The sequence below is a fragment of the Esox lucius genome, chromosome 21, assembly GCF_011004845.1.
Source record: "Esox lucius isolate fEsoLuc1 chromosome 21, fEsoLuc1.pri, whole genome shotgun sequence".
Taxonomy (NCBI): domain Eukaryota; kingdom Metazoa; phylum Chordata; class Actinopteri; order Esociformes; family Esocidae; genus Esox; species Esox lucius.
In genome coordinates this window covers 23,658,124-24,084,665 of record NC_047589.1, presented here as the reverse complement: position 1 = coordinate 24,084,665, position 426,542 = coordinate 23,658,124, and the positions used below count along the sequence as shown (strand labels likewise).

General features: G+C 42.1%; 6 protein-coding genes and 1 long non-coding RNA gene across 25 annotated transcripts; 3 read left to right on the top strand and 4 right to left on the bottom strand.

Annotated features, from left to right (window-relative positions):
- The first annotated feature begins 1,728 nt into the window (after positions 1 to 1,728).
- kmt2ca (lysine (K)-specific methyltransferase 2Ca) lies at positions 1,729 to 149,601 on the top strand. Of its 12 annotated transcripts, XM_029116184.2 has the most exons (62): positions 1,729 to 2,150; positions 16,344 to 16,523; positions 37,214 to 37,302; positions 43,097 to 43,268; positions 50,159 to 50,377; positions 57,475 to 57,736; positions 66,551 to 66,713; positions 66,812 to 66,983; positions 69,104 to 69,218; positions 73,693 to 73,883; positions 75,899 to 76,062; positions 85,618 to 85,859; positions 85,890 to 87,363; positions 89,064 to 90,037; positions 95,265 to 95,390; positions 96,686 to 96,805; positions 99,380 to 99,484; positions 101,844 to 101,948; positions 104,304 to 104,485; positions 104,992 to 105,156; positions 106,209 to 106,318; positions 107,241 to 107,318; positions 107,688 to 107,924; positions 110,125 to 110,250; positions 114,281 to 114,400; positions 114,528 to 114,655; positions 116,648 to 116,840; positions 117,394 to 117,495; positions 118,449 to 118,496; positions 119,983 to 120,120; positions 120,717 to 120,749; positions 120,978 to 121,109; positions 121,650 to 121,806; positions 122,546 to 122,784; positions 122,930 to 123,003; positions 124,103 to 124,318; positions 124,892 to 125,038; positions 125,451 to 127,412; positions 127,599 to 127,927; positions 128,323 to 130,079; positions 130,457 to 130,571; positions 130,671 to 130,740; positions 130,922 to 130,985; positions 132,311 to 132,543; positions 133,900 to 135,687; positions 135,944 to 136,153; positions 136,361 to 136,525; positions 136,694 to 136,835; positions 138,103 to 138,250; positions 138,469 to 138,647; positions 138,892 to 139,025; positions 139,296 to 139,566; positions 141,677 to 141,780; positions 143,156 to 143,254; positions 143,743 to 144,937; positions 145,021 to 145,157; positions 145,663 to 145,805; positions 146,229 to 146,412; positions 146,672 to 146,788; positions 147,235 to 147,308; positions 147,441 to 147,549; positions 147,774 to 149,601. In XM_029116184.2, the coding sequence occupies exons 2-62, from the start codon at positions 16,345 to 16,347 to the stop codon at positions 147,864 to 147,866; spliced, it is 17,319 nt and encodes a 5,772-aa protein (XP_028972017.2). In that variant the 5' UTR covers positions 1,729 to 2,150; position 16,344; the 3' UTR covers positions 147,867 to 149,601. The 12 variants fall into 12 exon arrangements, with proteins under 12 accessions (XP_028972017.2, XP_028972015.2, XP_028972016.2 ...); XM_029116182.2 differs by having other exon boundaries at positions 85,618 to 87,363; positions 136,364 to 136,525; XM_029116183.2 differs by having other exon boundaries at positions 85,618 to 87,363; positions 145,663 to 145,793.
- Positions 149,602 to 149,818: 217 nt separating this feature from the next.
- On the bottom strand, positions 149,819 to 184,695 carry galnt11 (UDP-N-acetyl-alpha-D-galactosamine:polypeptide N-acetylgalactosaminyltransferase 11 (GalNAc-T11)). 4 transcript variants are annotated; one of them, XM_010885815.5, is made up of 13 exons: positions 184,571 to 184,692; positions 184,345 to 184,442; positions 173,421 to 173,714; positions 168,080 to 168,203; positions 165,824 to 165,990; positions 165,349 to 165,474; positions 164,880 to 165,120; positions 162,773 to 162,890; positions 161,810 to 161,962; positions 157,847 to 158,065; positions 156,237 to 156,341; positions 151,183 to 151,320; positions 149,819 to 150,798 (listed from the first exon to the last, which is right to left on the bottom strand). In XM_010885815.5, exons 3-13 carry the CDS (start codon positions 173,674 to 173,676, stop codon positions 150,667 to 150,669), a joined length of 1,779 nt encoding a protein of 592 aa, XP_010884117.1. In that variant the 5' UTR covers positions 173,677 to 173,714; positions 184,345 to 184,442; positions 184,571 to 184,692; the 3' UTR covers positions 149,819 to 150,666. The 4 variants fall into 4 exon arrangements, with proteins under 4 accessions (XP_010884117.1, XP_019897320.1, XP_010884118.1 ...); XM_020041761.3 differs by having other exon boundaries at positions 149,819 to 150,795; positions 184,345 to 184,694; XM_010885816.4 differs by lacking the exon at positions 184,345 to 184,442 and having other exon boundaries at positions 184,571 to 184,693.
- Positions 184,696 to 189,281: 4,586 nt separating this feature from the next.
- Positions 189,282 to 259,798, top strand: LOC105027313 (5'-AMP-activated protein kinase subunit gamma-2). Of its 5 annotated transcripts, XM_013139674.4 has the most exons (17): positions 189,282 to 189,349; positions 189,681 to 189,834; positions 203,065 to 203,136; positions 206,371 to 206,656; positions 231,596 to 231,813; positions 237,676 to 237,727; positions 241,401 to 241,510; positions 245,694 to 245,775; positions 248,343 to 248,401; positions 251,246 to 251,291; positions 251,372 to 251,426; positions 253,304 to 253,430; positions 254,681 to 254,846; positions 254,957 to 254,994; positions 255,166 to 255,312; positions 255,608 to 255,701; positions 257,440 to 259,798. In XM_013139674.4, the coding sequence occupies exons 2-17, from the start codon at positions 189,754 to 189,756 to the stop codon at positions 258,486 to 258,488; spliced, it is 2,682 nt and encodes an 893-aa protein (XP_012995128.3). In that variant the 5' UTR covers positions 189,282 to 189,349; positions 189,681 to 189,753; the 3' UTR covers positions 258,489 to 259,798. The 5 variants fall into 5 exon arrangements, with proteins under 5 accessions (XP_012995128.3, XP_012995131.3, XP_012995133.3 ...); XM_013139677.4 differs by having other exon boundaries at positions 189,290 to 189,834; positions 253,304 to 253,367; XM_013139679.4 differs by lacking the exons at positions 189,282 to 189,349; positions 189,681 to 189,834 and adding an exon at positions 198,652 to 199,057.
- LOC105019544 (complement C1q-like protein 2) lies at positions 244,085 to 244,768 on the bottom strand. The gene is made up of 2 exons (XM_034289327.1): positions 244,706 to 244,768; positions 244,085 to 244,663 (listed from the first exon to the last, which is right to left on the bottom strand). The coding sequence occupies exons 1-2, from the start codon at positions 244,766 to 244,768 to the stop codon at positions 244,085 to 244,087; spliced, it is 642 nt and encodes a 213-aa protein (XP_034145218.1).
- Positions 259,799 to 260,839: 1,041 nt separating the features above from the next.
- Positions 260,840 to 277,602, top strand: LOC105027304 (cytochrome c oxidase subunit 4 isoform 1, mitochondrial-like). Its single transcript, NM_001304199.1, is given in 5 exon segments — positions 260,840 to 260,910; positions 261,650 to 261,743; positions 269,986 to 270,153; positions 271,830 to 271,961; positions 277,240 to 277,602. Coding segments are annotated over 4 exon segments (528 nt in total). The 5' UTR covers positions 260,840 to 260,910; the 3' UTR covers positions 277,374 to 277,602.
- A 5,328-nt stretch (positions 277,603 to 282,930) lies between these two features.
- On the bottom strand, positions 282,931 to 338,579 carry bcl2a (BCL2 apoptosis regulator a). Its single transcript, XM_010899349.3, has 2 exons — positions 337,178 to 338,579; positions 282,931 to 284,255 (listed from the first exon to the last, which is right to left on the bottom strand). The coding sequence occupies exons 1-2, from the start codon at positions 337,730 to 337,732 to the stop codon at positions 284,121 to 284,123; spliced, it is 690 nt and encodes a 229-aa protein (XP_010897651.2). The 5' UTR covers positions 337,733 to 338,579; the 3' UTR covers positions 282,931 to 284,120.
- Positions 338,580 to 358,404: 19,825 nt separating this feature from the next.
- Positions 358,405 to 362,092, bottom strand: LOC109614853. Its single transcript, XR_002195828.2, has 3 exons — positions 361,818 to 362,092; positions 361,500 to 361,649; positions 358,405 to 359,308 (listed from the first exon to the last, which is right to left on the bottom strand). It is a non-coding gene; the product is annotated as an uncharacterized LOC109614853 (long non-coding RNA).
- Between the last annotated feature and the right edge of the window lie 64,450 nt (positions 362,093 to 426,542).

Sequence of the window (426,542 nt, the reverse complement as noted above, 5' to 3'; positions counted from 1 at the left end):
CAGGTTGCCACTGGAGTCCTCTTCCACTCCACCATGACGACATCACAGAGCTGGTGGATGTTAGAGACCTTGTGCTCATCCACCTTCTGTTTGAGGATGCCCCACAGATGCTCAATAGTGTTTAGGTCTGGAGACATGCTTGGCCAGTCCATCACCTTTACCCTCAGCTTCTTTAGCATGGCAGTGGTCGTCTTGGAGGTGTGTTAGGGGCCATTATCATGTAGGAATACTGCTCTGCGGCCCAGTCTCCGAAGGGAGGGATCATGCTTCAGTATGTCTCAGTACATGTTGGCTTTCATGGTTCCCTCAATGAACTGTAGCTCCCCAGTGCCGGCAGCACTCATGCAGCCCCAGACCATGACACTCCCACCACCATGCTTGACTGTAGGCAAGACACACTTGTCTTTGTACTCCTCATCTGGTTGCCGCCACACCTGCTTGACACCATCACAACCAAATAAGTGAATCTTGGTCTCATCAGACCACAGGACAAGGTTTCAGTAATCCATGTCCTTAGTCTGCTTGTCTTCAGCAAACTGTTTGCGGGATTTCTTGTGCATCATCTTTAGAAAAGGATTCCTTCTGGGACGACAGCCATGCAGACCAATTTGATGCAGTGTGCAGTGTATGGTCTGAGCACTGACAGGCTGACCCCCTACCCCTTCAACCTCTGCAGCAATGCTGGCAGCACTCATATGTCTGTTTCCCAAAGACAACCTATGGATATGACGCTGAGCATGTGGACTCAACTTCTTTGGTTGACCATGGTGAGTCCTGTTCTGAGTGGAACCTGTCCTGTTAAACCGCTGTATGGTCTTGGCCACTGTGCTGCCTCTCAGTTTCAGAGCAACAATTCTTTTTTTCAGATCCTCAGAGAGTTCTTTGCCATGAGGTGCCATGTTGAACATCCAGTGACCAGTATGAGGGAGTGTGAGAGCGATAACACCAAATTTAACACACCTGCTCCCCATTCACACCTGAGACCATGTAACACTAACAAGTCACATGACACCGGGCAGGGAAAATGGCTAATTGGGCCCAATTTGGACATTTTCACTCAGGGGTGTACTCACTTTTGTTGCCAGTGGTTTAGACATTAATGGCTGTGTGTTGAGTTATTTTGTGGGGACAGCAAATATACACTGTTATACAAGCTGTATACTTTACATTGTAGCAAAGTGTCATTTCTTCAGTGTTGTCACATGAAAAGATATAACAAATTTGAGGGGTGTACTCACTTTTGTGAGATACTGTATGTGATGCCTTAACATTTAATAATGAATTTATGTTGTCATTTACCCTATTCATCATTATAACTTTATAAGAACTCCCACAGCTACAGGCAAAATGTTAATAATTGTTATGTATTTCAATCTTGTAGAATTTTATATTTTGATATATTTTGTGTTTTTAAACTGTTGTTTAATTTAATAGCTTCAACAATAGTATTCTATTTGACAATCTGATAACTCTAAGAATGACCGTTGTAGCAACTTCATTTAAAAAAAATTATTTACTTAATACCGTAACTTCAACAGTTACGTTGCGTTTGTGTGGTGTATTCTGAATATAACCAGCGGACAATCAAATAGGAAAGAGAATGCAAAGCCAGGTCAACAAAACCCGATCCATTATATGTAAGAACTCCACATCCATGTTTTCACAGTTTTTGGTTGATGACTGAGAAGTCTATTTACCTGGATAGTGCTTTCAATGTATCACTCCGCAGAGACTTTTTCGTAATATGTATTACGCGGTCTGACATAAAACGCTGCAGTTTACATATTTTTATTTACGCCTTTATATAAGCCGTTTTTCATACTTTTTAAATTTGTGTTGGACCATTATTTGATATAACACATCTACCTTAACGTTAACTTGGACCTATTTCCGCGACAAACGTTGACAGGCAGTGCTTAGGCTTCTCCTAAACATGGCCACCATGATGGAGTAAATGCTTCAACTTTAAATTTCACATTTTTAGAAGAAAACTTATTGCATTTCTATCTTCTGACAGCAATGTTTCAACGGAAGAAACTATATCAAACATCTAATCCCTATGAAATCTTTGGAGAAAGTTTATTTTTGGATTTAATACTGGTTTAAGTTGGCTGGAAGCTGGAAAGGAAAAAGAGAATTGCATCAATTCCGTAAGCGTTTTCTTTTCTCTCGATAGTTTTAAAGATTTTCACAAACCTTTTATGGGATTTTTGAAGTTGTGGATATATCTTTATTGCAATCATTTTACTGTGAAGAATTGAAGAAACGATTGGGATGTATAATATCATTTTTATGCGTTTTCCAGTGCAAAGTGAATCTTTGTGGTCGAAGGGAGAGTAGTAATGTTCACAGGGTTGACGTACTTTTAGAAGTCAAGAATACATAAAGGAATATCACAGTTTATGTATGGCTTTTGAGGCGCCGAAAGTGCGCCGGTCGTTTCCCCTATATTTTTGAATTGGTTGATGAACGAGTCAGCGACACCCCCCCCCCCCGCACCCCACTTATACTAAACGAAAGTATTACATTTCTCATGGCTTAAAAGGTCATGAAGGAAATACATATAAACGTCTAGGGTTTTAAAGGTAAGTTCTTATTTTAATTTCGAAATTTTGCTGAGTTCTGTGTTTTCTGACGTGTAACATAAACAACCACCTTCAATATTTCCCTGTGGCCGTTCATGTCACCGTGTAGCGCTCTATTTTGTGATTATTTAGATTTTAATGTAGTTTAGAAGTGTAGCACTTGTTCAAAATCATTCGTTATGTGAGACTACCTACATTTTATTTAACAGTCACATTCAGATTTAAGATAAGTTTTAATGGGACTTTAACCCTATGATTAGGTTTCTTACTCAAGAAGACGCGAGCAATAGCAGGGTTGTGACACGTAATGATGGAGTCAACGACTTATGGTGTGTTTAGAAAACTTTCAACATAGGTGTGTAATTAACACCCCATCATCAAAGAACAAGGTAATGGGTATACAAATGCTGGTGCTGGACAAGCCCATTATTTCTTCTACCATGGCTAGATAAGAGGTCTGTGACTTAGAGCTTGAAGAGAGATTTCTGGCTATTTGACAGGAGCTTCAGTGATGACAACTGGTCAACTTGCTGATTTCTAACAATCTGCCCTGTTGGCCTGTCATTAGATCTCAGTATCAACCTGATTGAGACTTAAAGGGGTAATCCACTCAAAACCACTCAATGATGTACATTGTTAAATAATGCTAATAATAATTGACAACAGTATACTGTATGTTGTGATGATTTCATTCATTTTATAGTTATAATGAATGAACACACAAATACAAAATGTGTTAAAAGCGTTTGAGGTTTGGTCAGTTATGAAACCCACAATGCAATGCTTTCGCTACACAAGCTGGCTGGTTAGGTCAATGTATCAGCAGCTAGGTAGTGGTAAAATATATCTGAAGTCACTATCAGTATGTGAAGTGGTTATATGTATTGAACATCAATATAAACGCAACATAGCAACAGTTTCAAAGATGGAGTTAGAGTTTATACTAGGGGTCAGTAAAATTAAATAAATGCATTACGCCTTAACCTATGAATCACACATAACTGGTCATACAGATGCAACTGTTGGTCACAAACACCTGAAGGTTATGGGTGTGGATCCAGTTGCTATGTGGTGTGATGTAGCGTATGGAGAAGTTTCCCTGAGATTATTTTTGACAGTATGTGCAGAGATTCTTTGGTTGTTTCATCAGCTGGTCAGCTGGTCTCAGACAATCCTGCAGAAACTGGATGTGGAAGTTTAGGGATGGTGTGGTTACATGTGGACTGCGGTTGTGGGACTAGTTGGAAGGAGGGCTGTCACTATTCATTGAATAACTCTGTCTATTACAAACAAATCCTTAATTAGAATGTAATGCTTTACTAATTTAAGGGTTGTTTTCATCATGGCAGTGAAGCCAGAGAATTTTGAGGAAAATGCTGGAAAGAAAATGCAAAACAATTCTCAAATTTGGTAGCATTCCATGTGAATAGCTTGATTTGTCTGCTGCTACTGCAAAACTGCTTGCAATTTGCACCAGCACATCTTCAATGCAGAAGCTCTTGGAACCATCCATCCATTCATAGAGGAATCAAACTCAGGCATGAGGTTTCTGTTTACGCTAGTTAGTCAATGTGAGTTACCCATCAGAAAGAGAGCAGATTGAGCTGACTTGCTAAAGTACTAGATCATGTTTTTTTTTTAAATTAAATTTGATTAATAACCTTGATTTCAATGTCTTTATTTAGAAGCAATTTCTAATAATTTATATATAAAATGTACAACAATGTTTCCAAACAATGTTTCTACTGACCTGTATAGCTGACCCAAATGCTACAGATGCTCTGGCTATGAGTGCTCTTTCGAACTAAAAAGCAATGTTCCTAGTTAAATATTGGACCAATTTAGTTTCAATTAAGAAAATAAACTGATAGGTAAAAAGGAAACTGTTGTTTTGTATTGCATAAGAAGTGTTTTTTAAGACTAAGTGTTTAGCTTAATAAAATCAAAATCCTTTCAGAAAGGCAACTGATTCCAAAAACATTTGATGTGAACTGAATGTGTATTTATGTAATGATGAGTCAAGTTTTTCTTCACATCATAGTAAATAAAGCTACATTGTTATAATCATGTGGTTTAGTTTCTTACTAAAACTGTGTCATGGAGAAGTTCATGCATAGAGCTGGGCCACGTTTACCTTAGAAAGCAAAGATTCTGCAGATACTGTTATTAACATGATCATCACAGACCTGCGCCAAACTTCAAAGGTGGAGGATGAGTTTTCAGTGACAACATTTTATATCGACAAAAGGTATGTTTTGGTTCTAAGGGTATGTCAGTAGTACAGTCAAGTTGCATTGACTGTATACTACCAAATATTCTTTATTAATTGTGAGGATAACTGATTACCAAAACAGACATTAGTGGATCTGATAAATTCTTTAAAATTGTGTCAGGGAGGCCTATGGAATATTATGGACCAACACATTCTCTAGCAACAGATCAACATGCTTCCTCAAAGCTTAAGACATCTTCAGCATTATGTTGGGATAAAACTGCACATTTCATATTGGCTTGTTTATTATCCCAAGCACCAGGCACACCTGTTATGCTGTTTAGTCACACTTTGTCAGGTGACTGGATTATGTTGTCGGGAGAGTAATGCTCAGTAACATGCAGGCCTACAAACCTCGTCACTTTCTGCTGGTTTGATCACAAAATCGATCATTCACATGCATTGTGTCACTTAAAAGAGAAAATATCTGAGCACAGAATACGTCTCCAAATGTATGAAGGAATATTTCCGTGTAATGTCAGATTCATCACTTGTATTACATACACCTGCTAATTTCAGACATGGCACGATATATTAATTTTTTTTTTTTTATATATCTTGGTAAGTAACAGTATGTAGAAACCATAATGGAGTTTTCTTAAGGTAAACTGGACTGCAACCATGTCCCATGCAGGCATGCTGCACGGACGCAGCATTTTTCGTTGCCTGGTGATGAACGTCAACTGCATGTCCACTGTTCCGGCGCACCCGCCGCATCGGACAGGTGCAGTTACATTTCCAAGGATGGCGCCAAGGCGTCGTTGGTGGATGCGCAAAACTTCTTGGGAAGGCGGCACATTTGAGCTGCTTTGGCTTCTCAAGAAGTTGGGCCATGGTCAGTTATGCAAATCCTTTATCCAAAGGAAGTTGAGTCTTTCATAAACAAGGGGAGGGTCTTCCTTGTGGGTACTTTGTTGTACTGCAATGCTATTCATAGAAAATGAGTTGTATCAGTCTGTGGTGGTAGGTGCCCCGGAACAGTGGACGTGCAGTCTATGTCCAGCTTTCTTTGTACTGTGTCCTGATTAGCAATTGTCACGTTCACACTGACTATGAGGGAAACGCTGTGTACACAGTCGGTTTTGCACACGTGCAAGAAATATCCCCTTCACGCTGTTGTCTTTTACTAGTGATTTCTTCTTACCTGGTGCTTAGAGAGTAATGATTCAACAAGCTTTGCTAAGCGCTAGATGCAAAACACAGCATGAGATGAGTTAGCAATCGAGGGGTAAGTCCAGTGCCAAGTGGTCGCAAGGTCTACAATCATCACAGTTTGTCACTGCTAGTCGGAACAAGGTGCTATTTTGCTCTCTTCTGAGTGCAAACAAAATGCCAATCTGTTTTTAGTTGCGCTTTAAACGTTGGAAATGACATTGATTTGTTTCCTGTAGGCATTTTAAAAGCTATTGTGTACAATTACAGATATAAAATAAAAATAAAGTCTGAAAAAATATCTTTGGGTACCAAACAACAATTAATCGTATCACTAAGCTAGCTAGATAACAAGATGCAATGTTACCATTAGCCATACAGCAGACATCCAGATTTGCATTAAAGTTAGGATATAGAGATGTTTTATTAAAAATATTTTGCATTGTGTTAGGGGAGTGGGTCAAGTTATCTGAACTAAATTGTCTTTTATTCTGTTAACCATTTGCTGCGATAATGACATGCAGATCATTGATTTCTTTACTGCCAAATTATACAGGCCTTAGGATATCGAAATTTCCGTTTGCAGTAGTCTCTTCTGTAGGACAGGAGTATAAAGCGCAGACTTAGCACAAGCACTAGGTATAGTGATGGTTGCTGTTGAATTGTTAGTAAAATGTTGGTATCGTGACAATAATAACCTGAAAATAAGTCATAGAATGGTTCTTTTCAGGAGCATCATTCATCAGTCATGATCCTGTTTGGTCTAAGTTAACTTTACACATTTATTAGATTAAAAAAAATAAATAAATTGTATCAAGGTGATCAATTAGCCTAGTTGTTGCACCCCTAGTAGAAATTGTTTTCTTTCTATATATATGTATATATATATATATATATATATATGTGTGTGTGTGTGTGTGTGTGTGTGTGTGTGTGTGTGTGTGTGTATATGTGTGTGTGTGTATATATATATGGAACACATCTTAAAGGTGAAAAAACATTCTCAATATAATGTTGGTTTAGCTGTGTAAAGTACACTGTTAAAGAGTACTATTTCTTTGACTAAGCCATTTTAAAATAAAAACGTTGGCTATGCAATGTTTATATGATGAACGTGTAGTTTATTTACACATTGCTTAGGAGAGGTAATTTTATGCAAGTGTGCCTGCCTGAAAAGAAAGGGCTATTTGCAAATAAATGATGTTAACAAAACCAATTTATGTTTCTGTTAACATCATAACACCAAATGTATTAAACATTTGTAGTAGCACCACTAAAACGGTGTGCTACTTGTGTGTGTGAGGATTTGTTTAACAGTTGAGCATATGCTAAACATTTCCCACATAACTGATGTGATGGATCATGCCATTAGTGTCATAGAAACTTTGAACAAAATGCCTCCCCAGTCAAACTGAATTTATTGATTGATCTTGTCAGTGTAGTTCAGGGTAGAAGATGATTTTAAAGCTTCCTGTTATAAGATTCTCAGCACTGTCTTACTCTTCCTTATTCCTCCTTATTGGAATTGTGAGTTAAGCCATACTATTTACTGCTATTTTAGCATAGTATTTGACATGGTTTTTTGTTTATTATTCATTACTTTTCAAATGTTTAGAGTAATAAAGAATAAAGAGTTTACCTTTCAAATAGGATTTGTCTGTTGCAGTTATACCTCAACATGAGGAGCGTGGAATACTAAATGCTAGTAAAACAAGTAGTTATGAAGCTGAAAAATCTGAATAAATTGTTCAGAGACATAGCCTAAACATTAGTTGTGCAAGGTAGTCAATGCAGCATGGCAAACAACAGTGTAGACCAAGGTTGACCTCCACAGAAAGAAGGTTCACCAGAATGGAGAAACAACACTAACAGATAGCAAACTCTCCTTCCTGGATATTGAAGTGGTGGTTTAATGCCATCTGCAGAACTTAATCAGCCAAATGTCAGACGCTGGACTGCATGGTACAAAACCCTAGTAACCCTCCAAGAACAGAATGGCCTAAAAAGGGCTTAAAGTACCTACTGTAAAAGAGCTTCTAAAGGTCTGGAGATGCATTGTGGACAGATGAGAGAAAAAATGAAGTGTGTAGGATGTTATGTTTTGGGCATGTATGGCTTCCACTGGAACGGGCTCAGTGGTCTTCATTAAGGATGTCAGTGCGGATGGCAGAAGCCAGATGAAGCAGAAAGTGTGCAGAAACATTGTGTGATCAGATTCATTCAAATGCCTCCTAACTAACTGTACTTTGTTTCATCGCACCAGGCTGCTGCGTAGCTCAATGGTCAGAGCAGCTGTCTCTGCAGGGCTTTGAGGTCATGACCAGGTCGAGGATATGTATAGTGTTTATTTGTATTTTTTTTAAATGCCCACTCACTCAAAACAGCACTATTTTATTTACTTTTGAACAACTCTGTGTAACTTAAGATGTAAATGCCACAAAACACACAAACCTATGAACTCGTGTGCTTTTTTTGTACTTGCAAAGTTGACATCTCGCGCCAAGCTGTTGTGTGTTGAAGTGGTCTGCGCAATTGTCTTTTTATCCAAAGCTTGAGACTTCGAATCCAGATAGGTTCATTAATTGAGATTAGGATATACTTTGTGTTTTTATCTTAGTGTGCCTATTCTTTCCCAAAAAAAAAACTAAATTACTTCTAAACTGTGTAACTCAAAAAGATTTCAATTTCCCAGTTAATCTGATAAAGATTAAATGGTTACTTGCCTACTAAGGAGGCATCCTTTACTATCGAATGCAGTGTGTTTTATTATACTACAGTGTATGCTAGTGAATTCGGTTCTGTAATGCAGCACATTGTGACAACACTTGGGTGAAAATATGCCGTGCTGTATAGAACTTAATAAACACTGACGCGTGCTTGCATGTGTACATATGGAGAAAAAAATATTGCCGCGCCAAGCTGCTGCGTAGCGGTCAGAGCAACTCTGCACAACTCAGGATGATCAAAATACATACCCCCATAAAACTGAGGTTAGGTTAGTAAGATGAGTAAAACGCAAAAGTTGGAGACTACATGTTGCCTTGCTTTTGTTTACCTTTATTTAAAATCCAATTTGGTTCAGTACAGAGTCAAAACAACAACAACTTGCGTCACTGTCCAAACACTAATGGAATTCACTGCTTGTTTAACAATTGTTCATCCTGTGTAATTGCAGGTGCTTATTAGGCTTTCAGCAGTTCGCTGGTGAAGCCCCTATTGTGTTTGTTCCGGTTCATTATTATGATTTATTATACTTCTGGCAAAAAAGGGTGTCTTTTGCATATTCCAGTGAGATAAAATGGCTTAAAGATCCCCAAATGTATATGGTAGTATAGGGCCAAGGGCCGCAACTTCTGGTGCTGTGGCTCATGGTGGTGCTTTCACAAGCCTCCAAAGTTGCACTTTTCGCAAGCTCACCACGCCCACCCATTGTAACCTAGAGTCTTAAAAATTGGTGCATACAGTGGGGAGAACAAGTATTTGATACACTGCCGATTTTGCAGGTTTTCCCACAATAAGGATAATACGGACTTTCAGCTCCCTCAAGGATTTTCTATTGGGTTCAGGTCTGGAGACTGGCTAGGCCACTCCAGGACCTTGAGATGCTTCTTACGGAGCCACTCCTTAGTTGCCCTGGCTGTGTGTTTCGGGTCGTTGTCATGCTGGAAGACCCAGCCATGACCCATCTTCAATGCTCTTACTGAGGGAAGGAGGTTGTTGGCCAAGATCTTGCGATACATGGCCCCATCCATCCTCCCCTCAATACAGTGCAGTCGTCCTGTCCCCTTTGCAGAAAAGCATCCCCAAAGAATGATGTTTCCACCTCCATGCTTCACGGTTGGGATGGTGTTCTTGGGGTTGTACTCATCCTCCTCCTTCCTCCAAACACGGCGAGTGAAGTGCAGTTAATACAGGTAACGAGTGGAGAACAGGTGCAGTTAATACAGGTAACGAGTGGAGAACAGGTGCAGTTAATACAGGTAATGAATGGAGAACAGGAGGGCTTCTTAAAGAAAAACGAACAGGTCTGTGAGAGCCGGAATTCTTACTGGTTGGTAGGTGATCATATACTTATGTCATGCAATAAAATGCAAATTCATTATTTAAAAATCATACAATGCGATTTTCTCGATTTCTGTTTTAGATTCCGTCTCTCACAGTTGAAGTGTACCTATGATAAAAATTACAAAAAATTATTATCAGATACTTGTTCTCCCCACTGTAGTTGTAGCTCCTCATGATGAAAATGTTTGCCTCTGGGACCCATAAAGTCTGCCATGATGGATTTTCTGCCATTTAGGATTTTGGAAAAATACTTGAAAATTAACTCCTCTGCCACCAAATGTCCAGTCTTCACATACTTTGATATTTGGCAGCTAGGGACCAAGGTCCTCAAAACTTATATCAGCCAGGCCAGTATGTTGAAAAACATGGCCGCCATTGACCGATGAACATGTGCAGGGGTGTGGTTTTGTACATATATCGACACATCTCCTATAAGGATAATGATATTATGATTCTACTTGGTGCATATGTTAACAAAGATGATACAACCATAATGACTGCAAATAATGTTTTCTCATCCACACGGTAGCTCTATCGAGGTTTCCCACATTTGCAAGCTCACCATTCTCAACCCGTTTAAAAAAGTATTGAAAAGAGGTGTATAAGTCCATCTCGTCCCAAAGAACATATTTGCAATTGGGACCCATTAAGTTTGGCGTAATGTTTTTTCGACAATTCTGAATTTGTGAAAAATGCTTGAAACGCTACTTCTATAGCATCAAATGACTGATGTTAAGTGTGATTAAATTTGGTACACATGATCAGGGTTGTGAGTTTATATGAAAGATGTTTCCATTTGGCCATATTGGGATACACGTGAAAAGGAAAATCCATACATGTAATATTTTTACAGCTATGGACATGAGTTGGATTTGTCCTATTGGAAAAACTGCAATCTGGCTACTAATAGCCTAATGCTGAAACTCACTAAATGCTGCTTGAAGCTTTAATTTGGTGTTGAAATTTGGATTTCAAGGTTTTTATAAAAGTTGGATTTTACAGAACCTTTGCCAAGGGAGACATTGTGTTATTTTGTTTACATTATTTTTAAGGAGAAGGGGCAGTCATTGCATAACTTCACCAAACTCACATTCTGTTCCCGCTGGTTGTTAGGCTACATGCTCATGAAAGATAGATGTGGTGTATAGAGTGCAAATACTTCCCCAAGGGAAGCAAAGGACTATCCCCTAAGAGAGATTTGAAAAGCATTTCTAACTTCATTGAAATTGGGTTTGAGGTATTTTGAGTCCCTTTGGGGGAGTCCTACAATGACAACATCGTTGTGTATACTGCTTTGAGGCTTCATCTCAATTGGTTATCTCATAGCTGCTGGCAACCGAAACTAGTGTTCCTACTGTCCTATCAGCCCTTTGGCTGTTGTTATCTTAGTATCCTTAATAAAGAATTGAGTTGTGAAAAGTGTCTTGTTAAAACAAGCTGAAGAAGCAAGGATAACAATGTGATGGCTTAATTCGCTACTGATAGAGATGTGGCTTTGTACTAGAACATTGTGAGACACCACAGTAATGGACAGGGAAATATTATGGAATGCTATGTGCATCATGTTGGTCAGTAAAGATTATATTTTTTTGACAGTTGTGCACTCACAATCTTCAAAGCCATTACAGTTGGGATGGTATATCCAGTTGACGTGAAAAGTATGATACACAAACTTAATTGCTGCCATGATGCGTTGAATAGCAGAAACTCCACTCTAAGATTTGAATCTTAATTCAGGGTAGGCCTAAATATTTAGTATGTTCCTAGGGGAAAATATCTAACTGAACATTCTGTTACAAAACATACATCTGCACCATTTAAATAAAATGGTAAAGAAAATGTTTTTTTTGTAAATACATAGAGCTCCTATTAATTCAGACTTGTTTTCCAGGCCTGGTCTCCATTGAATCAACAGTTTAGTCCAGTACCAGGCTTAATCAGAATTTAAGAAAATCATCAAAGTTCCTGAAACTGTAACCACAAACAGTTTAGATATACATATGATAAGCGAACATGTCCAAGCTTGACATCTATTTTGCAAAACCTAACTATGAACATTTCGGCTGTGCTATTTTGTTCAGTGTCAACATATCCCGGTGCTGTTGGTCCTTAATTACTCACGATTATGTTGAGTGTCAACATATGAGAAGTGCTGTTTACTGTCGGGACCCAGCCGCTGGGAGAATCATGAACGTATTCATACTTAGGGTGGCTGTTTGCTTGGGCGTAGCGGTCGTGGATGGTAGACAGGTGTTTCTGCAGCTGACTCTCAGTATAATTGTTTCGAGTTTGATTTCATCCAGAGGCAACACTTCTTAAAAAAATGTTTATGTGGTTTTTATTTAGACAGTTGTTTTTATGCCTTTGTAACCTTCATCCTGACCCTATCCTCAGGACCAACAGCACTGGGGATATGTTGATAGCGAAGGTAATTGCACTGCTAGAATGTTCATACTGAACAGAGTCATGGTTTACAAAATAGTTCCAAATGAATGTAATTACTGAGTGCTATTGTTGCTACTATTATGAGGTTGAAGAGATCTGTTTTGCTAATTGAAATGAAGTGGATCAACAACTGGTATGATAAAACCAAATGACATCATTTGGTTTCTGATCTGAACTGTTCAGAATAACTTAGTAATGGAACTTTCCTCCTGTGCAGTGCTTCACCCCAAAGCTTTTGAACATTAGGCTGCTTGTATTAAGGCAAATCATTCCAAACACAAAAGGTGTCATTACCCAACTTCTTATACCTTGAAAATGAGTTTCACACACCTTCCACTGTAAAGGATGGTCAGTTAGGATTTATTTCCTCCCGGCTTAGGGTCACAGTTTTTCTTTTTTCTCTGTATCACCTTTTTAACTGTTTTTAGGATCTGTACCATGTTTAGGGATTCATACCACAATTTTTCGATACCTTGTTTTAATCGTAACTTTTATTTTTTTATTCAGATTTATTGGAAATGGCTTTGAAGTAAGCCTTTCAGGCTACACTTGTTTTTGATGCATGGGACAAATATTATTAGATTAGATTTATTCCTGAATTTTAGTATAATTCTGTGCTAATTATTACTGGGCTCCCTGTAAGCAAAATGCCTAACAGGGAGGCTAATTTATGACACATTCATAAGGCGAGTTATGGTTGCTGCCCATAATGGTGAAGATGGCATGATCAGATGGAGTGATTAGTCATCCTTCGGGTGCCACTTGTTCTTTTGCTCAAATATAGGCTATGTAGTGGCTCCCACAAAATCTTTGAGTTTGAAAATGTGCCAGTCTTTCTGAATATCCTAGGTCTGGTGTAGCCATCATTGCTGAAACACTTTGCCTGCTGTTGTGGCATTAATGGTGGTGGTTGTTAAGCTGAGAGCACTGTCAGCATTCACTTGGCCACTTGCAGACCCCTCCTACTAATTTGTGTGCAGCTTTCACTGTGCAATGTTACTGACCATTCCGATAGATGGGTTGACCTATTGGGCCAATGTTATGGTCTGTGATGTAACATTGTTACTTCCTTCCGTTCCATTTATTTCTGCAACGTTTCAAACGTTTTGTTTTACCGTCTGGAACATACCCCAGAATGTGTGAAGTAAAATCATTTCAAATCTAGAATTTTTTTTTTTGCTTCAACTAATGTTACTGTTCACCTCAGCTTGACAAACAACCTATTTAAAAATACAATAACACTGCAACATATTGGGTGAATGGATATTAGTGAGACCTGGCTGTTTAAGAGTCCGCCCCCCCCCAAAATGCACAAACAGCTTTTACTTTAATTTGGTTGTATACTGTTTAGGTTTTGCCAGTCTTTATAATTAGAGCTTTACAACAAATATCACACTAGGCAAAATCACAAATACCGTGAAACTTTGCAAAAATGACACTAATTTCCTTACTACTTTTCAAAACAGCAGTATGTTTTAAAAAATATTTTATTTCAAGTTTCCGTGATATCATTACCTTTTGGTGTATACCTGTGGCACTGTCGTCTTCTGTAGGCCAAGCCAACGTGCACACTGAGGAGCGACTGAACAAGAACAACATTACTGCACTTCGATTGGCTGGGAGGTTATAAACAGAGAGGGGTGTGGTGGACCCAAGCCACACAGATTCCCAAGAGCGTGAGGGAGGGAGAGCGAGAGGGAGAAGGGGGGGGAAGCCTGTGCTTTGTGTACAATAGCAAACAACAGGACCACGTCAGCCACATGTCACAAATAAGCCATCTATCTGGGCTTAAATGTGGTAACGAGTGTTTTTAAGTTTCATTCGTGCGCCTGTGAGCGGGAATTGGTCTGTGATGTGAGGTTGTCACTGAGATGCCATGAACATGCACGGGCCAGCTTTCCACGTTTGCCGCGATTGGCTCACACAGTCCCACACTTGAAGCGAAGTGCACAGGCCCGTCTCTGTGTGTTTTGTGGTTTGCTGAGCGTTGGTGTGAGAGGCTGGCCCAAGCGGTGCATTTGAGCCCTGGTAAACCCCCTGGTTAAATCAACATTCGAATAAGGGGCCGGTGCAGACACACTGCAGGGTGCCCTGCTATTTCTTCTCCCTGTTCTCTGCTCTCTATTTTCATTCTCTCCACCCCAGCATGACTGTGCTGAACAAAATCGCTAAATTAATTTAAGCAGTGCTCCGTAGAGAGACGCGGCGCCATGCCGAGCTCCGAGAAGTCCCCCAAAGCGAGGCTTCTCACAGCTGGTCTCAACATTACCCGTGTTCCCTCCCCCCCCGTTCTCCTTTTTCTATTGTGTTTTTTTTTTGTGTGTGAAGGTTTTGCTCCTTTACAGCCGTTTGGGGCAGAGTTTGTCTCACCTAGCTCTGCTTGGTTGATACTTGACTATCCACATGTGCCTTCCGCTAAACCATGGCCATGGTCAATCTTCGCAATGGCCTGTAGTGGCTAGATTTAGAGGTGCCTGCATAACTGTAGCTGACAGTTACGGGTGATGACCGGCACGAAAATAACAGTCCCGAACCATTTCAAAACAAACAGCTGGGCCCTCCTGTGGCGTTGTGGTTCGAGTCACTGTCTTGCAGTACGTCTGTGCGTTATGGCCCAGGGTTCATGTCCCGGTCACAATACAGCAAAAGCACCTATTGGTCCTGCTGAGGCTGATACAAACTGGCTTAACCGGGGGAAGGATGGGTGTGATGTAAGACATGTTCTGTCTCATCGTGCTGTATTGGTGGTAGATGTCTGGTGCCAGCCAGCTCAATTGTATGTGCCAGGAAATTCTTCCTGGTTGAGCGAGCGTTGTGTGATAAGAAGCAGAATGTCTAGGGATGGTGTGCTTTGAAGGACAAGTCTCTACCTTCTGAACCTGCGGAGTAGAGGAGGCATAGAATTGGACCTCTCCAAATTGGGATAGAAGAAAATGGGGTAAAAATACATTGAAAGAATACATACAATAAACTAAGAGTTAAATAACATTCAACTGAAGATAGGACGGCTGGGCTGGATATGAATGCGCTTGAGTCAGTTTGTGCTGTAACATGAAGTCTACGTCACGATGAAACTCAGTGGCTTAAAAACACCCACCGCCACTTTCTGAGAGGATATGTCATCTTTAAACGTTTCAGTTACATTGCTGGCTGTGTTATAGTGTTTCCAAGTGTTGAATTGGTAAAAGCAAATCTGCGGGGAACCAGTATTGAAGAAGATTTGACTTAATTAATTAAAAAAATGTGGGTTATGAAGAAAAAACATGTTTTGTAAGCTAGTTGTGTAGATCGATGAATACTGTTAGATGCAAACAGTAACTGTCATCCAGAATTCCACAACAGTCTTAGCCCTAACTAGGGGCTTCTGTGTTCTGTAGTGAATTCTGGACTATGTGATGGTTACCTCCAGGTTGAGGGCTGTGATATAGGAAATCCCGGCTCCACCTCTGTGTATGCTTTTTTTCGACTGCTAACTCATTCGCTTTGTTAATTCAAACCGTTGTGCCAGTGGCGACTCACAGGAAAGGCCAGGGTACTAAAGATCCTCATGTCATGAAATGTCTACTCCTGGGCAGTCCATAAATGGATAAGCTGTTGTTTTCGGGATACCAGTAGACGTCCGTTATGGCTCTGTGTGCTCACACTCACATGCTATTGCAATACAGGTTTATGTGTGGTAAAAAGCTCGTTTTTTTTTTTACCTACACGCACCTTCCCTAGCAAGACAGGTCGTATGTGGTCTTCTTTATATATGCGGTCCAGTGTCCGCGGTGCAATTAATCAACCGCTCTCCCTTTCTCTCTCTCTCCCATCTTGGTCCACAGAATGTCATCAGAGGACAAGAGTCTGGATCCCTCTGACCGCGCACCCTCTCCTCCCTTCAGCAGCACGGCCGGGGACTCCCCCTCCGACAGCACCTCCCCCGCAGACCGGCGACCCCGTGGTCGTCCTCGTAAGGATGCCGGCTCCAGCGTGTCCACCCGAGCGCCCGCGCCCAAAAAAAAGTAGGTCCCTTTTTACGGCCACCGTGGCGCCTAGTTGTGACGCTTGGGGCTTTTGGTTGCTGATGGTGTTGGCCTCCGTGGTTTGGTCGTCATGTGTTTCACCGAACGGGTTGGGGGAGGGTTGGGGGTCGGCAAATCTGTCGCTTTGGTTGTACTGACTGAGTTATCATGGTTCAATTAATGGAATAATTGTCGTTTACGAGGAACCCCAAATCTATCAACTGATGTTTCTGTGACAGGTTCAAGTGCGTCACATAAGTTGTGCATTTATTTCCCTTGAATTATCGTGTCATTTCTTTCAAATCGGAGGATCTTTTTTTTTTTTTTTTGGCAATAATCACCCCTCCTCGTCTCCCGCAATCTCATCGGTCCGCTAAATCAATTTAATAAGGACAATCAATTATTAAATCTGCCGACGTTTTCAGCTCATACTGTGAGGCCTCCCCGATGAATTATGAGTGCTAGGAACAGGATGTGGCTATATGTACAACCCAAGATAACCCACAAAATGCATGAGGGGATTTGAGTGTTTGGAGAGGCAAGCGGTGCATCACGGAGCGCGGCGCGGAGTGGAGCGGTGCTCAGTGAAGATTCCACCTCGACGAGCCACTCAAGTGTTCGGGGTGCATTAGCAGTGAGCAAGCTGAGCTCCTCGGGAGGCACACATGAAGGCACTGTCTAGAAACTGACAATGTAGCAGTCTGTTTTCTTCCTCGTTGTTACTTTTCATAGATCCCCACTTTTATCCTCTAACACTTATGTACTTCGAAGGTTCACTTCCCTCCAGAATTGTTTGGTAAGGATGAGAAAAAGAGGCTATGAAAAGATGTCATTATTAATCAGCTTGATTTTTACACTTTTGGAGTTTGCTAAACATCATTACAACTTTGCTTGGAACCGGGTTCAGTGATTTATACATTTTTTGTCTTGATGAGAGTAAAGGCTCTCCTGGCAAGATGTCCAGATGGCTTGTTAATGTAGAGATGACGTTTAATTGTAGTTTTGGAGACTTTGCGACCCCAAGATTCAACCAACTTTTGCAATTTTTCAACTGTGATTCTTTAAGCTCTCCTATCCTCTTCTTATACTTGGGTCATCTTCTAGACCGATGCATCAAGGCTTCTTTTGTTTTAGATCTCTTATCTCACCTACTGATACCCTTCTGATTTAGTCTTTTGCCCTACTTCTCTCAATTAGTTTGAGCCTGTGGCCCTTTCAACATTGATGGATAAAGTCTCACATATGAAGCCTAGCTTTTCCCTTATAGACACAGCTTTTGAAAGAGGTGTAAGATACTGTTGGTCCAAGCCTTTTGTCTGTAATACATAGCTCTTTTATAACTGGCACTGTTCCATCCAGTTTCAAACATGCTGTGTTTCAGCCTATTATAAAAAATAAAAAGTTAGACCCTACAGATTGTAAGCATTTTAGGGCCCTTTCTAAATGATAGTTTATTTCCAAAATACTTGAAAAGGATGTTCTTTCTCAGTTCTCTTCTTTTTTAAGTGAAAATATTGTTTTGGACAACTTTCAGTAAGGTTGCGGTATGCCATAGCACAGAAACAGCATTTCTTAAGGTACTGAATGATTTGTTGCAGTTCAGAGATTCTGGAAATTGGGCTATTATACCATTGCTTGACCTTAGTGTTGCTTTCGATTAGGGATGGGCACGGATAGTCTAATATTTTAATACTCAACATTTATTTAGTATTCGAAAACTTCTGTGTGTATTAAATGAACCCCCATTTATTTATATTTACTTACATATGTATTTCCTTTGGTTGAAAACAATAGACTTGTATGTTATTTTTCGAAATAATTTTAAAATTCCAGTCAAAAAAGTTTACATATGACGATATACCATGACATTTAAAAAAAACGATACAGTTTTAAGAAGTTTTTATAACGTGCTCCTTCACACACGTTCTTCAATCTCCGCGGAAGTAGTGTGGTCGGGCCTTTCTGTCAGAATGACGCAATATATAGTTCTTAGCCTACTGTTAGCAAGTGGATGAAAGTCAACTAATTCAAGGGAAGGTGGAATATATTCACTGAATTAATGTTACCTCTGGAACACATGTTTGGCCACAAAACGCTACGTAAAGTTCAGCTGTGGAATCGAAAGGCAATTGAGAGTGCAGAAAACGGTGAGTTAAGCAAATGGCATATAGCTGGTAGCTTAGCTAACTATAGCTTCTCTAGACTCTTCTGTCCAATAATATCAATGTTGTGTGTTGCTTAATATTGTCTTCTGGTTCTGTTGTTTTGCGTGTCAACCACACGGCTTCCTCCAAACACGCATACTCGCTTTTTTTTGTCACTCGAATGGTTATTGAGCCGATCCTAGCAAGCAACGTGCCCGTGGCCCACTGGCGGCCCGCTAGCTTTTTGCTGCTGCGTTTCTGCAAAGCGTCCGGCCAGCAGGCTGTCGACGGCAGACATTTTTTTTTTACAGCGCGCATCGCAGTCGGCCAGTGGGCAACTTTCATAACAATGCCTTCTAAAAATACCCTGATCGCCGGCTAGCCGCTTTTATGCAGCGGGATGCCTCACGCCCCAATATTAGGTTTTATTTATAATAATACTTTATAATAATTTTGGTCATATCACGAATGACAAACTGAATAAAATTAAAAATTAAAAAAATTTAATAGTGCAAGATGCATACAAAAAAACATGCATTATACAGCAAGCAAACAAAATAAACGTGCAAATGAATTGAAATAAAAATGTTACAAAATAAAATAGTGCATGAAAACTAGCAGCAGATAGTAAAATGACAGTATTTGAATGTGAAAGTACAAAATAAACATAATACAATACAAAATAAACAAGGGCTAGAATGGCAGTAATACAGGCGCTGGTCATAAAATTTGAATATCATCAAAAAGTTCAAAAAGGAAAACTTGTATAATGTATACATTCATTCCACACAGACTGATATATTTCAAGTGTTTATTTCTTTTAATTTTGATGATTATAACTGACAACTAATGAAAACCCCAAATTTAGTATTTCAGAAAATTAGAATATTGTGAATAGGTTCAATATTGAAGACACCTGGTGCCACACTCTAATCAGCTAATTAACCCAAAACACCTGCAAAGGCCTTTAAATGGTCTCTCAGTCTAGTTCTGTAGGCAACACAATCATGGGGAAGACTGCTGACTTAACAGCTGACTTAACAGCTGTCCAAAAGATGACCATTGACACCTTGCACAAGGAGGGCAAGACACAAAAGGTCATAGCTAAAGAGGCTGGCTGTTCACAGAGCTCTGTGTCCAAGCACATTAATAGAGAGGCGAAGGGAAAGAAAAGATGTGGTAGAAAAAAGTGTACAAGCAATAGGGATAACCGCACCCTGGAGTGGATTGTGAAACAAAACCCATTATAAAATGTGGGGGAGATTCACAAAAAGTGGACTGCAGCTGGAGTCAGTGCTTCAAGAACCAACACGCACAGACGTATGCAAGACATGGGTTTCAGCTGTCGCATTCCTTGTGTCAAGCCACTCTTGAACAAGACACAGCGTCAGAAGCGTCTCGCCTGGGCAAAAGACAAAAAGGACTTGACTGCTGCTGAGTTATGTTCTCTGATGAAAGTAAATTTAGCATTTCCTTTGGAAATCAAGGTCCCAGAGTCTGGAGGAAGAGAGGAGAGGCACAGAATCCACGTTGCTTGAAGTCCAGTGTAATGTTTCCACAGTCAGTGATGGTTTGGGGTGCCATGTCATCTGCTGGTGTTGGTCCACTGTGTTTTCTGAGGTCCAAGGTCAACGCAGCCGTATACCAGGAAGTATTAGAGCACTATATGCTTCCTGCTGCTGACCAACTTTATGCAGATGCGGATTTCATTTTCCAACAGGACTTGGCACCTGCACACATTGCCAAAGCTACCAGTACCTGGTTTAAGGACCATGGTATCCCTGTTCTTAATTGGCCAGCAAACTCGCCTGACCTTAACCCTATAGAAAATCTATGGGGTATTGTGAAGAGGAAGATGCGATACGCCAGACCCAACAATGCAGAAGAGCTGAAGGCCACTATCAGAGCAACCTGGGCTCTCATAACACTTGAGCAGTGCCACAGACTGATCGACTTCATGCCACGCCGCATTGCTGCAGTAATTCAGGCAAAAGAAGCCCCAACTAAGTATTGAGTGCTGTACATGCTCATACTTTTCATGTTCGTACTTTTCAGTTGGCCAACATTTCTAAAAATATATTTTTTTTTATTAGTCTTAAGTAATATTTCTGAGATACTGAAATTGGGATTTTCATTAGTTGTCAGTTATAATCATCACAATTAAAAGAAATAAACATTTGAAATATGTCAGTTTGTGTGGAATGAATGAATGAATGAATATAATATACAAGTTTCACTTTTTGAATGGAATTACTGAAATAATCTTTTTGATGATATTCAAATTTTATGACCAGCACCTGTATACGTAAGTATGACCTAGCAGCAATCAATAGTCATTGAATATCATAGATACATCAGTGCAATAAGTTTATGAATGATGGCATAACACTTTTACTACAGTCAGAATTAAGAACATTCACACAGAGCTATAAATATATTAAGAGGATAATGCAATCATATATATAACACTGTACATAAATAAAAAATACAGTACTGCAGCTTAGCAGCAATATTGGTTGTGCTGGAGATGTCATTCATATTCACGGCAGGTCCCTTGTACCGCCGCGACATCTCCCACCTGCATGGTCAGCTGCCCCTTTCTGGTACCTGGTTCTGGACAGCTTCATCAGTGGCATCCCCTTATGGCTCCTGTAATACAGTAATCAGATATTGTACTTAAATGGTCTGACATGATTTTGAGAATTGCATGACATTGAAGACAAATGAAATCTTTCATGAAGACAACATGCTAGCGCAACTATAGTGTTGTTTTTACCTGATTGTAGAGCCAGCTGTGCCCTCGGCTTGACATTCTCTTCAGTCAGCCACTTGATGTTCTCCAAATGTTCTGAAAGTAAAGACAGACAGTTAATTATTCAGTCCTAAATATCGGGTTATTTTACAATCAGAACTCCAATCGTAGTGTCCGCCAAAATGTTCTTTCCTTAATGAGCTAAAACTTCCCCCTACCTCTGCCTTCTTGCCCTTAAAAATAAATAGAGATTGACAAATAAAATTGGAAGCAACATGCTTTAATAACAAGTTAAGCACCTGGGTTAAGTGAAGGAACCCACACTTACCTATGTAACCATCCTCTACATGGTGGCGTGGAGTACCTCTCTGGTGCTTTGGAGTACTGTGCTTGCTCCATCCTAAAAATAAACATAAAAGTTGGTGAACAGGTAAATATGGTGAAACCAAGTAAACATTGCAGCAATTACGAGATCAACATGTAATTCACATACCTCCAGGGCTGCAATCCACAGGGTGTTGTGGTGTAGATGTGCGTCCTTGGGGTGGTAGGGGCCCACGCTGGAACGTTTTTCACTCCTCTGGCGATACACACGTCCGGTCTCTCACGTGTCTAGGAGAAGTTAAGGTTTTGTAAGCATTTACCCTGCAAAACATTTTCATTCCAAGTTTCAGATTGTTATTATGTTTTCAAATTCACCTGCATGCTTGATGAGCTTATAAGGGACAGCCTCCCAGGTGTCTTCAGGTGGTGAACAAGTTCTGGCAAATTTGTCGTGGCTGAAAGACTTCCTGCTGGTGATTCTGTTTGGTGGCCAGTAGCAAAGTCCTCCTTTGAGCCACAGGCGTGGAACTACTGCCACACAGTCATCCTCCTCCGGGAACAAAACTGCAGAAAACGTCATCACCTGAAAGCAATGTTTAGAAAATAAAATTTAAAAACCGGCAGCATAAGACACACACAGGCTAGCTAAGAACAATGTGGATACACAAAGACACCTCAGTAACGGAATTGCAACAAGTGCAGATTTAGCTGATCTAAATTTACTGCCAAGAGTAACGTTATCCACATGATGTGGATAACGTAACACAAAGAAACATGATTTAGCCAACGTAACGTATCAGTTGAAGTTACAAGGAGTAAGCACATTATACAATTCTAACTTGTTGATACCCTAAGAAACACGATTTAGACAAGTTAGTTAACGATGTTACCATACCTGTTCAACTGTTGATATGCGAAGAAGCAAAAAACATCCGAACTTGAGGATAAACGAAGAAACAAAAAATAGTAAGCAACCAAACTTGTGGGCACATGAAGAAACAAGGGTTACTGTAGGTATTTAATCTCAGGCCAACACTGTTTTTTTTCAAGCTCAGTTTCTATAACTTGTTTTCCCGCCAATGATTTAGAACTTGCGTTCAGCTACCAGTGACTTGACTAAAGACTTTGAATGTTAACAGAATATTGCAAACAATATATTACGTTCTTACTCAGTAACGTAACAACACTTAATGCTAGTTATTTATAATACCGCAGAACAGAACTCCCCATAGCTATGTAGGTGTCTCGGCGTCCAACAATTTTCGGTCTGATGTCCAAAAAAATCCTTTATCTTCGTTTGTTTCTGGAGTTCATCAAATTGTAGTAAAACAATGTGATAATCCACATGTTGTATTGTCCAATTCAGTGCATATAGCTTATACCTTACACACTTTGAACAAGAGTTGACGAGAGAACCATGTCACTAAAATGAATGTTCCTTCTAGTTTTCACGGGTACTACAGCGTGGGATCCAAACAGCGATTGTCTTGACTTACACGTGCAATTTGCTATAGCGCCATCTACGGACACGGTGGTGTTTAAACACAGCAGTAAAGAACTGTCCCCCATGAAGCATTAAAGTCGAGGCTATAGACGAGTAGTTGAGCCGGTACCATGCTGTGGAAAATGGCTATTAGTTCGGGAAAATATTATGGTAAGCAATGGCGAGATGTTTACTGTACATGTCTACACAAAGGTCCTTTACACAAACAATAGTGCAATAGTCAAAGTCTATTTTATTTATTAACTACCGATGTTGACCAAAATTCTGTACACTAAGATTTAACAATATTAAAATAAATAAAATCAGTACAAGAATATAAGGGGTACAATAGCATCTCTGCTGGAAGAAAATGGCAACACAAGCAGATACAGCAGACTAAAGCGCACACCCTCTTTTCGCCAGCGTAACGCTGGTGGAAAGCCGCCTAAGATGCAAATTAGCTTATGCAAATTGAGATCAGGTGAAAAGCGGCAAAAGCTGGTGGCCGACTGGCTGTACGACATTATAGCCGCTGGCGCCCCGCCAGCAATTGCTCCCTGGGAAGTTACATGAGAACACCATGTCCTTTGCGCATTATGTAGTAGCGCTCATGTAGTATCGGTCGTTTTTAAATACATATTTCCGTTAACCGGATACTATTCAAATAACACTTATATGGTCCAAAGCATATCCCTACGTTCCATACTGTTGATCATGTCATCCTCCTGGATCGCCTCCAGGAAGAGGTTGGTATCAGGGTGTTGCCCTACAGTGGTTCAATGCTTATTTGAAAGAGAGAACCTTTTCTGTTAATAATGGAAATATGTCCTCCTCTTCAGCAGCAATCACATGCGGAGTACCTCAAGGTTCGATCCTGGGGTCAATTTTATTCTCTTTGTACTCCCTTTGTGCTCCATTCTCTGTAAACATATACCATATCACTGTTATGCTGATGATACACAGCTGTACTTACTGCTAAAACCAGGTCATACCAACTCCTCAAAGTCCCCTTTTGTCTGGATGGCTAAAAACTTTCTTGAGCTTAATGAAAGTAAGGTGGAAGTTATACTTTTTGGCAATCCCAAATCAATTGAGGAACTATCTAAAAATGTGGGGCCCTTGTCCACAAATGTGCACCCTTTTGCAAGAAATGTAGGTGTTATCTTTGATTCAGCTTTTAAAATTTGACAAAGGTAATTCTGTTGGCAAAGGTAGCTTTTTTTCATCTGAGGACTATTGCAAAACTAAACTCCTTCCTCTCTCTTAATTAAGGACTTGGAGATTGTTATACATGCACTTATATTGTCTCAAAGAACTGCAATTCTTTGTTCTCTGGAATTTCGTCATTATTATGCTTGCAGCTTGTCCAAAATGCCGCTGTTAGGTGACCGCTGACCGGTACCAGGAAGAGTGACCATATCTCCCCAATAATGGCCTCTCTCCACTGGTTACTAGTCAAATTTAGAATGTATTTTAAGGTGCTATTACTTGTTTTTAAGACATTACATGGATAGGCTCCATTGTATATTTCAGATCTCCTTACGCTGTATCCCTCTTCCAAGCCTCTTAGATCGTCAGATCAGTTCCTTTTAGCCATCCCACAATCTGATGAAAACTAAAGGTGAGCGTGCTTTTTTGGCTGAGGCCCCTAGCCTGTGGAATATACTGCCCATATTTATCAGGTCATCCCCCACCACCGAGATGTTTAAGTCTTTTCTTAAGACTTATTTTTATTCTTTGGCATTCAAGTCAGTTTAGGGACATTCTTGCTTAACGTTCTTGTTTGTTTTTGTTTCTATTTATTGTTGTATGTTTTGATAGGCTGCATGACTTTGTATAGCACTTTGTTCAGCATTGGTTGTTTTTAAATGTGCTTTATAAATAACTTGACTTGATTTGACTTAATCTTCCTGAATATTTCCCTAATAATGGAAGCTTTGTTTTTCCTAGGCCTTTGCCTAGATTTGATTTACTTTGTTAGTTTAGTATAGCTCAGTGCAGTGGAGTACTTTGGGTCTATAGTGCGGTACGATGAAGTACATAGTGGTAGAGGGGTGACCACTCTTAAACCACAGTGAGATTGTTCCAAATCGACTGCCCAAATAATTTCTTCATAAATAAAAATTATAGTGAAGTTTTTAACAAAACAAACACTACCAACTCCCAATCATAGAACAATGCTGTAACGTCAAGGTAAAAAAGAGTCCCAGTGTTTTAGCGCCTGCATTGAGACTGTCTGCAATGCAAGGGAAGCCTAGCTGCAGTGGGGAGGGTCGTGTATTGTGAGAGTTTGGAGAGGAAAGAGAACCAAGTCTGCTGGCATGATGCTTTCTAACATGTTGCTTTATTAGATTTTTTCTGATTGCATTGTAGCTGTCTTGACTCCATCGAACTGAGAAAAGATTTGACTTGTGTAAGTGAGAATACAAATTTTATCTAACCCTTAGTTTACTGGCTACAAACGCAAAGCCTAGAATTATGAATGGTTGTTGCTGTGCATAAAGCTGGAACTGTTCCTGACCCAGTTCTGTTTGAGTTTACTATGCACGGTGGCATTGGTAAGTTTTCGGACCTCTTCACTTTCTCTACATTTTGTTGCGTTATAGATTAGATTCAACTTTATTGCCATTGAACAGTACAAGTATAGTACAACGAAATGCAGTTTGCATCTAACCAGAAGTGCAAATAGAGGAGTGCAGAAAAATGTACAAGTTTATTTATGTGCAAGTGGAATGTATAGTTGTGCAGTTAATGCAAATGCATTACGTGGCAATTCTAAATGTGCAGTGGAAATGTAGGCTCCATTTTTAATTGCTTAATAAAGAGTAATCTATCAGTGCACTAACCCTATAATGACAAAACATTTGTACAAATGTTTGCCAATTTATTGAATATATTAAAAATGAAATGTACATTAGTATTCAGACCCTTCATTTTGTACTTTCTAGTAGCCCCTTTGACAGCGATCTCAGCTTTGATTCTTGGGTATTCCTCAACCAATATTGCAGACCTGGATTTGAGACATTTCTCCCATTCTTGTAGATCCTGTCAACCTCTTTGTTTGGATGGGGGGCAATGTGTAGATGTGCAATAAGGCAAATAGAGGAGGGCAGACATTTTACACTATACCTAATACTTGTATGTTACATTTGGGATAATAGTTGTTCGGGTACAAATGGCAATTCAAAATGGCATTCAAGATGTGCAAATGAAGGAGTGATGTTTTAAGGTAGCATTTGCACTCGAGATGCAGAGATGGCAGCAATCAGGTCCCCAGATAGACATGCGTGTGTAACAACTGTAAAAAATGCAGGCACAATGGCAATACTAAATGTGCAAAGAGGCAAATTGAATGCAGGGGTAGCAGCGGTGTGTTTCCTGAGGTAGACACGTACCTTTAACAGCTGAAAACGTCCATTGTCAGGCATAACAAGGCAGTGTCAGGTTAGTACAAGGGAGTAGTGCAACAAGGTCCCAGAGAGGCGGGGTTTGTTATGCCCGTTTACTTAGTTTGCCTGCTCTAGGAAGAGACTTTGTGGTTCCCAACCAAATCACAATGATGGAGCCCACTGCGCTCCTGTCAATTTTTTTGTTTTTGTTGTTATCTTTCCCTCAACACAATGCTGTGTTAGGGGTCTACAGGAAGTTCATTGGATGTCATGGTTTGGTTTGTGCTCTAATGTGCACTGGTGTTGGACCCCGTGTGGACAGGTTTCTGTATTTTCACGTCCAATGAATTGAATTTTCCACAGATGGAATTTGCCACAGATGGACAATCCAGTTCTGGAGACACAGGTTGCGTTTGAGTTAAATGGGCGGGCAAAGAATGTGTATACTTAACTACATGAGATTTCAGGTTTTCAATGAAATGGCACAAATCTATAAAAATGGGTTTACGCTTTGTCATTGTGATATTGTGTGTAGATTGATGCCATTTAAAATGTAAATTTTTTATCAGTTATAAATTAAGTGTCCGCATTTTGTGTTATAAAAATGAAGGGAGCTCAATATTTTCTCATGCAACTAAATATGCTGGTGGGGTAATGCATTACTAACTGTTAATATATACGTTTCATTTAAAAAAATTCCCAGCTGCCCAGGAATGGGAGAACACGTCTTATACATGATGTTGATGCACTTCTCGATTCTCCTAAGGCCCAATGACACACATTCAATATTGCAATTAAAACGTTGTCCTAGAAAAAAACAGTCCAGATTCATTGTTTTGCAAGATTTGTAACCGTCGAATGACATCGCTTTAGATTGTCTGTATATCCTGATGAAATAATGCCACATTTAGTGGATTTTCCTTAAAGAGAATTCAGCGAGTATGTCTCCGTTATGGCATGACTTGGCCTTAGTTTTCTTTGTGTAGATATATACTCCAGTGTAAAGTATACAGGCTGTTGTATGGTGTTGCTGCTATGTGATCTGTCTGTCCCTGGTGAGAGCATGTCACTGTTTCCAGGTAGCCTAATACTTGTTACTCTTCAACAGGGTCGTGTGTCTGTGGTAAAAATCTGGGGGGAAAAGGGCATGGTTAAACAGAAGTGATGGTTACTTGTCCCACATAGGGAATAAGTCATGTGTCCTTGTATTTTGAAGGTTTATGGCTCTCCATCACTAAGTAAATTGTTGCTTTCAGCCTTTTGCTATTTCTAACTTGCCAAAGTATTTCTTTTTATTTCAAGTGAACAAGCCTGACTTTGCCACCAAGGTGTCTCTTCCCAAGTCCTCGTTTTTGTCTGATGTCCAACTCCTCCCTATCAACCGTGCGTGTGTCCCTGGAGTCTGGTGAAAGCAGCAAGCCAGGCTTGGCTTTTTTTAAATGTATTTACACAGGACCATAGCTCCGGGTGTCTCCTTGATAAAGCTTATGTAACCTAAAGACCGCTGCATGTAGCCTAGACGTTTGTCCCTTGGCAATTGAGTAAAGGGATTTTGGCAGGGAATCATCAAGGATGTTAGATGGCCAGCCAGTTTGGGTTGGAACAGAAGGGAAACACAGGAGGGTGTTTTCGTTGTGATGTGTTTGTTTTGAAGGTCGGATTTGAAATGAAATCGTGTTTTGTGGTGTAGGCTCATGAAGTCATTAAAATGGTGGCATAATTCATTTGGTTGATTGATGAACAAATTTTAAATATTTCCATGACTCTGAATCTGATTTTTACTGAAACTTAAATCGATTATTGAACAATGTAAACCAACCATTCAACTCCTCTGTCCTGTGTCTTCTGTGTCCTCTATATAAGTGAGGTTGAAGATGGTTGGGGAAAGTGAACGTGTGTGAATCAAATGAGATTGTCCCACTCCCAGCTTAACTTACGTTCACATAGATGGTATCAAATAAATTTTTAAAAAGCTAAAGTATTAGGTGTGGAAGGTGTGTTATAAATAAAGTCAGCAGGGATTGATACAGACTTTAGATGTAATATAAATTGTATTCCTAACACTGAGTGGCATATGAACGTTTATTCAAACGGGGTTTGGCAGATTCGTTTTCTACCAGCCTACAAATAAACGTAACACTTAGCAGGTCATGGAGGAGAGAGGGTTAAGGAAGGAAGAATGAGAATGACTGGTCACACTGGTCACACTGGTCGCTGTACTGCAACATTGTAGGTTTTTGTGGTTGCCAGATGTTACTCCCAAAGCCAACCTGAGCATGGTAATCACCACACGATTGTCTTCTCTAGAGGAGTATCTATGAAAACCCCCAGGCTGCTTGTTTGGAATGTTTCTATTGCTCGTTCGGAATAGGTTGAAGTTCAATTCAATTGACCCTTGAGTCCTTCTGTTGTATTGGAGAGGTAATGTTGCGAGGTGTGTCAAACTTTTCGAGGTTTCTAACATTGCAATTTTTTTAATCTAGTTTAAACAATTGCTGGCAAATGCTTGAAATTTACACTGGATATGTGAAACTGGATAGGGCTGGGGAAACAGCATAGCTACAGAGAAGGGGGGTGTGCCCTGCAGCCCAGCCAGTGAGTCCATGCCTGGATTTTACTACTGCCTTAGGAGCTGGAACTACTTGCAACTACATATTTTTTCTTGCCTCCCATCTCCCTCTCTCTCTTTCCCCCACTCACTCGCTCTGTTTATCACTGTAGTAGAATTGTCTCGTGAGTTTGAGTTTGAAGAGATGAAGTCGGTGGATACTGAGGTTTTCCAGAGTGTTAGTTGTGTTTTTAACATGATGTGGTAGTGCATGAACTTGAAAACAATCACAGTAGATGGCTTATGATGGCGAAAAGACTAGGCTACTCCTGCCAAACTAAACAGCAGAGTTTCCCGAGAGTTCCTCTTGGGCCATATGACAGACCTGGAACAACATGCACGACAGTGAGATATGGACGGATGCTGTACAGGTCTCTGTGGCCTGGGCTTCTTTTTTCTGACCGTTCTCACCCTCTCTTGTCGCTCTGGCATTGGGTAAGGGTGTTCGTATGCCTGTGGGTTACTCATTTGCCCGCATCTCGTCATTTGTTTACCTCTGGGCTGCACAGGAGTTAGGGGGGTACACATAAAATCCATTTAGGTGTCCCTGCTTTGTACAAAAAAAAAAGAGAAACCCAAGAATTCTGGGAAGAGGGAAGTCATACAGACATGACTCATGCATTATGCAATGCCAGTCTAACATAGAGCATCACTATACTTCTGTTTTCAACTCATTTGTCTAAAGGTCTCATGGGTTTAGGCATTGTTTGGCTTCATGCATGGATTACTTGACAAATCCCTACGAGAACTTTGAGAGCCTCTTTGTTTATGTTTTGACTTCCTCGCATTTCTTTTCAAATGAGCCTTAAGATTGATTTTCTTCTGCAGTTGTCCCAATGTGATTTTGTTAAAGATGAACTGAGACATGATTCCTAACTGTGACACCATGTTCTTATATGTATTGAATGTACTGTGAAATTTAAATTAAAATGAGAAAATTAAAACCTGATGTTTGTAAAAATGCCTAGTGTGTTGTTGAAACATGTAGGCCACTGCAATTTTTTTATGATGTCCATGGCTGATGCTTGTGGCGTGGTGGCTAAGATTGCAACTCATCCCCACTCCGCACATCAACAGCTGCAGGCCTGCTTTTAAAAACGGACAAAAGACCAACCCATCGAAGCTGTCCGTTTTCATCCTCTGCCTTGTGTGTTTCAAACAACTTTTCAAGGTGGCCCTCTAGTTGTACCGTGCGAGCCATAACCTGTAGTTGTCGTCAGACCGATTATGCCACAGACTTAACAGCAGTGAATGATGCCATTGTCGTAAAGAGAACATGGGCATGCTTAAATTATATTAAATGTATTACTTTATTCAAGTGGGGCTGAGTCGCTTTAACTCTGAGCAGGTTGATTATTTTCCTGATAGGCCAAAACTTTGATCTGGCAGTCTTTTTACAAATTACATCACGTATTTCACTCACTGTGGCCCGGCTTCACACGGAGCACGAGGTAAATGGAGAGGCTGTGCAAAATCTGGGCGTGGACAGGAATTTGTACTGTGCTGCTTCTAGGGGATACCGTACTTGCATGTCAGTCGGAACTGGTCCAGAACTGGTGCCGAGTCACCTTGTAAGGGTACTTCATGTGTAAGTTGGGCAATTTGTCTTGTCAACTCAAACCTAAAACCGAAACACTCCGTTCAGCTTCTGCATTAGTGTAAAAAAATTAATTAAAGATTGTGCTGTAAAGATTGGTTACTAGTGCCCCTGTTCCCTGTGGTCAGTGTTCCTGCTGAATATATATATTTTTTAAATACTTTAATTATGAAATGGATGCGTGTCCAGGAGAAAACAGAGAGGGGGAAATAAAGAGACTAAGTACACAACTTTGAAAAGTATGTTTTATTTATCCCCCTTTGACCTGTGGGTCTATTGTCTGGCATTCTGTAACACTGAGGGGACCCAGGTATCAAATGTTTCTTTTTAATTGGTTTTATTACAATGCAGAAAAAATCTGGTACCAAATTTTTGGAGCATAATGCGAGTGTGACGAGTCCATCTTCTGTGGAAGTCGCAACATGAGCAATGTTAACCTTGTATTACATAGTGGGTTTTACTACTCGACCTCCAACAGATTTACACAGCTACATAACTACGAAATGAAATAATTCACAACAAAAGTAGTATCATGTTTGTATTATTAAACTATTTAATCAAGTATTTGGGTTTTTGTTTAGATATCCCCTTTGAACTGCCAATTAAAAATCCCTCATGATTCATCATAGGGTTGGCTTCACCACTTTCAAAACTGCCATTCATGTCCGACATGTTGCTAAGTTTAGCCAGTTTCTCCAGTTTCCCAGTTCCCTCCAACATCTTTGTTCTTTCAGTCTTCATCTCCTTTTCTTGATGACAGGTCTGGTCTGGTTTCCAACATTCCACTTTCACTTGTACTTTTACTTCAGTTATTTGGGATGGAGGGCCTTCTCACACTACAACTACTGTTGTGACAACAGTTTGACTTTTAAATTGCATTTATTTAGTGATAATTTGAAAACATGATGTGCCTTGCTCTGTAAAAATATGATATTGCTTTTGGCAACCAGGCTAGGTACAGTGGATATATAAAGTATACACACCCCTGTGAAAATGCCAGGTTTTTGTGATGTAAAAGAATGAGACAAAGATAAATCCTGTCAGAACTTTTTCCACTTTTAATGTGACCTATAATGTGAAGAATTCAATTAAAAAACTAACTGAAATCTTCGAGGGGAAAAAATGAAAACCTTACAATAACCTGGTTGTATAAGTGTGCACACCCTCTTATAACTGGGGATGTGGCTGTGTTCAAAATTAACCAATCACATTCAAACTCATGTTAAATAGAAGTCATTACACACCTGCCATCATTTAAAGTGACTGAATAATCACAAATAATGTTCAGCAGACAGCTTCCAAAGCATCAGAGGGATCTCATTGTTGAAAGATATCAGTCAGGAGTAGGGTACAAAATAATTTCCATTTGGCATTTGGAATGGTTCATAATTCCCTCCACCCTGACTAAGACCCTGGTTCCAGCTGAAGAAAAGGCAATTTTGGCACAAAACCTTCAGGCGTCAGTTAGAAAGCTGAAGATGAAGTTCACCTGAAGATGAAGTTCACTACAACGACCCGAAGCATCCAAATCCACAAAAGCATGGCTTCACCAGAAGAAGATTTACATTTTGGAATGGCCTACCCAGTGCCCAGACCTGAATCCAATTGAACATCTGTGGGGGGATCTGAAGAGGGCTGTGCACAGGAGATGTCATCGCATTCTGACGGATTTGGAGTGCTTTTGCAAAGAAGATTGGGCAAATATTGCCACGTCAAGATGTGCCATGCTAATAGACTCCTACCCAAAAAGACTGAGTGCTGTAATAAAATCAAAAGGTGCTTCAACAAAGTATTAGTTTAAGGGTGTGCACACTTATTTTTTTTTCCAAAAGATTTCAGTTTGGTTTTCAATTGAATTGTTCATGTTCTATGTCTGACCTGATTTATCCTTGTCTCATTCTTTTACATCACGACAACCTGCCATTTGAACAGGGGTGTGTAGACTTTTTTTTATATCCACTGCAGTTGGCTGGCTTGTTTGTTTTTATTTGTTATATATTTGCTTATTGTGGTTATGGTGGATTTTCATTAACTGAGTTTTGATCTCAACAGAGCATGTGACAAGACTAATGAATGAAGATAAATTCTAAGAATTTTTTTAAAGAGACCGGTTTTCAGACTGATTCAAAGCGAATGCTACGGCTGGCTGTCCCGCATGTAATGGCACAGAACATTCTACAATACATATGTATTTGACACACAAACCTAAGCTTATTTGGCAAATAACTAGCTGTTCCTGAGCAACACAATTTCTCATACCGCCGACTTCTACATATTACACAGCTGCTTAAAAGGAGTTTCCTATGCCTAATGTGGGAGGTACATTGACCTGGATTAAACCTGTTCCGGGTCCAGAACAATGGCTTTGCATTTTCAGTGATGTAGGTCATTGATCAGAGCCCGGGGAGTCAGTTGCCGACTGCAGCATCAGTAGCGGTGTCCGTCTTCGTCCCGGAAACCCAACACTGGTCACCCGATGCCTCCGTGCTGGACCTTGCTAGCGCATTGTGCATAGGAGAATGAGCTGCAAAGCCTCACAATTGTTTGCAGTAGAAACCCAATCTTTCCCACCACAAACCTTGTTTGTGTGTTAATGCTTTTACCATCCAATAGTTTTGCCTTTGAACAAACTTACTGCATTGGTGTGTTTTTCTTTTCTTTTTTTCTTCTCTGTGTGCAAACCAGTTGAGGGATCTTCCTTTTGATGTGAATTTACATGTTTTCTGAACTAGTTTTGTGATGGCTACTTCTGAAGAACCTATACTATTTGGACTAGCTGAGGCTTAGTCATAGTGCTCTGAACCTGTCTACATTCAGCCCATCTGAAGGGTCTAGCCCATTTGGCCTGGGTTTCAGGCATTGAGTTTAGTGAGCCACACTGGTAAGTACTCTGAATAGCACCTCTTTGTTCTTTTGCAACTCGGAGGGAGAGCGAGCGAGCGAGAGAGAGGGAGCGAGAGACAAAGTGCCAGACTTTTTTTTTGAGGCTACATTTGCACAGACCCACCAAGCATGAATAGTTCTAGATGGTCTAGCCAAGTGTTCTGAGCTAGACAGTGGAGGTTGTCCCCACCAATGCCCCCCCCCTTCTCTCTTGCCCTAGTCCTGTCCCACTCTCTCTACTCCAGGGGCCAGTTTTGGATGCTCTGGTTCGGTGCTGTGGGGTTCCAATGCAATTTTGGACCACATGGCCGCAGAGCGTTTTGTCACACAGCTTTTGGTTCAGGTTCATGCTGGAATTTGTGCACGGAATATTCGCCTGTATTATTATTTTTTACTTCGTAAGAATTTATGATTATTTTCTGCTAAAGTATGAACCTGTTACGAAACATTTTGTCGTGTCCAAGAGCTTTTGGGGCTCTACTTGAATCAGTTGTTAGAAATGTTATGGTTACTGCAAGAGGATTAATCTGTATTTAATTTTTTGTGTTGATATTCTTTTCTAACAATGGTGTCTCCTTTCTCAATGACAATTTCCTGTTGTTGCTGGTATTGGCTTATTTGATTTATCTCATGCTTGCTCTACAATGAATGTGTCTTTGCTGGGCTTGCAGCCTGGGCCGTAGTAATGAGAAACTTGAGTGGTTACCATGGTAATGAGTTGGTAACTGATAGGTTGGATTGCCGATATATTGTGATTGGCACATGATATATAAAAATATAATGATAAATCCTTAATAGATCACTTCTGTATTAGTCTGTAATGGTTGATTTTACAGGGGCGTAGTAGCCTGAGGGGAAGAACATTCAAATAAGCATCCGTGTAATAAAGGAGGTTAGGCCAACTTTATTTTCTCCTCCCCTTGTTTCAGGATGTCAAATTTGCGTTGATGGCCTTGCTTGGTCACACCTCGACAGCAGGGGCGGAAAAATCACAGTTCGATTCCTGGGTCCTCCGATCTCGCCAAGCTTTTCTGCTTCGTGTTGCACTGTTTTCTCTGCCAGACGTTTTAGGCAACACCCAAGCTGGAGATGAACACATTCCCCTGGCTAGCTTGTCTGTGTCTGACCTATGCCAAAGAGTTGCTAGAATGCCCCGTGTTCCGGGAAGGATAACACATCGCCTTCTGAAAGCTAGTGTACATTCTGAAAGCTAGTGTACATTCTGAAAGCTAGTGTACATTCTGAAAGCTAGTGTACATTCTGAAAGCTAGTGTACATTCTGAAAGCTAGTGTTCTTTTAGAGGCAAGATCTAAGTCTAACTCCTCACAGATGTTGACAATCTATAAAATAATATATAAATGGGTTGGTAACATAAGTCACTGAATTCAACTGAAAGAAGCTAATTAATAACCCAGTGCATGAACAAACTCCTGTTGCATATACACCCCTGCACTTTGATTAGACGTCATCTGAATTGAACCAGCTGAAATGATTCCCATTAATAAGTGAACACCGTTATGTTTTTTGTAATTAGGTTTGGCGAAACAAAGTGTATGATCCTTTAGCCTAATTAGTAGGATTTTGCCAGAAACGCTACACGGTACATGCCAACCTACATTTTAATCTGTGGGTAGGAATGTGCTTGCGTGGCTGTCTCTGGGAAATTGTCATGTTTTATATAATTGTGTATATACATGTGTATTTGCACTGTGTGGGTGTCGATAACATTTTGTACCTATTTAATTCCTTTGTGCCAAAATATCGGTATTCGCATCAAGCCCTGAGAAAACCAGCTGGTCATTGTCTGTTGAAGGGCAGCAAAGCTCTAGCAACGTGTGGATCTTTGGGCTCTGCTCTGTCTGTGTGCAACACCCGTGTTGACAGTGTTGGTTAATCCAGAACGGGGAGGGGGAGGTGACGAGTGGTGGACTCCACTGCTCAGAGCTCCAGAGACAGATGGAAGTAAATAGAAACTGACCTTGGTCCTCCACACTCTGAAGCAGTGTTGCTGCAGTGACGAGGGAGCGTTCGCTACATCTAGTTGCAACAAGTGTCTGTATTTAGAGGACAATCATTCCCTTGGAATTTTTGTATCTCATGACCACCTGATTTTCCCCACAACATATTTTATCAAAGATGTCAAGTACTGTCTGTCAGCGTGGTTTCTGTCTGTCAGCGTGGTTTCTGTCTGTCAGCGTGGTTTCTGTCTGTCTGCGTGGTGTCTGTCTGTCTGCGTGGTGTCTGTCTGCGTGGTGTCTGTCTGCGTGGTGTCTGTCTGCGTGGTGTCTGTCTGTCTGCCTGCGTGGTGTCTGTCTGTCTGTCTGCCTGCGTGGTGTCTGTCTGTCTGTCTGCCTGCGTGGTGTCTGTCTGTCTGCCTGCGTGGTGTCTGTCTGTCTGTCTGCCTGCGTGGTGTGTCTGTCTGTCTGCATGGTGTCTGTCTGTCTGTCTGCCTGCGTGGTGCGTGTCTGCCTGCCTGTCTATCTCTATCGCTGTAGTGTGTTATAAACAAAAGAGAACAGGAAATGGATCCCCTTCCCTAAATATGTGGGCTGTGCTCATGCAGTCATGCATACATGTAGCCTCAACAAAGCTTCTCTTAAAAAAAACACATTCAGACTCTTCAGACCTTTTCCTGTTTGTAGAAAACTAGAAACATTTCTAATTAAAATATTCCCACCCTTTATCAGCATATGATTGAACACTGTGCCGAGCTATCAAATCTCATCTTTATAATGTATACACACTGTGTATTTCTTTTTTAAAGACACATTTATAGTCATGTGAAAAAGTAGTTTGGGATGTGGATATTTAAATTATATTTCATACATAGTAATTGAAAAAGTTAACTCAATTTAACCAATCACACAATTGTTTTGAATCCAGTTATGCAATTAAGCAGACAATCAATTTCCTTACGCTGAGGAGTGTATGTATATTATCTGCAGTGTGAAAATGCATTTTTATTAATAAATTGGTCTTTCAGTCTTTCAATTTCATTTGTTAAATTTGGTTATACAATCTGTCTATAGTGTCCCAGTGAAGATTACTTGTCCATATGTCCACAGCTGTAAAAAGAAAAAGACAACTTTTCAGGGGGTGTAATTTTTCATGACTGTGCAAATGGCTTTGGTGGAGTGACTTTTTAATGTAGACTATCAGTTCACTTCTACTCCCTTCCTGTGGATAATCACTTTCTGCCCGGCTTAGCTGTAGGGCTGTTCCCTTTTCTGTGATGGCCAGTTGGGCTGCTCCTCGGGCACTTCCTTTTGGCCCCACTGGCTGTTGTGGTTGTTCCCTACCGCATTGACGCTGAGCTAGAAGACGTTCGTTGTTCATTTCTGTGATGAGTTTGAAGGGTCTTGTCGAGGCCGGCAAGGCGGTTTGCCTCCCTTCCGAAGGCAGCAGCTCATGTGGCGCGGCGTACCTGGGTGACAACGCTGTCCCTGCTTGAGCGGAGCCTGAAAGGCAAATTAGATCAGTGACTGTTCCCCTCTCCTTGTGTGTCCCAGGGGCCGCAGCCGAGTCAGAGCCCAGGCCGATGATGAGGACAGCATGGACGGGACAGAGAACGCGGGAGTGGAAAACACTCAGGAGATGGGTGAGCTGACTGTCTCGGTTGTCATGGAGGGGTGTGCGTGCGTGTGTGTGCGCGTGCGCGTGCGTGTGTGTGTACACCTGTCACAAAGGGCCCTTGTTTCTTTTGTCATGTACATTCGGCGTGCCATTGTTTTCATGTGCACGCTTATTTAGGCTGCCATCACTGATGGACAGGTGTCCACCTGCCTGTTGCGCTACCCCAGCCCCCCCCCCCCCCCCCGTGTCACTTGTAAGGCTGGTTTTGATGGTTCTGTTGCTAGGAGGTAGGAGATTAATGGCTTGTTCGTACTTGTTTGTCTGTGGAGCAAAAATGTAGGCCTAATCACTGGCTCGTTATGGGCTGTTTACAAATCCATCTGCAGCTGCTGTCCGCGGGGGTCTCGCCGACCCACAGTGCACATCCCCAAACATTTCTAACCTGAGGGCTCTGTGGACACTGCTTCATTAAGGTAGAACGTTCTTAAACGGGCCGCTGCTCACTGAATCCGTTACGGAAATCGACTGTGAGAAGATTGTTCAGTGTTTTAGAACAGACTCACCTCCTTAGTTCGTTCTGTGGTGCTACCTCGCTTTTCGCCGTTAGCGTTTTGTTGACATTTAAATTACTTCACAGGGTTTGCGTAACCCAGAAATAGTCCAAGTATTTGTAACAGCTTTTGTGTTTCTGACACAGTGCCAATGAAGATTGTAATAGCATTTCCTTTCTTTTGGTCCTCTCTTTTGACTGCATTTTAGTTTATCCAAACCTGGTAATGATTGATAGTTTGCAAGTAGCAACAATTGTCAGCTAGCCCTGATTAGCTAGCATGCTTCAACCCAAAGAAAACGACCAATTACTTAAACTTGCTTAAATTTGAAATTGGCCAGTAAACGTTTTAGATGTACTACATCACTGATTGTCCTTTAGCCTGAGCTATTTCTTTACCCAACTGAAGTTAGAAAATGTCACTCTTTCACTCTTTCTTGGATATTTTCTGTTAAAATGTGAATCACCCATATCTATATATAGATATTATGTAACCCCAGCACTTACACATTTAAGGGTTTTCCACAAAAGAAAACACTCCTGTATATCATAAACTGTGATAGACAGACGCACAGTACTCGACATCTTCGATATAAATCGTTATTAGTGGAAGGCTAGTTCTCCAGTTTTCATTCACAACACCCTCTTGGAGTTATTACCTTCACCGTCTCTAGTTCCAACAGCAGAGGTGGAGAGGAGTGAGCGAGGGGGAGACAGGAAAAAGAGAGGGACAGGGTTAAAATGTACAGGCCATGCTGGGAGTGTTGATGCCTGTGTTGGAGGGCAAGTGGGTAGGCATTTCCCCTAGACATATATGGTCTTCTTCCGTCAGGATAAAACACCTCTGCCCCTACTCACAGTACTTGGGGAATGCATTGCTCCCACAAACCATTTTGTTGACCTTCCTTTCCTGATCAGGACATGTTAACGGGTCTGTAAGGTATTGTACCTGGTGTCCTCTCAACATGGCTCCTCATATGTAACACTTTTTGACGTTTCATGAGATCTCCCCGGGAACATCATGTGATCATACTCTGTACAGTTCCTTCACCAATGAAACCAGTTCTCCAACCTTTCTGAAAGTCTTTGGGAAGAGTTATGAGCCCTGACATCTAGACTGCAAACATTTTTGCCAATGGAACTAGACAATTTAACTGTTTTTGAGGAGATATTTGAAATAAGTGAAATAATCTGCCAATGGAACTAGACAATTTAACTGTTTTTGAGGAGATATTTGAAATAAGTGAAATAATCTGCCAATGGAACAAGACAAATTACACAATATTCAAGGCATATTTTCTAAAAACAAGTGGTATATTCTAGCTTAAGAAAAATGTACCTTATTTTAAGGATGGTTAGATTGAAAACAAGTTAAATATACTTGATGGGACAGATTTTTTTGCCAGCGTAAAGGTCGTACTCCTTTTGGAGGGCTGTGTGTGCTGAAAGTAGGCAAGAAATTCTTTGTTCTCCTCCGCATGGTAGTAGATCTCACTTATGCAAATGTTATGTGAGGTTTAATCAGTTAAATGTAGGCTACTTTATGTAAAGGTAATGTGTTACATTGGTGTTGTGTGGCGTTACATCGGTGATGTGCATACAAATATATGTCAAATAGTTTGCATATGAAAGCCATCAAAACGTTTCATATTCAACTTTACATGGCCTCCTGTCCAGACCAGTGGGTCAAAGCTCTTTGTTTTGTAGTGACATGGCAATACCAGTGTGACACCGGCAGCGCGACATCAGCGAGGCCAACAGAAGGTGGCTCTACTTTACCTTGGACAGGCCTGCATCAAATTGTCTTTGGCGTCTTTGGAGACTACTGAAATGATATCCTGAGACAACTCTGCCACAACTAGACGATAAGGAGTTTTATGTAGCATTTGGCTGCTAGTGGCTCGCATGCCCAGAGCAAGTAATGAGTCACCTACTAGACCTGATTAATAGATAATGGAGCATTTTACTTGGTTAGTGGCTCGTGGTTTGGCTGCTAATGTAGTCTAAACAGAGATGATGACAGCCTCAAGTGAAACCCTTAAGTAATTTAGTAAAACCACAGTAATATAAAACTCTGAAATATTTTAATAATATATTAATAAAGTATGGTTAATAAACACAGCAGTAGGTGGCACAATCAACCCTGGAAATCAGGTGTCATTATTTAATAGAAAGTAGATGAAAACCGCAGTTGTTTTTATAGAATAATCAAAGCGACCTCGGTAAACAAACCTTTCAGCTGTATGGCATGATGCATAATGAGACTGTGACTTTCAGGCCAGGGAGAAGAATGATGGTGAATGTAACCAACAGGTTTCCTACCGCTGGCCAGTCCCACCCACTTCATTGTAACGCTCCCCATCGGCTCCCGAAAGAGCACACTGACTGACGACGCCTCTCTTTTACTGCCCTCCCCCACTGTTTGCGTGCGCGCAAACATCCGCGCACACGCTTGTGCACGCACACTCGACCCCATTCCAGCTTAGTTGGCTTCTAAGTCACAAGTTTAAGGCACCCCCTGTTGTCTTCCAATGACTCAATCAGGTCCACGTGACCCCCCCCCCCACACACACACACACAAAAGCCGATTGCCAGAGAATTTCCTGGCTATTAATTACACACTCCGGGGCCTGTCTAGGCTTTTGCCGTGGGATTTTTCGCCGCAGTGTTTTAAGGATACCCCCCAAGACTAAAAAAAATAATCCTTAAGCCAAGTTGGTGTCAAAAGGCCAAATGAGGTCCCTGTGCTAACCCACATTGAATCTGAATTACCCAATATATGCGCTGGCATCTGGCATTCAAATGTAGAGCTGTATTTTTTATTCAGAGCAATACCAAAGATCAGCGTTGCCTTTTGCTTTAGGGATGTCAGTTTGTGTCTAGACAATACTGTGCACCATGACAATGAAGATGCTGTGTGTACGCTTCAGGGCTGTTGCGAACTACAGCACGGATAGGAGTCTCTCCCCTCTTCAGTGGAGCAACATCGTCGCTGGGAAAGAGGAGAAAAAACAACGTCCCCTATCGCTCTTTAATGAGTGGCTGAGAATCACGTCCGGGTCAATGGTTCAAAATAACTCATTTTCATCTTTTCAAGTGGTGCAGCGGAGCGAAAGGGGCTTCAAGTGATTTATGAAAGTGTTGTGAATGCCTGACCCGGGATTGTGGATATCCTACTGTTTCGGGACTTCCTTCAACCTCATCAAAATATAAACGCGAAAAGGAGGAAACTGATCCGAATCTGGGTTTTTTATTTCATTAGTGCTCTCTGGGCGGTCTGACAAATCAGACTTAATCAAAAAGGGCGGCTCCACACAGTCTGAGGCTCTGCCATGATCAAGTATTAAACAACTAGTTAAGTTATTTGTCCAGGCGTGGCCTTTTAAATGGTCTTGCTGATGCTAAGTCGTCCATTTATTCCTTTGAGACTCTCCCAATTTCAGTTGTCCGTCTGGTACGAGTGCAGACCTTAATTTTGGGTCATTACATAATTAAAATGGTTAAATCCAGGGTGAGGGTAACATTAGCAGCATGGTAAATATCGCCACTATGCTAGCCTAGAGAATACTGTTACTTGTGTTCTTATCGTTTCTAGAGAAAGAAATGTGAGCAAATGCTATTATTGAGAATGCACACTGGGTATCTGATGGTGATTTGACCCCTCTGCTGTTCATCAACATTGCTCCTTGTAACTAACATTTAGCATTTGAACAATATTTTATATCTAGCACATTCTCAGTGCGTGTGTGTGTGTGTATTTCCCCATTGAAAATGTAATAATGGAAATATAAGTAACTGGTTGTGGTATTGATCGTTGCACCACTGAATTCTAAAAAACAAACAAAATGTGTTGATTAGTTACGGCAACCATATAGGGCATTGTTGATCAGTGTAATTGGTTTGTCTAGTTGAAGTAAAGTTTCTAAACGAGCATGAAACCAGAAACGTGCACTCTGACACATGCAATATTACAGTAATTTTACAAGGCGTTATTTCCCTGAACCGCTATATGGGTACCTCTTTAGCAAGAAAATATAACACATTTTTGTTGTTTTAAAGGTTGAGATAAAGGTCACGTCATCTCCTTTTGCCAGGATGCATTCTTTTGACTTCTTCATGTGACACTTTCGTGATTTTTTATTTTTTTTTTAAAGGAATTGACTGGACTTCACAGCCCTTCTGTAACTGAAAGGGTTGGTAAAGCTCCAAGCGTTCACAAAGTACGTTCCATACCGGTGTTGTTTTTGGTAGCTCTGGAGGAGAGAGAACTTTTAAAGGCTATGTTAGGTTCATTAGGGTGTATAGTACATGCCAACACTTAGTGTTCACTCCTAGTTTCAGGGAGTTTTTCAGTTTGATGCTTAATGAACACAACCCCAAGTTTCCCGGTGTGCTCTGGGCCTTTGACTGGCAGGTGAGAGGTTAGGACTAATCCCTTTTGCTACAATTATACATTTTTTTTGGTCTGAGTTTTGCTTCGACAATAGGCTGAGATTGAAATAGCACCCCGTTGGCGTAGCCTGGAAACCTGTGTCACAATGAAAAGATCTCAACGTACACTAGTCAACATCAGACTTATTTCCAGGCATCTCTGGACGACTTCTTGCACTACACTAAAGTGCCCGACTAAATGATCCGCTGTGATGTACCTTTAGATTTCCTGTTTTCATCTAGGGTTCCCCGGGAAAATGTTCTGGGTTAGCTGGGCAACATGAAGAAAAGGTCTCTGATCACTTTAAAGGACACAGCGTAGGTTAATAATTCATGTGCTTGCTCAGTATCGAGGTGTGACAATATACAATTAGATACCCATCTGAATGGAAGGGTTGAGAAACCTGCTCATTCTATCCAGCCTTTGGATTAGTTTCACAAGGCACATGACACTGCAAATAAGGGTGATTGAATTGGAGCAAGAGCAAAAAATGGGAAGCTGTCTGTTATTATTCAGCTTTGTGAGGCAGAATATTTTGGCTGGCGCAGATATGCCTCGATTCTAGCCCACAATACTGCTTCTCTGTTGGTAGGCTGAATGCCAATGCAAACGAAATCGTAAGGTCAAATTAGGCACACTTTTCCTCTCGTTTACGCTTTCTCTTAGACTAAAAAGGCTCAAAATGGCCAAGTCAACTGTGCTGAGAAAGTGAGCAAATTTGAGAGTGAACGTTACTGACTAATCTGTACATATCTCAGATGTCCCCTGGATGGCACATTCTGCGTGATTAAAAAACTAAAGGCTCAGACTCTAACCTTCATCCTCTTTCTCCCACAGAAGCACAGGAGCAGTTCATGGAGGTTGAGGAGGAGATCACGGCCCCTAGTCCTGACCCCAGTCCATTGCCCAGCCCCAGCGATGACAGACCCCTTTCCCCCCTCTTCCAGCGCTCTGTGTCGGAGGACTCTGCAGGATCCTCCGCTTCGGCCTTGGAGCACGCCAAAGTCCGGTAAGAGAGGCTGCGTGCGTGCGTGCATGCTAGTTAGTAAGGCCTGGGCTGTGAAAATTAAACTCAATTATGGCAGTTTTAATTGATTTACTAATGATCATAGACCTGTGTATTAGTGATACACAGCTGGTCCTGGCTGCATTTCTTTGGAGGCAGAAGGCAGAAATGAGGCAGAAGGCAGAAACTGACTTGTTTGCCTTAAACTGTGACTTAATAGGAAAACCACAAAATGTAGAATCCTAAGACATTAAGAAAATGCATTAGCAATTCATATTTTCCTTCAACTTTTTCTGAAGGAACCCCCGTCTGTGTGTGGCCCTGTGTAGCCATTGATGATTATGCTAATGTGTTAACGGCAAATAAAGGCTAAATAAAAGGCTTCCTCAAAAACATTCAGAATTAAGAAATATTTCCAGCACAGCCAATGCCTACCTGTCAGAATGATATTCATCAATCCAGTGGCCATGTATTTAGCAAAATCTCCAAACACATGGCAGCTTCAGAAACGCTGTTAGCCAAAGAAGTCTCTTGCCGTTGCAAGCTTTAATTAAAAGATGTGCACTCAAAGAAATGTTACTCTCTGAATGACATTTCCATTTACATAACATCTACATAATTTATACAGTTTTTTTTTTTTTACTCACTTGTAATGGGATATATAGCAGGAAAATATGTATGCACAGCACCTTGCCCCTCAAAATATTTATTTGAGCAACAGGGCTATGCTTTTTGGGGGGGAAAGGCTATATTGTTGGTTAGCTAGCTTTTTTTAGTTAGCATCTGTTGTTATTTCCTTGAAGTTTATATTTATAACGTTTAATCAGGAATGAAACAGTGTTCCATAGCTAGGGGGTTTTGTGCCCCAATGGGCAGCTTAGTCTTGAAAAGAGGTTCTGCCTGCATATCTGCATGTTGGTATTCAATACATTTTGAGGAGGGTGATTACAACTTTATGCATGACAGTTAGGGCTGCAAATTTGAAGACACTTCTTTAATCGACCGCCGAGATTAAAGATCATTCAATTATCTAATCTTATTAAAGGGGGATAGTTTTGCCTATGACAGAAAATCTCCAATATGCGTTTCTTCCTAAATAAAATCTTTATTTTAACTAGATGTGGACATATTTGACACCATTTAGATAACCACATATTAGAAAACAAGTACAACGCTCTTACCTAATTTTTGGATTAAACAGCATTATATTTAAGACAGAAATGGAGTCAAAAGATCAATCAGAAATTAGGTGTTTTTGCTGGACCGCGTAAGCTGGCTCCTGTGTCAATAATGTAAAACATAATTTAATGTTTCTCCTCACATCTTCAAAATGTATGTAGCGATCGGTTCTATTTACACTTAAGTTAGCCTATGGGTTATCTGTAGAACATTTTCCAATTTAATTTGAAAGGTCACTGTGGACTATTTGGTCAGTTGTTAACACCAGTAAAATAAGTATTGTTTATCAATAGACATTTTAAATTTTTTAGTTTTTCAGTTATAAAGCAAAACATACTATTTATCATGGTATTATAAATATCATCGTATTATATTTTTGGACATATTGCATGTGTGTGCATGTGTGCGAGACAGGAAAAGGCAAGGCAGGAAATGCTAGCCGGGTATTGATTAGCGCTTGGCATTCATTTTTTGCTCCCCAGCCACTGTAGCCTAGCCAACTTTGTTCCATATGACGTTTGCAATGGCTTAACATCTTAAACCAGGCCTAGAATGTCGCTAAGAGGCCAAGGAGGCCAGACAAGATTGGAGGTGTGGCCTTGTAAGACGAGAAGTGGCGAAACGCTACAGTGATGCAGGCTGCATGTGCGTGTATTAGCCTTTGCAGTTTTCTTAAGTAAATGTTTTGTTTTAGTGTTATTTCTTTTTTGTTACCGTCGTATCGAATTGGGTATCGAGAATAGTGTAATTTCGCTGGTGTTGGTATCTACTACTTAAGTTCTGGTATCGTGACGTCCCTATTTATTTGATTGAAGTTGACTATGGTGCGCTACATTGTACCCTGTCCTGTTCACGCTGTCGGTCACTGGTGCTCAAGGCAATAGGCCTAATACAAATGGGCTGAATCTCAAATCGCAAACTATATAATTTGCCAGATTAGTATGCCAGGAGATAAGTATGTCCCAAACCATAGTACGCTGAAAATAGTATGACAAAAATTCCCGCGGAACAGCCAAAAGCAAAAGCTAGACAGTTCACAGATGCTATTTGTAGTGGAAGTACATTTTTCATAAATACGTTATATAACACAGTGCTTAATGGTGTCTGGCTAAATGTTTAAATTGAACTAATAAACGAATTATTTTATTAGTTCAGATGTCTTTTGAGAAGACTGAATTGAAAAAAATATTGGTATGTCACCCGCCAGAGTGGCTAGTAAGATTGACTGTGTTACACGCCACAGACGAATTTTACCCGCATTTGACAGGTGGGCGGGTGCCAATGTCAAGCCCTGATAATGAGGTAAACTGGAAAATGTAATTCCAGTGAGAGAGGCATGGAGAGTCCTACTGCCATTGTAACTATTCTTGTGGGTGGATTGGAGAGATTGGGAGAAGGGGAGAATTCACTCTGGAGATGGAGATACTTGCAATGAGGGGGTCATTAGTGAGCAAGAGAAAGGCTGTCTCAGACATGCTGAGTCACAGCTGTGTGTGTGTGTGTCTGTGTGTGTGTGTGTGTTTAAGTGCAAGGAGGCCAGGGAGAGGTGTGTGTGGTTAGCACTAGAGCGCGAGGCATGTGTGTTTTTCAGCACACGCGGTGGGTGTTTATGCACCCCATAAAACAAGTGTGGGCCAGGAGGGAGGCAGAGTGTGCATTTACAGAGAGAGCGAGAGAGGGAACAACCTAAGAAAAGAGAAGGGGGAGGGGTTGGAGGAGGCGGCTGTGTGCTTGCACGCTCGAGTGAGCCACCGCAATGGGGGGGGGGGGAGGGGGGGGGGTGCACGGAAGGTAAGCAAGAGAGGTGGAGGCAACCAGGACGAAGGGGGATGGGAACAGGCAGCAGAAATAATTGTGCGCCGGGGATTGTGGGTAGCAGAGAAAAGCAGGCTGGGTAAAGAGGTCTCGGGACTCTCGGTGGTAGCCTGGCAGCTTGCAGACTGCGGGGCTGCTACTGTAATTAGTAAAGGGAGGGGTGGGGGGGGGGTGTTGCAGGGGAGGGCTTTCTCTTTCTAGTCCCAATTAGTAGAGATTGTGCCCCCATTAATGTACAGCAGAGAGGGCCCTGTCAACATGGGAGGAAGCACGCACAATGTATATGAAAACACATTGAAGGTTGTACGTGCGGACACAGTACACGGGCACGCACAGGCACAGCAAAATCACCTCCGATCACTTCAGATGCCCATACTTTACCGGCTCCTGTTGGCGTCTGCCACACTTTTGTCGTTAAGGCTGCGGCTGGAGATTGTACCGTTTGGTGATCTTAAGTCCGCTCGCACTGTATAACCAGAGCTGCTTTCCAAAGCTTTTGCAACAAAAAATAACCAGTCTTCGTTCTGTTTGTTGGGTACTGGATTATCTGTTGAATGGTGCTTGTTAAATAGATAGATCAGAGCTGAATCCGTTTCTGATATGTCGCAAATGATTTCATCACAGAACATGACAGAACCCATTATAACACAACTGTTAGACAAACTCCAGTGCATTTATTAAAATGATTTGTAAAAGAGAGCTGCTGAAATGGCAGTGGGCCGGATTTGAACCTGCACTGCAGCAGTGATTGTTCTCTGGTAGCAGTGGCTTAGACCACTGGAACACTCTAGACCATGTACTTCAAGTCCCGTTTCACTAGAAAAACTTACTATACTATAAAAAAAATACTATACTGTATGTGCATCATCTTGAATTATACAGTGTTTTTACTGATGTACAGTGATGACATTATGTGACGTTTTTACAAACTGTTGTTTAACCAGCCTAGGTATTTTGCGTAGAGGTTTGTGGTTTTAGCAAATTGGTTATTATTATTAATAATATTATTATTCTGATAATTGCTATAATGTATAAAATGAAGTGTAACAGATTCAGCTTTGCCTTGACTTTATTATCTGAGGACCTTTCACCTGTCATCTGTTTGTGCATTGAGAAGATGCATTGATACATGCTGAATGTTATTGGCCCATATATGTTAGCTTTGGGAAGCTCTGGATCTTTTAGTTTGGTGGAGAAAATATCCGGAGAAAGTGTTACATTTACATTTGTCATTTAGCGGAAGCCCTTACAGTTGCATTTCAAAATGGCCCTGTGTCACAACCACTAACTTAGTAGTGGTAAGTACTCGGGATGTACCTATAAGAAAATTCTTGGCCGAAAGTGGTAGCCAGTATTTTTTTACCGCTATTGGCCAATATCATTGTTTTGTCATTTCTGCATGTGTGTACCTTTTGTATAAAATAAATCGAAGATCTTGCTTCTGACAGTGCTTCTCATTTCAACAAATGTAAATGATATAATCCTAAAGTTATCTTTATGTATAATTTCAGAACAAAAGTCTTCAGAATTAGTCTTATAATTAATGGAAAATGTATAAATGATATACTCTTTCTGTAATTGTACATTTCACAATGCCTTAATATAAGTGTATTAAATCAGGTTGTTGAGATATTTAACACTTGAACTGCTTTAACAAATGGCATTGTTGGTCTTTGAATAGAGAATAATTTGCTTAGGAGTCATTTATTTAAATTAGCAGTGTTCCTGAAGATGAAGTGCTCTGACATAGTTTGCAGCCTTAAAAGCACTTGCTTCTTCTAGACAGGGCATCAAGTTAACCTTTTGGTTCACAAGCAGATGTACCAGGCAGATTCAGAATCTACCAGCCACTAATTTTGGCAGCCAACCCCCATGCCTTTACACCATAACACACAAAAAGCTTGAGTATGCTATGTAATGATCTGAAAACCTAATAGAGATCAAGTAACGTGGTATATTGCTACTCGGTTGGCGAAAAACATCTCACCTGAGTCTGCTCTAAGCCAGAATGTCACAGATCGGAAACGTTCAGCCGTCCCTGTAAGGACGTTACCGTGGTAATGGAGACAACAACACTTGCTTGCTTCTGCTCAAGTTGTTGCTGCACGCTCTCTCCTCGTTCCTGCTGAAGACCGTGAGCACTCTGAATCTGCGTGCGTGGCCGGTCTGCCTGGTGTGCAGGATTCATTGGCTGACTACGACTAGGGGGACACTGCGCCCTTTCTCTCGAGTCATGCATGAATACAAGAGCACCAGGAGCTCAGTAACCTTCCGACCATTGTTGTAACTCGGCAGATTATCTGTGTACCGGGAAAATGCAATTGATGTATCTAACTAAAAGTTCAGGTCATGTTTATGGTTTGGCCAACCTGCAGCGCCATGGTAAATGAACTCGGCGGAAACGCTGGAAAGCAAGATTGATCAGAAATATTGGGCAAATATAAAGCAGTGTGCCGACATCGATCATAAAATGTTGCCTATAATTGGCCCTTAAGAAGTGCTGGCCGATATATCGGTGTAACCCTAGTAAGTATACCTTCCTTATATTAGGGAGTTGGCTGGAGGTTGTGTGAAGTTGGCCCAGTGGTTGGATTGCAGCATTTGAGGCTTTTTATTACTGCTGGTAAATACAGTGCCTTTTTGAATAAAGTTTTCAGATCCCTGACAAATTCTCTGATGTTCTACCGAATATAAAAATTATATTTTGTTTATTTTATACCTTTACTCATCAGTTTCACCAAATGTTTCTCCTTTCCCAATTACATTTTTTACTTTGCAATTGTAGCCTTGCTTCATTGCAAGAATATGTCCAAAGTAGATGCGCATCTTATTTGTGTGTCCTCTGGTGCGCATCTCATTTGTGTGTCCTCTGGCGCACCTCACCAAGCCGTTGTTGATGTGCTTGTGGCGTTGCTCACTCAACCTGGATGCTTATTATGGAAGTGGCAGATAAATCCTAGAGGTAAATACATTCCCCAACCAACAACCTCAATTGAGCTTGCAGGTGCACACCCTACCACAAGGAGTCACTAAAGTGCAGCAAGACAGCCTTCTCTGACATCCACCCATCCATTATGGGCAGCATTTAGACTATTTGTGCTGCCCTCTGCTGTGCCCGTCGTATCGTTCTTCTAATGCACTTGTTTTTCCGTACCAGCATTTTTCTGGCAACGTCTTTCTGGAAAAAGTTACTTCAATTTATGTGGTTTTCTAACCTGGCAGTCTTTTCGATTTATGCTCTAACTGTAAAGCGTAAAGTGCTACATTCATTGTTAAATTCTTGTGTAGGATTACAATTATTATTGCGAATTACGGACTACTGAACTCTTCACAGCTAACTTATATGCAACCCATCCAATGTTGCCCTTTTGTTGTGGTGTGATACATGTTTGTTTGTGCCTGTGTGTGACAGCAGTGCTATGTACATGCTGATGACCCCCCCGTGCCCCCCTCAAACTGTTTTCTGTCAATCAACCCTTTATTTGGCTTCTCGGATTTCGTCTAAAGTACAACATTCCCAGGGGACCTTATTAACAACCTGTTGTTTTTCAAAACAAATATCGGATGAATATTTACTGCACCTCTCAGTGAATCCTTTTTTATTTATTTTTTATTGTATTTTTAGTTGTAGCTGTCAGTATTTACGTCACAGGTTGGCGGCTTGTCAGTGAATCAGATTTAAAACAGTATGGCTGCTCAGGTCTCTGTGGATTCTGTCTTTCAAGTGGTTTTTTTGAACCACTTTTGGTCTGTAGACAGAACTTGGTTTTGGTGCAGTTTTTCCTAACAATTGGTCTGTTTAAGTGGGGAGTCCCCTGAGTCCTCCAACCCAAGCTATAAAAATACTTCATTCTATTATGCCTAATGAAAGCTAAAGATGTTCTCCTTTTCTTCTCCAGTGAAAAGCTGTGTGCCTTCTGTTACTGCGGCGAGAGGAGTTTCCTGGGGCAGGGCGACCTGATGGTGTTCGGCCCCACGCCGGGATACGTGCCGCTGCACATCCGCAACCGCCGCGGCAGCTCGGAGAAGGACGATGACTACCACGAAGATGACTTCCAGGAGGATGACCAGGACACCAAGAGCCCAGGGCATCGCGGCGTCGGGAGGGGCCTGAAGAAGTAAGACTGGTCTAATGCTGCTGTGATGTAATCTTTGGGTTTGGGCTGCACATGGCAAGTTGTTAGGTTGGTTTATGATGGCCTTTCAGATAGTGGTTGTAATGCTTGACATGGTCTCCTGAATGCATGTTGAATCTCAAATTCCGATTACTCAGTTTCGACCCAGGAGAGTGGCATGTTTTTCTGGAAGACGGTGTTAGTGGAATGTACCTAGGCTAGGCTGTTATTGGGACAAAGACACGTCTTCATTTTGAGCTAGGAGAGGAGGAGAATTGGCTGCTGACACTTTGATTTTACCATTGGCATTGATTTTACTGGAGAGAAAATGACAGCTGAGATTGCACAAGGGAAAGTGGGTCTGTTCTGCACCAGGACTGAGTGGGCGAGATGGACACACACACACACACACACACACACACACACACACAGGCCCTGGGAGTGAGACACACAGGCACTGAAACTCTTATTAGCCGTCTAAATGGGGACACCAAAGTGTATTGTCCTTAAAGTCCTAAATATAGTACTCTTAAATATTATCTTTGGTCATTGATGAGGCGCAATATAAGGAAACAGACAAGCATTGAGGGAGGATATGAGTTAGGACTGCAGCTAACAACTATTTTGATAGTCGATTAATCTATCTACTATTATTGGGAGTAATCGATTAGTCATATGAAAAATAAATCTATTCCAGAGTTAATGATTGCTGCTCATTGAACGTAATTTGAATCACAATGTGAGATGTTGGAGGTAAACCTTCAGACACTTACACTTTACTAACAAAACAGCGCTGTCCTCATCGTTTTCTAGCTAGCCTTCTGAGTGGTAGTGAAAACGGCCATATAGTCCGCAACAAGGTTTATTTAATTTAGACCTGGTTGGGGAATGTGCTTGTGGTATATGATGGGATACCTCTGATTACTTCGGTTCCACTGAGACACATAGAAAGATGTATTTTATTTTGAGTTCCAATTGTGGAGACCTGTCAGTTAGACAAACGAGGCAAATGACTAACTATGGATTTGTGAGAGTTGAAGATTACGACCAGGAAGTCACAGTTACATAGTTAAGGGCACTCTCTGACGACCTCAGCTTTTGCAGGCGCCCAAGCTAGTTGCTAGCCTGTGGTGTTCAGGAAATGAATGTTGAACATGCCTGACTGCTCCATAGGGAATGCCGGCCAATTTGTAGTGCCAGTGGAGCTTTCTTGTCACTCCTTAGCTAGGGGCGCGATTGTCACTCAAACCTAGACTGGGGTGGTCAGCTTGGGGCAATGTGTTAGCGCACCCTAGGCTGTGGATCCGTATTCCGATTTTTTTTCTTTCAGGGAGTGTTTTTTTCCCAAATTCTTTTGATTGTGTCCAAATCACGCTTGTCGTGCATAGCGCTAATCCGTCGGTGACACTTCCGGCTGCGTGCACACGTGCAGCTTCCCGCCGGAGACCAGGATTAAATACCTGCCTCCATCCTTCACCTCTGTGTGTCCACCTTCCTATCTCCCAATGATTCCTACTGTCATTTAAAGCCTTGGGGAAAAAATGCAATGAACTAAAACACCCCTGCTGAGACGGCACAACGTAATCGCGTTCTATTATAAATAGCTCTGTCTGTTTTCCTACGGACTCTTTCGGATTCGCCGGTACCGGCCAGTTAATGTATTCAATTGCATAAGGCATTGGGAAATGAAGTGTTTTATCAGAGTAAAAGGATTTGGAAAAGACAAATCCCCAAATCATTCATAGAACACCAACTGTTTGAGCATGGAGCCAAGTAAATCAGATAATAAAGGCTTGTCCAGGGAATGACTTGGTTTTCTGCTTTGACCTAAACCATAGTGGTGTGAAAAATATCCAAATTGGTTAACAATGTTTCCATTCAGTTGACAGTAGATTTTTTTTTTGTATTTAAAAAAAGGAGAATGGTTTGAGAGGAAAAAAGAAATCTCATAATTTCTCAATCGGAGACATGCAGAGTTGAATCTTGGGCTAACCAAGTCTTTAAAACTACAATTAGAGGTCAACTCCATGCCAACAAGCTATTTGGTCATCTTGCCAGAAAACCACTACTCTCATCAAGACATAACAGTCAGTGCCTGGAGTTTTATAAACACTGAAACTTTGATTGCAACTGATTTCTATGGTCAGATATTTTGATGAAAGTAGAGGCTGGCTTCTGTAAATGCATCCAAGTGACTTGTTGGCATCTAGGTGGCGTCTAATTAATGTGATGACTTGTCAGTGTTTTTCTAAAGTTGTGCGGTGATTGGTCAGATATTCAAGCCCTCGCACAATATGTGGGAATGACTGATTTTGTAAAGTATTCTCAGATTGCAGATTTGTTGGATTCCTGGAGGACCTGTTTAACTCACATGGTTTTAGGGGAAGCCAATTTCCAAAATACAAATCGCTGTTGCACTTTCTTTGTATAGTCATCATCTTGGACAAATGTTATAGATGTTCTAAAGTAAAATACATTTAGTGGATTTCCTACTAATATAATTTAGAATGTTGTTGAAATCCATTTTATGTCTCTCTGAGGTTTCCATAGGTCCTACTGTAAACAGGTATACTCTTGTCTCCAAGTCTTTCTAGCAAACTAAATTAGTGTTCTCCCCCATTGTGCATTGTTTGAGGCATGGATAGAAGGAGAGAGAGAGATGGAGTACTGTGACCCAAATAAGCAAGCGCATGCTAATGAATCCAGGCGTTAGAATTCAATTTGGGTCAATTAATGTGGTGCCAAAATGGCCCCAATGATTAGTCACTTGATGGGTGTAGGGGCAGAGGAGAAAAATCTATGAAGGAAAAGGGAGAATTTAACTGGCAGGCCTTACCAGCTTCTGTAGCCCTGGCCTTTCTTTTTCTCTCGCACTCTCTCTCCTTGTCAGTCTCTGTCCTCTGTCTCTCTTTCAGCTCAGGCTTGCTGTCAGTTTTGCCATGGTATATTCTTCATCACTCTGGTGTTCTCCCTCGCTGGTTTCCTCTCTCTCCTGTCACTTCGACTCCACGTGATCCACTGTTGACAAAGGGCTCCCGTCAGAAGACACCCCAGGGCCCATTGGACAGCCTCCTAATTTGCTCTGTGCTTTTGAACCAATCAGGCGCCTCCCCCCTCCCTGAGGGACGGTGACGCAATGCTCTCGCTCAGGTTCCTGGCAGGCGGCCAAGGAGGCGCAGGGCATTGTTGTGTTGGAGCTCTGTTATTGGTGGGCCAGTCTTGGCTGGCTCTGTGCCAGTTCTAGACAGGGGGAGCTGGAATGAAAACAATAACAAGCTAGAGAGAAGTGTTAAGGTGGGCTGTGTCCGAGAAATGTTAAGGTGGGCTGTGTCCGAGAAGTGTTAAGGTGGGCCGGGTCCAAGAAGTGGTGGGCCGGGGACTGTTGGTTTACATGAACTGAGCCCTTGTGACCTGGTGCTGTTTTGGCCTGAATAGCAACATGATGAATCACCGTTTGGGTAGATTTAGGAGGAGATGAAGGAAAAAGTAGCCTAACCTACACTAGTCATGAATCCATTCAACCCCGAAATTATTCTGAAAAATAATTTGTTCATTTATGATAATTAAGTAATTTTGCTTAGGATTTTTCCTTTTGTGAATTGAATGTAACTGCAGTTGATTTCACTTTTGCTTGTGATATGAAATTGACTTTTACCTCAACTCTAACCATGCCCTCTGTCCTGTCAATCCCCCTGCCCATTCAATTGGCCTTTTAACAGGAGAAGTTGTACTAGGGGCGTGTGACCTCATTTATATGTGCCCATGTGCGCTTGTCGATCCCATTCCTTTACTAATTTCTTTACATTTGTGTATGTATGCAAGCAGGCATCTGTGTGAAGATCTCACTTCTAATATTCTATGTTCGTGTTCATGCGTGTATGTCCGTGCATGCGTGCAGTCGCAAATTACGGGCTTGTTAAGCTGATCTAATTGAAAGTAGCTCTGACAGGCCCAAAGTAATCACAGGCCTAATGAAACACTGCACTTTAATGAGAGGCATCTGTCCCAAAGAGAGTAACCATGTATTCCCAAAGAGGCTGGATGATCATTGAGGACTGAGGTGGGGATAAGTACTAAAGTTTGATGGGAGTCATTTTATTTGACCGCCCAAGATTTCTGAATAAATACATTAATGTGTTTATTTTGATGGCCCTGATTCCCGCATGGTAATGGAGAGTCTTGTGATTGTACTCGCATTTAAACAATTTTAAATTAACCTTATATTTGCATTATCTGTGTTTGGTCTTCTTCTGGTCATTTTGCAGTCTACTGAAGAAGAAATTGTCCTGTGGGTAGTTAGTTCATGATGCATGACCCACTGTGTGACTTGATTAACATGGTTAATTTGAAAGCACCATAAAACCTCATTGGTTGTTAACTTTTGCAAACCGTTCAGCCTGATTCAAGCGTTCGGCCTGATTCAAGCGTTCGGCCTGATTTAGTTTTTTTTGTGTTAATTTCACAATACAATATGCTTTTTTTTATCATTTGTTTTCCAGATACGTCTGCTCTTTCCAAATACTTATAATATTGTTGTGTAAATAGAACACAAACATTTAGGCCAAATGTTCTGTAAATGCCTACAAGGCATGTCCATAACCTCCCGAAGGTTATTCAGCTCGTAATTAAAGCTGCAGCGTTTTCAACAAAAACGATGTGCAACATGTCCTTGGACAGAGATGCATGAGCCATGGCTGAGCAAAATTAGAGCAAACACTAGAGAGAAATGGGGGGGAGGGGGCTGGATAGATTACATATTAGGCCTTTTGGCACAGGCATACAAGGCCATCCTTCACTGCACCCATCTCACCACCAAGCCCGCTATTTAAAATGATTTCCCTCCAAGGTAAAATCTGTAATTTCTTGCTCAGCCCAAATGGCAGCCCTGCCACTTGGTTTACTATAAAGTTAATGGTTGGCAAGGAAATGCCACCAGTCTTAAATTAATAGATTGGCCTAGAATGAGGGCTCCACAGTTTGGTTACAAGTAAAAGATGGAGTCACGGCAGTGCTCAAGAAATGAAGTTTATTTACTTGATGCCAACTCCTTCCAATGAAAGTCAGACATGGATGTCAGTGTTTTCACTTATTAAGGACCTTAACACACCTCAGATTCGGTTATTTGATCTAGGTTGCTCAGAATCACATTTTGTTAGTTACTTTGCAAACTGTTCCCACAGCATTCCATATGCCAATTATTTCCTGCCGCCTGGAACCCTGAGTGCATTACGTTTATTGATTCAGTTAGAACGCAAGTAATCTTTTCGTGTTCGGAAAAACGCTGTTTTCTGAAAACACTGTCCATGTGATATCTGGTGGAGTTCTGCTTTCGATGGGTCGTTTTAGATTTATTATTCATGCATTGGCTTGTCATGAACATTTTACCCATAGTTTTGTTTGATTCAAGAAACCACTTTACCAAAACAAATGCTATTGTGGTCATAGCATTATTTTGGGGAGTCATATCTTAGCCTCTTCAGGGACTCTTAAAGATTTCTTTTTTTTTTTAAATGCAAATTTGCCTTGGAGGGATGTGTGGAAATGTACATGTTTTCTGCTTCTGTAGGAAACAATCCCCCCTGTTACTGACAAGGAATTAGCTATTACTAGGCTAATATCTCATTAACTGGCAAATAATATAAACATGAACACAGGCATATACAGATGGATCTGTGCTTTGATCTCACAATGCTTGTCAATAGTGTCCCCCATCCAAGCAAAATCAAACTTGCATAGTTCGATTTAGGTTTTGCAATGTTATCTGGAAAGGGCTAATATAATGTTAATTCAACCGTCCTTCTGTAGAGGGAAAAATGTATGGAGTATAGTGACTAACAGGGTGAATCTTTAATAGTTGAGGGAAGTTCATTCTCCTGCTTCTCTGCGTGTTTCTTCTGCATGGCAGTTCTGGTGGAGTGGCATGGCCAAGCACAGCCTAGAGGGAACATTGCCCATATGTAGAATACATCAGCATGTGTTTGTGCAATAGCATAAATGGACCACAGCTCCTTTTATAAAATGTCAATTTAGCACAGCATGTATTATTTCCATGATCTAATTTTAGATGCGCTGGTTTCAACATCTCAATATACCATCAAGTTGTCGCTTTTCCCCAAAGTGAATAGAAATTGCTATTAATTAGCTATTGGCTATAAAGAACACAGTGAGATTTTGCCCAAATCGTGGGGTTACAATTTATTTGAGCCTTAATGTGAAAGGGATGTGGTGTGCGTTAGGCATCAAATGAAAGAAAATGCAAATAATGCATAATCATTTTCTATTTAATTTGCAGGCAAGTATTTTAAAGCATTAATAATGTCCAAATAAAGACACTTCTATAGCAGAGCTTTTTGTATTCAGCCGTAAATGCAGATGTTGCCGGGATGAGCGGGGGAGGGGGTTGTATACAGTAGCCTTTTATCCCCAGTTCCCTACTGATGCCCGGTACTGGGCAAAGAGCTTCCTCAAACCGGGGGCTCTCTTTTTAAATGTTAATTCTCCCTTTTTTCCGCTCCTCTGTGGCCTGGGAGTACTGGGGTGGCTTCATCCAACAACACCAGATTGCCATTCCCCAAATCCTGGAATAGGTTGTATCCGGGGCTGGGGGGGCTGGGGGTGGGTAAGGAGAGAGGGAGAGAGACTGATCCTTGTGCTTTGGCCCAGAAGGGACATTATCTACCCTGGTGCTTTCTTATCGAGGGAGATGATTGGTGATAGTTATAATATCAATGAGCACTCCTTGTCTTTGATACAGGGTTATAACATTATCTGATTTAAAGATCATTGAAATGGTGTCACAGCGTTGTCTGAATTAAAGAGAACTAATGCCAAATGTGACACTGTTATCCTGCATTAAAACGTTGGTTTTGTGAATTTGATACGTTTGGTTTTAATGTCAGATACCAGCCACAGTAGTCACACACAGGACGTTTCTGTTAGTCACATCTGACGTTGATTTATGTTTTTAGTTTAAATTAGTTTTCTGCCTTTTGATTAGTTTGTTGTTCGATAACCAGATTCCATTTGCCATGCCTGTGGATTTCGATTGTGACTGCTATCGGGTAAAAATGAACGCTGACCTGTCTCCTCTCCGCGTCCAGGGTCAGCTCCCCGGACAGTGGTCTTCACTTGTCCTCGGCACCGGGCAGCACGGATCCCTTCGGCGAGGAGCCGGCCCGCCGGTTCTCGGAGCTGGGTGAGATTGGCCTCCCTGATGACGTCAATGTCCAGTCCCTGTTCGACCCCACGGGCCAGTGCTGCGCCCACCTGCACTGTGCAGCCTGGTCTGAGGGGGTGTGTCGCGGCGAGGCCCAGGACTCACTGCTCTACGTGGACAAAGCCATAGACTCAGGGAGCACGGAGGTGAGTGACGAGAGCCCGCGGGTTTGCATGGTGGCCAGGCCTTGGACTTCAATAAGAGAGGTCAGCCGTTCTTCGTGTGTGTGTGTGTGTGTGTGTGTGTGTGTACGCCCCTGACGTCTTTAACCTGAGTGTCTAGCGAGTCAGCCACGCTGTCGATACGGCCGCGGCTTTAGGCTGGAGATTGAGTCGCAGCAGATGTCGCGAGCAGCCAGCCGTGGTGCGATTTGAGCCAAGGTGGTCTGCGGGCGGAAAGACGACATTGTAATTAAGCGGCGGAAAGGAAAGTGTTTGAGTGGTGTCTCCGGGCCACCGTAACCATCAGCTGTGCCGTGGCGTCAGGGTGTAATGGGTGACTCTGCCCGTGTTCACGTTAGCTCTGTTTCACAGCAGCCTCTTCTGCACTCCTGCGGTGAATGTTTCCACTGACTGCTGGTTGTCTGATTATGATTATGAGCTGGCTAATTGAATTGAAGGGGGAAGTAATTAAGCAAACTGTCTTGATGCAGTGTTTACAGTTAAGCATTAACTTTGTGTGTGTGTGGTTGGAGGGGGCACAGAGCAGTTCAAAAGGTCCCGGCGCCTCCTTTTAAAAATATTTTTACTAATTAGTAGTTGAGCGCCGTTGCCACAGCAGTTCCTCTGAGCGTAACTGTAGTGTTAGCAATTTCATCAACAGGGAGGGATGTAGGAAGGGAGGGCGATGCTCACCTAGTATCTGGTGCAGAGGGACAAGGGGGAGGCATTCAAAACGGTTTTGTTTGCTTATATCTTACGGTGAATGCTGAAGGATGATTCATCCAGCGTTTTGGTTTAGCTAAATGATATGGAGAATGCAGTAGGATGGAAAAATACTGGAGTTTTGTGTAGTTACTGGACTACTTGCGCTACACATACAGTGGGGAGAACACGTATTTGATACACTGCCGATTTTGAAGGTTTTCCCACTTACAAAGCATGTAGAAGTCTGTAAAAAAAAATCCAGAAAAACACATTGTATGATTTTTAAGTAATTCATTAGCATTTTATTGCATGACATAAGTAGTTGATACATCAGAAAAGCAGAACTTAATATTTGGTACAGAAACCTTTGTTTGCAATTAGAGATCATACGTTTCCTGTAGTTCTTGACCAGGTTTGCACACACTGCAGCTGGATTACGGCGTAGTGTGGTCCCAGCTCTCTTCAGGTCATTGACCAGGTCCTGCCGTGTAGTTCTGGGCTGATCCCACACCTTCCTCATGATCATTGATGCCCTACGAGGTGAGATCTTGCATGGAGCCCCAGACCGAAGGAGATTGACAGTCATCTTGAACTTCTTCCATTTTCTAATAATTGTGCCAACAGTTTTTTGCCTTCTCACCAAGCCGCTTGCCTATTGTCCTGTAGCCCATCCTAGCCTTGTGCAAGACTACAATGTTATCCCTGATGTCCTTACACAGCTCTCTGGTCTTGGCCATTATGGAGAGGTTGGAGTCTGTTTGATTGAGTGTGTGGACAGGTGTCTTTTATACAGGTAACAAGTTTAAACAGGTGCAGTTAATACAGGTAATAAGTGGAGAACAGGAGGGCTTCTTAAAGAAAACCTAACAGATCTGTGAGAGACAGAATTCTTACTGGTTGGTAGGTGATCAAATACTTATGTCATGCAATAAAATGCAAATTAATTATTTAAAAATTATACTATGTGATTTTCTGGATTTTTGTTTTAGATTCCATCTCTCACAGTGTACCTATGATAAAAATGGCAGACCTCTACATGCTTTGTAAGTAGGAAAACCTGCAAAATCAGCAGTGTATCAAATACTTGTTCTCCCCACTGTAGCTTACATCAATAGTTCATTCATATTGTCGAAAATCATCAAAGCTTATTGGTTACGTACCTGTGTAATGACTCGGAAACGGACATTAGTTATCATAAAAATTCTCATAGAGAATGACTGGTGTTAGCTAGTTGTTCTTGTTAGCACAACAGATACATGCATATGCAAGTCGCAAGACAGCTTTGGCATTATATATAAATGTAAGTATTGACAGACTTACTCAAAGGTTGTTTAGGAGGATTTAGACTACCGATCATCCATTTTGATAGCTGGGCTTATTAACTCTTCACTTTTTACAGGTTTCTGTGAATAGAATTGCAACTTTTTAGATAGATTATGAAAATAAATATTTGCTGTACCCGTCTTAGCTACCTTGCTAACTAGGAATAGTTTACATGCCTTTGCAGTATACATTATTAGCTGTATTTTTTTTAGCTGGTTTAGCTGGTTAGCTAATTTGCTTCCTATCTAGCTATGTTACTGCAGGGTTGGAAATGGACCAGAACCAAGTTCTGTGGTATCCTTTGTGCTTGGGGCTACAACCAAATGTCACCCGATTCTTGAATCTGTATGAGGCACATCATGACTTCACGAGTGACTTATAAAAGTAGGTTAAATTTCACCACCTCCCCCTAGAAATTGCTTTTTTTAATGTTATACAAACTATTTGTCTGTAAATATGAACACAGTGAAGACAGTAATCATCAAGTGGAGAAAATATGGCACAAGAGAGACATTTCCAAGAACTGGACGTACCTCCAAAATTGATGAAAAGACTAGAAGAAAACTGGTCAGGGAGGCTTCCAAGGGGCCTACAGCAACATTAAAGGAACTGCAGGAATTTCTGGCAAGTACTGGCTGTGTTCTACATGTGACCACAATCTCCCGTATTCTTCATATGAATGGGGGAGGGTGGCAAGACGGAAGCCTTTTCTTACAAAGAAAAACATCCAAAAAAGCATGTGGGATAATGTTATGGTCTGATGAAACCAAGGTTGAACTTTTTGGCCAATATTTCGAAAGGTATGGTTGGCACAAAAACAACACTGCACATCACCCAAAGATGGAATGGCCCAGCCAGAGCCCAGACCTTAAATCCAATTGAACATCTGTGGGGTGATCTGAAGAGGGCTGTGGACAGGAGATGTCCTCGCAATCTGACGGATTTGGTGCGCTTTTGCAAAGAAGAGTGGGCAAATATTGCCACGTCAAGATGTGCCATGCTAATAGACTCCTACCCATAAAGACAGTGCTGTAATAATATCACACTTAAGCAACCAGGTTATTGTGAGTTTTCTTTTTTTTTTCTCAAAGATTTCAGTTTGTTTTTCAATTGTATTGTTCACGTTATCAGTCAAATTGAAGGTGGAAAAAGTTCTGACCTGATTTATCTTTGTCTCATTCTTTTACATCACAAGAACCTGGCATTTGAACAGGGGTGTGTAAACTTTTTATATCCACTGTACATGGAAATATTGATGTTTGAGAAGATTGTCTGAGAAGTTGAACGAAAGCAGGTCTTTGTCTATAGGGGTTCCATGGTCAGTGTGTCGCAAGGACGCTATTGTGGGTATTTTGAAAGATCTTGTTCATGGAAATCTGAAAAGTGTATCTACTGCAGTAAAAAAGAAACAAATATGTAGCCAAACCAAATCTAGCATGTAGATGTAGGCTTGTTGACTTGACAGCTTTCAAAACGTGGAATTATATGGCCAGTCAGCCATTGGTACAGGCATGGTATGCGTTTTATGTTATTTATATATACATATACATATACATATATATATATATATATATATATATATACATAAAGTTTTTTTTTGTGCAGAAACTTCATAGACAGTTCCTAAAATCTGTTACAATGTGAGTAGTACAATATGACATTTTGCAAGACGCATTCTTTTGTGTACAAGACCTATGCGAAGATAAGGTTTAATATACATTTTTTGGTCTTACATTTAAATTTTCAGCAATGATCTTTGATTTAGAAGGGATTCTGTCTGTATGGATAAGTTAGCAAGCATAATGGCATAAATCTATCTGATCCAGTCAGCCATTTTTACGGTACAGTGCTAATTCAAACTAATGGCAGCTTCCAGGCACTGATACTACATGAAAACAAACATGAAAACAAACATGAATATGTTTTCAGTTACTTTTCCTATACATAAAAAAAACCATTATGTGCACCTTATAGTTTTTACATTGTATAAAAAATATAAAGCTTTCATTTTCCTGATGTGAATAGGGATGAAAAAGATAACATTCGAACAGGAACTGGGTCAAGCTGTGTATTTTAAGATGAATTATCACAAAACTGTGGTGTGTTATCACAATACCCCCCCACCCCCCAACCCCCACCCCCCAATCCTTTAATTATAGACAATTATGTGACTACTTCATCTTGTTCTCCGCGAAATAAAACGTTTTTATTTATTTATTTTTGCCGGGGGGGGGGGGGGGGGGGGGGGGTTAATCTGTTTGTGCTGTGCATTTAAAACCCCCCATTGTTTGTTTCTTCTCCGTGTTAAGGACAGGGCATTACTTGTGTGTGTGTGCTGGAGATGGGGGCTCTGTTAAAGGTCATCCCTGGCATTACACTGGGGCTCATTGGGGTGTGAAGCAGAAAAGGTCACGGAGCTCAGGAGACAGCACCTCTGGAGTTTCCTGTACGCACACGCACACACGCGCGCGCACACATACACGCATACATTTATATACACACACTTTTATTTGCACTCATGTAAACTTGCTACTTGTCATCACCCAGCTCAGAAATTCTCTCTTTCTCTCACTCACACACGGAGAGACACACACACACAAGCACAGACATGCACATGCTCCCGGCACTAACATGCCATTCTCACCTCCATATCATGTCTGCCTGATTGCATTTCCACCCTAAATCAGCTAAACTATCGGCATGTTACTCGTTTAAACTCACTCAGCTGAAATGTCAGGCTTCTTATGCGAGTCTGTGTAAACTCATAAGCCGCGTGTTTGTGTCCTGTGCATGCGTGTTTGTGTCCTGTGCATGCGTGTTTGTGTGCGCAGCAGCTCTCGGTGAGCATCGTATATTTGGCCGCCTCACGTTAATGTATCTGCGCATACTGCACGTGTGCAGGTCTGTCCATGTGTGCCGGCAGTACTACGGAAATGGCGTTGTGCCATTATGTCATCCGGTTGTGGGTCAGAGCTTTCCCTCCTCTCCCCTGGTGGTGTTATGCCCCTCCAGTATATGTTGACAGGGTCTGGCAGCTAGCTGTGTAACCCCCCGCGGGCGTTGGGGCTTCAGGATAACCTCTCTGCTTTTTAAGATGGTGTCGCCTTATCTGCTGTTGAGGTGTCAGCTTTTAAGAAAACTAATGTGAAACTTGAGTCATTGATAGGACTTAACCTGAGCTAATTTGTCTGCCGCCATGACACAAGCCAAGTTTCTGTTGTGAACTCTGGATGGCACTGTGTGTTAGGTTTTACTATTGTGTTGTATTGGCAGTGGGATAAACTGGGGGTGGACAAAATAACCGCATGGAAAAGGACCGTTACATCAAAGTGATTACGTCTCAACTACAAACAAGTTAGCAGTACATATGTGTCAGCTATGAAAGAGGTCTGACAATTCTCACTTTCATATTGGAGTTTTTAATGCAACAAGGGGCAGCGTTTCAAGGAGTCTGTGCCCAAATTGCAGGTGCGTTGGTCACAGAAACCTGAATTATTCAGTGTGTGAACTCTGTGGTCTGTACATCTTTGGAGTTTATTGCAGGGCTGCCGTTGTTGAAACACTTGTATCCAGCGACAATGCAGGTGCTGACTCAATTTAGTGGTCATTTTTGAGGCTGTACCTTTGGGGCACTGAGAAACTATCCGCTCAAGTGTACATGTATCCATTGGTCAGCTTCAGCATGCGGCCACATTTCCTCGGCATACGCCAGCAGGATTACGGAGACGCACAAAGAATCATAACTTGGTGCAAGGAGGGAAAAAAGCAATGTGGCCTAAAGAGCCATCTTTCACTTTATTTCCTACATCCAGAGATGTTGACATTTGGAGAAAGCTAACTGATGCCTTCAGCACATGCGTCTGCTGCCAGCTGTTAAACGTGCTGGCCGGTCCGTCATGGCATGGGCGGCTATCTTGTTGTAGGCATTGGGTCTGATTAATCTGAAGCCATTTTACAGGAGCAGGTGCACCCTATGGTTCAAACACTGTTCCCTCATGATGTTCCAATATTCCCACATGATAATGCCCCCATACGCAGTTAACGAATTCATGAAGGGGTTTCTGAACACCAGGATGACATCAGACGTCTTCTATGGCCTCCACAATCACCAGATATGAACATCCATGGAGTACGAAGTAGATTTCCACCCCATTTATCCCTCAAAGAACGGGAGGTTTTTCTTCTTGAAGAAGGGTTCAGTACACACCGTCCAGGACTTGTATGACAGCATTCCAAGAAGGACTAGAGCTGTTCTAAAGATATTCTAAAAGATAGCCATACTCCTTATTAGGTCCTTGATATTAATGGCTTTTCTGTTTAATTCACCTGTTGTATGCTATCAGTTGCTAAATATTACAAATATTACCAGGTTTGAGTTGAATTCAGGTGTTTCATTCTTTGTGCACGTGAGGGTGGGGTTGTCATTACTTTGCATTTACATGTACATTACCATTCAAAGGTTTGGGGTCCCTTTGAAATGTATTTTGTTTTCCATGAAAACATACATGAAATTAGTTTGAATAGGAAATATGGTCATTGACAAGTTTAGAAAGAATAATCAGTAATCGATATATTGTGTCCTTCAAACTTTGCTTTTGTCAAAGTCATTTTGCAGCAATTACAGCCTTGCAGACCTTTAGCATTCTAGATGTCAGTTTGAGGTAATCTGAAGAGATTTCACCCCCTGATGAGATGTCTTTCTTTGCTGCTCTGTCTTGAAGCATCCCACATTTGCCTCTGCACTGTTGAGTTTGAGACTGGTGTTTTGCAGGAACTATTTAATGAAGCTGCCAGTTGAGGACCTGTGAGGCTCCTGTTTCTCAAACTAGACACTCTGATTTATTTGTCCTCTTGCTCAGTTGTGCACTGGGGCCTCCCACTCCTCTTTCTATTCTGGTTAGAGACAATTTGCGCTCCTCTGTGAAGCTCTATGCATGGAATAGCCTTCATTTTTCAGAACAAGAATATACAAGTTTCCAAAGAAAGTTCTTTGTTTCTGGACATTTTGAGCCTGTAATCGAACCCAGAAATGCTGATGCTACAGATACACAACTTGTATAAAGAAGGCCACAGTTTTCGGCTGTGCTAAAATAATTGCTAAAGCGTTTTTTAATGATCAATGAGCCTTTTAAAATGATTAACTTGGATTAGCAAACATAACGTGCCTTTGGAACACAGGAGTGATTGCTGCTGATAATCGGCCTCTGTACACCTATGTAGATATTACCCTTAAAAATCTGCGGTTTCCAGCTACAATAGTAGTTTACAACATTAATAATGTCTACGCTGAATTTCTGATCAATTTGATTAAATGGACACAATGTAAGTTTATTTCTTTTAAAACAAGGTCAAAACAAGGCCCCGAACGTTTCATCGGTAGTGTACATTCAGACTCTTATCCAGAATGACACTTCTGAGCTTAGTTAAGCTGTACTGTGCTGTCTCGTTCACTCATCCACCATAGTGTCTGCAACCAGCTTGAATACCACTGGGCCTGTGTGAATATACCATTTACAAACCAGCGCTGCACAATTTGGTTCAGCACAACAGTGTTAAAAAAGCTAAATGGTTAAAGTCATGTCTAGCCCTCATGAGGCCTTATTCTATTCACATTGGCACTGCGCTATCTACCCATTGCATCTTTCTTGTCTGGTTTGCTCCATTTGGACGGAAGCCATTTTGGCTCTTTGTAGATTCGGGAGGGGTTGGGGAGGTGGGCAACCATCCTATTGCCGTAGCAACATCTATTTGGGGGGAGAGTGGGGAGGGCTGGGTTGTCTGGTTAAAATAAAAAAGCACTAAGCGGTATCGACGGATGGAAACTTTACAGGTTACGCATTTACGTTCGCTCAACTCATATCTGAGGACTTAATTTGGCCTGTCTGTTCTGTTACCGAGGCAGACTTTCTGCACAAATTCAATGGTTTGTTTAGAATAGCAACAATGCATTAGAGCTGAAATTTGTCAAGTTGTGATTGTTGCAACCATGTGTCCATGAATGAATTGAAGTACAAATAATGGTTTTGGGCGCCTATAAACTGAGATCTGCAATAAGGGTGTAGTTGGACTCATTCCCTATAGAAAGTGTAGATGAAGCCCATATTGGCCTGACTTCCAACAGTGTGCCAGACTGGTCCAATCTGAGCAGGTATATCTGGGTTGGGGTCAGGAGGATGCAACAATATAGAATGGTCGGGTTGGGTTGTTGCATGGAAAATTAATTGTCAGGGAATTGTGTCTGACGTTTTCACATCTGCACCCTTACAAAGAACGCACAATCCTTTGTATATATATTTTTTGTCACGTCTCCGAGGTGTGTTTCAAAGCGCCATCTATGTTTGTCCCCCAGGAGACACTATGAAGGAAGCCTGTGTGATTTGCAGTGTTTCTCAAGTTAAAAACATGTGACTTCTCTGATGTGAGCAAAGTGATCCCGGGATTGGTTAACAGCAGGGATGGAATTTCATGGTGGCTCCGGTGGCCATGGCTGTGATGCGCTCCTTTTGCCTTGGGGACCTGGCTGATGGCCTTGGGGCCCTGGCAAATTAGGCACCCCCTTAAGACCAAGATGACTACGATAAAAAAAAAAGAAAACTGATTTCTTGACTCCTTATTCTGAGTGTTCCAAGCCATGTTGTTGCATTGTCAATTGTGTTTCTTTTTATGTGATTGAGTTGAAGTGTGGTCATGACAATTGTTATGGTGTATAGGCCCTAATTTTCTCTTTCTCTCCTCCACCCCCCCCCCTCCCTCTCGCCCCCCTCCCCCCAGAGCTGTGCGTACTGTAAGCGCCTTGGAGCGTCCGTCAAGTGCTTTGAGGAGGGGTGCTGTCGCTCCTATCATTTCCCCTGTGCTGCAGCCGCCGGAACTTTCCAGGACATGCGACAACACGTCCTCTTCTGCCCCGACCACCTTCACCTGGCCTCACAGACGTGTGAGTGAGGCCGTAGCGTTTGACAGGGCGCGGTCCCGACGCTTGGCCCGCTTCTGGAATCCAACCTTTTTAATCTGGTTCTCCTCTCTCGCCCGCAGGTAAAGAGGAGGTGAAGTGCTTGCTCTGTGACAGCGCCGGGGACATGCAGGACCAGCTCTTCTGTACCACGTGTGGGCAGCACTACCACGGGGCGTGTCTCGACGTGGGCGTCACCCCGCTGAGGCGGGCAGGCTGGCAGTGCCCAGAATGCAAAGTCTGTCAGACATGCAGGTAACGGGAGCGGTTCTGAGGCCCGTCCGCCGTACGCACTCGAATGCACGTCAGTCAGCCGTGCGTGCTAGTAGCGATTGCGTGAGCGGTGTCGTCGCCCATCCTACGAGCTCTAGTCCTGTTGACCAACCCAGGGCCGGGATATGACAACTGTAATGGCTCCCAGGCTGGTTTTGTCGGTGCTCCCAGGCTAGTTTGCTTCACGGGGCTAGCTAAGAATGTGGAACATTTTGACTGTTACCCAAGTCGACAGAGTTGACCCCAAATGACTGGCTCTGTGACTCCCCTGGGCTGTACTCTACTCTCCAAGGACCCTGAAACTGAGTAAAACCGTTCCATTGATTATTGTGATTCTTATCTGGAATACCAACAAACCAATCCTGCAACTCATTGTGTCTTACCGGCTCCGACCAATGAGCCATTTGTGGACGGTGTTGACATTGGTATCAAACTTGTGTTCTAATGGATTTTCTTCTATATCTTCTATAGGAAGATTGACAGGGACAATACAGTCTCCACTTAATAAAAAACATATTTTATAGGCGCATCCATCGGCACATTGGGAGGAAAGATGAGAGTTGGGGAGATGTATGCATACTGTATTTCATCAGCCTCAACCTCCCTACATGTTCAACCAGCCTTGCACAGTCAATTCTCTCTCAAGGCTGTCTGCCTCAAAGGGGAGTGTTTATCTTTGCAGAAGGATGTGTGTGTAACGGGTGTGTGTTATAGTGTTGTGTAGTGTAGCGGATGGTGGCTGCCTTGGTGTGTGTGCAGTGGTGTGTGTTTGTAGGGAGTAGAATTTTGGTGGAGTACAGTAAAGATTAGATGAATGACAGCTATGACTGAATCTCTGGAGATTACGATTCTCAGTGCTCAAGGACTCTAGAATCGAAGGCCAGGAAATGAAGTAATGAAAAACCCACGAGAGCGAAACCTGCCATGTCTCTTTTAAAGTTTAGTTTCATGTTGTTGTTTTTTTGTATAGTTTGCTAAACTCTGCATTGTCTAAATTAAATGTTTATTTTGTGGGAGTGAGTTCCACTGCCATCACAGTGATTTGAGTATGGTGGTACTGAGTTGCACTGCAGTCTCTGAGGAGTAAGACCCAAACAGACCCCCCTCTACATAGCGGACCCCTGCCCCATGGTGTTGACCTGAGCTGTTAAGGAGCTAGACAAAGGAAAGGAAAGAAGGGGGGGGGGCACTCTGGGATGTTAAGCGTACCAAATTTGTGTGATTGTTTGTAAAAATAATATTAGCTACTGGGATTTAATGTATCGCTCATCATAACCCCCCCCCCCCCCCCATTTAACCTTAACCCTAATTCTAAATCTTACCCAATGGACCGTCAGTTCTCAATCCCATAATGTTTAATGGTGCATTTGATTGGCTGGACTAATTAAGAATCTTAAAGGAAATCTGTTCTTTCTTACCGAAACAACTCATGTGTAGGTAATGAAGAGGTCTTGTTAGCCGTGTGGTAGATCACTTCTGCATTATAGCATGTATGGCGTGGTGTTCCTGTGTAGTTGACTGGTAATGCTGCGTGCACACTGCCCGCTCGCTCAACTCGTAAATCGCTCAATCCCTGGCAAGCTATTGCTGAGCCCTCCCTTGGTGCCCACTCAGGCGGGGCGTGTCATCCTAACTTATGCCAGTGACAACCAGTCAGCCAGTATAGGGGAAGCATCAGTCTCTGCAATTATTAATAAGAATGTATTATTTGCGCGACAAATGTATTACGTATCTACACAATGAGCTAGCTAGCGAGCGAGTTTTAAGCTAGCGAGTAGAGAAGAGAAGGGTCTTTCAAGATGCAGAGAACATCTACCCTGCCACTGGTAGTCGCCAAACTCCGTCACTGGCCGTTCTGTGCGCGTGTACGTTTCTGCATACTTCCTGGTTGACAAAGCGGTGTGATATGAAGCAGGACCTCTTGATCGGATGCGCCGAGGAGGTCACATCCTGATCTTCAACTCTTTCTTGTCTAGGGTGTGTCTTTATATTAGGTGTGTGTGTCATTTCGTGTGTGTCATTTCTTGTTTGTCGACATTATTGGGTGAAAGTGTGCATTTTTTCCTCACTTGGGTTTTTGTGTGCCTGCGCTTGTGTTCCAGGAACCCCGGGGAGGACAGTAAGATGCTAGTGTGTGACATGTGCGATAAAGGCTATCACACCTTCTGTCTCCAGCCTGTCATGGAATCCATCCCCACTAACGGTTGGCGATGCAAGGTAAGAAAACCTCCACAAAAGCCTTACGTGGGGGAAAGGAAACATGGCTGAAAAGACGAGTAAGAGGCTTGGAACGAAGGCAGGCTTTTAGGTGAAGCTCTTGTCGTCTTAGATCAAGTCTCCTTTTACTGTTGCACTCCTCCCCCATCCCCTCTCCTGTCTCCCTCCCCAACTCTGTTTCTCTCTCCATTTCTTTCTCCATCTCTCTGTTGTCCCCTAAGAGTCTGAATCAGAGGCTGTTTCACCGTCCCCCCTTCCACCCCCACCCGGCTTCTCTCTGAGTGTATTTGCTGTTTTTATTCAGCAGTTGAAAATAGCTTTTGTGGCTCTTAGTGGCTTTTTGTAGCAGCTTTTTGGGCCGTGGGGTTGGGGGACGGGTTGCACAGATCCTGACATGGACAATGCAGTGTTACGGACGCTTTGCAGTGGATTGCAGTGGGGAGCTCTGTATTAAGTCCTGAATGACAGATTCTGATTTGAGTTGGGTTGCAAAAGTGGAGAATACAGAAACAGAATACGAATGTTGAGTTCCAGTGGAATCGATTGTCCCCAACCATTCTCTCCTTACTATAGAAGGGAATTGTTTTATTTCTCTTATGGCACTGATTTTAGAAAATATTAAACGTTCTTAAGTTAATCTTGTGGCACAGACCAAAGTGATAAATGTTTTCCCCCTCACACTTCTGTTCTGTATCCAAATATAATGAGGATAGGAATGTTGATGTTGTTTTCCGGCAAGATGGCTATTCACGTTAAAGATGTGGCCTTAGGTCTGATGACCACGTTAATTTTCCTCCGTATCGAAATAGTGCGAATAAAAGCCCACCGGTCTCATTGATATCCACGGCGGGATGAATCAGCCAGTCTCCGTGTCAGCAGTGGGTGGATACTGAGATGTAATGTGTGCTAATGCATCATTTCACATCTGCCCCTTCACCCTGCCAGAAGCTGGATGATTGTGGTACTGGATGAGGAGATGGAGGAGCGAAGGGTTGGGGGGGGGGGGAAGAGAAGTGTTCCATGACTGAGAGAATCTACAGTGAGAGGAGTAGATGGGAGGGGTGGATGGAGGGAGGAAGTAGGCGGACAATGGCTGGATCTGCCTCTGATTGGCAGCTGGCAGGTCTGCTACCCCTCTCTTCATTGATCTCTCTATTCCACTCTTTCTCCCCCGTGCTCTGTTTCTCTCTCGGTCTCCCCACCCTCCCCCTCTTCCTCATATGTCCGTGCTGGCCCCTCTGTAAGGAATCCCTGTCCATCCACCGCTCAGTGTCAGAACACACTATGCTTCAAGACATAGTGAGTTATCCGATGCCTGCTACGCCGCCCTCTAAACCCCCCCCCCCCCCCCCCGCCCATGATACACAGGGAAGGGTATGACAGACAGCAGTGGCACAGAGAAGCTTTAGAATGAGTTTGTTCTTCCTACTCGCCCCCGAAAGCTGGGAATGACGTGGCTCCTTTAGAATGTCAATCAATGAGCTTGAAGTGGTACTTTTTGAAGGCGTGATGACATTTCCTGCTGGCGGATCGTAGGCTCACTGCATAGGAGGGAAAATATTTTAATAGGACGTGGGGATTTTTATGTTAATCATTGTCGTGGTGTAGTCAGATTAATGAAAATTATTTAGAAATGTCAAATAATGTTTTAGCGATTCGGTATCATTTATTGTAACAACGTGACGTGTGGCGTTAGAGGATTATACACAAACATCTCAATGCAAAGTTCCATTATATTGTATTTCATGAAACTGATGGGAACTACGAATCTTTCTGACATCATGAGACAAGTTAGGGGTTGACAGCAGGGTAGGAAATCTACTGGTTCACCCGTCACATCATTTTTACAAGACACATTTTCACCTTCAAATAAATTACAAATCACAGAGAACAAACACATGCAATGTGCCTCAAAATCCTAAAACATGTGTTTCAAAGAACAACAAACATGAAAATTTTTTAATATTGTTACCATATAAACTCACCTAAAGGATTATTAGGAACACCTGTTAAATTTCTCATTAATGCAATTATCTAATCAACCAATCACTGGCAGTTGCTTCAATGGAATTAGGGGTGTGGCCCTGGTCAAGACAATCTCCTGAACTCCAAACTGAATGTCAGAATGGGGAAGAAAGGTGATTTAAGCCACTTTGAGCGTGGCATGGTTGTTTGTGCCAGGTGGGCCTGTCTGAGTATTTCACAATCTGCTCAGTTACTGGGATTTTCACGCACAACCATTTCTAGGGTTTACAAAGAATGGTGTGAAAAGGGAAAAACATCCAGTATGCGGCAGTCCTGTGGGCGAAATGCCTTGTTGATGCTAGAGGTCAGAGGGGAATGGGCCAACTGATTCAAGCTGATAGAAGAGCAACTTTGACTGAAATAACCACTTGTTAAAACCGAGGTATGCAGCAAAGCATTTGTGAAGCCACAACATGCACAACCTTGAGGCGGATGGGCTACAACAGCAGAAGACCCCACCGGGTACCACTCATCTCCACTACAAATAGGAAAAAGAGGCTCCAATTTGCACGAGCTCACCAAAATTGGACAGTTGAAGACTGGAAGAATGTTGCCTGGTCTGATCAGTCTCGATTTCTGTTGAGACATTCAGATGGTGGAGTCAGAATTTGGCGTAAACAGAATGAGAACATGGATCCATCATGCCTTGTTACCACTGTGCAGGCTGGTGGTGGTGGTGTAATGGTGTGGGGGATGTTTTCTTGGCACACTTTAGGCCCCTTAGTGCCAATTGGGCATCGTTTAAATGCCACAGCCTACCTGAGCATTGTTTCTGACCATGTCCATCCCTTTATGACCACCATGTACCCATCCTCTGATGGCTACTTCCAGCAGGATAATGCACCATGTCACAAAGCTCGAATCATTTCAAATTGGTTTCTTGAACATGACAATGAGTTCACTGTACTGAAATGGCCCCCACAGTCACCAGATCTCAACCCAATAGAGCATCTTTGGGATGTGGTGGAACGGGAGCTTCGTGCCCTGGATGTGCATCCCACAAATCTCCATCAACTGCAAGATGCTATCCTATCAATATGGGCCAACATTTCTAAAGAATGCTTTCAGCACCTTGTTGAATCAATGCCACATAGAATTAAAGCAGTTCTGAAGGCGAAAGGGGGTCAAACACAGTATTAATATGGTGTTCCTAATAATCCTTTAGGTGAGTGTAGTTTCCATAATAAATTAATTGGCTGTGTGTCAAATGAATGCTGACAGTGTGAGAAGTACATTTGCTTTATTTGTTATACGCTAGTCAAAGCCTCACCTTTCCAGTGTCGTCCTTTCGCCGCTTTTCCAAATATTAATGTTTCTTGTTGCTTTAACAGGGTTCGAGTAGTCTTTTGGGTAGTGTTACTTTAACCACTGCTTGCTTTTTTTATCCCTGCAATTTGCAGTCACATTTCTGCTATCAAGCGAGCTAGAAATAATGCAAAACATTTACCTCAGCCTGTGTAACTATAACCGCTTGCTGCAACGCCACTTGTTTTGCAATGTGCCGATAGATTTTGAGCCAATGCTCTCACCAGCCAACCAAACTTGCGTCGCTCTCATGTAATTTGTGTTTGACTTTCCAGTCAAAGAGCGTCTGGGAGAATCTGGACATATTAATTGAAGTTGATTTGTGTTTTCTAAGATTAACTGTTTTTTTTTTTTTTATAGGTATTTTCAGAATAGTCTTTTTGGCTAATACCTGCCATAGATTTGCCACACATTTTGACAGATCTTTGCGCCAATGGGACTTAGTCTTTTCTTTTTCTCACTGAGGTCAGGGGTGTTTGCACATCTACAAAGGGTTGAATCTTCGTGCTCATTTGTGCACAAGATCACGTGGCTGAGGGGAATAGTGTAACTGTCTTAAAAATACTAAACATTTTGGGCAAGGTCAGAGAATCATTAGAGAAGAGAGAGTGCGGCCGTCAAGACCCTTTTTTTTTTCTACGGTAAAACGTGCCAACTTAGTGGTCTACAAAATGTGGCTTTCCCTAGTCAGTGTCAAAATCTTTAGCTGAAAATGTAAAGTTTCGCAGTATGATTAGTATTAATATGTCCAAAGTATCCGAAGTACATAAAGTCTATAGGCATAGCCTAAGGTAAAAGGAAGTGAACGCACTGCAACACTGTTAATGGTTAGTGGCAAACGTGAGCCAGCTAGTTAACTGAAGTAGTTATGCTTAATTCAATTGGGTCTCCTTATGGCTTTACAATAGTGTGTAATGGGTAGTTCTAAACCAGTAAATTTTTTCAAAACCCCAAAACATAACTATTTTATAAATTATAGGTTACCACATTGTAAAAACAAAGTTACTAAGTCTTTGACCGTGCTGTGTTTGTGTGAAATGAAGCGCATTACAACGTGAAAATAGTTGTCATTCCCAATGTGAAAATCCATATTGACAAGTGTAAGGCCTCACGTCTCTCCCCCCACTGCTCTCTCCCTCTCCAGAACTGTCGGGTGTGTTGTCAGTGTGGGACCAGGCAGTCGGGCCCACGGGCCCACAACATCACGCTGTGTGAAAGTTGCCAGGGGCGCCCGGGGGAGCCCGCCATCGTCCTGCCTTGCCCGCTGTGTGGGAGAGACCAGGGCCCCGGGGACACCTCCAAAGATGACCTCCTCACCTGCCGTACCTGCAAGAGGTAGGCCTCATCCTGTCGCCGCGGTTATGCTTGGTTGCCTTCCGTTCCCGTCGGTCTTCTGAGGGAATCCCGAGCAAGTCGACAAGCTGTTGTTCGGCCGAGCGACAACGTGTGGTTGTTGCTCTGATTCTTGAGTGGTTAGATCAGCGTTCGGCGCGTTTCTTCAGCGTTGGTCCCCGCGTGCAGGTCGTGTCATGCCGTCTCATTGTGTGTGTGATTGAGCTGTCAACTAACGATGTGACACCCCGCTGTCGGCGTCGTCCCATATTGAATTACAGATTGTGATGTGGTTTACAGCTGCTGTCACAACCACAGTGTTGGATAATGTCTTGTATAGATTCATCTTAATTGGTTTACGAGCTTCACAGATTCGGAAACTCAGCATTACAGAACTGTAGCCCAGTAGGTTTAGTAGGTTTCTCTGTCGTTTTACTGGATACATATGGTCGACACCAAAGTCCCACTGAAGGTTAATTACGCCGTATTGCCCAGGTACCATCTCCCAGTGGCACATTGTTCTTGACCCCTTAAGTTAAGGCTGGGTATTAAAATTACAGGTAATCAGTCTCTTAAAAAGGTCCTTTCTGTTAATAGTTCTTACGACTGAACATTGTAGAATACACCCATTTAGGATAAGCCAGTGAAGGAATAGGGGGTGTAATGTCAACATAAAGAAGAGCATGGGTGATACCCGTTGGCCATTCTAGTGATAATTGGTAGGTTACTGGCTAACGGGAATCTATTCCAGCCAGTGTTATTTACCGGTCTCTGAGCTGGATTTGGCAGGGCTTCTGAGGGTCAAGGTTTTTCCGCAACAGAGTGACTGTTGCCCATGGCGACCACTTGGAGGTCGTTACGGCAACCCCGAGCTCAGGCAGTCCGCACAGTGATGCCTTTGTGACGAGGGGTCGAGTAAAGTATAGACCACTACGGTGAATGGATTGGTTTATCCAAGGCCCAGCAAAGTCGCCCGAGGGTCAAACACATCTTTCACTGCTGTAGACACTTCCTCAGGTCCAGGGAAGTACCAAAATCAACCCCTAGATCGGGACCTCGGTTGCTGTTTTAGCCATTTTCTTTTTGATAGGGCTGCCGCAGTTCTTTCCTTAAGTTATTCATTCAATTTCAACACAAGCGTAGTTATTGCAGGTAGTTTTATTAACCCCAGTTTGCTCAAATAGGCGATTTCCAGAGGCCCCCATATAAGTACTTCCAATCATACTGAGATCGTACGACTGAGTATACTAACATCACTGTGAGAGCCCACAGGCACTTCCACAGTGGTCCTTCAAACGTTCTCAAAATGCACTACATTTCCTCAGTGCTTACTCATAGCCCTTAGTCCTTGCACCAGTCGTTGTTGCCCCCCCACCATGCACACTGAACATCATATCAAACTCACACCAGTCCGTCTTTTGAAGTAGCTAGAGCTTGGGCTTCGCTGGAGCAGCCAGGTTCCCCTTAGCGACCCTCCACCTCTCACAGATACTCACTCTGGGGTCCTCTCGACACAGCCGGCTGCCCGGCCCAGGTGCCTGCTCAGAAATGTAATTACCAGAGGCGGGGAGAGTCGGAGAGGATGGAGAGGCGGCGAGTCAAGCTGCAGGCGCCCAAGTGGGACTCCCACAGCACCATGACAGGAAGAGAGGCGGGAGGGGCTGGAGTGCGAGAGAGGGCTTGGGAAAACCAAGAAAAAGTGGAGCAAGGGTGAGAGTGAGAAAGGGGAACGCCGGCAGGGCAAATCCACAAACCCGGAGGCTCAGAGAAACTGGGAGATATGCCACGGAGGATGACTGACCCAACCTGCCTGCCTGGGAGGTTTAGTCACTCCTAATGTTTCCGGGTAGATGTCAGAAAACTACTGCTGCTGTGAAGCGGGACATGTGCACTTTGTGACCAACCGTCTCTTAGTTGTCAAGGTTATTGGGAGACTAGTGGATGTGGGGAAGCGTGACTTACACTTTTAGGAGAAAGAAATGTATTAACAGTGTTTGAATTTGTTTAATTTCTCTCAGGTGGCTTCATGGCGAGTGTGAGAAGCAGGCAGGTGTTGACCTGAACCTTCTTCCCCTGGCCAACTACGTCTGTACTGCCTGTAAACAGCTTGGGCAGGATGTGGTGGAAACCCCAACAAGTCCCATCCAGGAGGTGGTAGAGCCAGAACCAGATCCAACTATGGGTAAGAAGATACTGCTCTGGGTCTTGTTGACTGTGTGGAATCGTGTGTGACTAGATGTGTTTAGTGCTGCGGTCTGGTTGGTTACAAGGTGGCCCCAATTGATTGGTATTTCTGTGGCCAAAAACAACGATGCAGTTACATGTCTATGTGCTTTCTATGGGCTGGCCTACATGATGAGATTAGGGATGATGTCTCCAAAAGGTTAGCCTTCATAATTACCTGAAAGGAGCATTTTCTTGGAAGTTCATTTGTCTTTGGTTATTTTGGAATTTGTGTCGGTTTTGTGTTTCCCACAGCCGAGTTGTTGGATGGAGATCTGGTCATTCTAATGCGCTGTAGTCTTTATGTAGAGTAGTGGTGTAGATTTGTTAACTATGTGGAATAATGATGCAGGTTTGTTCTTAACTATGTGGACTAGTGCTGTAGGCTTGTTGTTAATGTGCAATATGACTCTAGGTTTGTTGTTAACTCTCTGGAATAGTGGTGTATGTTTGTTTTTATCGATGTAAACACTTTTTAATGACATGGATTACACCGCTGTTACTTAAAGTGAAGGTCCACAGCATCATCTGAATACAGAACCAGGCAGTGACTGGTAGAGCAGAAATGCATCAATTACTAGCTTCCTGTATTCACACAACCAGCTGGTGACCTATCATGGGCCGGCCCCACCAGCTAAAAGCCAATCTGATTTCCCTCCAAGGCGTTATTACCGGGTCTAATGAAAATGGACCCTTTTCCCAGCCTGCTTGGCAGCAAGATGAATTGCGGAGCGGATTTGTTGTTATTTCCCCTCTCTCCATTTCAATCCTTTTCTCTCCACCACCTACTCTCTACTTATAGTCAGCCCCTTCACTATTCTCAACTATCTGTGTGTCTCTTTCTCCCTGTGTGTATGTATGTGTGTGTATGTGTGTGTATGTGTGTGTATGTGTGTGTATGTGTGTGTATGTGTGTGTATGTGTGTGTATGTGTGTGTGTGTGTGTGTGTGTGTGTGTGTGTGTGTGTGTGGTCATGGTAAGAAGGGTGCGTGCGTGTAAGGAAACACCATTGAGTGTTTGTGATTGCGTGCCCGCGCGTGTTGAAGAGGCGTGTGTGATGGTAGGCTTGGCTGAGGGAAGACAGGGTGGGTAGAGTTTGTTACTCGCCACGGGCTCCTCCTTTGTGGTGCCAAGCTGCCAGCAACAGCATCCACAGAACGTTGGGCCTAGGCCAACACAGACCAGCCTGAGCACAGGGCGAGGAAGCAATCATCCTCCTCTTGTGCTGCATCTGCTTGTTCCATCTCTGTGTGTCGCTCGCTCGCTCGTTCTGTGTGTCGCTCGCTCGCTCGTTCTGTGTGTCGCTCGCTCGCTCGTTCTGTGTGTCGCTCGCTCGCTCGTTCTGTGTGTCGCTCGCTCGCTCGTTCTGTGTGTCGCTCGCTCGCTCGTTCTGTGTGTCGCTCGCTCTCTCGTTCTGTGTGTCGCTCGCTCGTTCTGTGTGTCGCTCGCTCGCTCGCTCGTTCTGTGTGTCGCTCGCTCGCTCGTTCTGTGTGTCGCTCGCTCGCTCGTTCTGTGTGTCGCTCGCTCGCTCGTTCTGTGTGTCGCTCGCTCGCTCGCTCGTTCTCTGTGTCGCTCGCTCGCTCGCTCGTTCTCTGTGTCGCTCGCTCGCTCGTTCTCTGTGTCGCTCGCTCGCTCGTTCTCTGTGTCGCTCGCTTTGTGTCTGTCAATATATTTCACTTCCATCATAAAGCCTTTTTTTACATCAACAGTTGTCACAAAGTGCTTATATATACACTACTGGTGTCAAGCACTGCTCCAGCATCTCTTAATTTTGTCTGTGTCTGACGAATGTTCTTCTTTGTGATCCAAACACCTCAAACTTAGATTTGTCTGTCCACACTTTTTTCCAATTTCCCCCCATCCAGTGTCTGTGTTCTTTTGCCCATCTTAATCTTTTCTTTGTTTTGGCCACTCTGACATGTCATTTTCAACTTTGCCTAAAAGGCCAGCATCCAGGAGTCACCTCTTCACTGTTGACATTGAGACTGGTGTTTTGCAGGTACTATTTAATGAAGCTGCCAGTTGAGGAACTGTGAGGCGTCGGTTTCTCAAACTAGACACTAATGTCTTTGTCTACTTGCTCAGTTGTGCACTGGGGCCTGGTCAGAGACAGTCTGCGCTCTTCTGGGATGGGAGAAGTGCACAGCGTTTCTTGGCAATTTCTTGCATGAAATAGACTTTATTTTTTGGAACAAGAATAGACGACTAACATTTTGAGTCTGTACTTGAACCCACAATTGCTGATTCAGTAGTCTAAAGATGGCCAGTTTTACTGCTTCTTTAATCAAGCTTTCAGCTGTGCTAACATAATTGCAAAAGGGTTCTATAATGATCAATTAGCTTTTAAAAATGATTCACTTGTATTAGCAAACACTGCGTGCCATTAGAACACAGGCCAATTAACAGCAACCATCACGCCTTTGTATGCCTAGGTTGATATTCCATCAAATTGGCCTATTCCATAACATCTGACTATTGTAGCCATTTCCAGCTACAATAGCCATTTACAACATTAACAATGTCTACACTGTATTTATGATCAGTGTAGACAGCAGGTACCGTCAGGCAGACGCTAGATCTGCAACGCAACCAGGTAGACTTTGGACGGGGGCCAGCCAGGAGCTGCCAGGCCAGGTAGTGCTAAGATGTGTTCCAGAGACTTGGGTTTTCCAAGGACTGAACATCACCAACATAGAATTCAGACTGTCCTTAGCCCCCCCGGGCATATCAACTATTGCAGCTTATAACTCTGGTCAGAGAACAACCAGCTAGGAAATAACTACAGCCCACGGAGTTCACTACCATCGCATGAGCGTTGGGGTTGACTTGGGGTAACATGAGTAAGCCAGTGATATCATAATAACATTCAGCAGCATAGGATATCCCAGTGGAAAGGGGGGTCTCACAGAAAAAGAGCAATCAGACAGAATATGTAATTCCATTTAAATGTGGTGCGTGTAGATTGTGCTTGTTTTTGTCCCACGACAATGTCGTCACACCGGCGTTGAATTTCATTCTTCCCCCTCCGTATGACGAGTTATAAAGAGCTATCTGGCTAATCAGTGGAGGACCCAATTAGAAATGATAGAATTTGAACTTGAAGTGGGAAACACCAGAAAGGATGGTTGGTAATCAGGAGTTGGTCAAGGTTCATAAGTCCAAGGACGCTTTCAGCCACGTGTATAAACTCGAGACATTCACCGGAGAAACGAATGACATTACTGACATGGTGGGCTACCTAGATGGGACATGTTTGAAGGGCTGGTATGTGTAGTAAACTGCATTTATTTGAAACAAATGTGCAGCATCCACGTGTTGATATTGAATACACAATTGATGTGTTATTGTTTTAAATCGAATGTCATGCATGTAAAGTTTCTAATTTTGTGTTCACGATGACTAGAACTTTGGTGGACATATTTTGGATGTTTTAGAAAGGAATATCTGTCGATTTCAGACATTGTTATTCTCTTTCTCCTCTATTGTACTACTACCTGCTTGAAGAGCTAGAGGGATAAAAGATTTAAGGTTTCCTGAGTGGACGTAGGCAGAATGACAGTTGGACTGTAAGATAGCTTGGAGGTGTTCTAGTTTGGATGAGAAGGTAGGAGAGGAGGGAAAATGGTGTTGCTCATTTGGAGTTGAGTTTTCAACAAGCCTTCTTTTCACACTTTCTCTCCATCCTGTTGGTTCCATTATTTCTTTAATTCTCCTTTCGTTTCTAATTCCCCTTACTTTTATTCAGCTTTGGCTATGGTATAGTGAATTTCTGTTTGTCTCTCAGTGTGCTTCAGTGTGACTGGAACTTCAACAAGGTGTTTCTTTTTTTTATTTCTCTGGACAATAGGTAGTCTGACCTCAGTGTTAATAGCCTGTTACAGGCAAGGGCCTGGTCTAAGTGAGCATCTGAAATGGGACCCAATTCTTTATTTCTATACTTTTGCACAAGATAATTGGGGCTATGGCCAAAAGAAGTTCACTATTTAGCCATTAAGGTGCAATTTGGGACAAGGCCTGTCTTTTTAAAATACAGACTGCTCCTATTGAATTATATTTACTAGTTAATTCCACAGCTACCAGAGTTGCAGTGAAGCAGTATTCTCCCAGACGAATTGAAGAGTGTACAAAATAAACTGTCCACTGACTTTTAAATTGTGAACTGCACACAGCTAATCCCATTTAGTCAACTTTTCTGTGAGAGGCTGATAGGCTGTAAAAAATGTAATCCAGTGTGCACTGGAATAAAACACCTGTTGCATTCTGAAAACGGAGATGTAGGCTAGGCCAATTTACCATGACGATTCACCGTTTTGAATGATAAAAAAACAACACACTAGATTCACTGGAATAATCTGAAATCACACACTGGTCTGCAGCACTGTGGGGAAAGGGCGTGACAAGAGTAAATTACCCCGTTTATATCTTAGGCCTGGGGTAGTCAACTCTTACCCATGCGAGGTCCGGAGCCTGCAGGTTTTCTGTTCTCCCTCATCGTTAATTGCCCCCACGTGGTGTCTCAGGTCTAAATAAGTCCCTGATTGTCAGGTTGCACTGAATAAATGGAGCGGAACTGGCTTCGCGGTCTAGAGTTGAATTTGAAGGCTATAGGCTTTTAATTTCCCAAAGGACCTTATTCCATTGTGTGGGACACTGTCCATGGTGCTAAGAGGCAGCACAGCAGAGGTTCTATGGCAGTCTGTCACTCTGGGATGGTTTGGCCTTGCTGCTGGGGTGGTCCGGAAACCTTGCACTGCTCCAGAACTACCCTTTGTTGTACTTTGTTGTAACTTTTTAAATATTGTAATAACATCTCTGGTATGTGTTGTGGAATTACATGATTTTTTTATTTTTCAGGACCTCAATTTAGCTGACAGGGCTAACTTGCTTTTCCAAATATGAAACTCATTGTTTGCTGTTAGACCCAGGAAGTCTGTTTTTGTCCGTGTTGTTTTTGTTTCCCACTTGGCAGTATGCCTTCCAACTGTACCACGGAAATAAGTTGTCAAATGTATCCTGTGTGTTAAATGACGCAATGTGATTGCAAACGTTGTTTTCCTAAGATTCTATAAATAGCCTGTACATATTACAACCTCTATGAGCTGTTCATTCATAGCCTATAAATACCCTGAGACTTGAGGACAGCAGTCACACAAAGACGCAGTGGTTGAAAACATTCCTTCTGTGTGAATTCTGTGTCATGCGAGCAGGTTGCTGGTGGGTACTTCCTGGTTGAGCAAGAAGTGAGTTGAAAAGCTGCAGGGTTTTGTGAGAAGTGCGTTTTGATGGGCAGAAAATATAAGAGGTTGCAATAATGAAGCTGTGCTGTGGGTATTTCCAGATTCCCACTTATGGTGATACGGTAGCAACCAGGCCTAATGTACCACATGATTAATGCTGCAACCAAAGTCGTATTATAGATAAAACATTCCATAACTGCGTCACCAACAGCTGGTTGGTGGGGCAAATTGTTATTTTATTTGTCTGATAAAACTAAAATATAATTAAGCGTATGGATTATTTTGTGTAATTATGTTCCCAGTTGTTTTCTGCGCCAAAAATCATCTTGCGGCTGAATGTGGTTGTAGCTGTGTGTTTGAGTAGAGATATCGACCCCTGCCACACAGACATGGCTTCGTTGTTCTTGGCACAATGAACCAGAAGGTCTGGGTTTCAAATTCCTCCGTGTCCAACTCGATTACATTATAAAATGTAAAATAAATTTGGGCCATTTAGCAGAGGCATCTCACAATGTGCCGTACCCGTCTGCATGGGTGGTCTCCGGTGGGAATCCAATCCACATTGTTGGCAAATTAACAGCCTGACAGCGTAATCAGAGTATGGGTGTGGAATGGGAGAGTAGAGGGAATCCAGGCTTGTGACGGTCTGCTCTTTGGTGGTGCTGAAATGTTCTTGCTGCAGTACAGCTCTCTGGGGTGGGGGGGTGGGGAGGGGGGGGGGGGGGTGAGGGCATATCAGGAGACAGTAGCGGTTCCGCCACAAGTTAAAAATAGCTCCCTGTGCTCAACCAATGGAACACTCTGGTTCCATAACCCCCCCACCCCCCCCCCCCCCAGTCTGAGTCTTAACATTTGGCTTGAGTTCACCAGTGGCGGTGGCAGCAGAACAGAGAGATGGAGGGATGCTGGTGGGATGCTGGTAGCACAATACGTACAACAGGCATATCATCCGAGTACATTAGGGATTATCTATACTGTACATACTTACGTTGGGACGTGGATCTGGTTTGTTTGGCCAATTAAAGTTAGGCAAAATGGGAAAAATAATTTCATATTTTGTCGTGGTGGCGTTTTGTTTTGGTTTATTATTTTGTTTTGGATAACTAATTATAAAGGGAATTTTCTTTGTCCACTCTGTTTTATGCTCTAACCCTAACAAGCAAAAAACTGACAGCGCGTCGACTCCAACCTAGAGTTTTTTAATTCTGGGCTCTGAAGGATGTTATTGGACTGTTCACTCATTGCTTACCAATTAATGTGAGGCATTAATGATTTTGTTTGTCTGAATCACAATTAAATAACATTAAAATGAATGTTTTCTTTTAGAATGAAACTATATTTTATGATGTCATTAACTTAATGTCATTTGTCATTAACTTTATATTTTGTACCTTAATGACATGATGTCAGATGTCCATGGATAGTTCAACTCGGTTAGTGAAGTGTAACATTTACAAAGAGATTTTAAAAAACGGTCTGAAGAAAATCTAATGGAATGAGTCAAATGTAAAACCCTATTTTGCATTTCCACCCCCAGAATTTTGTATCTTGTGTCAACCTTATCTGCTCTGAGGTTGGCTTGTCCTGGGTGGTCCCGACTGTAATTGCTATACAAAAGCTACGTGTTCTGACTTGTGTGATTGGTCTGGCGGTAATTTGTCACATGTTAGCCATTTTTGTTAAGAGGCCCTAATTGGTGGAGCCTGTCTGAACCCCCCCCCCCCCCCCCCCCACCGGTGAAATGCGTTGCTGGGGTTCCCAGCGGGTCCTCAGATACGTTAAGTCAGTCACAGATGATTTAACTTTGCACTCCCTCACAACCTGCCACTGTGGTCTGCCCCCCCCCCCCCCCCCCCCCCCCCCCCCCCCCCCCCGCGTCCACTTCACTGTAAACCTTATTTAGTTTGTTTTGGTAGAAATCCTGGCTGCTTAGGCCGAAATCCTTTGACTTGGGAGTATATGGACGATGTACTGGCGACTAGAGGGGGACGTCCTGTGCGTGGATGTGGTGTAAAACCGTGCGACCTGATCAGCACGTCCAAGACGATGACATTGTGTTAATGCATCTCTCCCCTTTCCCCTCTGAGGTGTTATTTTGTGACCGAAACCAAAGCCTGAGCGTTAAAACAGGAGCAGGGCCTCGTAAACCCAGGCTGTCGTGGTGATGCCTTCCTACCAGCCTATGCTGATGCTTTTCTGATCCTGTGTGTGGAGATGAGGGAAGGGCAGGCGGGCAGGGGAAGTGGCAGGAATTGGGAGGTGGTTTGGTGGTGGTGAGGCCTTGGTTCACACACTGGCTGTCAGGGCAGTGAACAGTAGTTACAGTAGTCTGTGTTTCAGGACGCCGGACTAAATGAAGTGGTCTTCCCCTATTCTCTCTCTTTCCGTCTAGATAGTTTCAAAGAGTCTTGAAATGAAGCTTTACATACTAATATTATTTTATTTAAAAAGAACCGTGTCCATGCCTTCTCATAGTGTATGAAATGTGCCGATGCTAGAATGTAAGACGAAACCATTGCTGTTCCATTTAAAGCAATGCCACAAAGCACAATGTGACTTTCATTGGGGAGGACTTGGGTGGAACTCTTAAGTAGGTGGTGATTAATTAGAGAACAGTGGGTATTGAGTTCTAAAAACAGCTGGGGTTTGCCTTTGTTATGGGGATAGGGAGTTGCTGTACCTGAGAGGAAGATGTTCTCTAATTAACTTGAGACTGGAGTCTGTTTGGAATGCCAGTGAATTGGGCTTGCATGGGATGTGACTCGCTGCAGATCCTCAGGTTGGTCTGCGTTGTTCAAAGATAATGTAAAATAACTTGATTTCATTTTGATTTCAAGGACTTCAGCCTATGATTTGTAGCAGTACATCAGAATGGTATTTGGTAGTTCATGAAAATGTCAGGGAGGAACTAGGTCAGCGGCCCTAGTTTATCTGCTTTATCTTTTCATGAGGAATTCCTTGATGGCATAGCTCCAGACTAATATTTTCCCTTGATGGCACTGGTGCATTTAGGTTGTTCAGTTTGTGGCTCCCGCCCCATGGTTTAGATGCAGACGGTTTTTTTTGTGAAGTAAACAAGCTGTAGAATTGTTTTTGACTCAGTCATTCAGAATGCTTTATTAAATTTGCAAAAAGCAGCTTGCATCCATCCCACACGTTTTTGTAACAAGCTGAGAGACGGGGCTGTTTATCTAATGTTCGTTTACATTTGGTTGTCCCACCTACAGTGGCTATCTAAAGATGAATATATACATTGTATGACATTCTAGATGAGAACATCTGCTAAATGGCAAAACATTTACTTCTGATATTGTCTACTAAGTGAGAGTAGCCTGCTTTGGGTTATCATGGGAGGCAGGAGTTAAAAAAAGCTTACACTTAAATGAGACTTGTGAGATGATATTGATTGATATTGATTCAAAATATGTTCAAGCTGAGCCAGGGGTTGTCATGCATTTTGGGTTGACATTAAAGTTACTGCTGGCAAATGTTACTCATTATTCCAAATTGTTGTTTGATTTTGTTCAACAAAAGATTTGCCAAGTACTAGTATGCTAACCAAATATATCCTGTGCCATTGTAATACCAATGCACATTTTGCTTCTTATCTGTAATACCAAATATGTTGTAAAATAGTTAATAGATCATGTTTAATAGTTGAGGGAAAAATTCCCCAAGATTCTCATCTCTTCGACTGTGGATAAAAAGGATTGTTGTGTTATCACCAAAGTTAGTTTGTAAAAATGTACCTCATCTCGATGCATGTTTCCTCCTGTAGCATTTATACAATGTTTAAAAGGAGAGTGTGGCTCTACACACAGCGAAACCAATACGGACACAGATGGACACTTTCCCTGCGGGAACCATGAGAATAAAAGGCCTACAACAAAATGAAGTTTCGATCCTGCAGAAAAAATATTTTTTGATTGAGGTGTTAAATGTGCAACTCGCAGTGGCGATGTAACTGAGTAGCCACTTAGAAGGGTCACAAAATGTGATGAACGGTCTGGAGCACTTGCCGTCACAGTTCAGATCTGGGTTTGAGAAAGGCAATATGAAGGACTATTTCTCATGAGAAATCAACCAAGCCAATGTATTTAATTTCAAACTTCACATTTCTCTAGTTGACCCCTTAAATGTGTGAATGATGCTGATCCTCGAAATAGTAGTCTGTGGTTGTGGTGGATAATGTTTGTCCGGCTATGTCTGGTTGTTTTACATGAGAAAAAATTGCTGTCGAGCACATTGTGAGTGTTTTTGTTTCTGTGTCTTTCAGATGTCTTTATGGCTGTGGTTGAGGAGGAGGTGTCGCTGGAGGAGGAGGTGTCGCTGGAGGAGGAGGTGTCGCTGGAGGAGGAGGTGTCACTGGAGGAGGAGGGGTGTTCTAGCTCTCAACAAGTACAAGATGCTTGTCCCAAGTCTCTAGAGCTAGAGGAACAGAGGTGTTATTTTGCTCATATGGAGCAAGAGGGTTATCCAAGCCTTCAAGTGGAGGAAGGGGCGTGTCCTAGCCCTTGGGTGGAGGAAGGGGCGTGTCCTAGCCCTCTGGTGGAGGAAGGGGCGTGTCCTAGCCCTCTGGTGGAGGAAGGGGCGTGTCCTAGCCCTCTGGTGGAGGAAGGGGCGTGTCCTAGCCCCCGGGTTGAAGAAAGGGCACATCCTGGACATCAGGTGGAAGAGGGAGGATTTCCTAGCCTGCAGGTTGATGGATTGTGTCGAAGTCCTCCAGGGGAACAGGCCTGTCGGAGCCCTGGGCGGGAGGAAGAGGCATGTCGGAGCCCTGGTCTGGAGGATGAGGCGTGTCGGAGCCCTGGTCGGGAAAAAGAGGCGTGTCGGAGCCCTGGTCGGGAGGAAGAGGCGTGTCGGAGCCCTGGTCGGGAGGAAGAGGCGTGTCGGAGCCCTGGTCGGGAGGAAGAGGCGTGTCGGAGCCCTGGTCGGGGAAAAGGGGTGTGTCGGAGCCCTGGTTGGGAAAAAGAGGCGTGTCGGAGCCCTGGTTGGGAAAAAGAGGCGTGTCGGAGCCCTGGTCGGGAAAAAGAGGCGTGTCGGAGCCCTGGTCGGGAAAAAGAGGCGTGTCGGAGCCCTGGTCGGGAGGATGAGGCGTGTCGGAGCCCTGGTCGGGAGGATGAGGCGTGTCGGAGCCCTGGTCGGGAGGATGAGGCGTGTCGGAGCCCTGGTCGGGAGGATGAGGCGTGTCGGAGCCCTGGTCGGGAGGATGAGGCGTGTCGGAGCCCTGGTCGGGAAGAAGAGGCGTGTCGGAGCCCTGGTCGGGAAGAAGAGGCGTGTCGGAGCCCTGGTCGGGAAGAAGAGGCGTGTCGGAGCCCTGGTCGGGAAGAAGAGGCGTGTCGGAGCCCTGGTCGGGAAGAAGAGGCGTGTCGGAGCCCTGGTCGGGAAGAAGAGGCGTGTCGGAGCCCTGGTCGGGAGGGGGAGGCGTGTCGGAGCCCTGGTCGGGAGGGGGAGGCGTGTCGGAGCCCTGGGCTGAAGGGGGAGGCGTGTCGGAGCCCTGGTCGGGAGGGGGAGGCGTGTCGGAGCCCTGGGCTGAAGGGGGAGGCGTGTCGGAGCCCTGGGATGGACGGGGAGGCGTGTCAGAGCCCTGGTCTGGAGGGAGAGGTGTCTCCTGGCCCTGGTAAGGAGGAGGAGATGCCACCGTGTCCAGGTCCTCTGCGGGAGGAGGAGGCACCGTGTGCAGGTCCTCTGCGGGAGGAGGAGGAGACTGTGTGCCCTGGCCCGCAGCTTGAGGAGGAGGAGACTGTGTGCCCTGGCCCGCAGCTTGAGGAGGAGGAGGAGGCGGTGTGCCCTGGCCCACGGCTTGAGGATCAGGAGGCGGTGTGCCCTGGCCCACGGCTTGAGGAAGGGGCGTGCCCTGGCCCGCGGCTTGAGGAAGGGGCGTGCCCTGGCCCGCGGCTTGAGGAAGGGGCGTGCCCTGGCCCGCGGCTTGAGGAAGGGGCGTGCCCTGGCCCGCGGCTTGAGGAAGGGGCGTGCCCTGGCCCTCGGCTTGAGGAAGAGGAGCCCAAAGACACTCAGTCAGGTACAAAAGCAAAACCATGTTCTGTGCTTTAAACGCACAAATATTTCTAAGCATTATCTAAAAAATGGCACCCAAATGAATTGGACTGTTTTGAAGGACCTAGATTTTAGAATTTTATTAGGATCTCCATTAAGTACAACCACAAGCAACAGCAACAGTCCAGTTGTTTTTCTGTTGTTGAACAACTAACCGAACTGGCATTTGGTTTCCATTCGTTAGCCTTTTTGTGAGTGTAACGTGCGGTGTCTCTAGAGATAAATCTAATAATTTAAGAGATACTGTAGAACAATAGAACTTGGCTTTAGGGAATTCTAGTTTCATTAGGCAAATACTCAATCTAGTAATTAACTACAGTTCCTAATATGAACATAGTGTTTTTCAGTGTTCGCTTTCCTTAGACTTTAACAAATGTTGTTGAATTACAAAATTATAATTGAAGTGGACATACATTTTTGTGCCTGGGTTTTTGCATATATCTGGATCTGAATGTTGTGAAATCTTCAACCAACACCTAATATAAGATGAAAGAGATCCTGATTTAACAAACAATACAAAATGTTGATACTTATTTAAAAAACATTTGTTAAATATATTTTGCAAACCCCATGCCCCCCCATGTGAAAATGTAACCACCCCATTTACTCAAAAACTGGTTACATCGCCTTTAGCCGGAATGACTACAACCAAACTTTTCCATCAGTCTCTCACAACATTGTGACGGTATTTTTGGCCCACTCCTCCATACGGAACTGCTTTAACTAAGTGATATGTGGGTTTTTGGGCATGAGTTGCTTGGTTCAGGTCCTGTCCAAACGGGGGTGATTACATTGCAATCCACTGCACACTTTGCAGTTGAATAAGTATACACACGCACATGATACAACGAAAGACTTAATCACATACGCCTCAGTCCATAATGTCCCCTAATGTTGAGAAGGTAGCAATCTCCTGATTATAAATAGTCCTGTCTTGCTATTTACGCAAATGTCTCACTACTTATAACATAGTGAGCGAAGCAATCTCCTTGAATCTTAAATGTTAATACACTCAGTCAATTACACTTAATGCACAAAGCGCCCAATATGATGTCCCTAAGGTCTCAGCATAAACCCCAAATTATCCCTTTTTAAAGGAAGTCTGGGACTTAGATGATTACCAAAATTAGAGTTTAAACCTCACATTTTGGGCTGGATTTGGAATATGTTGTGCATCATCAGTGTAGAATTAGTGTCTTACCTCAGTCATTTAGTTGGTGGGGATCATGTTGAGGGTTTATCTAATAATACATTATTTCCTTTTACAATTATTGTTATCGTTAAAAATCTTGAACATTTTAAATGCATTTCTCCGAAAGGAATACTCAGAATGCATTGAATCAAACAATGAAGTCTGGACGAGAACAAATCTTCACACCACTTGACAAATAAGAATATTGTTTGGCTTCTTTGAATGTTACTTAAACTAGAATTGAAAGTAATATTTAGTAATGTGGCATAAAAATGTGATCAAAGATTTTATACATCTGTCGTGTGTTTAATTATGTTGTCCTTCCTTTTTTATCCCAAATTGACCCCAACCCTGCTGTTGGTGTCCTGTTTCGAGAATACATGACCGAACGTCTGTTCATTGAAGCCAAAGACTTTTTCGTCATTACAAAAGAAATGTCTGAGCTCTTATTTGACGGGCCTTCTCTGTTTCAGTTGCTGAACCAGCACAAGAAATCCAGGTGACAGTTACCCTGACTGAGTCTCCCCCGAGGTCTGGAACTCTGACAGGAGTATCGCTGCTCACCTCCCAGAGTCCTGCTTCACCCGAGAATGGCCACCAACAGGAACTGGAAATATCAAATTCTTTACAAACCGGGAAAGAGGAGGTGCCCGATGAAGCATTGTCTGTCAATGTAGGGGACAAGGAGACCAAGTTGGAGGAATCCAAAACCACTTCAGCCATGTCTACCAAAGAAATATTCAGCGGTTCTTTGGCGGAGAAAACTCAGGAGGTTCCTGTGGAGAAAGAGGAGCCCATGGAAGTTACAGCTGTGGAAACGGTGCCTTCAGAATCGGAACAGGCTTCAGTGCAGACCAGTGTTGAGGAGAATGTTCTGGAACCCATGCAGGAAGGGCATGATGCAGTGGCGGAAAAGGATGTTGAGAAGTTGCTTTACGAGTTACAGGATAAGGAGGGAAAGGAGTTAGCTCTAACTATTTTGGAAGATGGTGAGGATTTGGCTCAAATCGTTTTGGAGGAAGGGGAGGTATTGCCTTCAAATTCATTGTCTGCTATGGAGAATACAGTCCATATGGAGCTTGGTTCCATGGCTGGACCTCCTGGACTGGAGGCCACTGTGGAGATGGATACCACACCCGCTAGCGATCAGAGCTTCTTGGGCTTTGGTTTGCCGAGGGGAGAGGACATAGCCACGAAAACCTCCCCTGGAATGTCTCCCGAGCTCGCAGTCATGCTGAACCAGTCCCCCTTCTCTACAGAGGCATCCCCCAAGGAAGCCAGCCCACCCAGGGTTAAGGTACAAATCCAGGCCCAGTCTCATTCTGGATACAGTGCTAATGTGCCTCCCATCACCACAACCTTTATTCCCCTCACACCCAAGATTGGCATGGGGAAACCTGCCATCTCCAAGAGGAAGTTCTCCCCTGGGAGGCCACGGGTAAAGCAGGTAAGGCTTTCTGTCTCTAGTTTCTTACAGGAAGGTTCATTGCCCAAAACTGTATTGTGAAGCTTTTGACGATGGTTTGATTCTTCAGGAATGCCTTTAGTTCCTCTAGTAGCAGTTTAGATCAATTGCCAAGTATTTTGCCCTTCAGTGCCTTCATACAAATATCGTTATGTAGTTCTTCTAGCAGGTCTGTAGCTTTTATGGCAGCTCTCTTGAAGGTCTGTAGGTCTAGGTCAGGGCTGCTCAGTCCTGTTCCCGAAGACTGACCGGTTTCATCTTTAGATCCAGGTTATTATTTGAATCAGGTGTACTAGTTTGAGGTTGGTGAGAACCTATAAGACAGCTGGATCTACTGGTACGTGATTGAGTGACCCGGGTCTAGGTGGTCTGCAGTCTCTCTACGAGGCGTGTGGATCTTCAGCAAGACCTTGTAGCCAGCTTTAACCAAAGGCCTTCACAGGAGGACATGTGCGATTGTTGTGCTGACAGACTGCTCTGCCATGGTGGGAATTGTGATCCCCTGTCTGATCTGAGCTTGTGTCCACTCGCTGTGTAAATCATTACTCCTTCTTCCTCCATTCCTCACGTGTTGCTCAGTCACATTGATTAGTGCCAGTCTGGAGTGTGTATTCATTAATGTTGAGAGGCTCTGTCTGCCTCTCGCTCCCTGGTTCGGTCTTTTCGCTGTATCACTTGTTCTTGCTCGCTATTGCACTGTCTTGTGTCCTTCTGCTCCCCCCCCCCCCCTTTCCTCTGGTGCTGCCTGTTCTCCCCTGCGTTTTCTCCCTTTTTTCTTCTCCTTTTTCTTTTGTCTTTGTTTCTCTCTCCATCCTTTCCTGTCTTTTTATTTATATCCGCTCTTCATCTCTTCCTCACTCCTTCCACTAGAACCTTGATCATTTGGGGAGGGAGTAGCGAGGGAGTAGAGGGTGGAGGTCAATGCCAGGGCTTTGCTGCTAGGGCACAAATAAAGGAGAATTTTTTGGAGATGTTTTAATTTAGAAAGGAACTCATTGAGGAGCAAAGTATGACACCACCAAGCTGAATGGAAGAAGCTTGGTGGTGTCATACTCGTTTTTTTTAATGTATTTTATTAAGGCCAGCCAAATCACTCAGAAAGGGAAATTTTACTTGGACCTCTGTATTCTCAACCTCAGCTGGCAGCTGTAGAGATAGAACTGGAAAGCCTTGAATGATGACCCGTATACCTTTTCCAATGTTGTCAAGTATAATAGTAAATGACAGGACTGTAGGAAAGAGAGGTTAAGGGGACGAGTGTGGAGAAGGAGACCAAGGCGAAAGACACTGACAGCCAAGCTGGGGGCTTGAACCTCCGTCACCAGGGGAAATGTGTGGTCCAATGTTGGGAGCTTAGACCTCTACACCAGACTGACATGGCCCATTTCTACTTGATTGGCATATTTGAAGTGAATACCCATGTGTGGACCCCATCTCTACAGTCAATACCAGAGTTGCTGTGCAGAAGTTTTAGTTCATACTTTTCTTCTCATCTAGTTTTTTTTCCACTACGGCCTCCTACTGTATCTCAGGAGGACTGCTGTTTCCAGTATCGTATAATTTACAGGATGAGCTGCCATTGCTAGGATCAGCTGGGATTTCCTGTGTGTGTGTCTGTCTGTGTGTGTGTGTGTCTGTCTGTGTGTGTGTGTCTGTCTGTGTGTGTGTGTCTGTCTGTGTGTGTGTGTGTGTGTGTGTGTGTCTGTGTGTGTGTGTCTGTGTGTGTGTGTGTCTGTGTGTGTGTGTGTCTGTGTCTGTGTGTGTCTGTGTGTCTGTGTGTCTGTGTGTCTGTGTGTGTGTGTCTGTGTACCTGTGGCTGTGTCTGTGTGTCTGTGGCTGTGTCTGTGTGTCTGTGTGTCTGTGTGTCTGTGTGTCTGTGTGTGTCTGTGTGTGTCTGTGTGTGTCTGTGTGTGTCTGTGTGTCTGTGTGTCTGTGTGTGTGTGTCTGTGTGTGTCTGTGTGTGTCTGTGTGTGTGTGGGGGTGTGTGTGTGTGGGGGTGTGTGTGTGTGGGGGTGTGTGTCTATGTGTGTGTGGGGGTGTGTGTCTATGTGTGTGTCTGTGTGTGTGTGTGTGTGTGTCTGTGTGTGTGTGTGTGTGTGTGTGTCTGTGTGTGTGTGTGTGTGTCTGTGTGTGTGTGTGTGTGTGTCTGTGTGTTTGTGTGTGTGTCTATGTGTGTGTGTGTGTGTCTATGTGTGTGTGTGTGTGTGTGTGTGTGTGTGTGTGTGTGTGTGTGTGTGCGTTTGCACACTTCTATGGTGTTCACTCCCATGAGTGTGTGTATGTGTGAGTGCAAGACTGAGTGTGTGTTTCGGGTTGAGCTTAGCTTCTTGGCTCTTGGTTTCCTTCAACTACCCCCCTATGGACATGCTTTGAGACAGGCAGAGAGACATTTGTCTGAAGGTTTCAGTAGACCTTTGGCCTGTATTTTAATATGCAAAGTAAAATGCGATAAGCCACACAGTTTGGTGGGAATGGAAACCTATAGAGGCACCACATAATGTAATGGTCTAGTTTTATTAGTGAAATAATGGTAGAGTAAAATAGTCTACTGAGCCTGATATGCAATGCACTATTAATTATTAACATACTTTGATTTCTGTTTTATACAGAATGTGGATGAGGGGAGTGGTTGTTGTGGGTGGGAGGAGTGGTTGTTGTGGGTATGGGGAGTGGTTGTTGTTCTGGATGGGGAGAGTGATTGTTGTGGGGGTGGGTGGGTTTATTGTGGGGGTGGGCAGGTTTGTTGTGGGGGTGGGGAGTGGTTGTTGTGGGGGTGGGAGTAGGGTTGTTGGGGGGGGGTGGTTGTTGTGGATAGGGGGAGTGGTTGTTGTGTGGGTGGGGTTGTTGTGGATAGGGGGAGTGGTTGTTGTGTGGGTGGGGTTGTTGTGGATAGGGGGAGTGGTTGTTGTGTGGGTGGGGTTGTTGTGGATAGGGGGAGTGGTTGTTGTGTGGGTGGGGTTGTTGTGGATAGGCGGAGTGATTGTTGTGTGGGTGGGGTTGTTGTGGATAGGGGGAATGGTTGTTGTGTGGGTGGGGTGGTGTTGGATGGGGGGTGGGGGTGGTTGTGGGTGCAGGGAGTGGTTGTTGTTGGGGTGGGGTTGTGGTGGGTGGGGGGAGTGGTTGTTGTGGTTGGGGGGAGTGGTTGTTGTGGTTGGGGGGGTTATGGATGCAGGGAGTGGTTATTTTAGGTGGGGGAAGTGGTTGTTGTGGGTGGGGGGAGGGGTTGTTGTGGGTGGGGGAAGTGGTTGTTGTGGGTGGGAGGAGTGGTTGTTGTGGGTGGGGGGAGTGGTTGTTGTGGGTGGGGGGGGGTTGTGGATGCAGGGAGTGGTTATTTTAGGTGGGGGAAGTGGTTGTTGTGGGTGGGGGAAGTGGTTATTTTAGGTGGGGGAAGTGGTTGTTGTGGGTGGGGGTTGTTGTTGTGGATGTGGGGGGTGGTTGTTGTTGGGGGGGGGGGGTTATTTGCCGGTCTTAAGAGGACATAGAGCCCTACCACTAAACAGATGGTTAATATCACTGCTAGATGATGATGTGCCGATGCATGGAGTGTTTGACTTAATCTTCTTCCTCCACACCGTATTAAATACCTGAACCCCTTCATGCTCCAGTGTTCTGAGTCAATCACCAAGGATACTGTTCTGACCGACTGTCGAGTGGTCCGACTTGACCTCCGGGGGGATTTATAAGGCTTTTAATGTATTGAGCCGTGCATTTAAGGTTATCTTAACAATGTGTCATCAGACACACAACCACATATAAATCTGCCAAAAAGGGTCTCTTTTGTCTCTACCTGAGTGGGGCCTCTCAAGGCTGTGTTGATGAACCAGCTGATGCATGGTGGCGTTGTTGGTGATGAAGGCTACTTAGGTTATGTCTTTCTGATGAGTATACCTTGAACGGACACAGTGCATGACACTGATGGGGTTGCTGAGGATGAGATGGAGCATGGTGGTATTGGTGACCATGTACCAGCTGTTTGAGATGGAAGTTGCATTGAAAGTCAGACATTCCTCCCTGACGTTGGCCTGTTTGTACCCAGCTTAACCGTTTATTTCCTTGGCAACTGAGCAAAGCTGTATTCACAAGATTGTGCTTGAAGATGGCATGATTATGTTCTTTTCACTTTCTATGAATGCATTCAACTCATACATACTCATTCCCTTACAACCTTACTCTCCTCGCACTATGTGAACAGAATCTACTGCAATCTCTCTCTTTGTCCGCCTCTGTGCGCCTGTTCATCCGTCTTTCTGTCTGCCTGTGCTCCTTCCTCCTCTGTCTGCCGCTCACTCTGTCTCTCTTTCTCTCTCTCTCTCAAAGCCAATATCTTTTGCACAATGCCACTTTTAAGTTGTGTCATGCTTAAGGGAATGCTGTTTGTTCTCTGACAGATTCATTAAAAAGAGCTTGACTTGAAAATGGAGGTTTGGGACAAATGTATACATGAGATGGAGATGGTGGGGGGGAACACAGGAAGCGAGTGTAAAGAGAACTCCAACCCACGGCTGTAATATATTATTAATCGTCCCGAAATGATTTCGCTTTGCATAATAAAAAAAGGCCCTCTCCCTGATTGTATTATTCAGTCTAATTATATAGCCTCGTGTCGGTTAGCTTGTTAAGTGAGCTTAACGCCTCCCTGTGACGATTTAACATGAAATTCCCTGACAGCGGTCTCCGTGTTTATCCTGACAGCAGCAGCGATAGCACGCTGACATGATCATCACTTGTTTGGTAAATATGGCAACAAGTGATGCTGCTGCCGTGACAACCGGGAGGCCCTGACATGGATAGTGTGGCGTTGGGCAGTGGCTGTCACAGCGCTTCGATGGGTCTACCGTTATCAGAAGCCGATGTGCAAACATGCAGTCTCACCTTCTCTCATACCATTCAACTTGACCCACTTCGACATCAAATGTCGTGGTTCTCCACAGTGTTCCTGTTGATTTAAACAGATTTCCAAATTGAATCGTGTTTAGTCTCCAAATTAAGGCAAATTCGGCATACCCTTTCACTCCTCATTTATATCTGGATGTATACATTTATCTCATATCACTGGTTTCTTGGCTGTTTTTATCTTACTTTTTTTTTCAAGACCTGCCTGTCAATCTAAAAAGAAATGTGTTTTTGCTTGGTTTGCTTCGTTTGACATTTGGCTGTTGCATTTATTTTCCTGCATTTTGTCACCCCCCCCCCCCCCCACCCCCATCAGGGAGCATGGAGTAACCGTAGGGCAGCGAGCCCCCCTTCTTGGTCCCAGCAGGACCCATCAGAGGGTGGGTGGGACAGCCCAAAAACCAGGCACTTGCAGGAGGCACCCGTCTGGAGCATGAGAGTGGTAAATGGAGTGTCCATGTCCAATCCCTCCACCTCCTTTTCAGTCTGTGGTTTAGCATGGCAGGGTGGGGACAGGTTAGGATGTGACACAACACACGGTTCCTCTTTCATTTAGCATGGCAGGGTGGGGACAGGTTAGGATGTGACACAACACACGGTTCCTCTTTTGTTTAGCATGGCACAGTAGAGACAGGTTAGGATGTGACACTGCACCTGGTTCCTCTTTGATTTAGCATGGCAGGGTGGGGACAGGTTAGGATGTGACACAACACACTGTTCCTATTTGATTTAGCATGGCAGGGTGGGGACAGGTTAGGATGTGACACAACACACGGTTCCTCTTTCGTTTAGCATGGCTGGGTGGGGACAGGTTAGGATGTGACACTGCACGTGGTTCCTCACTGAAATCCGTTCAGTCTACCCAGGTGTCCAGGCTACCCGTTGTCACCCATGCCTCAGGCTTTGAGCCCTGACACTGATAGGAATCCACTTTGAGGTGACACAGCAAACCTCTGCAGTCAGTAAAAGAAAGAAGTGTTGTGAAGGCGGGGTCTTCTGGGAAGGACTTTCTCTTGTTCATGTTTTACCAAAGGTTTCTGACAGCTTAATGGCAAACATGTCACAGACTTCAAAATGGTCACTTGCAGAACCAGCCGATCAAAGTCTTGTACAGTATAGTAATAATACATTGGACTTATATAGCGCTTTTCTGGACCCAAAGACGCTTTGCATCAGGTACAAAACAAAGAACATCTGAGGAGAGTGATTGGACCATACACAGGCGAATGTAAAGAAGAGGACTCAGACATGACTTGGTTTGTGTGTATGGAAGGGGCTTTTTTGTATTGTGGTCCATCCTCATCTCAGTCCCGCCTGTACACTGTGCGGAGAGAGGCCGTTATCTACGAGGTACACCTACTTCCCTTTTGAATTAGCTCGACGGTAACTGCCTGAGTTATTGACGTTGGGTCTCGGCTGTGATTTCCTCAGAGGCTTTCGTTCAGCTGGCAGGGTGTCATCAGTGATGAGACGCAGAGGAACGTTGTGATTGGCGTTGATGACATTTTGTGTCTTTCCCCTCCGCTTTCTTCCCTCCTTCCCCCTCTGACGGTTTGGCTCCTCTTTTCTCTACCCTCTTGCATGCTCTGCCTCACACACACACACACACACACACACGCACCCTCTCTCTCCCGCTCGACCCCCTTTCTTTCTCCTCCCCCCTCCTCCCCCCGTGTCTCAATGTCTTTTTCCGTCCCCTCACTTTTACCCTGCTCTCCTCCCCCTTTCCCAACACAGGGTCGTGGTTCAGGGTTCCTTGGACGGCGGAGACCCCGGGGGACCAACCTGTCTGGGCGGGGGGGCCGGGGACGCTCCAGAGGACTCAAGGCCGACAACAGCCTCGCCGCGACCCCTGGGGTACGAGCCCTTGTCCCCTCTCCCTTCACCACCCCCCTTCACCGCCTCTCTCTTTCTCTCTCTCTCTCTCTCTCTCTCTCCCCTCCCTCCTCCGCATACATGAATAAAACAGTGGCCAAATGTGCTTAGCTTAGCGCAGAGAGCGCTCGCACATTAGTTAGAGAGCGTTGCACACACACTCGGGAAAGCTTTCGCCGTGTGGCTTGGGGTGGGAGGGGGTGGATGTACGGGGCTAAAGGCCATTTTCTACATAGTGGTACGCAGGGCATTGACATGTTTAAAAAGACCTGTGCGTTTGGGGGATTGGGGGATGTACTGTATGTACTGTACCTTGCAGGTATTTTCTTTCTTTTTAAGGTAGACCCAAAAGAAAGGTCAATGCTTTGTAGAGTGTACTAGCATGCAAACACACACTGTCACAGAGAGTACCACCAGGCTAATATTTGTATGCATGGTTGAGTCATATTGGAATTGAATGCCGAACGGCAGTCCGTTGGGCTGGCTTTAAAGGGTTTTAATACAACTCCAAAACACGAATCCTGGAACTCCTATTTTTGGGTAAAATAATGATAGAGCTTCCGAATAGTTTAATCTCTGAAATCCATAACTGTGTCATAAAGGTTTTTCGTAATATATACTTGTCACTGGATGTTACTCGTTACTGGTTTAAGGCTTTTCCAGAGATAACGTCAATCCGCCGGTTATCTCTGGAAAAGTACGTTTCTGTACGAATTCCCTCAAAGTACATAGCTTGCCGTCAAATGTTTTTCCTTCAGACACTCTCACGTAAATTGGTTTTATCCTCCGGTCTCCCTGCTGGCACACTTGCCCAGGCCCCTATTGTGTGTTGTCATATCAACCTGAATCATACAGCTTTGAGTTAGAAATGCAAATTCTGCCAAGCTGAACATTGTAACACCTTAATTGATCGTGCCACGCGGTTGATGGAATTTACAACTGTCAAGCTGCTTTGCATGCTGCTATTATGTTAGGTATTATTGTGTTCAAATACCTTTTCTCACTGGCCAGCTAGCCTCCTAGACCGATAGCCGCACCGCGACAGCTAGCCGGTTTTAGAGGAGACTGGCTACATAAACATCAATTGTTAACCTTTTATGACTGAAAATGTACTAAGGAGTTTTGGTCATTTTGGTTAGAAAATCTCATCCAAAACTGAGTTTGGCAAAATGATAGGGAAACTATATGTCATGGATAAAATGGCGTATCACAAATAAGGCCCCGGAACACGCCCACTGCTGGCAGCACTCAAGTTATCCAGTAAGGCCATAAAAATACTCCTTCGTTGTCACATTATCCAAAGCCATTGGAGGAGAGGTCAGAGGAGTCGGGCCTCTGGTTTTCCCATACAGCAGGTTTTAAGGAGACAAGGAGGAAGCGGGCACACAGAGCATCTAGTAGGGATGTTTACCAGCTTACTTGATTATTTCAGTGCTGCCAGCTATGCGCATGTTGCAATTGAGATCTTCCTCCTTCAATGTACTTGACACTACAAACAACAGCCCTAGGACAACCTTTGTTTGGCTTTTGTCAGAAAGCCAGTGTGTTCTGTTGCCGGTTAACTCCTTGAGGTCATTGTTTTAAATGTTTAAATATGAAAAACAAATCCACGTCTTAGTAGCTGTGGCTTGGGAACATGGGCACATGATTAGACCAAAAGGGACCCACAAAACGGTCCACATGACTAAAGCCTGAATCAAAACATTCTACATTTACTGCACATTTCGTTTAGTTAGGGGATTGCAGATGCTTTGGAGACATTTCGTATTCAGTGTTTCTGATGAATGTGGGCGGGTGCAACATTGCCAGCGGTTTCAGTGTCAGGAGTATCTCGTCTCGACCACTACAAGGTGGACACGTTGATTTAATTGCACTCCTAGCTGTGCCATGGAGGAATTAGAGCACGCCGTTTACACTATTCAAAAAAGCAACCAGAATGAATCCGCAGTCTAGGTCAGATGGGCATCAAAATTTGTTATATTGCCGACATGACTAGCTAACTTGAAAATTAAAATTCTTACAGTGTTAGGCTTTCACAGAGAAATTACAGTCATGTGTACAAATGTATACCCCCGGAAAGGTTTTAATGCTTTTTATTTACATATTTGGATATGTGGATGTGTCGTCTTAATTTCGGCACTATTGATAGATGAAGGTAACTTATTTCCACCAACTGTAATTTTGATGCATTATGTATAACATGGGTGCATTTAGGTGTATTCCACAGCTACCTTTCTCTATAATTAGCTAAACCAGCTTTAGTCTGTCTAAAACAAGGGTATACGAATCAAACGGATGATAAACGTGATGGTAAAATGTGACACTAGATGACAGGAGTTTTATGACCGTGCAGATGTGACATGGTCATTTGGATTCATGGGTATTAAGGTGGCTCGTATGAGAACGTCACATCTCTCAAAAAAGGATTTAATGCCTCACTGTTAACAACATTTCCCTCACTCAGATTAGCAGAAACCTAACCACGTCCAAATCTGCAGTCCACGAGTGTCGGGTGTGAAGTAACCCATGACTGTGTGTGTGTGTGTGTGTGTCCAGGCCAGCTTTGTGGAGCAGCCGTACGTGGTGAAGGAGGAAGAGGAGAATGCCATGCACACCACCGTGGTGATGTTCTCCACCTCAGACCACTTCACTCTCAGACAGGTCAGCACCACCATCCCACTGGAACCAAACACGACTGACCCGTTGTGGCGTCAAAGCCCTCCTGTTTGGGTTGTGTGGGCGTGTAGTTTGTGTTGTGTGGGCGTGTAGTTTGTGTTGTGTGGGCGTGTAGTTTGTGATGTTTGTGTGTGGGCGTGTAGTTTGTGATGTTTGTGTGTGGGTGTGTAGTTTGTGATGTGTGGGCGTGTAGTTTGTGTTGTGTGGGCGTGTAGTTTGTGATGTTTGTGTGTGGGCGTGTAGTTTGTGATGTTTGTGTGTAGTTTGTGATGTTTTTGTGTGGGCGTGTAGTTTGTGATGTTTGTGTGTGGGTGTGTAGTTTGTGTTGTGTGGGCGTGTAGTTTGTGTTGTGTGGGCGTGTAGTTTGTGTTGTGTGGGCGTGTAGTTTGTGTTGTGTGGGCGTGTAGTTTGTCTTGTGTGGGCGTGTAGTTTGTGATGTTTGTGTGTGGACGTGTTGTTTGTCTTGTGTGGGCGTGTAGTTTGTGATGTTTGTGTGTGGGCGTGTTGTTTGTGATGTTTGTGTGTGGGCGTGTTGTTTGTCTTGTGTGGGCGTGTAGTTTGTGATGTTTGTGTGTGGGCGTGTTGTTTGTGATGTTTGTGTGTGGGCGTGTTGTTTGTGATGTTTGTGTGTGGGTGTGTTGTTTGTGATGTTTGTGTGTGGACGTGTTGTTTGTCTTGTGTGGACGTGTAGTTTGTGATGTTTGTGTGTGGGCGTGTTGTTTGTGATGTTTGTGTGTGGGCGTGTTGTTTGTGATGTTTGTGTGTGGGCGTGTTGTTTGTGATGTTTGTGTGTGGGCGTGTTGTTTGTGATGTTTGTGTGTGGGCGTGTTGTTTGTGATGTTTGTGTGTGGGTGTGTGTTTGCTTGCCTTTTTCAGATTCTCCTTTCCTTGCTTTGAAACATGCCGTGTGGTGGTGGTTGCTGGTGACTTTCAAAAATAATGAGGATAATGTGCCTTATCCCACCCAAACCCGCTTCCTCTGCTGTACCTCTTAACAATGTCTCACATACCCAAATACTCAACATATTTGAATGTAAATGCTAACGTACAAATGCCCCAGCTATTAGAGGCCTTGTAAATAAAAGATGCATGTTGTATGGTAATGACAGCGCTATGATACATCCCCCATGGCCTTGGAGCTCAGCCTGTTTACACGTCTTAGTCTTGTTTCCCCCTCCAACCTTATTCGCTGATTTACATCTGCCCTGTTGCTGAGGTTGTGACCCCTTTCTACACGCCCAGCAGTGCACACACACACACACACCACACACACCACACACACACACACACACACACACACATATACACGGACACCCCCGTAAGAAATGAATGAATCCCGCAAATGTGCAATCGGGCGCGCTGCTGTTGAACAAATGGTAGTCACCCCAGGTCATGCACTACTGGTTGTTATGTGTTGTATGTGTTGTATGTGTTGTATGTGTTGTGTGTCTGTGTGTGTCTGTGTGTGTCTGTGTGTGTCTGTGTGTGTCTGTCTGTCTGTCTGTCTGTCTGTCTGTCTGTCTGTGTCTGTCTGTCTGTGTCTGTCTGTGTGTGTCTGTCTGTCTGTGTGTGTCTGTCTGTCTGTCTGTCTGTCTGTCTGTCTGTCTGTGTGTCTGTCTGTCTGTCTGTCTGTCTGTCTGTCTGTCTGTCTGTCTGTCTGTCTGTCTGTCTGTCTGTCTGTCTGTCTGTGTCTGTCTGTCTGTCTGTCTGTCTGTCTGTCTGTCTGTCTGTCTGTCTGTCTGTCTGTCTGTCTGTCTGTCTGTCTGTCTGTCTGTCTCTGTCTGTCTCTGTCTGTCTGTCTGTCTGTCTGTCTGTCTGTCTGTCTGTCTGTCTGTCTGTCTGTCTGTCTGTCTGTCTGTCTGTCTGTCTGTCTGTCTGTCTGTCTGTCTGTCTGTCTGTCTGTCTGTCTGTGTGTCTGTCTGTGTGTCTGTCTGTGTGTCTGTGTGTCTGTGTGGGTCTGTCTGTGTGGGTCTGTCTGTGTGTGTGTGTCTGTGTGTGTTTGTCTGTGTGTGTCTGTGTGTGTTTGTCTGTGTGTGTCTGTGTGTGTTTGTCTGTGTGTGTCTGTGTGTGCATGCGCGGGTGAAACAGTCTGTTATTGTTGGGAAATCTAACTTTTTTCCTCTGTTCCCCCTCCTTTCCCTTGTCTTTTCAACAAATCCTGATGCATTCCCTCTTTCCCTCCTCATCCCTTTCTCTCACTCCCTCCTCCACCCACCCCGTTCCCTCCCTCCCTCCCTCCTCCACCCACCCCGTTCCCTCCCTCCCTCCTCCATCCACCCTGTTCCCTCCCTCCCTCCTCCACCCACCCCGCTCCTCCACCCACCCCGTTCCCTCCCTCCTCCAGGACATGTGTGTGGTGTGTGGGAGTTTTGGCCAGGGGGCTGAGGGCAGGTTGCTGGCCTGTTCCCAGTGTGGTCAGTGTTACCACCCGTTCTGTGTCAACATCAAGGTGAGCTCAGCCGCCTCTTCTGTGTACAAGACCTGCCTCTTCTCTATACAAGACCTGCCTCTTTATACAGGACCTCTCAAATGACAAATGATATTTGTCTAAACACTGGAACATGTACAGTGTGTTGTTTGTCTTTAAGCCAACTTATTGTTCCAATGTTAGATTCTACTTCGTGGCTGTGGTTTCCTTATATAGTCTGAATGAAATGACAGACTTGCAGAGTCTGCAACAAGACAGACAGAATTTCTTTTTACCATCCATTTCAGTGTCAGTTACAAATCGGCTTGGTATTTTGTGGGAGTTCACATTCTGTTTGTGATCCATGTCTACATATACATCTGAAATGTTTTTTTTTTGGGGGCAATTTCCACTTGGGAATATTAGGTTATTGTCCTGTATGACAGCAATAAAAACATAGAAAACACAGATTTTAAACAGCTTTGAAATAGCATTAAGTATAACAAACACAATTCAAAGTAAAATGGTCATTAAACCGTGTAAACTGCATTAAAGTCATAGGGGCTTTCAACTTAAGGTCTTCCTACAGCAGAGTCATGGGGAGTAGGAGGTAAACACGGTTTTACCCATTACGGGAATGAGCCTGAGGTACCTTTAGTACTAGCCAGTCTGTGAGCTTGTTTGATGGGGGCTATTTTTCCAGTTATCTTTTGAGGAAGGATAGTTGGGAAGTTTCTGCAGGATGGCATTATAAAAGAACATTAACCAGTGTATAGACCTTATGAAAGACAAGGGGTTCAAACCGACATACTGTAGTGTATAAAAGACAATGACGTACAAAAGCTTGAACTGGTAATAAAATGTACTGCTGCATGATCGACTGCGTTCAGAATTTTTTTTTTTTTTAATCATGCATGTATTGTATATCACTGTAGTCCAGAACTGGCAGAGTGGCCTGAACAATGTTTTTAAACCATAAACTTAGTTTTATTTGCATTCAAATCCTTCCACTTAGATTTTTTACTACAACCTCATTTTCGGTGAAGGTTCTCAGGGAAAACTTTTAACAGATGTTTTCTGCCTAAATGCTTAATTATCGGCATATTTTAATTTGAGGAGGAATTACCTGTTAGGGTAAAGTTTTAGGATTAGGTAAAGTTGAGCCATAAAAGTTAGGATTTTGAGGAACATGCTAATGAAAATGTTTTGACGCTAATAAAAACAATCTTGTTCTGGTAACAAATGCTTCCCCAAAAACCTATTAAATATTAACTGAAGCCCATGCTTACCCTGCATCTATTTGAAACAATCCAACTGTTATTTGCTACCCCTTAGAAATATATATTTTATAAAAATTGCTTTATTATAATTTTGGAATTTGAACATCCAATTTGGATGGTTTTTCTATTAAGAAAAACTGACCTCAGTGGGAGATACGGAGACCAATTTGGGTAAAGAAAATTGTCCCTGGACGTTGCCCCTTAATGCAGAATGAACCTATTCCCCTAGAATCCCAACGCTTGAAAATGAACTAAATAATGGGAGTCCATCCAACACACAACCAGCACGTTTTTGTCAACATCACCTCTCTCTGCTGGCCAATTGCACCTTGCCCAGCTTTTACGCAGTGATTAGCTTGATTGATTTTTGCTGCGCAATGGCATACCAGAGGAAGCTAATGGATATCAATGATTGACACGGACCATGCTGACGCTCCAGCTAGCTAACCTAGCGGCTAATTGCCCTCAGCAGCCGAGACGCGCGATCAACAGCAGTCAGTGTGACGGAGTTTCGCTCACAGCTATAGACATGCCCTCGTTGGCTGTAATTTCATTAGTGTTAAAAGGGCCATTTACCTGTCATTGATGGTGCAGTAAGAACATTTTGTGTCGGGCATTTCTGTCCACCAGTTCAGATGGATTCTGTGCCATGGTGTGTTTAAGAGTATTTGGGTAATAATGTTGAGTAACTGTTTTATACCTGACCCAGATGGATGCCTGGAATAAAAATCACTTCTGATTCAGGTCTCCAGTGACCATGCTTTGTAGTCTCTGAGTAGGATTTGTCTGTTTTGCTGGGCCATGCAAGTGAAAACTCAAGTAAAAATCCACTAGGGTTTGACCCACATTTATTATTTTGAATTCCATGATATCTGCTTTGACATGACATGAGGAATTTGACCCCCCCCCCTTGATCTATTGGCCAATAAATTCCGGTGTCTCCCCTCTGGCAAACAGCTCAACAATTAATATTAACCTCCCTGGAAGATCTTGCTGCTGGGAATCATTACTTTTCATTCACCTGCTATGTGAACATAGAGCACACAGCCGCTGGTCAATATGAGAAGGAGATCCGAGAGGATTCCTTCCCCTCCCTGACCTCCTCATCTCTCGCCAGATCACCCGGGTGGTGCTGAGTAAAGGCTGGCGCTGTCTGGAGTGCACGGTGTGTGAGGCGTGTGGCCAGGCCAGCGACCCCGGACGGCTGCTGCTGTGCGACGACTGTGACATCAGCTACCACACCTACTGCCTGGACCCGCCCCTGCAAACGGTGCCCAAGGGCAGCTGGAAGTGCAAGTGGTGGGTATTTGTGGTTTCTGCTGTCAATCACACATCACAGCCAATCAGAGCAACAGGCTTGTCTGAGTGGACCAATTATGCCGTTGAACGTTTTTAGAGTAACATGTTGAATTGTCTGTTACTGTATGGCTCTGCTCTGCTCTTCGCGGCATGGCTCTTTCTCTAGTTGTTGGTGTGCTGCCGGTCTTTAGCCGCTGTTTTGGCTCTGAGGTGGAGGGATTTCCCCTCTATTCGTTGTAAAGTTATTCCTTAATCCCCAGTCAAACAACACTGTTGACACTGTAGCGTCACACATTCATTCAAGACTTTCCTTGGATCCCTGCCATTGACATATTTATTTAGGTTTATTTAGGTTTTCATGATAAATGCCACACACACGCACACACACACACAAAACAGATTTCGGACACCTATTTGTTTGAATGTTAGCTAGATCTGCCGTCAGTCGTGGTGATTGTTTGTGCGTTTCGCCCCTGCTGAATCTCCCCCCCTCCTCGTTACTCTAGGTGTGTGTCCTGTACCCAGTGTGGTGCCACCTCGCCAGGCCTGAGGTGCGACTGGCAGAACAACTACACCCAGTGCGGCCCCTGCGCCAGCCTGGCATCGTGCCCGACGTGCGCGCGCAGCTACCGCGAGGAAGAGCTCATCGTGCAGTGCCGGCAGTGTGACAGGTGGGTGGCTGTGCGTTTCCCTCGGTCATGCCGGGTGCCGCACGTGACCGGTGGGGTGACACTAGGACGTGGTGTCCTGGCAACCGCCGTTCTGCTCGGCGAAAAGGCAACGGTGTCGCTGTGCAAGGTGCGCGCGTTGCACGTCTCACTGTGGGGTTTCTTCCCACAAGTCTGGCTGTAGAATTCGAGCGGTGGAATGTGTCTGACAGACTGAGCTAAAGCTCTCAGAAACACACACGTCTTCCATGTGAGCCTGATTGATTTTCCACTAATGACTGGTTGGTTATGTACGATTGTTTTCCAGAACTTTTCAAAACTTTTCACTCCAATGCATGTTTTTATTATTATTTTTATACATACTGAAGTTCGCAATTGCTGATTTGACATGTTTTGAGGGAAATCTGTTTAACTTATATTGAGATTGTTAATATGTTACACTTTTGTAGATTCCTTTTAATGATTACTGAGGTTTTCTTAAAATACTGAATTGGAATCTAATGGCTTGAAAGTCCAATTCCTTGAATATCATGCATGAGTCAACGTAATCTGTTTTTATCACAAACTGACCTTGTGACCACCCCCCCAAACCCCCTGTTCTCTGTTGGGTATATGGTGGTCACCGAGTGATGTTGTACAGTCGTGTCTCCCTCAGTAGCTATGACTACTGTGATACTATGGTGTCAATTACTCGTCTAGAGGCTCCAGAGGGCACAACTCTTTGTTGCTGTGGCAACCGGTTGAAAGCATTTCAGAGACTGTGTTAGAGCGTGTGCTGATTATTGTCCTAGCACGGTCTCTGTATATTTCCACTTGTATGTATTTATATTACGTAACACACGCACGCTAATTATGTATTGAATTAATATAATATTAATTATTGTATTGGTACTATGTTTGACCGACGGCTTTTAGTGCTTCAGAAATGCAATTGAAGTCGTCTACAGTGTGGTTTAATAAAAAAAAAAAATCCTTTTGTAGGTAACAATATTAAATTGCTTTCATAGAGGCTGTGTGTCCTATGTACCGGGTATCATCTTTCCTTCCCATCCCAGGTGGATCCACGCCTGCTGCCAGGGCCTCAACACCGACGAGGAGGTGGAGAATGCAGTGGACGACGGCTTTGACTGCACCATGTGTCGAATGCACACTCTGCCTTCGCAAGGTAAAACTCAACACCGAGCACCCGGAAATGGAAAGCTACGTGTATGACGAGGTCAACCACACTCTTGATGTCGCACATTTATTCCAATGAATGTATTTCGAGGTGCTCCTTGAAATTCAAAAAATATAGAATATTTTAGGAAAGAGTTACATGGAAATATAAAATGTTTCGAGGTTTTGATCATCTAGCCATGAGTCCATGAAGAAATGTAAATGCCTTCTTAAAGTTTTAGGCAACCAATGAAAGAACTTCAGTCTCTGCTGTATGAAGTGTTCTCTAGTCTTTATAAAATGACCTAGCGTGAGCGGTCGTAGTGGTACCTTGCTGAAAATAGACCCCTTTCCACCTTGATTCATTGTAGTGGTTAATTTATGTCACTGGGTTGGTCTTAACATCTTCTGTAGTGCACAATGAACCCGACCAGCTCCGCTCAAGAAGCCCAAAGGCCTCCTCTATTTTTATCAATCGAACCCGCCATCAGACAAATGTGGGTTGCTTGTTACAGCAGATGGCTGGAATAAAAAAAAATCCGTCTGCAGCCTGTTCACTCATTCATTCTAATGGAGTATTGAAAATGGGGACAGAGTTTGTAAAACTGAGATGGGGGGAAACAAAAGAGGTCATGCTTAAGGTGCCTTTGTTCTTTGGATGCGGAAGATACCATGGCGCTTATCATGAGGGTGTTATCGCACTGACCTGGCTAAATATCCAGGCTGGCCACCTTATTATCGCAGCTTCCAACTGGGACATTTATCCTTTTCCCCATTCCTGTAACTAAGACAAATGGGTATAGTAAATATACAAATGTAATGAATGTATTGATGTTCTGCTAAGAACTTCAGTTGGTTGAATCTTACCTCCAGTCTTGTACTGTATGTAATGACTTGTATTATTTAGCATAATTGTCATGTCATTCTCTCAGGCAAAGTGGAAGCTCTCCAAGTTGATGTCTACGAGGCTCCGATGGCACCTAATATAATGACTAGAACGAGAGAACCAGGTAATTCAGCTCTACAGAGGCAAACAACCCTGACAGACCCCACAGTTCCATTAACAGTGACGAATTAATAGTTACTCTAGGCGAAATGTTGTCTCTTGTTGACAGTGTTAGACTCACTAATGTGATGCCCACTCGATGAGGACACAAGTATTTCAGTGTTTGTAAACAAGATGGCTGGAGCATATGTTTTTAGATATGTACGTGGGAGGCAGTGGGGAGAAAGTGAATCACTCTTAAGTATTTCACTTTGTATCTGTCTTGTACCACAAACACACTTCTTTTTTTAGTTTACTCAGTCCACGAGAGCTGCATTTGCTGCTTGGGAAACCAGCTTGATAGATCTTTTAATGAACCCCTCCCCGTCTCCAGACATCCAGAAGACCTACACTCAGGATGGGGTCTGTCTGACAGAATCTGGCCGGTGCCAGCTTCAGAGCCTGGTGGTGCCCTCCTCTTCGACCCGCCGAGGCCAGAGCAGGAGGCCCAAACCCAAACTCAAGCTGAAGATCATCAACCAGAACAGTGTGGCCGTGCTCCAGACCCCACTGGACACAAACTATTCGGAGCTGTCCAGGGACGGAGACCCATACCTGGATGACTGCCGGGGTAAAGACTTCCAGGGTTCAGAGATGTTCGGCTGGGGGTCACCAACGACAAGGGGTGGGGACACTCCAAATCCGGCATTAAAATAGCAATAGCTTGTTAAAATAAACCCGCATTATTGCCAGTTCTGCAAGGTCTAAAACAGAATTTAGTATTTTTATTGAAAACATGAGATATGTCTTAGCTCTGCCTTTCCCTTCCCCATTGGCCAGCACTAGAATATCTGGGCTATTTTCTAAAGATAGACATGTCAGTTAGAATGAAAGAGGGAGGAAAAGGAGGTAAGCCTCATTCCCTGGTCGTTTTTATTAATCAGAACGGTCAAAAGGACGAGTAATGTTAGAAAGCGACTGTTACCCTTATCTCGAGCATGAGATTAACAGAAATGTAGATGAAAATTTAAAACATACCTGCTTGACTTTCTCACACTGGGGCCTATTTTGGTTTAAATGCAGACTGCACTCAGGGCAGTCATGTAATGAATTGGACTTGTAGAGGAAAGAACGGCTTTTAGAACAGCATTCAGCAAGTTATTCCTGAATTGGCGTTTCGGTGATGAGAGGAGGCTGGCTGAGGCTAACTGAGTTAATCCCTGGCCCATCCATCAGACCTCGACTCAGAGAGTGCAAGCAAGGGCTAATGATGAGGAATTAACCCTTTCCCACTCAGTGTGGGCTTCTATTTTTAGGCTAGCCCATGCCAAGAGGAAGCATTTGTGTGTCTGCTGTACATGTCGTGTAAAGCTGCGTTATAATGTTGCTGTGACTATACAAGCGTTTATAACAACAAAATGTTAATACTGTTATCATTGTTTCAAAGCTACCTACTAAAACATACGTATTATTAAGCCTTTGCCCTGAAAGAGAAAAAATACTGTCCATATATGCCAATTTGAATAGCTGGGATGTGATTTACACATGACTTTGCCTGTAAGTAGCCAATATGTAAAGTACCACTGGTTTCTGCATGGGCATTTGGCTAAAATGCCAAATGCCCATCTTTAGAAAATAGCCCAGATATTCTAGTGCTGGCCAATGTGGAAGGGAAAGCTAAAACATCTTATGTTTTCAATAAAAATACTAAATTCTGTTTTAAGCCTTGCAGAACTGGCAATAATGAGGGTTTATTTTAACAAGCGTCTATCCACCACTAACAAAATATCTATGGAAGTAATGTGTAAATGTTTTCTTTTGGCCAATTTCTCCGCCAGAAGTGGGACTGCTGGGCTAATCCCTGAGCAGGATTCAAACCCAGGTCTTGCAATGATGCAAATAAAATGTATCTATGCAGCGTGCCATTGAGAAATGGGCAGAGAAGGAACCGTCACCATCTTCATAGAGGTGTTACAACGAAATCCAGTTACAGCAGCACCTGATCAACCATGCTTTGTGCGAAAAACAAATATTAGCATGAGAACATCAGGGTTTGGCATCTACATTATGTATTGTGCATGTTTTATATACTCTCTATGTATGGAACAGTATGCACATAAAATGTCTATACATTACTTAATAATCACCCCTACATTTAGTTATTTGCATGTAATTTGAGTTGGTTAATTTGCATTTAATTTGAGTGGGCAGGGTCTAAATTCTGTGAATATACACAGTTACCCAGCGAAAAAAAAACCTAGAAAGGCAACAACCTAGAAAGGCAACAACCTAAGAAGGGCCCTCAAGAGAGCCTGGGCCCCGGGGATGACCTGTGTTCTTGCTGTAGGAGTGCATGGCCTTTTAAGGCTAGACTGTTTCTCCATGATATTTATACATGTCAGTGGGCTAGAGGGTCATAAAGGCCTACTTCCAGGGAGTGTCCTAAGAGCATTAACAAAAAAACGGACATCCAAGTGGTTCCAGCGGGTGGAAAGCGTCAGATCCTCCAGAGAATATAGTGCTTTTAATAGGCGAGCGTCAGGAGGTTGAGGCCACGGTGTCAGCACAACCAGGTGGACGGCGGCGACGGGACTCAACGGAACCAGGGGGGGCTTTGCTCAGGAGCTGCCAGGAGGGGTCACTTCATGTAGTCCTAAGGCGTGGTCCTTTTGGATCAGGTCCCCCTTCGGCAAGTGAAAGGGAGGCCTGCGTCAAGTTCGTTAGGCGGAGACGTTACTTTGGATATTTGTAATCTGGGTTTTCCATTGCGGAACGGGCTTCTAGTGAACATGCCTCTGTGGTTTGGTGACATGGCCGTGTTTGTGTTCCAGACGGGGACCTCCTAGTGGACTGTCATGCCAAGTCCGACTCGAGCCCCGAGCGGGAGCCTGCTGATGATAAGGGGATCGAGGGCACCGATGGAAACAAGAAAAGGAAAAGGAAGCCGTACAGGCCCGGTGAGTTTGAAAGCTTTTAAACCTCATTTCAGTTTTCAGAGGGTTTACAACCTGTGGATGAGGATTATGTAAAACCTTTAGGTTTTAACGCATTCATTAACCAGGAAAAGTAGAGTAAGAACTTCTGTTGACGTGTGACTACGTCCTTGCCTTCCATTCAAGTGCGGCGATGGCAGAGAACTCATAGGTGTGTGTTGTTTTAACAGCCTGGCTTTCATGGACAATGGATGTTTACTGGCTTGTGGTAGTAAAACACTCCGTGTCATTCTACTTAACTAGGGGTAAGACTTTTGGTCAGCAAGTAACCTGTGGCATTCATTGTGAAAGGTTGCTGCTTCAGCTATGCATACATAAATAAAGGCTCCCTCATCGGCATGCACAATTTTCACGACAACCTTAAAATGTGTTTTCGGTTCTAAAAGCTTGAAGCAAAAACTGAGCAGCGTGTTATAGTACATATGTGAGACAGCATTTCAAAGAGTAAGGGATACTAACGTGCATTAAAATCTGCAACCTGCCACAAAATCACAGATTTACCTTAGGTCAGTTTTGTCCCTAGACTCGTTTTTGTTGATGTTCAGATCATGGGAAATGATGCTAAGCTTAGAGCAGCTCTTAGGAATATCGTATGTGTAGCCTCATATGGGAAAACGGAAGATGTTGACGGGAGAGTGCGGATGTTGGTGAGATTAATGGACATGGTAGAGAGGAAAGGGAATTAGGAGAGCTGTAGATGATGGCAGTAGGGAAAGAAAGATGGAAGGATCAGACGAATGGGGTGCTGAGAGGGGGATGCTGAGAGGGATGAATGAACCGGATGAGAAAGCTGGAGTGTGGTCGAGGGTGGGGAAAGCGATGGAGGGAGATTGGTTGAGGGTTTCTGGAGGAAGAGAGGAGAGGGATGGAGGGGGAATACTTATCCATGAGGACAGCTCCACTGGACTGTGAAATAGCATGGCAGCCCACGCTCCGGACCTTTAAGTAGCATCCCACAGTGCTCTGCTCTTTATAGGCTCAGTGGGATATTCACAGCCATTCCTCAGCGTTAGACAAACCAAATGGCATGGCTACCATTTTTACATTTGTTTTATTATCGAGCGGGCCTTCAAAGACGGAATCAGAAGTAGGGTGAAACCGGCCACTGTCCTGCCCGAAATAATATTTTAGTTTTGCTGACAAAGCAGTGGTGGGGGTATTTAGCAGTACATATCAGTGGAATATGCAGTGCGCTGATGTCACAGTGGGGGGAGAATTTCACAACAGCTACTGCCTTCTGCAGTTGCCACATCCCTCAGAACCTAAAATATCAGCTTGTTTCAGTCCAGTGTTTGTACACAGTGAATGTACACTAACACTTTATAGCCGGAAAACATGGTCAATACCGTTGTTTTTTCTGGAATGACATCTTTTGGTCTATGAAACAGAAATAGCCCTCTATATTTACCAAAAAAATAAACAGAAGCACTGTACCCTGAAGGGATTGCGGATGGTCTCTAAAGCTACCCCAATGTTTTTGGAAGCTCTTGAACAAGAAAATGGACTCATTCAAAGGAATAAATAAAAACAGCAGTAGGCTCTTACCTGGCTGGTGGATTTTCTGCCCTCTATGTTGCCTAATCTTTAAGTGAACTGCTTCTATTATTTTCCCTGGAGGAATTGTTGTTATCCCGTGTGGACTTAAAGAATTTGGCACGGTAATGAATACATTGGACCTGATTCTGATTGCTTGGCGGAACACTGTTTGTGTCCATTTCCAGCCACAGCTGGTGTAATTATTGTAGTCCTTGCATATGCACACACATGCACACACACCACAGCACCCCAGAACAGGCTCACACGAGACACTACACAAAGCACAAACACACAAAAAGCAATATCCAATAATAAAATGGCCGTAGAATGAAATGGCTTCGTGATATTTTCACGCTGTTAGATGACTGTAACATTGAAGGTTGGGCTTGTGTGCCCACGGTTCTGGATTTCTCTTAGATCATAAGGGTATGTGAATTCGGTGGGACGGTTTGCCTATACACACGTCTGCTTCTAAGCATGTCGGCCTCTGCATTGCGGTGTGTGCTTATGTGCAACAATAGTTAAGTTGTGATTTCTTAAAGCTTGTGCACAGTCCCGACAGATGTAGCTTATTGAATAGGCCTGTCGTTGTTCTAGCATCTACTTTTGCAAACGCCTGTATGCCTGAATTGTAAAAAGAACACGCTTCATTTGCCTGCAAGCAGGATGTCCACAGATCATTCCAATGTGTTAAATTGTCTGAAATTCTATTTGGAAAGGTCTTGACAATACAGCCGAAGAACACTGCAGTGTTTGTATTCATATATTGTACGTTCTGTCACAATAGATGTGGTCGCATGTTCGTTTTGGGGCTGATGTCCGGCTGAGCGTTCTACTCAATGCATCCTCAATGGTAGGGTACAGGTAGAAGGTAAAGCTTAGGTTTTAAGTGCGTTTGGGGCGTCCACTGTGTTTTTGGTAAATAACATTACCATCACTAGCTATTCTAGCTATTGCCAGATAATCACAACATTGCCTTTTGTCATCATCATATAATCAAAAGACTATGTTGTTTTCTAGTAAATATTAGCCTATTTTGTCCATGTTTGTTGTATTTCCAAGCCCCTGTAATGTCATTAAGACTTAACGGTAATTAGCCCCTGTTCTAAGTCATTAGTCCCTGTTCAATTTCTTGTCATCAGTATGGCTGGAGTGTCTACAGAATGTTAGTGACCATGGTAACAACCCAACCCTGTGACGGTGGTGCAATTCCTGAATACTGTACTTTTTTCTACACAATAAAATTGCATTGCTATTCAGTGGTTTTCAAAGCTGTCCTCAGGGAAGGCCAGAAGTTCCACATCTTAACTCCAGGGTTTGTGCTATGAGTTTACTTGTTTATATATGTAAAAATATATATATTCTGTTAAAATTTAAATACAATTGGGGGGGGGGGGGGGGACCATCTTAGACACATTTTCAGGGGGTGTACTTGCTTACTCACAGTGCTGCATGTCAGTGCATGTGTTAATTCACAAGCGTGTGGGATGTGTGTCGCGTGTCCGGGAGTATTAGTTTGTGTGTGAATTTCTACAGCACAGAGAAAACAACCCCACGCACATTTGCTCATGTCAAGCGATAGAGGAAAGATGGAAGAGGTGGTGTTTTTCTCCGGTTTGCCGGGTCACTTGAACCGTTGTGGGGTTCTGCTATTTACACTCATGCTCTTACACAAATCATAGAACATCTCTCATCTTAGGCTTTAAGACCGCTTAAATGGGAAGAATGAAAAAAAGTTTGGAAGTGTCTAATTCCCTAAACCTATCTGACTGTGTTGGACTGTCTGTCATAACCTTGTGATGTGCTGTCTCTCCCTGTAGTTCCACCTAACCTTCCCTGGGTGAGAGAGGTGAGCACTATGGCAGGCGGTTCAACTCTAAGTCAGATGTTTAGGCCCTTTGTTCCTCTTTAAGGAATGATTAAATGGTTTGACTGGGTTTGCACACCAAAGGGGATTGTTTCTCCCGATGTCAAGATATCCAAAAATAGCCTCAGCTGTAATGCTTCCTTTTGTCTGTCAGTCAGTCACCCTCTATTTTTCACTTGTTTTCTGTCTGGCTGTCTTTGACACACTTTGTCTTCTCTTTCCCTCTCACAGTCACTTTCTCTCAGGTCTAGTGGATAGGAGATGAGTTCCCCAAACACTCTCATACACACACGTTTACCTTAGCTCTCTCTACCAGTCACATACTCATTTTCTCTTTCACTGTGTTCAACACTCAGTGACAGCCTCTCTCCCTCTTTTTCTCTCAGCCACACACCTCCCCCAGGCACTGTATTCATAGGTCACTGAGTAATGAAGATTAATGTCCAGGATGGGACTGTCAGACCCTCCTCTCATGTCTGACAAAATTAGGGCCCCCGCGACATTAATCTAGTATTCTATTCATCCGCTGAACCCTGTCTCATCTCTTATCGCTCCTCCCTCTCTCCTGCTCCCTCCTTGTCTTTTGGACAGGTATCGGAGGCTTTATGGTCCGACAGAGAAGCAGAACCGGACAGGGCAAAGCCAAACGATCTCTATCACGTAAAGACTCGACAGGGTCCTTAGCTGAGAACTCAATGTGCAAAGACGAAGGTAAGAAAATGGTCCAAATGGTGAAGTCCCCGAAGTGGAAATCCAGTCGCGGCTTGAACTCCACCTCCGCTCAGTCAAACCCCTTGACATGATAGTAAGGAGTGTTTTCACTGTCTGTGTGTTGCAGGGTGGAATGAGTCCGAGGGCGTGTTGGCAGAGGAGACCCCCCCAGTTCCTGAAAGTCTGGAGAAAGTCAAGAAAAGATACAGGAAAAAGAAAACCAAACTGGAAGAAGAGTTCCCGTCATACCTGCAGGTGGTTCAGTTGCTTTACACTATTAATATCAAGCCATAATTGGTCTACAATAATTTTCATTCTTAAAATGAAAGATAAAGTTTTCATTAAGGTTTTTAATAGGAAAAGGCCACTGGTAATATGGACAGATCAAGCACGGGGGTAGATATGTGGCTACATGATGTTAATATGAACTGTTTTAGCCAGTGTGCCGTAGTCCATTTGTTCTTTTATCAGCTTGATGTACCACATTAGAATGGTGAACATTAAGACACCAAACCAACATTGACACCTGTAGCAACGCACTTTCACCACCCAGCTCACCAACCTGCAGGTCTTAATTCTTAACTCCACCACGATTTAGAAAAAAAAGAAACGGAAGCCAACTGTTTAAATGGCGTCTCTGAGAGACGTTGCCCTCCCTGTGCCATGCCACTCCTTTAAATGACCTAGCATGCTCAGCGTTCAGCGAGGCAGCCATGCGTTCAGCCCACCAGCTGTCACTTTGGGCTTTCTTGTACGGCGTGCTTCAAAATTAAGCATAAAGGTCCTCAGCAGAGGAACTGCTCTAATCAATTATTTAAATACCCGCCACATTAAGCTTTTAATGTTTTACCACAGCAGGGAGCAGTCACATTGATGGTGTTGGAGTCGTTAGACATGTTGGAAGTGCTAGCGACTTACTTAAACACATAGTGGCCCAGCCAGCTGTACCGCGACGTGCGTCTGGGTGCAGGCTTTCTGTGCCTTCCTTGGTCATGTGTGTTCCTATTTGATCCTGGCCTTGTCCCTTGGTTTTGTTGGTTTACAATGCAGGGCACTTCTCAAGCCATTCCTGTAGCCACTAGATGTGACAAAAGGATCGTTTTTGATCACTATAAACCAGTGTTTGCCATATCAGCAGTGTGCTCTGTATGTTTCAGCTTTAACTTTTTCTGGGCCAATTAGATTGTTTTTCCGCATTCCTGACAATCTTTTTTATTTTTTATGTCCTAGCTATGTTCTTAGCTGTTCCTGGGCCTGTAGAGAGAGAAAGAGAGACTGAGGTGGCAGACAGAGTATACGTTTAGCTAAAGCCATGTATGTAGCTGTCACATTAGATCTCTGGTAAATGACGTTACTGTACAATAGGAATCCAGATATCCACTCAGTGTGTTTATGTATGCGTCTGGATTATTCTGGGGCCTATTGTGGGCTGCATCACTGGAGTCTGGGCAGGGTGTGGAGACGTCTCTGTCCCCCCTGGGGAACTCCGGAACAACACACTAGATATCTAGTAAACCACGATTGGTCCATACTTGGAAACATTTGAATGCTGAAGCATAGAATGTTTAAGAATCATTTTTGCTTGGGAATAGAGTGTTACATGTTAGTAATTCCTGTCAACCAGGCACTAACCCTGATTAAAAAAAAAGACAGCTTCTTGTGATTTGTTCTATTAAAACATTTGCGTAAGGCCTGTCAATGATCTTAGACTTCATTAATACCAAGTAATAGCATTTCTTACAGGCCGGATGTTTTGGTATCAATATGAAATAAATATTGTGTAACAATTGAAGACTCATTCTGAAGTGATGTTATGAGTTGGACATTTTCAAAATGTCAAGCTCTATGGTAGCATCAAGTTATTGATAATTTTTTTTGCTGTCTATTAAATGATTCCCAAACAAGTTTACTGAGCTTATTTAATTAGCCTTAACAGTTTTTCAAGGTCAGGAGAAAATTACAGCTTTTATGGCTGCCATATGTGCTTCCCTTAAGCGATCACTCTGGTGTGTGAAGGCATTCAAAACCTCTTAGCTTATTAACAACATCTTGTAACTTGGGGAATATTTCATTTGTTTATATGGAGTAGGTTGTTGAGTTCTGTCGGAAACAAATCCAATTGAAAACCCATTTGTGAACATTTTGTTCGGTATCACTCGCCATTGTAAGTGTGTTATAAATGCCTTTAGCAGGTTCTCATATGTTATTTCATTGTAAATTGACCGTGCTTGTGTTGTATGCTACCAGGAGGCCTTCTTTGGGAAGGAGCTGCTGGACAAGTGCAGGCGGGCTGGCATAGTGTCTCCGGGTCTCAGTGAGGAGAACCCAGGGGCCAGTTCAGAGACCAAACCCTCCCGAGTCAACACCAGCTTCCTGGACCCATCGTCAGATCCGTTGCTCAGCGCTACTGCTACCAACACGCCCAAAACTGGAGGACTGCGTATGTACACACCTCTGGCTATAGTACACACGGGTCGTCCTTGAAGACCTGTCGTGTTGTTTTTACTCTCCTAGCAGCGAATTGTTTTCTTTCAGAGGCGTTTTTTGCTCTCTCTTTCACACAACGGAATCAACTGTCTCAATGCTGAGGGAACAGGGAGAATGTGGCTTTGTTAGCCGGAAATAAACTGGGATATTCCCTTAATCATCTCCTTAAGAGTTTTGTTGTCAAACGTTGTAAGCTCCAGTGGATTCATCCACCATCCCTCGTCCCATGTCATCCCTCCACCCTGTCTGCTCGTTTTTAGTTCCCTCCATGTCCACAGCCATTGACACCCTAGTACAACACGCTTTGCGAAGAACTACATAGCAACACGACCACACGACTACAGGACGTTATTTGTAATATTATCTACAGAGTTTAATTTTATAAAAGGTTTAATGGACTTGCATTTTCATAATGAAACCCTGTGCTGTTAGCGTCTAGTGGCATCCAGAATACAAATTGCCCCTAAACCCAACCTTTACTACATCTACTACATCTACATCTCCAGCCAATTCCGAGGATCCTTTAGTAGACCTTTCGGAAGTCCTGAGCACGGATGCCGATCTCCTGGGAATGCTGTCAGATGAGCTGAAGCCGGGGCATGACTCAGGTAGACCGCTCCCCTGTCCTATTCTGAAAATTACTGCGTCCACTTCCTTTCTCTGCCTACACAAATTCATATGCTCCCTGCCTGCCAGCAATCAACCCAATTCAAAAACAGTAGTGGCATTTCTCATCTTTTCTTATGGTTTCACATTTTTCTCCACTTGTGTTGTGTTTGAGGTTTAGAGTGCCTACTATGGCCGCACTTTGTTTGTGGGTGTTGTTGGTGGTTAACTTTGGAACAGTTTACTTGAAAGGCTGGTCTTGATGCCTGCATGCTGGTGTCATGCTTGGACAGACACAACACTCCTCCAGTAGACTGTTGTTAGGATCAACCAAGTTCAAAAAGTATTTATTTTCTTTCAAACGCTTTTAGTGTGCTTGAAAGAGAAAATTCATGGAGCAATCTTCTGAAATTAAGATGAATTTTTATTGGTTAGTTCTTGCATCCATAGTAGTCAGTGTATAAATTCTATATTTTGGTTTTTTCTAACCTTATTTCTAAGCTTTTTCCAAAACATCGGTGGAGAGTAAACTTGGTCCCTGTTTCAGCTGATGTTGTGGTAGCAGGTACCTTAACAGTATGAGCCCTGCCTGCTTGATTAAATACCCAAAGCCTGTTTGATTGAAACCCAGAGCCAACCATGTGCAAAATGTGTCGTTCTGTCCAATTAACCCTAATTGCTTCCTGGGTGGCCAATTTTAATGAATCCTGATTGCCACTTAGTGTTTGAATGAGAACCAGTACTATTTTAACCCAGGTTTAAAAGCTAACAACCAGTATTACAACCTGTCAGATGTGGCTTGACCTGTTTCATGATGGTTGCTGTTGTTCTCCACTATGACAAGTGCCGATCGGTCATTGCGGGCGTCAAAGTGAAGTGTCGGCAGTAGCATTAGCATTTTGTAACACCTGCGTTTCTTTACCTCAGTTCATAATCTGGTTCTGGGTTCCTGTAGGTTTTGATTTATGCCCATTCCAGGTGGACAGTTCTCCCTCTCCGTTCGGTAAGAGATGTCCTTAGGCCCGTCTGGCCTCTTAGGAGTAGAACTGCCTCCCCTCCCCCACCCAGCCCCGCCTCCTCCTCCTCCACCAGGCTGCTCTGGGAACCTCCCCTGTTTCCACTATGCTTATTGTGTCTGCATGTCCTTCCTTACTGTCTTTATCAGGGCCTTGCACTCCTCTGTCTCCTCTATCTCCTCTCACACTGAAGCACTGTAAAGTCGCTGACTGAACTCTTGCAACTTTACTAACCACTCACCAATCAGCAATGCATGTCTGTTTAGCGCTGTTAGGTAACAGAAAAAAGAGAAGCTAAGAATCTCCTTAAAAAAAATTTTTTCCCCATACAAATGTAATTACCCACATTAATACCCACATTACTTTCTGAACGATGAAGCAGGTTTACTTAAGTTTCTGCATAACGTATTTTTTTTTGTGTTGATGATTTAGTTTTGACTGTCCGTTCCCTCTCGCTGAGTGTGATTTGTGCGGGTTTGAGACTGAGTTGTCTCTAGTCATATAATGTAACAACGCTTGAACTGAATTACTCCACATTTCCATGTCTTTCATTTTAGTCATTTCAGGAACCAGTTACCTGAATGGCAAAGAAAATCACATTTCTGGAGCCTGCAAGGTTTCCTTTTTTTTGTTTCTTACACAATGTGTGGTATCCAGTTTTGCCAAGTTGCATAGTGATTTTTGTCCCCCCAGTTTCTACCCTTATATTTTTCCAATGGAATGTTTTAGAACAGTGTGTCTTATAAGAACACTTGAATGCCCAGAGGCAGATAACTGTTTATTTACGTTATACTTTTGCCATTATTCATCTCCGTCATCCCAAATCTCACTCTAACTCTTCCCTTGCATTAAGCTAATTCAAGGTCACAATCAAAGTAGATTTACTACCCAAGCAAACTAGTTTAGAGTGCACCACAGTAAAATACTCTAGTATCTGTGGCTGTTATGATGAATCATTGCGATCTCCCAGAAGTTATTTCATTGATTAAGCCCTCTCGTATTCTCATGTGGGCAAGAAGCGAACTGATTATTAAAGTATTGTGACTATTTCTGCTCCTTCCTCCCCCACCATTTACACAGTCTACTGAACACGCAACACCATTTTTCTGTTTTTATTCTTGGAAAATGTAGTTACAAGAGGATGCGGAAGAGAAATTGTGGGGGTATACTGTAAGCAAACCGAGAGCTTATTTAACCACTGTGACGTGAAGGATCAGCTCACTCTCCTCTATTTTCCTCCAAGAACGTACAGTCAAAAATAAACTGCTCGTAAACTGTTATTTACGCTTTTGTGAGCCCATGACAGTTTTCTTTTATCAGGTTTTGAGGAGGGAGGCAAGTTGTTATTTATTCTTATCATCAAATCGGAGTGTGTGTGTGTGTGTGTGTGTGTGAGCGCGTGCGCGCGGCCCGTGTGTGAACTGACCATCGTCACGTCCTGCAACACCATTGTTGTCTTTTGTCATCCTCTAGCTGCTCTGGACATGGGCCCCATCCATAATGACTCCACGGGGCCCTCTCAGGGCTTGGCGTGCCGGGGGCCCCGGGCTCTGCAGGAGGAACCTCTTGACGTCATCCTGAGCCCGGAACTGGACAAGATGGTCTCAGATGGTGAGGCAGCCACGTGGATCTCTATCTACCAGACGGGCTTCTCACTCCCTGGCCTTATTTAAGTGGAGTGTACTGCTTGAGTCCTCCAGGCATCATTTACCTTTTAGTCATTTAGCAGCCCCTCTTATCCAGAGTGACAGGAGCAATTAGGGCGGTGGCTTGCCAGAGTTACACACCACCTGGTTTCCCAGGTCTATAACAGGAATAGAGATTAATCTTCCAGAATATGAAGTATGAAATCAAGAGTTATGTATCTCTTTTGTTAATGATTGCCTGTTCGGTATGGTCGCAGTGAACCAAATGCGGCGTGCTATTTTTGTAGGAGGCATGGTAGTTGTGAAATCCCATGCTGCGATACCATGGGAATAACTCTGTCAAAATGAATATCTGGCCTTATACACAACTAAAACCATGTTGAATTCAGTTAAGATTGATGTGAATTCCCAATTCCTGCAATTGCATTGTATCTTAGTTTTTAGATTTTTTTAGATTTCTTAATTTATTTCTTGGAACTTTACTATTTCTTTGTGAAATATAGAAAATCTAACTATAGCTGTGGATAAAACTAAAAAAACTGCATGTAATTGTCTTTTCAGGCGCAATTCTCAGTAAGCTCTACAAAATCCCAGGTTTGTGATTTTATTTCTGTTCACTGACCTACAGCTATTAGAAAAATATTCGTTAATTTTGGGTTTTCTGTCATGAACTGCAATACTGCACGTATTGTAAGCACGTAACATAATGATCATTTATCGTTAATTGAGAAATCACTTTTTGAACAGTTTGAGCTTGTTGATATTGGTGTGATGTATGTGAATCCACATCTAATTAATTACTGTGTTACTAATTGCCTACAGAGCTGGAGGGGAAGGATGTGGAGGACCTCTTTACAGCAGTTCTGAGTCCCAGTCAGCCTCCACAGCTACCTCACCCCCAAATGGCTCATCCTGGACCCAATGGACCTGGAACCATGACCCATACAAACTCTGGTACAACCACCAGCCCAATACTCTGGGAGAATTGTTTGTGATGTTAGAAAATAATAAAATTTGAAAAATGTGAAATTAACCAACCTGTGAAAATCAATTAATGTGATGTGATTATTATGTATTGGAGCGCATTTATAAGTGTTTATGTAGAACTGCCCTTTATCTAGCTGTCAGGTCATTAGTTTGGCTTGTAGGGTAAAAGGTGTGGCAAAGGGCGTTTTATTAATTATGAGAATCATTGCACATAGTTAAAACTCCCTCATTTTGGGACTCATCTGGACCAATAAAGAACTGGTTACACAGGTTTCTTGAGATAATACAGGAATGTTTATGAATAGTTTTCTTTTTCTGTAGCTGGTGTACTCAAGGGTAACCATGGTTAAACGAGACACTTACCCAAACACGGACAGTAGTTTTGAAATAAAACTTCTGTTCAAGGATGCAATTAAATGTGCAACTTGGCATTAAATCTAAAACTTCCTCAGTCAAAAGAATTCCACCTGAACTTTTTGTTCCTACATTGTTTGCTCTTTGTTGCAGGCAACGGTCGGATGTTCCCTCGCATGCCAATGATGAATGGCGTCATGGGGCCCAACCCCCACTTTGTTCTAACTCCAGTAATTCCCGGCGGCTCAGGCCCCTGTGGCCCGGGCAACTTCTCGCCCATCCACAGAATGCCATTCCCAGAGAATATGAGGTAAGGATGAGAAGCGCAAGTGAATCAAGATGGTTCCCAAGCAGTTTTTTTCTCCAAATGAGAGCCTAGTGTAGGGAGTGGGCAAAACCTAGGAAATGAAGCGGTAGCAAGATCCTATTGAGCAGTGTTGGCGTGTTCCAGTAAGTTTCTGTTAGGACCTGCTGATTTGTGACAGACTTGTGTGCCATAATTCCGTTTACCCTGTACTCCTTCCGAACTTTCGGTTTTTGAAAGGGGTCGAAAAGTCGAAATACTTAGTCCATTCTGTTTGTAACTTCCTATGTTTGGGAAGAGAAAACTATTGATGTCAGATGTTTCAGCATCTGCAGAATTTCGCTCAGTGGCCTGATTTCAGTGTCAGGCCATTGAGCTTCCTCTCCCCATGGGGAGTGGAAACAAGAACCTGATGCTTCAGATGTGTAGTGGGCTTTCTGGCTCACGGTCTGTTGATGCCACAAGAGCTTTGGCAGTCCTTTAAGACAATCACAGGAAGTTTCAACCTGCTTATTTATGATAAAAAAAAATAATAATTGTATTTATTTTTAACGTTTGGGTTTTATCTAACACAATTGTAGTTTCCTATAGTGGTATTTTCCCCCTTTAGGTTAATGTGCTTTTTTGCATTCACTTCTCAATCAATGATGATACTATACCTTTTTGTATTGCCAAAGTGAACAGGATTGCGACACATTATACATGATATAATATGCCATTAGAGAATATCTAACCTGTCTTCCAGGGACAAGAAGTTTAGACAAATGGGGGGTGATGTAGTAGGCCCGTGGAGTGCCCCCAGCTCTGCTCCTGGCTCCGCCCCCGGCCCTGTCCCTCCTGCAGAGGGCGAGACGGACACGATGTCCAACGCCCAGAGGAGCACGCTGAAGTGGGAAAAGGAGGAGACTCTAGGGGAGATGGCTACTGTGGCTCCGGTCCTTTACACCAACATCAATTTCCCTCACCTTCTAGAAGAGTTCCCAGGTTGGTACATCACAGACCGTGTTTCTCAATTAAATAAACAATGAAAAGAATATCTCTGGAAGGAGACTGGGACCGGAGAAGTACTGTACTCTGCTGCATTGCACTTGTGTTATCAGTTTTAGTGGATAATCTTTTTCTTTTTCAGACTGGGCTACAAGAGTGAAACAAATTGCCAAATTATGGAGGAAAGCCAGTTCCCAAGACAGGGCCCCATATGTGGTAAGTCACCGTTGTGTGGGCAGTTGGTTTTAATCCTTGACTTACTAAAGAAAAACACCAAGACTTTAAAGTCCTGACATTGTTGAGCCCTTCAAGTCAAACAACCATCTTTTCTGTATTTTATTTGGTACCAGTGTGCTCACTAAACACTATGGGCAGAGATGGAGGTGCATCATACCCTTCGAGATTTTTCACTCGGTTATGAGGATACACGATACCCTGCCATCTGACTAAACCAATTATGTAATGTAATTAGATTATCAACATAGCCAGGACAAGATGTGGCTGGCCAGCACATTTTCCGTTGAGTTACATTGCTCGTACATTTCAGCGCTGTCATGCTACTGCACTTTTACAACTGCAAACATGTGCTGGTACTTGTCATGGCTTTTGCTGTAGAATGCTTAGTGATGCGATGTGTGGTCACCTCAAAGGCTCCTTCCCTGGCTAGCTCTTATTGGCTATTGCTGATTACCGCTCATTGTCGTTGTGCATCTCAGACTACTAGAGCATTGCAGATTGCGTGCAGGTGAAATCAAATGTTTGGATCAAGTTGCTTCTCTCTGACCCACTCACGTTAAACAAGCGTTGGAGACACACATGCATCCAGATTATGCTAACGAATTTGGGATGTTGTCTTGTATTTCGAACAGTCTGGGGGCAGTTAGATCGGGGCTAATTGAAAGGTCTGAACAGTCCTACTGGAGTGAACTCTAGGGAGAGACTGGTACTTTCAATCGGTTTTCAGATTTTCTTTGTAAACCCAAGTGCCTTTTTCAGAAAGATGTCTTACAAATGTTTCTTTGAGAGTTCTCCATGCAGTTAGACTTTTTCTAAGATGTCATTACAGTCAGCCGTTTTCTACATGTCTTTGTTAATGAGGTGATTGTATTTTTCTACCAAGGGCTTTGTATCAGGGAATTCATTATAATTATTTTATTTACAAAGGTGAATTGAACATGTTTTGTAGCTCATCTACAGTCAGGTCTCAAAAACATCCACTGGTGTGATTTCATCCTCCTTCATCAGGTCAAATAACTGACCACTCTTGCACTGTCAATGACAAAACGGCCCGTCTCCTCCATCCCATCTCTTCCAGCAAAAGGCGCGCGATAACCGGGCCGCGCTGCGTATTAACAAAGTTCAGATGTCCAACGACACGCTGAAGAGGCACCAGAATGCGCAGCAGCAGCAGCAGCCCCCGTTCACTGACCCGTTTGACCCCAACAGTGTCCCTGTGGACGCTGAGCTGCTCTTCAAAGACCCACTCAAGCCTAAGGAATCTGAGCACGAACAGGAGTGGAAGCTAAGACAGGTGAGAGTCCCTTTGGAGGGTTTAAGTGTGCTTTGAAGGGAGGGCGGGGGGATATGAAAAACAGGCACACTTCAAAGCAGGGTTTCTCAACCACTATCCTAGGAGTTGTTGTGGATCAGCTGGCCTTGGTGTCGTCTTTGTAAACGGTACAGTGTTTCTGTGTAAATTTAGTTTGAAGTTACCCAATTCAGTGCAGGAATGTGGAGCAATTGCATGTATGACCTTTGAAGACATTTTGTTTGTTTTATGGGCTGCCTCGGCAGGCGTTCTGGAAGCCAAATGGCATAAGTGGGATTGAGTCCCAAATGTTGAAAAACCCTGGTGTGAGAGCAGTGTGCAATTGTTGTATGTGTTTTATGACACCATAATACACCACCATAATAATCAAAGTGCCGCATGTCAGGGGAATTGTGAGTGGGAGCAAGGTGGTGAGATTGAACATAACATAACCTGGGGGCATGAAACATTTATTTATTTAACTTTATATATATGTGCATGGTTGAGTGAGTCATTTTTAAACAATACATTTGGCGTTCTCATACAGTCTACTAATTCTTAATTTGCATTGAAAAGGGAGAGTTAAATCAGATGTGGGGACCCCTTAAGAAGCAGCAGGAAAAGGTCCCAAAAAGCAAAGCCATAAAATCAACAAATAAAGACGTCCTTTTTGGACATTCCAACCAGGCAACTATAGCTGCAGGAGGTGGAAAAATTTCTCTGGTAAGATTCCCAAGGCGAGGCACTGTTCTGGCATTCATCTGCCCAGAACCAATAAAGCAAAATTTACGAGGTGTAAGAAAAGCTAAATGTAAAGTGGAGTTGTAGGGAGAAAAGCTTGGTTAACTGGTAAAATCTGTCCTTGGCCCTGAATAACACAGTAACAGCCTCCAGAAGCTTTATTTCATCACCATATTATTACATACACCCTCACATTGTTCCCTCTTGCATGGCTTAACAACACACGCTAGACCCACTCATATTGAAAAAGCATTAAAACTTTGTTGTGAGTGAGGGAAAGAGAGCATTCTTAGCACCATGTCATCATAAAATTACAAATTCAACGCTTCCTAAAAGGCTTCATTAACTGAAGTGTCTCCTTCCCTCCCCCCTGCTTTTCTTGTTTCTATGGCAGCAAATGAGACAAAAGAGCAAGCAGCAGGCGAAGATTGAAGCCACTCAAAAGCTGGAGCAGGTTAAAAATGAGCAGCAACAGCTCCAGCAGCAACAGCAGCAGCAGCAACAACAACAACAACAACAGATGTTTAGCAGTCAGTCAGGTGGGGATGGAACACCTAATAGTGGCAACCAGAGCCCCATGACGCCTCAACCCAGCAATGGTGGAAAGTCTGGTAACTCCTCCCCTCTTCAGCCAATTGCGTCTAAGGATGGGTTCACTAGAACCCAACTCCCAGGTACACCCACATCGGGGTCACAGGATGACGTCTTCCTCAGACCCCAGCTTCCGCCTCCGTCCTCAACGTCCCGGACGCCCACCCAGGAAACCTCATACCCCCAGCAGGGGCCGTCATCTCAGCCCCAATCCCCACAGATGTTCTCTCCGGGTTCGTCCTCAGGCTCCCGCCCGTCTTCGCCTTGGGACCCCTATGCCAAAGTAGTGGGCACCCCAAGACCACCCCCTGGGGGTGGCGCGTCCACCACACCCCGGCGTAACTCTCTGTCCGAGATGCAGGAAAGGGCAGGAAGGCCTTCTCCAGTTCACGAGTCCTTTGGCTCACCAACGTCTGGTAATGCTGACCCTTATTCAAAAATGCCAGACACGCCTAGGCCTCCCGACCCCTTTGTCAAACCCATGGGAGCTGCCAGGGTTGGCCATTCAGGATTAGTGGAGCAGCAGCAGCAGGTCAGGCACATGATGAGCCCACCTTCTGGAGGAGAGGCTTTTGCCAGAATGGGGGGCCAACGAGCTGAGGTCTACCAGCGCATGTCTAACAACCGAATGATCCTATCTGACCCTTACACTAGGCCCTTGCTCACACCCATACCCGGCAGCAATGAGTCGGGCTCTGTGCCGATGTTCAAAGCGCCCATGCCTCCCCAGCAATCCCAGCAAGAGTCCTACGGTAGCCCTCTGCCTGGGGGACTGAGACGAGGACCCTCTGATGGCTTTTCCCATGGACCACAGGCTGATCCCTATGCCCAGCAGCCTCTCACTCCACGACTGCCTACGCGGGAAGGGTTTCCCAATGAGCCCAGGATGACTCGCCAAGCCCCAGAGGGACACTTCTCTCAACCCATGCCAATGATGAGACATCCTCATAGGAACATGTACCCCCAAGCACTAACTGCAGTGAGACCAGATTACTCTCAGTCAGTGCCCGATTCTTATGCACAACCACCAGGCACCCCAAGGCCTCACTCTGAAAGCTATGCTCAACCTCCTGGTACCCCAAGACCTCACTCAGATCCCTCCTACCTGCAGACCCCACCTAGCCTTCGTCTAGACCAGTTTTCCCAGCAGCAGCACTCAGCCAATCGCAGACATTCTCCTTCTCATGCCATAGATCCATATGCCTCCATGCCAGGTACCCCCAGACCAGCCCAAGGGGATAGATTTCCCAAATCCCCCAGTAGTCAAAGAAACATGGACCCCTATGCCCAACAACCCGGTACCCCTCGGCCTTCTAATGCTGATGTGTATGCACAGCCGTCTGGAACCTCAAGATCGCTCCTAACAGACCCTTATGCCCAAGCTCCAGCAACGCCGAAGCCAGGAGTAGGCCTGGATGCCTTCAGTCGGCCAGGTTCCAGATCAACTCCCATGTCCCAACTCCCAGCTGACACCTTCTCACACCAGTCACCCGGCAGGATGCAGGACACGTTTGTTCGTCCAAGTGCACCTGGCTCTCAGACACCTAAGCACACAGGGGTGGCAGATGAAGGTTTCTCAGTCCCCCATTCCAATCAAGGTGGCCAGACACCGATTCATGACCCTTTTGAACACGATCCAATGACACCTTGTTCCCAAAATGCAGACCGGCCAGCTCATGACATTTCCCAGTCGAGCAGCAACGCTGTTGACGCTCAGAACAGCATGCAGCCACAGCTGGGAGATACTGAGGAGAAGCTCAGACAGGTATTTGCATACTTGTCACATTGGTAAACCCTTAACTTAAGACCTTCCTCTTCTTTTGTTCTAGCAGCAGGTGGCAATTGTTCTGCGTTCCATCCGTGTCAAACAGTTTATTTTGGTTGATGACCCTTAATTTGCAGATGAACTGGAATCACTTATTACTTATTAATCTGTAAACCCTTCCCCCAGCGCCAGAGGCTCCGTCAGCTGATCCTGAGGCAGCAGGAACAGAAGAGTGCCATCCGGCAAGATAAAGGATTACTGCAAGAAGCTGGTGCAACCCCCGGGCCTGGGACACCACGTCACTGGTCACAAGAAGATCCCAACCCACAGGGTGATATGTTTGGTAGACCGCCACCCCCTTACCCAGGGCCTATGAGAGGTGCTCCCCATGTTTCCGTCGGTCAGAGTTTTCCTGGTACCTTCCTTGGGGACCAGCAAGGACCCTTCCCCAGCGAGGGCCAGTTTGCCAGGCCCCCCTTCCCTAGGGACATGGGCATGAGGCCCCAAGGAATGAGGTTAGTAAGGTATCACAGAATGTATAATTTGCTTAGAGCATTATTGCTCTTCTTTAAACTTCAAAAAAAAAAATGATGAAATTGTGTTAAAAGTGCTCCTACGGTATTATTTTTTATTTAATTTAGCACACAATTTAGAAGGCTCAATAGGTGGTTCAGGGGAAGCAGGTGATGCCATGACTTTCCAGTTGACCGACTTGAATGCCCTGCACCTGCATTGAAGATTTTAATGTTTCAACATTCTGCTAATGTAGAATGATTTATGAAATTAAGAATAATTAAAGTGCCACTTACTGTGTAATAATCTTTATTTGTCTATCTTGAGCAGCCATGACAAATCAGTGATAGTCTGATTAGTGATTATTCTCAGCTTTTGACAATGTTTCTCCTTTTAGGTTTGGATTTCCCCCCGGCGTTCAAGGACCCAGTCAACCAGGCCATGAGCAACACTTCCTAAGAACCCCTCACCAGATGCCTGGCGGGCAAATGGTGGACAATGTCCCATCCCACATGAGAAGGTCCCTCTCTGTAGATTTTTCTAGGGGGGGAATGGCTGGGAATCCCGAGATGGGACTTCCTCAGCACTTTCCTCCACGGGGCCCTCCTGTCCAGCAGCATAATATCATGGGTCAGCCGTTCATTGAGCTCCGTCACAGGACCCCTGAGAATAGGATAAGGATGCCCTTTGGTCATGGACCTCCCAACATCATGGACCCTTCCAACCAGCCCCAGAGGCCAACTGAGGGCTTAATGGGAGGCCAGGAGATGGGCTTTGGCGGGAACCAGGGACCCAGGAGGATGGACCCCATGATGGCCAGACCTTCCCAGGGTTCAGTTGCCCATATGCAGATGACTACTAACATGGAAAACATGCACCAGCAACACACTGAAGTGGCGATGACGACAGTGCAGCAACAGCATTCGCCACTGAATAGTTCCCTCAGCCATCCAGTCACAAGTGAGTCACTAAGTGTAGTGCCCTCAGGTATACTGTTGTCTGGGTCTAGCACCAGTCAAACAGAGGAGACTCAGATACAGAGTGGAGATGGAATCGAAGAAAATCTGGATACTGATGACTCTGCGGTTAAGGACCTTGAAGATGTGGAGGTCAAAGACCTGGTTGACCTGAATTTGAACCTGGACCCTGATGATGATGACTTCCTCATGTCTGGGAAGTTTGACCTGATTGCCTACACGGACCCGGAGCTCAACCTGGACGACAAGAAAGACATGTTCAGTGAGGAGGATCTCGAACTGGGCGACCCCATGGAGGATCATCAACAGGGTGAAAGCTCAGACCTCCAGAAAACCTTTTCGGAGAAGAGGAACACTGGTGGGAATGACGAGGCTACCTCTTCCCGAACTGAGGGGAAATCGGACAATGTTCAGACTCAAGGCCAAATCAAACGGGAGGCCAAGGAATTCAAAGACACCGTAGACATATTCAAATCCGAGGGGGCGATAAAAACTGAGGTAATTGAGAGGCAAATGCTAAACCACGATCAGTCTCTCTGCAGTGGCTCAATGAATGACAGAAGAACCATTACTAGCCAAGAGGCAGAGGGGCTGTATGAGCAGCCTGGACAGACTGGGTCCGCTCCGGTCCTCTCCAGCCTTCTGATCAAAGAGAAACTGGAAGACACTGGGTTCCACTCAAATGGCTCTCCTCACCAAGGGGACATGGCAGCCCAGGCCACCAGGCTACACCAAAACCCTGGCATGCCAATGCTACCTGGGCAACATGCCCAAGATAACAACAGGCTCAATCCCAGGGTGGCTATGGGACATAGGGTGAACCCTACTGTAGTTCAGAGCGGACCTTCAATGGGAAACCAAAACCTCATCCCAGGGGGCAACCACAACTTTGGAGCCTCACCCAAACAGCAGGTGGAGCTTAATCTAACCATGGTGGGAGCCGGTCAGCAGCCTAACACTCACGGCCTGAACGCCCAAGGCCCACAGGGCATGTTCCCCCAGCAGCAGGGCGCCTCACTGGGGCCGACTGGCCAACAGAACAGGCCTCTGCTGCTGGACGAGCAGCCCCTCCTTCTGCAAGACCTGCTAGACCAGGAGAGGCAGGAACAGCAGCAGCAGAGACAGATGCAGGCCATGATCCGACAGCGCTCCAGCGACTCCTTTTTCCCTAACATAGGTAGGGGCAATGAACTTCAGATAGACATGTGATCTGAGTTCTCTAGGCTGTTTGCTTTCATTTTGCATGCGTGAGCACACTTTTTAGTAGGTGTATGGAATGCCTAGCTCCATGCCTTTCAGTTTGAGACACATGCTTTCTTTTAAATTTAAAGTGCAAAAAATAACTTCCCCATGTGTAATTTGAGTAACAGAATGTTGGACTTAATGTTTTTTGACAAAGACACTTTTGGGAGTCTTACTTCACCAGCATTCTATCCATAATTTAGACACAGCACTTGTAAGGTCCTTAAAATGAGGTCAAATCGTAAAAAGGAGGCTGACTAGGATTAAGTTACAGCTGAGGTGAAGACACTTTGTTTTTGTTTTCTTCTTTAGCTGACTTTGATGCCATTACAGACCCGATAGTGAAGGCAAAAATGGTAGCCCTGAAGGGAATCAATAAAGTCATGGCTCAGAACAGCATGGGAATGCCCCCAATAGTCATGAACAGGTAAGATCAGCACTTCCACCTTGTGCTAGCTTTCAGTGCTTGCAGGTAGAAATATAATGGTCCCTAAAACAGCAGTCATGTCATTTGTGTTTGGGGCAGACTTCAGCAGGTGCCAGGAGTCCATGGGCCAGGTGCTTCTGCTGCTCTGCCTCCACATGTGCTTGGACAGGTAAACATTGTGAATCAACAATTGCCTGGCTGCCATGTGTTTTATGTATTCTGCCAGAAATTAAGGCCTAGGCTTTAAAATCTTTTGGTCATGAATGTATGTTACTTTCTGTGTTTTGTATTTTCATTTATTCATTTGTTAAATGAATAAATCCATTATTATTTGGTTGTTGTCTTTGCAGGACGGGAAGTTGGCTCCACAGATGACAAGACCCAACCCCCCGAATTTTGGACCTGGATTTGTCAGTGAGTTGACATCACAATGTAAATCTCTGGAAAAAATTAAGAGACCACTGCACCTTTTTAATACTTTTCCAAAAAAAGTTGAAAAGGAAAGTTTTGAGTGAGGAACAGAAGCGTTCAATTTGAAGTGGTCTCTTAATTTTAATCCTTCTGTTCCTCACTTTTCAACTTTTTTGGAAAGGAAAGATAAAGGTGCAGTGGTCTCTTAATTTTTTCCAGAGCTGTATTAGAATTTGTATTTGATCCTTTCGTTAACCATAGTGTGTACCGTATCTTCAGAACCCTTTTCAGACCCCTTCACTTTTCAACATTTTGTTGTTACAGCCTGAATGTATATAAAAAAACAGTTTGCCATCAATTTGTACACATCACCATATATTGACAGAGCAAAACACTTTTTTCCAAAATGTCTGCCAATTTATTTAAAACACTAAACTGAAATATCTCATGAACATAACTATTCAGACTCCTTTCCCATGTGTTCATTGTTGAGATGTCTTTAGAACATGATTGGAGTCCACCTATGGCAGATTATGTCGATGGGGCATGATTTAGAAAGGTACACACCTATCTATACAAGGTCCCAAGCCATGAACTCTCTGTGGAGAATGTGTCGAGGCATTGATCTTGGGTAGGTTCTAAAAACTAATTTCAACATTGAAATTGCACGAGAGCACAGTGGGATCCATCATTGTGAAATGGAAGAAGCTTGTAATCACAAATACTCTTCTTAGAGTTGGCCGTTTGGCCAGATTAAGTAACTTGGCCAAGACAGGCCTTTGTCAGGCAGGTGACTAAGAACCCAATAGCCACTCCTAACAGGGTTTCTCTGCGGGGGGGTGCAAAAACTGGCCAGAAGGACAGCTATTTTGAAGCACTCCATCAATCAGGCCTTTATGATAGGTTGGCTAGATAAAAGCCACTCCCGAGTAAAAGTCACATGACGTCTTTCCTGGAGTTTGCTAACCAGCAAAAATGCCCTGATGTTTATGCCCTGATGAGTCCAAAATCAAATTATTTGGTGTGAATGCCAAGCGCCACAACGCGGTACTTCTCTTCACCTGGCTATTTTAATCCTTATTGTAAACCAAAACGTCTAAAAAACCAAAACATTATGGGGTGTTGAGTCTGGATGAATTGCCTTTTAATTCAGTTTCTAATGCATTAAAATGTAGAGAAAGTAAAGGGGAATTTTTTCCAAAGACATAGAACATTTTGTAATTATAGAACCTTTTCATAAGAACCCCAGTTAAATGTAAGTACAACTATCAGATTGTATGCATGTATGCCAAAGAAATTATGGCTCATAACCCTGTCTTGTCTCTCAGACGATAGCCAGAGGAAGCAATATGAGGAGTGGCTCCAGGAGACCCAGCAGCTCCTTCAGATACAACAGAAGTTTCTGGAAGACCAGATCGCGGCCCACAGGAAGTCTAAGAAAGCCCTGTCGGCCAAACAACGGACAGCTAAGAAGGCGGGTCGTGAGTTCCCAGAGGAGGACGCTGAGCAGCTGAAGCATGTGACCGAGCAGCAGAGTATGGTGCAGAAACAGCTTGAGCAGGTAGCTAACTAAATGTATAAGGATACATAACAGTATTTTACACTCAATGATTTCCCTTCACTGGAACTTAGGGGCCCAAAACTTGAAAAACAGCCCCAGACCATAATCCCTCCTCCACCAAACCTAAGATTTGCACTATGCATTCAATCTGGTAGCATTCTCTTGGCATCTGTCTACTGTCAGATGGTGATGTGTTATTCATCACTCCAGAGAACTATCTACTGCTCCATTGTCTAATGGTGGCAAGCTTGATGCTACTAAGCTTGACGCTGTGGTGTTGAACATTGGCCTCATTGGCTTCTGTGCTTGACCATGGAAACCCATTTTATGAAAAAGATCAACAAACCGTTCTTGTGCTGACGTTGCTTCCAGGGGCAGTTTGGAACTTTTTAGTGGGAGCTGAATCTGAGGACTGACAAGTTTAATTCACTTTAAAACTCTCAAACTCATACTAACACACAATCACAATGCATTAAAACATTTTAAAATCAATACCAAAAACGGAATACATTTGTTATTACCAGTATTGGAACAGTAGTTTACCTTGGGGATGTGGATAAGAAAACTACCTATTCTCTCAAGCCACCCAAGTAGATAGATTATCTCTATCTTTGAGGACTTCTGGATTTGCCGCAGGCCTTTTGGCCTGTAACACTGATCCTTTTTGATTCCTTCTTGATGGTGGCTCTTATCTTCGGTCTTGGTATTTTTGTCTCTTTAGAAATACGAGAACAAATCATTACTCGTGATCTTGCCTTTTTTGTGAATGTCTTCCTTAGCAACACAAAATAAGCACACAAATTGATCACTGAAATGTAATGGATGTGCTACTTTCAAAGATTAGTTTGGTTTCTTAAAATCTAGGTAAACACAATGCTTGAGACACCGCTTTTGACCTTTTCTTGGCAAAAAATGGTAGAAAATTTGCTAATTATTTACAACTGCTTTGACCTTTTCAATGTGGCAGAGCGCAAGATTGCACCACAGGAGAGCACAGGTGTGATTTATTTTGGGACTTGCTCTACTCCAGGGATGGGCCACTCTGGTCCTCGCCAGCTTGATTGCAGTCATACTTTTGCCCTATTTAACACACCTGAATAATCAACCCATCATGATTTGTAGTTTAGAATGCATTTGGTTCAATGAGCTGTGTTTGCTAGGGAGGGATGGGGTGGATAAATAGCATTTGATAGCATTTTTCCTTCTGTTACTGCCAGGTAAATACGAATTGTGTTTAGACTTGAAAACAGTGCCTAAACATTTCTAATATGTGAAGAATTTGGTAGGCTACATTTTGGCTGCCCACAGTGAATTGAATTGTTTTCCATTTCCTCTTTTGTGCTATTTCTTGGTTAGATTCGGAAACAGCAGAAAGACCATGCAGAACTGATAGAGGAGTACCGTGTCAAACAGCAGCAGCGAAGTCTCCAGGCTCCGATGATGCCGGGGATTCCCCCTCAAGCCGCTTCGATGATGCCAGGGGCACCCCCGTTAGGCCAACCCCCGATAAGGCCCATGATGCCGATGCAGCCACACCCCAACCAGGCTAACTCTGCCACCATGCCCAACATACCAGGATGGCACCCCAGTGGGGCCGCGGGACCCATGAGAGTCCCGGGCCCAAGAATTCCAGCTCACATGGCCCCACAGATCCCCCCTGCTGGCCCGGCCCACCTGCTGCCGCCCCAGTTACCTCCGCAGACCCAACTACCGCCACAACCTCATCCGCCACCCTCAGCCGTGCCCGTGGCCAAAGCTACGCCCGCGGGCAATGGCACGGGAGCGGGCGGGGATGGCGGTGGCAACAGCCTCGCTGTGCAATTTGATGACAACAACCCGTTCAGCGAGGGCTTCCAGGAACGCGAGAGGCGGGATCGCTTGAGGGAGCAGCAGGAGAGACAGCGGGTCCAGTTAATGCAGGAGGTGGAGAGGCACCGGGCCATGCAGCAGCGGCTGGAGATGGAACAGCAAGGCCTGGGTCTGGGGTCCGCAGGGCTGCCACCTGGCTCCTCCGGAGCTAACCCCGGTGGGGATGGCCTGCCCCAGATGCCCTTCTACAACACTGATCTGCCCCAAGACTTCATGCAGCCCTCAAGGCCCCAACAACATCCCCAACAGCAACAAGCAGCACCGCAACAGGGACAGCTTGGGCCAATGTACCCCCAGCAAGGCAACATGCAGCCAGGGTTTGCTGGCGGGCCTCCCCCAGGTCAGGCCTTCATGCCGGGCGGCGAGCGCAGGGTCATGTCTAGGAACGGGGCCTTTGGTGGCCCTGAGATGGGTCCCAGTTTCCGTCCCAAAAACCCCATGTTGCAGGGGATCAACTTCCCTCCGGGACAGTCCCGGCCCACAGGGTTTGGAGGCCCAGGGATGTTGTCCCAGGGTGGGGTTGAGGGGCCACAGGGGTCCCCGTTTGGAAGTGACTCATCCACTCCCCTGCCTCCCAACTACCCCGGCTCAGGCCAGTCCCTGATCCAGCTTTACTCCAACATCATCCCAGAGGAGAAGGGAAAGAAGAAGAGGAACAGGAAGAAGAGAGACTCTGTCGATGATGCCGACTCTGTTAAGGCGCCGTCCACGCCCCATTCGGATGTCTGCACCCCACTGACACCGTCCCGCGTATCTGATACCTCCTCCACCCCCACCCGGAGCCTCTGCATTCCCGGGGAGCAAGACTTGTCAGACCTCTTCCTCCCTGTGGGCTCATCTAGTTTAGCTCCCTCTTCGGAACTGGAGAGGCAGCTGTCAGGCAACGGCTCATCCCAGGTCGGGCCCGCCGGCGTCGGAGAGAACGACCGAGCGCCCCTGTTTGATGAAACCCTCCAGATCAAGCTGGAGAGGATTGAGACAGAGTGTCGGGTTGCAGAGGGTGCCAACGACGCCTCCGCCTTGGGGCACGGTCCGCGATCTGGGGGGGTTGTGAAGGTGGAGCAGGGAAGCGACGGGGGGCTCTCTTCGCCCCTACACGGAGCCAGAGGTGGTGATGCTGGGAACGAGCTGCTTAAACACCTGCTGAAGAACAAGAGTACACCCCCGCAGGGCACCAATGGCAACCAGACCCCTCCCACACAGCAGATGTCCTGCGACAGCCTGCGGTCAGAGGAGGAGGCCAATGCCAGGCCAGGTTCCATGGCCTTCAACCTGGTGAGAAGGGAAAGACCACATTCACACAGACACTGTGTATATGGGTTAATAACTTTTTTATTTCAAGCAAAAGTCTACCTCATAGTGACCTGACACTTGCAGTCATCTCTCTATTTACATATAAACATAATGTAACATGATTGTAAAAATAAATACAAAATAGGAGGCATTAAAATGAAAACAACATGAAACAGTAAGTGATTTGTATAAAATTGTGTCAGTGTACAATTATAAACATACTTTCACACCGTACCAGACTCCCCCACGCAGTCAGCTGACAGGAAGCACAGAGCACCAAGAACCGTTGCTGCCCGAGCAGGGCAAGAGGAAGCCGCAACGCAACAAGCGGACGCCCAAAAATGGGACGGAGAAGCTGCCGTCACGTTACAAGAGGAGGAAGAAAGAGGAAGAGGAGAGGCCGATTAGCTATTCCAGTACTGACACTCTGATGACACAGCTCAAACAGGTACCTGTTATGGTTCGTTTTATATACTAGTCATTTAGCCACACCCAATGTACACCATTGACCTGCAGTGTTGAATAGCTGATTGGCTATTATGTGTCGATTTAAGTATGTAGACTGCTCATGTAGCCATTGAGCACACATTTTGACTAAATGCGATCAACTAGCCCTCCCTTTCTTCCTCTCGTTCCCTCGTTTTCGCCCCCTTAGCAGCTCTCCCTGCTGCCTCTTATGGAGCCCCTAATGGGGGTCAACTTTGCCCACTTCCCCCCCTACGGCAGTGGGCAGCTCAACGGGGACAGCAGGCTGTCGGGCTCTTTTGGCAGTGCATCGCTGGATGGCGTATCGGACTATTACTCTCAGCTCATCTACAAGGTGACGAGAGCTCGCTCTTAGTTCAAAATCAGTGTGTGCACATCTTTCCAGGTGTGAAGCACAAAAATATGGATGAAAAGAGAATAGGTTCATGAAAAAAATGTGATGGCTGCATACTGTTCGTTTGTGTAATCCACTAATAAAATTATGTAACGTCCTGTTTTGTAGCAGAACAACTTGAGCAACCCACCCACCCCTCCAGCATCACTCCCCCCCACACCGCCCCCTGTGGTGAGGCAGAAGATCATCAATGGGTTTGCCACGGCCGAGGAGCTCGCCAGGAAAGCCGCTGTCTTGGAAAGCCATGACGGTAACGTTTTAGTCTCCTACTGTGTCGGATCCTGGATTTGACCAAGTGTCCCACAGAAGGCGGTGCGTTTGGTCACCCCTGTCTGCGTTTGGGGCTTTAGTAATCAGAAATGGCTGCCGTGACTTGTTGTGCGCAGGCAACTTGAGCGCCTGTATGCTCAATCGAGTGGGAATGCCGGAATGTGTGCTCGTTCTGGCCCACAAATGTTAAGGATTGCCTGCCCTTTAATACAACCAAGTTTTAAAAAAAAGTTGGGACGCTGTGTAAAATGTAAAAAAAATACAAATATTATGCAATGATGTTAGAATCAGTTAAACCCTCTACTCAATAGAAACTAGCACAAAGACAACATATCAAATGTTGCAACTGAGAAATGTTATTGTTTCTTGAAAAAAAATATGCCCCCATTGAATTTGATGACAGCAACACATTTCAAAAAAGCTGGGAAAGGGGCTACAATAGACTGGAAAGTTGTGTAATGCTAATAAAAAAAACAACTGGTGGAACGTCTCACAGTGAATTAGGTTGATTGGCAACAGGTCAGTAACATGATTGGGTATAGTGGACATCACTGCATGGGCTCAGGAACACTTCTGAAAACCATTGTCTGGGAACACTGTGTCGCTGCATCCAGAAATGCAAGTTAAAACTCTACCATGCTAATATGAATCCATAATAAACAAGATCCAGAACAGCTGCTGCCCTCTCTGGGCCTGAGTTAATTTAAGATGGACTGAAGTGAAGTGGAAAACTGTCCTGTGGTCTGACTAATCAAAATGTGAAGTTTTCCTTTGGGAATCATGGAGACCACGTCCTCCGGACTAAAGAAGAGTGGGACCATCCATCTTGCTATCAGTATACAGTTCAAAAGCCTGCATCTGTGATGGTATGGGGGTGATGGTATTAATGCCCTGCTTGCAGTCCAGACCTGTCACCCACTGAAAACATTTGGTGCATTATAAAATGAAAAATATGACAAAGGAGACCCTGAACTGTTGAGCAGCTGAAATCCTATATCAAACAAGAATGGGAAAACATTTATTTTTCAAAACTACAGAAATTGGTCTTAATACCCAAGCTCTTACCGAGTATTGTTAAAAGAAGAGTTGATGCTACACAATGGTAAAAATGTCCCTGTACAAGGTTGCATAAAATGCAATCCCTACTGGCTTTTTGTAAACATAGAGGGATTTTTTTTTCTCCCAATGTTGGAATGATGCTTGTTATTGAACCAACATTCTACTTGCCTTTTTCTTCCTCCCTATAGTGATGAAAGGTCTGGGACCAAAGCAGCTGCCTACAGCGTTCCGGACCGAGGAAGACCTGTTGGCCCACGCCATCACACAAGGACCAAAGACAGTGGACGTCCCTGCCTCGCTCCCCACACCGCCCCACAACAACCAGGAAGAGCTCAGGTGATCCCTAGGAGGACTAATAAACCCAGATATTTTGAATAAACTCTCATATGTAACTCCTGAGCGAGTAACTTGTTGTAACTGTAATGATTGTAATTTGCTGTAATGAGTGTAATATGAAACACGAATATAAATATGAAAGACTGCTAAGCAGTTCTGGCCTGGTAACATGAACACACCTGGTTAAACTAGTTTCCCTGACTGCGTGCTTGTCCCAGGGGCCAGGACCACTGTGTGGACAGGGACACACCCGACAGCTTCATCCCGTCCTCGTCCCCTGACAGTGTGGTCAGTGTGGAAATCAGCCGCTACCCCGACCTGTCAAAGGTCAAAGAGGAGCCCCCATCACCCTGCTCCTCCCCGGTCATACCCATGCTGCCTAGCGCCAGGGGGAAAGGTGGGAATCACGCAAACGCACACACAATTTACTGCTGCCTGAAACAGTCTTCAAATATAAATACATTTTCATAGTAATGTCAAGCCCTATTAAAGTGATTGTCAGTCATGATAACCAGTAGGTAGCTGAGTGTATCTGAATGTTTTTTTGGGGTCATTTTTATGCCAGAGTTTTATAAGTATTTAAACTGGTGATTAGTCTTAGTTTCTTAGCAATATTTAGTGGTCTGGTTGTTTCCCCTCAGGGACTGAGATAAAGCGCGAGGTCAAAAGTGAGCCCTCAAGCTCCTTCTTCGGGTCCCAGTTCGGACAGCCCACCTCCTGCTCCAAGGCCGGCCTGGTGTCCATAGCCATCACCTTGAACCCAGTCGCAGCAGAGGTGAGTGGCCACACACCTAAACAACTTAGTTATATTATTGTAGTAGGGTTTATTTCATGTTGTGCACCTAAGTTTACACAAGATCTTGTTTATACTGGAAATATATTGAGAATAGATAAAAATAAAAAAAGTATGTAAAATCTACAACAATATATCCAAGCCAGACAATATATCCAAGCCTATGATTTTTTCATAATAGTCCAATTTATGGCATAGGCTGTTGTCGACCAAAACCGGTTCTGAACTCGTCTCACTCCTTGGGACTTGCAGAATATCAATGGTGTGATGTCAGCGGTGGCCAACCTGCTGGGCGTGACCATCCCCGGCCGATACGAGTTGAGCCGCGGCCCTGAGCGCAGCTCCCTGGCTCTGCTGGCTGGGCTTAAGGTGCCTCAGACCCAGGGCATGGACCCCCGCCACGCGGCCATGTTCCCCCATCACCAGAACCCCGCCTCCATGAGATTCCTGAGACCTCCGGGACCGCCCACCCATCCCGGGACGAGCCAGCAGCCACAGCCTGTCGCCGCCCCCCCAGCTGTCGGTCAGTATACACCTGCAGTCCCACTGAGGACTTACACAACTGATGTAGAAGAAAGGTATTAGGTTACAGGCCCACGTGGCCGTGGTGGGAGCACAGCCGTAACTAGTTATCAACAATCTCTCTCACTCCATTCACACTTAAGGTGATGTGGTCAAAAATAATAAACGGGCCCCCCGAGCTAACACTTTGGCACGGCCTCTGGCCAAGATCACTACAGAAGGTGCTCATTGCATCCACCAGTGAGTTTGCTGCAACTTGCTGTGATTTAACTGGACCAGTTTTCTTCAAGTCTTCAAGGTTTGAGGCATGTGCTTCACCATCTGCTGTTTTCAGCTCACTGTGAGTTCTGAATGTGATTCGGACATAGGCTCTCCACAAGCCTTTTCAGGATGTTTCTCCTGGAGTGGCCAGAGGAACCGTTCCGGGGCGTTTTTCGTTGTGCGTTTGTGGTCATTGTCCTGCTGGAAGACCCAGTTTTTTGGCCGGTGGGATGAACACTGGACACCTGGTTTTCATGATGAAGGCCTCCAAATGCTGCAACGAAACCTCCCAAAGTTATTCAATGTCCTCATTAATTCATTGTACTGCAAAAGTGTTATTTTTCAGTACAAGGCTTAATTTGGCAGTCGGTAAATACAGCACTGATGTTCATTGCCAAATAACTTGATAATTTTTTATTGGTCCATAGAAAATGTCTTCTTGGCTTTTACAGTTTAAGGGCGTTATTGAGAAGTTCAATTAGCCTTTGTGTCTTACAGGGTATTACACTTTTTTGTAGTGACCAAATGAATGTTCAAAGAAAATAACACCCTGCCTACAATCCATTCTACAAGACATCAGGAAATCAGCTGATTATTAACACATGTGTTTCCCAACTTCTAGCGTTGGTGCTTTAGCCTTTAGGTGTAGGTACAAGCGAGGGTGGTTAGTGAACTTACATGGGAGTTGTTGTGCTATGGGCATTGCCAGTAAAGGCATTTGCCATTTTAATGTAGTCAGTTGGGTGGGACCTCCCACTTCATTGGCTGATCCCTCCTGATCATCCTGTTGGACACTGGCTGATTCCTGCTCACCCGGTTGTTCAAGTAGTCACGACTTTCTGGGCGTCAGAGTAATTAACACTTATTTTTCAAATATGAGTATTTTGGACTTTCATGTGTTAAACGTAGCCTGTGTGTCATGTTATCAACAACAACACACTGGCATACAAATAAACTGGCATATTTTAACTTTCAAAACTAAACTTAAATGTTTATGATTTTTATAGTTGCAATATATAAAAGAATTCTATCCTAGTAATAATGTGTTTGTCCACCATAAGAAAAGCTTCAACACATGTCAGCATAGTTTCTGGTGTGTCTGGAACTAAGAGACGTGCAACACACATCTGTCAGAAGAAATTCCATAATTATGGTGTGTTGATGATGTGAAACATGGAATCGGGCGTCACTCCAGAGCCTCTAAGTGTTTTAATTGGGTTGCAATGTGATGTGGTTACTGAGAGAGACATGACAAATTGTAAAACAAGTCCCTGAAGCTCCTGCCAAATGTTCCCCAACAATAACTGCTCTTTCAGGGTCACTGAGATCTCCAATTATAACCATGGTAGATAAAATAATTACGGCTTTCAGTATAATTCATATTGATCATTTACTCAAGTGTTTCCTTTATTTTGGCAATTCCTCTATATTCTAGTAAATCGCTTTCAGCTTAGTAAATGACAGGCAAATAAGCACTGTCTTTAGGCGGTGTTCCTATTACTCTACAAAGGCAATAATTGTTTCTAAAAGATTTTGAATGAAGAGCTGACCATGGGAACAGTCTGTGTGAGTCAGAGGTCTTCGCTGCTCTCAGAGGGTAGTCCTATGTAACTTCTAATGATCATTTCTTAGATGTGAGAGATATTAACCTTTTAGCTCCCCTGTTAGCTCTTTGGCTTCAAACATTTTATAAAAATGTCAGGCCTGGTGTTTTAATAATTGTGGCAGCAGCCGGTCTCCTTCTATTTTGTGTCTTCCAATGATGTGTTTTCATTCGAATGTTTCGTGCGTTGATACATTCTCCGCTGTTCTGCGATGTTGATAGTCAACTTGACTGGTTTGTGTTTTAGGTCAGGCTGTGAGAGGAGATGGGCCCAAACCCCAGTGGTGCAGCCACTGCAAGGTGGTGGTTCTGGGAAATGGAGTCCACAAGACCACCAAGTGCAGCAAGCGGGTAAGCCCGGCGTCATTTTTTGCTCAACTTAAACGCGCAATGTTAGTCCATTTGTACATGTTAAGTAATTTGAATTGCGTAAAGCCTGAGGTAATTGATTATAACAGAAAATGTAAAGTTTGGTTGTTGGTAGGGAATGGAATATTAATCAAGACTGAATTAACCCCACCACAGGGACTAAATGAGGTTAGTGTCTGGATGAATGCATCAGCCTCCCCTCCTTGCCTTTGGGATTGACTGTTTTCCATTAATACTTCTTGTTACCATCTCACCATTTACTGTTTGACGTTAGCCCTTATTTACCTGTGTAGCACCTATTTGATGAGCTTTAGGTCTAGGTATACTTTGATGACTAATATGCCCTGAGCCCTCCCTTGGGTGGTGCCCACGTGGCCCAGCATGTAAAAACGGTTGCCTGTTATGCTAATCAGAATCGCCTTTGGGGAATTAATGATCCGCCCCACAACAACTACCAGGGTTGACTGGCAAAGCCCAGAGGTACTGCTGCTGTGACACTTTTTATTTACCAAGGGATGAGTTAAGAGGGCCCGAGTAGAACAAGTGGAACGAGCACGTAAATGCAATGCTGTTTAAATCAGGAGTTAACGTTGTTGTCCTCCTCGCGGATTAGCCTAGCGTGCCCGAAGAGGGTGGGGCAATTGGTTGTCACCTCATTACTGTCACTCTTTACCCCACCCCACACCACTGTCTCGAGGTTGTGCTTGTGTCTAGGCGGTGTGCGTGCCTCGTGCACGTTCAGACAAATCAGTCCCTTCTGTGACCTGAGTTGACATGCCAGAAAGTTGTGCAAAAGGGGAAATAAAGAGCACAACCAGGCAAGCCTAGTTCAGCTGGCTAGCAATTAGAAGTTATGGACGTTGTTGCTGTTACTGGATTCGAACCGGAGTTCCCAAGCGAGAGGCAGTGTCTTTTACCACTACACCACAGAGCTTTACGTTTGTTGTGTCAGTATAGTGTTTCGACATTAGATCATGTTGTCACGCATTAACATCGCGCCAAGTTGGGATTTTTCGCTAGACACCATTAAACATTATGTTGAACTGACGTTTCTTATTAAGTTTACCTCCACCACAAATAGCATCTGTATGGCTTTTTGCCACTGACTGTTTTAAAAGCTTCTTTGGCCAGTAATAAGCTTACTAGTATCTAATAAATTACTAATTGGAATAGTCATAAGAATTGAGCATTTTCTAGCGAGAGTGAATGTGAACTTCACACTGCCAAAGCTATTTCATTTCATGGCACAACAATGTTTGTTTTTCTTTCATTGTGTGCGTTTTATATTGAACAAGATTAGTTTTAACTCTCAGTTCCGAAGACTTTTGTGCCCACTGAACAATGGTGTTTTCCATAGGACGGACAGAGCCGGACAGAGGGCAGTATGGTCTTCTGTAGCCACAACTGTTTCGTTCTCCACGCCGCCGCCAAACCACCCAAAGTCACAGACAGTAAGGTGTGTAAAAATGAACTGTACTCCACCCATGACTGTTGACTCTCCTCTACTCTTTGAGAGAACCTCACATCTGTACTGAATGGAGACCGACAAGATGGGGTTGTTGTTAGAATAAGCAGTACTGTAGATGTCATGAAGGACGTAGGGGTTTATGTATTCATTTAAGTGCAGGCCAAAAAGCAGGTTGGAAAGGTTGGTCTAGTGATCTACGCTGCTTTTGGTGCCTGTGTATTGCAGCACTGTGGGTTCAAATCTGAATTATTTCGGTTGTAACAAACTCCCCGCTCTCACACGATCTTCATCCACTACAGCATAACAATTCCCTGATTATATCTTCGAAGAAAATTAGAATAGAATTAGCTGTAATATTCTAACATGGTCTAACAGCGGCCAAAGCTGAAAAGGTTTGGGAAAACCAAAGTCCATCGGTGAAAGGAATTTGAGAAGATGTTACGTTGAATTCCTAATAAGTTAAATCTCTTTCACAGCCAAACGTGTCTCCTGTCTTGTCTGAGTCCTCGGTCCAAGGGTGCCCATCCAAGGTGCTCCACCAATACAGCAACAACATGTCAACACTGGACGTCCACTGCCTGGCCCAGCTTCAACCCAAACAGTCCCCCCCCTCCAGTCCCCCTTCCATCTCCTTCCCAATGGAGACGGACAAGGGCGAGGCCAGGCCGGACCCCCTGAGGGTGACTGTGAAGCTCAAGCCAAGGCCCCGGGCGGTCACCTCAGCCAGTGGGGAAGGTGACGACCTGATGTCCCGTCACCACAAGCGGTGGAAGGGCCTACGCTGGCGCAGATGGAGCGTGCACGTCATGGTCCCCACCAGAGGCGCCCTGCTGTCCTCTCTGCCCGGAGAGGATGAGGTGGACGAGCTGCTGAGGAAGCTGGGCGCCTCCCTGCGTCCCGACCTTCTGACCCGAGACCTGCGGCGGTGCTGCTTTTGCCACGAAGAGGGCGATGGCGTGACGGACGGGCCCGCACGACTCCTCAATCTGGACCTGGACTTGTGGGTTCACCTCAACTGTGCCCTGTGGTCATCGGAGGTCTACGAGACGCAGGCCGGCGCCCTGATCAACGTGGAGCTGGCGCTCCGGCGCGGCATGGCAGTGCGCTGTGCCTACTGCCAGCGGACGGGCGCCACCAGTGGCTGTCACCGGCTGCGCTGCACCAACGCCTACCACTTCACGTGTGCTCTGAAGGCCCAGTGCACTTTCTTCAAGGACAAGACCATGCTGTGCCATCTGCACCGGCCCCGGGCCGTAGGCGCCGGAGACGGGAGGGCCGGCGAACGGGCAGCGGTGCCCTCCTCGTCCCATCACGACCACGAGCTGCGCTGCTTCGCCGTGTTCCGCCGCGTCTACGTGCAGCGGGACGAAGCGCGCCAGGTGGCCAGCATTGTGCAGCGCGGCGAGCGCCGGCACACCTTCCGCGTGGGCAGCCTTGTGTTCCACACTGTAGGTCAGCTGCTGCCCCAACAGATGTCCGCATTCCACTCGGCCAACGCCATCTTCCCTGTGGGCTACCAGGCGTCGCGCATCTACTGGAGCATGCGTCATAGCAACCGCCGTTGCCGCTACCTGTGCCGGGTTGAGGAGAAGGACGGCCGGCCAGAGTTCGTGGTGCGGGTGATCGAGCAGGGATGCGATGACCTGGTTCTCACCGGTGCCTCGCCCAAAGGTAAGAGGACGAGGTGCACCGACAACCACTGGGGTGTGGTTGAACCAGTTGACCTGACCCAGGGATATCTGTCTGTGTTGTAGGTGTCTGGGACAAGATTCTGGAGCCTGTGGCTGAGCGACGCAATGAGTCTGGTACTCTGAAACTGTTCCCTGTTTACCTGAAGGGAGAGGACCTGTTTGGTTTCACCGCCTCAGCCGTCACCAGGATCATGGAATCCGTAAGCTCCTAAATAGCAATAAGAGTATGACTAAAAGTCTGAGTGAGTTGAATGTTTTGAGTGGGTGTATAGCTAGCCCAGTTTGGTTTGTACTTTTAAATGTTCTCCAGGGGCATTGGTTTGAGCAAATCACAAAACACTTTTGTTTGAAACTCCAATAAAAAAAAAAATGCTTCAACTCCATTAAAAGCTTTAAAGGAAAAAGCTTTCCATAGGTACTCTGTCAAGCACTTTGACGAAAGGTTCTGCATAAGTTATTTGATTTGATTATCACAGCACTTCATCAATCTAAAGTTAAAATAGACTTATTTAATGAATTCTTTGAAAAACTGTTTAATAAATCCAATTACCCACAATAATGGAAATCTGAAGTGTGCTATTAAGTCTTTCAATTAGGACTAACATTTGATGGCTGCTCGTAATGATTTTAGATCCCACGTTCACTCGGAGGCTCGTTTGTTAGTGTGGAGAACGATAAGATTTGTGGGTGTGTGTTGTCCCCCAGCTCCCTGGAGTGGAAGCCTGTGACCGGTATACTTTTCGCTACGGACGGAACCCTCTCATGGAGCTCCCTTTGGCCATCAATCCAACTGGCAGTGCGCGCTCGGAGCCCAAGGCCAGCACCCACGTCAAGAGGTTTGTGTTAAGGTATTCCGTATGATTTTACCCTTTTAAGTTCCCGACACTTTTTGTTTCTGTTGACCACTTTTGCCCTTTGTAACGATGCCTTTGTTCCATCCGCTTTGTCTCTGTGTCTTTGTACCTGTATGTTTCTCATACCTCAGAACAGGCTTTGTGCAATCGTTTGTTCATGTCAGTGGGCAGCACAGTAACAAAATAAGGTGCTTTCCTCAAATCCTGTTGTTTTGAAGTAGTCATTGTTCACTGTCGTTTGTTTTCAGTCAAACTTGTGTGATTATTTAATGCTATGATAATGCACAAGGGACGTGGGGGTGTGGTGTTTGGCCAATATACCGTGGCTAAGAGCTGTTCTTAGACCCAACCTGAAAGACTCCTGCCAGTTCCTTGTTTGGAGCTTTGTGTTTGACTCCCCATGTTGATCCACTGTAGGCCACACACGTTGACCAGCACCAGTGGCTCCTCCTCCAAGTCTATGCAGATGCTTGGCAGTGTGGGCCAGATGGAGGCACCAGAAGAGGTGATCCCCAAGCAGTTTGCATCGGTTCCCTTCCAGTACAGACGGATGAAGGCGGAGTGGAAGAGCAACGTGTACCTGGCTCGCTCCCGCATTCAGGTGGGCACCTCTGCCACTCTGCGCCAGGCCTGTGTCTACACCTCCCTGCTGCAGATTATAAAACACTGTGTAACTTAGTATTTAATGAGCATTGATGTTTGGTGCACAGGTGTTACATTTCGCTAGTTGCTCTGGTTGTTTATTGAATAATTACAACTTCCCAGTTGTTTATGAGTGAATGGCGTAATACAATAGAATATTCGATGGTTTGGCTTTTAAATGGGAGTGATTGCGGTGTTGACCCTGACTGTGCTGGCAGGGGTTAGGTCTGTATGCCGCTAGGGACATCGAGTCCCACACCATGGTGATCGAGTACATCGGTACACTCATTCGCAGCGAGGTTGCCAACCGGATGGAGAAGATGTATGAATCCCAGGTGAGTATGGAAAATCATGGGAAGTCTCTCACTGTTGGGCATCTTCAGTGGTCGCCCCAGGTTCTCTCAAAAGGGTAGATTTACATGTAAGAGTTAAGACAAAATACCAAGATGATATAAATCTGCATCAAATTCGCACTTTTAAAATCCCCAAACCGGGCAGCAATTAATATTTTAGATATTGCCTGTGATGACCAAATTTCAGTAGTTTTCAATAGCTTTTATCTTGGCCCAATCAGTGTCATTTTCTACGTACCAGATCTCTCGAAACACATCATTACAACCGAGGTCAGTCAAAATGGGAACAGTTCATACTGTATACTGTGTGACCTAATGCAATTACCTATGGAAGGGGAACGAGTCATACTCCCCCGTTTTCATTGTGGGGGCAAAATTAGAGTGGCGACTTTGTATGTTACATATTTGATCGTCTTGCTGTGGTGTAGAACCGTGGGGTGTACATGTTCCGCCTGGACAGTGAGCACGTTGTGGACGCCACCATCACCGGCGGACCAGCCAGGTATGACATTCTGTGTTCATAACACAATTCTACCCCACCGACACACAACTGCAATGCAGTATACAAGTGAACGAGGAAACAAAAGAGTAAATCCAGTCGTGTAGTAAAGTTTACCCTTGCTGTCGTCCCCAGATACATCAATCACTCCTGTGCCCCCAACTGCATCGCAGAGGTTGTGTGCTTGGAAAGAGGCCATAAGATCGTCATCAGTTCCTGCCGCAATATCCAGAGAGGGGAGGAGGTAAGACCAGCCGCCTTCCAGAAGCTATGCCTTATTATTGGGGTAGACACTGGTAACACCAAGGCCCTGTAGCTTTTAGCTACCATTGACATTGTGACTAAGCCTTGTTGTCGTGTGTTTGGTCATGCATGTACAGTTGTCACTGAAGTAAAGCACATAAGGTTTAGTAAATTCCTTGAAGACAGAACTGAGTTGAGCTGAACTGGTTTTTCTCTCACGCTTAGCTGTGCTATGACTACAAATTCGACCTGGAGGATGACCAGCATAAGATCCCTTGTCACTGTGGTGCGGTTAACTGCCGGAAATGGATGAACTAATATCGGGATGGATTTGTGGCGAGAGACTGGCAACAACACTTTCAAATTCCAGGCGCAGCGCACACGTGCATTCCCTGTTACCTTTTTATAGGCTCACTGGTTCATAAGCTGGAAAACTTTGTATTACTCAAAAAGAGAAATAACTTATCAGGGCAAGACTGACCGCAGAACTGTTAGAGAAGACAAAGGATGGAAGGTGTATTCAAAGGCACAAAGACAATTCTTTATACGAGGCTGTGAGCCAAGTCTTTTACTTGGCAAAACGAGTGCAGGTGGATTTTTGTTTATCGAGTGAGAGTATAGGGTAGTGGGTAAATGGGTCAGGGAGATGGGGATGGGTGTTCTGGGGTTGAATTCGCCAGTTGACCAGGAGTTTTGTGCTGGCCACCGCCTTATTTAGTTATTGAGAGGCAGGTCCTCTGGATTAAGAAATATATACATATATATAGTTACGGAAATGTAGACAGCACTGAACAAGGAATGTACAGAGAAGACTTCCTTAGGGATAAAGCTAAGGGAATATTGCACAAAAAATAAATTGTCAAATACTTGATTCCATGAGTCAGTTTGTTTTTCCTTTTGTTTTTGATTTATATGTCGAATAAGAATTTTTGTATTTATTATCAAATGAAGCTATTTTAAAAAATAGCTGCTGCCCAGGTTCAGTCTGATCAGAACGTGTTACTTTATACAAAGTGTAAAATAACAAAAATTAAGTAAATAATTGACCAAATGAGACCTTAACTTCATAATAGATGATTCTTGTTTTGTTTTTTTCGACAAAGTATTTAAGGATGGCATTCTATCATTGAGAGTTTGTGCTGTATAAAATTGTACAGAATGTGTAAAAAAAAAAAAAAATCCAGAGTATTTTTGTTGTATTTAGAATGTAGTTGCGCTGTCTCAATTTCTGACCACTTGAATACGCTATTTGTTTCTTTACTTTTCCTTGACAATTTTGCATTGATAACGCGCAATCAAATAACTGCAGAGAGCACCAATCACACTGAGACGATTGTGACATCTTAACCTTTAGGTGATCAGATGTGAACGTAGACTTAGAGAACTTTAAATTTAGGTTGGAAACCACACACACTCACTATTGTTTAACCGCATGTATACAATAGTCTCTGAGATTCACCTCATGCTGATAATTAACGTTCAGACACATCGGTGTTTGGAGAGAAAAAATGCCTTTCACTTAGAATTTGCAGGATACTCAGTTGACATAAAATAATGATTTGTGTTTTGTTTACATTTCTTTTTAAGAAGAAACATGCTGTGTAGTGCTGGACAGTTGAAATAAACAATATGGCATGATGTGTTGGACTTCTGTTCCCTCCATGGAAATCGGAATCTGGTACTGGCATTTTGGTGACCAGTTCAAAATGAAGTTTTCATTTGTGTGCACAACTTAAGTGGACTGTACAAAAATTGGTATATTCAGTCGCATTGTAATAAGCAGTACATGGCATGAGGCATTTTTTTTTAACTTTCAAAAGAATCAGTTGTATATAATTTTACTTAATGGTTGTAATGAAATTTGTTTCTTGAATATTTCCTCTTGTACAATATTCAGACCTCTTAACAGTATTTGTCTCTTTTCTTTGTTCTGTATAGTAGTATCTAATGTTTAAAAAATGAAGCCTTTTTGAAGTATACCGAGTGAGATGGGTTTTGGAGTTTGTGGAATCAGATTTAGGATCATTTACAAAATAAAATATTTTACATCTTACATCTGCCCTGTCCTTTATCTGAGTGTTTTTTTGTTTTTATTTCACAAATTGAATTTGGACCAGAATTCCTCACAAGGGTATTAAAACATGTTGCTGGTCCCCTCAAGGATACATTTTAGATTCAGAGCTAGGCAATCTGGGTCAGGGTTAGGTCCCCACAAGGACAGAAATACGTGTGTGACCCAACAAACACTAAATTGCAAATTTGTCAAAACAGACGTTCATAATTAAACATTTATTTGGTTGCCTTACTGGAAAAATAACTGCACAGTATACTTAAGGTATTACACTTGAAAACATCCTGTAGGAAATTCTAAAACTATCCCTGTGTTGCGCATTTCAATTTTTTTAACATGATTTCCATAGACTGTACAACATATCGATCACACAGCCAATGTAGCTGATTGACAGTTTCAAAGTTGCCTTTTACAGTTCAAGGGTATGAAAGACACTACCTCACCAACCAAACTCCAGTGATCAAAACATTGCTTGACAGTTATTCCCAAAACAACAAAATAAAACACCGCAGTACTGTTATACTTCATAGCAATTAGTATCAGATTGTAATATGTCCAGAATAAAATATTTTAAAACACAAACCAGTGTCAATACTGGCAGTCCAATATTAACTTTTCCCAGACTGTACAGAATTAGAAGTTGATTTGTCTCTAATGCAAGAGTTTTGTGCAAATTTGATACAATTAATACATTGTAAATTTAAAAACAATTCTCTCTTGCATTGCGTTTGTAAAATGATTCTCTAAAACACCGAAGGAATAAATTGTTCTCAGGGGCAGTCAGTTGGATTGGGTTGAAACTACAGTATATAACACACACCTTGTATAAGTTAGTGACTCCATCATTAGAGCACTCCTGGGGTTGGGGGGCAGAACCAGTTCCAAAGACCAAAAAGCATTTGTTCTCCAAGTCTTAAAGAAATCTCTTTAACTGGTGTAATCTTTAGTTCCTTCCCTCTTGCTGGGGGTCACAGCAGTCATACCCGGACCCAAAGGGGGGTGACTTCGCTCAGTGTCCGGTATGTGGTTAGTCTTGACTTATCAATGTCAGCCTTCCAACTGCCACTGTTGTGACTGGGAACCGTTGCAGATGGCCATGGAAACGTATCCCTTGGTGTTGACCGGCTCGACCACAGCCAGGCATTGGCCCACGGAGACCTGATACAAGCGGTTGCTCTTCTGGAGCAGAGTCCAAGGAAGACAGGGTTACATGTACCATGGAGGGAGGGAGAGAGAGAGAGAGAGTTGAGGTACTGGAGACTATACATGAATCATCTACTGCTTACTAGGTAGTCGTGTCACCGGCAGCAGCAACACATTACCTTATCTGTCACCTTATACAGGAGACGAGTGCCAACTGACAGTGGTAAAATAGAAGGGGGTCCAACAACCCATGATGCCTTATGTCACCAGACGTACAAGCCGGTATGGGGGACAGTACCAGGGAACCGTAATCACACTGCACTGGTCTGGTGGCGCGAGTGTTCATTAGTGTAGTCCCAGCTGCCTGTTTTCTAAATGGACATGGGGCTGAGAGGGGGAGCAAGGGGCTGGTAAACTCACCCCCAAGGTCCACTGTTGGGACCCTCCAGAGCCGTGACACTTCATAAGGCGTGGCGGGTCCGAAGAGCGGATCTCTGACATGTCCAGGCACAGCAGGCCGGCGAGAATCAACTCATGTTCCTCATCGTAAGCCCACTCCTGCATGGGGAGGATGAAGGAGAGAGACATGGTGTAGAGGTTAGGTATTGGGAAGGAGAGCCTGAGTATTAGGGAGATGGAGGGAGGGAGGGAGGGAGGGAGAGTGCAGAGGTTAAGTATAATGGACGAAGAGTGATAGGGTGGGGAAGTTGTATGGGGAGGGTGGGATGGGAAATGGAGTGGGCTGTGGGTAAGACAATTGTGGAACTGATGAACCAACAAAAAAAAGCCTCTTCCATCTACACTGATCAGCCATTACATTATGACCATCTGCATAATACTGTGTAGGTCCCTCATTTGCCGCCAAAACAGCCCTGACCCGTCGAGGCATGGACTCCACTAGACCTCTGAAGGTGTGCTGTGGTATTTGGCACCAAGACGTTAGCAGCAGATCCTTTAAGTCCGGTAAGTTTTGAGGTGGGGCCTCCATGGATCGGAACTGTTTGACCAAGCCCATCCCACAGATGCTTGATTGGACTGAGATCTGGGGAATTTGGAGGCCAAGTCAACACCTTGAACTGGTTGTTGTGTTCCTCAAACCATTCCTGAAATGTTTGCTTTGTGGCAGGGCACATTATCCTGCTGAAAGAGGCCAATGCCTTCAGGGAATACTGTTGTCGTGAAAAGGTGCACACGGTCTGTAACAATGCTCAGGTAGGTGGTACGTGCCAAAGTAACATCCACATTAATGGCAGGACCCAAGGTGTCCCAGCAGAACATTGCCCAAAGCATCACAATGCCTCTGGTGGCTTGCCTTCTTCCCATAGTGCAGTGTTTCTTAATCCTGGTCCTCGGGACCCACGGGTTTTTGTTTTTGCCCTAGCACACACACGCGTTTCAACTGTTGCCCTGCCACTTACACACTTGATTGACATAATCAACCTATCATCAAGTCTTTTAATTTGAATCTGGCAAAAACAAAAATGTGCACCCCTTTGGGTCCCCAAGGATTAAGAAACACTGCTATAGTGCATCCTGGTGCAATCTGTCCCCCAGGTAAGCGACGCACACGCACCCGGCCATCCACGTGATGTGAAAGGAAACATGATTCATCAGACCAAGCCACCGACAGGTGCCATGATGACAAGATTGTGTTATTCACTTCACCTGTCAGTGGTCATAATGTTATGGCTGATCGGTGTGTCAGTGTTATTCACTTCACCTGTCAGTGGTCATAATGTTATGGCTGATCAGTGTGTCAGTGTTATTCACTTCACCTGTCAGTGGTCATAATGTTATGGCTGATCAGTGTGTCAGTGTTATTCACTTCACCTGTCGGTGGTCATAATGTTATGGCTGATGTGTGTGTCAGTGTTATTCACTTCACCTGTCAGTGGTCATAATGTTATGGCTGATCAGTGTGTCAGTGTTATTCACTTCACCTGTCAGTGGTCATAATGTTATGGCTGATCAGTGTGTCAGTGTTATTCACTTCACCTGTCAGTGGTCATAATGTTATGGCTGATGGGTGTGTCAGTGTTATTCACTTCACCTGTCAGTGGTCATAATGTTATGGCTGATCAGTGTGTCAGTGTTATTCACTTCACCTGTCAGTGGTCATAATGTTATGGCTGATCGGTGTGTCAGTGTTATTCACTTCACCTGTCAGTGGTCATAATGTTATGGCTGATCGGTGTGTCAGTGTTATTCACTTCACCTGTCAGTGGTCATAATGTTATGGCTGATCGGTGTATCAGTGTTATTCACTTCACCTGTCAGTGGTCATAATGTTATGGCTGATGGGTGTATCAGTGTTATTCACTTCACCTGTCAGTGGTCATAATGTTATGGCTGATCAGTGTGTCAGTGTTATTCACTTCACCTGTCAGTGGTCATAATGTTATGGCTGATCAGTGTGTCAGTGTTATTCACTTCACCTGTCAGTGGTCATAATGTTATGGCTGATCAGTGTGTCAGTGTTATTCATTTCACCTGTCAGTGGTCATAATGTTATGGCTGATCAGTGTATATAACAATGTATTGGGAATTGTATATTAAATAAGTCAGAACTGATTCTTGAATAAATCTTACATTGAAATGCTAACATCAACTTTTTATACTTCCTATATTCATGATAAATCCTTACATACAAAACATAACACATATCTTTGCAGAGTCAGCATGTCAGTGTTGTGGGAGTTCAATGTTTCTTCTAGGTTTGTTAGGGTTAGGTACAGGTATGCCTTCATCCCTTGTGTAATATAGCTAAGCTATTGTACGTGGGAGATTACAATTGCTTGTGAGGAAGCTTTTAAAGGAGTAATACAAGAAAAGAATGGAAGGCTCAACACAACTCTTGTATCTTACCTGGGATTTATTTTTACATATTTTTTTTTAGATGTTCCAGACCCTTCTAGTGTTTCCTGCCTACACAGCCCATGTGGAATTCCTTGTTTCTAGCAGGGTTGGGAAAAGTTGATCTCCTGTCATTAAGGCAGGTGTTAATATCAGCCTACACTGGTCTTCAGTCCCTTGACTTTTTGGCCCTGTCGGAGTCATGGATTACTGAAAACATGGCTACTCCAACTGATCATTCCAAGAGTATCTGTTCATCTTAATGGTGGCTCAGGGCTACCAATTTCAAAGTGAACATTATGCTTTTCATGTTGTCAATTTATCTTGTCCATTCATGCTTAACATTTCTGTCCTCCATTATTGACCAGCTGCCCTTAGAGACTTACTTAACTTAATAACCGGTTGAATTCTACCTCCAAACTTCCAGCCTTATGATTAATATCTTTACACCTCAATTTTTAAAAGACAGGCAGGTTTTCCTGTAATCTCGTAACAGTGCTTGGCACCTTTCGTACTTTCTTTGATGCTGAAAACTATTCAGATCTTACTGATGACTAGTTCCTTTTAAAATTGATTAAACAACCACCATTCTGAGTAATGGCAGATATTGCTGCCGTCTATGAACTTCATTACACCTGGCTGTTCTTTGAGTTTAAGAAGAAATGCACATACAAGGAATATGCAGAATATGATTTCCTTTCTACATACAGTCCTAGGCAAACGTTTGGACAAACCTACTGATTCAAGAGTCATTTCCACCTTGTAGAACAATAGTGAAGACCTCAAAAGTATTCAGTAACACATGGAATGATGTAGCAACTAAAAGTGATGGAACAAATCAAAATACATTCATATTTTAGATTCCACATTCACTGTTGTCACCTGAGCAGCGAATTAGAAGGGCATATGTTCATTTTACAAATGTTAGAGATGAAACAAAGTATAATGCACATTTGTCATGATCCATATCGAACTGATTTATGTTTGGGACGTATAAATATTTAGCACATTCACCGTCTGCTGAACATTGTATGTGGTGGGTTAGACTGTGTCCTGCTAGAGTGAGAGATACATGCTCCTCTCCCACTCTCTCACTCAGTAACTGTGTAGCACTATGGGAGCCTTGGCTGAACTTCTACCACACACACACACAGTGACTCACGCTGCACCATTTTTAAACCCAGGAAAGTGGAGGGGATTGCCTAATGGAACTTAAGTCTTATTCAGTTGAACGCATGGACAGAGCTGTGAGTGGGCACCAAACCCTGTGACCCTGACAGGAGTGTCGTGACGGACCAGGAAATGGCTATTGTGGCCAGGCACAACCACTGATGTGAAGGGAGGAGAAAATATTAACATATGAAAATATGTAACTCTTTCACGCGTGGTCCTGTCGTCACTGTGGAGTCATGCATAGGCTAGCTTCAATATGTATGTTTCATTTTTACATTCATTGTTTAGCAGGTGCTTTTATCCTGAGTGACATAATCACACCTGAGTGACATCATACACCACAGTCATTCAGTCAAAAATAGCAGGTTTTTTTTCTATGGTTAGGATTCTTCAACACAGATTTAGTCCAGCCTGCCCCTACACCTGAATCATCAGGTTCCATCAAATGGACTTCAAGAAATGTTTAATGCTACTTGGAATTAAATTTAACACCAATTTTGAGGCTGGCATGCCACAAAACTGCTAATATTCCCCTTGAGAATTGAGCCCATATTGGCACTTATTCATTTCAGGACTGGCTCCTTCATCAAAGGCTATATGCATTTTGTTCATACTATCAGGCAGATGTGTCATTTTAGCAATCAACATGTTTTGGGCTTACTGATTTAGCATAGGCTACTGGTGTGGCTGTTTGCAGAAATGAATGGTTTGCATAATTTTCTAAATGCCTAGTATAGTGATACTCGTTTTCACAGCGATACAGTGAAAACGTGCCTTAATATTAGAGATTGCTATAAAAACAGATTAATCAGTAGCTATGTATCAATCTAACAGTGAAATTCTAAGAATCATAAGACAGTGTGAACGCCTCTACAAGACAACATAATGCAATCCTTATTACAATTACAGATCCTGAGCCATAACTGAAGGCCACATGAAGCCACCAGCTGCCCGAAGGCCACGCATTAAAGAACACTGGCGTAGCGCGTTTCAGCTGAAAGGGCAAACCCATGCTACAGAGTGCATGTTAGGCCAACCTAGATGCCAGCGTTGGCCGCTTAGAGCTCAGTACAAAAAAAATCTGCTTCTGCAGTAAACAGTGATTACACATGATAGCAGCGCTTTACCCACAATGAGATGACTTCAGAATCTGAAGAAAAAAATATCTTCAGGTTCACAGAGACAGGAGGGCCTCGCTCATCACAGCTATAGAAGACCGTTAAACAGAAAACAAATATTCACTTCCAGTCAACCAAACACCCACTCTCATATGACTGGTCCTACAGCTAGTTTCCCACCCCTGCCGTCGGCTGCTTTCTTTTCAAACCCATTGCTTGCAAGCCGGGCAGTTTGCCTTTAAGAATTCATCATCTGTACTGGAAAGTGCCGTGTAAAAGAACTCCTGGTTGAGTTGGGTTGTGTCGAGCAAAACCAAACGGTCGGTGTACCTGTTCTGGGTTACGGGCGTCACAGGCCTTCACTACCACAGCGCCGCCCTTCTGGCTCGGTCGCCCCTGGGCCACCAGGCACTTGTCTGCCTGCAGGTTCCGTAGCTACAGAGAGGGGAAAAGGAGAGCACCGGGGTCAAAGGGCATGTTTCTCCCTCCATGCAAAGAAACATCTATTTGAGGTGGGCTTCACTGCAGCCTGGCTGTTAATCTGTGTAACTGATGTGGTTCCTGGAGATGTGGTTTAAGCGATGTAACATCTGACCGTTCACTAAACAACTGCAAGAAAATGACCTGGAACACATCCCTGGTCTACCACAAAGTACATGAATAGAACAATGAAACTTGTTTTCACATGTCCAGAGTGACTCCGGAAAATTCCAGATGATATGCATAGTTGACCAACTCAATTTACCAGGTAAGAATATTGCAAACAGACATTAACCTAGTGAGGTTGGCGTCACTGATCTTACATCAAATGCACCATTGCAAAGTGTGCGTAATATCCCTAACCTTATTAAAATCTTAACCTGATGTGTTTACAATTCACCAAGACTGGTTCTGTTCCAGACTAACTAGAATACGAATGTTCTCTCGGGGGAGGGGGGGGGGGGGGCTAATGTACTCAAGCAGCAGAGCTGTCAGAGGTTTATCAACATCAAATACAAAACTCTTTTATATTAGTCTCTTTGAAGCGGGAGAACCCTTGTGGAGAACCCAGCCTTATTTATTCCTGCCGAGTCTGTGTAAGTGGTGAGTGTGTTTAACCTGGGGATTGGACCCTGGTTCATCATGACTTACACTGCCCCCTGCTGACTGAAAATGCTCTTTATTCCATTTAATTTAATAAGTGGGGGAAAAAAAGTTAAAGGCACAGTATCCAACATTATTTTCCTGGTTGTAAGTTCGGCTTAATTCACAAGGGATAGCCATACAAGAATACCTGGACAATCTAAGAACTGCCTTCCTGCCGTATCATGTTCAAACTGCCAAAATATGTGCAGGAATGTGGAACATTGTAACATAGTTTAAGTTCACAATTTCAGAAGTCTATCAAGAAGCTGCAGATACAGAGAAGGTGGTCAATGATCATAAACAAGATGCTGTATTTCAGTCACGGCTATAGACATTTTAAGAGGGTGTTTGCATGTGAATGATCTCCAGAATTAACCTTAAATCAAAGAGAGTGAGGACATACATTCCATTAAGTTTCTTTTCAATTTCAGGCCTTAGGTTATTGCCTGTAGAGAGCAGTTGATTGACAGCTAACAACACACCGCTCTTTTGCCACACGAAAGAGTAACAAAAGCATCAGCAGACGGTTGTCATGGTTACCAGCTACTAAAGACAAAATCCAGCAGGGAAAGGTGAAAGACATGTAGTGACAGAAGACCCAATTACATCCTATTGCTTAATTGAAAGTGCGGCCCTAAATGACAATGTACAACACACTTTAACTTCTATGGGATCCAGTAGCATAGCACTTGTCTGGTTCCAGGTCTATTTTAGACCATGGCTACACAGCACAACGTAGCCTGGGGACAGGTTAGCATGGCACAACGTCAATTTAAATCGGGTCAGTGGGAAGGGTTTGCCAGCCGGCCTCTTACCCGGCCTCTGTGCAGAACTTTGGGCCGGCGGAGGCCCTTGTTGACAAAGACTGGTTTCTGTGGCTTGTTGTTGGGTGAGGCGATCTGCATCTCAGGGTAGATGTTATCCAGGTACCACTTAAAGGACTGGCACTGCAGACGATGGCGCACGGCTAAACGCTCACTTATGTCACCGTACGCTCGCTCCCGTAGCTCTGGCCTCAGGTTGAAGTACTGCTCCTGATTGGATGAGACACGGGTAATGGGTGAAGCACTGCTCCTGATTGGATGAGACACGGGTAACGGGTGAAGCACTGCTCCTGATTGGGTGAGACACGGGTAATAGGTGAGACTGATGACATAGTAATTAATAGTTGACTGCAATTGGAATGTTGCCCTTTCACAGTTGTGGAAGAATAATGTAGTATGAAAGGTATTAATATTAGTGAATAAATGTTGACTGAAAACTGCATTGTATACATGTACTATTTTGAGTAAAGAGAAAGTGTATGTGTGGTGTTTTGCAGAGTTGAAGTTAGATGACGCTCAATTGTTTTAGAAGCAAGGAAAGACCTGATAGATGGACCTTTCCTAGGACAGATGAGCGAAGTTACCAACTGTGTGCATGAGTGGAAAGTTACTAGAACAGAGCGAGGAGGAGTAGCAAGTTAGGTCGGCACATGATAACTGAACAGGAGTGTGAGAATGGAGAAATACAGTGTTGGAGTTAGATAGGCTCCTCTCTTGCCAGTTTCTCAGAGACAGCGGCCCAGCTGCCTAGGAGTGATGAAGCACCCAAGGTCACTAGGTTACTTCAGAGCCTAGAAGAACCGGACTGAATATGTTGGAGGCATGAAAGGGAGGAACAGTAGGACGGACTGGTTTGTTTGTATCACTGTATATATGATGTGAGTTTCTTATTTGCATACCTTATGTATGTTGGTACAAACTATTGCCTGCAAGCTTGTATTAAATAATAAACTCCAGAGATAAAGCAAAAAGACAAACTACTTGGTTCTGTGTAGTCATTGTTTGTTCCAATGTTCTGACTCTACCTTCGAAACACCGGGCAAGAAGTTGGCCAGAAATGAACTTCACCACAGTCCACACCCTTAGGCTTAACTACATCCAAAGGTCCCGATAGCCATGCTTGCATCACTTACAGTTGCTCGCTTGTAGGCATGCCAGGAGGAATTTCTTAATGCTGCTACACTAATCCCTTCAAACACATTTGGTAATGTATGGGTGAAGACTTCCACTGTGGTTTCCTGCCTTTCCAACAGTATCTGAATAATTCCGTCGCAGAAAATGTATCTGATGTTTTAGTGCTTACATCAGAAGCCGTTAAAATGCAATGTAGGACATTTTAAATGGCAGCAAACTCATCTACAAAAGCATTGTTTTCAGGGCAAATCAGGTGCTGATGTTAGTATTTTTCTTTTTAATGTATAGATCAGAATGAATCAGACAAGCTACAGTACTGTAAACAATGATCCAGAGATATTTAGGTTTTCTGAACTGGAATCTCAAGCCAATGGTACTTCTAGATGTTCAACTCACATAGTTCATTATAACAGTGTATTGTCTGGGAGGTTTTTCAGAGGCACGGTAAGATTGAAAACTGATCTATTTCAGTTGGACACAATGATAAAAATCTAGATGTTTACATTACGTTCTTGATTAAGAATCTGTTTGATATCTTGATTTAGGCCATAATTTTCTGTGAAAATCGCTTGTTCCAGTCTGATTAGTGTGGTGATGGAGAAGTTTGAACTGGCCAACCCTAAACCCCTAACCCTCTGAAACACTTGAATGATCTGGAATATCACAACACCACTCATCAGTATGAACAACTGAGTGTGAAGGGAGACAATTTTCAATTGCTATTCTCAGTCTGTAGGCTAGTAGCCAGCTCGCTTATTTGATAACAATACTGTATAGCCCATCACTTGTAGCTAATGATGTGAAAGGAAGACCTGGCAGTAAGATTTAACATTAGCCAGCTTACTTTCAAAAATGTTTTCAGCTCACTGTGTAGCTTATAGTAAAATCAAAGATGAATTCATATTGGCAGACATGAGCCATTTTCTCATTTAGTAAGGATCAGTATTCTAACTGAAGTTACAACCATCCCCTTTGGATTTTGCAGAAGAATGGAGAAAGAAAATACCTGTAACAGTTAGCTAGCATTTGGGGATTCTGATAAATCAGAACCAGATGCCAAAAACATTATATGTTCCAAGGCAAAGAATGATGATGATGACAGTTCGCCAGACGAGAAGGCATAAGCCACACAAAGTCAAATGTAAGTAACGGAGGACATTTGTAATTTGTCCCAGAATTATTTTAATCAGAACAACCATGAGGAAATGAGATCTAATTAGAGCAGTATCGGAGTTGTGAGGAGGTGTCCACAATCCTCAACGGACTACGAACTACTCCTGTGCCAGGGTGTGAACATGTCAGCACGTCCTTTGTGAATGAGCTGTGAATAACTTCAAATTGGCGAGAACTTAGTTGGCTAGCATGCCACGCTCAATTTGGACTGAAGCAAGTGCCAGTACTCTGGTTGCCAGTAAAGGTGCTGCAAAACACATATGCTAACATTCTGTAAGGGAAACTGGAAATGAAGCACAGAACGTTTGAGTTGAGGGTGCATTAAGTTATGGGGGACAGTCTCTCCCTCCCCTGTAGTTCCTTTATATGGCCACTGGCCTCTTGGCCACTTCCGCAATGAACTTTCTCCTTGCCCCATTTTTCTTCATTTTGAAGGGAAGTCCTGGTCAATGTCCTGGTGGGGCCATGTTGCCTCCACTTCTTAACAAAGGTCTTCAGTGTTCCATGGCATGCCTTTGCAAATTATTTATATCCCTTTCCTGATCTGAACCTTTTAGCAACGTGAACATTAAAAGTTCTTCGATTAGCTCCTTGTGGACCATGGCCGTCTCTGCAGATGTAACCAACAAACCTTCAAGGGAATCCTACAGGAACAGCTGATTTTATTCACAACTAATTAGAATCACATATTACTGTCAGGTGGCCGCAAATTCCATTTTTACGTGATAGGTTAAAGGTGAACATAGTTAACCCCTGTCAGATTTGTAATATTTTTCTGAGAAATTATACATTTGTTTATTCACTTAATATTGTGTATAAAACTGTGTAGACATTAGATCTACAGTGGATGCCTAATCAAACCAACATTCAACAACATTTAGGACAAGAATGTGGTCTTGGGATGTTGTTCACAGTTCAGACTTTTTCAAACCCAGTTGAGTGTCACAATATATAGAGGTGAGAAACCTAAAATTATGTAGAATTCTGCAGATGGGGGCCAGTCATTTGCAAACTCTTTTGCTCCAGTGTAGTGGCAAATATCTAAACAGCACCAGTAAACACCTTTCTCCTCCAATTTCTACTTGTTTTTGATTAAATGGGCAATTATTGAAATATAGACCAAGGGTGTGAATATACTTTGGGCCACAACTCTATACGTAATGATAATCACAACGAGAAGTAATAATGTTCTAGGACTTTAAATTGCTTTGATTGGAACAGAGAACCATCCATACGAGCAGAGATAAATGCCGACTCAAGGAGATGATGAAAAGGGTGAATGGGAGATCTCTCTGGAGATCACAACAATGCAATTAGCGGTCTTTCCAATTAGGTCAGCTATTTCCAGACTGTGGAAAGAAAATAAAGCTCTCCTTTCTTGCTTAGAAAAGAGCAAACATCACCGTTCTACTAAAGACATGGAGAGGAGAGCAGAAAGAAATGGTGATCTCACTAGTTCAGCAATTGCTGCACAAGTTCATAAACTGAGCCTTCTTTTGCAGGTCTACTCTGATCCGTTTTATGTTCCCAATAGATATCAATCTATTTTCTGAGGGACCTAGATTTCATGAAGTCAGATTAATGGGTTTTATTTCAAGATTTCAATTCAGTGTGATTAATGGAATCCATGAGTACAATCTCAGTTACCTTGTACTCGTCCATCCACACATGGGCCAAGCGCAGGGAGTTATGGGCCATGGTGTCCTGACCTCCAGGTGACCCGTAGGGCCGGCGTTTACGAAATATATGACCCACCCGCGAACAGGGGATGATCAGGAGCTGGCCCCCACACATCCAGATCTGAAAGATAAGACAAGGTAAAATATGAGCTTACAATTTCCTCCATACCCCAATAAGTGGTCAGCCTTTGCACCTAAATGGAACCATAATGTACAGTAGTTCCAGAAAACTACTCTTTGAAAAACAGAGGAAGAATACCACACAGGACTTAATCTAATGACCATAACTAATGGTATTTATTTATGTCAGATGGAATCCACAGTCAAAAGTTAATACGCTTCAGAAAAACACAAACAAAATGTCCTTACTGAATACATATACTGGACTCCTAAACAGAGTAATAGTTAAAAATAAAACCTTTCCAAGAATATTAAACAGGACTGGGAGAGAAAAGCCCAAAACTTATGTAAAAGAAAACTAAAAATACTGAGACGTGAAGGAAATGTTGATGTAGCAGAGATCGACAGAGTCAATGTGCAGCCACTAACCTGTGGAGATCCAACTCAAATGGACCAAAACGTAATGTGTGGAAATAGACTTGTCTTTGGCTGTTACATTACATTTTATTTCCTGTTGTAAAAACGTTTACTCAGTTTGCCGAGGTAAAGCATTAAAGAAGATGAGACAAAATGTGGGTAAATAAAGCAAGTGTATTGAGGATACAGTGGGCGGTTGACTGGATGCCTCATTAAACCAGTTGCATTTGATTTTTAAGCACCACTCTCAACGTGTAAATAAATACGGTCATATATCTGGCTTTCATATGTCGATTTGGGGGCATCGTAAACCCTTCCTTAAAATAGAATTCTGCAGAATAACACGCTCGTGTTATATAGTGGAGGGTTATGATTCGAGAGTGAAGACCCTTACTCTAAAGGAGATCTCGAGGTTCTCGCCACCCCAGATGTCCATGCCGCTGTCATACTGGCCCAGGTCATTGAAGTACTTCCTGTCCATGGCAAACAGACCACCGGCCATGGTGGGAGACCTGTGTAGGGGACGAGAGACAAAACCCAGAAATCCATTTCAGTTCACCGTGTGAAAAATGTCATCCAGTTTGTAAGCTCCATGTTATGTAAATCTCAACTGTTTGTGTGATGAAGACATCATTATCTAATGTTACAGTCAGATAAGCAAAACAGGTCACATTTGACTAACTTTGTCTTGAATGTCTGGGCATTCAGGTGCAAAAAGTCACATTCAGAATACTACTGCAATGGGCAAATATGTACAAAAAGTGATAGAATTCTACTGGATTTAGCCAGAGTTCGTCGATACTCAAATTACTGCAGTATCCTTTACCGCCGCAAAAGTGGCTCAGACACTAACATCTGTGAAAACAATGCCACCATCTCTTAGTCAAGAGAAAAGTTAATATGCGTGTCAGGTAATTACTAGTCTTACCAGGCCACACCTCCAATCTTGTCTGGCCTCCATGGAGGTATGGAAACGTACCTATGATTTCTATTGGATGTTTAGATTTCAAAGACCTCCAATCACAGGCTTGTTGAAGGCAGGCTTGCCATTTCTTCAAACAGGACAGTACACATTTCCTGCAAGTATATATTTCCTAACTAGATTGCAACATATCAGAACAAAAAGCTAAGAATTGAATTCTGTTTTGGAAGAACTGTGTTCTACCCATAAGATTGAGTCAACAAAGCAATTACTAAACTTCTCTGCTGTTCTGAAAAAAATAGGTGTTTTGGCATGCCTTCCTACAGGCTTACAATTGTTAGGTGAACCTTTTTTTGTACAACTGGGGGGTAGAGATTGCAGCGCCACCTCTTTTTGTTTTCGGAGTTAAGAATTAGCTTATTCCCCTCATAAAACCGCTACAGAGGCTAGATAATTACTGACTGAGCCAATGGTTTTTCAGTGAGAAGCATCCGATGACCAATCAACAGAGATGATTGTCAGAAAACAGCACCACATTTTGCCTCAAAATTGTTGAGTGCAACTTTTGATGACGATGAACCACGAATTACGCATTCAATATAATAGTTCCACACATCTGTGGCCAAAACCTTAGGTGCTTATGTAAGGCCCAGAATGGTTTGAAAGAGGAAGAGTAAACAAGTGAACCGAAATAAGGGGTGTCCACAAAGCAATGAAGCCTAAAGCCAGTATTCACCATAGTAATGGATTTAAATCAGTCTGCACTCTCCAAAACATGGATCAATTCAGTCGCTGGAACCAGGCGTTCTACTATTGCCACTAATTAGCTATCACATGATGATCCCTAAATTAGAGTGGATGGAAAACAAATACTACTGCATGGCTTTTATTGATATCAGGTTCATGGAGGCTAGGCCAGAAAGGCACCATCTACATGCACATCGATTCAGTCTTGAAACATGTGGGTGAAGTGGTTCACAGTGCTTTACGTTTAATTAAGGTTCAGCACTCATCATTTCCTATATAAGTCAGTTAGCCAGAGGTCTTCATAGGCACCTAAAGCAAAGCATTGGCTATTTGTGTCTATAAAGCCCTCCAATACAAACCTCTGCCAGATATAACTCACTGGTAATAAACAGATTCACAAGTTCCCAGACCCTGGCTCAGTCATGGCTAACCCCCCAAGATCTCCCCTGATTTGGTCAGAGCTGCTTTTAGTTACTTGGCCACACACATGTGGAATGATTTACAATGTACTTTTAAGATGGAGAAATGTATGCAGTTAGGGCATATTAGACGATTTGCTGGGAGAGTTTCTCTGGCGATTATGTCTATTTTTTAATGCATCTTTTGTGTGGTGCAACTTGGGAGTTCATGAGTGCCGGGAGGTTATGTCGGTTTTAATTGGGATCTACCCAGGGCGTTCCTGCAAATCAGGATCAGTTCTCAGTGAATAGATTAAAATATAACCTAATGCATATGGCCTGGTGTTTGCCAGTTTGGGACTAATCTGGGCATTTGCTCTGCGTCGTCTTTCTGAACACGGGACACTTAGCCTGGTGCGCTGCCGACGGGTCACCTGATCGCTCCGTCTGGGCTGCTGAGCTCGGAGGCGGGAACGGGGTCCCACTTGAAGTGCAGCCCCCAGTTGAAGCCGCCCCTGACGATGGGCGAGGGGCTGTAGGCCAGCGTGTCGGCGCTGATGATATCGATGACGGGACACACCACCGTTCTGCGGTCCCGGTGGATGGGCGCCAGCAGGGGCTGCAGCCACGCCTCGTTGACCTCACAGTGGCTGTCCAGGAACACCAGCACCTCCCCTTCAGAGAGGAAACATCAACGGGCGTGTTTTCAGCGCCAGCGGACACGGACGCGTCTCAGGACGTGTGGTTTTAACACCGGTGGGAACGGCGGGCGTATACAGGGTTCGGTTCATCCCTAAGCACGACAGTAGTTTCTATAGTGTCTGCTGGGTTCAGAAGCGCGCACCCTTGTCTCAGTGTCCATATGTTGCATTACTAAAGAATTCGGTTTTCCGACAGGCTCACCGGTGGCGTGAGAGGCCCCGATCATCCTCCCTCTGATCAGTCCTTCCCTCCTCTCGTTACGGACCACCTTGACCTTGGCCTGGAGGTGTTGCTGGACATAGGTGTCGAGGTCGTCCTTCAGGTCAGCTGTGGTAGAGGGACAAGAGAGGAGCTTTCAGACCGGAGCTGAGAAATCCTAATCACTTATTCACACAGAGATCCCAGGACGTCTCTGGCAAGGGCGCGATGTGGAGAGTTAGATGGACCGCTCCCGGTCCACACATGCAAAACTGATTCAATACTCCGGATACAATACAGAGGCCCGCGTTTGCTCACCGAGCGGGTCATTGGAGCACGCACGCCGCGGACGCACACGCTCCACAACCTCATTCCACCACTTCCTGGGCCACGTCTGACTCTGCCGCCCCCCAGCGGAGCCTGGAGGAACCGCTAGGGTTCACATGCGACAGACGCACCGCCGAGGCGAGGGGCTTACCCAGTTCACTGCTGTCATCCACCAGGATGATCTCGTGGAGCAGGTAGGACGGCGTGCGGTCCAGGACGCTGTGCACGGTGCGGAGTAGGGCGGAGAACGCCTCGTTGAAGAAGCAGATCACTACGCTGGCCGCCGGGAGGGACAGAGGATAGATCGTGTCTCTGCACCTGAGAGAGGGAGCGCGAGACGCCATTGGTCACGTTAGCAAACCACAGAGTCTAGACGGACAGCTCTACCGGGACAGGAACAGCACTGGTATTCGCCATCTTTAGTAATGGCATGCATACAGCAATCCTGCTCTTTCACTGTGCAGGTTGTAATGGGATCATGACAGGCACAAGACAGAGCTTTCCTCAACCTAGTAAACATTTTAAAAACCTTGGTCCTGGGACAATTACATGGTTTTTACCCTTTGCTCCTGGAATAACCTACCCACTCGGTACTAACATTAATGCAGAGAATCAGAATGTTTTATTGCCAAGTAAGTTTCACAACAAACAAGCAAGATTTCCAAATGACCAGACATCGCCAGATTCTAGTAATGATTGTCAAGACAGACTTAGCCAATACATGTTTGTGTTACCATAGCTGGTCATTGTAACATGTGGGACTACTCAAACCTGCAGTCCTGTGTTTTTTTTAACCTGTAATATGTAGAGCACATTTACCACAATGTAATATGTAGACCACATTGTAATATGTAGACCACATTTACCACACTTTAATATGTAGACCACATTTACCACAATGTAATATGTAGACCACATTGTAATATGTAGACCACATTTACCACAATGTAATATGTAGACCACATTGTAATATGTAGACCACATTTACCACAATGTAATATGTAGACCACATTTACCACATTGTAATATGTAGACCACATTTACCACAATGTAATATGTAGATCATATTTACTAACAGCAACAACCGGGGAGCAATAGGCTCTGTGCACAAGCGTATGGACGAAGTTCTGCTTTAGCCAGATGTCGGCATATCAGTTTCTGGTTTACTTAAGGCGATCACCCCCGTCACCCAAAATGTCAGTTTTTAGTAGATGTCTCCAAGACCTGCCTAAAATAAGCATTAGTGATGTCCATCAAATTGTTGATGCCTGGTCCCCTGCTCCAACAAGCAAGCGGAACAAGGGATTCAAACTCTACGTATCGAGTTATCTGCACAACTACGAGGATAAGTAGTTTACTGTGGTGTGCCGGCCGGCTATCGGCTAAGCTAGTTAGCGACGTGTTCCTTTTTAGTGTAGTATTAGGCAGGACAATAGAACACATAAAAATTCACCCTAGCCTCAAAAATGGAAAAAGAACGCTGGCTGAGCTGGAACGCTGGCTGAGCTGGAACACTAGCGCGTCCCCAAACAAGTGAATTGAAACGAACCTTTGTTTAGCCTCTTCTAACCTGAATTAAGCTTAAAATTCTATAGGCTCGAAAAAGCACCAAAACAGGTCTCCTCTTTTATTTTACTACTGTAACCTAATTTCACAACAAAACTGAAAAATAAACAACTGGCATAGGAAGTAAACATCTGGTCCTATATGATATTAATTGCGCTGAAACCTGCGTTATGTGGAAGTATATAAAAAAATCGCTTTATCTGACTATTTCTATTCTAGTGTTTGAAGCCATTGAATGGCGCAAGCCATATTTTATTAAAAAGAGGTCATTATCCTGATTAAAATGATGCCCCACTTGTACCATGAAACTTAAATGAGTCACGTACATTACATTTCATTTTTTTCCATACAACAGCATCACTCATCTTGTTGTGAGTTTAGGTGTTTACTAATGCGGATGAGTATTAGTAAGTAAACCGGAAACTGCAATACCGACTTCTAGACAAAAGCGGAAGTTCGTTACTACACTGGTGCACAGAGCCTATTAGGATTACATGCCTTGCTTGGGGACAGAATGGCACAATTTAAATAAAAACACCGTGATTTTAATCTAGCAATCTTTCGATTCCTGGACAGATGCTCTAACCACTAAGCGACCCTGCTCTCCCAGTTTTAGACACAGATCAGTGTTAAATTCATTAGTCTCTCAACAGATATGCTGGCCTTGACATGTTGGCCTAGTCCTTGATTTCATATAGGGCCACAAGGCAATCAGAGACATTGACATGGTTTCCCATAAGGCCGTTGGCTACAGTCGTCCTTCGTGTGATGGTTTGCAAAGTGCTGCATTGGTGTCAGCCCTTCATCCGAGTCCACACACACACACCACTCTTTCACTCACTTGTTGTCCCTGGTGTCAGGGAGGTCCCGGTGGTAGCCCAGGCGATTGCTGATTAGCACGTTGAACGCATGCTTGTGATAGCCCATGTCTCGCACCTCCTGGTCTTGCTCATTAAATATCATACCTGAAAAGAAGGAGGAAAAAACATTAACAAAACAACAGGGCGCAAGTAGTTTTACCAGTTATGAACAGTAAGCAGTTGGCCTGTAAGTTTCCACCCAGCTGGCTAGAGAACTCATCCACGATACGCATAAAGAAAATGTGCTAATGTTCCCAGCAGTGGTCTTTCTGGCCAACGGAATAAGTGCAGCCTGAAAGCGTGCGATGACAGAGCACATTAAAAGGCAGTTTTTCACGTAATGGGGCAAGATAATGGCTCAACGGTTATTGCCTTGCGGTACAGTACAACTCCCGGGCGCAGCATGCCGACAAATTGGTGTGAATGTTGGACACGGCTGCCTTGTCTTGTCATGCTCCTGGACAACTCCATGTAGTGCGTCGATGGCATACAAACTCCACTGAGGTTATAATCCAGGAAATGCACTCCAAATCCTCCAAATGCAGCATACAGTCATGGCCAAAAGTGTTGGCACCCCTGAAATTATTCCAGACAAAAAAAAGTATTTCTCACAGAAAAGTTCTGCATTAACACATGTTTTGCTATACACGTTTATTCCCTTTGTGTGTATTGGAACAAAACAAAGAAAAGAAGGAAAAAAAGCTAATTGGACCTAATTGCACACAAAACCCCAAAAATGGGCTGGACTAAATTCTTGGCACCCTTTCAAAATTGTGGATAAATAATTTTAAAGGAGCATCACATGCTTGAAACAAACTCACCTGGGGCAAGTAACAGGTGTGGGCAATATAAAAATCACACCTGAAAGCAGATGAAAAGGAGAGAAGTCTGTGCATAACACACTACGTATGGACAACAGAAAGAGGAGAAGAGAACTGTCTGAGGACTTGAGAACCAAAATTGTGGAAAAACATCAACAATCTCAAGGTTACATGTCCATCTCCAGAGATCTAGATGTTCCTTTGTCCACAGTGTGCAGCATTATCAAGAAGTTTGCAACCCATGGCACTGTAGCTAATCTCCCTGGACGTGGACGGAAGAGAAAAATTGAGGAAAGGTTGCAACGCAGGATAGTCCGGATGGTGGATAAGCAGCCCCAAACAAGTTCCAAAGAAATTTAAGCTGTCCTGCAGGCTCAGGGTGCATCAGTGTCAGCACGAACTATCCGTCGACATTTGAATGAAATGAAACGCTATGGCAGGAGACCCAGGAGGGCCCCACTGCTGACACAGAGGCATAAAAAAGCAAGACTACAGTTTGCCAAAATGTACTTGAGTAAGCCAAAATCATTCTGGGAAAACATCTTGTGGACAGATGAGACCAAGATAGAGCTTCATTCTACTGTTTACCAGTAAACAGAATGAGGCCTACAAAGAAAGGAACACAGTACCTAGAGTCAAATATTGTGGAGGTTCAAAGATGTTTTTCAAAGGTTATTTTGCTGCCTCTGGCACTGGTTGCCTTGACTGTGTGCAAGGCATCATGAAATCTGAGGATTACCAAAGGATTTTGGGTCGCAATGTAGGGCCCAGTGTCAAAAAGCTGGGTTTGCGTGCGAGATCTTGTGTCTTCCAGCAGGACAATGACCCCAAACATACTTCAAAAAGCACACAGAAATGGATGGCAACAAAGCTCTGGAGAGTTCTGAAGTGGCAAGCAATGAGTCCAGATCTAAATCCCATTGAACAACTGTGGAGAGATCTTAAAATTGCTGTTGGGAAAAGGCGCCCTTCCAATATGAGAGACCTGGAGCAGTTTGCAAAGGAAGAGTGGTCCAAAATTCCAGGTGAGAGGTGTAAGAAGCTTATTGATGGTTATAGGAAGTTATTTTTTCCAAAGGGCGTACAACCAAATATTAAGTTAAGGGTGCCAAGAATTTCGTCCAGACCATTTTTGGAGTTTTGTGTGCAATTATGTCCAATTTGCTTTTTTTCCCTTCTTTTTTTAAATTTATTTTCCAATACACACAAGGGGAATAAACATGTGTTAATGCAATACTTTTCTGTGAAAAATACATGATTTTCGGGAATAATTTCAGGGGTGCCAACACTTTTGGCCATGACTGTACATTTCCTGGTTGAGCAAGCAGTATAATAAGGAAAACGGCTTGTATTCGCCATTAATGTGTTCACAAATATTATGAAAATATAGTAACTATATAGTAAAGTGTTTGTGTGTTCGCTAAATTGCAGGATTTTGAATGTAACTTCAAAGTTCAGGTACACGGACCCATTAGAGCAGTTGGCTCTCACACTTAAAATGCACACCTACTGAAGTGTGTGTGTGTAAAAAAGGCATAGCTTTTTGGGGCTTAGTAGTGTTGGACACTCATTCCGAACAGTTAATCACTAATAACTAGCGAGTGGTGACATGATACAGAGCATTTATTGCTGGATTGATTTATTCCAATTGGACTCTTAATATTTCACCCGGCACAGCCAGAAGAGGACTGGTCACCCCTCTGAGCATGGTTCCTCTCTAGATTTCTTCCTAAATTTCAGCCTTCTTAGGGAGCTTTTCCTAGCCACTGAAATTCAACACTAGTGTTGTTTACTCCTTGGGGTTTAAGGCCGGGTGTTTTTGTAAAAGCACTTTGTGACAACTGCTGTTGTAAAAAGGGCCTCATAAATATATTTGATTGATTGACTGAAATGGCCTTAGCATTTTTACAGTGACCAGTTATTGTTAAAATGTGCGCAAAACATTAAGTGCCAAATGGTGCTGCTAATCTAGCTCTCAATCTTAACAGTAATGGCATTTTCTAGACAGAAAACCTGTCTAGTTAGACGTGGCAGCGAGCATTCAGGCCTGGTTATTTTCTCTCACAAGAAGTAGCCTTTTGGACTTAAATGGGTAGGCTACTCTGGGTAGGCATAACCGGTTGATTTGTAATTGTTGTTTGTAATTAATATCACCTGGTCAATTAGTGCCATATTGGACACTTTACAATGACATGACAGCTGTTTTGATCAGCAAATTTCAATATAAGTGTCACCTAAATGTATCGTTTAAATGGTATAATTGCACATGGATATATAAACAACAAACGAGACAAGCCTAGTTCAGCCGGCCCGCAATAAAATGTGTTAATCGTGACTACCCTCCTGAGAATCGAACCCGGGTGTTCATAATTTGACATAATTTGAAAATCCACCAGAAATCCATCGGCAATATAGTAAAGTTTAATTTTAGGCTTCCCATAACGCATCTACTCAAGATTGTAGCCAGCGAGGTTTTTGTCTATCCTAAACAAATCCTCTTTTGCCACTGGCCATTTTAACAGCTAATTAGCTATTTGTGAATGACATAGATACAGTATGTATCAATACAGGTGACGATAACTAGTGATGGCCATTCAAGGCTTCATTAGCGTTATTTTAGCAGCAGGATATTATGCTGGCAGCACTCAGATTTTCTTTATCACAATAAAAGCACTAATTGAAATGCATAAGGCAATATAGTTAATCTAGTCTGTGAAAAAGAACAGACAAGAATAACAATGGAACGGACATTAAACATAAAATGCACAGACGAGATTGTTAACTATATTAACTTATATAATTCAATGATGGCTTTTAATTTGAAAAAGAAAATCTGAGTTAGCACTGCATGCATAATAAACTGCTGCTAGAAGAACGGTAATAAAGCCTCGAATGGTCATCACTAACGATAACTTATTTTTTTATGTGAAAAGACGAGAGAATCGTGAAGCCGGCTTGTCCATCCTGAATAAATCCTAACATCCACCAGAACCGTTTTATCAAAGGCTTCCTATTACGTAGCTACGTAAAGTTGTTTCTGTCCTGAACCTCAGGCATAATGCGTGTTAAGGGAAGTGAACGCAGGACCTGATGATCCGGAGCCCGCGTCTCTAACCACTACGCTAATTACAAGGGGTAATCAGCTAGCAAAGCTGGCACTGCCATTGTTCTCATCTCCATGGGGAAATGTTTAGAATTACAAATATTTGTTATCAAATCCTTGAAGAAATGTGAAACATTTCAATAAATCGTCTGTGGCGTGATGGGCCACCGGTACACCCTTGACCACGCCCACCATTTAAGTATTTTATTTCATTTTATTAGAATACCCTGTCAGCTTTTACGACATTTCAAAAAAGCTCACAAATACGGTGCAGGTAGACTACCTAACATGATTACGTTATTAAAAAGAAAAAAATGGCAGCCATGAATCAATAAACAAATCACCAGATTATTTACCGGAAAGCAGCATAATACTCATTAACAGGTACTTTCACTACACTGCAAGTTAAATATATAATTATATTTTTAACTACTACCTACTTTCATCTGTAGGCTAATAACTGCCCAGTCTCGCTGTCACAGAAATCATCACCTCCCTCCACAAGTTAATTTCAATATTATGGCTCTGCAATCAACATTCCAATATAGAAAAGGGGTTTCCGTCTCCATTTCTCAAATAAATGTGATTAGGAAATTATTTTATTAACTGAACCATCCACTGGAGGGGTGGATAGGCTGGTCCACGTTGCCATGGTAACAACAGCAGCCTTCTTCCCTGGTGTTTGGTAACGGATAAGTTTACCCTGCTCAGTAACTCCACGCAACCATGGAAACGGCTCACAGGGAGGCTGAGGAGCTCACTTCAATATGCCTTTCCATTTCTGCAATGCAACATTTGTGTTTTTTTTATTGCCTACGCCACTGACAGTTACAATCACTCAGCACAAACCACTTGTGTTGGCTTGCACGATTATGACACGCAAGTGAGTCACGGTGAGCTTGGCCGTTGCTCATTATCTAACCCCAAATGAGCGCTGACGCGGGCACACACATTGTGGCGTAGCCTAGTCTACATTTTGAAGTTGAGTGCTTTTTGCAGACCGTCGCCTGCCTGTTACATTTTCATTGGTTGGCGTGGGACCAAACCAACATTAAAAGGTTCCCTTGGGGACCAATGTAAGAAAACAAAGACTAAAAATATCCAAACTATTCTACAATCTGTCCTGGCTACAAGTGAGCTTGTCCAGGTTTGAAAGCTCCTAATTTCTGAAGGGTATAGGCAACAGTTTGTAGAGTTGATTCAGTTCACGAGTTCTGTTAGCAGACACCCATTCTGAGATTACATTTTCCCCCCCAGAGCCAGATAGTTTTCAAACTCCATAGACAATCCTCTTCATGTACATTCCTAGAAAATATTCTGTGAAAAGATCAGAGATTTTTTTTTTTTGGCCAATGGGGGTCGTTTCAAGTTTCATGCTCCGAAGGAGTGTTCTCTCACCCATCTCCGGAGAAAGATCGGCCGGTTTGTTGCCTCCTGCCGCGGGGACTGCCTTGAGGCCTTCCTTAGGCCCCCCAGGTCTCCTAGTGATGCGAGGCTGGAAGCGTAAGGCATGGGGCCCCTGGACGGGCACATTCCTGAAGGGGGGCCGGCCGCCGTCCTGGCCTAGGCTGAAGTAGAGGAAGAGTAGGACGGACCAGGTCGCGGAGGTGAAGAGGCAGCCATAGCAGAAGTAGCGCAGTGTGACGCTGCCCATGGTAGCCCTAGCATCATTGACGCTCCATGCTCAGGCCCCTGCCGATGAAACCAGAGATAAAACGCAATACATAGGAGAGTACATTTCTGCATTCAGGGCTGAGAATGGAGCACATCCACAGAAAATATTGAACACGGATGTTTCTACGAAGTCCCTCAGAGTACGAGTACTGATTTAGAAATCTGTGTGAACCCAGGCTCAGATCTGTACTCACAAGGTTTTTATTAATAGCCAGAAGTTTTTATTTTATCTGGTATTAACACAAATAGGCCTATACATGCAAAAGTTATCCTGCTGAAGGTTTATGTAAATTGCAGTGGAATCACAGCTATTTATAACTTAAACATCTAGAATAATTCACGTCTTACTCTGGTTTGCTAAAAATCTCTCTCTTTTGCTAGTGCATTCAAATAGATCACAATACAAAAAAAGAACCAAGCCAGGGGATAGGAGCCATTCAAATTTTTATCTGATTATTCTGTCAGATGCAGTCCACTTCTGATCTTATATTCACCAAATGGTCAGCTATAAAAAAATTAGTGTAAGAAGACGAAGAGAGGGAAACAGACAGAAAAGTGATGAGTCACTATAGAAGAACATTTGAAAGAAAGGAAAAGGGCAAAGCATACATATGTGGAAGCAGTGGTGCATGTGATGAGAGGTTATATACGAAGTGACCTATTAAACCCACTAAAATCTAGCTTCAGCCATTAGAATGTACACACCAATAAATTATAGTAATCTCCCTTAAAGTAATTCAAATAGTTTAATCATTAACATATATCATTGAATCTATAGAGGGCTCAGGCTTTTGTTCTTGCCAACCAGCAGGACACCAAAGATCCAATGGAATTGTCATTAGAAATTCAGAAGGACCGAGCTCAGCTGGGAGGGTCAAACTATGTCAAGGTTAAGGTTTGGGAATATGAGATCAGAGACGCCGTTAGGGGAGAAGCAGGCTCTAAGCCTCTAGCCAGCCTAGGGCTGCGATAAAAGCCGTTGATCCCGGCAACATGAGAGCCAGTGAGAAACGTAATAGCTCATCAACAATTAAAAGGACCGACAGGAGGTTTCACTCAGGAAAGCCTGCCAAGTGCCAACCCGCCTCATTATGTAAGTGACCCTTGCAGAGATATCCAGGCTGTGTACATAACATGTATCTTTAATCCTAGATGACCAGATTCAGCATCAAGACTATACAGCCTACATTCTGACTGTTCATTGCTGTGACATCCAGTGAATGTGCACTGCAGGCATTTGCCCAAGTAATATATTCTAGACCTACCTTGCATTTCATGAATATTCAGTAGCGTTTCCCATGTGATCCTGTCGAGGATCCAATGTCAAACCTAATCAAACCATCCCATGCTTTCATAAACAAGGTAGAGGACAGACAATTCTTTAGTTGGGGTGAGATCACAGACATGGGACACCAAGGACCTACACCTGACCTCTGACACCAGGTTAAATAATGTACCCTTGTCTGACTACAGTATGACTGTGGTTTACAGCTCAAGACCGTCCCAATGATCCGTGCCCAGAGAAAGAGTCGGCACCATAGAGCATATATGATCATTTGGAAAATGTTAGTGAGAAGTCAAATAACCAAGTCAATATGTAACCATGCAAAACTTTGCACTTTGAACCCTACTCCTCTATGCGAAGAAACACTTCATTGGACGAACTACATATGTGCAGACATTAAAACAAAAGGCCCCAATCCCAAGTTGTCAGTTTGCCACTTTCACATGGTTTGAATTTTTCACTGCCCGCAATGACTTGTTAAACCTCAATCCCTACTCTGTTCTGTTGAGTCTGCTCTCAAATGCATTCCTGGAAGTGGCTCTGGGTTGCACCTCTGGGTTTTAAACCTGTTACCAGTACAGAAGAAAATCTCCCGGAATAGTTTTCCTCTTCTCGTCATGTAGGGGATATAATCATTTCAGGTCTTTACAATTACGGCATCCACATTTTTTTGTTAAGAAATGGACAATTACTTTGATCAAAATGAAATGATTTGTCTAAATGAGTGTAGTATGTTAGACATTTTTGACAAAAACTGTATCCCTTCTAGCCATGTGAGCCTGAAGATTTGACCTAAAGCCCAGAACACGAGCTTGAAAGTACAATGTAATTTCTAAAGCTTTTGAACTAAAACCTGTTGTCATTACAGGCTATAACATTAGCTAGCATGGATTGGGCAACCAAATTCTATGAAACGGTAGCTTTGTTAGCTACCTACTTTATAGGAAAAATGTTATCATCTGTCAGTCAACTCGACATGATAATGTAATGTTGTTTTGTACTTAACATTAAATTTAACCAGTTTGTTAGAAAATAGGTTAGGTGTCTTTTATTTGGAAGGAGTTTTCAGATGCATGATCACGTCACTGTTGTTCCCTTAAAGCTACCACCTGACTTATTTAGCCATCAGGTTATAATTAGCTATATCCCGTTTAGCATGACCATTTCACATGATGCCCTACGATCCCACAATCCACACAAAGTCCACTCAGCTTAAGAGAGAGGGGTCTTGGGATTTGTTTAAACTGAATTCAACAGGCAATGAGGAACAAGATCAGACAAAACCAAACTAGAACTAAGCATGATTAAAACCAACACAAACACTGAATCACCTGGGTAAAATACCACTTTGAGCGTTTATGCACATATCCTAGCACAGGGGAGTGCTATTACAGGATTTTGAAATTAAATGGAGGGACACATTGTTTTGTAATCTGTTAATCAAAAATGATTTGCAGGCCAGAAAAGGGCAATAATTTAAACATTTATAGGTACATAATATATCGAAATATTTAAAATTCTGATGTTTAAGAATAGACTGGTGAGTTAGGTTTTACTTCCCCTCAAAAATATTTTATTACATACCGCTGGCCAGAAGGGATAGCCTCGCGGGCCTTAGTTTGCTCACCCCAGCCCTGCTCTAGCACTACAGGTCAGTGATGGAGGCTGGAATGCTCATTGCTTGCTACATAGCTAGCAGGTAAAAAAAATATATAAAAAGCAAGGTGCACTCAGTTTCTACAATGAAATGACTTAACTATATATTGTGAAAGATGTGGTTCTCTGGGACACTTCAAATTGACGAAATGTATTACCAAAATCCATCCATTTCAGAAGAGGACAGGTGTCACACAGACTTAAGTGTTCTGAGGCCAGAGTTTCACAAAGTCAATAAATGACATGTAATAATGTTGCCACACTGACCCAGAGGGACAAAGCCGTTTTAAATTGTACCAGGAAAAAGGATAGATTGCTTATGATTCTATTCTGGTTGTAATTTTATTTAAAAACAGGACAAGCAACAAACCTGCTATTTTGGGCTCTCAATCTCTGGCACTGTCCTGTCACACACACACACCACACTATTACATGAATAATGAAAATGTTAAAATATTCTAAATTGGCCCCATTATAAAGATGAAAGCCAAGAAACTCATGGAATTGCAATTGTGGTCTATTAATGTGGTGGGTAATTAACCACCTGGAAATCATCTTCCGCTGAAACAATAAATGGGGTGTATGCTGTTAGACTTCATCCAAACTGTCATATTGCAGCAAGAATTTGCACTGGGGCTGGAGCTGCCCTAACTCCCATGGTCCAACAGAAGGGTCAGCCAGAGAAATAAAATCTAAATAAAACAGAGAAACACTGTGACAGAAGAGACCAGTAGAAAGACACGGATTGAACCCAAGCAAGAATTCTTCCCAGCAAAAAAAAGAAAATCCTTCCCAATGTAATAATCAGGGAGCGCAACCAAGAAATTAGCCAGAGAAATTGTCTGGTTAATATGGAGCGTCAGGGGCATCTAGGATTCCGCCAGAGGATTTAGATATGCCAAGGTATGCACATCAAGGGTCCTAACGCAGTAACACCTCACATTCCTAGTTTATTTTCAAGCTATTGCACACAACTAATCCGGATTCTGAAAAAGTACAGTAATTTTTACTTGCCTCTTCAGAATGCATTGGATATTATCTTCCAATCCATTTTAAACATAAAGGAATGATCCTATCCATGAATCCTAAATCAATCTCTAGCCACTTGTGTTAACCTGAGTATGTTAGATAAACGTAATCAGTTTCATCTGGACAGATGGACATACTGTAGACAAACCACCCTCTTAGACCCCATTATTCTTAACATATCATCCAGAGCACACAGAGTAAGACAGGCTGACTACATCCATTAGCACTGTAAAAACATGAAGAGCAGCACAAAGAGCAGCCTGAGGTTCCAGGACACACTGCTCTGCCATAACCTTGGGGTCTGGAATTTCAGGGATCCTCTCTGAAGGTCCCAAGATGAATGTTAAACAGAGCTAACCAAGTTGGTAATATATAATAATATAACATCATCTGCATACAGTGACACTGGGTTCTAAACCACCTCAGACGATTCTGGTGAACAATGGTGATAGTTTCAAAGCCAAGGAAAGTGGTTCTAATGCTGGTGCAAAAAAAAGCGTGGACAAGGGTCCCCCTTGACGGGTCCCTCTGGAGAGGGGGAAATATTTAGTGTGTTGAGATTTGGTGTGTACGTTAGCATTGGGAGTTGACCCAAAACCAAACTCTCTCAAAATCCTGAATAATCACACTCCACCTAGTCGAAAGCCTTCTCTGCATACAAAGAAACAATAATTTCTGGAGAGACAGAAGGAGAGTGTAATATTCAAAATATGGCAGAGAACAGTTGTCGCCCTTTAATGAAACTTGTTTGATCATCAGATACGACGTTCAGAGAGGCTGGGTTCCAACCAGCATGACAGCACCAAAAGCTTAACTTCATCGCTGAAGAGTGAAATGGGCCGGTCTCCACCATATTCTGACTGATCTTTACCCTTTCTCAGTATATTGAGTAGATTAAAATTAGTCTGAAGTTTCCACCTCTCTGCATACAATTCTGGAGTTAAAGAAATTGAATATTGGCAGTCTATTGCCAGGATTGAAACCACCATGATGAACATGAGAAAAGTTGGAGAAATCCTTAGTAACAGGATGGAGGAAGCACAATGGATCATAGATTTTTGCCACATACAGAAATATTTAAATCTGTGTTTAGGTATCACAAGGTAAATTATTAGTAGCATGTGAACACCGCTGTTTAATGCCTAGATGCCTATCGACCTAGACCTGTAGATTTCTGACAACCAAGTCACCAGCTAGCTAACCAGCAACAATTACTACCTTAAAACATTTGGTGTAGCAACCAGTTGATTTTTGATGTAGCTAGCTAGCTTGCAAGACAATTTACCAACTTGGCTGCTACACATTGAGCTATTTATTTCCAAAGGTGTAAAAAGTACAAAGGTAAAGTACTCAGATTCAACAGTTTAGTGAAGTTCCTAAGTCTTCTTAAGACATAAATGATCAAATAAAAGGAGTTCATAACTAACCAGAGACCTTAATTGCAACTCTTTCACTCTTCATATTTGTTTAACTGATCATTGGTTAGTTCTGAATTCACTTTGCCTGGTGATTTAGGTCTGAATTCAGCACTTCCCTAAACTGGTGAACACAGCTAAGTACTTTTATTTTGTACTTATTAGAGCTGTGATTTGGTATTCTGCAAGGTCAGCTAAAAGGTTAGATGTGAAGTAAGCCACAATATGGGTTAGCTAGAACACTGCAATTTGTGTTTTATGTTCAAAATAAAAGTCCCCTATTGGAAGTGTTGGAAACAGATTTAAATATTGCGGAATGATGCCATATATGGAGTAGACAATGCTAAACAAGTTGAGAATGGTACACAAATTCAATAAAATACAATTAATTTAACCACCAAAAACGAAATATGTTAAACTCACACTCTAGGGGGCAGCATTGCTGACATAGATTAAGCATAGTGCAGGACAAAAATAAATAAAGTGCAATGTAAATCTCTATTGAGCATTATTTTTGAGTCCAAGAGTAGACCTAATCCATGTCGACAACACCGGTCCCAGATGTATTAAGATTACAGAACTGCATTAGCTGTATGCTTATTGCACTTTTCAGCCTTACTTAAAATATTTGGGTATCAATCTAATAACAGACACCGACAGACTGGATAGAATAACTAATTAATTACTTGGGTGAATCCCTTGGACCTATTCTAAGTTGGGTGGCGGCAAACAATAATAATTTATTACATTTATATAGCACTTTTCAGTATTTAGAATAATCTCAAAATGCATTAGATAAAGGTAAAAAAATTATAAAATAAACATATAGGGACAAGAAAAGCATGGTTTACAACAAAAAGACTTCCCACATAAAAATACCATTAGGAGTGTTTTAAATGAGCCTAGAGTCTGTGGTGACTTTAGGTGGTTTGTGAGGGCATTCCAGAGGCTATGAGCAGTCGAGCTAAAAGCCTGATACCCCAAGGAGCAGCGCTTGGTCCTGGGGACGTGGAGGAGCATCTCTACAGCACAGTTTATAATTAGGTGTAGCCTGGCCCGGGGCCGTGAAGGTGACCAGTAGGCTTGATACTGTCCACCCTTGCTGTCTTGCCAGGTGGGCTCTCGTCGCCACTGGGATGCCCTCCCTCCAATGCCTTTCAGGGGAAGAGTCACTGGCTTGTTGTTGACTCTCTGTTGCTCACTTATGCAATTGGGCTGTACACTGCTGGCAATACTCTTCCCTCATTCAGGGGGGTTGCGGTTGGTGGGTGTCCCTTTGGTTGATGCCTGGCAATGTGGGTGGATTGATTTCCTGCCTGTTGGGCCCTGTCCGGGGCCTCCCTCGGGTAGGGCCACAGTGTCGCCGGACCCCCCGTCTCAGTTCCAAGGTGTTACGCTGCTATATTATTGTGCTGGGGGACATGAGGAATACACTTCTAACTTCTCTCAGTCTCCTCCAGTTTTACATTTTAGGAGGAGATGAGGTCCTGGTCCACACCTGCGGAGTACCTGGTTTGGGGGGCCTGTTGCTGTCCCTGTTCTTGTCCATCTGGTCATACTTTTGACCTAGTCTAGAATCAAATAGACTCTGGATTCAGCCCAGAGAAATGTATTTATTATTCCAATTGGACTCTTAATATCTCACTCGGCACAACCAGAAGAGGACTGGTTACCACTCTGAGCCTGGGTCCTCTCTAGGTTTCTTCCTAAAATTCTGCCTTCTTAGGGAGTTTTTCCTAGCCACTGAAATCCAACACTACTGTTGTTTGCTCCTTGGGGTTTAAGGCCGGATGTCTCTGTAAAGCACTTTGTGACAACTGCTGTTGTAAAAAGGGCTTTATAAATACATTTGATTGATTGATGAGCAGGCTATCACTTGACCTGAGGGTGCAGGTGGGGTTATGGAGGGACAGCAGGTCCTTGAGATATAAAGAGGCACTGCTGTGAATACACTGGTAGTTCAATAGGAGAGTTTTTAATTCTATCCACAATGAGACGGGAAGCCAGTTGCCAGGATGGGGGTGATGCGGTTATGTTTCCATACTCTAATCAGGATCCTGGCAGTGCTCTTTTGGATGTATTGTTGTTTCTGTAGACTTCTGCCAGGGATCCCAATGAAAACTGAATTTCAGTAGTCCAGCCTTGAGGAGATAAAGGCATGGACGACCATCTCTGCATCAAACTGCATAAGAGAGGGACAGATGTTTTTGAGGTGATAGAATGACCCTTTACACAGTTGTTTGATGTGGCTGTCAAGAGTCAGGGAGGAATCAAACTTTACACTCAGATTGGAGACTGATGTAGAGAGAGACTCTCTGTGCAAAGGTGAGGTGTGTTATTGGGGAGTACTGGATCTGGTGGGGGCGCAAACAAGTATATTCCATAATAATTAGCTGCTGTTCAGTTACAGGATGTTTTGCATCATCCAAGCCCTTATCTCGTTAATGCAAGTGTTCAGACAGGTACACCCATCAGAAGAATTTGGGGATGTTTTTACATATAGCTGGGTGTAATCTGAATTGCAATGGAATGGGATCACATGCTAGGGAGCATATACAGGACAAACAGGATGGGACCAAGAACAGAACCTTGTGGCACACTGCAGCTAAAATAATGGGTCAGGGATCTAGACCCACCTGGCAACACATACTCAGTCCTGTCTGAGAGGTAAAAGTGGAACCAGCTCAGGGATTGTCCAAACAATAGCCGCCAAACATAACTGGAATATGTCTTGCAATTGGCCTGGGCTATTGGTATTCAAGACCTAGTCATTTTAACCAATATAGGTTTGTCATTGTGTGGCCAATACATAGTATAGATTTTTTTTAAAGAGTTTTAGAAGAGATTCAGCTAATGTCTTTTGCTATGTAAATTATACCTTTACTGTAAACATTTTAAAAAGATGGCCTTAAGAGGTTTTGGAGGGCTCCTGAAATGCACTTGCACAATTGAGCACTGTGTTAAACTGACTAATGTTTCTTATTAAGTTTACCTCCACCAAAAATATTGTCTGAGTTGTTAGCTTTTGCCACTGGACATTTGAACAGCTTATTGGCCAGTAATAGGCTTAGATATCTACTAACTTTTTAGGAATAATCGTAAGAATTTAGCAATTGCTAGCAAGACTGAAGATTAACTTTTCCATGCCAGAAACAGTCGCAATATAACCGTATACAATTTCAGGTTTCGGTTTTAGCCAGCAAAGTTTTCGGCAATACAGAATAATTCACAATGCGTACTTCGCTTCGCCTGCGAGGAGATACGAACTCGGGACCTATAGTTCGCAAGTCGGCTTCTCTAACCACTACGTTATTCAACAAGGGGTAGTCAGTCAGTCACTCACTAAGAGACATTTGTTCTTTTTAGCCAGGTCCAATTACATGGTCCGGCAAAAAAAACAAGCATGTAAACAGTCAAAGTAGCCAAGAAACATAAGTCTTGAAGATTAATTCTGGGATATTGAAAATTTGGCACTGTCGAGCCAAAATGGGTCCATTAAATTAATGTACCAGGCATATATCCTGTACATGCTGATACGTGACCAATATTAGCAAAATCACTAGCTTTCAAACTTGGAATTTCAGGGCAAACTTAGGTATAATAATGATTCTACTTACATATATTGTGCACATGTAAAAAATATTTTACACATCCAGCCCAAAATTAACAATCGTCTTTCTCAAATGTCACTGACTGCATATTTACTTTTTATTTTAGAAGGGTGGACAGTCACTCTCCTTACATATTTTCATGGTTGTCATTGACAACTGGAATCATAGAGAGACAGTTGAAAAAGAGTCATAATGATTTATGGTAGAGATGGGTACTGAACCTTGAATCTTTCATCGATACACTAAGCAGATGCACTTCCTGCTGTAACTGCTGCATTTAGTCAGATACAATTTTAAGTAATTTGTAGTCCAGCTATAAAGAGGTCATAAGAATCAGAACGGTATTGTTGTAATGAAGCAGAGCCGTAGTTATGAATTGAATATCAAAGATTTTGGGAGGAAAAAAAATAAAATGTGATTTTCTCTACCCTATGTGAATATAAGAATAAAGTGTTTGCTAAATCCACAGATTCATTTTTGGTTTTGGAGTAGGTCTTAGCTTTGTATATCACTAATAGCTATTTGCACTGAAAAAACACTAAAATATCTTTCTACTAGTGGATTAGTCCTGACTAAGGCGCATGTTGAGCAGTTGTCTCTTGAACCACGAAAATAGTATCTATTTGCAACTGCTTAACAAACATTGAAATACTGGATGAACAATCAACCAGTTCACAAAATTGGGTCAGTCTTAAATATAATTCATTAGAACTTCAACTATGGGAAATCAACTAACTATACAGTTCATTGTGCATACTGAATTTTGATATAGGGGTGTTGTTACTGTAATTTGTGAAACCCATAGATCACAATCCTAAAATGTGAACAGAAATATTAGAGCTGCAGCTCTTATTGTGGAACTCTGTAAACCAGTATGATATGAACCACAATAAGGATTCATCCTATTAAATCATTTTAAACATACATATTGCACTTAAGAGTGTTACCTATAAATCATGGGTGAATTAATGAATTCCACAAAAACGTGTATATACTAAGGTCATCTCCCGTTACTGATGTCCCCTAAGATAGGCTATAAGGCTAACATCGTCATAATATATACATTGATAATTATTAGATTTCATTGAATATATTTAGTATACAAATCTTAATTACCATAATTAAAATATAGCATGACAACTGTTTGTACCCATTAACAATACTTTCAGTTGTGAACATTTATTTTGAAAGCTAAATGCTACATTTCACTAGTGGCTAATCCTTATTTTGGCTAGCTTCACATACGTCTAGACTTGTTAGGTAAAGGTAACTATTAACTACCAATATTCAACAACAGCAAGCTGACGCTAGCATGTTATTGATAATTTTATGGCATAACAATATTGCAGATCAACTACTTCTAGTTAGCTAGCTAGCTCTTCTTACTAGCTAAACTGATTAGCATTCTTACTTGCTAGCTACTTTAGCTTATTATGCCATTGACAAATACAAGACTAGCTAAAATATAATAAACAACCTTCACCGAATACGCAAATCTATCTATATTCGACAATCAATGAAAACATGCTTGTTGCCGGCAGTTAGCCTGAGATCCCTGTGCGAGCTCTAAAATCGCCGAGAATATTTGATATACAACTCGAATACAGGCATTCCAACAATTCCAAAAAGCACAAAGTGTAGAGTAAACTTACGCTCCACTTGCTTCATGGACATCCCAAGTGTTTGCTGACACTGCAAGTCCGTTGGATAGACGTCGTAAAGACTACAGTAAATACCCAAGTAGTGACACCTACGCGGTTTAATAAACACAAAGTCATCAACCACACTCGTGACATAGAGCTACATCCCATCCAAATCCGATTCTCTTTGACTTAAAAACACCAAAATGCACAAAATAAGATAACTTGCCAACGTTACCCTTTTCTGGTGCACTAGCTATAACGTTAGCTCAGGGTGCAGTCTCTCGTACACGTACAGTGATTGTGCGGCGGTGGTGATACTAGCGGGTTGCTAACGCTGCACTGTACCTAATCAGATGTGATTCACATGGTTCAGATAAAAATGGGCGAGATCGTTTCGCATGGCCCGGTGCAACAGTCGAGTGGAGATTTTTTATTTTTTTTTACCGTTTTACAAACATGTTCAATATTTTGTTTCTATCGAAAAATGAACTGTGTATGTTGAGCTGAAAATAAAAATTAAAAGCGTTGTATGGGAAGATTATATTTTTTACTGAAATATCAGAAAATGCCCTATGCACTTGTTCGGTGCTCCATGTTCATGTGTTGATGAATCTCTAAGGATATCTTCCAGACAGTGGAGTAGATCAATAAACCCATTGCAATCTATTTTCTATTTGACACCAGTCAGTTGTCAACTGGAAAAGCTGCACACTCCCGGCAAATCTCAAATGAACCCAGTCCAACACTCCACCCTCAATTTACGCGTTCACGCATGCCTCCGCCATTTCCGTAAGTGTCCCAAACAGTCCCATAGCTGAGGGATCGAAAATGAGCAAGGTGTAATTAGACCCCCTAGTGCCCCCCTTAAAGCAAATGTGCATCATAGAGACAAACGCAGACTCTGCTAGAAAGTAGCTAGTGATCAAGTGGAAGTGGATAGGCCGGGATAGGTGATGACGTGAATTTGTTTACATCTGATTTCGAGAAGTGACACAAAACAAAATATGTCCTAAAAGAAATGTTCAAATTAGAGGATTTTTAAATTACAATGTCATGCTTCTTTTAATATGTTACAGTGAACCATTAATTGCATCATTCAAGTCAAGAAGTAGATCCCGAAGTAAATTCGTTTCACCCCTTGGAAGTCTTTGAGTTTCATAAGCAAAAATTTACCATAGAGGGCACTCTTTTGTTGTTGCTGAGATGCAAAGAAAGTAATTAGCCTACCTGTAGAATGCAGTGATTGTAAACAATGCCATGGTATCAACAAATCATTCAAACACCATTCAATCAATTCATTAATTTACTCTGGGGACACATATTGTGGCACTTTGTTCCCTCCCCCAAGGCAACGAATGTTGTAGACAAATCACAAGGCTCCATCCTGTTTTTATAGTTTAGGTACACCATAAATCCAAAATTAATCCCTCCGCCATCCACTCAACCCTCTATTTATGGGACACTTACCCTCTAATTGTCTCACGCAGCTGAGTGGGCGAAAATGAGCATAGGCCTAGGTGTAGGGGCACATTAGACCCTACAGTGGTCCTTTTGACTGAGTCGGTACAGATGATGGCTGATTGCATGCTAGATTAGTATGCGAGAAGATAAATCTCAAACCATATTACGCTGAAAATTGTATGCCACATGTTCCCGGATAATCAACTATTTCGGGTGGATTTTCGAAGTATGCCTCCGTGCATGCTTTTTGGAGTATAGATAATCACAAATAGTTCTCCACGATTTTCTCGACAGTTATTATCACCTATATTGACCGTTATTGTATCAGTGTCATTCACGTATGAAAGAACAACGAACAGACGTGCCCCATGAAATGAAATAGCTTTGGCAGTGTAAAGTTGGTCTTCAGTCTTGCTTCTTATGACTGTTCCAAGTAGTAAGATACTAGTAGGCCTATTACTGGTTAAGCTATTAAAACAGCCAGTGGATGCCATTTGTAATGGATGTAAACTTTTAACAAAATAATTTAGTCAATTTAACACAATGCTTAATGGTGTCTAGCTGAATATTTAAACTTGGCTTGATGTTAATGCGCGACAAAATTATCTAATGTTGAGACGCAATTTTATGACGAAGTAGTTTATCCCAATCGGTACCAATACTGGAATACTAGCTTACTATATACACTCACCTAAAGGATTATTAGGAACACCATACTAATACTGTGTTTGACCCCCTTTCGCCTTCAGAACTGCCTTAATACGTGGCATTGATTCAACAAGGTGCTGAAAGCATTCTTTAGAAATGTTGGCCCATATTGATAGGATAGCATCTTGCAGTTGATGGAGATTTGTAGGATGCACATCCAGGGCACAAAGCTCCCGTTCCACCGCATCCCAAAGATGCTCTATTGGGTTGAGATCTGGTGACTGTGGGGGCCATTTCAGTACAGTGAACTCATTGTCATGTTCAAGAAACCAATTTGAAATGATTCAAGCTTTGTGACATGGTGCATTATCCTGCTGGAAGTAGCCATCAGAGGATGGGTACATGGTGGTCATAAAGGGATGGACATAGTCAGAAACAATGCTCAGGTAGGCCGTGGCATTTAAACAATGCCCAATTGGCACTAAGGGGCCTAAAGTGTGCCAAGAAAACATCCCCCACACCATTACACCACCAGCCTGCACAGTGGTAACAAGGCATGACAGATCCATGTTTTCATTCTGTTTACGCCAAATTCTGACTCTACCATCTGAATGTCTCAACAGAAATCGAGACTCATCAGACCAGGCAACATTCTTCCAGTCTTCAACTGTCCAATTTTGGTGAGCTTGTGCAAATTGTAGCCTCTTTTTCCTATTTGTAGTGGAGATGAGTGGTACCCGGTGGGGTCTTCTGCTGTTGTAGCCCATCCGCCTCAAGGTTGTGCGTGTTGTGGCTTCACAAATGCTTTGCTGCATACCTCGGTTGTAACAAGTGGTTATTTCAGTCAAAGTTGTTCTTCTATCAGCTTGAATCAGTCGGCCCATTCTCCTCTGACATTTTTGCCCACAGGACTGCCGCATACTGGATGTTTTTCCCTTTTCACACCATTATTTGTAAACCCTAGACATTTTTGTTCGTGAAAATCCCAGTAACTGAGCAGATTGTGAAATACTCAGACCGGCCCGTCTGGCACCAACAACCATGCCATGCTCCAAATTGCTTAAATCACCTTTCTTTCCCATTCTGACATTCAGTTTGGAGTTCAGGAGATTGTCTTGACCAGGACCACACCCCTAAATGCATTGAAGCAACTGCCATGTGATTGGTTTATTAGATAATTGCATTAATGAGAAATTGAACAGTGTTCCTAATAATCTTTTAGGTGAGTGTATGTACCAAACCGGTATAATTCACCATCACCCGCTAAGTAGCCTACGTACTTGTGGTACGTAGTATGTACGTGCGCGATTGGAGATTATGGCCTTAACCTACTCCAGTTCCGTAGGTGTACATGCGAACACTACTCAAGCGGCATTTCTAACATACTCCACTACGTTCTTTATGTCTAAACTGATATTTAAATGTCAACAAGGAGGCAGTCCGGCGACAAAATATATATATTTTTTTTTAGAATGCCCGGTAAATGCACCCGGCTTGACACCTCTGGCCTAAGGAGACGTCAGGACACGTGCTTAGCGTTAAGTATATTAGCAGCTTTAAACGAAGTCTCCGCTAGCATGTAGCCTAGTTAGCAAGAAATGGGAATCGCATAAGGTACAATTGAACTTGCACAATTACACACAAAACAATGGATAGACATGCCTAATGATGGCGTGCATTTGTTTACATCTGATTTCGAGACGTGAAACTACGAAATAGTATCTTGTTTAAAAAAATAAAAGTGTCTATTATGTGTATTTCCTCAGCGATACAAGGGACTTGTAAATTCGAATGTCATGCTTGTTTTATTAAATTACACTCTGAGTAACTGAGTCACTGAAGTCAATAGTGTGTCCCAAAGTCGTTTATTAAACCCCTAACCACGCAGGTGGAAGTCACAGTCGTAGTTCCGTCAGCAACACGTGACCATGCAGGGGCACTCCAAGCAAGTGTTTGGGGTGATCTGTTTGAGATTCACAGAATCTATCCAGCAAACATTTAGATGACCACGGACAATCTTGACGTAATGGTTTGGTAATTATTGGTAATTTCATGCCATTACCGTAACACATTATTGCTACATAATATCGTTTGCTGGGTACATGTATTTTAAAATCGTATAAAATGGGTAGAATAAAATATCAGGTGTAGTATTCCATTGAGACCACACGGTGGCTATATCGGAGAAGTTGTGAGCGGAAAGTTGTGATTTTAATATAGGTGATTATGATGATAATAATTGTAATTGTGCTGCTAAAGTGAACATAATCAGAACCTATAGCCTACTGATGTAATATGATGTGGCAAATTCTAGGCTGTGTTGGTGTTAACTGTTCAAACGTCAGTCTTCCTTAAACTGTACAACGTAAACATCGCCACGTGACAATGCGGGAGTACTATTAATCTTGCCCGGGGTACATCGGGCTACAAGGGAAGGACCCTTTCTCAAATCCAAACTTAATCAGCAATTCTTGGTCATGTTTGCGACGACAGAATCGTGGTCCACCGCAATAGTTCCTATAGCCTAGATCTAAAAACACATTTTAAAGCTGGTTTTAATTGGGATGTCACTAAAGCATTTTCCTTAGACGTAAGGACATGTTTAATGTCAGAATAATATAACACTATTCACTACACGACAATTTAAACTTCTCTGCGAGCGGGGACCCGGACAGACCGCCTTTAAAATCCAGTGCAATACATTATGCACGGCCGGGCTATGCCTGGGGCATTATAACAGAACTCCCTAAACTCCGAGCTGCTTGCAAACCTTGACGCATCCCCTGGCATGAGTCCTACGGTGAGCCTGAGCGATGCCAGCCAACGTGCATGCGTAGCCAACTTGCATCTACTGAACACTGAATCCATAAAATCGTCCCTGGGAACGTAGGCTGGGTCTACTTCTGTGCGTGAGTCTGAGTTCACGTTATCAAACGAACTTCCCGACTTTGTTTACTTGTTGGATTTACTCGTGCAGAATTAGTTTTCGTGTGAAATATCTGTGCGCTTGATATGCCGTCCAGATGGGAAGATTTGTCTACATTCTATGTCAAGTGAATCGCATTCTGTGCGTCAAAACACTTCTGTCAAGCCCGATATATTTATCCGCACACAATAAATTGCACAAACACGGCGTTTTTGAGGAACGTGAATGCGGATATCGATACCTGCCTTACAGAAATCATTCAATTGATATTCTCCAGTGACTTTTTTTTATCAGCCCATTTGTCTTTCAGTCTATCTTTGTAGCACGAGAGGAAACCAAAGTTACCCACATGTGTGCAGTTGTTAAGCGGATTTAGGAAGAAAATGGGAAGCACGGCAAATGACTCCAAGAAGAGAGACGTGAAGACACCCAGAAAGAACAGGATGCTTCGACTAAACATGCCCGTAAGTGCAGAAATGTTAACTTAGATTCCTATTTGGGGCGAATTTAAATACCCTACAGTTTTTCTATTCTCGTTGGGCGTGTAGCGTTTGAGTGGAGTAAGTGGGCGGGGTTGTGATACCCCGTGTTTCCTTCAGTGACGGATACTGTAGAATTATTTTTCCTATAATTTACTTTTTCAAATTGTATACCATTTGAACATATTTTGGGGTGGGTGAAATATTTCGAATGCGACAGGGCTACACCCCATTCCTGTGGCTTAAATAAAAGCAATAAGCCAACCAACGCGCACTATGCTAAGGCTGCTTCTTAGCTCAGGGCTATTCAACTTCGGTCCTGGAGGGCCAAAACCCTTTATTTGCTTTTATCAAGTTAAACACACTCACCTTGTGTTCCAACTGCATACTTCTGGCATTCCACTGGCCACTACTCCCCATAATATTTCACGACCCTGCCACTCTAGCGATGTTTTTGATCTGCAAGCAATGGCTGGATATTTTCTAGTTGCAATTCGCAAACAAATTACTGACTCAGTAATTTCAAATATATTTATGTATATATATTAGCATTATTTAAGACAGATTGTTTTGCCCCTGCCACCTAGTCAAAAATTGTGACATGTACATCTCCAAGCACATCTTTGCCGTTTTGATTCTTATCACACTGCATACTACACCAGGTAGTTTTCGCTGATACACTTGTGTTAAGGAAAAGCTTTACTCAGCCAGTAACCATGCTGCACATAATATTTTTTTGTGATGCGTTCATGTTGCTTTTTGTTTGATCAGTTGGCTGCAATGACCTTTACAGCAGGATTGCTGGCAGGATTTATATGTGGTCCTCTGGCTCAGTGCTTCGACTAACAACTGTTTTTTTTTACATGTGCAGAGAGATATAGATAGGGCTGTAGGCTGAGTTCAGGGGTGGTATGTAACTCCACAATTCAGAGTGTTAGGCACATCTGTTTCTGTAACTACTAATGTGCATTTTACAGTATGCATAGCCTTTGTTCATTTTATAGCCTAATAATGAATTTGTACACATTATGACTCAATAGTATATTCAGAGATTTGTAAATCTTTCTGAGCTTCATCTTCAAATATAGCAAGGGTGTTCAAAATCTGTATTCAGTTTGAGATCAGCAGTCATTGTGAGTAATCTGTCCAAGAGACCAAAGGCATCGCATGCCAATGCTGTAGTTATACCACTGCTGCTGTTATGAGAGGTGATTATGGTTAGTGAAACAGATGTGTCACATTATGTGAATACTAATAGCCAATCATTTATCTTACTGATGCATCCATGCGCTTATACGAACGAACTCAACAGTGTTATTTACGTACCTCTCCTTCTCAACTTTGGGCTCGGACCAGGGGACCCTGACTCTAAACACATTAATATTCACCAGTGAGGCCTGTTACCATCGGCCCACAGAAAGCTGCGGCTCTCGAGAACCAAAACCGAAAAACAACTTTAAGGTCACAGAGTCAGTCACATCACTGTGCAACTTTTCTAGCTAACCATTTCACACAGGTTACACAGACAAACTTACTGTGAGATACAGCATGCTAAGTCACTGTCGTCAGCAATTTTACGCAAAATCCCAGACCTTGGAAAGAGATGCAACCTTCAAATCAGTGATGCCAATGTGACAGCAAATTCCCATTATGTAACATTCTGTGACGCACATAGAGCCATGCCCTGTGGATCTCTAAGCTCACCATGTGTTATAAAGGAATTGGTCACAAAGTATAGCCTAAAATCGATGACCTGCTGCAGTTCTCCGCTCGCTCCATAAGATCATGTCTTATTAGCTATTGCAGGTACTGGTTCCAAGAAATTTTGATTTGAAGGAATATTTGCCCAATGCTCCAGTTCTGATTTATTTTAAGTTCTACAAAAAAAGAAATGCTGCATGGGTAAAGGCAAAAAAAACATATTATAAGTCAATAAAAGAACTGAGTAATCTATGTAAAACACTAGTCAGGAAAGCTAAATCAGACTTCTATATAAACACATTGTCGGATTATAAAGTTTATTTTACATAGGATTATGAAGTCCTGAACAATTTTGGAAAACTGTTGAAACACTGAAGAATACTTTCTTTTTCCTGTCTGCCACGACAACCCCATTTAGCCGATGGTTCCCTTACTGCAGTAGCCCGGTAGTGCAAAATACAACCAAAAATACAATTACACGCCCCCAATACAAATACTCCCCCCAATAATGTAAAACACAACCACTAATACGATTAAATGCCCCCAATACAAAATCTCCCACAATAACGTGAAACATAACCACAAATCCAATTTTGCGCCCCAAATAAAAATACCCCCACAAATATTAACACACTCCCCTCTAATACATCTAAACTCACCCAATACAATTACACCCCCACCCAATATTATCCCAATATTAACCCATTAAATGGCTGCACTGATTCACTTAACAGAAAGGGTTATTCTCACTGATTGGATGTGCAGTCTGTCACTCTGGGTGAATGGTAAATAGGACAGTTATTATTCCAGAAGTATTGACAGAGGATAATGTTCTCTCATTGGTTGGAGACTCTAGTGACCTTGACAATTATCGCCCAATTTCTTTTCACGCACTTATCTGCTTGTTTTGACCGGATAGCAGGGAAGGATTGAGAAGAGAGAGCTCGACTGAAAATTGTATTTAGTGTATGCATCAAAGTGTAGACCAGGTGGCAGACCCATCTTTGTGAAATTAATCAGGCCATTGTGACCTTAGGGGTCAAATCTGAATTTTGAGATTATTTATTTATTTATTTATTTATATTCAATAATATTTTCCTGAAGACATTTTGATTTGCTATTACATTTGTGATTGTCTTGTTTATACCACCAAATCCACTGATACTGATGGAAAATGTATACAGTGTAATAAAGTAATGGTCAACCAAACAATATACAAATGTCCCACAATCAATTGTAGTTTAGTCCAGCAGCGTGATGGAAGCGTCTTTTCATGGGGTATGGGCTATCATTTCTACTGCCAGGTGCACTGGCTAGTGTCTCAAAATCTACATAAACTATTCTGGATATTTCATGCGCAACAGTATTTACATAGATTTACAGAGAATAACACAACAAACAAAAACGTCCGTCAACAGAAGTCCTGTAGACAAAACCTGCTTGTTGTTAGAAGAGGTTGAAGAAGATTATCAAGAACTATGCAAGCCAATTGTTGGGCCGAAAGCATGCAAAGAAATATTAACAATGACATAGTACAACAGTGGTGTGAAGAATGGCATCCCTGAACGCACAACTTGTGACCGATTTCCACAGACAAGCTATTGCAGCAAACTACAACAATGGGTTCCAATCCTCAGCTAAAAAACTGTTTTGATACCAAGTATTACACAGAGTCATGAAGTGCTATGCTAACCTACTCAACTACAACTTCGTGAAAGACGATAATGAACTTTACCCATCCCTCCCTCTCCTATCACCCTCCCGCGCCCCTCCTTTTTCCATTGGGGATACTATCAACAACACTGGGCAGTTGCTCAGAAAGCCTGTGCCTTTGCAGATGCCTTGTGTTAACTGTACAGGCTGTTGGCTGTGCCCTTAACTACCTGTCATCACATGGATACCTCCAGCAGCATAATGCACAACGTCACAAAGCAGGTATTGCTTCAGAGTGTTTCCTGCAATATGACCCTCAGTTCAGTTTACTGAAGTACCCAGTTTACTTAAGTGCATTCAATGGAGCGTCTCTGGGATGTGACGGAATGGGCTGGACATGGCATGACTGTATCACCGTCCAGTCTAGGGCAACTCTGTAACGCCGTCATGTCAGAATGGGCCAACATACTGGTGGAATTTGACTGACCCCTCGTAGTAGCTTTGCCTCAAAGAAGTCAGGCTGTTCGGGAGTGCGTTCTTACCCCCTGGTCAAGGATCCAACCTAGTCTGTGACAGTCAGCTTGGTGCTATGAATGAAAGCATTAGATCATTGCACAACCTGGAAGGCCTGGGAATTCTCATTTTGCTGGAATTTTTTTCCATTCAAATTAGTTCCAATGAAAGGACCTCAGGTGTACATAACTGTAGATGCATGTTCCCTACTTGTAGTCATACTATATATTATACACAACAGTAAATCAAAGGTATGTGGGATAAAAACACACACACTGCCCATGGACACACACACACTGCCCATGGACACATGTGAGTCCACAGTGGTGCAAGGCAACACTAATCACCTTGTTTGTGTTTTATTGTGTCCAGACAAAAGGCTGGCACAGTGTTTATGGCTGTGCCTCGATACAGCAATAGACAAAAATAATCCTGGAACTAAACCTTTGAAACAGAGAAGGGGGGGGGCAAAGTGCAATAGAGGAATGTCCAAATATCAGTGTGCAATTGAGATTAGACCTAGCTGTGGCTGTATGTCTGGGATAATGAGGGAAGAACAGGTATGTGTATTTTACGTGTGCAACAGGGAATTGTGTAATGTTGACTGATGTTTTTGATTTTCTTTGCGTTAGCAAATATTTTACTGTACAAATAAAAAAAAATTACGTATTTGCAAGGTGTAGTGGGTGGACTAGGGTTGTGAAACAAACTATTTTGTCGAAAGAAAATTTAAGGAATCTTTTGCGACCAAATAAAGTATCAGATTAGGTTCTTGCAGTGAGTAATGGCCTTGACCTCTAGAGGGTCTGATTTGATTTGGTGACGAAATCATGGTGTATTGCACTGGCTATTTGCTGCAATTATACTGTAATTCATGGTCTTGTTTTTATCAGTTCTGTTAAATGTTATTGACCCAGTGAGGACCCAGTGCCTGTATGAAATCTCCACCTCCTGGAACTTTCACATTATGGCATGTCAGTCCCTCAGAGTTTCATGTATTTAAATTAGGATTTTCATCCACTTACCTACTTTTCCCCACTTTTATTATTTTAAGTAGATAGTTGTGTAATAAAAATGATATATTAATAATACCAAAAATAACTTCACCTGGCTATAGATTGTTTGGCATACATCAAATGGGATTCAGGGTGGGTTTGCCACCCTTTCATACAGGCCAAATTGCTTAGGATACCAAGGGAACATCTTCATGGTGCCATACACACTTATCAATTATGGGAAACCTACCAATCATGATAAAAACAACAACGGGTGCATAGGTTTGTGGATCGTTTATCACTTTTTATAGGCACTGCATGTAGATGAGGCGGGGGGGGGGGTCTTTCTTTTGCTTAGTCTGGGCTACATCTTATATGGGTTAACCATAATGGCTGGCAAAGTTTACATATATATATGTCCATAGTATTAATGCCAGTTTAAATATGTTTTGTATGCTAATCTAATGGGATTAGGTGCTATACAGAAGTAACAGCGAACTACCTCATCTTATTTTTGGTAGAGGGGAGCAGTGAAAGAGGTGAGAAGAGTCTAATGAATGCACTTAGATAACTTATCCAAAGTTCTTTGAAATGAATTTTGTGATGCCCTTTGTCCTTATCAGCCGCTTACAAAGGAACAAGTTAACAAATATGACTCACCAGCTCCATATTTTTCAAATCTACAGTTGCAAAACTTCATGATATGATATAATGTTACAGGTGAAAGATTATTCAGATGACTTTCTATCTCCTAAAGCATACTCTTGACAGTATTAGAAAAAAAACCCGGCAAGCTATTTCTGAAAATCAATTGATAGGCAATGATATTCATTGAGCCCATGAATGGTAAGGGAATGTGTTTACAGGATGAGCTTTTACAAAAGTGTATTATGGATGTTGTGAACTATGGATTGGACTATTATGGCCTTTTGAAATCATTGTACATAAGATTGTATGTTTTAATGTTGCCAAGGTTATGTTCTAGGTCAAGTTGTGCCATTTATGCTTTCTTTGAAGGATCAGAAATAAACTCCCAACAGAGATAGTCCTATCCAATTGGAATGCACTATTTGTTCTTGACCAAGATTCCCATGTAATTTCATGTCATTTGGGAGAGTAATGATTGCATATGTACTTTTATTTTTGTTATTATGTCAATTCATAGACAAATAATACGTCATAGAGTGAAGTGGTGAGACATTATCAAGATTTTAAGTGATTACATTGGACTATATGTGTAGTGTAAATGTGCTGAGATAGTCATCATTGTATAGTGGATACCTCCACATGTGTTTGTCATAGAATTGTTGTCAGTAAGTGTTGAATAGTTTTGCTTTCAACAAATGCTACAATTTTCTGATTGTCCGTAAAATAGATTTAGTTTTAAGTATTCACACTATGCCGTTCAATATCTTTGACTGGCAAGTGGGGTTAGTGTTTGATTCCAGAGGGGTTATAACACATTACAACTGAGTTGTCATTAACAGGTTATGTGGAGAATACAATTACAATGAGATACAGTATTCACTGTTTTCAATGTTTCAACATTTTATTGTGACAACATGAAATCAAAATGGATTTAATCCAATAAAAATAGTCCATTAGGTCAAAGTTAAAAATAGAATGGGCAAATTGTTAAAGTAAAGTAATTACAAATATAAAAGTATACAAAAAGTATTCATCCCCTTTAGTCAATATTTGGTAGATGCACTTTCTGCAGAAGTTACAACCATGAGTAAATTTGTATAAGTCTCTATGAGATTTGGATATCTAGACACAGCAATTTTTCCTAATTATTTTTACATATTCTTTGAAACACCATAATTACACACCAGTCAACTGAATTTAACTAATTACATGACTTCTGAAGACAATAGTTTGTGCCACAGCACATTCAGGTTTGTCATAGGCATGATAACTTCCCAAATCAATTATTAGTTTCAAATTCTTTTATCATTTAACAATTTGTAGATTTTCTTTTTTACATTATTGACTTTTTTTGTGTTGATCAGTGGCAAAAAATCGTTTGTAAATGCATTTTGATTTCTCATTGTAACACAATAAATTCAAGAGGGACAAATACTCTTGAGAGGTATTGTAATTGTATGTTTACCTCTTTGCTATGCAGTGTTTCTTCAGTCAACATCGAGGTCATTATCTTTGTTTCCCATTGAATTTGTGAGACCTACCTCCTACGCACTGTGTTTCCGTGTTGTTTGGGAACAAAAAGTATGGGTGACCGGTGTTGTAGCTGTGATTATGACAACAATGCTCCCTTGGCAAAACAGACATTTTCTTTGTCACCTTAAGACATTTGCACTTTTTATCTAATGTTGAACACCACTGAAAATAAGAACAGTGGCCTGTGTCTTTTAAATGTGAAATTGTTAATAGCTATTACCCACCATAAACAAACATTGCTGTTTTTGGAATTGACGGACAAAATGCTTTGGCCAGAGCACAGTTTCCTCTTACCAATGTCTTCCATATTGGCAAGTGATTTAGCATTTAAAGAAAGAGGCTCTTTACCAAAGCATGACTCATTTAGACTGGCAAATGAAAGGGTTCTGCTGAATCTCAATAGCAGAGAGCCATGGAATATTAAAAAGCCAATGATGGAATGCATCTAAAGTGATTTGTTTTCGTTTCATATGTAAGATCACATCATTAATTGCAGTGTCCGGACATAATGGGAACTGCAATGGGTTTTTCATTTAACAAATCCTAAGGCAAAAGTATTCAACTAATTTAATATCATCCATTAACATTTCATGAAATCATCTGTAAAGTTATCATGATTCCTGAATAGTTTCACAAATAATAAGTAGATTCATATTTTATAAAGATCTTGTGATGTGCCAAATTTGTCACAAATTGTATTCTCTTGTTTATGTATGATTTCATAAGCATTCATAAAAATCCCATAGTTGGTTTATGAAGGCTCATGTGTAGTTAGGATCCTTAATTTTAACAATAACAATGCTCTCATCCCACCTGTGTTTTCGTTAAAATCTGAGGGATTTCTCTGGAGAAATGTAATTACCCAAAGCTCAGCTATGAAGGCATGCAAAACCATTTTAAATATAAAAATGATTTTATTATTTAAGAATAAACTGGTATATTTAATTTCTCAAAATGCTTTCAAAAGGGTGTATATTTGATGGGACCATTTGTTTTATTTTTATTTTTTTTTATTCCTTTGAATGGAGCTCATATGATTTGACCCACTTATATCATTACAATCAGATTTGTATTTTTGCATCTTACTCTTTCTGTGTAATTTCATGAATATTTATCTCCCCTTTAACTCTTATCTGAAAAGGTCACCAGAAATATAATTGCTGTTGCGGATGGATTTTGAATCATTCTGTAGCAAGTGGCTGGTATATCACTTTGTCTAAAGGACATTTTTATATATATTTTTTTAATAATAAATTTTGGGGTTTAGTTTTGAATAGCTAAATGAGTTAAGGTTAAGTATTGGTAACTTTTTCTATTTTGCCTGCCAATCTGATGGCAAATGCCAGCTCTTTAAACATAGCTAACAATGCTAGCTAGTTTAGGTTAACTTGCAGATTGTCCCCTACCCACTGAGGAAGACATTAGAATAGTCATATAAACATTAGCTACATTTAAAGTAGGAAAAATGGAGTAGGATAAGAGAATTCAGAATGCTTAGGAGGAACTAAAGTTGACTTGTGCAGAGTTGATGCATGGCTAGTGGAGTAGTGAGGTCTGTTGAGGAATGAGGAAGTTTCTAATATGTATTCCCTACAGAAGGATGACAGCCGCCTTACAACTAAGCCCCACTGACCTCCATTCTCTCTCTCTCTTTCTCTTTATCATATCTCTCTATCTCTCTCTCCTTTGCAGGCGAGGGCAGTGCTACACCAGCCCCTCTGGCCTTGCCTGTCCAGCATGTCTTCTCTCGAGGACTGGCCTGAGGTTAAATAGGATTTAAAAGCGCTTGAGGCACCACTTTTGTTGACTATCTCATTACAGCATTGCCAAGTCCTCATTAGGAAACACTAAGGCTAGCCTTACACTTAAGAGTGGAAAAGCTGCTATTTAGGTGGCTTCATTTAATTTTAGATTTTTAGAGATCAGGCAGATTGGCATCATTAAGGACAATTTTTTTTCTATCTATCTGAAAATGTAGGATTTTTCCAAGACTGCTTTTCAAGGCTGAAGGAAGACCGGTTCAATAAGTCCTATCTTGGGGGAAGTTTTTTTGCACTTGTTTTCATTCTACTTCGCCTGCATGTAGATAAGACAACTCCGTGTTCCAGAACTAGTTGCACATTAGATGGGATTTTGCTGGTGGTTCTGCACTTTGGGAGTAGAAGGTAAAACTACTTTTTGACTGTAGACTGGACATGCAAAGACGTAATGGTGATTGGGAAGTGTTTGAGAAGTGAAATCAAAGTCCTATTATATATGTTTGTGACAAGGTTCTATTCGTTACTTGCCTGAAATACATTTGGCTATATTTGGTGTAGTAGTTTGATCCAATGGTGCAATTTAATATTTACAATTGTTTTTAGAACATGTTATTCTTTTCTGCATGTAAACCAGCAGATGGTAAATCTTGTTGTACAGGGACAGGTGTAAGTGCCATTTGATCCCAGGAGCTGAAGTTCAAAACTAGCCCGCTAGCTAAATCAGAGACATTAACATACATTTATTATTTTTTTATTTAACGGGGCAGGTCAGTTAAGAACACATTTTTATTTACAACCATGGCCAGGCAGATTGAAATCTGTGATTTATTGATTTGTAGAAACAAATTACTCTAACTGCTTGCCTGGAATTAATGTGCAGAATAAGAAAAAAGAGATAAGAACACATTTTGTCTCAATCTACACATTAATTGTAAAACAACATTTTATCATAGGTGATCATGGCATGTCATTATCAGGGTATGACATTTGGATGTGTAGAGTTTAGGGAAAAACCTAAGTGTAAAATTTAAGCCATTCCCTGGATCTCCTGTTGCCTTCAGCAGAATGGTCTGATTGAAGTTGTTGTGTCTTGGCCGGTATTATTTCAGTTTGAAGAGTGTGTATAGCCAGATAGAGTCTGGCTCGGGCATCAAGGTTGAACTTAGATTTTAGATAAACATGAAATGGGGACTCTGTTGAGCGCAAGGCCGACCATGCCAGATGAGTTGAGAACAGTGTTTAGCAGTGAATTTGCCACTTCCGTTTGCAGACATTTCAAAAACAACAAAGATGTTACTTCAAATGACAAATCATGTTTTTTTTTCTTTACTTTCTTAATCAAACATGGCACAAATGATAAAATAGAATCACGTAAGTTGACACCCACACAAGTACAGTGTGATGAATAAAAATGGCAATGAATACATTATATTGAGGAGGAATGCTGCTCTATGGGCCTGGGATGGACAAGGGAAATAAGGTGCAGGCTTCTTTATGCAGACTTATTTTCCCCTTTGAGTCTGGAATACCACCAATTTGCAGCCTAATATATTTTTCCGGGTGGGTCCCGGTGCTGTGGTTGACGCTGTCCGTGACAGTTTCTGGATCTGGTGATTGTCCCGTTCAGTTAACCGTGAGGTTATTTTGGTACTGGTTTATGTTGTGGACTGCCAAAGAATTTAGTCCTTTTGTTTGTGGAGTGACAAAGAAACCCTTGTTTTATTACAGTAGGAGGGCTTTACAATGTTAATAAGGTTAAGTACACTGCACGCCGGGACTCATTCCAAGCGCTCTTTGAGTAGTGTAGTCCGTTAAACTTGCGATTCGCAGTCCGCAATGGAGGGAGAATTCAAGTTAAGAGATGCGTTGTGTGTAAGTTTGCCTTTGATTCTAAGATGGATTGTAGTAACCGCTCACAGCAACAGAGAGCTTGATGTTCTGGAGAAGTTTTATTGTTGGGCACTAAAATGGTTTCAATACATCATGGAGAAAAGAAACCTGTGGATTTATTACACAAGTGAAATGTACCAATGAGTACACTCAGAAAGCATTGGTCTGTAGATTTGCAGAGGTTGCTGTCCTGTGAATTATTAAATGAGTGTGTGTGTGTGTTTTATCAACATCCAACATACCATTTGCTGTGTTTTAGTTCAGTTCATCTACTCTAGTGGCTATGTAGAAGCTGAAATGAGCAGTCATTGTCTAGAAGTTTCAATGAATTGCCCAGTCCCGCTTCTGCTTTATTACCAGCACCTGGTCACTGGCGTGGTCAATGGCTTGACAAGATGGCAAAAACAGATCTTGTCATGTGGTTGGCAGGGAAAGGAAAGAGTAATTCAATTTGATGGAGTAAAATGATAAACAGTACAGTAATCAGGAGATGTATTTTATCAATACAAAATGTGTGTTTGACATGATGCAATCTTTTTGTGATCGTGAATCATACAGAGAATCATGTTAGAAATGGCTGTGGAAAGCCTTTATATGCAAGTATTGAGAGCATAGCCATCATATTGAAGTCATTGTTGGTTAACGTGGTCCTCCACGAAGAAAAGCATGGAATTGTATTTGGCTACAAATTTAATGAGATGTAGTGAACATCATCAGCTGGCTGATTTTGATGGTTTTCAATAATTATCAAGGAACTTATTCTGGTGACACGATGATGCATGGCAGACGAAAAATACAGATTACACAAAAGATGTGTGCCTGACTTTCTCTTGATCTTTTAGTCTTCTTGGGCGAATGGTTCTTGTGTAAAAAAGATTAAAGCTGTATCAAATTCTGCAATATTGTAGGCTAATGAAACCTTTTATTCTAACGTGGTGAATAGTCTTTACCAACTCACAGATGTGGCTGGGTAGCCTGTAAAAAAACAACTGAGGTTCATGAGCAACATTGACCTCTGTACCAAGTTACAGTAACATCAAACTAGCTCTACATCCACTATGGGAAACAATGTGTCCCACCTCCAGGGTTGCCATATCTGCAGTTTTCACACAGAATTGGGCTATTTTTCAAACTATGTCAGCTAACGTAGATTCTGCAGCTTCACATGCAGATATACTGCAACTTTAAGTATTGTTCCTGGGGGGTTCACCTGACAAAAACTAGTTTTCAGGCATTTTGGGCTGGTTTTGAGTGGTCGTTGCTCTGGAAATGTTTGCTTCAACCTGGTAACACTGCCCCCCCCCCCCCAAGAAGGCTGCATAGAATTCCCCCCATGCATTTGCAGCAGAGCTGAGCAGACTGTGAATGCCAGTCATTGGCAAACTTCAGACGGGCCTGGACATGCGCTGGCTTGAGCAGGGGGACCTTGCGTGCACTGCAGGATTTTAATCCATGACGGTGTTGTGTTTTACTAATGGTTTTCTTTGAGACTGTGGTCCCAGCTCTCTTTGGTCATTGACCAGGTCCTGCCGTGTAGTTCTGGGTTGATCCCTCACCTTCCTCATGATCATTGATGCCCCATGAGGTGAGATCTTGCATGGAGCCCCAGACCGAGGGTGATTGAACGTCATCTTGAACTTCTTCCATTTTCAAATAATTGCGCCAACAGTTGTTGCCTTCCCTCCAAGCTGCTTGCCTATTGTCCTGTAGCCCATCCCAGCCTTGTGCAGATCTACAATTTTGTCCCTGATGTCCTTACACAGCTCTCTGGTCTTGGCCATTGTGGAGAGGTTGGAGTCTGTTTGATTGAGTGTGTGGACAGGTGTCTTTTATACAGGTAACGAGTTTCAAACAGGTGCAGTTAATACAGGTAATGAGTAGAGAACTGGAGGGCTTCTTAAAGAAATACTAACAGGCCTGTGAAAGCCGGAATTCTTACTGGTTGGTAGGTGATCAAATACTTATGTCATGCAATAAAATGCAAAACTTTCTTTTCAGGTCAATTTCAAAATATGACTCCTGGTCACAAAAGCAGTTTGTCGGGAATAATAGCCATTTTATATACTGTTAAGGAATAAACAATTACAAAATAACACTTACAACCCAGAAACAAAAATTGTGTTACATAGTGTGATCTATCTTTAAACATTGCATCACGATGGACCTTATCACAGTTCTCATAGCAAGTTTCAGATAGAGCCCAATGTGGATGCTAACTATTAGTAAAACTATTAGTAAAACTTGGCATTTAAGTACTGGCACTGAATGCTAGTACTTAATGCCAATGTTCATCTAATGGTTATGTTATCTCTATTTACTGTATATAGTGACATTGAACGCTGGCCTCAACAACACTGCCATTCCTTATCTTCCTAATATAATCGTGGACTCTTGATTGTTGTGTAACATTTTATTGGTTATTTGGGGGTTGTGTTGTTGACATTCTACTGCATTGTTGGAGCTGGAAACACATTTTACTTAAGCAGGCCAATGAACGTGATTTATTTTGATGTTTTCTACAGGACCTCAGCTCTTTTGCCATGCCCTTCCTGGAGGGAGATGCCAGCCATGTGAATAAGGACAACATACCCAAGGTACAGTCATGTCCCTGGTGTGGTGCACCCTCATCAGGTCTGCGAGCTCTGAGAAAACATCTAGGTTTATTTTAAGGGAAATCCATAAATAGATTCCTTTTTTACCTTGTTGGTCCAGTTTGAAAGTGGTTCAGCCAACTGCTCTTAATCACAAAGGCGGTAATTTGGTACTTCAGTGCAGTTTCTCCTTACTAAAGTGTCACCATATAATAACTCTGAAATTAAATCTCAACTGAAACCTAAATTTAAATCTTAATTTTTTTTGTCTTCACCCGTATCATATAAAATTACATGGGGCACAACTTCTGAATAATGTATTATTTTCCCTTACTTTCTGTGCCAGCAAATGTTTCATATTGGTAAAGTTTCCGGGCAGTCAGGAGAATCTAATTGGGACTTTTAACAAATAAAGTAATTTGAATGGACATACAAACCTCACGTAAATATAATCGGAATTGATGCTTTGATAGAAGCATCTGGATGAACCATTGGAATTACAATGAAAGGGTTCTGGTCAAGGATTCCCAGGGGAGCCTATTAACATTGGAATAGATGAATTATAGATGTTCCATTTAGTCTGTCGTCATTGATTTCATGAAACCCTTTTAACATGAGCCGTTGCCACTGTGCTTATGCTGATACGTGTCATAAAACAACAGAAAGATTTTAGAACCGGATCCAGAACATGTTTCGGGACAAACATACCAATATACACCACCGCTGTTAGCAGCTTGTATTAGAGCTTACTGTACCTTGGCTTGGTCATAATTATACACTTATTGTGTCTCCAGAAGTCTGTATTTAAAGTCTCGGAAGGGCCCTAACTACACACTGAGCTTCTCCATGGCACCCTTTATTAGATGAGTGGTCTGTGGGGATGATGTGGTGAGTCATGCTGATTACATTATTCAGACCTGTGCGTCCAGAGCCTGGTGCTGAGTCATCTGGTTAGAACTGAGAACATTGGGCTTCTGTCTGAACCCCCAAACCTAAATTCACAAAAGCCAAACCTGCTAATTACCACACATATGTACGCACACACATTAGTCCAGGGTGGGTTAGGCTGGGAAAGATAGTACTGCAAGTGTCTAAAGCAAATGCATGAAGATAACATGTCACTGCAAACTGACCAATTACGCTAGGAGTGAAAATCTTTTAAGTCTGTAACACAACAACATCTGGAGAAAGTGAGGGCGGCACTGAAACCCTGGATTTGGCATCGCTAGTGCCATTCTCTACCAATTGAGCCACACACACACACATCCTTCTGCATCGTTGATGGTTTAGGGCGAGGTGGAGCTATCACTGTTTATGTTGATATGTTCATGTCTTATCTTAGACCCAGTCCTCTCCGTGTCATCCTGCCTCTCTCACCTTGGAGCATGAAGGTCAGCCAACATTCCCCCGTTAAGGTTTATAGAATAATAGGTACTAGCCAGGAAACCAAGGCTGTTGAGGAAGATTAATAATGTGATAGCGTTGAAGGTAGTGTGTGGTAGATAGCATTTGCCCCCCCCCCCCCCCCCCCCCCACATCCCCCCTTGTGGTAAAGTACCTTAAGTACACATCCTGTTTTATTGCTGTTTTCCCAAACAGACTGTTGCCTTACCTGGAGATGCTGATCCCTACCTAATCCACAAGAGTAGGTTTACAGTAAATATAGCCCCTGTATTGTTCCTCAAATGTTTCCATAACGTAATGTCCTCATCTCACGTTTGTTTTTTATTACAAATATATTTTGGCGTGCGCGTGCATGCGTGTGTTTTGATGCCTGTTCGTGTGTGTGTGTGTTCATTCACAGTGTATGTGAACTGTATGTGTGTGTTTTTTTTGTTTGTTTTTTTTTGCCGTGGGAATGGCAAGTAAGCCAAGAAACTAAGGTTGCATTTGCATTTAAATGGAATAATGTGTGTCAGCGTGTTTGTAATATTCTGGCTAAATCAGCAGTGCGACTGAAAAACTGAACATGAGAAATGTTTGTGTTCATAGCAGTTTATTTACTGAATTGGTTTCGCAGTCAGAGCAATAGGCCTACTGGTATACAGTTTAAAACCAGCAATACAAGACCATTCCACTGAACCGACGCCTTCCCTACCTAAAATAAGGCACTGATTCTCTACATGAGGTATGATCTATTACAGGTTAAAAGCAGAAATTCTGAGTGTTTCGGCCCTCAAATACTGGAGTCGATTAGCCCAGATCTACTCTATTGCCTGCTGTTTGCTCCCAAGTCAGTAGCTTAAACCAAACCGTGTGAACATTGTCATTTTTAGAGAACACCTACTAGCTCAGTCCAATCTAAACCGAATTGCAATATTTACAAAGAAGCTCTTTTTCCCATGGTTTCCGATTAACAGTCAGACTGATCTTGGGTACCGTATTCAAGCACCTACACCCAATTCTAGGTTGTCATTTGCCATTAAAGGAATGCTTTAAAACATATCTGGCCGCAGGATGACTGTTGTAAATAATTACACTGTGTAATCATTGTTACAGTAAGTTTAAAATAATTCACTCACCAGCCTGGTTTAGTTTAACCCTGAACAAAAATACTGTGTGAATTTGGTTGCATGCTTTGTTTTTAAGACTCTGTCCATTACAGATAGGACACAAAATTACATTTCTGGGAATTGACTTGATAACCAAGAACGACTCAGGCAGAGAAGCTAGACTGCCGTGTTTCACCTGGGGGAATGCGCTGACTGTTTTCATTGCATTATTAAATACTCTAGGAGCTAAATGAAATAAATCTCTTGCCCAAATCCTCTGGCCAAAATCCCAAATTGTAAGGTGGCATTTTATTGTCCCCGGCACAAGGTGCACCTGTGTAATGAATGATAATGCTGTTTAATCATCTTCCTGATATGTTACAGCTGTCAGGAGGTAGATTAAGGACAAAAAACACTCATGACCAGGGATTGTCAATTTGTTATTTGTGACCAACATTTAGAGGAATACGTGTATGTATTTTTCCTCTACTATGCGCTTTATAATTGAAAGCATCCATGCCTAACTTTGTAGAGACAAAGGCAAATGTTAGAGAGCGTTTTTGATGACAGGACAGTAGGCTGGATTCAAACCCGTGTCCTAGTGTTCCATTCGCTTCCAAGGAAGTGACTGAAGGACCACCCACGTAATTACATAAATATGGCTTGCTGCTGTTGGGCTGAATTGTTTAAGTAGAGAAAAAGAGATGTTACCTAAACTCAGTGAACTCTTTGTTTTCTACATCAGGGTGATGGCAGTTGCCAGTCAGCCAGCCCGACGAAAGGCTTCTTCTCGCGGGGGCCTTTCAGTAGGCCCTCCAGTCCCAAGTCTGCTCCTGCCAGGACCAGGAACAGCCCAAGCTCCCCGAAAACCATCTTTCCCTACCCTTCGTCCCACCAGGACTCCCCACCCAAGTCGCCTCGTCGCTTGAGCTTCAGTGGCATCTTCCGCTCCTCTTCAAGGGAATCAAAGGACTCTACCTCTAACTCCACCTCTCCCGTCAGCATCAAGCTCTTCTCCAGAGCTAGGAAAGGTAAGACCGGCTGCTTTTTGTGAAACCGGTAGTTTTGTATTGGGCAAAGGTGGCAGATGCCCCTTTTTGACATTTCTGATTGGTCTATAACAAAAAAGTTGTAAGTTAGTTGCATTAATTCACGAAAGTAATATATTCGATTGTCTAGATATTGTTGCTGTGTTATGTCTTCTGTGGGCTTGCTTGTGTTAGACATTTCCATCTAAGGGATGTCCTTTCTTTTCGGCTTGCAGCCTATTGTCTCTCACACATTGACTTGTAGTGGGATCCTGTAGTTGTGCCTCCTTTTTTCAGAGTACATAAGCACAAATGGTGTTACAGTACATATGTATAGTGTTTATTGGGAAGATGACATGCTTTTGCTTCAAGTAAAGAGGTGTGTGAAGTTTGGAATATGACTGTTATTTTGGGGTGTCTGGACTTGGTGACTGTATAGGATTTAGAAATGCATTTAAATAGTTTTGACAACTCTTGGCTGTTATTAATATAAGCTTGTATTTGGAAGTAAGCTGAATCACAGCAATACCAGTATGCATTCAAACCAACTCTCCCTTTATAGCGCCCTTGTTATATTTATTTTCCAATTTACAAAAGCTTTAAAATACATAGTTACAGATCAGTGTGCCTTGGCATGGATTCTAAGAGTCTTTGGAACTCTACTAAAGGGATAAAACCTAATTCTTCCAAGAGAAATTCCCTCCTTTGCTGTTTTGATGATGGTGGTGGAGAGTGGTCTGTAACACTTAGAGCATTTCGTTTTATAGATCCCACAGAGCATGATGGGATGTTAATTTGCTTATTTGAATTGTGCAGTACACTTGTATGGAAGAATCGGCATCCGTTATGAATCTGCACTCATTTATTCAGGATTTTCCTTTAATTAGTCACCTGTCTGTATGCACCAATTTGAGAGATGTGAGTTATTCTACTCATAGTACATACAGTATTTACACAACATATTACACATCAAGGCCAAAATGGGAAGTGTACCCAGACTGCATCTTTAAAGAGTATATTGGTAGAGGTTTGTCTTCCTTAATAGCTTAGTGGGTGTAATTCCTGTAGCCAGACAGCAAATTTTTTGAATAGATTCAACACAGTCAGGTTGTTACTGTGGTGGATGTGTGAGAATGGAAATCATCAGTGTGGGCTGCAGTGTGGGCGACGCTTTTGGCATCCAATCTTTGTTTTACAGCGAAGGGCATGGAGCGTCTTCCCACACTTACGTAACGCCACCATGCTCACTCACAGACACCTGCTGTGCGTTTTATCAATGCACATAAGAGATGCGCGAGCACACACACACACACACACATGTGCACCCTGTCATTTCACACATTATGTCTGCTTCACTTTCTACATTGCTTGAAAACAGGGAGTTATTGCCCAGTAGACGAGAACATTACCTGCATTAGCACACAGTTAAGATCCCTCAGTGATTTATTGCAATGGCAAATGTGTCCATAACCTTCTAGATTAAGTTTATTGCTCTTCCTCAACTGCTCTGCAATGTATTTCCACCCGTCACCACTTATGTGTTTGTGTATGACAATCAATGCAAATAAAAGATTCATTCCAACTTTAAGTAGCCCTGGATAAGAACATCTGCTAAAGTACTAAAGTGTCAAAGGCATATGGGCAAACGAATGGAGAAGAACCAACATGGTCACAAGTGCTTCTGATGTGGACTTTCGGCTATGACAGCTGGTAAGAGAATGAATCACCATAAATACCATGATAAGTAGAATAATCCTAAAGGCCCTCCTCTTAGTATTATAGTCCCTTTTCCCTCCCTGTTTCCCTCCCCCTTTTTATGAATAAAATAGAACAAAATGACATAAGCAATATCATTCTATTTAGTTTTTTACGTACTTACACTTAAAAGACAATAATAATTAGTATTGGATGAGATGATTTCCTCACAGATGTTTTAAGTCAGAGGCTTGGCTTGAGGAGAGCGTGAAAAGGGGAGAGAAAAGCCATCCCTCCGGCATATCCCAGTGTCCCTCCGGCTTATACCAGTGTCCCTCCGGCATATCCCAGTGTCCCTCCGGCATATCCCAGTGTCCCTCCGGCTTATACCAGTGTCCCTCCGGCCTATACCAGTGTCCCTCCGGCCTATACCAGTGTCCCTCCGGCCTATCCCAGTGTCCCTCCGGCCTATCCCAGTGTCCCTCCGGCCTATCCCAGTGTCCCTCCGGCCTATCCCAGTGTCCCTCCGGCCTATCCCAGTGTCCCTCCGGCCTATCCCAGTGTCCCTCCGGCCTATCCCAGTGTCCCTCCGGCCTATCCCAGTGTCCCTCCGGCCTATCCCAGTGTCCCTCCGGCCTATACCAGTGTCCCTCCGGCCTATACCAGTGTCCCTCTGTCATATACTGGCGTCCCTCCTCCAAACAATCAGGTGATAAAATGAAGCAGTCAAACTTTGCAAAACAAACATCTGAGAATATGTTCAATATATGTTGCATTTTCATAAATATGAAAAGAGATTGTCAAATACACTGCAATAAATTAATATTGTTAATATGCAGCATGAATCTTATTACATCTATTACCTTTGAAAAGCACTAGTGGGATGAACATTTTGTAAGGTTTGGCTTAGAACCCTCTATTACGAAGCTGCTGACCAAGTCTGTGAAAGCCAAAATATGGTCTAAACAAACATGCACGTAAAGCAAATGTACATGAAAAATACATTTAGCTAATGCACTGAAACTATTTAATGTCACTGCTGCTGGGAGATGAGGGGGACACAAGAAAAATACAAATTATATTTTCTCATCTCCGTGGTTTTTCTCCTCTCCCTCACCCCAAGACTTTTCAAGGCTAGAGAACTGGTAGGCAGATGAATGGCTTCAGCAAAAAAGATCAAGGCCTAGGCAGTTACAAAGTTGAAGTAATGTTTTGTAAATGCTTTGCTTTTACCGGCCAGATGACAGTACATCACCCCACCCCCTCTTGGTAGTAAATAGACCTAGCAATAGAACAGTTACTGGGCAAAGAAAAATAAACCATAGAGAAAATAAAAGCTTTCAGCTTGTATATAATGGTCTTTAGACATTGTCAGGTAGTTTAAAGATACAGCCTGGAACCAATCCAGCTTTGTTTTACACATGCTTTGTAGAGTGAAATGCTTAATTAGCTGTTTCTAAAATTACAGATTTGATGAACAAAAATGTACAAAAGATTGAAAGATAGTTACAAGGAATATAAACCAAGTAGAGTTACAAGAAAGTTGAGGCTGTACATTTAAAAAAAGCATGTTCGTCACACTTAAATGTTTCAGATCATCAAACAAATGTAAATATTAGTCACAGATAACGCAAGTAAACACAAAATGCAGTTTTGAAATGAAGGTTTTTAACACCAGCACACCACCTCTGAATGGCTGACAAAATGAAGACTTTGGAGTGGCCTAGTCAAAGTCCTGACCTGAATCATATTGAGATGCTGTGGCATGACCTTAAAAAGGCAGTTCATGCTCGAAAACCCTCCAATGTGGCTGAATTACAACAATTCTGCAAAGATGAGTGGGCCAAAATTCCTCTACAGCGCTGTAAAAGACTGATTGCAAGTTATCGCAAAACGCTTGATTGCAGTTGTTGCTACTAAGGGTGGCCCAACATTTTTTCTTAATGATGCCTCCATCTGACACCATCTAGTGTAATGTTTGTAGACAGCAGGGAGCTTGGCTCCTAACTTTTAAGTCCTAACTTTTCAAAATGCTTTGCCATCCCTAAGCTCTGGGCAACTGTGTTAAGACGAACAGTCAGTCATCGAGAAACCAAAACATTACATTTGTATACTGTATACTTGATTGATTTTCATGCAGGTCTGTTATTAAGGAAGTGTAATTTTCAATAATTATCACACAAAACCCACATCAGGACGTTCCTCATAAAATAGTTCATTTGGACTGGACACCAATTTCACCAAAAATACAATTTGAACATTTTCCTATTCAATTGTGTTATTTCTATAATCTAATTCATGTTTATTATCTCAGATGAGCTGCACTGCAAATATATATGGTGAACTGCTAAAGAGCAGCAATGTGGATATAGAGTATGTAATAATAAACTATTTATAAATGTACATAACTGTCACATGTAATCATAAACAACTAATATTCAATAAGTATATTGCTACCCTCTTTAAAGCAAGGTTTGAAAGTGTGTTTGACTACACTTGCTTTATTAGGCCATTATCATCCAAATAGTTGCATTACCAATGGCAAAGAAAGGACTAACCTGTCTCTTCCAGCATCTGCATCCTTTCTCAGCAACACTGTATTCCTCATCTGTGTCTGTCTCACTACTCTCTGTAAAGCAGAGAAATTGTAATTTTATTGGCATGGGAATATTTTTTCCATAGTTCACTGCGCATATTTTATTGACTGTTTATATAGATCAGTATATTAAATATGGATTGTATAGACACAGCATAGGATATGTAGCTACATAACCAGAGCTTTTGCACTAAGCTAGTCAGCTGGCTAGCTGCTGCAGCTGGCTTGTTAACCACCTGACTGCAATATCAGCAACTATTTTATTTACCGTTGACCCCACATTTTCCAAGATTCTCCGTTTTTTGTTTTTGTTGCGTCTTTCTTTTTCTACATTAGGTGCGGGAGTTAAAACAAGTTTCTTATTTCTGCAGCGTCTTGAATTAGCAAGTTGTCAGTGCTGGTCTGGGTCACAGGTTTTCATGAACCGCTCTGTCTGGGCGGAGGAAGTTTGACTTCGGTTTAGGGCGCGCACACAGGTGTGTGTGGTGTTTTTGCTGTTGTTAAGTGTAGCTTCGTCCCGCCAAGCTAAATATCCTTAGCTGCGGAAGGACGCTAGATACTAAAGAGGTGAATTTAGTGAATTTATTCACCACTTGCAAAGTGAAGCCAGGGTGCGCAGGCAAAAATGACAAAATATAAAGGTTTGTAAATGCAATTTCACCGGTCTCTTTACTGTGTCCCACACACCCCTGTTTGTTTTACTCCCCTTACTGACCAAAGAATATTAGCCTACTATTCTAAGCACCTTGTCTAGAATAATCAGTCTTCCTACTTTGTTTCCTGATCATGTCCCTAAACTGTGGAATGGAGATACTGTTATGTCATCAACAGTGGTGTCGCCCCAGGGGGGAAAGGGGTACTAAGTATATAGGGCCCGAACCTGTAGAGGGGCCCTGGAGAAATGTTTGAATCTTGAATAAAGAGGTGAAGGGCCCTCAGAGACCGCCTATGTACAGGGCCCGGAATTTTGTGCTCCACCCGTGGTCATCCACCTACTACGGGGGGAGGCACTCTGGTGAGTCTGGAAGGAGACCGCAGGGTGGTGCTCTAACACAGCTATGAAGCTTTCCCGCCACCATGCCTGTAGCCCACAGACACATTTTGCCATCTACTGGTCGTGTCAAAAACAGCATTCAGTACATAAATAATTTTAAAGGTTTTGTTTGTCTTTCTCCAACCCAATTGCGCAGGCCTTCGCCGGTTGGTGGAGTTTTGCCGGCATATCCGATATTTAGTGGTTTGCGAATAGAGTGCTTTTTTGGTTTTGCTCCTGTGTATTTGACTCTAGCTTTTTAATGTTTTGAGGCATGTGCTATTGTCTCCCCTTAAAACTATGGTGTGAATCTGTGGAGTAGTTACGTTAAAAGGAAATGTGGCAAAAGTGCAATTTAAATAATGTGTGTCTATACTTAGACACTAAAACACTATTTGATGGTCTTCCCTGATTGTCACCCTTGATTTCTGTCACTACAAGCCACAAACCTAAATCCTTCAGATTTAGTGTTGTTGTTTTTTTTACGTTAATGGAGCCAAAGTGAATTAGACCACATCATGACCATGTCAAAAATATCGAAAGTGTCAGAGTAATAGATATCATGGAGCAATTGAAATGAAAACTCCTTTTAATGAAGAAAGCGTTTATTTTGGAAGGAGTTCTCTGAGGAGTAACGCCCTGATTCGCTGCTCCCTGAAACAAACACGTTTAAAAATTACTGTTATAGGATTACAGGATTTATACCTGTATGGTCCTTCAGTTTTTTAACCAGGTGCTGGAGAATAAATTGTGTTTAACAGTATGTAACTAAAAAAAGATTCTGAGGCATGCAGGCTATGTGGCAACCAATGTTTTGTTGAAAAGGTCTAGATCGGAGAACATCAGGTAAGGAGGGAAGGGAGGAACGAGGAGCAGTTCCTGTGGATGGAAGCATCATTTCTTCAAATAAATTAGTTTAATTTGAAGAAATGAGGCATCCGTTTTCATCCCTCCCCAAAGATGTGTGATTCGCTTTATGTGTGCATGATCGTTATTGAGCAGAGGGTTGGCACATTTGTCAGAGTTGGCCTGGATGATTACTGTACGGTAGATGTGGTGAGAGTTATCAGGACCTGTCCTTATTTCTTCAGCCATTTAAAGGTTAAAGAGGCGTATTGTGAGCGTGGATAGTGAGCAAGTTCCTGTAAATGACTTTGTGGCATTGGAAATGTGTTCTATCAAAGGATAAGTGTGAAACCATATTGTGAAACCATATTCCGAGTGAATAGTACCAACGTATCTATAATAATATGTCTAATGGTAGAATACTTGGTACAAACTCACTGACTGATGTTTGATGACTGATTATGTTTATTATTTTTATGGCTTTCTTTCCAGCACTGATGTTTTCTGGTAACTAATACATTGATTAGAATGCACTCATTGCTAAGCTGTGGCTTCAGCTTGCTTTCCTAAAACGTATGCACTTACTGTAAGTGGCTCTGGATACGAGCATCTGCTGAATTACTAAAATATAAAAAGAGAAATCATGACAGAACTGATTCAAAGGCATGTTGTGCTCCCCCCACTTACACAAGATTGTACTGCTCCTCTGTGCATCTGTGTGTGTATGTGCAAATCCTACAAGTCCCTGTGAATCCCTTTGTGTACAGAGTATACACACCGAAGCATCTCCCCTGGACGCTCTAGCGCCAGTCTCATAATTATTCACCTCCCTCGTGACCCGGTTGCTTGGCAACCATTAAAGAAACAGTCTCAGTAAGGGCCTCCCGCCATGTGGAGCAGCTGATGGTCCGTGTTATTAATGGAACATTAGAGGGACGTCAGGGGTCACCGAACACCTTAGCATTGTGACAGTCACAACATTCTTGGAGTCAGTGGACATATCGGACGTCGCTGTTAGCTGCTTCATTTTGCTCACCCTCTGTCGACTGGATGAACACAGTGTCCTGAAACTGCCGCCATACCTGTACTTCCTCCCAAGGCATGCCAGATTGGTGTCCTTTATTTCCGACTCCGGGCACTGTTTTTCGATCTCTGTATGCTAACCTTTCTAGTGCATCTGCTGTTGAACCCTCCCCCTTCACGCTTCTTTGTTTGCTCATAATTTCACGATGTCATCTCATATTTCGGAGATGTAGAACTTAAGGCCATGCGGCTGTTTAAAGGCTTCTGCAGCCTCTTTCTGTTCTGTTTAGGATATTGTAGTAGCAGAGGTTTTCTTGGCAAAACAAGTTGCATTTTAACCACCCACGTAGCACCATTTGTGAGGTAATCTTCGTAGGTATGCTTTGTTCTCACTAATGTCCGTGCACACAGAGAGCTAAACACTGCTCTTTACAGGTTCATTTTCACAATGTCTCGTGAATTACCTACCTGTAAAGATATAATCTTAAAATGTTTCTCTCATATCATTGGTTTAATATAAAGAATGTCTTAAAATGGCACAATGTAGAAACATTCTGCAGAAATCGCCCTAGCTTTTCTCATTCTGCATACCTATTTCATGTTAGGAGGGGTGCGATAAGCTTGTCTTCTCCTTGGATTGGTGGATACATTATAAATAAGATTACGTATTGAATATTTGTGTTAGTGGTTGTTGATGTCAACTTTCTCTGTTATATTGAGACTAAGATGCTGTGCTAGCCTCAAGTATTCACCAGTTTGAGAAAAGAAATCCCCTCAAAGTTGCCAATGTCAAGTGTCAGGTTTGTCAGTACACTCTTAATCAGTTAAGTTGTAGGAAGGTGCATGTATTATAGTAACCATTCATTTTTATCTTGACTACTTTTTATAAATAAAAACTAACCTTAGAGGACATCATTAAACAGTCACCGACATCCTTTGAGATTGTACTTTCATCTTAGTTGTCTTTGAATCCAATCCCAATTAACTCTCTTTACGCTGCTCACTTTTAAATTTGTAGACAGTCTGCTCTGGAACTGACAATCTTGTTCCAATAAATGTCTAAAATCTGAATCAAACTCAAAATCCCAATGGATTGCATAAGTAATATTTTTTTATCTAAATTAATTGATGTGACTATTTGTATTTCAGAATCTAGACCTAGTTATTATTTTAAAGCGCGTTAAGTATTAAGATGACATTCAGATGTCTGTATTATGTACAGTATGCTTCACAGATAATAGGGTCAAAAAGAGCTTAAAATGTCCTCTGTCATCATGGTTTTATCACAAAGCTGATAATGATGATGATAAAATCATGATTAAAGCATGTCAGGCATGCTTCTATTTTAAGTTTTAGGTAAAAATTGCCAGAAGAATTGCCAGAAGAATCTGAAAGCATTTTTAAATCCCAGCCCATTATGGGATATAAAAGATGCTGTAAGGAAATAAAATTTCCCAGCTACATGGCGAGTCATGCTTTACAGAACTTAGAGAGAACATGGATTAGTTGGAATTTTCTAATCACAGTTGGATGGCGAGTGTGGTTTCTACTAAGTATTTCAGATTTCGTATGAGTTGTGAGCTGTGTTGTGAGCTGAGTGACATGCGTTCACACACTAATGGCAACGGGTACGTTCCCGCGACGTATAGAAACATTCACTTTTGTGGATACCCGTTCCGTATGGTTATGTAAGAACCGTTGGTGGCTCGCCTGTCCATGAAGAAGACAGCTATGTGTAGCACTGGCTATTCCACTCTACTGTAATACTGAACTGTAATTCCTGTGATTTGTGAAATTGCAGAAACCTACCCTGACAGACTGACTGGAGCAAAACAACTGGTGATCTGTAGGAAGGAGAGAACGCTCTGAGAGTGGAGAACCGGAAGGGCATTAGCGGTAGAGAGAGCGACATCGATAGGGATGATGTTACTGATCGGAGCAGAATAAAGGCTGAGAGAGATGGCCACAGAGGTAGAGAATGGGGGACGGGGAGGGCATCGGGGCAATACGGAGATGGTGAGATAATAGGACCGGTTCAAGCAGAGAAAGGAAGGACAGAGAGAGAGGAGAAAGTCATGCGGAGAACAGAAACGTGGGGGGGGGGGGGGGGGGGGGGGGGGGGAGAGGGAGGGGGGGAGAGACCAAGAGAGAAACATGTCTTTGGTCAGTGACTCATCTGTGCTGAGTGTGTGTGGAGTGGCGCGGCACTGTTGCTGTTTGGCGTCCTGCTGACTTTCTCTTCATGTTCGCCCGTCTTGACGCAGCAATGTTGCCTTTCCTCATTAAGTCATTACATAAGAACTATATCGGGGCTTATATCAGGGCTCTGCTCGTAGAAATTGTCCTGTGGATTGTCCGCAATCTCTTGGTAATACACATCTAGATTGAATCGGCAAAAAGCCACTGCCCATTCCAGGCAGCTAAGAGCATTCCACAGACCAGTAAGGGCAAGGCCTTATCAGGAAATAGCTGTTCTGTTCTCCCATTGTTGAGGCAGTGAGGGTCCTCCATTGATAGTGATACAGATGTCCACTTATTAGCCTTATATGGGGAGCTGAGGCCTGTTTCTGTGGGGAGATGTTTTGACAGGCATTTGTACTCAGTGGAGATTGTCAAATCCTTCCTGTAGTGGGGGGGGGGCTCAGGACAAGGACCTTTGTTGTAAAAACTCTAATCATGCCGTAGCAAAACACATAGTTCACCCTGTCGTTGTAAAGTTCACGTACGGTGATTGAAAGAAGGGTGTTTCTCGGGTGCAGATCTGGTCAGGGGAAGTCTGCTGCTACGAAGAAAGTAAACCCAGGTCTGATGCAGACCTCACGTAAAAATGTTTGCCTGGTATAATTAAAATCTCGGAGAATGCAGAGACGGCTCACTTCGAACCAGGCTGGATAAGTGGCAGGTATGACAGACAAGTTGTTTCCATACATGGCTCCAGTCTGGGAGTTATTTTGTGTTTTTAGATGTTTTAGTAAGTGCCAACAGGAGAGAAAAGTCGGGTGTATTTTGCACATTTATCCTCTTTTTTGAATATCTTTACCATTGGCCAAATCCTGTAGTGAATGTGATAAAGGCATGAACACACATGCATACACAAATCAGTGCACACACAAACACACACAAACACACACAAACACACACAAACAGAACACGTTTGTTGTTCCGTTTTTGCAGTGGCAAAAAAAAGATCCCGTTTTCCCAAAATCTTAACTCTAACCTAACCTTAACCTCAATAACCTAACTTATTATATCTAGCTTTCATGCTTGAAAATCTATCTAACCCTGAACCTAATCCCTAATGCCTAAACTTAAAACAAACCATAATTATCACACTAACCCAATTGTATGTTTGTTATTCTAAACCCCTTAGCTGGAAATAGCCTTTTTACATTGTGGGGACTGGCTAAACAACCGTGTGGAGACTAGCTAAACAACCGTGTGGAGACTAGCTAAACAACCGTGTGGAGACTAGCTAAACAACCGTGTGGAGACTGGCTAAACTACTTTGTGGGGACCGGTCCAACTACTTTGTGGGGAAAACTCTCTATTTAGTTTGCTATTATTGCTTTTCATTTAAATTCCAAAGGGGCTTTATTGGCATGGGAAAAATCTGTTTACATTGCCAAAGCAAGTGGAACATATTTGTGCTTTCTCACTCAGCTCTGCTCTTTGTGTTTGTATCACTCACTCTCTACAGTATCATTCCTTCTCACAATCCCTCTATCTTGTTTCCTCTTTCATTTAGTCTCTCTCCCACAGTCCCCCTCTTTCACCCTCTTTCTTTGGCTCTTTAAATTGCATCTCAGTTCTAATAATGAAAGTCAGGACTCAAGGCGCAGGATTTGAGGAGGCATTAGAACAACCCCTGTTCATAACCCTGTTCAGAGGATTTTCTTCTCTGACTTAAATTACGTTTTTTTTTGATAGATTAAGTAGCACATTAGTGCCCCTGTAAACAGGAAATAGCTTGATTAACTCTACATAAGCCAGGAGAACGCTCTAGCCATTTAAATATCTTTTGATGTTTTTCCAGGTGGCAATAGTGATTTTTATATTATAGCAGTGTTTTGTTTAATTAAGTTGAATTCACATGAACTGAGTTTGAGTAATGTTTTGATTATGGTAACCAAAGCCCCATATTAATTTCTCTGCTTACAGCTATTTTATTGTTTGAGTTGATTATTAGATTTTTTTTATATTGGTTTAGTGTGGTTGTTGATTTTAGTTGAATGCATTATTAGAAAATATCAAATTTATGAATGAGTAAACTACAGTATAGTGTTATTAATTATGATCATAATACCGTCAAACTGCTCTCATGTTTGTTTATAGTAAATCATTCCTGGCCTCTTTGTCTTTAAAATAAACAACAGACTCCCAGGTATTCATTAAGAGGTTTGTGGAATTATAGTGTTATTGCAGTGTTTCTTTGGTTGTTGCTTATTAATTCTCTGTTGTCTTCATTAGTCCATTGTTCTGTGTTACTCTCCTGCTGAGTTGTCCGGGACAACTGCTGTGTCAACGGAACAATAGTGTCTCCCTCTCACACGTGCCACTTCACCTGCCTGTGTTGAGTCGAGCATGGACTCAACGATCTATAAATATCACGCCCTTAAAAAATACTTCTCCCTACATGCTAACCAACTAACACTTTCCTCAGACATTATTTGCCATATCACGGGCTGAGAAAATAACTATATCTCAGACGTGCCGTACAGATTTGCCTGTCCAATAGATCAACCTTTTGATTTCCGAAGCAAGGGGTGATCATTATTATTAGCACAGAAACATGAACAAACAAACACACACACACACACACACACACACACACACACACAAAGCAATATAGTGGGAATGGACGTACTTAATGTCTCCAAAGCTTCAGATTTTTATGAAAGTGCTATCAGTGATCTCCCCTAATGAAATGATCTCACCTGTCCTTTGTCACACTAACCTGTGGTCTGTATATTAACTGGCAGTGGTGGCAGGGAAGCAGCTTACTTCATGTGTTTCTCTTGTTACCTTTGTGTGTGTGTGTGTGTGTGTGTGTGTGAGAGAGACAAGGAAGGAAGGAAGAAATGAGTTTGTGTTAGTGTGTTTAGTTTCCTTTTAGATCCTCTTTAGGATGCAGCCTATTTTGAAAGGGGACCACACAAACGCATCATGACAATTTGTGAAAGCTGGAAGGACTGGGTTGTTGCTGGACGCTGAGGATCAGATTAATGGAGAGAGAGAGAGAGAGAGAGAGAGAGAGGGCGAGATAGGCAGAGAGAGAGAGAGAGAGGAAGGTAGAATGAGAGAGAGAACGAGAGGGAGCTGCAGGGAAAGGAGGACAGAACTATTCCTCTTGGGAAGTATGCTGAAGTGGAATTGCAGGCTAAAAAAAGGTTTAAATGAGAGACCTCTCCTCAGGGGAGTGAAGCATTCCGCTGTCCTGTCTCCCTGCCTGTCAGTTGGGCTTATGTCCTGGGTGCCTTTCTCTGCTGTGAATCTGGCTGCTTGACATCTACAGGCTCTTGACACTGTCTAGACTGGAGGGAACCCTAGGGACCCTCTGTGTGAATTGACAGTCATTACTCACTACTGTCCTCGGACCATTTTGGCAGGGCTCAAATGAGAATCGGCTGGTCTGAACTGCATTCACGCTGTCTTTGCCAACAAGTGCATATTCTGCAATAAGGAGAACATAGCGACTTGAGTCAGGCCTTTGTACAGGCTTGATTGAATAAGATCGGTCCTATTTTGGCGGATATGTTCGGTTTGGATTCACACACTGTACTCCTGTACCATTTTGCCCCATGAAGCGATTGGGAAGCCTGAGGGTAGGCAAGAAGAAGAAGGAGCCGGACCGACGGACAGGGAGGAGGCAATCCGAGCCCCATGGGCTCCTGGCAAACAGTAAGCAGGCATCATTTGCCTACGTCCTAATACCAACATGCCTTTCAACAGTGGATGTTTTTCAATAGCCTGCATTTCTACATTAGTGCCAAAAATGGTGCACTCAGAAAGTTTATCTTGAGACATTGTGCTAGTTTGCTTCTAAAGATGCAAAGTGCACTGTCCTCTGAAGTATCTGGCTTGTAGACTGATATACTATATCAATAGGCTTTTGAAGCTTTGGATTACATTTTTCAATTGAAAGTGAAACTAGGTTAAATTAAACAAAGGCAGTTCCCTGGTCTGTGATCTGTGTACATAAAATAATGAACGTTTTATTCTTCCAACATTCAAAAGCACATGAAGCTGATTCCGTTGTGCTACAGTGCCTGGTTTGATCCCTGCTAGCCCCCCGGCTTTTGGGCAGATCTTGAGGCATGGTAATGCTCGCAATGTGGGCCATGTTGTCTAGAGAGCTGATTGTTGTCTGGTGAATGTTGCACTTTCAATCCATACTGAGCTTCCTAGTCTTTGCACAGAAAGGGAAAGGATGAACTCTTTACACAGAGAGTCCTTGCTCTGAGGTCAGAGAGATTAGATTGGAGAGATGTTTTATAGTGTAAAGACTAGAGATTATGTGATGGCTTCTGGGAAAGGGAATCTAAGAATAACAGTCAAATTTAGACCGGACAGACAGTTGCTATTTTAATCTCTTGGTGGTGTTCTGAGGATTTTTTTGAAGCACAATTAGAAGTGGAATTTAGGTCGACCACGAGGGCATGTTTACCTGGGGATTTTTAGGTATTGAGCAAAATACAGCATTTCTTACTTGATGAGTCCCACAAGTACCACTGTGTTTCAGTCCCTTCTGTTCCTGTAAAAGATGACCGCGGTGTGTGATTCAGTCTGGTACATGGACACTCTACACTTCTGCCTCGCTGTGGGGTTTGAGCTGTGTGGTGACACCTAAAGCGTCTATCAACTTGTCATTGTACCTCCAACCTTCCAGCCATCAGTGGATGCAGGAGGTAGCCTGCACTACTCACTAATCTCATTGTATAACACACACACACACACACACACACGACCACAACCACACTTTAGTCAGTTGCTCTTGGGTTCTGGGTGAGATGAATGATTGCAGTTGTTGTCTGGTGTCTGTACGTGGCACTATTGGCTGCCTTTTAGAATTTCAGTATATAGCTCAAAAGTCTCAAAACAGGAAGACCTACTTAGCACCTGTTGTGTGTATCATTTTGATCCGTTATGTTTTTATTGCAAACACTTGCATTCAAAGGACCGTGTAATCATCCAATGTCGCCGTTCGTCTGTTTATTATTTAAATTCTGAGTGGGAAGTAATAAAAATTACTAATCCAGAACAGGAAACGTTTTACAGAGATATTTGGGAAAATATAATCATTGGGAAAATACAAAACAGACATTTGTCTGAGTAAGGCATAAGGGGGTGTGGTACATGATTAATATGCTAGCGCTAAGGGTGTGATTGGCACCACGCAATACAGGGTCAACCCCCTTCGGTGCCTTATTGCTATTAGAAACCAGTTACCAATGTTATTTGTAGGGATTTGACAAATGGACCAGGGGAGTTTACTCTGGGTATAAAAAAAACAATGTAGAAATCACGTGCCTCGACACAATGTCAACACACTGACAAATTCATGCTGTAGGCTCTGTTTGGCGGGTTTTTAGGAGATACGTTATGGATAATCATTTGGTAATAGAAGTCAAAATGAAAGAACTAAATGTTATATGAGAAAGGCATGCTACGGCACCAAACGGGTAGGCTTTTTATTTAGCTAACAATTAGTTGGAACTGTAAAAAATATAAAGTAACATAAAAGCTGTGGTATTTTTAATTAGATGTAAAGATGTAATGACCCATTAAACGCCCACTCCCCAAGTAATTAGAAGAGTGATAGGAAATACCATATGGTGTGTAGCATTGAATCTTACAACAAAATTGTATATAGCAACTACAACACAGGATCGTACTACAGACTTATACAGTTTATGACTCCTGATACTGTAAGGAGTACTTCAGTACTCTATAGTAAATTGTAGTATAGTTTCATGTGGTGGTTTGTGTGTGCGACAGTGTACAGGGAACTGTCATGCTGTATAAAGTTCTGCTTTTGTTTACCAAGCGCAGCCCATGATGCAATGCATGCTGCGCCACCCCACTGACACATCTGAGTCTCTCGCCCCTGCATCTTGACAACTGTTGCAGATTGAAACTCCCCAAGTGCTCTCTCTCTCTCTGTCTCCCTCTTTCTCTCTCTGTCTCTCTCTCTCTTTCTCTCTCTCTCTTTCTCTCTCTCTCTTTCTCTCTCTCTCTTTCTCTCTCTCTCTTTCTCTCTCTCTCTTTCTCTCTCTCTCTTTCTCTCTCTCTTTCTCTCGGTATCTCTCTCTCTCTCTCTGTTTCTCTCTGTTTCTCTTTCTCTGTTTCTCCCTCTCTTTCTCTGTTTCTCTCTCACTCTGTTTCTCTGTTTCTCTCTCTTTTTGTTTCTCTGTTTCTCTCTCTCTCTGTTTCTCTCTCTCTCTCTATCTCGCACACTGTTGCCATGGTTTTGTCACACCATTACATCCCGTGGGCACAGTGAAGCCTGTGATCTTTGCGATCCAATTAAAGCTCGTTGGGATGTTTCTGGTTTGTTTTCAGAGTGACTGGTTTGTTTTGAATTTGTTGTTTTTAACATTCAAAAATGAGTTCAGTGTAGACAGATCGAAACCCTCAGACGAAGCAACCATGCTTTTCTGTCAGTTTTTCTTACTCCTTGGTCGAAACAACATATCACTCTAGTATGGCAGCACCGTCGCTTTATTTTGTCAGCTAGCTGTGATTGGCATCTGTATATGTTAGTCTAGTGGGTACTGGACAGAATCAGAATGAGTTACTGTAAGTTATATGCTGTAGTTACTAGTTAATGTTACAGTCCAAATGTAAAAATGGTCCTATGTTTTAGGACAAAACAGATATACTAAACAACAATTCCATGTTCTCCTGTACACCTGTCTCCTCCTGTACACCTGTCTCCTCCTGTACACCTGTCTCCTCCTGTCTCCTGTACACCTGTCTCCTCTTGTACACCTGTCTCCTCTTGTCTCCTCCTGTCTCCTGTACACCTGTCTCCTCTTGTACACCTGTCTCCTCGTGTCTCCTCCTGTCTCCTGTACACCTGTCTCCTCCTGTACACCTGTCTCCTCCGGTCTCCTGTACACCTGTCTCCTCCTGTAAACCTGTCTCCTCTTGTCTCCTCCTGTCTCCTGTACACCTGTCTCCTCCTGTAAACCTGTCTCCTCTTGTCTCCTCCTGTCTCCTGTACACCTGGCTCCTCCTGTAAACCTGTCTCCTCTTGTCTCCTCCTGTCTCCTGTACACCTGTCTCCTCCTGTAAACCTGTCTCCTCTTGTCTCCTCCTGTCTCCTGTACACCTGGCTCCTCCTGTAAACCTGTCTCCTCTTGTCTCCTCCTGTCTCCTGTACACCTGGCTCCTCCTGTAAACCTGTCTCCTCTTGTCTCCTGTACACCTGTAGTCCTGTCAACTGTTCTCCTGTGCATATGTCCCCATGTAGCCCTGTACCCCTGTAGCCCTGTCTCTTGTAGCCCTGTAGCCCTGTCTCTTGTAGCCTTGTAGCCCTGTACTCCTGTAGCCCTGTCTCTTGTAGCCCTGTAGCCCTGTACTCCTGTAGCCCTGTACTCCTGTAGCCCTGTCTCTTGTAGCCGTGTTCTCTTGTAGCCGTGTTCTCTTGTAGCCCTGTTCTCTTGTAGCCCTGTTCTCTTGTAGCCCTGTTCTCTTGTAGCTCTGTTCTCTTGTAGACCTGTACTCCTGTAGCCCTGTCTCTTGTAGCCCTGTAGCCCTGTTCTCTTGTAGCCCTGTTCTCTTGTAGCCCTGTACTCCTGTAGCCCTGTACTCCTGTAGCCCTGTAGCCCTGTTCTCCTGTAGCCCTGTTCTCCTGTAGCCCTGTTCTCCTGTAGCCCTGTTCTCTTGTAGCCCTGTTCTCTTGTAGCCCTGTTCTCTTGTAGCCCTGTACTCATGTAGCCCTGTTCTCTTGTAGCCCTGTACTCATGTAGCCCTGTTCTCTTGTAGCCCTGTTCTCTTGTAGCCCTGTAGCCCTGTTCTCTTGTAGCCCTGTAGCCCTGTCTCCCGTGCTCCTGTCTCCTTTACTCCTGTCTCCTTTACTCCTGTCTCCTTTACTCCTGTCTCCTTTACTCCTCTCTCCTTTACTCCTCTCTCCTTTACTCCTGTCTCCTTTACTCCTGTCTCCTTCCCAGTGATATTCCCCACAACACAAACATTACAGTGACAAGTGCTTCAGGTCAACTGTGCTTAATTCCTCATTTTCATCTCCTCATATGGCTCATGAGGTAACAGCAACATATCAAGTACCAGATAGAGACCAGATACATCATCATGTTCACTCATAAATAGCTCTTCTGCTAGCCAGTGGGTTCACAAAAATGCTACTTTTGGTATCACCAAGGTGATGAGTTTATCAGTTAGAGGCAAACTATGCCAAAAATGAGGGAAAGCCATGTTTTGGTAAGCATTAAAATCCCAACACATTATTAGAAAGAGGCAAAATCCATGGTAATGTGAAATATTTGATGGAAGCAAATACACTGGACAGGCTGTGGTTCCAGTCACACACAATGGTTGTGCTGAACCAGTAGGCCAAGTCGCTACGGTTCAAAGTGGTGGTCAGCGATGCAAGGAAGAAGGTTAAAACATCTGACATGGGGTCGAGCAGAGTTCTCAGATCCACTCACTGGGGAGAAGGCTTTCAGAATGGAAGAGAAAGAAAATAAGAAATGCTATCGGCCACACAGTTTTATTTTTGAAAGAGTGTGATGAGAGGAAAGGGAGTGGACAAGTCTATGCTAATTGGCAATGCAAAAGAGCTGTTGGGTGTGTATTTGTGTGTGGAGGGCATGGGACATTCCATTAAATCAAAGCAGACTTCTTGCCAAGCCTTATAATTCTGGTGGAACTCACAAATAACTAGTGGTCTGTTCAAGTGGGCATTTAAACATGCACTGTAAATTTTCTTTAAGATCTAGCACCACACATTTGTAATTGATTGGCATCCTTTTCAGGTTTAGAGCATTAAACAAAATTGTAATTAGTTCAATCAAACGTAATGGCGTTTCTTGTACTTGTTGATGTCTTTAGAAAAAATAAAGATTTGACTCTGGTCTACAATACATGCAATGAGAGTTATCCTCCTGTATTTGGAATATATCATATTTACCAAAAATGTATTTTAGTAAAAAAGCCTAATGGGACCAGTGTGTTGTTCACTATTGATTTTGTCTCCTTAGATTGTTTCCATTTAAACCTCTACCAATTATTTGTCACATAATTCATTTAATTTCACATAATTCAGAGAAGACAGTGGATTTGGCCTTTGGAGTAATCACATAATGCAGCAGTTAGCTAGCTAAAATGTGGGTAGACAAACATTCACATTGTGTTCTTGTGCTTGTCGGCATGTTAGAGTGCCTCTACTCAGGTGTCACAGTTTTTACTTGTCTAATTTTTTTCTCTGGTCCGTGGAAACATGCCGTGGATTCAGATGATCGCCATAATCACATTGCTTTGTAAATACTGAACGCCATTCAGTTTTCCCCATATGGACTGGCATATTTGGGTACAACTTTGTTTCCAAAAATATTGGGACACTGCATAAAATGTAAATAAAAACAGAATGCAGTGATGTGCAAATTATTTAAACCCTAGGTTCAATAGAAAATAGTACAAAAATAACATATAAAATGTTGAAACTGAGACATTTTATTGTTTCTTGAAAAATAATGCCCACTTTGAATCTGATGCCAGCAAGTTGGGACAGAGGCAACAAAATACTGGAAAAGTTGTGTAATGCTTAAAAACTAAACTTGGTGGAACATCACACAACTAATTAGGTCAATTGGCAACGGGTTAGTAACATAATTGGGTATTTAATTATCATTCCCGAGAGGATGGGTCTGTCAGAATTGAGTTTACCACTCTGTGAAAAACTGCGCAGGCAAATAGTGCTATCAATCAATCAATCAAATGTATTTATAAAGCCCTTTTTACAACAGCAGTTGTCACAAAGTGCTTTACAGAGACACCCGGCCTTAAACCCCAAGGAGCAAACAACAGTAGTGTTGGATTTTAGTGGCTAGGAAAAACTCCCTAAGAAGGCCGAATTTTAGGAAGAAACCTAGAGAGGACCCAGGCTCAGAGGGGTGACCAGTCCTCTTCTGGCTGTGCCGGGTGAGATATTAAGAGTCCAATTGGAATAATAAATACATTTCTCTGGGCTAAATCCAGAGTCTATTTGATTCTAGACTAGGTCAAAAGTATGACCAGATGGACAAGGACAGGGACAGCAACGGGCCCCCAAACCAGGTACTCCGCAGGTGTGGACCAGGACCTCATCTCCTCCTAAAATGTCAAACTGGAGGAGACTGAGAAAAGTTAGAAGTGCATTCCTCATATCCCCCAGCACAATAATATTAGACAATTTAAGCAAGCAAGCAAGTTTATTTATATAGCACTATTCAAACATAGAAACAATTCAATGTGCTTTACAATGAAAATAAAAATATAAAAATGCAATAGAATAAAAAGCTGTCAAATTGTAGAAATGTTCTAGCCCCCCTACAAGGGGACTCTCCACCCCAGTACCTCTATCCTTGCACTCCAGCGCTCAGATGAACCCGTCAGTCCCTTCGTGAGGTAATCTCTGCATCAATGTCTTATCCGACTCTCTCCAGGGGGACATTTATGCCATGTCTGTATATGCAATTTATAATCATCCTCAGTCAATTACAGTTCCCATAACTGTTTACTGAACCACCCCAGTATCTCAATCCTCACGCTCCAAGTGCTTGGATAAACTCGTCAGTCCTTTTGTGAGATAATACCCCACATCATTTTCTAAACAGCAGCAGAGTAACTTTCATTATCCGTCCTCAGCAGATTTTTACATTTACACAGAGGTTATTCCTCTGATAGCACCAGAATTTGCATTAAAGAAAAAATAATTTTACAATTAGTAAAACATAGAAAAATAGAATAAACAATAAAAACTAAATAAAAACAAAACTGAATAAAACATCATAATAATAAACTAAAAGCACCACTTTAAAATCAATTCTGTAACTGACTGGAGGCCAATGCAAAGATTAAGAACTGGAGTGATGTGCTCTGTTCTCTTGGTCCTGGTTAACATTCTAGCAGCAGCATTCTGAATTAGCTGCAGCTGTTTTACAGTCTTTTTCGGGAGTCGAGTTAGGAGGCCATCACAGTAGTCAACCCTACTAGAGATAAATGCATGGATGAGCTTCTCTTGGTCTTTTTGGGACACCAAGCCCTTGATTCTGGCTATATTTTTAAGATGATAATGCTGTTTTGGTGATCGCTTTAAATGTGAGGTCTATCAGAACACCAAGACTACGCACTTGGTCCCTGGTTTTTAGGGCCTGTGAATCCAGCTCATTACTAGTACTAGTTCTAGTATTTTTGTTGCCAAACACAATAATCTGTTTTATCTTGGTTTAATTGTAGACAATTTTGGTTCATCCAGGTATTTATGTGCTCTATACAGTGACACAGAGAGTCTATTGAGCTGTTGTCATACGGTTCGAGAGCCATATATATTTGAGTATCATCGGCATAGCTGTGGTAGTTAATGTTGTTGTTCTGTAGAATTTGGCCTAGAGGTAGCATATAGAGATTGAACAGAAGCGGTCCGAGAACTGATCCCTGGGCATCTCTGTCATAGCCACCCTATCAGATTCATGATAACCAATGGTGACAAAGTAACTCCAGTCATCTATATAAGATCTGAACCAATTAAGAATAACGTTTCTCAGCGTGAATATGCAAAGAGTTTGGGGATCTCATCATCTACGGTACATAGCATTTATTAAAAGATTCAGAGAATTCAGAGAAATCTCTTTATGCAAGGCTGAAAAGGCCCCATATTGGATAGCTTTGGTCTTTGGGCCCTCAGGTGGCATTGCATTAAAACAGACATGATTCTGTAGTGGACATCATTGCATGGGCTCAGGAACACTTCCGAAAACCATTGTGTGGGAACACTGTGTCGCGGCATCCACAAATGCAAGTTAAAACTCTACCATTCAAAGATTAAACTATAATAAACAAGATCCAGAAAACACTACTGCCTCCCCTGTGCCATGAGGTCATTTAAGATGGAATGAGGTGAAGTGGAAAACTGTCCTGTGGTTTGACAAATCAAAATTGGACATTTATTTTTGGGAATCATGGACGCTGCGTCCTCTGGTCTAATGAGGAGAGGGACCATCCAGCTTGTTATCAGCTCACAGTTCAAATATTATTCAGCATTATTGCACACCAATAATGCTGAATAATATATACAAGCTTTGAAGCAACATATGCTGCCATCCAGATTATGTCTTTTTCAGGGACAGCCTTGCTTATTTCAGCAAGACAATAACCACAAACAACCACATGTTTACAACAGTATGGCTCCGTAGTAAAAGAGTCCGGGTGCTAAACTGGCCTGTCTGCAGTCCAGACCTGTCACCCATTGAAAACATTTGGCACATTATATAACAAAAAATACAACAAAGGAGACCCCAAACTGTGGAGCAGCTGAAATCCTATATCAAGCAAGAATGGGAGAACATTTCACTTTAATAACTACAGCAATTGGTCTATTCAGTTTCCAAATGCTTACAGAGTATTGTTAAAAGATAAGGTTACGCAACACAGTGGTAAACATGCCCCTCTCCCAACTTTTTGAAAAGTGTTGCTGGCATCAAATTCAAAATGGGCATTTATTTTTCCAAAAACCATAACATTTCTCTTTTTCAACATTTGACTTGTTGTCTTTGTACTGTTTTCAATTAAATATAGGGATAAATGGTTTGCACATCATTGTATTCCATTATTTTTTGCATTTTACACAGCGTCTCAACCTTTTTGGAAACGGGGTTGTAAATTCAGTGTATTAAAACAGATGGTATTAAACCGGAATAGGTTTCATTCAAATGCGCTGCATCTTAATGTCTTTGTGTGTGTATGAATATGTGTGTGTATGTATATGTGTGTATGTGTGGTTGTGTGTAGGTGTGTGGTTGTGTAGGTGTGTGTGTGGTTGTGTGTGTGTATAGTTGTGGTTGTGTGTGTGTGTGTCTGTGTGTAGTTGTGTAAACAGTGTGATAGGTCAGAGAGCAGGAGAGGCTGTTGGGATGGAATGCAACAGAGGACTGGGTGTAGTGGACCTGTATCTCAGAATCTGACCTTGCTGGTGAAAACACAGTGCACCAACAAGCACTCTATCGGTAGTGGAGGGTGGAGAATCGGTGCTGGTGTCAAATAATCCCACGTGAATTTTCAAATTGGTAAGGCAGGTGTGTAAAAAACCTCCCCGCGGATGGTGAACTGCTTTCCGGGTGACACACAATGCATGGTGAGAACTGTTCTTCGGAGCAGTCTCAATACCTCAGTCCCTCTTTCGTCCCCTCCTGCCAAGCAGTGGTGCACAGCATTTACTGGTTTCAAAGGGCCTTTCTCTTGTTCCCCTTGCAGCTGTGTCTCGCAAAGACCCAGAGGATGAATGCCCTGTCGTAGGACAAAGTGATGTCAGGTCTGCTGTGTTAGTGTTTTCTAATGCTGTGCTGTTCACCAATGGAGTGTACATCTAATGTGTTCTCTATTGAACTCAAAAAGCTCCCTCAATTGATCTCTAGGGTTACAGTGGATTACATTTTTTCTGATAAAATGCTCATGGAATGCCTTAAGTGGTATGTAGATAATTATATTTACATTTATGTAATTTAGCAGATTATCTTATACAGAGCAACTTTACAACCCACGATCATTTGTCTTCATCTTCCATTTGGCTCATTCGTCTCCTCTCACCTGCCTGTATGAAACAAACCTGTGTTATAGCTACTAAATGTGTGCGATCCATATTGTATGTTCAGCAAGTCTATCTGGATGAGAGGATAAGCGCATGTTACTCAAATGTAAAATATAAAAATGACGTCTTTCTGCTAGGTTGGACAGGGAGGTATTTGACAATTCACTGCCTACCCAAACTCCCTGTTCAAAAGAGAAACTCTAAATCTTACTTACAGTTATATTACACTGGTATCTGAAGCAAGTCGGCACATTAAACCAGAGAATGGGAGGGAGGATGTTTACAGTACTTAGTCTCTTTGTTACACTGGCTTTGGTGTGTTTGTTTTGAAAATAAGTTTTAGTTTTGGGAATAGATGGAGGTTTAGTTTTCCAGTGAGCAAATCAATACCCATCTGCTCATCCTAACATGAATCAGAATCTACAAGTGGAGAACAGTGTGAAATGAGGCAGTGTTATTGTTTAGGGGACAGGTAGGCATGTTAGACTATCACATTGGTTCAACTTTGCCAAGCAAAACAATGTATTTGAAACAGGAACACAGTATTATACCCAGAATTGTCAGAAAGCGTTGACATTTTCCTTTATAAACCTTGGCCTGTAGAAGAAAGACCAGACCAGGGTAACGTTTGTATTTGAGAGAAAAGGAAATTGAGCATTGGTTTTCTGATGAGACCAGGTAAAAACCCTGCTTCTGTTTTTGGAGCGCACCCCCCCCCCCACCCCCCCCCAACCCCTTCCAAGGAAACTGCGGTCTAAAAAGTGACAGCTGCAGTGAAGCGTCAGGAAGAGATAAGAGGCATATAAAGCCTTTGCCGTCTGGGAAAGCACCACCACCTACTTCCTGTAACCTTCTTTGCTTTGTCTGATTACGTTGAAATAAAAATTCCTAATAGAAGTTCCTATGGTGTTGCAGTATTATATAACTTTTGGCTTTGTCTTTCAGTTGACTGTTTGACTTGTGTGTCCATTATTTATTTTTAATTCTCTTTCCCAAATACGTTTAAGTGCTTTGTCATTATAAATGACGGCAACATTTAATCTATCTGCAAAAGGTCCCTTTGAACACAATGTTTTTAAGGTGATCCTCCCCCAGCAATGCTACAGTGTTCAAATGCTTGCCACAGTGTTAAATGATCCTCTGGGTTTTTGTGGGGAATAACCTTTCAGCTATAGAACTCCATTAGTGCTGATGAGGAATTATATAATCTCCTCCGAGTCATCTGAATAACCTGCGTGCTGAATCTGACTGAATCAGTTGACTGGGTTCACTCAGTTGAACATAAAAAAATATTGGAATTATTTTAAGGTTTGGTGGTAGATTTGGAGAATCTGATTGAAATCACATGCACTTATTCCATGTCGGTCAAGCTCTGTGCACATTAAACCTAATAAAATGTTGGTCTCAGTGGAAAAACGCAGCAAATTGTAGTACTACAGATTCACTGTCTATCTGGAGCGCCATCTCATTGTAGCACTACAAGTTGATTCACTGTATTTCTGGAGCTCCATCTCATTGTAGCACTACAGATTGATTCCCTGTCTAACTGGAGCTCCATCTCATTGTAGCACTACAGATTGATTCCCTGTCTAACTGGAGCTCCATTTCATTGTAGCACTACAGATTGATTCCCTGTCTAACTGGAGCTCCATCTCATTGTAGCACTACAGATTGATTCCTTGTCTAACTGGAGCTCCATCTCATTGTAGCACTACAGGTTGATTCTCTGTCTATCTGATGCTTCGTCTCTTTCTTCTGCCTTGCTGAAAGATTAATCAGATACCACCCTATATGTGTCTCCTTGATTAATGGCAAACTAGATTTGTACCCCATTGCCCTCAGACATGGTTTTTGATTACATCTGAAAAATGCCCCAAGCCCTTTTCATTTTGAAAGTCTAATCCACCCCTTGTATATGTTGTGCGTTTCTTCTTCTTTTCTCCTTAGCTTCAGGTGTCTCCTCGCCTCCCTTGACTCCCCCGACGCAGGTTGCCAAGCAGCCTCCGGCGTTCCTGCTGGAGGCCTATCGGATTGAGCCAGAAAGGCCGGAGACACGGATGCGCTCCTACTCTTCTCCACCAGACACTGGGCAGCACTTACGCCTACCGTGCGCCAAACCAGCCACGACTCCTTCCGCCCCCATCGCTACCTCACGATCACGAACAGTGAGTATATAAACACTGCATCCCATTGAAGCGGGGTGCATCTGCGTGGCCTGAAGCAGGTTCCTTTTTGTTGACTGCACTGGTTGGACTGCGGTAAGGCGGCGGTTTTGGCTTTCACCTCACTTGTCGGATCAGTACGGCCGATAAGAGAGAAAGAGAGGAGCGGAGCCATTTTAGATTCAAAATGTGTTCAATTTTGAATCCAGTCATGGGCGTTGGCCCACTCTGGTTTTACATGGATCGGTGGTCTTCACCACAGCTGGAAACGTGAACATGATCATGTAGATCTATGCTGCCTTTTTTTTAAACAAAATTCCAGGGATTGTACAGTGGGTTACGTAACAAAAATGTTAAACTCTATCTGTGTGTGTGTGTGTCTGTGTGTGTGTACACACACTGATCAGCCATAACATTATGACCACTGACAGGTGAAGTGAATAACACTCATAATCTCATTATCATGGCACCTGTCAGTGGGTGGGATATATTAGGCAGCAAGTGAAAATTCTGTCTTCAAAGTTATGTGTTAGAAGCAGGGAAAATGGACAAGCATAAGGATCTGAGTGACTTTGACAAGGGCCAAATTGTGATGGATGGGTATGGGGCTGCGTAGCCGCAGACCAGTCAGGGTGCCCATGCTGACCCCTGTCCACTGCCGAAAGCGCCTAGAATTGGCACATGAGCATTAGAAATGGAATGAGGTGGCCTGGTCTGATGAATCACGTTTTATTTTACATCACGTGGATGGCCAGGTGTGTGTGTTGCTTACCTGGAGAACACATGGCACCAGGATGCACTATAGGAAGGAGGCAAGCCGGCAGAGGCAGTTTGATGCTTTGGGCAATGTTCTGCTGGGAAACCTTGGGTCCTGCCATTCATATGGATGTTACTTTGACATGTACCACCTACCTAAGCATTGTTGCAGACCATGTGCACCCTTTCATGGCAACAGTATTCCCTGATGGCATTGGCCTCTTTCAGAAGGATAATACAGCCTGCCACCAAGCAAAAATGGTTCAGGAATGGTTTGAGGAACACAACAACGAGTTCCAGGGTATTGACTTGGCCTCCAAATTCTCCAGATATCAATCCAATCGCGGAACCTACACAATTTTAGGCAGGGGGTCATAATGTTATGGCTGATCGGTGTGTAAATACAGCTCCGGAAAAAATTAAGAGACCACTGCACCTTTTTCTTTCCTTTTTGAGTGAAGAATAGAAGCGTTCAATTTACAGTGGTCTCTTAATTTTAACCCTTCTGTTCCTTTATTTAAAAAGTAGCCAAACAACTATGTGATAATAAATGGCTTCATATCATCACTATCCTTAAATAAAATGAAAAAAAAATTGCACGTGGTGCAATCAGTGCCTAACTTTCACAATTTCTGCCAGGGGATGCAAACTTATGAGCACAACTGTATGTATGTATGTATTTGTACAAAAGTAACATTCATATTGATGAAATTCTCCAAGAACTACAGTACAGTAAGCTGCTGGAATCTCTTCCCTTACGGTGCCTCCTGTCTGAGATTGAATTATGATAGCAAATACTTTTAAGCTTTATTTGCTTTGGAATTTGAAAACCTGTTAGCTTCTATATTATTCGAAAGGTGGGGAATTGTATTCAGAATGGTTAGGGCAGAAACCTATGGAACAGAAAGCAGGTTAGAAGCCTATGTATACTGTATTCAGTCAAGACCCAAAGTAAGGTGAAGACAGGTTCAGTACTGACCAGTAGGCATGATCTGATTTATGCTGCTGTCACCTAAATGCAGTGACTGGCTGCCTCCCACCCCGCTCTCTCTCTCTGTCTCTCACTGTCCCTCATTGTCTCTTTCTCTCTCTCTCTGCCTTTCTCTGGTTTTTACCGTTTGCCCCTTGAAGTCTGAGGCCAAAATAAACCATCTATGTGGCTGTTGTCCTCATCTCCTTGATGGGCCATCCCGGCAGGCTGATTTGTGTTTGTTTTTGGAGACCCACCATCACTCGTTAGAGGGCTATGATCTGAGTGTCACTGCTCTAGATTATCCTCTTGGTTTCTCTAAACACTGACATGTGTGCACACACAGTTGATTACTGACTGCACAGGGCCTGCAACGGTATCAAGGTAGTGTAACCAAATACTACAGGTGCATCATATCATTGTAGACACTATTCTAGACTGTGTAGATGTAGGGTGAAGTTTCTGTTTTGTTCAGTTAGTCTAAGCACTGGATTTGTGGACGTGACTTCATGCACCAATAGTTTCAGTTGGTTATTTACCTTGAATTAACTGGTTTGGTCCCTGTGGCTATCACAGAAATCCTCACAGTGGATTGTTGTATCACTGTCTCTGCCCAGTGATGACTGAGTGTTGGCTAGATGGCTAGATGAGAGTTTACTGTCTTTGCATGTACAAACCAATTTAAAATGTTTAATTGGAGGAAAATCTAGTTTTCCATTATTTCCTTGTTTTTTTGTGTTTTAACATTTGTTAAAATTTGCATAACAGAGAGATACAGTACGGTCATGTGAATAAGTAAGAAATTTGCCTTAGCTGGTGTTGCCTCTAACTGTGAAGAATTTTTGCCTACTCTTATTTACAGTACTGCTTCAACTGTTGTCATGTTCAAGGGCTTTCTTGCCCTATTATCTTTCTTTTTTTTTTAAGCCATTCGGTTGTAGCTTTGCTTTGGATCATTTTTCCTGTTGCAATGTCCATGTTTGCATACAGTTCAGTTTTAGACTGATGGCCTCAAAAATTATCAGGTACAATCATGAATTCATGGTTGACATAATAATGACAAGTTGGCCAGGTCCTGAGGAAACAAAGCAGCCCCACAGCATAATGTCACCACCTCCATGCTTCACAGGTTGCAATGAGGTTCTTTCATTCAAAGCTAGTGTTTTGTTTTTGCCAAACATAGTGCCTGGCAATGCAATAAAAAGACACCTCAATCATTGTCTCATCTGTCCTTAGCACATTGTTCCAGTAGTTTTAATCTTTACCTAGGTCTTGTCTGGCAAACGTCAATCATGCCTTTGTATTATTTTTTAAGAGGAGAGGCTTCTGTCATGACCTCCCATTTGGGCCAAGCTTGGGCAACATCTTTCTGATAGTTGACTTGTGCACTTAGTCACTGATTGTGGTAAGAGAGACCTGTAGATCCCATGATGCAATCCTGTTGTTCTTAAATACTCCTATGAGCATCATTCACTCAGTTGCACTCATGCTGAGTATAGATAGATGACCTGTCATTTGTAGATTGCCAGGTGTCTGGACGTTTCTCTGGTGTTTGATCTGTCGGACAGTGGAATTATGTACTTTGAATTGCTTGGACAGGGCTTTGTAACCCCTCCCAGACTCATGGGCATCAATAATCTTTCTTCTGAGGGTTTCAGATTGGTCTTTTGGACTTGGATATTATGGTAAAGACCAAACCAGACCACATTTTCATCTTTATGGAAGGTGGGCCCCTCACAATTTATTCACTAATCATTTTCTAATTATTTGCACCTATTTTGTTGCACCGGATTCTTATTTTAGCCATGTTATGCGATGGTTAAGATAGGAGTGTACTAACTTTTTCCACCTAAGGAAAATGTCATGTCTGTTTAATTGCAGAAATGGTTTCAAAGTAGATTTTTTGTGTGATTTGTTAAATTGGCTTATCTTTAAAAATGAATGTGGTTGGAATCTGTCCCCTTTCTGGGGATGCACATATTTTTTCACATGAGTGTATGTGCAAAACAAAACTGTTTTTTCTCTACAGATCTGTGTGGCTAGAAAACAGGACAGTCTGGCATGCAATCTTTTTGTTTTATTTAAATGTTTGTCTAAGGCAAGTACATGACATTATACCTAACACATATGAAACACTCACATCAGTTTGACACAACTGTTGACGTTTTGTAGAGGTGAATTTGTTCCACTGATGCAGCACTGCGCAGTTTGGTCTCTATTGAGTACTGGTAAAGTTGAACAAGTTTATTTAGCTCACCAGCGCTTCTCTTTGTGCGCCAGGCCTAATGACTCATCCCAGAGGAATTTGGTTATGATGGCCTAACCGACCCTAAATCCCACACCCAACCCAGATGTTTCAGACATTTCTGCACGCCATCATCCTCTGCCAAAACCCACCAGCCTAATGAGTAGCGACCAGTTATCTATTGTAGCATGTGTTTTTTCGGTTCAGTAGTCTTTGAGTAACACTTTCACTCTATATTGGTGGGTTCTATGGAGGTTGGTTAAGGTTTTTTGTTCATTTAAAAATAATTTCTAACAGGAACTGTCTGCACCAAGCTTGGGTTGTTTTTGGAAAAAATTGTTCCCATTTGGAGATAGTGAACATGTGATGCAATTTAGTAGAAACACAATGATCTTCTCTTTAAATTTATGCAAATAGTTCTGAATGTCTGTATGGTACATGGCGGCACAGAACAAAACAAATGTATGTATCTAGTGAGCACAGTTTTAATTCTTTTCTCAATACACACAATACAGCATTACGATGTCTTGTGGCGCATGGGCATGTCATGTAATGACACCTAATCACAAAAGCACATTGAAATATTTACATTGTAGTCATTGTCCTTGAGCACGAGTTATCCTTATGACTCTAGCAGCCATTTAATCTGTCCAATTTGCAGGGATAAAAACAGAAGATACATTACCAAGACTATTCATTTTAGATTGTAATTCAAGATTTTTGGAAGATGTGCAGGCGTTACTGACGTTAGTTAGAAGAAGCTTGTTTCACCATGAGTTGCCCAGACATGTAGGCTTTGTTTTGATTGGGTTTAACAGAAAGTAGATCTCTGTTGTTTTCTTTTCCATCACATGGACCCACGGACAGCCTAGTCATCATCATCATCGTGTCTTTCTGGTTTTGAACAAAGTACAAGAATAACATTAAAATACAGAAAATATCGAGTATTGATCAGCTTATTAAAAATAGAATGTACAAAACCAATGTACTTTTTAAGCCGATGCATATGCATTAAGACCAGGTATCATTCGCTGAAGTGTTGATTTTGATGATTGACAAGGAACATATATTGATTATTATTATTATTACGTACTGAGTAGCCTATCCAAATTAGCAGTCTATTGATTCCGATTGATAGCTTACGCTTGGACCTAAGGAATTTCCGAGTAGCCACTACCACCGAAACTAAGTAGGTTACTGAGCTTTATAACGAGAACCACCACCCCCAAGTACAAACGCTGAGCGGATTTAGACCATCCATATGTTTTAAATGCCAGCTCTGTGGGAAAATGCATTGAGCGCAAATCAAATGGGACAAACCAATCGTTCACTGCAAATGCTGCGATTGGAATATTCCACTTATACCCGAATAGGGGATTGGTACGTCATATTTTACGTGAAAACGTCGTTGGTAGTCTCGGACTCTGCGCGAAATAACGGAATGTAGCCTACCATACCTGGCTGCTTGATTATTACGAACATACTATGGCTACACTATTCTAACGAACATCCAACAAGAATAGGAACAACATAGGTTCATAAATATCACCAGAGCCTTCTCTGCATGAAACGTTTGGATTGTTTCTTGTTGGCACCGTGCAAGAGGGGAGTTTCTCATGCCCGGAGACTGTCAATTCAGCAGCAGTTGTGAAGGCTGCTTTGTAGCTAAGCTTTTTGTTACATTGTATCCACACTCCACCGTAGTACTGTAGTTGGCATCAGTTAATTTCCTACGACCTAGTATTTCACTCTATCACGGAGGCTAAAACTAAAACGTCAGTAGCCGACTGCGCCCTGGTCTGTAGTTGGCTGCCGGCGTTCACCGTGCGCGTTTAAAGAAGAAAGGGAACGAGAGGAGTCGGTCAATTGACTAAACTCTACATCTCGTCCACAGGTCCACGGTTTAACTGAAGGCATGCTGGAGAAACTTGATCTAGAAGATGAAGGTAAGCCTCTTTGTATATATACTAGGTTACTTTTTCTCTAATAGGTTTTTATAGTAGCCTTGGGTAGCCCAGTCATAACGGGACTATATGTCCAATTGGCCGTGGGATGATTCAATAAATCAACGCGCTAAACCTTGTTACTTTGTTAAACGTTAACAAATTAAATTGAGTAACTGTAACGTAGGCTAGTTATATAGTAATCATGCTGTATGTCCAAGAACAACCACATTAACACTTGGTGGATGCTTTGAATTACTTTGAATTACCTACATTCATATAGCTTATATCATGCCATCAACGCATTCATTGTCAAATACTTTTCGGGCCGCCCATCCCCCGGTTCAGTGCTAATGTTCTCTGCTGGGAGAACACTTGTCCGCTGTCATCCATGCTAACCTGTTGGTAGCCTCCTGTCAACCACATTGACGTTCCAGCTTGGCAAATGTCCCATATAGCGTTGCTGCAGCTACCCCATGGGTTGACAGTGTTATGTCAACGAATTTAGAATGCTAAATCACTATGTATACATTTTATTTAGTATATACACCAAATAGCATCAGAGCTGGCCAAATCAGAAATACAGTGAAGTGCTAAAGCTAGTACACTATAATGTTATACTGACGGGGCATTGGTTTTCTGCCTCCAGTAAGCAGGATTCTAATAGAGGTTTAGGCATTTTTTTTCTGTTTCTCTCCAATTTCAGGATATCCAATTTGTGATTAAAGCCCAGCTTCATCACAGCTACACCCATTTGACTCTTGACAGTTGATGCTGAAATATGTGTCCTCTGAAGCATGTCCATCCCCCAAAGCATATCAGAAGCATATCCATTCTGGTTCTCATTAAGCTGCTTGCTTATCCAGGACATCCATACCAAATTCACTATGCGCCGGTGGGAAAGCACTCTCCAGTCCCTGATTGTGCTCAAAGGTTCCCAAGCTGCCAAAAGGAGTCGCTAAAGCGGCAACTGTATTCTATTACAAACACTCCAAACCCCGGGAAGTGCTGGACAAAATTGCCCCATCCTGTGCACCGTACCCCTGTAAAAAAAAAGGTCACTTCGGAGTGGCCACGGTGAAATGCCCTTTCAATTAACCCCAATTGCTTACAGATCATAGCTGTAAATAGAAATGTGTTCAGAGCATACAAAACTGTTAAAATAACAGTGGGGAAAAATGTCAGTGGCGACGTGGGACTGACACACAAGTGTACGCCACCAAACATTCAGTAGCCTATTTGAGACTGCGGCTCCGAATCTAGAGCGGTTATGAAGCCTCCAGGATTGCAAACAAGGCCAGTTCCATATGTCTGCAGATGAAAGTTCTGCCACGCTGAACAAAAGCCATGGTCTTCATTTTCATGACACTCTCGCTGGTCGTCGCACAGGGTGCCCTGTACCGTGTTATCTGGGTAAGTCAGTGTGGAGGAGGGTTTTCCCCGGCTTCTATACTGTACTGCCAGTTGTCCTTCCGTGTCACGTCACATCTCGCGGCACAGGATGGCACACCGCCGCACAGTCAGTGGACATGCTGCTGGCTCCACAGAGCATGGTGCTGAATGGGATGTGTGTGTGCGTGTGTGTGTGTGTGTGTGTGTGTGTGCGCGCCAGGTTGGGGGTTGAATTGTCAGGTCTGAAAGCTATGCTATTCTCAGAAGTGCAGTCAAGTGGTTAGGTATCCCTGGATGGGTTGACATACAGGCCTGATATAATGTTACTATCCCTTCACTGTGTAAATCTACCACTCTTTACCAAAAAGCATTGAATTCTCAATAATGTATTCTTGTTATGTAATGTCCAGCCTAGAAGCAACTTAGATAATCAACTCTATAGGGTTTTACATAAGGGGATGAAATGACATCTGGGTGTTTACTAAATCTGTCTTGTAATATCGTATAACTTTCATTTAAACGGTTTGTGCGTGTCTAGACTGGTGATTGGCCAGCTTCTCCTCCTCAACAGTGTGACGTCCTGCTCTTCTATTATTTATGAAGCGGCCTGTTTAAGAAACATATTTGAGGTTGTGTCTTGGAAGTGTTCCTTCACAGATGTATGCTTTCATCATGTACCAGTATAGGATGAGTCAGCTATGCTTTATTAATGGACACTGGGGAAAGATAGTCCCCCCCCCCCCTTACCACTGGACCTGCCTTGGCCTCAGAAAATCCTTTCCAAGTTAGACTTTCATCGAGGCTCTTACTTAAAGCCACAATTATTACCCAATCCTCGTTCTGTGTCAGATAATAGGTCAACTACCGCTGGCTTCGTTCCACATTGGTAAAATGTGAATCATCAAGGCTCTTAACGACAACAAAAGGCTATTGTGAAGTGATTACATTTTTTAGAACAGCTGAGATTGGCTGCTTGCCAGAGTGACATGCCGGTGCCCCTTAACGAATCCAAATACTTCGATGCTCGGTGTGTTTTTACCGGGAAATTGTTTGGGCTTCTTGGTGCCGGTGGGATCGTAAGACAACGGCTTTGGGCAGCCGCCACCTTCCTTTGGTTGTGGGCTTATGGAAGTTTAGCTGACAAGTGTTGTGCCCTCCATGAAGTCTTTCTGTTTGACATCTACTATTTTGGGTTTTTCTAGAGAAGGCGGACTTGTTTATTATCTTGATAACAAAATACAATTCAATGTAAATGACCTAATTTCATCAGGTGCTCTTGTGTGTACAGGAGGGTTGTGTTTTAACCAAACTAATACGTTTTATTCATCGCAGATTTGTAGGGCTACGTTCTTCTGCTGCGTCACATAGCATGCCAGCAAGGTCTGAGTTTTTAGGGGATTGTTGTGTTCCAAATATCTACTACAAAGCAGATAGGTATTTCATTTTTGTGCCACTTAAAATTAAATCAATTTTAAGTGGCACAATGTCCATTTCTAAACAAATGGTCCACCACCCATTTTGAGCATGGACTGTTTGATATTAGCAAGGCAACATGGGGCGTCGGGCTGGGATGCCCAGGTCATGTCACGGACCTCAGCTGTGTCCACCTGCCATCAGAACTGCCGGTCAGTGGTTACACATTAACCCCACACATGGACACAGACATGGCGCTCCGACAGGACCAGACACTGGTGGGCTATAAGACTGCAGCATCGCTAGGCGTCACGGTCAGACTGTCTGGCGACATCCAGATGAAGCGGGCCAAATCGTCTAGACTCCTTGAGAGATTTGCGTGAGGAGAGGGTGAGCGGGGAGCACGGTTGTGCTTTCCAGCCACAGAACAAACGACTACTCTGTTGCCTAGACAGCTAAATGAAAGGCTGCTTAGTGTTACCGGATAGAATGGTGAGAATTATTATTAAAACCAGCCCTGGAGGGTATGATTTGGAATAGTCAGCGATTGAGAAACATTCTTATTTTGCTGAATATTAACAAGAAAATCCTTTTGGTAGAACTGATGGCATTAACCTGTCCCACAATGATGTGGGAGTTTAGTGAGATCATATTTTGGAAATCTATTAAATTGCCCCCAGCATCCTTGGAGATATTTTTCTCCATGTACCTTCTTGAAACACAATTGGGGACCTAGACATGCAATTATAGTATTTGGGATCACATTACTGGTTAAAGCACCATAATTTCTATTTTGTATGTATATATACTTTATTAATATTCAAAAGCAAGATCATAAAATAATGCTTTTCCATATGTGCTTTACTTTCAGCTGTTGAAGAATCAGAGAGTGATATATACATGCGCTTTATGAAGTCACACAAATGCTACGACATTGTTCCGACCAGCTCCAAGCTTGTGGTTTTTGACACAACCTTGCAAGTAAGTACTTTGTCTATGGAACATCTACTCTAAGAACATATCTGAAGCAGAATTCTGTCAGCTTTATAAACTTTGTTAATTTTACAGATGCCTCTTAAGCATTTAACGGTCTGTGACACAAACAGGAGCTGGACCTAGACTCATGTTATCTGCATTAGGGAGCCATCTTAAAATTCTCATTTGGTTTCTATCTCTTGAAGCTTGTTACCTTAGTGACAAGCCTTCCTCGTTCACCATTAACAGCCAAAAGTGCTTGTTGCCATTTTCCATGGTGCCTGTAGACAGAGTTCAGCCCATGGCAAAGTTCGAGGACCAACACTAATACAGAGTATCCTTTTAATAATTATTGAGTTGTAAGGGCTTTCCCATGCAATTTTCCTAGTATGAATGTCGTATTTACAAGTCTTCTAGATGATGTGAACCGGGCACTAATCCCTCCCACTGTCTTATCTTCAGAAGCAGTGTGGGAGATGTCTTTTTTTATTTTTTTGCAATGTTGTGACTCGATCGGCCTCTACAGTTAAAAAGCTTCCTCCTTTTAATCCAGGGAATTGTTATCTCTAACCCCCCCCCCATGTCTCTTGGGAGTCTCATCTCAGCATGGTTGGAAACACCCAACACTGCTGTCACACAAAGATGTCAGTCTACACCTGACTAAAACCACAGAAAAAGTAGCAATAAGAGGGTTCGAAGTCCCACTACATTTAACACTTGAGGCGTCACAAGCTAAATGAAAATTGCCATTGCTAGGGCACTGTGAATTGGATCTTTTTTATAAGATTTTTGCACAATATTCCATAGAACAACACTCACTGGCCCTTTTTATTATGTGCACTTGCTAGTTTATGCAAATAGCCAAGCAGCAAATCATGTGTGTGCAACTCAATCTAAAGCATGCAGACATGGCCATGAGGTTTAGTTGTTGTTCGATCAAACAGTGGGTAAGAAGCATTTCTCAAACCCCGGTCTGTCGGAGCATGCCTGCTGGTTTGTGGCGAATCCCTCGTGAAAAAGTCCCATCGATGCTTTGAAGCGTATTTACATGTCTGGTATTTAGGGGTTGGCACATACAGAGTGCTCCCCATTTCACCCCTACAGATTGGACTTCAGCTTTTGAACCTTTTGTGCAATCAGCTATTATGACCCCTCAAATTGAAAAAATCTGAAGCGTATTTGTCGTCTTTTGCCCTCTGCGATGCTTCCCAAGCTTTGTAGGACAAATTTAAAAGGGACTGTGCCAGAATCGTAATTGAAAGCGCTTGAAGCAATAATAGATTTCTTGAAGGGAGGATTATACATGTCTGTATAATCAGGAGCCACCACTCCCATAGGCCTAAATCCTTCAGATTTAAATTTTGTTTACTCACTTAACCAGAAAAGGAATTAGGCAAGCCCAGTTCAGGCGGGCCCGCAATTAAAAGCAATAAATGTTGTTGCCCTTACTGGATTCAAACCCTGGTCTCCCATGAGTGGCTGTGTCTTTAACCACTACACCAAAGTGCTATACATCCGCCCAGTGTCGGTATAGGAACTCAACATTACATTTTGTCACACAGTAACATCACGCCAAGTTTGAATATTTTGCTAGACTCCATTAAGTATTGTGTTAAACTCCTCCACAAATAGCATCTATGAAATGTATGGCTTTTGCCACAGGCCGTTTTAACAGCTTATTAGCCAGTAATATGCTTACTTGTTGTTCTTTCATTCATGAATGACATTGATAAAATAACTATCAATATAGGTGATAACTTTTTCGTCATGTGAAAAGACGAAAGAATCGTGGAAACCCTACTCTTTTACTGCCCAGGGGGTTTTGATCTAACCTATATTACCCCAAAAAGCATGCATGAATGTGTACTTTGAAAATCGACCAGAAATAGTTGCGATATAACTGTGAAGAGGTTTATTTTAGGCTTACTATAACGCAGCTACTGAAGGCTGTGCTTTGACTGTGACAAGATTCGAACGCGGGACCTAAATGGTTGCAGGTCCGGGTCTTTCACCACTACGCTATTTAACAAGAACGTCTGTCAGTCAGTCAGGCACTCATTCACTCAGTAAGAGACATTTGCGCTTCTCGGGCCAGCTCTGCTTGCACGGTACAGCAAAAAAGTATGTTATTTAGCAGTGTTTACTAAAGTATGTTATTTAGCAGGTTCTGACCTAAATGGGGACTTTTCCTAGCCACTGTGCATCAATATCTTGTTGTTGCTGGTTCTTTCAGATTTGTCACCCAACAAACACACTCCTTTTGATGTAGGTACATATAGTTGATACCCAGGCCATTCCCCATGCTTTATGCCATAACGGTTCCACAGCTGGTCTTATGTGCACTAAGAAAGAAATACATGAAGCAACATTTTCTGGAGAGGATAATTTATTTTTTACGAAACTTGAATGCAGTCTAAGAACAAGGCCACCAATACCTCAGTCGAATAGCTTGAATCTTCAACCTCACAGTTCAAACCAAGCACAAATCAAACAATTATATTCGCTTCGTAAGTGTTGCAATGTATATTTCCAGATATGTTTGTAATTTACAGCCGTATGAACTGCAAACATCTCCCACCGTTAGAGGGTGAAGAGCAGAAACCCACTGAACGTGTTATAGTTTCCGGCGTCTTCAAAGACCTGCCTGTTGGCACTTAACTGGGCGTAGACATTGTCCCCCACCTCCAGCTCTACAATGGCGGCGTTGCTGGCAAAATCTTGTGCTTCTCCGGACCCAGTGTCCCACGTGGACACAATCAACTGTCCGTTTTTCCGCAAACTCACAACGGCGTTGGCGTTGCCGCTGTAGAACATGGTGTAGCGGAAGAAATACACCCCTTTAACCATGGCTGTGAAGACACCCGTGGCAGGGTTGTATCCACTGCCGAAATTGGAGAAGACTCTTTTATACTGTAAGGTTGTGTCCGTGTTGAAGGGCCCGATGTCCCCAGAACCGGAAGTTCTTAAAGCTGCGGAGAAGGCCACCTTCAGCTGACCCGCTGCTGCCAAGTCCTTCAATGTTTTCAGTTCTTCTTCTTGAGCTTTGTTCACACTCTTCAGTTCTTCCACCTGCCTCTCGCTGGCCTGTAGCCTGGTCTCCACAGCTTCTAGTTTCTCCTTCAGGACAGCCAGGTCTCTAACCACAGAGCAGGTGTCAGGCTGATAGTAAGGAAAAGTGCTCCCTACCTTCTGTTCCCCCACTGCTTGTGTCCCAGACAGTGTGAGACACAGAGACATGGTTAGTAGGATAACGACTCCCTTCATTCTTCAAAGCTTTTCTTGTTGAGATGTGTTATAGAGTCAGGTGAAGTTGTAGTGTGTTGTAGTATGAAGAAACCCTGTGTCTTTTGGCAATGTGGATGACGAAACATATGATAAGAGAAATAGATTGTCCCTCCCCTTTACTGGAATAAACTTCCAATGTTTGTACAATGGGTCAGTCCTCATGAGGCTTGTGAAATATTTACAAAAAGAGTAACCAGAAATCCTGGTAATCTATGAATTTGAATGAGCGTTACAAGATTGTAATTAGGTGGATTCATTATCTATTCCAATGTGATGTCGGGATGGGTATACTAAGATGGGAATATACTTTCATTAATGATTGAAATGAAAAATTGGTCAACCCTACAGCTCTCATTACTCCAAACCAATGATTTGTGACTGGTACATCAATCAATTATCCAATCTCTTTCACTGAATGCAGCCCCGAACAGAGAACAGACTTTGGACAAGCCCATGGAAGATAAACATTTCCATGTGGACTTTAATGTCTTAAGTTTACCTTCCACAAAGGCCGAAAGAAATTGAGGAGAAACTCTCATTAATATTTTAATAGCATGCTTCTTCTGGAGGGGGGAGGGTGGGTGTCAGTCTGATTCGTGGGGACAAAACAGCGCCCCCTGTGTTTGTCTGCGATGGTGGTTTGTCACAAATCTCTCCAAATAAAAATGAAGATGGAGTGTACTCAAAACTTTTTTTGCCCTGGTATTTATACCTGAAGGACAAACTAAGTCAGCTGACGTTTATTGAGCAGTCTGATTCAAAAGAGAATCTGGTATTGGGGGAAAAAGTGTAACAGCGGTTACTGTGAGACTATGGGAACTGCTCTTTACTACTCATACCGTGTAAAACAATACTTGTTTAGGATGTGCTGTAAATACATTGTTTTTGCACTTCTTGCCTGTAGGTGAAGAAGGCTTTCTTTGCTTTGGTTGCCAACGGGGTGAGGGCAGCTCCACTATGGGAGACAAAGAAACAGAGCTTTGTCGGTAAGTAGGAATTTCTTTTATTATTATTGTGTTGAAGTGCTGTGCACTCAAGCCATTCTTATTTGTCATATAGCCAACACAATGGACAGAATTGATCTCCTTGTGGAGAAAATACAAATATGGAATAATGAGAAGGAAAGGTGAGAGTATGATGTGTATTTATGACAACTCTTTGGGGTTTGGGTGATTTCAGAAATGTCTGAGGTAAAGGACAGCCACCGGCTAAATATAAAATGTGGTTGCATAAACCTACACATGCGCATACACACACACACCCCTAATATAATAACAACCTCTCGTTTATCTTTCTTTTAGATATCCCAGTCTTTTGATTTGCTCTCACCTCGTCTACCCAGTCCCTTAGTAACACTTCCTGTTCTCATCCGTTTCTACCTCTCTCCCTCATGCATTCGTTCTTCACCTCCCATCCAGTCTCCCGTCTCACTCCCCTACGTCCTTAGACTTGGTTAATGATGCATTGCTTTCTCACTCCCTCCTTTCTGTAAGCTTTCTCTTCCTCTCTTCTTCCTTCGCTTTCCCTCGAAACTGTTTTCCTCTTCTCTTTTCTCTCCCTGTAACTGGGCCAGTGTCATGGAGATGGATATAAATACTTTACTTTACTATACTTTTTTTTTCTCCTCCAGACTTTCGCTGGCCCTGAAAACATGCAATTCGTAACAAACCGCTGTATAGTCAAGTGCTGCTCTTCAATTAGGCTTATTTGAGCAGTCATTTGACAGAATGCGGTTAAATCTTATTCAGCAGTTAAATCATGAGTATGCTGATCAGTGTCTGTACAGGCCCATCTAGGGTAATGTCGCCTCAGTTCGGTGCAGCTGTTCTGGCTGCCTGATCACAGCCTGAGCGTGAAGCCGAGTTGACATCAACCAGTCCCCCCCCCCCCCCAGGCCCAACTCATGAGAATGTGTCTGCACAGTGAACTCATGGGAATGCGTCTGCGCAGTGAACTCATGGGAATGTGTCTGCTCAGTGAACTCATGAGAATGTGTCTGCACAGTGAACTCATGGGAATGCGTCTGCGCAGTGAACTCATGGGAATGCGTCTGCGCAGTGAACTCATGGGAATGTGTCTGCTCAGTGAACTCATGAGAATGTGTCTGCGCAGTGAACTCATGGGAATGCGTCTGCGCAGTGAACTCATGGGAATGCGTCTGCGCAGTGAACTCATGGGAATGCGTCTGCGCAGTGAACTCATGGGAATGCGTCTGCGCAGTGAACTCATGGGAATGCGTCTGCGCAGTGAACTCATGGGAATGTGTCTGCGCAGTGAACTCATGGGAATGTGTCTGCGCAGTGAACTCATGGGAATGCGTCTGCGCAGTGAACTCATGGGAATGCGTCTGCGCAGTGAACTCATGGGAATGCGTCTGCGCAGTGAACTCATGGGAATGCGTCTGCGCAGTGAACTCATGGGAATGCGTCTGCGCAGTGAACTCATGGGAATGCCTCCGTCCATCACATCTAGGTACCTGATGTGGTTCTGATTACCAGCCAGAAGGAAGGGGACAGTGTCGGGATTCCATTTGTGATTGGCCTAAATATTCTTATTCCGTTTTTTTTTTTTTCTGCCATCAAACATTGTCACCAGCGTAGCTGTGGGCTGTGAGTCCTTGGACAATCGATTCAACTTGAAATATCTGCAAGGAAGAGTGACTACGATTGGCCAAGTCACACCGTAGAATTGTTGCGGGAATTATTGATTTGAAAATTGACTTTCAACACCTTAAAGGTCTTTTCTCCCCACGGATGTCTTGTGTTTTTGTTGTCCCCCTGGAAAATAAATATGATACCGATTGATATTAAGTCATCATTCCGTTGCATTCCATTCCCATTTAATTAGAGATTTTCTCCAATTGCACTTTATGTTCAACTTGTACCTCTCTACCTCCGTCTCGTGTCCACCCCTCTCCTACATCTCCTCTCTACCTCCGTCTCGTGTCCACCCCTCTCCTACATCTCCTCTCCACCTCCCTCTCGTGTCCACCCCTCTCCTACATCTCCTCTCCACCTCCCTCTCCACCTCCGTCTCGTGTCCACCCCACTCCTACATCTCCTCTCCACCTCCGTCTCGTGTCCACCCCTCTCCTACATCTCCTCTCCACCTCCCTCTCGTGTCCTTCCTTCTCCTACATCTCTTCTCCACCTCCCTCTTGTCCACCCCTCTCCTACATCTCCTCTCCACCTCCCTCTCGTGTCCACCCCTCTCCTACATCTCCTCTCCACCTCCCTCTCGTGTCCACCCCTCTCCTACATCTCCTCTCCACCTCCCTCTCGTGTCCACCCCTCTCCTACATCTCCTCTCCACCTCCCTCTCCTACATCTCCTCTCCACCTCCCTCTCGTGTCCACCCCTCTCCTACCCCTCTCCACCTCCCTCTCCTCTTTCCCCTCCACTTTCATAATTTCCTTCCTTCCCTTTGGTTCCTTCCTACCGATGAGTGTATTTTCTTGGTAAAATCCAACACCTGTGCAGTGAGAATAATGGCTGCAATCAACAGTTACTCATCTTTTTCCTCCTCTCTCTTTCTCTGTGCTCCCTCTCTTCAGGAATGTTAACAATCACAGATTTCATCAACATCCTCCACAGATACTACAAGTCACCCATGGTACGTGTTCCCTCCACATATATCAAGATTTCTCACAGTTTGTGTTCAATACGACTGGCTGTGCATAATTGTTAGTAAAAAGTTAAACACATTCCATCTGAATAACTTGTATGTTTATAAATGACAGATCTCATTCACCCACATTTATTCAAAATCTTATTTTTCTGTATACACACCAGCTATGTTGTAATATAGTCTATACGTGAAATGATATATACCTATATGTATTTAACTTGTTCGATGCTTTAAAAGCACAAAATTATGAAATGTCACAAATGATTTAACGCCTTATTATTTTATTATATTAGGAGCCAGAGATCAAAATAACGACCTGCCCCATCACAGATTGTGTTGTTACGCTCTGACATTGCCATTAATGTCACAGGTTACTTTAGAGAAATGCCCTAAATGCATTTTAACTCCTTTTTTATGAAAGTCAAGTCATTTTAACTAGATAATATTAATCAAATATATTTATAAAGCCCTTTTTACAACAGCAGTTGTCACAAAGTGCTTTACAGAGACACCCGGCCTTAAACCCCAAGGAGGAAACAACAGTAGTGTTGAATTTTAGCTAGGGATTTCTTCTCACTTCTTTCGAGTCCAAAAATAGTACAATAACACAGCCTACATGTACCTGAAAGCCGCAGAAGTATTTGTTGGATCTGGTGGAAAGAATGGCCTGCGAGCTCAATCAAGGTAAAAAAAAAAAAGAAGTGTTCCTTGTGAGGAAAGGGGCCTAGGTCACGACATGCATCAAATGTAATGACTGCAGGCCAACAGTGGCTGACAGTGGGAACAGACTGTGGACAGAAGGCTATGGAAGGCTGGCAGCGTCTGCAATGGATTAATATCTGGCACACTGCTTTGTGTTATGAAGCTTTAATGGCCAAGTAGAGGGCCATCAGCATTAGTATGTCAGTAGAAGATGGGGTTGTGACCTCTGTGGCGTGCTCACATGCACGTTTGTTTTTCTCTCCTAGTGGGGCTCAGAAACATGACGCGAAAAAGTAACAAAACGTTTATCTCCTGAAACAATGTATTTCTCTGCTCTTTAATTAAAATGTCATAAGTCAGCCAAAATAAATGTGATCTCTGACGAGAGATGGGCTCTCCTGCTTTTGCTACAGACTGTGCAGTTGTCCAACCAGACACAGAATGACATTTTGGGACATAGACATTTTGATGATGCGTAAACCCAAAAGTAATTCCAGCTCTAACACTAACCCCTGACTGTAATTGTAAGTTTTACCATATACCTGGTCTCAGAAGTCCAAAAACTCATCACACCACCTTGGAATGGTGTAATCTAAGAGTCTGCCCTAAACCTAACCTCAAAGCCAGAAATAGCCTTTGTCCTTGTGCGGATGTCTGAACACCTTGTACGGACTGAATTGTCAGGTTTTACTAGTACCCACATGTATTTGGTAAATTAGGAAAGCTCACACTCACTCTTTCTCCCGTCTTCATGCACGTACCATTCAACACAGACACTCACTCTTTCTCCCGTCCTCATCCACGTACCATTCAACACAGACACTCACTCTTTCTCCCGTCCTCATCCACGTACCATTCAACACAGGCACTCACTCTTTCTCCCGTCCTCATCCACGTACCATTCAACACAGACACTCACTCTTTCTCCCGTCCTCATCCACGTACCATTCAACACAGACACTCACTCTTTCTCCCGTCCTCATCCACGTACCATTCAACACAGACACTCACTCTTTCTCCCGTCCTCATCCACGTACCATTCAACACAGACACTCACTCTTTCTCCCGTCCTCATCCACGTACCATTCAACACAGACACTCACTCTTTCTCCCGTCCTCATCCACGTACCATTCAACACAGACACTCACTCTTTCTCCCGTCCTCATCCACGTACCATTCAACACAGACACTCACTCTTTCTCCCGTCCTCATCCACGTACCATTCAACACAGACACTCACTCCCTCTCTTTCAGTCAATATTAACTGTCTCTCACACCAGCTTCTCCATGCTTTCCTGCCAACACAGTGATTATAGTCAAGTATAGTGAGCTCAGTCTGAATTCGCTCGCACTCCCCCCCAGCAGATGTGTCTGCCAAAGGACTACAGCAGGTTGCTGAGTATAAATAGCCTTCATTGGTCTGCTGTGTTGTGTTGGCTGTTTCTTGGAATCAGCTGAGATGTAAGTCCATGACACAGAGATGGAAAATCCATCAGTGAGCTGCCGTTTCCATTGTAGAACACAGTGTGTGTGTGTGTGTGTGTGTGTGTGTGGGGGGGGGGGGGGGGTCAGTTAAATGTATTCACATTACATAATATTACATTGATTCATTTGTGATATTGTGATTAACATGGATCATCAAGCAATTTGATTAAGTTCAGGAAACATCAGGGATGATAATCAAACAGTTTTATATAGGCTATGATTGTTTTAGGAAAATCTATTTACCTTAGTTATTCACTGAATTATTTTGTGCATATTTATTTGTCTGCTAATGTATCCAACAAAGCTTGATGTACAGGCACAGAGAAGACATGTTTTTGCTTTATTCTGCTTTATTTTTCTTTGTTTTATCCCCTCAAAATATATATATTTTTTAATAGAAACAAGAACAACCATAATGGCAGACCACAAATTTACTGTCTGCATATTTGATATAATACTTTTTTTTTTATTTACCAAACAACTGCCAATCAGACATTTTCCCATATTAATAAATTGCTATGCTTTATATAATGTATTTTTGTTGCTTACAAAACTGGTACTAAATGTTTTTACAAAATAAATCCTTGCATACTGTATGTAATTATCTGCCACAGCACTCATTGTTTACTTGTCTATCTTAGGTACAAATCTATGAGCTGGAAGAACATAAGATTGAAACTTGGAGAGGTATGTGGACTTGCCAGTCGTTTTCCAGTTTCAAAGCAAAATACTAAAGTTTTAAGTTGATGTTTCTTTCTGATCCTTAGAGCTCTACTTGCAGGAAACCTTTAAGCCATTAGTCAACATAACACCTGATGCAAGGTACTATTTCACATTTATTATACATGTCACCTGTGTTTCATATTTTATTTATTGTACATTGGAAGCTAAAATGAAACATTAGAGCTTGTTGCTCATCGTTCAATTGAAGTATTTCCATTGGGTGTGATCAGATCGTGTATTAATCATGACAGAGTTGATATAGAATTTCATAAGCACTGCAAATACTGAGTCTGTCTTCCTCACTCGGCTCATGTATCTGTAGAGTTATAGAACAATATGCTTTCATAGGTAGTTTTTATTTATGTTTGTTCCCATGGGATTAAGGTTGGGTACTTTCTCCTTGTATTTCAGACCTTTTTCTGTCCTCTGACAAATTGCATAGTGTATTTTCTTCAATCTGAATAATTCAAGGTTCATCTCATGAAAACACGTATGGAGCAGATTCTTTAAAACCCTTAAAATACTACTCAACTACTCGTCCCCGATTAGCCAGGTCAAGCATCTGGTTTTGTTGTCGACATTTTGTGGTTTATTTTTGGAGAACAGCAGCAGCAAAAGATTGCTTAACTCTTTAATTGAAACTGTATTAAACTGGTGACTGCCTGTGCTCTGGTAAAGGGATTGTAACCACTATGAAATCAGTAGACGGCGATGGATGCAAGGACTCTCAATACATACAATTGTGAGGGTGTTTGATAGTTGAAGTAAGCCTGCCGAATCATGTCCGCTTAGTCCTTATGGCACCTCTGTTAGTAACTACAGCATTACACTAATAGCAGCAAATGTCGTTATAAAATAGGTGAGTTTCACGAAAACACGTGCTCTACCAACTTAGCTACACAGGACTACATATCAGGACGTTGACGCAATAGCATGCTAAGTGTACGGATGCACCTTTTGCGGGGGACAATAACAGACCAACCCAATAAACAGTAAAATGTGCCATTTTGTCACCCAGCACAATGTCGCTAGTCTGAGGGAGCGTGCAGTTGGCATACTGACTGCAGGAATGTCCACCAGAGTTGTTGCCAGAGAATGTTTATTTCTCTACTGTAAGTCTACAGTGTCGTTTTAGAGAACTTGGCAGCACGTCCGACCAGCCTCCGAACCGCACACCTCGTGTAACCTCACCAGCTAGGACCTCCACGTCTGTAATCTTCAACTGTGGGGTCCACCCAGGCAGCCGGTGAAACTGTGGCTTTGCTCAAACGAAGGATGCTTTGGGTGTATGACGGCGTGTTCCAGTTTCCACTATTGTCCTGCGACCCCATACAGCCGTTGGGGAGGAGTTGGACAGCATTCCACTGGCCACGATCCACAGCCGGATGATGGACCATCTCTATGTGAAGCGGGGTACTCAGTAACCTCCGGTGGACATGTGCTGTTTAGCCGTGGGTTGAAGTCCGAGCTACTGCTCTCTCAGCGAAACACTCTCCTGTCTTTCACCACTCGCCTGACCGATAAGGCATGAAATCCCTGAACTAAATAGATCTTAAACTATGTAGATGTCGCGCTGCGTGAGGCAAATGGTGAACAGACCAGTTACTGGCTGTTTTCTTATTCCATCCCCCCACCAAGTTATTTTTGACCAACTGATCTGCAACAGAAAACAAAGAATGCCCAGATATTTCCAGGCATGAAAACTCCACAGACCTTCACAACAAAATGTGTTGCATCCTTCTTTCATCCATCTCAGTGGACTAAATAAGATGGATGACTTCAATTGTAGTCTAAACAGTGAACTAGTTTTGTGGAACTCCATAACGGCATGCGCTATTAGAAGATGGTTTAATTTGATGTTTGATTAATTTATCAACCACTTTCTGATATCCGATAGCGCTTAACTGGCAAAAACTGAATATTGGGCTAAAATAACCCAGGCAGCCTTTCTGTTTCCCTCTTTCTCTCTCCCTCAGCATATTCGATGCGGTTTACTCGCTCATAAAGAACAAGATCCACAGGCTGCCCGTCATCGACCCGGTCAGTGGCAACGCTCTTTATATCCTGACACACAAGAGAATCCTCAAGTTTCTCCAGCTCTTTGTAAGTCAAACTAGATGGATTAAGTAGTTCATGAGTACCAAAAAAACAAAAAAAACAATGCATATGGGAACTTATGGTAGTATGTTGCATCCATTTGGAGCTTAACAGAATTGTAGTTGAAATGTTTATTGTAAAAGTGGATGAGCGACGAGAAAGGAAAAAGGAAACTGAAGACAGTGTTGCCTGATGCGTAGGTGGCCTTCAGAGCTTTCCCTAGCTGACTCAGTGGGGTGATCAATGTCATTTATCTGACTGCCCGGGTTGACCTTCTTACAAGCCAAGTACAAAATGGGATTGCTCTATAATGCAGTTGGTAATTTTTCAAATATGTTAATTTAGTCGGTGGTAATTCAAGGACAATTCTGTGTCCTTTTACAAATATTTATACTTGCATTGTAAGGGTATGTGGGAAAATGTTTTTTTTTTAGCATGTGACATTTAAAAAAACTGATGTTCTTTAAAAAAAAATGTATGTTGTATTAGTTTCAGCATTTTGTCTTGTAGAATTCTACAATTCAGCATTTTGAATTGTAGAAATGCACACATTTTAAGAATTGTTTCTCAACTCAGGCTTTGGACAACTGCTCATAATTTGATAAGATGACGTGGTTACCCAAATTAAAAATTGCATTTTCAGAATAGGTGTTCCTAGCCTATTTATGTGATCATTTCCCCACTTGTTTTTACTGAACAGACTGTTGATGTTTGACGGCTGGAAGTGGTGTTTAGGTCTAGATATTTTAAGCCAAGGGATTTTGTTTTAATAGCCATTACACCTCAAACACAACTACATTTTTGTACGTGATGGACACAGTCGAAAGTCTGGATTGAATTGATTTTGATAGGAGGCATGTCTAGATTTAGGGCATTTGACCTGTAGAAAGCAGGATGAAATACACACCACTTATGCATAATTCAAGAGACAGCAGTAAAGACGTTTCAAAACATGAGCCCACTTGACAGAAAGACTTACCCCTGTCTGAGGTTAGAAGGAAAGATACACAAACAGATTACAAACACACACACACACACTCACTCACAGACTGACCAACTTAGAGGTCTCCAGCCTGTCAGAATGCAAGATGGACACGTTCATGGAGAATATGAGAAAGATATATTGCAAATATATACAAACCAGATATGGCCAAGAGGTAATTGTTTCTCATTGGATATGCCCAGCTAGACCTGCTTATTTTTAGCCTTATTTTCTAAAATGTTGTAACATGTTCTCCCCTTTGAACATGACTCAGGTGTGTGAGATGCCAAAGCCTGCTTTTATGAAGCAGAACCTGGAGGAGCTGACCATAGGCACCTACCACGACATCGCCTTCATCCACCCCGACACACCCATCATCAAGGCCCTCAACATCTTTGTGGACCGAAGGGTGTCTGCACTTCCCGTGGTGGATGAGTCAGGTGCGTGCGCCTGCGTGAGCGGGCCCGTTTCAGACTGTACAGATGGCTGTAGTGCTGTATGATATTTAACAGGTCGGATTCTAAATCTCTTTTGGTTTTCTTCTTTTTAGGGAAGGTTGTGGATATCTATTCCAAGTTTGATGTCATCGTAAGTAATCCCTTTTGTTTATTTTGTGAATAATTTTTTTTTTATCCCTCTTCTTAACATCGTACCAAACGCCCGGTCAAGATGTTTGTAATGGCGAGTGTTACGACAGACAGTGGTGAGGTGGATCCGTCTGGACGGACCGTTTTCACCATTGGTCTTGGCTGTGTGTAGAACCTTGCTGCTGAGAAGACCTACAACAATCTGGACATCACGGTGACCCAGGCTCTGAGGCATCGCTCGCAGTACTTCGAAGGGGTCATGAAGTGCAACCGGCATGAGACACTGGAGACCATTGTGGACAGGATAGTCAAGGCAGAGGTGAATTTAAAACGCATGTGTAAAATTAAAATAATACAAATGTCAGTGCTTTGTCGGTTCCCATGTAGGAGCCACTAAGCTTTTGACTGAATGTCCTTGCCTCCTGGCATCCCGTTCATATGCCAGATATAACTAGTCCTTGATATGGTAGCCTAAAAACTGTCAGTAACTGTTACTATTTCCTCTTCTCCTCACTTCGCCTCCCACTGCTTTCTCCCTTCCCTCTTCTCCTTTCTCCCCCAAACCTCCTCCTCCTTTGTTGCTCATGATTTTTTCCCACCCCTTTCCTCCCAAGGTCCACAGGCTGGTGGTAGTGGACGAGAACGCCCGGATCGTGGGCATCGTGTCTCTGTCGGACATCTTGCAGGCCCTGGTGCTCACGCCGGCAGGTACAGATGGCCAGACGTACCTCCGAAAAACAAAACCCAAACCTCTCCTGTGTCTACCCACCACAATGGGGCTGACTCCCATCAACACCCCTCCCCCACATAAGTACTCTTAATGTATTTCACCGGGATCAAGTCCGGGTTGACTGAAGCTTGATGAGGGAGGGGCCTCACTTTTCCACAGTGTCAGTGTGCTGGGTCTAGGTACCGACCAGAGGGATCACATCATGTGAAATACACAGGGTGTGCCTGCTCACACACAAGCAAGCTAATGGTTTAATTTGAGTTTTTGTGTCTGTGTGTGTTGCTGTCTGTGTCTGTGTGTGTTGCTGTCTGTGTCTGTGTGTGTTGCTGTCTGTGTCTGTGTGTGTTGCTGTCTGTGTCTGTGTGTGTGTGTGTTGCTGTCTGTGTGTGTGTGTGTGTGTTGCTGTCTGTGTGTGTGTGTGTGTTGCTGTCTGTGTGTGTGTGTTGCTGTCTGTGTGTGTGTGTGTGTGTGTGTGGGCGCGTGTGCTGTTGAGCCATGTCATGATGACTAGCAGGCCCCTACTATTTATCCTGCGTCCATGCCCGCCCTTGATGGATTGCTTTTCTTTCTCTTCTCCTCCCCTCTGCCCTTCCCTCCCCTCTGCCAGGTGACTGTGCCCCCCCCCCCCCTGTGTTCTTCTCTAAATATCAACCCATTTCCCCCACTGGTGCAAACATCTAGACCTGGGTTCAGTCAGACACTTTGTTCACAATATGTATCTCATTGTTTTGGAGTCTGTCCAAGTTTAACCGTTTGTGAGAAAAGCCCATAAAACCGTGGCCTTTCTGCTAACCCCTGGGCTTGCTGCAGCATGGTCAAAACCCGGCTTCCCCTCCGTTTCTCCTCTATCCCATGAAAAGCATGAAAGCCAATAATATACCCTCAAAATAACACTGAAACATTTTGCTTGGCTTAGAAGAAGTTGCAATTTCTTTGTTTTTTGTTGCGAAGTGTTTTAAAAAATGTATCCTCTAATGAACACAAACCTAGATTTACACCTTATGTGTAATCAATCAATCAATTACATTTATTTATAAAGCCCTTTTTACATCAGCAGTTGTCACAAAGTGCTTTTACAAAACACAGCTGCTGGATCAATGCATATTATTAAGGACCTGCTTGTTTATATTAACAGGCACTGAGGTTTTGAGGTTAACGTTGGGAATTATAATGTGCGTGTTTACCTAACGTTTGGAATTATAACGTGAGTGTTTACTTAACATTTGGAATTATAACGTGTATGTTTACTTAACGTTTGGAATTATAACATATGTGTTTACTTAACGTTTGGAACTATAACGTACGTGTTTACTTAACGTTTGGGATTATAACGTGCGTGTTTACTTAACATTTGGAATTATAACGTGCGTGTTTACTAACCGCAAAGCAAAACCTACATCTGACTGAGGTCAATTGCATTACACATTTCCACACAGAGAAACGCACTGGGATGCTGCTAACAAAATATTTTCATTCAGATCAACACAATGAGAAATGAGAGCCAATTAAGGCCAAATAGATTTAGCCTCATTGGGATGATCTTATTGCATTATTTGTGAAATGCACAGGTCTTAAGGTCTGAAGTTAGCCTGGGTGTGCAATGTATTACAAACAAAATATGATTTCCAGTGCTACCTGGTCATTTACACTCTAAATGCAAGGATAAGAGCCTCTGACACACGTTCTCACTAGACCAACGTTTCCCTTTCTTCTCAGGCATCAACAGAAAGAGCAGCCAACCACAACCGCCACCAGAGGCACAGACATCACCAGAGGCATTGGTAGAGGCAGAACCAGAGGCTAACACTGAGGTAGTGGTGGTAGAGGCATTCCCAGACACGGAGACAGAAGAACATGTTGCTGAGCCAGCAACGACGGTAGAAGGGATAGTGGAAGCTGATGTTGAGGAGGGGACACCGGAAGAGACAGCAGCTGAGGGGATGAAGTCTGAGGCAGTGACGGAGGCTGAGGTGATGAAGGATGAGGCAGAGGCTGAGGGGATGAAGGATGAGGCAGAGGCTGAGGGGATGAAGGATGAGGCAGAGGCTGAGGGGATGAAGGATGAGGCAGAGGCTGAGGGGATGAAGGATGAGGCAGAGGTTGAGGGGATGAAGGATGAGGCAGAGGCTGAGGGGATGAAGGATGAGGCAGAGGCTGAGGGGATGAAGGATGAGGCAGAGGCTGAGGGGATGAAGTCTGAGACAGAGGCTGAGGTGATGAAATTTGAAGCAGAGACGGAGGCTGAGGGGATGAAATCAGAGACTGAGGTGGAGACTGATGGGATGAAGCCTGAGGCAGAGGCGGAGGCTGAGGAGATGAAATCCGAGACGGAAGTGAAGACTGATGGGATGAAGCCTGAGGCAGAGAACGAGACTGAGGAGATGAAGCCTGAGGCGGAGACGGAGGCTGAAGGGGTGAAGCCTGAGGCAGAGACGGAGGCTGAAGGGGTGAAGCCTGAGGCAGAGACAGAGGCTGAAGGGGTGAAGCCTGAGGCAGAGACGGAGGCTGAGGGGGTGAAGCCTGAGGCAGAGACGGAGGCTGAGGGGGTGAAGCCTGAGGGAGAGACTGAGGCTGAGAAACCTGAAGCAGAGACAGAAGCTGAGGGGTTGAACTCTGAGGCAGAGACTGAGGCTGAGGTGGAGTTTAAGGCCGATGTGATGATGGCTGAGGCTGAAGCTGAGTTGGTGGCGGAAGCTGAAGCCAAGGTGGATGTGGTTCCAGTTATGGATGAAGTTGGGACTGAGGCTGTTGTGGAGGCAGACTGATGTTGGACACAAGGATGGTGAAGATTGAGAGGCAGAGTAACATCTGTGGCATTTCCTACATGCTGATAGTGACCTGCCATGACACGAGACGCAAGAAGATGACTGTGAGCAAGTGCGATGACAAGATATGGTCACATGGGTGACAGACTTGGTCTGACTAAAGCGATTTTCCCGTTGCAGAAACATTCTAGAATGTTGCCGATAGAAATTTCATGGGTAAAGCAGATATGATTCCTAATTCTACTTGAACGTTCCAGAATATACCAACCACACACCCCACTACACCCCCCCCCCCCCCCCAGTCTATGGGCCCCATCCAACAGATACAATACACCCCTGAAGAAAAACATATTGGAGCTAAGACCGTATCAAGTAAAATCTGACTGATTTGGTTTAAAATGTGTTAATGGTTTGTCAAGTTCAGGAGAATATCAGAGAAGATCAGGCCATCATTGTGTGATTTGATGTGTGGAAATGTGGCCTAAGTTGGTCACTCCAGTGCACATAGACCGCTGCAGCATGGGTTGGATTGAAGCTGACGGTTATTTCAGCACACCCTCTCTCTCCATGAAGCATAAAATTCCCAAAAGGAAGTATGGAAGGGAGAAAGAAAGGGAGTGGAAAGGTGTGTTACAACTGAATGTGAGCATATCCAAAACCAAAACCCATTTCCAATTTATGGATGTATGCTACATCAAAAGTTTTGTTTATTTTGCTGAAATTGAAATTATTTTCTAGAACCAAAGTTTGGTTCTGTGCTATATTCCTGCAATGTTAATTTTCAAATCATGTAATTCTGTAAAGATAGATTAAAAGATGTATTTATTTATTTTTAAATAGTCTTTTCTGTGTTTAACTACTATTTTCAAAGGGGGTGGAAATTAATGAAAATGAAACAATGTCATGATGACTGTACATTTAAATTCAAGAAGCAGCAGCTGCCTATTTACAGTATATTCAGTATTTATCTCTCCACTTACTGTGGTGGTATGCAAGATATATCTTTTACTCTATCGGTCATTCTGTAGTGTAAATATAGAGAAACCTTCATACTGAGAAAACTTTAAGTGCCAGAGAAAGGAACCGTTTTTTTGTTTTCTTTGTTTTTGTGTATTTAAAACGGCAAGATCCTGTTCTTTGTAACATTGTTGTTGTGGAGTATATTGTTGATACTGTCAGATGAGGGGTTCATACATTGTACCCAGCTCTGGCGTCAGTATGACACTAATGGTAATACATGTTGAAGATTTCATTTATTTTGTTTTTATTTTGCAGTTTGAAAAGTAATAAAACCTACTACTGAATCGTCATCTGGTTTCTGTGGTGTTTACGATTTTTACATTGGCACCATCTAGTGGCAGTGTGGTGCAAATGTCTTGAATTGCAATGTGTTTTCAAATCAGTCCAATCAAACAGAAAGGGTATTGCAGTATGACTGCAGCAAATAGACCCGACCAAATTTTTAAAGATAAAGTAATGACCGACATAATAGGTTTACCTTGGATTATTTAGGAAGGTAGAAGATGGTCTAATTAAAATGTTCATTAATCATAATTTACGCCTACTGTTTGCTATAGCTGCTCTACAGGTTTGCTTTTGAATGATATTGATTGCAATGGATACATCAATTATATGGAAACCCAAAGCTAATTGGCAAATTAGCCTTTATCAGTAACCTAGGCGACTTGCCAATCGTGTATCCCAAATTGTTTTAATATGATAAACGTAACAAAAAGAAAAACGAAAGCTGGAGGGTTCATAAATAAGCAGGAAGTATCTCTTCCGAAAGTGGTTCGTGCACGCGCGGTCAGTCTTCGGGCGTAGATGTGGGCTAAATATTATAATAGGCTATGAAAAAAAGAACTAACGCAGACACCCATTTTAATACACATATGTATATATTTAGAATGTGTTTCTGATCAACCTCACGTAGACGAATACTTGTAGGCAACTGTCATATGGCAGACGTTATGGAAAAAGCTAGAATAACATCAGTTGGAGCGGTTCCTGAAAGCATCTCATTGGTTCATTACTGATAGTAAGGGACAGGCATAGAGATGGATAAATGACTTGTCTGAAACAAAATGTTATAGCGTGAACATTGAATTAACGGATGCCTTCAATGACTATCTGAGACTTATTGAACTGAATTGTCTGATCTCTTCTGATGATAAATTTTGTCTCACACCAAAGTGAGTCATCAAAACGGGTCATCCAAGGAAGTTGGAAGTCCCTCAATAGCCCTGCCACTGAGTCCACAGTATATACAATGGGAAATATATATGAAGGCTTCCTCTATCTACATCTGTGGGGACACCTGACTTAAAACCCTACTTCGATACAATTCTAAGTTGTCCATGCACTCCCATTGAGATATCACGTAGGCATTTCGGACAACAGGAGTGAATAAAAGGACGATCAGGTAATTATTTTAGAATGTATATTTTTACAAGGCTATTGTTATTAAGCTAATCCTATACACTTTCACATATACTCAACAATTTAGCAACATGTTCAGCTACACTTATATAGCTAATTATTGGATAATATATACGTATTAAATGTCAGATGGATGGATATTCGTTAAATATTGCTTGCAAAAGGTTTGTGTTATATTGTGTTTTATTTAGATAAATTTAGCACTCAAACATAAGACGTTGCGAAAACGGTGTAACAATGTAATGCTATTTTATTATCTGGAAAACTATTCTAACCCAGCAATGTTTTCGTTTCAATTAGTCGTGTAGCATTTGAGTATGTGCATTATCATACAGGGCGATTGTTTGGTATTACGAACAAATGCAAACTGATGGAGACGTGCTAATACTAAACACAATGCATTTTGGGTTCAGTGCTACGTGACAGTCGAAGCACTCTCCTGTTAGTACTGTCTGTCCTTGATTCATTTGTAGGACACTAGCTCAACAGGCGCAGTAGCCTAAATGTAATTTTAGAATCCATTTCTGGAACATGCATTTGTTTATTTTGGAAACCGTTCATAATTTGATTTTGTGTTTGAAATGTGTTTAAAAATGTGTATTTAATGCAACTGTTAAAAGTAATATTAAAGTGCCCTTATTATTATGGCCGCAAAGTGCACTAATAGTGTATTCGCCAGAAACAGCAACCGCTTTGCCCTTACCATATGTATCTCTACCCAGATGTTGACCTCTCGGGCTCTCGTGCGCGGGTTCAAGATTGGGTTTTGGAGACCACTTTCATCAACCTGTAGTGTGCAGGCTGTTCATGGAAAAGGTAAACTCCTTCTTGAAACAGAGTTAAAGTATATTATATTAGTTCCCGGTATGGAACCAACATTATTCTACCTCATGCACATTGCGCGTGGAAAATGCGCCCTACAACATGCGTATTTCCTCATGGCCTAGCTCATGATCTCCGTGGGCGTAGGCCTACCAGCACCCCCACCGCAAGAATGGGAAGGGACACTTGTTACAAAAAACGTTAAAGTATGATCAGAGTTTTGTATAAAGACAGGCAGAATGTACATCAGTGATGCTCGCGACATGTCATGACTAGTTAGCCAGCTAAAGTTATGCACAAAATAGGCGCAACAGTGGTATCATGTGACGGTTTTGTCGAGTTAGACGGTTTTGTCTAAATAAGACATCAGCTCAAATCTAGGTCTGTAATTTTGATTTCGAGATAAGTTGGCTAACAACCAAAGACACATTTTCTTCTCTTACCACCCTAGACCTGGAAACCCTAAACGTGAGTCTTCTTTCCACTGGTATATTTGCTGACCCCAACTACAACCCGGTGTCTCCTGTTGCTGCGCCTCTGGGTTTAAAAGTTGTAATGAGATTTGGAAACAGTCATTATGAGCACTACTTCTGCCGTGGGCTACACTTCTAGCGTGGTTATGTGCGGTTACCCCATTCGGGAAAATCAATACATATGTGCGGTTACCCCATTCGGGAAAATCAATCCATATATATATATATATATATATATTTAGAAATGGCCAATAGAATACGTTTATAAATATATTACCAAATGCACATAAAATGTATCAACAACTGTTGTAGATGCATTGAAAAATGTATTCGAAAATACATACAAAATATATTTCTCAATACATTTTGAAAATATTATATTTGAATACATTAAATGTACAGCTGCGTTTGGCTGGCTGTGTCTTGAATTTGTGATGTTTGGCTTCCAAGTCGAGCATGCAAACCAAACAGGGATATCTTGTTTAGAGGGGCGAGTTGCGGCCTTACCGAGGTTGCTACAGTACTTTAGAGTATATTGGTGACTGCAAGATGAAATGTATTTTGAAACACCACAAAGTGATGTCATCAATACTTATGATCTAATTATGAACATTTGTAAGGTGTTGTTTGTATATTCACTGTGAGACAAGCGTACACCGAATTTGTTTAGAAATTCCAGTCCTATTATAGACTCTGTGCACCAGCGTAGTGACGAACTTTCGCTTTTGTCTAGAAGTCGGTATTGCAGTTTCCGGTTTACTTACTAATACTCATCCGCATTAGTAAACACCTAAACTCACAACAAGATGAGTGATGCTGTTGTACGAAAAAAAATATATATAATGTACGTGACTCATTTAAGTTTCAAGGTACAAGTGGGGCATCATTTTAATCAGGATAATGTCCTCTTTTTAATAAAATATGGCTTGCGCCATTCAATGACTTCAAACACTAGACTAGAAATAGTCAGAAAAGGCGATTTTTTTATATACTTCCACCTAACGCAGGTTTAAGCGGAATTAATATCATATAGGACCAGATGTTTACTTCCTATGCCAGTTGTTATTTTTCTGTTTCGTTGTGACATGAGGTTACAGTAGTAAAATAAAAGAGGAGACCTGTTTTGGTGCTTTTTTGAGGCTATGGAATTTTAAGCTTCATTCAGGTTAGAAGAGGCTGAACAAGGTTCGTTTCAATTCACTTGCTATGACGCGCTAGCGTTCCAGCTCAGCCAGCGTTCTTTTGCCGTTTTCTGAGGCTAGGGTGAATTTTTATTCGTTCTATTGTTCTGCCTAATACTACACTAAAAAGCAACACGTCGCTAATTAGCTTAGCCGATAGCCGCCCGCACACCACAGTGAACTACTTACCCTCCTAGTTGTGCAGATAACTCGATACATAGAGTTTGAATCCCTTGTTCCGCTTGCTTTTTGGAGCAGGGGACCAGGCATCAACAATTCGATGGACATCTCTAATGCTTATTTTAGGCAGGTCTTGGAGACATCTACTAAAAACGGAAAGTTTGGGCGACGTGGGTGATCGCCTTAAGTAAACCGGAAAATGATATGCCGACATCTGGCTAAAGCGGAAGTTCGTCCATACGCTTGTGCACAGAGCCTATTGGCTGTAATATAAAATTGATTTCAGCAAAATGTCACTCCCTGGGTTACACCTAAGGGAACCTAAAGTCCTTGCCAGGCCCCTTATCCACTAAAAGCGGAATAACATCTGTGTTTAACTATAGAAGAGATGTTGGTCTTAATTTGTGTTACCATACCATACCATAATCTCCCGCTTATCCGGGGCCGGGTCACGGGGTCAGCAGTCTAAGCAGAGATGCCCAGACTTCCCTCTCCCCAGCCACTTCCTCCAGCTCTTCCGGGGGGACACCGAGGCGTTCCAAGGCCAGCCGGGAGACATACTCCCTCCAGCATGTCCTAGGTCTTCCCCGGGGTCTCCTCCCAGTGGGACGGGACCGGAACACCTTCCCAGGAAGGCGTTCCGGAAGCATCCGAAACAGATGCCCAAGCCACCTCAGCTGACCCCTCTCGATGTGGAGGAGCAGCGGCTCTACTCTGAGCTCCTCCCGGGAGTCCAACATGCACTGGGAACAAGTCTGACTTACTGCCGGCAATGCGGACCAAGCTCCTGCTTCTGTCGTACAGGGACCTGACAGCCCTTAGCTAAGGACCCAGGATCCCATATTCCCAAAGCACCCTCCACAGGATGCCGCGAGGGACACAGTCGAATGCCTTCTCCAAATCCACAAAACACATGTGGATTGGTTGGGCAAACTCCCATGAACCCTCCAACACCCCGTAGAGGGTATAGAGCTGGTCCAGTGTTCCACAGCCCAGACGAAAACCACACTGTTCCTCCTACTATCGGCCGTATTCTCCTCTCCAGAACCCTGGCATAGACTTTCCCGGGGAGGCTGAGAAGTGTGATCCCCCTATAGTTGGAACACACTCTCCGGTCCCCCTTCTTAAAAAGAGGGACCACCACCCCGGTCTGCCATCCCAGAGGCACTGTCCCTGACCGCCACGCGATGTTGCACAGGCGTGTCAACCAAGACAGCCCCACAACATCCAGAGACTTGAGGTACTCAGGGCGGATCTCATCCACCCCCGGTGCCTTGCCACTGAGGAGTTTCTTGACCACCTCTGAGCCCTCATCCTCTGCTTCCTCAATGGAAGACGTGACGGCGGGATTGAGGAGATCCTCGAAGTACTCCTTCCACCGCCTGATGACATCCCCAGTTGAGGTCAACAGCTGCCCACCTCTACTGTAAACAGCGTTGGTAGGGCACTGTTTCCCTCTCCTGAGGCGCTGGACAGTTTGCCAGAATCTCTTCGAGGCCAGCCGATAGTCCTTCTCTATGGCCTCACCAAACTCCTCCCAGGCCTGAGTTTTTGCCTCCACAACCACCTGGGCTGCAGTCCGCTTGGCCTGTCGGTACCCGTCAGCTGCCTCAGGAGTCCCCCAAGTCAGCCAGGCCTGCTAGGACTCCTTCTTCAGCTTGACGGCATCCCTTACTTCCGGTGTTCACCACCGGGTTCGGGGATTGCCGCCTCGACAGGCACCGGAGACCTTACGGCCACAGCTCCGAGCTGCTGCTTCGACAATGGAGAACATGGTCTCCACCGCCAGCTTCCTCCCCCGCCATCGGATCCAACTCACCACCAGGTGGTGATCAATTGACAGCTCCGCCCCTCTCTTCACCCGAGTGTCCAAGACATACAACCGCAAGTCAGATGAAACGACAACTAAGTCGATAATCGACCTGCGGGCTAGGGTGTCCTGGTGCCACGTGCACTGATGGACACCCTTATGCTTGAACATGGTGTTCGTTATGGACAAACTGTGACTTGCACAGAAGTCCAATAACTAAACACTGCTCGGGTTCAGATCAGGGGGGCCGTTCCTCCCAATCACGCCCCTCCAGGTGTCACTGTCGTTGCCCACGTGGGCGTTGAAGTCCCCCAGTAGAACGATAGAGTCCCCAGTCGGAGCACTTTCCAGCACCCCTCCCAGAGACTCCAAGAAGGTTGGGTACTCTGCACTGCTGTTCGGCCCGTAGGCACAAACAACAGTGAGAGACCTATCCCCGACCCGTAGGCGCAGGGAAACGACCCTCTCGTTCACCGGGGTAAACTCCAGCACATGGCGGCAGAGCTGGGGAGCTATAAGGAAACCCACACCAGCCCGCTGCCTATCACCATGGGCAACTCCAGAGTGGTGAAGGGTCCATCCTCTCTCAAGGAGTGTGGTTCCAGAGCCCAAGCCGTGCGTAGAGGTGATCCCGACTACCTCTAGTCGGAACCTCTCAACCTCACGCACGATCTCAGGCTCCTTCCCTGCCAGCGAGGTGATGTCCCTAGAGCTAGTTTCCGTGTCCAGGGATCGGGTTGTCTAGGCCCCCGCCTTCGACTGCCGCCCGATCCTCTCCGCACCGGCCCCTTATGGTCCCTCCTGTGGTGGTTGAGCCCATGGGAAGGCGGCCCCATGTCGCTCCTTCGGGCTGAGCCCGGCCGGGCCCCATGGGGAAAGGCCTGGCCACCAGGCGCTGGCGTAGGAGCACCAACCCCGGGCCTGGCTCCAGGGTGGGGCCAGGCTGCGCCATACCGGGCGATGTCACGGAACTAAAATTTTTTTTCGTCATTAAGGGGGTTTTGAACCGCTCTTAGTCTGACCCGTCGCCTAGGACCTGTTTGCCTTGGGAGACCTTACCAGGGGCATATAGCCCCAGACAACATAGCTCCTAGGGTCATTCAGGTACTCAAACCCCTCCACCACTTTAAGGTGGAAGTTAATTTGTGTTACTTGTTAAAATAAAGGTATAATTTATTTTCAGGTCTGCTGTGAAGTGATAAAATAGAACAAGTCTTAAATGTATGTCATTTTGGATGGTGAACATTAATTGTTTTGAAATACATTTTGACAATTTTTTTTATGTATTTATACATTTTGACATATATTTCAGAATAAAATATGAAATACATTCTGATGCCTGAAATGTTAATAACGTGAAAATGTAGACAATGTTAGTACAAACATACCTTTATCATCAAATAAATGGCTAAGATCATGTGCAACAAACAGGTGTACATGATTTAAGATCATTTGAGATTAACTTGGGAGGATCCAGTTGTCCAAAAAGATTAGATAATGTATTTGGTTTTTAAATTTTGGGTACCATTACACATCATGCCAAGATCAAAAGACCTATTGAACAACTAAAGCGGCCTTTGAACAGAAGAACCTCATACCAACTGTAAAGCATGGAGGCTGCAGCATTATAGTTTGGGGCTACTTTGCTTCCTCAGGGTCTGGCCAACTTGCCATTATTGAGTCAGTGATGAATTCTGTATTATGCCAGGGAATTCTTGAGGAGTATGTGAGGCGTTCAAAAAAGCTGAAGCTGAACCAAATTGTAAGTTGGAACAGGACAATGATCCAACACACACAAGCTATAACACAATGGCTCAAAATGAAGAAAATATCCAAATTCAATGAATGAGGGATCGAAGGCATAAATTAGGTAACTTAAAAGTAAGTCGACAAATAATTATTTCTGCAAACAGGAATTAGGGGATAAATACATGTTCACGGCATGTCATTTGTAAATTCAGCTGTAAGAATGCTGTATGTTTGTGGAAATGTGAATGCTTAGCTTAGGCTAGCAAAAAGATCAGCCATAACATTACGACCACCTGCCTAATATTGTATAGGTCCCCCTTTTGCCGCCAAAACAGCCCTGACCCCTCGAGGCATGGACTCTACTAGACCTCTGACGTTAGCAGCAGATCCTTTAAGTCCTGTAAGTTGCGAGGTGGGGCCTCCATGGATCGGACCTGTTTGTCCATCACATCCCACAAATGCTCGATTGGAATGAGATCTGGGGAATTTGGAGGCCAAGTCAACACCTTGAACTCGTTGTGTTTCTGAAACCAATCCTGAACAATTTTTGCTATGTGGCAAGGGCGCATTATCCTGCTGAAAGAGGCCAATGCCTTCAGGGAATACTGTTGCCATGAAAGGGTGCACACGGTCTGTAACAATGCTCAGGTACGTGGTATGTGTGAAAGTAACAACCACATGAATGGCAGGACCCAAGGTGTCCCAGCAGAACATTGCCCAAAGCATCACACTGCCTCCACCGGCTTGACAGAATGTTCACTTGCTGCCTAATATATCTCACCCACTGAGTGGTGCCATGATAACGAGATTATCAGTGTTAATCTCTTCACCTGCCAGTGGTCATAATGTTAGGGCTGATCGGTGTATATTCCCCAGAACGATATTCCTAATAATGTGTTCAGGTGCGCTATAGCCAAATATTCACAGATGTGACGTTAAAAAGAAATACCCACACTCAATTGCAGGTCCCACTTTTCTTCCTGCCTTGATCAAATGTTTTTTGACTCTGTGTGAATCAAAGCTGGTGATTGGCTATGATAGATTTTACATCTGTCTGGGGTACCTCATGCATTTCCCTCAAAAAGATTAACGTTCAGCACTCCAGACAGCTCATGAACTAGCCAAGTTCATTTGCGACTGATTCCAGTACAGTTTTAACAACATGGGCCCGTTATATCTGGATGAGAGTAGATAAGCAGAGGTTTAGGTACAGTATACTGTAGCTGATTATTTAAAAGTGGCTAGTTGCTGAGAGCCACAGCACAAGGAAATAAATGTTTGCAGTGCCACGATTTTTTGGGTCTTGATTACGCTGTAAGGAGGATTATTTTTGGAACAATTGGGGCCTGGAGTGGGACGGGTCAACAATGCCTTTTGGAACGATTGAGGCCTGGATCTTTCCTGACTTGGAATCGTGTCAGACCTTAATGGAGGACAGGTGGCAGCCGATGACACATTTTTGCTGATTGCACAGTCCGTTGCTGTTTAACTCTGCTGTCCGTTGCTGTTTAACTCTCCAAACCAAACAGTGATGGAGGAGGTGAGGATCTTCTCTAAGATTGATGTGTTGTTTTGGGTATGGATTGGAGACTTGGAGGTCTTTTTTTTTCCAGCTGCTGCAAGTGAACATCTCTTATGCCTTCCTGGTGATTGCTTAGCTTGTGTATTATTTTTATTGACTCTGCTAAACATGCAGTGTTTAAAATGTTTCTTGTTTCCAATAAAGAATCCATCGAACTCTAAACAGTTCAAATCTCAACCAGAAGTTCAATGATGTCTTCTGCTCTCATGAGTTTATTTTATGTAGTGTAATATTTATTAAACATTGTTAATGTATAGTAATGACGTATACTAAGGTCTAATTAAATTAATCCGTTTATTTTTTTTTCACAAAGTCATGGGAAGCCATAAACCTGTTCATGCGCACATTTTACATAATCATATCATTTTATTTAATTATGAATTTTGTGTCTAGCGTTTACATCTAAACATTTGAATCCCCCGAGCTGATCATTATCTGGAGGCGGTCATGATCCCACAGAAACGGGCAGCTGAGAAACCTTCTCCAGTGTCCTCAGTGGTGGTCAAACCCACAGGCTTCTGACCTATAGCCCTTAGCGCCATTGCCTGTCCACCAAAATCACGTTAAAGTGGTAAAGTCCATATCCACGTTTATGAACACAGTGTTGACACTCTTCTCTTCAGACGTTTTTTTTTCTTTAAAAGGGGGGTGGTCATGTAATATATTTTACAATACCTCTAGTAATTACCCCCCCCCCACCCAACCCCCTGGCCCTACAACTTTCCAAACAAAAAAAAAGGTGTGGGCACATTGTGCTTTGGACAAGTCTGGAATGGCAGGGCTAGTAAATGATTAAGCTGTGAAGTGTCGCTTGTTACTTTGGAGTCAGTCAGGGACCTGTTACTGGTAAAAACATGGGTATCACAAGCCTCATGGGCTTGACTCCTTGCCAACCACGGGACACAAGGTCATTCAGGGACTGGGCTGTTGAAGGTGTCAGGGCACAGGGCTCCTGGTGCAGGCTATACACTATTTAGCCAGTAGAGGGAGGGATAACCTCACTGACATTCCCTTGTGAGGTCTGCTGTGAGTTGACGAAATAGGGAGGGGCAAAAATGTCATGGATTGAAATACTGTGATAACACTAACCGCACAAATCTAATCAAACCTATTGTTAATGAGTATTAAATTCAACATTTTAGGAAAGGATATGTTCTCCTGGTCTTATATATTTTTTTCAATATGAAGCCTTTCTAAATAAAACGCTTATTTTCTCTGAATGTATAATTCTGGCTGTCCGTTTCTCTGTGTCTGAATGTAGATGTCAGCGCCGATGTGCTTGACTGCTCTGCGCCACAGTACTACAATCGTCTGGACACACCTCTTCCTGACATTCCGTTCGTTAGGAACCTGAACTCTGAGCAGAAGCAGCTCAAGGAGAAGGAGAAGGGGCCATGGACCAAACTCACCAGGGAGGACAAAATTGCATGTAATTACTAGTTGGCAAATCACAATGACAGCTGCTTCACGATTGTCATCGCACATGGCAGAAAATGTTTTCAACTAAAAATAAATTGATCGTTTGTATGGCTTCACGCGAATGTGCAAGGAATCATCACCTGAGCTAAATGCACCTATTGAAATTACATATCCTCAAGCAATACAATAAGGGACTTTGGCTCCAGGTTTCAGTAAATGATTAGTAAATTATCCCTTTACAATGGAAAAGGGTTGTATTTAAAGCATGGGTGGGAATAACATGTTGAAATACATGTTCTGGGGTAGATCATGAATTTGTAGGTTAGTACATAGATTCAGCTTTTTAATTATTGTTTTAATTATTCGAATGCAGTTGCATTTGAAAATATCTTTGCATTCCGTACAGTGCCTTCAAAAAGTATTCACTTTCTACACATTTTGTTGTGTTATAGACCTAACCTATAATTTATTAATATTTTGTTTTTGCTGTGAATCTACACACAATACCTCATAACGACAAAGCAAAAACAGGTGCCAATTTACAAAAACCTGAAATCTCATGTACATAAGTATTCAGATCTTTGTAGAAAAGCCTTTGGCAGTGATCACAGTTTTCAGTCTTCTTGTGTTTACCTCTACCAGCTTTGCACATCTGGATTTGATGAAGTGCAGAGAAGTTTGTCTTTCCGGCAGGTTATCATATCTTTGCAGAGAAACTCTGAAGCTCTGTTAGATTGACCATTGGTTTCCAAGTCACCTCTCCGTCCAAAGCCCTTTTTGCCCATTTACCAAGTTTGGCTAGACAGACAACTTTAGGAGGAGTGTTATTTCTTCCAAATGTCTATCATTTCCATATAATGGAGCCCTCTGTGCTCATGGGAGTGGCATTATATAGATATTTTTTCCTTTCTAAATCAAGTTCAATCAATTGAATTTGCAAAGGTGGACCCCATCCAAGTTCTTCAGTCATCTCAAGGATGACTACAGGATGGTGGATGTGTCATGGCCAAGGGTCTAAAAAGCTATGTACATAAGATATCTAATATTTTCAATCAATTGGCACAAATAAAAAAAAAAACATGTGTATACTTTGTTTTAAAGGGGTACTGTGTATAGATTGATTGCAAAACAATAACTGTAATCAATTATAAAAGAAGTATGTAACCAGACACGTTGCTAGGATCACAAAACCTTTGGGGCTTCCTATTTTTTGTTAAAACAAATATAAATAATTTACCACCCTGGGCAATTCATAAAAGATGCCCGGCATAATGACGACCCTGTCTAAAACACAACAAAATGTGGAGAAAAAGAAAAGGGTCTGAATACTTTCCGAAGCCATTGTGTACCTACATTTTGCAATGTGGCTGTTCAAACACAAGGTGGCAGGATAAAACCGCTTGTGATATGTCACGTTGTTGCAACATGGCTTCATTTTAAAATGAACAGCCTCTAATTCAGAGAGATCACATCTCAATAAATTATTTATACGTCTGATAATAACAAGGCTACATTAATATTGTACATAGAATAATATTGTAATCATACTCCTGAATTCTGTTTGACTTGGATCAACCAATTACTATTAAATGATTTAAATGCTGATTCGGAGAGTACTAAACCCTCTTCAGTTTTCAACATCTTTTTTCCTCTTTCCTCTTCCCCCCTTCTTCTTGTTTGTGACAGTGTACCGTCTGACCCATGAGCTGAGCTACCCTGAGATGAGGAAAGGGTCCGATGAGTGGAAGTCTGTGGTCGGAGGAGTCTTCATCTTCCTTGGTTTTTCTGGCTTGCTGGTCTGGTGGCAGAGGGTCTTCGGTGGGTTTCCCGGTCTCTTTGGCGTTCATTTGTTTATTTCTAAACAGTATGGTGGCGTTAGGAGTGTCTTGCATTGTTGTTGTGGGTGAGGCTAGGAGAGGGGCATTTCTATAGAGCTGGCCCCAGATTAATACCTGGCGTCTTCCTAAGAATTGTTTGAGTCCAAGCTTTGAACTTGGCAGTTGTTAAAGGTATACCAACTCACCTGAGCCTCCATCTGACATAATTCTCACTGCACACTGTGTTGTTGGATTCATGGACCAATTGTCTTTTATTTATGTTTTAAATATATAATTTTGACATGAGTGACAACCGGTGACAGACAATGCCATTTCATTATACACAGGCAAATATTTATAATTGGGAAGGGAATGGGGTTATGTGTCAGTTTGTCCCCCAAGGTCCATCCATTCCCACTTTCAGACTCATTGATTTTGGCACCTTGGAAGGACTTTGGTTACAGCGTGGTTGTAAAAATGTACACCGTGGCTTTTCAAATGTCGGCACAAAACCTTGTCTGGAGATGGTTTCCAAATGTCACGGTACCGCCATTTCCATAGTATTTAAAGAAATGCGGTGTCTGAAGCGGGACTTAAGTCCATCACAAGGCGACCAGAACTGTCAGTCAAATAATCCTAGACTGCGTCTGCATAACCTAACCGTCTGTTCTCCTAAAAAGGTACATTACCTTTTATTTATATCATGACTGAACAAGATATTTAGTGGAAATAAAAAGCATCTTGCTATCACATTATCCTAACAGAAAATAATTATGAATAAAAAATAACTGTCTATAGTGAACATATTGAACCATCTATGCTGGAGCAGAATTCTCTTAACTGAAAGGATACAGCTACTTTCATTACTGTAACAAGAAGATTTGTCATTTACTCCAACCCCTCTGAATGGGAGAGGGTGTCAAGGAGCTGACATGATGAGGGTTAACTGCCTTCCTCAGGGACATAACAACAGCTTTATTTATTCACCTGGACAGGTCAGGATTTGATCTAGCAGCACTTCGGTTGCTGGACAGATGCTATAACTGCAAAGTGACTGGCAGCTCCTGGAGTAAGGAATGGTTAGATCGCATACTTCTGTATGGAACATGATATTGTTCTGCCATTTTAAAAGTATTTTTCAAGGAGTTGGGCTTTTTAGCACTGAGTGTACAGTAGTAAAAGACAGGGAACTTGTAAGCATACAGTTGTCCCTGACTGGAATCACAAAGGCCACAGGTTCTGTCATTTTATACATTCACCAGTATGACTTCTTCTGACAAATCTCACTAATACTGTCGAAAATGTTATTTTATGATAGTGGGTTCAAGTTGTGTGCATTGTGGGTTCAAGTGCTGCTTTATCCCAGCATGGTTGTAGTGTTGGGCTTTACTCAACCTTAGAGCACAGTCTCGGTTCAAGTCATTCTGCTTTAATTATCATAACATTAGCATTCTCTCGTATCAGTTTAAGAAAAGTAAAACATTATATTGTGATGCAATGTAATGTTTTAATTTTCTTAAACTGATATGCTATGTGCTTAAGCTATGAAAAAAAACATGGTTATTGCTTGGCTGAAAACAAACATGTTAGACTTTAATATATGGAGGATTATATTAAGTGGTATATATTCATTCAACCAGGGCAAAAATTAGACTTGGTGTTCCAATAGAATGCACTTTGGATTTAAACCCTACATAGACACAGAACTGTGTTCGGAATTTAAAATGCATTCCACAAAAAATGAGGCTTCAAATCTTTCAAGCCCTCTACTCTGAACAGCTCTAGCAGACATGTACAGCAGATCTCACGTCTGTGATGTTGGGTGTCAGACACAGACTTTTCACCTTCAGCACACATTCCCTGTCCAACAGTTTTCTCTCATTCTCTTCACGACCTGAAATAATTGGACAATGCTGTGTTAACAGACTGTGGTATAAAGAACAGTGGACAAAGAGAGTGATTGAGAGAAATGGAGGGAGAGAGTTAGAGAGAGATTGAGGGAACGAGAGACTGAAAGAGATTGAAGGAGGAAGTGCGAGAGATTGAAGGAGCAAGTGAGAGAGATTGAGGCAGAAAGGGAGAGAGGCAGACTGAGATAAAGAGATTGAGGGAGGAGGTAGAGGACGACCGCGGAGTTTGAGTCAGTTCTTCAGTTGAGGAATCCCCCCAGACACTCCCTGTTAAGGAGCACCTGGTGTAGTTTGAAGGCTGTGCCTACTGCATGTGTCTGTCTGTCTTTCTGTGTGTGCGTGTGTGTGTGTCTATGAGTGTCAGAAACGGAGCAAACTCTTATCTTTTTATAGCCTCCTTCTGAAACCCCATAGTGTTCAGGGAGGTGAAATTGTCTATTTGATATTTTAAAGTATAAAATATCTCGCATTTAGAATGCATTTGTTTAGAAATATATTTTGGGGCAATTTGTTTTAAACATTATATATATAAAATCTGTCTTTTAACAAGATAAAACCCTAATTGATCCCTAGGTGCCAAGTCCCCTGAACTAGGTTGAATTAAAAGTGATTAATCGAAAATTAAACTAACTTAACATGAATTCAATCTTTCACATATGAGAGGCAATGAATCCCCAGAAAAAAGCTACCCAGGAAATACATAATGACAGAGAGAGAGAACGCACACAGGACAACGGAGGAAGGTATAGAAAAGAGAGACAGTTCAAAGGGAGAGCGAGGGGATTCAATGGAGTTAATGAACAAAGGAGTTAAAGTGAGAGAGAGCCATTGAGCAACAGGAAGTCCAAAACACAAAGAAGATGATGAAGCTGGTCAATTAGCAAAACATTTTAAAGGGAATTGTAGTGAAAGAGGCAGCAAATGACAGGTACCGAGAGGAGAGAAAGCCCCAGACAGACAGGTGGGAAGCCATTTCAGGCAGGCATGGGGTATTCCCCCCCAGTGTGGAGTTCGAGCTGGGACTTGAAAACCGGGGTGCTTGCGAGGCTGAGCGGGCTCCCTCCACCTAATTAGAGAAAGGAAAGAGATAGCGGCTCCCTGGATAGATGTTAACATGCGCCATACTTCTAAGAGGAAGGATAAAGGGTGATTTCCCCAATCTTTCCCATCCCCTCAGGACACAGGTTCACTCCAGGCCTTTGCCTCCGGCGCATTCCGACACTGAAGTGACTTTCACCTTTCACACAAAATTCTAATTTTGAGAACACTCCCTTGAAGAATGTTTGGTATTCCTTGTAGTTTCAGGATTTTGAATGCCTTTGATTGCTGTAGCACAATAACATTACTCTGCCCCAAAAATTGGTGTGGGTATTAAGTTAAAAGTTGTGATGCTGAAGTATCTCTCCAAGGAACGGAAGTTTGAAGGTCAAAATTGTCCTGTTTGGATTGGCCCTTTACTTCTCAGTTGGATCAGTAGTATGGTACTTCTCCATACCTCATGGCCACGATGTAGTTTGATGTGTAATAAATCTGAATTGGATTTTCTTGCTTCTCTGCATAGTTACAAAAAGGTCAAGATCTGCACAATGACAACATAATTCCACCTAGCAACAAGAAAACATCTACACATTACTCCAGAGTGTCACATGAAACATGGACACAATGTTTTCTGTCTGGTAGTCAAGTGTGTTGGGGCTTTAGTCAGCTTGTCTTGGGCATTGGAGCAGACGGGGGGGATTCATCTCTGTCCCCAATCTGCTGTGAGCGGGAAGAATCAAGGAAACAGTGGAGAATGCATTCCATTGACTCCTCAAGGCCTCTGTTCTCACCTCTTTCTCAAATCCCACTGTAAAAGAAGCGGAGAGGAGGGACCTCTGACCTTTACATGGGGTATGAACAGGAGGCAAGAGGGAATGCAACAAATTAAGAATTTCTAATTGAGATTCTCCCAAGTTCAGAGGAAGCAGGAATTGAGAGTTGACATTTTACACTCTCTAAGTGAATGACAGAGAGATCAAGCTACCGTAATGCCCTTACCCTGTCCAGAAACAACCCTCGAGCCCCTACCCTCCAGAGTCTAATGACTTTAGGAAATCTGAGAAGGATTTTGTGTGGTGACATTGTGAAAGCTCCACCTTACCTTCCAACAGGCTTGGTGAAAGTGTTGCAGTATCAGCCTGATCAGAGCTTTAGACCTGCACACTAAATTCAGACCTGTAAATGCTTACTGGTACCCTAGATTATAGAAAGATCGCTTTGCTTTACCATTACGAGCTGTTGATTGGGGAAAACCTGATAGGGGGAAGCTGTTTCATAGCATAACATTCTCTGACACCTAGCCTCTTCACTACACTTATCATCTAAGATGAACTGTTGATCATCAAATATCTTAAGGTTAATTCTAGGTAGGCTGGACTAGACCGTGCTAACGGTTGGTTGTATGGCGTACGCTCTCAGGGTTGTCTGTGAGCGGACTGCCTCTGTTGTATTTTCTGAATGAAACATTGCACCTCTCTGTCCGCTGTATGTTGGGGGATTTTGTACAATCAACCTTTTTTATGAAGTGAACTGTTTGCTGGCGGTATGAGAGTTCTGAGTTATTTTTACTGCCGTTGCTTGAAGGCATACTATGAAATAATGTCTTCAATGCACTGTCCACCCTAGCAAACCCAATAGAACGCCCTCAATGCATGTGACGTAGGTACCTATTCTAGTGTGGTGACATAAGTGTGACTTAGATCACTTCCGCCTTTGTACTCATTTGGGACTGTTGCCTGAGCCCAAGACTGACTGCACCACGACTGCCTATATGTGGGAAGTGACATCAACTATTTTAAACGAAACCAGGGCGCTAATGTCTTTAGTGTCATACAGTGTCTCATCCAATGGCACTGAGGATGATGAAATACAGAACCTAAACCAGAGTGCCAGTTTTCCTGAGGACATGAGCCCAGTTTTGGACTTAATGAAACAATTTTTTTTTTTTTATAGTCCAGTGGTTTGTCTCAGGGCTAAGTTTATTTTATACCAGGAAACTGGGCCAAACTGTTTGGTTTTTACTGGCATAATTCTCTTACACGAAGCAGCCTCCCGAAAGATTCTTGAAAAAAAGAATGGACTCTTAAACATTTTGACCTATTTTGTGTCTTTACAGAACAAAAGCAAATTGGCAAAGCAGGTCCATTGCAACATCATTTTGTCACCAGTTGCACACACCGGTTGCACTAGACATTGTCTAGTCTTATCTCTCCAGACTGACAATGTCTTACGCAACACAGTCAGCTATCATGTCGTCCTCCCTCTCCTCTCTCTTTCTCTTCATTTCTCTAACTCTCTCACTCTCTCTCTCTCCCTCCCTCTATCACACAGTGTATGGCGATGTTCCTCACACTCTGTCTGAGGAGTGGGTGGCGAAACAGACTCAGAGGATGCTTGACATGAAGGTGAACCCCGTCGAGGGATTCTCTTATCACTGGGACTACGTTAAGAAGCAGTGGAAATGAGAACGTGCGGACGTGTTGTGTTGGGTCAAAAATATAAATGACCGATTTTTCTTGGTACGGCCGGATGGAAATTGAAAGGTAATTTTCTGATTGCGCTGACGTATGCAGACCTTCACTGTGAATAGTGTCCGCGAACTCTGGAATATATGCTTTCAATTTTTACCAAGCCATACTATTGATCATACACAGTATGCTTTGAATCGAGATTACATTAATTCTATAAACCTAATAAAGACACATGTCACCAATGAGATGTTTTGTTCTTTCCTACCAATGTCATATTTCGTTCGTCCTGCAAAATCTGTTAACCGATGATTACAGTATATACAGCAACATTTATACATTTTTAAGCGAACATTTATTGAATGCTGTTCCTTTTTTTGTCTCTACCAAAAGCAAAACTTAGCATTCTTTCCACCACTTCCTTCCCAACTGTAAAATTAAACTTAGTCTTAAATTTTGCTGCAGTCATCTGTTTTTGATGCCAAAGAATGTGAGAAAACAGCAGTTCACGAAGCCAGCAATTATCTAGCTATCCACACAACTTCCAACCCCACCAGCCAAACTGCCGACTAAAATACCACCACTTTTTTCACATGATTTAAAATTCTTCTTGTTCTCTTTCTCCGGAGCTCAAGTAGTTCATACGTGGAGTGTGTGGTTTTCTTCTCCGCAGCGAGTGCTCTGGACCCAAATTAAATTAATTCCCTAGTCCCTCTCCACCCCCTCCATCCTGATATGTTGAAAATTCTGAGGACAGGGTTGAGTCCTGCGGGTGTAGAACGCCGAGAGGGGTTAAAGCAGCATCATTTGGAATGAGCACTGGTTGTCCAGGGAGATTATTAATTAGCCTGTGCCATGCCCCCGGTGCCACGCCATAGGGTAAACCCAGATCCTCGCCTTCAACATAGAGATGATCGTTGTTATAATGTACATAATAATGACTCTGAAATGAAGATGATGATCATGAGCGTCATCCTCTCTGGCAAGCGCTAGGCAGCCAGGTAGAAAGGGGAGTGAGAGCTGCTGTTTGGTACCGGCATACACCAGATTGCTCTGAGTCCTCCCACTGAATCATTGTCACACTTCATAGCTTTGTTCCTTCTCTCACGTGACCTATTACTGTAATCCTGCAGTGGGAAGCCATGATAAATGCCAAGTGTACGTGTGTGTTTTGAATCCATGAGGTACAAAAGCTTCTGTGTACTCACACATGTGCACGCACGCACGCATGCAGCACCTCAGGGTAGGGAGCTTATTTGGTCTTCCATATGATCATGTGCAGTTTGAAGTAAACCATTCCCATTTCAATGCGTGCTTACTCCAACTGTTCGCTCTCGTGTCCTTTGTGGCTCAGTTGGTAGAGCAAGGACAGGCTTCTGGGTTCAATAACCACAGGGTAAGTATAAAAGTGTACGCACTCATTACTGCAAGTTGTTCTGGATAAGATATCTGCTAAAATCAGTGGTTCCCAAAATTTTTCGGGGGACTGCCACCAATTGCGTTTTGCCATAACAAGGGACCAGACATCAGCAGACAGAGGAGAAAGCATGCTATCGTCCTCATCAGAAATGTTCCAGCCATCATGACTCCTCGGTGAGGGAGGTAACAGCCTCTTCAACCTCATTTGACAAAAGACATTTGGTTTGTCCAATAGGAAGGATGACCCACTGAGAGAGTCAGACAGTGTCAGTGTCTAGTAGGATAACTCCTATTGGTTCTTCGGAGTGGGCTGAGCTCAGCCCAGAACATCACAGCGGGAACACTGGCCGTCGTCCGGGACGTCCACTCCAAACGGTGCAGCAGAAAGGGACCTCAGCCATTTGGGTCACAGGCTGTTGGCACTGCCACCATCTAGCAGGCCGAGATGGTCCAGGAGCATCTCCACCTGGACAGACAGTCTGACCAGAAGCTCCTATGCTCCGGCTAAACCACACGTCTGCCCCTTGGACTCAAAATCTCAGGTCTGCACACAGCCCAGCCCTCTTCAGAGTCACACAGTCGCACCCTGAACACATATATTCACCCCCCAGCATGTGCGCGCACACATGCACACGCACAGCAGCAGTCTGCACTGTTGTGGGCTCACTCATTGTGATTTCCAGTGCAACTTGGGACTGATATACTTGCTGAGCATGTTTGGATTATCAACTTGATTGCACTTCTTTGCTTTGTAATCTTGTGGAATTTTTTTTTCTTCAAACTCTAGCCTCTTCTAGGGAATTTTTCCTAGCCACTGTGCATCAGCGTTGTTGTTACTTGCTCCTTGGGGTTTCAGGCCGGATGTTTTGTAAAAGCAGTTTGTGACAACTGCTGATGTAAAAAGGGCTTTATAATATACATTTGATTGATTGATTGGTCAACCATATTGTTAGGGTGCCAGAAAACAAGCATTTTGCTGCACCAACAGACATTCCCTCGAGGAGCGAGTTACATTGCTGACATAACTCCAGAATCACTTAACTTACTGGTAGACAAAACGTCTTGATGTAAAACCGTAGGTTATGGCTTCCTCATCAAAACACACTTGTTGTTGTTTCGATCATTTATCATTAAGCCTGTGGTGTCTTCTCCAGTACTCCCTGTAGATTCCCAACTACCACTGGGATAAATTGCTAAAATGTAAATGCAATTAACTTTGTAATCCTTTGTTAGCCGTCTATTGATGAGGACAGAGTGCCACACACATGTTAAGGTCGTTTACATTGAGTTTACTTTTGTGTTCGTATGTAAGCATTTTCTAAACAAAAAAAAATATTCTAAACTTGAATTGAAGAAATTCAGAAAATACAACAGAAATAACAATGCAGTAATTGAAAAAAGCATCCATTATCAATAATTTGTTAATAAATCAAATGGAGCAGCTATGTATTTCATGAATTCAATTTTACATTCAAATCACTTCTGCAATAGAGTGATTTCAATAAGAATTGAGCCCAACTCAGGTAACTGATATTATCATGTTTTACATTTCATTCTCAACTCATTAAAAATAATTACAAACTCATTGAGCTACAAAATCCTTTTCAAAGCATACACAATATACAGTACAAACTAATCTGATAGTCAGAGGCAAAATACAACTCTCCATAAATGCTTGTCTTGGCATAATAGCATCTCAAGCCTTACCTTTATTTTAACAAATTAACTTTTTGTTATCTTTTCAGCATAATTATTTAAATAGTTCAGATGAGCTCAGATAAATAACCAGATAGTTATGTTTGAACTATTATCAAATATAGTAACATTTACAGTATGAGATGAAAGTGTTATCGTCATTCAGAATGAAAACAGCATGGCTATACAGTAATATCAGATTACCATGGAGACGAGAGACGTGTAGCCTGCATACAGAATTATAATTAAAGTAACACTTTATGAGATATTTTTATTTCCATATTTTTTGTCTCATGTCACCTCAGTAATTTCTCACAAGGCCCTTTGTGAAGATAGAGAAAATATACTTTGCACCGATCAAATACTTGCAACACAGTGCTTTCAGCAGTCAAACCTAATAAATTAAGAAAATAATAAAACACATAACCGATAGCTGTTTTGGGAATAAACTCTGGTTTATTGATCTCACACAGGTATTGCTAAGATTGGAAGGCCTCTTCATCGTTTTAGTTTTAGACCAATACCAGTAACTAATCCAAACAATGTGCTGTTTTATTTTTTTTCCTTTTCCTGTTAAGCGAGAACATTAATGAAAGTACAACAGTTCAAACATGTATGCTCTTCAGTGCAATCACTAGACCAATCAGTTTCCTAAATTACATACACTGCCTTGCGCAGGATATCTGGGTTTTCTCCTGCATTTTCCTGACGATGAAAGACACATATTAAGTATTACTGCAGTTTCTTAAATAATAAAATATGATAAATGTACATTAATAGAATGTCAGTCTTCTTCCATTTCTGATGTGTTTGCTATTTTAATTTTAATCAAGTAAAATTACAATTTATCTCTGATCAGTGTTGTGAATATAATTTTTTATCCTTAATTAAAAAATCTTTTGTCTTGTAGCCTAATGAGCTGCACTGTAAACTCTGAACACTGAGGCTAGAACTATAAGACTGTGAGTTCAAAAGAAAATTTAATGACCAGATCTGTCTAGCTGGATAACAAAGGGATCAGTGTAAAAAAAATAAGCTGCCAATCAACACTTTTTTTTAGCTTTATATGTTCAACTTTAACTCTCTCGTCAAACAATCGTCTGAAAACACTGTACATTTCCCTGCGGTAGGTAATACCACACAGAGCTACTCTTCGATACTTCATGCCAACTCCAGGACATTTTTTTGATCCTATTTGACTGGAAACCCAAGATGTTCTACACAAAACATTGCAATCTTCTGAACAGACCTCTCTTATGTGCTTCACGAAGAACACGGCAATTCAGCAGGTAGACAGCGGAGTTAACCAACCAGAGACCTTAAAAAAACTGAGAGCCTTAAAAAGTAGATCAGCAACGCCCTGGTGTCTCACTCATGGCTAGAGTGGTGCATCAGTGTCTTTGCTCCCACTGATTGGAAATCAACCCTCCCATCGGAGTCTGTTTGGGCCGTTATCTGATACCAGGTGATCGATGAGCTTCTCTCTCTTGGGTGGAAGTAGCAGCAGACAGATCGTGTTGCTCTTTTTTCCCCTTTGTACTGTACCATACGCCAGTCTGAGTTAACCATAAAGAGGCATGTATGCAGAGACCGTGTGTGTGTGTGTGTGTGTGTGTGTGTGTGTGAGGGAGGGAGAGAAAGAGATTTGTCAGTGTGATGGGAAAGACAGGGAGAGGGACAGACAGGATGAACCTGAAAATATGAGATAGAAATTAAGTTTTATTGAGAGTGACTGAGCAGTGTTGGTTAGAGTGACTGTAAAGGAAGCAGATAGCTACAGGGAAGGCAATCTCAGAAATGGACGCTGAAACATTTGTATCTCGATCCTTGAGAAAGGAAGTTAACCCTAATCGTTACCCAGGTCGTTGCTGTAAACGAGCATGTGTTCTCAGTCCACTAACCTGATAAAATGAGGATTAAAACAAGAAGATAAGTTAAATAAATAGCTACAAGGGAGGACGTAATAACAGAAGGTCATCCGTAGAATGCACAAGGCTTTTTCTTCGGGAGTTGAATGGGAGGATGGACCAACAAACCAACGCTTTATCAAATCTATTTTCTCAAAGCAGCCTCAATGGCCCCTCTGTTCTCTAGCACGCACACACAGATACACCTGATCTAGAGCAGCTGCTTGGGCTGAAGAGATTTATTTCTGTGGCGTGTCCAGTGGGAAAGAGGCCTTTACCTGGTAGTAGGTCAGTGAAAGTCGCGATCCTCCACAACCTCCTCTTACATAGACTTGGGGCAGATGGATCAAACATTCAGCCTGCGGGTGGTTGGATTGAAAAAGAAAACTCTATCGATAAATATTTATTCTAATATTTAGGGCAGAGGGGAGACAATGCTTCTGGGGCTCGCTATTGTTAATGGGGAAACTATGGACACATTCTCAACATTTAGTCACACTCTTGTGCTCTGGCGAACAAAGAAGGAGGGGAGGAATCAGACACAAGCACTTTAATAGGGAATTCTCAACATCTGCTTGGTTTGATTGAACTTCCTTTGAGGGTTTGTGAACAGTGAGCCTCAACCCAAACTTCCCTCCCTTACCAAAAAACACCTGGCCACGTTCAGTAGACCAAACAGTATCCAACATTGCAACACAACGAAAACCAAAACAAGTCAATAGTAAGAATGTCGTCCACCACACATGATGGCGGCCCCTTCCAACTGAGAAACTGTGTGTGTTTAACAAACTTCCACAAACGGCTAGCTCGCTTCTTCAACCAATTAGCACTACTTTTCAAAAGAAATAATCCCGATCTCTACGGCAAGAGGGATCATGTCAACATGCAGCCAGTAATGTCTGAGACGTCCGGTTTAAGTGAATGCGCACGTACAGAAAAAATGGACGAAGGCGATTCAACAATCTGTCCTTCAAGCTGAGGGGGCCGTGAGTATTTCTCTGTGATGTTTAGAAAGTTCCTCCCGGTTGAAATCTGTTTTAGGACGTTTTCTTCCATTTCCGGGTCTGGTGAGCATGACCCAGTCTCTGTCACAACCGGTATTTCAGCAAAAAATGCTTGATCATGCATGCATTAGTTTAATCAGGCAAAAAAAAAATTGCTTTCACCACACATGCTGGTGACGGGAAGCTCTGTGTTTGCTACAATTGTTTTTTTTCTTTTTTTTTTCCTTCTAAAACTTTTCTGTCAGTGTACCACAAAATCATGCACAATTTGGTTTTTTGGTTTACGTTTGTAAATATGTTTGCCCGCAATATTTTGTTGGTGTGTGTATATATCCATGTTTGTAAATGATCAAAAAAGGAGTATGCAGTCTTTCCAAGGATTCTTCTTGTTCATTGATGACTAGTATACATGCGTAGTTGAATCCTTCTGTAAGTGCCTATGAATATATGAGGCTGCACCTTTTCGAAAAAAAAAAAATCTGTACCATTCCACGCTTTTCACATGTGTAAAGTTATTATTTTTCTTTGTCACAGCAGTTGGATAGTAACATATAGGTGCAATTTGCTTTGAGGAGCCAGGAACTCTGGAATAAAACCAGCCGACAGGTTGGTAATGGGCAGTGCTGAGCTGTGAAGTGCTTTCAATGGTACGTGATGAAAAAAGAAAGAACAAGGAGCGAGAGACGAAATCCTGTAGTCACGGCAGAGGTACAGGCTCATCACTTCTGGGTGAACATGGCTCCAATGGTGACTCCAGCTGCCCCCAGGGCGGCCAAGCTAAACACGGTCTTGAGGAAAGGCCATGAATGGAAGAGAGAGCCCCTCTTCTGCCCATAGATCTCCACGAAAGCATCCTGAGAGAGGGAACAAGACAGAGAGATTAGTATCATCATTATCAAAGACTCACTTATTCATTACAACTCTTCTTTATTCTTACACTACTGGACATTCTCCTGCAGTGTATGTGATCAGTTTCTACCCCATTATAGCCACTGAGCCCTTATGAAATGGTGTCATTTTCATAGACATGTGTGAGCACAACACATTCGTAAATCCCCCTTTGCTTTGGGTCCAGCAAGAAAAATGTCTCTGAAAAAAAAAGGCAGCACCAGGCCTAGATGGCTGAGCCTCCTTATGTACATGTGACCCTACACACACAAGACAGAAGAATGGATAGATGACATGTCTCCCAGCCAGCAGCTCAGTAAGCCATTCAGCATTATGCCTCCTACACAGAGACACACAAACGCTACAGGCGCCACAAGCACACACACACACACCATCAAAAACACAGTAAAACGCACCCCCACGCACACATGTTTTTTTTTGCTTTTTCCCCGCATACCAGGCATAATACCATAAGACAAAAATATCCAATCCGGCACAACCAAGAACCACATACAAACTGACAGTATCTATCATATTTACTGAGTTTACAAGACAGGGAAATGTTCAGGTCCTTCCCCAATTTATCCACCGGATCGCTTTCAAGGAAATGTTCAGGGGGGTGTCAGACTTCAGCATGTTCACTGGGGTGTAAAACTGGAAATGGTAATACGATAAGCACAGGGATAACCTTAATGAATAAACGCTTCCTGTTACTATGGCGGTTTTGAAACCCCCACAGTAAATGACATGTGATGTAACATTACAAAGGAACAGCCTTTTCACAGTGAATCCCTCCAATGTGTGACTCCGCCCCTCCCAGGGTTTGTCCTGGTAAATACTGACGTAGTTTATCCAAGTTACTGTATGTGCTGGCAATCAATAGGAAACACAGCATCCACAGGTCTGGGACTTTTTTTTAATTTTTTTTACAGCCATACATTTTAAGCTCCAAAACCCCTTGATCCTAGTGTGTGTGTGTGTGTGTGTGTGTGTGTGTGTGTGTCTTCCTTTGCGGTTAGAAGATTGAATACCAGAGTAGCCTCCCCTTTCTGCTTTGCCCTCCCCAGACTCCATACACAGCGGTGTCTCATACTTAATAAGTAAAGCTGTGTTTTATTTTAGCAGCACACCAATACCATGTCACACGGCGGAATGCATTCAGGCCCAGGTGTTCTAGAACCACTAGGGGGCCCCAACTGTTGGCCTTGTATGGTTACCCATCCCTCTGGATCCAGCATGTTGCCAGTAGAGGAGCAGTGACTTCGGGGCAGACACACTTCTCACACCGCCTGCAACGGCAGGAAGGAAGCTTCCCCAGCGTGGTGCCCGGGCGGAAGTCAAGACACAGGCGCTTGTCTATCAAAAAAATCAGATGACGATTTGGAAAGAAAAGGGGAGAATGAAAAAAAAGGACAGGTGGAGGTGTAAAGCTGGTTCTGGAAAGAGGTTAACCCACGTTTGCCGGTTGTCAACGTGAGTCAGAGGTAGGCGGGATGTGGAGGGAAGTGCACAGGCAAAGAGGAAACAGGAAGAAGAAGAAAAAAAAAGAAGTAGAGGTCAGAGTCGCTGATGCAATATTCAGCAGCATTGATCCAGAACTCGCACAAGTCCTGGCCACCTTCAATCAACTTCTAGCTGAGAACGGATCAAGTCGTGGCGTTTTTACCATGCACACGAGCCTTTCCTGGTTTTACACCGTTTCACACTGGGGCCACAGAGGATATGCCCAGGAGGGATCAGATCTTACAGTCATGGGTCGATACACTGGCTATGGGAGCATGACTAGCATGGCGTCCTATCATATACACAGGCATTAATTACAACTTCAGTTATCCACTCAAGGCACTTTACTGTAACCACTATCGGAAACCAAAAGATGCATCATTCAAGTGTCCAATTAGAAAGAAACGCACATGAGGTTGCTCAGTTTCCATCATTCAGCAAAACAAAACATTCATGACATCATGGGAAATTCCCAGGTATGGCTCTGGTCACAGTGAAACACATCAATATCACCATAGAAAGTGCATCTGCTGCACTAGCTAGCATATTTTAAAAACCATATTCAGCATGTTAAGCCTGACGTTCACCCTCTCTTTCACCCACACATTTACTCTCATGCATACAATGCACAATAACCCAAGGAGAACTAAATATAAGAGAATATATATTAGGCATACTAAATATGCATCAAACTGTCTAAATGTACATTTTATATACGTGTAATGTATTTAATGTAAACTTGATTAGTGTTTTATTGGTATATTGACTACATTTCAGTGTACTGAGCACATTTAAAATCTAAATTGGGACAGTACCAGAAAGTATCCCAAAAGTACCCCAATAGAACTGATATACTTGAAAGTATATACAGTGAACATATAAACCAAAGTAAATACGAACGTGAACAGTCAAATGATCACAACATTCAAACTGCCAAGCTGTCAAAACTGCCCTTATAAAAGTGATCTCACTTGTCTAAAATAAAACATGTCACCCCCGATCCCAATCAAAATGAGGTTTAGTCGTTGGGGGAGGGGGATTCACCATTCTCTCTTTTTCAACCAATCAGAATCCGTTGTCGGTCTTATTTTTCTTGCCTATTATTTGTTTGCGAGGTGGGAAACAAATAAGTGGCAATAATGACTCCGACGGAAGGTGATCCACTACACACTAGCACTGATAAGATAACCGCCAACAGCCTTGCCCTGCGTCAGTCTAAATCACCAACGCTGGTTTGATGTCATGGTTTGTTCTGTTCTCTCCGCTCGTTTGTTCCGTCTCTGTCCAAATGGAGAGAACCTGTAGTGTTATGACACATAAGCAAGGGCTATTGTATGTTTCCACCTGCAACAACAGCTGCCTTTTTGATCATCTGACACACACACACACACACACGTATACACACACACACACACACTCCCTCGCTCTCTGCAGGCTGGGTCTCTTTTGGCAACATTCCCCTTTTCCTCACCAATGATTTCCTCTTGACAATACAAGGGCAAGTCCCTAAGGATTGCATTTTAATTTTGGAGTAAACATATGTACGTTGGCTGCCATCCAGTTTGCTAGCCAGGGAGTTGGTGGCAGTCAGGGCTTTGGATTTCCACCATTTCCCCTGCTGACTGGTACTATCCCTGTTTAATTTACACTTTTTTTTCCCCACCTCAGCAAACAACCTCATTAGGTTCTCTTCCGGCATGTGTTTGAACAGACGGGCTCTGTTTGCCCAAAGCCTGAGCTAATGGCCTCTGAATGCAATTCTAACCTGCTGCCTTTAGCTGGATGAGCTAACAGAGCCACAACCCAGCAGGTTTTACCAGTGCTGACACGGCTATCAGAATATACTTGTCTACTAGTTTGAGACTATGTAACTCTATTGCTAACAGTGCCTTGACACATTTAAAAAAAAAAGTGGCCTTTCACTTGGCTGTGTGAAGATTTGAGTAAATATTAGCCCACATGGGTATTGTAAGATGTGAATCATCTGAAGGTCACATCTGATTGTCACTAATTGCTAGATAAGCAGGTGTCGTTATTTGTTCAACAGACTTTGTCAAAGCTTGGCATTCAACTTAAGTAGCAGTGTTACAACTCTACACAAACCCCTGACATTTTCAAACCTATCACCTACACATTTTTGTAATTTAGTCAGTACAGTGATAACGGACCTGCTTGGAATAGACCTGCAAAAGCCAGTCATTCCCGAAAGCGGCCAAAGGAGCCTTTTCCCAAAATGTTCCTTTAGTGATTGGATCAGAGCCCAGGTACAACAGGTTCTGACTCACAGCACCCATACACGGCTAACACAGGCCTGATTAGGTCACTTAATCCATGGGGATTAGCCAAATGGATGGGATTTAAACTGATTTGCATGGGATGCTGATTAGGCCATCAGACTGGGTGATAGGGGAATGCTTCGTCTGGGGAATTTCCTTCCTTGGTTCACCAGAGGGTCAGTGTGATGGGCATTCCATTGCGAGACGATAAAACTGATAACTGTTCTTTTTTTCCTCTACATCTCAGTCTCTCTTCTCTCTCTGTCTCAAAATATTTTTTTCTCACTCACTCCTCTGTTCTGTCTTCTTTCTCCATGTTGTCTCTCTTCTCTCTCTCTGCAAATACAATCTGGGACATACAGTATTGATCAATGGTCCATACCAGGTGCCTGTTTTTGATGAAATTACGTTGGTGGATCAATTCAAGGAGTGGCACAGAAGTGGTAATCTTGCTATGAATGGCTGGCAACCCATCCATGCCCCATTTGTGCTGAGAAAACTGCCCTGATCCTCCGTCTCCTACAGGAAAGAGGCAAAGGGCCTCTTTCCTGGCAAGTGTTTCAAAACAAAGGTTTAACGGTTTTTGGTTGCCAGAGCGATGTCGCAATAGAAGAGAAAGGAAGCAAAACTCTATGTGAATGGGAAAGCTTCCGATGCAGGCCGTCAAATGACAGTTGACCTGTTATTCTCTTCATTAGCTAGGCCCTATAATGTGTCCTCAGCTTAATGAAAGATAAAAGCCTATTGCCTTGGGGCTGTAAATTGACAGTGCTAAAATTGTACAGATAACCAAAATGACAATGTGTTTGTGTGTTCAGTCGATTCCATTACAGAGAGAACAAAGCATGTCGTGGCCTCCAGTTCTTTGGTTTCGTCACGTCCCTTGTGGCCAGCCCTTGAAAAGACAACTGATGTAATGATAAAAACAAAGACTGATGATATTTTACACTGTTTGTGGGTCTTTATTGGTCAGTTTGGATCAGTTTTCTTCATTTAAATGTATTTAGGAAAATCAACTTAATTACTAAGAAATCTAATTAAGTTAAGAAAGCATATCCCAATATCATTGAGCCACCTGTAGGATTACTAACACCAACGGTGATCAATTAACAATATTATAAGGTCATCAAACCTTCAAAAGTATCACATTCATATTATTTATTGGGATGATAATATTTTGGATCCCTGTGAAATTGGCCATTACCGCTATGGTCTATATAAATGCCTAATAAAACGCATACACAACGAAAAATAAATCATGAGGAAGTTTGTGTTGAAAGTGAAATTCCTGAGTCTAAGAGACTCATAAACTCATAAACATTAAAAGTTCCTTATAAATGATTCACTGTCCTGCCATATGGAGTTTACTGTGCTCCAGGGGATATATTCAATCACATGGAAATTATATTCTGCCCCTGAGTCCAGATTTGATTGTAATGTTCCTTTGTCTTAATAAAGAGGTTTGTATTAGGAATTGTACTAGCCAACTGTGGGATCTCCCACAGGCAGGGACCTCTCACAGTTGGGACCTCCCACAGTTGCGACCTCCTACAGAAAGGGACCTCCCAAAGACAGGGACCTGCCACAGTTGGGACATCCCATAGACAGGGACATCCCACAGACAGGAGCCTCCCACAGATGGGACCTCCCACAGACAGGTGTATTTTACCTGGAACACCTAATTACATAGTTTGTGGCTCTAACCATTAGGTCCTGATGTTTGTTTTTGTGTCTGCATTCCACAAGCCCGTAAAAAACATGAAACGTTAATTCTGTCACAGTAAATAGTGACAAAAACATTATTTAAACACCTATTTTTCAGTTGCAATTGACGAGACAATTATTGACTAAAGAGATCTAGAAAAAAACAATAACGCCATTTTTATTCTTATTTTAGTTGATTCAAACTAGATGAGACACAATTATTTCCATGGCTATTGTCTTGACCAACCTTACTGAACACACGGTTTTTGGAGAGAAAGTTCAGTGTGATCAGCTCATTCGTTGTTATCTACTTACATAAAATGCATGCAAATCCTGGATGCCCCATTTGATGCACAGTTTTGAGTTAAGTTGTGCTAATCCACTGTGGCTATCAGAAGCATTGCAACAGTGACGCTTCCATTGCTGGGCCCTGCCCATGGTTCAGCAATTATGCACTAGCAAATCAAACCCGGTGTGCCTATAAGACTAGAGGACAAATGTAATTGAATATGTCTTGATGTTTCTTTTGCATATTCCCATACACCTGGGGGCTGTCTGCCATAGTGGTTGGTAAAGGTGAACTTGACAGTGTTACCCTCTAATGGATAACTTTATTCTTATGTGGCAGGGTCTACTTTATACCCTAAAGTCAGTGATATATGTTTACTATAGTACATTTGATTTTACTAAAATGTAAGGGCATTTTGTTGATTAAAAAAGCTAAAAGGTTTTTGTCAATTTGATATTAACCAAATCGATATTTAACTGACAAGAATTTTAGCAAAACGGTATATCAGTCAAAATGACAAAGACTAGACTAAATGAAAAAAGGGTGCCAAAATTTGGAAGAAAATACAATATGTTTCTACCACAAACACACACACAGCTATTCACAGTATAACAGAACTTGATGAAATTACGCTGTCCTGCTGCCAAGACAATGGACTTTTAGGGATGTTCATTTGATAGCATTAAAAAATAAATCACTACTTTCAAAATCCCCCAAATTCCACCACACCTTTAAATATCATCCATTGATTGGGCTAGTTTGGTACCCCCATGATTTTCGGAGCGGGTTTTCAAATTGGTACCCCCATTATTTTCTGAACATGTTTTCCTCAAATATTTAGAATGTGCTTAAAGTTAGGAAGGAGTCATATGTCTTTGTAGTGACTGGGGTATTGATTCACTATTCAGAGCCTAATAAATAACGTTGATTGCACATATAGAGTCTGTGCAATTTGTTAAGCAAATACAGTTCTGCAAGTACTCTTTAAGCAGGTACTCCCAAAACGTTTCTGCTTTTTGTTTTGTATTTGTTTGGTGACATTTTCTAAAAACAAGATTCCACTTTGATATTATACAATATTGTGTGTAGATTAGAGACACAAAGTCTAATCAAAATATAATGCATTTTTAATTTAGGCTGTTACAACAAAAGTCAAGGGTGTTGAATACTTTCTTAAAGCACTGTGAACGTGCAAATTACACGCACACACAGCCACTCCTGAAATCAAGCGTGTGACCATTTGCTGATGAACATACTGCCTATCTCATGATGTACTGGGTGTTTGGCCCACGGGCCTCCTACCAACCGTACCCTAACGCATTATGACAGGCTATTAACCTGAGCCAACGCAACCGGTATCAACCAACATCTCACAGCCTTGAAGACCTCCGGTCTCACATAACCTTTGAACTAAGCACAAGGAATGTCATGCCTCCGACCAATCATGCGGAAGCATGCCTCCGGGTCTGTTTTTCTCCCCAGTCATATTTTCAGCCGTCATAGCAGATGAATTATGCTAACTGCCCACAGACATATATGCACCATGGGAAAAGGGAACAGGGCAAGGTTCACACTACACTTAGTTGTCTAAGAAGAGCGTATTTACTGTTGGCAAGATTCCACTGTTGGAATCTTCTGCAGGAAGACCTTATTAAGTTAAATATAATGCAGTTCAAACAATTGTTGAATGAACATTTTACACTGAATTGTTTTTGCTACTCCTATTGCGAAATGTAATCTGTATTTTGTATATGTTTTCACGGGTGTAATAGAGGGCGCCGTCGTAAATGAGATGTGGGTCTATGTCGGTTATCCCTGTATAAATGATAAAAATGAGAGAAACGTATAAAACCGTGGATTCTGGGACATACTCTTAACAATTACAGGGACCACTGCATAAATAAAGGTTTAATGAAATGCACTGAAAACACACAACACTGTACATTACAGTATATCACACCGACCTGGTTCACCTGGTTCACCTGGTTCACCTGGACAGACGTCAGTACAGCTTATCGAAGACACATTGTAATAACATAATGTGCTGTCCATAGCCGGGGAAATCGGCATCCAGTGTCTACGTGAACCAACTATGCCCACAGTGCCTCGGAGCACAAATCTGAAATTATATTTGTTCATTTCTCGGGTTGCTTTCTTTTAGCTGTTACCCTAGCGACAGAACCTCTTCTTTTGGCTTTTTAGCTTCTTACCGCTCTTCAACCGCTGGGCACTAATGAGGTCTTAAAAGCATATTTCCCTCTTTGACCTAACAAAACTCCAGTCATTAAATGCAATGCAGCCGAGGTGACGAGGGACCCCTCCTGCTGTACACAGGTTGACCCCCCCCCCCCCCCCTGCTTCAAGAGCCCCTGTGGCCCTTCCCAGGGTGCTCCTCTCAGAGGGTCAGTAGCACCAGATGAAAAAACATTAGGAAAAGAATAAGCACACATCATCCCAGTCCTATCTAATCAGTGTGTAGATGATGTCGTGTGTGTGTGTGTGGTAGATACAGAGGGGGTAGGGGTGAGTTCTTCAAAATCTGCTTTGATGTAGTAGCCACAGGGTCTGTACGTTAGCTCCCAGTGCACCTCCTGCTGTACAAACCCCACATCCGGATGGGCACAGCACAGAAAGAAGGAAATCATTTTGTCTAGATGCAATGTTGGGGGAGACGCAATGTTGCCCCTGTATGATGTTTTTACAATAGCGGAAAGACCAACTTGTTCACTGTCTAGAAAATGTCCTTGCTCTTAGCATCTTGTCGACCCAGTTTCATGCATATGTTATCATGTGTTTAATACAAAAACTGATATTGAGACATTCTTAAGTAGCCATAACGATCTTGTATGGTACCTCATTCAAGCCGTTCTGTTTTTTCCCCCCTCACATTTCGGAAGATATACCTCTGAGAATATCCTTAATTGAATGATGAAACAGTTTGAGCATTGTGCTTTTACGACCTAGTAATACTATCGGCAACCGGGAGAGACATGAATAATGCTATTAAATGTACTAACCCCAAAGGCGGTTTTGTCTGTTGCTCTGCATCAGGGTTAGGACTTTAAATCAATGTGTTTAATGCATTGGTCCCTTTTGGAATGCATCAGGCCTTTTAAGGATTCTTCTGATTATGAGGTCAAGGTCCAAGATCCCACCTTTTCACTGCCCCCCCCCCCCCCCGACTGTGGCATATGATTGTGGGTGAGAAAAGTTTGAAGTGTAACAGAGCACTAAACCCAGAGCAGATCAGACTCTTTCTTTGATTTGGGAGAGCCTCACTGGTAATGAAATTGGTCCCTGTGGCACACCCTTTCTTGGGGAGGCATGCACCCCCTACCCCTTTATCTCCACTTCACCTAATGGGGATTATTTCATCCCCCTTTGCCTTCACATCCTCTTGGAGCTCACCTCCGCTAATCCTGTGTTGATCAGGCCCAGGACACAGTAGTAAACTCTGTTATTGTTGTTTTGGGGACTACAGCTTCAATCCACTTAGAATAGCATTAAAAGAGTTTTCTACGCTGTGTGGTAACGGTCTGTCACACGTACCTACTGACCTATGACCTCGTTTATAATGAAGACGAAGTCCATAAAACCTTCCGTATGTTGTTTTGCTACCTATCTAAAGGGAGTACATACCTTCCTTACAGAAAGTATTGATTGCCTTCACCAATACAAGACAAATGAGCTCAAACATTTCTCGGAGCAACATGTATCATTTTCTTTGGTCCAAATTGCTTAAGCTATATCTGGTTGGGAGTCATTAATGGACGGCAATATTCAAACCTTGTCTTTGAACGTTTGTAGGGGTAGCATCAAGTTACCAGTATGCTTGTCATTGATAGGGACTGAGGAGATTGGCAGGATCAAAAGAAACATGAAAAGAGCAAAGCAGAGGGAAATCTTTTTTGAAGGAAAACCAGCCTCAATATTCTGAAAAGCTTATCCTATGATTATTTTCATTAGGACAAGTACACAAATCTTAATACCAAAGAAAATAAAATGGCATTCCAAAAGGTTTTGACTTTGCCAGTGTTGTCTGATATCAGCCCTGATTTAAATGTGCATGTAAATCAGAGACTGATAGAAACTTGTTGTCAATTGATGAATCTGAACGAAATTTACTGAGCTTGTGTAATAAAAACAAAATGTAGCTCGCCCTGAAAGTTCGCCAATGTTGCTAGAATGCCTTTGGCATGGGTGCCGAAGGAGATTCTACCAAGAAACAACTCTGTTGTTTTTTACATTTATAAGACTTTTTTTCACTTTACGTATGTAAAGAAGGCTAAGTGTTATAGCCTTTCGCCAGCCATCCAATCCTGCTATTTCCAATTTATTAGGGCTTATAAGCAGCCATAGGGTATTTGTGAGTCCAATGTTTTGGGTCATACTGAAATTGAGAGTCACATTGGTCATTTTATTGTGCACTGTCCTATTTATGGCCAAGCAAAGCTTTCATCAACAGATGCACTGGACAGAAAGTGGAAATGGGGGGGGGGGGGTTGAGAGGTGGGTGAAAGGGTGGGGTGTGTGTGTGTGTGTGGGGGGGGGGGTCAATATACTGTGGGGTCCACTGATTTGGTTTCATTCACTGTTCTGCTAATGGATTGTAAAGAGCCACACACACACACACACACACTGTCCAGCTGTCTCCCCTTCTCATCTCCCTAACTTCCCTTCCCAGTTGACCCATGTCCCGAGAGTAGTGAAGACAACCACCATTTCCACTAAAATCTCTCCTCTGGAACGAAGTGTCACATGTGCAAACTGATTAGCTCATGGAAAAAACAAGAGTTCATTATCAATCTGAGACTAACAGCATGATACAGAAAATCGGTAGAGAACAGTTACATTTAAAAAAAAAAAAAACGGTTGGTATACTTGAGTTTGCAAAATGGTCACCAGACATTTATTATGGCAATACATCCCCCTTTTTTCCATCACATCAAAAGACTAAAATTAGAAACAGATTCACCAAAACAGGTGCAAATGATAAGATAAGTATTAGAAAGTAACATGGGAGGGTCAAACCTTTCATAAAGATTAGAGACTTGTTCTGGTTTGGTCTCAACCATATGGGTGTGTGGTAACACAACATACCAAGATCAAAAGACCTATCCAAGGCACTCAGAAGAACGACTAGTGATGCCAATGAGTCTGGGAAGGGTTACAAAGCCATTTCCAAGCTATTTAATTTGTCATTATACTGACTTATGGATCATCTACGAATGCAGAAAAGTATAGACCACTTGCAGTCCACGTAAGACATATCCCACTAAATTCAGGCTTAGAGCCGACTGACAGATGTTAATAGAAGTCTCTAAGAACCCCAGGGTATCATCGAGGGATCTACAGGCCTCTCTTACCACAATCAATGTCAAAGTGCATGAGATAACTATCAGAAAGCAACTGTACTAACTTGGCTGAAAAACCTCAATGGCGACACCTCATTCCTATTGAAATGCAGTGGTGGGACTTGAAGCTGGCTGCGCATGCAAGAGAGCTTTCAAACGTGACACAGCTGAAGCAGTACTGTTAAGAAGAGTGGGCAGACATTCTTCCCAGTCGATCTAAGAGACTCACGGACAGTTACAAGTAATGGCTACTTGACATTATTTCAGCCAAAGAAGTCAATTAAAGCCATTAAATCGAAGGGTGTGCTTAATTATTCCACACTATGAAATTGCTATTATTTTTTGATGAATAAATGACTCCAAAGTAAAATCTTTCACTGTCATTTGTTACATTAGTCTTTATCTGTCAATAGGGTTGAGGTGAAGATTACATATCCATATGTCCAAATATGCAAAGAAAAACTTTCTAGAGAGTGTACTTATTTATTTATTTATATGTATGACAAAGAAAGAATAATGTCCATGTTCCCAGTCTACAGCTGAAGGTTCAGTCTGTGGACAAAGGTTAGTCCAGGTCATCTGTTGGCTTATCGCCAAGCTGGACCGCCTAGGAAATCTGAGGAAACAATTACGCTGTCCGACTGAAATCCAACCCTGTGTCACGAACAAATGTCACTTTCCTTAAAAGGAAGGAACACAGAATTGAATCAAAAGACCATTCAGAATGTGTGGACTGGCCTTTGGTCTCCACCTCACTGTAACTTATTTCTGGTCTTCTTTAAAATGTGGTCTGATGTACTAATGGCTAAGGGGTACAGTCAACCTGATTCAGGCAAAACCAAATGAGAATGGAACCTCAGGCGAGCGTACCACCTTGCCCGTCGAAAGTATGTTTCTGTAAAAAAGCAATGGAAATTCTATTGACGGGAGCGTGTCATATCCACTGTCCACTGGCATACAACACCCACTTAAAAAGCATTGGAACTCATCTCTAAAGCAACCGTTGGCCTCTTCCACCTCGAGTCTACTGGCTGTTTGTGGCTTTGGCATCACTTCACCAGAGAGCGGTGAAGACCTGTTTGGTCTTTAGCGTCTGTGGTTTGCCCTGTTACAGTACCCGTTAACTAATTAATCTGCTCTGACAGTTTAAAACATGACAGGGGGGAAAAGAAAAAAGACCCAGAGGCGTGTTTTCTGGTGACTGAATGGAAGGTACCTTGTGAGACATTCCTTGAGCTTGGCTAAGGGGTTGTGGAAAGACTCGTGGGTTGATTTGATTTAGCCAATTGGGAATTCTACTTTTCAGGTGAGACCAGTGTAGCATACTGTAAACGATGAAACAAAATCACAGGAAGCCATTTGAAGCAAACATTTAATTTGGATGTGTGTGATTCTGTGTGCGCTCACACATATAAGAACATACAAGTATGTTTATGTGTGTAGATGTGAGCAATTAGAGAATGTCCCTCACATACATAACTTGCTACTCATTTGCATGGGGTGAAATCCCTGCTCTGTCAGGAACCCGCCTGGGTTTAGAAGCAAAACAGAGACACACTGCATCTGAAAACTCGTGAAAAGCCATGGTGTTCCAACAGCACTATATTGACAAAGAGTGACGCACCATTTTCATTCCTTCCGGGGCGAGGTGTCAATCGGAGACAGAGACACACCGCCGCCATAGTCATGTTTTTCCATTTTCTGCTTGTCCCACAGATACTGGATGGACGGCTCAGACCAACTCTTAACTTATGAGGACCTACTGTAGCCCGCTGGCTTTCCGTTACTAGACACATTCAGAGCGTTACTTTTAGCTAGTCAGCAACCAATACTTTGGACGTCATCTCGCCCCTATCCGGTCCGTCGGGGTCTTTGCAAAGGAAAACACAGACAAGAACAAAGTGGGCCCTCTGACATCCCTCTGGGTCATTGTAAGGAGAGGCATTGTCTTCCCGCCTCATCATCATCTCAAGTCCTGTATCCTTAAGCATGTTCCCACTCTCTTTGTGTGGTGTAGAATATCCTTCCTCATTCCATTCTCTCCCGTCACACGTCAACCACACACAATCAGCTGGCTGGGGGCGGAGTTTAGGGAGGGGGGTGCTCCTGTGGACATGGCCATGCGTCTCAAAAAGAGACCAAAAGAAAGACAATATCTGGCGATTGCACTGCTGAAGCATTGACAGCATGTGAATAATTTGGGATCATAGGCACTCGATGTTCAAAATCATTTGAATACGTTGGTAACTTTTGCAATAATATATTTTCCTGGCAACACAAAGGGGCTGAGAACAATATGTAGAAGAAAGTGTAAGTATCGCAGCAGGCAAACTGCAAACAAACACTTTTAAGTATTTGCATTTAAATGGCAAGAGACACAGAACTATTCATTCAGGCAATGAAAAGGAACAAAATGTATTCTCAGTTGACACTGAAATGTAATCAATTTCAATCTTTTAAAATATTATGTATGTAATACTGTTACATACAGTATTATTATTATTATAAAGTCCAGCTCATCATAGAGCTTTGTATCTGTCTTGTTCATACGGCTGGCTTCATATCATGTTGGGGGCTTTCACAGAGGCTTTTCTGAAACCCAACACCCATTCAGCCATTTAAACCCAAGCATTTTATGACTTGATGGAACAATTTAATTATTGAATATCCGGCTTTGTGTACCAATTGGTTTCCATTATCCCATTAAAAACAACAGCTGATTACCATCTGTTAGTATTATCATTATTGGTATTAGCAATGTAGTTGAGAGTGATAACTAGGGTAGAAAGAAGACTCCCAGTTTAAGGCTCTGCTGAAAAACATTTTCAATAATTACTGAAAAGTGAAAGATTTTCTGTCATGATTACAGTGTGTTTTAGGTAACATTATTCCCATGTATGAACACACACACACCCGCACATGTCTGCATGCACATTATCTCTCTCTCTTTCTCAGCTGGCGGGTCTCTTCTGTCTTCCATTCCTCACTATTTCTTTCCTCTTGACATCTACACCTGTCCAGCCATGGTGTTTCCATATTAGGTCATACAGTACCAGTATCCTGGCTGACTTTGCTGACCACCCAATGACCTTAAACCTTTGGGAAGAATAATAATAAATATATACGACAAACAAACCGCCAACCTGCAGTGAAAGAATCATCGTACAAAGTGTTCCCTGGAAGAATATTGGTTTCTACAAAAACGCTGACTGCCCATTCATGAAACCCTACCTGATGTCTATCAACTCTGCGTTCATACATAATTTAGTAGCTTGATGCCTGTTGTAAATACGTACTCCCTTATTACGAACAGGTCATTAATTATTCATCCAGCATGGGATTTAGATGGTGTTACATGCAGTACACGAAATGTGTCAGGCATGGCTTCCGCTAAGGCAGAATGCACACTTCCTGAATAAACAATGTCCCTGGACATAAATGTTTCTTCCTCCTGACAGTGATCCATTATGTAGAAATTGCGGCCAAAAATCCATTCACTGATGACCTTGGAAAAGTATGTTTAGTGGACTCCCGGTGTCTTCCGTTTTGGGAGGAGAATTAAAGGGGATAGGGTGAATGCTTGTTGAAGATATGGCAGGTATGATTATGTGTTAAGGGTCAGCAACCCACCAAATCAGATTTCGATAGTTTTTTACAACATTTACACTACAGTACAATTACCAAACAAATGTTGGTGAGAAAACAGAGAAAAAATTGCCCAACCTTCATCACGATAGAAAGTTGCCCTTAACTATCCGAAAGCTTCTGCTAATTCTAAAAATAAACAGACGCAAGTGAAGCACTTGAACTCTCTCATGTAAATGCAGTGCTAGCCCATCAAGGAGAAACCGAGTGGCGCTGCCGAGAAACTGGCACAGAGTCATTGCTTGATAACTGGCACCAACAGACAGCATATGTTGGTAACTTTCACCCGCCTTGTTCTGGCGATATCAGAGTTACGATCAGCAGCCTGACCACCTTCCTTTCCAGTACCACCATGGTCTAAAATTAACACATGACAAATGAGGATAGACACTGGTTGCCACACAGGGCTCTAATAGAGCAGGGCGTTTCACTTGCTTTTTTTGGGACCAACAATTATTTTAAGTCTCAATTAAATCTCTCAATTCAAGTATGAGTATGTCAAATTTGTAAATTATAGCACGCAGGGAAAAAAATGCGATGGATGTTTTTTTTTTTCATGTATTTCTGCCTTTTAGCTTCGTAGCTGGACTGGAATCCCTTGCCATTTCTGTCGGACCGCATGAAGCTGTGGAAACAACAGACTGTGTTAACTGTGGCCTGCAGACTTCAGTAGAACGAAAGGCTACATTTTGAGAATAAGATAATTTTTACCTCTAAAAAGTGGGACTGTTCTCATGTTTTTTTGACTATTTACACTGTTTTATTCACAAGCTTAATCTATTTTCACTGTAACTTTGAGAACTGACGGCAAAGTCGTAAGATTACCACACTCAAGCCAGCCTGCAGTGAGTAGCACTGAGAAGACACTCAGACACAGATGCCAAAATGGTAACTTGCAGGTGGACACCTGGTTTTGTCTACAATTTCACATTTCAGCAATACACCATGATACTTGTTAAGAGGAGTTTTTCTTTTTTGAGAAACCTCACGAAACATACCTATTTGTTCACCTATCTGCAACAGAGGCGGGTGAACAAAAAGTTTGTTTGAGGCGTTGTATAACATCCACCATCTCCTGCTAAAACATCCCCGCTGGCACACATGGGTGGAAGGGGTTTCTGAGAGCAAAAGACCTAAGCCTATTATTATAATTGCTAATGGTAAATTTAAGGAAACTAGTGACGTTAATGGAATTAGGCCTGATAATGCTTAATGGCTTAGCCTTGCTTACACATTTAAACGGCCCAAGGCCAGCAGGAATAGTGCCCGTGATCAGTGTCAGCTCTAGCCTTTTGGAGGCCCTGGGCCAAATTTGATTTGAGGCCCCCTCTCCACTAGCAGTCAGGGGGTCCCTTGCGGTCAGAGGCCCCTAATGGTCAGGGCCCTAAGCAACCACCTATGTCGCTTATGCCTAGAACCGCTTTGTGGAACAACCAATTAGCTGGGGGGGGGGGGGGGGGGGTTTGGTGTTAGCAGAGTGTTAGCTGGTATCGTCAAGTATCATCTTTATCTGCAACACAACCAGGAGGACTTTGGACATGGACAGCAACGAATCTTTCGAGCCTGGTACTCCGGAGGTGTGGGCCAAGACCTCATGTCCTCCTGAGTTTAAACAGAGCAGGAGACAAGGAACATGTAGAGACCGCATTCCTTAGATTTAAAAGGATTTACAATGGAGAAGGAGAACTGACCCTGCTCCCCTGGCACAATAATAAAGCAGCGTAAAACCTTGGGGCTGAGACAGGGTGGCCCAGTGACACTGTGGCCCAACAGGCAGGAAGCCAATCCACCCACATTGCCCAGCATCAACCAAAGGGACACCAACCAACAGCAACCACCCTGAATGAGGGCCGAGTATTGCCAGCAGAGTTCACTCCAATTGCTGGAGGGGCGCAACGAAAAGACAACAGCAATTCAGTGACCCCACCCCCAAATGGCATTGGAGAGATGGCATGCCAGTGGAGATGAGAGCCCACCTGGCAAGACAGCAAGGGTGGACAGTATCAGCCTTTCCGTTCACCTTCACACCCCTGAGCCAGACAACACTTAATCATAGACCATACTGAAGAGATGAGTATTTAGTAGATACTAGAACATTTGCCTTTCTGAGTTTGAAAGTCTGCATTTCTAACCTTAAATGGCAGATCATTCCACAGAAGTGGAGCTCTATGAGAGAAAGCCCTGCCTCCGGCTGTTTGTTTAGAAATTGTAGGTACAATAAGAAGGCCTGCATCTTGCGATCTTAGGTTACGTGTAGGTATGTATGGCTGGATCATTTCAGCAAGGTAAATAGGAGCAAGTCCATGTATTGCTTCATAGGTTAACAATAAAACCTTACAATCATCCCTTGCCTTAACAGGCACCCATTGTACCCATTGTAGAGAGGCTAAAACTGGAGTAATGTGTCATTTTTCTTTTGTTCTAGTTAAGGTTCTACCAACCGTGTTCAGCATTAATTGAAGTTTATTTATTTATGTATTAGGGTAACTTAGAAGACCATTGCAGCAATCTAATCTAGAAGTAACAAAAGCAAGGATTGTTTTTTCAGCATCAGTTTTTGATAAAAAAGTTTCAGATTTTTGCAATGTTCCAAAGATGGAAAAAAGTTGCTCTTGAGATATACAGTATTTTATATGTTCATCAAAGAAGAGGTCAGGGTTGAGGTTAACACCAAGGTTTCTCACAGTTTTTTTGGATATGACCATGCAACCGTCGAGGTTCACTGTGAGATCTGCCAACAAAACTCTTTGTTTCTTGGGTCCTAAAACGAGCATTTCTGTTTAAAAGCAAGAAGTTCTCCGTCATCCACTTCCTATTATCGGAAACGCATTCTTCCAAAGTGACTAATTTTGGGGCTTCTCCTGGTTTCATTGAAATATACAACCGTGTGTCATCCCATGTGCCATCAGCATAACAGTGAAAAGTGACATTGTGGTTCCGGATGACATCACCCAGAGGCAGCATGGGGACATACACGGCCACAGTCAAACATCAAATATGTCAATAGGTGAACTGTACGTAAACATCCTTTGGAAATTCACAGTGATTGTGTACACACCGGTTACATGCCCGTGTGACGAAGGTTAACAATCCCTACTTCCAACTCCTTTTATAAACATGATGTGATCATCCATTTATCCAAAGAAGATTGCCATTTTCTTATCAACACAATGTAGATTTAAGGCTTCAAAATGGGCCACACGACTGAGAATGCTCTCTACGTAGCAGATGTTCTTCGCAATGCCCAAGCTCACTCTCTTTTTGTTGTCATTCCCCTAGATCTATCCGCTGCCTCGGACACTAACCCATCACATCTTATCTCCCAACCTTGGATCTGGGCATATCTGGCTCTGAATAAATTGTAGGGATTTAGTGGCACATCTTGCTGAGTCCTAAGAACAGTGAGTTGCAGTTATCCAGATGTGCAATGACATAGCCACACAGCCACTTATCACTGGTGTTTCCCAAGGCTCGGTTCTAGGCTTTCTCCTCTTCTCTCAATACACCAAGTCCCTTGACTCTGTCATGTCCTCAGATTGGTCTTTCCTATCACTTCTATGCAGATGACACTCAGCTTTTTTCATCCTTCCTGCCTTCCCGACATCTTGGTGACAACACTAATCTCTGTGTGCCTGGCTGACGTCTCGGCTTGGATGTCATCCCACTACCTCAAGCTTAACCTTGACAAGACTGACAAAGCTGCTCTTCCATTGGAATAAAAACTACAACTTTTTCTTCTGTTTCTGCACCAGGACATGTCCATCGTGTTTGACAATTGCACAATGTGCCCCTTCCAGATTGCAAAGAACCATGGCCCTAGGTGACACCCTGTCGTTCCCTGCTAACATCATGGCAGTGACTCGCCTTTGCAGATTCAGGCTCTACAACCTTTGTAGACTATGACCTTACCTCACACAGGAAGCAGCACATACTTAACCAGTTGTCTCATGTCTGGACTACTGTGACTCAGTCTTAGTAGGGCTCCTGGCATGTTGCCACCAAACCCATACAGCTTATTCATAATGCGGCGGACTGCCTTGTGATGAACCTCCCTAAGTTCTCCCATGTCACCCCGATTCTTTGAACACTCCTCTGGCTTCCAGTGGAAGCTCGTATCCAAGGTCATGGTGCTTACATTTGGAGCAACAAGTGGAGCCTCCCCGCTCTATCTTCAGGCAATGCTCAAGCTCTACATCTCTATGTTCTGCCACATCTGGGCTCTTAACCGTACCCCCACTTCAGGAAGGCTATTCCCAATCCACAGGGTAAAAACTCTTCTCTGTCCTCGCACCTCAATGGTGAAACAAGCATACCCTGGAGGCTTGGATTGCGGAGTACCTGAAATTGTTCCATGGACAACATCTCTGTTGTCTTAGTAAACTTTGTTCATGTTTTGTTCAGGTCTTCTTTCCAGCACATTAATTATTAGCGATTAATAATTAATTGATTAGAATGCACTAAGCCGTGTGGTTGTTTCACTTAACATTCTTAAGATATATACACTTACTGCAAGTTCCTCTAGATAACAGAGTCTGCTAAATTACTAAAATGTAAAAATGTAAATGCAACTCTGTATTGCTTTATTTAGAAAGAGGAATCAATTTTGAATGCACCAGAAATGCTCAGTTTCTGCATAATGGCTAAAAGCATTTTTTTGAACATGGAATGAGCATCCTTTAGTATCCTGGTGGAATATAGGCATTTGGATTTAAATAGACACTGTATTATTGAGACTTAAAGTCTCAAATACAGGGATGTCTAAGGCTATGACACTGTGTTTTAATTGTCCTGATTAGTCTTTGTTAGGCGGTTTTCCAGATAAAATAATATTGACGATTCAGCGTTAATGCTAGGATAACCATTAGGTATTAAGGTAGGGCGTTAGGTATTTTAGCTGAACAACAAAATCAATCATTATTTAATCAACCACAGGCTTTTTATCTAATGGACCATTTGCTGTAATTATAGTAATTTCCACTTACATATGCTCACCAGAGCACAATAACGGAAACCTTTGAACATGTCACTGACTAACCTTTCTCTTAACCCCAAAAATTAAATGACAAGAGCAAACAAATGTCTCTATTGTAACAAATGACATCATGAACTACTAAAAATATAAAATCATATTTTTTTTTGGTGCATTTCCCTGAAATGATGAATCATAGATAGCTTATGTGTGAGCACTGCCCAGAAATGAGAGCGAGGGGGAGAAAGTCTCTTACTGGAACAGAGGCTCGGAGGGACCAAAAAGATAGGCATACAGTTACACACAGATCAACTGCCCCTGATCATTCCATAGACAGATTTATAAGGCCTGATGACAACAACAACAGCAGCAGCTGGTTGACTGTGGGCCTATAGTACATGACACAGAATATCCAGTATTTCCAGCCAGACATCTTCACCTTGCTGTTATACTCTTTGTACTTCTTCTGAAGAAAAAAGAAACATTACTATCACTAGAAAGTGTTATTCTCTATACTTTTACAGTATGATGACATCAGATTCTAAACTTTATTTCAAACAAATAATTAAAACATAGATATTCAAAACAAATGGTATTATTCTGAAAAACAAACATTAGGGCAACAAGCATCTAAAAAGGGAGATAAAATCAGCACTCTATAAGTGAAGTACATGCCCACGTACTGCAGCAACATTGTTATTTTTGCTGACTCTGCTTTGGCTAAATGTCTTCCTCCATTGGCAGTCGAGCCAGAAGAGGCCCAGGAAGTAAGATGTGAGACGTCTAATCCACAAACTGTTTTGAATGTGCAGGCGATATAAGACATCGGAATGTATGAGGAGGCGTGCTTGTGGTAAGAGGCGGTGGTGTGAGGGCGTATTTGGCAGCCCAGCTCTGTGGATGAGGATTGGCACATGTACAGATCTCTCACTTACTGAGGGAAGGAAACAAGAGCTTTACTTCTGTCCTGGGATACACAAGGTGCCCTTTCAAATTGATCTATCCCAGCAGTAGTTCACAACAAGAGTTCGTATTTCTGTTTCCCAGTGCTAAAAGTGGAAATGACAAGCACCTGAACTACTTTTACAGATAGGAAGCAAACAGTCAATCAGAATACATGACAGAAATATCAAACTCCAATTGTACGCTCAAAACCAGGTGTACATGAAGTTTTAACTCAATATTCTCAATTTTCATATGAATATAACTCAATACTCATAACTCACCAATATTTTACTTTATAGTCAAATAGAAAAGGGATGATCATAAATCATTAATAACACACCTGCCTTAATAAAGGCCTCGCTAGCGCAAGAAATACATTGGCTAATAACGTCATTACAGATTGAACACCATCACTGCCCTGACTAGTTTAATTGTCTTGAATTTCCCAGAGCTATTTTGCCAGTTTTTATCTACATTATTTATGCATTTAAACTGAAACAGTTCATAGTCGCAAAAGGCTGGACCCTTTTGAAAAAAAACACTTAAATAGAAAAGGGAGGTTGTCATTTGGACATACGTATATATATTTTAAAGCCCTTGCTGGGGTGTCTTGGTATGGAGAATGCGCAGGTGCCATTTGGTAAGTCAGCTAGCATGAAATGCGAATCACGTCACTATCAGGGTTGCCAGATTTCACTGACAGACTCCACAAGAAAAACACACAAACGCTAGTTTTTCTATACAATCCAGTGTGGACACCGTCCAAGCCCATTTTGCCTGCACACTGTAGATGTGTGCAACTGAGGTGGAGGAAGCCTACCTGTTCATGGTTGTTTGATCAGGACATTGGGTATTTTCCCAAATAGGAGAGGACTCCCTAGCTATTTACATATTTGCAGTAAAACATTGCAGGGGAATTCTGTGGTTTAAACAAATGCTTTCTAATTATGCTGCCTCTAAACACACAGTTCAGTTGATTGAGGTGGTCCTGTCTACAGCAAATGGCTAATTTGTATAGAGGCCTACGGCAGAGCTGATTGCCTATGATGCACAGGTCTGTGTAGGGTTTGAGACAAACATGTTTTTTTGGGGGGTTTTCCCCTACATTTTCTTGTATTTGTCCAAACGTGTGTGCACTTTCACACATTTCGCAAATGCCTAACTCTTACTGTTTCTTAAATATTCTATACAACATTTTTAATGACCAAATTTTTATAATTGCTTGTCAGAAAATGTGATCAAGGCTGTCATGGCATTCTTTGGGGTGATATGAATCTTTCATGTTGTTCTGTGAGTTCTACTTACAATGTAAACAATTACAAAGAAGTCACCCACATTTTTTTGGAAGGTCTGACCATCCATGATATTAACATCTTTGTTTTTAAAACACAAAGCAGTGTGCCCTTCATTTGTGTGCTTCTATAAAGGCATTAAATAAGTTCCCCATGTTGCTCTTAAACCAGACCAGATAGGGTCTGCGCCGGCAGACATGTGAAGAGAGTGATGGATACTGAAATAACCTGTTCTGAACCAACTGCAAAGCACAGCAAATTAAAAGTATAGGACACATATCATCTTATTTTCATTATTCTTTCTTTTTTCTTATAATTTCCCACAGTTGGTAATTCACATAATTATCAGAAGGATCCGAAATCCATGGCCTCTACATAGCCTAAGGCCAAATCCAAACCTGACGGATTGGATCACAGATAATCGGACTTGGATAGATCCATGAAGACCTCTAACGTGGACAAAACAGAAGAAAATTCCTATGTGCACGTTCCTAAGACTGTCCACATTCTGTAATACGCAACATACGAATGTAGCTTGAATGGTTGAATTCATCCAGAGGCTTACCAGGACTGAAGGGGCCAAGAATGTAAAGGGGGCCCAGATCATGTGTATCGCAATTTTATAACGTAAAGTGTTTACTGTTACCTACAACAATGCATCATTTTGGCGAGTTTGTAATTCATAAGTGCAGTATTGTAGTTTGGGAAATGTCAACGTAGAATTGCAGGAAAAATTGACTAGCTTGAAAAACACATTTCTACTGCTGGAAATGGAATGCTAATCTGTTTCTAGAACCAAGACATTTTCTCAAGAACTCATAACGAGAAGAGAGCTTTGTTGAAAGCATCTTCTCAGTTAACATGGGAAATATACTGGTCATTTTATAACTTTTTAATTGTGACCCCCCGTCCTTGGCTGTTTCTAAAAAAAGAACACTCCGACATTTTAGTGTATGGATCTCCTGGCTACAGCTGAATACATTTAAATAAATCTGTTTGGACAGTCTGGATCCAGAACATGTATGTATCTCTGCAAATCTGGCTAATTTCTGGTGCAACAGCTGCAGCTTTTTATCAAAGTATCTTAAGACGAGTGGATCGGCCATCACTGGAAGCTGGCTTTATCTTCAACATAAGCAGTGCCACTAGAATATCTATTAGCATGGTAGCCTACTTTATAGCATTCTAACATTGTCCAGTCTGTGTGTTTTTTATTGGCTTGGAGTATTGTTTGCATTCAACTCCTGTCATTTTAATCTAAATCAGTTTGTCATGGTCAGTGTTTCATTTCTGTAAGGTATTAACAAATATTCTGCTAGTGTATTCTTATCCAATGAAATCTAACTTTTAGTGCATTTACAATTGTAACACAATTTACAACAACAGGAAAGAGTATGTAAGATAAACAAAAGTCTACAAAAGCACATGATGACATGTGTAACAATAATCTATCACAGGTTTGGTTACAAAAATTGTCATAAAAATTAATTTAAAAATATCTTCAATGTTTATTATGTAAAATTTCTCATGTAATATATTTATAAAATGTTATAAAAAAAGCAAACTTCCTAATCCAGCCCTATTAGTGTTTGTTTAGAGTTTCATTGATTAGAAATGATGAGTAAATTCGTAAAACAAGCTCACATTCTTAGTCCTGATTTTGTATGGCTGTTGAAAGATCCTTATGATGCTTATATAAGCTGTATTCTTCAATCAGTATACTTACATAAGTAATTGTAATGAATCCAAATGTTGAAGAAAGCAACTAAGCATCCCAGCTTTACAGGTTGTTATAAACCATTGGTTTGGACTGAAAAGTCTCCCCCACACAAAAAAAATGTCCTCACTTTCACGGCCCTTTATATTGTTCCATGTGAATGCAGTCAATTAAAATTATACAGTGGGGAGAAGTATTTGATACACTGCCGATTTTGCTGATTTCCTACTTACAAAGCATGTAGAGGTCTGTAATTTTTATCTTAGGTACACTTCAGCTGTGAGAGACGGAATCTAAAACAAAAATCCAGAAAATCACATTGTATGATTTTTAAATAATTAATTTGCATTTTATTGCATGACAATAGTATTTGATCTCCTACCAACCAGTAAGAATTCCGGCTCTCACTGACCTGTTAGTTTTTCTTTAAGAAGCCCTCCTGTTCTCCACTCATTACCTGTATTAACTGCACCTGTTTGAACTCGTTACCTGTAAAAAAGACACCAGTCCACACACTCAATCAAACAGACTCCAACCTCTCCACAATGGCCAAGACCAGAGAGTTGTGTAAGGACACCAGGGATAAAATTGTAGACCTGGAAGACGTTCAAGATGACAGTCAATGTCCCTCGGTCTGGGGCTCCATGCAAACTCCACTCGCCATGTTTGGAGGAAGAAGAAGGATGAGTATAACCCCAAGAACACCATCCCAACCGTGAAGCATGGAGGTGGAAACATCATTCTTTGGGGATGCTTTTCTGCAAAGAGGGCAGGACGACTGCACCGCATTGAGGGGAGGATGGATGGGTCCCTCAGTAAGAGCACTGAAGATGGGTCGTGGCTGGGTCTTCCAGCCTGACAACGACCAGAAACACACAGCCAGGGCAACTATGGAGTGGCTCCGTAAGAAGCATCTCAAGGTCCTGGAGTGGCCTAGCCAGTCTCTAGACCTGAAGCCAAAAGAAAATCTTTGGAGGGAGCTGAAAGTCTGTATTGCCCAGCGACAGCCCTGAAACCTGAAGGATCTGGAGGTCTGTATGGAGGAGTGGGCCAAAATCCCTGCTGCAGTGTGTGCAAACCTGGTCAAGAACTACGGGAAACGTATGATTTCTGTAATTGCAAACAAAGGTTTCTGTACCAAATATTAAGTTCTGCTTTTCTGATGTATCAAATAATGCAATAAAATGCAAATTAATTACTGAAAATTCATACAATGTGATTTTCTGGATTTTTGTTTTAGATTCCGTCACTCACAGCTGAAGAGTACCTATGATAAGAATTACAGACTTTATAAGTGGGAAAACCTGCAAAATCAGCAGTGTATCAAATACTTGTTCTCCCCACTATATCTAGTTAATTAAATTGAATTAAACAACTACTCTTATTGAGGAGTGAGATGTGGAACACCCTAGACTGCTGAAACACCCAAGGTCATGGAATGTCTTTTTGAGGATTTGCAATAAATGATGAGGGATCTGTCCGGAAGAGTTCTGCAATGCATACATAATGCACTCTGAGGACACTGCAGGCTAATGGCTAAAGCTAATGGCTAAGCTAAACACTTAACCTCAGAAAATGGGGAAAATATTTATTGTTACTTTTGCCCCAATCTCTTCAGGCAACCAAGACTTGCGAAGAAACCGTTGCCAAAGGAGAGGAAGGGGAACCGGTGGGCGACAGACTGGGGAACATTCAGAGGGAGAGAAACCATTGCACCCAGGTTGCACAGCTTTACTCTGGGTTTTAGGAACAGCCAAGTAGCGCAGGCCCTAGGGTCACTGACTGGAGACTGAATCTTTTAAAAAGCCCTTCGGAGTGGCATGTGTTGCAATTCCTTAGACTTAGCTAGCCCCAAGGGTTATGAGGCAATATAGGCTGGTGGCATTCATCACACCGCTATCTCTTAAAACATTGTAATACATAATAAGAATTGTTAACGGGGCAATGTGTATGATTTCTGCTATACTGCTAGCATAAATACAAGCATAAATGACCAGAAATGACCAGAGTCTGCAGTTAATGTTTCAAATCTTTTTTCTACAAAATCTACAATCATGGAGACATTCTCATCGGCCCTCCTATCAGTTTGTATTGACATGTAGTCTTCTCTTACTCGCTTTAGACACTAAGTACTAAGCCACCCTGGAATAGCTAATGCTATTCTGGTCTTGTTTGGTAAGGGAAGAGGATAAGACCAATCGTGTTATTGTCCAAACTCAGTTTGTAAATGTTAGAGGCAGGATTCAAAACAGTAGATCTTTAAATGCAATGCTGTGGACCAAGATGTAACATCTTTCTACTAGATGTAATCACACACGGAAGCTTAAATATATGCATTTTCTACCACGTTTATTGAAAGGCTTCTTTGTTGAAAGACGGGTTGAGGATATGAAGAGATTAAACATTACGCGGTGTTGTTACAACAGAAGTGTGTAAGTTCACATTTGTCTGCATGTGTCTTCATAGAAAAAGATGATGATATTGAAATGGAATATTAAGCTTAATCTGTGAAAGATGGAATACTGTGCAACCCGCTTAGGCATTGTTTCTTTCGCAATCTGCTTTTAGACCGTCCGGACGAACAAAAGGGGTGGGCCTCCATCAAGTGCCTCTGAGGGAGTAAAGTAGCTTAAAGTGCTTAGATTACCCATGGACTTGTCATAATGACCGCAATTCCATCAAAGATGTAGCTTGTTCAATCATTACATGTTCTTTTGTAAAACAAGGCCTCAAGTTTAGTTAGCAATATTCCAACCACATGCTATTTTGGATCAAAGTTCTATACCTTCAAAGTTACACCCATATCAAGTAGATCAAGACTGGTAGAAGAATGGCATTTGTGTGGGTGTGCATTAGATAGTAGCTCATTAGCTAGCATAGCCTAACGGCATGGGTCACAGCAGAACTGCTTTTAAATACAAGTCTGCTTTCAGGAGCTGCATGTCCCCTGCAACATGGCTCAGGAGACGTGTCAAATTAACCCAATCCTCTGAGGAAGCAGCTTGCTTGTGCGATTTCTTTATCAATTCATCACGCTACTTGGGAGTATAGTCTTAAGAATTTGCATAATGGATCCTTATGCTCCGGAAAGCATTTCAGAGTTGCTTTTTTAGTCACAGAAAAGGAAAGGCAAAAGATTGAGAAATAGAGAAAGACCTGAATGTAAGACTCCAGTCTCCTTCATGGTCCCAAGGAAATCTGGCTTTTTGATGTCAGTACCCATGCATATTTAGCAGAACTTTAATCTAGGTTAAACGATGCAAAATAAAACATGGCTGTTTTGGTCTCAAACCATGTGTTACCAACACTGTTGATTCAAAATGCTGGGGCTCACATTGTAGTAATAAGTACCACAATTGCAACTTTAGGGGTTCAGTTACAAGGTAACTATGGTAACCAACATACAAACAGTAAATATAAAGACCTGAGACAAAAATATTTTTGAAAAAGGTATTCTAGAGGTCAAAAAGTGCATGTCTTTTGGGCTTTCTGTGATATCCATACGCCATCCTGGTTGCACGTAACTCTCACAGTGCGTTTATTAGTGCCTGGTCAGACCTGGGTTTCCCAAGGCTCACTTGCACACAGTTTTACCGCAATGTGTGTTCAGGTGTGTTGGCAGCGCCCCCTAATTGGCCTAATGACCTTAATGATAGCTTGTCTCCCATTTTAAATAGATGTAAATGTCTTTCTATGTACATGTAAAAACAGATGTCCTATTTTGGGCCGGGCAATATCAACATTAATCTGTACTGCGATAAGTGGACCCAGTTACCTCGATAACAATATATATATATATAGGTACTTCTTAATGTTAATTACACTAATATAGTTAGCAGAATGTCTTAACTGCATTGGAACACGGCACAATTGTATATATAGCCTTTTTTAACAGAAAGATAGTTCAATATATATTGTTATTGAGGTAACTGGGTCCACTTACCGTGATACTGTGATTGTTGACATCCCCCAGCCATAGTCTTATTGTATCTCCATCCTGGTAGCAAAGTGCACTAACACAATAGAGACCAAAAGATTACAGAATTAAATAATTTGACTAATGCCTAAGATAATTAATGCCTAATGAAATCATTGTCCATGTGTTCAATAATTCCTTATTTTTTTCAGCATTTCCTGAACCCCTGCAGGAACAGCAAAAATATCACTTCCATTTCCAAAATGTTTAAAAACATCCACCTGGAAAGAGATTCACCAAGTTCACCGGTCAGAAAATACTAATCTTATTGGGGCATTGCACGTCAACTTTTTGGCAGTCGTATTGCAGATCTTACGGCGATGGTTTATTGTATAAGAAAAAGTTGAGCAGAGAAAACAGCCAGATACTGTGTCCCTTTTCCAAGAAGAAAAGTCTGTTAATTGGTTAACAACCAACTAATCCTCCACAGAGCTTTGTCACATGATTAACAATGTAGCCCCACCTGCGTTACATATTGAACCAAAATACAAGAGAAGTACATCACCAAAATTTGAACTGCCAACACTTGTATAATTCTCAAATTGCATAGATCTGTTGCTCTGCTTAAATCTGTAAAGCAAGTTGCATTTAATCAATACAAACATTGTTAAATGTAGACCTGCATGAACTGCACTGTTCCTCTGAATATTTGTGGGAGTGGAACGTTTGTTTCCTTTCTTTTTAGAACTGACGTCCCTCCACAAGCATGCCACCACACTTTGCTTTTGATTTCTCTTTAATCTTAATGCAATTCTCCCCTATTCTCTAGAAAACCTCACCCCAGTTCTGAGAATGTATGAGATTCACCACAACCGGTATTCTTAGAGTTCGGCTAAATGCAAGGCCTGATCTATTCAGTACATGGCTCTGTCTAAATTTGGAATACAGCGTTATCTACCTCTCCGAGCTACTTGGGTTTTGTCTTTCTCTAGCATAGTAGAGAGATGCAGAGTCACATGCCATTCCATACGTCCCAGAGACTGTTACCTGGTTGACCGTCAAGACAAGTGGGTGAAGGCATGCCTACGCAGTTAATGGGTTGTATCAATGTATCTGAAAAACTGTTTGAGGTTTGAGGCATGTAAAGAGTACAATAGTTCTCACTCACTCTCTCTCACACACACACACACACACACACACACACACACACACATACACACAGACACACACAGCTGATATGCTACAGCCTTTGTCATTCTTGTTGTTTCATATCCGTCCGCCATTCAGTTTTTTTTTTTTACTCCCCCGCTGTAGGTTGTCCAGTATTTATTTCCTCAAAATGAAATGGCATTGAGAAACAGCTTCCTAAATTTTGTGAATGACCTGCACTAGCAAAGCTGTCATTTTCACAACTGTTCATCTTACAACTCTACTGGAAAAAACATTTAATTTACTCTGTAATCAAACACAACACATGATGCATATTTCCCATACCCCTGCCTACACCCTTTTATACATTTCATGTGGAGCCTGTTTATGTGGTCAACGGCCAAGTCATACTAACATATGATTACTCATAACTCCGATTATTCTAATTAAGGTAGAACTGGATTAAACCACAAAACAAGAAATAGAGAGAGGGAAAAAAAAAGAAAAAGAAAGAAATATGAAAAAAGAAAGTAAAAGTTTTTTTTAGCTTCCTGTTAAATCAATATGGTCCATGCAATTTTATTGTCGTTTCATTTGTTCTGCAAACTGAGTTAACTAACTAACTTTCATATTCTGGTTGCTAAATCAACTGCCTCTCAGCTAAACTGTTATTTCTTGAAACATGACACATGGTCACCTCCAAAAATGATTGGCTCCCTTGATAAAGGTGAACAAAAAGGTTGTAAGGATGTCATTTCCATCACATGTGTAATGTATTTGACCAAGTAATGACTCAAAGGAATCCATCAACATTTGTCAAATTCCAAATGTTTGTCACAAAAAACGACAGCAAAATTTTTGACATCCTTGTCCTTGTTTTGCTTTGCCAACATCGCAGAGCTCGTTCCTATATTTCTCTAATATTGGAGACAGTAATTCAATAAATACTGTTATCAAGTTGTTTTTATATAATTTCTAATTGTTGATATTAAAATATTTCTCATTTTGAATGTAAGATCCATACGTGGACAAGATACAACTTCCTGGGAGTGGCAACCAGGTTTTTGACTTTTGCCAGTAAAATATCCCCCTTTGACCTTAACAAGAGCCCCAGGACCAATGGAATCCAAATCACAGTCATTTTGGCAGTGACTGTACATGTCCAGAAATGACATAACATCAAAAAAATGGTGATCTAGTAAGATTGAATGACACCAGGTATGCTTCCCTTCTACATCAAATCAAATGTAAGGATTTTAAAGTACCCTTGCAAACATGACCATATTTATCACAGAGATCAAAAAAGATCTCCCCACTTTTACTTACTTACTCACCAAAACTTCTGGTGTTCCCAAATTCTGTATGATAGGTTATCCTCAAGTTTTAGGGTGTCATAGAGAACAATGCTGTGCAACAGGAATTACCTTCACAAAAAGGGTAGACTACATTAGTCTGCATGTAATTGGTGCTACGAATTGAATGTCAGTAAATCTAGTTTATATGTAGGTAGAAACAATGTTGTCTACAGCAGAATAATCCAAAAACACAAAGTATGAAATTAATTGGTGGGGTGTGCACTGATGATGTTTTTCTGTGAATGGGGTCAGGTTGGCCTTTAAAACTAGTCTCACAAGACCACACCTCCAAATCTCGTCAGAACTCCTTGGAGTGATCTGGCCTGAAAGGTTAGAGTTCATACAGGTTTTAATGGAAGAGGTAATGATATGTGTTTCCAGAAAGCTATGGGTCTGACAATAAAGTGGGTAGAGTTGATGAACTTTAAGTTTCAGGGTAAGCACTCTGTAGCAAAGTATTCTGGATCTTCCCAGAAACTGGTTTATTAGACATAATATGATGCACGTTATGTAACATCAAAATGTATCATCATAACCTCTTAGGTATAACAAGAGGTAGGTCTATTTCATTTCAAGTTATTTAGCTCGAATAAACCAGTTTCATATTCAGTGTAGGAAATGTCGGCGAAGGCATGACAGTATCAAGTGAAGTTCATCACCCACGTTGATGAGAACCACGAGCTATACATACACACAACATATGTTCAGTAGCAGGGAGAGGGACAAAAACACAAACACAAACAAACGCCCATGTGTGCTCAAAAACCGCTCTCTCCCTCCATTTAAATCTTGTTCAGAAATGGCATCACAATCCCCTAGTGTCTGATTATGAGTCAGTGCAAATCAGGGGAATGTCCCTCGAGCAGCATCATAGAGATGTGTTATTTCATCTTAAAGGGGGGGCTGGAGATTATTTAAGCGGCAGGAATGAGTCACCAACGAGCACAACCAGGCATTTAAAGAATGTCAGCCTGTCAGTTCGAAGAATGGATGTGTCCCAAAGTGAACGCCACAAGCATCCATCCCTCTACGGTTGCTCTGCTCACGCTGGAACTTGTGCGCGCCACACACACACACGCGCGCGCGTAACCTAGTTAAGAATGTGCGGTAAGCACACATCACTGCCGACTTGAAATGTTGCGGATGGAAGCTTCCAAGAGGAACCGTTTTGGACGAACCAGCCCGTTGTAACGTTGCGTGCGGTCATGAGTGCTTCAAAGCAGAGCTCATGGAAACCCGCCCAGAGCACGCGGACACAGACTATTGCATAAATCTGGGAGCCAGACGGCAGACTAATATGTGCCCGGTGAAGCCAATGCAGCGAAATGCGTTTTTACCCCTGGTTCAACATATCTCCAACATACAGATGTCAGTAATAGCCGGTATGATGAGCATTTTTCTGTTCCATTTGTGGATGGGGGAGCCCGGGACTACAGAAATAGATATTAAGACAACAGGGGAACGTCACTGCGCTTTTCAACGTTTGTGAACATCAGAGACATTCAACGAGGACCAACGTTTGTCTCAACATGTGTCTCGTACAGCTCAATCGACATTTACAATATCTACTGTAGCAGTCGCACTAATTGAGAAAGGTGTACAGTTGTGCAGGTAGCTTAGAGCATGTTGCTAGATCAAATCCCAGAGCCTGCAAAGTGAAAAACCTGTTGTTCAGTCCCTGAAAGGCACTAAACCCTAATCGCTCCTTTGTAACTCTATGGATAAAAGCTTCTCTTAACGACAAAACATATAAACATTCAAATGTAATGGGAACCCTGGCGTTCCAGAGTGGCATGATCTCAACACTAGTAGGAAGTAGGCTACACAGGTTTTAGAGAAGGACATTTTCTCTGAGAAGTTTACAGTGTGGAATGAACCAACACCACCATTCAGAGCCTTTTCCCCAGTGCCAGGGAATCCAGACGCCTGCGACAAGGTTACATTATTTCATTGTGATTCACATTCATCTGATTTTATTAATGTCTGTGGTGAACAGCAACTGTAACGGACATGGATGGTGGAGAAGATAGAAAGATAGGAAGGGAGGATGGGAGACAGAAGGAGACAGCTAAGAGCGAGAGAGGGAGAGTGAGAGAGGCTTTCTGGGGCGGCGACCAGACCACGCGGAGGCCCAGATGAAAATATCCCCCTCATTCCACCCGACAAAGGAGAGCCGAAAAGATAAAAAAAATTTCCAGCCCTAGTTCACGAGTGAGCGTTGAGAGGGGGTTGTTTGGGGGGCGGGGGGGGCGGCTGACGCTAGAAACAATTCAAGCTGGGGCCTGCACTCCCTCCTACAGCCGCGCTGTAAGCAGAGCTCGCCGCCAGCCAAGCCTCTTCCACCCGCGCCACTTCCCCTGACACCCACGCACTCCCACATACTGACTGACTCCCCCTCCGCGTCAACACCCACTCTTTCCTCCCACTTTGCTCTGTCTGGGGCCGGGAAACCAGGGAAAGGTTCAGTGACCTGTATTTACCTCGCTCTCGTTTGTTCTGTGCCTTTTTGGGGTATCAGCTGATCTCAGCCTGGCCAGGAAAAGAGATGAGAGGAATGCCTTGATGTTCTGTAGGGGTGTGTGAGACAATGTGGCCTTGTTTTGCTTTCAGTGCACTTGTGTGGCCCCTGAACGAAAATGAGAATGCAAGTCTAAGATGACCCTCTGTCACTATTTCGTCCTCCCCTCAAGCTCTTCAGTAGCAATCTCTTCTAATGTACATAAAGGCTTCCCTGATCAATAGATAACAGAATCATTATTGAACCAAAAAAGCAACACCTACCTAATTGCCAGCCAAGACATATCATTGGGAAATCATCCACCGAAATTGTCACTGTTGAATACTGTCGTTTCTTGACACTTGAACTTGTAAAAGTTTAATGTCGCCAAGGTGACACAGCAATCTAAGCTATCTTCCATAACGCTAAGCAGATGACTAACTACAGGCATATTTGCGAATGGGAGCTCCATTGAGCGGTTTAGGACACCATCACCTGAGACGGAGGGTGGCCTTATCAGAAAGGATTTATTTCTCATTGTGTTCTATAGCGACACTGTTGCTGCCTTTAAAAAAACGAACTGAAGATGTCGGTCAGGTGTGGAGGAAGACATGCCGCAATCTTCATCTCTCCCGAGCCCCTTGTTGCAACAAAACAGCGTTACAGATACTATTGGACATCACAAAAATGAGAGAGGGCCTTCAGTGAAGTTGCCAAGGGCTCCAAACCTTTCCAATAGCCTGTCCAGTAAGACCTTGTCTACCAATACACTGCTAGTGAATGTGAAACCTTGGTCAGCATGGCCTCGAATTCCATCTGGACCTTCGAACAAACGTTGACGGAAAGCCAGCATTACCAATTAGAACTGAAATGTATTATTTCTTCCCAGAGTTATCTATTTCCAAAGAGAACAATGAAGATCAGTGTTTCAGGCCAAACCAAGCTCCTGTTACATGTTTCTGTTGTGAGGCAGTCTTGTGTGAGCGTCTCCGGGCGTAATCCTTGATAAAGCGGCTTTTTGCAAAACACAAAGAGCAATGCTGGAGCCAGTGACCTCGTCACTAGATAAAACTGTGGAACAAACAATTTTCCCTTATAAGGTGAGCTGTCTGGTGTTATGTCAGTGATAGGTTTTTTCCATCCTCACAGTGGGAGCTATGAAAACACGACTTCACCTGAGAGTCAGATGGAACATTTACCCACTGGATGTAGGAGAGGCGAATATGCTTGGATAACTGTCATTTGTGGAAGACGTATTTCTGTTCAAAGGCTGCATTCAAAGACACATTGTATCAAGACCCATAAAAACTTGTCTTTTATCATGTACATTTTTCAGCCGGAAGACACCACATAAATATGCTTAAACATTTACTAGAAAATAAATTTTGGTGCGGGACAGGGTCCTTAAGACGATTAAATAACTTTGGACAGATGTTCGATATGTTTTCGTCATCCCCACCCATCCTCTTCCTCACGCTGACTGAAACCCAAGCAGAGTAGAAGCTGGGTAGTGGAGGGCTATCAAAATCAGACAGGCGTTACGCCGACAACATAAAAGCAAGGAAACCCAGCTGATGGGTCGCGCACCAACCATCAGAGGGTGTTCGCGGAAATGGTCAACTTGAAGAGGCTTTCAAGTAATGGCACACATATGCCGGATGCACACCATGGTTTCCGGTGTGAGCTGGCTTCAGGTATTTTCAAGTAAAAATATTCTGACACATTATTAGTCAAACTATACATGATCCATATTTAAAACAGCATAAGTAACCTATACCTTATAGCGATGCAGCAGTTGTAATACCCCTATTAGCTGCCTCATGGTGATTAAAAATTATATCTTAACCCCAAGGGGTTCTGTTATGATGTTTGAGTTTGTTCTCCTTTTGCAGGGGGAATACCAAGGGGACTTTCAATTTCTATCAGGCAGAATGGTAAACAGAACAGAGATGCCTGATAAAATGGGGATTTTCATCCTTTGCATATAATTTGCATTCGCGTCAAAACAGTAGTTTGGCCCTTTCTCTGTGTTTCCATTTCAAATAGAGTTTTTCCAATTGGCGCAAGAACCAGCTTGTTCTCTCAAACGGAGTAAAAAAAAAAGAAGAAAAAAAAGGAGAATAAAGTATTGTGGAAAAAAAGTGACACGTTGCCAGAAGTTGGCAGTTGTCCTGTAAAAGCCACAACAGTCCCTCTGGTGTATTTCAATACAAGGAGGACAGGTTGAAACCATCAGTCCTGGTAAAGCCTGAGGGGCCAAGGTTGCCAAACTGGTGTCAGCTCCCAACCATCTCGGTCAGTACAGCGCTGTCACTGAAGCCATACTGGAAATATAACCGTTGTTCTGCCTCAACCATCTCCATTGCCTAGTTAACCATTCAGTCTGGTCTTTTTCAGTGGCAGCCCTGGGGGCATCGAGTCACAGTGATAATGGTCATTACTCAGACAGCCACACTTCGCACATTCTCCGCTCTCTGAACCAAAGCACAGCCCTCCCCCAAACTACCCAGATATCTACTGGAACTCCCAAGGAGGCCGTGAAACAAACCCAAGATAGATGGTAAAAGCACATGTTCCAGAATGCAGTACGACAGATAGAGCCTTCGGGCCCCGACGAGTGAGATCACAGAGCAGTGTGATAAAAAAACAACAAGCCTTAAAAGAAATACAAAGAAATACACAGACAACGGCACATGCATTTCATTTGTGTTGAGCAGAGAAGAGAGAGTGTGTCGCTATGCGTCTCTTCATGCTAACACCTCCCAACCCCCCTGACCCCACCCCACCCCCTCACCCCCATCCAGTCTGAGACAGTAGGGCAGCCCTTTGGGCTCTCAGAATGCTAAATCACCCATCTGCTACTGTGTTCCCCTTGCCCGGGTGATGCTACCATATTGTGCTTCAGTATGCACGTGCGTTTGTGTGTATTTCAGTATGCGCGGTGGAGTGTCTGGGTGCAATAGCAGTGCATTTGAGTTTGAATAATGCAAGTCCGTTTGCGAGAGAGAGAGACAGAGAGAGACAGAGAGAGACAGAGGAAGTGTAAGCAGCATATGTTTTGGCTCTAGTGTGTGCACTGATATTTTGATGTGTATGTGCAGATGCCAGCCAAGCATTGTTTCCCTGTCAACAGTGTCAGTTCTTCAAGCCACTTGTGATTGACATTTACCCTCCACCACCATCACAAAGGTGTTAGGACCTTGTCTGTGTTTATTGACACCATTTGTTATGCCAATGAAAGTTACAGACTCTCTAAACAAACAAACAATTCCACACAACATTTCCCCACCACAATCTTGTTGCCACTCTAACGATTGGCCCTGCGGATCCATCCCACATAGTGACATTACTGCTACGTTTATAGCGTTACCTAGCGACAAGACCATATACACAAGCCATTTAGGGCCGTTGCCTTTTCTTTCTTTCTTAATAAAAGTTTAGGCTAAAATACTTAGGTATGTTTTTTTTTTATGTTCTATTTTATGTTTATTTATTTATTTGTTATGGGATGGGGCAGAAAACTTTAACCGTTTATTCATAAATAGACATCAAAGGTATAGTTTTAACCAGGTTTGGACAGTATACACCAACATTTCCCAAACTAGAGGTAACAATCCCAAAACTTGAACAAAATCGCACTTGGTATGTAGAAACAGGGTTAGGCTGGTAGCTTCAGGCAGTAGAAAAATGCATTTATATTACAGAAAGAGGTTTAAGAGAAAAATACATTTTGACACCATTCCTCAGAGATAAGACTCGGGAACACTTCTCCTTTAGAACCCCTCAGAGTGGACAGTGGACAGGACCAGACAGAAAATCTGACTGAAAATCAGTAATAATGCTACTTTCTACAGTGTAGATCTTACACAATTACAGCCTGATCTTCAATTCCTTATTGACTGATCTTGCATTTCCTGCCTTGCTTCCTATAGATTAAAATATTAATACAAATCAGTGTTAAACAACATTTGACAAACTGTTAAAGCTGTAATTATGAAAGAAAACATAAATATACAACACAATATACAATATTTAAAGTTGGGAATCCCAACTATACAGTGTATACACTCACCTAAAGGATTATTAGGAACACCTGTTCAATTTCTCATGAATGCAATTATCTAATCAACCAATCACATGACAGTTGCTTCAATGCATTTAGGGGTGTGGTCCTGGTCAAGACAATCTCCTGAACTCCAAACTGAATGTCAGATTGGGAAAGAAAGGTGATTTAAGCAATTTGGAGCGTGGCATGGTTGTTGGTGCCAGACGGGCCTGTCTGAGTATTTCACAATCTGCTCAGTTACTGAGTATGCGTCTCAGTTTTCACGCACAACCATTTCTAGGGTTTACAAAGAATGGTGCGAAAAGGGAAAAACATCCAGTATGCGGCAGTCCTGTGGGCAAAAATGCCTTGTTGATGCTAGAGGTCAGAGGAGAATGGGCCAACTGATTCAAGCTGATAGAAGAGCAACTTTGACTGAAATAACCACTCGTTACAACCAAGGTATGCAGCAAAGCATTTGTGAAGCCACAACAAGCACAACCTTGAGGTGGATGGGCTACAACAGCAGAAGACCCCACCGGGTACCACTCATCTCCACTACAAATAGGAAAAAGAGGCTACAATTTGCACAAGCTCACCAAAATTGGACAGTTGAAGACTGGAAGAATGTTGCCTGGTCTGATGAGTCTCGATTTCTGTTGAGACATTCAGATGGTAGAGTCAGAATTTGGCGTAAACAGAATCAGAACATGGATCCATCATGCCTTGTTACCACTGTGCAGGCTGGTGGTGATGTAATGGTGTGGGGGATGTTTTCTTGGCACACTTTAGGCCCCTTAGTGCCAATTTGGCATCGTTTAAATGCCATGGCCTACCTGAGCATTGTTTCTGACCATGTCCATCCCTTTATGACCACCATGTACCCATCCTCTTATGGCTACTTCCAGCAGGATAATGCACCATGTCACAAAGCTCGAATCATTTCAAATTGGTTTCTTGAACATGACAATGAGTTCACTGTACTGAAATGGCCCCCACAGTCACCAGATCTCAACCCAATAGAGCATCTTTGGGATGTGGTGGAACGGGAGCTTCGTGCCCTGGATGTGCATCCCACAAATCTCCATCAACTGCAAGATGCTATCCTATCAATATGGGCCAACATTTCTAAGCACCTTGTTGAATCAATGCCACGTAGAATTAAGTCAGTTCTGAAGGCAAAAGGGGGTCAATCACAGTATTAGTATGGTGTTCCTAATAATCCTTTAGGTGAGTGTATCTATACATTGCTTTAAACAGTGGAGTGAGGCTTTTATAGGTTCCTGCCACTTTCTATCAGCAGGTAGTAGCCTGGTTGGCTTCAGTGATCTAGGCCACACCTTGTAGTTCACTTTAGTGGTCAAGGCCACACCCCGTAGTTCACGTGCTGCTGCAGCATAGGTTTAAAGCCAACCCACCACTGCTCCTTTAGCAAGAACATGTCCTCGATCCTTTTACACAGTCCTTTCCCACAGTCCCACAATTCATTTCAAACCTAAATGTCAGTGGACACATATATGAGCCAAGTGGAGCGGCATATTACCTAGTGGTTACAGAGTTGGTCAAGTAATGGAAAGTTGGGAGATTTGAATCGCTGAGCCCACAAGATCCAAACCCATTGTTGTGCCCTTGAGCAATGCACGTAACCCTAATTGCTTTTCCTCTGAATACAGTTAATGAATTAGATTTTCTGAGTAAAACAACTTCACAACCCACTGTTCTTCATACAGCATGGAACCAAGGCTAGACATGTCTATGTTTCATTGTTCCATACTGGACAAACGCCTGAATTAAATCCATGCCAAAAAGTGAAGTGAAACAGGCCACATGAGTAACGCGTTACGACTGAAGGCGTGTTCCTCCATGTAAATGCTGACACTTCAACGCGTAGAATGAGTTGACGTGACTAAGTGAGTCACTGGATACTTGGCAACGTAAAAAGGCTCATATTTACATATTGAGCAGAAGGGCAACACCCAGGAACCAGTACATTGCCTGTGACAACTCACTAGAATCCACATAGCGTCAAGGATGGTGAAATCAGTACATGGGACGGCTTCTGTGTTTTAAGCTACGCTGGAGAGAAGAAAAAAAACACAAATCAGCTGGTGGGAGGAATTCCTTTCTCAGGTTTCCCAAGAACGTTTCAACCAGAGTGAAGTACAAATGCGTGTATGCAAGTCTGTGAGAAGGTTAGTGGCCTGTCTGCTAGATCCCACTACATTGTAATGTGACAGTTCCCTCGCTTTCATCGCCCTTCATCACTCAGGTATACCCCTTTCTCCCAATCCCCCTGTCTCCGCCCCTCCCTGGCACTTCAAACCCCAGCCTCTCTCATCAAAGGTGTGTGCTGAGTCGTGGGTGGAGCCCAAGCCAGCCTCTGAGGGGACTCCAATCTGCTGCCACCACCAGCACCACCACCAGCACCACCTGCACAATTTGCCAACTTAAAAGGAGTTGAGATGCTTATCAGTCGTGATGAGGCCCTGGGATCAGGAGGTTGGTCCTGCATTCCTCCTCTCTCCATCTCTCTCTCTCTTTCTCTCTCTCAAAAAAGCCCTTGTCTGATTAAATACCTTGAATATTGAAGCTGTCAATTGTGCTTCTTGTTAAATAAATAGGGGACGGACAGTGTTTAACTTCACAGAACCAGCTATGTTAATGAGATTGGTATTTTGCAGAATGGTATTTTATGGTGAACATAAGGTATCTCGAGCCTAATTGGACCTCGTACGTATCTTGATTATTTCATGCTGTAAAACTTTATACAATGAGCAAAGAAATGACATGAGAAACACTTCATTCAGTTATGTTTTTTGTTTGATATAAGGCTACTCTACAGCCCATTCTGAAAACGTAGATGTCTCACAGACGATGAGAAGGCAGTAGTGACCCTGAGGCAATAACAGGTAGACATGGTGACTGACGACCCAATCATGGCCACGCCTCAGCCCCACTATAACACAGTATCAGACAGTTGGGATAACACCTGTGGTGTTCTGGGGACATCCCTGTAACCATAACAGCGGTTGGCAATGACCACGACCTCACAAGCTTGATCTGGGAAAATCCCCCAACAAACCCGGGACACAATGTAGACTGATTGGCCTGCGTCTTACCAGTGGAATCTCGTCTGACAGAGCATGGCGGCCCCTAAGGTAGACGGATGGATGGAAGTCAAAGAGCGGGATTGACAATAGTCGTGCGTCGCTGCACCTGTGATTCCCATAGTCAAGTTGACCGATTGCATGTATGCCGAGTCAAAGAATGAACATGAAACAAGGTTCTGTCACAGGAGCGCGTTCACACAGGATTTAAAAGACTCCCTCGTACAGCCAGAAATGGCGGAAAGTAGGAAGCTTTCTGTATTCTGTATTACAGGGCATGTAAAATAATCCTGGGTTTGCCAAGTCTGATGTGCACACTGCGCTGCGCAGGGTTCAATGTTTAGCAACCGCAGGCACATTTCATCCCATCATGCCTTGCTGTCGCCCCTCCCATGTGATGACAAGTGTCTCTCTGTGTGTGTGTGTGTGTGTGTGCGCGTGCATGTGTGTGAACGCATCCTTCTCACTCCACACCCATGAACACCCCTGGACGGCAGAGATGAGGGGATGGCTCTCTGGATATGAGAGCACTCCTTTTAGGGTTGGGCATTGATATCCACTATAACTCATTTAGGAGGAGTGCACTGGACACAGAGGAGGGCAGACAGGGAGAGAGGTAGCGAGCACAAAAGAAGCCTGGCACCTCCACCATCCAAGACATTAGATGTAATTACTGACATGCAGCTGACAGGAGCATCACGGACGCAGCCCTGTGCCAGCTATGAGAACTGATCAGAGAAGGTAACGAGTAGATGTGTCTGAAGTGTTTATTTTAGGGGCTTGCATTCAGTCAAACCCACAATGCTGTATTTACATAGTAACCCTATTTCTCGTTTCAAATGAACTGTCGCTGTGAGTGGTCTATCTATACTGTATTACAGTAGTCAATAGTACTACTACAGTAGCAGGAAGACCTCCTACACAGGTATTCCCTCACATTGGTGGGCACAGGATAAATATTGTAGGATGAAAAATAACACCAGACTTTAAATGAATCTCTGTATAGGAAGCTCCTCATACAACATATAGGAGATGTCTTTGAGTTCAGCACACAACCTAAATGGGAGCCTTTATGGCTCCAACGAAGCTCCTCAGCGCTACTCGCTGACAAGAGGCACTGCCCAAAGTCAAGAGAGACTTGATCAAGGGGAAGCAGAATTTTGCTCATCGCTAGCTAATGAGCGATTAAAATTTTCAAAAGTCAGAATGTTTAATGTTAACAGGAGAAGATTGCCTCTTTTCCCGGAATGATGAATAATTAATTAACACGTCGGATTGAACCTAAAATACATAATTACGCGTTGACTTATCTAAGCTTTGATTCTGCCATATCTAACATCAGCGCTGCCTAAACTTTGCCATATCTTTTTAATGCTGGCTTATTAGCATTCAGCAGCGGGCAGGAAGCAACAGCTCCTGGGTGCAACATTGTTTTTTTTTTGGAGCATCGTCCTCTACGCTCTGTTCAACAGAGGATACAACAGTGTAGAGAGCTCAGAAAATACTGAGAATACATGACGTAAAAACCACAGTGAGGAAACAGAGCTAATATTGTCTAAAAAGTCATTGCAGTTGTGAATGAGAGCAAAGTTGTCTGTCTTCTGGCTCCCTGCAGACCTGAGGGGAGGCGTTCTGTGAGCACATGAAAAACGGTTATTCATGTTTCTTTGCGGACCGTACGCACTGAGATCCAGTTAGACCGTTGGTAGGAAATGTTTTCTTTTTTCCCCCTTTCGTCTGAGCGCTTTTTTGGGATCACAGGCCCCCGTGGCGGGTGCAAACGGAGCAGCAGATGGCATGTGACAGAGCCAGAACCCAACCCGGAGGTACTGGACAGGGGGAGCGCTTGGCTTCAGCTCGTTGTGATTGCATTTAGGGCACCCAGAATCTGTTTCCTCAAGACAACACGAGCCAAGGAAAAAAGGATAGGAATGTGCCCTCTGGACAAGACCTCCGATGACACAGAGGGCTGTATAATGGCTTGTTCATAATAACACTATTTTTTGTAGTTTTAGAAGGACAGATCTTTGGCCCTTTGAAATTTCCGATGCTCCTATCCAGAATGAATTACAGTTAGGGTTAAGCGCCTTGCTCAAGGGCAAAAACACCAATTTTGTTTTTTACAGTTTGGGGAATCAAACCTGTGACCCTTTGGTTATAAGCCATGCACTCTAATTACTAAGATATCTGCAAACAGCCGATATACTAGGAATTAAGCAAAGGGTGGAACAGACAACCAAAGGACAAGCGCTTTGCTGCCACTAATAAAACAACATTTAAAAGACAATATACAAATCGATGCAATGGATAACCAGCGTTTTCATGGAGATGTAAGTCAGCTTTTTATTTTGGTTGGTTGTATAACGGGTGCATTATCTTATCAGAGAGCGAGGAACCTGCAGATGAAAAAGAGAGTTTAAATGCATCATATAAAGGCACCAAGGCAATCCATAACCAGCAACCAGGCTAATTCCATTAGCAAACCCCCAAACCTGCCTACACACCCTCCCACACGCAACACCCCTTTGGTGCACAAAGCGCACCAAATAAGCTGCAGCATGTCTCCATTGGTCTGAATGTGTGACTGACAGATCTTTCGCCCACTTGGGTTTCAGCGTGTGCACCCCAACTCCGTGGGTTTGGTGGGTTTAATCTTAAGTCTCCATTCTTATACAGTCTGCATCCTTTTCATGTGTGTATGTCCTTTTGTGTACATGCCAATCTGTTATGTCTCTGTGTGCCTTTTTTGTATGCATGTGTGTACAGTCTGAGTCTGTACCTCCAGAAAGGCAGACATGAATTTATAGTTAAGTACTCCTATGTGCCAACTGTCAGAGCTGACAACTTTTGTGTGGGTGGTTGAATCAGCCGTGTTTTAAAGGGACGGGGGCGGCTCGCGCGGTACTGGCAGGGTTTTTCTGTCAAGCAGAATCGGATTTCCCTTTGTGCCGGGGACAGTTACAGAGGCAAAAAAGTCCATTTGCTTTTACTTGACAGGGTGCTTTGTCCCGATCTATGAGCAACATCGGGATGGTCACTGGATACCTTAGCATTGCTGCAATACATAACAATCGACAAAACCAAACTGACACCTCGACTTAAACAGGTACCTCTTGTTTTTCTTAAAGCTACAGTACATTCCAAATACCAGACAGGTTTCATGTTGACGACAAGGCCAGACAACACAAGATTATTTCTGGCCCCCCCAGTTAAAGAATGTCAAATCAACATCAGTTTGCCTAAGTAAGTACAATGTAGGAAGAATTGTGTGTCGATGTCATGAAGGTATGAAATTGTTATTTTCAATTACAGTCTTTTCTTTACTCAGTTGTGGTAAATTTGAAGTGTGCAAAATACTTTTGTCCAGGGGCTGAATTAAGTGGAATACAACTGTCTTACTGTACACAGCACGGTAAAAAAAAAAAGGCCATTTGGTCCCAAATGGTTTAAAAGGCATCCTTTGAGAGGAGGATGTAGGCTTTCCGTTAATATAATGAGTGTGGAAATGTTTTGGGTCAAAATAAAAAGATGTCCTAGCTGTGTCTGAACACATGTATGGCCGCAGGGATTTTGGCTTCATTGGTTGTCAACCCTACATATTTAAATATCTCCCATGTCCCTCTTGGACTCTTTCCCACTCCCTCAGTTTTCTATTTTGGTCTACTTTTTTTTTATCACACCTACCTTACTTAACCAAGCAGACTGAGTGTTGATGATAACATTTGAGTAATTTAGCAGATGCTCTCATCCAGAGCAACTTACAGTCAGTAAACCTACTAGAAGGAAAAAAACCAATCATTTCTAAGATAGCAATTTGTTAGCAAATTGAAAGCTGGAAGCTGCGGAGCCACATCAAATGGAAGAAGTTATGAAACACAAGTAGCCCAAACAGAATTTATATTAATTCTGACCACAGTCTTCACAAAAGACACATCTGCTTTGACTGAACAAAAGATCTCCTTCAGCCAGTTTGCATTTTAGACTTCAGGTCCTAATCTGATTCATGCAATAAAAAAACATTAACAGCACTTGGCATTGAGCCCGAGTTCAAAAACCTGTCATTTGAAATACTTTAGCTGGGTTGGATTCAATGTGCCATGCAAACTGTAACAATAGTCGGATAAGTGTTAAAACTGCCCATCTGGCATTTCTAGCAGCCTAGAATGAATGCCCAAACCTTGGTCTGCTCGGCATTTACATGAATACTAGGTTTGAGTGATTACAAAGTCTGTGTGTAGGTCAATGTGTGGGCTATGTAGGGTTAAGGGGTGTTACCTAGACCACAAAAATTTACATTTAGTGCACAGAATGATGACTAAAACACAAATTACTCAGTGGCAACAATAACATGTTCAGGGTATTTTCTCACTGCAAGCAAATAGTGACTGAAAGGTAGCTTAATGGCAACAGCACACAACGTAATGTCTTGAAAGGTTCTGTTGGTAATTTCCCAGAGTGTTTTTTTTTTTTTTTTTTCTACTGAGTCCTCTAACTTACTAAAGCAGTTCCACAGTTTCTCCATTTGATGGGTTCTAAGAATCCTTTCCGCTTTCTTAAATGCATTTTGAATGTACCCACCGCCAATTACAGGCATAAGTAACATAAGCGGTTGCTTAGGGCCCCCTGACCGCTAGGGGGCCTCCGATTGCTAGGGAGCCCCCGACTGATAGGGGAGAGGGGGCCCCAAATGAAATTTTGCTTAGGGCGCCCGAAAGGCTAGAGCCGGCACATAATGTATGTATGTATTGTATGTATTTACTATGTGTATATATGGGCTTCTCTGTGAAGCGTAGCTGCTACCTAGGGTGGGGCTAACAGGGACCCTAATAAATACTAAAAACATTTGGTCAGTAGTTTCCAAAACAGCATCACTGCAGAACCACCACTCCTCCGAATACAACTACTGAGCCGTTGTGTTGGTCGCAATCCACTGACGTCCTGGTCTTACACAGGTTAGTCCCAAACATGAGTGGGCACAATCACACACGCAGCAGCCGACGAGCCGAAGCGTTTCTCCAACCTTCCGCACACTCTCCAGGTAAACTCCGCAGTCCGCCGGGCTCTCTGCTCCCTTCAAACTCCTGCTTGTTCTCATCTCTTCGCTCCGCTCTCTCTTTCCTTACCTCTGCCTTCCCCTCCACACCCCTCCACACCCGCCCCTCCGTTCTCTCCTCAGCCCTCGTAGCCTGAGGTGGTGAGGCTGACTACGGCAGCTGCAGGATATGTGGTGGGTTCGTTTGAAGCCATTATTCTGAGGAACCGTCAGATAGAGAAAAAGCTCCCCCCATGGTCTTTCTTGTCTTTATCTCTGGGGATTTTCACACACCGCTCTGTGTCGAGTGAGCTTTTATAAACAACGTCACTTGATAGCGCTTGGTAAAAGGCGCGCAAACATGGAACTGAATACCTAAGTAACGTCCCTCTTATTGAGGCACTTTCTTTTTTCTTTTCCTTTGAAACGCCCTTCTACTATCACCCATGAATTAATCAACAAGATTAAACATAGCCCATTAAACGAACGCCAATAGCCACAGGTATGTGCTTCCTGGGTCAGACACCTGAATGACTAATCTACGTATTCACATACAGAACATGAACGAATGAGCAAACAAAATGCATTAACTATTAAAGATGGATTACTAGGTTTTTGTATAATTTCAACCATACCACCGGTTTTTTGTGTACTTGTCATCAACTGTGTAATATGTCAACCATTTCTCTTGATATGTTGCAACATGAAAGGATAAATAATGATTGGAATTTGTATACTATTTAATGAATCCAAACTGTGTTACCAATTAGTTGTGCTTAAAGGGATAGTTGCAATGCAGCTTTTCTAAAGCGGGACACACCATTTCCATTCATGAATTTAGATGATGCTAATAATGCTAATTACAGCCGGGGACAGAGCTGAATAATGGATTGTTTTGAAAAAAGGCTGTGCCTTCAGGAACAATTCAGGGTAAGTGGACTTTTACCCAAATATGAATCTAGGCCGAACTATCCCTTTAAGTTCCCTGGAGTGCAATTACATTTACGTTTTCAGATACTTTTGCATGACACCAATTACTGTCAGTGGTTTGCTATTTCATTTATATTGTTTGACCTCAGAGATCCTGTCAAGACATGAATGAAGATATTTAATGATTTCAATGACAAATCACGTTTTAGTCAGCTGGCACTGTTAACTGTTATTCAGGGTACCAACCCCTTATTTTCATCTGACATTTTATTGAAAATTCTGCTTTCTTGGAGAAGGACCATAAGTGACCATTTAAAGGTTAGTACACCTGTTTCTTACTTGATTTGATTTGGTCAGGCTACAGTCATTTCAAACCAAGCCTAAGAGGCCAAGAATCAGAATAAATTAACATTTAGATCTATCCACTCAATTCATGTAATTGCTCATTAATCTGTACAGCCAATTAGAAAACAATGAAAACATTAAAGGAGTAAGGGACGAACCCCAACAAAATGAGAAACATCATTATGCAGGCAACAGTCCTGCACAGCATTACACCAGTTCCACAGTTTCTCCTTTTTGATGGGTTCTTAGAATCCTTTCCACTTTCTTAAATGCATTTTGAATGTATGCACCGCCAACTACATGTATGTATTGTATGTATTTACTATGTGAATATATGAGCTTCTCTGTGAAGCGTAGCTGCTACCTAGGGCGGGGCTAACAGGGATCCTAATAAATACTAAATACATTTGGTCAGTAGTTTCCAAAACAGCATCACTGCAGAACCACCACTCCTCCGAATACAACTACTGAGCCAGTGTGTTGGTCGTACGTTATTAGTTAAACACATTAAAAGAGTAAGCGAACGAACACCAACAAAATGAGAAACATCATTATGCAGGCCACAGTCCTGCACTGCACTACACCAGTCCTTTACAAGTAGCCCCCTGCCAATGTCAATTTAGGTTGTTTGCCACAATAATACTGATATATCCAGTTCATTGATTTAAACTGTGGATCATTGTTTTGAACTATATCAGTGGTTTCCAAACGGGATACTACGACTCCTGGGGGTACTCAACGCATCCTCAGGGAGCTACAGTGTGGTAGGGTATAGGACATCATAATGCCAGACATGTATTATGCTGTTCTTACCAACAACAGTTCAATAGAGTGACTACATTTGTGATGACTTTTGTTAGTTTTTTGTACATTTAGACTTGAAAGAGCAACGTCTGCTCGTATCAACAGAGAACAAAGCTTCGAATCCAAGACCTAAAGAATGTCAAAACTCTTCAAACTAATAGGAGCCAACTATTGCATGCACAGCTCTTCTTTTTTGTTATAAGATCCTTTTCTGATATACAAAACCCATTTTAATTTTTTTGTATGAGAAGCTGGACAGTGTGTTCCATAATGGGCACATAAAGCATGCTCTGACTACTGTCTGCCATGACAGTGAGGGAATTTAAGTTCGTAATTGGGATACTCTCTGCTTTGGCACATACTACTTAGAGCACAAAATATATGTCATTAGCATAACCGGAATGTAGTGGGGTCATAGGAATGACTAGACCGAATTGTCCCGTCACAACAAAAGAAAGTTAGATTTTCCGTCTGTAAACATTGTCTTCCCTTTCCCAGTTGATTTGCGAGGCATGTCATCAGCACTGATTCATGTGGCCTCCCCTAAATGAAAGGGCTGTCAGAACAAAACAGAAAGTCACTTTCAAAATAAAAATCTTCAAATGGTAAATAACTACATATCTCTTTTATTTTGCTGTCATTTCACAGGTGCTGTTAAGTCACCAGAAAAAAACTTCCCTACAGGAAAAATGTATGTCTGGAGGAGATTCTTCAAAAAGAAAGGAGACACAAACCAAAGAAGATTAATACAAGATGAAGGTCTTGATCACATGCTGGTAAACTGGGGTTGTCCCAGCAGGGGGTCTGGAGCAACACTAATACTAAAAAGCACAGGGCAGACCCGGCTGAATCATGTGTTCTCCACAGACGGTGCAATTATTCAGCAGGGTTTATCCAAGGATTAATGAATCGCATAGATTCAAAAGAAAGGATAGTAAGAAGAAGAAAGGACAATTCTTCTTCATAGCTGAGCAAAGCCATCTGACCAATTTCGAGGGTCCATCTGACTCACTTGGTCATTATTTGGTGGTAACCAGAGGTATACTAGATCACTGGGTGAAACGGTTGATTTATTGCCAGAAGCACACGTCATCAAAACTGAGAGAAAGAATGGGATCAGCTAAAGAAAGCGATAGCCATAGTGCAAGCGAGCAAACTATCTCTATAACCTTATCTGTACATGCAGCGGTGTTCATTTTGGCACCCTTCTTTAAATGTATTATTCATTGTCAAAATGAAGAAAACAGTGAGCCATTTTAGTCAACAATGTTTGAGTCACATTTTAGTCGTATCACAATTATTGCCTCATTGGCCTGTAGTAAACACATCACCGTTTACAGTAAGGATGATGGAACATATCATTTTTCTCTTACATTGTTGATATTGCCTACTATTATTTATTAAAATGTAAAGTGCAGCGTCATGCACAGTAGCCTACGGATTAACGTGGAATTTACTAAATGGAATCGGCCAGTGGAAAATGTATGAAATGTAAGAATGAGCGGAGAACATAAGATTCAATTTTTTTTTTATGGTTAACAAACTAGGGTATACCCACATTTCCAGGCACCACACAACAGTCTTTGCCTGTGCGTATACATTGGGATGATGCACTTTCAGAAGTCTTTTGATGACATCTAAATGCACATAACAAAAAGAAAACACTGAGAACGTCATTCCAAAATCCTCATATACAACTATAGTAGTAATATAAGACTATCGTCACACAGATGATTCATTATCTGTGTGACACATATCAAATATTTAGTTTTGCGTTAGTTTTTTTTCTTTTTAGTCAGTTATGGTCTTAACAACTGCCGCTAAAGAAAGGGTATTTAACTAATATTTTCGTCGCTACTTTTGTTGAGGAAATTAAAATGCTGCAGGGGTGTGACCTTTAAAACATAGTAAATCCCTAACTTTAGGATAAATGTCTGTTTGTCACATCCCTAACATACAGTGAAACAGAGTGTATGGAACAAACCTTCATCCACTGCTAATGGAATGATGCAATCCTTGAATGAGAACAATGCTGTATGTACAGAACCAGAATCTGCAAAGGGGCTGTATGCTACGTATGTCCAGAATCTGATGTTATTGTAATTGAAACTAGTGGAGAGAACTGTTAACAAGCTGTATGTGCAGAAACTGATGTTACTGTAATTGAGACAAAGGCAAAAATGATAAACAAGCTGTTCCAGTATGATATGTGCAGATACTATAAACAGTGTCAGTATACTGTGCTGATAAACCAACACAAGACATGAACAGCAGTCAAACACAGAAAACAAACATCTATCTTATAACACAATTTAAAGTATTTTTATTGAAATAACTATAATACTATCTTTGTAACCAGGACTTGCTGAAACAAAACACAATAGCTTTAATAAATTATTCTGGTAATGATACAATTACAGGGAAGTGTAACTAATGTACTAGATTCAAAGCGTCCAAATGCTATTTTAACTACAGCTTGATAACCTCTTTGAATACAACATTCAGAATGGCATTAGTATGACTAAATGAAATGAATGAATCATTGATCAGTCCTAGACAGGCTTGCTGCAGCCTTCGGAATAATACAAGCAAATGAAATAGCTTCACTGCTGATTAATTCTTAATTGTCCTCTGTTGGAATAAGTACAAATGACCATTGGAATGCAATATAAAGGCACACACACAGGGAAACAGTTCAGCTTCTGGGAACAAGCTGTCTTTAATAACTCCACTAAACTTCCAGAATACCACAAAACTAGGGCATTAACAATTGTATTTCCTTAGCAGCTCTGGAGCATATGGCAAAAATTGTTTAGTATGAACATAGGTAGAATCATGAGGTAGCTAAGCCCATGCTCCAAAAGAACACCTTCCATATGAAGTTGTTTTTGACAAAAAACATAAAATAGTCAATTTGTCACTCATATGGTTGTAGTAATTAAAGTTTTCAGCTACATAAGACATTCGCTCGAATCAAAGGTTCTGCATTTAGTTTTCAAGACAATTAACAACCCAGGATACATTGTTTACTACCCCCCACCCCCCCCCACCCCCAAACACAAGTCTAGTTTGTCAGGGTTCGCTTAGCAAGCGTTCCTGAAAGTTTCAGGATGTTGCCCCTTGCTATTCATTCTGCTCCAGTTGATACTCAGTCCAGACGGCCATCCCCTCTACTCTCCTTCCGCACAGCAGTCTACCCAGTATCTGTCTCAGAGGCCCATTGCAAAATCAGAGTGTGGGAGGCGTTTGTGCAACACAGCTGTAACGGGTCAAGTGATGGGTCAAGTGAAGGGGACATGAGGCACCCGTGTCAGAATATATACAGTTCAGTTTACTTGGTACCAAATTCATTTTTCCATTACATGTCACTATGTTTTCTCTATTTTATCATCTCCATTTCCGGCTGCGTCAAATCTTTCAAAAAGACAAAGAGGGTGAATTGGCCCGAACGAGGACAGTATTTGTTATTATACAATAGTAACCAAGACAGCTTCCGCTCCACCAACATGGCGGTGTATGGAAGCATGCACGGTGTGTCTGTTCCAATTCCTGGCATAAATTATTAAATGCCAGAGCATTGCTTTAAAGCAGATGGATGGGACGTAATAAAACCAGAGTATGAAACGGGGGAGGCATATCTCTCTCCATTTGAAGTGGACGCTAAACAGGGAAGCACACTACTCATTCATTCAAACTTCAGCGCCGGCAACATGCCCATTTTTCCCTCGGAAGTATCATGTTGTGAAGCAGCTCCACTGAAACCACACGTGTTGGGGGAGAGAGAAGTCATGTGCTTCCATCTGGCACACGAAGGCTAGAGTAGAGTCAATGCCGTTGATTTCATTCAGTGTGTGATTTCTGAATGTGTGGGCTTGACCTAGTCTGTCTATCAATCATCAATCAATCAATCTAATGTATTTATAAAGCCCTTTTTACAACAGCAGTTGTCACAAAGTGCTTTTACAGAAACACCCGGCCTTAAACCTCAAGGTGCAAACAACAGTAGTGTTGAATTTCAGTGGCTAGGAAAAACTCCCTAAGAGGGCCAAATTTTAGGAAGGAACCTAGAGAGGACCCAGATTCAGAGGGGTGACCAGTCCTCTTCTGGCTGTGCCGGGTGAGATATTAAGAGTCCAATTGGAATAATTAATAAATGCATGTGGGCTAAATCCAGAGTCTATTTAAATTCAGACTAGGTCAGAATTATGACCAGATGGACAAGGACAGGGACAGCAACAGGCCCCCCAAACCAGGTACTCCACAGGTGTGGACCAGGACCTCATGTCTTCCTAAAGTTTAAAACGTGAGGAGACCGGGAAAATTCAGAAAATGCATTCCTCATATCAACAACCATTTATAGTGGAGAAGGAGAACTTAGTGGGGAAGGAGAACTGCAGTCTAGAGAGCCGATACACCTCGTCCGAGCACTGCACCCAGGCGCGAAGCATCATGACTAAGAACAGCTTTTAACTGTGGTACATTGGCCAGAAAGCACAACAATTCTTGCCTTACACCTACACTATATGTTTACTGTCTGTTGGCACTCTCATCCCAATCAACTTGGGTCATATCTGTCATGAGTGCCTAGGTTAACATGTGGGTGATGCCTGCAGTCAAACCCAATATACTGGTGTTGCACGAGCCATGCTCGTTCACCTTCGCTACATTGGTTACCTTATTATCATTTGACTTTAAAGCTTCCTGCTTAACAAGATTTTGTGACATCATCGCAAACAAACTGCATATTAACCTGCAGCAACCAGGGTGATGGGGGGGGGGGGGCATCGTCAGCAGGGATTCCCATGACTCATCATGCTATAGCGACTAACTAAGGCAGGTTGGGGCATCTGCAAGCTAAACTGAGGTAACTAGCTGAGGGGGTATACTTCCTGGTCGAGCATGCACTGTGAAAACAGACAGAATGGCGTTGCTCAGGATGGCTTGGAGGAAGCATGTTGCAATCTTCAACTCTCCCATGCCCCTAGACAACAATGTAACTACTATTGGATACCACTAAATTGGGGAGAAAAGTGGGTATATAGAAAAAAGGAATAACTAGCAAACTTATATCTAGGCTATGCTGATTGTGCGCAGATGGCAATAGCTGGTCATATCCCATTAAATATGTGCACACATCTGTGCCTGATGTCAGGGTGTCATGTAGTGAGAAGAGATCCAAAGGGTTTCCCAGATCAGAGATATTCAAATCTTACCGTATGGGGTCTGGAGTAGTGCTGGGTTTAATTTCTACCTGATTAGGAATTATATTTCACTTCCCTGGTTGTGTTCCACTGCAGATATTACATGCATCAACCAATGGTTGAATATCAAGTCAGAGACTCGTTCATTGGCAGAACGCTATAACCCAATTTTAGCTGATAGGTAGACCACCTAACCAGCAATTGTAAGATGTATCAGGCTTCAGCAAGTCTGAGCAGAGGAGGCAGCCTCTTTATTAGAATTTGAAAGCAGTGGAACCAGCTAAGATCCAGCTTTGAATTTGATGACCCTAAACATAAACTGAAATATTGGCCATACTTGGGACAGCAAATACAGTTGACTGGGAGATAGCCTAGCGGTTACAGTGTTTGTACAGTAATTGAAAGATAGCTATAGTTCAAGCCCCAGACAAGACAAGGTCAAAATAAATGTCAGTGTGCCCTTGAGCAATACAATAGGCCTGGATTCTTCATGTAAATTGCCCTATATGGTTTGCTAAATGATTACATTGTAAACTGTCCACCTAGCCCTATACACTGTCCCCATCATGATGCATTGACTGACATAGGCACCCAAATGTTAGACAATTGTGGTGGTGCACCAGCCCTAGTAGTGGAGGTTTGATTAAAGGAAAGAGGCATAGGGTCAGGTGCACGCACATCTGACCAGACGTCGGCTAAAGGTTTCCTGGTCCGATATGCAGATTGCCTCTAATGATAAGAGATTATACTTTCAATTGATGCAGATGTTTGATATGTGCATATGCGCTGAGTAAAGGTTGATAACAGACGTACCCATCCACCATTCTCCTGGATCCAGTTTTGCAGGGGTCCATTCAGGTACTCCGTCATCCAATGGACGATGTTGTTCACCTGGGGCGTCATCTCCCGGTTGACGCTCTCCACGCACATTGTCCCTCCAAACTCAAGGAAAGCCACAATCCGACCCCAGTTTACACCGTCGCTGAACAGTTCGTCTATTACTGCGGTAAATCGTCCATGTGCCGTGCTGGGCGTAATATGCAACTGCCCCGACATCTCTGCAAAGTCCCGCTGATACATTCTTTCGATCTCGTTCCCGGCATCGCGGAGGACTCTGTGGAGCCGGGCGTGCGGGTCCGGTTGCGGGATCCTATTTGCGAACGGAGGGTCGTTGTCCTCGCCAGCGGCGGGAGGTTGGAGCCTCCGTGCAAAAAGTTCGGGGGAGTTGGGGGGAGAGGGATCCTCAAAGACGTTATTTCGAGATTGGTTCTCTGTTTGAAATTCCCAAACAAATCCATTCTTCAACAGTTTATCATAGATGTAATTTTCGACAATGACGCGACTGTCATATGGATTCTCGTTTGCCATTATAGAGCTATAAAATCCAACAACAATTCACGCAAAATACATTTTCAATGTTCGGGTTGAGACAACCCACAAGCAAAATCCACTGAAATGAAGTTAGAGCCCAGGTATCAGGCGACACATGGTATCTCTAGAACGGTGTTAGACTGCATTACCTTCATAGCAACGGTTCCAACCCTGTAAAAAAAGTATACAAAGAAATCTAACAGTATTTCCCAATGGCATAGGCCTGTTGTTCAAATAAGTGGAAACGCGTTTTTCTATTCAAAATGTGTTGAAAACATGCACATGGACATACGCAAACAGATGAAAATGAATTGTGCTAATCTAACAAATCCGCGAGTTCCAGAAGCCAGTCAACTTTATAGTAACGAAATCGTCCTTTGAGAAAGATCTGCAGGCAAGGTCTGGTTCTTCTTGCGTATGTTACGCCCCTTTTAAGGAATCCATTGGAACAGTAATAAGTTTTGGATATCCTTTGAGCTGATCCTCACCAGAACACGAGCGTCTGCGAGTCTCAATCGGTCAAACCTTATTGTATCTAGGCCTATCCGGGGAAAAGTAGCCGTTGATTCAATTACAGAATAGCTTTCTGGGTTAGTCTTCTGACATACTACACAGACGGAAGAGAAATTATTTGCAAGGCAGCTCTCGAAACAGCATACACTTATTTCACTGAGAAGAACAAACAAAACCACCACACAAAATGTAAAATATTTATGAGAACAGAACAGTGCAGCCAGGTTGTGCCTTCACTGAAGACGATTTCAGCAAAGCTTCAGTCATGCAGTCCAGAGTATTAAGCTACATATCCAAGGGTTGCTTGCAGCTTTCTCTACGGTTCAATCTGCCTCCCGGGGAGGTACTTCCTACTAGCTACGTCACTCTCATTCAAGCTTTATTCGTTAGGCTACTGTATGAGGACTCAACCCAGTTAACTCCCCATTTGGTAAAATGTGATTCTTCATATTTTCTTCAGAATAACAACTGATCTATACGTGCTATATTTTAAAGGAATGTTGTTTCTATTGCTTATGTTACATCTTACTGGAATAGGTTTATTGAAAACGTATGTTGGAAAAGGTGTGGCTTTTATTTCACAAATATTTACTTGTTAATAAGATCAAAACATTTTATTTCAAAAAGTATAGGCCTAAGGTCTTTGTATAATCTGTATTTTTTTGTTTCCTTTTGTACGTTATTATGGTTTATTATTTGAATCTAAATGTGTAATATATATATATATATATATATATATATATATATATATATATATATATATATATATGTGTGTGTGTGTGTGTATGTATATATATATATATATATATAAACAGCATATATTTGAAACATTTTCTATAGTTAGTTATGTGAATGTAATACAGTATTTAAAAAAAAAATGCCTGCTGAGTACATATTTAGCTTTTTATACTATATCTTTGTGTTTGATGAAAAGGACACTTTGAAAGCAAAGCAACATTTTAAATGTAATGGTTTTCTATTGATTCTATTCTTCTCTTTTTCTTCTATCCCATATTCTCCTTCATCTCCTTCTTTTCCTTTTACTCCTTCTATTTATTCAGTTTTCTTCTTTTTCTTCTTTTTCTTCTGTTTCTTGTTTTTTTCTTTTTTCTTCCCCTTTTTCTTCTTCTTCAGGAGTCAAAAGAAAACATCTTTAAAAGGAGTATCTTGTAATTTTGACAGCACCACCTTATTTGCATCTAATCCAAATGCCAATCCAATGCACTGTCAATGGCCATATAAACATATCATATTTTTCTGGAATAGATTGCTTGCATAAATATTGTTGCTATATCATTTTTTACTATTTCACTGGAACTGTTTTCAATATCTATGAAAGTTCCATAGACATGAATTGGAAGTATTTAAGGGCAGTTGGGGAAATGTTTAATTCACCACTGCTCTTAAACCACTAAAGCTACCAACACTAAAACAATTCTAAAACATGCACTGAACAATAATAGATTATACTAATTGTTTTCACACTAGAAATGCATTTCCTTATTTTCTATTGTATTTTAAGGGCCATTAACTCGAATCGAGGAAAATAGGTTGCTACTAGTTTTCAATGGTTTAGGACAAAAAAAATTCTCACATTTTACAAAACGCAGACTTGTGTGGAAGAGGGTTGCTTGAATATAAATGTTTATATTTTTTAATTAAGTGTTTTAGATGTGCATAAAAGCTCATATGCTTGAATGGGAAGTATGCAGTTTAGATTTACCATTGCATGACTCAGCATTGATTTATAGACTGACTCAGTGTTTATTAATAGACTAACTCAGCATTGATTTATAGACTAACTCAGCATTCATTAATAGACTGGCTCAGCATTGATTTATAGATTAATTCAGCGTTCATCAATAGACTGACTCAGCATTGATTAATTGACTGACTCAGTGTTGATTAATAGACTGACTCAGTATTGATTAATAGACTGACTCAGCATTGATTTATAGATTGACTCAGTGTTCATTAATAGACTGACTCAGCATTGATTTATAGATTGACTCAGCGTTAATTCCTTGTCAACAGATTTTTGCAGACTGACTCAACTAAGTGGCTTCAACCCTGGCTTATGTCTACCATTCCTGCTTCATTAACCTATACATACATCTTATTGTTGGAAAAAAAGTATTTATTTAAATGGGCTATTATCACTCATTTACATTGAATGTTTTTCTATTTCATAAACTACTAAACAATAAATAAACTATTTTAGAATTAAATAAATAATAATAATAAGTTCAGAGTTAATTGTACATCATCTTTTTGTGTTTTTTTCTTTTGTGTCTTTTTATGTTTGTAGAGATGTTTGACACAATGATTTAAGTGACAGATTTTTCCTTATTTTTATAATGGATATTTTGCCTGATTCGTCTTATTTTGTACTTGAAATCTGTAAAAAAAATCCCCACATTGGTATTGTAGAAATATTATCCTCTGTTTGTTGCACACTTTAGTCCTAAAAGCATAACTAAAAAGTGGGATGAGTTGGTACAGTAACCCAAATACATTATAAGTTAAAGGATAAGCCCAATGTCTTCATAAAAAGTTAAGAGTTGGCTCAGCAAAGATATGCATAATAATGTATGGAACAATTCCCTTTTAAGAAACTGTTAAATGATAACAATGCTTTATAACTTTTTCAAATGAATTTGTTTTATAAATATAAAGAGTACATGTCTCGAAATCACAATGCAAAATTTATAGTGGACATTGCTACATGGAGCTCACTGACCCATATTGAACTACTGCCGCCCCCTGACTACTGTCCTCTTCAAGGGTTCATGTTCAAGTGATCTTGATGCTGTAGCTCCTTCTCACTTGAAAGAAAATCCCTCAAACAGAATTTCCAGAGTCCTCCACAACCCAAGTTCATCACTCTCCTGTGCTGTCTGAGAAGGACTAGCTTTATTTGTGTCTGTGGTTCTATATTTGCACGCATACATTCAGCACAAGTGAATGGGACGTGTGTCGGACTAATCACTTCCTACTCTCTAACCGTTCAGTTGTGGATGGCGAGGGCATAATAACAACCTAACAGATAGAGCCCTGTTGCAGTTACACTGTGGGTAACACGACACAACAAACATCATTTTGAATGTGTAACACACCTCTGGATGAGAACCATGGTGTAACTTGAAAACATGAATGCACTTATATGATGCATAACAGTGTGCCTTTTGTAACTGGGATGTACTACATGCCTCTTCGTAAAAACAATGGGCCCGCACTTGGCAGAGAAGGATTTTAATAGGTCACTACCAACCGTCTCCTGGTTTCTCCTTGAAGTGTGCAGGGAGGTTGGAGTGAAAATGCGAGTGGTGGCGGGGGGGGGGGGGTTGAGACAATGGCATTCTTGTCCCAAGAGCGAGGCTGGCATGCTGGGAGGGAATGCGCTGAATGTGACTGGGGAGCCAAGTGAGGACGTAAAGGGCCCTCTGCAATGGGAGCTGGGTAATGTGCTTTCTGCGGAAGCACCTTATGATATGTTGCTATTGCGCTAACGTGATGTCTCACAATAGGAAGTGGGAGGCTTGTTTACATGGAATTCGTGTTCCGAAAAAGTTTCATGTTCGATGTGTCATATTTACACCGATGAAACCGGCCCCCCTCTGTGCGTGAACATCTGACAATTTTCCAAGTTCTACACTCAGGTGATTTCTGAATGCACAGTATTTTATTTTCACACATTATTTCCCTTACAAAACATATTGTTCAAATGTGGAATGCATTTATATTTTTCCTTCAGTTATATTTTTATTTAGTCTAGCAGTGCATTCCGGTGTGAATTCATTTAAAATATGTGAATACCAATGAATGTCTTCTAATGTTTTTTCCCCCCCATGAATGTGAGTGGGTGTTAACAATTCCTGGCATACTCTATGCTAGTCAAAATATTATAATATTTTCAGCCATCTGTAGATTGCTAACTGGAAAATTGTCACTTCTTAAAATCAAAATGAAACCAAAACATTTATTGTCTTTTGGTCTTTGTTTTTAATGTATTTGATTCTTCAAATGATCCCTTAATTAATCACAGTTTATATAACATTTTATTCAGTTCAGGCAGACCGAAGAAGCTGTATCTACTGTGCTCAATGTATGCACGTCCTTAACTGATAATCCTATTTAATTACCTTAAAATGATGCTAGATGAGATTGGAATTAAGGTTTAATTCCTAAATCTCCACTTCAAAGACGTTTTATTTAAAGGGCCAAACTAAAATCCCTAACTGTGCATAGTTCGCCCCCTGGTGGACTCAAAGTTCAACACATAAGTAAGTACGTACAGTGGGAAATGACACAGATTACATTTATTGTGGCTTGTGGAATGCTGCTGTACATTCTTTAAAACAGTTTGCTGCAAAATACAGAACAATGTGGTTCAACAGCTAATGTTTTGTAAATGTAGCTTCTGTCATCCATTAAAAATATTTGACCCCAACAGCATTACAAAAACAGTCATCAAAGGAACAATACTGTGAGCATGGGTCCAAAAACAGAACAAAACAGATAGTTAGTCTGTCTTCTAAAACTTACAGTAGAGCAAAATGATAAAATTTGAGTTATGGGAATATAATCCCCCTGTATAAAATTTTTTACCAAACATTTTGACACACAACAAATATTATTCCTTCAGAAAAAGAAAATGCACAATAAGTGTGCAGGATTCAGTTCATCAGTGTAACGGTCCTAGCCTGAGGGGACTGTCCCACTTCATGTTTTCTGTTTGTCCTTGTCTTGTCCTTGTATGGTCTTTCCTGTTCTTGTTTAGGTTAATCAGTGTATTCATTTCACCTGTGTTTAGCCCCCACCTGTTTCTGTTCTCCTCGTTAGTCTGTGTATTTAGTTCAGCCATTTTCTCCCTGTCACTGTTGGTCATAGTGCTTTTCTGCTTGTTATGTTTTCTGAACTCCTGAACTCCTGAACTCCTGAACTCCTGAACTCCTGAACTCCTGAACTCCTGAACTCCTGAACTCCTGAACTCCTGAACTCCTGAACTCCTGAACTCCTGAACTCCTCTTAGTGCCTGGCACTCCATTTTGCTTTTGTTTATTAAAAACATGACAATCAGTATCACCACAAACAAATTCAATGTATTCAATACAAAGTCTAGTCTACACACTGGTTTGTAGACTTTCCACCAGCAAACAGAAAAATAAACCCACTGAAATTATGAATGGTGAATACAACGGAGGAGCAAAACCGATATGAATGTACAAGAGTAACCTTGAAAAGTATGAAAACAATGTGTTTACAGTGGATTTTGATGTATTTTTGTGGTAATTGTAATTCAAATTTTGCAAAAGCAATTCGAAAATACTAGCATACTGTAAGCAGTCTAGGTATGAAGGCAAAAAAATTATTAAACATTCTAAAAACATATTCAAGCATTTCACTGTTGTTGCTCGGATCAATTTCTATATAGACCGGGGTGCCTTTCCAAATCATGCCCAATCAATGTAATTTACCGCAGCAGGACTGTAATGTATAAACATCTCAAGTGTGATCAGTGGAAACAGAATGTACCTGAGCTTGATTTCAAGTGTCATAGCAGAGGGTCTGAATACTTATGCCAATGTAATAATTAAGTTTTTCATGTTTTAATAAATTAGCAAAAAACTGTTTTTGCTTTTTTATTATGGGGTATTCTGTGTAGATTGATTAGTGGAGCAAATCAATGTATTCCATTTTACAATAAGACTGCAATATAACAAAATACGGAAAAAAGTGAAGGGTTCTGAATACTTTCTAAATGCACTTACATTAGCTCTCCAACCAGCTAGGCTTGCTAGCAGCTGGCTAACTGCAGCCACTGGCCAGCAGCTCATAAAATGACACTTGTTAACTTGAAAGTACAGGGAGCAAATGTGTGTTTTTCAACATCTGATGCTGTTGACAACAAACCAGTAATGTCACCTGAATTAATTTGTATTTTGTCCTCTGAGTGTGAGTGCTGCCCTAGCTTAGCATCTCTCCTCAGTTCATCCATCTCTTTTTCCAAAGGCTTAAGAAGTCCTTCAGCAAGACTCACTTCAGCCCACTCCTGGGATTTGATCAGCTCTGTCAACTCTGAGCATTTCCTCTCAGTGTAGCATATCATCTCAGTAAATATCCTCTGCTTGAGCTGAGTGCCGTAGGATATACCAAAAATGAGAAGAGTTTCATTTTAACCAACACATTCACCAATTTCTCATCAGAAGCCCAAACAATCGGTTCCCCACAGTGGGGTTCATAACTGACATACAGTGAAATCTTAAAGTATTTGGAAATTGATCGGTTTATCCTGGCTATTTTCCAGCACTTGAGAGTTTACATTTTCAACTACTATTTGGGTAAATTACTGCACGTTTTCAACCCTGTCCCCCAATTATAGGTTGTTCACTGTAATCCCCACAAAAAGAGACCCATTCCCATAACCAAAATGTGCATGTAATCTCATACTGGAAAAAAACACTTGAAGTGGTTTTGTCTTAATACAAACAGATCAGAATATATTATATGGTACAAAGTTCATGCCACATGGGTCTGTATGAACATGTACTGGGTCTGTATGCACATGTACAGGGTCTCTATTCACATGTACTGGGTCTGTATGCACATGAGCGGTCATCTGTTCGCCCAGTTCTCCTGAACATATTTGCACAAAGTAAATTGGAAATAATTTAGATTCGTCCAGCGTTACTCCTGTAGTTTCGGTTTCAATCAAATCAACCAAAAACCCTCTCACCGATTTCACCACTTTACTGACCATAAAGAATAAAATGTATCCAAACCTAGAACACCAGGGGTCTCTACACAGTCCCCAAACCTAGAACACCAGGGGTCTCTACACAGTCCCCAAACCTAGAACACCAGGGGTCTCTACACAGTCCCCAAACCTAGAACACCAGGGGTCTCTACACAGTCCCCAAACCTAGAACACCAGGGGTCTCTACACAGTCCCCAAACCTAGAACACCAGGGGTCTCTACACAGTCCCCAAACCTAGAACACCAGGGGTCTCTACACAGTCCCCAAACCTAGGACACCAGGGGTCAGAATTGGTAAAGAATGAAGAGGTCATGAACACAGATTTATTTACTTAGCTTACTACTACTACTGCTACAGTCTACTACCACTACTACTGTCTACTACCACTATTACTACTACTACTACTACAGTCTACTATCACTACTACTACTACTACAGTCTACTACCACTTATACTACTACTACTAGTACTACAGTCTATTACTACAGTCTACTATCACTACTACTACTACTACTACAGTCTACTATCACTTCTACTACTACTACAGTCTACTACCACTACTATTACTATTACTACTACTACTATTACTATTAATAATAATATTGTATGGCGCTTTAATTGATAACCAAATCTCTTTATATGGGCTTACCTCATACTCCAGTGTTTAGTACCCACTTGACCAATGCGACAGTGACCTATTAGTACCAGGTGGCTCACCAAACATGATTTTCATATTTCTTCCCACAGTGCCTTCTGAAAACAGAAGTAAAAAACAAAGTGCAGGAACAAGACATTTGTAATTTACTATAAAGGTTAAGGAAGGAGTTTCATATTTAGGAAGGAGTAAGACTTAAAATCAGACTACTATTTGGGTAATTGTCTGCTCATTTTCACAAGAGGTGCACAGCAGAGCAAATAGCCTCCTTGTGGTAAGTTCGTAATGTTTGCAAAGGGACAGTGTCATGCCTGGTTTCCTCCCCACTTGAAAGCATGGTAGGATCCTCCTATTACCTGATTGATGCTCACCGGCATTGACAGTAGGCAGCAGTGCATGGTGTAATCAATTCTGTGTTTACCCGGTGTTCAGGACTTCTGAAGTAAAGCGGTGTGAGTGGAATATCTTATAACACCTGGCCAACAGCAGTGCCCTGCTGTGCCTTGGTGTGGCTAACAGCCACCAGCCAGACTTTGTCCATACCTATTACATCCATCATGCAATCCGTCCGACTGGTAAACTGTGACAGCAGTGGAACGTGGCGCAGCACAGGGCCATTCATCATGCTCAGCGGCGCTGTCCAGCGCCACACTTAAGATTCACAGGCACTTGCCGCGCGGAGCTCCGACTTGGTCCTTCGGCAGCGGCTCGATTTAAATTCCGGGGTCTGCCCGCATACGCTGCGTGCGGGAAAACATTAAACCCCGGCGTAAAAAAGAGATAACAAGTTGAGCTGCCTGCGACCCTGTCAAGGACAGAGATGGAGTTACGGATGAGTGTTGGGGGCTTATGCACGGGGGGTGGGGGGGTAGTCTACCTGGATGCAGTGTACCGATGTGCGTATATGAAAAACACTAGTATATAGGTGCAACGACGTGCTTATCATAGCAAAGCAGATGTGATGAGGTTCCCGGCTGGATCCCTAAAGCCACCCCCGCCCCCCCTCCCGCCTTATTTTCTTGGAATTTGTAAAGTGAGCAATTACATTAATTCTGGTCCACTCATGCCATCTTGAGGCTCATTCATGCACGTTCGTGACAATGATCTGAATGAGAGAAGAGACTATCTGAATGTGATATCAGCGGAGGAAAAGGCAAAGTGAGAGGATTATCTCAATTCAAAATCTGTCCACGTTGAGCAGATGATTAATTTTTAAAGACCCTCTCTAGCCATTTTGATGCTATAAGCTGTGTGTATACTAAGGCTGGCCACGGCATGGTAGGCTATTCGTATTTTCTTAAAAAAATATTTTTTTAACATATAAGAGAAATAGAAACATGGAATCATACATACAAAAAACATGTTTTATTGCCCTCCTTAAATGAGTTTTGTTTTTTGGACTTGCATGTATGTAGGACAAATCCAGTTGGTCAAATACCTTTCTCAAGGCATAAAGGCAAGGTCAACATTTGATAACCTCGGTCAGTAGCCTATATTTTATTAAAGAGAAACCTAAGATAAAAGATCAAATTAAGGTTAGCGATGAAGTCTGAATAATTTGAATGGACAAGTTTGTCCACTAACAAACTGAGCATATTTGCCAGCAGCGTTGTTAGCTAGCATATATTGTTTTATATCTGTGTTTAGGATTGAAAAAGTAATTGGACCATACTTTTTCTTATGATTAATAATGGCATCATCCATTTTCCATTTACTTCCTGACAAGCAGACCCCAGGTGGTGAGAACAGGCAACCTCACCTCCTCTTCACTGTCTATGAGCATCGGTGCCCCCCAGGGCTGCGTACTCAGTCCCCTCCTGTACTCCCTGTTCACGCATGACTGCATGGCCACGCACAGCTCCAACGTCATCCTTAGGTTTGTGGACGACACCACCATCCTGAGTCTCATCTCCAACAATTATGAGACCGGATACAGAGAGGAGGTAAAGTAACTTGGCAACATGGTACCAGGACAACAACCTCTCTCTAAATGTCTGCCAAGACTAAGGAGATGTTCTTCAAGTTCCTTGGAACGTTCATCAAAGTTTACCTCACCTGGTCCAGGCAAGCAGACTCGGCAGGAAAAATGGCCCAAAACGCCTACACTTCCTGAGGAGACTCAAGATGTTTAGCACGTCTGTAAAACCTCTCACCAACTTAGTATGGTACAGGTGCACCATAGAGAGCATCCTCTCAGGCTACATTACTGCCTGGTAGGGCAGCTGCTCTGCTGGTGACCGCAAGGCCCTCCAGAGGGTGGTGAAGTCAGCGGAGCGCGTCATCGGTTGCAAGGCATCATTCCATCCGTGCAAGACATCTACCCCACACGATGCCTTAGGAAAGCAAGAAACATCACAAAAGCCAGCCACCCGGGCAATGATCTGTTCACACTGCTGCCGTCTGTTAGACGTTACCAGAGCATCAGGGCACGCAGGTCCAGACTCTCAGGCCATAAGGCTCCTCAACCAGCAATATGGATCTATGATCATATCGACCACATTCCAAATGCTCTGAAGACATTCAATGCACATTCAATGTACATAAGCATATTTTTATGTACCATTCATAGGCACTATTACAAATATATTTATAATATTTAATCTTTTTTTCATATTGTCCATATGCCCCTTTTCTACACAGTTTACATTGTTATGTAATATTTCTTTGCTATTTTTTGCTTTATATTTTACTTAATGCTTACTGCGTAGATGTCGCGTGCCATGTCATAAGAATTTCACTGTTCAAAATAACACTAAGTTATTTTGTACAATATAAAGACTTTTGACTTTAGGTGACAGTGCTAACTGTAAACTGGCTTGGCCAAAATGTTGTGCAGGTAAGAACACTGCAGAATGTTTTTAGTAGAATTTATAGGGGAATACATCTTGTCCTATAGGTTAGCTATTTTACAGTTTATGTAGTCTACAGAAATTACACTCCAGAAATGTAGGCCTTTTGTGTACATAGAGAAAGCCTTAGATCTTTTAGTTCAGCTCATGATAAATGGGGGCAAAAACTAATGTTGCATTTATAATTTTGTTCAGTGTATATTTCATCTGTGCCACATGGATCCACCACTGGATGTCACTAAAGCCTTTATTGTTTTCTGCTTTAGCCCTCAGAAGGTTGATGGAGCGTATTTCTCCCAGGCTGAGATGTTACCATCATCAAAGCCCAGTTATTAAATTCAATCTACACCATCATAACTTGTCAGTGATAATAATCCCTCTCTTACAGTTATGCATTTATGCATGCCATCCCATGATGGGGATGTCACTTACACAGCCTACAAATGAAGGCCCTATGTAACAGAATTCCCTTGAATGTGACTAGATGAACAAGGAAAAATAATGAGAAATTCAAATCTCATCTGAGAGACCTGTGCATATTGCAATTATACTTTAATAGGGACATTATGTGAGTTTCATAACTGTACATTGCATATTTGTCTACGTTAAAAAAAAAAACGTATAGCTGAGAATTGTCTGGAGCTTGTTGAGCCCTGCAATCATAATTTATGCATGAGTAAATTATGATATAATCGTTAATTGACTGGGAATTAGTATGGGAAAATAAAGTAAACAAATCGGTCATTTCGCAGTGATTCATAGCCACCTCGCTAGAATCCTGGAATGGAATGTTTTCCTTTTGAAACGCTAAATCAATAACTAATTTGCACTTCTGATTAATTGTACTAATTTGCCAACGTCTTCATTACACATCTATGTGCTCCAACAAAATCACTTAATCAATTAAAAAAAGGACCAACAAGACTTCCAGTGCTGGATCCTTTTTCATTACAAAACTAAAACTTTTTGACAAAAACTTTAAGATGTCTGGAGACCAATAGGATAGTAGACAAAAAATACAGTAGAGATTTTTATTTTACAACAATAGAGATTTAATAAAGACATTAATTTCTCTAGGTATATTCTGAGCAGCAAGCATGTGAATTAAATTTGTGTTCACAGTTCCTTTTTCAATAATTCAACCAATGGAAAAGAAACGGGAGAATCAATACAGGTTCATGGGCAGATTAGTTCTTTGCCTATGTTTGGCACGCTACTTTCATGCACACACACACACACACACACAAAAATACACGCACACACAAACAATCACACAGATATACACACACATTTACTCACATTGGGGGCCGGTGTTCCTTTATTGAGCTGATGGATTACAGTTGTAATCACAGTTTCCAGAGGGGTCATCCATAGCACTGGTTCGCTTTTTATTGATTGCTTATTGAGTAAGTTTAAATTAAAAACACTATTTTCATTTTGTTTAAGAGGGTAGTCTGTAAGCTGCAGACTAAATGATCTTAAGGATCTAGAAAGTTTCTGAATGGACAAAGGGCATAAGATCCCTCCCACTGTGGCCTCCAATCCCATAAAAAAATATATGAAAAAGTTTAGTGTGGTAAGATGCACAAAGGACTGAAAATAATGGTGCCAATAACAACATTTTTGCTATGGCCCACAGATTTAATTCAAACTACAGGCTTGCAATGCGATTTAAGTCCAAAGGCAGAGATGGCCATTGCAAAATGTTGTTTATGCGGTCAATTTACAATCTGTTTGGGGATTTTTAAGTTTGTTTCAAGTCATAGTCTTGCTGGGAGATAAAATTGCTGTCAAGCTTCAGCAACCAGGTTTATTTTCTGCTATGTCCTGGGACTTGATCTAGTTCATGATGTTGCTGACCTTAACATGGGCCCGAGGACCAATGGAAGCAAAACAGGTGCATAACACAACAAAAACCCCCACCATATTTTACTGTAGACGTCAGGTTCTTCCCTTCATAAGATACCTATTTTAAGGCCAAAACTAACCCTAGTGTACAAGGCCAAAGAGCTCTATTTTAATTTAATCTGGTCATAGGAACCTGTTAAATTTCATGTGCCAATGCAATTTAATAAAATCCAATAAAAGCGTTTTGGTTTGGAGGTGGAATCTATTTTTTAGATTCCACTTCCAAACCAAGATGGAACCCTGTATATGTAACACTGACCCTGACAATCTTCTTTGCCACCCAAACCATATTTCTCACTGTTTTTCTGGGTAGATTAAATTGTGTCCTCAAAGGTTTGGGACTGATCCACTGGTTGCCAACTCAATTATTCCACTAATATGGATGTGGTATATTTATTGTTTTTAGCTGTGTTGTTTATGTTTATAAACCCTTGTTGTTCATACTTATCAACTGTTGCAACAATTTTGGAGGTTACAGTATAATGCACAACTCCAAAATCGTAGGGATGCTGTGAAAAATGTATATAAAAATAGATTTAAACGATGTACAAATTATTTAAACCCTATATTCAATAGAAAATAGTACAAAAGCAGCATATCAAACTTCAAAACTAAGAAATGTTATTGTTTCTTATATATTGTTTCTTAAAATATGCCCACTTTGAATTTGATGCCAGCAACACATTTCCAAAATGTTATTTTGGAAATATAAGACAACAAAAGACTGGAAAAGTTAGGTAATGCAAAAAAAGAAAAAAGAAATGGTGAAACATCTCACAACTAATTAGGTTAATTGGCAAGGTTAGTCACATGATTGGGTTCACCACTCGGTGAACAACTGCACAGGCAAAAAGTTTAACAATACATTTCCCCAAATTTGTGTTTGGGATCTCATAATTTACGGGACATAATATAATTAAAAGATTCAGAGACTCTGGAAAATTCTCTGTGCACAAGGGACGAGCACGAAAACCAATATTGGATGGCAAATTGTAGCCTCTTTTTCCTATTTGTAGTGGAGATGAGTGGTACCCGGTGGGGTCTTCTGCTGTTGTAGCCCATCCGCCTCAAGGTTGTGCGTGTTGTGGCTTCACAAATGCTTTGCTGCATACCTCGGTTGTAACGAGTGGTTATTTCAGTCAAAGTTGCTCTTCTATCAGCTTGAATCAGTGGGCCCATTCTCCTCTGACCTCTAGCATCAACAAGGCATTTTCACCCACAGGACTGCCGCATACTGGATGTTTTTCCCTTTTCACACCATTCTTTGTAAACCCTAGAAATGGTTGTGCGTGAAAATCCCAGTAACTGAGCAGATTGTGAAATACTCAGACAGGCCCGTCTGGCGCCAACAACCATGCCATGCTCAAAATTGCTTAAATCACCTTTCTTTCCCATTCTGACATTCAGTTTGGAGTTCAGGAGATTGTCTTGACCAGGACCACACCCCTGAATGCATTGAAGCAACTGCCATGTGATTGGTTGATTAGATAATTGCATTAATGAGAAATTGAACAGGTGTTCCTAATAATCCTTTAGATGAGTGTATACAGATATTGAAGCAACCTATGCTGCCATCCAGACAACGTCTTTTTTAGGACAGGCCTTGCTTTTGGCGCATTATGAAACGAAAAATATGACAAAGGAGACCCCGAACCTTTGAGCAGCTGAAATCCTATATAAAGCTAGAATGGGAAAACATTTCACTTTCAAACCTACAGCAGTTGGTTTCCTCAGTTCCCAAATGCTTGCAGAGTATTGTTTAAAGAGGTGATGCAACACAGTGGTAAACATGCCCCTGTCCCAACATTTTTGAAACGTGTTGCTGGCTTCAAATACAAACATATATTTTTCCAAAAACAATAAAATATCTTAGTTTCAATATTGATATGCTGTCTTTGTACTATTTTCAATTAAATATAAGGATTCATGATTTGCACATCATTGCTTTTTATTTGCATTTTACGAAGCATCCTAACTTTTTTGGAAACAGGGTTGTATATTATTACCCTAGCACTCACACACCTGATTCAAATGAAAGACTTGATGACAGGTTGATTCCATCAATCCAGTGTGTAGGGGGTTGGGCAACATTTGAATCTGGTGTGTGAGTTCTAGGGCAAAAACTAAAACAGGCACGCCTTTAGTTCCCCAGGACCAGGATTAAGAAACACTGGTATAGTCATTCACAATTGAGTTCTCTTTTATTTACAGAAAGAGATTAGACTAACTGATAGTGACAGATACACATTCCATACATTAACTTAACAAGGAAAGTCACATTTCCAACTCTGGTAAGGCTCCTTCCTAAGATATACCACCTTCCTCTACCTGGTTCTGCCTCCCTCTTCTCTGGAGACCCATTTATATCTGATCAATGACAATGAAGGACAGAATAAAAGGGAGGCAAACCAGCCATGGGAATGGAATATGAAAAAAAGGTAAAGGCTACTTCGTATTCTCTCTGTTGTGCATTCGATTGCCCAAGGCCGAGGTCATCATGTCGGATTCTGTTCATTGTCCCAATGAAATTGGGAATGAAGACTGTATCAGTCTCCATAGGTCTGCATGTATAATACATGCAGTAGCTTGGATCGAACTAGCCAGATTTTCAGGTAACTAGGAAACATTATGTACTTTACCATGGAACACGAGTTCCCCAAACTCTCCTCATGCCCCCACAGAAATGTCATATTTCACGTCCCTCACCCTGTTTGACCTAGCCCATAAATGTGTTGCCATGTGTTTCATCTCCCAATACCTAACACATTTCCTCAAGAACCAATAACGACCATAATTATGAATTTTCCACCATGTTGAATTTTGGGGGGAAACATTCTTGCGAAAAACATCCTAAACAATATGAATAAAAGTCAATCAATACTCTAGGCTGCAGATTTGTACCTGAAACAAAATGGGATACTGTTCAGTAATCATTCCCATGGGCGAAGTGCATACACACAGAGCATGCATACATACAGAGCATGCATACACACAAAGCATGCATGCATACAGAGCATGCATGCATACAGAGCATGCATGCATACAGAGCATGCATACACACAGAGCATGCATACACACAGAGCATGCATACACACAGAGCATGCATACACACAGAGCATGCATACACACAGAGCATGCATACACCCAGAGCATGCATACACCCAGAGCATGCATACACCCAGAGCATGCATACACCCAGAGCATGCATACATACTGTCACGGTCGTGGGATGAAGAGGACACAGGCGCAGAGTAGAGGTAGGTAAGGTAATCCATTTAATACAAAATAAAGAATGCAGGACTCCAACAAAACAAAAAGCAGCAACCAGTGACGTGGGTATTCCTTACACAGGATAAACAAAACCAAAATGAACCACGCCTTGGGGCCTACAAACTAAACTTAAATAGGGTCCCCAATTGGAGGCAATGACTAACACCTGCCTCCAATTGGGGAAACCAAAAAAAGGAGTAGAGGTGGCTAAAGGCCACCTCCTGTCCTGTCCTGGCTATGCCCCGAGCCCAGCGCAGAGATGGCTAGGGGCACAGCCAGGATGTGACACATACAGAGCATGCATACACACAGAGCATGCATACATACAGAGCATGCATACACACAGAGCATGCGTACATACAAAGTTCCAAACAAACCATATAGACGACCACTTGATGATTCCCCGCTCTCTGAAATGGCAAAGACACGGAATAGTTCCACGCTTCAAAGACGCTTGTCTCTTAACACTGTCTCTGACTGTGGGAAGTGTACAGACCACATCCACTGTGTCTGCAGATTAACGACAATCAAATTTGATCCTGTCTTTATAAAACATTCTGCCCTAAATAATGTCTTGTACATGTCGCCTGGCCATACAAGGAGGCAGGAACTGAAGGACTTATAAGTGCCAGGGGTTTGCAATTATAAATCACAAGTGTCTGAGACTCGGCCTACATAGGAAAAAGCTTTTATTCTGGTTGATAGGCCCCCTCTCCCTTCACATCCCAGGCCCACTGCCCTGTTCACTCTGCTATTGGGGTCACCCAGTATAAGGCGGGGGGCCATTTTTAGCCACAGTAATAATCTGTGGCCCCTTGGAATAGAAGGGGAAATCAGACCGATTAGAAGGCCTTGTTGGTCCTGGACTGTGGGAAAGAGGATTTTTTTTTGATAATGTAATGAATGTAATAGTGTCACACAAAAGCGCTTTGATAGATGTCATCCTTGGGGGGAGAAGAATTAAAGAATAAAGGTTATTCACTTCCGAAGTTGAACTTTTTAGCAACCTATTACACAATGTGCTTTGGAATTAAACATTTTAAACGTGTCTTAATGCGTTCAAGGTTGGTGAATACGCCAATGACAAAAACGGCAATTTTTCTTACAGTGTGTCACTGATGGCAGTTTCTTTTCTTAAGCTGAAGCCACAAGAAAGAAAAAGAGATGCTTTGGCTGAGGGGAATATTCTGGAATCTCTTCAAACGTGACCAGCTATCATTCAGTATTAAGAAGGAAAAAAGTCCAACTTACCAGCCTGTCACATTCGCTGGAACGCATCGCTCTGATAGTCCGTGACAGCATCAAAGGGAAAAGTCAGAGGCGACGGGGAAAGCCATTGAAAATAACACATCCACATGGATAGTAGAGGAAATCAGGGTTAAAGCAGCGCAGTGCCCAATGGGAGAGCTCAGAAGCCTGTCACATGGCCAAAGAGTGTGACACCTCTTGGCAGCTGTCTGTACATTGACAGAAGGCAGAGGCTATCTCTCCAGTCGGGAAATGGGGGGGGGGGGGGGGGGACATACAGTAGGAACATAAACGTACATAACTAAAGTACTACCTTAACACGGTAGTACTTTGAGTAAAGGTCTTGCATCACATATGTCCACTTGTACGTCCCGGGCGAGTCAGACGGAAAAGGTAATTGAAATATTAACTGTCAGGAGTAAACTCTCAGTCACATATTCCATAAGAGGTCTATTTCGGTGTTATAATCAATTTTCTGCGCATAATCAGCAGTATGGTCAGCCCACACATGTCCTCCCCTCCTCTCTATCGCTCCTTTACCCTGACCCGTTCTGGTTACCCCATGCTGCTATGCAGCCATGGAAACATTAGACCAACTCAATACATGTGTTTCCAACAAAAAAAATACATTATTTTCTTCTTCTTCATTTATTACCTACATCCGTTGACATTGAGAGACAAAATAAATTATTTCGGGGATCAATGCGTTCTGCTTAGATTGCATTACCAGGGATGAATTTGATGTGCTACATTAGAGAAGCTTCCCTTAGGGCTCATATGGACAGAAAAAGAATACCAAGAGCCCATGTTTGGTCCTCTTCCCCATCTCCTCTCCTTCCATATTTTCTCTGGGTCCTCTTGAGGTCTTCCTCACTCCAGCCCTCCATCTCATGCTCTCGAAGCGAGGTGGGAATGTTAGGAGATTCTTTAATGTTTGCAGCGGCTTTTCCGTCTGGTGTTGGATTCTGGAGTGAAGAAAAGATGGAAATGGTTTCTGGGTTTGGAACTGGAGCCTCCAGGACAACGTGTGTGCACAAAAACAAGAATGCAGTCCAGCCAAGCCACAGGGCACAGGGCCTTTGAGGATAATCTTCTATCCATTGTAATCTAGCCTTCACAGAGCTCCACATATAACCCCCGTTTTGCAGGCCTTGTCCTGGATATGATGCTATAACAGCCACATCGATTCCCTCGGACCCAAGGAGAGAGGCCTGTGGTAAATCATGAGCCGTGGTGGATTGGTGAACATTTCTCCCCAGTGAAACACTGTTGCTGCTATAGACTACACATCCCCAGGCTCTGAAAAGTTTCCAGATGTGCGCTGAGGATTCTAAAGAACGATTGTATTTGCAGAGAGAAAGAGACAGAGCAACACATATGAAGATACATTGATAAAGGGTTATATTTTAAGAAAGCTTAGTCGGGTCAGGACCCTGCATTACTGTAAACACTCAGATGTCACGCTGGAATGTGCGAGGTAAAAGAAAATTCCAGATCTAGTTCTGCCAAATTGACAGAGCACTGCATCCCCTGGAGGGCCAAACGAATTGCCTGAAGCACTGGAGAACAGCCAAAGATTTTCCACCAGCTTTTATAATAGGCATATTCATCCCCCATTTCTAACGTCAAGGGTCCCCTTAAGAATCACCACCACATCCACAGACCTCTGTCCACTCCGTATGTTCCACTGCCTTCCAGAGAGTTTGCTTAACCGGTCCTGATGTACATTTAAAGATGACCAACATCCTTATCCAGATCCATGGTGTGATCAGATTTGAGCTATAAAAGAAACCCACGTTTTTGTGACAGAGCCAAGGAATTTATTAACAGACCTGCTGACTTAATTTATTGATAATTTTAAGGTTGATGAACGTGCATTACCTCTGACTGTCAAGAACCGTTTGTCCACAAGACCGGGCATTTGCTACATAATTCACAGCCTTGTGTAATATACAAGTCACATTGCCTCTAATGAAATGCTTGTATTTGGATTGTTAAAAATAGTAAAGAATGAAAGAAAGTAAACATATGGTGGAAACTTTTCTTGTTTCCTCTAGCTGTTAGAGTTATTCATTAGTGTTGACATCAGAGGTCTCAGATCGGTTCCACGGAGGGCCATGTGTCTGCAGGTTTTTGGGTTTTCCTTTAAATTGGTTCCCAGTTCAGACCTAAACAACCAGGTGGGGGTAGAAACAAACCAATTAGTGACCTAATTAGTCAATTAAGTACAAGGTGAGAGAGAAAACCTGCAGACACTCGGCCCTCCGTGGAACCGGTTTGAGACCTCTGGTTTACATCATTAAGTTTTAGGTATGTCTCATTAATGACCAAACATGTCTGGCTTTATGAGTATAGCTTGATATGATATATGGCATTTATGTAATGTGACCTATATCGTGAACAATTCAATTGAAAGACAAACTGAAACATATAGAACATTTTAAAGCCAAAATACAATGTGTACCACCCTTTATGTTGCTTTCGACTTAGATGTGAGACCCTACACAGCATAATCCTCAAATTTACATGTAAGGAGTTAAATATATTATTGTGAGCGGAGAGAAATCTGACAACACTAGGAAAACCTTGGAGTATAACAAGATACATAATAAGGTACATTGTCACAGAATTTGACAGGGAAAATCACAGACTGCACCATACAGTGGATATAAAAAGTCTACACACCCCTGTTAAAATTCTCGGTTCTTGTGATGTAAAAGAATGAGACAAAGATAAATCTTGTCAGAACTTTTTCCACCTTTAATTTGACCTATAATGTGAACAATTCAATTGAAAAACATTTGAATTCTTTGAGGGGGAAACATTTTAATTAAAAACCCACAATAACCTGGTTGCATAAGTGTGCACACCCTTAAACTAATACTTTGTTGAAGCACCTTTTGATTTTATTACAGCACTCAGTCTTTTTAGGTCCCATTAAAAGTGGAAAAAGTTCTGACATGATTAATCTTTGTCTCGTTCTTTTACATCACAAAAACCTGGCATTTTAATAGGGGTGTGTGGACTTTTTATATCCACTGTATTATCCTATGAATGCCCAAAGGGTACTGACTTCAAGTAAGTAAATATGAATCATGTTAGCTAGTTTGTCAAGCTAGCTAGTTGTCATCTAGTTTGCGGCTAAGGCTATCGAGAGAACACAGTTTCTGCTCGAACGCATTCCCCTCGTTAATGCTAGAGGGCTTAATTTACAAAATATCTTTTTTAACAAGAGAAGACATTTGGGTTTTCTTCAGTTTTTCAAGAAAATCCAAGTAAAGCCAAGAAAGCAGCATACTTAGTGACACAGCAAGACAAAACTACATAAAAACAACACATTAAGTAAAACAAAGCACAAGTGCATTGGAGAATTTAAGAGGGCTCTTACCAGAAAACAATTACATGTTCTCTGACAATTCAATATAACACATTCTGTTTTTATGATTTCAACATTTATTTACACTTCATTTTGAGTTCCAATTCTCATCTGTTAATGCTATAGACAGCAATACAATCAACACACATCTGTTGATACGCAACTGCCAGCTAAGTTTAGGGTTATGTTTTGAATAAGGTTTAGGGTAAGGTCTAAGGCTAGTCTTAGGATAAATGTTAAGTATAGGGTAAGGGTTAGTAGATTGTTGAAATATTACTGAGAGTCAGCAGATAATCTACAGTATAGAGAATCTACGGACACAATTTTGTGAAATGAATATATCTTTTTTTAGGAAACGTTAAGGACAGGGGGATGACAGGCAGAGACATTTACATAATAAATTATGTTTCAGTCCAAATGTACCATTTGGACTTTGTAATGTTACGTTTACCTATGCAAAACATTTCTAAACATTTCTGAAATCATAAGCGGTAAATGAACATTTACATATTTTAAACTGAAAACAAATACAGACCTATCCCGATACAGAAGCCAAAACATTTCAAACTGGAATATAAATCCATCAGACACAAACGCCCATGCATTATTAAAAACTGCCTGCACTGCACATTATGTATGTCAGTCCTTTTTCCCAAAGAGCATTAAATGTTAACGTCAGCATGTAGCCTATACACAGTAGACACATATTGGTGACAGACGGCAACGTGCATTGTGCCTGCTTGGTACAGTACGGCGTTGACAACCCCCCTGAAAGCCGTGCTGTTTATGACACGTCTGGGCCGGAGTCCCTCTAAAGGGGGTATATTAGTTCTGGCATCACTGCACACAACCATCCAGGAATGATGGCAGGACAGGAGCTGGTGGGAAAGACTTCAGATGGGAGGCGAGGACTTGGAGGATGGAAGGGGTGAAGACAAGGAGGTGGGTTTTGGGGGAAACGGATGGTTTGAGAAGTGTAGTCAGGGTGAGGTGATCCTGTAATAAAATACCAAAGATTCAGAATTGTGGACGAGGCCATGGAGACATTTCAGATAGCCTTTAAAGTGTTTTGGCAGGGATTCTGCTGCCTTAGCTTCAAAGGGAAACTTGTTCCAAAATTGTGAGCGCCAGGGCAGAGAATGGTTTTCACTGGGAGCAGCCCTCTCAGGTGGAATGGCCAAGCGACTAGAGGTTGGCAGAAAACAATGTTTAGGTGGAGATGTAGGGTTTGAGCATTGCCTGAAGATAGAGGCCATTTTAGGTGACACATCTCTTTTATCATTATATCCTAAATGATTAAATAAGGGGTTCCATAATAATAATAATAATAATTTACGTCAATTGCTTTTAATCATAGTAACTGGGAAAAAGAAATATATTATAATAATATGGGTGTGTACTGTATGTGTAATGTGATAAAGAGGCCCGCTTTAAAACCTACAACATTCAGAAGAGTAAAAAGGGAGTGCCATAAGTGTGGCCACTTGGTTTGGAACCAGGTCAGTGGTTCATGAAGCAGTTTTCCGTGGTTGACAATAGGGCATGGAGATTCAGTGTGGCCACTTGGTTTGGAACCAGGTCAGTGGTTCATGAAGCAATTTTCCGTGGGTTGACAATAGGGCATGGAGATTCAGTGTGGATGAGCAGATCTAACATGGAGTCAGTGGAACTGGACATGGAGCTGATTGAAGATCTGGCCAAGTGGGATCATGTAGAACAGGAAGAGAATGGGTCCTAGCCCAGACCCTTGTAGGAGACCACAGGTTATGGTAGACCACTAATCCCACTCTCAACAAGGGTGACATACAGCATGGTTAGAAAGGTAGGAGAGGAACCACTTTAGGCCAGTCCAGAAACTGCAGAGGGCACTCAGTGTGCGCTGCATTAGAATGGTTGGAAGGAAGCACTGAGATCCAGGAGAATCTGGTTGGGGGTTCTTGTATCAGCAGCCACCAGTATGTCATTAACCACCTTCACCAAGGCTGTCTCAGGACTGGGCACTGGCATGAAGCCAAGGTCTACCATCATGGATCTTCTATGGAATTTTGTGAAGACAAAACGAAACACTTCAAAGTGTACTCCCCTGGCACAGAAAGACTGATCTGCATGCAATCTGATACGCCACATGTACTTATTCAGATGGATACCTACAACAAAAGGGCTGCTGTTGGGCATGGGCGTGGTCAGGGATGAGTGGATGGAGAGGACCAGAGGGGGGTTATGGATATTTTAATTACGATGAGAGACAGGGGTTCTTGGGACACTCAAAGGATGGGCAGCCTGAAGCAATTTGAAAAGCACTGTCCCTCACTCTACATCACTGCAGGGCATACACCACTCTTTCACTTCTTCGTCTCATCTTTGACGGGAGTTCAATCTCTTTCCCACCCTAATTTTCTCTCACTCCCCCTCTTCTATGTTCTCTCTCATTCTCTCCACTGTCCTCGCCTCATTTCTCCTCACCTCTCCTCCCTTCTCCTTCATGCCCCTATGCCTGCACATACTATTCTCTCCCTAACGCCTCTCTCTTTTTGTGTCTTGCTACCATGCCCCAAACGTTCCTCTCTCAGGATTCTGTGACTGCTTGTCTCCAACAGGAGCTCAGGCTGCATGTAAAGAGGTGTGTGTGTGTGTGTGTGTGTATGAGTCTGTGTGTGACTGGTGTACTAATTCAGGTCATTCTGAGTCTACAGTGTTCAGGAGCAGTAAGAAGGGTGATGCGGGGATGGTCGTGGGTTTGATGGGGGAAATTGGAGCGTTGTGGGAATAGCAAACAGAGCACATCCCCTAAGAGCCACACTTCTGTACGTTTGACATGTTATATTACCTGAGAGTGCACACTCTGAGTGGAAATCAATCTTTTTGTGTAAATACACCATTAACTTCACATTACTGAAGCGGAGGTACATCCCAGAACATGACTTACGATTCATCACTGGATGTAATAGGCCATTAAAGCAAGTATTAAGACGAAGAAACATAGGTTATCTTATGAATACATTAATGTGTCATATACCATGAACAATTTTTTATTTTAAGCTGTGACTCATAAATCCACATTCAAGATCTCAAATAGTCCACATCAGTGTTCATTAGACGCATTTCTTTGAGGCACAAAGCCATTGATTGTTGTGGTAATGAACACATCTAAAGGTTTTGTTTCCAGTTAATACGAACTCTGTCTTACTAATATGTTGCTGTTGTGTAAATCCACAGGGTTATCATGGTAGATTGCATGTTGAGTTTCAGCGTTCCCTACAGCGTTCTCCACGATCAGAAGTTATTGCTGCATATCGATTGCAGCCTTTGTCCGTTGCGACAAAGCCCGGCCGGAGCTCTGAGGGAGATGAATTGAACGGACTCGGAAAATGAATGAAAAGATAATTGCATTGCTCGGGGAGAACTAAATGAGTGTAGAAGGTGGAGATGGCATGTATGTGAGCGTCTCACCAAAACAATAATTCATTTCTCCGTCAGTCCCCTGATGAATGCTATCTTCCATTACCTTGTGTCAGCGCAATGGCTCTCGTGTCTGTTGCACCACGATACATCTTCATCTCTGTTTTTTATTCAGACTGGTTGTGTGCCGAGCCCCAATTGATCTGTAGGATAAAAACGGGAGAGAGATCCAGGCAGAGAGAAATACCCAGAGATCCCTTCTCTGCCACTGAATATATGCAAGCACTATTTTGATTACGTGTACTGTATGCTAGGAGAGAGAACAGAACAAGAGCAACCCTAATTATCATGCAGGGATGTCAGATAATATCAACAAAGGAGTTGTAAAAACTGACAAAGCGAGTGATTGGATGTGGAGTTGGAAGAGATGCAGATGCAGCTCGAGATAAGGAAAAAAATCAGTTAATTAAATAAAAGCAATAAAAAAACAAGCCTAAAAGCCAGGAGGAAAGAAATCTCCCATGGGTAATAATATCTGGCTCTGTGCAGTGTGAAATAATCAGGGATAAAAGGAAGCTTTCTTATATGTCTGTGTGTCTGTGTGTGTGTGCGCGTGTGCGTGTGCGTATGTACCTGACGTGGTTGTGCGGTGGGGTTGCACTTCAAAAAAAAAAGGAAGTAAGTGTGAAGCAGCCATGTTCATTTCTCTCCTGCACTGTTGATCAATAACACACCAGATATAACTCATCTGCACCTCAAAATGCCAGCGGCTTCCCTACAGCACTGCCTCTCTCAAGTCGACTATAGACATGTACTCTACCTCCATCCAGCATCAGTCCTCTCATCCATCTCCTTCGTGCTCCTGTCGCCTCGCTGCTTCGTCAAGATTTCTCCATCTAGTCAACCTCAGTCAGGTCACATGTTCTAGCCCATTGTAGTATGACGTTGATCTTCTATAACCTTAGAAAACACCCAAACAGCCGACACTTTTCGCTCACACATTTTGTCCCACTGAACGGCAGTTATCTCTTTATCTAAGAGCCTTTTTGTGTACGTACATGAACATTTGCATTTCCAAAAACAGAATGTGGATTTCATTGTAAAAAAGCGTTGGGAAATCTGATACATTTGACATTATACCGCTGCTATGACAAAAAATTATAATTTTTACTCTTCTATTCGTGACAATGTTGTTATAGCAAGTAAGGCGCTTAGGGGTTTTGTAGTCCACAGCCAATACACAACAGCTAAGAACTGTATCCAGGCACTCCAGGTGCAAAAAAGAGCAAACACAGAGGAGAAATTACACAGATGCAAAAGAGAAGAAAATAACAAAACAATTGAGTGAAGATAATGGAGAGCACAACCCACATCGTGTGCCCAACCAGCGCTACATCAGGAGGCTAGGGGATAAATCCATAAGGCAGCCACAAGCTTCGCTCCGCCACATGTCGAACACTCAGCATGCTGCTCATTTCACCTCAGTCGCCCACAGGAGACCACTGATCAATGACAGGGAATGGGAGGGTCAGCCAACCTGGGCCGAGTCGATGACTGAAACTTGCTCAGGCTTTTTTCCCCCACAATTCGGCACTTCTCTGCTTCTTCCACTCGCTCACTGTTCAGAGAACTGCCCTCAACTCAGCGGCAATGGCCCCCCCTGCCTTATTGATCGCCTAGGAGACAGAGAGCTGATGCCTTTGCGGGGAAAAAGGTGGGGGTACTTAATAGGGGCGATGTGGAGGATGAACACAGTTTGAGGATATCATTTGGTTTCACGCGTTACGTTAAATTAGCATTGTCCTCGTTACGTTTGACGGTGAAGCGACGCTGTCCTGTCGGTACGCTGAAGGTCAGTGCAATGCATAACAAGCCGCGATTAAATTTCAGTCTCGACAGAGGATTTTTGAAAGTAATTTTTTCTACAGTCGTTTTGTAGAAAGTGACCAGCAGCTTATAATTTTGGACTGGTCTGGTCCAAATAGGCGTAAACTGGTGGATGGCGTCCGAGGTGTTTTATTATTTCCTGTCATGTCAATTGTTTTAAGACTTATTGAGAACCACTGTCATCCCCCTGGTGAGGCAGTACTAATTCTTCATGGCAGTCTATTTCATGGAATGCACAAACACACCTGAAAACATTCACATTAATGACTTGCAACAGATGAAATGTTTGACTGACCAAAACGACATTGACAAGTCGGCCGTTTAGATGGCCGATGCTGTACATGTACCAGGCCCTTGTTCTTTGTTTAATGTTGACATGACTTGGCCATGAAAGAAAATCAAATGATCAGAGGTTTCTAAAGACGATCGGACTTCTGCAACACTTCACCGTGGCACGCTGGAAACCCATTGTCAATGTTTTCACATCTTAATTACTATCGCAAGCAGGTTGGCCTGAGTGAACTCATTCATGGAGGAGGAGATACTGTGCCAGGACAAGAGTCGGCAACACAGCAAAACATTACCAAGAGCCTGTCTGTTCTCCTTGAGCTACAAAGCTCTAAGCAACACTGCCATTCAGATGCAAGCAGGACCAATCAATAGTGATAAAGAAAGCACACGCTGGTGGGGCTTGTCTCATTGAGTTATGATGGAGTACTGTGGAAAAGTGCCTGATTAAAGGTAGACTGAAGTGAAGTAATAGCTTTATTTATTAGTTTGAACAGTGAACTGTGTAATCATACTGTAGAATAGAACAAATAATAATAATAATTAATTAGCAATCATAATCTCCCCGAATGTATTCGAATAGTATATTGTTCTTTCCTGGTAGTTCTGGCTCACGCATACACACATCCACACCCACGCACAAACACACCCACACCCACGCACAAACACATGCATACACACACCCACGCACAAACACACACCCACGTCCACACCCAGGCAGAAAACACAAACACACCCACGCACAAACACACACCCACATCCACACGCACAAACACACACACCCACCCACATCCACACCCAGGCAGAAAACACAAACACACCCACATCCACACCCACGCACAAACACACACACCCACCCACATCCACACCCTGACAGAAAACACACCCACACCCACGCACAAACACACACCCACATCCACACGCACAAACACACACCCACATCCACACGCACAAACACATGCATGCACACACTCACATCCACACCCACGCACAAACACACACACCCATATCCATACCCACACACCAACACACCGAAATGGAGCGGTGATGAAAGAGCTGGAATTGAATGAAGTGCTGTCTTATTGTATTTCAGGCCATCTCTGTCTTTTTGTCCTTTTCCTGGCCATGCTGCCATGCTGTCTCAAGAGCCCCAAAAGACAAAACGGAATAATTTTTTGGCCAAAGTGCCCTCCCTGTCCCTCTACTGCTCAATATTCCACAAATCCTCTGTTTTGAATGAGTTTCCCACTGGCCGCCTCACCAGGATCAGTCCCTGACGCCTGTATGTCCTTTTGACTTCCATGATGCAGACAACATCCATCTACGGAGTGGAGACACTGCTACATCAGGTTGTGGAAAAAACGGGTGGAACTGTGTGTCTGCATGTTTATTGGTGTGAGAGACCGTGAAAGAAACTGCATGCGTTGCTCGTGTGAAGGAGTTAGTCTATGTGTGGATATGTGTGCCGGAGCTTTCCACATTGTGTGACTCCAAGTGTGCGCGCGCGTGTTTAATCTCTGCACAGTGTAAGGCCTACATCAGTACCGCTGGCCAAATGCCTCTCAGACTTTATTTTGTGGAGTTGCTGTCGGCCAAATATGGGAGCCTTTTAAGTAGAAAGAGGGGGAGAATGGGTTTATCTGCTAGGGAACACACCCCTCTAAGTCCTCATAAATGCCCACTGCAATGAGTCTGGCAAACAAAATGGCGTCCCTGCATCCCCATGCTATCGTTTACCAGTCTCTATGGTTTTTATTATCAACCCCAGCAAAACAAAAGAAGAATCCAAATCACACTCATAAGCTCTTTGGTGTTCAGTTCATCAGCTGGATACTGAGCCAGGGCTGGTCCTTGTTTCTCCCATTTCTCCCACTAAAAAATACATTTATTGTTCATTTGTATGCACAGAGAAACAATCGGTTGTGGCGTCTTCATGAAATATGCAAGTCATGAAGTTAAGAGACTATCTTATGGAGTAGATCAGTGAGAGGGTGTCCCATAAGGACCCTCTGGTAAGACTTGGAAGTTGCTGACTGAGAATGGCATTTGGTTTCTCCACATTCATATAAACAGTGGTTGAAATGTGGTGGATGGGGACACGCTATGCTCAGCCATATCGTTGAGAAACAATATTTTGTTACATTGCAATGCTTTTAATCACATTAAAGGGGAACAACGGCGAATATCAGTGATGTGTCTGAGTTCATAGATCGCTTTAAGTGGTTGTTGAACTGTCTCTAAGCAGGCAGCTCTCTCGCTAAGGGAGAGCAGGATCCAGCCAGCGCCAGAGCAGCGTCAGTGGGGTATATTTCTCTCATCCCATGAAATTGCTTTAGTGGGGAGAGGGCAATATAGCACTCAGACGCTGCCCTTACCCTGGCTTGACCCTGATCTCCCTGAGTGAGAGAGACATTTCAGGAAACCCCTTAAAGTGATCTGTGAACTTGGACACACATTTATTAATGTTCTCCATTGTTCACCTAATCAAAAAACCTTTTAACAAGGAAGACGATATGTGTGACTACAACACACGCTGCCCTTCACCTGAATTACAACATGCAGCCGGTTTGGTTTAGCAAACACAGATTAAGCCAAGTCTAAGACAAAAACAAATCAATGGAAAACTCTACTGAGCCTGACTTTGTTTTTATGGCTAGGCCTAATCTGTACATGCAAATTTGGCCCGTGGGAGACCTAACGTTAGAAAGGTGTTACCTAATAAATGCACTTGTAAAATATATATTTTTTATTTTGCTGTTTAATTTCTGTCCATTCACACCAGAACCCATCTATTTTATGCCAAGGTCTGCATTCCGCTGTACGACCTACAGGTTCTGGTTAACATTCCTATAGGATATCTCGGCCGAACTGCTATTTGATAAGAAACCTGTCAGAGAAACCATTAGGCCTCTCACCGAAAAACCCTTTGCTCTGTTTATTCTCTTTGAGTAATCACACTTTATTTGTCAAGGGAGATCTAACACAATTCCCACACAAAAAAAATCAAATTAGAGATGCATACACTGAACTTGTGGTGCAAACCTGAGGAGGCTGTTATCATTCAATGCAATTGTTTCACATATAGAGACCAATTTGAGACATTTACCCCAAAAACAGATAAACCTTGTAAACTGCACAATCCAATTCCACCTTAATGCTTTCCTTTTTTCCACCTACAAATCACATCGGCTGAAGTATCAGAACCAAAGAAATGTTTTTATTGTGAACGTTTGAAACTCTGAAAAAAGTTAATTTAATGACTGATGTGTGTTATTTGGAATTCAAACAACATGGACTAGGTTCACACTCACACAAATTAACAATGACACACACACACACACACAAAACGTGAGTGTGTGTTAACAAGTGCCTCCTCATCAAAGTGGAGTTAGCTGGGAGAGGGTGTAGTTGATTCCAGGTGAGGCTTGAGATGGAGATTAATTACTCCCAAAATGCTCCTTGGCAGGTGGATTGCTACTGCAGTGACCTTGGGGGAGCGCAAAGACTAGGTAGATGAGTAGGTATCATTTTTGTGTGTATGATGGTTCTTATTTATGTTCATATGCATGTGATTGTGTGTACCTGCAAAAGAGAGACACAGTAACGTGTGTGTGTGTGTGTGTAGAGGAGAATGATAAAGAGCACTTTGAATACAGAGTACGTGGCTTGATTGGCTTTGCGTGTGGAAATATCTCTTTTGTTTTCTCTTGCTTTTGTTGCCAATCCCCAGAGAAAGGGACACAAAATGGAAATGAGATGAATAGGCTGGAACAACAGAGACAGTGATTTATCAAAGTTTTTTCAATGTTGGCCACAAAATGAGAGTAGGTGATAACGTGAGTTCTCCAAAAGACTGTTTATTTGTAGGGCCTAAACACACACACACGCACACACACACACACACACACACACACACACTCTCTCCCTCTCTCTCTCTCTCTCTCTCTCACACACACACACACACACACACAAACATATATATATACACATACATATACAGTAGTCAAAATGAGAAATCCACACATTACCTTATTTTAAACTCAGCACCATTGTTCTACCATTTTAAGATTAATAGTACCTATATCCCCAGGGATTTTAAAGTATACTTCCCAAAAAGCATCAAAGAAAAGTCAAGCCAATCAAATGTTTTGTAATTAAAACTCGCAGGAATCTCGCCCTCTGAGGTGATGTCTCAGAGGCTCCCCTCAAAACATTGCAGTGTGATGAGCATTGGGTTGGGTTAGTATTTATTGATAACAAAAAAACATTACTTGTTTTTTTTTCTATGGTTAATCCCTTGTTTTGAATCCAACCCTCTCTTTGCTAGCTTCTTGGAACTTACCAATTTAAACAGATACATTATGTAAACAACTTTTTAAAATAAAGCACATTTCTCTCTGGTATACTCTACCAAAGTCTATACAGGTTCTTATCTAATCCATATATAGTGTACTTCAAGATAAATTAAATTTAGTAAGAAAGTTGTGTCATGTTCTCTCTGATGCCCAATTCAGTGTGCCAAATATTCATGTATTACACCCAACGGATCTGCACAGCACTTTAATTTTTCCTATTTTCTTTCTTACCCTTTCCAAGATCACACACACTCATCATTTTACGCTTTCTGCACGGCTGTCAGACTGACAACAACTCAATTTCCTTTCTTCATGGATTGCCAGAAATGAAAGAGATTATCTTCAGTGGACAATGACCTTAAACATCAGTTTAGGTTCATTGAGAGGATTCTGTTCAGTTCCCTTGCTTCTTTAAATCTTTAATCTATTCTGTACAGTAAGGCTGAACTTAACAGCCACAGAAGAGCCCTACTCCAATTTAACATAAACTGAAACAAAATGGGACCCTGCAAGTTTTGTCATAAGACCCATATACAGTGGGGAGAACAAGTATTTGATACACTGACGATTTTGTATGTTTTCCTACTTACAAAGCATGATCATTTTTATCTTAGGTACACTTCAACTGTGAGAGACGGAATCTAAAACAAATCCAGAAAATCACATTGTATGATTTCAAAATGATTAATTTGCATTTTATTGCATGACATAAGTATTTGATCACCTACCAACCAATAATTCTGGCTCTCACAGACCTGTTAGTTTTTCTTTAAGAAGCCCTCCTGTTCTCCACTCATTCCCTGTATTAACTGCACCTGTTTAAACTTGTTACCTGTATAAAAGACACCGGCCCACACACTCAATCAAATAGACTCCAACCTCTCCATAATGGCCAAGAGCTGTGTAAAGACATCAGGGATAAAATTGTAGACCTGCACAAGGCTGGGCTGGGCTACAGGACAATAGGCAAGCAGCTTGGTGAGAAGGCAACAACTGTTGGCGCAATTATTAGAAAATGGAAGGAGTTCAAGATGATGGTCCATCTCCCTTGGTCTGGGGCTCTGTGCAAGATCTCACCTCGTGGGGCATCAATGATCATGAGGAAGGTGATGTATCTGCCCAGAACTACACGGCAGGACCTGGTCAATGATCTAAAGAGAGCTGGGAACACAGCCTCAAAGAAAACCATTAGTAACACACTACGACATTATGGATTAAAATCCTGCAGCGCACGCAAGGTGCCCCTGCTCAAGCCAGCGCATGTCCAGGCCCGTCTGAAGTTTGCCAATGACCATCTGGATGATCCAGAGGAGGAATGGGAGAAGGTTGTGTGGTCTGATGAGAATTTTTTTTTTAGCTTTTTGATCTAAACTCCACTTGCCGTGTTTGGAGGATGAAGAAGGATGAGTACAACCCCAAGAACACCATCCCAACCGTGAAGCATGGAGGTGGAAACATCATTCTTTGGGGATGCTTTTCTGCAAAGGGGACAGGACGACTGCACCGTTTTGAGGGGAGGATGGATGGGGCCATGTATCGCGAGATCTTGGTCAACAACCTCCTTCCCTCATTAAGAGCATTGAAAATGGGTCGCAGCTCCGTAAGAAGCATCTCAAGTTCCTGGAGTGGCCTAAGCCAGTCTCCAGACCTGAACCAAATAGAAAATCTTTGGAGGGAGCTGAAAGTCTGTATTGCCCAGCGACAGCACCGAAACCTGAAGGATCTGGAGAAGGTCTGTATGGAGGAGTGGGCCAAAATCCCTGTAGCAGTGTGTGCAAACCTGGTCAAGAACTACGGAAACGTATGATCTCTGTAATTGCAAACAAAGGTTTCTGTACCAAATATTAAGTTCTGCTTTTCTGATGTATCAAATACTTATGTCATGCAATAAAATGAAAATTAATTACTGAAAAATCATACAATGTGATTTTATGGATTTTTGTTTTAGATTCTGTCACTCACAGTTGAAGTGTACCTTTGATAAAAAATTACAGACCCCTACATGCTTTGTAAGTGGGAAAACCTGCAAAATCGGCAGTGTATCAAATACGTGTTCTCCCCACTGTACATCTTATTTATCCCAAATATGGACATTGGTCTTGGTTACAGAAATTCCATATTTGTCACTGAGAACCATCAGTCACTGAAATTGACATTGAAAATAGAGAGAAATGGAGGGATAACATTCACAACCTAATGCTGCGCGACTCAGCTCCCTGCCAGCTGTCACTGGGAATGTCAGGAATGTTCCATAATGAGATCATTTTCAAAGCATTTTCGGAGTTTCCTGAGGGCGGATTGTCAGTCAAGCGAACACTAAGCCCTAGTTGATGACAAAGGTGGGTGTCGACTATGCCAATCATAAACAGCAACTATTTCATTTGAAGGGAGAAATTATGAAGAGTTCCCGAAGACAACTGAAACACCCAGCGTTTCTTTTAGGCTGTTGCCGTGGATAAGATTTCTTATGGATCTTTTGTCTTTCGTCATCATACTAAAATATTTCCCAAATCATCTGCTTCTGTGCATATTCTCAACAGAACACAATAATCATAGTATTGTACATCGGTCTAACAGAGCAGAATATCATAGAATAGTATAACGTGTAAGTCGAAAACACCATTGCACGCCGTTCTACCAAACTAACATGTGAAATTGTTCCATGGATAATTGGCAGTTTTTTACATTTAATAACAAGGATTGTTCAATACTGTGGATACATGTGCAAAACTCTAAATACAGTTATCAAAACAACATGAAACTTGGCAATGCACATCCTACATCGTTCTACCAAATGAAAGCTGACAGTCGCTCAAGACATGCACACTTTGTCATTCATAGTATCATGACCTACAAACTCTATAAACAGCTACCACTTGTGTGTCAATTTGCCTATAATATCATACTTTTTCAACCTGATGGATTTTTTTCATTTTTACAAAAGAAGAGTGGCAAACCTGTACTGTATAGAATGTTCTGCAAAATATAAATCAGAAAAGCTACAATATGCTTCTATACTATTTACTGTTTTTATTTTTAATTTCTGACATGATTTATCTTTGTCTCATTCTTTTACATCACAAGAACCTGGTATTTTAACAGGGGTGTGTAGACTTTTTATATCCACTGTATATACATGTATGTATGAGTGTGTGTGTATGTGTATCCTTCAACCTATTTCTGGTTTCTGATGGCAGCCTGCAAAGCCCCATTGGCCTTCAAGATCAATGAGTCAGTCGGTCAGTCAAAATGTACCTATTAAACATTATAGTGTTGATCCACGTGAATAGCACTGAGCTAGCCTGAGCTAGCTTGCAACATTACATCCTGGAGTTGCTGTAACACCATCTTTTTTGTTGTACCTGGCTGAATTGCTACCATCAATAGGAGTTGGTCTAACACTTCAGGTGGTGTGGCTCAAACGTTTCCCAAACATGTCAGTCAAAATGTACGCACCTGCTGCCAAACACACATATAATGTAAGATTCACATTCTCGTCACACACATTTTCACACAGTGTTTATGCGGTAGTTGGAGGGTTTGGGATGCTTGTCACAGGTGGCTTGTGCAGGAGCCATGTTGACAGCTTAGTCCAAACATTCATTATATATTATTTAGATGTTCAGAGGTTGGAAGCAACTACAATACATAACTTAATAAATGATCATCTCTGCCTCTTACAGAATTATTTGTATAGCACATTTCAGGCACTAAAAAGCACTGTATTCACTTTCCCTGTTTTTGGAAACAAAATATGCATTTGATCATTTTAAAATCTATGGGGTCCATCCAAATGTTACACTCAAAGAAAAAAGCTGTTATTACTTCGAAAATGATATTGTAATCTAATCGGTTCTGTATTGCTGCTCAAAGTGTATTGAAGTCCTTTTCCATTTTACAGTCAGCCAGTGGGAACATGGGGGTTGAGGCACCGCCAAAGAACATGTAAATGATCCGTTGATTACGCCAGCCTCAGCAACCATGATCTTCATTAAATAAAAAGTTGGAATTACACGCTTGTTGCTATGCTGGGTATTTTAGACTACTATTCATCTAAGTGTGCTCATTCTGTAAAGATGGCAACTTCTGAAAATAGCGTCCAAATTGTTTTTGCTGGATATTAAATTTTTCTCAAGTTAACTCCAAGATAGAAAGATCAAACTCATTTCAGCTATTGTTATTGATATTGTTAGCTTTGCCAAGCCTTATTAATCAACATCTAAAATGTATTTAATTCCATTGTTTCCATTTTGTTACATTTATTGAGATTTTACAGCCTGATCATAAACTAAAACACACTTCCAGTACAGATTCTCCAACAAGACACTTCTTTTTGTCCAGTAGTTAGTTTAACCTAATCCATGAAAAAGGATCATCATGTAATAAGCACTCACTGTGTAATGTGATCCCATTTTCCTGTTTGAATCAAGCGGCCACAGTCTGAATGACCGTAGCTATAGCCACCCGTCATGAGGTCCCATAACTGTATTAAATATATACAGTTTGTTGCTGGCCCCTTGCAATGTATGCATCAGGCTCTATCATCTAGGCCACATGGGAGAAAATACAGTAAATTAGGGTCCATTAGGCCCAAACAAATAACTAACAAAACTCCCTTGTTATCTATTTACGGGTCAGTGATGAATATGTATTTGTTAAAGATGCTAATTAAACCTTGTTTCATTAGTATTGTGTGTTTATATATATATATATATATATATATATATATATAAACATGCTTTATTGACCAATGATGTCATTCATGCATTGTAATTATGAATTAACTGATTTCTCCCATGAACAATGTAATTGGGTATAGCAGTAATTGATTTTGTCATTATCTGATTGTATGCCATTAATGGCATTAATGTATATGTCCCTCACACAAATCTGTCAGGGCAGTGCAGGCCAAATCGCACACACATCTACAGTGTCCCAGGCCAGGATCTGTAATCGTTACCTTCATACCGAAATAATCCATGCAAGCCTCATTGCCCTCATCTCCTGCCGCGGTATTACCAGAGCGTTAGCGCTAGCACAAAATGGGGATCTACTGCGAGGCATGCAGCCGGAGACAACGGCCCAATGCGGGGGACATAGTCCGGCCTGATCAGCCCTGCCCTGGCACTGGGCAGAGAGGCCACCACCTCACCCCTCTGTCGGGAGGTAAGCAGACATTGACGCATTGGGAATTAAAAGACAGAGGTAATAGATGTGGAGGGGGTAAATGTGGATGTGTAGGTGTTGTGTGTACAGTCTCTGTGTGTGTTTATATGCATTGAGTACTGTAGGACTTACCTATATTGTGTTTCGAGAGCAGAAGCATTGTCCCCTAATGACTCTTAATCACAGCCCGGCCGACAAACAGAACAGACCTGTCTGATTCCTTATGTGGTCCGTTTGATGTCTAATCTGAACTGTCGGATGGACTGAGAACGTGACGTGGCTCCACAAACTGCAAACTGCAAATGACAAATGACAGTTAAAACATATCAAAATAAAAGGATTTACTAAATAATTTACATAAAACTCATAAGAAAAGATTTATATTTTATTTCATTAAAATACCGTTATTCTGTATTTGTAACATGCAAATAACATGATGTTCAACAACATGATGGTAAGAACTTTTTTATAATAAATTTTTACTTGCTACAATTGCGTCTGATGTTTAAGAACTTTGGCCAATTACTCTTGTATATTCAATCAACAAAATGCCAATATAATTGTATACAGATTTGCAAATGATTTATATAATATTTAAATTACAGTAGAAAGTGCAAACGCATTCCCCCTGTGGAACTGGAGATTTTTTTGTTGAACCCGCCCAATAACGCATTTCAGACCAATGCTTGTTTATAACACTAGCTGCCTGTTGCAGTCGACACATTGCACAGGGAAAATCACTCAGCGTTTTTTAAGATGATGATGTCTTTTTTTTTGTTTTTCAGCCACATAGCTGGAGTTGTTAAATAGTGCTGCCTCCAAATAGCCACTGCTCATTAAATTGCAATTGACTGCCTGTCTGTCTGGCTTGGCTGATATGTTGCCAGGGTGTAGATGTAAATAGCTGCATGTACACATTCACCTATATCCAGTGCACAAGAAAATTACACAAAATGACTTGACTGCACGTTGGGTGGTTCTTATGTTTGCAGTAGACTACTGTTACAGCACACAAAACAAGTGTGTTTGTTGAAACTGCCTGTACAAGCGTTGTGTAAAAGAAGCTCCGAGACTCAGAAGGGAAAAGCCACCATGAGTGGACCCCGCTCACTGGACTCTGACATCTCCATATCAAGAGCTGAATTAAACTTGGATCTGAGGAACTCTGGAAACCCCGCCAGCACATTTCTTTCTTTTTACAGGGATCGGATTGGAACACCAAACACGGCTTTTTAGCACCAGGTAGCCTTATGTCTGTTCATTCCCTAACCACTTTAAACAGTAGACATCAAACCTGGCAGTAAGCATGTTACTGATTTGTTAAGAACATTTATCAAAAAATGTAAAGCATATAGTCCCTGTTAAGATTATTCAAATAGTCGGTTAGGATTTGTTGACATTTCAACAGACAACCAGTGACAGCGGAACACGATGGGACAAAATATTTGTAATGACAGTATACAGTTTGTGCCTGAGTTCTATTTAGATACTGTGTATATAAAACATCACCAGGGGTCCACAGAGGGACGATCAGATGGTGGGGAAGATATGAGCGATTACATAAACAACTGAACACAGAGATAAATGGAACATTACTTTCATACTGTAAACTTTAAAGTACGTAAGGTCACGTTTACGCGCCGCCGTGCTGTTCCAGTGAACAGGGAAGTGTGTAAAGTCCAGTCGGTCTGCTCTAAGTGGTTGGAGAACCGTTAATCTCTCTGAGACACCGTGCGAGGGAAGAAGAGGTGGCCGACAATGGGATGTGTCAGTGGGGAACGGTGCTTCAGTAAGGCGATGCCACTATTTTAAAGCCTGTTCGGCCGGCCTAAAGAGCGATTCGTGGGAATGATGAGCTTTTATTGAATCCACAAGGTCAACAGCGTTCGCTGGTAGAACTGGCATTATCCCCCCCCCCCCCCCCCCCCCCCCAGCTTTCTCTTGGCAACAACTTTAAATCTTTCAAAGAACAAGGTCAGAATTGTGATACCACCTTCAGCAATGCCAGCTCTCATGTTGGCCTGCATGAATTTCACCTCATACAGTATAAATATATTTCAGGTCATAGGCTGTGCGCTAACGTTTTACTGATCTTTTATTCAGCTTTTTTGTCGATGTCCACTGAAGTTGCGTGTGTCATCCCCCTGAAGGGTTCTGCGATACATAATTGGTGCTGTGGGCCGTGACCAGTGTGGATAGGGCTTGTTATGAGGTGTCACATGGACACAATCCGAGCACGGCCTAAGAAATGTAATTAAATCGAGGGCAGCCAGTGAATCCTGGTCTGCAGACGCATGTAGTCAACAAACAGGTGGTTCTGGCTGTCAGTCGCGGTGGGAAGAAGTAGGTTAACAAGGTCCCTCCAGCCCTTATAATCTGGGGTGGATCAAAGTGCTCAACTTAAAGTTAAAAAGAAAGCCTGAGCACTCCAAGCCTTTTGCAAGGTTACTATTACTGTTGTTTAGCATCAAATCTAGCCAATGAACTGTCAACTGTTTTCCAACTGATTACAGACCATGTCCTCAATTGACCACAGTAAATATGTATGTTTTCCCCTGTGGTTGTTAGGGGGCTGTAACAGTGCACGTAATCAACTTTAGTTTGGTTGTAAAAATAAAGGACACAACAATGTTTGCGATAAAACACTCTGTTGTTTGACAAATGAAGGGACAAAGTTAGTCTTACTTTTTCGGAACTGTTCGGGATATGAAGATATGTCCATGTCCTACCGAGGTCAACAGTCATGTATATTAAGCTGTCTCAATCCATGATCAATGGACTAGATAACATATTTTCCAGATAATTGTATTTGCTAATCTCATCAAGTCATTTGGGGATTGAGACACAGAAATGAAAGACAGTACGTGTGCTCTTACCAGCCTCTAACCGCCTTGCTGCATGAACCGTAAATATATGACATCAATTTGTTTTAGGTGGTATACCCTTTTCAGTTCTCCTTTTGGTAAGCATGGTCATTTATAAATGGGGAAAGGACAAAGACTCACTGCCGAAATGCTGATTTATGATTTGTGTGTGCGTGTGCGTGTGCCTGTGTGTGTGTGTGTAGTGGGGAGACGAGGTACGAGTGGTAGAACTAGATCAACGTAGAGTTTTGGAAGTCATTTCAATCTGTGAACTGAGAACACCCCACCGACACTTTAATCAGCTCAAATCTACAATGAATATATACGTTCCTCTTTGTATTGTTAACGCTATGTGGAGGATACAAATCCAGTTTGAACCGGATCTAGCATAAGCATTGAGAGTGAACGCTTGCCACCGTTTTCCTATTCCTAGAGTTGCTTGGATTGGGACTTCTCTCTCTCTCTCCGTGTCTAAAAAGAAACCTTTCTATTTCCAGTGCACACATACGACCCAAATTCTCAGTTGGATAGTAGAAGGTCAGAGATCCTACTCTAAAGCACTTACAGTTAATGTCCAGTGCATCCCCTAACTCGGATGTCACGTGTTTCACCTTTATATTAGGCGGGCTAACCTTGTTGCAAGAAATTCCACTCAGCGAACGTGGAGTCGGAGTGCGTTCCTATCTCTGTTCCTGAAGACCTTCACCCATTCTCCCGCTCTGGGTGGTTCTTTTTTTCTGAGGTTCACCTTCATGTATGGTAGGTAGTAGTTGCCATTTGGCCTTAGGTGAAGTGTAAAACAATGTAAACTACAATGTGTCCTAAGAACGGAGTATTTTATATGACCTTCCGTTTTAAATTGATATCAAATTTAATGAACCATTTCATACATTAGTGCATTGAATGTGTTCTGGTGTCACATCATATCTAATGTGAACATAAATGTTTATAGACACACTTTTTGGGGGATTTACTATTAGGTAGATAAATGAGTAATAATATTCTGACATTTCAATTCGAAAACATAATTCCCTTGTATAATGACAATAACTGTCTTGCCGTTACATTTCTGGGAGGGCTGACAGTTCTTTCACTAAAACTAAATTAAAACCAATAATTTAATTATGCATTATGAAAATGCTACCGGCTTCACTGTCTAGCGATTATTCTTACATGTTGTTCATGTTGTTCATTATTGGTGTCATCCCACAAGACATTATGCCACACCTATGGACAATACTCAAATGTTGTTAAAGTTTCTGACCACTGTATACAATTTTCTAAACAACAGTAATTAATCCTTACCAAAGGACTTGTAGTCTACCCAATCCAATTACAGGGACTTGAAGATCTTTTGCCCTTACCTGCTGCTGTTATGGTTGCCGTTTCTTTGTTTCTTTGTCCTTATTTGGAACTACTTTACTCGATTATTATTATTATACTCTTGGTATTCCTTCAACCTGTAAATCCATTGCTCTGTTACTCCATTCCCATGTTACTCAATCACTGTATTACTCCATTACCCAGTTACTCCATTAACCTGTTACTCCATTACCCAGTTACTCCATTAACCTGTTACTCCATTACCCAGTTAATCCATTAACCTGTTACACCATTACCCTGTTACTCCATTGCCCTGTTACTCCATTACCCTGTTACTCCATTGCCCTGTTACTCCATTAACCTGTTACTCCATTACCCAGTTACTCCATTGCCCTGTTACTCCATTAACCTGTTATTCCATTACCCTGTTACTCCATTGCCCTGTTACTCCATTGCCCTGTTACTCCATTAACCTGTTACTCCATTACCCTGTTACTCCGTTACCCTGTTACTCCATTGCCCCGTTACTCCGTTACCCTGTTACTCCGTTACCCTGTTACTCCGTTACCCTGTTACTCCGTTACCCTGTTACTCCATTGCCCTGTTACTCCGTTACCCTGTTACTCCATTGCCCTGTTACTCCGTTACCCTGTTACTCCGTTACCCTGTTACTCAACTTTAAATGAAAAGTTGACATGGCAAACATTGAAATGTGATGTCATCTCCAGGAAGGGTCCTTAAAGTGTCCTAGGGACCAAAAACCACATGGGTTTTGGGTCTGATAAATGTTCCCAAAGGTCAGAGTTTGTTGATTCATCTTACCTCTGGAAATGACAGTTATCCAAGTAACAGCTGAACAATCAATAACTGATATAATGTTTAAGGAAGCATACTGTAACTATTGCAATGAGCCATTCACAGTTAAACTGGACCAATCATCTGCAAAGGCTTGCATGGCTTACTCTTTGCAACAAGGATACTGTGCGGCAGAAACAGGGTGAACTAGGGTGTCCCTCTTAACATTAAGGTCTACCTTGGCTAGCAATTGGGTGCAAGGAGACAGTTATCCAGCAGTGAAGTAGACCAACGGAAGGTCCTGACCTACCCACAGCCAAAGGCCCCAAGAGTCCAGGTGTCACTCAACATTTATTTAATTGGAGGTTTTCTTTGCATACTGTACAACCATACAGAAAGATATTACCACAGTAGCCTTGCCACCTAGCTTTGTCATGCCCCATCCCAAGGATTGGACCGAATGCCAGTCAGTTCAGAGAAATGAAACCGCGAAGGCAGCAGAGAGGTCTAATGCACAGTGAGAATTAGGACTGGGAATATCATAGCTATCTCCCCATTTCTGCGCCATCACTAAGGCCAGGTAAAGAAACTAGAACCTCCTCACCAAAGGATTCTTCAACTGTTCCCTTTTGAAGGCAATGGCTGGGAAGTGCTGTGTTATGATAATTGTCATTGATATTTATCATTTAATATAGCGACTGAAAGGTTGCTGTTTCAAGAGCAATGGAGATCTTTTCATGGACTTAAACTAGAAGTCATTATAATAAATCCTTTGAATTAATCTGTCCCCAAACATGACCATGGAAGTCACCTTCACCAACTTTATTTTAATGAGGATATTCATTCAGTCTACATCTCTAGAACACTGGGATTGTAATCAAAGTGAAATAAGTGATGCGAAGGGTGAAACAAAATGCACATGTGTAAAGTGGAGGGACATGTGTCCTTGTAATTGGCCAGACAGATGAGAAGTGTAAAGTGGAGTGGCATGTGTCCTTGGGATTGGCCAGACAGATGAGAAGTGTAAAGTAGAGTGACACATGTCTTTGCGATTGGCCAGACAGATGAGAAGTGTAAAGTGGAGTGACACGTGTCCTTGTGATTGGTTAGACAGATGAGAAGTGTAAAGTGGAGTGAAACGTGTCCTGGCAAATGGCTAGACAGATGAAAAGTGTAAAGTGGAGTGACACGTGTCCTTGTGATTGGCTAGACAGATGAGAAGTGTAAAGTGGAGTGACACGTGTCCTTGTGATTGGCTAGACAGATGAGAAGTGTAAAGTGGAGTGACACGTGTCCTTGTGATTGGTTAGACAGATGAGAAGTGTAAAGTGGAGTGACACGTGTCCTTGTGATTGGTTAGACAGATGAGAAGTGTAAAGTGGAGTGACACGTGTCCTTGTGATTGGTTAGACAGATGAGAAGTGTAAAGTGGAGTGACACGTGTCCTTGTGATTGGCTAAACAGATGAGAAGTGTAAAGTGGAACATGTGTGTTGTCCTCAGATGGCAGTGTTTCCTCAACAGATGGTGTTTTGCTACAGACCTCAGTGGACCAGTGGGACCAGGATTACTACAGTTTTCTCACCATGTCTCCTAGTAAAACATCTGCAGATCGCTGTCTTCATCCACTCCCTCTATTTGTGAGTTTCATAACTTCTCACACAATGGAATGAAACTCCCTGACATTAGTGCCAACCAGTTGCCAAGCAGTTTGGTGCATAGAAACGGCTGGGCTCTCGCAATCCGTCAACATTACTGCTGATGGGTTCGGGGATGTCTGTGCATTTATTTTCCTGCATGCTAGCCTACTCGCTCCATCTATCTTTATAAGTGTTTCCAGGTGGTGGGTTGATACTCGATGATTTGCTCGATGCAGGGATTGATTGAGGGACAATACCGTCTTTCCACATGTGAGATTAGGTTTCCTAAGAAGTAGCACACCCGGTATCAGGGTACAGACACTATATTCCTCCAACTTGGTCACTAGCCTGTTCATCTATTGTACTCACCGCAAAATGTCTCAATTCTCACTTCCTTCACCAGGTAGAGCTGCTACAGAGGCATCCCCTCAAGCAACCCTCTAAAAAATTGATGTCACAGATCTTCGAGACTTTAGCAGTGGTGGTTGAAGGTTTGTGATGGTTTGTATCCGTCAAAAAACATATTGAGCCAATGTATTCGCTATGGGACTCATGCGCTGGTGGTTGATGGAAACGTCTGAAGGGTTATTCCCCCGTCATATTTACATGCCTACTGTGAAAGTAATTTCTTTTTGGATGCCCTCTGTCGTCGAAAAAATAATCTGTCCACTTCAGAACCATTTCTGTCTAATAACCTGTGGGATGCAAAATCATATGCATTATGTTGACCTATCCTGAATGCACAACTAACCCAGAAAATCTCTCAGGCATATTAAGAAGTGGGACTACAGTAATGAGCGGAGACCTGTGGCATTCCTGGATCCGGAGGTTACAGATTAATACAGGGATGGGGATTGACGGTTCGCTCCGAAGGGATGAAGAGGGCCTGAGAAATGTCTTCACAGTGGGAAAATGTAGTGCTGGGGCTTTGGGAACGCTTTGTCCCATCTGCCTTGGCTCCAGGTGAGGTGACAGCAGTAACCTTGGAGTGGTGTGTGTGTGTGTGTGTGTGTGGCATGGCCAGTGCTCAGGCTCTTTCCCAGTTCCATGGGCCCCCATGGGGAAAGCCGCAGGGTGATTCTGCTCTTCCCCATTAACTCCTCTCCGGTTTGATCATGCGTTTAATGTTCCAGCCGTTCCCCTCCCTCCGCTTCCCCACCGCGTCCTTAATGAGAACGACTCGGAACAACGTGATCAAGACGGGAGAAAAAAATATGTTTCATGAAAAGATGTAGGGAAGAAAAAGGAGCTAAAAGTGATGAAACTCTGCTTCATGACAAATGTGAAGAAGAAAGAAATTGAGATGATGAGGGGGTTTGGTGGATATACAAAGATGTATATGTTTTTTGTTTGATAAAAGATCTACAGTATAACAAGGAGAGCTGTTTCGTATGAAAGATCTATGACTTAAAAGTACAATGTGAAAGTAACTTTGGTGTTACATGAGACGGCAAACAGTGATATTATTCATGACTTGTCATTCTGGTCGGTGCGACCACGTCCATTACCGTCTGGTAATTGTAGGGTTATTTTGAATATTTTAACAAGGCTAGAAACCTACATTTACCAGAAATTACTTGAATATTTCCAACAGGAAAACACATTTATGAATGGCCTCAAATTGACACTTGAAAGAACAACAATGTTCTAAAGTGAAGTTAATATTTTTTATATACAGGAAGAACGCTCTGAAAACCACAACCTTTCAGAGTAGCTTCACAATTATTATACAGACATTGACTATATTTTTCCCCCAAATAAATAATATAACATTTCTTTAAAGTTGGGATGTAATTATCCAGCAGAGTTCAGGACTGAACAAGAAAGCAGAGGCATCTGGACTGCCTGTCAACCATGCCGTTTAGTAATTACATCTCTAAATCAAATTACACAGAGGAACCATCAGTAAAATAAGCAATAGCCCATGCACAATCACATTACTGCTATGTAACTTCCAGTGCTACCATTAAATCTAACAGTTTAACTTGTTAGAACTGTATTAAGAAGTTTATGAGAAATCTCCTCTAAGCTGAAATATTGTGTATGGATATTTTAAATTGCAGTGCAAATAAATATATTTAATACAATATAACTGTGCTGCAAAAAACTGAATTCACCATACCAACCTGAAGCAAACACATGTTACTAAGATTCCCATATAAAAAAGATGGAGTCCACAAAATAAGATGAAACAGTGACAATCAATGCTGATAACCCCTTTAAATACAGCAAAAGTACATAATCTCAACTGTTGCTGAGTCATAAAATGTCATTAACATGTTTTCTCTTGCTCTTTTGGGCTTTTAGGCTGGGTATCGGCATAACACATTGTGACAACAGCTGATGTGAAAATTACTGTATAAAATATATGGGCATGGTCAATTGATGTGTTAACAAACCATTGTTGGAATATGTTCACAGAACATGTTCCCTGTAAACAGTGGATGTTTTAAAGATATTTAGAAAACTTTCTATTCGCTCCCACCCAAGATTTCTGGGGAGAAATTACACAGGAGACTATTTATGTAGAATTGTGGCTAAAAGACTTCGGAAAGAAAGAAAGAATAATGACACATGTATTGTTGTGTATTCACTTAATGTACCCAAGATCAAAACAAGCTGTACTGCAAGAGAATTAATGCTTTTTGATAACATCTTAAATGAAGCAAACAAGTCTAAGCTTTGGGCAGCTACTCTCAAAGAGATTCATTCAGCAGATACTCTTATCCAGAGCGACTTACAGTAGTGAAAGCATACATTTTCATGTTTTTCTGTCTCTGCCCCCAGTGGTAATCAACCCTGGCATTGCCAGCGACATGCTCTACCAACTGTGCTACATAGGACCTCTTAATTAAGGTTAATCTTGAAAAGCCAGCATATCCTCCTCTATAACACCTGCTGCAGCTGCCCCCGTTGTTACACAAACCACTAAACAAAAAACAGCTCAAAAAGTGTAAGCAGGTACCTGTTTATTATATACTTCTGTTTTGGAGGATTCCTACTGTCATTCCAAAATTCTGCTCAAACACAGCAGAATGGCAAATGCCTTCAGATTTTGGCCTAGCCAATAGCTGACTGAGCTTCTTATACTATCCTACACGCTGACCGCTGAAATTAACTGTGACTTTTTTTTTTTATATCTTAGAAAAACAAGCTGATCAACAAAATTATAACAATTATCATTAAGTTGAGATGAATAACATAGTTTAATGAAATAGCATAGTTTAATTCATCTCAACTCAATGATAATTGTTATGATTTTTATCCGATATGTTCAGACTTGTGCAATCTGATCTGGACAAACGCACCAGAATACAGACTTTTCCGTAGATAGTCGGGACACCAGCATTGGGACTAAGGACGTTCATTTTGTTATTTCCCAGGACATTTTACATTATATATATTTTTAAACTTTATTTAAACAGGAAAATCAAGCTAAGACCAACGTCCCTTTTACAATTGAGCCCTGTATTACAGAAAGGAGATATAAAAAAGTGGACAGTGAAAAGGTCTTGTATCACACATTTGAACTGCCTTATTGGCACCAGTTTTTCTAACTTAACTTTACTCTGCAAGACATTCCATGAATATGGGCAAGGCTGGCACTAGGCATAAGCGAAATAAGCGACCCCGGACAGCTAGTGAGCCGCAGACCACTAGGGCAGAGGGGGGCTCCCAAATAAAATTTTGTTCAGGGCCCCCAATAGGCTAGGGCCGACACTGAAAATGGGGCATGGCAGTCCAAAGCAGTTACCTAACTCAGAGTAAGTGCTCGATATCTCTAGTGCTAGCAAGTCTTGTGAGCGTGTCTGATAACTTGTGTTTTTCCAATACATTTTGTGGTTAGATAGTTGAGAAGTTTCTGCAGCCCTATGTACAGACATCAACCAGTGTCTGGCCCTCCTAGAAGTCAGGGAGTCCCAGACAATAGACGTGTATAAGAGACAATTATGAGTACAAAAGTTTGCACCAGTAATAAAGCTCAGAGCTGCATGATAGGATGAAAATTCAACACAGATATGGAAGCATGCATATATAGCACATCACCATAATTTAACACTGACATAAAAGTGGTTGGCAAAACTTAATTTCAATGCTGAGATTACAGGCATAATTTGTTTCTATAAAATGAAACAATTCTGAGTAATTCTGAAACCACAAGCGAGGGCAGACTTAATGAGGTCAGTTTCTTTAGCAAGATGGAAAGATCAACCGTAAAAAAGCCTTTGACAAGTCAATACATAAAGCAACACAATGCAATGCAAGTCTTTGGCAACATCGTTAACAACTGATGTCATTGCAGTTTCAGCACTGTGATCTGCAAGGCAAAACTGTTTTGACATAGGACATTTGATATTGTCCAGGTCACTAGTAAACCCATTCTTGTGTATTCGCAGCACATGGGCAGTTATCAAAACTTTATGAATGACCCCAGAAATTACGGTAAGTTTCAAAATGTGTGTTAGAGCTGTGGTGATAGAAGGAGCAGCACTAGCCAGAAGACTTGAATCGAGGTTGTCTTCCCCTGTGGATTTCCTAATGTTGATATATTGCAAAGCATCATCTTAACAATAGAATATTCCCTACAGATTTCTCTATTTTAATTTGTTCCTCTTTTTAGTAGGATATTTTATCAAAAACATGGCTAGGTTTGTGGTAGAGAGATAGAGGCACTGTGTTTCAATGTATTTAATAGATTTCCAGAATTCTGACAGATTTCAACACACTAAGTTAGTGCATTATGTGTACAAATAATAATCCAGTTTTGCCTTTTGGACAAGGTTTATACATATATTTCTTAATTGCTTAAATGTCCGCCTGTCTGATTTAGATGCTGTTTCTAGCCCTGGTCCATGCCAAATTAATTTCATTAATAGAATCAAATATAAGAAATGTGAACATGGTGCTGGATCTGTTTTGGATTCTTATTTTCTGTTATGGCACATGCCTGTCCGCAGTTGAAGTGAAAATATTAGATTCATAATCTAAGGCTTGTTTTACTTCTGGAATAGCAGAATTGCAGTCAAACTTACTCATGTAAATGAGTTGTAAGAAGGCTTGTTCATGAAAATGTAAAAAAGCGATTTTGTTCATATTTTGGCAATAGAGCAGTGTAATGGAAAAATACCCCTTGTCGTATATTTGTCTGACACATGTAGATTTAGAAGGCTTCTTTTGATTAGGTTGTGTTGGCTTTGTAATTAGCTGGGTCAGGTTAAACGTAACACAAAACTCTTTTATATTTTCTGAATTATGTTATTCCCAGTCCAGGCTAATTTCTAACCTGGATGATTACTTCTGATGACATAAAAGAGGCTAATATTTGTTAGCTAATTTAGCACACTTTCTTAGCGGAGGGTGGGCAATATAGACCTAAAACAATAACATGACAGACTTTTGCCAATTTAAGGTTTGAACTGAGATGTTAACAGAAAGACTGAGAGGTGTTTAGTTTTGTAGAAATGGCAACACCTCCACCTTCACCCACCCTATCTGTTTTGAAAACATGGTAACCATCTGGAGAAATATCTGCCTCAGTTGTTTTCTTTAATAACCAATTTTCAGATAAGATTAAGATGGGTTTGGCAAATGACTCCATACATTTAGATGTAAGAAACCAAGCCACTTGCAACTTTTTAATACATATATATATATATATACAATATATACAGGATTTCTACAAACAGGTTTGGAAGTTATTTCAGACATTGTGTGGTGATCACTAGGGAAAATGATCAGTGGGACCTTTGTTCATTTATATCCGTTTGTATAAATGTGTGACCATTAGCAAACCAATTTCAAATGTTCAGTACACAGACCTGATCGGTTGATTGTATGGTCAAGAATAAAAAGAGAAAACTCACTTGATCAAAGCATTTAGTTTAAGGCTAAGTTAGAACCTTTGTTGCATGCTTGTTACTGTAAGTCTCTGAACTTTTTACCAAAGTATACCATTACCAAGATCTCTGCTAGATATTGAGTTAATTTGTTTGGTTACACTTTATTTTCAGAATCCCAATGGTGTGTCTGTAGATGTTCAACAGATTATCTACCAACTTTCAATACCATTTTAAATCTAATCTTAATGAGCAGTTGCTTTTCAACAGATAATAACTCTATCAACAACGTTTCAACAAACTAATAATAATATATTTCTGGAGATGTTCTATAAAATATAGTGTGACCATATACAGTATTCATACGTCTTTCTGAAATTGTTAACTTCACAGAAATACATTGTCTTGTAACACATAATTACCTAAATATCTTGCAATTTATACAAACAAAGAAATTCACAAACATTTTATTCTAATGAAAACTGAGATGACTGACTTAATATAAAATATAAATGGAACATGAAATAATTTCGCACGTTATACTGAATTACTATGCGGCACAGTTAACGAGCCTACTTGTCCAGTGTGCCAGTGGCCATCAAAGGGGAACATTTGCCCGCTAAAGTAGGTTAGGACACCAAACTGCAATGAGATCAAGACCCTGGTCATGATCCCACAGCAGAAAAGATAAAATGTGGAGTCCCCTGCCTGGCATGGTAACGTGATCTGCAGTTGTGTGGCAGGTCGGACATAATGCCAAATACTGTGAAATTCTCTTAACATGCATTCTCTGGTACTACAACCACACTTTTTCGAGTGGCTTTTTGTTGTCCCCAGCACAAGGTGCACCTGTGTAATGATTTTGCTGCTTAATTCACTTCTTCATATGTTACACCATGTCAGGGGGATGGATGGACTTGGCAAAGGAGAAATGCTCACTAACAGGGATGCAAATAAATGTTTGCAAACAGTTAGAGAGAAACACATTTCTGGGATTTTTCAGCTCATGACACATAGGGCTAACATTTCAGATGTTCCATTCATATTTCTGTCCAGTGTGTTTGACCCAATATTTTTAAATGTCTAGGCAAAATTGTGCTATCTGTAAAATATGTATTTGGTGCATTATTGTTACAGGCTAAGCATCAGAATGACCTTTTTCAGGTGCTGAACTGTCATTTATATTGTTACAGTCACATGCAAGTGATAGATAGCATGTTACCACTGGACCACACATTCACCTGATAAAAAGTTTCCTTGTGACCTTCCAACGCTGGCCATGAATACAAAAAACCCTGTGCACCATGAAGCAATGTCCAATGAATGTCCTAGAAAGGTTCTCAAGGACATCATGGGGGACAAACCAGGATAGAGAAGATCTCCGGGGGGACATTACATATTGGGTAAAAATGTTCACTGGATCAACTGGGAGCTCAACACTTTCAGGGCACTATGAATAAATATCCCAGGGACTTATCACATGTTGGATTTGGATAGGACTATTCCATCTTGTTTATGGAGCACTGGTTGTCCCAACATATTTCCAAAGAATGCATTTTAAACAAACAAAAAAAGTAAATGTATTAGGTGCTATTTTTCTCTTCTCACAATGAAGAAATGAATGAAAAGCGCATATCTCACTCTACAAAGTTCTTCTATTATACATCCACACAAACCATGGAGATGGTAAAATAGGACTATTGATTTTGCAGAAACAGTCTTTTTCATCTCAACGACAGGTTAACTGGTAGTGTCTGATATATTGATATTGCAGAGCAGACATGAGCTGCATACATGGATAAAGATGGCCTACTCTTTGAGTTTGAAGACACATGAATGGAGGGGGGAAACTAAACATTTAGTCTTCCTTCTGGATTAAAATGATTACAACCATCTGGGTTTTGATGTAAAATGTTAACTTGCCACAATATTTTCCTAACAAAACAAATGATGATTATAAGCAAGGTTTCATAAATTATAATTATGGGATTCAAATGCCTTTGAAAAAAAGCAGCTGCAACAGAAAGATATAAAGAAAGATATGGCCACTGAATGGTACAGTAACAAACCATTAACTTTGCAAAAGTACAAAGATCAGGCTGTGTACTATAATTTTACTTTTTGAAAAGAGAACATTGAATCCAAGGAGACAGAGTGGGTTACTGTACAGGGAAAGAACTTCATTAGTTTAATCTATCTTCATGGATACATTGGTTGACAAGACCGGTATACCTGCGCATCGTATTGACTGAGCTGTTGTGTGAATGATTGCCCTGCAATTCCAAGGTAATGTCTGTACACATCGTTGAATGGATGCACTTAAGTGATGACCATCTAAAGGACTGGACCTGTCGTTCTGTCAGCCATGTTACTGAATGGAAGGCGCTTAATGGCCGACATCTGGTAGTGTTCAGATCTGTCCAACCTGGCTTTGCCATGATTGCTTTTCTGAATTAATTAGGGGCCCATTGATTCTTTCCATTCCCACTCTGTGATGTGTCAGACAGATGGCAGTAAGCAGCCATTGCTGAGCATTAGTGGGGGGATTGTCAGTTTCACTGATGCTATTATGTGTGCTCTGGGAAGCCGAGTTCTTCACCACAAGAGACTATAACCGGCGCAGAAGATCAAAACATAAGCCCAATGGACCATCTTCTACTGCATAACTAGCTGAAGGAAACATTTGAGGTGTCGACTGGTGGTCAACCCTGGGACATCACCAATCCAGCTGGCCACATGGAATTCTGTTATCCATATTTCTGATTTACAGCACATTTGATATTGAAATAGAAGCCCACTTCTGCAATACTGCAATGTGTCCTACAGTAACAAAAAACTGATTTGTTTCCAAGTAATTTGTGGCGAAAAACTGATTTAATTTACTGACAAGATACATTTGATCGCTATCACTGTTGGGTCCAATGTGAGAACTAGTTTTGGACTGCCATCTGTGAATCAGAGCTGAGCTGTTTTTGTTTTTTTTTGCCTAACAATGACCAGTGGAAACAAATCGATTGTGGTTAACACTGAGAAAGAGCCTTATATAAGCACAGAACACAATAATGGGATTACAATGTGTACAGATATTACCTTGGAATTGCAGGGCAATCATTCACACAGCAGCTCGGTCAATACGATGCGCAGGTATACTGGTCTTGTCAACCAAAGAAGATTAAACTAATGAAGCTCTCCGCCTGTACAGCAAACCTCTCCCTTGGATTCGATGCTCTCTTGATAATTCTTGGTGTTGATGTACACAGGCATAATTTTTTCATCTGATAATTTCCCTTGAAATCACAGTCATTTCAGGGGAAAATTTGGGACAGCGGCATGTTTGGGAAAGGGGCATATTTGGGACTAATTTGGGACTAATTTGGGACAGGGGCATGTTTGAGACAGGGGTATGTTGGGGACATATTGGGGAAAGAGGCATGTTTGGGACAGGGGCATGTTTGGGACAAATTTAGGATAGGGGCATGTCTGGGACTGGGGCATGTTTGGGACAAATTTGGGACAGGGGCATGTTTGGGACACATTTGGGACAGGGGTAAAATTTGGGACAGGGGCATGTTTACCACTCTGTTACACCACCTATTCTTTTAACAATACTCTGCAAGCGGAGACCAATTGCTGTAGTTTTCATAGTGAAATGTTTTCCCATTCTTATACAGATACAGGATTTCAGCTGCTCAACAGTTTGGGGTCTCCTTTGTTGTATTTTTCGTTTCATAATGCACCAAATGATTTCAATGGGTGACAGGTCTGGACTGGAGACAGGCAAGTTTAGCACCCAGATTTTGTTTCTACAGAGCCATGCTGTTGTAATACGTGCAGCATGTGGTTTGACATTGTCTTGCAGAAATAAGCAAGGCCTACCCTGAAAAAAACGTTGTCTTGATGGCAGCATATGTTGCTCCAAAACTTGCATATATTGTTCAGTATAATTGGTCCCTTGACAGATGTGCAAGTCACCCATGCCATGTGCCCTAATGCACCCCCATACCATCACTGATGCTGGCTTTTGAACTGTCTGCTGTAAACAAGCCGGATGGTCGCTTTCCTCTTTAGTCCAGAGGACACATCGTCCATGATTCAAGAAAACACTTTAATATTTTGATTTGTCAGACCACAGAATAGTTTTCCATTTTGCCTAAGTTCATCTTAAATGAGCTCGGGCCCAGAGAAGACAGGGGCATTTCTGTATCTTGTTTATTATGGTTTCTTCTTTGCATGGTAGAGTTTTAACTTCCATTTGTGGATGCAGCTATGTACTGTGTTCACAGACAATGGTTTTCCGAAGTGTTCCTGAGCCCATGCAGTGATTTCCACTACAGAATTGTGTCTATTTTTCATGCAGTGCCGTCTGAAGGCCCCAAGCTCACTGCCATCCAATATTGGTTTTCGGCCTTGTCTCTTGCATACAGAGATTTCTCTGGATTCTCTGAATCTTTTAATGATATTATGTACCGTAGATGATGAGATCCGTAAACTAAATTTAGCAATTTTACATTGAGAAACAATGTTCTTAAATTGTTCTCTGCGGAACCCCTCCCCTCCTCTCTGGGATGCTTTTTTTGTACCCAATCATGTTACTGACACGTTGCAAATGAATCTAATTAATTGTGAGATATTCCACCAGGTTTTCCACCAAACTTTTCCAGTCTTTTATTTCCCTTGTCCCAGGTATCTTTAAACGTGTTACTGGCATCAAATTCAGTGGGCACATATTTTCCATTTGATATGTCGTCTTTGTACTCTTTTCTATTGAATATAGGGTTTAAATGATTTGCACATCATTGCATTCTGTTTTTCTTTATATTTCACACAGCGTCCCAACTGTTTTGGAAACATGTTTGTACATGACAGGACACACAAATTGGTTGAATAAATTTTATCATTATTCATATGGGTGAGGAAATGCCATCTTAACATACAGTATAGAAAGATATATTTTAATTCTATCAACATAGTTATTGAATTTTTTGCATAAACATTGACATTTTAGAAAAAGAATACCATGAGGGCTTCATTATAAATGTATCTTAACAGGGAAAATGGCGTCAAATCACTTCCAAGTAATGTCAATATATTTCCATGTGTCTGTCTTTTAAATCCATACACACCTGTGTACATCATAGCAATCTATGATCATAGTTGGTTTGCCACAAGATGGAGGCGTGTTATGTTGTGTAAAGGTCCCAGTAATATTTGTGGCAGTGGATAAAGGCATCTGCATCAGAACTGCTGATCAATACAGACATAATGGCCATGAACCTCAGACTGACGCTGGCATTTAAAGGCAATCAAGCCATCCTGAGTGTTGCCAATTGGAAAAAGAATGATTGAGCGCAAAAGGGCATTTTTTTTCTCCCCCCCCTCCATCTCAGAAAATGCTGTGTCTGTTGCCTACCAAATCAATAGTCTTATGATGTGCCAGGAATATGAACAAAGGCAAAGGGAGGCAAACTATGAATGTGCCTCTCGTGAGATTCCGGCTACAATGGGCTACAGTAGCAGCAGAGCCTTGATTCAAATGACACATGGACACCTTAGCTCCCATTTCCATCAAAAATGGAACCTAGCAGTTTTCATGAAGTGAAACAACAGTGTCCCACTCTGAGTACGTGTACATTAATTATATACATTTAATGTTGACATTTTTATTGCTGCCTGCCAGTGACATTTTGTAAAAATAGAACAAATAATGATGTTTTCACAGTGTTATTTAGAACATACATTTTTGAGCTAACGATCATTTCATTAATAATCAATGTACAGCACTGGGTACAGTATGCTATGAACTTTGAGACTGTCAACTTTTTTACAGAATTAATGGAAGTATCTACCAAAGAAACATCCTGGCTAAAGTGATCTATTCCGACAGACACTTGGGTATGCATCCCTTGACATCGAGGTGAGCCCGCAAAGGATCCAATTCACAGGTTCACAAACAGTATTCTTTAAAAAGAGTGATTACCGGACCAGGCTTGGGGGAGTCAGGCTCAGTGTATAAGCCGGGCCCTGGCCTATAGCCTTATCTCTAGAAATGACTCGGAGGGTTGGGGCTCATCTCACTGACACGATAGAGAAAGGTGGGGGAAAAAATTAAGCTCGTCCATCATGTCCCAATCGCGGCTAGTTTACAGTCCAATTTGTCTCGGAGCCGCACAGCAGAAATCCGGGAGCTTTTGTGTTGATCAAATGGACAAGAAATGGGTCAGTAACCAGGGGAAACCCATTTATCTGACGGAATAATTAGGAATAGAAACCAAGCTTTTGTCCGGGGCTGAAACAGGACTGTTCTGCGGGATGACAGAAAAGGATCATCTCTGACTGAAAAATAATTCAGATTTATGGCTTGGTTTTGTATGCTGATACCCCTATGCATTTTTTTTACATAGTACTTCGGCATTACAGCTGGACTAACCCCCACCCCCCAACAAAACCTGACATCTCACTGATTGTCAATTCCATTTTCACATGGAATCATGAGGATAGGAGACGGACCAATTTGCAGAGTTGAATCATGCTAGACAATTACATAACACATCCTTTTTATTTTGCTCTTTCTGTGCCCACTTCTTTTTTTCTCCTTCTCGATAAAGCCCTATTTCCCGTCTCTGGAAATGATTTTCATGAACTTCTTTAGTACCGCCGTTATGGGCTGACTCACATTGGCAGACATCTATGGATTGTGTAGCAAGTGGGTGCTAACATCACAGTCCCAGCATGCATGTAAGTACCCACTCGATAACAGCAGCCTGAATGCAAATTCAACTGAACTCAACCCTCCACCGAGTAGAAATAGAAGGCCTGCCTCCCCGTGAAACGCACCCGTGTAGCTATCTGGTGGAGGGGAAAGCGACGGATCTATGTGTGACATATTTAAATAGTGATTAAACCCTGACTGCTGATTGGATGACAGCTGTGTCATATATGGATGCATATGACTGCTACCATACACCATGGAGGCAATAAGGCATTTATTGTTAATGTTCTAACTTGCATGGGTTTCCGTTTATAATAGCAATGGGGTACGTCAAGAATGGTGTTTTATACCGAACACGCCAACGATAACCAGCTTTGTATCCAAAAAATTGCCTTTAGCCTCGGTATAACGCCCATATTGGGCATTACACACCATGTACTTCTGCTTAATCAAAGTTAAAGTAAGATTCGGGACAAGTTATATTAAATTGAACACAAAATCAGTTGTGGTTGGTAATGCGGAGGGCTGTTTGACAGGCCAATGTAATTCCATCATTGTTCACTATCCTTTAACGCCATATGTTTTTGCAGCCCAGGGTGTCCCAGCGGTCTCCGTCGCTACCTCTGGCGCATGTACTGCCGCAGGGTGGGGTCGAGTCTGACCTGCGGCCACACACAGTATTTCAGCATGACAAAACTCTCTCCTCCGTCTTTTGTCCTTAATGAAGCATAAAGATTATGGCATCTTTTCAACTTGTTGCCTGCCACCGCAGTCGTAGCCACGATGCCAGTAATTGGGTTTAATTAGCCGCAGTGATTGACAGTGACCTTATGTTACGATCCTCCCCACCTCTTTCAATCATTCCTTCCCTCTGATTTGTAAGTCCCACCGTCAAAAAGAGGAAATCGCTGCCATGTGCAGGGGAAAAATTGTGAGCAGTGTGAAATGAACTAAAACGTGTGTTCAGAAAGACAGACTGGAACACGCATGCACACACACACACACACACGCATATGCACGCTTGTACGCGTGCGAATGTTGCACACACACATGCATCCATTCATGGCACTCTCTCACACACATATACACACACACACACAATCTGTCTGTCTGTACCTTGTACCCATGGCTGCAATTATCTCCCTCCTCTTCAATGGAGTCTATTTTCACTTCCTCTCCCTGCTCCATCTCTTTTTCATCTAGTTCTGTCAGAATACTTCGCCAGTACCTTCACATACCATGTCCTAGGGCTACGATCTGTGTTCTCTGGAAGAAATGAAAGGATTCATGGCTGAACTACAGTACAACTAAGTACTACTGTACTTACAGAGCTTACTAAGTCTGTTTACATCTCACTAAGTCCTCCATTTTATCATAATGGATCATAATCTTTGCATATTACACAGGACAGCGTTCGGTAACATGTGGCCTTCCACCCTAAACTCTCCAAACAAGTAATTTATTTTGCCCCCCAAAAGTCCCTAACCCTATGTATGTATTGGCACTATTTATTTTCTTCTTTTCCCAATAGATAAAAAAAAGTCTGATTCCACCATGTACTTAGAGGTTACTTTTATTTTAAAGCTAGTTGTGTACATATTGGTCTCATAATATAACATTGTATTTTTAGGTATATTTTTTTATTCATATTTATAATTGAGACAATTGGCTTGACAGGAGTTTCTGGTTAATTAGGTGTGTTCCATCACAGGCTTAATAGAGCTGTCAATCTCTTATCTGGTTTCTAGGCTTTGTTTGTCTTTAGAGTCTGTTATTGGTGTCTGTCAATATGAGGACAGAAGAAGAGTCAATGAAAGTCAAGGACAGGCCAGGGGCAAAAGGGGGCATTGCCCCCTCAGGTAGCAAGTCTTGCCCCCTCAGATGGGTTCATGCCCGGTTCCACGGAGGGGCAAAAAGGGGCACTGCCCCTTCAGGTATGCAATTCGTGGCCCTGCAGTTATGTTTACCCAAATTTACAGCCGATCGCATATGATTTCGACCCAGTCCGATTGTCACAGTCAACACGTTGCGATCGTCATAGATCAATGAGTTTCAATCGCCTTTACATGCGTATATACGTTTCAAAATGTCTTATTCTCTGGAGTGGGGGGTGGGGTGCGTGCAGTGATTAGACACGCCCCCTAGTTTTTACAAAATGCACCCTCAGTCATGTCATCCTGGTGCCGGCCCTTGTCAAGGAAGCCTTTATTTATTAGACAAAATGATCATCAGTATTTATTATGTCACCTCTAGCCTCTTGGCAGTTCCCACTCGGCCCTGTCAAAGCTCTCCTCTGTCCTGTGAAGCAAGGACTTGAAGCAAGGACAACTGACGCCACAGATCAACTTCCACACATCTCTGTCCACCACAGTGCTTTCATTAACTAATGCTTGCAATTGTTATTTTATATTTTTATTTAATGCAGTTTTTCTGTTTTTGTCCGTTTTTTCCAGCACTGTCTTGGCAGAGAATAACTTTATTGTGTATAGTGTACCTCCAAAAGGTTGCGTGGTTTTCTAAACTGGCTACTGTATTGTAAGATGCATGCGCTAATTGTAGTGTACTCCGAATAACAATGTAAAAATGTCATAGTAATTATTTGCCCAGATCAAAAGTATACTGGGAATTCAGCTAATCAATATTCTTCACCAAACCTTAGAGCCGGGTGACAGACCTGGTCCCATGCAGATGCTTCATACATATTTTATACTATATATACAGTGGGGAGAACTAGTATTTGATACACTGCCAATTTTGCAGGTTTTCCCACTTACAAAGCATGTAGAGGTCTGTCATTTTTATCATAGGTACACTTCAACTGTGAGAGTCGGAATCTAAAACAAGAATCCAGAAAATCACATTTTATGATTTTTAAATAATTTATTTGCATTTTATTGCATGACATAAGTATTTTATCACCTACCAACCAGTAAGAATTCCGTCTCTCAGAGACCTGTTAGGTTTTCTTTAAGAAGCCCTCCTGTTCTCCACTCATTACCTGTATTAACTGCACCTGTTTGAACTCATTACCTTCATAAAAGACACCTGTCCACACACTCAATCAAACAGACTCCGACCTCTCCACAATGGCCAAGACCAGAGAGCTATGTAAGAACATCAGGGATAACATTGTAGACCTGCACAAGGGCTACAGTTCAATAGGCAAGCAGCTTGGTGAGAAGGCAACAACTGTTGGCGCAATTATTAGAAAATGGAAGGAGTTCAAGATGACGGTCAATCTCCCTCGGCCTAGGGCTCCATGCAAGATCTCACCTCGTGGGGCTTCAACGATCATGAGGAAGGTGAGGGATCTGCCCAGAACTACACGGCAGGACCTGGTCAATGACCTGAAGAGAGCTGGGACCACAATCTCAAAGAAAACCATTAGTAACACACTACGACATCATGGATTAAAATCCTGCAGTGCACGCAATGTCCCCCTGCTCAAGCTAGTGCATGTCCAGGCCCATCTGAAGTTTGCCAATGACCATCTGAATGATCCAGAGGAGGAATGGGAGAATGTCATGTGGTCTGATGAGACAAAAATAGATATTTTTTTCTAAACTCCACTTGCCATGTTTGGAGGAAGAAGAAGGACGAGTACAACCCCAAGAACACCATCCCAACCGTGAAGCATGGAGGTGGAAACATTATTCTTTGGGGATGCTTTTTCTGCAAAGGGGACAGGACGACTGCACTGTATTGAGGGGAGGATGGATGGGGCCATGTATCACGAGATCTTGGCAAACAACCTCCTTCCCTCAGTAAGAGCATTGAAGATGGGTCGTGGCTGGGTCTTCCAGCATGACAATGACCCGAAACACACAGTCCAGTACTTATGTCATGTAATAAAATGCATACAATGTGGATTTTTGTTTTAGATTCTGTCAAATTACAGCCTTCTACATGCTTTATAAGTGGGAAAACATGCAAAAAAAGGCAGTGTATCAAATACTTGTTCTCCCCACTGTATATACCCTCCATAAAGTAAGATATTAAATATTCCTATGGCTGGTGCATTGGCAAATGTGGCTTACACTTTTTCAAAATCAAGAAGCAGAAAATGTAGTTATGAATGCTATGGCACGTACTGTATGGCCGTGTATTAAAATTACTTTTTGTGTTCTACAGAGCATATAACGAGTACAGAAGACAACTGTGCATTTTTAATGAACAATTCCAAACCTAAGAATACTAAATAATAGGTATGTACTAAGCGCTACGGAAGTCCAATAGCGTACTTTAAAGGTTTGTACCTATGAACCATACTCTTTCAGGAACTCAGTTCCCATCATTTTCAGAAACTTTTGCACATTTATTCAATAACAAAGTCGTTGGTTGGTCACTCATCTTTATTCATTATGGCAGAGCAAAAAACATAAAAGCCAGTGCTGACTAAACATGCATTCTTTTGTTGTTGACATTTTCATACCATTTCATTTGTCAAAGGAGCTAGCTAGCAAAACAATCAACTAAGTCCCTGAAGCTAGCTGTCTGTCGGCTACAACAAGTTGTGCTGATGATGTGGTTTCCTGTTCAAGTATTAATTTTATTTATTTAACCTATTCTAATGTACTGTGTACTCCTGACCTACACAGTATGTTCTCTCAGATCATTTAAAGTATAATAAACATATTAACGCCACAGATCTGGACTACATAATTTTATATGAAATTTTCTATATATTATATTTCGATTAGAAAATAATAGAATACAATTAAATTCATTGCTGTTATGACTTACTATGCTAAACGCACGCTGCTCTCAGATGAATTCAGACATCACTGTTTAACTGATATGAAAAGACAGCTGCAAAGATAAAGAAAATAACGTGGGAGTACAGACAGAAAGAAGTTACTCCATCTCTATACACTGTGACTGGGTTTTAATTTTTACCAGTGTCTTTTGGCTCTTCATAGCTCCCATTAAAAATAAAAAAGTACCTATCGTAATACTATGCTTGGCTTCATTGGCAGAGCGACTGGCCTCATTGTCCAAGAGAAGCAGGGAGATAATACAAGGCAGAATGGAGATTGATCTGGAAAGAGGAGACAGGATGAGGCCATTTGCAGACTGTGATTAGAGGGTAAAGAAGGCTGTTTTTGCCAGAGAAACAGCTTTTTCCTGATAGCTCATTGGCTTCAATGTCATCCCAGACCTGAATGTAATTGCTATTGACATTTCAGGTTTTTCTTTTCCCTTAATTTTTTTGGTCAGTGCCAATTTCAAACCACTAATGCAGTCTCTTCTATGCTACATGACTTGAGAGGAAGCTGTTTTATTTAAGGGGACTGACGGCCATTGCAGTGACAGCTTTGACGCTGAATTCACAATTAGCACATGCAGTAGGTGTTATCTTGACTGAATAACTAATTGGGTTATGACTTACATACACCTAGATTCCAGATATACCCAGTAACGAACATCGCAACACTGCATGAAACATGCAATAATTCTTCTGCTAATCAGGAGAACGCCAAGTAAACGCCAAAGCACACCAAATGCTCTGACTTCATGAGAAAATGCATTGGTAAACCCTTCAGTTTTAAATAGCTATGTGTATTTGCGGTAAATTCATTCTTTTTTTTATTGTCAGTCTGTCAATCTGAATCCGCCGGTATTAAGCATTCATGTACTGCCTTGCATAAAGCTTCTTGAATGCAGTGTTTGAGCAAACTGGAGCTACAAGGTAGCATTAGCTAGACACAGTAGTGTCTGGAACAAGAAGATGTATGTGGTTTTGCTATACAATGCAAATGTCATTGCAATAAAACACATAAAAACATGTCTATGAAAGACCACTCACAAAGGAAAAAAGTACTAACACATGGGTTTAAAATAATTTTTAAAACCTTCAATCAAATAGTAAATCATCCATGCTATGAAGTGTCCATCTTGAAACTATTCCATAGTTAGCTTGACCTGGGCCGTTCCAGTACTTTTAATTTTAGGCAAACAGCGTTCTGGTTCCTTTTTTAGGCAAAAGAGCAAGACTTGTTGGCCTTATTAACACGTACATTTTGATGAACATAATCTAACGTACGATTTGGCAATTCCTGCACTTATTTTAGTCCAAGTCAAGCGCTGCTTAGTAGCGATTGCAAATAAACAACAGAAAAGGGCAAATACGAGTGCGTTTAGAATCTGGCAATCAAGTCATTTTTATACTTAACCAGTGTTGGATGAACTCGTGGATACCAAATCTATGCGTTACATAGGACATAGCTAACCAGTCTGAGCTATCTGAAAATTTTGTGTGGATGGATTATTTTTTTTGTCCAGTTCATCCAAGCCACCCACAGAAAAATAGTAGAGGTTGACCTACAGTATTGTGTGGGCATTGCTTTCATCACAGCCAGCATGGAGAACAGTGACCCCAATCTGCGGCCTCACTGACCCAGACGTGTCTAACTTACCATCCGCGCAGTGGAGCTTTCATAAGAAAACAATGAAGCATTTATGCTTATGCAACACCAGCAAACAATATTGTTTGCGAGTTCAAGACACTTCAGGACTTTATTGACGATTTATTAATTTAACGTTTAGATGGAAACTTTATTACCATGTCCTATCGGGAGAACCTGTTGAATGTGAGGAATGCAGTGTGCCTTCTAACGGCAGCCAGAAAGGTCCTCTTTGTCCAAGTGAGACGTCCTGTTCATTCTCCCTCTTCAAAGAGACTCTCAATAGGAATAATAATGATGTGAGGAAATGAGGATTTGCTTTACTACATTATCTGCTGACGAGGCATTGTAATGAGTGGATTACGGACTTTCAGATTCAGAAGCGTACAACTCGGATTAAAGGTGACACCCTCTCAAACATCCTAATTACTGAGTATAATTAAGAATGTAATAAGTTGGATATCGAGGGGGATGGCATAGAGAAGGGGTTTATGGCAGTTATGCTGGGTATTGGCTGAGACAATATCCCCTTTGAGAAATGTGAGCCACTTTTACACTTTTTCCATTCAGAGCAGTTTACATTTGTCACTGAAAATGTATATGAGAAAATTAATTGTTACTATGCCATCTTGTTTGTGCAGTACTGTTGATTTATTCCACATGAAGATCTCAGAATGAGTTGACTTGACTAAAGAAGTGGCACCAAGTGCCACGAACGGGTTGTATCTGCTCCTGAATGCAATGCAGTTGGCCGCTTAAACCATTAATTGTCCATGTGGTACTCTGAGAGATCATCAGCCGTAGGCAGTATTACGGCAGCAGATACTTACGGGTGGCAGAGTGTTCGGTAGGTAAATTGAAATGTACTGCCAGTCCAGAACTCACCTCAGTGAAATGCCTCCCTGTTAGAGTGACCAGCCAGACAGGCCGCCTGTCAGCCCACCCAACCATTGACCGACCCACCCACGACCAGCCAACCAAACAACGACCCGTTGACCCATTCACTGTGTGACCTTCCGTACCTACATATTTTTCCTTTTAAGAAGAAAAAAAAAACACTTTCATATGATTGCTTTCTTATTTTCTGCCTCATTTAATCCACCACTTTCAACATTCTGCACTCTGTCAATGGACGCCTATTACAGCTCTGGTAGCCATTTCTCCTTTGTCCTCTCATCCACTTTTCTCTTTTTTAATACACACCTTTCTTCTTTTTGACTGGAGATGATCCAGGACCACGCCAAGCCACCTGGAACATTCCTGACACTGTTGGATCTCTCCCTGACCCTTCTTCACTTCCCCCCCAATCTTCTCACTCGCTCTGTTTTTCTTTCTGACTCTCTCAGTCTCTCTGCTCTTGTCAGACTCACTCCTCTCCCTCTCTCTCTTCATTCCTCCCTCCCTTTCTCATGTATCTCGGAGAGATGTGACAGCAATGGGCTGTTAGGTCAGGTAAAGGGCTTCCATGACTCTCCATGCCTGTGTCACTCACCTCCGCCTCTCCGTCTGGGGTGTCACCACGGTGACAGCGGAGCTGGGAGAGAGTATAGGAGAGATGGACAGGCCAGACGACAGGGTGACACCTACAGGCTCAGGATTATCAGTGGGAAGACACCGTTTGGCCCCCCATGAGGCTTGGACAGCCAGGGCAGTGTGATCCAGTCATTACCTCATGTGTTGTTTTAGCTCCCTGGAATACCATATGCACACAGCTGTGGGAAGTAGCCCCCCCCACCCCTCGGTCGTAGCCACAACACCATATTCAGCAACGCCAGATTCCGATGTTTTGCGATGGGGATTCGTCGTTCGCCCGTTTGATAGAGTGGCGTGCGTCACCGATGGCCACGCCTCACCCAGATTTGTTGCTTACCGATTGGTTCGCAGCCATCATCAGCACCACCTGATCAAACTGTCTTTCCACGGCGATGAACCAACTGTGCTGGTTCATCACTCTAAATTATTTCCAATTTTATTTGCACCCAGGGCTATTGTGATATATTTTGTAAGCCTCATATTCCTGTACCTAATATGACTGGGCATGCATCCAATGTTTTTCCACATGCTTTATTTGTGTAACTAATAACACCACAGAAGTCCTTGAAACACAAATCTCCTTTTGTATACATGGCATGAATTCTGATTGGTCAGTATACCTCGACTTGTTTTCATATAATGACACAATGCATTGTGTTTTTCTCCTTTCTTAACCTAGAATGACTGGAGGCAGATGTAATGCTTCACAGTAAGCTGCAAATATAAAGTCATGCACATAGTAGAACATTGCCAGCTTCTTGGTCCCCATACGGTGAACACAGAGAAAGCCTGGAATGACATTTTCTCTTCAGTTCTGTGTATAATTCAAAGACTTTGGCTGAGATGGATACTGAGGGATTGCCTGGGTCTGTTTTCGCTGCCCACAAGCACTTTTACAGTTTACAGAGCTCAAATCAGAGTTTCAGTAAACAACACTGAAACAAATCGGCAACAAGCAGGTAAGAGAATGGTAGTTATCCATTAAAGGTTTGTTAGTTTCTGAAATAAGAAACTAACATCTGGAAAGTTCCAGGAAACATTGACATGAGGGGAGAATATGGTAAGAATGCAGTAATTGCCCTACATTATAAACTGGGCGTTTCAAAACCTGAATGCTGATTGGCTAATGAGAAAATATACCATGGGTCAGACATTACTTGTTACTGCTCTAATTGTGTTAGGAACCGGTTTATAAAAGGAATAATGCATCTCAGGGGCCAGTTACTGAACTCCCTCATGTTTTTACTTAAATATACCAGTTAGTGTGTTGCAGCTTCTACTGATTTAATTTGAAGGGTAGTGGATCATCATGGAGAACCAGCAATGACAGAGACTAAACTCATTAAGAATATACTTGGGGTCAGTATGGAAACCCTGGTGTAGTATGTATTGCAAGTGACTTAGATTCTTTTAATACATGGGTAATACAACAATGTTAGAATATTTCTGTACTTCTTGATATGACACAGTAATGTGAAGAGGAAAAACTCACATGCCACACTTCAAAACCAGCAAAAGGACATCTCCTCATGATGTAGTGACATTTCTGGAGCGCCTGATGAAAGCACATTTATACAAAGTCAGCCAACACCTTAATGGTTACTGGAAGATATTGTCAATTGAATGACTTACGTTATGTCACTGACAAAAACAAAGGGAATGAGGAAGGGAACGAAAGAACATGATGCAGCTTACCCCACTGTGCCTGTTTCCAACAGTTAGTCCATCCATCAGGCCACATACTGGTGAAACTACCTAGTTACTCGGTCTAAAGGCAACAGGACAGAAAGCACAGGATGATAGTCACTTCAATGTTTCTGTTTTATACTGTGGGTAATGACAAGCACCTAACATAACAGTATGGTTAGTTCACTTGAATGACTCCCTCACTCTTCAAATTCTCACAAGCAGCATAAAACATTCTGAGGAGAAAATGACTCAGTGGAATGGCTACAGTCAATGTGCAACACAGAGACCAGTCATGAAATGTAATTACATGCCCAGGTTAATGAAAATGTTGGTGGACCTAAGTAAATTAATGAAACACAATGCCAAACATGAATTCACTATGTACAATCACCATGTTAGCAAACTCTTTCAAAAAACAAGAGCCCTGTGCCAAAAATGTTAGTAAAAAAATACAACTAATGTAGTCAAAATAAGGGCTACTCTGCTTCTAAAAGCTGCTCGACTAGTGTTAGCTAGCTAGGAAACAAAGTTTTTTTGTTAACTAGACAGCATCCAACCATCCACCAAAAATATGGTTAATTTCCCTTTCACACACAGCTTGAACATGCTTTTTACGAATGATAGGTACACTAAGGGGATTATGCAGGACATATTTTTCCTCTTGTTTGTTTCCCAAAAAAATTGTAATACACACCAAACTGTGTATTAAAACAAGCTTCAGTTGAGCTCAGAAGTATTTCATAGTTATTTAGCAAAAACTGTGATAATAGCTGACGATAGTTAGCCAATGAACAATTGCCCTCTCTTCATGGATCTTTCTTATATTTCCCCATCTACCAAAATGTCTGTATAAGACATGCATGCCACAAAAAAACATTTCTATGTATAAAAAGTGACCATGTAAACATTACCAAATTATTTTCAGAAGCAATACTGGCACAGTCTCAGAACTCCAGCCAGCTAGCTAATTGACTAGCATTGTCTGGGAGCTCCCTTTTGGAGGAACAACCCTTAACTCCAGCATCACACACATTTTTGCTAGATCAAATGTGTTCTTATCTCTGGCAACTACTTAACTTGCTAGGCTGCAACGCATACACTTTGAATGCAGAACGATGTTGAATCTTTTTAAAGGCTGCACACAAGGAACATACCCTGGCATTGCCAACCCTTCAAGCTTTGATTTGTTTATTTCTATCACAGTAGCCAAATTACACCCCCTATTGTTTAAAAGAGGGCTTGGACATTAAAGAAGACTACAGTATGATCTCTATGAAGATGACATTCATCTGTACAAGACAGGTCTAAAAGCAACCAAGTTCGATCCCTCCAGACACAGAGTTGTCAATTATCAGAGTTTTATTGCTTTTCAAGGGAAGAGGTCAAGGGAGTGGGGAAGAGTAATAGTCCATTTCATTTGTTAAAATGGGCTGCTGGCTTGTTAATAGCCCACTGCAGGTCGATGGAAATGTTTTTATTGCACCATCCCTTCTATATCCCCCAGATTTACACTAATCCTATGCCGTGACTTTCAGTCCACTGTGCAAAATAAGCAAGTTTCTCCTAATGTTTGAGGGGTTAAAAACACTAAAACCCATTATCTGTCGATGCCTTACCCCAACAATACGCACTGTGGGACCCAGCCTCAGCCGAGATACACTGCCAGCCCAGTCTGATTAGAGCCAGGTGTGCCTTTTTCAAAGCGGTTGCACCCATCGTTGTAGGTAATGAGCAGGCAAAACAGCCTCAGCTGTGTTCATTACAAACTGAGGATCAGACTCAAACACACAACGCTGTCCATCAACCAACAGTGGGGTAAATAAGCGCGTGTTGAAAACCTGACTGACACTTGAACAAAAAAATTAATCTTACTCCCACTGGCCAAACCTGGAGGTAATTGTGACACTGCTGTGATGCGAGGCGTCAGTCTGTTGACCAGAGTCTGTGTGGCGGAAGGGGTAACACTGTTTTCTGGATAGCTTGAAATTACCCTTCTGTATCTGATACTGGGTCACAAAATGCCTGAAGGAAGAACGTGTACTAACACACAACAACATTAATGTGACATGCTGTTCATTCGTTCAATTTCCACTGTTAATGCTCAAACCGATTCGTTCATTCAAGCTGCTGTGGGCATTGGCCGGGCATCCAGGCACTGTTGACAGTGATAGGTTTGCCTGTGGTCCTGGATTTATCACATCGTCTGGCTCCTCAAGGAAGCAGATTCACAAAATAAGCAACACCTATAACGTACCTACAATACCTGCTGAACCATTTAAATTAAAGGGGAATTATCATAATAATAACACAAATGATTTATTTCACTAGCCAACTAGACTAATTACTTATGTTTTGTCTTTCTAGCTAACATAGCTAAATGTAGAGCTAACTCTTCTGATGTACATACTGTGGTTCCCTATGTGTTAATGAGGCAGCCAGGCACATGTCATCTCACGTGTGAACTACTCCAACTTACTATCTATGGGGCTCCTGGCATGTACCACCAAAACCTCAGCAACTTATCCAGAATGCAGGGACCTGTCTAGTGAGCTCCTCTGCTCACACCACTGGCTTCAATTATAAGCTTGCATCCACGTAAAGACATGGTGCTTGCCCAGACCATGGTGAGGGCCAATCAAATCTCTGTTCAAATCCCTAATCATGCTCAGATCTTCTGAAACCCTACCTTGTCACAGAGTCTAATATGATGTCATATTTGCCAAGAGATAGAACAATTGATTTTTCTTTCATTTGACTAATTCAGGGATTTGACAAAGTGACGTGTTGGTTACTGGTTGGTTGCCTACTGTTGGCTACCTGGTGGTACTTTAAATGTATTCTGAGTAATGTAATAATACAGTCAGAGACACATGATTATTATTGTATTAGGTGGCAGAGATCAAAATCACAAGACCCAATCCTTCACAGATTCTACCATAACATTGAAGTTGAGGTTTGTCTCACAATAACACAACATCATTGCTCAGTGATTAGGCTGTCAGTAGTGGAGATGGATATTTATAAAGCATTATACGTGTTTTAGTCAATCATGTTAAACAGATAATGTTATAAAGGGATATCATGTCACCTCTCTGGAGTCCAAAGGTTCTAGGTAGCCTATTCAATTATGTATTACATTATTTATTCATGCATCACACGGCATCTTGTGAGTCACCTACTGCTCAAAACTGTCTCGCGACCCTCCCACTTTGAGAAGCATTGTTATTAATATCTCTCTCTCCTTGCAGGAGATTGGGCGGATGAACTGCAGTCAGAACTCCAACCGCAAAACTAAAAAGATATGGAAACGTTATTGCGTCTTGCGTGTGCCTAAAGCTGTCAGAAGCTGAGTGTCTCATCATTTTCTGTTATAAATAGCTCTGTGTTTTACACTACGTCGAGCAAAAAGTCTGAGAAGGATCTTTGTAAGGATGTCAACGCCATATGATTGTGACATTGTCACCAATCAACTGCATTATAGCTACAACTTTGTTTGCCCCTAGCGATTAATGAATGCTAGCTACGCTATCAGGTTTCAGTGTCCTCCAGAATTATTGCCACCCTTGGTGCAGACGAGGAAAGAAGACTTCGGAAAATGTATTGCTGTTTGTTAACTTGATCTTAAACAACAAATGACAGAAATCGAACCTTACATTTTAATTTACATCTGCAGATACAGTATACATCTGTGTGTATAGATGGAAAGATTATCAACAATCACTCTTAGATTTTGAATAATGTTTAGGGTAAGTGTTACAGTAAAGATAAATGTTAAGGTTAGGGTAAAGATTAGCGTTAGAAGATAGTTAGTTAAAATGTTACTAGAGCAGAGCAATTTGGTAACTCTGAAGGAGATCTCCCTGGCTTGAATGGGAGACAGTTAGGGAGACATAGGTCATTTAGTACTCCACAAAGCTGGGCAATATGGAGAAAAGGCATAGAGAAAGTAATTTGCTGAAATCCTGTTTTGTTTTAGATTTTTTGAAAGAGCTTGGGATTGTTTATATCTGCAGGGTGTCAGATATGTCCTTCATTCCAAGCAGAGGTGGAGGGAGAAATTAAACCTTACTGCTCAAATGTCAGAGTTGCTTTAAGTTACTGCAGCAAAAACACTACTTAATATGTTATGAATTTATTAACAGTTTTGCTATTTATATGCTTGGTTAATTCATTCACAGTATGAGAATAGTAACATAGCCCCTAATTTTACTAGTACCACTAAACCCATTAAAAAGGTGAAGGGAGTGTAACAAGAGAAAGTTAGCTAATGTTAGGCAAAGGGACTTGTCAAAAGAATGCACAAATACCTTGGCTGGTTAACAAGCCTGGATAGAACAGAAGACAGCTGGCTGCCTTTCCTGCGCTTTTCATCAGATGTTCTTAAATACCTTACCACCAAATGTGTCAGGGAGGACTGTTTTCTCCTGCCAAGGCAATGCAATGGAGTGAAACTTGGATCAGTTGTTTTCTTTAAGCCCTAGAAAACAAATGTATGAAACACCTGCTATATGTCTTTAGCATGCAAGAACGTCCAATTATACATTATTTAAATGCAAAGAAAATATAAACATACCGTTTTGATATAGAGCAAGTGTTTTAAAGTACAAATTAATAAAAAAAATACAGAATTCTGTTCATTCTGTATAGGGTATAAAAAAACAATAATTATCAAGAACGCATTTAACTCATTCATTTGCAATGTTATTCCATATTTTGTCTACAGGGACTTGGCCTGCAATTAATTTCAAATTTCTTGGAGTTTTTTGCTGCACTAAAAGGGAACAACTTTCTCGACAAAAGATACATGGCATTTTAATTTTCAAATCACCTGAATAATGGCACATTTGAGGCAGCTTTTTAGGGTGGTCACCTTGTGATTGGGACATGCTTCAAGCTATAAGTCTCAGGCTTTTCAGAGCCCTATGTGCATGCAGTCACCTACTGTTATAAGCCTTAAGGGGGCACCACCAGACAAATCTAGTAGACAAATATATTGTTCTATAACACAGAACCCCTTAAAGTAGAAATCTGCTGATCTAAAAATGGAAAGAGTCCCCCTGTTCATGTACAGAGGAGATTGAGCTGGAGAAGTGTAACTGCCAAATGAAATGTATAGACTGGGCTATGGAAGCAAGGATGGACCATCCATGATATCGAACTAATACTTTAAACCAGGTTTCCAAGGCTGTAGAGCTATCAGTGGATAAATACATATAACATATTGGTCCGGAAATACATTTTCAAACTTTAGATTGCTCTTTTGAGATGGGAATGGAACACTGTTGCATGATACCTCCTCATCCTCATTTTCAAAAAGAGTTTGAACCGCTTGGGCAAAAGAAAGGTTATTATTGTCAAGATGAAGACTTGTGTTGACTATAACTAAACCTGAAATGTTGTTTGAAAATAAGTTTTGTAATGAAGGTTATCTTAACCATTGAAGTCAACTACTTAGTTTACTTGTATTCTTTTAAATGCAAATTACATTGAAGCCTATTGCAGCTTAGAGGAGTGAACAGGGTTTCTAGAGTTTCCTAGAAAGGTCCCAGTTTTCTAGAAAGTTTTGTTATTGTGTTTTTCCAACAGGGTTTTATATTACTGCATGGACACAATGTTCCCACAGAGGTGTCCGCTAGATCTGGGTTGTTGAAGATTTTAAAGCCAAATACAGGTAAGTTTTTGTTTTCCAATCAGTGTTCAACAATGCTCTTGAATCTAAGCAAAACCAGGCATGGTACTGTACTTGAATCTGAGATTTCTAGTAAGAAATATGTGCTCTAGATAACCCTACTTGCCTTGCACAATGATAGAAGCACAGTGTTCCATCCCTGTGATTTGACTAACCAGAGGTTCTGACTCTTTATGGTAATTTATGTTCCCATAGCACCTTTCAGCGCAACATAATAATAGTGGTATTATGTGATTCCCACCTGCCCCTTCACACTATCATGTTCATTTAATCACACCCTGTCTCAAACTCAAGCAACCCATCAAGTCTTCCCTGGCCGGGGTGCAACCCTCCCGTGGTTGCTGTAAATGAGAACGCTGTCAATTAAGTCGCCTTTTAGAATAAAGGAAAAATAAATACACAAACTGAATAAAACATGAACAGTCATCAAGTGTCCATTCTGAATAAATTGGAAATTTGTAAGCAAGGGAAGAATGCTAGTGTTACTGAGGAACTGATGAGTGGGCACCTCAGTTCATCCTTTCTCATCGATATGCAGGTCTTGAGGTCTATCTGGCCAAACCAATGATGACAACATGAATAATGGATGCTTATGGTTCAATAAAACATTTGGCTTGATTTGGACTAAGGGGAATTTATATAAAACAAGGCGCTGAAAATGTATATTTGGTAGAGACGCCTTTTGATGCAATGCTCCAACTCTCTACAAACATTGCACATAGTGTCAATGTGATTTTAGCTCATTCTTCTTGAGAAATTAGGTCCAGGTTGTTCTGGTTAGTTGGATGATGCACTTGGACAACAGTTTTCAAATAGTGCCACAGATTCTTAACGGGACTGAGATCAGGCCTTTGACTGGGCCACTGTATGACTTTGAATATTAGAGAAACATCCCCATAGCATGAAGCTGCCACATCATAGTTCCCATACATACTGTTTTGGTTTTGGCAAAAATCTCTTTCTTGGACTTGTTTGACAAGCGACCACACAACCTTCTCCATAACGTAGCTGAGTGATTCTCGTGCTTTCGGGTGGTGCTTTTTGAGTAAACAATTATTTCTTGCCACCTTCAAAAACAGGTTGGCTGTTGATGTGGTTGATCAGTGCACCATCACCACTGCTCTTTGGTCGTTTTCTTTGATGTTCAAAACATACCCAGTGATCCTTCAACAGTGTTTCTTTTAGGTGAAGGCCAGTGCATAAATAACTTTCTTTGTTAGAAAATGCTTTAATCTGTGTAAACTGGGAGCTTCCTCAGCACAGGGATTGAATGCAATGTATTTCCATTTGTCTTTTTTCTTAAAAAATAAATCAATGCCACCCAAACAGTACTTTGTTTTTAGTGCCCGAGCAAAATCTCAGCTCAAGTTATTTGTTCACTGTCAAATTGGACATGCTACGTGCATTTCCATTTTTATATTTTTGTAATTTATCAGACTTTCTTATCCAGAGAAATGTACAGTTAGTGCATACAATTACTATAGATAGGTGGCAGAAAAACACACACACAGTAGTAGTAAATACATTTCACTCAATTAATTGGTTGAAAGGAAAAAAGTCACTGCTGGAAGAAAGATCAACATTTGAATAACGATGCTGAGATTCCCATTATTTTCTGAACCATGATATAATCCAAATTCCTGGTGGGTGTTTTGGATAGCGTTTACATAAGCCCTGTCCTGACTTGAGTGCTCACTGTCATCTCTGCATTGTAAAGTATTTGTAGGACTGGTTACCCCTCCACCCGTTGACAGGACAAATACATATCTCTCTCTTTTACAATATCCAGATAATTGGCTACAGGAGTGTGTTTGAATAACAGAATTGGAACCATGTCTGATCTGAAACCTGTTCTCTGATGGGGATGTCTGTGCCGTTATTTGCATCTATAGACTGGAGACAAATTAAAGGAAAAACCAACATAAAATGTCTCATTAAAGTGTTGGGCCTCCACAAGCCACCTTGGCGTAGATTCTACGAGTCTCTGGGACACTACTGTCTTCCTAAAGATTTTCTCTCATTTGGTGAGGATGCTGTCTAAAATCAAGGTCAATTGGGTCTGCTCAGCATTTTTACACACGTCACAGAGCATTATAGGAAGTAAATTGCTTTGTTGTACTATGCAACCTGTACACCTGTATGGAAGAATAAACATTTGTTATGTTCCTCCACTCATTTATTCAGGTTTTTCCTTTAATTTGACACCTGTCTATGTAACTTTACTCTCTGTGGTCACTTTCAACACTATATGCAGGAGGGTTTTATTGTCTTTCAGAACTTAACAATTCTGTTGAGTTCAGCCTACCCCTCTGGGCATCGCCACCTATGAGAATTTTGGTTAAATGTGAGTTTTTACTTCTGGTTGGGTCCTTGCTATTAGACAGATAAACTAGTAATATTACATATTATACAAGTCAAAATGTTTTTTTATCTTGTTGACTGTTAAACATTTAGCACAACGCTTATGTACAGCACAGTTTACAAGCTATATTTTATGAAAAATCCTGTGGGACTTTTATTATAAAAAAGTTTTGTATTTGAAAGTAGTTCCTATATTGGTAATTAATTGAGAAATGTAGCATGTCACTTACCTCATTAAATAAGTAGATAGATCTTAGAGGTATTTAATTACTAGGTTTAGAGAACTCACTGTCGAGGTAACATGAATTAGAGAGATGAATAATGTTCAACAATAAGACACATTTGATAATATCACACTTTTTTTCAAAAACGAGCAACACTTAATTCTACTCTACTTCTAATATGCTAATACTGATACATATAGCTGTACCTTTTCACATCCGCTGCTTATGTGGAGTTAAACCAATTGAGGCCCAGTCCATCACATTATCTCTCTGCAAGATAACGAAACACAGACTAAGCCCTTAGAGCAGAAAACTCTCAATAGAGCCTAAACTGTTTGGATGTTCTAAACAAAATCCTTTAGCACCAAATGGAGAATTAACTAAAATCAATACAAATATAATCAGAGACGGAAGGCTTCCGCAAGGTTGCATATCATTCTAAGTTCCTGACCTTGGACTTTTACATAGGAAATTGATTTTTTTTAAGAACTCTATACATGAGTATTTATGTATGCTTTTCCCCCTTTTCTTTGAAAATGTATTTGATTACTTTCCTGTTTTTCTAATATTGGTTGGATCGTTTAACAATATACAAGCTCACACCATCAGTTTTACCGATGACTCATCAAGAATGAGAAATTAAATCAGATGAAGGTGGTGGGTTCAAGGCTGAAACAAGAAATGTGTTTCAGGAGCACCCACAAACAAATAGACCACTTAAAGCTGCCCTCATCCGCATTTCTCTCCAGAAAAGGCAGACAGTTATCCACAGTGTTCACAGTTTATGAAGCTATTCAACACACATGTAAAGTACCTAATCTCCTGTAAAAGTTATTCATTGTATCAATTCTGGGTACATTACACAAAATACACTGAATAAAATGTAACATTGATTAAACCTAAAAAGAATTAGGTAATGATTCAAAAAGATATTATTAGTTGACCCCAAGGTAAATCAATTAATTTGGTTCAACCTGAATTTTTTAAGATGATTCCATAGTCTCATTCACATATATCCCAGCATGCCTTTATACATGTAGGTGAGTGATACCATGAGTGTGTTTGTTATTGACAGAGACATGGTTGTTGCACTCGACCATGGGATGCATTGCTTCCTCCTATTGTAGCTGCAATAATTAAGTCTGTTCACATAGCGTAAATGCTTGGGACTTGCATAACAATGCTATTTGGGTTCTATCAGGGTAGTGGTGGGCCATTTGACTCTTTCTACTGCTTTGGATCTTGTCGAGTCGTTTAGTAAAACGATTGAAACTTTCAAGTCGTATTGTTCATTTGAGTCAGTAATGCCTAGAGTCAACTCCCCCATATGGCCAACGAATGCTCATCCTCATAATGTTTGTTGTGTCTTTTCTAATTAAGCAAATGCTTGTTTTACTCTATGATTACAACTATCATTATAATCAAACATATACTACATTTATTCCTGTAGGCCATGCGTCGAATTATCTGTTAAAAACATATTTTTACAATGCCAGTTTCTTGATCAACATTTCTTTGAGTACGTCAAGCTAACAGACATCAGTAATCAACTAACTATATTAACTATTATAGTCTGCGTTTCATTATCAGTTATAAATATGTTGTTATGATGTTCCTGCGTTGATCTATTTTTCTCTGCAAATGTACATAGACGTTGAACTGAGCCGGGCGACCGGATATGAAGCAAGTGATCATGTTGTAGAAACCCGCTGTCAAACGTTTGAATGAAATTGAACGAGTCACTACAAAAGATTTGTTCAAAACAAATGAATCGTTCGTGAACTGCACATCACTATAACAGGACAGGTTCTAGGCGTAAATGGCCGACCACTCGGGAAACCCCCCCCAACCAATATAGGAGAGGGTTCCCAAAAGGCTAGAGCCGGCAAAAGGGTTCTACATATTACTGATTGGACTCCAGTTGAAAGAGTAGCCAACTAATGTAACATTATCCCCCAAAACACACTAGGGATGGGAAACCAAGGCTTTCTGATTCATTGAAGCTTCTTTCGAGAAAAAGTTTTATTTCTCAAAGCTTTCCAACATAGTGCACAGCACAGCCATCTGCACAGCCATCTGCTGGATAAAATGTAATATGACATGTTTGATTTAGACGTATTGTATTTAACCCAGAGGGGTCCATATTTTGGTAGGATTTGTGGCCAACAGCCCTTTCCTCAGTCGTTATCGGTGCATTCAAATTCATGGTAATGATGAATGACCATTGAAATAATAAACACCATTGAAAATGCTAAGCTCAATGAATCAGGAGTTGGTTGACGAAAAAGGCTGACATTTGGTGTCCAAAAAAATCATACTACTAGCAACAGGAAGAATTGAACCTGTAACCAGCAGTCAGGAATTGTACGGTTGAGCCGCAGTTTTAAATACATTCATTTAGTGTTTGGTCGTTTGTCATCTGTGCACTGTGGGGTGTTGTGTTCTGGTTTGAAAATAAGCTTTGGACGTCATTGATCTTGTGATTATGTACCTTTGAAGCTGTAAAGTTGTGTCAACATCTTCATTCACTCCTACACCTCCTTATGTCTTGTTTCCTGTCTAATTCCGGTATTCTTTCCTTCCGTAGTGTCTGTATGTCTGTGTTTGTGCGCTGTGTTAGTACTCTTTCCTACCTTAGCTTTGATTTTGTACTAGTTGTAAAACATTGTTGGGTCCTACAAAAGCGCTTGATTAGAATGTGTTGTTGTAATTATTAAAATTATTTAAAAAAATTATGAAAAGATGCCTAACCAGGGATACAAACCTGTAATCTTTACATATGCCAAAATACATTTCAGATGCTATTGTCAGCCACCTTGCATCAAAACCGCCAAAGTACTGAAACTAAAAGAACAGACAACAATAATACAATTTGGATTTTTCTGTGTAGACCTTTTTAGGCATGACATTTGCAGAGGCACCGGATACAGACCTTATCCATTATAGTATTGCAATGTGTATAACGACTACCTAAATAACATTAAAAAACAATTCAGCTCCAGCCAATGAGTCCATGACTCCTGTGTTTGCGTAGAATGTTCAAACATAGTGTGGCTTTCAGTTACAAATATACCCATATTCATACACAACTATTTTTCATTGCTTTCAAATACACTATCCTAATACCATTTCCAAGAACTAGCTAACCAACACTCTAATTTATTCTCTTGTATAACTCTCAAATTACTGTTCTATGACTACTATCAAATCACAAGCTAGATTTTATGACTGTCTTGACTAACTTGCTCTTTCAAATACTTATCTCTAATTTCCATTCACATGCGTGACAGCCGTTGAAGTGACCGGATTTCATTAACCTTTTATGCACACAGTTCCGTTTTCGGAATGGAAAAAAAGCCAACCTGAGCTGTTTTCAGAATTGTTAAACAGCCATTCGGAAAACAGCACTAGTTGGAACTCGAAGGCAATTTTGTCATCATTGGTCACATGGTGTTGTACTCTGATACAAGCTACTGGTACCCCGAATCAAAACAGGAAAGTTTAACACTGCTTCAGTTCCATTCATCCTATCCAGACACAGACACAGACACAGACACAGACACAGACACAGACACAGACACAGACACAGACACAGACACAGACACAGACACAGACACAGACACAGACACAGACACAGACACAGACACAGACACAGACACAGACACAGACACAGACACAGCTCTGTAATGGGTGTAATAAATCCAACTGCTTAAACGTTGGATTAGGTTAGGGAAATAAAGATCATTAATGTCTTCTCATAAAAAAACGAAGTAATCAGTGTGTGGATGGAGAACAGAAAATATTAAATCAAACTTCTTGCAGCAAAGCATTCTGGGTAACATTGCTGATGTTCCCAAATCCTTTTCGGTTCAACCTAAAAAACATACATTATAAACGAAACATAAATATGCAGGCAACTTGACTTCATCCAAATAAAAAACATTTGGTTCTACAACTTAACTAATATGAAACTAAACTAATATTACACTAAAGTAATATAGTTATTTTAAATTGAAAATTAATTGGATGAACAACAGCTGGTGATACTTTTTTCAGTGTATCTTCTGATGTTGTCAAACTCATAGAATACATTATCTTATGGTTACATTTTTCTGGCCCTATCCCTCAGCTTGTTAAACGATGTAAATGTATGCTGTGTACTGTACATCTCCGGTTCCTCTCAGGTGTGCAGTGGGGTCAGATGCATTATTCATGGACAAGCTCTCACTATGAATCATTTGGCTACTCCTCCATGACTTTGCACACACACTGCCTGCACCCTTTCGAAGACAACAGGCGGAGAAAATATCATGTTGGAGATCTGGCCTCTATGATGCGAAAGATACACAAAGAATGCAACTTGAAACCATGCAGTACCTGACATGCAGAGCCGGCCTGTCCATTAGGCAATATAGGTGGTCGCCTAGGGCCCCACCTTTCAAGGGGGGCCCCCAATCTTATGACGTTCATAATAAATATTTTATTAATAATGTTACTAAAAGCTCGGGTGAGCACTTTTGCGTGGACCTTACTAAACATGATACAGTTCACAAAGACGGTAGCTACAAAAATACCTAGACCCACTACATACATTAAAAGGATAGCTCTGTAGGCTATAGTTCATACATGACACATTTCAGAAAAATATGATAAATACATAAGAATAGAATGAATAAAATACGAAAACATAAGAAATATACACAGTAGCGCGTTACACACTAATTTGTATAATGCCGCCCGTGATATAGTGGGAGACCTCGAGTACCGTAATTATCACAGTATTCACACAGTCGGACTCCACCACACTTCTCTCCGAAATGCTTGCTTTTTAGAAACAAGAGACAATTTTTATTTTTTTGTGGCGCTCTAAACTTTAGTAATGCTTATTAGACCTATATATTAGGCATTTTGCATGACAAAAATGTGCTGTCAAAAATAAAATACCAAATATTATAATCTCTATGGTAATATCGACTTCACATATTTGGATTGCCTCTTGTCTGTCATAACGTCACGAAGTCTCGTCAGAGTCGAAGTCATGTCAGCAACTCAGCTATGCCTTTTAGTTAATTTAATTGAAATCAGAATTTTAATAGAAATGGCATCCAAACGCCATCTGTCTGGAGCTGAGAAGAGGAAGAGGAAAATGTTTGAGGAAGAAAGACAAGCTCAAATTAAAGGTATGTTCTTCTGACTTCTATAAATAATGCATAATTTTTTGCTGTATTACTTTTAATAAAAATAAATGTAACAATACAATGATCGCAGACAGACAGACATGGAAAAATTGGGCCACATTCAGCGTGTTAAGAATTATCTACCCATGCATTTTGTGTAGATTTTTACCCTCTGATGAAGTTATAGTACGTTAGTTGTTTAAATTAAGGCGGGCCATCTCAGGCCTAGCCTAGGGGAAGGGTTGTAAAGATCTAAAACTATTGAACAGTGCTGTATATAATTTGTATATTTTTTTTTATGTACAATTCATAGATTTTATTTTATTTATTTGAGTTTCATGTAAATATTTTTTTCATATGTAGGCTATTATGTACAATTCATACATTTTATTTTATTTATTTGAGTTTCATCGTGTAAATATTTTTTCATATGTAGGCTGTTGCTACACTTAATACACATTTATAAACTTAAATATTGAAATTGTCGTCTCATGTGCTTTCTCTTCCTTCATAAAATTGTAATGACAGTTTTATACTCGAGTGGGGCCAATTTTCATGATCTTGCCTAGGGCCCCACAACCCCACGGGCCGGCACTGCTGACATGCACTGTATGAGGGCACACACCTGCTTTGTCCTTCTTCCAACCTTACAATCAGTTCAATCTTTTTCCCAAAATATGAGCAGATCAGTTGGAATTTGGAATCCTTATCAGTTCTGAAAGAGAGAGAGAGACAGAGGAAAAGAGAAATTGCGACAGAGAGCGAGATACCATGCAGGATCACAGTAGGTTACAGCTTCATCAAGGTCTCCTCAAGGTGCATGGTTTCCTTGGGAGAACCAAATAAAATAAACTCCCAGCTAAACACCTCTTCTCAGAATTGGACTTGTTATCCAAACGGAATTCATTCCTTCCCCCGCCCCGCGGGTGGGGGGGGTAAATTGAACTGTCCTCGCAAGCTGTCGAAAGCACCAATGCAATTTCCAACAGTCCCTCTGCAGCCCAGTGGGCAGAGCACACTATTCCCGTTGTGATGGACTAAACCCGCATAGTCCTGGTGGACCTGCATTATGACGCCGCCACAGGCTGCTCCCAGGACTCGGTGCTCTTGCTCTCGCCAACTCACCGTTGTCGCAAACATTTAGCACCCAGTAGGATAGGTTTTCTTGATCTCCAAGACGCTGCGTGTAGGCGTGCCTTGAGCTCAAGCACTTGTTTTGTAGTTAGGGAAACAAAATAAGCATTTAGGGAGAAAGTAAAGAATAAAGACTGCTCATTAATGCGTTGTGCGGGGAATGTGTTATGTGTTAAGTCCTTCAGATTAAGTGTTAGCAATGAAATGTGCCCCCAGGAATAGGACTAGAGTTGTATGGTTGGGATCATCTTTGAGGTGATGAAAACAATAGTATATGAAGCAAGTTTGTTTTTAAAGTTATGGGCTAATAAACAGTAAACTCAAACAGTTATATTATCTTTCACATGAAAAATTCAGAGTAAAATCGTACTGTTCTGAACATCTCAATGGGTATATTTGCCCAAGGAACAAACATGCTATTAAAATGCAAAAAATACAGGTTTAATAGATCTTAGCTAAAGGGACTTATCAGCTAATCAAAGTGCTAGATGAGAGCAGATGAATGAAAGTTGTTAATTTGCTAATGCCGTAGCTATAAAGCTTCGGGGTTGACCTCAGATCAGCCAAGTACACAGTCCCTGCACACAGTAATGACATGCGTTATAAAAGTGTATTTACATAAAACTACATATTTTCTGTTGCAGAATATAAACAAAATGAGTCTCGCAAAATCCTTGACAAGCAAACACAGCTTCATCAAGATCGAAAACAGAGGTTAAACCCTTTAAAAGGCATCCTTTACTGTTCACTATTGTACTGAGCTAATTTTGAGCAAAGTGGCACTGAATATTACAATAGTAGACTCAAATCACATTGTCTGCTCTGTTTTATCAATGTACTGTCCTGAAAACTCACACAATAGCAAATTCCTCTTTAACCCCACTAGCCCTGGGCTAAAAGTATATACATGAGGTGCTGAGCTACTAGACGCTTGGCCCTGAAAGGTCAGGGTAAGCGGTTTACAGACAGACAAACACCTGAGACAGGAATGGCGATCAATACAATAGTCTCCGGGTAAGGTGAGAAACATAAAGGCAATGTAAACAATTAAAGTCATGCGGTTCTACTCAGCTTCCCATTCTCTGAAGGCCTCGGTTTAATCAATAGTCCCACTGAAGTAAACTGAGAAATGGAGGTCACAAACACACCGAACCAATGGAGTGATAATCATGTGGGAACTTGTAGAAGTCAGAAAAAGGAAGACGATCTAACAGACCCTGAGCCATAACATCTTCAGACTCAGAGAGAGGAGTCATGTTGCTGATATTGTGAACAGATCATAGTGCTTCCCGGGGCTTTTGGGTGTCCGTCTTTAATACAGAGACATGTGTTATGGTACAAAACGCTTATCTGCTCGGAAACAACTTTTAATATGTGCTTACGATAATAAGTGATCAGCCTTAGAGAAATGAACTGTATTACATGCAAAAACAACTTACGTGTCTGATGTTTATTTTGTGAATCTAACTGCATAATTTTAAATTGTTTGAATTACAGTAAAGAAATAAATATATAACACCCATGGTTGCACTCTTTCGAAAATGTTATGTAAATGCAACTTTTTTTGATGGGATGTAATGTCTTTCTACAATTTTGCCTCTGTGTGTTTTCAAGATATATCAAAACCTCTTTGGCATTAAAATGGTTGTCAAATTCTAACCATAAAGTTTAATTTAGTACTCAAACTGCCTAGGGAAAATGAACTGTACCAGAGAGGCTTCTGTGATTTTGACTGCTTAAATGAACCCATGTTGGCTGTTTTTCAGTATTTGTTGATTTTTCATTAGTTTTGCCTCAGCTGAATGAGCACTCCAAAAAAACTGTTACATTTGAAAGGACAGCAAGAAAGGCACAAAATGAAACACAGCACTGCTAATTTTCAAATGTGTGTTTCCACATCAATCACTCTAGTTCTGACATTTGCATGTTGGCATTGGTTTGTTCACTATGAATTCAAGTGTTAAATCATTTAATTTCATTATGAATGGACATGGATTAGTGGATTATAATTTGAGTCTGATGGGCAAATAACAATGAATAAATGATTAGATTTCTCATTTCCAATGAAAGTCAGTTTGGTTGTCTTAAAAAGATGTCAAACTTCAAAAGAGGCAATATTCATAGTGGTATTGTTGAAATTATTGATCAATCTATCCTCCAGGACAATGTTCTCATACATGTCTAGAATACAGGATTTAACCAACTGGCACAGAAAGCTGTAGCTGTATTTGATCAGATGAATATTTTTTTTAACAATTCTTGGAACGTTGCCCAAACACACTCGCCTACAGTGCAGCTCAACCATCAATCGCAAGAAGCATTGGATTTGTGTTGAAATCAATCATTTTCTATAGGATTTAAGCCTTTAACCAAACGTTTCATACCTTCAGACAAACAAGACAAACACATTTCTGATAAGAAAAAAATATATGATACATTTATAGGGTTCTTGTGTATGCATAAAAAATGAAATGTGTAATGTTGAAGTTTAGGTTCAAGCAGTTAATGTTTCAATCCTTAGTAATGCCAAGATGTGGAATCGTCCAGACCAGGTTCATCTTCACACATTATGTTCTCATTTGCAGCTTCATCAGTTGTCCGATGTAAAAACAGAATGGTTAGAAGTGAGTAGGCCAAGGATCTCCAACTTTTGCCTCGGGAGAGCAACTTGCTGGACAGATGTTCCTATCTTCCCTGAGTTAATGATCATTTTAATGTACATTTGTACAGGTTCTTTTTTTTTGTAAATTTGTAAACTTATCTGACTCTGCTTTGCAGTCTGATAAGGATGTCTTTCAGTTGCTACATGTATCTACCTTGGGAAACTCAATGCTGCTATCCTTGCATTTCAGTAACACATGCACCATCAATTTGCCTTCATTGCACATTTTGAATTGCCATTTATACTTGCATTTGCCTTCCTTGTGAATCTATACATTCCACTTGTAACATTATACTTACTGCTTGTACATTTTCTACCCTCCTCTATTTGCACTTCTGGTTAGATGCTAACTGCAATTTGTTGTACTGTACTTGTACTGTTCAATGACAATAATAACACAACAATATTGAATCAATTCTAATCTAATGTGCGAGAATGAATGATATGTGCTTGTAATATCGATGTGTGGTGGTGCCAAATAAACATTTAAATCCTGGATGGACAATATAGTTTTATTCTGTGCTATTCTATTCTATTCTCTGCACCTGATTCAGCTAATAATAATCTAGGCTTAAAACCATGATTTGCAAAATAACAAACTGATTGTACTGAAGTCCTGAAAAAACAAATTCAACAACTTCAAGCTTATTGAATGATATTATCAGTGGAATTACTGACAACAAAGGGAAAATGAGAAATCGAAGAAGACATTTTGCAGCTTATCCCACGGTGCCTGTTTCCTCCAGTTTGTCCATCCATCAGGCCACATCCTGGTGAAACTACCTAGGTCCTCCCTCTAAAGGCGACAGGACAGAAAACGAAGGACGATTGTTCCTTTAATGTTTATAATGACGAGCACCTAACATACAAGCAGATTTAGTTTACTTGAATGACTCCCTCGCTCCTCACACTCTGACCAGCAATGAAAAAGAATTAAACACAGACAATTACACAACGGAATGGCTAAAGCAAAATTGCAACACAGTGACCAACGATAAAATGTCATTATACTGCCAATGAATGGAAATCCAGGTCAACATGAGTAACAGAATCACACACGGAGCCAAACAACAATTCACTGGCTATGTATAAAACACTTGTGGTCAAACTCTGATTGCAATGTAAATGGCTTGCCTACTCCTACTGTCAGGTTACTTAATTAATTTTATCCTGCTTGGTTGTTCAAATAAATTATTGTTGCAAGGTACATTGTCCAAATGTGGCTGTCCAAATGGACAAGGGAAAAAAATCCTAATTTACCTTCAAGTACAGAGACTGGGCTATTCAGCTGCAAGTTGGAGGGACTCATGAAGTGGCCTTTATGGATCTGTGTATGTCTGGTGTGTTAGTACATTTTGCATTTTTCGTGAATCCCTACATTTTAAGAAAGCTAAATGAAACAACTACACAACTGGGGAAACAACCAAAGAATCTAGATATCTGCAAAAGTCAGTGTTAGAAAGAAGACCACACAAATAAACATAATATGCAAAGTTTATAAAAGATAACAGAAAGAGGTAATGGCGGTGGAACTACTGAAGGTATACTATTGTACTATTGTACAAAAAAAAATGGGCTGAGTCTCTGCTCACTGCGTGTATCGGAAACTGCCCAAAAGTGTCAGGAAGGCCAGGAGGCAAGAGACAGCTGAAAGAAGAAACAGGGTTGGGATGCAGGGTTTGAGCATTGCCTAAAGATTGAGAGGAGAAGCTCCTCTTGCTGCGCTGTAGGCAAGTACCATGGCCTTGCTACACATAAGAACTTCAACTTAAAGCCAGCGGAGTGTGTGAAAAAAGCAGGGTGACATGGGTGAACTTAGGAAGGTTGAACACTAGGCAGGCTGCTGCCTTCTAAATAACTTGAGTTGGGTTGCAAATGTCGTGAGCTCTATCAAGAGAGAGTTGATATAATCCAAAAGTAAGATGACAAGCACCTGGAAAACTTGTCTGTGTCCCATTACTTCCCAGCTCACATCAAGGATCTACAGGAGAGAGTCACTGCCTTGATGTTGGTAGAGAATGACATTGTGTCAACAAGGTTCTTTGCACTCTGGTAACGGGACACAGAGAAGTTGTCAACCATGATGGGACACGTCCTGGAGTGGACTCAACTTGCGCCCTGAAGAACAGCAGCTCAGTCTTGTTAAGGTTAAGCTTGAGGTGGTGTCAACTGCATAGCAGTGATAGGAAAGTACATGTGAGGATATTACAGAGCCATGGGACATAGCATATAGAGAGAAGAGGAGAAGCCCTAGAACCGAGACTTGGGGAACACCAATAGTAAGAGATTGTAACCAAGACACCTAGGATGCAATTCAAAAGGATTGGATAGGGGTGTGCAGAACCTGAGCCCAGATAGGTAATCACATAGCTTCAATACTTATGTGGTCATTTAAGTCTTAATTAGGATCAGCTGAACACAGCCAAGTACTTTTATTTCTTACTTTCTGCGACTATGGCCGTGTAGTCTCTAGGCTTGCTGCTAAATAGTTCCTTAATTAATTAGATGTAATTTATCACACTTTCCTCTACTCAGTCAACAAGCTACCCCTTCAATTCTTACCATTGTGACTTTTTCACTCTCGATAACTGGCCCACGCTACATATACAACACCAAACACACTGGTACCATCTTAAATCCCTTGTAGGTAAATATACTGCAGCATATTTTGGTTAGTATAACATTAGCTGTAAATCTGAATTATTTTCTCCTAACCTTCATCCAGTCATTTTTTTATTTTTTATTAAAATGATTCCAATCCATGGTCCCTGAATATTTTTCTATTGTTATGCAACATAGATATTTTATGATTTATATTGCCAAGGATACTTGCTCAACATAATTTAAAATCTGTGAAGCGTACAATATAACTCTAATTTTGACATGGGCTGCTTGCTTATTAAAATGGCGTTGCGACCTTGTTGTATCTTTTAATCAATCCAGGTGATATAAATCATGTAACTTTTTCACTTAGCTGTCTGATATAAAAACAACAGCTTTTAATCTTCAGTGTCCTGGCCTGCGATCTTGCAATTTAGTGGTAGCGTTGGAGAGGTCAGTAAACCTGTCATGATATGAGGGCAGTGGCTTTTGGAGCTTCAAAAACGTCCACAAATAATAGTTCAACATTTTAAAGGGATAGCTCACCAGTAATTCAAAAAACCTTCACACAAATCTATACTTTAAATGTGAGGAAATAAGTGATGTGGTAATTTGAGTGAACTATGTCTTTAAGGTATGACAACCAATCAGATAATTCCTGATCTGATTGGTTGAAAGGCTGATTTGTGGTGAAACACTGATTGAAATGTATGATGTTATAAATGAATTATAACATACAATGACACTGATTTTGTTTAAACACTGATTACAAACAACATGATGGACAGGGAAAATCCAAATGTAGCATAATCACAAATGTGCTTATTGAAAAGTGTGTGCTTTCAGTAGATTCTTTAGACAGATTAGGCCTACTGTCTTTTACCCAACAAAAACATTTGCATATAATTAGCCTAATCTTGTCCTTTGTGAAAACTGGCATTATTTCATTAAATCTCAATCTTTAATTGAAATAACAACAAAGCAGGCACTGTGTCTATGTTTGGCCAAAGGCTTGAGACAAAGACTTGAAGAAATGTAGCCCCTCTTAAATTAAAAGAGTTATGGATGCAAGGACTGCCCATTCTTTATATGAAATTGAAGGCATGATTGCAGCCAATCATCAGAACTTAACCCACTCCTTTGGGTTACTTGTGAATTTCTAAAAATGGCCACTAATTGGAAAAATGGCTACAAAGCTTGATTGCAATGAAAAACTCAAGAATAACCCATCAGATTTATTGATCTCTCCCTATGATTCTGTCAGTCGAGCGTAATACCAGACAGCTGGTCTAGATTTTCTACTCCCACTTCCAATTTAATATTGTCCTTTCAGAAACATTGAATGTTTAAATGCCAGATTGTAGCAAGTATGTGACTTTAAGTGTACTGAAGTCGTAGACTTGTCTTTAATTGAAATGTTCAAATCACTTGAGTTGAAAAAGGAATATGGGCTACTATGTGTCATTGGAAAAACTGTATATTTTCATGTAGACTAACATGCACTACACAAAGAAATTAAGGGAACACATAAATCTCACATCAGGTCTCGGTGAAGGAAATATATTAAAGATCAAAATCTTTACTGTACATTCTGTAAATCGTTGAGAACATTATGACGTAACAACGTTCAATGGAAACTAAAACCACCAACCAATTGAGGGCTGAATTCAAACACCCACCGAAAAAGGTAAGCAATTGAAATCACAGGCTGTTCCAACTTGCGTGAATTTAATCACGGCAACTCATAATGTGACTCAGTAGTGTGCCTGTATACACTCCTGACAATGTTTGGGCATGCTCCTGATGAGATGGTGGATGGTGTCCTGGGGGATCTCCTCCCAGACCTGGATCAGGGCATCAGTGAGCTCTGTGGCACTAATTGTTCTGACGATGGGTCTGAGGATTTCATCCTGGTACCTAGCAACAGTCAGGGAACCATTGACTAGCATGTGGAGGTCTGTGTGACCCTCCAAGGATAAGCTTCCCCAGACCATCACTGACCCACTGTCAAACCTGTCATGCTGGATGATGTTGCTGGCAGCATAATGTTCACCACAGCGTTTACAGACTCTTTCATGTCTGTCACATGTGCTCAGTGGGATCCTGTTCTCATCTGTGAAGAGAATGGGGCGCTAATGGCGGACCTGACAATTCTGGTGTTATCTGGGGATTGCGAATTGAGCTGCATGTGCTGGGCTGTGACAGTTTGATAAAAACATGCACACCATTAGCCCACTGGAAGTCATTTTGTAGGGCTCTGGCAGTGCTCCTCCTGTTTCTCCTCACACAAAGGAGCAGATACCGGTTCTGCTGGTGGATTGATGCCCTTCTATGGCCCTGTCCAGCTCTCCTCGTGTAACAGCCTGTCTCCTGGTATCTCCTCCATGCTCTTGAGACTGTACTGGGAGACACAGCAAACCTCCTTGTGACGGCACACATGAATGTGCCATCCTGGAGGAACTGGACTGCCTGTGCAACCTGAATGGGCTGCAGGTATCACTTCAAGTTACCAGTAGTGACAAGGACACTAGCAAAATGCAAACTAGAGAAGAATCAATCACAAAGGATAAGGAGAGAGCAATTGTCTGTGGCCACCACCTGCAAGACCATTCCCTTGTTAGGGGTTGTCTTGCTGTTGCCTCTCCAATGCACATATAAGGTGGAGCAAAATGTAAACTCTCAAGGTAATGTCAACATGCCGAAAGAGAACCAGCACCTCTTCTTTCCTGCTCCCCCTTGACCAGATATGCAGCCCTTACCTTATAAATGTGTTCCCCCTTTGTAACATAGCTGAGATATATATTGAATTGCCAAGTTAAATGAGTGTTCGGCACAGATGTGTGGACATAGCAGGAAGGTTGGGAAAGCTGTGAACTTTGGATCCTTCAGAACCAAAATGTCTATTGTGGGACATTTTTCTTTTGGGTTAATAGAAAGACTTCCTGCTTTAAGACTGCAATATCATCCATGACATGCCACAGCAGCACACAGCAGCATAGCTCGGCTAACAAACTGAAAGAAAAGTCTGGTAGTTAATGCAGTTGATTATATTCATTTTCGAGTTCAAAAAGTTGTGTAAAAAGCATCATATTTGGCTAAATGTTCACAAAGGTATAGCTTAACATTACAAATAACTGTCTGATGTTAAAATGTTTTTTTCTTCAGCTGTTAGATAGTTTACAAGGTTATCTCTCTGTGAATGTCCTGAATTTTGATTTTCACCACTAGCCAGAAAGTTTAATATGAGTAAAGAATTTATATCGACAATGAGCTAGTGACACTGCACCTGCTTAAAGTGTTTGACACAAGGAGCATTAGGGACAATGACTGTAGTGATTGTCAAGGACCAAAAGCCCAAAGACTAGAAAAAGCCAATATCGGCTTGCTAATATTCCCATCGTTCTCTATTAAGTTTCCCTAAACGCTGTCAATGGGACAGTTCCGAAGTAAATACTTGACATTCCAAGAGAAGGGATTTTGCCAAGTGCCAGAGCTGTCTGTAATTCAAATCAGCGACTTGGAGGATAACTATCAGAGTAAACTCAGGCAGAGGAGGAAAACAATTTCCCCCCCTTGTCTGTGCTGCTACAGCTGTCACTGGTATGTCCCTGAGCCGCCTCGTTGCCAGGAAACACTCCCATCGCCCTCCCCTAGTGCCAGCTAGCACTGGATAATGAACGCAAATGAAACTGATATTGCTGTTTTCCCCCAGCGCATTTTCCACGATTATGTAAGCAATCATATTGCCATAATTTCCTAATAAATAATACATCTCCCTCACATATCCTGATTCAAATTAGTGCTGAGTTAAAAACAGGAATCAAGATGTAATTGAGTGCATGCATTAGGATGCTATTATTATCTTTTTAGCAGAGGCTAATTGAATAAATATGGGGATTGTTATGGCAAGCCCGGGATTGATATGGCAAGGACAGCTTTTAATTATTCACGTGCAAATTCAACGTCAACTTAAGACAATTGCAGCATCACAACTTAGAAAAAGACAAAATGGTCTGAATGTATTAGTTTGGATAACAAAAATCGAGACTATTCTAATCGAACATCATGGCTCACTTTCTTTGGGGGGGTGCATTATTACACCAAATAGTATTTCCAATTGTTCTCATTAATAATGCAAGCCCTGAATTAAAATCTGTGGTGGTAAACACAGCCAATCCTCTGTTGATTAAGTCCTCCAGCATCACTGACGCATCTCAAAATTAATGAGTAAACACAAACATAATCACTGGCACGTCTGACGACATACTTTGCTGTTTAAATCTCAATTTGTTCTTGCAGCCCAGATGCGCCCCCTCATTTTTCAGTCTGCTTTCTTTCTTTTGCTGTCTCAGTTCTACTGATGCTGAATGTGACTGTACATCAGTTGACCAGTACCCAGCAATTGTGAATGCGTCTGGCACAGGTTAGGAGCAGTTGTTGGGGCCACAGTACAGTTTTCTTTCAGCATCACCCATTGTGATACATTCTCCTATG

Coding starts and splice junctions, on each gene's coding strand:
- LOC105027313 (XM_013139674.4), top strand. CDS start 189,754: ATGGGAAGCACGGCAAATGACTCCAAGAAGAGAGACGTGAAGACACCC. Junction 237,728..241,400: donor ACTTGATCTAGAAGATGAAG/GTAAGCCTCTTT, acceptor CTTTACTTTCAG/CTGTTGAAGAATCAGAGAGT. Junction 245,776..248,342: donor AAAGAAACAGAGCTTTGTCG/GTAAGTAGGAAT, acceptor CCCTCTCTTCAG/GAATGTTAACAATCACAGAT.
- galnt11 (XM_010885816.4), bottom strand. CDS start 173,676: ATGGGCAGCGTCACACTGCGCTACTTCTGCTATGGCTGCCTCTTCACC. Junction 161,963..162,772: donor ACCTCGAGATCTCCTTTAGA/GTAAGGGTCTTC, acceptor CTTATCTTTCAG/ATCTGGATGTGTGGGGGCCA. Junction 150,799..151,182: donor CCCAACAGTGGACCTTGGGG/GTGAGTTTACCA, acceptor ACTCTGCTCCAG/AAGAGCAACCGCTTGTATCA.
- kmt2ca (XM_029116179.2), top strand. CDS start 16,345: ATGTCATCAGAGGACAAGAGTCTGGATCCCTCTGACCGCGCACCCTCT. Junction 66,984..69,103: donor AAAGTCTGTCAGACATGCAG/GTAACGGGAGCG, acceptor CTTGTGTTCCAG/GAACCCCGGGGAGGACAGTA. Junction 136,836..138,102: donor TGTCTTGGAAAGCCATGACG/GTAACGTTTTAG, acceptor TCCTCCCTATAG/TGATGAAAGGTCTGGGACCA.
- LOC105019544 (XM_034289327.1), bottom strand. CDS start 244,768: ATGAAGGGAGTCGTTATCCTACTAACCATGTCTCTGTGTCTCACACTG. Junction 244,664..244,705: donor CACTGTCTGGGACACAAGCA/GTGGGGGAACAG, acceptor CCTTACTATCAG/CCTGACACCTGCTCTGTGGT.
- bcl2a (XM_010899349.3), bottom strand. CDS start 337,732: ATGGCAAACGAGAATCCATATGACAGTCGCGTCATTGTCGAAAATTAC. Junction 284,256..337,177: donor TCCAGGAGAATGGTGGATGG/GTACGTCTGTTA, acceptor TCCCTCTCTCAG/GATGCTTTCGTGGAGATCTA.